We start from the raw sequence: 539,227 nt of genomic DNA, 5'->3' as shown, positions 1-539,227 counted from the left end.
TGTTCCTAAAGCTCCATCTCGACACACCGCATGGGTTGTACCCTATTCTGTGAGAGGATGGACCTCTTTTGTGGACCCAAGAAGGATGCTGGTGCTACTCTTCTCCGCCAAATCTTTCTTTCAGTCCTCCGCAATTATTGTGATTCGGCATTCATCTACAGAGATGGATTGAAAGTAAACGACAGGGTCGGTTACGCTTTTGCACAAGCGAGGGGACACGGGAAGCACTGTGTGCAGAGTGCCTGCAGCGTGCGCACTGCAGACTTGGTTGCCATCTCTCAGGGTTTGCGGTACGTCATGTCCCAGACCACGACAAACTTGCTGAACTGTAGCAATTCCCTGAGTTGCTTAAAAGGCGTTGAAAGGTCTCTGTTGGATTCCTTTCATGTTAATTTCTTAAATCTGTTGTCATTTACGGCATAAATTCCTCTTCTAAATTTACTGTGGCGTTTCTGACTATCTGGCAGGAGACTGAGTAGTGGAACGTGTTACTTTTACACATAAACAAGAACGATCTGTCACACTACTACACTTTAAAACACAGTTTATATGTAATTCATGTCACATAGTCTCATACGGAACCTACATCCGCTTTCTTTTATATACTGTATATGATAAGATACTGTCTTCCCGCTTCCCTTCTGTGTGAGAGGATGAATGAGCAAATGTATTTCTAGTTGCATGCTTGAGGGTAGCAGACAAGCCTGTCTGCTAGAGAACAGTAGGACCAACGTCAGAACAGGTAGCTACGCTTTCTAAAAGCAAAGAGGTTTCTATCCTTAGTATGGTCCTGTCCGTCCCTTGTCATGTTGGTATAGGAAGCTGCCCCTCTGGCCACTTCCGTTTGTATTTGTGAGCCACCATCAGGAAGGGACCAGGTCAGTCTGTCCGCGGCGAGTGTCTGAAGTGGTAAGATCTCCGTCTAAGCGCGTGTCTGCTAAGTCCGTAGGACAATGGATTTCTTAAGTTCAGCCTAACTGAAAATTTAATCACCTTTATTTCAGGTTTAGCTCTAAAATATCTAATGTTATCTTAAATTGCAACGCAGTGTAATTCGAGTGTGAAGTTCAGAATATATTCCGGTAGTTGCTTTGTCACTACTTTATGAGTAAAGTAGAACCACGTGTTGATCAGTAACTCTAACTAGCATCATCAATCTTCAATGCGAATGTGTGTGAAATTATAACGTTTCGTCTTGACAATATTTTTCAATATAGCAACTTTTCTTTATGTTCAACCCACGTGGGGTGTACTTTGTGTGAGATCAGTAGCACGTGCTTATACAATTGTTTGACCCATCAGGTTAATAGTAAGACGATAGTAACCAGTTCGAGGTTTTTCTTTTGTAAATTGCTTTTCGATCTATTTTATTTTAATTATCAAAATTATTGTGGAGTTACGCTCTTTCTGTAAACCAAGTTGACCACGTGAAGCATGTGGTGTAATCATCAAAGTAGCCCTCAGCTATTCTTTTCGGGAAGATTTCACAGAGAGTTAGTATGAATTTAGTATACCAGTATGTGGTAATTACATGACGGACAGGATTGTGCTACGAACGTAACTTCTTTGGGTGAAAATTGAATCGGTTGGTTGTGGTTAATTTCCTCTTGCATATGTTTCAACGTTCTTCGTGTGTTATTTTATGAATGCAGTGTTGTATGCAGTCTCCCAATCTTGGCTCCATATTTGATGTGTTCCGTAAGAATACAATCTCACATTTTCACAATCCTAAATAAGTCACCAGCTTAGTTATGACTCACGTTTAATATGCTGAAATTTCAATGATCAATGTTAAAATAAATTTCCAAATATAAACTGATTTATTTCTTGTTATTTAAATTCTCTTTTATATATATATATATCACCGGTTGTCGTATGACTATTAAAATATTATAATTAATGTTAGTCTGGTTGGGAATTTGGTAAGCTAGACTGGATACCAGGTGAAACAGTTGCTCAGTAATGCAAGGTTAACTTCCCCAGACAGCTCACAGCTTTTAACCCGCTTTTATTGTCTATCAGCACCGCTTTCATAGCAAATTAAAGCAACAACGTTACAGCGTAAACCTGTGCTACCCCAAAGTCGTTTTTTCGCCAACATCCAGGACTTACTGGCTGACTTCTGCAGCTCTGGAAAGACAGTGACCTTCATCTGGAGACCGAACAATATAGACATTCCAGGAAATGAACTCGCCGCCCGTCTAGGTAAAAATGCATCTACGGAAATCAATTAGACGTCGGGATACCGGGCATATACTTAAGATTGCAAATTCGACACAATATTTTGAGGCTCTGAGAATTGCAATGGCAGGATACTACGACCTAAAACAAGTTGAGAGCGATTAAAAAGGTCTACTAAGGTGGTAAGTTCCTATGGGACCAAACTGCTGAGGTCATCGATATCTGGGCTAGCACACTATTTCATCTACATCTACATACATACTCCGCAATCCACCATACGGTGCGTGGCGGAGGGTACCTCGTACCACAACTAGCATCTTCTCTCCCTGTTCCACTCCCAAAAAGAACGAGGGAAAAATGACTGGCTATATGCCTCTGTTCGAGCCTTAATGTCTCTTATCTTATCTTTGCGGTCTTTCCGCGAAATGTAAGTTGGCGGCAGTAAACTTGTACTACAGTCGGCCTCAAATGCTGGGTCTCTAAATTACCTCAGTAGCGATTCACGAAAAGAACGCCTCCTTTCCTCTAGAGACTCCCACCCGAGTTCCTGAAGCATTTCCGTAACACTCGCGTGATGATCAAACGTACCAGTAACAGATGTAGCAGCCCGCCTCTGAATTGCTTCTATGTCCTCCCTCAATCCGACCTGATAGGGATCCCAAACGCTCGAGCAGTACTCAAGAATAGGTCGTATTAGTGTTTTATAAACGGTCTTCTTTACAGATAAACCACATCTTCCCAAAATTCTACCAATGAACCGAAGACGACTATCCGCCTTCCCCACAACTGCCATTACATGCTTGTCCCACTTCATATCGCTCTGCAATGTTACGCCCAAATATTTAATCGACGTGACTGTTTCAAGCGCTACACTACTAATGGAGTATTCAAACATTACGGGAATCTTTTTCCTATTCGTCTGCATTAATTTACATTTATCTATATTTAGAGTTAGCTGCCATTCTTTACACCAATCACAAATCCTGTCCAAGTCATCTTGTATCCTACTTCAGTCACTCAACGACGACACCTTCCCGTACGCCACAGCATCATCAGCAAACAGCCGCACATTGCTATCCACCCTATCCAAAAGATCATTTATGTAGACAGAAAACAACAGCGGACCTACCACACTTCCCTGGGGCACTCCAGATGATACCCTCACCTCCGATGAACACTCACCATCGAGGACAACGCACTGGGTTCTATTAATTAAAAAGTCTTCGAGCCACTCACATACTTGGGAAACAATCCCATACGCTCGTACCTTAGTTAGGAGTCTGCAGTGGGGCACCGAGTCAAACGCTTTCCGGAAGTCAAGGAATATGGCATTCGTCTCATACCCTTCATCCATGGTTCGCAAGATATCATGTGAAAAAAAGGGCGAGTTTCGTTTCGTAGGAGCGATGCTTTCTAAGCCGTGTTGATCCATATACAGGAACTTCTCTGTCTCAAGGAAATTCTTTATATTCGAACTGAGAATATGTTTGAGAATCCTGCAACAAACCGATGTTAAAGGATATTGGTCTGTAATTTTGAGGAACCGTCCTTCTACCCTTCTTATATACAGGCGTTACCTGTGCTTTTTTCCAGTCGCTCGGGACTTTACGTTGGGCAAGAGATTCGCGATAAATGCAAGCTAAGTAAGGAGCCAATGCAGTGTCGAATGAAATAAGACTTGCACTTGGCGGCAGAACTTCCCCGAATGGGGCCTCACGGCCAGCGATGCCATACGGTCATTTCATTTCATGTCATGCTAATACTGACAAAGCCTATAGCCCTGTTACTGGCACCACTTATCGAGGAAGAGTGTTCCCAAATTCTGTCTACGCCATATCCAGCTGATGCAACTGGTGCGTGCTTGGATCCCTTAGTGTTACCTAATTCCGAGGGTGTTTCATCCTTTTATTGCAAAACGAGCATTATTTATTTGTTTATTGACTCATCCCTCATCCTCTCTTGCGCCAACTTCCTCTTCTCTGACCATCTTTGGCATCCTACATCCTCAGTTATTTGCCTGATGTCGTGGTGGTAAGTTCCTATGGGACGATACTGCCGAGGTCATCGGTCTCTAAATTTACACACTTCTTAATCTAACTTACGCTAAGGACAACACACACACCCATACCCGAGGGAGGACTCGAACTTCCGACGGGGGGATCCGAGCGAACCGTAGCAAGGCACCCAAAGACCACGCGGCTACTAGATGTGTTTCAGTCTTTGTCTTTCCCAACAGTATTTGCCCTCCGCAGCTCCCACTATATCATGGACGTTATTCCCTGATGTCTAAACATACCAGCTATCGTCGTGTTCCATCTTTTTATCACTGTTCTTGTCACTCAACGACGACCCCTTCCCGTACACCACAGCATCATCAGCAATCTAACTTAAACTAACTTAGGCTAAGGACAACACATAGCCTTGCCCGAGGAAGGACTCGAACCTCCGACGGGGCAAGCCCCGCGAACCTTGGCAAGGCGCGTGAGACCCCGCGGCTACCCAGCGCGGCAGGCCCACTAAGGTGCGGCATTTTCCCACGTCTCTCGGACTACGTGTCGGCCACACGAGACTCAACCACGGGTTCCTTTTTCGCCAGGAGGCTGCTCCCCACTGCAACTGCGCTGATCTACGGACAACTGCGCACTCTCTTGCTGCGTGTGCCCTGCTGGCCCATCTGCGGCACTCTCTCAGCTTGCCAACCTCACTACCTCAGAAGCATGCGGATGACGTGACAAACATCAAAGTGCTGCATTTCCTGAGGGAGAGCAGATTTTACTCTAACCTATACTGCTCTTCCACTTCCAGTGTTGGGGCGGTTGTGGGGGCGAAAGCCTCCCCCTGTGGCGGGTACCCACCAAGCGACCGCAGATTACACCCCCTCTCACCTTGTTGTGTCTTTAGACCTTCTGCAAAATACTGCCTGGATGTCTATTTCCTCTTACTTATCGTGTTACAACTACTGTCACGCCCTTTTAAACTCTTTGACCTGCTTATATAGTCATGGGGGCATGGAATGCAGTTGTACGGGAAGGAGTAGAAGAAAAGCTTATAGCAGAATTTGGGCTTGGGACCAGGAAAACTGCTGAGGTCATCGGTCCCTAGACTTACACACTACTTAAACTAACTTATGCTAAGAAGAAGACACACATCCATGACCGAGGAAGGACTCGAACCTCTGGCGGTAGGGGCCGCGCTGTCCGTGACATAGAGCCTCAAACCGCGCGGCCACTACGCGCGGCTACACCACTTCAAGTGGAGACATTCGAGCATCTGCCTTTTAGTCCTGATCTCTCCTCATGTTATTATCGCACCTTCGGTTCCTTAACCCTAGGATGCATATACAGGGCCTCCGAGGCCCTTGTATGTCTTCATTAAAAAAAAAAACTGTAATTCTTTGATTTCAAACTGCTTTCTAGTACTCTTTCACTAACACTGTGACATTCCTCCTATCAAGTCATAACGAGATACCTTTTTACGTTTTTTGTATAATTCAATACGTTTACCCATACACTGTGAATGCATAAGCAGGGCTTCAAAAGCCCTCACACATTTATAAATGTTCTTTAGCCTGTATTGTCTTCCACATTTGTTTGGGAGCAATTATTAATTCAACAATAACTGTAGTGGTACTTCCAGCAACAGGACTGCCAACAGCAGCAGTAGCTGTAATAGCAATAGTATAACTAAAAAATAATACACACTACTTTCACACATTGGCGATGTCGGTGTATTACTGATATTTTTGCTATCAAATGTTTTATTATTGCATAGTATTGTTATCATGTGCTGCTCTTGTCAGCCTCATTGTTACTGTAGTTTGTTTTTTGCTGTAACGCCCATATTGTTACGAGTATGACTCGTTTAGTGCTGCACAAGCTGCTGTTCGGGAGACACGCCTTTAGCTCTGGCTTCGACACGCAAAGCAAGAGAGTCAGTACGTGCAAATGCTGCTAATTTTGAAAGTGTTGTGGCTCAGCGGTTTGAAGAAGATGATTCTTGCGAGGAAGGAAATATTTTTGAAGATGCAAGAAGTGAAGAATAAGCCAATGAACCTGCAGATGTGAACACTGAGGCAGATGACAGTCCTTCCGATAATATTACTTCATGAGAGTCTGAAAATGAAGAACCACTACAAAAAGGTATAAAAGACGACACATACATTAGTCGGAATGGAACGATTTGGAAATTAGATCCTCCTGCAACTTTTCGTACGCCTGTCCATAATATCGTAAAGAAGGCACCTGGTCCAGCCTGTGGTTTGAAAACCTGTAAACCTAAGGATTCCTGGGACTATTTCATCTCCAAGGAAATACTAAAGGAAATCATCAACTGCACAAATATTGAAGGCAGAAGAGTCGCTGCTTTACGTGGTAAAACGTGGGAAAACGTCTTCTTTGCTGAAATGGAGGGTTTTCTTGGTCTTTTACTGCTTTCTTGTGTTGAGAAGAGTTGGGATGTCCTTATTAGAGAATTATTCTTGGATGAAAGGGCAAATTCTACATATAAGGCCACCATGCCAGCAAATAGATTCGAGGATATAAGGAGAATGATTAGATTTGATGACAGGCGTACCCGTGAAGCTCGATCTGCACATGACAAACTTGCAGCTGTTTGTTATGTATGGGAACTATTTCTTGACAAGTGTAGAAATAGAATGATTCCCAATGATTGGCTCACAGTTGACGAACAGCTAGTCCCAGTACGTGGAAGATGCAGCTTCACCCAGTATATTCCCTCTAAACCAGCTAAGTATGGCATAAAAATATATTGGTTGTGTGATGCTACATCGGCATATGCTTTAGACAGGATTGTTTACACGGGAAGGAAGCCTCATGAACCTATTCAGAAAAATCTTGGATTGAATGTGGTGAAAGATCTTGCTAAAAGCATTGAAGGATCATCAAAAAAAAATTACTGTTGACAACTTCTTTACTAATCTGCAGCTGGCAGAAGAGATGCTTCAGAAGCAAATTACAGTGGTGGGAACAATCATACAAAATAAACCAGAAATTCCTAATGAGATGAAACCATCTGCCTCAAGAGCGATTCATTCCTCTTTGTTTGCATTTAGAGGTGACATTACAATGGCGAGTTATGTTCCCAAAAAGAAAAAGTCTGTAGTTCTCATTAGCACAACGCATCACTACAGAAACATTGATGAAACTGATGCAAAAAAAGAAACCAGATATAATAACGTTCTATAACGCTACGAAGGGTGGAGTAGATCAAATGGACCAAACAATTCTTCATTACACTTGCAAGAGACAAACAAGAAGATGGCTGTTTGCATTATGGATGAATATTATGGACATCGCAGCAATGAACATCTGACATACCATAGTGGAACAAGTGATAAAAGGCGTTTGTTCCTAAGAGATTTAGCAGAAGAAATGGTAAAACCACTAATGGAACTTCGTATTCAGATCCCTAAACTTCCAAAGAAAATCGTTGATGCCATGCAAAGATGTGGTGATCAAAAAAATGTCATATTGCCGAACCAACTACCTGTTTCAGGAAAAGGAAGAAGATGCAATTATTGTCCATATAATGAACACAGGAAGAGTGCTATGACATGCATTAAGTGTAAAACCAACATTTGTAATGAACATAGTGGCGTTCTTTGTGCTTCTTCTTTGTCACATGTTGAAAACTAAGAAAAATGCAATTTTATGTGAACAATGAATAATAACTTTTTGTCAAAATATTGCCTATATACATAATATTGTGAATAATGAGTATGTTTTCATTGAAGAAATTGGATGTAATAAATGTTATAAAATGTAAACTGCAACTTATAAGTGAATTAATAAAATCATTTGTATATGTTGTATGTAAGTGGATGTAACAAATAAAAATTGACTCTTAGAGTTTTTTTAAAAAAATTAATAAAATGTTGATCAGGCCCAACAGATCCTGATACGGTATCTCAGGAATCTTTCAATATGACAATAAATTTGACAGAAATAAATTTAACTCCAAAGAATGATAATATGAAAACAGGAAAATTTTAAAATTAGGGCAGGGCCTTGGAGGCCCTGCATATGCATTTATGTGTGTTTTCGGCACCATGCATCCTAGGATTAAAAAGAAACGCCTTAAAGGGTCGAAGATTCATGCCTGACGAAGACGTGCGGCAGGCAGCTACGGACTTCTTCACGTGGCAGGACACGCTGGTTCACCAAACGGGTGACTTCAACCTGGTAGCTGATTGTCTCATTGCTGACGACGATTTTTCTTGACTGGCATACCAATTCTGGACTGTGTGGCCTTCGAACGGAAACTTTCTCATGGCCCCTTGCACGATACTATACTCCGTTCGTCTTAACAATAAACCTCATTTAAACACTACACTGTGTATTTTTCCGCGTTTGATGGAACCTAATTGGATTTCGTTCACGTGTGGAAACTAATTGGATTTCGTTCACGTGGAGAGGAAGCCAAACTGTCTAGATTACGGTCGACTACGATAATAAGGATGCGTTTTATCGTGTGCACTACGTGCACACCAACTCGGCGTTGATAAGGGCAACAGCTTTACCGGCTCATTTAACCTGGACAGCGCTCTGCAGGGCGAGTAATCGGCTGACCTGCGGTGATGTGAAAAGTTGCAGTAATGACGTAAAAAGAGACGAGCAGAGAACAAAATAGCTTGGAATGTCGTTTAATTTTTTAACAGATGGATATAATATGTGACAAAGCTCAGGCGACACGCGTCTTAGGTGGCCGGGCGGAAAACAGAACAGGCCCTCGATCTCAGCTAACATAGTACTACAATTAGAAACAACAGTGATGAAAATTTCTGACTACGGTATGGATAAGTTTTCTGCATCAGCTATGCGTGGCTATAAGCGCACTGCTGATTTACCATGTAATTAAATATTCAAGCCACTGAAGGTATTGCACTCAATCGTCTTGTAATCTCTGAACTCCTTCCATATCGGACTCCTAGGAATACATTTCAGTGCTGCTGCGTTGATAACGAGGCGATCAGCAGCAGAATCCCAAGTCGCCAAAAAGTCCACATTTGCTCCTCCTTTCTTATGACGTACTGTTCCGCATTTTGCCACCGTTTGGCAGTGACGTGTCACAAAGCTTCGTGCATTAGTTCCAGTACAGTATGACAACTTCACTGTTTTGTTATATCTCGCGACAAATCCCTCACCATGGCTCTAGATCAGTTCCATTGGGTTCAGATAGCAATGGTACGGTGACAACTGTAAAAATGTAGCATTTGTGCTATGTGCTCGATGCCGTGAAGATTACTGATTTCCATGTCTCTAGGGCGCTTATCACTTTCGCTCGTGTGAGACCACATCTGTCCTACAAATCAGTATTCAAATAAAGAGTATTTTATATTTCTCCAAAAATATTTGGTTGTGTAATGTTTTCTTAACTTCAGCAATTTTTAACAATCTTTGATAAAATATCGACACTTAAGAATTAATATTTCCAATGAAAAACACAATTTTGGTGCCATATGTAATTAGAAATTCTTGAAGAATAATGGTTTAGTATGCTTTAATTAACATATATTTGATGAATTTCTTACTTAAATGATCTTGGTTTCCAAACCGAAAAAGAAAATTAATGGACCACAACGAGATCAGAACTGTGACCCTATAGCATACACGGTTAGCACTCTACGACGTTACCAATTGCGCAAATTACATATAATTGGGCTATCATTTGCTATTTATTACACAGTGTTTCTCTAAAAACGCCAGAGCTGATATTTCTCTGTAAGCTTGAGAAAAGCATTAAGAACAACTAGTTTCTCGACATTAACGGTGCTTCGCACTCGTGTTTCACTACGAAGCAGGAAGAACTGTCATCTGTTTTCACATTACGTATTACCAGCGAAACAATCAGAGCACAACGGTACTGAATCTGTGACAGTACACGATTTTAGAAATGAAAATCACGTAACTAAAGTATCATGAAGAGAAACGTTGATGACTGTCAATAATTAGCATGTCTTACAATTTCATTTACAATGACATAGTAGTAAGATATCTGATACACAATCTGGACCTACTTCCGAGAGCGGAACATCACTGTACGATGACTACGACTGCTGACCAATCATCGCGCTTGTGTTTGTTTACATCAGGTTTATTCTTATGACGAACGAGGTATAGAAGGAAAAAAACCTGCTTAGTCCTGTAGTGCATCTAACTTTGGCTTTGTAAGGCAGGAAATACAACCTTATCAATTTCTTTGACAATGTGATCTAACAGACTGGTGTAAGATTACACGTGTTTCTCCTTGACGACTTCTCCTGCGTATTAGGAATGGAAAAATACGGCATGAGTATTTTAGTTATGATTAATCGGTATTTTCGGTATTTGTTGGTGACAGTTACGTGAAGTTTTTAATTCTTTACCAAACACGAGTAAAAAACGGTATATCAATTTGCCATAGTATAAGTGCTAAAATTGATGGCTTTCAAATAAACTCTTTTTTTAAAAAAAGTAATTTTCATTCATAAATGCTCTGAAATATTGGATTACAGGCACTACAGCTGAAACTCGATCAGTGCTATTTCAGTAAAACGCCTACATTTACAAACGAGCAACAAAGAATCGGCACAGCATTGTCGAGACAATAATGTACCTGTTGGTGTTTAGCGCGGTCTATTAGACAATTCGCTTGTACATGCAATGCGCAAGACTTGCCCAAACGTGGCTTGGCATTCAAATTAATTAAAGAAAAAGAACGCTACAAATTTTACACAGATGTTATTTCTTCTATGATATAATAAAAGGGAATGAAAATTATGACAAAAAACAACTTACAAATTAAAAACTTGTGTTTAGCGCGGTCTATTAGACAATTCGCTTGTACATGCAATGCGCATGACTTGCCCAAACGTGGCTTGGCATTCAAATTAATTAAAGAAAAAGAACGCTACAAATTTTACACAGATGCTATTTCTTCTATGATATAATAAAAGGGAATGAAAATTGTGACAAAAAACAACTTACAAATGAAAAACTTAACACTTCATAGTTTATAATGAAAATACGAAGTAGTGATCTGATGCCTATGTCTGTCTTCTATGCCTTAACTGTTTGTCACCTTTAGCACTGACGAATCGTAATGCCCAAATAGTGGTGTGATCCTCCATGACAATACGACCTTCCAACAGTTTCAAAGATGCGGGGCGATGCGGGACACCCGCACCGCTGTACTAGGCAAGGTCCTAGTGGACGTGGTTTGCCATTCAGTTTCAAAAAGTTTGAATTATTAGGAGAGTACTAGTGATTTTATGCAGTATTCAACACCTCGTTACTTTTCGAGAAGAGCAGTGAATGGTCGCCTTACTCTTTTATTTACGTATTTCGTTTTATTTTTGATTCTATGCATCTTGAAACAAGGAAAGCAAAATTCTGAGGGAGTCTTAACAGTTTTTCAATCTCTGTTCGATGTCTACATACATTACCGGAAATAATAGTAATAAAAAACCTAAAATCGGTTATTTCCGAAATCGGTTATTTTTAACTGTTTCAACACGTGTAATTTTTTTGCTGTTCGCGAATTTCCCGTCAGAGATCTTTAGCATAGTGCATATTCTTTTCCCAGGTCTCACGTTCCACATAGCGTCGCCGGTAATATGAAACTAAAGCAGAGATGTAAAGGCAAATTTCGTTAAGACACGAGCCATAACAATATAACAAAAAACACGATTCTTGCTATATCACAATCGTTATTGTCCGTCAACTCGCTATCAAATTTACCTTCCACGTTAATCTTGAGTCACGCTACAGTTCAATCTCCCTTCCAAATAACGATACAGAAGCGAATTAAAAACCAAATTAACACTGTCAGAGTCTCGTTCTACCTCTGTTAGATTTAGAATACTCGCTCGCTGCAAAACACTAGCGTTTCGTAAAAACTTTATTTGTACTAACTTGTAATTTTTTCCTACACAGGTGCTACCACGGCCAAAGATAGAGGAGTCGCAAAATTTCTTTCGTCCGTTCTAACACTTATTTCTTGAGGCTAAATGACAACTGATGACAAAATAAAATCACCGTTACCACAGTCGAATAAAGTTTGTAATATTAACGTATGAGTAATTGAACTGAAATATCGTGAGAGACAATCACACACTGAGTCTGCTTTCATTGTAGTTAACCCGAAATAAGTTCCTTTCAGCTGGTCCCTGTTCGTCAGCGTCGTGAAACCTGATTTTTCTGAGCTGCAAGCTGATGTACACAGACAAGTATAAGTGTAGTACCCAGAAAGACTATGTGAGTTAAGCCATAATTATCAATAAACCCCCTAGCTATATACAGTATAATTGCTTACTAATACATTTTTATAATAACGAAAAGACTTCATGCTCAACCCCCCCCCCCCCAAAAAAAGTATTCACAAATCGAATCCCCATGGAACCTTTTCAAACAAGACAGACGTATCAGTATATTAACAGTTCGAAGTAAGCAACAAGTAATGGAATCGACTAGTACCAAGCGCACCCGCAATCGTGAAATTTCAGAACTATTTCGTCATTGCGGGTGAACATATCTCCGTATCGTCAATCATAGATGGTAATACCATAGTCTAGCCAATACGTATAGTCAAGACACTCCCACTCATTTATTGTTGTACACTGCGACAGCAGCGCTCTATGCGAACAGAAAGTTACAGTTCTGAATATGACAATGGAGAGTCCGAATAATATCAGATTTTTCTTTGTTTCCTGAGAAACTTTACACTACAGGGCAGCATATTTACTACTCCCGTGTAACGTACGAATATCTACTGAGGAATGTCTTTTTCGTTTAAGATCAAAAACGGCTAATAAGCAGCAGAAAACGTGGTGCACCCAGAAAGACGGCATATATCTACTAAATAAAGAGAAGTTTTCGTCACTACACATAACAGCCAAATCTGTGAATGAGGAACGAGGAAAACTTGTATGGAAAGCAATACCTACATCATTTAACCTACCGATAAGGCACCATAACTGTAGCTGAAGGAGAAACCACAATGACTTGATTATAAAACATCAAAAGCAATTAACTTTTTCCCCCCACAGAAAATTAACTAATTCCACAATCGTTCCTACATCTGAGCGACAAACGGCAACAACCTTCAACACATTCACGTTTGAAGTGAAAGTAATTACATTTCCAAAAGAAAAGAATCATGTACCGTATTAGAAAGTCGAGAAGTGTAAGAATGTGCGAATGATTAGACTCAGTGCAAAATTGTTACGTGTTACGGAAAGTGTCATCATATAGGAACAGACAACAACATGAGTTAAATATATGCCTACATTCTATGCCCAACCTTCAACACATTCGCGTTTGAAGTGAAAGTAATTACATTTCCAAAAGAAAAGAATCATGTACCGTATTAGAAAGTCGAGAGAAGTGTAAGAATGTGCGAATTATTAGACTCGGTGCAAAATTGTTACGTGTTACGGAAAGTGTCATCATATAGGAACAGACAACAACATGAGTTAAATATATGCCTACATTCTATGCCTCACAGCGGAATAAGATGAACTACATACGTATTCGAAACTATTTCTTCAAGTTGTAGTTGATGTCACTGAACCAATGACATTCGGTTGCTTCTACATTTATTTCTCTATCATTCATGTCTCACATGTCTCAAGATATTGTAGAAGCGCTTGGCATCTAAAAATATTACAGCTATTTCGTTAATTATCTAGACAACAAACATAATTATTACGACTACCTTTCTTGCTGTTAGGGGCGCTAGTGTCGTTGCTGTCAGACGATAACACTATTTTCACAACAGTGAGTGTCGCGACAGTATACGTGTGACTGTGGTAATACTCCGATTTCTAAGAGAGATGGTGACCGTAAGCTCAAGACAAATTGCACGATACAGAATCCGCGGCTCACCTTTTCTATGTATGAGGATCAGGACGATTATTCCGCGGAACCGCCTTTGACGAATGAAACTCCTGCGTTTGGTGACCCTCAGCAGCGAAACGCGTCGACATGTTTTGATCGCGAGCAGCTGTTTCCGCGACTGTAAGTCAGAGATCGAAACATTGTTTGTTTATTTCTTTCTTTGACTGTTGTGAAATACCATTCAAACATATGCAAATCAATAAAAAACTTTTAGAAATCAGTACTAATTATGAATAAATTTCTTTAATAGGATTGGTGATAAAATAACTTACGCAACATTTACATGTGACATTACAACAAGATATGTATAAAGTGGGGTAAGATCGTGCACTTACTGTTTAATTAGCGATATACTGATAGCAACTTCACGAATTACAATAATGTTTGTTTTAAGTGGCACTTTCTCGAACATTTGGCTAGTACGTAATAGAGTCTGAAAGAGATAATTAAAATTTAAACTTTAATGCGCCATTAACTAAAAAAAGTCACGCAAATGCGCAACCTTCCCCGATGGTGGAGTAAGAATGCATTTATAGCGGTGTAAATTTGAGTATTATTATTCAAATGATAAAAAGCCATGTGTGACCCATTTCTTCCGCTTTATTTGATTTCGAGAAAACATACTGTAACCTTTTGTGTAAACGCGACGACAGACGCTGTAAATTGGTTGAGGAAAGTCATTGTCCTGTGTAGGCTGTTTCCATTTTTGAACTTAACACTTTATGTGTTGCTTTTGTGCAAAAGCATCAGTGTGTTCCTTTAAGCTCTTTTCTATTTTTGAAATAAAGTTTTGTGCATAAGCATGAAGTAAAATGTTTATTTCAAATATAAAAATTGTAGGATAATGACTTCCCTTAAGATACATTTTATACATTTCTGTAATTGCCTTTTTTCATCAACATATAATTTAATAATTACAATTCAGGGCGGACATAAGAGAAGATACATGGGTACATATAAGCTAATGTAACTTTTACTGTTTGAGAGATAATTTGACCAAATCTTGCACATGTTGTCATTATACGGATGGCTAAAATCTGGAATTTTTTCAATTTTTTGTCAAATAATTTGAGCAGGATTATTGTTGGATACTTTCGGAACACATACTATCACATGAGGAACATTTTCTCGAAGGTTACTTCACTTACCTCTTGCAAAACGTGGTAGGTTATTTTCAGTAATTAGGTAAAGAAATTCGCGTGCCAGTTTTTTAATATGAGTCTTAGAACTCTCACAACAGTTTTTTAAATTTGTGTGTATGAGAGATAGCAATTTTTATTTACCAAAAATTGAAATAAGTAACACAGTAATGCACTTTTAAAACGGGAAGTTATGTTGTAGCATGTAGAACGTCGGTAGCAAATTTTTATCTGCAGTGGTTCAGCAGAAAATGTTCCTCAGGCACTCAAAAAGAAAGTTGCATGAAATGAAAACAAAGTTTGTTAGCATTTATGCCAGAAACGAGTACCTTAATGTCATCCATAATCGTACATTTGGTCTTTTTGGTCTTCATGCAGTTCTTTTCCTTTAGTCTGATTCTCCTGGCGTGATCTGTGGCAATATCCTTCACTGACATTTCAAAACTAGCAGTACGCACATCATCAATCCTCTTCAATAGGTTTTCACTGAACCAACTTGCTTCAAATGCTAGTCTCGTAAGGGTCCCGATTCTTTCAGTGTTAAGCATCACTGAACACCAGACAAGCATCATGTGAGGAAACTGGACAATAATAGACGAGTAAAATGTTATCATTAGGCAACTGTTCTAAATGAAGTTATTAAGGCTTTCATTCGGGTTGTGTGTTCCACAACGTCTGCATTCTTTAATAGGTCATAAATTAGTTCACAGCATTCTGTACTCTAGAGATGGCATCTCTGATGGCAGGATATAATATCGCAGACAAGTACAAAGTTGTGTACAACAGGGGACGTGGCAATGCACAATCCTTGAAATAGGATGGATTTTACGCCATTTGTAGCATGAATTAACCTCTAAAAATTTGAGTCAACGTTTCTAACAAGCTACTGAACTATCTAGTGGCAAAAAATATCAACGTCTTTGACTAATTTTACAATCATCCCATCGCATTTTTTGCCTCCGTCGTTATGGCTGGCCTTTCATAATCAGGTTACAAACAATCTGGCAATAAATTACGTAATCAGTTGTTCAGTATGGTTAATGAAACACTGCTGGAATCTTTCGGGAAAACGTCCCTTAAACGCTCGAAAAAGCAGAGATCTATTGGCTGCATTTTGTGGTTGCTGGTTAAAGGCACGGTGACATCGTAAATGTTGTGGTCTCTGCAATAAATGATAACATCCAAATTACGATGTACACAATGACTGGACAAAGTTAACAGAAACAGATTTTCTTCAATTGTCTCATCCAGGTTAAATGTTGGGGCCTCGCAACTATTTTGTGAGAACATGCTTTGCTACCATAGTGACCATTTCCATTTCTATGCCTCAAGGCTATACTTCCACTATCCCTTTCCCCCTCAGCATTTACATTGGATAGTCTTTCTTGGGTAGATCCCACTTGGACCTGGTACATGGATTCGCACCTTGGTTTTCAATTTGACTTTCGACGCTCTCTACACCTTTCCATTAGTAAATACTTGGTCCCCATTGTTGGGTTTGACCTGCCACCACTTTTCCATATTTTTCACCCAACACAGTAGCCATCCCATTGGGGGGGGGGTCATCAAGTACTTGGACGGTAGTAGACGCTTGACCATGTGGGGATTGCACTGTTAGTGCCTAAGCCGATACTTCCCCATGTATGCCAAGGAGCATTTCTCATCATGACTGTGGTGGCTCCGAGGGGTAGATTACTGGTCAGGCAGCTGTTGCTGACACTGGGGAGATCCCCCATTTGGACTGGGTACTTCCACTATCAAGCAGATGAATCTTTCTCCTGCTGGTAGTTACGCAGCCCCAGCAGTCTCTTCAGAAGGAAAGAACTCGATCAAAGTATATACGACCCCAAAATGTTTCCTTCCCTGGCTACACAATGGCAGCAATGTCAGGATAAGCGACAGGCAGAGAAATACTCCCCTCAATACCTGGTTCGTACAAGGACAGATGGGGATTCTTTCTTTGGCCACAAAGCCTTTATTCCTCGCAGAGACTATACAGGACAAATTTAGGGAAGTTGCAGCCATCTCCAGAATGAAGAGTGGTCAGTTTTGATAAAAACCGCATCCACTGTCCAGTCACAGGTTGTTGCTTGCTTGTGAGAAGCTGGGTAATATTCTGGTGACCATTACTCCCCATAATAGTCTAAACATGGTTCAAGGCACCATTTTCCATCATGACCTTCTCTTCCAGTATAATGATGAACTATGCATGACTGTGGAGCAACAGGGTGTACATTTTGTCCATCACGTCCATAGGCGGCCAAAGGACAATAAGGTTGTTATTAGGGCCTTCATTTTGGCCTTTCAGCGTGATTTGTTGCCTGGAAAGATCAAGGTAATGGCATACCTATGTGATGTGGAACCATATATACACCTCTCCCTACCCCTACACGGTGTTTCAAATGTATGAAATTCAGGCACGTGTCTTCACACTGCGACATGAGTCCAGTCTTTAGGGGTTGCGGATGTCCATTGCATGTGAACGTTCCTTGTGCTCCTCCCTCCGTTTGCATCAACTGTGGAGAGCATCATTCTCACTGCTAACCAGACTACACAGTCATTCAGAGAGAGAAGAACATACAAGAATATGGGACTGATATACCAAGAGACCAAGAAAAAGTATGAGCTCTGCATGCGTGACAACGTCGTTGGTGCAGCTATGACGATTTTGGCCTCTCTGCTAATGGTACTGTCCATTATTATGCATCCTATGGCAAGTCCTCAGGACTGCTCGACCATGCCCCCCCCCCCCGCCCCCTAATGGTTGGGGGTTTCCTCACACCCACTTTGGGAGCAATGGCTCCCCACCCACTGGGGATGCCAATCCATATTTCCCAGCCACAGACACATCACCTTTGTCTGGCTTCTCACTCCAGGGAGGGGTTCCTCGGGAAACTTCCCACTTAGGTTTCTGTTGGTCTGCACCTCGATACCAGCCAGTGGCTGAGGAAGCGATAGGCCTCTGGTCATAGGGCTTCATGATCTTCTTCAGTCCCTGAAACTAATTCAGGGAACTGCTCCCAGCTATCCAAACCTGCTGAAGAAAAGAAAGTCAAAAAGAAGTCTTTCAGGACGAAGGAAATTCTGGTGGCCTCTACGCTACTGGATCCCACACGTTGTGCTACTGTGGCAGTGGCAATGATCCCAGTCGATCCTGAGGCTCCAGATCACATTACACAATTTATCTCTGAACCTATGTATCTTCATAGCCAGTAACTCAGTGGTAGCAGATGACCTTGGAACATAACCTTCCTCTTTGGTCTACATCTACATCTACATCTACATCTACATTTATACTCCGCAAGCCACCCAACGGTGTGTGGCGGAGGGCATCTTACGTGCCACTGTCATTATCTCCCTTTCCTGTTCCAGTCGCGTATGGTTCGCGGGAAGAACGACTGTCTGAAAGCCTCTGTGCGCGCTCTAATCTCTCTAATTTTACATTCGTGATCTCCTCGGGAGGTATAAGTAGGGGGAAGCAATATATTCGATACCTCATCCAGAAACGCACCCTTAACTTTCTAAGTGGAGTTGTATTTGTTTTCTCCACCACCTGGCTGAGTTACGTCATGTCTTAAGGCACTCCCTGCTTTCTACATTGCCCTTGGTTTCCAGCAATACAGACCTCTACCCTTAATGGCTACTGAGGATATTTTAGGACTATCGCTGATTATGATAGTGTGTAAGCTGGAATTTGCACATACGTTCTGAACTCTGTATATAGCGAATTTGTGGCTCTCGATACAACTTTGGAGGTTGTAACTGTTCGGGTAAGGGCTCTTCGGGATTTTTAATATCTGTAATATTTATCTCCCTTCCTATGGTGGTGTACCTCAGTGTGTATTGTCTGCATTGATTTCTCAGCTCGTCCCACTTTTCCCAATCTTTGGCGACTTCAGTGCCCGTAACCCTTTTTGGAGTGAAACTACGATCCCTGGTAGCAGTGAAGACAATGAAAACTCACCGGCATGTCTCGACCTCTTTCTCTTGTGTACTGGTGCCACCACACACTTCAGTGTGGAAATAGAACTTACTCAGCTATTGATTTTTCTATTTACAGCCTTGTCTTCTTCCATCGATCCACCGAACGATTCACAGTGACCTGTGTGGTAGTGATCACTCCCCAATCATCCTGCCGCGCTCTCAAACACATGAGTGGATTACCAGCATTATCTCCTTACCATCTTCAACTGTATCTGGAGCGTGGGTGAGATCCTATCTCTATAGTAGGAGAGCAGCATCGTACCAGTATCCCCTAGATATGGACAGCTGTCGCCCAATTAGTCTCACCAATATTCTCAGTAAGTTATTCGAACGCATGGCGAGCACAGCTGTGTCGGTTCCTTGAGTCGCAGTGCCTTCTGGAAGAAGCAGAACACAGGCCGTTCCGCTGTAGATAACTTGATTTGCACGAAGTCTGCCATCCAAATAGCTCTTGACTGATGTCAACACGTTATTGCTGTCTTCTTCGACGTACATAAGGCTTATTACATTACATGGTAACACCACATCGGTGCTACCTCACATGAGTGGGATCCCTGGGGCCAACTTCCTACTTTTTGTCCAGAACATCCTGTCACACCATACTTTTCATTTTCGAGTTAGTGCTTCCCACAGTACCCCCCCCCCCTTCCCCCCCCCCAAATCAAGAGAATGCGGTCCTGCAGGCAATCAACGGTCTAGCAGCTGCTGTGGGGTCTTGAGTATCACCCTCCTTGTAGGCTGACGATTTTTACTTTTACCACTGCCCCTCTAATGTGAGTGTAGCTGAACGCCGACTACAGGGCGCCATTACGAAAGGAGCAGTCATGGGCTCTCACTCGCAGCTTTCTGTTTTCCGTCGCCAAGACTCACATAATGCACTTGCGTCGCCATTGTACTATTCATTCACAACCAGAAGTTTACTTCTAGACCAGTTACTCCATGTGGTGGAGATGCGTGTCTTTTTGGGATTGATCTTGAATGCCCGGCTAGCGTGGCTTCCCCATCTTAAGTAAAGGTGCTGGTTACACTTTAATATTCTTCGCTGCCGGAGTAACACCAGCTTTACAAAAGGCTGATCCTGTCCTGTCTTGATTATAGGAATCTGTCATATGGTTCTGCATCGCCCTCTGCATTGTTGTTGCTGGACCCGATACAGCGCTATGGGGTCCGACTTGCTACAGGAGCCTTTAGAACTAACCCTGTGAACAGCCTAGTCCAGGGGCGGGCAAACGCTGCACGCGGCTCACGAGCGCACAGCGCTGCACGTGTGCTGCTCGCGTGCAGGCGTCGACCGGGGCTGTGGAGACAGCCGGCAGGTTGCGGCAGTGTAGTGCCAGGCTAAGCTGCGGTCGTTGATGCGAAGCGAGCACTATGTAGTGAACGTTGTATTTCAAGAAACGGAGAAGTGGAGATTTGCTATATTTTAAAAAGTAATGGGAGAATCATTTTTTCTTTGTGCAAAAACGTGAAAATTCGAAATGTTTAATATGTGGCATTATTCTCGCTGGTCAACGGAAGTTTAGTATTGAAGGACATTATAATAAATTTCACAAGGACGAGTACAATTTACTGTCGGATTCTGAGCGGATGGGGAATTGAGCTTAAGAAGAGCGATCTGACGATACCAGATGAATCTGTCGTAGTTGCCCGGCCGGAGTGGCCGAGCGGATCTAGGCACTACAGTCTGGAACCGCGCGACCGCTATGGTCGCAGGTTCGAATCCTGCCTCGGGCATGGATGTGTGTGATGCCCTTAGGTTAGTTAGGTTTAAGTAGTTCTAAGTTCTAGGGGACTGATGACCACAGCAGTTAAGTCCCATAGTGCGCAGAGCCATTTGAATTTGTCGTAGTTGCTGTTGTCACGAGAGATCTGCGACTTTCTCTCGTCATGTCTCTCATCTAACTGATTTACCATTTTATGGAGCACTGTTTTCAAGTTTTCAGGACGACAACAATAATAGCCCAGTGGTATGTGCAAGTTATAAGACTGCGCTTAATATAGCGAGAGCTGGAAAACCGTTTGCTGAATTAATAAGTCTCGGTTAAGAGCAAATATCAGCGATGAAAATTTACGTAACTGTGTTTGTCTGTATGTAGAAATTTTGTTCCAGATATTAAACGTATTGTAAACTCCACCTGTGATAATTAAATAAAACGTATCGTAGGTAATAGGTACTCTTTCAAACCATGATTTCTTTCAACCACTCCTACTAACCTTATTCATTCACTCAATAAAGCAAGCTAGGAAACAAAACGCATTACAGAGGAAGGAGCGGACAGAAGGTATGGTGGGGATGGGAGATAAGCGGGCGGTCAGCTTGCCCCAGTGTGCACGCGGAACACCTGTTAACTGCACGCGTGCAAGTGCACCGCACATGTGCAGGATTCCTGCCCGCCCCTGGCCTAGTCAGAGAGGCTGGGATCCTTCCACTATGGAACAACAGCTACTCAGTTATGCTATACATGTTCGCAGCTCGCCTAAATGGCACGAGGGAGTTTTGAACACAGCACGCCCGCTTGGCAGTCCAACACCATGGCCACTTACCTACGACGCCGTTGCTACTGCAGGCTGCTCTTTATTGCACGTCTTGTTCTTGGACCGTTCACTGTTTCTATTTTGCTTTATTTTCTCAGTTCAGTACACCTTCTTCCCGTTTTCGTACTGTTCTGTGTTCAGTTTTTAACGGGCTATCCACTGAGCCATCTTACCACTAACTCTGACAGGAATGAGATGGGGAGCTTCCCTTATAAGAGTTAAGATGAGTGGATTATGGCAGCATTTTAAATTTTCAAATTCGCTCAATAGTTGTATGATATACTGCCCCTGGAAGTCGTTGGATAGGCAACCTGTAACTCATAACGGATGATCGTTGACTGTTTTAACCCTAGGACGCCCAAGCCTTTTTTTCTAACTTGGATGCCTAAGGGGGGGTTCGGCAAGCCCACAGGTATTAAATAAGTTTGCTGACGAAAAATTACAACTTTCAAAATGGTTTATGTATTTTAACTAAGGCATCGGTTTATAAATGTTGTTAATTGTTATAAATATTGGATTGAGTGAGTAAAAAACTGACATATTACAATACAAAATACAGATGTGTTCATATACAATAGACTACTCTGAGTCCTCAACTTCAAGGCAAGAGACACACTTCACAATTTTTTCTGAACGTGTGTTACACACATGTTTATGACACTGTCCACAATACTGTTTTGGTTTACTTAGATTGTTGTACTTCCGGTTCTTTGTTTTAGCTTTTCTTCCACAAATATGGCACCGACCTTTCCCTACAGGAGGCTGACGTGCTTCTGTTGTCACTTCTTTGATTTGCTTTTGTAGAACAGTCTCCATTGATTGAACAATTTGGTTAGATAATCCTCTTGCATTGGCACTTTTTTCTTCTACCTGCAATTTCACTAGTTCCATCCCAGCTTGCAGACGATGAAGTTTCCGTATGTTGTGTTTCTTTTCATTCCATCTTGGATGTTGCTGGATGACTATGGTAGTTGCATTGATAGCACAAATGTCGATGAGAGAGTAAAATACAGATAGAGGCCATCTCTTTGTTCCCTTCTTGTAGGGCCGGCCGCAGTGGCCGTGCGGTTCTAGGCACTCCAGTCCGGAGCCGCGCTGCTGTTGCGGTCGCAGGTTCGAATCCTGCCTCGGGCATTGGTGTGTGTGATGTCCTTAGGTTAGTTAGGTTTAAGTAGTTCTAAGTTCTAGGGGACTGATGACCACAGCAGTTGAGTTATAATATGCATTTATCTCGGTTTTATTCTTCTCTCCTCCAACAGTGCCTTTATGTTGGTGCATTGTTGACAACATCAGTAAGTTCTTACTGTTGTGGATTGGCAAGACAGCCAACCCACTATGAGGAAGCAGAAAGGCACACGTTTAAGCTCACGCAGGCTGGAGTGAGGTCTGGAACAGGACATGGAAATGAGACTAGTAAAAAAACTTACGTAGCTTCTCGAATACTTAACTTTAATCCATAATTGGTGAACATCGCTCTTGACGGTACATGTTTTACAGCATCAATAGTAACTGCTAATGGCGCCTTGCTAGGTCGTAGCAAATGACGTAGCTGAAGGCATGCTAACTATCGTCTCGGCAAATGAGAGCGTAATTTGTCAGTGAACCATCGCTAGCACAGTCGGCTGTCTAACTGGGGCGAGTGCTAGGAAGTGTCTCTAGACCTGCCGTGTGGCGGCGCTCGGTCTGCAATCACTGATAGTGGCGACACGCGGGTCCGACGTATACTAACGGACCGCGGCCGATTTAAAGGCTACCACCTAGCAAGTGTGGTGTCTGGCGGTGACACCACACTTACTTCGGTTTCGTTTTTGCTGTGTAGGACACCAAAGTTACTGGAGGCCTACGTGTTGGGAACTGCACTAACTCACTGCAAGTTTGCAAGATAAATAACAGCTGACTGACATCAACATTCACTTCCTCTAAAAGTAAACCGATTGTTGTGAATATCAAGAATACCAACCAACAAGAAACTAACTTGCATTGTTGTGGAGATGAGAAATACGAAATCCTACTCAGGGAAATTTTCTGTAGCCTGGAAGCCTAAGGGGGGGGGGGGGAATTGTTGGACCCATAATAAGTTCATTTATTTTTTCTTTCAAAGCAGGAATTTTCTATTAAATATATTGACACTAACGTTTCATAAAATAGCCAACAAACAATAACTCAAAGGGAATATGTAGTATGACATAGTTGTAAGAGAGGCCATCGAAATTCGCACCAATGACGACCTCATAAACCGTGACTGTGGCTATAATCTTAGCAAGGCTTGGGAACCAGCGATTGGGTTAATCAAGAGTAAACCGAGCAAACGTATAGTTGTGACGACCACGGCGGACAGAGCCATCACTCCGACGTCATCTCAGACGCCGTCGCAATCTGTTCCACCGCGCGACCGTGGCGCGGGGCGCGGACGGCGGAGGGAGCACGCCGCGGGCGGAGGGTATTTAAATCGGCCGCCGCCGCGACCGAACCCAGTTCCCTCTGAGCAGCCATAGCGTACGGATCTCCGTGCCGGCTCGTTCACAGGAGCTCAGTCCGTCAGTTCACCTGATGATGGCGACATGTATGATGGCCGAAATATTGTGCCCGTTGGACACTATAGACCGGCAGCACACCCGTGGATATTTTGATTATCAAATACGCCGGGAGAAACTCAAGAATCACAGTATGAAAGTTACTTGGGCAAAAGCAGGGGACATTAAAAAATTGTGGGTTCAACGAACCCCCCCCCCCCCCCCCTTAGGCGTCCTAGGGTTAAACTATTGAGTGATGCAGATCCCACGCACTGATTAATAGCTCTCTGTTTCCTTTCCTACAGCCGGTGCAGTTGTCGGAGAGGCACGCAGGAGTATTTTTATTTACATATTGTGTGTTTTTACGAGTGCTGGGAGACCCTGACTAACGTGCGCGCGTGGTGGCCCTCTGTTTGTGCCGGCAGAGACGCCGCTATGGCTGCTGCTGCAGATCGCGCCCATCAAGAACGAGCGGGACCTGGTGGTGCTGTTCCTGCTCACGTTCCGCGACATCACCGCCCTCAAGCAGCCCATCGAGGCCGACGACAGCAAAGGAGGTGAGTCTTCTGCACGCCCAGCCTCTCTGCACTACAGCGGGCTGCGCAAGCGGTGGGGAGGCCCAGAACCGACAACTGGCCAAAAAAATTCTGGTGTTTTCGAGACCCGACTTCGACTCTCGATGTACGGTTCTCGATTTTCAGTTTCCTCTTTCTCAGCTCTCGTATGGACATTTGTTTGACCAACGCGACTCTTATGCCCTCGGTCTTCAGATCTGTACTGATTTTCAATTTGTGCCTGCTGCCCATTACAACTGGAATTCGGGAGACATCATTCATTTGTTGACTTTCTGTTGTTGTTGTTGTGGTCTTCAGTCCTGAGACTGGTTTGATGCAGCTCTCCATGCTACTCTATCCTGTGCAAGCTTCTTCATCTCCCAGTACCTACTGCAACCTACATCCTTCTGAATCTGCTTAGAGTATTCATCTCTTCGTCGTCCCCCTATGATTTTTACCCTCCACGCTGCCCTCCAATACTAAATTGGTGATCCCTTGATGCCTCAGAACATGTCCCACCAACCGATCCCTTCTTCTGGTCAAGCTGTGCCACAAACTTCTCTTCTCCCCAATCCTGTTCAATACTTCCTCATTAGTTATATGATCTACCCATCTAACCTTCAGCATTCTTCTGTAGCACCACATTTCAAAAGCTTCTATTTTCTTCTTGTCCAAACTATTTACCGTCCATGTTTCACCTCCATACATGGCTACACTCCATACAAATACTTTCAGAAATGACTTCCTGACACTTAAATCTATACTCGATGTCAACAAATTTCTCCTCTTCAGAAACGCTTTCCTTGCCATTGCCAGTCTACATTTTATATCCTCTCTACTTCGACCATCATCAGTTATTTTGCTCCCCAAATAGCAATACTCCTTTACTACTTTAAGTGTCTAATTTCCTAATCTAATACCCTCAGCATCACCCGACTTAATTCGACTACATTCCATTATCCGCGTTTTGCTTTTGTTGATGTTTATCTTATATCCTCCCTTCAAGACACCATCCATTCCGTTCAACTGCTCTTCCAAGTCCTTTGCCGTCTCTGACAGAATTACAATGTCATCGGCGAACCTCAAAGTTTTTATTTCTTCTCCATGGATTTTAATACCTACACCAAATTTTTCTTTTGTTTCCTTTACTGCTTGCTCAATATACAGATTGAATAACATTGGGGAGAGGCTACAACCCTGTCTTACTTTCTGTACAAAGTAGAAATTTGTTCTGAAGGATGCATTAAAATCACAGAATATGCTGAAAACGACCAGCCCCCAGTCATCTTCAGTTTCATTACAGTAACGTGTAAAAATCTGAAATAAATTGGTCTAGACCTTTTTTGAGATTTTTGGTAATGACGTTAAACATTGACTTACGTTGGAGCCTTATACTGCACCACAGATTTTGTATACACAAATCAAAAAAAGTTTTGCATCACCCCGGTTCCCAGAACTCTTAAATATAGACGTTGACTGTGGGTATTGTATTACAGACACAGTCCCTTTGACTGTTCAGAGATGTCACTAAACCCGCCCAAAGATGTAAACAACCATGCATGAGCAGCGCGTATTAGACGGAGGGGGTCCGACAGCCGATCAGGTCCAGTCATTCCACCAGGAAGGAAGTACACTGCTCGTGTTATCTGTAGTTCAACAATGCCTAGACGGTCAATACCGCGGTTCGATAGCGTCCGTATTGTTACTTTGTGCCAGGAAGTGCTCTCAACAAGGAAAGTGTCCAAATGTCTGAGAGTGAACGAAAGCGATGTTGTTCGGACATGGAGGAGATACAGAGGAACTGTCGATGACATGCCTCGCTCAGGCCGCCCAAGGGCTACTACTGCATTGGATGACCGCTACCTACGGATTATGCCTCGGAGGAACCCTGACAGCAACGCCACCATGATGAATAACGCTTTTCGTGCAGCCACAGGACGCCGTGTTATGACTCAAACTGTGCGCAATAGGCTGCATGATGTGCAACTTCAATCCTGACGTCCATGACGAATTTCATCTTTGCAACCACGACACGATGCAGCGCGATACAGATGGGTCCAACAACATGCCGAATGGACGGCTCAGGTTTGGCATCACGTTCTCTTCACCGATGAGTGACGCATATGCCTTCAAACGGACAATTGTCGGAGACGTGTCTGGAGGCAACCCAGTCAGGCTGAATGCCTTAGACACACTGTCCAGCGAGTGCAGCTAGCTGAAGGTTCCCTCCTGTTTTGGAGTGGCATTATGTGGTGCCGACGTACTCCGCTGGTGGTCATGGAAAGCGCCTTAACGGCTGCACCATACGTGAACGCCATCCTCCGACCGATAGTGCAACCATATCGGCGACATATTGGCGAGGCATTCGTCTTCATGGACGACAATTCACGCCCACATCGTGCGCATCTTTTGAATGACTTCCTGCAGGATGACGACATCGCTTGACTAGAGTGGCCAGCATGTTCTCCAGACATGAACCCTATCAAACATGCCTGGGGTTGATTGAAAATGGCTGCTTCTGGACAACGCAACCCACCAACGACTGTGAGGGATCTACGTCGAATCGCCGTTGAGGAGTGGGACAATCTGGACCAACAGCGCCTTGATGAAATTGTGGATAGTAGGCCACGAAAATACAACCATGCATCAATGCAAGAAGACGTGCTACTGGGTATTAGACTTAACCGGTGTGTAGAGAAATGTGGACCACCACCTCTGAAGGTCTCACTGAATGGTGGTGCAACATGCAATGTGTGGTTTTCACGAGCAATAAAAAGGGCGGAAATGATATTTATGTTGATCTCTATTCCAATTTTTTGTACGGTTCCGGAACTCTCGGAACCGAGGTGATGCAAAACTTTTTTTGATGTGCGTGTATATACTTATATACCATTTATTTTAAAATCATATGTAGCCTGTCTGTCCAAAGGTCAAAGGTGTAAGAATTTGAAGTAATTTGGTACGTAACTTTTCGAGATTTCTGCTAACAACGCTGCCCTTTATATAGTATATACAAAGTAATATGCCACATACAGTCGAAGAAATATGTAGCCTGTCTCCGTCTGAACTTTTAATTGAGTATCGTGTAAAAATCTAAAGTAAATCGGTCAAGAATTATCCAAGGTTTTCGATAACGATGCTAAACATATGACTTCTCTTTATACAGTAGTGTAGATTATTTTGCATCAAACTGGGTCCACAGCCCACACAAACTGTATGAATGGTAACCTATAACCACACTGGCTCTCACAGGATGATAAAGTTATTTTACATATTATAATATGAAAAAATAGTGACAAAATTAGTCCCGCTAGAACTAGTTGGAAATCGTTGCCACAGCCAACAAAATGTCCACAAAACATTCACCTGCGCTTCACCTTCCCAGATTCAGCCTTTGACCTCCAAACACCCACTTCACATACAGTAACAATTTCTCTGTGCTACTAGTCAGCAGCAAAATGAGTATACCGGATGTTTCACGAGGAATAGTAAATAATTTAGCAAATGGGGGAGGGCAGGGTTTAGACTGATTTCGAATAAATACAGGGCTATTACAAATGATTGAAGCGATTTCATAAATTCACTGTAGCTCCATTCATTGACATATGGTCACGACACACTACAGATACGTAGAAAAACTCATAAAGTTTTGTTCAGCTGAAGCCGCACTTCAGGTTTCTGCCGCCAGAGCGCTCGAGAGCGCAGTGAGACAAAATGGCGACAGGAGCCGAGAAAGCGTATGTCATGCTTGAAATGCACTCACATCAGTCAGTCATAACAGTGCAACGACACTTCAGGACGAAGTTCAACGAAGATCCACCAACTGCTAACTCCATTCGGCGATGGCATGCGCAGTTTAAAGCTTTTGGATGCCTCTGTAAGGGGAAATCAACGGGTCGGCCTGCAGTGAGCGAAGAAACGGTTGAACGCGTGCGGGCAAGTTTCACGCGTAGCCCGCGGAAGTCGACGAATAAAGCAAGCAGGGAGCTAAATGGACCACAGCCGACGGCTTGGAAAATCTTACGGAAAAGGCTAAAGCAGAAGCCTTACCGTTTACAATTGCTACAAGCCCTGACACCCGATGACAAAGTCAAACGCTTTGAATTTTCGGCGCGGTTGCAACAGCTCGTGGAAGAGGATGCGTTCAGTGCGAAACTTGTTTTCAGTTATGAAGCAACATTTTCTCTTAATGGTGAAGTGAACAGACACAATGTGCTAATCTGGGCGGTAGAGAATCCTCACGCATTCGTGCAGCAAATTCGCAATTCACCAAAAGTTAACGCGTTTTTTTGCAATCTCACGGTTTAAAGTTTACGGCCCCTCTTTCTTCTGCGAAAAAAACGTTACAGGACACGTGTATCTGGACATGCTGGAAAATTGACTCATGCCACAACTGGAAACCGACAGCGCCGACTTCATCTTTCAACAGGATGGTGCTCCACCGCACTTCCATCATGATGTTCGGCATTTCTTAAACAGGAGATTGGAAAACCGATGGATCGGTCGTGGTGGAGACCATGATCAGCAATTCATGTCATGGCCTCCACGCTCTCCCGACTTAACCCCATGCGATTTCTTTCTGTGGGGTTATGTGAAAGATTCAGTGTTTAAACCTCCTCTACCAAGAAACGTGCCAGAACTGCGAGCTCGCATCAACGATGCTTTCGTACTCATTGATGGGGACATGCTGCGCCGAGTGTGGGAGGAACTTTATTATCGGCTTGATGTCTGCCGAATCACTAAAGGGGCACATGTCGAACACTTGTGAATGCCTAAAAAACTTTTTGAGTTTTTGTATGTGTGTGCAAAGCATTGTGAAAATATCTCAAACAATAAAGTTATTGTAGAGCTGTGAAATCGCTTCAGTCATTTGTAAAAACCCTGTATTTCATGTAATATGCGTTCAAATTTTACTGGTTACCGAGTAGTAGTTGGTTACAGATACAAGATTTCACTTCGAGTGTTGGTGCTGGTGTTGCTATGGGTCTCTTAATCGATTATCATTTTTGTTTTGATGTTAGAATTGTGAAGCTGTGACTGAGCTTACGTAATTGAATTTCTCAGTTTGCTTGCCAATTCTACTGTATCGCTGAAGGATGCCATTCATAGTGCCATCATACAAATGCCGAGTATGCCGCTGTCGTATTTGTGCTCGGGTTTTGGAGCGGAAACTTTGCAGCTACTTGTAGAGAATACATGTAGAGGATTTCCTAACTGCAGAGTACCATACTCAATTACTGAATTGCTTCAGATTGAGGGAGTGCCTGGCGGACAGATCTCATATGAGAGTGAAACTGAATGGAGTGTGGATGAAGTAGAATTGGTATAATACAGACCTTCAACGAGCACACGTAGAATTTCTGAACGTATTGGTATTCCACATACAAGAGTATGGCGGACATTATACATCTGTGCCACCTATCCTTACCATTTACAGCACGTTCAACAACATTGATAAGGAGATGAAAGTAGACGGCTGGAATTTTATTGCTCCGTAATTGCATTTCGACATATAAACCTGTTAGTACTGTTTACTGATGAAGCCACTTTCACTCATAACAATACGAATAATACTCGCCATATTGGTGGTACGACGAAAACCCACGTGCCTTTTTGGACACTCATTTTAAGGATGCTTCTGTGTAGCGCTGTATGATAGACAGTTAGTTGATTGGACCTCTTGGTTACTGTATCATCTTACAGGTCTCTGCTATCTAGGCACCTCGAAAACGAGCTTCCAGCGCTATTGCAAGAGGTTCCTTTGGCTACAAGAGGAGATAACATCTTCCATTACGACGGGTCCCCTGCACACTCTGGTCTTCATGTGAGACATTTCTCTAAACAAGGGCCGGCAACGGCGTTATCAAACGGCTCGTAAGCCGTGTGCGCGGGCGGCGTGCAGGCCGAGGTTCTGTATGTCTCGGCCTTTCTCGGTCCTTCTCGTAAGTACTCGGTACAGCGCGACGCTTCATCTAGTATTGTGATGTGGCACTTTTTGGTTGGAACAGTTGTGTTCAGTTCGGCAGAATCGTGGTGTCGGCGATGTTTACCCTTCGCTATTTCTTTGTCATATGAAGAACACTCACAGTTCCAGTGGGTGCTCGCACAGAGGCAGTCTAGCGATCTAGCAACACAAGCCTTTAAAGTACGAGGGGCGTTTGAAAAGTCTGTGCAAAGTCCGAGGGATGGCATCACCGGGACCGTATCGAAGTCATGTTTAGTTAGTAACATCTATGGATAAAAATGGTACAAATGTCTCTGAGCACTATGGGATTTAACATCTGAGGTCATCAGTCCCCTAGAACTTAGAACTACTTAAACCTAACTAACCTAAGGACATCACACACATCCATGCCCGAGGCAGGATTCGAACCTGCGACCGTAGCAGTCGCGCGGTTCCGGACTGCGCGCCTAGAACCGCTAGACCACCGCGGCCGGCATCTATGGATAGAACGGACACCAAGTTTCAGCCATATTGGTCTATTTCTTTTTGTTTGGCATTCGTGTGAATCGAGGAACTCGAGGGAGTGTCAAAAATTGGACGAAGAAGAATTTATGAAAGGCAAAACGCCTCAGGAGACTAAAGAGAAGCTTGATAAACATTACGGTGACTCTGCACCTTCGATTAGAACAGTTTATAAGTGGTTTCAAAATTTTCGGAGTGGCCATATGGGCACAAGTGATGCTGAACGTTCTGGACGCCTCCAGAAATCATTAATAAAATCCGTGATGTGGTGATGGATGCATGAGATTGCTAGTGCTGTGGGCATCTCGAATGAACGGGTACATAATGTTTGGCACAAACATTTGGACATGAGAAAACTATCCAGAAGATGGGTTCCGCGATTGCTCACGCTTGACCAAAAACGGAACGATGTGAAGTGTTGCAAGCATGGTTTGCAGCTGTTCAGGAAGAATCCGCAGGACTTAAAGCATCGTTTCGTCACTGTGGATTAAAAATGGATACATTACTATACTCCTGAGACCAAATAACAATCTAAGCAATGGGTTACAAAGGGAGAATCTGCACCAAAAAAGGCGAAGACCAGTCCTTCGGCCGGAAAGGTTATGGCGACTGTCTTTTGGGATTCGCAAGGGATAATCCTCATCGACTATCTGGAAAAGGGTAAAACTATTACAGGTGCATATTATTCATCGTTATTGGACCGTCTGAAAACCGAGCTGCAAGAAAAACGCCGGCGATTGGACCGCAAAAAAGTCCTTTTCCATTACGACAATGCACCAGCACACACCTCAACAGTTGTGGTCATAAAATTAATGGAAATAGGATTCCAACTCGTTTCACATCCCCTCTGTTCTCCAGACTTGGCTCCCTCGGACTACTGTTTGTTCCCCAATTTGAAGAAATGGCTGGCGGAACAAAGATTTTATTCAAATGAGGAGGTGAATCCAGCAACTAATAGCTATTTTGCAGGCTTGGACAATTCCTATTATTCGGAAGGGATCAACAAATTAGAACAGCGTTGACAAAGTGTATAAGTCTAAAAGGAGACTATGTCGAAAAATAAGGAAGGTACCCCAAACACGAAAGTAGTTTTTTATTTTTGCACGGACTTTTCAAACACCCCTCTCGTACATGGAATGACAGAAGAAAGATGTGAGAATTTTCAATATCTATTACAGTCGCTTAATCGATGGGTACTGCAAATTTGCTATGAAATAACATTGCAGTTACGTGCAAAACAATTTAAAGATTTAGTTGATAAAGAAAGGTCAAAAAATTACAATAGTTGGTTGAGAGGATTGATTTTTGTCTACGTCAAGATGCTAAATCTGCAGGCATGAAGCACGTGAAATTGGTGGTATGCAGGGTGAATCACATAAAACTTGCACCGCAAATATTACGGAAACGGAAAGTGTTATTAATATGCGGTTTCCACAGAGTGGATTGGTAGTCATGGGCTCATTTTGTTAGCCAATAAACAGGAGAAATTATATTTTTCGTGCGATCTTACACTTTTGTAAATGAAACAATGGGTATTGATATTAACAAACTAAAAGAAGGGTAAACTAGAATATCAGTGGTGTTTGTTGCAGGAGCCAAGTGCGAGTCGTTTACGAGATATTGTATTTTGAAAAGTTTCCACACCAACACTTATTTGTGCCATTCAGCCAGCGTAATTGGATGGTCCGTTGTTGTTATGTTTGCTTACAGTGTTCTTGTGCGTTCCTGAGTGCATTGCGACTTGCTAGTCCGTTAATGTGCGACAATCCAAGCATTAGCTCGTGAGAACAGACCATCTTCCATGGATGCTGGAAGACGTTGCTCTGCAGACTAGGAGAAACATGTGGTACCAACATGAATGTCCACCCAATAGTGCACGAATTACTGCAGTATGTCTTAACGAATTGTTTCCAAATCATTGGATTGGACGCAGTGGACCTGTACCTCGGTCGGCCCGTTCCCCGTATTTGACTGCAGTAGACTTCTTTTCTGTAGAGAAAACTGAAAGACGCTGTCTACGAGGACGTACTAACCACACCCGATGATATGCAGCGACGTATTACTGCAGCCTGCTCGGACATCTCCGCTGAAACGCTAGAACGTTCGCAGCAGTCGTTCCATACCGAACTGGAAGTGTGTATTGCCGCTGCAGATGATCGTTTTAACCGCAACCTGTGATGTTCAGTTGTCTCGTTATTGGTCATAATCCACATAACGACAGCATACATCTGTACTTCTATAGTGTGTGCTATCACAGGCATTTTACAGGTGTAGTGTGGTTCCTGAAGAGGGGCAGCAGCCTTTTCAGTAGTTGCAGGGGCAAAAGTCTGGATGATTGACTGATCTGGCCTTGTAACATTAACCAAAACGGCCTTGCTGTGCTGGTACTGCGAACGGCTGAAAGCAAGGGGAAACTACAGCCGTAATTATTCCCGAGGACATGCAGCTCTACTGTATGATTAAATGATGATGGCGTCCTCCTGGGTAAAATAATCCGGAGGTATAATAGTCCCCCATTCGGATCTCCGGGCGGGAACTACTCAGGAGGACGTCGTTATCAGGAGAAAGAAAACTGGCATTCTACGGATCGGAGCGTGGAATGTCAGATCCCTTAATCGGGCAGGTAGGTTAGAAAATTTAAAAAGGGAAATGGATAGGTTAAAGTTAGATATAGTGGGAATTAGTGAAGTTCGGTGGCAGGAGGAACAAGACTTTTGGTCAGGTGATTACAGGGTTATAAATACAAAATCAAATAGGAGTAGTGCAGGAGTAGGTTTAATAATGAATAAAAAAATAGGAGTGCGGGTTAGCTACTACAAACAGCATAGTGAACGCATTATTGTGGCCAAGATAGACACAAAGCCCATGCCTACTACAGTAGTACAAGTTTATATGCCAACTACCTCTGCAGATGATGAAGAAATAGATGAAATATATGACGAGATAAAAGAAATTATTCAGGTAGTGAAGGGAGACGAAAATTTAATAGTCATGGGTGACTGGAATTCGTCAGTAGGAAAAGGGAGAGAAGGAAACATAGTAGGTGAATATGGATTGGGGGGAAGGAATGAAAGAGGAAGCCGCTTTGTAGAATTTTGCACAGAGCATAACTTAATCATAGCCAACACTTGGTTCAAGAATCGTAAAAGAATGTTGTATACCTGTAAGAATCCTGGAGATACTAAAAGGTATCAGATAGATTATATAATGGTAAGACAGAGATTTAGGAACCAGGTTTTAAATTGTAAGACATTTCCTGGGGCAGATGTGGATTCTGACCACAATCTATTGGTTATGAACTGCAGATTGAAACTGAAGAAACTGCAAAAAGGTGGGAATTTAAGGAGATGGGACCTGGATAAACTGAAAGAACCAGAGGTAGTAGAGAGTTTCAGGAAGAGCATAAGGGAACAATTGACAGGAATGGGGGAAAGAAATACAGTAGAGGAAGAATGGGTAGCTCTGAGGGATGAAGTAGTGAAGGCAGCAGAGGATCAAGTAGGTAAAAAGACGAGGGCTAGTAGAAATCCTTGGGTAACAGAAGAAATATTGAATTTAATTGATGAAAGGAGAAAATATAAAAATGCAGTAAACGAAGCAGGCAAAAAGGAATACAAAAGTCTCAAAAATGATATCGACAGGAAGTGCAAAATGGCTAAGCAGGGATGGCTAGAGGACAAATGTAAGGATGTAGAGGCTTGTCTCACTAGGGGTAAGATAGATACTGCCTACAGGAAAATTAAAGAGACCTTTGGAGAGAAGAGAACCACTTGTATGAATATCAAGAGCTCAGATGGCAACCCAGTTCTAAGCAAAGAAGGGAAAGCAGAAAGGTGGAAGGAGTATATAGAGGGTTTATACAAGGGCGATGTACTTGAGGACAATATTATGGAAATGGAAGAGGATGTAGATGAAGACGAAATGGGAGATAAGATACTGCGTGAAGAGTTTGACAGAGCACTGAAAGACCTGAGTCGAAACAAGGCCCCGGGAGTAGACAACATTCCATTTGAACTACTGATGGCCTCGGGAGAGCCAGTCATGACAAAACTCTACCATCTGGTGAGCACGATGTATGAGACAGGAGAAATACCCTCAGACTTCAAGAAGAATATAATAATTCCAATCCCAAAGAAAGCAGGTGTTGACAGATTTGAAAATTACCGAACTATCAGTTTAATAAGTCACAGCTGCAAAATACTAACGCGAATTCTTTACAGACGAATGGAAAAACTGGTAGAAGCCGACCTCGGGGAAGATCAGTTTGGATTCCGTAGAAATGTTGGAACACGTGAGGCAATACTGACGTTACGACTTATCTTAGAAGAAAGATTAAGAAAAGGCAAACCTACGTTTCTAGCATTTGTAGACTTAGAGAAAGCTTTTGACAATGTTGACTGGAATACTCGAATACTCTCTTTCAAATTCTAAAGGTGGCAGGAGTAGGTATTAAAATTGATGGAGAAGAAGTAAAAACTTTGAGGTTCGCCGATGACATTGTAATTCTGTCAGAGACAGCAAAGGACTTGGAAGAGCAGGAAGATACAAGATGAACATCAACAAAAGCAAAACGCAACAAAAGCAAAACGAGGATAATGGAATGTAGTCATATTAAGTCGCGTGATGTTGAGGGAATTAGATTAGGAAATGAGACACTTAAAGTAGTAAAGGAGTTTTGCTATTTAGGGAGTAAAATAACCGATGATGGTCGAAGTAGAGAGGATATAAAATGTAGACTGGCAATGGCAAGGAAAGCGTTTCTCAAGAAGAGGAATTTGTTAACATCGAGTATAGATTTAAGTGTCAGGAAGTCATTTCTGAAAGTATTTGTATGGAGTGTAGCCATGTATGGAAGTGAAACATGGACGATAACTAGTTTGGACAAGAAGAGAATAGAAGCTTTCGAAATGTGGTGCTACAGAAGAATGCTGAAGGTTAGATGGGTAGATCACGTAACTAATGAGGAGGTATTGAATAGGATTGGGGAGAAGAGAAGTGTGTGGCACAACTTGACTAGAAGAAGGGATCGGTTGGTAGTACATGTTTTGAGGCATCAAGGGATCACAAATTTAGCATTGGAGGGCAGTGTGGAGGGTAAAAATCGTAGAGGGAGACCAGGAGATGAATACACTAAGCAGATTCAGAAGGATGTAGGTTGCAGTAGGTACTGGGAGATGAAGAAGCTTGCACAGGATAGAGTAGCATGGAGAGCTGCATCAAACCAGTCTCAGGACTGAAGACCACAACAACAACAACAGGTATGGGGACTTTTAAAAATACGATACCTCGTAAGCGACTCGCTCTAGAACCCTGCAATAAACACCACTGACAATCTAATTTATCCTAAATTTTATTTGTTACTGTCAAAAGGCATTGTTCCATTTAAAAAAGAATGTGTGTGTACAGAAAGAACAACTTCTAAGCATTATTACAATTTGTTTATTGGCTAACAATACTAGTCTCTGACTATCCATTCCGTGAAAACCGCACATCAATAGCACTTCCGTGAAAACCGCACATCAATAGCACTTTCCATTTCAGCAGTATGTGCGGTACAAGTTTTAGGTGATTATATATTACTGGAAACTATGTTGGCTACGATTTTTCAATTTAAAACCCCCTATTGTTGAAGTTATGAAGTTTTGAGTGCAGAAGGGCAAATTAGAACATTCGGAATTGATTGCAGACCCTCGTATTTTAAGTGGACTTGACTGCACCGTGCCCACAGTACGAGACTGCAAAGTGAGAAACAACTAGTTTCTAATTTGTGGGTTTGTGTTTAAAAAGAAGATAGCATTGTGAAAGGAGCAAATGCTGACAAAAGGCGCTGTCCATTTCTCCAAGCTCACTGGCGTAAATGAAAATGCAGGCGTTTGAAGAATTGCGTGTGTCCTTGAAAGAATTACTAGGATAGTTTTCTAAACGTTTTGAGGACACTGCAAATCCTACATCTGTTTTCTAGATCGTTCACGTTTTCTGTTGAAAGTGCCCTGTTGCATGTGCAGATGTAACCGATTGATCTGCATTGTAGGTCTCGTTTTAAAGACAAATTCTTTTACGTTAAAACTGTCCAATACGTCTACACTGTGTTCCTTTGATACAGTTCGCACGTCTCCTTAATGAGGTTCAAAAGTGCTACAATAGTTCAGTCAACTGTGTGAAAGACCTTTTTAGTTTATGAAACTAATAAGTCGCAATTACGTGGCAGCCATAGATAGAAGATCTGTTAAAACTTTCTCGTCTATCCGTTCGTTCAAAAAAAAAAAATTCACAAAAAAAGTCGTCTTTTCAACGCGCTAAAAATCATTAAATAAAACTAAAAAATTGTTTTGTTTGTTATGTTGTCAAGAAATGTGAAATATGATACCATGTTATATGCAGTGTGAAATCATTGCCGTTTAAATGCAGCGCTTTCGCAGTTTCCTCCCTTTCCGCTCCCCTAGCACAGACAGCGTTCTGGGCTGTAGGGGAAACGTGGAGCTAGGTCGAGCGCTATGCCACATGTGTCGGGATACGCCTCAGAGCCGAAATGTCGGCTGCCAGTCATCTATCTAAACTTCTTGTTCCACAGAAGATGGATCGGAAGAATCATCACGTTTCTTGCCCATCGATGTCCTCAGACCTTACCACTTTATATTTGTACCTGTGGGGTTGACTGAAACAATGAGAAAGCAAATACGAGACATGAGGTGATCGCTCACGGCAATAACTGAACGCTAGAACCACTTCATAAGAGCTACACATGGCGTTGTCAAGAGAGGTGCAGTTCATGAAAATTATCTTTTTAACTTAGTCACAGATGGTGTTAAGCGAAGGAAAAAGTGATTTGTTTGGTTTCATTCCGCCGCAATGGTAACAGCGCTACGTCTTTCAAATTACTACGGCGCAACTGCTCTGACATGTCTTCTCCCTTGTCCCTAGCATTAATTAAAGAGGAAAGCAAGTTTCTGCGGTAGTTTCTCTTCAGTGTCTCTAAGGTCCCTTGGTCCATAGGATGTGACATTTGCAGGCAAAGACATGGCCTTTATATCGTGATCTTGAAGTTCATTAGGATGAAAAGAGGCGTTTTCTAGAAGCAACAGTGCTTTGCAGGGCAAGTTGTTGGCTTTCAAAAACTTTTCAGATTGTGGCACGAACTCGTTAAAAAACCATTCATTAAAAATGTCAGAGCTCATCCAAGCATTTTTTAGATTGTAATATTTCACCGGTAAAGCATTTTTAGATACATTTTTAAATGCTCTCGGTTTTTTTTGGCTTACCTATCATAGACAGTTTCACTTTCAAATTTGCTGTGGCGTTACTGCATGCAAGAATTGTCACTCTTTCTTTGCTACGTTTGTAGCCTGCCATGGTAACACCGCAATGGTAACACCGGTTCCCGTCAGACCACCGAATTTAAGCGCTGTCGGGCTGGGCTAGCACTTGGATGGGTGACCGTCCGGTCCGACAGCGCTGTTGGAAAGCGGGATGCACTCGGCTCTTGTGACGCCAATTGAGGAGCTGCTTGATTGAGAAGTAGCGACTGTGGTCTGGAAAACTGACGTCGGCTGTGTGAGCGGTTTGCTGATCCGCATCCAGTGAGGCCTGTCGTCTGAGGATGACACGGCGGTCGGTCGGGCCGATGGGCCTTCAAGGCATGTTCGAAGTTTAGTTTGGTTTCATTCTAACAGCTGTGACTCTGTAACCAGTTAAAAATTGGAAATATGCTGTACGGAATATTTTACTATACAGTAGAGTATCGATTATCCTGTCTTTGGTTATCCAACCTTCTGTGTTGTCCGACCCTTTCACCGCGCCGGCTGTGCGTCAGCCAACGACATATCAGTGACTAACGTGTTGTTTGTTGATACTCGTTCATTGTCGCCGTCTGCTGCTCCTCACTCCTCAGTGCTAACTAGAGATGGGTCGAACTCGTTCATTCCCGTGAACTACTTCATTCATTTCACTCTTTGCATACATAGGGGCAGAAATCCATTCCAGTACGATTATGCCATAGGTGGTAAATCATTGGAAGCGGTAACGACCGTAAAATACTTAGGAGTTACTATCCGGAGCGATCTGAAGTGGAATGATCACATAAAACAAATAGTGGGAAAAGCAGGCGCCAGGTTGAGATTCATAGGAAGAATTCTAAGAAAATGTGACTCATCGACGAAAGAAGTAGCTTACAAAACGCTTGTTCGTCCGATTCTTGAGTATTGCTCATCAGTGTGGGACCCTTACCAGGTTGGATTAATAGAAGAGATAGACATGATCCAGCGAAAAGCAGCGCGATTCGTCATGGGGACATTTAGTCAGCGCGAGAGCGTTACGGAGATGCTGAACAAGCTCCAGTGGCGGACACTTCAAGAAAGGCGTTACGCAATACGGAGAGGTTTATTATCGAAATTACGAGAGAGCACATTCCGGGAAGAGATGGGCAACATATTACTACCGCCCACATATATCTCGCGTAATGATCACAACGAAAAGATCCGAGAAATTAGAGCAAATACGGAGACTTACAAGCAGTCGTTCTTCCCACGCACAATTCGTGAATGGAACAGGGAAGGGGGGATCAGATAGTGGTACAATAAGTACCCTCCGCCACACACCGTAAGGTGGCTCGCGGAGTATAGATGTAGATGTAGATGTAGAAGCGTTCAAATGAATTAGTTCATTCACAGCCTGGTGAAGTTGCCCAGTTCGCCGCTCAGCCGCGGCTACGCTCGCTTCGCCTCGTCCGTACAATAAAGCTTCGTAATACTTCATAATTTTACCAACAGATGGCAGAACTATGCAGTAACGTGCACGCAACGTTTTACGCTCTTACAGCGTCTCAGAACTTAAATAGAGCATGGTCGAAGGGGACAAAGGAAAGATAAACAGAGAAGCCTGTCAAATATAAAGAAGGTATTACATTTAATCTTGCTCGACATTTTGTCATGAAGCGCCCAAAAAAGTCTTTATCTGCCAAGTGAAACATTATTTGTTGTATTCATGGACTGAAAACTAGGGCTACCAACGAAATGCAGTCCAATTTTATGTTCCTTTTAAAATTTAATCCAAAATAGAATGTGTATGTTTACCGCTGTCACAAAGCCTATATATCTACGTTAAGAAATTATTCAGAAGTTTTCCTGTACATTTTATTTTTGTTGAGAATAATAACCCTACAGATTCAAAACAGTTTAAACTGTCACCTGTAGTCATTGGTACGATTTCAGGTAAAATCCCTTTTTCCGTGTTATTAACAAACCTTTTAGTTTCATGTTGGCTGTGCGTGCTCACAAAGCCAGCCTCTTCGTTTGTATCTGTAATATTCATTGGTCCGCAAGCGCTGCCAACGGTAGGCTACCGGTAGACGCAAAGTATAACTAAGCTGCACAAATAGTCAGGGGTAATGATGTCAGCACTGCAGGAAGCAGCTGACGCTGCCTTCCCCTCGCCCCTCACCATCACAAACCTATCGTTTCCCACAAACGCCGCGCGATTCGTCGACAGGCAGTAGAGGGGGTACTGAAGTGAAGGGAGAAGGAGTGACGTAGCGCCGATGTAATGGGATGAGGGAGAGGGGAAGAGAGTGAGTGAACTAGAAAAAAGTGTGGAGTGTGTTATCTGTGAAGAATTTGAAGTACCAGTTCATTGAAATTGAGTGGTTAGTTCACACTTCACTGGAGTGAAGCGTTCATTTGAACGACTCATTCACGAGCTCCCCATCACTAGTGCTAACTTAGATCTGTAGTGGAGTGAACGTGTTGGCCTTTGTTTATTGTAAAAATTTGTGGTGATGGCTTCAAAACGGAAAGAGGTGGTCGTTTCAATGGAAGAAAAGCTTAAAGCTTTAAAAAGAATAGACAATGGTGAAACTTAAAAGTGGCGCAAGATTATAACGTCTGGAAAACAACAGCTGGAGACTGGAAAAGGAACCGCAGTGAAATTGAGAAGTGGTGTTCTCAGCGAGCAACCTCGGCTGTTTTGGAAGATCGGAAAACCATGAAAAAATTTGATTATGAAAAAGTAAGTGAAGCTTTGTTCCTATGGTTTGCTAAGGATGTCGGGACCTAATTTGCAGAAAAAAGCCTTAAAGTTTCGTAACGAATTAAACGAAGGTGAACCTGATTTCACAGCCAGCGTGGGCTGGCTCGGTATATGGAGGAAAAGATGCGGAATTCGGCAACTTAATGGTCAAAAGCTTTCAGCAAATTTTGAAGCTGTTCAATTGTTTAGGAGTAAACTTCACAAGGTACTGGACAAGGAAAACTTAACAGGCGATCAAATTTTTAATTGCCACGAGTCTGGTCTCGATTACAAAATGTTACCGGAAAAAACATTAACGTCAAAGGCCGAAAAGGCAGCGTCAGGCTACAAACGTAGCAAAGGAAGAGTGATAATTCTTGCATGCAGTAACGCCACAGCAAATTTGACAGTGAAACTGTCTATGATAGGTAAGCCAAAAAAACCGAGAGCATTTAAAAATGTATTTAAAAATGCTTTACCGGTGAAATATTACAATCTAAAAAATGCTTGGATGAGCTCAGACATTTTTAATGAATGGTTTTTTAACGAGTTCGTGCCACAATCTGAAAAGTTTTTGAAAGCCAACAACTTGCCCCGCAAAGCACTGTTGCTTCTAGAAAATGCCTCTTGTCATCCTAATGAACTTCAAGATCACGATATAAAGGCCATGTCTTTGCCTGCAAATGTCACATCCTTGTGTCAGCCTATGGTCCAAGGGACCTTAGAGACACTGAAGAGAAACTACCACAGAAACTTGCTTTCCTCTTTAATTAATGCTGTGGACAAGGGAGAAGACACGCTAGAGCAGTTGCGCCGTAGTAATTTGAAAGACGTAGCTTATGACGTGGCCCAATCTTGGCAGAGTGTTGGAGCAAATACAATTGCAAAATCCTGGAAAATTTTGCTACAGGAAAGTCAAGAAAATTCTCCAGATGATGAAAATCTACAGCAGCAGACCGAATCAGAAAATACTACCCTGCTTTCATTGTTACTCAAAGTTCCGGGATGTGCTGACCCCACAGAAGATGACACAAATGAGTGGATTGTCCAAGATGAAGAATTTGAAGTGACAGATGAAGAAATAGTCAACATGATTAACGAAAAAGAACAAGACGAAGAAGCGGATGTAGTGGAGGAAAGTGCGTCCAAGATTTCTCACAACGAAGGACACAAGGCCTTAGAAACTCCTTTAAAATATGTGGAGCAACTGGAGGAAACATCGTCTACCGAGGTTTTACTTCTTAAGGGGGGTAGGACGTCAAACGGGACGACTTGGAGCAGGAGAGGCACCACAGGACATTTTAATATACACTGTCTATACTTTTACAAATAAATTCATAAAACTTTAACAACATGACTAGGAAGGATTGAGGATTCATACTCATACCAGTGAAAGCTCAAAAACGTAACAAAACACATTTTTTTTACATGTGAAATTTCATCCTTTTTTCACTTACTACTGGTTGTATTTGTTGCTATAGGTACAATTTTCTTCCTAAGTAAGAGAGATTGTTCGATGACTTTTGCACAACATACAAACCATAGTTACAGGTGTATGAAACTCTAGAAGTTATTTAATTTGTGAAAAAATGAATGAACTGTTACATTTTAAACTTCATGTTTAGAAAAAAATCAAGTTTTATAGTTAATTATCTCAATTTTTTCCACAGTTTTTAATAGATTTGGAAAATTCTAGAGTTTCATACACCTGTAACTACCGTTTGTATGCTATGAAAAATTCATCGAAGAATCTCTCTTACTTAGGAAGAAAAGTGTATCTATAACAACAAATGCAGCCAGTAATAAGTGAAAAAATGATGAACGTTCTTTAACTTCCACTGTGATGAGTGTCAGTCCTCAATCCTTCCTGGTCATGGTGACAAAGGTTCATGAATATATTTGTGAAAGTGTAGACAGTAGAAATGAAAATGTCCTGCGGTGACTCTCCTGCTCCAAGTCGGCCCTTTTGACGTCCTACCCCCTTAAGAGACTACGTGATTTAGCGGCAAACAAACAGCAGGCAAACAAAAGACAATTACTAACTTCTTCACACAGTAAATATCTATTCACTCTAATTTGATTTGCATTATATTAAATGTTTAACTCATTTGGTCTACTTCAATTTTTGTATGTGTGTGGTTTTTTTTTGTATTATTTTCCGTGTTATCCGACCTTGCCGCAGCCGGTTTAGGTCGGATAATCGAGACTCTACTGTACTACCACCTCCTAAGGTATTTACTGTTCCTTTAGAATTACCCAGCACGCTACACGTGGACCTGCTAGCGCTGCAGTCGTAATTGTGACTGGCTGCTGCTTCCAGTGACAGACGGTTGACGTTTCGGTGACAGTGTGTGGTGTCTTCTTCAGGCCTCAGCAAGTTCGCAAAGCTGGCGCGGTCGGTGACGCGCAGCCGCTCCGTCCTGGTGTCGCAGTTTTCGTCACACCTGCCCAACCTCAAGGACACCGCCAAGCAGTCCCACCTGGCGCACGTGAGTATCGCAGACACAGCAAGAAGTAACGGATGCAATAAGATAAGAAAATATTATATCAGAATACACTCTAAGACAAAAAAAGACACACACCACAATGGAATGATCTGAACGCGACGGAAATCGGTAGGTGTGATGTACATGTATAGGCAAACAAATGGTTAGAGTTTCATAATGGTTTATTCGTGACAAAGAGCCTCACAAATTGAGCAAGTCAGTAATGCGTTGGTCCACCTCTGGCAGTTACTCGGCTTGACATTGATTGATTCAGTTGTTGGATGCCCTCCTGAAGGATATGGAGCCAAATTCTGTCCAATTGGTGGGTTAGATCGACAAAATCTCGAGGTGGTCCGAGGGCCCTGCCAACCGTTCTCAACAGGGAAGAGAATCGGCTAGCTTGCTGGCCAAGGTAGGATTTGGCAAGCACGAAGACAAGCAACTCTCGCTGTGTGCGGGCAGTTGTTATCTTGATGAAATGTAAGACCAGGAGGGCTTGTTACGAAGGGCAACAAAACGGGGCGTAGAATATGGTCAGCGTACAGCTGTGCTTGAAGAGTGAAGCTGTGCTGCTGATGACAAGCAAAAGCGTCCTGCTGTGAAAAGAATTGCCACCCAAGACCATTACTCCCGGTTGTCGGGCCGTGGGGCGCAACCTGACATTCCTTCACTGATCATCGGGCTTCAGTCTGAAGCGGGACTCATCACTGAAGACGATTCCACTCCGATCAACGAGATTCCAGGCTAGAGACGTATCTGGACACCTCCAAATAGTGGTGGGATACCAGCCTGACACCTGCCTGCGATAAGGCCTGGCAACCAGGAGTAGTGGTCTGGGGTGCCATTTCACTTCAAAGCAGGATCCCCTTGGTTGTCATCCGCCTTACCCTTACAACACAATTGTACGTTGGCGACATTCTCGCCCCGTTTTGTTACTTTTCGTGGAAAGCTTTCCTGGGCTTAAATTTCGCCAAGATAATGCGCTCCCGAACACGATGAGAGTTCCTACTACTTGTCACAATCCTTGCCAAACCCTAACTTGGCCAACAAGGGCGTAGGATCTCTCCCTGAGAACCTTTGGAGCATTATGGGAAGGGTCCCCCAAGCAGTTCGGAATTTTGACGATGTAACGCGCCAGTTGGACAGAATTTGGTACTATATCCTCCAGGAGGACATCCAATAACTGCATCAACAAATGCCAAGCCGAACAACTGCTTGCAGTCCGCAGCTCGTGGTCGTGCGGTAGCGTTCTCGCTTCCCGCGCCCGGGTTCGATTCCCGGCGGGGTCAGGGATTATCTCTGCCTCGTGATGACTGGGTGTTGTGTGATGTCCTAAGGTTAGTTAGGTTTAAGTAGTTCTACGTTCTAGGGGACTGATGACCATAGATGTCAAGTCCCATAGTGCTCAGAGCCATTTGAACTGCTTGCACAAGGGCCAGGGGTGGTTGGTTCAAATGGCTCTGAGGACTATGGGACTTAACATCTATGGTCATCAGTCCCCTAGAACTTAGAACTACTTAAACCTAACTAACCTTAGGACATCACACAACACCCAGTCATCACGAGGCAGAGAACCCAGGGGTGGGCCAACGCGTTATTGACTTGCACAGTTTGTGAAGCTCTTTCTCTTGAATAAATCACTCAATTTTTCTGAAAATGTAATCATTTAGTTGTTTTCTTTTTTTGTCTTCTAGTGTTTTAGGAAGCCGTTGTTAGAATATTTAAATATGGAAATGCTTGGTACCAACTGACTGTTTCACATCCAAGAATAACTGCAGTAAATATCATATGATTGCGTAATGTATAGCCGGCCGGGGAGGCCGAGCGGTTCTAGTCGCTACAGTCTGGAACCGCGCGACCGTTACGATCGCAGGTTCGAATCCTGCTTCGGGTATGGATGTGTGTGATGTCCTTAGGTTAAGTTGGTTGGTTTGGGGAAGGAGACCAGACAGCGTGGTCATCGGTCTCATCGGATTAGGGAAGGATTGGGAAGGAAGTCGGCGGTGCCCTTTCAGAGGAACCATCCCGGCATTTGCCTGTAGTGATTTAGGGAAATCACGGAAAACCTAAATCAGGATGGCCGGACGCGGGATTGAACCGTCGTCCTCCCGAATGCGAGTCCAGTGTCTAACCACTGCGCCACCCCGCTCGGTGTCCTTAGGTTAGTTAGGTTTAAGTAGTTCTAAGTTTAGGGGACTCATGACCTCAGAAGTGGAGTCCCATAGTGCTCAGAGCCATTTGAACCATTTTGTAATGTATAAATAAATTTGGAAGCTCTGCTATTATAATACTTTCTTTTGTGTGATATACTAACTGAGAAGCTCCATATCACCCTAAAACACACTTAACTTAAACTTCTGTGTTCTGCCTTATGGCAGGTCTTGTCATAGGGGAAGCCCCGTCAGAGGGGTCCACCACATGAGCGTCTAGGAAAGTGATTCCAGTGGTGCTTTCCCGTTGCCTTCCACTAATGATGATGAAATGATAATGAGGACAACACAACAGCCAATCCCTGAGCGGAGAAAATCTCCGACCCAGCCGGGAATCGAACCCGGGCCCCTTGGCATGACAGACCGCCGCGCTGACCACTCAGCTATCGGGGCGGACTAGAACATACAAGAACATCATAAAAATGAGCATTAAAAAATACTCTCGAATTCCCAAAAATATTCATAAGTGCACTTAATCCACTTAAGTATTCAACAATACCCCAACCAATATCTTGATTCACTTTCCTTGGTGAAGCTAAAAGTGCTTTTTGCTCCTCATCCGTATCGTTGCACCTGTGACTTTCTTTTAAGTTCACCACTGGCGAGGTCTCCTTCTCTTTTACTTGCCGATATCCTTTTGGCTAGAGGACAAATGTAAGGATGTGGAGGCTTATCTCACTAGAGGTAAGATAGATACTGCCTACAGGAAAATTAAAGAGACCTTTGGAGATAAGAGAACCACTTGTATGAACATCAAGAGCTCAGATGGAAACCCAGTTCTAAGCAAAGAAGGGAAAGCAGAAAGGTGGAAGGAGTATATAGAGGGTCTATACAAGGGCGATGCACTTGAGGACAATATTATGGAAATGGAAGAGGATGTAGATGAAGATGAAATGGGAGACACGATACTGCGTGAAGAGTTTGACAGAGCACTGAAAGACCTGAGTCGAAACAAGGCCCCCGGAGTAGACAACATTCCATTGGAACTACTGATGGCCTTGGGAGAGCCAGTCCTGACAAAACTCTACCATCTGGTGAGCAAGATGTATGAAACAGGCGAAATACCCTCAGACTTCAAGAAGAATATAATAATTCCAATCCCAAAGAAAGCGGGTGTTGACAGATGTGAAAATTACCGAACAATCAGTTTAATAAGCCACAGCTGCAAAATACTAACACGAATTCTTTACAGACGAATGGAAAAACTAGTAGAAGCCGACCTCGGGGAAGATCAGTTTGGATTCCGTAGAAATACTGGAACACGTGAGGCAATACTAACCTTACGACTTATCTTAGAAGAAAGATTAAGGAAAGGCAAACCTACGTTCCTAGCATTTGTAGACTTAGAGAAAGCTATTCAATCTGTATATTGAGCAAGCAGTAAAGGAAACAAAAGAAAAATTCGGCGTAGGTATTAAAATCCATGGAGAAGAAATAAAAACGTTGAGGTTCGACGATGACATTGTAATTCTGTCAGAGACAGCAAAGGACTTGGAAGAGCAGTTGAACGGAATGGATAGTGTCTTGAAGGGAGGATATAAGATGAACATCAACAAAAGCAAAACGAGGATAATGGAATGTAGTCGAATTAAGTCGGGTGATGTTGAGGGTATTAGATTAGGAAATGAGAAACTTAAAGTAGTAAAGGAGTTTTGCTATTTGGGCAGCAAAATAACTGATGATGGTCGAAGTAGAGAGGATATAAAATGTAGACTGGCAATGGCAAGGAAAGCGTTTCTGAAGAAGAGAAATTTGTTAACATCGAGTATAGATTTAAGTGTCAGGAAGTCATTTCTGAAAGTATTTGTATGGAGTGTAGCCATGTATGGAAGCGAAACATGGACGGTAAATAGTTTGGACAAGAAGAGAATAGAAGCTTTCGAAATGTGGTGCTACAGAAGAATGCTGAAGATTAGATGGGTAGATCACATAACTAATGAGGAGGTATTGAATAGGATTGGGGAGAAGAGAAGTTTGTGGCACAACTTGACCAGAAGAAGGGATCGGTTGGTAGGACATGTTCTGAGGCATCAAGGGATCACCAATTTAGTATTGGAGGGCAGCGTGGAGGGTAAAAATCGTAGGGGGAGACCAAGAGATGAATACACTAAGCAGATTCAGAAGGATGTAGGTTGCAGTAGGTACTGGGAGATGAAGAAGCTTGCACAGGATAGAGTAGCATGGAGAGCTGCATCAAACCAGTCTCAGGACTGAAGACCACAACAAACAACATCCTTTTAAATGTTAATATTGCCCAAAACACTATTTCACTTTCTACCACTTTCGCTTTTGCTTCATCTAATCTAATCGATTTCTAAAAGAATACTGACGTAAGCGTCTCCCCTCGCCCATACACTCATCTGAGCTGAAACGTATCCCCATCAATAGATTATGGAACATCCGAGAACGTTCTGCAATGTTCTACAACATTCTATAACATTTTGGGACACTGTTGATAATTCTAGAACATTTCCGAAACTTCTGGTAGATTATACAGGGTGTTACACAAAGGTACGGCCAAACTTTCGGGAAACATTCCTCACACACAAATAAAGAAAAGATGTTATGTGGACATGTGTCCGGAAACGCTTAATTTCCATGTTAGAGCTCATTTTAGTTTCGTCAGTATGTTCTTCCACCTACGCTCAATGGAGCACCTTATCATGATTTCATACGGGATACTCTACCTGTGCTGCTAGAACATGTGCCTTTACAAGTACGACACAACATGTGGTTCATGCACGATGGAGCTCCTGCACATTTCAGTCGAAGTGTTCGTACTCTTTTCAACAACAGATTCGGTGACCGATGGATTGGTAGAGGCGGACCAATTCCATGGCCTCCACGCTCTCCTGACCTCAACCCTCTTGACTTTCATTTATGGGGTCGTTTGAGAGCTATTGTCTACGCAACCCCGGTACCAAATGTAGAGACTGTTCGTGCTCGTATTGTGGACGGCTGTGATACAATACGCTAATCTCCAGGACTGCATCAGCGCATCAAGGATTCCATGCGACGGAGGGTGGATGCATGTGTCCTCGCTAACGGAGGACATTTTGAACATTTCCTGTAACGAAGTGTTTGAAGTCACGCTGGTACGTACTGTTGCTGTGTGTTTCCATTCCATGATTAATGTGATTTGAAGAGAAGTAATAAAATGAGCTCTAACATGGAAAATAAGCGTTTCCGGACACATGTCCACATAACATATTTTCTTTCTTTGTGTGTGAGGAATGTTTCCGGAAAGTTTGGCCGTACCTTTTTGTAACACCCTGTATAATGTACTGGAAAATTCCTAGAAGGGGCATTCCTTTCAGTCTCGGTTACTGCGGCAGTCGATTCACAGCTGCTTCACCGACTTACCGTAAGAACTCCATTTGTGCGATGTTCTCTTGTAACACCCATACTTTTCGAACCCAACCCCTGCAGTTCCAAACAGAAATCTTCTTCATGGCTGGGGGAGTGAGGGCTACCATAGCACATTACCCCCATGGAGCTGCGATTGTGAGTTGCAGAGTTGTGTGGTACACACAGACAAACAATGCTTTCATTTATTATACAAGATGTTTCAGCACATCCGTTACAAACTTTCAGGAGAAAGAGAGCACAAGCAGATGATGAAAATATCAGCGTAGCAACGCGTGGCCGAAAGCGCTTTCCTGGCGCGGTAGCGACAACACAAAACACAAGAAAGGGAGGACAGGAACAGAATGAGAAGACATGTTTATTGCGCTTAGTTCACTTAAAATGCTGGTACGGCTTTAACTTTTGTACGAAACCCTCGTCAACAGTAGTGGAAAAGTTGCAAGCATCGCGACAGCTGCTGGGGTTGTCCGAGAAACTCCCGATATCTTCGCCGGCCGTGGTGGCCGTGCGGTTCTAGGCGCTGCAGTCCGGAACCGCGGGACTGCTACGGTCGCAGGTTCGAATCCTGCCTCGGGCATGGATGTGTGTGATGTCCTTAGGTTAGTTAGGTTTAAGTAGTTCTTAGGGGACTGATGACCTAAGATGTTAAGTCCCATAGTGCTCAGCCCTGGCTGTCATCAGTAAGATACTTGGGGGTCATCATGGACAAGGAGCTTACGTGGCACCAGCACATCACAGACCTTCGAAAGAAGATTCACCAGCGTTTAGGAGCTTTATACCCTATTCTCAACGAGCGGTCAGAACTGTCCATCTGGAACGGCCTCCTCATTTATCGGATGTACCTCCGCCCTTTGTTTGACTACGCTTGTGAAGTCTGGGGCGTTGCTGCTAAGACACATATTCAACGACTACAGTCGTTACAAAATAAAATTTTACGCAGAGTGTTTCACGCCAACTGCCAGTTTCCACACCAATACCTTCACGACGCTGCAGAAGAACTGGAAGTCCTCGACAGACATAAGAAGATCGCAAGACACTTTTACGAGAAGACGCGGACATCGACAAATCATCTCATCAGGGAACTTGGAGCACCACCACGACCACGAGAATGACACAGACGACCAGTTGCGATGCTAGTTAGATGAGGCACTGCAACCTTAGGAAAACAACAAGATAAAGTAAGGAGAAAACAAAATAAATTAAGATCCTAACACAGCCCACGCCCTTCCCGAAAAACACACAAAAATAAAGATGACAAATTTCCCCAACACCTTAAGATGAAGGCAATGCCTACCGGTAAATCCTTCGTAAATAGCTGCCATTAGCCTTCAGAAGTGGAAGTAGACCCATTTGAACCATTTGAACCCGATATCTTCCACAAAATCAGATCTTCCATGCGCCTCAGATATGAGGCGTGTATCACGGTCCGGGATGGTATTTCGAACACTTTCTTTCATTACGATCGGTATCTGATTTTATTTTGTACCTTGGTTTCTCTTGGAATAAGTATGATAAACATCTTCCCGCCCTGTTGGTGTCCTTCCTCTCTCTTGTTTTGTGTCGTCACTACCTACCATTCGTTGCTACGTGATTTTCCAGCGTCTATGTATACTCTATCTCTCCTGAAAGTCTGTAGACGATGTGCTGCAGCATCCTGCATAATTACAGGGTGGCGCACGAAATGTGTCACCATTTGTTTCGTACATAATTTATGAGTCGCACTAGATAACCCGTTGAGCATCTCAACAGCAGTAATAGTAGCAGACCTTGGAGAAACAAATGAGCTACGAAATGATATGTGATTCGCGATACCGTCGCTAGGAGACTAGTGTTTCCAACATGGCCAACAATGGACGCCTAACAACGCAGGAGCGATCGGCAGGTCTGTTACTTCTGTTCCGACTCACAGGCTGTTCCAACAACAGTTCGACCATTTGAAAGAGACCCATTCATACGATTAATTGGTGCAGGATGGGTCAATACTGGAAGCTAAGCGACGTGGGCCGAAGCATGTTTGTTCGCCAGACAACATTGGACCCGGCAAATCGAGCAGAAAGGCAGCAGTGCAACTGGGCATATCCAGATGCTCAGATTCTTGAAAGTGACCTCCGGATGTACCCATAGATGTTTGTTCAGAAGCTCACTGCAGATTAGAAGCGCAGAGACTACTGTTTCGAAACGGTTTGAAGTTACATGTAAAATTTGTTAGAAGTCGTTGAGTGCTCCCATTCTAAAATACTAGACGAATAAAGTCTAGGTAATTTCTGCACTGTGAGGTATACTGCCTTGACATTTGCTCAGTTTTGAATACGAATACTGAATGCGTTAAATACACTCCTGGAAATTGAAATAAGAACACCGTGAATTCATTGTCCCAGGAAGGAGAAACTTTATTGACACATTCCTGGGGTCAGATACATCACATGATCACACTGACAGAACCACAGGCACATAGACACAGGCAACAGAGCATGCACAATGTCGGCACTAGTACAGTGTATATCCACCTTTCGCAGCAATGCAGGCTGCTATTCTCCCGTGGAGACGATCGTAGAGATGCTGGATGTAGTCCTGTGGAACGGCTTGCCATGCCATTTCCACCTGGCGCCTCAGTTGGACCAGCGTTCGTGCTGGACGTGCAGACCGCGTGAGACGACGCTTCATCCAGTCCCAAACATGCTCAATGGGGGACAGATCCGGAGATCTTGCTGGCCAGGGTAGTTGACTTACACCTTCTAGAGCACGTTGGGTGGCACGGGATACATGCGGACGTGCATTGTCCTGTTGGAACAGCAAGTTCCCTTGCCGGTCTAGGGATGGTAGAACGATGGGTTCGATGACGGTTTGGATGTACCGTGCACTATTCAGTGTCCCCTCGACGATCACCAGTGGTGTACGGCCAGTGTAGGAGATCGCTCCCCACACCATGATGCCGGGTGTTGGCCCTCTGTGCCTCGGTCGTATGCAGTCCTGATTGTGGCGATCACCTGCACGGCGCCAAACACGCATACGACCATCATTGGCACCGAGGCAGAAGCGACTCTCATCGCTGAAGACGACACGCCTCCATTCGTCCCTCCATTCACGCCTGTCGCGACACCACTGGAGGCGGGCTGCACGATGTTGGGGCGTGAGCGGAAGACGGCCTAACGGTATGCGGGACCGTAGCCCAGCTTCATGGAGACGGTTGCGAATGGTCCTCGCCGATACCCCAGGAGCAACAGTGTCCCTAATTTGCTGGGAAGTGGCGGTGCGGTCCCCTACGGCACTGCGTAGGATCCTACGGTCTTGGCGTGCATCCGTGCGTCGCTGCGGTCCGGTCCCAGGTCGACGGGCACTTGCACCTTCCGCCGACCACTGGCGACAACATCGATGTACTGTGGAGACCTCACGCCCCACGTGTTGAGCAATTCGGCGGTACGTCCACCCGGCCTCCCGCATGCCCACTATACGCCCTCGCTCAAAGTCCGTCAACTGCACATACGGTTCACGTCCACGCTGTCGCGGCATGCTACCAGTGTTAAAGACTGCGATGGAGCTCCGTATGCCACGGCAAACTGGCTGACACTGACGGCGGCGGTGCACAAATGCTGCGCAGCTAGCGCCATTCGACGGCCAACACCGCGGTTCCTGGTGTGTCCGCTGTGCCGTGCGTGTGATCATTGATTGTACAGCCCTCTCGCAGTGTCCGGAGCAAGTATGGTGGGTCTGACACACCGGTGTCAATGTGTTCTTTTTTCCATTTCCAGGAGTGTATTTCCCGTAAGATTATACCTCTTCATGAGTAGATTATGACAGCATTTTAAATTTTTAAATTTGGTAAAAAATTATACAGTTAATTCAGCTGACACCTGGCTTGAGGTTTTATGCAGCCCACAGTGCCTTCAAATACGACGTACGAGATTTTCGTATTCTCCCACTCACTACAGGGGATAGGCAAAACAATGTGGACAGTGGTAGTAATGGGATGCTTGTGTTTGACGGCCAACAACGCAGTTAAAGCACGTGTCGCGCTGGATTGCGCGTGGTCAGTACGGACTCGGCATCAGTGCAGCTTGTTTACGGGTAGTGCACGCTTCAGAGGCAGAGGTCGACGTGCAATGAAAGACCTAACAGAGTTCCAAAGAGAGAAGATTGTGGGGGCCCGATTAGCTGGAGCATCAGTAAACCAATGCTGCCAACTTACTGAATGTTTCAAGAGCAACTGTTTCAACAGTCACGACAGCCTGCCCAATGGAAAGACATCATCGCGTAAAGGTAATAGCGGGCACAAGTCAAAACTAAATGACAGAGATCGTCGTACGCTAACACGAATTATGTCAAAACAACACAAAACTGCAGCGGTTAGAGTGACTGCAGGGCTGGACAGCCATCTTCGAGACTCCGTATCTATCGACACTGTCCGCCGAGAACTCCATAAATCGATTATTCGTGGACGAGCTGCTATACCGAAACCGTTAGTGACGACAACCAACGCAAAGAAGCGTAAAACATGGTGTCAGGAGCAAAAATTCTGGACGGCTGATCAGAGGAAACACGTCATATGGTCCGACGAGTCAAGATTTTTTTATTTCCAACATTGGGCCGGGTTTACGTCTGGAGAACTCCAAAAGAAGCCTACAATCCTGATTGCTTGATTCCAACGGTTAAGCATAGAGGTGGAAATGTGATGGAGCGGGCAGCCATATTATGGTATTCTGCTGGTCCCATAATCACTCTCAAACGCCGCGCTACAACTAATGATTATATGAACATTATAGGTGATCCATGATTCAAATGTTGTTCCCCAACAATGATGCCATATTTCAGGACTATAATTCACCCAGTCAGGACAGTAAAATACTGATATGAGGAGCATGCAACTGAACTGCAGCGTCTTCCCTGGCCAACATTATCGAGCCCTTGTGGGCGGTATTGGAGTGCAGACTCCGGAGTAGATTTCAAAATGGTTCAAATGGCCCTAAGCACTATGGGACCTAACTGCTGTGGTCATCAGTCCCCTAGAACTTAGAACTACTTAAACCTAACTAACCTAAGGACATCACACACATCCATGCCCGAGGCACGATTCGAACCTGCGACCGTAGTGGTCACGCGGTTCGAGACTGTAGCGCCTAGAACCGCTAGGCCACTCTGGCCGGCTAGGAGTAGATTACAGCAGTTAGTAGAGGTTCTGATCGAAGGATGGCATAATATTCCACTGGAGACTATAAAATTATTGTATGACAGTATTCCAAGAGGAATCACAGCTGTATTACAGGCGAATGGGGATCCGACCCCTTATTAATAAACCATTGCCAAGTAACTACAGGTGTTCACATTATTTTGCCAATCCTACAGAAAAATGAATGGGTAATTTTTGTAGGAAATTCAATCATTTTCGTACTGGGATACGTTTCCGCCAGAGGCCATAGTTTTCGAATTATTCAGGAAAAACGTACGAAATTGATCTTCAAATTTCCTACAAAAAGTTCCTGTTCTTTTTTTTCTGTGCGATCAATTGTTGGCGCATAGAGAGGAGGATTATATGAAAATGTCGCGTGTGGTTTTTGAAGGTATTGCGGGTTGCAATCACCCTGTATGTTGAATCATCCTGTGTGAAATAATGAAAACGAAATTTTTTTGCCCCTGGCAGCCGCTAGATAAGCAACCCGCAGCCTGGTTTTTGCTGTTGCGCACACGTTTTAGTCGTTTAGTGATACAGATTGCCGGCCGTGGTGGCCCAGCGGTTCTAGGCGCTACAGTCTGGAACCGCGCGACCGCTGCGGTCGCAGTTTCGAATTCTGCCTCGGGCATGGATGTGTGTTATGTCCTTAGGTTAGTTAGGTTTAAGTAGTTCTAAGTTCTAGGGGAGTGATGACCTCAGAAGTTAAGTCCCATAGTGCTCAGAGCCATTTGAACCATTTGATACAGATTATTAGGAAGTAGTCTGCCTATGATGTGTTTCTTTATAAGTTGTTGCCTTAGTGATTATATGTTTTCTTCTTCAAATGGTTCAAATGGCTCTGAGCACTATGGGACTCAACATCTGTAACGTCCCCTTAGAAAAATTTATACACGACTGTGCTTAAACTGACACACAATATTTTTTTTAGCGCAATGCAATCTGACTTTCAGAAATCTCTACAAAGGAATGGCCCTGACTAACATTAACCTATACGTTTCACAAATCACTTACCTCACCAAAAATCTTCGTTACTCGAACTACTGCAATACAGCGAGCGCCACTACTGCCAGCTAAATAAAAGATTCAAACTACCTTAATAGTCATAATATATATAATAGTTCATGCCATCCAGTCTAACAAATTACAAAACTCCGCCATCTCTCTCCCCACATCCACCACGGCTGGCGGCTCACCTCCAACTGCGCAACGCTACGCGCTGTTCACATCCAGCTGCCGCTGCCCAACACTACAATGGCAGACAACAATGCAAACTAGCCACAGACTGCACACAGCACAGCCAGTGATTTTCATATAGAGCGCTACGTAACGTTGCCAATAAGAAAACATAAACAGCCTACTTACACATCTTAGGTCATAAGTCCCCTAGAACTTAGAACTACTTAAACCTAACCAACCTAAGGACATCACACACACCCATGCCCGAGGCAGGATTCGAACCTGCGACCGTAGCAGTCCCGCGGTTCCGGACCGCAGCGCCAGAACCGCTAGACCACCGCGGCCGGCTTTCTTCTTCTTCTTCGCGGATGGATCACTTAGGACAACGCGTAATCAACTTTTGTTGGCCTTCCTTTTCGCCCAGTATTCCTTCATAAACAACGAATGGGCTAGCTTTCGTTGCGTAGACCACGTATGTCAGTTAGTTTTTCTCTCTTCTTCCTCAAAACCCCGTGTGTTTGTGATTTTTCTGATTTCACTTCTATCGTGTAGATCTGGAGACCCTAATTCTCTCAGGTCTTTTTCTGTCTGTTTGTACCAGCTTGGTATTGTAGTTTTGTTCTTTAAAAATGTATGGATTTTGTGCGTGAACGTGTTTGAGTCCATTCTTTCTAAATGACCCATGAATTGGATTCTTCTCATGCGCATTGTGTCTGTTATTTTGGAGATAGTTTTGATATATTTCTGCATTGGACTTTGGAAAATGCACACCATCTTTAGTTCTTGGTCCTAGGATTTTCCTCATTATTTTACGTTCTTTCACTTATAATTCGTCTTTTAGTATTCTGTGTTGAAGGTTTAGTGTCTCAGATGCGTAGAGAGCTTCGGGTTTAATTACTGTTGTGTAGTGTCGTATTTTGCAGTTCCACGAGAGACTCTTTTTGTTGTAAATGTTTTTTGTTAATTGAAACGCCGTCTCCATTTTCTGGACTCTTGATGTGACAGATTTCTTTTCATTACAATTTTAAGCAATCCATTGACGTAAATATTTAAATTCTTTTAAAAAATGGTTCAAATGGCTCTGAGCACTATGGGACTCAACATCTTAGGTCATAAGTCCCCTAGAACTTAGAACTACTTAAACCTAACTAACCTAAGGACATCACACACAGCCATGCCCGAGGCAGGATTCGAACCTGCGACCGTAGCAGTCCCGCGGTTCCGGACTGCAGCGCCAGAACCGATAGACCACCGCGGCCGGCAAATTCTTTTCAAAAATGGCTCTGAGCACTATGGGACTTAACATCTGAGGTCATCAGTCCCCTAGAACTTAGAACTACTTAAACCTAACTAACCTAGGGACATCACACACATCCATGCCCAGGGCAGGATTCGAACCTGCGACCGTAGCGGTCACGCGGATCCAGACTGTGGCGCCTAGAACCGCTCGGCCACTCCATCCGGCTAAATTCTTTTACTCGAGAGATATAGTTATCACCAATTCTGAGATCAGAAGGTGCATCTTTGATGTCAGTCATAAATTTTGTTTTTTCAAATGAAATTTGTAATCCTATTTTTGCGTCCTGCTCTTGTGGCTGTTTCTGTGCATCGGTAATGTCTTGTGCGATCAGTGCCATGTCATCAGCAAATGCTAAACAGTCTAATTCTATGCCCTTACGTCTTGCTCCCAGTCTGTGTGCTGGTGCATCTGCTTTTCTCCATTCTCTAACAACTTTTTCAAGAGCACAATTGAAGAGCAATGGAGACAGTACATCCCCTTGTCGTACTCCTGTGTGTATTTCAAATTCTGTGCTCAATTCTCCCATAAATTTTACTTTGGATTTGGTTTCCGTGAGTGTTTCCTTTATGATGTTTGTTGTCTTTTGATCTAGTCCAAATTCTGCTAATACTTCAAAAAGGGATTCTCGGTCTATACTGTCATATGCTTTTTTAAAGTCGACAAACCTGATGACATAACTTTTGTTTGAGGTACTATGAAAATACTTCATTGAGTTTTTATGTTTTATATGTTTTATAATATAGAATTTTAATTATGTAGGGTAGCAAAAAATATGTATGGAAACTTAAAAAAGTCAAAGTCCAAAACAAACGAGAGTTGTCGGGGGTGGTGCTGAGGGCCAGAGGGGATTCTGTGTGTAAATCCGTCTCTGATTGTTATGTATTTGGGTCCAACGTTTTTCTGCGTTGTGCACTTGGTCGTATGAGCCATTGCCGAAACCATTTATAATAAAACAAGCAAATAAACGTACTTGTCGAGTGGGTCACGACGCGGAGCTCTCGGAGCGGAATCGGGGGCCGACTTTAAAGACGCCTGGCGGCAGCTGGACAAAGGGAAGCGTGGGGCCCGTAGGAAAACAAAGGCGAGTGGGGGAGTAGGTCAGGCAGCCTGGGGCGAGCGCAAAAGAAAAGGGGAAGGAGATGAAGGGGAAGAGGGGCGAAGTGCGATAAAAGTTTGAGAGGCCCGCTGCAGGGGGAGCAGTCACGCCCCGGGATACTTTTTATACCGAGAGTTTTCGGGAACACACGAGCGCGATCTGATGTGCGTTTATCGGAAAGAGTGGGGGGAGCTAACGGTTGTGATCTCTTCTGCCGCTGATCCATGTGTTGCTGCCGCACCTGCGTTTCTACTCTGCGTGTGACTCTGGAGTTGACCTGCACTTCGCCACAGACAGGCTGTGTGCTGTGCTGATTTAAGCAAGCCTAGTTTACGCTTACAAGGGGGAGGCCTCAGACACGGCCAACCGATTGGGGTCAAATTTGGCAGGTCGCTTGTGTAAAACCTAAAACGAAGGACTCTTAGATATTTTGGGTCAACACCCCCGCAATTTTGAGAAAATCGCCCCTAAAGGTTATGACGAGCAATCGAATCAGAATTGGAGGGATCGATAGATAATTGTAAATAGAGCATTTTTCATCATCACGTATGGGGTCCGCGAACCCAAACTTTTCCAGAAATCGAGGAAAGAAACTTCTACAACTGCCGCTTCTGTGCCCACATGGTAAACGGTCTTCGCCGACACTTCGGAAGCAGTGTAACTGTCGAAAGACTGCATTCATTACATGTTCTTGGAGCCGTGAGTATATTTGTTTCGTATGTTTATATGACAAGTACCACCCATCTAGTTGATCGAAGAAAAGTGAGGACACGTAATAGTGACTGGAAGAGCCATTGTAAAGTGACCTTCAGTAACATTTTAGTTTTTGACTATCCCAAGAGGTTTCAGAAATTTATTAGCCTACCTTATTAGCCGGCCGCGGTGGTCTAGCGGTTCTAGGCGCTCGGTCCGGAACCGCGAGACTGCTACGGTCGCAGGTTCGAATCCTGCCTCGGGCATGGATGTGTGTGATGTTCTTAGGTTAGTTAGGTTTAAGTAGTTCTAAGTTCTAGGGGACTGATGACCACAGATGTTAAGTCCCATAGTGCTCAGAGGCATTTGAACCATTTGAACCTACCTTATTATTATCATTCCTTATTGATTTACTTACCTTATTAACCCTCCTATCCCTCTCAATTGAGATATAGAAAAATACAAACGAAAAGAACATGCGCTACGTTTCTTCGCGATTCCACTTACCTTGGCCGTTGCGCTATCTTTTTTTTTTTTAATCTTATTTTGTTCGCTTTCGTTCGTCGGATCTGCTCGGGGCGGACGTCGTAAGACATCCGTTTAAATTCGTCGTTGATCGATTAACTCAGTTTTTTTTTTTATTACAGAGGGCAGCTAACCCTCTGTCCGAACACGCTGAGTTGCCGTGCCGGCGATATCGATGCTGTCGATGAGAAGCGTTAACCACGTGGTTACAGAACGCCAGTTGTAAAAGTTTCTTACCTCGATTTCTGGAAAAGTATGCGTTTGCGGACCCATTACTGGTGATGAAAAAAGCTCTATTTACAATTATCTATCGATCCCTCCAATTTTGAGTCGATTGCTCGTCGTAACCTTTAGGAGCGATTTTCTCAAAAACGCGGGGGTGTTGACCCAAAATATCTAAGAGTCCTTCGTTTTAGGTTTTACACAAGCGACCTGCCAAATCGGAGCCGAATCGGTTGGCCGTGTCTGAGGCCTTCCCCTTGTTAGACAGTGTGTTGCGAAACTATAAGTATCAAAACTGAGCTGCCAGCCACTGTGCATGCGTGGCACGCACTGGCGAAACCAGCTGCCGAAACATTCACTTTCGGAGCCTTCCAACTTTTATCTTACAAGAAATCAAGGCTTCAGTCGGCTACGGGCGTTGAAATAAGCCGGTGGCGAAGTCTGAAAATTTGTTCCGGGCCGAGACTCGAAACCGGATGCTCTGCTTCTCTAGAACGGTTGTCTTAATCGCCGCTTCCATCCGGATACCTCTTCCCGTTCAAACCGAATTCTCAACATGTCACGCGCAAGTAGCGTCCACATCCATTGGCCGAACTGCTCACAGCATACCGTAGGGGTCTGGAAGAGATGGACGACATACTGTAGCAGTAAGCTGACGACGTACGGAAACAACTGAAAGAGTTGAAAACAAATAAGTCGCCAGGTCTGGAGTGAACTCCAACTCGGCTTCACAAAAAGTGCTCTGCGGTTTTGACCCCTTACTTTAGCTTGCATAGTCCGCAACTCGTGGCCTAGCAGCTAGCGTTGCTGCGTCTGGATCACGGGGTCCTGGGTACGATGCCCGGACGGGTTTGGGGATTTTCTCTGCCCCTGGCACTGTGTGCTTGTGTTGTCCTCTTCATTTAATCGTTGTCATCATTCATGACAGTGGTTAGCCTGGACTGCGTACAAAAATTAAAGTGTGTTATAATTGGGACTTTGTACGGGCGCTGATGACCCCCACAGTTGAGCGCCCCCACAAACCAAACATTATCGTCATCATTTAGCTTGCATTCATTACGAATCTCTCGTCCATCGGAAAGTATCAAGGGTATGGAAAAAAGCACAAGTGACTCCTATTACGAGGTGCGACAATAAAGTAATTAGAGTGATTTTCTTTGCAAGATGTGGCAACCTTGCAGGCTTGTGTAGGCACAATATCTTTGACCTTAGTCTGTAAGCTGCTTGTAGTCCAAGCGGCCCATAGATGCAACTGCTCAGTCATGAGTTGTGTTATAATAAGTTAACATGTGTTTGTCTCTCTCGTCACGGAAATGGAACCGCATAATATTGCGCAACGGTATGCCATTTCTTTTTGTGTTAAATTGTATGAAAACGCGAAGACAACTTACGGTAAGTTTCAGAAGGTTTTTGAAGAGGAGGTTATGCCAAGAGCTCAAGTTTTTCGTTGCCGTAAAATGTTTTGTGAGGCAGAACGATAGTTGAAGATGAAGCCCACAGTGGACGACCATCAACCTCACAGACAGACGTCAAATAGGCCAGGGTGCGTGATCGAAGATTATCCGTGAAAATGATTGCAGAAGAACTGAACAGCAATCGAGAAACGGTTTATCTAATAATAACTGAAGATCTTGGTATGTGAAAGATCTGTGCAAAACTGGTCCCCAAAAATCACACACCACAACAGCGAGAAACACGGAAAAATGTGGCAGCCGATCTGTTAGAGCAAATGGAAATCAACCCAGAATTGTTAAGCTGTGCTATCACTGGTGATGAAAGTTGGTTTTTTCAGTGTGATCCAGAGACAAAACGAAAAAATCGCAATGGTGCTCAAAGGGATCACTCAGACCAAAAAAAGCTCGCATGTCAAAGACAAAAGCGAAATGCATGCTTGTGTACTTCTTTGATTCCAAGGGAATTGTTCATAAAGAGTGGGTGCCTCCTGGACAAACAGTTACTCAATATTACTATAAAGAAATTTTACAAAGACTTCTTAAAAGAGTTCTTCGTGTCCGTGCCAACATTGCTGAAACTGGATTCTGCATCACGATAATGCACCATCCCATACAGCTCTGTCAGCACAGCAATTTTTAACCTCAAAACAAATTTCAGTACTACCACAGTCACCTTATTCACCAGATATCGCTCCGTGCGACTTTTTTTTTTTTTTCAAGAGTCAAAACGACGGTCAAGGGACACGATTTTCAAACAACACAAGATGTGTAAAAAGCTGTGACGAGGGTCTTGGAGGATATTACAGAAGATGAGTTCCAGAAATGTTACCATCAATGGCAGAAGAGCTGGAGAAAGTGTGTGCAATGAGAAAGGAATTGAAGGAGACAAAACTAAACTTGACTAAACCGGTAAGCAACATTTTTTTTCCACATCAGTCTCATTACTTTATTGTCGCACCTCTTGTAAGAAGGGTAAAAGAACGGACCCACAAAATTAACATTGGTTTGCTGCAGAACAGTATAACGTATTCTGAGTTTCCATGTAATAAATTTCCTAGAGAACGAAAAGCTTATGTCTACGAATCAGCACTGTTTAGATTGCCCTTTTCTCACATGATATATTTCGAACCGTGGATGAAGGGCAATAGACAGATTCTATATTTTTAGATCCCGAAGAAGCACTCGGGGACGTTACTCCACTGAAGACGTTAACGAAGGTACGGACATACGGTATACGTTCCCAGATATGTGAGTGGCAGCTGGCTCTAAATGCAGAAAAATGTTAAGTTAATGCGGATGAGTTGGAAAAGCAAACCGGTAAGTTCAGATACAGCATTAGTAGTGTCCTGCTTGACACAGTGTCGTCGTTTGAATGCGTGGGCGTAAAACTACAAAGCTGTAAGAGTGGAACGAGCGTGTGAGGATTGTGGTAGAGAAGACGAACAGTAGACTTACGTTTATTGGGAGAATTTTCTGGAAGTGTGGTTCATCTGTAAAGGAGACCGCATGGAGGACGCTGGTGCGACCTATTCTTGAATACTGCTAGAGTGTTTGGGACCCGTACCAGGTCGGATTTAAGGAAGGCATCGGAGTAATTCAGAGGAGGGCTGTTAGATTTAGTACTGGTACATTCGAACAACAAACTGTTACGGAAATGCTTCGGGAACTCTAATGGGAATCCCTGGAGGGAAGGTGGCGATCTTTTTCGAGGAACGCAGTTAAGAAAATTTTGAGAACCAGCATTCGAAGCTGACTGCAGAACGATGCTATTGTCACCAACAGAAATTTCGCATAAGGACCACAAACGTAAGATGAGAGAAAATAGGGCTCATACGCAGGCACATAGGCAGTCGTTTCTCCCTTCCTCTATCTGTGAATGGAACAGGAAAGAAAACAACGAAAGTCTGATAGTTGAAACTTCACAGGCTGTAGCTGGTTTCCTCAAATCAGAGCGCTCTACTTCACACCCTAACTGTTCAGTGTTGCTAAACTGACACAACAAACGGTTATTTCACTTTCAATTCCTTGTCTGTTTTTTTTTTTTTTTTCTTGTCGTGTTTCGATTCTGAATCCTGGGTACAGCCTTTTTATTTCGCATTTCATCACACATGATAACAAAACACAAAACACACACACACACACACACACACACAGGCGCGCGCGCGCGCACACACAAACACACACACATACACATACATACACACACACACAGACACACACACACACACACACACACACAGGCAAAACGATGCGAATGAAATAACGCATATTTCGTACACACCACTAGTCAAATACTACTGGATTCTTTCGCACAAGACGTGATTTGGTTTCATATATTCAGTTCTCATCATCACAGAGACCGGCTTAGTAAGTAAACTGTCTGCCCCCGGTAGCTGAGTGGTCAGCGCGACAGACTGTCAATCCAAAGGGCCCGGGTTCGATTCCCGGCTGGGTCGGAGATTTTCTCCGCTCAGGTACTGGGTGTTGTGTTGTCCTAATCATCATCATTTCATCCCCATCGACGCGCAAGTGGCCGAAGTGGCGTCAAATCGAAAGACTTGCATCAGGCGAGCGGTCTACCCGACGGGAGGCCCTCGTCACACGACATTTCATTTCAGTAGGTAAACTTTATACGACATGGGGTGAAACCGACCATTTTGAAGGCAGTAAATGACCGTTGCAACTGGTCCTGTAGGTAAATAATATAACATTAACATTCGAAAATGTTCCACAGTGGTAATGTCGCAGTGTGAGATACGGAAAGTAGTGGGTTAGAATTCACCAGGGTCAATATTTTTTCTATTTTTACATCTTTATCGAAATAACTTATTATTTTCAATTAATTAGTTTTAGTGTATATTTTATGTTTTTAATCTTTTCTCGCATAGTTTTTATCATCCCATTGACTTTTTTATTTCCTCATATTTTTTTCCTATCACTCTTTTTTCATTTGAAATCTACCTGTGTCGCCAAAACTTGTAAATGAATTCCAACCAGGACTGCTCATCGGTCGGTATCGCGCCAGCTCTCTTAGCAGAAGCGAGAAGTTAGACTTCTCTTTTGGAACTGAAACTAAATTTCTTTCTCTCTTGACTTTGCTCGTGCAGGTCAGCTTTCATCGTCGTGAGCAAAGCTACCGCGATTAATACTTCTGCAGCGGGTTCCTCACCGCCGTTTTCTTGTATACACTGACGCCAGTGTAAATTCAGGGCTACAAAGAGCGTTATCTGCCGCAGTTCAGTCACAGGTCAATTAAAATTAGGTGTGGACAGAGCAGCTTCCAACATCGCTCTGCGTTACATGAACAGCATTTCAGCATTTGTGAAGTGAGCCGCAGCGTTTGCGTGTCGACTTTAACCGAGCGGTAGCCGATTTGGGAACCCTGCAGCACAAAGTGACTGACGTCAACTATCAAGTAATTGGACCGCGGAGTATGTATGTATTTGTTGTCTGTGGCCACAGACGGGACGCAGAAATTGGCCCACTTTAAACAAAAAAGAAATACAGTTTAAGAATTAAGCGGGACAAACACCTGAGTTCTCCACCTTCGTGTTCCTCTCTTCTGCTTACAGAAAGACATCTTTACCTCGGCCAATGCACGCCATTGTCACAGTGTCGTTTCTACAGTGTCATTACGCGCAAGTAGCATCATAGAGAAGCAAATTACTTCCGAACAAACGCCTAACGATAACGTGGGTTTCGTGCCACCAGTACACTTGGTTTACCCATGCTTGAAATACAAGCACATTTGCAGAAAATCAGCATGGAGCTGACCTTTCCTCGTAAGCTGGTTTATCATACGATATGTGATCAAAAGTATCCGGACACCTGGATGAAAATGACACAAATTCGTGGCGCCCTCCACCGGTAATGCTGGAATTTGTTGTGAATTGGCAGGAGCCAATTCACGGAGTTTGGAGGAAGCCGAAAGGCACGCGATTAAGCTCACGCAGACTGGCGTGAGGTCTGGAACAGGTCAGAGAAATAAGACTAGCAAAACAAGAGTAACTGGTAAAATACTTAACTTTAATCCACAATTGGTGAACATCTCTCGTTACTGTACAGGCTTCACAATAATAATTATCAAATGCTATGGCGCCTTGCTAGGTCGTGGCAAATGACGTAGCTGAAGGCTGTGCTAACTATCGTCTCGGCAATTGAGAGCGTATTTGTCAATGTAGCTTCGCTAGCAAAGTCTGCTGTACAACTGGGGCGAGTGCTAGTACGTCTCACTAGACCTGCCGTGTGGCGGCGCTCGGTCTGCCATCACTGACAGTGGTGACACGCGGGTCCGTCGTATACTAGCGGACCGCGGCCGATTTAAAAGCTACCACCTAGCAAGTGTGGTGTCTGGCGGTGACACCACAGAATTCAATATGGTGTTGGCCCACTCTTAGCATTGATGACAGTTTCCACCCTCGCAGGCATACATTCGGTCAGGTGCCGGAAGGTTTGTTAGGGAATGGCACCTCATTCTTCATAGAGTGCGGCACTGAGTTGAGGTATCAATGTCGGTCGGTGAGGCCTGGTACGAAGTCGGCGTTCCAAAACATTCCAAAGGTGTTCTATAGCATTCAGGCCAGGACTCTGTGTAGGCTACTCCATTACAGGGATGTCACTGTAGTGTAACCACACCGCCACAGGCCGTGCATTATTAACAGGTGCTCGATCGTGTAGAAAGATGCAATTGCCATCCCCGAATTGCTCTTCAACAGTGGAAAGCAAGAAGGTGCTTAAAACATCAATGTAGCCCTGAACTGTGATATTGCCACGCAAAATAACAAGGGGTGCAAGGCGCCTCCACGGGAAACACGACCACGCCGTAACACCACCGCCTCCGAATTTTACTGTTGGCAGTACACACGCTGGCATTCGCCATACCCACACGCTGCCATCGGATCGGCACCTTGTGTACCGTCATTCGTCACTCCACGCAACGTTTTTCCACTGTTCAATCGTCCAATGTTTACGCTCCTTACACCAAGCGAGGTTTCGTTTGTCATTTACCAGCTTGATGTGTGGCTTATGAGCAGCCGCTCAACAATGAAATCCAAGTTTTATCACATCCCGAATAACTGTCATAGTACTTGCAGTGGATCCTGATGCAGTTTGGAATTCCTTTGTGATGGTCTGGATAGATGTCTGCCTGTTGCACATTACGACCCTCTTCAACTGTCGGCGGTCTCTGTCAGCCAACAAACGAGGTCGGCCTGTACGCTTTTGTGCTGCACGTGTCCCTTCACGTTTCCACTTCACTATCACATCGGACACAGTGGACCTAGGAATGTGTAAATCTCGCGTACAGACGTTTGACACAAGTGACACCCAATCACCTGACCAGGTCCGAAGTCCGTGAGTTCCGCTGGTCTTTCACGATGTCTAATGGCTACTGAGGTCGCTGACATGGAGTACCTGGCAGTAGGTGGCAGCACAATGCACCTAATATGAAAAAACGTATGTTTTTGGGCGTGTCCGGATACTTTTGATCAGGTAGTGTAATTCCAGCGAGTAAGATTTCTCTTTTTAGTACACATGATTTCATAATTTTTGTCGTATGGCTCCATTGTATTGTTGATTTTTAATCAGGAAAAACGAGACAAAAATATTGTGGAGGTGGTGAGGCAGGGGGAGACATCCTGCCCAGACCCCGGAATATTACCCCTGCCCGCCTTGCCTCTTCCAGCCTGCCGCTGATTGTGCTGCTTCGCTGCATCGATACTCCCCATATCACATTTAAGTGCCTGGCAGAGGGTTCATCTAACCACCTTCACAGTTCTCTATTATTCGAATCTCATATAGAGCGCGGTAAGAACTAACACCTAAATGTTTCCGTACCAGCTCTGATCTCCCTTATTTTATCGTGGCGATCGTTTCTCCCTATGTCGGTCGGCGACAGCAAAATAGTGTCTCATTCGGAAGAGAAAGTTGGCGATTGGAATTTCGTGAGAAGATTCCTCCGAGACGAAAAACGCCTTTGTTTTAATGATGCCCATCCCAAATTCTGTATCATTTCAGTGACACACTCTCCCCTATTTCGCGATAATACAAAACGAGCTGCCCTTCTTTGTACTTTTTCGATGTACTTCGTCACTCCTATCTAGTAAGGATCCCACATCGCGCAGCAGTATTCTAAAAGAGGACGGACAAGCGTAGTGTAGGCAGTCTCCTTAGTAGATCTGTTACATTTTATAAGTGTCCTGCCAATAAAACACATTCTTTGGTTAGCCTTTCCCACAACATTTTTTATGTGTTCCAATTTTAGTTGTTCGCAATTGTAATTCCTAGGTATTTAGTTGAATATACGGCCTTTAGATTTGACTGATTTATCGCGTAACCGAAGTTTAACGGATTCCTTTTAGCACTCATGTGGATGACCTCACACTTATCGTTTTGCCAATTTTCGCATCACACACACCTATTGTTTTGCCAATTTTAGTCGATAAACGACAGTGTCATCTGCAAACAACCGAACACGGCTGCTCAGATTGTCTGCTGTTGGTGGCTAGTGTTTAACGTCCCGTCGACAAGGAGGTCATTAGAGACGGAGCGCAAGCTCGGGTTAGGGAAGGATTGGGAAGGAAATCGGCCGTGCCCTTTCAAAGGAACCATCCCGGCATTTGCCTGAAACGATTTAGGGAAATCACGGAAAACCTAAATCAGGATGGCTGGAGACGGGATTGAACCGTCGTCCTCCCGAATGCGAGTCCAGTGTGCTAACCACTGCGCCACCTCGCTCGGTCAGATTCTCTCCCAAATCGTTCATATAGATAAGGAACAGCAAAGGGCCTATAACACTACCTTGGGGAACGCCAGAAATCACTTTTATTTTACTCGATGACTTTCCGTCAGTTACTACGAATTGTGACCTCTCTGGCAGTGAATCACGAGTCCTGTCACATAACTGAGACGATATTCCATAAGAACGCAATTTCTCTACAAGCCGCTTATGTGGTACAGTGTCAAAAGCCTTCCGGAAATCCAGAAATACGGAATCACTTTGAGATCCCATGTCAGTAGCACTCAAAGCTTCATGCAAGTAAAGAACTAGTTGTGTTTCACAAGAACGATGTATTCTAAATCCACGCTGTTGTCAATAAACCGTTTTCTTCAAGGTAAATCATAATGTCTGAACAAAATATATGTTCCAAAATTCAGCTGCATATAGTCGTTAATGATATGGGCCTGTAATTTAGTGGATTACTACTACCACTACTGCTACCTTTCTTGAGTATTGGCGCAAAACAAAATATGGTAGGCTACGTACGATGCTCGTGGAGTATCGACGCCCATGTGGAGAGTTCTAGACGTGTTTCTTTGTGTTCGTTTTTTCCTCCCTTTCCCACTCAGTGGAGGGAAAAGAGGGTATCTAAATGACAAGACTGACCTTTGTGGTGGAAGGAGACTGTGTGTGTGTGTGTGTGTGTGTGTGTGTGTGTGTGTGCGTGTGCGTGTGTGCGTGTGCGTGTGCGGAGGGGGGGAGGGGGGTGTTCTGGACAAATCCGATATGTGACAAAACCGAACGATGGACCCATCGGACACCTTTTACTTTTATTGTGGCATTTACATGCAGTTACGATTGTTAGCAAAATGGTTATCGCCAAGAGTGGAACGTTTTCGTCTCAATTCTTGCCCTAAGGGGGAGCAGGCTGTTACCTTGTTTATGTAGAGAATGTCGTTGTTGTTGTGCTGTTCAGTCCTGAGACTGGTCTGATTCAGCTCTCCATGCTACTCTATCCTGTGCAAGCTTCTTCATCTCCCAGTACCTACTGCAGCCCACGTCCTTCTGAATCTGCTTAGTGTATTCATCTCTTGGTCTCCCTGTACGATTTTTACCCTCCACGCTGCCCTCCAGTACTAAATTGGTGATCCCTTGATGCCTCAGGACATGTCCTACCATCCGATCCCTTCTTCTAGCCAAGTTGTGCCACAAATTTCTCTTCTCCCCAATCCTATTATGTGATCTACCCATCTAATCTTCAGCATTCTTCTGTAGCACCACATTTCGAAAGCTTCTATTCTCTTCTTGTCCAAACTCCATACAGATACGATGTAGAGAATATCTAATAATAAATCCGAACTTAAATAACAGCTCTAAAACAGGAATTACAGGGTAGAGAACAATTGTGTCACGGATTTTTGACGCTGGATAACTGATGCCAGTAGGAACCAAAATTACTAATGTCGCCTAGGTCGAAAACGCACAATTTTTAAACTACGGAAACTTGGCGCTACGCGCTCCCTCTGACCGCGGGATTGCACTGTTGCCGTTCGTCTGCTGACGGGCAGCGCTATGGCTGCCGGAGCGCGTGGCGCCAAGTTTCCGTAGTGTAAAAATTGTGCGTTGTCGACATTAATAATTTTGGTTCCTACCGGCATCAGCTATCCAGGGTTAAAATTTAGTGACACAATTTTTCTCCACCCTGTGTATCCACATGGTGCAGCCAATATTTTTATAGACCGTGTAACCGCTCTTTAGAGAGTCGTTACACAGAAACGGATATTAGATTAAATTATATAATACGAAATGACCTAAGAGCCAAAAAACGGTAGTAGTATTTCGAAGTAATAGTTAGTTAAAATTTTACGAAGAGTAGATATTCGAAATAGAGAAACGCAAAGTAGTACAAGAGCCTACGGAGTATCGCCTCAGTTGTGCGTCTGGATTCGTGAATTCCTGTCAGAAATGTCACAGTCCATAGTAATAGACGGAAAGTCATCAAGTAAAACACAAGTAATATACGGCGTTCCCCAAGGAAGTGTTATAGGCCCTCTACTGTTCCTGATCTACACTCCTGGAAATGGAAAAAAGAACACATTGACACCGGTGTGTCAGACCCACCATACTTGCTCCGGACACTGCGAGAGGGCTGTACAAGCAATGATCACACGCACGGCACAGCGGACACACCAGGAACCACGGTGTTGGCTGTCGAATGGCGCTAGCTGCGCAGCATTTGTGCACCGCCGCCGTCAGTGTCAGCCAGTTTGCCGTGGCATACGGAGCTCCATCGCAGTCTTTAACACTGGTAGCATGCCGCGACAGCGTGGACGTGAACCGTATGTGCAGTTGACGGACTTTGAGCGAGGGGGTATAGTGGGCATGCGGGAGGCCGGATGGACGTACCGCCGAATTGCTCAACACTTGGGGCGTGAGGTCTCCACAGTACATCGATGTTGTCGCCAGTGGTCGGCGGAAGGTGCACGTGCCCGTCAACCTGGGACCGGACGGCAGCGACGCACGGATGCACGCCAAGACCGTAGGATCCTACGCAGTGCCGTAGGGGACCGCACCGCCACTTCCCAGCAAATTAGGGACACTGTTGCTCCTGGGGTATCGGCGAGGACCATTCGCAACCGTCTCCATGAAGCTGGGCTACGGTCCCGCACACCGTTAGGCCGTCTTCCGCTCACGCCCCAACATCGTGCAGCCCGCCTCCAGTGGTGTCGCGACAGGCGTGACTGGAGGGACGAATGGAGACGTGTCGTCTTCAGCGATGAGAGTCGCTTCTGCCTTGGTGCCAATGATGGTCGTATGCGTGTTTGGCGCCGTGCAGGTGAGCGCCACAATCAGGACTGCATACGACCGAGGCACACAGGGCCAACACCCGGCATCATGGTGTGGGGAGCGATCTCCTACACTGACCGTACACCACTGGTGATCGTCGAGGGGACAATGAATAGTGCACGGTACATCCAAACCTTCAACGAACCCATCGTTCTACCATTCCTAGACCGGCAAGGGAACTTGCTGTTCCAACAGGACAATGCACGTCCGCATGTATCCCCCGCCACCCAACGTGCTCTAGAAGGTGTAAGTCAACTACCCTGGCCAGCAAGATATCCGGATCTGTCCCCCATTGAGCATGTTTGGGACTGGATGAAGCGTCGTCTCACGCGGTCTGCACGTCCAGCACGAACGCTGGTCCAACTGAGGCGCAAGGTGGAAATGGCATGGCAAGCCGTTCCACAGGACTACATCCAGCATCTCTACGATCGTCTCCATGGGAGAATAGCAGCCTGCATTGCTGCGAAAGGTGGATATACACTGTACTAGTGCCGACATTGTGCATGCTCTGTTGCCTGTGTCTATGTGCCTGTGGTTCTGTCAGTGTGATCATGTGATGTATCTGACCCCAGGAATGTGTCAATAAAGTTTCCCCTTCCTGGGACAATGAATTCACGGTGTTCTTATTTCAATTTCCAGGAGTGTATATTAACGACATAGGAGACAATCTGAGTAGCCGTCCTAGATTATTTGCAGATGATGCTCTCATTTACCGTCTTGTAAAGTCATCAGATGATCAAAACGACTTGCAAAATGATTTAGATAAGATATTTGTATGGTGCGGAAAGTGGCAATTGACCCCGAATAAGGTAAAGTGTGAGGTTATTCACATGAGTACTAAAAGAAATCAGCTAAAATTCGATTACGCGATAAGTCACACAAATCTGAAGGCTGTAAATTCAACTCAATACTTAGGCATTACAATCACAAATAACCTAAATTCGAACTATCACATAGATAATATTGTGGGTAGAGCAAACCAAAGACTGCGTTTCACTGGCAGAACACTTAGAAGGTGCAATAGGTCTACTAAAGAGACTGCGTACACCACGCTTGTCCGCCGTATTCTGGAGTATTGCTGTGCGGTGTGGGATCCGCATCAGGTGCGACTGACGGATGACATCGAAAAAGTACAAATAAGGGCAGCTCGTTTCGTATTATCGCGAAATAGGGGAGAGAGCGTCACAGACATGATACGTGAATTGGAGTGGCAGTCATTAAAATAAAGGCGTTTTTCGTTGCGACGGGATCTTCTCATGAAATTTCAATTACCAGTTTTCTCCTCCAATTGCGAAAACATTCTGTTGGCACCCAGCTACGTAGGGAGAAATGATCATCACGATGAAATTAGAGAAATCAGGACTCGCACAGAAAAATATAAGCCCTCATTTTTCCCGCGTGCCTTTCGAGAGTGGAACGGTAGAGAGACAGCTTGAAGGTGGTTCAAATGGCTCTGAGCACTATGGCACTTAACTGCTGAGGTCATCAGTCCCCTGGAACTTAGAACTACTTAAACCTAACTAACCTAAGGACATCACACAACACCCAGTCATCACGAGACAGAGAAAATTCCTGACCCCGCCGGGAATCGAACCCGGGAACCCGGGCGCGGGAAGCAAGAACGCTACCGCACGACCACGAGCTGCGGACGCTAGTGTGTTCGCAGTTCTTCCGTGGTAGTCGGAATTCTGGGATTAGAAGCCTAATTAAACTGCATTCTTAGAACTGGATTAGACATTGGAGTGGTGGAGAATAGATTATTTTGGGATAAATTCAGAGAGGGATTCAATTAGAGGTGTATGGGTGTACGAACATTGATATTCAAGTACATGGCGATTGTACGTGTTAAACGAAACGCTAAGATCGTATACTTACGATTGTGAAGAGATCTATTGACAATACTTTTATGTTGAATTAGGACTTTATTCGCTGTATGCGAATTATTAAAGAGTATTGGGACCGAAAATAGTTTGGACCTTATCACACTAGTCTCTTTGCCGCTCGTTGTCAAGGTCATTCCGCTAATAAACGAGAAGTGAAAAATAGTGCCCGTTAAAAGACTAAACTTGTGCTGAACAGACCCTGAAAGGATTCGAGCCCATAATTAATATTGTGTCGTGAGAATTGAGAAGCTTAGACATTGTATGGCCCCGAGATATATTTATAATTTATCGGACATTAATGGCAAAGGACAGTTTCATGGGAAAGCATATCTTTGGTGATTCGTATACAAAGGTATGTGGTACTGACTGTTATCATACCGAAACATTACACACTAGGATCAAATCTCCTTTCATTGATCCCCCAGTGCCATCTCTGATTAATTTAAGAACTTAATTGTGTCAATAAAACAGAAACATACGAGACATTCCCAGTGTTTACGAAATTCCACAATCAGCACAATAATATCTGTGGACATTCAAGGTTTATTGAAGGTAGCTGGTAAACCTTTTTACAAATAGATATAATAGGATTCAACGAATGCATGCAGAGTGCTAAAGTAACTAAATCAAATTACTCGGAGAAACAAATTAGAAAAATAGACTGGAACTCAATTGATAACTTACCCCAGAGTAATAAAAAAACTGTCTTTGGATCCGTTGTGGTTGAAATTGTATGAAATATCTCTGGGAAAACGCGATCAATTTTCAACAGCTAGTTCGCACGACTAGCTTCGCAACGTGATTCATAGATGTTTTATGCCCCACCCACACGACAGGGAATGGTTCTTAACTAGCCGGGACAATATACAGGGTGGTCCATTGATAGTGACCGGGCCAAATATCTCACGAAATAAGCGTCAAACGAAAAAACTACAAAGAACGAAACTTGTCTAGCTAGAAGGGGGAAACCAGATTGCGCTATGGTTGGCCCGCTAGATGGCGCTGCCATAGGTCAAACGGATATCAACTGCGTTTTTTTAAATAGGAACCCCCATTTTTATTACATATTCGTGTAGTACGTAAAGAAATATAAATGTTGTAGTTGGACCACTTTTTTCTCTTTGTAATAGATGCCGCTGTAATAGTCACAAACATATGGCTCACAATTTTAGACGAACAGTTGGTAACAGGTGGTTTTTTAAATTAAAATACAGAACGTAGGTACGTTTGAACATTTTATTTCGGTTGTTCCAATGTGATACATGTACCTTTGTGAACATCATTTCTGAGAATGCATGCTGTTAAAGCGTGATTACCTATAAAAACCACATTAATGCAATAAATGCTCAAAATGATGTCGGTAAACCTCAGTGCATTTAGCAATACGTGTAACGACATTCCTCTTAACAGCGAGTAGTTCGCCTTCCGTAATGTTCACACATGCATTGACAATGCGCTGACACATGTTGTCAGGTGTTGTCGGTGGATCAAGATAGCAAATATCCTTCAACTTTCCCCACAGAAAGAAATCCAGGGACGTCAGATCCGGTGAACGTGCTTCGACGACCAATCCATCTGTTATGAAATATGCTATTCAATACCGCTTCAACCACACGCGAGCTATGTGCCGGACATCCATCATGTTGGAATTACATTGCCGTTCTGTCATGCAGTGAAACATCTTGTAGTAACATCGGTAGAACATTACGTAGGAAATCAGCATACATTGCACCATTTAGATTGCCATCGATAAAATGGGGGCCAATTATCCTTCCTCCCATAATGCTGCACCGTACATTAACCCGCCAAGGTCGCTGATGTTCCACTTGTCGCAGCCGTCGTGGATTTTTCGTTGCCCAATAGTGCATATTATGCCGGTTTACGTTACTGCTGTTGGTGAATGACGCTTCGTCGCTAGATACAACGCGTGCAAAAAATCTGTCATCGTCCCGTAATTTCTCTTGTGCCCAGTGGCAGAACTGTACACGACGTTCAAAGTCGTCGCCATGCAACTCCTGGTGCATAGAAATATGGTACGGGTGCAATCGATGTTGATGTAGCATTCTCAACACCGACGTTTTAGAGATTCCCGATTCTCGCGCAATTTGTCTGCTACTGATGTGCGGATTAGCCGCGACAGCAGCTAAAACACCTACTTGGGCATCATTATTTGTTGCAGGTCGTGGTTGACGTTTGACATGTGGCTGAACACTTCCTGTTTACTTAAATAACGTAACTGTCCGACGAACGGTCCGGACACTTGGATGATGTCGTCCAGGATACCGAGCAGCATACATAGCACACGCCCGTTGGGCATTTTGATCACAATAGCCATACATCAACACGATATCGACCTTTTCCGCAATTGATGAACGGTCCATTTTAACATGGGTAATGTATTACGAAGCAAATACCGTCCGCACTGGCAGAATGTTACGTGATACCACGTACTTACACGTTTGTGACTGTTACTGATCTGTCACACAGTGAAAAAAGTGGTCCAACTAAAACATTTATATTTCTTTACGTACTACACGAATATGTAATAAAAATGGGGGTTCCTATTAAAAAAAAAACAAAAAAACAAAAAAAAAACGCAAGTGATATCCGTTTGACCTATGGCAGCGCCATCTAGCGAGCCAACCATAGCGCAATCTGGTTTCCCCCTTCAAGCTAGACGAGTTTCGTTCTTTGTAGTTTTTTCGTTTGACGCTTATGTCGTGAGGTATTTGGCCCGGTCACTATCAATGGACCACCCTGTATACGGAAACTTTTGAGATCAGCTCCACTGCAGGGGGGGGGGGGGGGTGGAGGGGCGCAGCGATATTTTTCCGTCGACCTATCGATACTTTTCACGATTTATCGAGGCGCGATAGAATAAGTTTTCTAAATGTTGGTATATCGATTTCCCGATATTCTTAAGACTATCAGCAGTCGTAACGCGCAGCGCCGCCGACGTTTCAGATGATGAGCCTGAACGCGGACGTGATGCCGCAGTACCGCCAGGAGGCGCCCAAGACGCCGCCGCACATCCTGCTGCACTACTGCGCCTTCAAGGCCATCTGGGACTGGATCATCCTGTGCCTGACCTTCTACACCGCCATCATGGTGCCCTACAACGTCGCCTTCAAGAACAAGACGTCCGAGGACGTGTCGCTGCTCGTCGTCGACTCGATCGTCGACGTCATCTTCTTCATCGACATCGTGCTCAACTTCCACACGACGTTCGTCGGCCCCGGCGGCGAGGTGGTGTCCGACCCGAAGGTCATCCGCATGAACTACCTCAAGTCGTGGTTCATCATCGACCTGCTGTCGTGCCTGCCGTACGACGTGTTCAACGCGTTCGACCACGACGAGGACGTAAGTACCGGCACGGACGGCCCGCTGCCGAGCGGCGCAGACTGCGCCGGGGACGCCACTGCGGCGCCCGCCCCCGCTTCCGCCTCCGCGGCCGCCGCCGCCGCCGCCGCAGCTGCTGCCGCCTCCGCGGGCTCGCTCGACGCCACTAGTGTCTTCGGCGACAACGTGAGTACCGCAGCGGCCGGGCCGGGGGCCTCACCCGGTGCCGCCCCCGACCCTGACGCTGCACCCTCTCGTCTCCGTCTACCGACCTTCCTTACTCTGTCTTTTATTTTCTCTCTCTCACCACTCATCTTTCGTTTGCCGCTTACAACGACAGCACAGCAGTCCAATCCCTTCAGAAAGGCTAGACCTTCTCATACATACTGCCTTCTATTGACATCGACGATAAGCTGGTTTGAGGATCATCCAATTTATAATAAGAACGGAAACTGAAGTAATGAATTAAAAATTTCTGCCGTGGCTGGCACTTGAAACTGAGTCTCCCGCTTATTAGGCAAATGTGATTACCACCAGCACACAGTAGCACTCCGGCTAACACAGTTGCGTGGACTCCAGTGCCCTCCTAACGCAAACTTCACACCACGCCTTTACGGACGGCATTGAGGGAGGCTACGAGGTGCATTCAAGTTCTAAGGCCGAGTTTTTTTCTAATTAACTACTCACCCGAAATCGATGAAACTGGCGTTACTTCTCGACGTAATCGCCCTGCACAGAGAGTGTCTTTCATTGTTAGAAAAATCCAAAAGTCACTAGGAGCCAGGTCAGTTGAGTAGGGAGCATGAGGAATCACTTCAAAGTTGTTATCACGAAGAAACTGTTGCGTAACGTTAGCTCGATGTGCGGGTGCGTTGTCTTGGTGAAACAGCACACGCGCAGCCCTTCCCGGATGTTTTTGTTGCAGTGCAGGAAGGAATTTGTTCTTCAAAACATTTTCGTAGGATGCACCTGTTACCGTAGTGCCCTTTGGAACGCAATGGGTACGCCCTCGCTGTCCCAGAACATGGACACCATCATTTTTTCAGCACTGGCGGTTACCCAAAATTTTTTTGGTGGCGGTGAATCTGTGTGCTTCCATTGAGCTGACTGGCGCTTTGTTTCTGGATTGAAAAATGGCATCCACGTCTCATCCATTGTCACATCCGACGAAAAGAAAGTCCCATTCATGCTGTCGTTGCGCGTCAACATTGCTTGGCAACATGCCACACGGGCAGCCATGTGGTCGTTCGTCAGCATTCGTGGCACCCACCTCGATGACACTTTTCGCATTTTCAGGTCGTCGTGCAGGATTGTGTGCACAGAACCCACAGAAATGCCAACTCTGGAGGCGATCTGTTCAACAGTCATTCGGCGATCCCCCAAAACAATTCTCTCCACTTTCTCGATCGTGTCGTCAGACCGGCTTGTGCGAGCCCGAGGTTGTTTCGGTTTGTTGTCACACAATGTTCTGCCTTCATTAAACTGTCGCACCCACAAACGCACTTTCGACACATCCATAACTCCATCACCACATGTCTCCTTCAACTGTCGATGAATTTCAATTGGTTTCACACCACGCAAATTCAGGAAACGAGTGATTGCACGCTGTTCAAGTAAGGAAAACGTCACCATTTTAAGTATTTAAAACAGGTCTCATTCTCGCCGCTGGCGGTAAAATTCCATCTGCCATATGGTTCTGCCATCTCTGAAACGTATTGACAATGAACGCGGCCTCATTTTAAAACAATTCGTATGTTTCTATCTGTTTCCAGTCCGGAAAAAAAAATTGGAGGCCCTAGAACTTGAATGCACATCGTAGGTCACGCAGCTGCGATAGCCATAATGCTACAAAACATCTGCCTATTGAGCAGGAGACCTGGTTTCAGTTCCCAGCAATGGCACGAATTTTTATTCATTTCTTCATCTTCTGTCCTGATCGAAGATAAAGTAGGGACTCATATGTCTGCAGCAAACAGCAACTCCATCAGATCAATTACCTAGGACAGCGGTCTCCAAACCTTTTAGTGCGCGGTCCATATTGACTCCTCCACGAAGTCATAAGGGCCAAGATCTACCTACTGGGATTAAACCACCCTACACGATCACCGTAATGTGAGGCTAAAGGAAAGATGAAATCGCAAAAATCTAAGGTTGTGGGAATAGCTAGCACTGAAACGAACTACGATTTTTATGTAATTACATAATTTTGATTGGTGGACGTACGTGATCGAAATTCTGGCGTATTTTATTCGGGCGAATTTCACCGATAAAAAAAAATATGTCACTGCACACTCTTCATGAAAGCGTCCTGCAAAGTTAACGAAATCTCAAAATCATTGTTAGCAACACTATTACTGCAAGACGTAATAGAGGTAATGTCAACGCATTGTTATTTCAAGCGGCGCAACAATAGGTTTAGTTATGTAGTCTTGTAGCGAGTAGCAGAGCCAATGTCGCGGTGTATTGGTCGCGATAGGCTTCGAAACTCAATTGTTGGCAGTATAGGTACCAACTGAAATATTTGGCGGTCCGGATACCGGGGACGTCCGGCTAGCTAAAGCGGGCCGAATGGAGACCCCTGACCTACGATTTTGGTCAAATGCTTCAGTGGAGCGGAATATACGAGGGGTGGAACTTTAATAGTGGCAACTATTTATTTACAGCTCGTACAAAATAGATACGTGTCTCACAGTTTTACTGACCATCAAAGTAGTGACCAACATTGTATATAACCCGTTGCCAGCGACGTGGAAGTCGTAGGATACTCTTAGCAGTGCTGGTTGTGTTGACAGTTTGGGCAGCGCGGTCTATTGCCCGACGTATTTGTAGCAGTTCTGAAGCGAATGCCGCGAAGTGTTGCTTCCAGGTTAGAAATCGAGCTGAACTCACGAGGGCTTAAGTCAGGGGAGTGCAGTAGCTGGTATAGCACTTAGCAGCCCCATCAGTCAAACAAATCAGTAACAGCTTGCACTGTACGTGCTTGAGCATTGTCCTGCAAAATGATGGTCAGGTCCTGCAGAAAGTGTCATCACTTCTGTCTCTATGCTGTCCATTTTTGGAACACAACCTACGACCAGCTTAGAGACAGAAATGATGACACTTTCTGCAGGACCTGACCATCATTTTGCAGGACAATGCTCAAGCACGTACAGTGATTTACTGATTTAATTACTTTTGAATACATTGTGGCAGTGAACAGTGATCAATGTGTTACAAATATTTACTATCAAAAACAGTCTTGATCACAATTTATTTATTACAGTGACCGGTTTCCACCACTACTGTGGTCATCTTCAGACCTACAAGTCGTATACAAAGCTTTAATTAGAGGGCTACATACGTTAAAGAAAATATGTAAAGTTATAAAGCTATAAAACGATGAATTACCAATCAGTAAGAACCTCCGTCTGGTGGTAAATTGCTCCGGAATGATGTCATTACTAACCAATCGGTTGTAGGTCGAATAACAATGTAAAATTTCTTAGTTAAAAGAACAATCTAAAGAAAGGAAAATACACACACACACACACACACACACACACACACTAAACTTAGCTTGTTTAACAGTTATTGTCAATTAAGAAGTGTTAAAAATATTTAAACATATAGGATAAATGAACTTCGTTTTGACAGTACATGGGTTGCCCTCTCAAGGCCTGTTAGTGAACCAGATGAAACCACTGGTTGCCATGGTTTTATACTCCTTATTGCTAATTCACATCCCTTTATTTTCGACACTACGGCTCGTAGTATTATAATTTTAAATTCCTTCCATTTTCATTGTTATTTATTTGTTTATAAGACTGGCATGCAACATAAGACATAGCAATGCCTTTTAAAAATTGTCACACATAAAAAATGGAATCTACATATGAACTTCATAGACAATATTTCATAAATATGCACAACTACTGTGCCGTCTCAATTTTTTTCCTTAGTATTGATGTGTAAGAATTGTTATGTAATCTATGTAAATGGAAGTCTTTTAATTACACCAGTAAATCGTATCTGTGCAGTATGTACTATGTATGTTAGTTAACGATTATTGCAGCCTACTCATTGAAAATCGTTTTAATAAGACATGTTGCTGCTCAGTATTACATCGTCTGACATGACAGTCTTTGCCATTCCACTCCATGGCAATCACTAGTTCGCCTATCGACTTTACAACAACTTCAGTGGAAAGAAGCTTGCTGCCACATCTTTGGAACGGCGTCCAACTTCACCATGGCAACCAGTGGTTCCAAATGGTTCACTAACAGGCCTTGAGAGGGCAACCCATGTACTGTCGAAACGAAGTTCATTTATCCTATATGTTTAAATATTTTTAACACTTATTAATTGACAATAACTGTTAAACAAGCTAAGTTAAGTGTGTGTGTATTTTCCTCTCTTGACAATGTTCTTTTAACTAAGAAATTTTACATTGCTATTCGATCTATAACCGATTGGTTAGTAATGACATCATTCCGTCAGAAGTGGGCGGAACCTCCATTATATATTGTAAGACGTGCACTTGTTTCTCCAGTTGTGATTTACCACCAGAAGGAGGTTCTTACTGACTGGTAATTCATCGATTTATAGCTTTATAAATTTACGCAATTTCTTTAATGTATGTAGCTCTCTAATTAATGCTTTGTATACGACTTGTAGGTCTGAAGATGACCACAGTAGTGGACGGAACCGGTCACTGTAATAAATAAATTGTGGTCAAGACTGTATTTGATAGTAAATATTTGTTACTGATTTGTTTGACTGATGGGGCTGTTAAGTGCTATACCACCTACTGCACTCCCCTGACTTAAGCCTTCGTGAGTTCAACTCAATTTCCAAACTGAAGGAAACACTTGACAGCATTCGCTTCAGAACTGCTACAAATTCGACGGACAATAGACCACGCCGCTCGAACTGTCAACACTACTAGCACTGCTAAGAGTATCCTACGACTTCCACATCGCTGGCAACGGGTTAAACACAATGCTTGTGACTACTTTGAAGGTCAGTAAATCTTTGAAATACGTATCTGTTTTGTACGAGCTGTAAAGAAATAGTTGCCACTATTAAATTTCCAACACTCATACACTCCCTAGTAATTACGCAGTGGATTCTTGTCCAAATTTTCGTAGCCAAACGAAGACTGGTAAATGAACAAATGAAGTATCAAACCGTTTAGCGTGAAGCCTAGCTTTGCAGAGAAAGAGTAATTGGGTAATAAAGCAAAACGTAATTAGTGGTTTTAGGCAAAAATTTTATCCTAATTTTCCTAGCCATACGAAGAGTGGTGTATAAGCAAATTGGGTATCAAATTGACCAGCACGACGTCTGTTGTGTCTAGTAATCCTACATACTCGGTACTCTAATCAAACAACTCGGATTAATGAGTTTTATTACAACAGCAGAAATGTTGGAACACGTGAGGCAATACTGACCCTACGACTTATCTTAGAAGAAAGATTAAGGAAAGGCAAACCTACGTTTCTAGCATTTGTAGACTTAGAGAAAGCTTTTGACAATGTTGACTGGAATACTCTCTCTCAAATTCTGAAGGGATTAAATACAGGGAGCGAAAGGCTATTTACAATTTGTACAGAAAGCAGGTGGCCGTTATAAGAGTCAAGGGACATGAAAGGGAAGCAGTGGTTGGGAAGAGAGTGAGACAGGGTTGTGCCTCTGCCCGATGCTACTCAATCTGTATATTGAGCAAGCAGTAAAGGAAACAAAAGAAAAGTTCGGAGTAGGTATTTAAGTCCATGGAGAAGAAAGAAAAACTTTGAGGTTTGCCGATGACATTGTAATTCTGTCAGAGACAGCAAAGGACTTGGTAGAGCAGTTGACCGGAATGATCAGTGTCTTGAAAGGAGGGTATAAAATGAACATCAACAAAAGCAAAACAAGGATAATGGAATGTAGTCGAATTAAGTCGGGTGATGCTGAGGGAATTAAGTTATGAAATGAGACACTTAAAGTAGTAAAGGAGTTTTGCTATTTGGGGAGCAAAATAACTGATGATGGTCGAAGTAGAGAGGATATAAAATGTAGACTGGCAATGGCAAGGAAAGCGTTTCTGAAGAAGAGAAATTTGTTAACATCGGGTATAGATTTAAGTGCCAGGAAGTCGTTTCTGAAAGTATTTGTATGGAGTGTAGCCATTGGTATGGAAGTAAAACATGGACAATAAATAGTTTAGACAAGAAGAGAATAGAAGCTTTCGAAATGTGGTGCTACAGAAGAATGCTGAAGAGTAGATGGGTAGATCACATAACTAATGAGAAGGTATTGAATAGAATTGGGGAGAAGAGGAGCTTGTGGAACAACTTGACTAGACAAGGGATCGGTTGGTAGTATATGTTCTGAGGCATCAAGGGATCACGAATTTAGTATTAGAGGGCAGCGTGGAGAGTAAAAATCGTAGAGGGAGACCAAGAGATGAATACACTAAGCAGATTCAGAAGGCTGTAGGTTGCAGTAGGTACTGGGAGATGAAGAAGCTTGCACATGGTAGAGTAGCTTGGAGAGCTGCATCAAACCAGTCTCAGGACTGAAGACCACAACAACAACATATTCCAAGATAAGTACAAATACTTAATTTTTATCTGAGAATTCTTGTAGTCTTTTATACATGATTACCCACAAGTGCAATTACACAGGGCGATGTACAAAATAATCAGTCGTCTTCAGAATAGACAAACACAAGTAACACTTCTGCTCCTAGCGATCACTACGCAGTAACAAAGTCCATTTGAGCGAAAAGTAATTAATTGCTAGAAAGTGATCAGAGTAACTAAAAAAACTTCCAGCACTTCTTAATATTGCGTCGTATTGACATCAGCGATTAGCTGGTTTGGTGATCCTCCAGCAGTTGAAGAGTGGAAATAGATAACTTTCCAAGTGACAAACCTAACATTTTTCAGGATAAAAAAAAGTCTCTGTTTTTACGAAACAAATTTGTGCCCAAAAACTTGATAAGGTATTCTGATACCGAAGAATTATTCTGCTCAAAGCATCATTGTATAAAAATAACGAGATAATTCAGAAATTAAACGCCTTATTAAGAAAGTTTGAAGTGTCATATCAGGAAACTGGTTCTAAGTGCTAATCACAAAGTTTTTACAAGTTGATCCTTGCGGAGAAGAAAACGGCAACCAACCACTGTTAATAAGGCTGTTTATTAACGCAATCAGCGGCATTAACGGTTTCGAACCGAGAGGTTAATCTTCAGACGGGTATTCACGTTTACGTTACATTTGTTGTTATGTATATTAGTTTCTGGTTGTATTTTTTCCAATAACTAATATAAAAACTTATTAAATGTAACATAAACGGCAACCGGCATCTGAACATGAACCGACCCTCTAATACCTCCTAATAGTGTCTTTTACTGACATCAACGATAAGCTGATCCTCCAACTATTGAAGAGTGGAAATAGGTAACTTTTGAAGTGCCAAATCTGACAGTTTTCAGGAGAATGGAAAAACAGTGTAACTCTGTTTTATAAACTCATGCCCAAAAGTTGAGAAGATATTCTGGTACCACAGAATTATTCTGCTCACAGCATCACCGTAAAAAAATATTAGAAAATAAATACCTTAGTTACTGTGATCGTTTCATACCTTCTGTTACTGCTAATAACTAGACACTAGTGCCTACGAGCTAAGTACGAATCATAAAAATTTTAAAAGTTGATTTTGGAGGAGAAGAAAAAAGCACATAACCACGTTAATAATACTGTTAATATATTAACACAAACAGCGGCATTACCGGTTTCGAACCGTCAGATTAATCTTCAGACGGCTGTTCGCGTTTACACCGCATTTGTTGTAACTTACATTAGTTTCTGGCTGTCTTTTTTTTTCAACAATTGATGTTATAATCATCACTTGAAACATAAACGTCAACAGGCATTTGAAGATGAATCCCTCGGGTCGAAACCGGCAACGGCGCTATTTGTGTTAATAAAAAGAACTACAAACAGAGGCTGTTTTCTTCTTTGCAAGAATCAACATGTACTTTTTTACAAAACCACGCTCTCAAACAGTCAGTTTTCGACTAAATAATAGGAAGAAAGTTTTTGTTCCAAGTGATATTAACACAGAGGCATTATATTTTATTTGTGATAATAACGGCACAGAAATTTAGTATTGGTTTTCTAACCAATAGAACTGTAGTTAACAAAATCCGGTTCTTATATCTTTAAAATCTTGGAATTCCAGAGGGAAGCGTAGCTTGGCACAAAGACCATGCGCCATCTACTAAAGAATGTTTGAAAGACTTCATCTATGGTTTGGCACCTGGATGAAGTCTACGGATATCAAAGGAATACCGAGAACACGACAGCAACTGAAAACGCATTTTGGGGAAATATGGCACTTACATTGTTTTCCATTTCCACGCTTCGATTATAGTTTTGCCAAATGTTTTAGCGGAGCGAACTGTAGATTCCCAAGAAACTATACAGAGGCTTTTTGTCCGAAGTTTCATAGCCAAACGAAGATTGGGAAATGGGCAAATGGAGTATCAAACTGTCCGGCATGAGGTTTAGTTTTGCAAATAAAGATTTATTTGCTTCAAAGTAATCAGAACAATTAAGAAAAACTTAATTAGTGATTTGAGGGAAAATTTTTGTCCGAATTGTCCTAGACAAACTAAGGAGGCAGCAAATTGACCAACAATAGGCCCAGTTTAGAAAAAAAAATTGTGAAAACAATCTGGGTAATTAAAAGGACTTATTAAGTGGTTTGCAGGAAAAATTTTGTTCGAATTTGCCTAACCAAACGAAGAATGGTACATGGACAAGTGGGGTACAAAATTGACCTGCGTGAAGTCTAGTTTAGCAGAAAAGAATTTAATTGCTTGAAGGGAATCAGAGTAATCAAGAAAAACTTAATGAGTAGTTTGAGAGAAAACTGAAATATTTTGCGAAGATCTGCTGTTCGTTGTATGAATGAAGTGTCTAAAAGTTTATCTATTCACGGCTTAGTTATATTGTGCGTAGAAAGTTACATTCGTGTAGACATTGTGCAATTCTTTCTTTCATGTTGAACAAGTAAAACAAGTATCAAATTACAATTTAAGATGAAACTTCTATGCCTACTCTTGATGTACTGGGTGATCAAAAAGTCAGTATAAATTTGAAAACTGAATAAATCACGGAATAATGTAGATAGAGAGGTACAAATTGACACACATGCTTGGAATGACATGGGGTTTTATTAGAACCAAAAAAATACAAACGTTCAAAAAATGTCCGACAGATAGCGCTTCATCTGATCAGAATAGCAATAATTAGCATAACAAAGTAAGACAAAGCAAAGATGATGTTCTTTACAGGAAATGCTCAATATGTCCACCATCATTCCTCAACAATAGCTCTAGTCGAGGAATAATGTTGTGAACAGCACTATAAAGCATGTCCGGAGTTATGGTGAGGCATTGGCGTCGGATGTTGTCTTTCAGCATCCCTAGAGATGTTGGTCGATCACGATACACTTGCGACTTCAGGTAACCCCAAAGCCAATAATCGCACGGACTGATGTCTGGAGACCTGGGAGGCCAAGCATGACGAATGTGGCGGCTGAGCACACGATCATCACCAAACGACGCGCGCAAGCAACACTTTTTTTTGTTCTAATAAAACCCCATGTCATTCCAAGCATGTGTGTCAATTTTTACCTCTCTATCTACATTATTCCGTGGTTTACTAAGTTTTCAAATTTGTACTGACTTTCTGATCACCCAGTATACAGGGTGTTACAAAAAGGTACGGCCAAACCTTCAGGAAACATTCCTCATACACAAATAAAGAAAAGATGTTATGTGGGCATGTGTCCGGAAACGCTTAATTTCCATGTTAGAGCTCATTTTAGTTTAGTCAGTATGTACTGTACGTCCTCGATTCACCGCCAGCTGGCCCAATTGAAGGAAGGTAATGTTGACTTCGGTGCTTGTGTTGACATGCGACTCATTGCTCTACAGTACTAGCATCAAGCACATCAGTACGTAGCATCAACACGTTAGTGTTCATCACGAACGTGGTTTTGCAGTCAGTGCAATGTTTACAAATGCGGAGTTGGCAGATGCCTATTTGATGTATGGATTAGCACGGGGCAATAGCCGTGGCGCGGTACGTTTGTATCGAGACAGATTTCCAGAACGAAGGTGTCCCGACAGGGCGACGTTCGAAGCAATTGATCGGCGTCTTAGGGAGCACGGAACATTCCAGCCTATGACTCGCGACTGGGGAAGACCTAGAACGACGAGGACACCTGCAATGGACGAAGCAATTCTTCGTGCAGTTGACGATAACCCTAATGTCAGCGTCAGAGAAGTAGCTGCTGTACAAGGTAACGTTGCCACGTCACTGTATGGAGAGTGCTACGGGAGAACCAGTTGTTTCCGTACCATGTACAGCGTGTGCAGGCACTATCAGCAGCTGATTGGTCTCCACAGGTACACTTCTGCGAATGGTTCATCCAACAATGTGTCAATCCTCATTTCAGTGCAAATGTTCTCTTTATGGATGAGGCTTCATTCCAACGTGATCAAATTGTAAATTTTCACAATCAACATGTGTGGGCCGACGAGAATCCGCACGCAATTGTGCAATCACGTCATCAACACAGATTTTCTGTAAACGTTTGGGCAGGCATTGTTGGTGATGTCTTCATTGGGCCCCATGTTCTTCCACCTACGCTCAATGGAGCACGTTAACACGATTTCATACGGGATACTCTACCTGTGCTGCTAGAACATGTGCCTTTACAAGTACGACACAACATGTGATTCATGCACGATGGAGCTCCTGCACATTTCAGTCGAAGTGTTCGTACGCTTCTCAACAACAGATTCGGTGACCGATGGATTGGTAGAGGCGGACCAATTCCATGGCCTCCACGCTCTCCTGACCTCAACCCTCTTGACTTTCATTTATGGGGGCATTTGAAAGCTCTTGTCTACGCAACCCCGGTACCAAATGTAGAGACTCTTCGTGCTCGTATTGTGGACGGCTGTGATACAATACGCCAATCTCCAGGGCTGCATCAGCGCATCAGGGATTCCATGCGACGGAGGGTCGATGCATGTATCCTCGCTAACGGAGGACATTTTGAACATTTCCTGTAACAAAGTGTTTGAAGTCACGCTGGTACGTTCTGTTGCTGTGTGTTTCCATTCCACGATCAATGTGATTTGAAGAGAAGTAATAAAATGAGCTCTAACATGGAAAGTAAGCGTTTCCGGACACATGTTCACATAACATATTTTCTTTCTTTCTTTGTGTGTGAGGAATGTTTCCTGAAAGTTTGGCCGTACCTTTTTGTAACACCCTGTATAGGCATACTCCTAGTAATAATAGAATGCCAACAGACATTTAAATATATTATATTTCATGCTGTATGAACAGAACTTGACAATAAAAAGAATGAAAAAAGAACGGTCACTATAAAAGTAAGAAATAAAAGAGAGGAACATTCGATACGCACACATTAAAATACGAGGTCTGTTCAAAAAATTCCGGAACTTTATCCACACAATTTTTCTAGGCATACCTTTTACTTATTGTGCATGGTCTCCTTCGAAATACTCTCCTCCACAATTTTTACACCGCTCCCAATCGCCGTTTTCACTTCCGGAAACAGTCTTCGCACGCATCTTGCTGGATCGCGCGAAGCGCCGTCTGTGAATTTTCTTTTATCTCGTCTATCTTTGCAAATCTTCGTCATTTCGTCCGCCCGCTTAGCTGGGTGGTAACGTGCTCGGCTCCCATGCAAGGGGGCCCGGGTTCGATTCCCGGGCGGGTTGGATTTTCTTCGCTCGGGGACGGGGTGTTGTGTTGTCCTAATCATCATTTCATCCCCATCACCGGCATGCAAGACGCCCAATGTGGCGTCGACTCAAATAAGACTTGCACTCTATTTAGCGGCCGAACTTCCCCGGATCGGACCTCCCGGCCAGTGATGCCATACGCTCCTTTCCTTTACTTCGTCCTTTCAAAGGGGTTTTCAGCTTAGAAATAACAAAAAGTCCGCAGGAGGCAGCCCTGCAGGGTACTGCGGATAAGGCAGCACAGTTATTTCGTTTCTTGTTCAATAGTCACGTGCCAACTGGGATGAATGTGCGGATGCATTATCGTGATGCAAGAGCCATAAATCGCTTCGCTACATTTCAGACCGTTTTCCCCTCACGTTTTCTAGCAGGCGTCGCAACACGTCCCGCTAATACCGTCGATTAGCCATTTGCTTGCCCTTGTGGTACTAATTCATATGAACTAATCCTTCAAAGTCAAAGAAAACTATCAGAATGACTTCGACATTTGACCTGACCTGACGAGCTTTTTTTATTCTTGGAGAACCTTTCGCGACCCGTCGTGAAGATTGAACCTTGGTCTCAACATCACAACCGTAGACCCACGTCTCATCACTTAAGGAACATCTCGTTCTCATTTTCGCCATCCGAAAGCTCTTCACAGATTGCGAGGCGAAGGTCTTTCTCGTCTTCTCATGACCTGTGGGACGAACTTGGATGCAATACGATGCATTCCAAGATTCTGGGTCAGGGTTTCATGACATGATGTTACATTCTTCTGCAACCTCTCGGACAGTCAGTCCTCGATTGGCAGGCACGATTATTCCGTTGATGTTCCTGGCAGGAGCGTCGTCGGTAGACGTCGAAAAGCGTCCTGAACGAGGGTCATCTTTGTTTCCGTCTGGCCATTTTTAAACCGTGTGAACCATTCGTAACATCGAGTGAGGCCTAAGCACTCATTACTGTAGGCTTCCTGCATCATTTTGTGTGTGTCTCTAAGGGTTTTCTTGAGTTTCACACAATACGAGGTGCATTCAAGTTCTAAGGCCTCCGATTTTTTTTCTCCAGACTGGAAAGAGATAGAAACATGCGCATTGTTTTAAAATGAGGCCGCGTTCATTGTCAATACGTTTCAGAGATGGCAGTACCGTACGGAAGATGGAATTTTACCGCCAGCGGCGAGAATGAGAACTGTTATAAATACTTAAAATCGCGACGTTTTCCTTACTTGAACAGCGTGCAATCATTCGTTTTCTGAATTTGCGTGGTGTGAAACCAATTGAAATTCATCGACAGTTTAAGGAGACATGTGGTGATGGAGTTATGGATGTGTCGAAAGTGCGTTCGTGGGTGCGACAGTTTAATGAAGGCAGAACATCGTGTGACAACAAACCGAAACAACCTCGGGCTCGCACAAGCTGGTCTGACGACATGATCGAGAAAGTGGAGAGAATTGTTTTGGGGGATTGCCGAATGACTGTTGAACAGATCGCCTCCAGAGTTGGCATTTCTGTGGGTTCTGTGCTCACAATCCTGCATGACGACCTGAAAATGCGAAAAGTGTCATCCAGGTGGGTGCCACGAATGCTGACAGACGACCACACGGCTGCCCGTGTGGCATGTTGCCAAGCAATGTTGACGCGCAACGACAGCGTGAATGGGACTTTCTTTTCGTCGGTTGTGGCAATGGATGAGTCGTGGATGCCATTTTTCAATCCAGAAAAAAGCGCCAGTGAGCTCAATGGAAGTACACAGATTCACCGCCACCAAAAAAATTTCGGGTAACCGCCAGTGCTGAAAAAATGATGGTGTCCATGTTCTGGGACAGCGAGGGCGTAATCCTTACCCATTGCATTCCAAAGGGCACTACGGTAACAGGTGCATCCTACGAAAATGTTTCGAAGAACAAATTCCTTCCTGCACTGCAACAAAAACGTCCGGGAAGGGCTGCGCGTGTGCTGTTTCACCGAGACTACGCACCCGCACATCGAGCTAACGTTACGCAACAGTTTCTTCGTGATAACTTTGAAGTGATTCCTCATGCTCCCTACTCACCTGAACAGGCTCCTAGTGACTTTTGGCTTTTTCCAACAATGAAAGACACTCTCCGTGGCCGCACATTCACCACCCGTGCTGCTATTGCCTGAGCGATTTTCCAGTGGTCAAAACAGACTCCTAAAGAAGCCTTCGCCGCTGCCATGGAATAATGGCGTCAGCGTTGTGAAAAATGTGTACGTCTGCAGGGCGATTACGTCGAGAAGTAACGCCAGTTTCATCGATTTCGGGTGAGTAGTTAATTAGAAAAACAATCGGAGGCCTTAGAACTTGAATGCACCTCGTATTTAATACAGACGCGTTACGTACTCCCCTAACACTGTCATCTCGAAATTCGCAAACTGTTCTACACAACGTTCAACTCAATACAGCACTGAACAATAATTAACGGGCGTACGATTATGAAGCTTCCGGTAGTACACATTAAACACAGGCATGTGCAGGGATGCCTACCGCATTTCGCTCCAACACACCATTGCCGCGAAATTACGATTGTTCTCGAAGTTTTTGAACAGACCTCGTATTTTCGTCTAATATCAGATAGTAAATTTGTTGCTGAAGTTGCATCGTCAGCTGCTAACAGTAGATCTGAAAGTAGAAATATACACAGATAGAAAAGATTTATAAATCTGCAACCTTCTGTTGTGGGTTGGCAGGAGAGCCAACACCGGGTTAATAGAGGAAGCCGAAAGGCACGCGTTTTAGATCACGCAGGCTGGCGTGAGTTCTGGAACAGGACAAGGAAATTAGAATTTAGAAAAACGGACGTAGCTGGTGGAATACTTAACTTTAATCCATTAATGGTTAACGTGTTCTGGAACAGGACAAGGAAATTAGAATTTAGAAAAACGGACGTAGCTGGTGGAATACTTAACTTTAATCCATTAATGGTCAACGTCGCTCTTGACTGTACATGATTCAGTATCTATAGTAACTGGTAATGTAATCCTCTCAGTGTTATTTGAGATGAATGGGCTATATACGTCTTCACAAAATTCCTTTCTCCGTCTTTATGCTAAACAGCACAAATACAATGCTGCACTCTGCACACAGTTTATTTTCTGTTATCAACAGATGAACTTCAGTCACTACACACACACACACACACACACACACACACACACACACACACACACACACACACACACACACACACACGTGATGTAATAAAATTCTTTAAATTCATCCTGCGTATATTTCATTTACATTGGAGTATGACAGGCTGCAGCAAATGATTTTTTACATTAAAACCCATTATCGTTCTAGATGAGAGCTTTAACTACTATATTTACGTTTAAATATCTTACAGTAATGCACCTGGGTGACGTTGTTGACAACAACCACCAATATCTCAACAGGAGCACATCTTTCCAGTCTCAAGGCAAAACTACATTAAGTGCCGTGCAAGGGAATTTAAAACCTCTGCTTCCAGAGCAATTCTGGAAGATCAGTTTCTGTACTGTAAACATTAGTGCCATTGCACAACTAAAGACAACAAATGTCAAAAGTTATTGATAGTGAACATTAATAATCAATAGTGAGGTAGCATTAGTTCCATTCCTCTGATTTTTTTTTTTTTTTTACTATTGGAGGTTGTTGTTAAATTCTGAATGGAGTTCCATTATCTCATTGTTATAAAACAGAGGGACAGAGTTAATGTTACCTCACGCACTATTTATTAATTTTCACCCTTGATAACTTCTAACATTGGTCATATTTAGTTGTGTGATGAACTAGTGATTTTAGTGTGCATGTGTGTTTTCTAGAATTGCTCTGCAAACTGAGGTTCTAAATTCCCTTGCACAGCAAATTACTTGTTGCAATTTCGTCTTGAAAATGACAGGGTGTGCCTCTTTCAAAATATCGGCAGTTGTCGACAGTGTTACCAGCGGCATTGCCAAAGTTATTTGAAGACTACATGCCGGGAGAATTTTGGATCTAGCTACATTTACAATAAAAAATGTATGTTTTGAAATGGAACATTTTCCAGGCTTGTGGGGACAGAAAGAGTCCTGTTGTGAATGAACTGACACTGTAATTGGACTACTGTGCTGTCATTGACTGTCATCCATATTTGCTTTTTATATTTCATATTCTATTTGATTTTGTACAAATAAAATTATGATGTCACTGTTCCTTTACATTAGAAATTTTTATCTTTTTAATTGCAGTAACTTATATACTAGCTGTTCAGTTGAAACAGCCATTTTAATACTTCACTCTTCTTCTGTCAGATGTACGGAACATCTTGCACAAGCTCATATAGACGACAAATAGAAATAGGCCTTCATATAGAAGTATCACTCAGTCTCTTTCTAACATTCTTTAGCTCAGTTTCATATTAGACTTACTTAGCACTAGTTCTCGATTAGAGCTGCTAGCACGCAAATGGTTTTTATCTTCCACTTCCACCATTTAGAGGAGCATAATCAAAGGAGAAGAATTTTTAATATACGGGTGCAGAGTTATGCAATTTTTATTAGATTCTAGAAAGTAAGAGACCATGCTGTTGTGATTTATTTGCTTACAAGAAAGTATCAAGTGCTACTCGGTAAGACATTGGCTCAAACAGCATTACATACTATACACATAATATGGTGCTGAATGTGTACACATTTTGTAATAATTCCTTTGATGACTGAGAGAAGGTCACTCACAATCCAAAATTTTATGATCACTGCCCACCAAGAGCTTGAATCTGCCCAGTGTCACTGCAAGAAAAGTGTTTAATTGGAGCAAAGATGAACAGGGGATCATTCTGTCAACAATAAGGGCCATACATTGGGAAATCCATTGGTGCAAGCAGCTTTGAAAGAGGGAAGGGTGTTATGGCCCAGTGCTTGGGAACGAGCATCTCAGAAACAGTGAAGCTGATTGGCTGTTCATAAAGTGCTGTTATGATCATATACATAATTTGGTTGAAACTATGAGTGGGAAATACGTGCTGGACTCGTCACATAATATGAAAACTGAAGGCTAGACTACATTGTAGCATACGAGGCATGTCCAGAAAGTAAGTACCATTTAAAAAAAATAAAAACCTCATAAAACACTTTTTTTTAAGTCAAAATTTATTTTTACCAGAAAGAACATTCCTTAAACAATTTTTGTACTTACTGCAGTTGCCACCATTTGTCATAGAGGGATAGTTACTTTTCTATGCCCTCTTCATAGAAAGATGCTGCCACTGAAGACAACCACTGCTGAACACCGTTTTTGGCACTGTTATCACTGTCATAGTGTCTTAATCCAAAATCAGCTTTCAGGTTGAAGAACAAGTGGTAATCACGAGGTGTGAGATTGAGGCTGTACAGCAGGTGAATGGACTGTTCCCAACCAAATTGTGGAATAAAGTTTTGAGTGACACCAGGATAATGGGGATGTGTATTACCATTAGTGCCTCTTCTCCATCAATGTTATTTTGGTTCTGAAATGACTTGACAAAACCAGGTTTCATCACTGCTCTCAATTCTGTTTAAGAATTTAAAGCAGTTCTAAGTCACTTTATTTTGCATACATCCATAAACATCTTTGGAAGCCAACGGGAAATGTAAGTGACTTGTGATTATGTCTTGCAAAACAGCTTTTGAAATTTGTGGAAATTCATCATCGAGCATTCTTATTGCAAACTGTCTGTTTTCAAGAAATTTCTCATTTACTTTCTCAGCCAAACCATCATTGACAATTGAAGGCTGCCCACTCAGTACATCTTGATGAACGTTGGTTCATTGATAATTAAATTGTCTAACCCACTTTTTCACCAGGCCATCAGTAATTAAATTTTCACTGTGAATCTCTACAAGTAGACTATGAATTTAAAGTTGCTTAAGATTCTTTGCATTCAAAAACCATATTACAGAGCACACTTCACAGTTGGTGATCTCAGAGAGTGTCTTAAACATTTTGAACAGTTGCTAACAAAGGTAAAAACAATAGAATCTGGCTGTATTGGCGTCACTGAAAAGACAATGAACCAGAGAGACAAGTGTGAATGTGCATAACTGCTACACTAGTGCTGCAGTGACAATAGAATGAAATGGTACTTACTTTCTGGACAAGCCTCATAGGATATGGGAAATCTGTATTAGCATACAACGCTGATGAAGATGCGTTGATTCTATGACATTGTCAATTATGACTGTATTTACCATGGAATAGTTGAGGCTGGACCGTGGTTCATTGGAAATGTGCAACTTGATTGGATGTATCACATTTCTTGTTACACCAACTTACCTTCTGGAGGCAAAATTGTAAAGACTGCTGATAGACACATGTAAGAATAGAGACTTAGGCATCAGACCTGTCTGTGCCACCCTCTGTGAGGGAAGAATTTTGTTGCAGTCAAAACAGAGACAAGCTGTGAACATCAATTGATGACATGGCAAACAGTTGTTCGGGAAAGACTGCAAAGTGATCAACATTCTACAAGAAATGGAACATTCAGAATTGGCTGGGTAAAACAGCCATTACAGGGGGAATAACAGGAAAGCACCCATAGTGGTTAATGTTACCTTTTCCTGCAGCTTTGTTTATCAAATTCTTAACTTATGAAAGTAAATTTATAGTATGTCAAAACATTATTTCTTAAAAAGTGCAGAAGTCCTGTTTGTTATAAAATAAAAATGATTCACTGCCACATACACATACTTGGAATTGATACTATGTAGTTAGGTGAATCCAGTAGCATGGTCTCATTAGTTAGATGTAGAAATATCTGTGATTCACTATAGGTGCAGTAAATATTAGTTTTGCAGTATTTTGCATACATATATTACCAATAGGTGTAAATTACTTTAGTGAACTGGATAGAGTGAAACATTTGTCTAGAGAATACTTTTGCATGACTCTGTTCATTCATCTTTCTTAGTATACTGCTTCGCTATAGGAGTTTTAGCTTCCATGTCAAGGAATTGTTCATATGAAGACCTGTAAATCAGTCACAAATTACCATTTGCAATGGTTTCTTACCACACTGATAGTTATCCTACTTACAGTTGATTTTATGGTGATACAGTGACGACTGAAACACTTTCCCCACTCTCAAATTACAGCTGCAGAACCACTACCAAAAGTGGAGAATATACGATCTGGAGATCACACAGTTCACATCTTCCATTATTATCAGTTTTCTAAAATGAAGGGTGTGTGAAGATCACATTACTATCTCTTCTTTTCACAGAACTTCTGAAAAGGCAAGAAAAAATGTAAAGAATCTTAATTGCACTATTTGTTTACAGAAAGCTACAGGAAGAATAATTATCACATTCTAGCAACTCTAAAATGTCTTCCGTCTTACCAGTACCACAGAGGTTAATTGGTAAACTAAGGATATTACGAGAACCCATCATTAATTAATTCTGATGAGACCTTACCCCGTGGCTGCAAATTTGACTACTTTGCAACTCCCATACATTCCGAACATACAGTATGACTGTGGAGGTGGAAATTCATGAAATTTCTATGTTTTCATCGAAGGCGCAGATCTGCAGACTCCCGCTGTTCTGGCTGTTCAAGCATACTGTACAGCACGATGGCCAATAATTCTGATGAGGATAAAATTTATATAGTTGAAAATCCTATAGCATCCAAATAATATGTTAATGTCTTCTGTACCACTCCAATTTCATTGTCATCAAGGTATTTATAAAGACATACCTAAAAACAAAGATGATGTGACTTACCAAATGAAAGTGCTGGCAGGTCGATAGACACACAAACGAACACAAACATACACACAAAATTCAAGCTTTCGCAACAAACTGTTGCCTCATCAGGAAAGAGGGAAGGAGAGGGAAAGACGAAAGGATGTGGGTTTTAAGGGAGAGGGTAAGGAGTCATTCCAGTCCCGGGAGCGGAAAGACTTACCTTAGGGGGAAAAAAGGACGGGTATACGCTCGCAATGGCTCTGAGCACTATGGGACTCAACTGCTGTGGTCATTAGTCCCCTAGAACTTAGAACTAGTTAAACCTAACTAACCTAAGGACATCACACACATCCATGCCCGAAGCAGGATTCGAACCTGCGACCGTAGCGGTCTCGCGGTTCCAGACTGCAGCGCCAGAACCGCGCGGCCACTTCGGCCGGCTATACGCTCGCACACACACACATATCCATCCACACATATACAGACACAAGCAGACATATTTAAAGTCTTTAAATATGTCTGCTTGTGTCTGTATATGTGTGGATGGATATGTGTGTGTGTGCGAGCGTATACCCGTCCTTTTTTCCCCCTAAGGTAAGTCTTTCTGCTCCCGGGACTGGAATGACTCCTTACCCTCTCCCTTAAAACCCACATCCTTTCGTCTTTCCCTCTCCTTCCCTCTTTCCTGATGAGGCAACAGTTTGTTGCGAAAGCTTGAATTTTGTGTGTATGTTTGTGTTCGTTTGTGTGTCTATCGACCTGCCAGCACTTTCATTTGGTAAGTCACATCATCTTTGTTTTTAGGTATATTTTTCCTTCGTGGAATGTTTCCTTCTATTATAACCATATTTATAAAGACATTTTCATATAAGACAGGATCCAACTCACTTTTGCATTCACATTCTGTTTCAGTGTAATCTAGACTCCATTCCTTATCAAGAGTTTTATTTACATTGGGAGGAAGTGAGACAGGCTGATCAAGTAACACTACATATGCGTGTGTGTGGAGAGGGCTGGGAGGTGGGGGTGGGGGGGGGGGGAGTGTTGGGGTATATTTTCGGTAACACTGGCATTATATTTAATTTGTTACTACCTAGGAAAAAATTTAAAAATTTTATGCTTCCATTTGAATAGCCCTCTGTATTATGAGCATTAACTAACATTGACTTTTCACGTACATGTATGTATATCATGATGTTCCATAATCAGAAGTTTGTGGATAGCATAGGAGTTAACAGTGTATGACTTCATTGTAACTGTACACAAGTTGTTTCTAAACATTTGTACAAAATGATTGGGAAGGATAAATCCAAGAATCAAAACAATGCAAAATATTCCTGTGAAAAAAAAAAAAGTAGTATCAAACAATGGACAATCCAGGATGGAATATTACAATATGAGAGAAGGAAAGTTGCTACTCACCTTATAGCGGAGGTGCTGAGTCCTGATATGCACAATAAATTGATTCACACAATTATAGCTTTCGGCTATTGAAGGCTTCATTAGCCAAAAGCTATAATTGTGTGAATCTTTTTATTGTGCCTATCGTGACTCGGCACCTCCGCTATATGGCGAGTAGCAACTTTCCTTCTCTCGTATCGTTATAAAAAAATGTAGTATGAATTATTATTACAGAATCTAGTAGTGAACTACAATTCTTTCACCAAATATAACACCACATATTCTTGGTTCATCATTCTGCTCACCAACAGAGTGACATTCAGAAAATTTACAAATGTGTGGATGCTAATCTGCTTGATATGATCACATTCAAACAATATGATATTAAGGTTCCTATTGTCAGCACCAATTTAGGCTCCATTGTGTGCTGCTGTATTATTCCTTATGATCCAATCAACCCATGTACATTATATTGATGACCGAATGAACCAATGTATGTACTTGTACATTTCCTGTACTACCAGCTAATATGCCATTATCAGTTCATTACCACACTTGGTTTGCACACTACTGGGCCCCAGAACACTTATGTCTGTAAATATGCTGGTTTCTGTATGACATCTACCTAAGCTATTGAATGGATCATTGAGGATCAAAACACTGATTTTTGTGATCTTCTGACCATAGTCTGCTAAAGATTGATCACTCTGGCTGACAACTACAATTAAATACATGTTGTACCATAGGCCCGTATGTCTTTGTGTGAATGTGTCAGTATGTTTTTAGGTTTCACCAAAAAGGAAGATTCAGATTTTGCATCAAAATTCTGAGTGAAAAGATATTAATGATACAAACTGCTGATGACATTGCAATTACTGGATCTGTTGAATGGGATGAACAGTCTACTGAGCACAGAATATGGATTGTGTCAACCAAAGAAAGACAAAAGCACAGGGTAGTACTGAAAATGAGATTTGTAATAAACTTAGCATTAAATGTTAAGGGTCTCACTCAGCAAAGAGAGGGAATTCTACTACCTTTCAGATGAAATAGCACATGAAGGATGGAACAAGGTAGATATATGAAGCAGACTAGGATGGGATTACTAACCAAAAGAAGTCGGACAGTATCAAACATTCATGAAATTTGGTAAAGAAATGTATGATAGTGTATGCCTGAAACAAGGTATTAGATTTAAGTGAATCATGCATGATGGGAAGATCATAAAAAAAGAATTATAGTATTTGACATCTATTTTACAGGCAAATGCTGAAAATTATGTGGACTGAGAAGGTAAGAAATAAGAATGTTCTTCTCAAAATCAGCAAGAAAGAAATATGTGGAAACATTAACTAGAAAAATAGTTCAATGAAAAGATATGAGGTAAGATGTCAGGGAATGACTTCCATGCTATTAGAGAGCAAGAATTTCAGAGGAATACTGAGATAGAATGTGTACAGAATAACAGATGATGATGATGAGCATTAGATCTATTCTGAGAGGAAACTGTGGTGAGCAATATCAAACCCATCAGAAGACTGATGACAAAAAAAAAGAACCATTCCTGCTCATGGAGGGACATTTAGAGAATCTCCTGTGATGTGGCAACTGTACATCATTTAAATGTAATGATGTATTGTATTGCAACATACTGTAGGACATATGTTCATAGGGTATTTTATATTGTTTTGATTGTAGGAATGTGTGTTTATATTTCTCAGTTCATGGGATGTTAGCCATTTTAGAGTTTTACACATCATTTGGGTGTGTGTGTATATATATATACTTTTACCTGGAAATTCATTTTCTTTCACATATTGTCATACTTAAAGAAACTGTAGACCAGTAAATATGTCGAGTACACTAAAGCAATTACGGCAGCTATTGGTGGCTCTCATGAATACCTTCCACAATCCCTCCTCAGGCATGGAATCTGCTAACTCAGAAACTGTTGGAGAAAGGACATTAAACAAACAAAAAAATTTTTCTCCCTCTGGCTGTGATGGAATGTGTTATTATACTCAATATACATTAATTTTCAATGTGGTCTTCTTTTTTGATTTAGTAGATTCCACACTGAAAGAGTGGGTGTGGAAAGTCTGCAAAAGAGTCAGCTATGCCTGTAATAACTTCTTAAGTAGACTCACCATCTTTACTGGTTGGAAATTTTCATACATGTGGGAATGTGTGAGAGTCACAGGTGGCAAATAAATTGAATAGGCTGAATATTCCAACAGTTTACACCATACATCCCTCATCTTTCCATTAACTAACGAATATTTTTGGCAGGTACATTTCCTCATCTCTTTTGTTACAGCCCTACAAAGAAAAGAACAGTCAGTTATTTGCCTGATGTTTTCTTTTTGGTATGTGTATGTCATCTACAGTAGCAAAATGGTGTATAAAATCAGGTGGATTTATTTTAAAATTCTTCAAACGATGTAAGGGTGTTACTGTTCACATTTAGTTTTGAATAACATCAAAGGGATACCATATCCCACTTACACAAAGCTTTCGCATCATATCTTTCATATTAAATATATTATACTATTTCATACAAATTTAAACACCAATGTTGAAACACTATACTGTACCATAGCTCAACATTTTTATCTATGGTTACAGTTTTTTGGACATTCTTCAGTAGGGATATAGTCCCATTTAAATGTATCCACACATTTGTTAAAAGTTGTAAATGATGGAGTACATATCTTGTTAATCTATGTTAATATGTGGTAATTTTTTGCTGACAATAAGATATTTCAAGCAAAGCAAAAATTGTGCAGACAATGTATTCCAGCATACACATCTTTAAAAAACATACAAACATCACTATTTTAAAAAGCTGAATACACATAACTTTTGACTTGCGTCTTTGTGCAATATGTAGCAACATATCAGCAACATAATATCATTGATTACTTTATCATATCTTTGTTAGACTGAGAAACCTAATCCTTTCTCTAATAATCCATATTACTTATAACTGAGAATTACATCAGAAATTTCTGCAACAGTCCTTTTGTTGTGTTACTGCCTGTTCTGAGTTTATTAATTACTATGTGATAGTGCTGTTACATAAAATAAGCATAAGGTATTCACTTACACACACACACACACACACACACACACAAGAAAACCCACAGACACCCAAAAATGCATGCCCATGGTAGTGGACAGTCTAACAAATATTGATTATTGACTGTTGTCTGGACAGATAGAGGTAGAGAGAGAGTATCGAAGGATACACAAGACAAGGACATGGTAGCAGGGTAGTGTATGATTCAGGGATTTTGGCAGATGATGCAGCAGCTGTACAGGACAAAAGTAGTTCAGAGGATAGAGAATGTAAGGGTAGAGAGAGGGTATAGGGAGGTAGGAAGGCAATGATGAAGAGGGAAACAGGGGTGGGAGAGAGTTGGAAAAATGGGGGGAGAGAGAGAGAGAGAGAGAGAGCCTACTTCAGGAGGAGTGAGGAAGAGTGGTGGAAGAAGGCATTACATGATATGGATTGTAAAGGAATAGTATGTAGTGTGGAGAGAAGAGAGAAGGGAAAAGGTAAGTTGTGGCAGTGGGAAACAGATTATTGAAGGTTTAGGCCAGGGGGATTTTGAGAGCACAGCATACACTGGAGAAACAAGTACAAGGGGTGTTCAAAATGAAACGAGCCAGAGGCATAATTACACAAACCAGTTCCTGAATGTTAGAAGTATTGACCCTGGCTGATGGGACACTTGTCCCACCGTGACACAAGGAGGTGAATAACTGTCTCATAAAATTCCTGGGGCTGTGATGTTAACCAGTTCTGCACATACAGCTGGATGTCATTGTCTAAGGTGAATGGTTTGCCCCTCAGAGCCTTTTTAAGGGGACCAGAAATGGTATAATCAGAGGTCTGGACTGTATGGAGGGTGGCCGAGAACCTCCCATTTTAATTTTTGCAGGAGTGCCATGACTGTGTTGGCCATATGAGGCTTTGCATTGTCGTGGAGCAGAATGACCCCCCCGGGTGAGATTGCCTGGTTGTTTTGATTTGATCGCTTGGCAAAGGGTGGTCAGAGTTTGCGAGTAACACTGGGCATTCACTGTTGTCCCATGCTGCAAGAAGTGAATCAGAGGGGGCCCATCTTGGTCAAAGAATACCCTTTCCTGCACTTGTATGGATGGCCTCGGCCGTTTTGGTGGTGGTGACCTTGGATGCTTCCACTGGAGACCTTGTCGTTTTGATGCTGGTTCAAAGTGATGACACCATGGCTTATCTCCAGCCACCACTCATGCCAGGAATGCATTCTCTTCCTGAGCATATCACTGCAGATGAGCAGTGGGTCATTTGACATGCTTTGTGGTGTTGTTGAAGATTGTGAGGCACCAACTGGGCACACACTTTGTGCACATGCAGTCGTTCCTTCACAATGTGAACACTTACAGTGCTCAGTCCAACCACGGTTGCTGTGGCTTTCACTGTCACTCGGCAGTCCTGGGTAATGAGTGCATCCACCAGCTAGATGATGTCATTGGTAATACAGTTTGGTGCCCCAGACTGTGCATCATCAGCTAACAACACCCATCCTTCCCTGAAGCACTGGTGCCATGCCTTGACCCTTGCAAGGGACATGCAATGCTGTACACTTGTGACATTCATCAATGAATGTCCATTCCTCCTACTCCTTCCGCTTCTGTTGATGCCTCCATGCCACTGTTTGCATTGTGACTGGCAGTGTTGTATGACTCATGCATGCTGCTGCTAGATCTGTATAGTCACATGACGTGCACGCATGCATTCTAGCAATGGGCTGTGAACCTCCAAGCTCTAGTTGGAACCACACCTCTTTACACATGCCACGGTATTACCCTCCTGTCACCGCTTTGTGCATTCCAGACTCCAACTTGTTTCTTTCTGAATGCTTGTAGTAATTCAGAGAAACTTTGCGCTAGAAGACAATACTGAAATGGCCCTTATTATAAAGCAGCTGTTGAATAAATTAGTGTTGTGCCACACAGAAGTTTTGGCAATTCAATGGGCAAGTTTACAGTTTGAAAAGTTGGCAGTGGCCGTTTGTGCAAATGGACAGTTGGTTACTTGTCATGCCCATAGGAAATGCTGAAGAGTAACTGCAGCATAGTTGATACACTGGGTGGTTACCATTTAATTAAACTTTCCCTATTTAATATGTTATAACAAGAAAACTAATTAACATACAAGTACCAAACGTGGTATCATTAATGTACAGAGTATGGGGTGCATGATTTCCATGTGTCACACTGCCACCGTCCAGTTCCAACTATGGCCACCAGATGTCTTAATCATTCATTGTAATTCATAGTCTCTCACACCTGACCAGTTGCACTGCACTCGTTGACATGTCAACATGAGCTTGGACAAAAGGAGTAGGGTATTATTGGTGAAGTTCTATTACGAAAACAACAGTGATGCTACAGCTGCACTTCAAGAATACCACTGGCTGAAAGGATTACAGAAGGGCCCTCTTCCTCCACTTGCTGTGCAGTGCATGATGAAGTTGCTATGGCAGACAATGCTGCATGCAATTTCCAATTGTCAACCAACACACATGGTGTGTCAGGACAGTTGAACATCTTGTGGTACACTGCACAGAAGCTGCTTCAAACTATTCTCAAATGGTACTGTACAGGATCCATATCGTACAGCAGCTTGCACCACAGGACAAACAATGACAGGTTGACTTTGCTCTCCACTTTCTGACAAGGGCTGGCCCTGGACCATCCTTTGGACACACGAAGCTCATTTTTCTCTGACAAGTGAGATGAACACACCGAATTGCCAAGTGTGGGGATCCTCCCCTCCAATCATTGTGCATGAAGTTTCTCTGTGTGGTGAATGTTTCACTGCTATGGTGTGGCTTCACAGCTATGTTCATCATTAGCCCATTCTTTTTTGAACAGGTTTGCACTTAAGGACCAAAGAAATGCAGTGTAATGGGTGAGCATTACTGGTGTACATTACTTCGCCAGCATGTCATACCCTCCCTACAGGAGAGAGATGCATTGAACTCAGGTTTCATGCATGATGGGGCCCCACCACACATTGCTCATGATGTTCACCTGTTTCTCTGAAATACATTTGGAAATGATTGAATTGTGAGCCAATTATTTCCAAATGCTTGGCCAGCACGATCAGCTGATCTCATTCCCTGTGATTTCTGATTGTGGGACTACATGAAAGACAGGGTTTACCAGGGGAGCATTCACACATGTGCTGACCTGAAATGCAGCATATGAAGAGAGATAGCCAGCATACCTATGGACATGCGATCCTGTACTTTCAGACTTCTGGACACTGATGGGTGCTGTATTGAGTCTCTTTTGTAGCCAAAGTGGTACCTGATATGTAATGGTGTGATCAACCACAGCAGTACATTAAAAGTGTTTCAGTTGAATTGATTCTGCATTATTTCTCTTCCCCATGTCCTTGACAATAATGTTACCATGTTTGGTACCCATACAGTAATTATTTTCTGTGTTATAATGTGTTAAATAGGGAAAGTTTGACTATAACCATCCAGATTAATGTGGTTGATTTCATACTTGGCCCTTCATTTTATTGGGTCGAAGACACATGTGACTGTACTGTGGTAGGACGTGGTGGGTGGATGTGTGGGACAGGTGTTGTACAAAAGTTGACCAAAAGGGAACAACACATGGGGTGCAGGTTCCTCCCCCCCCCCCCAACCCCCCCCCACCCTGTCCTCCTGAAGCAGTCTCTCTCTCTCTCTCTCTCTCTCTCTCTCTCTCTCTCTCTCTCTCTCTCTCTCTCTCTCCATGTCTCCCTCTTCATCACTGCCTTCCTCTCTCTCTTTTACTCCTCTTCCACCCCTCTCACTATCCCTTATATGATCTACCCTCTAAACTCCTTCTAACTTATCCAGCAACCGAGTCATGTACTGGAAGACCTGACACTCACTTCCATGACACCCCGTCCTTGTTTTGTGTGTTGTTCCCTATTCCCCCCATGGCCATCCACCTAGACCATTAGTTTCAATAATCAATATTCAATAATCAGTCTCACCTCTATCACGGGTGTCTCTGATTGGGTGTCTGTGTGGCTGTGTGTGAGAATGTGTGTATTCTCACTAGGAAAAGAGCAATATTTGAAAGTTAGTACGAGGGTAATCCCAAAAGTAAGGTGTCCTTTTTTTTATTAGGACAGAACTCTGTTTGTGTTGCTGTTTGTGTGGCTGTTGGTCACACTGTTATGAAGAGTGCTTCACGCGCTGTGTGTAAACATGCGCACCCCACGCTGAGGCACTCAGTCTTGTCGTGGCAGCCGTTGAGAATGGAGCTCCCATTGGATGTTACTGCCAAGTGCGAATCGCGCGCAGTTATTTGGTTTTTGAACCCTAAGGGTGCTGCACTGATTGAAATCCATCACCAATTGACAGAACTGTATGGTGAGTCGTGCATGGATGTCAGAAATGTTTGTAAGTGGTGTAGAGAATTTGCAGCTGGTCGGACTGAAATTCACGATCAGCAGAGGAATGGGACACCATCAATTACTGAGGAGATAGTGTTGAAGGTTGAGCATAGCATGCGTGAAGATCGACGGATCACCCTGGATGATCTCTGGACATTGGTTCCCAAGGTTTCCCGAATCACTGCTCACAGAATTTTAATGGAAACATTGAATTACCAGAAGGTGTGCTCAAGATGAGTGCCATGCATGCTGACTGAGGACCACATGTGGCAACAAGTTGATGCTTCCTGCAGATTTCTTCACTGCCTTGCAGCCAATCAGGACAACTTTCTGGCCTCAGTTGTCACAGGTGACGAAACTTGGGCATACCACTTTACACCTGAGACCAAGCAACAATCGCGCCAGTTCATAACTTTCTGAACAGCATGGCAGCGAGCTGGTATGACATGGGCATACAAAAACTGCCACAGCGTCTACAAAAATACATTGACAGAAATGGTGATCATGTCGAAAAATAGCTAAATGTTCAAGCTGTAAACTGATGTAAACCATTGTATAATGGACTTATAAAAAAATGGGAGACCTTACCTATGGGATTACACTTATATTAACTGTTCTCTATTATGTGTTTATGTGCGCTTCACGACAGTCTACTATAGGTACAGGGTTGCCTCTCCCTTATTTTACATATTTTTCCACACAGGAATTTCCAGTGTAGATACCATTATTACATTCTTATAGCGAGAGAGTGTCAGAACTTTGTGTTAATATTGTCAATATTATAAAACTCCCTATACTTAACCAATGACTGATGCCTGCAGTGCTTAGAGAGAGATGGTTGTAGTGCAACTACATTACACTGCTTCAAGATAATGCCATGCTCTACCTCTTAATGGAATGAGTTGTGCAGCATCATTATTGACTATTTTAACAGTCATCTGCAATACATTCTGACTGCAGAAATCTAATAAAAAATTTATGGCTGTAGCAGAAGCTACTGTAGCAGAAGCTTCTATATTTAAGGTGTATAGTGATGTTTTATTGTCCATACATGCACAGATTAAAATTCTGTGAGTTGCCTGATTTCTGTAAATTTATATTTTGTCCCTTTCCACATCCCTGAAAGTTACCATTCTTTCATTCTTGGTTGATCCACCAAACATTGTGAATGAATAGATTTAAAAAAATATCTTCAATATTAAATAAGAGAGATTGCTACTCACCACTCAAAAGCAAACAGGTACAACTAAAAGTAGACTAAGCTGTCATACAAAGTACCTCTTCAGGGGTAAAAAAAATGCACCCACACATTCATACAAGCACAACTCCCTCACATTCAGCCACAGTCTCACCTCTGGGCACAGTCGGGCCTCATCATCTGAACACAACAGTGCAACAGTGGCCACTTTTGTGTGAGTTGCGTGTGTATGAATGTACGAGTGAGGTTTTCTACCACTGAAGAAGGACTTTGTCTGATAGCTTAGTCTAATTTTAAATAAGGTGAAATTTCATTTGATGACATTCTGGATCAAGAAGTTTTCAGAGAAAAAGTCAAAATTACTAAAAACCTTATTTCACTTACTATGCCAGTTCCACGTCCTGCCTGCAAATGGTCAAAACAGAGAAAAGAAGCACAGTTAGCCAAACTGAAAATCTACAGGAGGGAAGCCCATCTGCATCTCGACCCCACCTCTATCTCGCGAATAGCAATGTATGCTGTTTCACATAGTTGTTATTCTGTTCTGTATTTTCCACTGCTTATTAAATAAAAAAAACTTGAGACAGGCAGCAACACAACTAATATGATATTGCAATACTTTAAGATAGATTCATTTTGGGTACTTAAATATTGTGTTTTATGAAAAATATGGATATAGTGATATTCCAGTGGATAGATAAATGTGACTACTGTGTTAGTTTTACCAATAAAAACATACCAACATAACTGGCTGAAGCCCCTATAAAACTACATTTTCATCATTTTCACTGGCATTCATTGTGTATGACTTCTTCAAATTACATAATAAAATCTGAACTATATTTTCACTTCATTTACTTTAATAGTTTTTAAACCTAATTTCACCATCATCTAATCATTACTAGGCAATCAAATTAGTTTCTAATATAATAAGCAGTACCCCATGTTACATAATGATTTGCAAAGTATTCCTGTTATTTTCTTTAGGAAGAAATTAAGTAGTTGATACACTACAGTTCATTTTCTGTAGGAAGCACAAACATCACATGTTAGGTCTCTGCTTTGATTTTTGGCTCAGAAGTTTAACACTCTCCTACTACCATGTAGCTATGGGGAAGCTCTTATTAAAAGTGTGTGGTGTTGTATTTTAAACATAGAAGGTAGTTTTAAAAGTTTACACTTAATAAATTTAATTAACAATGGACTAAATATTTTTAAAATAATTATGTGTGCACTTTATCTCATCAAGCTCTCAGAAGAACTTGGAGTAACTGTGTCACAGGTTATTGTGTGGTAACCATTCCAGTTAAAATTTATTATTTTAATTTCTTCATCATTTTGTGATAAAGGAACTCAGTTCTTGATCATTGGAAGTAAATACATTTTTAAAGAACTTGTTTTTGTATGTTTGTTCCATTATTCAACTTTACTGCATATGAGTTCTCCATTATTATCCCACTTGAGGTAGGGTAGTATTTCAATGTGGCTGGCACATAGGTTTGTTATGGTTGTTGTGCCAAAAATTGATCATTTACTTGATTCAGATTTAGCTGAGAACATCTAAATGCACAGGTCACACTTGCTGTGGCATAAATATTTCTGCATTAATCTCAGAAAGCTTTACTAAGTATAGTTTATACCTAAACACCAGTACCATAGTGGAATAAGTGTAGTGCAAATTTAATTAGCTATTCCTATAGAGTAGAGAGGAATTTGAGGCTTTTAAATAATAACTAGAGGAAAACTAGCTGAAAATATGAATAATCTGGTAAATAGAAAATAAATAATTCTAACATAAATGTATTAAAATAATTTTTTAAATATCTACATTTTATTTTTATTGCATAAAGCTGAATGGTAAAGAAAGAGAGGGAAAACAAGAAAACAAGATAAATCATTGGTTCTGTAGGCAGCATGTTATATATATGTTTCTCGATTAAATTTCTCAGTGAACAACATAACATAGATGTTTAGCACTACATATGAGATTTTGTGTCATAGTTTCCATGCACAAAGAAAGTCACAGGAAAGTATATCTGCACCACACTTATGTTTCTGGCACTAGAGAGGAGTATTAAAATGGTTTAAAAAATACTTAAATGAAGAGAAATTTTCAAATGCACCAATAATATAAGTTTTTGTTTTTGTTCATTTGATCTTAAAACTATATTTACAGAAATATCAGTTTCTGCTTTTTCACGTGATATGGGAAGTTCTGTCTGGGTTTCTCCACTTTTTTGTCCCTTTCATGTTCAAGTAAAAAGAAACATTAATTGAACTATATACACATATTGAAGTACATGTTGATAAATGAAGATGCATTTTCAAAGATGAATGTGACATCATAATTTGTTTCCTGTTTCACACCCAAAATTTCAGTTCCTCCCTTTGCAGCAGTTGTGAAAATTATCATTCCTTTCCCTTCTGATCAACAATTTAATCTCACTCTGTTCTCCAGTAAACTTGATGGCTGAGTGTTGTCAGGCCTCCATGACAAATGCAGATAAATATAAAATAGAATTCAACGTCTATAGGTTCCTAGCATCAGTTTCGTGTGAGGTATATATTTTAGATCAAAAATATAACACAACTGTCAAACTGGGCATTTACTTGAAATTCAGGTTGGTACATATTTGTGTGCACATTTCAGTATTTACTATCTGATTTGTTGCTCAAAAATTCTGATCCACTGTAATGCTAAACTTCTTCATAAGTTCTTGTGTACTTTGTTAATGGTTGAACTTAAATAGTCATTTTCCTGTCATCAAATATGTGACAGTGAATCAATGGCAATCAATACTCAGATCTGTTAGTGTTGGAGGCAGCTATGGTTGCTCATCCAAAGACATAGGCCTCCAAGTTCACTGGTGCAGAAGAATCCCACAGTCAGTTGAAGGACACAACAGGAAGACATACCAGAGGCAGTTCCTACAACATACTGCCTGTTGCAAGGTAGATATTGTTCATTTATTTTCTAATGCAGCCACAGGCCAAGCTAAACAATGCGCTTTTTGGACGACAGCTACATGCTGCATAAGGTTCCTCTGATGGTTTTCAACTTGGCATTGGAAAAAATATTTTTCTGCTTGCGTATCAACTTGGAATGAAGTTGCTTAGCTACAGGTGCTTCTCTTAGCTGCATAGGCTAAGGTATAAATCAAAGGTACATTTTTTGAGAACAAAATGAGGATTCTGCAAGTTTTGAAATAAGGACTTCTTTTAGTCTATTTTCAGCCATAATTGATTTTAGTATCAATGCCAATTCTCTTAAAGCGGTATTTTATTAGCTATATAGTGACTGTTACACAACAAGATTGGTTACTGAAAATTTCCTCCACTTCAAAATTTTGCAGAATGCTCTAGCATGCAGCAACATAGCTCAGCTTAAATAGTTAAGATAATTTTTGATTTTATTATGATACAACTGTTTACAAAGAGTGTCATAGGATTTTTTTTCTTTAATTGGGTGCAACATTTGACATTTAAAAACAGCAAATTTAAAATATGTGGATTTTCACAGACTTACCTGATACATATATATGAGATGTTCCACAGTTTTTGCATCAAATGTCTAGGGGTGACGGATTACATCATGGGGAACAACATCTACTGCAAAATGTTTCCTGACACTAGTCACTGACACTTTGGTAACACTAGTTATCCTATAATTTCACAAGTCATGGAATGGCAAAGGAAGGAAGCTAGAATTTAATGTCCTATCGACATTGAGGTCATTAGAGACAGAGTACAAGCTTAGAATGATTAAAGGATGGGGAAGAAAATTGGCTGTGCCCTACCAAAGGAACCTTCCTGAATTTGCCTATAGTGATTTAGGGAAATCATGGGAAACCTAAATCAGAATGGTCAGATGCAGATTTGAACCATTGTCCTCCAAAATTCAAGTCCAGTGTGCTAATGACAGTGCAACTTTTTGTTGAACTAGCAGAGTCTGTTAACCATCCTTTGAAGAAGTGATTTTCAACATGAAAACCTTAAGAATTAGTGTCTTTAAGTGGAGAAAGACATTTTAGAATTGTATCAGGAACTTTAATTTTTCTGGGGCGACCCCCTTTCACAAGGAGTAGATGACTCAGCAGTAGGCAGTATACAAGGCAAACACATACCACACTGTGCCTATGTCCTACCACCTCTCAGGGATGTAACCAATACAAAAGGACACCTCATGTTGCTAGGAATTGTCAGCAAATGTTTTCTTTCAAACAAAAGTTGTTTCCCATGATGTGATCCATCAACACTAGATGTTTGATACAAGGACTCTGAAACACACTGTATAAGCATGAGTAAATGTATTTCAGACTAATTCATGTAACAAGAAATTCATAGAATGTATGGAAAATAATGGCAGCATTTGACAATTCATTCAGTTATTCTTTTGTATTTTCATGATATTTGTATTTCCATTGTGGTGAATTTCAAATGTTTTCTAGTACAAATCATAGTTTTAGAGTACCCCTTCCCCCTTTTCACACTTACAACACAGTTCAAGTGACACAACAGCACTTCTTCAGTTGTTTCTGTTAAAGCTAATGCAGAACTTGAATTGAGTAACTGCTAGTATACATTAACCTATAAATTCTCAGCAGAGGTAATAATATTATTTTAGGTATGTTTCATAAAATATTGGTATTATGAATTAGTATTTGAGCAAGCCAGAATATAGGTAATCAGATCAGTATTATATACTGTAAGTATGAAGGACTTAAGCTGCTGTAGATTAGATCAGTGAATTGTAACTTTTACAAATATTATTAGACTATGTCTGAGTTACAAACTTTTCTGCATACATGCATTTTGGCTGCAAAAAGCAAACTTAAAGACACACTTTTATGATTGTCAGCATAACTGCCACAGCCCATTGCATTTGATGCTAACTAGTGCTAAACATGTGGTGTATGCTAAAATACCATCATTGCATATGTTTGCACACACAAATCAAGACTGTGTGTGTGTGTGTGTGTGTGTGTGTGTGTGTGTGTGTGTGTGTGTGTGTGTGTGTGTGAGTGAGAGAAGAGAGAGAGAGAGAGAGAGAGAGAGAGAGAGAGAGAGAGAGAGAGAGAGATGGAAGGATGGATGGAAGGGTACACTCTCCAACAAGTTAAACACCACATTTTTGTATTTATGTATTGTCTTTTATTACTCCTCACTGAACTTTCCTTATCAGCATTTGCCTTGGCACAGTTTGTCAACTCAGATCCTAGTGAAAGAGTATCAATGAGTAATTTCAGATGTTTCCTTTTTCCATGTCTACATGTATTCAGATTTTCCAAAATTTATGTCCTAAAATTATGGGACAGAGTTTCTGGACAGTTCTTACCTTCAGCAGAAATATCAGTGCTGCCACCATAATCATATAAAAGTACATACACTATTCAGGTCACCAAGTCTGTCTCAAAATTTTAAAGTAATTTTTTTTCAAGAGAATTTTTTCTTTTGATACAACATTTATTATGTTGAATATTTCCAAAAGTCAATGTACCGTATGTAGGACCATACCTTTGAGTGATGTTAGGTCATAGGGAGAATGACTAGTTTTTGGATGAAAACTATTTCATAGAACAACGGTTTCTGTTTGCTTCCAATCATCCATGCCCGTCACTTGCTGTATGTACAACAAACTTTTCATAACTGTACCTCTTTAGGTCCGTACGCGTTATTCCTTGCAGGTGTTTGTAAGATGTGACTCACTTCAGTTGTGGCTAATCATTTATAAAATTTTATGGTACCAGTATTTATGCTGCCCAACATTTATAGTAATGGAGGAGGCTGTAACCATCCAACAACTTGGAAAAGATTACAGTTTTGGAAATTGTGGCTAAAACTGATCTTTCCAGTGCACATTCCTAAATAATACTACCTGTAACAGGATTTAAAAAACTCTATAGTGCTTCAATAAAAAACATCTATGTTGTTGATGAATTTGTGTCTTTGAGTATATTCTGTGATCAGTGATACTAATGCAGTCATAGAATGGTACACAGGATCACTAAACTGAGTTGCAAATTCTGTTTATTTGGTAAATTGATAAAGAAATTAGCCATTAAATGTATAAACTATCTGAAGCACCTACTGCCCACCAATGTGTGTAATAGCCATATCCACCCTACAAATAAATCAAATCACATCTATATACATACTCTGCAAACCACTGTAAAGTACATGATAGATGGTACTTAGCACTGTACCACGTGTCAAGGTTTCTCCCATACCAGCTCCACATGGAGTGCAGGAAGAATTACTCCTTAAATGCCTCTATGTGAGCTGTGATTAACCAAATCGTCTCTTTGTGATCCATACAGGAGTGATACACAGGGGCTCAAAAAATCTCAAGATTCTTTGCCTAATACTGGTTCGTGAAACATTGTAGGAGGCTTCTGTATGATTATTGGCAGCTGTCTTCAAGGTGGATAGATACTGCTTAATGGTCACATAATAGCGTTGCAGATATGTAATTCATCAAATTCCCAATTATTTTCCTGAGTGTGCCACCTCGCGGCTTGAAAATTGCTTGCAATTAGGGGTAACCAATAAATGCATAAAAAAGAATGAAAAATTGGATAAACAGTATCTGTTTTTCTGTGAAAATTTTAACAGGTGATGTCTCTATCTCTTTCAGTACTATGGAAGCAACACGATGTACATCATTTGTTAAAAGACATCTCACAGTACACCATAAGATGGATTTCAAAAAAAAATTATTTGCCAAACTGGTATTCAGACTTATAGCCCATCATCAATGACATTTACTGTATATGTTTATATCAAACAATGTGCGTGTGAAGTATGAAATCTGTATGATGTTAAAACTGATGTCAATATCTGTGATACACAGCTTGGCGTGTGTACATGTTACATCTGTCGAATACTATACGGCCAGTACAATCAAGAAGTGTGGCCATCTAGCATTGTACATACGATTACAGCTGTGCTACAGAGATCCTAAAAATTTCAGCATCATAAAGATTTACTTCTTGAAACACTTGTTGTTTGATATATATGTACGCAATATGTATGACTGATGGTGATGGGTTGTATGCCTGAATTCACTGCACAATTAAATTTTTTTAAATGCAGCTTATGATGTATAGTAAACTGTCTTTGAATGCTTATAAGCTGCAGAGAATCCAGCAGACAAGGTTTTCACATGCATCATTGTTTGACTGCTCAAATTGACAGTGGACAAGTGCAAAACACTAGCAGCTGGAGTATGAGTGTAATCAGCAGAGGAGAAACTGTTCCCCAAACATAAAAAAGACCACCACAAACTGAGCTAGAATCTTGACCTATTGTACAGACAGAAGTATCAGTTCTATATCGTTTTAAAGAAAGGCAGAACATATAATGGTTGACTGGCTAGTAACAGATGTACCTGCAACCATTTGTCATGAAACCTTCAAACTATTTCACCATTAACCTTGAAATTAATATGAGTTGCTACTCCTCCACACCAACTCATAACTTGAATCCAGGCCATGCTCTTAGTCAGGAGTTTATAGAGTTCAGATTTCCAGTCAAGAGAAAGTTACAAATAATGTATTGTCAGTGCACATTGTCACTGACACAGGGATTCATAATAATGTTTGTGTTTCTACTGTAATATCAGTTGCACATTCAGATTTTTCACACCCTGTGACCTAATGAGCAGCATTCCACATCAGCCTTTCCCCATGACAATAGCTCTACAGTCATGAAACAAACCACTCACCTATTTTGATAATAATAATAATAATAATAATAATAATAATAAACAGCATCCCATTTGCAGAGGCCGTGATTGACTTATCGTAAGGATTTCTTTTTATTTTTGAGTTATACTCACCTTTTACCTGTTTCTAACTTCCATAGCATCAAAACTGACCCTTTGGCTAAATTTGTGTCCTTCTCCTATCTTAATGGCTCCCTCAGTGCTCAGATTAATTTAGCTAGTGCAGAAAGCCTTTCCTCTTTAATCCTCAAAGAAAATGTTTTGCCTTAGAGTTCAGACTTTTCAACATTTAACCTTTGTCGCTTTGTCACTCTTGTTGGTATTATGAACTCTGAACAGTATGAATATTTTTTTTATCTTTAGTCACAGTAATATTATTTTACTTAAGCAGGGTTGTTGCAGCTGGTTTCATGTTACTTCATATTTCTAGTAGTGAAATTCTCTCAGCTGTGCTCCAAGTTGCTCCTAGCACTTATTCTGTTTTTGCAGTAGTAGATACACTTACATGATTTCTTCAACTCACTGTCTTTTGGTGAATTAGCTGCCTGATGTTACATAGACTGTTGCAATAGGTTCACCAGCTTCGTTGCATATTTTAAAATTTTATGCTTAGTAGTGAATTCAGCCTTTTCTATTGGCAACATATTACACTATGAAAAATTTAAACTGACAAAGAGATTTTTGTTGAGTATTTTTTCCCTCTTTACTTTCTTCATTGCTAATTTTCATGAACATGGCTAATTGTAGTGTGCTAGAATTTATTTTGTGGTGATACTATAACTTTCTTACCACTACTCTTTCACTCAAGTGTCCAATTTTCTATTATACTAAAATACCATTGACAATAATGAATTTAAAGGAACCACTTTTAAGTCAGTTTAAAGGAAAAAAAAACATATTATTCAGACAGACAGTTGCCTAATCATGGGACTCCAAAACATGAAGTAGAATCATTGTTTCATATTACTGGAATGTAATTTTTTAATCTTCAAATACTTTTACTATACACTTGATAAAGACTTTCAGATTTTAGATTCATGGTATAAGTAATGAAATACACAGTGCAGCTTTGTATGGGAGTTTCTCATTTCCAGTCTATACTGAAAGCACAAGTTATGTATTTGTCACTTGTTGCAACTGAATTTTCACAATTTTTAGTTTCTTTCAACATGTTTTCATAGTGATAATTTACAGTTCTGTTAATAAATGTTTCCAGTACAGAGAAAACAAAAATATGTAGTTTAATTAACATTCTGAATCAGAACATGTTTCTTCTTTTCTTTCTTGTTGACCTGTTGACCAGAAGTTTTAAACTGATACAGTGGAAGATGACAACATCAAGGAACTTTCTTGTATGTGTTAAAATTATTTTAAAGTTTTTTTGTCACTTCAAATTCCTCAGTTATTTTTTTTTTCTTTTTAGTCTATTAATAAAGTTTATTTAAATGTGTTATCATATTTTATATTATATTACTGTTTTTACTTTAACAGTTTTTGTATATACATTTTCTTCCACCTTGTTTTCATTTTCTTTTTTGTGTAGGGTAATGACAGATAATTGTATGCTTTATTTACAGAAAATGCAAAAACTTTTGCTCCCTGTGTATCAGTGAGTACAAAATATCAACAAGGCCAGCACCGTACGAAAGCATGCGGCATGTTGTTGAAGTGTGAAGGTGTGAGGTTCTTGACTGTAAACTTGTGCATCCATTTACAGTGTATTATAAGTGAACTGAGGTGATGTAATGACTAAACAAATAAATACCACTTCATTTACCAATAAATGTGGTGAATTTTAATGCATTCTAGATGGCAAATGAAGATCTGAGAGTTAGTTACAGTTATTGTGTATAGTATACATGAGATCTGTATCCCACAGTCACAGCAGTGTTGATGGTAAAGATATGTCCATCACACAAATATGTCAGGTAGAGAATTAAAAGCTATTTGAATTAAATGCTTCTTAAATCTTGGATGAGTGATTGAAAATTATCATTTATAGTTATTTAATTGCAGCATTGCTACAGTAGAACACTAGTTCTGTAGTAGAATTAATAATGTCACTTTTAGAGGGTTCCACATTGTTCAGAAAATATTAATTACATAGAAATTTATTGTACTCAAGCCACTATGAAAAAAGGAATATTTCTTCAATTTCTTCCTTTTCTTACCAGCCATGAAACCAGATGTGTGTCTTGAGATTCTTAAGCAATTATTTCATTATTCTAACATACTATTCTGAATTGTCTATTTCTTCATCCTGTTGTTCTTACCCTTTCTCAGTTTACAAGTTCTTCCAGTGTTGCTTCCACTGTTTTGCTATAATTGGTGTCAATAAGACTACCAACACAGTTGACAGTGCAATGTGATGTGAGAATTATGATCACAGTTTGCTTCTTATTAACAGACTGAGCTTAGTGCCTTATTTATAACAAAACTTTAATCATTTTGCCAACAGAGATGTATTTAAAAACAGTGTAGTAGATGTTGATAAAGAGAGGGAGGATACCTCTTATAAAATGGTAGAAGAAATCATCCTAACTCCATGCCATGAATTTATCATTCTTTTCTATTATTGCTACTTGTGAAAGCATTCTTTGTGGACTAAATATTGATGTTCATTATTTATGTGGGAAATAATACTGAGAGGGGCTACTGCTGATATTGATAGTGTCCTCAATGTATAAATGCAAATGTTTGAAAGCTTTGTAGATTTAGCAACAGAACATTCGGCAGTGACTTGTTTAAGAGATTATGAATCTTTTAATTCAGTAACTAGCATTTTTATGCTTACCAAAACAAATATTTATTTGAGGAATTGTCATTTTCACAGATGATTACATATACACACACACTACAGTGAGAATACACCACTCATAGGAGGTAATGTAAAATGTGTTCATTGAAATCTAACATTTTCATAAACAACTCTTCAGTACATGAACTGGGATACAATATTCTTGTTAATCCAAAATAATCAAGAGGATGGTTCACTTACTCTACAGCTTCAACAAATACACTATCTTGTCAAAAGTATCCAGACACCTTTTAGTGGACACTATTGTGGGACGTATCCACCATTCACATTTATGTCAGGTTGAACTCTGCTGGGGACATTTTCAGTGCAATGTCTGAATGTCTGTGGAGGAATGGCAGCCCATTCTTCCCCATGAGCTGAAACCAGAAAAGGTAGAGGCATTGGACTCTTTGGTATGGAGTGAAGTCGACATTCTATATCATCCCAAAGGTGATCCATTGAATTTAGGCTCAGGCAGTGAGCAGGGAAGTATATTTTGGGAATTTTATTGTACACAAACTATTGCCTCACAGATGCTCCCTAATGAAAGGGAGCATTGTCATGCTCATACAAACAATTATCATCTCTGAACTGTTCTTGTAGTGTACACAGTACACAAAGCTGTAAAATGTGTTAGTATCCTTCTGCACTTAGCACTTCCTTAAGAGCAATAATGGCTAACCACAAAAAACATGCCCATGCTGTAACACCATCCCCCTTTCTAATTCATCATTGGAACTCGACATGATAGCAGGCAACATTCTTCATGCATTTGCCAGTCCCAAATCCTTCCCTTAGATAGCCTCAGAGCTTATAAAATCACACGTTTCCAGTCATCCACCGTGTTGCTCTATATATCACCTCGAGCATTGGTTAACATTGACTATTCAAATGTGTGGCTAATGTGGAGCTCCTCAGTCTTCCTATTCCATTATTTTCATTTCACTACACACAATCATTGTGCTAGTTTGACTACTGGTAGCACTTTGTAATTTACACAATGGTTTCATGCAGTTTTATACAGCCACCCTCCACAATGCTCAGCAGTTGCTGTCCGTCAGTATATGGGGCCTGCTTATGTTAGTTTAGCTGTGGCTGTTTCTTTGCATTTCCATTTCATAATCACATCAGCAAACTTGACATGGTCAACTTTAGAAGGGTTTAAAAGTCCCTGATGGGTTCCAGGTAACATCTGCAGCTACATCTACATGATTACTCTGCTATTCACCATAAAGTGCCTGGCAGAGGGTTCAGTGAACCACATTCAAGCTGTCTCTCTACCGTTCCACTCTCAAACGGTGCACGGGAAAAAGGAGCACTTAAATTTTTCTGTGCGAGTCCTGATTTCTCTTATTTTATCAGTATGATCATTTCTCCCTATTTAGGCGGGTGTCAACAGAATGTTTTTGCAATTGCAGGAGAAAACTGGTGATTGAAATTTCATCAGAAGATCCCGTCACAATGAAAAATGCCTTTGTATTAATGATTGCCACTCCAGTTCATGTATCATGTCTGTGGCACTATCTCCCCTACTTCGCGATAATACATAACGAGCTGCCCTTATTTGTACTTTTTCGATGTCATCCGTCAGTCCCATCTGATGCGGATCCCACACCACACAGCAATACTCCAGAATAGGGCAGAGAAGCATGGTGTAAGCAGTCTCTTTAGTAGATCTGTTGCACCTTCTAAGTGTTCTGCCAATGAATCACAGTCTTTGGTCGGCTCTACCCACAATATTATCTATGTGATCATTCCAATTTAGGGTATTTGTAATTGTAATCCCTAAGTATTTAGTTGAATTTACAGCCTTCAGAGTTGTGTTATCGGATAACCAAAATTTAGCAGATCGCTTTTAGTACTCAAGTGAATAACTTCACACTTTTCTTTATTCAGGGTCAATTGCCACTTTTCACACCATATGGATATCTTATCTAAATCATTTTGCAATTTGTTTTGGTCATCTGATGACTTTACAAGATGGTAAACGACATCAACATCAGCAAGCAATCTGAGACGGCTACTGAGATTGTCTCCTATGTCGTTAATATAGATCGGGAACAACAGGGGGCCTATAACACTCCCTTGGGGAACGCCAGATATTCATTCTGTTTTACTCGAGGACTTTCCATCTATTACTACAAACTGTGACTTTTCTGACAGGAAATCATGAATCCAATCACACAACTGAGGTGATATTCCATAGGCACGCGGTTTGGTTAGAAGAAGCATTCTGGAAATCTAAAAATATAGAATCAATTTCACATTCCCTGTCGATAGTACTCATTACTTCATGAGTATAATGAGCTAGTTGTGTTTCACAAGAATGATATTTTCTGAATCTGTGCTGACTATGTGTCAATAAATTGTTTTCTTCGAGGTATTTCATCCAACTAGTAGTTTACGTTCAAGGTCACTGAGCAGTCCTTCAGTTACTGCCCCTCTACTGAGAAAACAGTACTCCCAATCTCCTCTTATACTGGTGCGCACTGCTCTTGTAACATCTAGTGATCAATTCCACATTATACAGGAGTGTCCAGATACTTCTGATCACATACTGTAAAGAGTCCTTTTATTGCTAAGGAGGGAGAAAAAATTTATCCCGAGTTAAAGAAATTTATCTGGTATCATGTATCACTTCGAGGAAGCATAAACCTAAATCAATGGAACTCTGTATCCTCTCCCATCTAACACTTTTTTAACAGAGCTATCAAACTACTTCAGGACCTATATAACTCACAGATTACCATGAGTTATTGGAAACAGTGGAAATGGCTATCACATAATACAACATGCAACATAAACTGTTTTATATTTTTTCTTTTTTTCGTTTTTCTAGGCACACATGTAGTTTATGAATGGCTCTGGAAGTTCTGGGTAGAATTTACATCAACATTAACCCTACATAGTATCCTGTCAGAATTAATGCCCATAGCGAAAATGTTTGCATCAAGTTCACCCAACATACTGCTTTATAGTCTTGCAGAGATGTTAACATCATGGACCTTGGAAGGATGATTTAGGAAGAATAACAGATAATTTTTGAGGTGATTCTACATGTGCAAATAAACCAAAGAAGTCCTATGAGCACATGTACATTTTTGTTGATCATTATGAAACTGGAGCAGGTTGAAGACTACACACATCCGTGAAAGTGAAGAGAAGTGTGAATTGTGGTGTTCAAAGACCTCTCAATGCAATTGTCAAGACATTGATGGATGTGATGAGTCACACAGTGAATATGATCTCAGCTGGCTTTAATGCAGGCAGTAGCATCGGTGATGCAAGGGAAAAGTTCTTCATATATATCCAACTTTGTAGCTTCCCCCCCCCCCCCCCCCCCCTCCGTCTTTTCTTAAACCAGTCTCATAAGCAGAAATCTAATGGCGTTGGGTTGGGTGATCTGGCAGGCCAGTTAATGGGTCCGAAATGGCTAATCCATTGTTGATGGAATGTGTTATTGAGATACTGGGGTATGTGTCTGGCACAGTGAATCAGTGATCCATGATGTTGCACATTCATTTGCCATTGTTACTCAAATGTAATGTCTTACAAAAGTGTGCATAGATCTCCTATCAGAAAATGTGTGTTTGCTGTGGCTGTCGTGCAATATGGTGGAAACACAGGTCCTATCACCAGGTCATCAGTCATGCCACACCAGGTTTTCACTGAGAACCTAATTTGGAGTCTTGTTTCACTAGTAACATGTGGGTTCTCTATTGCCCATGTATAAGAACAGCAGGTGTATTCCATGATGTCCATGTGTACAGCCAACCATTCACAAAATTACTGTCTGCTTACTGAGTCACCTGGGTGCAGATGTTGCAAGGGCTGGACATGAAATAGGTATAAACCCTCAGAATGTAGTGTATGCCACACTATGTAATGTATTCCACACTAATGTTTATGGAATATTGAGCTGATGGCTAATACTCCGTGGGATGGTGGTAAGTCTCGATTGTACCACTGCAACAATGTCTTCCCTTTATTCAACTGACATGATGGCCTCACGTTCTGATGTTATATGTACACTAGATAGTGTTCTAGATTCCCATGATGCTTGAAAAACCCTAGGTAATACCCAGGCACAGGAAGTTCGTTGATCAGGGAAATGTCTCTGGCAATCTGTCACAGCCTCGAAGGAGCTGCCATTACAGTGCATGTACACAACAACATGTTTGCATATACATGAACATATACAGCATGTTGGTCTCCATGGATACAGTGGACTTGTTCAAGTAAACAACACTCACACATGACACATACATGGCCTCATAAATGCTCACATATCCAACCCACGATTGCACACTGGGTACACCAGTGGCTGTTACCTTGGTGCAATGTCACAATGCTGCCATCTGTTGGAGAACCCCCACACCACTTGTAGGATGGATCAGTCATCTGTCTCATCATTATTCTGTCCACCACAGTGCCTACACAAGTAATATTCACACCCTCCCTCATATTTATTCATCGAAGTGTGTAGTCTTCAACCTGCTCCAGTTCTGTGATGACAGAAAATTGGACACATGTTCATAGGACTTTTTCAGCTGATTTTCACATGTAGAATCACTTCACAAATTATGTGACATTTCTCCTGAGTCACCCTGTATGTATCATTTTATTGAATGTCAGAAATTAAAGAATTTGAAACCAGAAAAGACATGCAGAAATGTTGTACTAACAGCAAAAGCATTGGCATCTTGAATACAGTGATACCAAGAATAATACAATATCTCAATCATTTGACTCTCATAAATAAATACATGAAAAAAAAAGGATTTGGAAGTGGGTGGTAAGTGTTAGGTATGGAAGCTCTAAAATGGAGAGACACTAATTCTTTGAATACCTACCTATGTAACTTCCATGCTTCTCGCAATTCCGTATATTCACAAGCAATTGAATTAGAGACACTGTCCACACATCAGAAGAATTCAGAATAGCTCTTAGCCATATCAGCAAGCTAGAACTGTTAAGATAGCTCATTTACCACAAAAAATGAAATGAAATGATCATGTTGCAATTACTGGCCGTGATATCTCCTTCAGGGTTTGACCGCCGTATTGCAAGTCTTTTTTTTGACACCCCTTTGACGTCCACCCCTGGTAGCTGAGTGGTCAGTGCGACAGAATGTCATACCTAACAACCCGAGTTCGATTCCCAGCTGGGTTGGAGATTTTCTCCACTCAGGGATTGGGTGTTGTATTGTCCTTTCATCATCATTCCATCCCCATCAACATGCAAGTCGCTGAAGTGGCGCCAACTCGAAAGACTTGCACCAGGTGAATGGTCTACCCGATGGGAGGCCCTAGTCACACGGCATTTGCATTACCACTTCGGTGACTTGTGTGTCAATGATGATGAAAATGGTGGTGAAGGACACACAGCACCTAGTCCCACTGCCAGAATTCGAACCCGGCCCCCCTTACATGGTAGCGGTAACGCTACCGCTGCGCTATGGAGGTGGACATGTATCACACTAACAATGACGCAGCAACTAATAGTCATGCAACTCATGTTAAACATAGACACTGGGCATTTTCCTCTTACTGTGTCCATTTACCTCCATGGCAGTGTACATCTTGTGTGACCACACAGGGGGTGTTCAATAAGTAATGCAACCCATTTTTTTTTTCTCGGCCAGTTTTGGTTGAAAAAATGTGGACATTGTGGAATATTCTCATTTCAGTCTCTGTAGTTTCATGAAGTTCTGATTGGTGGCAGTGCTATTTGGAGCTGTCAAAATGTCCCTTGTAACAGAGGTGTGTTCCGAGCAGAGAGCTGTCATTGAGTTCCTTCTGGTGGAAAACCAAATCATCACAGATATTCATAGGTGCTTGCAGAATGTCTACAGAGAACTGGAAATTAACAAAAGTGCAGTGAGTCACCAGGCGAGGCATCTGTCATCAGTGTAACAAGTTCATTCCGACCAGTCTAATGCCCTGGCCAGCTGCACACAGCTACGACTCCTGCAATGTTGAAACATGTGGATACCCTCATTTGAGGTGTCAGTGGGTCACAATGAAACAACTCGCTGGACACTGGACATTTTTTCCTCATCCGCCAAATAGCCTGGATCCTTCACTTTCCAACTTCCTCTGTGTGGCTCAGTATGGGATGCACTCCATGGGAAGCAGTGCATGGATGATGGGAAGGTTATTGATGCAGCAAAACATTGGCTCTGACATCGACCAGAAGAGTAATACCACGCAGGCATACAGGTCCTCCCAGTAACTTGATACGAGGCCATTGCATTCAATGGAGATTACGTTGATAATTAGGGTTTTTGTAGACAAAAAAGTGGGGAATAATATGGTGTGTTGGAATCCTGAATAAAAGTAACCTGTATTCAGAAAAAAGTGTTATTTTACTTATTGAATACCCTTTGTATTACAGCAATGACTCTTCATGGTGTGGATTCCATAAGGTGCTGAAGTTGATGAGAACCCATGTTTTGATACATGACCACCTGCCCCACCTATAACACAAACAAGAAAGTCAGACTTCAGCCCAAGGCCCACACATTTCAATAAATATTTAGGAAGCCATGGTGCAAAGTTGGGGAAGCTTGATGCACTGCCTCTTCTGGTTTCTGAGATACTTATACCCAGTGTTTGACAATGTACATTGTCTCGTCTCCCATCATTCCACTTATGCTCTGGGCAGCCAGTGGTCATCTCACTGCATCCATAGTAGTCTTTGCTCCTTGTGGTTTCCAGTAAGCTGAGGCCTGTTGTTATTATCCAACACTGGACTGTCCATTGATTTGCTCCACTCTGGCCAACGCTGTTCCAGCTCGAGAACCCACCAGTGGGCAGTGGTATACAGAGGTGAGCAAACAGCTGATGTGTGGTCATTGGGCAGCTATGTCAGAACCTATGGAATTGTACCGCCTCGACTGAGTATCCACTTGCAGATGTGGCTGAGTGCCTGATGCACATGCAGAATACATGCAATTGAGCTGCATGATGAGTACCTTATTCCACCTGTGCCAGCCCCTGGGTGAACAGACAAGTAGTTGCGGGCACCCATGCCCCATGGAGCAGTGTTGAAACACCCTGCCCTGACCCAGCTACATGCTGTTAAGATTCATGATAGTAAGCTCTAACCTCTGGCACTTGCACAGTGCTTCCTCTGAAAGCTGCACTCTAGTGACAGAACTATTTATTGAGTTATAGGCTCACAGTACAATGTTGACACGGTAGTATATGAAAAATGCACAGTGCTTCCATAGCCTCAAAAATGGAGTGCTCCATGTATCACACTGAAATCTGATAATTAGTCATAAAAGGCCTCCATCTGTAGATTCTCAAGTCCACAACTTACACGGATACATTTACACTGATCGTATTTTATTTTGTCCAGTTTGCAGGTCTAGGCATTCATAAGACATTTGGGATAATGTTGAGGCTTAAAACACAAACCCAAATTTTGTGTGATCTATGTTATTACCATTGAGCATAAAATAAAACATATTACTGTACTGCAGCATGGTCGTCAACAGTGTCACTGCTGCACTGCCTCAAAAATGCACAGTGACACCTGAACCAGTTGCTCCCAGCTGCCAGAACACATTATAAAACTGTATCAGAACTGCCCATTTTCACCTGGTGTGTGTTGTTTTGTTATAATGGCCTGTGATGTCATTGTAACGATGTCAGCTAATCTATACATCTTAGTCATAAAGTGTCTTATGAATCCAATTATTGCATGTTCAATTTTGAATGACACTGAAGACCAATTTCCAGTATGATTTCGTTGATTAGGACAGAATTTTGAGACCCCCACAGATAGTGTTTTTGTTTTCATGCAAATCTTGTTTTCAGCACATTGACTGAATCAGTTTGACATGATGCTAAAGGTTTAAAACATAATAAAACAAAAATTACTAGAAAAGTATCATAATCAAAAAGCAGAATGTCGTTGATAAGTGCCTGATTAATGGATTACAAACCTGAATCCATATTTTGTCAAGGCAAGTTATTTCCTAAGATATAGATGCATTTGTATTGATGTTTGAATAAATTAAAACATAGCCTTCTAGTTAAGACAAATTTCCCATGTGAAGGTATTTTGAGCTCACACTTCAATTGCTTCAGAATGCTCTTTTTTAAAAAATTGTTGAAAAATAAGTGGTTTCATATAGGGTTTTGTTGATTACTTTGTAACTAAATGCAAACAACAAAATCTATTACTTGATTTTGATTTCCAACTTATGTTTGTAATGCTGGGAATAGTTTCTAAATAGGAAAATCATTTGCAAAAATTGGAACTATTGATAAATAAATATAGCTAGAAAGGCTGATAAGAAAAAACATGTATAAGTTCAAGCAGTTATACGTTGTAGATGAAAGCGTATGTTATCTTACATCAGAACTAACTTTTACTACATGAAATTTAGATTAAAATGAACAAAGAATCATCTATCAGAAACAAATGATTATATGTAGCCAAGGTTTGGAATCAAGTAAGGTCAGAGAATCCATTAGAATTGTATCACAACAAAAGCTCACCAAAATAAAACTTTTAGAAATTGTGTGCACAGCTGACTGTGCAACTGACTGTCACATAAATAGTCAGTACTAAATCTAGTGTTATCCTACTTACTTGTTTCTGCTTGTTTGTTTAGGATGCTCAACATGTTCACAGTGCCCTTTCTGTTCCTAGTCACTTGGCATGCCGAAAGATTCAGCACAGTAGCCATCAATTACTGATTACTGTGTCCTGTCTAGATTTTTGATTCCTTTTATATCTATGAGGCCTCACAATTCATTTGCTACAGTTCTGCTGGAAATGTGTTTAGTGTAGTAAAGGTGATTATGATTATAACATCCCATTGTTTTTATAGCTCTGGCTCATAAAGAAAATAATGTTTTATAATGTTAATTGGAGTTATTTCTTATAAATGGATGCACAAGCAGTCAAGAGCCACTCTCCTTTACACTGTATGAAATGTTAATCCTGCTTTGGGGCAAACTGAAAGTCATGAAATGTAAATATTTTTACTTGCAAGTAACAAACAAACAAACTCACACATTATCAACTACTTTTCATCAATGTGGTCTGCTGAACATTATTTCACCATTCACTTCATGGCAGTAAATATACAGCAAAAGGTGTGTTGAGGGTGAAAATCAAATTTCAGAGAACAGTAACTTCTATTTACTTTATGTACGCAAGATCAAAAAAGTCAGGGAGTTACCAATCTTTTTTGCTACACGTGTTGTATTATTATTGTATCCTCTTGTTCTCAACTGGCTGTACAATGAGTCACAAAAAAATGCAGCTGTGTTTCCTAAACATGATGAAATGCAATGTGGCCTCTGGGGAATATAAGGCATTTATGATAAACTGTGGTTTCTCAACTTTTCTGTATTCACCTCAGTGAAAAAGTACTTGCTTAGTCCTTCATCCATCCTCTTCTTTGCATTCCTATTTTTCTGAAACAAAGTTGGCGATTTCTAATAATTTTCTGTGTGTCTATTAGCATGACCACATTCTCATGAATTCTGCCAAGTACAGCATTTTTGACATTTCTTAGACTCTTAGCTCAGAGAGAAATTTTCAAATTAAGCAGTGCTATGTTCAGGATCTATACCAAATCTGATTTCAAAAAATTGAAGTTATTATTGAGGGATGGATGTGGAGTATTTTGATATGTGGAAGCTATGGTCATTGGTACTTTATGGACAAGTAATTTAAGAGTAACATGCTAAAGCATGGTTTATCATTTAGTCTGTGAATGGGGTTTATTATGATATTACCTGATAACTTCTGTGTATGTGTTCAAAATTATATTAAAAAGCTATGCAATAGCTAAATAGCTAATAATGGACAGTCACAAATTCTGAAGTTTCCTGTAGCAGTTTTCAACATGATTGTTATTAATGCTTTGAATTACCCAATGTAGGGAGGGTGGTAAACTAGATTTTAATGTCCAATTAAAACAGAGTTTATTAGAGACTCAGTAGAAAGCACAGATTAGACAAGCATGAGGAAGAAAACAACAGGTATCTTTCAAGCAGTTACCAAAGGAAGACATAATCTGAGTAAGTGGGCTAGTCATTATTGATTACTTTTATCATATATAATTTTGCTTTCCTGCCCTTCACAAGTGAAATAAATCTACAAACTGTACAAAACATTTTATGCTCTAGACTGCACAGTTTGGTGAAAGTTTGCAATAATACAACCCGCAGTTCACTCAAAGCGGTTTTCAGGAACTTAGCAAGTCATCATCAAATACTTTGTTGAAAAATAAAGACAAAGGGAGATAGTGAAATAGTAGGAAGCTAAATGTCTTAACAAACTAACATGCGTACACAACTATAAGCACTGGAATCCATTACGTAGTAAGTCATCCACCGAACAGATTAACATTTACTTTGTGAGATTGGATTCTTGAGATGATGAATTACTATGTAACAGATTGAAGTGCATTTAGTAGTGTATAGAAATCAGTTTCATTTATAATTTAGTTTACAAGTATTTTAAAACAATATGCCTCTTTCATTTTAAACAGATTATCTGATGATGACTTACTGAGAAGTCAAAACTGGTTGTGATTTTATTTATGGCACCCAAGACAGAGGAATAGAATAAAGAGTTTCACCACAGACTTGTCACCGTTTAAGGTGCCTGGCTTGCACAAGAAGTAATGCATTATAATGCTTTCTAATTGTCCAGTGGAAATTATAAAGCTCTGTACATAAGTTTCATTGCACTTAAGAAAGAGAGATGCAAGATCGCATGCTCCTTATATCAATACACAATTACTGTCTCGTTCTGATTTGCTGGTAGAGACCAGTTTCCCTTATATTTTGATTTTACATTTCAAACAATGGAAAGTCCAGGATAGAATGACAATAATATGAAAGGACAGATTGCTATTCACCACCGAGAGCAAACATTGAGTTGTAGACAGCCACAATTAAAATGACTACTAAACATTTAAGCTTTTGGACTTGCGTGAATGTGTGTGTGTGTTTTCTGTGTCAGAAGAAGGATGCTTTTGTCCAAAATCTGAAATGTTTAGCAGTATTTTTCATTGTGCTTGTCTGTGACTCAACATCTCCACATATGGCGAATAAGTGCTCTACCTTTTTCATGTTGTTGGTATTACATATGGAAGTTGCATGTATGTATGGGAAAACTCAGATCTCTGATCTCAGCATATCCCTCCCCCCCTACCCCCAACCAAGCACACACCACAGCTTGGAGCACAGCTGTCTTAAATGTTATTAGGTCACCATTTTTGCTAGGAGATGTCTTTCTTGAAGTATGCTGCAACCCAACTGTAGGTGTTGTAAGGGGAAATGGGTCTGGGCAACCTTACTATTTACTTTAATTTTAGTTTTCCTCATTTGCGTGTGACCCAAATCATTCAGAAACTTAAGGAGGTTCAATGAAACAACTTATAAATTTATGTAGTCTTTGCTGAGGAAGATTTGGGATATCATCAGCTGCTTTCTATGAATCTGGTGTATGTCCTTGAGGAAATGTACTGGCTTATTTTCATCATACTTTGTCTGCACTACATGTGTCTGTTACATCTCATCGTAGCTCATACCTCTCTAACCTCCTCCTCCTCCTTCTCCTCCTCCTCCTCTTCCTCCCCCAACCCCCCCCCCCCCCCCAATCCTACCCCGCTACTACTTTGTTTTGAACTCCTCTGAAAGGATCTTTAATCCACAGATCTAAGAATATAAGAATGAAGTATTTCCTGTTTGACACAACTACAACTTGATTTTAAAATCTTCCTCATTAATCTTAAATTAGGAGGTGATCAACATACCGGGTGATCAAAAAGTCAGTATAAATTTGAAAACTTAATAAACCATGGAATAATGTAGAAGAGGTAAAAATTGACACACATGCTTGGAATGACATGGGGTTTTATTAGGAAAAAAAAAAGTTCACAAAATGTCCAACAGATGGTGCTGGACAGCAAAACTGCTACCGTGACGGGTGAGAGGTATGCTGATCTGTTACAGAATCGCATCATCCCCAGCCTAGCTGATAAACATCTGCTGGAATGTACGATGTTTATGCAGGATGGCACTCCACCTCATGTTGCTAGATGTGTGATAGATCTCTTGTGCGCGTCGTTTGGTGATGATCATGTGCTCAGCCTTTACTTTCGTCATGCTTGGCCTAACAGGTCCCCAGACCTCAGTCCATGTGATTATTGGCTTTGGCATTACCTGAAGTCGCAAGTGTATCGTGATTGACTGACATCTCTAGGGATGCTGAAAGACAACATCTGATGCCAATGTCTCACCATAACTCCGGACATGCTTTACAGTGGTGTTCACAACATTATTCCTCGACTACAGCTATTGTTGAGGAATGATGGTGGACTTATTGAGCATTTCCTGTAAAGAACATCATCTGTGCTTTGTCTTACTTTGTTAAGCTAATTATTGCTATTCTGATCAGACGAAGCGCTATCTGTCAGACATTTTTTGAACGTTCGAATTTTTTTTTTTTTTTTGTTCTAATAAAACCCCATGTCATTCCAAGCATGTGTGTCAATTTGTACCTCTCTATCTACATTATTTTGTGATTTATTCAGTTTTCAAATTTATACTGACTTTTTGATCACCCGGTATTACAGGCACACAGCAGTACAGTTTAGTAAAAAAATGTTAATGTAAACTGATATGCAAAACTTGGGATTGGATCAAGGATCCACAATAGTATCTTTTTCAGTAAAAATATGGTCTTTTACATTACAGCTTATTGGCTTGTGCTTGTGAGGTAGAATTAATCATCATAAAATAAAAATAACTGAAGAAGCAAATGATATGTATAAACATGTTGTTAAAACAAAATATTGGACAGACAATAGTATGGTGGGCAGAAGTGGGGGGGGGGGGGACTCAGTTTTATGTTGCATTTGAGTGGCAAAATAAGCTGCTCAAAAGAATTATGGTAGCATGTTTATCAACACCCCTCACATTAAATCTATTTTGATATAGGCAGTGCTTGTGGTCTGATTGCATAGCCTGTGATTTCGACAACTACAGTCATTTGCCATCTGTCAGCTGTATTATACATTACAGTATTAGGTGATCCCTCAGAAGGGAGTGAGTACCAGTGTCCCAGTGTTCTCTAGTCAGGTATAAAGACAGCAGTTGTCATCTGTCGATGTCGTATTCAACCATGCATGTGCAATGCAACATCTTAATGCAGTGCAAGTTGCAAGTGCAGTCTGTTTGTTCCAAGGGAGATGGACTTTTTGTCATGTTGCTGCAGATTCCACGCTCTCTGCATCCATTATCCATAGGTTGTGTTACACCATGGGTAGACAGATCAATACATAAGGCAAGCTGGACAAGGTCACCAATGCATTAAAACGCGATGTAGAGACCGATATCTGGCCATATTGGCATAGTGGTGTCCTACGGTTACCACCAGAGCACTACAAAATGATCTTAGAGTGCTGCTTGGGCCACTGTATCTGATCAGATTGTAAGGAACTAGTTATGAGAAAGAATCACATGACCTAGACATCCTGTCTGAGTACCCTGTTTGACATGATTATGTCTCCCTGTTTGCCATAAGTTCTGCTGTTCCCATGTCAACTGGCAACTTCATCACTGGCAAAATATGTCATTCACAGATGAGTCTAGATTTCATCTGATGCAAGGTGATGACCATTTGCATGTTTGGAGATGCAATGGAGAATAGTATCTGTCAAATATTGTCCAGAAAACTGACAGATTCAGTCAACATACTGTGACAGTGTGAGAAGTCATCAGTGTTGACATGTGAATGAACTATCATTGTCAGTAATTGCCTTACCACTAGACACTATATCAAACAGATCTTGTGGCACCATGACGTGGTGGTGGCTCTGAATTCTTTCTAATGCCAGGGCCTATGTGATGGGCATCACCAAGAATGTCTTGCAATGTCTGGACACTCAAGTAATGGAATGGCCTGCAGTGAGTCCCAGCCTGAACACCATTAAGTGGGTGTGGAAAATGCTTGACAGTCCACGCTCATCCTATTCCACCACAGTCTCTCCAAGAACTCTCAAGGGTTCTCATTGAAGAATGGGAATGGACATCACTGTGTGACACCTGTAGATTTATAGGAGCTTGCCATGTAGGTGTCAGGCACTGATAAATGCTCACCAAGGGCATGCAGATTATTGAAACTCTCAAAGACCAGTGAAAAACATACAGGATGATAATATGAATGATTGTTTGCACTTTGTTTTCAACATCTTTGGGACATTTCAGCTCTTATTATGTAAATGAATGAGGATGTAATGATATGTTTTTTTGTGTACTTAATTTGTGAAAGATAAAGGCAGGTAGAGTATGGAAAATTCCTAACGTCATCCACCCCTAATCCCTTTCAGCAGTGGTTTTTTGTAGATTTCCTGACAAAGGGCTTTGGGTACATGTGCTGCTAGTCACTATGGTATTCATTACAAGTTCTGCGTTTCTTCAGACTCATACTGATTAGATTCATTTATCAGTTTAGAGGGGCAGGATGAGTTCTGTTTGCAAAGAATTTTTTATTCTGGCTGGAGCCATCTGCCCACCCTAGCCTCTTCCTGGTTATGTGTTTGTTTATAGAGGCTATAGTAAATGAAAGGTTTCGCATTGTCGTGAAATGTAGCATACAATGAAGACTGTAACAATTCCAGTTCCAAAGAAAGCAGGTGTGATGGTTTCAGAGCTACCAAATAATTTGTTTAATAAGTCATGGTGGTAAAATATTGACACACATTATTTACAGAAGCTGACCTCAGGGAACAGCAGTTAGGATTCAGGAGAAACACAGGAACACATGAGGCAACACTGACCCTATGACACACCTAAGAAGATAAGTTGAAGAAAGGCCAAATCTACATTTATAGCATTTGTAGACTTAGGGAATACTTTTGACAATGTTGGCTGGAATACACTCTTTGAAATTCTGATATTAGCAGGGATGAAATACAGATGCAATTATAGGAGTCAAAGGACATGAAAGGGAAATCATAGTTGAGAAGGAAGTGAGGCACGGTTGTAGGTTATCCCTCATATTATTCAGTCTGTACACTGAGCAAGCAGTAAAACAAACCAAAGAAAAATTTGGAGAGGTAATTAATGTTGATCTTTATTAGAGGTACACGAGGTTTATATTGACGTACTGTACTGTACTGTGAGAAATTCTGCATTATCAAGTAGTCACATTGAGATTAAAGTACTAAAAATGTGTGTCACATAGCCTGCATCATGAGAAATGATCCATCCACCTTATTATTTCACTTGTGCCCATTGGCATATATTCATACAAATCATTTTGGGAATAAAAATCTTATACTGCTGCTTTTGACGGGTTATGCGCTGCCTTTCTGTAAGCAGCATAAGTGTTTACAGGATAGTCAGACTGTTTTAGATTAAAAGAAAATTATGTTATTGCAGATATTGTAAGAATACTGAAAATATGAATTTACTCTGAGGATAGTGAATCTTGATTGTTATAATAAATCACAGCCTTAAAAAATCATGTCAGATTAATATATATTTGAATATAACTTAAAGACAGACCCGGTATTAACTCAATGGACCATAGTTCAGAGATGATCTATAAAATATGACTCTGATTTGACTGAATAAAGAATATCTGATACAGATAGCAGTCCACTCTGTGTCATAAAGACACAGAAATCAGTAATATTTGTTAATAAAGCAGCTGGGGAATCAAAAGTAAGTGCATGCCAAGAAAAGATTATGCTGGAGGTAACACCAGCCCTATTCTGGCTGAAGAGCTGTATACACATAAAGTGCTACCATGGAAGATAATTCACATACAAGCTGTGGATATGGGGTAAAAATGCAGTCTCTTTATTACACATTCAAGAATGTATAAACCTCCATTCATGTATTAAATTATACATTTTTAAGGAAACTGTTGCTATTTATGCAGATTCAAGATATCAGTACAAATTACAAAGAAATATATTCTTTATTCACTTCTGGCAGGTTTGCTGACCTGATGGCATAAGAGCATAGTTATTCCACTATTGGAAATGTATGCACCTTTTCTCAATAGCAAAACATTCCTGTGTTCTTGAAATATGTTTGGAATCATAAACACTTCAGTGCAGTTTGTAATTATGATCCCACCGTAGTTATACCTTATGAGACACAGATCTCATTTTTGTGAATTTAAAATTTTTTCCTCAGGGTTTTCTTTCATCGCTGCATAGCTGTGATTACCTTTGAAGACTGGAAGTTGTGGTTCACCAGTTGATGATCATGTTGTTGTTGTTGTTGGTGGTGGTGGTGGTGGTGGTGGTGGTGGTGGTGGTGGTGTGGTCTTCAGTCCTGAGACTGGTTTGATGCAGCTCTCCATGCTACTCTACCCTGTGCAAGCTTCTTCATCTCCCAGTACTTACTGCAACCTACATCCTTTTGAATCTGCTTAGTGTATTCATTTCTTGATCTCCCTCTACGATTTTTACCCTCCACGCTGCCCTCCAATGCTCAATTTGTGATCCCTTGATGCCTCAGAACATGCCCTACCAACCGGTCCCTTCTTCTTGTCAAGTTGAGCCACAAACTCGTCTTCTCCCCTATTCTGTTCAATACCTCCTCATTAGTTACATGATCTACCCATCTAATCTTCAGCATTCTTCTGTAGCACCACATTTATAAAGCTTCTATTCTCTTCTTGTCCAAACTATTTATCATCCATGTTTCACTTCCATACATAGCTACACTCCATACAAATACTTTCAGAAACGACTTCCTGACACTGAAATCTATGCTCGATGTTAACAAATTTCTCTTCTCCAGAAACGCTTTCCTTGCCATTGCCAGTCTACATTTTATATCCTCTCTACTTCGACCATCATCAGTTATTTTGCTCCCCAAATAGCAAAACTCCTTTACTACGTTAAGTGTCTCATTTCCTAATCTAATTCCCTCAGCATCACCTGACATAATTCAACTACATTCCATGATCCTCGTTTTGCTTTTGTTGATGTTCATCTTATATCCTCCTTTCAAAACACTATCCATTCCGTTCAACTGCTCTTCCTAGTCCTTTGCTGTCTCTGACAGATTTACAATGTCATCGGCGAACCTCAAAGTTTTTATTTCTTCTCCATGGATTTTAATTGCTACTCCAAATTTTTCTTTTGTTTCCTTCACTGCTTGCTCAATATACAGATTGAATAACATTGGGGAGAGGCTTCCCTTTCATGCCCCTCGACTCTTATAACTGCCATCTGGTTTCTGTACAAATTGTAAATAGCCTTTCGCTCCCTGTATTTTACCCCTGCCACCTTTAGAATTTGAAAGAGAGTATTCCAGTCAACATTGTCAAAACTTTCTCTAAGTCTACAAATGCTAGAAATGTAGGTTTGCCTTTCCTTAATCTTTCTTCTAAGATAAGGCATAAAGTTAGTATTGCCTCACGTGTTCCAACATTTCAACGGAATCCAAACTGATCTTCCCCGAGGTCGACTTCTACCAGTTTTTCCATTCATCTGTAAAGAATTCGCGTTAGTATTTTGCAGCTCTGATTTATTAAACTGATAGATCGATAATTTTCACATCTGTCAACAACTGCTTTCTTTGGGATTGGAATTATTATATTCTTCTTGAAGTCTGAGGGTATTTCGCCTGTCTTATACATCTTGCTCACCAGATGGTAGAGTTTTGTCATGACTGGCTTTTCCAAGGCCATCAGTAGTTCTAATGGAATGATGTCTACTCCTGGGGTCTTGTTTCGACTCAGGTCTTTCAATGCTCTGTCAAACTCTTCACGCAGTATCGTATCTCCCATTTCATCTTTATCTACATCCTCTTCTGTTTCCATAATATTGTCCTCAAGTACATCGCCCTTGTGTAGACCCTCTATATACTCCTTCCACCTTTCTGCTTTCCCTTCTTTGCTTAGAACTGGGTTTTCATCTGAGCTCTTGATATTCATACAAGTGGTTCTCTTTTCGCCAAGGGTCTCTTTAATTTTCCTGTAGGCAGTATCTATCTTACCTCTAGTGATATAAGCCTCTACATCCTTACATTTGTCCTCTAGCCATCCCTGCTTAGCCATTTTGCACTTCCTGTCGATATCATTTTTGAGACGTTTGTATTCCTTTATGACTGCTTCATTTACTGCATTTTTATATTTTCTCCTTTCATCAATTAAATTCAATATTTCTTCTGTTACCCAACGATTTCTACTAGCCCTCGTCTTTTTACCTATTTGATCGTCTGCTGCCTTCACTACTTCATCCCTCAAAGCTACCCATTCCTCTTCTGCTGTATTTCTTTCCCCCATTCCTGTCAATTGTTCCCATATGCTCTCCCTGAAACTCTCTACAGCCTCTGATTTAGTCAGTTTATCCAGGGCCCATCTCCTTAAATTCCCACCTTTTTGCAGTTTCTTCAGTTTTAATCTACAGTTCATGACCAATAGATTGTGGTCAGAGTCCACATCTGCCCCTGGAAATTTAAAACCTGGTTCCTAAATCTCTGTCTTACCATTATACAATCTATCTGATACCTTTCAGTATCTCCAGGGTTCTTCCATGTATACAACCTTCTTTCATGATTCTTGAACCAAGTGTTAGCTATGATTAATTTATGCTCTGTGCAAAATTCTACCAGACGGCTTCCTCTTTTATTTCTTACCCCCAATCCGTATTCACCTACTATGTTTCCTTGTCTCCCTTTTCCTACTGTCGAATTCCAGTCACCCATGACTATTAAATTTTCGTCTCCCTTCACTACCTGAATCATTTCTTTTATCTCATCATACATTTCATCAATTTCTTCATCATCTGCAGAGCTAGTTGGCATATAAACTTGTAATACTGTGGTAGGTGTGGGCTCCGTGTCTATCTTGGTGACAATAATGCATTCACTAAGCTGTTTGTAGTAGCTTACCTGCACTCCTATTTTTTTATTCATTATTAAACCTACTCATGAATTACCCCTATTTGCTTTTGTATTTATAACCCTGTATTCACCTGACCAAAAGTCTTGTTTCTTCTGCCACTGAACTTCACTGATTCCCACTATATCTAACTTTAACCTATCCATTTCCATTTTTAAATTTTCGAATCTATCTGCCCGATTAAGGGACATGACATTCCACGCTCCGATCCGTAGAACGCCAGTTTTCTTTCTCCTGATAACGACGTCCTCCTGCGTAGTCCCTGCCAGGAGATCTGAATGGGGGACGATTTCACCTCCGGAATATTTTACCCAAGAGGATGCCATCATTATTTAATCATACAGTAAAACTGCATGCCCTCGGGAAAAATTATGGCTGTAGTTTCCCATTGCTTTCAGCCGTTCACAGTACCAGCACAGCAAGGCCGTTTTGGTTAGTGTTACAAGGCCAGATCAGTCAATCATCCAGACTGTTGCCCCTGCAACTACTGAAAAGGCTGCTGCCCCTCTTCAGGAACCACACGTTTGTCTGCCCTCTCAACAGATACCCCTTCGTTGTGGTTGCACCTATGGTACGGCCATCTGTGTCGCTGAGGCACGCAAGGCTCCCCACCAACGGCAAGGTCCATGGTTCATGGGGGGTTGATGAACATGCCACAGCCATATTTAGAATCTGTAGATTCAGAGGCTGAATGTGTGGTGTGTTGCCTACCACGGGAAGTTTTACAAAAAACCCAAAATTAGCACTTCGGAGCAATTTTGAATTTAAACCTGTAATGTAGTATTGTTATTTAATTGCATAAAAATTTACTATAGAATTTATGATTTAAAGAATTGATGAAGATTAAAAAATTAAAATCATTAAGACATTCAATACCATTTATTAATGTTATGATGAACAACTATATTTTAGAATGCGCTGAAATTCATGGCCAAGTTAAGAGCAGTATTTCAGTTTTAACAACATGTTATATCTATAGAAAACACTTGACCAGTCCACAGGTGTACTGCTGGTCCGTAGTGTCCAACGGGCACAATATTTCGGTGATCAGACATGTTGCCATCGTCAGGTGCACTGACGAACTTAGCTCCTGAGGGCGGGCGGCCATCCTAAATCCCCTTCCCCCTCAAGGCATTCTCTCCATGGTCCGTGCCCACGGTCGCACATCAGTGGTCGCTGAGAGGCTTGCGTCGGCATCTCATAGAAAACACATTTGTTAGTCAAATGCAAGACAGCAAAAGGAATGTTGTAGCCAAACAAAATTCAGCTCTACTTAATTTACTACAGCACTTCCTAGATAATCTACTTTAAAATGAAAGTTTTTGATAATTTTATTGAGTAATTGATTTACACTTACACTTTGTAGTAATGAAACTACTTAAAATTTCTTGGTGTGTGAGGATGTGGTGTGGAAACGCTATTTCCACTCTAGATTTGGGAGATAGTGCCTGTCTGTGAAGGCATTAGTGAAACTTTTAGCATACTGGGCAGTGGAAGTCACATCACTATAAATGTCCTGAGAGAGGTCACTTTTGTGCAGGGCTGGGTTGTGACAAGGGATTGTGTTGAGGGAAGCTCAGAGAAACTACATCAAAAGTTAAATATTTCATTAGAACTTGAGCGACTACACTTCTAGTGTGCCATCTCAGCGTGTGGCGAGGAAGGTGTGTTGTGCGTGTTGGCAGCTAGCTGATGGCCAGAAGGCTGTTTGCACCCAGAATACTGACACCAGGAGATCCCTCAGCCATACACCCCAGTTAGGTATGGCATGGCTACTTGCAGCCAGTACCAGAGGTGCAGGAGAAGAAGAGTACATGCAAGTGGTGCCAGCCTGCAGGGTCATATCTAGACACTGTGGGCAACAGTGCTTGGCTTCTAGATGTTTGTACATGCATAGAAGGGTGAGTGGACATACCATCCTGGTCTTGGTCTGCCCTCCACACCGGGACTCTAACTGCTGCTGGAGTGAGCCTGTAGGTGGTCTGCCAGTGGAGCCTAAGAACGGAGACTTGGCACTAATGGATGGTATGGCAATGGAAGCTCAGAATGATGGCAGTTGCTTGCTATCCCACATTGCTCAGGCATCTGGCATAGCCCTCTCATTGTGGTAGGTGTGGCTGGATTGCTAATGCACCTGTTAAAATTGACGGCTATTTAAAGAAGCTTGCAGTCCATTTGTTGTGCTGACATGCTGCTTGTAGCTGAATTTGGGACAACAGATCTGTCGCCTGCTGCCATAGAAACTGGTGGGCTTGTCCTGTGAGAGCTGCACTGGTAGGATTGGAGTGTTTGGCCCAGTGCCTGCCTGTGTGGGTATGTGAAGCTAGCAATGTTTACATTGTTGTTTGTGTTCTGTCGACAACCTAATGCCTCAGTTTGGTGAGTTATTATCTTCATTCTTAAACTACTTACTTTCTACCAAAATATCCTGTACCATATGTAATAATGGTTAGGTTTAGGAGAAGTAATAAATAATGAGTCCAAATTCAAGTCCCAATCTGGCACACAGTTTCCATCTGACAGAAAGTTTCATGACACAGCACACTCCATCACGGAGTGAAAGATTCAATTGGAATACTTACTTTGCTTCCCAGACTAACATCAGTGTATGTAAGGTAACATTATTTTGTAAGGCCAGTACATATTACAACAATCAGTATTAATTCCTTAGACACTGGCCTATGGGGATTTCATGGGTATCTCCCCATATAGCTGCAGTCCTTCCCCACTGAATGATACTTCCAGTATCGGGTTGGTGTTACATGCTCCAACCAATTCCCTCAACAGAATGGTGTTTTTCAGATTAGCATTCTGAGCATTACGTTGTATAGATTATTATAGTAATGAATAGTATCTCTTCAGCTATAAGGAGCCCAGTCAGTTATTTCTTATTTGTAGATGATTTTGTGGTATTCTGTTGTTCCTCCAGCTGATCACCCCGATGAAGCAACAAGGGGCTACCAGCTGTGTCTTCTCGATGACTGTTCAGGGAATGCTGCTGCCTCAGGGCCTCCAGAGTAGGCACCCACATCTACTGACTGTTGATCATTGGCAACAAAGGCTAGAATTTGTATATCAGTACCCCAACTAGACATGCACTGAGTGGCAACTGGTGCCTGTTTCTGACGAATCACATTTTATGCTCCACCAGAGAGATGGCCATTTGCATGAAACATCTGAAAGCAAACACCCTGCAACAATCTTCAGAATGATCTAGACCAGAGGAAGGAACATTGTGGTTGGGTGAATATTTTTGTGGCATTCTCTGGGTGATCTTGTCATTCTGGAAACCACAGTAAATCAACACAAATATGCATCTACTGCTTGGACCATTTTCACCCCTATATGCACTTTGTTTTTCCTCAGCACAATGGCTTCTATCAGCAGGATGTCACACATCTCACAGTGTACAAGCTTGGTTTGAAGAGCTCCAGATGAGTTAACTGTACTCCAATGGCCATTAGACTCTTCAAATGTAAACCCAATTGAGATCTGTGAGACCACTTCAACCAGGCTGTTTGCACCATCGATCCTCGACCAAAACGACTAGCACAGCTGGCCGTGATACTGGGGCCAGCATGGCTCCATATCCCCATCAGTATTTTCCAGAGTGTCATCAACTGTCTTTCTGCATGTCTATCAGTGGCCTCTGTTGCAAATGGTGGTTATTCAGGCTTTTGACACGTGGTCACATTAATGTGACTGGGCAGTGTAGAAGGTTATTATGAGATGATTGAAGCTATTTCACAGATTTCCTGTAACTATATTATTTGACTTATTGTCACAAGGCTTTGCACAACATAGAAAAACTAAAAATTTTTGTTCATGTCTTACAAATGTTCTGGAGATATCAAGTTAATAATCAAGTGTTTCTCATATGTGGCACAACATGTCCCTATCTATGAGTTCAAAAACACTGTTGGTGTGATATTACAGTTCTGTTAGGTTTGTTAGGTAGAAGAGGTGTAAAAACTGAATCTTTCACATAACTCCACACAAAAAAATCGCATGGGGTTAGGTTGGGAGACTGTGCAGGCCATGACAAATCATTGATCTTCAAACCCCACCATAACCCTCCATTGATTTCTCACTTTCCTGTTAAATAATTCATGAACATCATAATGAAATGGGGCAGAGCAGCATCTGGTTTGGAGATGAAGTGCACACTGTTGGTCTCCAATTTTGCGGTATGACTAGAGACACATTCCTGTAATGTTGTTTTGACAGAAGAAAAAGGGACTGTAAACTGTAAATCGTGATATCGCACACAACACCTTAACTTTGGGCAAATCTCAAATGTATTGAACAATAGCATGAGGATTCTCTGATCCCAGAGTCACACATTGTGTCTGTTCACTTTGCCATTCACAAGAAAATGTTGCTTCATCACTGAATATGAGTTTGTCTTGAAATCCATCCTCTTCCATAAGCTGTTGCACCTGTGCCAAAAATTCAAAGCACCTGACTTTGTCATTGTGAGTCAGGGCTTGCAGCAATTACAAGCAGTAGGTCATCAGCTTCAGTCATTTCCTTAAGATGTTCCAAACGTCAGCTGAGGTATGTTCAGCTCTCTGCTTGCTCTGTTTGTCAACTTCACCGCACGCAAACAACCATTTCTTTATTCACTGTGGCTCAACCAGTTGATTTCCCATTGCAGGAGCATCCTGAGGCTTTGTGCTGTGCATGCCATTGATGAAGTTGATTGTTGATGGACCTTTGTTGAACTTTTTCCTGAAGTGTCATTGCACTGTTATGACAAACTGATGGGAATGCATTTCAGGCACAATATATGCTTTCTCAGCACCAGTTGCTATCTTGCCTAACTGCTCAGTGCTGCACTCTCATGGCAGAAATCTGAAGTGTACCTGCAACAATACAAAACTTTTTGTATATTAGTGTTGAGCTTTGTGACAAATAAGTCATTTAATGAAGATACATAAAATTTATGAAATTGCTTCAATCATTTATAATAGCTTTGAACATTACATTGCAGGAAATCGCAGATTTCCATACATGTATTACATCATGTGCATATTTTCTACACACTGAGTAGGAGAAAATAGAACATTTCATTATCACATCACTGGGGAATGATAAATTTACAGTTACCCAATATCCATTAAAATGGGAAAATACACTGATTTTCAGATTTAAAAAAAAAAAAAAAAAAAAAAAAAAAGAGAGACAAGAAAGTTAATCGATAAACACCATTAACTGATTGTTAGGTGGTAGACATAACAAATTTTTAATGTTGTAATTTATAGTAAAAGTATAGGTAAGAAAACTCGTTGATTGTTCTAAGGACGTTGTGTAAAAAATGAGTACTTGTTGTCGTTTATTAATGATTAAATCATTAATGCTATTTGTATAATACCTTAGTACTTAAATATTCCATTGGGGTTATGAATGACAATGTTTTTTTCTGAATTGATATGGTTTATCAAACAGGTCAGAAATTTAAACATTATTCAGTTACTGTAACAAGTATTTTATGACTTACTGCACATAAACTAATCCAACCAAACTGTTATAACAGATATGCTATGCCATATCAGTCAGAAACTATATGATGATGAAGCTGTAATGATCATTTCATATTGATTTCAGAACTTGAATATTAATTCATAGATATATAGACAGAACATGAATGAATTAGGACCTATATGATAAAAATGTGAGAAAAAATTAAATTGTATTCTTGAAGTATTTAAAGAATGAAACAACTGAAGAGTGCTGTTAAATTCCTCTTCCCACATTTCTTGATGTGAAATTTTCCCACATAGATATTTTCCAGATGAGGAACCTGTGTTACCTGAACAACTGAAACATAAGGTACAAGAGTTGAAGTAAATGTGATACAATGACGTACATATTTTATATAGAAAATAATTTCATAATAAAATGATGCAACATTTTGCTCCTGAGAAGCTAAGACCCATATCCATAACTTACCATTTTGAGTGTTTATGTAATAATGACCTACATCTAGCAAACTCTTTGTGATTATTGTCATTGGGTGATCAAAGAGTAACATAAAACGTGGAAAATAAAGAAGTCAAAAATATTATTAGTAATCAGATGTAGTTTAAATGGAAACACACAAAAGTATGTGAGATTTTTAAAAACAGAGCGTTGAGTATGTACATTTATCTGCTGTAGCTGATGCTTCATATTATATCTGCATTTTCATTGGTCTTTTTCAACCACTTGTATATGTGATATGGATTGTGTCAACTGCACAGACTTTCTTTAGATTCATGTATATGTGACAAACTTCAAATGTGTCACATGTACAAACAACATACTACTTATACCAATGGACAACTCGCACCTACCAAACCAAATTAATATTACACATTAATATTAGTTTTATACCTTCAGTTTAACATTACATTTTTAATGAGCTGCTCAGTTCATGTAAATACAGTTTAGTCATATAACATTTATTCCTTGCAAGCTCTTTTTGAAAACAGCCCATTTAATATAAATAGGTTAATATACCATACACCTTTAATTTCTGGCACCATGAATTTCTTGTTTCCTTGCTATGCACAAATATTGACTGATTCTTGTGTTGCATTTGTGTACAATTGTTTGTAGTATATTCTGATGTCCACCAATATTTTGAAAGTACATTCGCAAGGGACTGTTGGAACACCTGACTCCTCAAAGAACTCAAGGCAGTGGGCATAATCATTTTTTTACTCTCTTAAGAGGCTTCCTTGAAAGAATAAGAACTGTATTTCTGAATCCCAAAAACTTATACTTGTTCTATCCATTCAGTGAATATACAGAGTAAAAAATACTTTGGGGCACGTAACCTCATGTGTGTTAGTTACAGAGTTTAGTTACTCTTCATTTATATTCAGTTTGATGCTATTATATTTGGTTATTTGGAATTTTGTACTACTAATTTTCTTTGAAAACTACTGCAGCAACTTTGTATTTATTCTGTAGCTTCCCATCAGCTTTTAACAACAGCAGCTTTGGTATCTTGAAAGTAACTCTTATAATGCTGTTGTTAGCTGTCTGACTGCTTCTGGGAAGCCATTAATATAAACAAAGAACCAGATCTGGGGATAAAATACTTGTTTGTGGGAGTTCACTGCTACATGCAGTTACATGTCCCTGATGTGTCCGTTGTGTACACAGGAAGTTTAACTTCCAGCCTTCACCACTTTTGCCTTTCATCAATAGTAAATCTGCTTCTTATATAATAGTGGGGAGTAGCTCCTGTATCTGCTACAATGGCACCAGTTACACCACTTAGTCAGACAACAACATAACTATCCAGGAAATAAATAATGTTATTGTTTATATGTATTCCATATTTACCTATTCATTTCCATGAGAACTGCACTATAGGGTCATCAGCAAGGGTGAAAAAATCACGTTTTCTGTTATTTTTAGACCCCATTGTTTATCAGGTATTCTTTAATGGTGGTAAATGCATAAAGTTATTGAGACCATGTACCTTATCCGAATCAGTAACATAATTATTTCACTGTGTAACACACACACACACACACACACACACACACACACACACACACACACACACACACCAATACTGTGAAAAGGAAAGTTGCTACTCACCATATATCAGAGATGCTGAGCCGCAAATAGGCGCAACAAAAAGACTGTCACAAATATAGATTTCAGCCAGTAAGGCCTTCATCAAAAGTACATGAGAAATACACACATACATGTTAACGCAAATGCAACTCGCACACACATGACTTCAGTCTCTGGCAACTGAGGCCACTTTGAGCAGCAGCACCAGTGCATGATGGGAGTGGCGACTGGGAAGGGTATGGAGGAGGCTGGGGTGGGGAGGGGAAGGGATAGTAGGGTAGTGACGTGTTGTTGGAGAGCATGGAGGAATGAGGTGAAAAGAGGGTAGGGCAGCTATCTGCCATTGAGAGGTAGGGGGCTATGTAGTGTCAGAATGGGAACAGGGAAGGGCCTGGATGGAACAATGACTACTGAAGGTTGAGGCCAGGAGTGTTATGGGAACATAGGATATATTGCAGGAGAAGTTCCAACCTGTGCAGTTCAGAAAAGCTGGTGTCAGTGGGAAGGATCCATATGGCACAGGCTGTGAGGTAGTTATTGAAATGAAGGATGTTATTTGTGGCAGCATGCTCAGCAACAGGGTGGTCAACATGTTTCTTGGCCACAGGTTGGTGGTGGCCATTTATGCAGACAGACAGCTTGTTGGTTCTCGTGCTCTTATAGAATGCAGCACATTGGTTGCAGCTTAGCTTATATAGCACATGACCAGTTTCACAGGTAGCCCTGCCTTTGATGGGATAGGTGATGTTTGTTCAAATAGCTCTAAGCACTATGGGACTTGACATCTGAGGTCATCAGTCCTCTAGACTTAGAACTACTTTCCGTGACTAACCTAAAGACATCACACACATTGATGCCCGAGGCAGGATTCGAAGCTGCGACCATAGCAGCACCACGGTTCTGGACTGAAATGCCTAGAACTGCTCGGCCACAGTGGCTGGCAGGTGATGTTTGTGGCTGGACTGGAATAGGTGGTGCTAGGAGGATTTATAGGGCAGACCTTGCATCTAGGTCTATTGCAGAGGTATGAGCCATAAGATAAGGGGTTGGGAGCAATGGTTGTGTAGCGATGGACAAGTATATTATGTAGGTTCGGAGGACGGTGGAATGCCACTGTGGGAGGGCTGGAAAGGATAGTGGTCAGGACATTCCTCATTTCAGGGCATGGCAAGAGGTAGTCAAAACCCTGACAGAGAATGTAATTCAGTTGCTCCAGTCTTGGGTGGTTCTGAGTTATGAGGGGAATGCTCCCCTGTGGCCGGACGGTGGGACTTTGTGAGGTGGTGTGAGACTGGAAAGATAAGGCACGGGAGATTTGCTCATGTACAATTTACCCAACACAACCTCTTATTCTAGCACTTGACCTTCCACTCAATCTGCACTTTGAAATATAGTGTCTGAAATTGATAGTCTAATAATTAAAAACTTGGATGAAATGCAAACATTTTATTCCAGGTTTGACGATGACACATATGGATGGCGGTACCAATTAAAAATACAACATAGTGTAATCAGACACAATGAGACAGAACCTTAAATACAGCCCAAATGGTGTTCCAAGAATGGTGTCACTAAGACTGTGATGAACATTCCTCAACAAAATCTTCTCAGTTTTATAAGCTGTGTCAATTTCAATAACATACTTGAACTTTTGACATCTGTCTTTGCCGTTTCACGAGGACTTAAAATCAATGACTGCTGGGACTGGCAATGTGTTTTACTTATACAGATGCAGTGGCAACATCTGGGACCTTCCAGATAGGGCCAGAGTGGTGCATGCATTGAAGGCGAGCTGCGCAGCTCCTTAGCAGTTCCATCCCATGATGTTAGGTGTGAGTGGCCAGCACCACATTTGAAACTACCATTCCCCCCTCCCTACAAGTGTCAAGCCTCCGTCTTTGTTTTTTCTCGATAACCAAAGCCCACCCCCCACTCGCGGCTCGTACAAAAAGAGTTCGACCCCATCAAAGCACAAGAGTATTTGATGTCCTGGAGGAGTACTTTGGGGACCGCATTCTGGCTCTGGTGTACCTAGAGGCCACTGGCATGGGGCTCAATTGGCTGCCATGTTCGCTGGATATGAACATATGCAACTCTTTTTTGTGAGGCTATATTAAAGACAAGGTGTACAGCAACAACTCCAAAACCATTGCTGAGCTGAAAACAGCCATTTAGTAGGTCATCGACAGCATCGATGTTCTGACACTTCAGGGGGCCACGCAGAATTTCGCTGTTCGTCTGTGCCACATCATTGCCAATGGTGGCAAGCATATCGAACATTTCATAACCTAAATCTGAATACCTTTACTGACGTTTACATGTTGAATAAAGTGTGTGCACGCTGTGGTTTGCAACTAATTTACATGTTTTTCATCTAGTTCAATAATCGTCTCTCTGCACATCTTAATTACTCGTCCTCTCTTTCAAGGTTTCTGACAGAGCAAAAATGTCTGCAACCCCTTTCATCCTCCATATCTACATATTCTTAATCCACTTATTAATACTTTTGTCATTGTAATACAGAGTTCTGATTTCCCCAATGTACATTACTCGTTCCAGCTCATATAAATTACAGAGCGGGATTGGAGTAACATGGCAGTATCGGATATCACTCTTAGGAGGGCGAAAAATAGGGAGTCTATCTACTCAAAAATCCCTAGAGAGATTATATTTATGTTATTTGGTGTAGCTCGGATATACATTCAGTCCAAACCCACCGTAACTCTGATACTACAAGTACAGTGAATATTAGAACATTACTTGATAATCAAATGAGAAATATAATATGCCATAGTAATCAGTTTTAGCAACTGCCTTGTCTGCAGTGGTCTTTAGTCCAAAGAATAGTCTGCATGCAGTTCTCCATGCTAGTCTATTTTGGCAATCCTCTTGATCTCTGCATGACTACTGCAATATACATCCATTTAACACACCCCACTGTATTTGAGGTTTAGCCTCTCTCTCTATAATTTTTACCCTTCCCCTCCAAAGATGCTTCACTCCATTATCGAATTAGCTATTTGTTTATGCCTCATGATCTGTTCATCAACCGATCCCCTTGTTTATTTAAGCTGTCCCAGAAAATATTTTTCTGTTTGATTCAGTTCATTCCATGTCTTACATCTTTTATTGCCATATGTATTTCTTCAATCATCATTCTATCACTCTGTTTCACTTTTGGCGCTTCTCTGCACAACTGCACGCTTAAAAACTATCCACATAATTTTCATCTTTCTTTTTGAGTGTCCCTAATTCTCAGCCATACACTACCATAGTCCAGACAAAACGCTTCAAGAAGTTTGATATAATTACGGAAAATAAGCTAAATACGTGAACTGAAGTCTCTGTTAGGGAGGGCATTGGGCTTCAGCGTGTTCGGCCAGAGGGTTAGCTGCTCTCTATAACAAAAAACTGAATGAACGGATCAACGAAGAACCTAAACGGGTGTCATCGGACGTCCGCCACGAACAATACAAAAAAAAGGCTATCATATCTGCTAATAAACGACACATGAGTTCAAGTCCTGGACATGGCACAAATTTTAAGTCGTTTCTTCAGCTTCTATCATTATTGTAAATGTGGTTTCATGCTGCATCGCTTGCAGTAACTCATTTAAAAGTGGAAACCAACTGAAAACAACAATTGCGTACAGTTATTGCTACTATGTCATTGTTTAAATAGCAGTCGTTAAGAAGCGGACCATAGACTTAGGAAAGATCGAAGTTATGTGAATCAGAAAACATGAGGTTTCGGTCACAATACCGTTGAAAGAAAAAAATTTGGAAGAAATGAAATAAACTGACTGGCAAATGGAATGACGCACACAGGACACATAGTTGGACGCCAATGTAACTTTGTACATGTACATACCATCCGCGAGTATGTAAATTGCAATTCTCTGAGAGGTAGATCGCTCATCAGAGTGCATTAGTGTTGTTCATGTTTAATATTGTTAGCACGTCTGGTAGCGCAGATAATGGATGTGAAAGGCATCAGATGTTGATCGATCACTGTGAAGGACACGGAGCTGGCGTGCACTCCTGTGAGATAGCGTTATCAGCATCTGATAGGATTTGAATGGAGCCTCATCGTGGGTCTCCATTTGACAAGCTGGTCGAATCATGCAATGTCCAGGTTTGGGGGGCCATTCATATGTGACAATGACTCGATGTTGAACTTTATGTGAACTTGATAGGCGGCATGATCGTCGTCAAAGTTCCAGCCGACCACAATTAACCATCACAAGGAACGATCATGCTGTGCACTAGGCACATCATAACCCCTTCACTTATGTGACTGCGACCCAAGTAAAAGTAATGGAGTCCCTGCAACATTCTGCATCATCCCACACCTTTGATAGGAGACTAGCAGCAGCCGGGCTCGAGAGTTGGTGTTCAAATGGTTCAAATGGCTCTGCGCACTATGGGACTTAACATCTGAGGTCATCAGTCCCCTAGAACTTAGAACTTAAACCTAACTAACCTAAAGACATCACACACATCCATGCCCAAGGCAGGATTCGAACCTGTGACTAAAGCGCCTAGAACTGTTCAGCCACACCGGCCGGCAATTGGTGTTCCAAGCATAGGCTGCCGCTATAATCAAAAGGGAAACGGCTCCGTTCAGAGTGGTTCCATGACTGGGAAGCACAAACTGCTGATGAATGGCGTCGGACAGTGTTCAGAGATGGATCGCGGTTCTGAACTAATGTGAATGGCCATTGTCGGCAAGCATGAAGGTCGCAGCCTGGAGGGAGGTCTCATTATTGAAATGTTTTGGAAAGGCAGAGCGGAGTTTCTCCTGACATCATAGTGTGCTGAGTAATTGGGTATGATTTCAGGTCACAGTTGTAGTGTTTGAGTGAAGTATGACAGCACAATGTTGTGTCACGGACATCTTACATCATTACGTGTTGCCTTTAATGTGACAGTATAGTGCTGCCAGCTTTCAACCCAACAGTGCTCGTCCATGCATGCCACGTGTCTCTACGAACTACGTGATGTTGAGGTACTCACATGGCCAAAAAGACCCCAAAATCTGTCTTGACCTGTATGGGATCAATTTGGACGGTAGCTCAAATGGCTTTGAACACTATGGGACTTAACATCTGAGGTCATCAGTTGCCTAGAACTTAGAACCACTTAAACCTAACTAACCTAAGGACATCTAACACTTCCATGCCATAGGCAGGATTCGAACCTGCAACCATAGCAGTCACCGGGTTCTAGACTGAAGCCCCTAGAACCGCTCAGCCAGCGGATGCCAGCTCTGTCCCAGTGCCACTACCCAGGATATTGAGGGCCAGTTATAGCAGTTGTGGGCCAGTTTGCCCCAGAAGATGATACAATGGCTTCATGAAACTCTTCGCATCCGAATCAGTGTATGCACCCAGGTGGGGGCGGGTGCAACGTCATAGTGATGCGTAGGCTCATACTGACTCGATTTTGTAATTACGGCGGTAACATTATATACCGTCTTGAAGCATGGAGTTTCATTTCGTTCCCTCCTAACCTTCTTTGTGTTTCACTTTTTTTGTATGGTAGTTTATTTTAGTCTCTTAGGTAGCCTGTTGATAGGGAATGGAATCTATGTGGAGAACATAATTAGAATAGCTGTGGGTGACATAACTTTTGAAAAAGTGAAAGGTTTGTCAACAACAAAAGAAACTGCGACAGAACTAAGAAAGGAATTCGCTAAGAGCTTTGGTTGGAGCGTAGTACTGCTTGGTAGCGAATTACAGACAGTAAGAAAGATAGAGAAAACAATCTTTGATGGTTGTCATGAGCAGTTGTGGGAAAATGGTAGGAATGTAATGGGCTGGTAGAATGAACAATCAGTAAGCACTTCTAAGAATAGGAGCGGATAGAGATATCGTGCAAGTAGTAAGAACGAGGGAGACCTTTCGGCTGGGACACACACTGCGAAGGAATTGCCTGCAACGAACACACAGTGAAACAAAGATTACAGGAAAGATAGAATTGCTGGATGATGTAAAAAATGGATGGAGCCAGGAGCAGATTCAGTAAGAGGCACATGACTGAGAGCGTCGTAGGACAGATATACCCAAGAAGAAGTCTCTCGTTGATTTCATAACTTTCCACTGAGTTGCAACAAGTTGTCATGTGCGTTTTGGGCTATTTGTGAATAACGTGTTAACCAGACCTAGGAGAACATCTCAACAGCCTGAACACTTAGTACATTGTTGGCCATTAGAACTACAAAACCGTAAAGGTAAACAGAGAAGAAGTGAACACTCTTTGATCAAAAGTACACTAACACCCGTATGTCAGGCGGAAGTGACAACTACACTACTGCCCATTAAAACTGCTACACCAAGAAGAAATGCAGATGATAAACGGGTATTCATTGGACAGATATGTTATACTAGAACTGACATGTGATTACATTTTCACGCAATTTCGGTGCATAGATCCTCAGAAATCAGTATCCAGAACAATCGCCTCTGGCTGAAATAACGGCCTTGATACGCCTGGGCATTGAATCAAACAGAGCTTGGATGGCGTGTACATGTACAGCTGCCCATGCAACTTCAACACGATACCACAGTTCATCAAGAGTAGTGACTGGTGTATTGTGACGAGCCAGTTGCTCAGTCACCATTGACCAGACGTTTTTAATTGGTGAGAGATCTGGAGAATGTGCTGGCCAGGGCAGCAGTCGAACATTTTCTGTATCCAGAAAGGCCCGTACAGGACCTGCAACATGCGGTCGTGCATTATCCTGCTGAAATGTAGGGTTTCGCAGGGATCGAATGAAGGGTAGAGTCACGGGTCATAACACATCTGATATGTAATGTCCACTGTTCAAAGTGGCATCAATGCGAACAAGACGTGACCGAGACGTGTAACTAATGGCACCCCATACCATCATGCCGGGTCTTACGCCGGTATGGCGATGCCGAATATTCGCTTCCGATGTGCGTTCAGCACGATGTCGCCAAACACGGATGCGACCATCATGATGCTGTAAACAGAACCTGGATTCATCTGAAGAAATGACGTTTTGCTATTTGTGCACCCAGGTTCGTCGTTGAGTACACCACCACAAGAGCTCCTGTCTGTGATGCAGCATGGAGGGTAACTGCAGCCATGGTCTCAGAGCTGATAGTCCATGCTGCTGCAAACGTCGTCGAACTGTTCGTGCAGGTGGTTGTTGTCTTGCAAACGTCCCCATCTGTTGCATCAGGGATCGAGACGTGGCTGCACGATCCGTTACAGCCATGCAGATAAGATGCCTGTCTTCTCGACTGCTAGTGATATGAGGCCATTGGGATCCAGCACGGCGTTCCGTATTAATCTCCTGAGCCTACCGATTCCATATTCTGGTAACAGTCATTGGATCTCGACCAACGCGAGTAGTAATGTCGCTATACGATAAACCACAATCGCGATAGGCTACAATTCGACCTTTATCGGAAACGTGATGGTACGCAATTCTCCTCCTTACACGAGGCATCACAACAACGTTTCATCATTCAACGCCGGTCAGCTGCTGTTTATGTATGAGAAATCGGTTGGAAACATTCCTCATGTCAGCACGTTGTAGGTGTCGCCACCGGCGCCAACCTATGTGTGAATGCTCTGAAAAGCTAATCATTTGCGTATGATAGCATCTTCTTCCTGTCGGTTAAATTTCGCGCCTGTAGCACGTCATCTTCGTCGTGTAGCAATTTTAATGGCCAGTAGTGTAGATGTCATGCGGTGTGAACCACAGTGGTACAACAGGAGCTGAAGAGTATTGTAGTGTCAGCAGAAAAGCAGTAACAGCACAATGAGTCGGCCAGGAGAGCTCAGTAACTTCGAACATGGGTTTATCATTGGAAGTCACATGCGTAAAAAATCCATCATGGCAATTTCAGTTCTTCTAAAGCTGCCCAATTTGACTGTTGATGATATGATTGTGAAGGGAAAATGCGAAGGAACAGCCACGACCAGGCAGACCCAATGTACTGATGGGCAGTGATCGACGAGCATTGTGGACGGTGATTGTAAAAAATCACACGAAATCGGAGGAAGAAATCACTAGAGTGTTCCAAACCTACTGGTAGTCCAGGTAGCACAACGACTGTGCGTAGGGAGCTAAGAGGAATGGGGCACAGTGGTAGAGCAGCTCCTCATAAGCCGCACATTTGTGTAGTTAATGCTAAGGGACGTTTGAGGTGATGTAAACAGCGACGCCACTGGACATAGGATGAATGCAAGCGAATGATTTGGAGTGATGAACCGCGCCATAGCCTGTGACAATCCAATGGAAGGGTTCGGGTTTGGCGAATACCTCGGGGAACACTACGTGCCTTCATGTATAGTGCCAACAGCGAAGTATGGAAGAGGTGAAATTACGATATGAGATCGTTTTTGTGGCTAGGATGTGATCCCATTATTGTGCTACACGGAATGCTAAATTCAGAAGAATACGAAGACTTTTACAGAAATGTGTACTGCTTACAGTAGAGGAATAGTTCGGAAACGATTACAATATCAGCATGACAATGGACCCTATTATGAAGCAGCATCTGCAAGGCAGTGGTTTTTGGATAATAACGTTGTTAAAAAGTTACCTGCCCAGAGTCCCGATCTGAACCCAATGGAACACCTCTGGGATGAATCGAAATGCCGACTTCCCTCCAGATGCCAGGGTCCATCACTGCTGTCTCTGGTTTCGGTTTTTGGGAAGAATGGACTGCCATTCCTCCAAAGGCATGAAGACATCTCACTGAAAGTGTCGCCAGTAAAGCTCGAGGCATCTTAAAGGTGAAGGATGGACAAACTCCATATTAATATCCACTATTATGTGTCCGTATGCTTTTGATCAGATAGTGCCAATACACAGTATGCACGCCCAAAACTGCAGCCATGGAAGAAAATATTGAGGAAGTGGATGATGTGGTGAAGCGGGAACGTGTGGTATCTCCGCTTACAGTCACTCACGTGCAGTGAACCGGCTTTATCGCCGCGCCCACGCACTATGCTCAAGGGAGAGGCTTGGTGACAAAAAGCGACTAAAGCAGTTTCGGGTTAGGACACATGTATTCTTCCTAGCGTTACAATTGTTGTGACTTGGCAAGACAGCCAAGCCACTATGATTGGTAGCCGAAATGCACGCGTTAAGCTCACGCAGGCTGGCGTGAGGTCTGGAACAGTTAAAAGAGTTGAGTCTAGTAAAAATAATACGTAGCTGCTGGAATACTTAACTTTAATCCATAATTGGTGAACATCGGTCTGACGGTACATGCATCACAAGATAAATAGCAAATGATAATGGCGCCTTGCTAGGTCGTAGCAAATGACGTAGCTGAAGGCTATGCTAACTATCGTCTTGGCAAATGAGAGCGTAATTTGTCAGTGAACCATCTCTAGCAAAGTCGGCTGTACAACTGGGGCGAGTGCTAGGAAGTGTCTCTAGACCTGCCGTGTGGGGGCGCTCGGTCTGCAGTCACTGACAGTGGCGACACGCGGGTCCGTCGTATACTAGCGGACCGCGGCCGATTTAAAGGCTACCACCTAGCAAGTGTGGTGTCTGGCGGTGACACCACAACAATAAATGACAAATACCATTCGTCGCTGATGTCCGTCCGTACAGGTGCGTTGCGCTGGCGGCACGGCTCGATCACCGATCCCGGAGGGTATACACTCCAGAGATGGGCCGCGGCGCTACCGCGTCGACCGAGCGAGACACTGAATGTTCTGCTCCTGGCGCGACCGGAGGCGCCGTGACGCCCGCGAAGGAGCGAAAGACACTTCAACACTGCGTTGCACACTGCGGAACGGCGACTGCGTTTGCGACCGCGCGTACGCATTCACGGCGGAGTCACGCTGACTCGACGCACATGGTCCGCGGCGAGAGAACTGAGAGACGTGTGTCGCGTCGCGTCGACTAGCTCGAACTGTCCGCCTGCTTTGTTCCCGTGCGGTCCGGTGTGCGACGCAACGTTGCCGAAATTCGGCGTAACGGTACAGCTGCCCCTACTTGTGTCGGCAGTGCCGTAGCTGAGCCCTTCGTGCGTTGGACGGTGCTGCCGCCACAGTGGTACAAAAACCTTGAAGATGAAGGCGTATCAAATGGTGGATCATATGGGCCCACTGAAAGCGATGGATTAAATGACACTCCTGGAAATGGAAAAAAGAACACATTGACACCGGTGTGTCAGACCCACCATACTTGCTCCGGACACTGCGAGAGGGCTGTACAAGCAATGATCACACGCACGGCACAGCGGACACACCAGGAACCGCGGTGTTGGCCGTCGAATGGCGCTAGCTGCGCAGCATTTGTGCACCGCCGCCGTCAGTGTCAGCCAGTTTGCCGTGGCATACGGAGCTCCATCGCAGTCTTTAACACTGGTAGCATGCCGCGACAGCGTGGACGTGAACCGTATGTGCAGTTGACGGACTTTGAGCGAGGGCGTATACTGGGCATGCGGGAGGCCGGGTGGACGTTCCGCCGAATTGCTCAACACGTGGGGCGTGAGGTCTCCACAGTACATCGATGTTGTCGCCAGTGGTCGGCGGAAGGTGCACGTGCCCGTCGACCTGGGACCGGACCGCAGCGACGCACGGATGCACGCCAAGACCGTAGGATCCTACGCAGTGCCGTAGGGGACCGCACCGCCACATCCCAGCAAATTAGGGACACTGTTGCTCCTGGGGTATCGGCGAGGACCATTCGCAACCGTCTCCATGAAGCTGGGCTACGGTCCCGCACACCGTTAGGCCGTCTTCCGCTCACGCCCCAACATCGTGCAGCCCGCCTCCAGTGGTGTCGCGACAGGCGTGAATGGAGGGACGAATGGAGACGTGTCGTCTTCAGCGATGAGAGTCGCTTCTGCCTTGGTGCCAATGATGGTCGTATGCGTGTTTGGCGCCGTGCAGGTGAGCGCCACAATCAGGACTGCATACGACCGAGGCACACAGGGCCAACACCCGGCATCATGGTGTGGGGAGCGATCTCCTACACTGGCCGTACACCACTGGTGATCGTCGAGGGGACACTGAATAGTGCACGGTACATCCAAACCGTCATCGAACCCATCGTTCTACCATTCCTAGACCGGCAAGGGAACTTGCTGTTCCAACAGGACAATGCACGTCCGCATGTATCCCGTGCCACCCAACGTGCTCTAGAAGGTGTAAGTCAACTACCCTGGCCAGCAAGATCTCCGGTTCTGTCCCCCATTGAGCATGTTTGGGACTGGATGAAGCGTCGTCTCACGCGGTCTGCACGTCCAGCACGAACGCTGGTCCAACTGAGGCGCCAGGTGGAAATGGCATGGCAAGCCTTCCACAGGACTACATCCAGCATCTCTACGATCGTCTCCATGGGAGAATAGCAGCCTGCATTGCTGCGAAAGGTGGATATACACTGTACTAGTGCCGACATTGTGCATGCTCTGTTGCCTGTGTCTATGTGCCTGTGGTTCTGTCAGTGTGATCATGTGATGTATCTGACCCCAAGAATGTGCCAATAAAGTTTCCCCTTCCTGGGACAATGAATTCACGGTGTTCTTATTTCAATTTGCAGGAGTGTACAATGACGTGAGTGGCATGTGATATGCCAGGAATACCTTCACTGAACATTGCAAATCGGATTTCCATGTCTCTGGATATGCTGATAAGAATTTCTCTGTTATTCCAGCTTGTCCACCTCTGTAGCCGAGTGGTCAGCGTGACAGACCCACGTGTGGGGGGACCCAGCTTTGATTCCCAGCACTGACGGGGGTTTTTCCTTGATGAGAGGACTTGTGATGCTAAGTGAGGAGCTACAGGATTGAGAGGCAGAGGCTGCAGTAGCGACATGTCGACAATAGCCGTAAGTACGGTGTGCTGACCCAATGCCCCTCCATACTGCATCCAATGACGAAGACTGAGGAAGATATGGCAGTCAATCGACTGTCGCGCAGTCTTCAGGGCACGACCACGTGGATTACTTGTTTCCTTGCCTTTATGCGAGCTTATTTTCAGTATCTGCATTACAGAAAAAAGCCAGTCCTTTATACAGGGTTATTACAAATGATTGAAGCTATTTCACAGCTCTACAATAACTTTATTATTTGAGATATTTTCACAATGCTTTGCACACACATACAAAAACTCAAAAAGGTTTTTTAGGCATTCACAAATGTTCGATATGTGCCCCTTTAGTGATTCGGCAGACATCAAGCCGATAATCAAGTTCCTCCCACACTCGGCGCAGCATGTCCCCACCAATGAGTTCGAAAGCATCGTTGATGCGAGCTCGCAGTTCTGGCACGTTTCTTGGTAGAGGAGGTTTAAACACTGAATCTTTCACAAAACCCCACAGAAAGAAATCGCATGGGGTTAAGTCGGGAGAGCGTGGAGACCATGACATGAATTGCTGATCATGATATCCACCACGACCGATCCATCGGTTTTCCAATCTCCTGTTTAAGAAATGCCGAACATCATGATCGAAGTGCGGTGGGGCACCATCGTGTTGAAAGATGAAGTCGGCGCTGTCGGTCTCCAGTCGTGGCATGAGCCAATTTTCCGCGGGCTACGCGTGAAACTTGCCCGCACGCGTTCAACCGTTTCTTCGTTCACTGCAGGCCGACCCGTTGATTTCCCCTTACAGAGGCATCCAGAAGCTTTAAACTGCGCATACCATCGCCGAATGGAGTTAGCAGTTGGTGGATCTTTGCTGAACTTCGTCCTGAAGTGTCGTTGCACTGTTATGACTGACTGATGTGAGTGCATTTCAAGCACGACTTACGCTTTCTCGGCTCCTGTCGCCATTTTGTCTGACTGCGCTCTCGAGCGCTCTGACAGCAGAAACCTGAAGTGCGGCTTCAGCCGAACAAAACTTCATGAGTTTTTCTACGTATCTGTAGTGTGTCGTGACCATATGTCAATGAATGGAGCTACAGTGAATTCATGAAATCGCTTCAATCATTTGTAATAGCTCTGTATGTAGAATGGTCTGAGTGCATGGTGGCTATTCGGAGTGTCTAACATTACTTGGGTTTTTCAGCTGGAGATCGCACAGCAGACACAGATGACATGCACGTCTAGATTATTATCATCTTTTGGACGTCGAGAAAGGTGTAGTTATTCGCATGAGGGACATGGGAATGTCATAGCGATGGATGCAACAGACAGCTGTAGTGCTATGGGCGCAGAGTGGGTAGTGATGAGATGGCCAGCACAACAGTGTGGCAAGGATAGTGGGTATATATCCTTCCAGAAGGCTACACCGTGACATGCTCGTGGGATTGTTTGAGTGGTTCTGAGGAGTAGAAGGATGACAACACTTGAAATCAGGACAGAGTTTACAGCCACAATAGATTACAGGAAGGTGGTTCAGATGCAATGCGTACCACTCAAAATAAACCACAGAAACGCAAACTCCCATGGTGTATGGGCGGAGACAACTGAGACAATGAGTGGCGCTCTAATTGCTCATAGCTTTGTGGAGATTGTTCATAGTTTCACACTGTCCAGTTGCATTAACGTGACCACCTGTCTGAAGCCGGAATAACAACTTTTTGCACTGCAGACATCTGCAAGATGTGCAGCAAGATAGTGAGTGAGATTCTGGAAGGTTGTGGTAACGGAAGGTACCAGCAGGGATGTGCAGCCATGTTGACTCCAGTGTTGTGGCCATCTGTATTAGGTTTCCCGGCTGGGGATCCATGGCGCTAAAAGCCCTGTCGAAGTGGTCCCAGAGAGTCTCGGCTGAGTTTAAATCCGGGGAGTTTGGTGGCCAGAGTAGTACAGCAAATTAATCCTGGTGCTCTTCGTATCACGCACATACACTGCAAGATGTGTGGCATGCTGCACTTCCTGCTGGAAGATGCCATCGAGCAGGGGACAGAACGAACTTCACGCTGGTGTGGACAGGGTCCTCAAGGGCAGGTGCATACTTGCGTTGATCCCTTTCGCCTTCCAGAATGACTAGGTCACCCAGGGAACGCCCTACGTCCCGGGATCTTCCGACGACTGTTGGAAGGCCGTAAACGCCAAAGGCCATCTGTCTGATGGAGCATAAAACGTGATTCATCAGAAAAGGCCATCTTTCGCCTCTCGGTGGACGTACAGTTGCAGGATTGGTGGTTTGGATTCCAGCTTCCGTCGCTGATGAACAGCAGTTGGCATGGTGCCTGCTTCGAAGGCCCACAAACGGCAACGTTTGCTGAACGCTCGTTGAGGACACACTGTTGGCAGGTTCAAAATGGCTCTGAGCACTATGGGACTCAACTGATGTGGTCATCAGTCGCCTAGAACTTAGAACTACTTAAACCTAACTAACCTAAGGACATCACACACACCCATGCCCGAGGCAGGATTAGAACTTGCGACCGTAGGGGTCGCGCGGTTCCAGACTGTAGCGCCTAGAACCGCTCGGCCACTCCGGCCGGCTTGTTGGCAGGCCCCTTGGATTATCCGGTTTGTAAGCTCAGCAGTTGCACTTCTTTTCGGATGTACACATCTCTGCAGCCGTCGTTCTCCTCTGTCATCTATGGGCCGCGCAGTCCGCCTCCATAGCGTAGCAGTAGCGTTACCGCCTACAAAGCAGGGGGCCTGGGTTCGATTCCCGTCAGGGGACTGGGTATTGTGTGTCCTTCATCATCATTTTAATCATCATTGACTCGCAAGTTGCCGAAGTGGCATCAACTAAGGACTTGCAATACGGCGGCCGAACTCCCCCGAATGGGGGCCTCGCGGCCAAAAATGTCGTACGATCATTTTTTCCATCTATGGGCCGCGTTGCACCACAGTTGCCTCGTCGCCGATTTTGGATAGCGCCATTTTGCCGTGCACGGTATACCAGGTGATCAAAAAGTCAGTAGAAATTTGAAAACTGAATAAATCACGGAATAATGTAGATAGAGAGGTACAAATTGGCACACATGCTTGGAATGACATGGGGTTTTATTAGAACCAAAAAAAGTACAAAAGTTCAAAAAAATGCCCGACAGACTGTGCATCATCTGATCAGAATAGCAATAATTAGCGTAACAAAGTAAGACAAAGCAAAGATGTTCTTTACAGGAACTGCTCAATATGTCCGCCATCATTCCTCAACAATAGCTGTAGTCGAGGAATAATGTTGTGGACAGCACTGTAAAGCATGTCCGGAGTTATGGTGAGGCATTGGCGTCGGATGTCGTCTTTCAGCATTCCTAGAGACGTCGGTTGATCACGATACGCTTGTGACTTCACGTAACCCCAAAGCTAATAATCGCACGGACTAAGGTCTAGTGACGTGGGAGGTCAAGCATGACGAAAGTGGCGGCTAAGCATACGATCATCACCAAACGACGCGCGTAAGAGATCTTTCACGCGTCTAGCAATATGGGGAAGTTCTAATAAAACCCCATTTCATTCCAAGCATGTGTTTCAATTTTTACCTCTCTATCTACATTATTCCGTGGTTTATTAAGTTTTCAAATTTATACTGACTTTTTAATCACCTGGTACTTTAACCACAGCGGCATGACAGCAGTTTACGATCTTTAGCCTTTCCGGAAATACTGTCACCTTTGGTCCGAAAGCCAATGGTGATGCCCTTTTGTACATCAGATAAATCGCTCTGCACCTGCATTACGACAACGACTACACTTTTTTCCACCTCCTGTCAGCACGCTTTATACACCTGCTAGTGCTGCCATCTGTGGTGTGTGAGTGGTTATTGCATCTTTACTTCGAACGCAGGTTGTGGTGACATTAGTGTGACTTGACCACGTACTTTAGTACATTACGGTGTTAGTTAAATATAAATAACTTTGTACAAATTGCATGGAACTACTAATTAAGGAGTTGTACCGCGATACCGTTGGTAACATAGGTTCTGCTCATTTACGGACTTCCATCCTAAATGGTATCTGGGAGTAGTTACTTAGCGATTCGTGACTCAGCTGGAGTGGCTTCACCAAATTCAGCGCTAAGAAAACTTCGAAAAGCAAGTGGATAATAAAAAAAATGGCTCTGAGCACTATGGGACTTAACTTCTGAGGTCATCAGTCACCTAGAACTTAGAACTACTTAAACCTAACTAACCTAAGGACATCACACACATCCATGCCCGAGGCAGGATTCGAACCTGCGACCGTAGCGGTCGCGCGGTTCCAGACTGTAGCGCCTAGAACCGCTCGGCCACTGCGGCCGGCCAAGTGGATAATAAGCCCTTACGGAACTGTGACCAGCAACAACAGTGATGTACACTGATCCTTCATTAGTTATTGTCTTTCACTTTGAAGTATTACTGTAAACAGATGATCATTTGCCTCCCTTTTTCGAATTAACACTAGTTTCTAGTATGAGCAGGAAATATTTACTCTAGAAATAATTCAAAAGCCAAGATCACTTAAGTACTGTTTACTGGATAACCGGTTTCAACACACTAAAGGTGCCATCATCGGATCTGAATGTAGATTAACATTTAACAATAGACCAGCTGATATAAAATCATTGTCACAAAAATGAAGAAACAACTGGTCTCCTGGTCATTCTTTTCCATAAGATATGTCAAACCTAAGCCACAAGATAAAATTATTTGCTACATGACGGCGGCTCGACTGACAGCGGTCATCACAAAATGATTTTATATCAGCTGGTCTGCCTCATGTATCGTTATATCCAAATGGGTTATAAATGTTAATCTACATTCAGATCCGATGATGGCACCTTCAGTGCGTTGAAACCGGTTATCCAGTAAACAGTATTTAAGCGATCTTGGCTTCTGAATTATTTCTACAACAGAGTGATCGCCCCACTACGCACTACGTGTTCACTGCAAAATATTTACTCCGATGACCCAGAACATTATGACTACTTGTGAGGTTTCCCCCGTTTCGAAGGGTATTTATTTTTTAAAATTTTACGTTTACTGAAATTCGTGTGATATTAGGCTATCATCACGCACAATTCCAGAAACAATTGCGCAAGTGCATGAAGTCTTTCATAAGGATGAAAGGCAGACAATCCATGAAATGAAATGATCGTACGGCATTGTTAGCCAGAGGACCGCGTGCGGGGTGTTCGGCCGCCGAAATTGCAAGTTCTTTTTAGCTGACGCCACTTCGGCGACTTGCGAGTCACTGATGATGATGAAAGACACCCAACACCAACTCATCTCGAGGCAGAGAAAATCCCTGACCCCGCCGGGAATCGAACCCGGGACCCCGTGCGCCGGAAGCGAGAACGCTACCGCAAGACCACGAGCCGCGGATAGACAATCGATGATGTTTGTGAAATAGTTGGAATTTCATGTGAATAGTTTATAGGAGGGGCATTCAGTAAGTAATACACCCCTTTCTCCCTCGGCCAATTTCGGTTGAAAAAATGCGGAATTTGTTGTGGGACATCGTGGAATACTCTCGCTTCAATCAATCCCGTCTCCAGCCATCCTGATTTAGGTTTTCCGTGATTTCCCTAAATCGTTTCAGGCAAATGCCGGGATGGTTCCTTTGAAAGGGCACGGCCGATTTCCTTCCCAATCCTTCCCTAACCCGAGCTTGCGCTCCGTCTCTAATGACCTCGTTGTCGACGGGACGTTAAACACTAACAACCACAACCACAATCTCGCTTCAATCCCCTTAGTTTTACGAACTTCCGACAGATGACGACACTAGACGTAGCCTCGAAAAGGCGTCTGTGACGGAGATGCGATCCAAGCAGAGAGCTGTCATTGCGTTTCTTCTGGAGGAAAACCAGAGCATCCCAGATATTCATAGGCGCTTGTGGAATCTCTACGCAGACCTGCTTGTGAACAAAAGCAACGGTGAGTCGTTGCGTCACCATCGCAACAAGGTCTCGCAGACCTGACCTATCGCCCTCACGCCGACTGGCCGCACACTGCTGTGACTTCGTCATCACAACAATGCAAATGAATTCCTCCTCCTCCGTGGTAACGCGAGGCTTCATACACTCTGTGCACCCGAGAGGGGCTCGCAAAACTTCACTGCTCTGTTCTTCCTAATCCACTCTACAGCCGGGTTCTCGCACCTTCCATCTGTCTGGCCCAATGAAGGATGCTTCGCGTGGAAAGCAGTACGTCGGTGATGGGGGAGGTTATTTTGCAGCGAGACGTTGGGTCCGACATCGGGCTGTGGAGTGGTACCATGTGCGCATACAGGTCCTCCCAGTATGTTGTCATAAGGCCGTTGCACTGAACCGAGATTATGTTGAAAAACAAAATTTTGTAGACAAAAGAGTGGGGAATAACGTGGTGTATTGGAATCCTGATTGGAAACAATTTGCCTTCAGAAAAAGAAGTGTTACATTATTTATTGAATGCTCCTCGTAGTGTATGAAGCTACTAACAATTGGCCTGAAGCTACGTGACAGGTGTGTGAACTGAGTAACTACAATATTTGCCGAAACATCGGCTACAGTCCGTAACAAAATGGTTCAAATGGCTCTGAGCACTATGGGACTCAACTTCTCAGGTCATTAGTCCCCTAGAACTTAGAACTAGTTAAACCTAACTAACCTAAGGACATCACACACATCCATGCTCGAGGCAGGATTCGAACCTGCGACCGTAGCGGTCTCGTGGTTCCAGACTGCAGCGCCTAGAACCGCACGGCCACTTCGGCCGGCAGTCCGTAACAACTCGTTTTCTTACGTGCATAGTCATCTACCAGTAAACCTCTAACCCCTGATTCTTTAAAGAATCGACTCCCATGTTTAAAACAGCTTCAAACAACTGATTAATTTTAAATGAGTTAATGTGTTAAATATTTGACTTTAAGCATGTAAGCGAAATGACTTGGAAGAGCAGTTGAACGGAATGGACAGTGTCTTGGAAGGAGGGTATAAGATGAACATCAACAAAAGCAAAACGAGGATAATGGAAAGTAGTCGAATTAAGTCGGGTGATGCTGCGGGAATTAGATTAGGAAATGACACTTAAAGTAGTAAAGGAGTTTTGCTATTTGGGAAGCAAACTAACTGATAATGGTCGAAGTAGAGAGGATATAAAATGTAGACTGGCAATGGCAAGGAAAGCGTTTCTGAAGAAGAAAAATTTGTTAACATCGAGTATAGATTTAAATGTCAGGAAGTCGTTTATGAAAGTATTTGTATGGAGTGTAGCCACGTATGAAAGTGAAACGTGGACGATAAATAGCTTAGACAAGAAGAGAATAGAAGCTTTCGAAATGTGGTGCTACAGAAGAATGCTGAAGATTAGATGGGTAGATCACATAAGTAATGCGGAGGTATTGAATAGAATTGGGGAGAAGAGGAGCTTGTGGCACAACTTGACTGGAAGAAGGGATTGGTTAGTAGGACATGTTCTGAGACATCGAGGGATCACAAATTTAGTATTGGAGGGCAGCCAGGAGGGTAAAAATCGTAGAGGGAGACCAAGAGATGAATACACTAAGCAGATTCAGAAGGATGTAGGTTGCAGTAGGTACTGGGAGGTGAAGAAGCTTGCACAGGATAGAGTAGCATGGAGAGCTGCATCAAACCAGTCTCAGGACAGAAGACCACAACAACAACAACAACATGTAAGCAAAAAAAGTGTAGGTAAGGTTTGAGATCACGCCGAAAGGTTGTCGCCAAGTGCTCCTATTAAGAAACAATGGATGAATATATTCTGGTTAATTTGCTCTTCAGTTTAAGGAAAATCTGCTTTTTCACCGTCTTCAGTGTTTATGACGTCATACCTCTTGAATTTTGTGCCGTAGAATGATATAATTTTGCAAGTGCAGTCAACGGTGTATATGGATAGCGTCTTCAAACTGTGTTGTGAGTAGAGTCAGCAGTGACGAAGTAATAAATTAAAAAGTCATGCCTGATACTGAAGTCTGACTGCGTGAACAGTAAAAACATAATAGGCGATGAACTTTTTGCCTCTCGTCATTTTGTGAGAAGTGACAGCAAGAAAAAGTATCGCAAAGGTTTGGAATTACGCGTTAAGTTTGTTGCGAGTGGCTAAGTGCTCACGTTGCCAAATACTGAGCGAAAATAGAGAAAGTATTTGTGAGCCGTCAGTTACGCTTCTTCAAGACAAACACATAGTTTCCAACTGCAAAACATACTTGTCTTATTCTGTTACTCTTTTAACACAAGATTTCAACTCTTAATAAGTAGAGTATGACACCATGTAATTTTTTAAAGATTCGATCAACAATTACTCGATTATCGAATTTCAATTTTTTGTTGCCCCGGGTTACTTGTCTAACAGTCCCTGAGACAACAAAAGTTTTCAGTGTCTGATATAATTATGGACCGATTTTAAAAACATTATTTGCTGTCATACCCTACTCGTTAAGAGGTATAATCTCACGTTAAAAGTTTTTAACAGAACAAATGAAGTATTAAGATTACAAATAATATCTATGTCTTCAGGAAGTGTAACTCAAGGTACGCAAAATACTCAGACTGTATTCATTATCTATTTAAGAATGAGAGCACTTAAGCGACTTTCGATAAACTTTACACGTAATTTCAAACCATTTCGAGACTTTTTCTTACTGACATCCTGCGCAAATCAATGAAAGAAAAAATGTTTATGGCGTACTACGTTTTCGCTGTTCAAGGATTCAAACTTCCGATTATGGCACGTTTATTAGTAATAGTTTTCGAATGTACCACTTCGTGTACCCAGTTATATTATAGTGAGATCTGCTGTTATGAGTGTGGTGTAGTGGTTAGCGTCCCTGGCTGGCATGTTGCATGTTACTGGTTCGAACCCAATCACAAGAAATTATTTGTTATTCCGTATTTATCATTTCTGGAAGGTTACTGAAATATTTTATTTTTCTATATGTGCATTATTCGATGGTCGAATATCTATTAGCTTTTTGGAATATTTGGTATTTTGCACTCTCCATACAGGACATCACTTCTGTTCTGCTGTACATTGGTGTTCTTAATAAACGTGATTTCAGTGTTAAGTGTTGTATTTCACTGATAACTCAGCTTTCGAATTTGGACGTGAGTGTGGTGACAACGTGACATTTGCCGGTGGAGACGTCGGGTGCTTCAGATCACCCACATAACTGAGGCTCCAATTAGAGAACATAAAAGCCGTTGCCTGTACAAACAGGAACAATACCTATAATACATCGTTCCAACGAACATACCTGATAAAAAAGGTCGTAAGAAACAAGTATCGGCCCTTCTGGTGATGACGTCACAACGACAGAGGAACTCATCATGTGGTTGCAGCAAATCGAGGTAATGCAATAAAAAAAAGAGTCGGACGAAAGATGTATGAACGTCTGCTCAATGTCGTCCTTATCGCAGTTGTGGAAGAACACCATGAGTTCTGCTATTTCATGCGCCAGATTAGATTAGATAGTGTGGGAAGAGATACAGCAGTTTAAGGCATCCAGAAATGCAGGGGTGAGTACGAAAGTGACAGAAACCTTGACTATCGACCCTACACGTCATGAAGCTACAGAGAAAGTCAAGGAAGAGGTGAATCAGTCTTTAGCACCAATCTCCACCACTAGCAGAATTCGCTGTGATGAACTAACAACTCGGCCAACTTGAACGCAACGCCGCCGCTGTCAAAGAACAATCCAGCATCCTAAACTTGCTGGCAGATTGAAACTGTGTGCCGGACAGAGACTCGAACTCGGAAACTTTGCCTTCCCATACTATCCAATCTAATCTGGCGCGTTAAATAGGAGAACTCGTGGTGTTGTTCCACAACTGTGATAAGGACGACATTGGGCGGACGTTCAGACATCTTTCGTCCGACTCTTTTTTTGTTTTAATCTGCCAGGAAGTTTCATATCAGCGCACACTCCGCTGCAGAGAGAAAATTTCATTCTGAATACAGCATCCGACCAACGAGGCACAAACTACTAGTTGAACAAGTAAAACACCCCACAAAAGAACAGATATTTGCAGGATGGAGAACAATACGCCAGTCTGCTTTCCCTGAGGACGCTCTGGACTTGCTGTGCACTACTGCAGGGAAGACGATTGTTCGACATCAACCACCACAACATGCCAGTCATCTGCAGACTGCTACATTGGACCTGCAGGGCGAATCTCTTCGCCATACCATGGACGAGGTCGCTCTCCAGCATGCTGTAGCCGTTCCTGGTTGCTGTAAAGCGATACCAGCCATTCGCCTAGCTGCCAAATTCAGAAAAACTAACCAGGGGTGGGGGCACTGCAGATGAAAATCCTCCAATCCAGGCGCTAATCTACTCAGGGGAGTCGTTTCCTGCAATGCATCATCAGCTAAGGAAGACTATGTTCCATGATATAAATGCGCTTGTGTTGAAGGTCACAAATGGGAAATATGTCTAGCTGATAGGAATATGTATTGCAAGGATAACTATCAGTGACAGAACACAGCCCTCCGAATTTGTCGTTTCAATAGAATGTAGCTTGATGAAGCTATTCCAATAAGCATATATAACAAAGATTGCCGTTGAAGACGTTGTTATCCCACACATTGCTAACGAGAAGAGTTTCAGCTGTCAATAGAAGTGCATAATTAAACTGTGAAGCTTTTGTCAACTGGAAACAGCTACTGAGACTCACAATAGAATTCTACAGGCCTGAGACAGCCATAATCCTTGCGGATAGTCAAGAAGAACTTTTGATATCTGGCAGGAGCAGCCGTAACTCATCCAAGGCTATGTGTGTAATCGGTCCAAGAAGCGTCATCGACGAAGAACCGTGCACTGCTACCACTACAGACAACCCTGGGGAGGAAGCTACTATAGAACTACCAATAGGATCTGGTCTGACTGAGGAACGACGTCGGTGAGTAATTGTCATCCTGCATTAATTTTCCGATGCTTTCGAATTCAGAGTGAAGGAAAGACAGACCAAGAGGTCCATGATAAAACAGTGTATCAACACTGGACATCACTCGCTAATTAGCCAGTACTCATACTGAGTGTGAGAGTTGAATGACAGACAGTGTGGGAGGAAGTAGTGAAGATGCAGCGAGGTCACATCATTTAACCTTCAGAGAGTCCTCGGTTTTCCCAAGCGTTCCTTGTAAAGGAGGAGGGTGGCACATGGGGTTTCTTCGTTGACTACCAACGACTGAACAAAATCACAAAGAAAGACATCTGTCCACTGCCACGCCTCGATGACACCCTAGACTGGCTGAAGGGGGCAAAGTATTTCTCACCTATGGACATGCTGACAGGCTACAGGCAAATCGAGACTGATCGGAAAAAGACAGCCTTCATAATACCTGATGGCCTCTAAGAGTTCAAAGTTGCAGCTTTTAGACTATTAATGTTCTGATCATCTCCCAACAAATGATGGACTGTCTGCTTCGAAACCTTAAATTCACAATGTGTCTTTGCTATCTGGGTGACACGGTCGTTTTTTCGAAGGGATTTGAAGAACGCCTAAGCTGAATGATGGTTTGAACTGTATTCATCTTTCAGATCTCTGCCTAAATCTGAAAAAGTGCCTCTTCGTCACGCTTTACACAACTTTCTTGCGACAGCTAGTGAACTGGCGATGGAGGGCTTCCTGATGTAGTGAAAATTACGGCAGTCCAGATTTTCCGATTCTTCGGCTCATTTGCGACGTCAGAAGTCTTCTCGGGATGTGCTTGCGTTACTGACGATTCATAAAAGGCTTCAGTGCCAACGTAAATCCCTTCAAAGAATTGCTGCAGGGAGATGCCAGATTTCCGTGGAACGAGGCACCAAGAAGATCTTTCCTTGCCCCTATGGAAGCACTAACATCTTCTCCAGTTCTAGCACTGTATGACGGGAATGCTGAGACAGAACATCACGTTGACGCTTGCGGTTCCATTACAATTACAGGGAGGTGCTGAAAAGGTGACAGCTAATGCTTCCAGAGTACTCTTAAAGTTCGAGAAGAACTACTCCACAATAGAGAAAGATTGCTTTGCAGTTGTTTGGGGCATTAACTAGTTCTGGCCAGATTTCTTTAGCAAACTATTCACGTTGTGGTGGATCACGATACTCTGTGCCGCCGCCTGATTAGCCTGAAGGATCCACTGGATCAAATGGCAGGACAGGTACTGAGGGTTCAGGAGTATAAGGTCACAATGGTGTACAAAAACAGGTGCAACCATAAAGGTACTGACTGCGTTTCATGCAGTCCTTTGGCAGAACAGTAGCGTGGGCGCATTAAATGACATTGATGTTGAACAGGAGGAAGATCCAGCATTGCTGACAATCATATAAAGGATGGTGAAATTGACCAAAGGAGGATTTCAATAAATAAACGAAATATTGTAAAACTATGATCTAATGAAACGAAAATGACTGCTCGTCTTCCATCTCACCTGTGGCTACTGATCCTGAAGTATTTTCACGACATTCCAACATCTGTTCATCTGGAATTGATGAAATCTTTAGACAGAATCAGACACAGTGATCACTGGCCAAGTATCTAAGGATCCATTATACACTATATGAATCTCTACGCCAAAGACGAAATCATGTGCAGCAGTTACCTCTGAGGTATTTGGTACCTCTCCTGCCTGCAGCAACACTATTCCACTGAAGTGGTTTCGGCCCCTTGGTGAGGCCCGCAAAGCCGACAAATGGGAATCGATGGATGATAGTCTGCACTGACTGCCTCACCCGCTATGCTGTCATCAAAGCTGGACCAGCCGTCAAAGTTCTAGAAACTGCTTTCCAAACTTGCACCTGCACTATGAACTGTGTGATATGTTGCATTATCCTGATGGTAGATGCCAATGTGTCGAGGAAAAGCGATCTTCATGTAGGGGTCGACAAGGTCCCAAAGGATAGATGCATACTTGTGACGATCAATTGTACCTTCCAGAATGACGAAATCGCCCAGCGAGTGCCATGAAAATATTCACCAGACCAACACTCCCTTTTTCAGCCTGGACCCTTCCGACAATTGTTGCACGGTGTTTCACTTCAGATGTTTCAGGCTGTACACGCCAATGGCCATCTGTATGATGGAGGACAAAACGTGATCCTGCTGAAAATGCCACCAGCTGCCACTCAGCTGCATTCATCACTAATGAACAACGTTGAGCATGGGCGTATCAACGAGGCACCTGCTGCAGAAGCTTATATGCAGTACGTTTGCTGAACTGTTAGCAGCCACTTGATTCCTCTGGGCAGTCAGTTGCTCAACATTTGCACATCTATTCATCCCTACACATCTCCGCAGCCATCATTCACCTACGTCGTCTATTGCCTGTGGTGCAACACATTTGCATCAACTCCAGTTGTGGATAGCGTCGTTTTTCCATGCAAACATGGCAGCACACAAATAGTTTACAAAGTCAGGCATTTCGGAAATGCTTCCACCCTTTGTCCAAAAGCCAATGATCGCGGTCCGTTTGACATAAGATAGCCGGCCGGAGTGGATGAGCGGTTCTAGGCGCTACAGTCTGGAACCGCGCGACCGCTACGATCGCAGGTTCGAATCCTGCCTCGGTCATTGATGTGTGTGATGTCCTTGGGTTAGTTAGGTTTAAGTAGTTCTACGTTCTAGGGGACTGATGACTTCAGAAGATAAGTCCCATAGTGCTCAGAGCCATTGACATAAGGTAGATCGCTCCATTCATGCATTACAACAATAACTGCACTGTTTTCCCCATCCCCCAACACGCTTTATACGCTGCTGGTGCACTGTTAGTGCCTGCCGTCTGAGAATGGGTATTGCAAGTTGACATCGAACATAGGCAATGGTCAAGTTAATGTGACTGGACCATGCAGATGGACACTTAATCGAAAAGTTTTCGTTTCAAATACATTTATACCAAACGGGACAGTATTATTTTTGTTTGTCCATCCTTCTAAACAAAAGTTTAAGGGCCGTTCACTTATGTAATAAAATGGAACCCTTACAGCCGTCCTTACGATGTTATTTATTACATAGCTACCACTTTCGGTGCTTCAGTACACCATCTTCAGATCTTAACTGACGTTGTGGTGGTTAACTCCAATCGCGTACACGGCCAGCATCTATGAACTGGTTTTGGCAGACTACCTTTGGTAGCTGATGGTTTTAGACGCAACACCGTTCTTACAGGTGGTCTGCGAAAACCACAGATGGTGACCATTGATGAATCGTGTATATGACTGGAGTTAACTTCCCAGTGTCAGTTAAAGCCTAAAGATCGAGCACTGAAGCACCGAAACAGGAAGCTGTATAATAAAGGACAGCTGTAGGTGTTCCATTTTATTACAAAGGACAATATTTGAACCTGAAGTCAGTGGTGGTTCGCACCCATATGTCTGAATCAGTTTCCACTACTAACTACTGCATGTCCTGTATAAACATTCTGCACTTTGGCACCTCTGGGGCCACGTCTCAGTTTGTGGGCCACTCGTGTCACTTGGTCCTTAAACTGACACTCGAGAATGCCTGTCCTTCCCATGCAGTCCAACTCTAGGCCAATGTCGCATCTGATGGCCCACAAATCTGAGTATTACACGATTCATCCAACCAGCCAAATGGAGACCCACAATAAGGCTCCTTTTAAACTCTGCCAGATGCGAGCAACATCGTGTCACTTAAGTACGCAGCATCTCCATGCCCCTCACATAGGTCACTCAATATCAAACACTATTCATGGTCCTTATACACCGTATTAGGCCTGGAAACAATACGAACAACGCTAATGCAATCTTGTGGCCATTCTGCCTGTCACACAGAATTTCAACTCTCATTATTTACATGCCAGCCGACGTTGCGCATACATTTTACTGTTAGGATTATTAATACAACTTCACTAACTGAAACGAATTGTTTTGTATCTCCATCCATTCTTGAAGTGTGCTAACGAAACAAACCTACTAAGTTCTGAAGTTCTTTGCCACACTGTAACGCAGGCATAAAGGAATGTTTTGGTATGCAGCGCTTTCAAATGATATGTTCCATAGTAGTATGTAAATAAACTGAAGTTAAAATTCTTAGGTGGTGATAATAGAATATAAAAATAGGCAAGGTTGTGAATGGGCAAGAAGACCCTTTAAAAACAAGTAACTGTAAAGGTCATGCTTATGAATAGCAGTGCCTTGTGTTCAATACTGAACAGTACAATATGTCACTCAGTCAGGAATGTTCATACTCTCGGTGTGACATTGTGTCACTTTATGAGGATGCCACTATCAGAAACGCTGGATCTCAATTACATAAATTCTCTCCAAGCCACTGTATGGTGCATAGTGGAGAGTACAATTAAGCATTGCTAGTCATTTTGTTCCCTGTACCACTCGCAAATAGAGTGAGGGAAAAGCAACTGTCTATTCATCTCCGTATGAGCCCTAATTTATCATATTTCACCTTCGTGGTCATTCGGCGCAATGTATGTTGGCGGAAGTAGAATCATTTGGCAGTCAGCTTCAAATGCCGGTTCTCTAAATTTTCTCAATAGTGATCCTCGAAAAGAACATCATCTTCCTTCCAGGGGTTCCCATTTGAGCTCCTGAAGCATCTCCGTAACACTTATGCGTTGCTCGCATCTACCAGTAAGAAATATAACAGCCTGCCTCTGAACTGCTTTGATGTTCTCTTTCAGTCTGACCTGGTATGGATCCCATACACTCAAATAATATTCAAGAATAGGTCGCACCAGCGTCCTATATGCAGTCTACATATGAATCATACTTACCTAAAACGCGCCCAACAAACTACAGTCCTCACATGCTAGTTTCATTTCATGGCGCTTTGCAACGTTATGCCCAGACATTTACACGACATGAGTGTGTTAAGCAGGACACTAGTAAAACTGTATCTGCAGACAAAATAGGCCTTTGAGTCCCTGGCATGTGTGGTGTCCCCTGTGAATGTGGTGGTATTTATGAACGTCAGACTATTCGCACTGTTGCTGAGCGTTGTGCAAAGCATTCAAAGCACATTGTTGTTGTTGTTGTTATTGTTGCTGTTGTTATTGATGTGATCTTCAGTCCAAAGACTGGTTTGAGGCAGCTCTCTGTGCTACTATATCCTGTACAAGTCTCTTCATCTCCAAATAACTATTGCAAACCACATCCTTCTGAATCTGCTTACTGTATTCATCTCTCGGTCTTCCTCTATGATATTTAACCCCATCATATCCCTCCAGTACTAAACTGGTGATCCCTTGATGTCTCAGAATGTGTCCTATTAACTAATCTCTTCCTCTATTCCGGTTGTGCCACATATTTCTCTTCTCCCCAATTCTATTCAATACCTCCTCATTAGTTACGTGATCTACCCATCTAATCTTCAGGATCCTTCTGTAACACAACAGTTCAATAGCTTCTATTCCCTCCTTGTCTAAACTTTTTATCGTCCATGTTTCACTTCCATACATGATTACACTCCATAAAAAAACTTTCAGAAAAGACTTCCTGACTCTTAAATCTATACTCGAGGTTAACAAATTTCACTTCTTCAGAAACACTTTCTTTGGTATTGCCATTCTGCATTTTATATCTTATTTAGTTAAACCAAAATCAGTCCCTTTGCTGCCCACATTTCCTAATCTAATTCCCTTAGCATGACCTGATTTAATTCAACTAAATTCCATTATCCTCGTTTTGCTTTTGTTCATGTTCCTGTTATATCCACCTTTCAAGACACTGCTTTTCAGCTGCTCTTCCAAGACCTCTACTGTCTCTGACAGAATTACAATGTCATCCTTCTGTAACACAACAGTTCAATAGCTTCTATTCCCTCCTTGTCTAAACTTTTTATCGTCCATGTTTCACTTCCATACATGATTACACTCCATAAAAAAACTTTCAGAAAAGACTTCCTGACTCTTAAATCTATACTCGAGGTTAACAAATTTCACTTCTTCAGAAACACTTTCTTTGGTATTGCCATTCTGCATTTTATATCTTATTTAGTTAAACCAAAATCAGTCCCTTTGCTGCCCACATTTCCTAATCTAATTCCCTTAGCATGACCTGATTTAATTCAACTAAATTCCATTATCCTCGTTTTGCTTTTGTTCATGTTCCTGTTATATCCACCTTTCAAGACACTGCTTTTCAGCTGCTCTTCCAAGACCTCTACTGTCTCTGACAGAATTACAATGTCATCTGCAAACCTCAAAGTTTTTATTTCTTCTCACTGAACTATAATTCCAGTACCAAACTTTTCTTTTGGTTCCTTTACTGCTTGCTCAATGTAGAGATTGAATAACATTGGGGATAAGCTTCAATCCTGCTCCACTCCCTTCTCACCTACTGTCTCCCCTTTATGCTGCTCAACTCTTATAACTACTACCTGGCTTCTGTACAAATCGTAAGTAGCCTTTCGCTCCCTGTATTTGACCCCTGCCACCTTCAGAATTTGAAACAGAGTGTACCAGTCAACATTGTCAAAAGTTTTCCTTAAGTCTACCAATGCTAGAAACGTAGGTTAGCCGTTCCTGAATCTATCTTCCAACATACGTCCTAGGGTCAGTATTGCCTCACGTGTTCCAACATTTCTACGGAATCCAAACTGATCTTCCCCGAGGTGGGCTTCTACCAGTTTTTCCATTCGTCTGTAAAGAATTCGTGTTAGTATTTTGTTGCCGTGACTTATTAAACTGATAGTTTGGTAATTTTCACACCTGTCAGCACCTGCTTTCTTTGGGATTGGAATTATTTATATTCTTCTTGAAGTCAAAGGGTGTTTCGCCTGTCTCGTACATCTTGCTCACCAGACGGTAGGGTTTTGTCAGGGCTGGCTCTCCCAAGGCTATCAGTAGTTCTAATGGAATGTTGTCTACGCCTGGGGCCTTGTTTTGACTTAGATCTTTCATTGCTCTGTCAAATTCTTCACGCAGTATCATATCTCCCATTTCATCTTCACCTACGTCCTCCTACATTTCCATATTTCCCTCAAGTACACCACCCTTGTATAGACCGTCTATATACTCCTTCCAGCTTTCTGCTTTCTCTTCTTTGCTTAGGACTGGTTTTCCATCTGAACTCCTGATATTCATACAGGTGGTTCTCTTTTCTCCAAAGGTGTCTTTAATTTTGCTGTAGGTGGCATCTATCTTTCCCCTAGTGATATATGCTTCTAAATTCTTACATTTGTCCTCTAGTAATTCCTGCTTAGCCATTTTGCACTTTCTGTCAATCTCATTTTTTTATGTTTGTATTCCCTTTCACATGCTTCCATTACTGCGTTTTTATATTTTCTTCTTTCATCAATTAAATTCAATATCTTTTGTGTCACAGAAGGCTTTCTATTAGGCATGGCACATTTCACAGAGCGAAACTGAGAAGTTGGCCGTGGTGAACATTGTCTAGGAAATGGGCATAAAATAAAATTTGAAATGATGTGAGTTTTGTCTCAGACACCGTTATATAGTGATTCTGTTATAAAAGAAGCAGTCGAAATTAGAATAACAGCAACAATTTTAACAGAGACCAGGGGCACACACTTAGTAGTTGTCGAAATCAGTGTCTCTTTGGATAATGGGGATGAAATCGTCTTTCAAAACCCTCAAGTACCGTTCGGTAGTCACCGAACCATCGAGGAATATCGCACCGATTATTCCGTGAGTGGACGTTGCACACCACACAGCCACCCGTTGAGGGTGATGAAGCTTCTCGATCGCGAAGGGCGGATTCTCAGTCCCCAAAATGCGCCAATTTTGCTTATTGTCGAACTAATCCGAATGAAAATGGGCTCCGTGGCTAAACCATACCATAGTAATTCCCATCATGCCCCGCGGCAAACGGTTCAGAAGTTACCACAATTTTATTACATGTAGGTCAGTAATTATCGCCCTGTATCACTCACAATTGTATTTTCCGTTACACACTGCCCAGTGACACCAATGAGATCACCACCTATGTTCGCTGCTAACGTGCTATGACCACTCACAGACGGCAGTTGGCAGCACTAAAAGCGTGTCGGGGAGACAGTCGTTGTGGTAATGCATCTGACTACCAAAATAGCTTGATCATTACCTTTCGGGTCAAGGGTGGAAGTCTTTCCAAAAACGCTAAGTCTGTAAATTGTTCGCCTGCCGCCGTGGTTTTGGATAGCGCCAAAACTGGAGCCGAGGCATCTGTCGTTCAAAAAGTTCAAATGTGTGTGAAATACTATGGGACCAAAGTGCTAAGGTCATCGGTCCCTAGACTTACACACAACTTGAACTAACTTATGCAAAGAACGACACACACACCCATGCGCGAGGGAGGACTTGAAGCTCCGGCGAGAGGGGCCGCTCAAACCGTGACATGACGCCTCAAATCACGCGGCCATTCCGCTCGACATCTATGGTTCAGCACCGGCCGTAGATGTCAGGGGTGAACTACGGCTGCACGTATACACCGGACACCTGGCTGAAAATGACTTACAAGTTCGTGGCGACCTCTGTCGGTAATGCTGGAATTCAATATGGTGTTGGCCCACATTTAGCCTTGATGACAGGTTCCACCTTCAGTCAGGTGCTGCAAGATTTCTTCGGAAATGGCAGCCCATTCTTCACGGAGTGGTGTACTGAGGAGAGGTATTGATGTCGGTCGGTGAATCCTGGCACAAAGCCAGCGTCCCAAAACATCCCAAAGGTGTCCTATAGGATTCATGTCAGGACTCTGTGCAGGCCAGCCTATTGCAGGGATGTTATTGTCGAGTAACCACTCCTCCACAGGCCGTGCATTATGAACAGGTGCTCGATTGTGTTGAAAGATGCCATCACCATCCCCGAATTGCTCTTCAACAGTGGGAAGCAAGAAGTTGCTTAAAACATCAATATAGGCCTGTGCTGTGATAGTGCCACGCAAAACACCAAGGGATGCAAGCCACCTCCATCAAACACCAATCACACCATAACAGCACCGCCTCCGAATTTTACTGTTCGCACTACACATGTCGGCAGATGACGTTCACCCGGTATTCGGCACACCCACACCCTGCCACTGGATCGCCACATTGTATACCGTGATTCCCCCACTCCACACAACGTTTTTCTACTGTTCAATGTTTACGCTCCTTACACCAAGCGAGGCGTTGTTTGCCATTTACCAGCGTGATGTGTGGCTTATGAGCATTTGGCGATCTGCGCGCCGGATGGGGATGAAATGATGGTGAAGACAACACAACACCCAGTCCCTGAGTGGAGAAAATCCCCGACCCAGCCGGGAATCGAACCCGGGCCCTTAGGATGGCAGTCCGTCACGCTGACGATTCAGCCATCTGGGCGGACTGTTTTTCCTCTGCCCAAAGGCCTCTGCCACCAGGACAATGCAACGTATGACTCAGCTCGCGAGGTGTGTACGTGGTTCGAAGAGAACCAGAATGAGTTTATTGCACTTCCCTGTCCACCAAACTCCCCAGAGATAAATCCAGTCGAGAATCTGTGGGACCACATCGTTCCTCAACCGAGAGACGTAGTGCAGCTGCCCGCGCCACTGGGGTCGTCATGGTTCCATATCCCTGCCAGAACGTCAAGACAGTCTTCCTGCATGTATCGCATCGGTCCGAGCTGCAGAAGGTGGTTATTTAGGCTTTTGACAGATGGTCACATTAATGTGACTGGACAATGTAGAATCCCTTTTTCGGATTCCTAAGAGTGGTAGTGAATCATGTCTTGATCCTTCTGTCATGGTCTGCAATTTAATCAGTTGGAGCGAGTAATGTAAATTGGAGAAAGCAGAAATACGTATCATGTTGACGAAAGTATTGATAGGTAGATTAAGAATCTGTAGGTACAGAGGATGAAACTGAAATAAAGCTACCAGCAATTGAGATCTTTCACTCACCGTTTTACCCACGAATCCTGTTGTGTATTTTCCTTCATTTCTTTGTGTTCATAAAACAGATATACACTCACAGTACGGAAGACGGTAGGGTCCGCAGAGCAGCTGAAATGCATCAAAGATTTTGTGGCAGGAATCAAAAATTGGAGAGAGAAAATATTCTCTTTATTCCTAAGGGGAAAAGTGGGTTGGATACTGATTTTGCAGTTGCAGAAGATGAGAAAGGGACGTAATACTCATTTTGGATCTCTCAATAATTTTTAGAAGGTAGCAGGAATTAGTCTCTATGTCTCTCTTCCAGTTATTCTCTTCAATTTCTCTCTATCCTACCTTACACTTGTCCTTGATTCTCGCAATTTTTCCTGTGAACTAGGTGTTTCAGCAGGTACTGCGCATTAAGCTGTTTATCGATTTCCTTTCTTTCTACATTTTGTTGCAAATATTAGAGTCATTGTCAATACGAGTCAGTGACAGACATTAATGATGACTGTGTGGCTGCATGCTAGACAACTGGTGGAACAGTCTTCTCCTTCCTACCCTGATGAGACTACGAATGTGTAATATTAGAGATCTCTGCGGGCAGTTGCCATTAATAATCCCCATTTTTCGGTCTGTTTGTAGCTACTGATGTGCTTCACTCTAGATTCAACCTTTTTTCCCGTAAATTTCTTTCTGAACACACGCACTCGCGCACTCACACTAAAGAAACACACATACACACACACACACACACACACACACACACACACACACACACACACACACAGCCGGCCGCAGTGGCCGAGCGATTCTAGACGCTACAGTCTGGAACCGTGCGACCGCTACGGTCGCAGGTTCGAATCCTGCCTCGGGCCTGGATGTGTGTGATGTCCTTAGGTTAGTTAGGTTTAAGTAGTTCTAAGTTCTAGGGGATGATGACCTCAGCAGTTAAGTCCCATAGTGCTCAGAGCCATTTGAACCATTTTTGAACACACACACACATACACACTGAAAAGTGCGTATGAGAGACGATTCCTATTGGGAAATTTTTTATTTTTTCTTCAGCATCTGAGTGAGGGACTCATACACCTGTCAACACAAAGGATTGACAGTTTTCGCCTCCAGTAGACATAATGCTGAACCATATAACACGGTCTCTAGACGCGCTAAAGGACCCAGTTCGGCAAAAAAACAAAGTTTTTTTGGGTATGCCATATTCAGCTGAAGCAACTCCTTCACTAGTAGATTCTGTAAAATTACTAAATTGCGGTGGTGTTGATTGCTATGTTTCATGTGCCCTTTCAAATACTCCCACACATTTTTAAATGATTTTGTGATCTCTTCAGCTAACATTTTCATTATTTGATGTAAGATTGCACTATTGCCTTAGACCATTTTCAGGTATGTGAAACGCAGGCATTATAGAGGCTCTAAATTTTAAGTTGACAAACCAGAATAACTTGAAAAATAAGCTTCACAGGAAGAAATGTGTAGAATTCAAAATTGATTATTTTCGAAGGGAACATCTGCTGGTGCTAAAATTAGCCCGCAACCCCAGCCCTCTGGGGGTGGGGTGGGAGGCAGCTTTAAAATTTCAAATGGGAAGCCCCATTTTATGTTGCAGAATCAGATTCTACATAAAAAACTACGTACATTTTTTCTTAAACATTTGTTTTGATTCTTGGTAGTTGGCGTTGCAATTCAAGAAAATCCATGTTGACCTCCATATGAGGGTCAACACTTGTAAAACTCTAATTCCTCTTTCTAAAACCCCAAAGACTTTTAGTTTTAGCGAATCAAAATTTGCGAAGTAAATAAGTATTTTTTATTTATCCATAACCATTTTTCACTAAGAAATGAGAACATGGATTTTCTTGAATTACAGCGCCAACTACCAAGATTCAAAACAAACGTTTAAGAAAAAATTACGTAGTTTTTTATGTAGAATCTGATTCTCCAATAAAAATGGCGGTTCCCGTTTGAAATTTAAAAATTTCCTCCCGCCCCACCCCCAGGGGACTAGGGTGGCGGGCTAATTTTAGCACCAGCAGATGTCCCACTCGAATGTAATCAACTTTGAATTCTACACATTTATTCGTGTGAAGCTTATTTTTCGAGTTATTCTGGTTTGTCAACTTAAAATTTACACCTTGTATACTGGATGCATTAGTATCACTAATGAACTTATCATAACAACAAGTGATATTCCTAGACATACTAGGAGGATCATGACTTCCTTTATAGGGGATTCGTCAATGGTATATTCTCCCATGTACTTATTTCTCCTATAACTGAGTATAATTGTAATACAATAAATTAGAAATAGTTTTTTGAGATTTCAGGAGCACGTTCCTTTTACCAGTTGATGCAATGCTCTTGTACGAGTAAATAAGGTCTCTGTTTTTAACGTACATACCCCTCGAAGATTATAATTATTCCAGAAATTCGTTAATTAAGCCATGTAGGTATTTGTCCTTACGTATATTTAACTGTCGTTCATCGTTGGTGTGAATATGATTGAATGCAATTTACATTAAAGAAGTTGGAAATGTTTGTTCCGCTATTATGGAAGCACATCATTTTCGATTGGTTAATTAAAAATATCTTATATGTGAAGTTGTTCACAGTAGTGTAATGAAAACCTCTTACGTCCAGCATTACGGCTGCGTGACTTACTGCATTACAGAACAATAGAGCGCATATTTATCGCTATGCTCAATAAATATGATGGCAGTGCGAAAAGTCGCATAGCTGTTAAGTAGGGAATGAAAGCTTTGCTTTACACTGCTGTGATCGGCTGTACACTGAGGTGACAAAAGTCGTGGGATAGCGATGTGTACATTTGCAGATGGCGGTTGCATCGTGTGCACAAGGAATAAACGGCAGTGCATCGACAGAACTGTCATTTGTACTCAGGTGATTCATGTGGAAAGGTTTCTGGTATGATTAGGCCCCACGACTTTGAAGGCGGAATGTTAGTTGGAGCTAGACGAATGGGACATTCCATCTCGGAAATCGTTAGGGAACTTGATATTCCGAGATCCACTGCGTCAAGAGCGGGCTGAGAATACAATAATGGTTCAACTGGCTCTGAGCAATATGCGACTTAACTTCTGAGGTCATCAGTCGCCTAGAACTTAGAACTAACCTAAGGACATCACACACATCCATGCCCGAGGCAAGATTCGAACCTGCGACCGTAGCGGTCGCTCGGCTCCAGACTGTAGCGCCTAGAACCGCACGGCCACTCCGGCCGGCAGGATACAACATTTCAGGTGTTGCCCCTCACCACGGACAACACTTTACTTAACGACCGCGAGCAGCAGCATTTCCGTCGTCAGTGCTAACAGACAAGCAACAGTCTATGATGTAACCGCAGTAATCAATGTGGGTCGTCCGACGAACGTATTCGTTAGAACAGTGCGAAATTAGGCGTTAATGGGCTATGAAAGCAGACGACCGACAAGAGTGCCTTTGTTAAAAGCACGCCGGCCACTGTGGTTCTAGGCGCTTCAGTCCGGAACCGCGCTGCTGCTACAGTAACAGGTTCGAATCCTGCCTCGGACATGGACGTTTGTAATGTCCTTAGGTTAGTTAGGTTTAAGTGGTTCTGTTCTAGGGGACTGATGACCTCAGCCGTTAGGTCCCATAGTGCTCAGAGCCATTTGAATTTTGTTAAAAGCACGACATCGCATGCAGCGCCTCTCCGTGACGATACGGGTTGGACCCTATACGACTGGAAAACCGAGGCCTGATTAGATGAGGCCCGATTTCAGCTGGTAAGATCTGTCGGTAGGGTTCGATTGTGGCCCAGATGCCGCGAATCCACGGATCCAAGTTGTCGACAAGGTACTGTGCAAGATGGTGATGACTCCGTAATTGCCGTCCGGGGTGGCCGAGCGGTTCTAGGCGCTTCAGTCTGGAACCGCGCGACCGCTACGGTCGCAGGTTCGAATCCTGCCTCGGGCGTGGATGTGTGTGTCGTCCTTAGGTTAGGTTTAAGTAGTTCTAAGTTCTAGGGGACTGATGACCTCAGATGTTAAGTCCCATAGTGCTCAGAGCCATGTGAATCTGAACACCGTAATGGTGTGGGTTGTATTTATATGCAACGGACTGGATCATTTGGTCCATCTAAACCGATCAATGAATGCAAATGATTATTTTCGGCTACTTGGAGACAATTTGCAGCAATTCACGGACTTCATGTTTCCAAGCAACGATGCTGCGTATCTCAAGACGACAATAGTTCGTGACTGGTTTGACGAAAACCCTGGACAATTCGAGTGAATGATTTGACCACTCAGGTCGTCAGACACCAGTCTCATCGAAAATTTACGCGACGCAATCGGGAGGTTAGTTCTTGCACAAAATCCTCCACTGGCAAAATTTTCGCAGTTATGGACGGCTGTAGAGGCAGCATGGCTCAATATTCCTGCAGGAGACCTCCAACGACGTCTTGAGTCCATGTCAGGTCGAGCTGCTGAATTACGCCGAGAAAAAAGAGGCCCGATATGATATTTGGAGGTATCTCATGAGTTTTGCTCGATATGTATATTAAACTGGGTGTTCAAAAAGTCTCTCCGCAGTGATGTACGATTGTTAGCCGCGCGTACCGCATGATTGTTCGCCCGCCTGGGTTACTTCCCTTCAAGTGGACTCTCCTAACATTCCACTGTTTCGTTCATCGCAGCCAGCGTCAGTAGTATCGTTGGTGAGTGCTGTTACGTGTTGACGTGAGCGTTTAAGTTTAGTTCCTTTGTTCGTTTGTTTCCTTTTTGTCACTGTTAAAATGTTGCCCAATGAAGAATGTGTGTTTTTAGTTAAACAAGTGTTCAAAGCTGGCGCGGTAAATACACAGTTTCAGTTCGTCAGACACTTAATTCAGTTTTCCCGGAGACAACACTCCCACATCGCGATACTGTGCGAGATTTAACTAACAAATTTCGAAGTACGGGTTCAGTGACAGACGCACCGAGAAGTGGTCGTCCTAGCGTTTTGTCTGAGGGTAAACTACTCGATATTTCCCATAAAATGTCCACGAGTCCGAAAAAGTCAGTAAGAAAACTCGCCCAGGAAATCGATGTTAGTGTCGGAACGGCCCACACAGCTGTAAGAAAAAAATTAGAACTTTTCCCATACAAAGTGACAGTCGTGCAATAACTGAAAGATACTGATCATGGCAAGAGACTGCATTATTGTCAAAAATTTCGTTCAACAAAGTGGAATGAATGTTCTTAATGAAACGTTTTTCACTGATGAGGCGTGGTTTTATTTATCCGGCTACATGAATTCGCAAAATTCTCGTATGTAGAGTACCGCAAATCCACTGTGTATTCATGAAGAACCACTTCATTCTCTGAAAATAGGAGTTTGGATCGCAATTTCTAGACGTCGGATTGTGGGTCCCATATTTTTCAACGAAGCAATAAACGCACAACGATACTGAAGTAATATTCTGTACCCATTCATAGGAGAACTGGTGTTAAGTGAAATACTGAACGGTTAGTTTCAACAATATGGTGCAACCGCTCATACAGCTCGCTTTCCAATGTCACTGCTTCCTGATGTTTTTGGTGATGGCATAATTTCACGATCGCCTAACCTAACACGACCTTAAATTTTCTTCTGGAGTGCAGCGAAAGCAACTGTCTATAAAAACGGTCCAAAATCCATCGATGAAGTGAAAACTGCAATATTCACATTCACTGCTTCTGTTACAGAAGAAATGTTACAGCTTGTGTTTGGAAATATGATTAGACGAATTGAGTTGCGTACTCAACAACAGCGGGGACATTTTCAACATTTAATGTGAAAATTTGTAAGTAAAAATGAATATTCAATAAATTAATAATTCGTTTTTCACTGAGTTTCATTTCGGTGTATTCACTGCGGCATACGGCACTGCGGAGAGACTTTTTGAACATCCCGTATGTTTATTAACAACACAACAAATATTTCGAACTCCTTTTATAGAAACTGCATGTAGTCACATTTGCACTAATGATGATGATGAGCGTATGGCATTGGTGGCCGGGAGACCCCTCGCAGGGCGGTTCGCCCGCCGCTCCAGAAGTTCTTTAACGCCACTACGGCGGCTTGCGAGTGAATGAGGGTGAAAAAATGATGAAATACACACAACACCCAGTCATCTCGAGCCAGAGAAAATCCCTGACCCCGCCTGGAATCGAACCCGGTACCCCGTGCGCGGGAAGCGAGAACGCTACCGGAAGACCACGAGCCGTGGACATTTGCACTAATAATGAACGATAGTCAAATATGCGTTGGAACAAAAACTTACATGACTTAATTAACGAATTTCTGTGAATTAATTACAGTATTTCTAGTGCATGTACGTTAAAAAACATCGACCTTATACACTGTTCGGCCACATAAATGCGACCATCGTTCGAAAGCGTGGAACACTAGATTTTGCAGGCCTGAATGCTGCGAGATATGTAGGTGGAGAGTCAGTGACGTTCTGGAAAGTGCACCGAGCGAGGTGGCGCAGTGGTTAGACACTGGACTCGCATTCTGGAGGACGATGGTTCAATCCCGCTTCCGGCCATCCTGATTTAGGTTTTCCGTGATTTCCATTAATCGCTCCAGGCAAATGCCGGGATGGTTCATCTGAAAGGGCACGGCCGACTTCCTTCCCCATCCTTCCCTAATCCGATGAGACCGATGACCTCGCTGTCTGGTCTCCTTCCCCAAACAACCCAACCCTCTGGAAGGTACGGACAGGGACGTGGAGCCATGCCGACTCCAGTGACGTGCCCAGCTGTGCCTGATTTCTCAGCTGAGGATCCACGGCGCGAACAGCCCAGTCGGGGTGGCCCCACAGGTTCTCGATTACGTTTAAATCCGGGGAGTTTGTTGGCTAGGAGAGTACGAGAAGCTCTTCCCGGGGCTCTTCGAACCACGCGCCTACACTGCGAGCTGTGTGACGCCTTGGACTGCCCTGCTGGTAGATGAGATCTTGCCGAGGAAAGGTAAACTGCATGTAGGGGAGGGCATGCCCCCGAATGATAGATGTTTACTTGTGATGATCCATTGTGTCTTTTGTAACGATGAGATCAGCCAGGGAGTGCCATAGAAATATTCTCCAGGCATCAACACTGCTCCTTCTGGCCCAGACCCTTCCAAAGATTTTTGTAGGTTGTCTGCTTTTGCTCCGATGGAACATGAAATGTGATTACCTGAAAAGACCACCTGTCGCCAGTCAGTAGATGTCCAGCTGTGGTACTGGCATCCAAATTCTAGTCTTCGTCACTGATGAACAGCAACCAGCATGGGTGCACTAACCAAGTGCCTGTTGACAAAGCCCATATACAGCAACTTTTCCTGTACTGTCGTTGAGGAGTCACTGTTGGTAGCCCCGTGTTTCATCTGGATAGTCAGTTGCTCAACAGTTGCACTTCTATTCGCCAGTACAGATCTCCACAACCGACGTTCACCCCTGTCATTTGTGGTGGAACACAGTTGCCTCATCACTGGTTTTGGACAGCGCCACTTTGCCATGCATGGTATAGTTTAACCACAGCAGCACGCAAACAGTTTACAAAGTTAGCTGTTTCGGAAATACTCCTACCCTTGACCTAAAAACAAATCATCATACCGTTTTGGATGTCAGATAAATTGCTCTGCTTCGCTGCACTCTTATCCGTGTCCCCCTGACATGCTTTATGTACCCTCCACTGCTAATGCTGCCACCTTCCGTCTGTGAGTCGTCATTTCACGTTGACTTCAAACATATGGGGTGGTCACATTACCGTAACTGGATCGTGTATATGAGAGCTTTGCATCAACTGCTAGAAATCAACGTGCTCCTAAAAAAAATATTTCCGATTGATGACAATTATATGTAGTCATAGGAATACAGATGTGCGTGCCATAATACACTACTAACTACCTGAAAAATGGTTCAAATGGCTCTGAGCACTATGGGACTTAACTGCTGAGGTCACCAGTCCCCTAGAACTTAGAACTACATAAACCTAACTAACCTAAGGACATCACACACATCCATACCCGAGTCAGGATTCGAACCTGCGACCGTAGCGGTCGCGCGGTTTCAGACTGTAGCGCCTAGAACCGCTCGCCCACTCCGGCCGGCTATTAACTACTCAAAAAATGTTCAAATGTGTGTGAAATCTTATGGGACTTAACTGCTAAGGTCATCAGTCCCTAAGATTACACATTACTTAACTTAATTATCCTAAGGACAAACACACACATCCATGCCCGAGGGAGGACTCGAACCTCCGCCGGGATCAGCCGCACAGTTCAAGACTGCAGCGCCCGAGACCGCTCGGCTAATCCCGCGCGGCTATTAACTACTCCTCTCTAAAGTAAGTTATAATTCTCCTACACACCTCAAATAAAGTTTTGCATCAGCTCGGTTCCGAGAGTTCCGGAACCTGTATAGAAAGCTGGAAAGAGATCAACATAAATATCATTTCCGCCAATTTCATTGCTCATGAAAACCACACATTGCACGTTGTACCACCATAAAGCGAGACTTCAGACGTGGTGATCCAGGTTGCTGTACACACCGGTACCTCTAATACCCAGTAGCACGTCCTCTTGCATTGATGCATGCCTGTATTCGTCGTGGCATACTACCCACAAGTTCATCGATGCACTGTTGGTCCATGTTGTCCGACTTCTCAACCCGATTCGGCGTAGATCCCTCAGAGTGGTTGGTGGGTCGCGTCGTCCATAAACATCACTAATCAATCTATCCCAGGGATGTTCGATTGGGTTCATGTCTGGAGAACATGCTGGCCACTCTAGTCGAGCGATGTCGTTATCCTGATCCTCAAGGATGTCATTCACAAGATGTGCACGATCGGGACGCGAATTGTCGTCCATGAAGACGAATGCCTCGCCAATATGCTGCCGATATTGTTGCACTATCGGTCGGAGGATGGCATTCACGTATCGTACAGCGGTTATGGTGCCTTCCGTGACCACTAGAGGCGTACGTCGGCCCCACATAATGACACCCCAAAACAGGAGGGAACCTCCACCTTGCTGCACTCGCTGGACAATGTGTCTGAAGCGTTCAGCCTGACCGGGTTGTCTCCAAACACGTCTCTGACAATTGTCTGGTTGAAGGCATATGCGACACTCATCGGTGATGCCAGTCCTGAGCGGTCCATTCGCCATGTTGTTGGACGCATCTGTACCGCGCTGCATGGTGTCATGGTTGCTAAGGTGGACCTCGCCATGTACGTATGGTGTGAAAAGTGGTTCAAATGGCTCTGAGCACTACGGGACTTAACATCTATGGTCATCAGTCCCCTAGAACTTAGAACTACTTAAACCTAACTAACCTAAGGACATCACACACATCCATGCCCGAGGCAGGATTCGAACCTGCGACCGTAGCAGTCGCTCGGCTCCGGACTGAGCGCCTAGAACCGCTAGACCACCGCGACCGGCGTACGGAGTGAAGTTGTGCATCATGCAGCCTATTGCGCAGAGTTTGAGTCGTAACACGACGTCCTGTGGCATCACGAAAAGCATTATTCAACACGGTGGCGTTGCTATCAAGGTTCCTCCGGGTGATAATCGGTAGGTAGCGGTCATCCACTTCAGTAGCAGTACTTGGGCGGCCTGAGCGAGGCACGTCATCGACAGTTCCTGTCTCTCTGTATCTCCTCCACGTCCGAACAAGATCGCTTTGGTTTACTCTAAGACGCCTGGACAGTTCCCTTGTTGAGAGCACTTCCTGGCACAAAGTAACAACGCGGACGCGATGGAACCGCGGTATTGACCGTCTAGGCATGGTTGAACTACAGACAACACGAACCGTGACCTCCTTCCAGGTGGAGTGACTGGAACCGATCGGCTGTCGGATCCCCTCCGTGTAATAGGCGCTGATCATTCATGGTTGTTTATATGTTTGGGCGGGTTTAGTGACATCTCTGAACATTCAAAGGGACTGTGTCTGTTATACAGTATTCACAGTCAACCTCTAACTTTAGGAGTTCTGGGAACTGGGGTGATGCAAAACTTTTTTTGATGTGTGTAGTCTACCTTGGGATATGATGTGTTCTTATATTAAATTCGTTAGTGATACTAATGCATCAAATGTGTAATGCTTCCATTTCAGTTAGTTAAATATGACGTACGGCCGAAATAGTACAATCGTACGTCAAATAAAAAAAAGTCACCTGGAGGCATTACAAAATCACGTACAAAATTCACCACAACTATGGACCATTGTCCCAATTAAGATTCTAGTCCCAGAGTTATCCAGCGAGAGTAAGGTTGAGTGATTTACTGCATCAGACAAGATGTGATGACGATGCCTGAGCTTCCACCACATTAGGAAGGTATGAATGTAGGCCTATGAACACAGATGTTGTTATCTTTGAGAAAGACAGTGTTCACAGAATACATTTCGTGAAGATATAGAGAAACATGCAACACTTGGTCAGCAAGAATGTCGAAATGAACGTCCTGGTTCATGTTGACAGTAAGCTGAGTCTGTGGATCAGAGTCATGGTAGAGAGTACAACTCCCAAAGCTTAACTGGACCAACTCTGACCGAACTACGCCCTCCACAAATTGAGGGGTAAACTCTTCACTGAGATGTCAGTGCACTCGACGCCTCCCGTCATTTAAAAAGAGGCGAAGTGGCGACTCTTCAACCACACTAGACGCCACCAGTCACCTACTGTTCCGAAGTGCAGTTATTATAGTCATTGGTACCATAATTTGTACCCACTTCTGTATGTTAGTTGGTGTCTTTCTCTCCATCTAACAGTCTTTCCGTATAGAAGGTCGTATCTGCATCACTAAGGGGACTATACCTGTCAGTACAGGCTTCCCGTTTTGCGTGCACATGTCTACACTCCAACACCTGTCCTGCTGCCCAGACGAAAATAAGCATTAATGACTTGCTCTCGATACGCGTTGTTGAAGATGCTACTCAACCAAAAAACATACTACTCCTAATAGCTATAATTATTAGTGTGCAAATGACGTAAATACTGATGTTATGATGTTCCGTGCTCTGACCTCAGTGACGAATAAAAATATCTGCACTTGGATACCTAAAATCTTGTATGTGCTGTTTGGCCCATTCGAGACATTCATCTTTATGTGAGGGGCGTTCAATAAGTAATTCCATACCTTTTTCTGAAAGCAGGTTGTTGTTTATTCAGGATTCTAAAACAACGTACACTCCTGGAAATTGAAATAAGAACACCGTGAATTCATTGTCCCAGGAAGGGGAAACTTTATTGACACATTCCTGGGGTCAGATACATCACATGATCACACTGACAGAACCACAGGCACATAGACACAGGCAACAGAGCATGCACAATGTCGGCACTAGTACAGTGTATATCCACCTTTCGCAGCAATGCAGGCTGCTATTCTCCCATGGAGACGATCGTAGAGATGCTGGATGTAGTCCTGTGGAACGGCTTGCCATGCCATTTCCACCTGGCGCCTCAGTTGGACCAGCGTTCGTGCTGGACGTGCAGACCGCGTGAGACGACGCTTCATCCAGTCCCAAACATGCCCAATGGGGGACAGATCCGGAGATCTTGCTGGCCAGGGTAGTTGACTTACACCTTCTAGAGCACGTTGGGTGGCATGGGATACATGCGGACGTGCATTGTCCTGTTGGAACAGCAAGTTCCCTTGCCGGTCTAGGAATGGTAGACCGATGGGTTCGATGACGGTTTGGATGTACCGTGCATTATTCAGTGTCCCCTCGACGATCACCAGTGGTGTACGGCCAGTGTAGGAGATCGCTCCCCACACCATGATGCCGGGTGTTGGCCCTGTGTGCCTCGGTCGTATGCAGTCCTGATTGTGGCGCTCACCTGCACGGCGCCAAACACGCATACGACCATCATTGGCACCAAGGCAGAAGCGACTCTCATCGCTGAAGACGACACGTGTCCATTCGTCCCTCCATTCACGCCTGTCGCGACACCACTGGAGGCGGGCTGCACGATGTTGGGGCGTGAGCGGAAGACGGCCTAACGGTGTGCTGGACCGTAGCCCAGCTTCATGGAGACGGTTGCGAATGGTCCTCGCCGATACCCCAGGAGCAACAGTGTCCCTAATTTGCTGGGAAGTGGCGGTGCGGTCCCCTACGGCACTGCGTAGGATCCTACGGTCTTGGCGTGCATCCGTGCGTCGCTGCGGTCCGGTCCCAGGTCGACGGGCACGTGCACCTTCCGCCGACCACTGGCGACAACATCGATGTACTGTGGAGACCTCACGCCCCACGTGTTGAGCAATTCGGCGGTACGTCCACCCGGCCTCCCGCATGCCCACTATACGCAAAGTCCGTCAACTGCACATACGGTTCACGTCCACGCTGTCGCGGCATGCTGCCAGTGTTAAAGACTGCGATGGAGCTCCGTATGCCACGGCAAACTGGCTGATACTGACGGCGGCGGTGCACAAATGCTGCGCAGCTAGCGCCATTCGACGGCCAACACCGCGGTTCCTGGTGTGTCCGCTGTGCCGTGCGTGTGATCATTGCTTGTACAGCCCTCTCGCAGTGTCCGGAGCAAGTATGGTGGGTCTGACACACCGGTGTCAATGTGTTCTTTTTTCCATTTCCAGGAGTGTATTAATGCACGCTCTGCTGGTTACAAAACCCTATTTTGCAACATAATTTCTATTCAATATGACAGCCTTACGGCACCTTACTGGGAGGGCTCTATGCCCGCATGATACCACTATGGTCGACCTCAGAGCGTACGTCATGATGCATCAGTGCGTTCCCTGTCATCCATGTACTGCTTCCAGTGGAGTGCGTCCTTCATTGGACCAAACTGATGGAAGTTGGAAGCTGCGAGATCCGGACTGTAGGAAGAAAGGTCCAATGAAGTTCTGTTAGAGGAAAACACCTCATTTAATAACAATAATAGTGATACTAATAGTGTCATTCTGACATACTCAGTATGAAAATTACTGAGTCATAAACCAAATACCTTCTACAACAATTGAGGTCCCATGCCTTACACTGAAGCAAGCACAAGCGAATGTGTAACAGCGAATGAGAATTACCTCTGGTATAAGAGGATGGAATGTAAGTTCCGACTGGTTGCGAAATGGAAATCACAGTGAAAATTCGATGAATCTTTGCACAGATGTGTTGAGCAGTGCCACTAGTATGCCCATAGATCATATCACATCGTTTGTCACAGTTCTGAGTCTACAGTGAGCATGGAAAGATTCCTAGAAAATAGCATCTCCCACCAAGTATGGGGGCCTGGTGAGAGATTTCGCCTGATGTCATGCAGCCCACGTAGCATAACTGTCACGCGTTTCCTTCCTCATGACAATTCTCGGCTGCACTCTGCAGGGAGAATGAAGCTGCTCCTGCAGCGTTTTCGATTGGAAGTGTTCGTTCAGCTGCCTTATAGCATGGACCTGACTCCTCCTGAGTTTCACCTCTGCTCACATGAATCGCTTGTCTCTGAAGATATTTTGGCACAGACAACGAGCTGTAGATCAGCGCAGAGAATTGGCGGAAAGCACCGGCGGCTGCCTTATATGGCGAGGGTACTGGGAAGTTGGTATAACGCAACGACAAACGTCCAAGTCGGAGTGGACACTATGTAGAGAAATAGGTGGAAGGTGTAGCTAACTCTTCTAAATACAACACTTCTGATTTTCACAGTGGTTTCTATTTCAAGACCAGTCGGACCTTACTTTCAGAATAGTCCTCGTACCTGTAAACGCTAGGCGTGCGTGAACAAATGGCATCCGGGGCTCGTTCAGCTCGCGTTCGCTTGTGTTCGCTCGTCTTCTGCTGGTTATCGGTCTCGTTGCGGTCCTTCACAGGAAATTTGTGTCCTCTCCGCTTCTCGGCCAGCAGTACAGGAAGCTTTCGTCTAGTGCCTTGCCTGTTTTTGTTGTTGTAGACATGGACTGCATAGGCAGTGGGGTAGTCTAGAGAGAATGTAACTTGCTGATAGAATAATATAGATACCATACGTGCTTGTGCGATTCAAGATATCCACAGCACCCATACCGAAGGAAATGAAATGTGACTGGTAGAAAATTGCAACCACTAAATCCAATGGTGGGCAGGGCGAACTTATTGAACAGAAAAAAATATTAGTTCAAAAACTGATCAATTTACTGCAAGGAAAGTAAATCAAAAATACATTCTGATATAATAAAAAATTAAAATCACATTTACATTGATGTAATACACCTATAAATAGGACTGTTTGAGTACTACATAATGCATTTGATTCTGGACTTCCCAGTGCTACTTTAAAAGCAAGGTCAGTAATTAGTAGTGGCTCCCTTGGTCTCTTTTTCCGTACCAAAATTTTTCAACGAGGATTTAATATTAGAAATAGACACTGAGTTCTTTTTCCGTATTTAGCTGAGACCTGCGAGGTGTGTTCAATAAGTAATGCAACACATTTTTTTTCTTAAATCAGGTTGGTTTTATTCGGCATTCCAGTACATCATATTATTCCTCATTCTTTTGGCTACGGAACTCTATTTCTGAACATAATCTCCTTAGAGAACGACAGAGTTACGCCACTTTACAAGGAAGGCGGGGTAGTGATCGACGTCTGGACCAACATCTTGATGCATCAATAACCTCCCCATCATACACGTACTGCTTCCTGCGGAGTGAATCCTCCATTGGCCCAAACAGATGGAAGCAGTAAGATACGAGATCCTGGCTGTAGGGTGATGAGGAAGAACAGTCCAATGAAATTTTTTGAGCCCCTCTTGGGTGCGCAGACTTGAGTCTCACGTTGCGTTATCATACTGAAGGAGACTTTCACTTTCATTTTTGTGGTGACGAAGACGCTGAAGTCGTTTCTTCAGTTTCCCGAGGATAGCACAAGACACTTCCGACTTGATCGTTCCACCATGATGGAGTAGTCAAACAGGATAACCTCTTCAGTGTCCCACAGCACACTGGTTGAGGATGTGGCTTTGAACTTTTTCTTCGGAGGAGACGTGGTTTGGCGCCAGTTCAGGGATTGCCGTTTTGTTTCTGCTTCGAGTTGGTGAACTCGTGTTTCATGGTCTGTGTCGATATTCGACAGAAAATTGCCACGATCAGCTTCGTGAGGCGCAGGCATTGCGCACAGATGGTCCTTCGTTGCTCATTATGGTGTTCTCTTAGGTATCGAGAAACCCACTGGGCACACATCTCTGAGTACCCCAACTGCTGGATGAATATATCAGCAGTACCAACTGAGACGTCCAGTTGCGCAGCGAGGCGTTTGTGAACCGTGGATCACTTCGAACGAGACTGTCAGCACGTTCCAACACTGCAGGACTCACAGCTGTGAGGATCATCTGTGCGGAGTTGCTTGCCCACCACGAAGCTGATCGTGACAATTTTCTGTCCAATTTAGGCACAGGCGATGAAACATGAGTTCATCCTCTGGCAGGTTTGAGCAACCTTGTTGCGTTGATGACAGACGCCTCACCCAACGACCCATCGCGCTTTTGTTCACTGCCAGGTCTCCATACACATTCTGCAATCGCCTATAAAAATCCGCGATGGTCTGACTAGCTGCCAAAAGAAACTCAGTGACAACTTTCTGCTTGGAACAACTCCGTTACACACACCCTTTTAAGGGCTATGTCTACAGCCGCCACCTGCTTCATGAGACTATAAGGGCTGAAGTGGGAAAATTTCAAGATTTTCCACAAGAAAATCAGGACTTTTTTTTTCAACCGAAAATGACCGAGAATAAAATGTGATGTTGCATTAGTTATAGAAGGCCCCGCCTACGAAACAAAAATGGCTTTGTCCGAGATACACGACTCCTGATGTCTACTAAAAGCATTTCCCTTTGCAGTGCGCGCTCGGAACCTGGTTGTGATGGACTTACATTCACTGCCCGCAGCAATGGCAATTGGATCTGAAGCAGACTATGATTGACGAGGCGTGACACTCGTCTGCGTTCCCTACCGGTTAGGGTCTTTTTACTGCCACTGTTCGTACACCTTGCTACACCAGTGTGTGTTTACAACAGTTCTTGTAGACAGGTTTGGTACTGCTCGCTGATACACCAAGAAATCGAGCAACTTCATTCACACCGTCGTCATGGGTACTACCTGAGAGCTCCTTGCTGGCATTTTGTCGTGTCCCCGCACTTCACTAGCATGAATTACACCATTTGGGTAATAATATGGAAACACAGAAAATATACACCACATTACCATGCCTAATGCGGTGTAGAGAACTCGGTGGCTTTCAAAACGACTTCTGGTCGTGTCGAAATGGATAAGTACAGGTCCTCTATGACTTTGAAGGGTATGTTGCTCCATTCCCAAAATAATGGGAAGTTGAGGTAACGATGATGGGGGTGGCTAGCGATTGCTCGCGCTTCTGTCAAAATTAGACCATAGAGCACAATAATATTGAGGTCTGATGACCGTGGTGGCCAGGAGGGAAGCGAAAATTCATCCTTGTGCTCACAGAGCCAGTCCTGGAAGATTCGATCTTTGTGAGCAGGGGACCTGCCATCTTAGAAGACAGCATCTTCATCGGCGAACAAACATTGTGTCATTGGATGGAGCTGATAGCCAAAAAGGTCACATAATACGACCTTGCAGAGTAATCATGGAATCCTTGTTGGAATTCAATGATATTTCTGTTCAAATCATCACCGATACCATTCCCCCTGCCATGTGTCACTGCTGGGAAGTATACTCAGCCACAAGTTGGAAACAGCGTGAAACAAGACTAATCCAACCAAATAATTTTCCTACATTTCTCCATTGTCCAGGTTTTATGGCTTCAGCACCGTGTTCTCCTGTTACGGCCATTTCGTCACTGATGCGTGGTTTTGGAATTCCAGCTCGCCTTTCAGTTCCCAGGCAACGGCCTTGCCGCTGTGGGTACATCGGTTTCCGTGAGAACACCAAAGTTAAGTGCTATTGGGTGTGGCCGGCACTTGGATGGGTGACCGTCCGGCCGTCCATGCGCTGTTGACATTTTTTGGGGTGCACTCAGCCTCGTGGTGTCACTTGAGGAGCTACTTGACCCAATAGTGGCGGCTCCAGCCACAGAAAACCATCATAACGATCGGGAGAGCAGTGTGCTGACCATACGCCCCTCCTACCCGCATCCTCAGCTGGGGATGACACGGCGGTCGGATGGTCCCGATGGGCCACTTGTGGCCTGAAGACGGAGTGCTTGCAGTTCCCAGCTTATAGAGCTGCCTTTGTATTGATACGGTGCTGGCAGGGTTCGATAGTGCGACTTTCAGTACTGAAGTGACTTTTGCAACTGTCGCCACAGTTCTCTTTGATGGACGTCCATGGTTATACTATATACACTATCGACCGCGTTATGACTTAGCGGATGATATTTTTCCGCTTTCCTTGTATGTGTCATAAATATTCGATATGTATTTACGTATTACATTCTGTTTTATCTCGCCTCCGGAGTTTGTACTCTAGCGGTCAAAAACACATGTCTACATAGATTAATTGTGCAGAGAAATGTATGCTTCACATAGTTCAAAGTTCAAGCCGTGGATTTTTTTACACAAAATATTTAAGAGTCAGTAAAGTAAATTAGACACTCTTGTGTCTAAGGTGGGCAGCAGTCTTCGGCTATTTGCTGATGGTGCTGTGGTGTACGGTAAGGTGTCGAAGTTGCATGATTCTAGGAGAATGCAATATGTCTGGTTGGTGTGATGAATGACAGCCAGCTCTAAATGTGGAAAAATATAAGGCAAAGCGAATGAGTAAAAACATCAGACCTGGAATGTTTGGATACTGCTTGACACAGTCAAGTCGTTTAAATATCTGGGCGTAGCGTTGCAAAGCGGTATGAAGTGGAATGAACATCTGGGGAGTGTGGTAGAGAAGGCGAGTTGCTGACTTTGGTTTATTGTGAGAATTTTAGGACAGTGTGATTCACATGTAAAGGAGACCGCATATAGGGCGTTGGTGCGACCTATTCTTGAGTACTGCTCGAGTGTTTTGGATCTGTACCAGGTTGTATTGAAGGAAGACATTGAAGCAGTTCAGAGGTGGGCTGCTAGATTTGTTACCGTTAGGTTCGAATAACACATAAGCGTCAGGGAGATGCTTCACGAACTCAAATGTGAAACCATGGAAGGAAGGGGACGTTCTGTTTCGGAAACACTATTGACAAAATTTAGAAAACCGTCATTTGAAGCTGACTGCCGAGCGGTTCTACTGCCGGCAACATGCATTGTGCGTAAAGACCGCGAAGATAAGGTACTAGAAATTAGGGCTCCTACGGACGTTTATAGATAGTCACTTTTCCCTCGATGTATTTGTGAATGGAACAGGGCAGGGTACATGGTACATGGTACCTGGTACATGGTACCCACTGCCACGCACCGTAAGGCGGCTTGCGGAGTATGTGTGTTGAAGATGATGTTCCTAAACGTTCACATTCTCAAACTCTGGATGAATATAGTCTGGGTAATTGGCACGCCTGAGTTACGGTGGCTCAAGACATGTATGCAGGGGATAGTATTTTGTGCATATCCGTTATCCTTGATTAAGAATTGAATAAAATTGTTTATGAAATGTTTATGTTTTAAATCCGTTTGTTAGTTTAAAATGTCTTCAGGGGGTTGTATTGTGCGTATGTCGATTTCTAGCTCTTCAAGTATTATACAACTAAAACCTTTAAGTAATATTTGTAAAATGAGCGTACTAGAGATAGAAATCTGCATACACACAACGCAGTTTTATTGAATTCCTAACCAAACATAATGGATAGATACAGACTAATACCGACAGACATATGGAACGCTCGTTTCACAATTTACGCAAACTTGTCATTTTGACGTCACACACAATATCGACGACCGCATGATCGGCTATCGACTATCGTTAGCATTCGATACGGGCATCTCACAAAATTTCATGCCAGCGTACCGGAGTTTTACAAAAGCACTTCTTCTTGGAATGATTTATTACAATTATTGCTACAGTAAAATATCACGTAATTATTTATCGACAGTTACTGCCTTCATATGAGACTGCTCTCTTAGGAGTGAATTATTATCGTCAAGTAATTTACAAATTACAAATGAAAAACGCTTGTTTTATAATTTGCAACGCTTGTTTTATAATTTGCAGTATGCCGTTTCAGTGTAACGGAGAATTGGAAATTTATCACAAACATATCACTATTATTATTAATTGTCACTTTATAACGCATCAATGATACAAGCCTTAAGACAGAATACGATAACCAAGGCTGAGGTTAGCATCGCATGGTTTTGTGCTAGCGTAATGAATATCGTCGTGCTTTCCGGAGTCGTAAGTTCTTGTTTCGCATTCTGTTACATGGAATGTTTTTCATTCTAGCGTTTTAACACGTTCTCTTACTCTCTTATGGGTGTAATACAAATATGTTCTGCAATACTGGATATTATTTATATTCAGTCTGACGTTAGAAGGAAGGATGAAATAAATTTTTAGCGATTTCGAAGTATGTGCTTAGCTAGGAACTTATGAGGGCATCTTAAATTTCTGAGACTGAAGCGAGCAACAATAAAATTCAAATTCTTCCTTCACACAAATATTTGGCTCTTTATTGGCGAATATGTATGGCCTTTAGAGTGTGTGGTTAGGCAGGAACCTAAGAGGACAGCATAAATTGCTGCGAGTGAATCGAGGAGCAATAATATTAATATTCTTCCTTGTCATAAAGTTGATAGCCGATCATGCGGGCGTCAATATAGCGCGTGACGTCAAAATGACGTCACGTTTGCGGGAGCTGTTGTGAAACGAACATTACCAAATGGTTCAAATGGCTCTGAGCACTAGGGGACTTAACATCTGTGGTCATCAGTCCCCTAGAACTTAGAACTACTTAAACCTAACTAACCTAAGGACATCACACACAGCCATGCCCGAGGCAGGATTCGAACCTGCGACCGTAGCGGTCACGCGGTTCCCGACTGAAGCGCCTAGAACCGCACGGCCACACCGGCCGGCAACATTACCCCAGACACATCGATTACAAAGTCATACATACAGACAGAAATTATGACAGCAACACATCATGGCCACTGCAACCATATAGCATATTTAGCCAACTGTCAATCTCTAAAATCTGATGATAAAACGCCGAATTATTAAAATTAAAAGAAAGGGCCGTTAACAACGGAAGCAAACCACTGCAGAGCTTTTATAGTAAGAGTCTTAAAACCTATTCTACGAGGTAATACAGTACAGTCACAGCGACCATTGATGATGTTCGTACGTAGGAACAAATTTGTAATTCTGAAAATGGGATGAACCAACTTTATAATAAAACAGAAACTGTTAAAAAATGGTTCAAATGGCTCTGAGCACTATGGAACTTAACATCTGTGGTCATCAGTCCCCTAGAACTCAGAACTACTTAAACCTAACTAACCTAAGGACATCACACACATCCATGCCCGAGGCAGGATTCGAACCTGCGACCGTAGCGGTCGCGCGGTTCCAGACTGAAGCGCCTAGAACCGCTCCGCCACAATGGCTGGCAGAAAATGTTATGTGACTGGTAGATCGTCTGAAGATGGATTCTAGCTGAAATGAATCCATCGTAATAAATACATCTTTAAACTACTACAGAAGAAATAAGGATTTTATTACCTAATATCCATTACCTTTGTTTTCCTTTTATTGTTGTTCGTCTTATAATGTCTCTTTCAAGAAATTTAGGAAGTTGAATTACTGTTTCTTTTAGTGATGACGGGTTTTGATCTGACTGGCTGATAATCTTCAGATCTAGCGCTCCGTAGTACAGGGATATCGAACATATACAGAAGAACAGCACGAGTGGCCACAGGACAGTTTGACTCCAAAGAGTCTGTCACGAAAATGGTGAGAAGGCTAAATTCGCAGGCTCTTGAAGTTCAACACTAATTATCGATTCTTAAAAAATTTCAAGAACCAGTGGTAAGTGAAGAACATGAGGATCCACTCAAATTTATCCGAGAGGGAACAAGATTCTAAAATTGCCATTTTTATGTTACTGATTCGATGTCTGAGGATGTGACCCTACCCAAGAACTAAATGTGACATAGATTACACAAAACGTATTGTACCTCAAACAACTGATAGGCATCCACCGAAACTTCATAAGTGGCTTATTATCATACCGAAATGGTAAGCATATTTTATTAGTACCGTACATCTTTTTATAAGCTAAACGTGAATATGGATGCCACTATTTTGGTTCAACGATCGGATATTACATCCTTAAGATTGCACCAACTTATTGAAATAATCTTTAATAGCATATATATTTCATCATAAAAATAAAATTTTGGTTTTGGTTGAAAATAAGAATTCTAAAAAAGAAAAAAGTAAGGACGACTGAGAAAATCCGGTTGGTTAGCAATAGAAACAGTCAAGAAAAACTGGCAAATTAATACTCCTGAAAAAGTAGAACGAGAAATACACTTTTAGAAAAACTGATAGCTCTGAACCATGCTAAATCTGCGATTTAGTATAATCGGAGGCAATTATTACAAGCAACACGCAAAAACTTTGTTATTAAAGATGAATTCTATACCGCCAGAGGGTTGGGTTGGGTTGGGCTGGGTTGGGTTGTCTGGGGGAAGAGACCACACAGCGAGGTCATCGGTCTCATCGGACTAGGGAAGGAAGTCGGCCGTGCCCTTTCAAAGGAACCATCCCGGCATTCGCCTGGAGCGATTTTAGGGAAATCACGGAAAACCTAAATCAGGATAGCCGGACGCGGGACTGAACCGTCGTCCTCCCGAATGCGAGTCCAGTGTGCTAACCACCGCGCCACCTCACTCGGTTATACTACCAGACTTCAGAAGCAGGCAAGTGCTCCTCCATCTTGACATCTATCCCTGCTCAATCCCCACCGCCCCTCGGCACCTTACAGAAGCCCCTGGTGGAGATATTATTCAGACGCTACTGCTGTGTAGGTTTGAAGGCAAGATTAGTGTGATTACAGCAGGCACGGAGGCATTTAAGGAATCATTGTTACCGCGCTCCATACGCCATTGGGATGGGAAGAAACTTCGCAGTGGTCTTGAAGCTTCTGGATGAAGACAGACAAATTAGATAAAAGGAAGATAACTGCAGTTTCCTTCTAGACCGTCTTAGTTAGGTTTCCTCTAATGATTCGTACGACCATTTAGTTTAAGATCCATTGCAGCCTATCATTTCCAGATTTTCAAATTGACACTTTCTAACAGCACTGCACAGGTCCGATGTACACTATCTGATCAAAAATATCCGGACACCTATTAGCGGACATCAATATGGGGCGTGTCCACCGTTCGCGTTTGAAACAGTTAGAACTCTGCCCGGAACACACTCAGTTAGGCATCTGGACGTCTGCGGAGGATTGGCAGCCCATACTTTCTCAAGAACCGAAAGAAGAAAGTGCAGTGATGTTGGACACTGGGTTCTGGAGTTAAGTCGACGTTCTGAGTTATCCCAAAGATATTCCATTGGATTCAGTTCAGGACTCTGGATTGGTTGGTTGATTTGGGCAGAGAGGACGACAGGGTAAGGCCATTGGTCCCATCAGATTGGGGAAGGAAGACGACCGTTGTCTTTCAGAAGAACTGTCTTGGTATTCGCCTGAAGCGGGACTCTGGACAGGCCAAGCCGTTTCAGAAATATTGTTGTCCACAAACCATTCCATCGTAGATGTTGCTTTACGACATGCTCATACAAGCAATCATCGACTGAACTCTTCCTCCGCTGTATGCAGTACGCAATTCTGTAACATATGTTCATATCCTACTGCGTTTAGTGTTCATTTAAGAACAATGTTCAGTCTGTAGCCGCGTGACCGCTACGGTATCAGATTCGAATCCTGCCTTGGGCATGGATGTGTGTGATGTCCTTAGGTTAGTTAGGTTTAAGTAGTTCTAAGTTCTAGGGGCTGATGACCACAGATGTTAAGTCCCATAGTGCTCAGAGCCATTTGAACCATAAGAACAATGAGGGTACCACACTCTAATCACGATAAACATCCCCAAACTTTAAAACCAGCTCCTCCATAGTTCACTTTTGGCATTGGACCAATGGCAGGTAACATTCTCCGGGCATTCGCCAAACAGAAGCCCTTCCCTCTGACTGCCTCTGGGCAAAGCACGATTCACCACTCGATTCCAGCCATCGATTGTCCACTGGCTTCGCTCTTCACACCACCTCAAGCGTCGTTTAGCACTGACTATGGAAATGTTTGCCTCGTGAAGAGTTGCTCGAGCATGGTACCCCGCCATTTTTTAACTTCCTACACGAAGTTATCGTAGCACTTCTGAACTCACGAGTTACTTCTTCTGCTCATTTCAAACGATTTCTTAATAACCACCATCCGCAATGATCGACGGTCGCTGTCCATCAGTATATGAGTCTGGTCTTGCTTTAGCTATGGTTGTTCCTTTGCGTTTCGACTTCACATTCGCATCATCAGCAGTTGACATGGGCTGCTCTAGAAGGGTTTAAATGTGTCTGACGGATTTGTTACTCAGATGACATGTGATTAGTAGCCCACGTTTGATGTCACCGGGCCCTCCTGACGGACACAAAAAATGGTTCAAATGGCTCTGAGCACTATGAGACTTAACATCTGAAGTCATCAGTCCCCTAGAACTTAGAACTACTTATACCTCACACACACCCATGCCAGAGGCAGGATTCGAACCTGTGACCGTAGCGGTAGCGCTGTTCCAGACCGAAGCGCCTAGAACCGCTCGGCCACCGACACACACTGCTGTTATTGCTCCTCTACTGACTCTCCCAATACTGACCGCCCCCTCTTACCTGTGTATTGACATGTCCACCCATCTGGTTGCCAGTTCCGCATTACACAGGGGTGTCCAGATACCTTTGATCAGATATTGTACGTATGTGAAAAATGGATAAATTACATAAAACGGAAATACTAATATTTTCTTGTACACAATAGTGGCCAGGTTTCTTCTGATGATGCATGCTAGGATTTCGTTTAAGGTCGCCTGGACTCCATCACTTTAGAACTGACAGTTCATAAAATATTTTTTGTAAGCACTCTTGCACAGCCTCGGTATATTTAAAGAATGGTACCATGACACCACCAGAAGCTGGAGTGATGTGCGTTTGTTTATGGACAAACGTTTCTGGCGAAGTAGCCATCTTCATGTCATGGATACAATTGTATCAAGTTAAAGGAAAGTTTCTTGACAACAAGGAACCCTATTCAACAAGATCTCTTGCTATTTGTGACTTGAATACAGCTGCTTTATTGGGAAGGCTTGTGGGCAAATAAATACACATCACACCAACTGTCGCTAGTTTCATCATCCCATTCTTTAATCTTCGTGAAAGACTGGGAAAGGCCACATCAAACAACTTTGCTCAGGTCGACTATGCAAGATATCCTGAATTTGATCATACAATGAAGGGTTTCACGACCTGACAGCTGCTGGTGAATCTTATCGGTTGTGCAGTCGTGGTCCATGAAACTTTTTCATTCCTGACGCTTCGTCAGCTTCAGCTGGTCCATCTGAGTTCTGCCGACCTCTGAAGATGTCCAGCGAAGCTCTGTATGGAATGTCGCCAGCGAAAAAGGTTCATGGCTCACAACAAACATATAGCCTGGAAGATTCACAAGCAGCTAGGCCCTCATCTGCCCCAACGCTCATTCCCTGAGAACGATTACGACTTTTGACTACTTCATCCCCTAATTGTGCCAGTTTCCCCTTCACGTGCCACACACCTTCACAAAGCACACACACATACATATGCACACGATAGAGATAAGTGGTTGGTCCGAGAGCTGGCCGGGGCCCCGGGCAGAGAATTTTCCCCGCGGACAGTGGTGGTTGCCGCTTGTGCGCAGGGCATCGGCAGCCTGTTCAGTGCGCTGAAGGTGGTACGCCTGCTGCGGCTGGGCCGCGTGGTGCGGAAGCTCGACCGCTACCTGGAGTACGGCGCGGCCATGTTGATATTGCTGCTGTGCTTCTACATGCTGGTGGCGCACTGGCTCGCGTGCATCTGGTACTCGATCGGGCGGTCGGACGCGGACAACGGCGTCCAGTTCTCGTGGCTGTGGAAGCTGGCCAACGTCACGCAGACGCCCTACTCCTACGTCTGGAGCAACGACTCGGGCTCGCCGGAGCTCGTCAACGGGCCGTCGCGCAAGACCATGTACGTGACGGCGCTCTACTTCACCATGACCTGCATGACCAGCGTCGGCTTCGGCAACGTCGCCGCCGAGACCGACAACGAGAAGATCTTCACCATCTGCATGATGATCATCGCCGGTAAGTCAGCCTTACCTCTATCACAAACTTTCAGATATTATTATTGTGCTCATAGAGTGCTGTGCTAGTCTCAGTTGTATCTTCAAAATGTGAGCTGACTCAGAAAGTGAGGTGACTCGTCGAGCAAGGGCGGATGTCTAAGGCTTCCATTCAGTCCCTTGTTGACCAATCTGGTGTCGCAGTAGAAGACAGGAAAACGAAAGCCGAAGTTTTAAATTTCACAAGAGAATCGCACAAACACACTGTCATTTGACCATTGGACAGACTCCTATATGGACGACACAGTAATAAGCACACCTGCTGTACAGAAACACCTGAAGGATTGAAAAGCAACTAATGCACTGCATTTTTTTCTTCAACAATTCTTTATTGAACACAATGACAATGACACACACGAAAGAATGGTATTTTATCTACACACCCAATTTTCCACGTCCACACAGGTCATCTCCGTTTTCAAGAAGGGACGTCGAACAGATGTGCAGAACTATAGACCTATATCTCTAACGTCGATCAGTTGTAGAATTTTGGAACACGTATTATGTTCGAGTACAATGACTTTTCTGGAGACTACAAATCTACTCTGTAGGAATCAGCATGGGTTTCGAAAAAGACGATCGTGTGAAACCCAGCTCGCGCTATTCGTCCACGAGACTCAGAGGGCCACAGACACGGGTTCACAGGTAGATGCCGTGTTTCTTGACTTCCGCAAGACGTTCGATTCAGTTCCCCACAGTCGTTTAATGAACAAAGTAAGGGCATATGGACTATCAGACCAGTTGTGTGATTGGATTGAAGAGTTCCTAGATAACAGAACGCAGGATGTCATTCTCAATGGAGAGAAGTCTTCCGAAGTAAGAGTGGTTTCAGGTGTGCCGCAGGGTAGTGTCGTAGGACCGTTGCTATTCACAATACACATAAATGACCTTGTGGATGACATCGGAAGTTCACTGAGGCTTTTTGCGTATGATGCTGTGGTATATCGAGAGGTGGAAAATTGTACTGAAATGCAGGAGGATCTGCAGCGAATTGACGCATGGTGCAGGGAATGGCAATTGAATCTCAATGTAGACAAGTGTAATGTGCTGCAAATACATAGAAAGAAAGATGCCTTATCATTTAGCTACAATATAGCAGGTCAGCAGCTGGATGCAGTTAATTCCATAAATTATCTCGGAGTACGCATTAGGAGTGATTTAAAATGGAATGATCATATAAAGTTGATCGTTGGTAAAGCAGATGCCAGACTGAGATTCGTTGGAAGAATCCTAAGGAAATGCAATCCGAAAACAAAAAAAGTAGGTTACAGTACGCTTGTTCGTCCACTGCTTGAATACTGCTCAGCAGTGTGGGATCTGTACCAGGTGGGGTTGATGGAGGAGATAGAGAAGATCCAATGGAGAGCAGCGTGCTTCAGTACAGGATCATTTAGCAATCGAGAAAGCGTTACGGAGATGATAGATAAACTCCAGTGGAAGACTCTGCAGGAGAGACGCTCAGTAGCTCGGTATGGGCTTTTGTCAAAGTTTCGAGAACATACCTTCACCGAGGAGTCAAGCAGTATATTGCTCCCTCCTACGTATATCTCGCGAAGAGACCATTAGGATAAAATCAGAGAGATTAGCGCCCACACAGAGGCATACCGACAATCCTCCTTTCCACGAACAATACGTGACTGGAATAGAAGGTAGAACCGATAGAGGTACGCAAGGTACCCTCCGCCACACACCGTCAGGTGGCTTACGGAGTATGGATGTAGATGTAGAATCTTCATCCAGTTCTGTGGCCTTCCCCCAGCATGAAACAAGGCCGTGTATGACCTGTCGGTACCAATCCTTGTCCTGGTGGCAGAGCCAGTGTTTCACTTTGAGTGTCACCTCCCCACCGTTCTCAAAAAGTCTTCCATGAATGGCATCCTCTAATGGCCCAAACAAGTGGAAGTCAGAGGGAGCTAGGCCAGGTGTGACAGCCGTGGCTGGTTTCCCCGACCGTTGCAAATCGTGGAGCTTCACCGGACCGCCTTCTGATGACCTCACCCTCCGTGACCAGGGACTAACTGTACTTCTGCCAACAGCAAATGCTCCACAGACTTTGCACAATCATTTGTGAATATTCCCCACAGTTTCTTTCTCTACAGTGAGAAATTCAATCACGGCACGTTGCTTGTAACGTACATCACCTACGGACGCCATTTTGGAACTGTCCTGCAGCTACGCTATCTGTCGGAAGTGACGGAAACTTTGCACGCTTATTCAGGAGACTTCAGATAATACAGACGTAACGGTTCGCTATCTCAGCATTGTTTTCGGCTGAGAAAAGAAAATGTGGTGCATTACTTTCTGGGCAACCCTCCTAAATCACCAGGTCCGGATGGAACCAAGGTTCTATTGCACAAAGGGTACTCTATGGCACTTGCCCCTCACCTAGCTTGCACTTATCGTGAATCTCTCGTCCAGCGCAAAGTCCCAAACGACTGGAAAACAGCGCAGGTGACTCCAGTATATAAAAAGGTTAAAAGAATGGACCCGCAAAATTACAGACCAGACAACTTCGGTTTGCTGCAGAGTCCTTGAACATATTCTCAGTGTGAATATAATAAACTTTCTTGAGACTGACAAGCTTATGTCCACGAATCAGCGTGGTTTTACAAAGCATTGCTCTTGCGAAATTCAGCTTACCCGTTTGTCACATTATATACTGACAACTGTGCATGAAGGGCAACAGGCAGATTCCATATTTCTAGATTTCTGGAAGGCATTTGACACGGTGCCCCATTGTAGGATGTTAACGAAGGTACGAGCATATGGAATAAATTCACACATACGTGAGTGGCTCGAAGATTCTTATGTAATAGAAGCCCATATGTTGTCATCGACGGCGAGTGTTCATCAGATACAAGGGTTTCATCTAGAGTGTCACAGAGAAGTGTGATAGGACTGCTGTTGTTCTCTATATCAGTAAATGATTTGGCAGACAGGGCGGCCAGCAATGTGCGGTTGTTTGCTGATGATGGCATGGTGTACGCTGAGGTGTCGAAGTAGAGTGATTGTAGGAAGAGACAAGACGACTTAGACAAAGTTTCCAGTTAGTGTAATGAGTGGCAGCTAGTCCTAAATGTAGAAAAATGTAAGTTAATGCGGATGAGTTGGAAAATCAAACCTGTAATGTTTGGTTACAGTGTTCAAATGGTTGAAATGGCTCTGAGCACTATGGAACTTACCTTCTGAGGTCATCAGTCACCTAGAACTTTGAACTACTTAAACCTAATTAACCTCAGGACATCACACACATCCAAGATTGAGGCAGGATTCGAACCTGCGACCGCAGCAGTCGCACGGTTCCAGACTGTAGCACCTAGAACCGCTCGTCCACCCCGGCCGGCGATACTGTGTTACTAGTGTCCTACGTCACACAGTCAAGCCACTTAAATATCTGCGCAAATGTTGCAAAGGGATATGAAGTGGAATGAACATATGAAAACTATGGTAGGCGATGCGAATGGGCGACTTCATTTTATTGCGAGAATTTTAGGAAAGAGAGGTTAACCTGTAAAGGAGACCACATAGAGGGCGCTGGTCCGACCTAGTCTTGAGCACTGCTGCAGTGTTTGGGATCCGTACCAGGTGAAGGAAAACATCAAAGCATTTCAGAGGTGTACTGCTACATTTGTTACCAGTAGGTTCGCACAATGTAAGTAGGAACTCAATTGGGAATCCCTGGAAGGAAGGCGATGTTCTTTTCGAGATACACTATTGAGAAAGTTTAGAGAACCAGCATTTGAAGCTAACTGCCCAACGATTCCACTGTCACCAACATACATTGCGTGTAAGGATCACGAAGATAAGCTGCAATAAATTAGGGCTCATAGAGAGGGATACAGACAGTCGCTCCATTTGCGAGTGGAACAGAAAGGAAATGACAAGCAGTGCTACAGAGTACTCTCCGCCACGCACCATACGGTGACTTGCGGAGTATCTATACAGAAGTAGATGCAGGCGTTCATGAAACTAGCCGAAAATGTCAGTTTTCAATTTATATTTCATTTATTACTAGAATTCATGGACAGTAATTACCGATGGCCGGCCGGTGTGGCCGTGCGGTTCTGGCGCTTCAGTCTGGAACCGCGTGACCGCTACGGTCGCAGGTTCGAATCCTGCCTCGGACATGGATGTGTGTGATGTCCTTAGGTTAGTTAGGTTTAAGTAGTTCTAAGTTCTAGGGAACTGATGACCACAGATGTTGAGTCCCATAGTGCTCAGAGCCATAATTACTGATGAAATCGCATCCAAAGTACCTGAAAAATAATTACATGTGTGGTGCGACCTTCCCGTCATACCCACTTTAGGAAGCAACGCATCAATTAACATTAAGTTGAATAGTTGCAGGTGACAAACTTTAAAGAAAACAGACACTGTAAAAACGTAATACAGCTGGAAAACCACACCATGTGGTAAGAAAGTATGAATACATAATTTTATGTCTCTTCAAAAATCTGTAATTACGATTTAGAAACTAATATTTATATGTATTTAAACAGTAAAGAACATTCCTTTTGTTTAACAGCCATAATAATAAAGAACCCATTGATGATGCAGCAACTGCAGTGAAACATGTCTAGGACAAAAAATAAACTTGTATTTTGCTAAAGGCAGACCCCACCTAAGAACATATGTTAACTGCAATGTTCTTTATAAGAAATGCTCAACATGTGAGTCGTTATTCATCAACAGTATCTGTAGTGGAGGGACAATGTTGTGAACAGCATTGTACAGTATATTACTAGATATGGAGAAAAATTGCCATCAGATGTTGTCTTTTAGGGTTCCTAATGATGTTGGACGATTAGGGTAGACTTGTGATTGCAGATAACTCCATTACCAACAATTGCACGGATAAAGGTCTGGGAATCTGGCAGACCAAGCATCATCAGAGAGATCGCTCAGTAAGCGATCCTCACCAAACGATGTGCGCAAGAGATCTTTCACACAATTATTAACATGGAGTGGAGCGCCATCATACACAAAAGCCGTTTCTTCGAGAGTACGCTTATCAACCAGGCTAAGGATTATGCGACTCTGTAACATACTGGCACATCTCGCACCCGTCACACAGACACGATTCTTGTGACATGGCATCAGTAACGTATTTCTGTCCAGTTCCATATGTTGGCCAGTTTTTGCACTAATTTTCAGTTTCAATTAATCCTCATGACATTTCAGACATCTGTGTCAGTTTTTGCCTCCCTACCAATATTACTCTGTCAATTAGTACATTTTCAAATGTTAACGATTTTTGGGTCACCCTGTATTTGTATTCGAGATTGTGTGAGGTGGATCAGTATTTAAGGTACTAGCCTTGAATTTGGGATGCAGTGAGCAGGTAAAATGACACAGAACTTGAATTCAGTCCTGGGTAGTGGTAGAGCAATGTGGGCGCCAGTCCATTTTGTTAGTGGTGCTTGCTTACATCCGGAGCAGGTATGCACTCAGGGGAAAACATATTGTTCTCCTTTGATTGACAGGTACTTAACCTATTGTTCTCCTTTGATTGACAGGTACTTAACCTATTATTCTGCTAAAAAAGTTAAGTACCTGTCAATCAAAGGAGAAAAATAGGTTTACCTCTGAGAGCATAACTGTCCCTGATGTAGGCAACCCACACTAACAAAATGGACTGGCACCTGCCTTGCTCTACTACTTGCACTAAGGGGCAAACCTATTGTTCTCCTTTGATTGACAGGTACTTAATCTTTTTAGGAGAACAATAGCTTAAGTACCTCTGAATCAAAGGAGAACAATAGGTTTGCCCCTGAGGGCATACCTGCCCCTGATGCAGGCAACCTGCACTAGCAAAATAGACGGGCAACTGCCTAGGTCTACCGACTGGCACCTGCCTTGCTCTACTACTCTGGGTAAGGTGGAGCAATGATTGAGGGACTGTATATGCATTTTGCACTGTGTGAGTAGGATCAATGAGTAAGGAACTGCGCTTGTATTTGGCACTGACCAAGATGAAGCAGTGCATTTGGGACAGATTTAGTAGGCACACTGATTAAGGCATTGGACTTGTATTTGGAACTCAAGGAGGTGTTGGTGGTTATCTCATTGGTCATTATTAAGAAGCAAGTGACATCCAGCGGCAGCTAGGGTACTCCAAATGTGCTTTAATTAAGTGAGCAGGAAAGTTGTTAAGGAAATTTGTCTGTCAAAAGAGGTATGAAAACTACAGCCCTGGCAGTCACCACATGAATGGCCTTATTACTGTACATAAAATCACCAGAAAAAATATTAGTCCTTCCTTTAAAAGAACATGCAGAATCTCCTTGGAGTGCTGTAGATAATACAGAACTGCTGTCCTCCAGCTCTGATATAAGACGTGGCACTGAAGAGAGATGTGCCAGCTGGTTATAATTAGTGATTCAAGTGCTGCAGTGTGGGTTGTATACATCGCAGAATGCTGAAACGTCATAGGTATGTCCATTAACTGGTGTTCTCATGGACTATGCTGAAAAAATTAATAGTTCTGCTTCCTTCCGCCAGGTGAAAATATGATGCTGTAAGCTGTCAGAATGTGCGTTTCCTGTTTTGATGCCACTATACTGTTTGTTGCTTGGAGACATGTGTTAATTTCTTTTGTGAAGTAACTGTTGACGTAAAGGGTTAAGAAGGTGAAAGTTTACCGTACAAAATGCACTGGTTCTTGAGAAGAAAGAGCGTGCACTTCAAGTGAAGTTGTTTTATCAGAACAGCAGCAATAACGGCGCTGCATTGTGGAAATATTGCCGACAGAGACACCAGTGAAGAAGACCGATGTCAGTAAGTGGGCTAAAGAAATTTGAAGAAATTGGTGCAACAGCTGAGGGATGTGGTCCATTCCCATGGCAGATTTTGATGAAGCATCTGACTGTGCAGCACATCTGTGAAATTGTGCAGCCAGTGCCCCAGCTTTGTCTTGGGAATTTTACACTGGTGTCCCCACATTATGCAAAATGTGCACCAAATGAATCCCCAAGGTAGGTTTCAAGGCCATGACTTTGCCCTTGTATTTTGACACACTGGAAATGGATGACATGTGGCTGGAGAATGTTGTTTGGATCGACGAGGCACATTTTTACTTTGCACAGGCCACGAATGCACAGAACTGTCGCATATGTGATTCTACTATGCCACATGTTGTGCAAGATTCAGAATGTGCACCAAGTGAATCCCCAAATAGACTTCAAAGCTCTTTGTTTTTTGCCATGCTTGGATGTGGATGACATGAGGCTGGGGAGTGTTCTTTGGATGGACAAGGCACATTTTTGCTATATACATGCCATGAAAACACAGAACTCTCACATATGCCATATATGTTGACGCTGCACTCAGTTTATGTGACTGCATGGTGTGGCGTCATAAGCTCCTTCATTCTTAGTACTTTTTTCTTTGAGGAGACGAAACGTGCACATTACAAGAACTGCCTTGCGCAAAACGTAATTCCAGCTAAGCGAGAACGCATCTACATCCACATCACTATTTTCAGGCAGGCTGGGGTGATACGGCATATCGCTTGCCAGTTGAAATATTTACACCGAGAAATCTTCGGCATCGACCAAGTCATCTCTACGCAATTTCCAGATGTTTGGCCTTCCAGATCTCCCTACGCAAATCCATGTGACTTCCGGTTGTGGTGATATCTGAAACATCGTGTCTGCCAGGGATGTATCTGGACTCTTCCTTATCTAAGAGGTAGCATACAATGGCATATCACTCTGATTTACAACAGATATGCTGCGAGCAACTGTCAGACATGCTGTTGTACCGACCCCTTTCCTAATCGGCCTAATGGATTGTGATATAATTGACCGTGATCACATATGCCTAATGAAATTTTACAGTGGGTAAGGCTATCATTGCCGAAGGAAAATAATACCTGTTAGTAGCAGGAAAGTGTTCAACAGACCATTCTGAAGGAAGAAGCTATCCTAAACCTAGTCTAAATACTGGTAATAAATTTGAAATGGGTGGAATTAAGTGCAATCACTCACGAACCACACAGGGAGAAAAAAGGTACCATGTAGTATTTAATACAAAAAAACACTGATTAGCAAAACAAGAATAATTAAACAGTCGCCAGCCCACTAGGGCAATGAATATCCAGAATCCTAATAAAGATAATAGCAAAGAAAATTAGGCAAATAATCACTGGCATGGCAACAGAAGTTTGTCACACTCTTCACACCACAACAGTTCATGAAAAAATACTAAATGAATCAGCAAGCACTGAGGTTGCAGTTACTTAATCTGATATACTAAATTTTGAAAGCAACGTTTAAAAAAATGGCTCTAAGCACTACAGGACTTAACACCTGAGGTCATCAGTCCCCTAGACAGAACTGCTTAAACCTAACTAACCTAAGAACATCACACACATCGATGCCCGAGGCAGGATTCAAACCTGCGACCGTAGCAGCAGCGTGGTTCCGGACTGAAGCGGCCAGAACCACTCGGCCACAGCGGGCACCTGAAAGCAAGTTTAAATAAAGTTGTTGGTTAAATAAATAACGGACTGTAACTGAAATATGTTACATGAAAAATGATTTTTAGTAACCTCAGAGTAACGTAACGCAAAAATTTGGAAAGAGGCGAGCAGTTTACTTTAAGATATTGGAAGATTGAACTGATTTTACCTTAAGAAAATGAGAAATTTATTTTACTTTTAAAATAAGATCAATAAATTACGTACCAAGTCAGCAGAATTCAGTCGCTAAGCTGAATACAAAATAAATGAAACTGAGCGCTCTTAATTTGTGCCATATCTTTAGTTATTAGTTTTGCCAGTGAAATTTTACGTTACTTTGAGTGAAGTTAACAGTCCAAATTGCAAATCCGTTAAGCTTCTGTTGCACAATACAAAAATGAACAGTCACTGAGGAAGCAAAATTTAGAGAGAAACTGGTCATTGGCAGATAAAAATAACTGGCAGTAAATAGTTAATCAATTTTGATATTTCTGCGACACTGGGTGACTGCATGGAAAAGGTGCCCTACAAGTTTTAACTATTGGAGGTTATTACTCAAGAAAGTTTGTCGAAGTCTGTGAAACAAATGCCACTCGGTAATGCCTGTACAATATTAGTTATAGTCTGTCAGTTAACAGTCTAACGATGTTGAAAGCTGTGTGGACGACGAAAAATGTAGCTGACGACAGTGCTGAGCTGCAGCTGGCTGAGAACCACGAGTTGTCTCCAGAGCTACTGATGATTGTGGGACAGGCAGCAGCTGGGACTGCAGCTTCCTCTGCCTGCCCACTCCAACCGTGCTCTCAGTATAGAGATGGGTCGAACTCGTTCATTCCCGTGAACTACTTCATTCATTTCACTCTTTGCCGTGAAGCGTTCAAATGAAGTAGTTCATTCGTGAAGTACGGAAGCCTAGCGAAGTTGCCCAGTTCGCCGCTCAGCCGCTGCTACGCTCGTTTCGCCTCGCTCATACAATAAAGCTTCGTAATACTTCACAATTTTACCAACAGATGGCGGAACTATGGAGTAACGTACACGCAACGTTTTACGCTCTTACAACGTCTCAGTTATCTTAAATAGAGCATGGTCGAAGGGGACAAAGGGCGTTTCTGTCTGTGTCCAAGTGTCTGAACAATTTTATCTTGGACTCTACGCCCGTGAACGGCACCTTGTATTTTAAAAAGTGTTTGGCTCCGTTTATATGTCCACCATCTTTTTTCTCTAATTGTCTTCATTTCTATCTTTTGTGTTTCTCTGCAGCCAAAGAGCGGCGTAGTATGCTGCTGCAGGCCTGCTGTATACAGGTTTCAAAATGACAATAAAGAAAAAAAGGGGGACAAAGGAAAGATAAACAGAGAAGGCTGTCACATATAAAGAAGGTACTACATTTAATCTTGCTCGACATTTTCTCGTGAAGCGCCCAAAAAAGTCTTTATCTTTCAAATGAAACATTATTTGTTGTATTCATGGACTGAAAAATAGGCCTACCAACGAAATGCAGTCCAATTTTATGTTCCTTTTAAAATTTAATCCAAAATGAGTATGTTTAACACTGTCACAAAGTCTATATACCTACGTTAAGTAATTATTCAGAAGTTTTCCTGTAGATTTTATTTTTGTTGACAATAATAACCCACTAGATTCAAAACGTAAACTGTCACCTGTAGTCATTGGTACGATTTCAGGTAAAATCCCTCTTCCAGTGTTATTAACAAACCTTTTATTTTCATGTTTGCTGTGCGTGCTCACACAGATAGCCTCTTCGTTTCTATCTTTAATATTCATTTGTCTTCAAGCGCTGCCAACGGTAGGCTCCCCGTTGACGCGAAGTTTAACTGCACAGTCACGGGTAATGATGTCAGCACTGCAGGTAGCAGCTGACGCTGCCTTCTCATCGCCCCTCACCTCCCCCACCCGTCCTAAACCTATCTTTCCCCACAAACACCGCGCAATTCGTCGACAGGCAGCACAGGGAGGAGTGAAGTGAAGGGAGGAGGAGTGACGTGGGTGAGGGAGAGGGGAAGAGAGTGAGTGAACTAGAAAAAAGTGTGGAGTGTGTTATCTGTGAAGAGTTTGAAGTACCAGTTCATTGAAATTGAGTGGTTAGTTCACACTTCACAGGAGTGAAGCGTTCATTTGAACGACTCATTCACGAGCTCCCCATCACTATCTCAGTAGTTGCAGGTTAACAAAGCAGGTGCGCCTACGTTGGCGCGATCATAGCTGCACGCCGCGTCTGCTGGAGTGCCCAACAAACACTTCCAAACTCTTTCACGACTGCTCTACTTCCTCTCTTCTCGCTGCGCAAAAGAGACTCTCCATACGCAAAAATAAACAACGGCACAGCTACTGTCATTTTGTCGTTGCTATCAGTACGCTTAAACAAAGTTACCTTGGCTGTCACCCAGCAATTTACAATATTTACATTATAATTACAATCAGTTATATACATTCAAAAATAGATACATTATTACGTCCGTTACGTATTACATGTAGTTTATGAAATGAAGCTTTCAGATTCAAAATCAGCAGTATATTACAATTTATCACCATATATTAAACGGCGAAAAATTTTGGATGGTGCAGAAGGTATTTGCATTTTTGGTGTTACACTGTGTTACGGATGCAGCATGTTGCTGAATCAAGGGACCATATTGAACACTTGATCATATCTTAATAAACATGCTAGAACAACCGTTATCAAGTGTTTCATCATTCTTCCCTTTTTCCTGCACCCACACCACATTCTGACTGCTCAAAACACTATGTTTTCACCTGGTGGCAGGATATTATTTTTCTCAGCAGACTCCGCGAGCGCACTGACTAATCGATACACCTACTGTGTTTCAGCACCCTGAAAAGTATACGACCCACACTGCAGCACTCATAACACGCTCAGTTTAATTATAACTACCCAGCACGTTCCAACCAGAAATGGGGCACAGGTCTCTGTGAGGAGCAGAATGGGAGAGGAGTTCTCACGTATGAACATACTCATGGCCACACTATGGCTGAATAAGGCTGAGTTCATGGTGTACGAACGCCATCTGCCCAATATGCCTTCAAGGAATGATGTCCCAAGTAACATGACATATGAGCGCTGGTCGCTAAAAGACTATAATAGACAGGTACCGGAGATGAGTGTCACGTCTTGTCACAGGCATTCGGCTTCAAACTCGACAGGGCTTGTTTCTGCCAGTGAGTGCAGGTACGTCGCAATGAGTTCCTGAGCGGAAATTGCGAAGGTATCTGTATGCGACTCCAATACCTTGCAGTCCAATACCTTGCCGAAGCCCATTACTCACATCAGCACAAAAAATGGTTCAAATGGCTCTGAGCACTATGGGACTTAACATCTGAGGTCATCAGTCCCCTAGAACTTAGAACTACTTAAACCTAACTAACCTAAGGACAACACACACTTCCATGCCCCAGGCAGGATTCGAACCTGCGACCGTAGCGGTCGCGCGGTTCCAGACTAAAGAGCCAAGAACCTCTCGGCCACACCGGCCGCCTCACATCGGCACATAAAACTGGATATCTTCTGTGCACCAAACAACAGGGAGGCATGCAGTGTGGTCCAACATGTCGCGATTTTGAGGCATGTAGTGTGGTCCAACAGGTCACGATTGTGTGTCTTTCCAAATTATGCTAGGTATGGAATCCACCAAAGACCCAATTTGACCGAATTTGAACACAGTAAAAGTGCTGGTAAGCCCAGTAAACCGGGATGGAGAGTTTAATTCGAACAAGGCTTGGGTAACGGCTCTAAATTTGAGATCTCACCGCCCATCGTACGCACGAGAGCTGGAATACGCCGAGGCTAAATGCGCTACTCGGGGTATCAGTATGGGCTCCCGAAAAAACAAGTGATCATCAGAGCATATCTGGCGCTAGGGGTCAAACTGGGCTATAAATAGTGGTGTGAGACACACAATACTCTAGAGTCTGGTTGGAGTCCAGCCAGAGAGTATAACAACGCAGAGTCTGAATAATGCATCTGGGTTTGTCGTCGAAATATAATCCACAAAACTGAATCAACAGTTTGGCTGTACCCCCAAAAGCACACCATCAATCAGTCACATCGAGGAAAGCTGGAAAGATTCATTCACATTTATTTATTTATTGTTCAGCTGCTGTCTTCTGCCTGTTGAAGCCCGCATCTTTCCTCAGTTCCTTATCCCAGAGATCAGTTGGTCTCCCTGGTGGTCTTCGTTTTTCTCTGGGACTCCACTCTAAACTGATTTTGTCCATCTTCCATCCTTCGTTCGTGCAATATGAGCTGCCCAGTGCCATTTTAGAGTCTTAACCCGTTCTATAAAACGGGATGTTTGTCGTGTTTTCCCATCTATGTCCATGCTATGTAAGACAATTCCTGACTATTGAGATTGCTATTTTTCGTTTGGTGTTGGCTGTTCCTTTCTGCTGATTTATTGGGCACTGCTACATCGTCTGATTGTTGTGAAATACCCCTGCATCCGCTGTATGTTAACTCACTTGGTTTGTGCAAGGGATATTTTCCGGAACAGAGTTACTTCCTGAGTCCACGTGTGGCTCGTTTTATCATTCCGGTTGCCCATGCCCTTTGTTATATGTATGTAATGCCTCTCATCTCGCCATCTTACGTAATTATTTCCGACAAGCTGCCCGTTTCGCCTAAGCTGGAAAGTTCCTTGGGAGTCTGGATATGCTTTTTCCTCCCTTCTGCCGACCACACGATGTGCACGATCCAAGTTGTCCCTCATAGATCCACATCACGGTGTGGGATCCTTATCACACAGGATTGAAGGAGGACCCTAAAAAAACCGAGCGAGATGGTGCAGTGGTTAGGACCTACACAAGGAAAAACGAATGTCGGGATAAAATAAGAGAAATCAAAGACCTCCCGAAAAATTTAGTTGTTTGTTTATTTGCACATTGTGTTCGAGAGTGGGATAGTAGGGAACAAATCTGAAAGTGGTGTTATGCATCCTATGTCAAACACATACATGCGAATTGCAGAGGAATCATATAGATGAACACTTCAAGCTCACACTCAGTGTATATGAGCGTCATATATACCTGTAACGGAGTGAGTACAAGGAGCATAGCAACTGTTGTCGAAAACGCCTCTGAGTCACAACAAGGCTTTTCGTTTCATGAGAAAGTAACACAGTTGCCGATCGTTGCTGTGTCGTCAGTCTTCCATTGTCAGCCATTGCTGCATACTAGTCTCCTAGCGGCAGTATCGTGAATTACACATGTCATTTCGTAAGTTATTTGTTTTTCCAAGCTCTGCTGGTACTGCTGTAGAGATCCCAGCGGGATATCTAACGTGTGTCGTAAATTGTGAAAGAAACAATTGGTAACACATTTCGTGCGCCACCCTGTAGTATATTGGAATCCTGAATACAACCAACCTGCTTGCAGGTTGCACAATGGGTGTTCTTAGTATGTGCAACGATGAAGAGCAAAATTATGTTTCATACCATGAGTTATCTGGAGCAAATTGTGTGTAAATCAAAGAGCATTTTGTCGTAGTGACCATCCGAATGAGAGAGTGCAGTTCTTAAGATGCTGACATCATATTCGGTAGGATGAAGTTCCCTTTCTCCAGCCACCTTGATTTAGGCTTTCTGTGGTTTACTTAAATCTTTTGAGGCAAATGTCGGGATGGTTCCTCCATCAGTCAGGGTCGACTTCTTGCCCCGTCCTCATCAAATCATATTTGTACGAGAGGTTTTCAGTAAGTAATGCATCACTTCTTTTTCTGCAAGCAGGTTGGTTGTATTTAGGATTCCAATATAATACAGGGTGGCGCACGAAATGTGTTACCAATTGTTTCTTTCACAATTTACGACGCACGTTAGATATCCCGCTGGGATCTCTACAGCAGTACCAGCAGAGCTTGGAAAAACAAATAACTTACGAAATGACGTGTAATTCACGATACTGCCGCTAGGAGAGTAGTAAGCAGCAATGGCTGACAATGGAAGACTGACGACACAGCAACGATCGGCAACTGTGTTACTTTCTCATGAAACGAAAAGCCTTGTTGTGACTCAGAGGCGTTTTCGACAACAGTTTAACGCACGATGGGTTCCTTGCAAGAAGACCATCCACAGGTTGTACGATAAATTTGTACAGGAAGGAACAGTATTGGAAGTGAAGCGACCTCGGCCCAAGCCTGTTTGTTCGCCGGAGAATATTGAAGCGGTACGAGTTGCTGTACAGAGAAGGTCCCGGGAAATCGTGTAGAAAGGCAGCAGTGCAACTGGGAATATCCAGACGCTCCGTTCAACGCATTCTTAAAAGTGACCTCCATACGTACCCATACAAGATGACCTGTGCACAGAAGCTCACTGAAGAACACAAGCAGCAGAGACTACTGTTTGCTCAGTGGGCGGAGGATAGGGAAGAAACTCTCAACAACGTTTGGTTTTCAGACGAGGCGTATTTTTATTTAGACGGCGTGGTTAACAAACAAAATTTACGCTTTTGGGCCACTGAAAACCCGCAAGTGCTTCATGAACGACAACAGTATGCTCCGAGGATTACAGCGTGGGCAGCAATTTCCAGTCACGGACTTATTGGACCCTTTTTCTTTGAAGAAACTGTGAACAGCGAGCGTTATTTGAGCATGCTTCGCAATAGCTTCATTCCACAGCTTCTTGCTACTGCCTTGCCCTTCAACACGCAGTGGTTCATGCAAGATGGAGCAAGGCCACATACTGCAAACACAGTGTTGGAGATTTTAGACGAGCATTTCGACATGCGGATCATTTCATTCAGGTTTCCAGGTCGCTTCAATGACGGACAAAATTGGCCGCCCAATGGTCCAGACCTCAATCCATGTGACTTTTATCTTTGGGGGTACCTAAAGGAAAAATTTTTCCCGAAACGTCCACGTGATTTAATGCAGCTCAGAAGACTTATTCTTCAAGCTTGCAGTGAAATTACGGAAGGCATGTGCCGTAGGGTAATCACTAACTTCAGTGTTCGTTTGAAGGAAGTTAGGAATCGAAATGGTGGACATATTGAGCATGTGCTGTGTTAGAACAAATGTCCATGGACGGCTCTTCATTGTAGTATATGTTCCTTCCAGATTGTATTGACAATAAAGTTCATATTCGAAACCAAAATGGTAACACATTTCGTGCGCCTCCACTTTTTTGGCTACAAAACCTTATTTTTCAACATAATATCCGTTCTCCTCAATGATCGATTGTCCCTGTCAATCAGTCTATGGGGTCTGTCTGGTCTCGGTATACCTGTGGCTACTCCTTAGCATTTCCACTTTACAGTCACATCATCAGCATCTCAACTTGGGCAGCTGTAGAAGGGCTGAAATATCTCTGTTACTCAGGTGACATCAAATGGCTAATCCTTGTTCCCCTCCTCCCTTTATATGGCCAGGGCAGCTTGTCTTCATATGTACGTGGAGGGGTCGATTCGGCATTACATAGAGGTGTCCACTAACTTTCAATCAGGTAGTAAAAGTAAACAGCATATGTACGGGAAAGTTCCCCATTTAAGTTGCTGTCCAATGTACAGAATGACATTCTCAAGAGAGTTCTACACTGCTGGTCATTAAAATTGCTACACCAAGAAGAAATGCAGATGATAACCGGGTATTCATTGGACAAATTTATTATACTAGAACTGACACGTAATTACATTTTCGCGCAATTCGGGTGCATAGATCCTGAGAAATCAGTACAAAGAATAGCCACCTCTGGCCGTAATAACGGCCTTGACACGCCTAGACATTGAGTCAAACACAGCTTGGATGGCTTGTACAGGTACAGCTGCTCATGCAGCTTCAACATGATGCCACAGTTCATCAAGAGGAGTGACTGGTGTATTGTGACGAGCCAGTTGCTCGGCCACCATTGACCAGACGTTTTCAATTGGTGAGAGATCTGGAGAATGTGCTAGCCAGGGCCGCAGTCGAACATGTTCTGTATCCAGAAAGGCCCGTACAGGACCTGAAACATGCGGTCGTGCATTATCCTGCTGAAATGTAGGGATACGCAGGGATCGAATGAAGGGTAGAGCCACGGGTCGTAACACATCTGAAATGTAACGTCCACTGTTCAAATTGCCGTCAGTGCGAACAAGAAGTAACCGAGACGTGTAACCAATGGCACCCCATACCATCACGCCGGGTGATACGCCAGTATGGCGATGACGAATACACGCTTCCAATGTGCATTCACCGCGATGTCGCCAAACACGGATGTGACCATCATGTTGCTGTAAACAGAACCTTGATTCATCCGAAAAAATGACGTTTTGCCATTGGTGCAATCAGGTTCGTCGTTGAGTACACCATCGCAGGCGCTCCTGTCTGTGATGCATCGTCTAGGGTAACCGCAGCCACGGTCTCCGAGGTGATAGTCCACGCTGCTGGAAACGTCGTCGAACTGTTGTTGCAGATGGTTGTTGTCTTGCAAACGTCCCTATGTGTTGACTCAGGGGTCGAAACGTGGCTGCACGATCCGTTACAGCCATGCGGATAAGATGCGTGTCATCTCGAATGCTAGTGATACGAGGCCGTTGGGATCCAGCACGGCGTTCCGTATAACCCTCCTGAACCCACCGATTCCATATTCTGCCAACAGTCATTGGATGTAGACCAATGCGAGCAGCAATGTCGCGATACGATAAACCGCAATCGCGATAGGCTACAATCCGACGTTTATCAAAGTCGGGAACGTGATGGTGCGCATTCTTCCTCCTTACACGAGGCATCAGAACAACGTTTCAACAGGCAACGCCGGTCAACTGCTGTTTGTGTATGAGAAATCGGTTGGAAAGTTTCCTCATGTCAGCACGTTGTAGGTGTTGCCTGTTGTGGTTGGCAGGAGAGCCAACACCGGGTTACTAGAGGAAGCCGAAAGGCACGCTTTTTAGCTCACGCAGGCTGGCATGAGGTCTGTAACAGGACAAGGAAATTAGAATTTAGAAAAAACGGACGTAGCTGGTGGAATACTTAACTTTAATCCATTAACGGTGAACGTCGCTCTTAAAGTTACATGCTTCACAGGATCAATAGTAACTGGTAATGGCGCCTTGCTAGATCGTAGCAAATGACGTAGCTGAAGGCTATGCTAACTATCGTCTCGGAAAATGAGAGCGTATTTTGTCAGTGAACCATCGCTAGCAAAGTCGGTTGTACAACTGGGGCTATTGCTAGGAAGTATCTCTAGACCTGCCGTGTGGCGGCGACGGTCTGCAATCATTGATAGTGGCGACACGCAGGTCCGACGTATACTAACGGACCGCGGCCGATTTAAAGGCTACCACCTAGCAAGTGTGGTGTCTGGCGGTGACACCACATTCCTCCCCCGCAAATCGGCGTACGGTTGTGGCATAAGGCTTCCGCCCGCCGTGGGGAGGACCCCATGTTGACGTATGCGACGAGGTGGGGAGCCTAACAACAGGCGAAGCTGTGCCACCCGCACCCTGCCATTCGGACCGCGGGAAGCTAGGAAACGCCTGAAAACCTGCTCCAGGGTGCACGCCAACATGCGGTGTATGCGCCCGCAGAGAGACAGGAGGGGCCGAAGGGTCGACCTCCATCGGGCCGGGACACCCGACGGGCGAAGACGACATACGGTCCGGAGCGGGCAAGAGTTCCATGACGGAGGACAGCTGGTCACGGGAAGCGATCGGCGGCGCCGTGACCCAGGGAGGCGCCCGGCGGTTGCCGCGACGTGTCCACTGCGGGCGTCGCCGACGGGAGAACAGGCGGCAGCGGTGGCGGCGGCGGCGGCGGCGGCGGCGCGTCGCCATGGGGCAAAATGGAAGGCAGCGTCGGTAACACCTGGGGCCAAGGCGAGCCAGTAGATGGGCCCCCAGGGCGCTGACTGGACGGCACCGTTGCTGAAAGCAGACGGGGAGCGGCAGATCCCGTGCGACGACAGAGGCGCAGCTGATTGAGATGCCGACGCACCTCACCAGAGGCCCCCAAAACGAGATACATAGCGCGGCCGAGGCAGCGAAGAATGCGCCCTTCGAGCCAACGCCGTGAACCTCGATAGTGGCGGTAGTAGACAACGTCGCCTGGGGCAACAGCAGGTGTCTGCCGCTGCGCAGAAACCTGACGCGGCGGATGTAGCAAAGACATCAAGGTTCAATGAGGGCGACCGTGGAGCAACTCAGCCGGGCAGCGACCATCTCGGGGCTGAGAGCGATACGAGGACAAAAAGAGCAATAACGCATCCTCCCGAGAATGCGACTCTTTCAACTTCAACATCTGTGACTTGAAAGTCCTCACCAATCGTTCAGCGGCACCGTTTGACTGAGGCGAAAACGGCGCGGACGTCAGATGTTGAATACCATTGGCCTTGCAGAATGACTGAAATTGTGCGGACATGAATTGTGGGCCATTGTCGGAAACAATAGTCTGTGGAAGACCTTCAATGCAAAAGATAGCAGATAACGTTTGGATGGTGGCAGATGACGTTGTGGAAGGCTTCCAGACAACAACCAACCATCGAGCATTCCAGAATGGACCAGCAAAATCGATGTGTAAGCGTTGTCAAGGGAAAGTGGCTTTTGGCCATGCAAAGAATTTCCGCGGTGGTGCTGATTGTTGTTCGGCACACACCCTGCAAGAAGAACACATATTCGTAATCGCGGCATCGATTCCGAACCAAGTACAGTGCTGACGAGCAAGTTGTTTCGTTCTCACTGATGATAGTAAAGTGACGACCATACAAGAAATCATGAAACTTTGTAACACCAAATACGAGAGCCAATGCTTCTTTCTCGATCTGTGAATAATTTCTTTGCGCAGACGAGAGCAATTTGGACGCAAAGGCAATAGGACGATCGTGCGAACCATCTTTGTGCGCAAGCACAGCACCGATCCCGAAATCCGATGCATCCACCAGCAACAAAAGGGGCTTCTGGGGATCGAATGGCGTAAGGCAAGTATTGGAAAGCAACGCTGATTTCAACTGGCGAAAGGCGCGTTCGCATTCCGTCGTCCAGACGAACGGAACACCTTTACGGCGTAAGCGATGAAGCGGAGCTGAAATGGAAGAGGCATGGGGCACATATGTGTGATAATAGTTAATTTTTCCCAGCACACTCTGTAGCTGCTTCAAATTCTGCGGCGAAGGCAAGTCTTGTATGGCACGGAGGTGCTCGGGACTAGGATGTATGCCTTGGGCATTGAGTACATGTCCCAGGTTGGGGAAGTCACGAGCAAAAAACATACATTTGTCCTTCCGCAAGCGAAGACCATTTTGTCGCAAGACCTGGAATAATGTTCTGAGATTGGCTAAATGTTCTTCTTCCTTCTTTCCGGAGATCACAATATCGTCCAGATAGTTTGCTGCAGTAGGGACCAACGCACAAACAGTTTGTAGATATTGCTGAAACAATGCAGGGGCGGATGCACACCCGAATGGCAGTCGTTTGAATCGATACAAACCAAGATGCGTGTTAACCACCAAAACGCGCTGGGATCGTTCGTCCACCGGTATTTGCAAGTACACATCGAAACCAAGCAAGTTCACTGCAGAAGAAGAACGAAGGACGTAAAATGACACAAATTTTGTTTGTCCCTTGTATATTGCAAGAAGGCTGCACTGTCCTAACACAGGGATCGCTTGACCTGAATAGCTAGCTTACTTAACATTTGCGGCACGCAACGGAGGTGCGCCCAGCTGTTTGTAAGTGTCTTGATTGATCAGTGAAACTGCAGCCTCGGCATCGAGCTGGAATGGTATCACTTTGCCGTTGATGTCCAAGTCCACAAAAAGTTTATTGCCCTGCTGACGACAAGAGCGACTGTCTCGTGCAATGTGAACTGACACTGGTACAAAATCACTTGCGACTTGACGGGAGTTCCGGCTATGTCGACGCACACTATTTGTAGGACGAACACAGTCACTGTTAGAGAGAGTGGCACTGGGCAGAGTGGAATGAACTACATGAATTTCCATGGGCGAAGTTTCACGAGCCTGAGTATCCTTGGTTCGATTCCGATTCCGGCGCGAAGCAAAGGGCCTGGAATGATTTTGAGTTTCCGATCTGAGCTTTTTCTGGCAAACACTTTGAACATGTCCTTTTCTATTACAGTAAAAGCAAATAGCTTGGTGTGACAGGCAAGTCTCACACAAATGTCTAGTAGCATACTGTGGGCATGATTTTAGCACTGCATTTGCTTGCCGGCGCGGTACACGTGGCTGAGAGCCTGGCGGCAGCGGCGCAGCTGGGCGCGAGGGCTGTTTACTGTTCAGTGCAGCTCGCCTGGCGGGCCGGTTAACCTGACACATGGGTGGTGAAGTTTCAAATGAGTCCTGAGCAAAGTCAAGTGTGTCCTGCCGATCCAATATGTTGTACAACTGGGGCGAGTGCTAGGAAGTCTCTCTAGAACTGCCGTGTGGTGGCGCTCGGTCTGCAGTCACTGATAGTGGCGACACGCGGGTCCGACGTATACCAACGGACCGTGGCCGATTTAAAGTCTACCACCTAGGAAGTGTGGTGTCTGGCAGTGACACCAGATTGCCACCGGCGCCAACCTTGTGTGAATGCTCTGAAAAGCCAGTCATTTGCATATCACAGCATCTTCTTCCTGTCGGTTAAATTTCGCGTCTGTAGCACATCATATTCGTCGTGTAGCAATTTTAATGGCCAGTAGTGTATAAAATAGTTCTGGCGATGTGTCAGACTTCACATGCCACAATTTCAAGCAGAATAAATTATATGACGGCTGCTGCGGCTAAATTGTTCAGACTTCCATAGCATTTTTTTAATAAAAATAAAAATACGGGAACATATTCCTCAATACTCTTTACCATCTTTGTGATCAAGACAAAACTATACTTTCATTCTCGGCACATTTCGGTTTAATGAAGGCAGCAGCTGGACACAGACCAGTCGTGGCCCGAACTCTCAAGCGGGATGCACTCAAAGGGCAGCCACAAGTGAGTGACGTCACCATCCACGAGGCACTCGAGAGAAAGCACACTAATGCAGGGCAGAACATACATGGAGGTGACAAAACTCGAGGGCTAGCAATATGCTTATAAACAGATGGCGGTAGTATAGTGTACACCAGATCTGAAAGGGCAGTGCATCGGTGGGACTGTCGTTTCTAAAAAATGGTTCAAATGGCTCTGAGCACTATGGGACTTAACATCTGTGGTCATCAGTCCCCTAGAACTTAGGACTACTTAAAGCTAAGGACATCACACACATCCATGCCCGAGGCAGGATTCGAACCTGCGACCTTAGAGGTCGCGCGGTTCCAGACTGTAGCTCCAAGAACCGCACGGTGTGGTTTCTACTCAAGTGTTTTACGTGAAAACGTTTCCGACGTGATTATGGCCGCACGAAGGCAATTAACAGACTTTGAAATCAGAGTGATAGTGGGAGCTACACGCGTGGAACACCCCATTCGGAAATTAGAGAATTCAACATTCCGAGACACTCAGTGTCATTAAGAGTGTGCCAAGAATACCAAATTTCAGCCATCACCAATCACCACAGACAAAGCAGTGGCCGATGGCCAGAGAGCAGCGGTATTTGCTTATAAATTTCATTGCTACGCTAAGTGATCAAAATTATCCGGACACCCTCAAAAACATACGTTTTTCAGATTTGTTGCATTGTGCTGCCACCTACTGCCACGTACTCCATATCGGCGACCTCTGTAGTCATTGGACATCGTGAGAGAACAGAATGGGGTGCTCCGCGGAACTCACGGTCTTCGAACATGGTCAGGTGCTTGGATGTCACTTGTGAAATATGTCTTTACACGACATTTCCACACTCCTGAACATCCCTTGGTCTACTGTACACGATGTGAAAGAGAAATGGAAACTTGAAGGGACATGTACAGCACAAAAGCGTACAGGCCAACCTAGTCTGTTGACTGACAGGGACGGTTGGCAGTTGAAGAGGATCGTAGCGTGCAATGGGTGGACATCTATCCAGAATATCACGCAGGAATTCCACACTGCATCAGGATCCACTGCAAGTACTATGACAGTTAGGTGGAAGGTGCGAAAACTCGGATTTCATGGTCGACTGGCTGCTCATAAGCCACACGTCACGCTGGTAAATGACAAAGTATGTCTCGCTTGCTGTAAGGATCGTAAACGTTGATCGCTTGAACAATGGAGTGACGAATCACGGTACACAATGTGGCGATCCGATGGTAGGGCGTGGGCATGGCGAATGCCCGGTGAACGTCATCTGCCAACGTCTATAGTGCCAACAGTAAAATTCGGAGGCGGTGGGGTTATTGTGTGGTTGTGTTTTTCATGGAGGGGGCTTGCACACCTTGTTGCTTTGTGTGGCACTATCACAGCACAGGACTACATTGATGTTTTAAGCACGTTCTTGCTTCCCACTGTTGAAGAGCAGTTCGGGGATTGTAATTGCATCTTTCAGCACGATCGAGCACCTCTTCATAATATACGGCCTGTGGCGAGTGGTTATACAATAACATCACTGTAATGGACTGGCCAGCGTAGAGTAATGTCCTGAATCCTATAGAACACCTTTGGCATACTTTGGAACACCGACTTCGTGCCAGACCTCACCGACCGACATCGATACCTCTCCTCAGTGCAGCACTGCGTGAAGAATGGACTGCCCTACCGCAAGAAACCATCCAGCACCCGATTGAACATATGCCTGCGAGAGTGGAAGCTGTCATCAAGGCTAAGGGTGGGCCAGTACCATACTGAATTCCAGCATTACCGATGGAAGGCCCCACGAACTTATAAGTAGTTTTCAGCCAGGTGTCCGGATACTTTTGAATACATAGTGTAACAGACATGCAACATTGCGTGAAATAAGCACAGAAATCAATGTTGGACGTACGACGAACATATCCGTTAAGACAGTCCGTAAAACGGTAGCAGACGACTGACGTGAGGCCATATCGATTGGACCCTGACAGGAAAACCGTGGTCTGGTCAGATAAGTTTCGATTTTAGTTCGTAAGAGATGATGGCAGCCTTCAAGTGTGGTGCGGACCCTGCGAAGCCGTGGACCCAATTTGTCATCAAGGCAGTGTGCAACCTGGTGTTGGCAGCAAGTGATGTGGGCTGTGTTGGCGTGGAATCGGCTGGGCCCTTTGGTCCATCTGAACCGAACATTGACGGGAAATGGTTATGTTCGGCTACCTGGAGACAACTTGCAGCCATTCATGGATTCCATGTTCCCAAACAACGATGGAATTTTTATAGATAACACACTATGTCACCTAGCCAAAATTGTTCGCGATTGGTCTGAAGAACTTCTGTGCAGTTCATGCGATTAATTTGCTCATCCAGATCGCCCGATATCAATCCCATCATACATATACGGGACGTAATCAAGAGGTCAAAAAATGCCTCTGAGCACTATGGGACTTAACTTCTGAGGTCATCAGTCCCCTACAACTTAGAACTACTTAAACCTAACTAACCTAAGGACATCACACACATCCATGCCCGAGGCAGGATTAGAACCTGCGACCATAGCGGTCGCGCGGTTCCAGACTGTAGCGCCTAGAACCGCTTGGCCACTCCGGCCGACAATCAAGAGGTCAGTTCGTGCACAACATCCTGCATTGGCAACACTTTCGCAATTATGGAGGGGTTTAGGATCAGCATGGCTAGTGTTTCTGCAGGAGATTTCCAATGACTTGTTGAGTTTACGCCACGTCTAATTATTCCATTATGCTAGGCAAAAGGAGGTCCGACAAGAGATTAGGAGGTACCCCTGAAAGTTTGTTTCATTTGATTACAGGAGGTTTCAACCTAGGTGAAATAAGTATAGCTGTTTACGGGCACAACGACTAACAACTCCCTTAGTATTATTAATCAGCCATAGAAAGTTTATTCATGAACGCTTTCTTATTTACGCATCAGATTGTAACAGCTAAAACTAGGGAGCAGCAAGAGGAGTGGCTCGAGGGCGGAGTGAAATACTTGTCCCCACCACTTTTTAGCTTGCTTCTTCTAGCTACAATAATCGAAAAAAAAGAATACGGTAACGTTCGGAAAAATAGCATATTTGCTTCAGCAGTCAGTCGCCAGCCTTCGAAGTCCTACAATGCCGAACGATGTAGCATCAAGATTTCCATTGTTGAACATCAGCAGCTGAGTGAATGGAGCTTACTGTTGCCACATAAATCACGTTAGCGGCATACTTCAATTCGGTAGTAGTTCACCTTTCATGATACAACTAGCTGAGTACCTGGCATTGCCAGGGTATGTATTTATTCCAATCTTGAATCTTCTCTCCCCTCTCTCTGTACATCTCTTCCTCTTCCCTTCCCTTGTTCATTTCCTCCTCCCCTTCTCTCTGTCCCCCACTTGCTGTCCATCTTTTCTCCGCCCCTCTCTGTCCATCTCTTTCTCTCCCCCCTTTGTTCATCTTCTCCTCCCCCCTCCGTTCTTCACTTCCTCCTACTTGTCTCTGCCTATCTTCTCCTCTTTTCGTTCTGTGTATATCTACTCCTCCTCCCTCTGCTCATCTCCTCCTCTCTCCTTTACATCTCCTCCTCCTCCCTCTTTGTCTGTCTCCCATCCCTACTCTCTCTCTCTCTCTCTCTCTCTCTCTCTCTCTCTCTCTCTCTCTCTCTCTCCATCTTTTCTCCCTCTCTTTATTTGTCTACTCCTTCTCCCTCTCGCTGTCCATCTCTTTCTCCCCCTCCTCTGTCCATCACTTTCTCCCGCCATCTCTGTCTCCCCCATCTCTGTCCATCTCTTCCTCTTCCCAATAAGTACATTCCCCTCCTCCACCCTCTGATTATCTCCTTCTCCGCTGTAACTGTGTCCAACTCCTCCTGTCCCCTCTCTCTGTCCATGTCATCCTTCCCCTTTTCTCTCCACATTATCACTGCTACCTCAATACGAGGTTGCTAGTTCTACCACAGTATTTCTTTCCAGACAGTAAGCAGTATGTGTACCATTCATGGGTATAGGCATATGCCAATGCCGGCTTTTTAGCTTTGAATAACCTGTGTTTTTCGCTATTGTTTGGTTTCGGTTATAACAGGTGTTTTCTGTTTTTCCTAATAGAATAAAAAACCAAAATATCTTTAAGCCACTGTAGCAGTGCTAATTGTTTTTGTTTTTAAAGAAATCTTTTGAAAAAGGAGTAAATTTTTTCATAAGATTTACATTTGTTTGAAACATTGCATCATTATAGAAAATGAAAAAAACAATCAATGCTATTTCAATACTATGCTGACAGAAACAAGCAAGAAACACATGGCAGAAGAATTGCTTCAGCATTTCCCAGACAGTGATGTCTCTGTTGCCATGTGTCGTGGCTTGAGCTACGCGCGTGCGTGTAGCGTGCAAGACTTGCCCCCACCTGGTCTATGCGGCAGTTTTTCGCTGTCTTCGCCGGACATCCGTTGTATTGCTGGTTGGCTCCAGTGCTAGCCTAGAAATATTTCTATGAAGTGACGTAAGAATGGAGATGGAGTACAGTAGAGGCCCGTTAATCCGAACTAATTGGGACCGGACCTTGTCCGAATTACCGATTCGTTCGGATTAGCCGGACTCACGGTGACGAGTTTCTAGAATTAAGTATACAAAGCAGATAACTCACTCTCACTCCCAGCCCTTTTTGTTGTGCATTGTTGAGACCTTTGTAGTGTCTGAGGTCAGAGCACTGCCAGTTAGCTCGCAAAGCGCTTGGTTATGTTAGCTATTGATCGCTGGCACACATAACAGTGGTATTGTATTCGTTCAGGTGTAGGGTGACCATATTTTCTTCGGACAAAAGTGGGACTTTCATACATTCACTTGGCCAAAAAGTGGGACAATTTTTATTTGTCGTTAAATATCACTTTTAATGCTAACATTTCTTCTTCCTCTGCAAATATAGCCTTCAATGATATTTGTGTGTGTGTGTGTGTGTGTGTGTGTGTGTGTGTGTGTGTGTGTACAAAACGAAACAAAGAATGGAAAGACTGGAAAGAAGTACATTTCAAGTTTTCAGAAATTTACTTATTAAGAAATGTAACATTTATAACACAGAATGTAGAAAGACATACGGTAACAATCACTACAAAAAAAGTTCTTAGTGAACACAAGGAATTTATGGTTTTGTGGATTCCACACTGCAATCATATTTCTTTTCATTTAGCAACTAAGGTTTGCCTGCAACTCAGGTTTGCCTAATAGGTATGAATAGAAGTCAGTGCAACTGTATTTACTGAAGTTTAAATAGGTCAGTAAACTACACTTAACGCTCCTCACCGTAAATCTATTCCTCTCATCTGTCCACTGTGACGATAGTAAGCTGAAAACTCTTTCAACATTTGCATTGTGGGCAGGGAGTGAAAAGAAGTACTGCGCTATATTAAGCTATTCTCATTGTTTTACAAATGACTGTATATGAACTATTTCATCATTTACTAGAATGCCCTTTTCATTTAGACACATTAAAGTATTTTCAACTACTGACCATTCTGGTGGTTCTGTGAGCATCATCCATAAGAATACAGAAAACTCAGCTATTCCCTGTAACCCTGAGGATAAATACTGCACTGAATCATCATAAAACATTGATACTGCTATGTCAAATTTCTTAACAGACTGGTCATCACAACCATTCAGCAGTTTTTTTTACACTTAGTGGTACAAAATGTTCATGTTTCCTTGAATTTAGACTTGTCAAAGTTTTATTTAAGACTGCTAATACTTCACATATGGAATTATTCTGTTTCTCAGTGCTCAGAATTGACTGTTGGAAAACACTCATTTGTGAATGTACAAAAAGTAAATAACATTCATTTATAGGATCGCTGAAAAAACGCTTTAAGATTGCAGGGCATTTTGAGTTAGACTGTGACAAAAAGTAAGATTTCAAAGGTTCATACATTTTCAAGATCCTTTCTATGGTTGGCAACAATGAAAGCCACCTTGTTTTGGAAAAGGAAAGTAAAATTTTGTAAGTGACACCAACAAATTCACAGAATTCAGTGAGTTCTGCAACACGAATAGAAAAAAATATGAAAATGGTTGTACAACTTCATGACAATGCAGTCAATGTCGACAGGTAAAACATCACAAGCACTTTGAAGTGTGTTATGAACAACATGTGCTGGACAACCTATGCCAACAATGTTAGAGTTTTTTAATTTTTCTTTCAGATGTGTGAAAACATTATTACCCTCTTTCTTCATTAACCCCCACAAAAGTTACAGTTAGTATTGTCTGCACCAAATGCAACACACTTTGAAATCATACTGAATGACTGTATAACATGAGAAAGATAATTGGAAATTGTTTCGGACTTTCCGTTCTGCAATTCATCGAGATCAAGCAATTTCGTCTGCAGTCCACCCTCACTTACAGAAAAATACTGAAGTATCACAGGAAAAATTTTCAGATGCCCATGGTTGCTAGCATCAGTAGATATTGAAAAGTATTTTCCACTGTTTACAGCAGCTATTACGGGAATGCAAAGCTATAACATTGTTGATAATTGCTTCACACTTTGTTCTTCCACACGAAACATCAGGAAATTTTTTTTTGTATAGTTGAACACTGCAGTCATTAGAACGATAGCTTTGGTGGTGTTTAACAACATGGAATGACAAGGTTCCTTCTGCTGCAGCTACGTTTTTCTGTTCCTGTATATTTGAAGTTACGACATATCTCGTCATTTTTTGCGAGGAACCTGCCGATCGAAGATTCTTCCAGTGTTTCTCTGGTTCCATATGATGCTTGAGATCTGCAGCACCACCATGAGACACAGATACAGCATAGTTACATTTTGCTGAACAGTCATTGTCTGTAGCAGTGAAGCAAGGAAATTTCCTCTGAAGCTCTTCCGAGAAGTTTGATTTTCGTTTCGGCATCGCCACGACGTGCTAGCACTTCACGAAACTGATACTGAGTGCCGACAACAATGGCACGCAAAAGCAAAGAAAATAAAGAGTACGCAACAATTATAGTGCGTAAGCTGTACATTATCAGGGGTACCAACGTACGGAATGTCAGTTTCAATTGATAGTTTATAAAATCGACACTCAATAAATATTTTAACCACTTTGTAAATAACTGAAAATAATCCTTGAATCTTTGAAAATCGGGACAAATTGCTTGTTATAAAAAAAAGTCGGGACAAATTTTTGAGCCTCAAAAAACGGGATAATCCCGATTAATCGGGACGTATGGTCACCCTATTCAGGTGTCGTGGTGTACGTATTTTCATCATGAGTAATCGGGAACATATAGCGTTAACTCTCAAAGAAAAACAGAATGCTTTGAAGCGGATAGACAATGGTGAGAATGTATCTAAACTGGCAACGGAACTGGGTGTTCGTAAAGCAACCATTTGTGGTTGGAAGAAGAACCGAGTGGAGCTTGAACAGTCCTGTGCAACGTCTTCGGGAGAAACAGTCGAAATTCGGCAGACTTTGAAACAGTCCCAGTACGATAAAGTAGATGAAGCTCTTTTCCTTTGGTTTACGCGGGAGAAAGTGGAACTCCTTTGAGTGGAGCACTGGTTCAGGAGAAGGCTGTTTCCCTGAACAAGTTAATGAATGGTTCAAATGGCTCTAAGCACTATGGGACTTAACATCTGAGGTCACCAGTCCCATAGAACTTAGAACTACTTAAACCTAACTAACCTGAGGACATCACACACATCCCTGACCAAGGCAGGATTCGAACCTGCGACCATAGCAGGAGCGCGGTTCCAGACTGAAGCGCCTAGAACCGCTCGGCCACAGTGGCCGGCTAATGAATGGTAATGAGTCTTTTAGTGCGAGTACGGGTTGGTTCGACAGATTCATAGAATCAGTCAGCTAAGAATTACTGGAGAGAAGATTTCTTCTGACCGTGATGCAGCGAAGGAATACTTGGGTGAGTTTGAAAAAATGATAAGAGAGGGAAAGTATTCTCCCAAACAAATTTATAACGCTGACGAGACTGCCCTTAATTTTAGGGCATTGCTAACAAAAAGCCTGACATCAAAAGCAGAAGACTATGCTCCTGGTTTTAAAATGTGCAAAGATCGTGTGATTTTTTTAGCGTGGAGCAACGCTGCTGGTAATCACAAGCTGCCTTTAATGCTGATCGGCAAACCTGCTGGGCCCAGAACTTTTAAAAACTGCAACATGGAGTCCCTGCCCGTATATTATCGCAACCAGAAAAAAGCGTGGCTGGATGGTAAGCTGTTCAAAGAATGGTTTCACGGCCAGTTCGTCCGCTCTGTTCGACGGTTTTCTAAGGAAAATCATTAGTCTCCCCGTGAAATCCTTTTGATTGATAACGCGCCATCTCACTCCAGCACTGAGGAATTATGTGATGTAGAATTGTAGCGAAGTTTTTGCTGCCGAGTATTACACCACTTCTACAGCAGATGGACCAGGGCGTATTGCAAACAGTAAAACTGATTTACAGAAAATAATTTTTAAGACTGCTGATCCAAGATGATAGCATTCCTTTTGTGGTCAAAATAGAAAAGACCAATGTGAAGGATGTTGTTTACTGGGCCGCTGTGGCATGGAAAAATATTTCAGAAAATACTGTGAGAAAATGGTGGAGTAAACTGTGGACATCTCTTGGATTTCAGGACAACATAGTTGACAATGAAGAGGAAAATCTACTACAAATAATACCGACAACCCTGGAAGAGGCTAGTGAAGGAGACGTAGATGAGTGGATGGCAGTGGATGGGGCATGTGTGGAGCACCTTACTGGCGCTGATTTAGCTGCTGGTGTGTCTGAAGACCAGGAAGAAGTGGACTGCTGTGACGGAAGTGACAATGAGCCCGAGAGCGACAAAGGAGAGCTGGTGCCACGCATTGATGCAGCAGAAGTCCTTGACCTCCCGCTACGTTATTTGGAGCAACAGCCCACTGCTACACCTGCTGATCTGATGTTTATGAGACGTTGGCGCAACTATGCGTCATATAACAGACTGTTTTCATTGCGCCAAAAAACAATGACTGAGTTTTTGTCATCTAAAAGGGTAGGGATAAAATGTCCGCTGTATTTAGAAAGTTTGACCGCTCTTCTTTCATTGTTATGCATTGTTTAAACCTAACGTTTTCTTGCCAATTTTTCTAACACATGTTTACTGTACTGTGTAAATTAAAATAGTGTGTATTCTAACAATACCACCACTTTCAAAGTAGGTTAGAAATCAGATTAATTATGTTGCTCATGCAGCATATGTTCGCTTTATCGGGCAACAACAAAGTTATTGACTGTGGATGGTATCGTCAGAATGGAAATAATGAAGACACTGTAAAAAAAATCATTAATTTTTGCACTTATCTTGAATGGCTTCCCACGTAGATTTCGTCGAAATTGTTATGGTTCATCTTGTTGATTCTAGGGTGATTCCACTTTTACTGCTAGAAGGTCCAGATCTGTATTTTAGCAATATTTGAAGACCTAAAAAATGCGTTTTTCAGGAAATTCTTGATGATCAAACAATCCCAAATGGTTCAAATGGCTCTGAGCACTATCGGACTCAACTGCTGAGGTCATTAGTTCCCTAGAACTTAGAACTAGTTAAACCTAACTAACCTAAGGACATCACAAACATCCATGCCCGACGGAGGATTCGAACCTGCGACCGTAGCGGTCTTGCGGTTCCAGACTACAGCGCGTTTAACCGCACGGCCACTTCGGCCGGCTCAAACAATCCCAGATGAGAACAATGGTATGGTAGAAATAATTTTTTACTTGGCGTTCACGATCGACATTTATATGAAACTTCTTGTAAATTCACATATACTTCTTCTTAATTGTCACATCATCAAGAAAACAGTTTTGTATCAATCTTCATTTATTTAATGTCCACTTTAAGCAGACACAAGACTTGACTGTTATTTTACAAAGCGAAATAACAACTTAACTTCTGCAAAATGAAACAAAGACTGCTCTGTGCGCATTCGCGCCAAAACGATTACAAGTAAGTCCAAAATTATGACAGTCTCACAGAAATGAATACACACAAGAACCATATCACTGTAATATATCGATACATCGGAGTACCTATACATTAATAAAACCGAATATGAATATTGTCACAAAAATATGTCTGTTACTTCGCAGAATAGTAGTACTATATTACTGGTATCGACAACTGGTGTTGGAGTGCCGTAATGGTCACGTAAATAAAGAACCATTACAGTATGTACAGCAGTTTACCGCACAGTTTTCCATACTTAGACTAACATTTTTCATGTTCGGATTAACTGAACGTTCGAATTACTGGGGTTCAGATTAGCGGGACTCTGCTGTACAATGGTTCATTTTCTTTAAAAGATTTTAGATTTGTCTGCCTTTTGTATGAAATGATAAAAGAGGAAGGAAATTATGATAACAGTACAGTTCTAAATTAAAAACTTAACAACAGTTCATTCATAAGTAGCTGAGCTGCTGTGTGTTTCTGCATAATATGCCTTTACCATTTTGTAGCCCTTGGAAACGAACCAATTAACATGCAAAACAGAGTTCCTGAACCTCAGTTTTCACCCTTTAGCACTCACTATTCGTAATGCCAAAATTGTGGTGCCATTACAACTTGATTTATAGGCTGAGTTTTAAAAATTATAAAATGAGTAGAATATTGGTAACTTTTTGTAGTATTCAACCACTTCTCACTTTTCGAGAAAAGCAGCAAATGATGGACAAACTAAGTTTTCTTTTGTTACCAGTTTAATATTTTGTTTGTATGTATCTTCAAACTGAGAGAGTAAAAAATTTTCTATCTTTGTTCGATTTCTACATTTATTACAGGAAGCGATAAGAGTAAAACAACGAAAACGGATTATTTCAGAAACTAGTTATTTTGGGCGGTTTTAAACGGTTAAAATGGCGTGGAAAAAACTAATATAACCGAAAACCGCTTGTTTCAGGTTTAACCGCCATGCGCATTAATAGGAGCTTTCTACCCATGGATTTGCCCACGTCCACACATGTCACATATGTTTCGTATATATTTAACGTATTTGACCCATATTTGTACAAATTGTTCACCTGTATCTCTAGCGAATTTCGCTCTGCAGTTTCGTTTTCAAGCAACTCAGTGTTCATGATATATCTGTGGAACAATGATATAATTTTGTAGGTACATTCAGCGGCATATGTGCATACTGTTGCGAAATGTGTTGCGGATAGAGTTTGTAGTAAAGAAATAATAAACTAAAACTTCATGATTGATGCGGATGTTTTACTGCATGAACAGCGAAAATGTAGCAATTGCTGAACTTTGTTCCTTTCGTCATTCTGTGAGGATTGTGAGCGAAAAAAGTTGAGTAAAGGTTTCAAATAAGGTGTGAAGTTGGTTGCAAGTCACTAAGTGCTCTCATTTTCAAATACTATACTAAAATAGTGTGGCTGTATAAACGACATGGACTACGTGCTTTTTCGCCAACAACTCTTTGTGGTTCTTACCCCATAGCAAGTCTTTCCAGACAGTAAGTGATGTACGTATGAAGTTTGGCTGAAATGGGTCCAGGGGTTGAAGAAGAGAGGTGGAACATACGTACATACACACCTATATATGTACAGCATACAACAGAAAGTTCATGTTGGAATATCAACAATATTATGAAAAGGATAGACATCTACTAACCATAAGGGAGACACTTTGAGTTGCAGGCAGGCATGACGGAAAGGGTTTTGATCAAAGCAAGAAACGCACACACATTCACACAAGAGTTTCGATCAAAGAAAGAAAAATATACACATTCGCTTAAGCAAGCATTCTTCACACACGCCTGACCACTACCACCAATCCTCTGACCAGTGTCCAGGCTCTGGTTGCTGCGGCCAGAGATAGCAGTTGTGTGTGTGTGCGTATTTTTCTTTGAAGACTTTGACTGAAAGCCCATATGTGACATTCTTTTCGTCAAGCCTGTCTGCAGCTCAACATGTCATCTTTACGTTGAGTAGCAATCTATTTCTTTCATAATGTACGTATATACACACATCAAGTTTTTAAGAAACTGTGTCGTTTTGGAAGAAATCGGAGGGATTTTTTTTTCTTTTCCTTTTGGTCAATTTTAGCGCCCTCTCTGTAATTATGTAGTAGTATTGAGCTGGAGCTCTTGGAGCAATTTTGATATGAATTGATTAAATTCATTAAATTAATTAAATTCATCAATTAATTACCTCCGCCCTCCACCCATTCCCACTCCCACGAATGGATGACGTCAGTATTTCTCCCAGCCGGGACATGGGCCCCCGCCCCCTTTCCCTCCCCCCTAACTTTCCCAACCCTCCGCTTCCCCCGTTTACCCTATAGGAGGGAATTTCGAATTTTACTGGGGATTTCGAATTTTGGTAGGAATTTCGAATTTCGGTGGCAGTGTAAGAAATGGCGGGAATTTCTTTGTCCTAGGGCTGTGCAGACGGCTCACCCACACCCCTCACCTGGGAATTATCGGAAAATTAAGAAACGGTAGAGCCCTTTCTGGGACTCAAACCCCAGTCCTTCTGGACGGAAAGTCAAGTGCACCCCCCAGCACATGGAAACTGTTCAGATGCAGGAGATGGAGCTTAGGTTAGTGTACTTTATTTATTTTGGTTGGTAAATGGAGGTACAGATCGGTCCTAATAATGTAAATAATCATAGAGATCAGTCTTCAATACGCAACTGTATGCATAGCATTCCACAAGGCGTACCTAAAATCGCAGTGGAGTTAAAAAATTGACGATGCTGTACAACTTTTGTTATCCTGGTGGGAAAAAATTTAGCAATACCACTTGACACTCAAACTCTACCATTCATCTAAAAGCTGGCAGGAAAAAGGCTGGAATGAAGGTACCATAATTATTTTTTAGCTGGCAATATGTTCGACTGATGAGATGCTGGTGTTGGACAGAGAAGAGTTCAGTTAGTGTATTGCCTGTAAGCACACAGCTGAGGACTGTATTTACACTGTTTGGTGTCATAGTTCGTTACAGACGCCTCCCCCTGCTGCTTGACGATTACCCTGCAGCTCAAGTAATAGAATACACACTACCACAATTGATGAAAAGTGCTACACTGTCGTAATTACATATTGAAATTGTTGTGAAAGAAACCAGCATCCATAATCAATAGATCATAATGCAACACATGTACTGGGGACTGGGGAAAATCATTCTCTCAAGAGATTGCAATAGGAGAGAGGGGTGGCAGCTGAATGGCATTCTCCTCGATGTACGATCATGAACTGTCGAAATTAGAGCCACTCTTACCTTACCTCATAACTCCCAATGCCTCCCTCTCTTCACTGTAGGTGGGGATACGGGCTTCTTCAAATGGCCAGTTGCTACCGTTTCTTCACGGTGTCTATGTTCAATGCAGCTTCCTGCCGATCCGGTGGCACAGTCTTCTACCAGCAGAGCTCATGCCTGTGTGGTCAAGGCAGTGGCTCTGTGCTAACACAAAAGGCCATAACGTCCCCTTAACAAAGCGAGATAAATGACTGGCTCCTCATTCGACTCCTTGTAAAACAAACTCCTATAAGATTTTATCTCTCTACTGATATATCGAGAAAGAAAATCCATCTGTATACTGACATCGATCATATTACATATACACATCTAACACCTTTGGAGCAGGTGGCCAGTGTTCCAAGTCACTTGCAAAGATCTCTGTAAAGTTTTGTCACCTGTACTGGAGGAAGGCTATAGCCAACAGACCATCAATCACAAGAGAGGGTTCTTGTGTTGTTCTTTCATAAGCAGTTTATTAAATTGTTTTTCAGATGTAACACAGCCAAGCAGTGTATGACAACAGCTTTGTATACCTCCATACACTCTGTTTTTCTACCATAACTTCGAGGTCTGTGTCAGGTGCTAAACTGATATTAATGCATTTCAATCCATTGGCTCTCACAGAAAGCTGAACATCACATGGTGTAAACTCTACAGCTCCAACAACACACAGCATGGTAAAAATAAAACACAGGGTGATGTTTCTCATTGACAGAAATTTGGAAGAGAGCGCAATATATGGAAACTATATTGCGCTCTCTTCCAAATTTTGTGGCAGTTTAGAGCGTTTCCAAACAGCTGTCTGAAGGTGACGATCTATAAAGTTAATCTCATCATCCACAGTGACAGGGTGGCAGATGTCTCAGTGTTCCATTTCGAAGAGGATTGTTTCTTCATTTTATAGTCATGCACAGAATTATTATCCTGGTGCTGACCATCACAAGACAGTGCTGTTCATAACACATGTGGGGTAGCAGAAAAAAAGAGGTACTGTTGCCTAATTTGTGAAAAAAAGATTTAGAGGGTTTCGTAGAATATGGTAATAGGATCAGTCTGCAGAATTGAGGAATGCTTACAAACAATTGTCTGAAGGTTACAATCTGTACATTTAATTCCATTCTTCACAATGACATGTAGCAGATATACAGTTTTCCACTAAGCCACTTTCCATCTCAAACAAATGGTGTCAGTCAGTCACTATGTGGTAATCAACAGCACACTAGGGGACGGATGGGATGAGAAAGACACCGCTGCTATGGGATAATGTACTGTAAAAAGCACCACAGTAGATAGCCTGATCAGTTTCAGCAATTTTACCAGTTTCTTCTGTAATTTCAAGGCCAACTAAAGATACGGCAGAATGTTTCCCAGTCGCTAAATCATCCCCTTCACTACTTTGCAGATACCATGTACTAGACTGCAAATGCAGATAGATGACCGTGCAGTACATCCATTCGCTCATATACACCTAAGTATACCAGACAGCGTCCTGTGCCGATGCACTTAGGTTACCTACATGTTTCCAGCACATCGATTATAGTGCACTATGTACGATTACAACTGGCCATCTTTACATGTATGGATGGGAGTCACAGCGTATTGTCGCATTCATAAGATAAAGTTGGAGATGGACAGGTCCCCCCACATTGTCCTTGATCAGTCCTCCCTGCAACACAGTTGCCAATTTAATCTGCAATTAACTAGAAGTATTGGGGTACTATAACCGCTACAATCCATGACCTGTGAAGGAACAGAGTGAGCAGTGTCTGTAACTGCTCTTCGCCGAAGATTGTTCTGCACCATTCTTACTCGTGGCACACATCCACACATCTAAGTGCACGAGATCTCTCCAGATGCATTCATGTCCACTTCAGTCCGGAACCGCGCTGCTGCTACGGTCGCAGGTTCGAATCCTGCCTCGGGCATGGATGTCTGTGATGTCCTTGGGTTAGTTAGGTTTAATCAAGTCTAAGTTTAGGGGACTGATGACCTCAGATGTTAAGTCCCACAGTCCTTAGAGCCACCTGAACCAGCATGTATCTCAAGGAGAAGAGTGTTGTTGTGATCTAACAGATGGTTAACAAGAAATAAGCGGTTTGTATATCATGGAGTTGCAGATGGATGGAGTCTGAAACAATTCACGTAAATCAACAATGCTATCAATTCAGAAGTCTTATTCGAGTGTGTGGAGTCAGTACCAAAAAAGTATCAGCATGAGAGAACTGATCAAAGAGCTTAAACACACACTCATATGGCTATACGTTTCTGTGCCAAAAATTGTTAAAGCTATTTGGTTTTCAAAGTATTAGTCATGAGGAATTAAATTTTCTTAACACTCTAATGAAGGATATATTTATCCAACATCAGACATGCAATCGCCCTGCAAGTTTCGTGCCACAATTACCTCAGTGACAAACTTTAACATGATAAAACTATTCCCTTCTACACTATTCTGATGGTTCAAATGGCTCTGAGCACTATGGGAGGTCATCAGTCCCCTAGAACTTAGAACTACTTAAAACTAACTAACCTAAGGACATCACACACATCCATGCCCGAGGCAGGATTCGAACGTGCGACCGTAGCTGTCGCGCGGTTCCGGACTGCAGTCTTGAAGACTGGGACTACCTGTGCTCTTTTCCAATCATTTGGAACCTTCCGTTCCTCTAGAGACTTGCGGTACACGGCTGTTAGAAGGGGGGGGGGGGGGGGCAAGTTCTTTCGCGTACTGTGTGTAGAATCGAATTGGTATCCCGTCAGGTCCAGTGGACTTTCCTCTTTTGAGTGATTCCAGTTGCTTTTCTGTTCCTTGGACACTTATTTCGATGTCAGTCATTTTTACGTTTGTGCGAGGATGTAGAGAAGGAACTGCAGTGGGGTCTTCCTTTGTGAAACAGCTTTGGAAAAGGTGTTTAGTATTTCAGCTTTACGCGTGTCATCCTCTGTTTCAATGCCATCATCATCCCGGAGTGTCTGGATATGCTTAATGATTTAACGTAAGACCAGAACTTCCTAGGATTTTCTGTCAAGTCGGTACATACAATTTTACTTTTGAATTCCCTGAACGCTTCACGCATAGCCCTCCTTACGCTAACTTTGACATCGTTTAGTTTCTGTTTGTCTGAGAGGTTTTGGCTGCGTTTAAACTTGGAGTGAAGCTCTCTTTGCTTTCGCAGTAGTTTCCTAACTTTGTTGTTGAACCACGGTGGGTTTTTCCCGTCCCTTTCAGTTTTACTCGGCACGTACCTGCCCAAAACGCATTTTACGATTACCTTGAACTTTTTCCATAAACACTCAACATTGTCAGTGTCGGAACAGAAATTTTCGTTTTGATCTGTTAGGTAGTCTGAAATCTGCCTTCTATTACTCTTGCTAAACAGGAGTTTCTGTTACATCCTCTCATGATTTGTTTCATAACTGCCAGTGCGATATAGCATTGCATTGCTAAAACTGTACTTGCCATAATGTACAAAACAGCAATTTCCTCTTGAATTATAGCTTGTTGTTGTTCAACGTAAAATAATTGTTTTTTCTCTGACATGTGAGCAAATGCCATCAAAGGCTGCATTCGGTAACGTTATTCCACATGTCTAAAACGTCTGTAATACACATGTGCGTATCAGTTCATTTACAGACACTGATTTAAGTGTAAGGTACATTCTTAATCCATGTAATTTCGTGAAAGACATTACTCCGACCTATGCAGTTATGTCATCTATAATTGGCGGCAGTGCTATAGTTTTTCCCCCTTTTGTTGGATGTAGCAACAAAATGGCAAGTGGGGGGAGGGAGAGATGCGAATTGTATCCTGCAGATCCCAAAGAAAGCAGGTGTTGACAAATGTGAAAATTACCGAACTATCAGTTTAATAAGCCACAGCTGCAAAATACTAATACGAATTCTTTACAGACGAATGGAAAAATTAGTAGAAGCCGACCTCGGGGAAGATCAGTTTGGATTCCGTAGAAACACTGGAACAAGTGAGGGAATACTGACCTTACGACTTATCTTAGAAGAAAGATTAAGGAAAGGCAACGTACGTTTCTAGCATTTGTAGACTTAGAGAAAGCTTTTGAAAATGTTGATTGGAGTACTCTCTTTCAAATTCTGAAGGTGGCAGGGGTAAAATACAGGGAGCGAAAGGCCATTTACAATTTTTACAGAAACCAGATGACAGTTATAAGAGTCGAGGGGCATGAAATGGAAGCAGTGATTGGGAAGGGAGTGAGACAGGGTTGTAGCCTCTCCCCGATGTTATTCAATCTGTATATTGACAAAGCAGTAAAGGAAACAAAACAAAAATTCGGAGTAGGTATTAAATCCATGGAGAAGAAATAAAAACTTTGACAGAATTACAATGTCATCGGCGAACGTCAGAGACAGCAAAGGACTTGGAAGAGCAGTTGAACGGAATGGACAGTGTCTTGAAACAAGGATATAAGATGAACATCAACAAAAGCAAAACGAGGATAACGGAATGTAGTCGAATTAAGTCGGGCGATGCTGAGGGAATTAGATTAGGAAATGAGACACTTAAAGTAGTAAAGGAGTTTTGCTATATGGGGAGCAAAATAACTGATGACGGTCGAAGTAGAGAAGATATAAAATGTAGACTGGCAATGGCAAGGAAAGCGTTTCTAAAGAAGAGGAATTCGTAAACGTCGAGTATAGATTTAAGTGTCAGGAAGTCGTTTCTGAAAGTATTTGTATGGAGTGTAGCCATGTATGGAAGTGAAACATGGACGATAAATAGTTTGGACAAGAAGAGAATAGAAGCTTTCTAAATGTGGTGCTACAGAAGGATGCTGAAGATTAGATGATGTCTCAGAATGTGTCCTACCAAGTGATCCCTTCTTCTTGTCAGTCTGTGCCATAAATTTCGTTTCTCTCCTGTCTGTTCAGTACCTCCTCATTAGTTATGGGATCTACGCATCTGATATTCAGCATCCTGGTAGCAGCGCATTTCAAAAGCTTCTATTCTCTTCTTGTATGTACTGTTAATAGTCCATGTTTCACTGCCATACGTGGTTCCACTACATACACATAGTTTCAGAAAAGACTTCATTGACACTTAAATCTATATTTAATTTTAGTAAATTTCTCTTCTTCAGAAACGCTTTCCTTTCCATAGGCGGTCTGCATTTTATATCCTCTCTACTTCGGCTATAATCAGTTATTTTGTTGTCTAAATAACATAACTCGTCTGCTATTTTAAGTGCCTCGTTTCCCAACATAATTCCCTCAGCATCACCTGATATAATTCGATTGCATTCCATTATCCTAGTTTTGCTTTTCTTGATGTTCAACCTGTATCTTCCGTCTCAGAGACTACCCATTCCGTTCAAATGCTCTTGTACGATATTTACAGTGTCTGGGAAACCTCAAAGTTCTTATTTCCTCTCCCTGGACTTTAATTCCTACTCCAAATTTTTCTTTGGTTTCCTTTACTGCTTGCTCATTGTGCAGCTTGAATAACATCGGGGCCGGCCGTTGTTCTAGGTGCTTCAGTCCGGAACCGCGCTGCTGCTACGGTCGCAGGTTCGAATCCTGCCCTGGGCATGGATGTGTGTGATGTCGTTAGGTTAGTTAGGTTTAAGTAGTTCTAAGTCTAGGGTACTGATGACCTCAGATAACATCGGGGATAGGCTCTCTTCTCAACCATTGCTTCCCTTCGTGCACGTCGACTCTTATAACTGCTATCTGATTTCTGTACAAGTTGTAAGTAGCTCCCTGTATTTTAGCCCTGCCGTCTTCAGAATTTCAAAGAGAGTACTACAGTCAACATTGTGAAAAGCTTTTTTCCTGCAAGGTCTTCAAAAGTAGGTTTGCCTTTCCTTAACCTACGGTCATAGGTTCAGTATTGCCTCACGTGTCCCTACATTTCTCCAATATCCTTGTATCAGTTAACAGCTACATTACGTCTTCAACAATCCTAAAATAGTTCAATAGTAATAGAAAACGGTTTTGTTTGTGATCTGTGTTGTTGACAAATGTGAGAAATAAAACCAAGCCTTATGCATCGCAACTGCGTGGCCATTTAAATGTGGAGTGTTCACTGTGCCCCCCCCTCCCCCCCCCCCTCCTTCACTCCGACAGCATGCCGCGGCGGTGTGTAGCTATACTCTATTCATCACAAGAGTAAACCTGATGTAGACAAACACAAACACAATGATTGGTCAGAAGCCGTAGCACACGTACATTGGTGTTGTTGCGCTCTTGGAAGTAGGTCCTACTTATGTATTAGATATATTATTATATTAAGTTACGTCAAATGAAACTGAGATATTCTAATATATTAAGAGCGGTCAACATTTTTCTTAATCACGTTTTAGCTTTGTAGTTTTTATTTCAAAAATCGTGTACGGTCACAGTCTCTGTACCATTGTGCTCCAATTGTCGCGCTGTTAGTACGCAGTATGCAAAAGACTGAGGCTGCACGCGTGTAGAACACGGTTGAAAAGTGTCGAGAAATAAGTTTCTCTTAATGGTTTTCATAAATTTACAGAAAAAATCGGCTTTGAAGTTTTCCGAGGGACTGTATTTGATAAAGTTGATATACAAATACACACTGGATGTATAGCGGAATCGGTAGTGTTGTAGCTTGATGATTAATACAGTTCATGGATCGCTGGTTCAAGTTTCGCCTTGTTCTTCCTTATCCATCGTCCAATTTGAAATACTTACGTCCCGTAATTGGAAAATTTATCATTTTTCATGAATAATGCATGCCTTCTTGTTTCTAATTACATTACTGCACGCGAAATTTATGTTTTTATTGCAAATATAAGCCTTAATGATCGATATTTTATGAAAGATTGTTAATAGAGGTTGTTAAATTAAGAAAAAATAACAATTTATGACAAAAATGAAAAACCATATTCTCTTTATTTGGACTATGCCCATTGTTTTATACCACAGATGTAGTCTCTCACGAACCAAGTGTCGTAGAAGCATTTTCACAGCATCGAGCACATCATACGAATGCCGCATTTTTACATTTTCCACTCTACCACTACAATATGAACCCAACAGAACTAATCTGGAGCCAAGCTGCTGAATTTGGCCCGAGAAGTAATAAGACTGTTAAGTTGCCAGACCTACTGGAACCAACGCAAGCAGCTTTTTCATATGTCACTGTCGAACGCTGGCGGGTTAATAGAACGGCACGTCATGAAATGCGGCGCCTGGGTGGATTCGTTGCTTCTGTTGTTGATCGACTCGTTATCAACGTAGCACATTATAGTTCCAGAACTGAAATGTATTTCTCGGTTTCGGATAAGGAAGCAGCTAAGAAAAATGGCTCTGACCACTATGGGACTTAACTTCTGAGGTCATCAGTCCCCTAGAACTTAGAACTACTTAAACTTAACTAATGTGAGGACATCACACACATCCATGCCTGAAGCAGGATTTGAACCTGCGACCGTAGTGGTCGCGCGGTTCCAGACTGTAGCACCTAGAACCGCTCGGCCACTCTGGCCGGCGATGGAGCTAAGAGATTACCAGACGACTGACTGTAATTAATACCTTCTGTGGCTTCAGTATTTAACAGAACGGTGAAATCCCTGCAGTGTGCTTTTGAGTCACACGTAGCTCACTCAGAAAAATTACCCTGGGTTTAAGTTAGGAATTTTCAGCACTCTTGTTTGCAATTAGAAAACTATGTAAGTTGAGAACGAGAGAATTTTATGCTTTCCGTCTGGTCACCTAAGAAGCGTGTGGTAGTGCTGGAGTTTAGACGAATATTATTTAATTCTCTTTAAACATTAAATGACATTCGAAGCTATATTGTTTCTTTATCCGTCTCTTTTCACGCCTGAACTGCAGCTGCTCGCATTATTGCCGGTTACTTTGACCAGCTGGCTGACCAGTGCTGTCCATCTTAAATGCGCCGGTAATGCTGTAGTACCGCATTATCGCTCAGTCTATGTGCGTGTAAAACAGCATAAAACTTATCCTTACGACGGTACTTACGGCTGAGATGGCTGCAGGATCTCTTTCATTGTGATGGTAACGGTTCCCTGAGACATAATGTCTTGGGTATCAATGACATGTCCTATACACTACTGTGGTGTGCGAAAAATGGAGGCAAGTGAAGAACAGGAATGGAATTTAGTTCAATGGCGTCAGGTTCCCTGTAACGGCGACTGCATCGCTTATCTGACGCCTGACGATCGTCATAGAAGAGTGTGGAAGTGATTAGGGACAGCCGTATGGCTTCAGCAGGGACGTCGGTTGGTCGGTCGGTCGGTCGTATTTCCAGCCAAACCGGTGTACACATGTTGGACACCTCTCACTGTGTTTTGAATCATCAGTCTTCTGACTGGTTGGATGTGGCCTACCACGAATTACTCCCTTGTGACAACCTCTTCATTTCAGAGTAGCGCTTTCACTCTACATCCTCAATTATTTGTTGAATATATTCCAGTCTCTGTCTTCCTCTACAAATTTTTCCCTCTACAACTCCCTCTCACGTCACTGAGGTTATTCGCTGATGCCTTTATGTGTGTCCTGTCTCTTTTTCTTGTCAGTGATTTCCACATGTTCGTTTCTTCACTGATTATGCGAGAAAAGTATTCAATCCATACCCCATCAGTCTACCTAAATTTTAACGTTCTTCTGCAGAAGATCGTCTTCTGTTCAGCTTTTTCCACAGACCATGACTCACTACCTTACAGAGTTGTGCTGCGGACGTACATTCTAAGAAAGTTCTTCTTCAGATTAAGGCCGACTACCAAGCCTTCCCATGGCCAGGAATGCGCTCTGCGCCTATTCTAGTTTTCTTCTAACGTCCTCTTTGTTTCCTCTTCCATGTCTTATTTTGTTTCCAAGGTAGCAGAATACCGTCACCCTCTGTGGTCTCCAACTTTGATCTGAAGGTTACTACTAATATTTCTGCTAGTCTGAAATTACTTCAGTCTTCCTTCGGTTCACTTTGAATCCATGTTCTGTTCTCATTACACCGTTAATTCCATTCAACATGACCTGCAAGTCTTCATCATTTTCACTGAGGTTAGCAATGCCATTAGCGAATCTTATCATTCCTATCATTTAAGTCTGAATTTTAATCCCATCATTGAAGCTTTCTTTTATTTCTGTTGCCTATTCTTCGATATATGGACTGAATAGAAGGAGTGAAAGACATTGTGAACGCTCGTGTTTGTTTTCCGCTCTTGAGTAACTGTTATTTGTATTTTGCCTTTACTGAGCCTTTTATACTGAGATGTTCCCCGCACCTCCTTGTGTTGTGGCTTTGCAAGTGTGAGTGATTGTGTATGTGTTCTGTTGTAGTGAATACATACACCGTTGGTGGGACACAGGGCGATGGGTGAAACTGCTTTCATTCTACACGCTTCCGTTGTTATGGCTATCTGCTGCAGCTGCTGCAGATGCTGTATTGAAGCTGAAAGTGTTAATCAAAGTTGCGGAGAAATATTCATCGGGGCTCTGTTTAATAGCAATCAGATTTACCTTCAGTTCTTAGAAACATTGGTGGCAAAAAAAAAAAAAAAAAAAAAAAAAAAAATTATCCGTGAAATCACTTCTTTTCCGAAGAAAGCATCAAATTATTTAATTAGAACTAAACGCTCCCGTCGGAATTGTTCTCGAGCTGGTCTTCATTAATAGATCACACTTGAGTATACGTCCTTTGTGGAAATAACACGTACCTTTTGAAATGAACGAAGTTTTCAAAATGGTTCAAATGGCTCTGAGCACTATGGGACTTAACATCTATGGTCATCAGTCCCCTAGAACTTAGAACTACTTAAACCTAACTAACCTACGGACAGCACACAACACCCAGCCATCACGAGGAAGAGAAAATCCCTGACCCCGCCGGGAATCGAACCCGCGAACCCGGGCGTGGGAAGCGAGAACGCTACCGCACGACCACGAGATGCGGGCTGAACGAAGTTTTATCGACCTTGGTGTCAATTCTTCTCTCACATGAATTAGCGATTCTCTATCATATATACAGATGTATGTACAAATTTCCTCCAAAATGTTCAATGGCGTTGATTTGTACTACACAATAAAGAACAGACTCTTCTCTCCCATGAAATTAAATCTTAACAAGAACTAAAGATTACTCAAGGTTGCTACGTAGAAGGTTGGGCCATATCTTCAATGTGCGTTGATTTGTACTACACAGTAAAGAACAGACTCCTCTCTCCCATGAAATGAAATCTTAACAAGAACTAAAGCTTACTCTACATAGAAGGTTGGGCCAATGTGTTCGGCATCGGTCGGGCGCTTCCGTGTGACGTCACTGTCGAGAAGCGTCAGCAGCGCGGGACGTTCGCATACGGCACTATTGCGCTTAAGGGGAGTTGGAATGCCGGAAAATGGAAAAAATTCACATTTTCAGTTTTTAACCTTATAACTTAATTTGAAATTTTCTGCTTAAAATGGTGCAAAATTTGTTAAGAAATTCCAATTGGAAGTATTTTTATTTAATTTTTCAAAATTACATGTGCGCCCAGCAAAGTTACCCATCTTGTGATTTGTACACATTTAAATCTTCGCATTTCCGAAAACATTACATATAGAAGGCTGTGGATTTCACTCTTCAGTTGTAGAATCTTTGATCCTTCCATAGGTACCATTGTTTTTACGACTAGCTGTGTTTATTGTTCAGTTTTTGATCTGTGAGTGTTTGTTTTGAGCCTCGAGTTTAGTTTGTCGCTCATTTGGAGTTTGTTATCTGTCTTGTTTTGACTTTCAGTGGTGAGTGCGTAGTTTCTACGATGCCTAGGAGTGCATCATTATTTAAAAAGCGAAAGTTTCGCGGTAATAGATTTACAAATAACGTTTGTTCAAGTGATTCTGCTTCAGCACCTGTTGATGCTGGTGAAAGTTCTGACGTTTGTACAGCTGAGATGTGTGAAGGAGACACGCCCACCAGTGCATCAAAAAAGAAGTTATCAAACTGTGCAAGTGAAATTACAGATGAAGCTTCTAATGAACAATATGTTTTAGTCGACTTTCCTGTTTTTACTGAGTTTATGAAGAAATGTTTGTGTTGTAATCTTTGTGGAGGTTCTTTTGATATGAACATAACAAAATCTATAGGACTTTCCTGCAAAATTGCTATAGTTTGTGCCAGTTGTGAAAATGAGACCTGTTTTTGGAGCTCTAAAACATGCAGTAGCAATTTGTTTGAGAGTAATATCAGGCTAATGTATGCAATGAGAGCAATTGGTAAAGGACATACTGCTGCTCAAACATTTTGTGCCATAATGAATCTTCCACCTCCACCTGCTAAAATTGACAATTACACTGAAGTGATAGGAGATGCTGTTCAGTCTGTAGCAGATTTATCAATGAAAGCTGCTGCCAGTGAAGCAAAATATATAAATGAAGGAAACCCAGATATCCCTGTTGCTTTTGATGGAACCTGGCAGAAAAGGGGTCACACATCCAAAAATGCTGTTGCTACTGTTACTAGTGTGGACAGCGGTAAAGTTTTGGACTATGAAGTGCTCACTAAACATTGTTACCATTGTGCATCTGGTAAGATAGAAGCAGCTCACATATGTAGCAAGAATTATGAAGGTACGAGTGGAGGCATGGAGGCTGCCGCTGCTGTGAAAATGTTTAGCAGATCAGAAAAAGAACGGGGAGTATTTTACACAAAATTCCTTGGAGATGGGGACTCCAAGGCATACAAAAGTGTTACAGAATCCATGCCATATGTCAATAAGACAATAACTAAACTAGAATGTGTCGGTCATGTTCAGAAACGAATGGGCACTCGTCTAAGGAAACTGAAACAGAATCTGAAGGACAAAATTTTGTCAGATGGTAAAACCATTAGAGGTCGCCTGTCAGATAAAATTATAAATGAATTACAACAATACTATGGTATGGCAATAAGAAATAATGCAAATAATTTGCAGGAAATGAGACAAGCTGTATGGGCCACATATTTACATCGATCATCAACTGATGATAATCCTCAACATTTTGCTTGTCCAGATGGTCCTCAGTCATGGTGCAATTATAGAAAATCTCAAGCTACTGGGGATCCTTATCACCATAAAAATTATATTCCATTGGCTGTTATGGAAGTAATTAAACCAATATATAGAGACTTGGGGCATCCTGATCTTCTGCGAAAATGTCTTCATGGTTGTACCCAGAATCAAAACGAGTCGTTCAACAACCTCATTTGGACTCGTGTACCTAAGAATGTATTTGTTGGGATAAAAACATTGAAATGGGGAGTCAGTGATGCTGTTATTTCATTCAATGATGGTCATATGGGTAGGCTAAAGGTCATGGCAAGGCTCGGCATTGCTCCTGGTATCAACACCATCAGAGGTCTTCAGCTTCTGGACAGCGTGCGAGTAAGGAAGGCTCAGTATGCAGCTGAATTTAATACAAAAAAAGCAAGGGCAGCAAGGAGAAGAAAGCTTCTAGGTGAAGAAGAAGAACTAGAAGATGACCCTGATTACTCTGCTGGACACTTTTGATAATAGAATAAAAGGTATTTGTGAATTTTCATAATAAATTACTTTAATCGCATTTTCTGGCATTTGACATTTTTAGTGTTACATGTACCTTTATCTCATAAACCACTCAACCAACAACATTCAAATTTTCAGAAATGCTGCAAAACAGTTCAAAGAGGCCACTGAACTAGAATCATGACAAGAACTGGCTTATTCTCTGAACTAGGGAAGTTTATGTTATACTTTTTCCAATAAAAAATGGCTTAATGGTAAAAAATTCATAAATACTATACCAACAAAAAGAAAACATTGGTTCTAGTTCAGTGGGCTCACAATATATGCTGAAAACCTCTGCCAGAATTTCAAAGTTCTGAAGATAATAGTTCCAAAGAAAAAGGTACACAAAGTTAGCAAATTTAACATTGGCGAGATAGGGCATTCCAACTCCCCTTAAACTAACATTAATTTACGAAAAGTGAAGGGCAATATAATGAATTATGGATTCGATCGAAGCTTACCAATACAGGGACTGAATGTTAATACCTGCTACGACTGTGAAACTCTTATATTGTCTCTCTGGTAATGACAAAAGTAAAACTAAAGATTTGTGGCTCCCCCTCAATTTATATTCTATTACTCAATATTTTTTGTTAGATAACAACAATCTGGTATGCTTCAGTCCCTTTTTATATATTTTACAATTTTTAATAGTACTGGAAACGCAACAATTACTAGAGCTTTCAGTTTACTAAACACATTTTGTGCATCACAGTCGGCAATACTGTGTACCATCTTTTTCATGCAGGTATTAAGCAGCAACCGTACGTCTAGTTAGTTGAGACATTACTACACATAATGATACAGAAGCCTGGTTTAATGAACTCACATTCAAAAATTTTAAGAAGAATTTAAATACCTTAATCAGATCTGGAGGCAACTGCAGAAGCTCTCCACCTGTGTGCTGCTTTCTGCTGCTGCTGTTTGGCCCTCTGTGCCTTTGCAGATGTGTTGAAGTGCCTTATCCGGATGATGACCTCTTGAGGAATAGTTGGAAACTTCCAAATTAAAAGTCTCGTCAGGTTTCTGATCACACTGCCGTCTTTACACAGACTGCTGTCATGAAAATTAAAAAAAAAAAGCACCTCTAACTGCTTAACAACATCAAACCACTCATCTGAAGGGATGATTAAGCCACCACGAGACAGTTTCTCAATCCACCCAGAACTTGCATGGTCTTTCGACTCTTCGAGTGCCTCACCACTAGGATGACCAACTGACTTGTCAATGGAGACGCACCTGGAGGCAACATCTCCAGCGATGTAGCGGAGACCTTCTAGAGAACATTCTGAATCTTCTATCAAAGGTGGAGCAATTAAGTCATGTAGTCCGCAGCTCGTGGTCGTGCGGTAGCGTTCTCGCTTCCCACGGCGGGGTCAGGGATTTTCCCTGCCTCGTGATGACTGGGTGTTGTGTGCTGTCCTTAGGTTAGTTAGGTTTAAGTAGTTCTAAGTTCTAGGGGACTGATGACCTCAGATGTTAAGTCCCATAGTGCTCAGAGCCATTTGAACCAATTAAGTCATGTAGTGATGATGATGTTTGGTTTGTGGGGCGCTCAACTGCGTGGTTATCAGCGCCTGTACAATTACCCAATCTGTTGCTCAGTCCAATTTCGCCACTTTTCCTGGATGATGATGAAATGATGAGGACAACACAAACACCCAGTCATCTCGAGGCAGGTGAAAATCCCTGACCCCGCCGGGAATCGAACCCGGGACCCCGTGCTCCGTGCTACCGCGAGACCACGAGCGGCGGACAAAGTCATGTAGTGTAATGTCCCTCATTTGTTGATCACCTTCTATCATTGACAACGCTTCCTAAATGCCCGGCACAAGTCCTATAAACAGGTTGGAAGTCAAATAGTTTTTATCAGTTTCCGCTGAGACTGGACAAGAACTGCGTAACTGAATGTCAGCAATACTTTTGTTCATAACTAAAATACGCAAACGGCTTTCAAATTCCACTGGTGAGGGATGATCATAGGCTCTGCCAATTGCTCTTATCTGGGAAAATAAGTTTTCAAGGCAGTCTTGGTTGAACCTTGTGGTCAATCATACTTCAAACCGTTTTAAATCCGAAAAACAACCCAGCAGTGACCGAATCGAGGTGAGTAATCCCTTTTGGAAAGGAAGTAAAGTTTTATGATTTCCCACTCTCATTTTCTCACAGACGGAGTAGAATCTGCGAAGAACTTCCTCCTGCGTCTCCTTACACAATCCAAAAGCACTTGAAATTGGTCGTTTGCCGACAGGTGCCCTCGAATTCATAACGTCAAAAGTGTCGTTCACCTATTTGAAGAAGTCTGCCGTGTCTTTTTCTTCAGGCATTACAAAAGAAATTGCTTCTGATGCAGTGTTGGAAAAGAGTTGGCAAGCAAGATGAACGCGCTGTCGATCTCTTCCACAAACTGTCAGATGATGAGCAGTTTGCTTAGGGCACAGTTTCAGTTCTCCATTATCTTTCGACAATAGCTGCTCGATTACGCGCCTTGTTATCGTTCTTCCGTCACTTAATGAGAAACCATCATTTCTGGTTTCTGAGAAGTTTCACCATATGTGGTACATCAGCAAATACCCAAACACATTTCGTTTCATCATCTGGGTTGGTGAAGCACGTGTTCGTGTAGTCGATGTGAAATTCCTTCCACACTTTCCCATTTTTACCCCCCAAATCAGACACTATAGCAACTACGACAAATCCCACTTTCGGCGTCTCTCTGACGATACTGATCAGTGAATCCCGATTCATCGTAGTATCAAAGTTATAATATACGGGCTGCTTCCAGGTTCCACACAAACCACGTGCCATAACAACCTGTACCTGGCTATGTGGTCCGTATATGGTGTCAGTTTCTTGGTCGTAGCATATGCGACTGTCCACATTCATTTCGTCAAAGCTTAACACACACAGCTTCTCTGCTTGACTTAAGTTTGTTGCTTGCTTATTCATTAAGTGCAATACATCAGTCAAAATTCCGGGAACACAACGAAAAGAATTGGATAACCATCGTTTTAACGTAGAAAATCCAGGTAATGGTATTCCCATTATATTTCTTAATTAAATATAAGTTTTTCTGGACAGAGAGCGCAGAAGCAAAGCTTTGCTTATATCTTCCTGGGTCCAATGGGTGCTCTTCTTTTATTTTGGAAGACATTCAATTTGTGCGTTCGTAAACACTTTTTTTAAAACTTGGTGTACTTTAGTTGTCACTTTAGTACTTCGTTGATACTGAAGGCTTTGTCATAGCTTTCTCTGTCTGCTTAATGCATGAGCCAGTAATTTGTTTCTCGTTCTCAGCGTGTTGTTTTCAGCTATCAAACGCTTATTTTTTTCCGTCTGTAGCGATAATTCATTATGAAGCCTCTTCATTTCATCCTCGATGCGGCCTTTTTCAGTTTCTGTGCTTTGATCCACTTTTTTTTTTCTTCGGTGACAGTGAAGCTAATCTGTTAAGTGCACGTTTACGTGGTTCACGGTCTTTCCTTCTGTCATTTCTTTCTTGGACAGAAGATGAAGCAGCAGCAGCAGCTGCATATGTGGCTTTAATGAGGTGCAATGAAGGAACTGCAGTCGGCTTTAAGATCTCCTTTGGTGGAAGTTTCATTAATTCAGCTTAGAGATCCCGTAGATAATCGTCTTCTTTAAAATGTACACTACAGATAGTAGCATTTTTAATGTTAATACTATCACTTCTACAGAGATGAACCCACCGAGCACATGTTTCAAGATCTTTCGAAAACTTATGATAGAAAATACTACTCCCTTTAGTCTTCTGATTGTAGTTTTCACACACAGCCACGGCACAATTCGGCATTGTTAAAGTGTCGCAGAAAGAATAAACTCGATTCAACACGATAACAAACAGTAACAACACAAAACTTACTTGCTTCAACACATAAGAAAGCGCGCGCGAACTGAGCGGAGTTGCTCGCCGCTGACACCATGCGCAGTACGGCGAAAAATATCTGTTCTGCGCACGCATTATGGGCCCCCCTGAAGCTTACTACCTAAAAATAAATATCCAAGCGCACTACGCCACAGAGTAATACGGAATGTGTTTGTCTCTCTCGTACTGTCACATTAATGTATAGCAATCTTATTACACGATACATCATAACATCCCCCTCTTACTCCCTTTCTACACTCCTGGAAATGGAAAAAAGAACACATTGACACCGGTGTGTCAGACCCACCATACTTGCTCCGGACACTGCGAGAGGGCTGTACAAGCAATGATCACACGCACGGCACAGCGGACACACCAGGAACCGCGGTGTTGGCCATCGAATGGCGCTAGCTGCGCAGCATTTGTGCACCGCCGCCGTCAGTGTCAGCCAGTTTGCCGTGGCATACGGAGCTCCATCGCAGTCTTTAACACTGGTAGCATGCCGCGACAGCGTGGACGTGAACCGTATGTGCAGTTGACGGACTTTGAGCGAGGGCGTATAGTGGGCATGCGGGAGGCCGGGTGGACGTAGCGCCGAATTGCTCACCACGTGGGGCGTGAGGTCTCCACAGTACATCGATGTTGTCGCCAGTGGTCGGCGGAAGGTGCACGTGCCCGTCGACCTGGGACCGGACCGCAGCGACGCACGGATGCACGCCAAGACCGTAGGATCCTACGCAGTGCCGTAGGGGACCGCACCGCCACTTCCCAGCAAATTAGGGACACTGTTGCTCCTGGGGTATCGGCGAGGACCATTCGCAACCGTCTCCATGAAGCTGGGCTACGGTCCCGCACACCGTTAGGCCGTCTTCCGCTCACGCCCCAACATCGTGCAGCCCGCCTCCAGTGGTGTCGCGACAGGCGTGAATGGAGGGACGAATGGAGACGTGTCGTCTTCAGCGATGAGAGTCGCTTCTGCCTTGGTGCCAATGATGGTCGTATGCGTGTTTGGCGCCGTGCAGGTGAGCGCCACAATCAGGACTGCATACGACCGAGGCACACAGGGCCAACACCCGGCATCATGGTGTGGGGAGCGATCTCCTACACTGGCCGTACACCACTGGTGATCGTCGAGGGGACACTGAATAGTGCACGGTACATCCAAACCGTCATCGAACCCATCGTTCTACCATTCCTAGACCGGCAAGGGAACTTGCTGTTCCAACAGGACAATGCACGTCCGCATGTATCCCGTGCCACCCAACGTGCTCTAGAAGGTGTAAGTCAACTACCCTGGCCAGCAAGATCTCCGGATCTGTACCCCATTGAGCATGTTTGGGACTGGATGAAGCGTCGTCTCACGCGGTCTGCACGTCCAGCACGAACGCTGGTCCAACTGAGGCGCCAGGTGGAAATGGCATGGCAAGCCGTTCCACAGGACTACATCCAGCATCTCTACGATCGTCTCCATGGGAGAATAGCAGCCTGCATTGCTGCGAAAGGTGGATATACACTGTACTAGTGCCGACATTGTGCGTGCTCTGTTGCCTGTGTCTATGTGCCTGTGGTTCTGTCAGTGTGATCATGTGATGTATCTGACCCCAGGAATGTGTCAATAAAGTTTCCCCTTCCTGGGACAATGAATTCACGGTGTTCTTATTTCAATTTCCAGGAGTGTATTTCAAGCACATCTTTCTTACTCTTCTATTCTATTGTATCCTCTTAGTTCTTGTACATGTTGTACATTATCCGTCTTTCCCTATAACTTAATTTTGTTTTTCGCAGAACTTAACGTTTGGCAAATGGATAAGTCAAGAAGCTTAAACCAGTCAATATTTTAGATTAGTCAGTGTTTCATTCGTTCTGCAATAGTGTCTAAAACCTGACACGTTAGTAAGACGTTCTTACGACACCAGACGATTGAGGAATGCAGCTCATGACGACTGGCAGAGCATGCGTATTTTTACACGAGGACGCGGTTTAGAAGTGTATAGCTGTCTATACGTAAGCACAGCGGTTACCAACTACTATAATATTATCAATCATCCGCAGAAGATTTACTCTGGATTTCTTTTTCATTTTCATAGCAGAACGCACGGAGCGAAACTTAGCAGCAGCAACAGCACGGGGGCTGCAGCTAAGTAAACTTCCAATCCCCTGTACGTGTTTCGCTCCCTTCCTCCATTATTGCGTCTCTCCCAAGGCTTCAATCGGCACAAGTCGAGAAAAATCGGAAGCCTTCGTTCAAACGCCATATTTGCTTCCTCACACACTCGCCGACCTCTGAGATCCCACAATACTACTGCGAAAGCCGGCCGCGGTGGCCGAGCGGTTCTAGGCGCTTCAGTCCGGAACCGCGCGCCTGTTATGGTCTCAGGTCGAATCCTGCCTCGGGCATAGATGCATGTGATGTCCTTATGTTAGTTAGGTTTAAGTAGTTTCTATGACTAGGGGACTGATGACCTCAGATGTTGAGTTCCATAGTGCTCAGAGCCATTTCCACCATTTTTGAACTACTGCGAAGTAGCGGCAAGAACTCTATAGTTGAACATGAGGGTCTTGTGCGAACCAAGCTCACTGTTGTTACATACACCATGTTAGCGATGTACGGCTGTACGGTAATAATCGTGAAGGTACTTGGACAAAAGTACGCTGCTACAGCGGCGTGCGTTTACAGGCGTAGCTCGAGGCGAAGACTCCTTTTTCGGTGCGCACAGTGGCCAAAAAGAATCGCAGGGCCAAGAAGGAGTGGTGCGACATCAACGAGAGTTGGTAGGCGTTTTTCGACATCTCAAAAATTATGTCCATTCGAATTTCGCCCCAGTCGCATAAAAGCGGCGCTGGTAGCGCCCCTGTGAGGATGCAAATCAGGCTTGCTTTAAACACAAGCTTTAACGGTCGTGAGCGTTAGTTACCTTTCAGACTGGAAGTGGTGAGTTGATGTTAGTCAAGAATGCCTTTAAAGCGACAAAGATGCCACTATCAACACCTCATTGAATTTGAACAAGGTCGTGTAATAGGGCTACGAGAAGCTGGATGTCCGCAGCTCGTGGTCGTGCGGTAGCGTTCTCGCTTCCCGCACCCGGGTTCCCGGGTTCGATTCCCGGCGGGGTCAGGGATTTTCTCTGCCTCGTGATGACTGGGTGTTGTGTGATGTCCTTAGGTTAGTTAGGTTTAAGTAGTTCTACGTTCTAGGGGACTGATGACCATAGATGTTAAGTCCCATAGTGCTCAGAGCCAATACCGAGAAGCTGGATGTACCTTCTGCGATACGCCGGGAAGTCTAGACAGAAATTTAGCCACTGTACATGATTGGTGGCAGCGTTAGTCGCAGGAATGTACGGTCTCAAGAAGAACGGACTTAGACAGCCATGTACCACTTCCGAGAGGAAGTACTGGCGCATCGTACTGCATCTGCAACAGGAATCTCAGCAGTAGTTGCCGCCACAGTGACACGGCGAACTGCTACAAATCGATTACTTCAAGAGATCCGAGCCAGACGCCCTGTAACGTTCCTTCTACTGACCCCAAATCTTCGCCGTCTGCGACTTCAGTGGTGTCAAGTCAGAGCTCGTTGGAGGGCAGTGTGGATTTCAGTTGTGTTTCCTGATGAAAACTGGTTCCGTCTCGTTGCCAGTGATGGCAATGTGTTGATTAGGTGGAGACCAGCTCAGAGCCTGCAACCAGTCGAGACATACTGGATCTACATCTGGAGTTATGGTCAGCAGTGAGGTTTCGTATGACAGCAGAAGCACATTCGTGGTTATCACAAACACTCTGACTGCAAATTTGTACGTCAGTCTGTTGATTCGACCTGCTGTGCTGTCGTTCATGAACACCATTCCAGAGAGTGTTTTCCGACAGGATAACGCTCGACCACATACCGCTGTTGTAACTCAACATGCTGTACAGTGTGTCGACATGTTCTCTTGGCCTGTTCGATCACCAGGTCTGCCTACAGTCGAGTACATATTCGACATCATCGGACGACAACGTCATCCACAAACAGCATTAACTGTCCATGTACTGACTGACCTAGTGCAAGAAGCATGGATCTCCGCCCGACAAACTGACATCCGTCACTTTTATAACACAATCAAGCACGTCTGCATGCTTCCATTCAACATTCCGGTGATTACACCGGTTATTAACATACCAGTATTTGACATTTTCAATATCTTATCTCACGCTTACATTATCCTGTGATTTTGCAATATTAACCACTTGAAAATGTTATGTGGACAAATGTATCCCCGGAATTTCATTACTCTACATTAATTACTTTTTGGTGTTGCGATTTTCTTCCGACAGCAGAGGTTGAAAATACCGCTTCAGTTGTAAATTACTTTATTTTCACACGACCGGTTTCGGACTGTTATAAGCCCATCCTCAGGTATCGTCTTGGAAATATCAAAAGACGGGAGATAATTTTCACACGCCGCAACACACATAAAAAAACAAAAAACAAATTTTTCCAAAAAGTTTTAAAAAACTTTTAAAAACATTTCGAAACCGCCGGTCGGGCTAGGTGCTATGAAACCTATGTCAATGTGCAAGTGGCACCAGACAGTACACGGACAACTGCCTGGGTAATGAAATATACAAATAACAGCAGGACACTTAACGCTGTGCTGTGGTCCCTGAGCGCCGCGTGTAGAAAGTGAGTTGCGGTGTGCTGTTTATGGGCGCAGAACAGGGAGTAGCGGATACGAACGAGGAGGCAAATAGGTAAACCAGAGTGGCAACAAAAGTGCTGCCATCTATTGACGGAGAGAAGAACGCGGGGCCACTAGCCCGGCCGTTCTCAATTTGAATTTAGTGGTTTACATTTAAAATGACGAAAAAACAAAAAATTACATACAAAAACACACGATATAAGCTAAAAGTGCATTATGCGTAGGAAAGGAGCGTATTGAACAGGTCGGTCCAGAACTGTAGTAAAACTGAGTGGAAGGTACGATATAAAATTGTTATATAAACCGTAAAGCGCAATGAAACTTACTCCTCTGTTATGCCAGTGTAGCTTGGATTTCCACCCCTCCCCAGTTCTATAAAGCCCTCCAAATCCTCGAACGCCATGTGTTCCACCTCGCCTTCCGCATCCGTCTTCCGTCTCCCACGCGCATCCTCTACGACCTAATCCCCTTCCCCCACCTTCTCCTTTTCCTTGAACACATCCGCACACTATATATTGTCCGCCGCCTTGATCCCCCTCACCCCCTGGTGTCTCCCTTCCTCTCCACTCCCAACCAGTTGCCGCGCCTTTACCGTTGTGTCCCTCCCTCTCTCCATCTCCACACCCTCCATCTCCTTTCCCAACGCAATTTCCACCGTCTACCCCTCCCGGATGATGAGCTTCGCTCTGACATCTACCCTTCCTACCAACTCTACCCCTATCTTCCTCCTGCCTCCTCCTCAGGGACCCCTCTCCTCCCCCTCCCTCCCCTCCTACTCCCCATCCCTCTCTTGTGCTCCCCTTCAGTGTCTCTGCACTCCCTCCTGCCCTGTCTTCCCTCTTCATCTCCCGCCCCACGTGTCTCCTGCCTCTTAATGTACCTGCTGACTCCCCTACTCTCATCCCGCCACTTCCCCTGCTGCCCCTTGCTCACCCGTCCTTTTCCATCATCTCTGACCTTTCACTCGGCGGGTCCCACCAGGCAGTTTTATTCTTCGTCATGTGTGCTACAAGTGGGTTTTAAGTGTGTTGTTCTGGAGTGTTTTTAATACTGTGGCCGACTTTTAACGTGTGCATGTCCATTCAGTGTCTCCTCTGTGTTTTAAGAATCGCCAACTGTGTTTTTTAACTTTCTGGTGACTTTTTTAACTGTCCCCCATGAATGTCTCCATGTCAGTCTATTTTTACCTCCATTTTCTCCCGTTACTCTGTTCCCCTTTTTTATCACCCTATGTATGTAACATTTATTCTTCTTTTAGTCGTCATGTCACTCAGCTGAAGAGTGGCAGCTTGTGCCTCTGACAGCCCTCCCCTGCCCATATGGGGCTGGGGAATGAAATCACAATAAAGAAAAAAAAAATGAAACTATCCTTTTACATGAGTGTCAGACAAGTCCGACAGTGTGGAAGGAGAGGATCGAAACCCACCTGCCTCACCCAGTTAATTCTTAAACGGTCTTTCTTTTCTTTCAGTTTTTTCTCCCCTTCTAAGCCTGCGCCTGTGATGGGGCGTTTCTCACCATCCCTCGATGTGACCATGCTTCGAACTCGCCTTTATTTTCTTTATTGTATTTTTTGTATTTCACGCCTTAATCTTTTCCCAATGAATCAAGCCCACACACGATAATACACGTGTAGAGGTCGCAGAACCTTTTTTCAGCAATTATCATTGGCGAACATAAGTTTTAAAGCCGACTGTTAGCTAACTTATACGTACTAAGCTAGACCGGAAGACCAGCATCGAACCAGCGTCGTCTATTCCCATTACCGTGGTAACTCCACTGGGACGTAAGAGCGCTACAGCGCCATTGCTCGGCTTGCGTTTCTATCATACTGTATTTGTTTGCTGTTAGCTGACAAACCAATTTTCATCACACCATAAACGCATAGTGCATGTATACAAATGAAATGCACCTTGAACAATTAACCCTTTTATCAAAATAAATGATAAATGCTTCTGTTTATTGATGCCTTGGTGCAAGAGAATTATTGGATTTCTGATTGGATTTTTTAAAAATGATAATTTGTTGTCAAAAATAAAATGCTTGAACATCTCTGTTTAAATTGGCCTTAACTTTTTTCTAATGTAATCTACTTCACAAAATGGCATCTTTTTCACTATGTACATGGCCACAGCATTTTGTCTGTATGGAATCAAGAGTGGAACGGCTGCTAAATACAAAATACACGTGCGAGAGATCATGATGAGTGCTCCCTCCTATTTCAGTGTTTTACTATGGTTTCGGGATTCATATAATTTCTTTTCATTCAAAATTAATACATTAACTAGCTTTTCTGACCATACATTGTTGTGGCTCAGTTTGGTAAAATGAATACAAAAAGTATACTTCTTTAACATGTATCGGGACTGGACATACGTTCTTATCTCCTTCTCCCTCCTGTGTCTGTCCATCACCTTCTTCCTTCTCGTTGTTCTTCTCCTCTTCCTGCTCCTCCCTCTGTCCATAGTTCATCCCCCATTCTCTGTCCATCTTTACTTCCCTCCCTCTCCATCTCCTCCCATTCCCTCTGTCTCCCCCTCTCTCTGTCCATCACCTCCTAACCCCTTTCTGTGTCCATCTTCTCATCCCCCCCCCTCTCTCTCTCTCTCTCTCTCTCTCTCTCTCTCTCTCTCTCTCTCTCTCTCTCCACACCTCCTCCTGCTCCTGCCCCCGCCCTCTTTCCATGTCCTCCCTCCCGATTTTATCTCCATTTCCTCCCACTCGTCTATCCATCTCCTGTTCCCCCCCTTTCTCTGACACCGAGCCTCTTTATTGTTATTACATACTCAGATGCTGCACTAGTATTATATTCGTAAGCTGATAGTATATGTAATACACATACGCGGGTTGGAACTTTAATAATGGCAACTATTTATTTACAGCTCGTACAGTATAGATACGTATTTCAAAATTTTACTGACCTTCAAAGTAGTCACCAGCATTGTGTATAACCCGTTGCCAGCGATGTGGAAGTTCTAGGGTACTCTTAGCAGTGCCAGTTGTGCTGACAGTTCAAGCGGCTCGGTCTGTTGCCTGACGAATTTGTAGCAGTTCTGAAGCGAATGCCGTGAAGTCTTTCCTTCGGTTTAGAAATCGAGTTGAACTTGACAGGGCTTAGGGGAGTGCAGTAGGTGGTATAGAGCTTAGCAGCCCCATCAGTCAAACAAATCAGTAACAGCCTGCACTGTACATGTTTGAGCATTGTCCTGCAAAATGATGGTCAGGTCCTGCAGAAAGTGTCATCACTTCTCTCTCTATGCTGTTTATTTTTGGAACACAACCCACGCCCAGCTTGACTAGCTAGGCACAAAATTCAACTTTCTCCCGAGTAGTTTATGAAAATATTGGCGTTGTTGATTAAAACATATTACTGACAACGAGGAGCTGTAGTCACTCCCGTTACAATGAACATGTTAGCAATGACTTGGTACTTCAAACATTATCGTATTCTATTCTAAACTACATGTAAAACATACAATTTTCGAATAACATTACATTTTAAATACAGGGTACTGATCACATGTGGCCATGAAGAATGATAATTATAAACTTATTGGACTATAAGTGTCATATAATTTTACTGCAAATGTTAGGTTCCCAATCAAGAAAAAGTGACAAAATTATTATGTATGTATTGAAAATGAAGGTAGGAGTAGTTTTCGTGGGTGAATAATAGCACGAAATGTAAGTGGAAAATGTGTCAGAGTACTCCGAAAACTTACAACCATAGTACAGCTGACGTTCTGTTGCCTTGTGTATTGTGAATTAAACGGGAGACCTAGCAACGACGAGGAGGCTTCGTCCCGCCGTAGCCTCAGTGGTTCACAACCAGCAACAGGCCACAGCAGTCCACCCACCCCACCGCTGCACCACACCGAAGCCAGGGTTATTCTGCAGTTCGGCCCCCAGTAGACCCGCCCGGGGAACGTCTCATACCAGACGAGCGTAACCCCAAATGTTTGCGTGGTAGAGTAATTATGGTGTACGGGTATGTGGAAACAGTGTTGGCGCAGCAATCGCCGACATAGTGTCACTGAGGCGGAATAAGAGGAACCGGCCCGCATTCGTCGAGGCAGATGGAAAACCGCCTTATAAAACACCCACAGGCTGGCCGGTACACCGGAACTCGACAGTAATCCGCCGGGAGGATTCGTGCTGGAGACTGCTACGCCTTACCGCTCGGGAAGCAGCGCGTTAGACCGCGCGGCTAGCCGGGCTTGCTGACGTCGTATTACTTACGAAACCTTCCCGTCTCCTCTGTATCTCTTTTTTTACGCAACCTTCCCTTTTACAACAACCTATGAACCCTTCCCTTCTACAATAACCTATGAAACCTTCACTTAGGATTTATATCTCTTGCTTAATAGTAAAAAATGAAATATTCCCTTTGAAATTAATTCTCATTCTCAATCTTCGCATACAAATTTAAATGCTGCTTATTAAAAGTTAGTTTCTGATTATTTCGACGAAACATAGAATGTGTCGTCGTCGTGGCCCTCAGTCGTTATCTGCAGTAACCCAAGACTTTTCCTTACCTTTTTTTACTGTTACTGGATCGCCATCTGACTGCTACATCGAACTGCGACGTGAATGTACTTACTCTGGTTTACTATACTCTATTAGCTGCTGGTGGGCTGTCATAATAAGAGGCTGTATTTTTTATCAAAGCTGACGTTATTCTTTCATTAATTTGACTGAAGTTACGTATTTCATAGTAAAACTTTTTCTTGACAACAATAAAAGTTTGCAAAGTTTTACGTTGATGATTTTTGGGATGGATTATAATCAGTAATGCAATACTGCTGGAAAAAATTAATTGTATTCTGAATGAAATGATTTTACAAACGTTCAAATGGGACTTACTTTTTACAATAATCTTACAACTAGGATTGCGCAAACATACCTTCAGTAGTCTTGAGTTTCTCAAAAGATTAATTCAATAATATTAGTTCCTCTTATGATAATAGTTAGCTGATGTCTCTGTACATCCGTTTATAATCTCTTGTAAATCATAGCTGGTGGCTGGCAGGCACACCGCTTCTCTCAACCTCTCGCTTCAGACCTGCTACCGACTCGCTTCACATCTCGCTTACTACTGACTTCTACGAACGCTAAAGTGCGGTCTCTGCTGCCAACAATGCTTTCTGGTGCAGACAATCGCTGCTACCATTACAATATGTATCAATGTGCGGTCTTTCCCGCTCTTTTCTCAAAATGTATCCATACGCTGTCTCTCCCACCCTTTTTAAAATTATACCAGTGTGCGGTCTCTCTTGCCAACAATACTTTGGTTCAGACATTCCCTGCTACCACAATTATTTCCAACATGACAAATATTAATTATTCCTACTTAATCCTACGAATAAAATATAAACATCTTTCATAAATTGTGGTTTGACACTAGGCAATAGAACTATACACGTCTTTCACTTATATCAAAAATCTCTCTTGAGATATTCCTTCTGAATCGAAATAAATGTAGATCATACCTAGTTTCATTACAAGTGACATGCATCGGTATCGTATTAACTGTTCTGCTTCCAAGAAATTAAATATTCGTAATATCTGCCGCAGGGGAGTGTCGTAGGACTGTTGCTATTCACAATATACATAAATGACCTTGTGGATGACATCGGAAGTTCACTGAGGCTTCTTGCGGATGATGCTGTGGTGTATCGAGAGGTTGTAACAATGGAAAATTGTACTGAAATGCAGGAGGATCTGCAGCGAATTGACGCATGGTGAATGGCAATCGAATCTCAATGTAGACAAGTGTAATGTGCTGCGAATACATAGAAAGAAAGATCGCTTATCATTTAGCTACAATATAGCAGGTCAGCAACTGGAAGCAGTTAATTCCATAAATTATCTGGTAGTACGCATTAGGAGTGATTTAAAATGGAATGATCATATAATGTTGAGCGTCGGTGAAGCAGATGCCAGACTGAGATTCATTGGAAGAATCCTAAGGAAATGCTATCCGAAAACAAAGGAAGTAGGTTACAGTACGCTTGTTCGCCCACTGCTTGAATACTGCTCAGCAGTGTGGGATCCGTACCAGATAGGGTTGATACAAGACATAGAGAAGATCCAACGGAGAGCAGCGCGCTTCGTTACAGGATCATTTAGTAATCGCGAAAGCGTTACAGAGATGATGGATAAACTCCAGTGGAAGACTCTGCAGGAGAGACGCTCAATAGCTCGGTACGGGCTTTTGTTGAAGTTTCGAGAACATACCTTCACCGAGGAGTCAAGCAGTATATTGCTCCCTCCTACGTATATCTCGTGAAGAGACTATGAGGATAAAATCGGAGAGATTAGAGCCCACACAGAGGCATACCGATAATCCTTCTTTCCACGAACAATACGAGACTGGAATAGAAGGGAGAACCGATTGAGGTACTCAAGGTACCCTCTGCCACACACCATCAGGTGGCTTGCGGAGTATGGATGTAGAAGTAGAAGAAATCAATACCATGAGTTAAGCAGTGTGCCGCGCGGGATTAGCCGAGCGGTCTCAGGCGCTGTAGTCATGGACTGTGCGGCCGGTCCCGGCAGAGGTTCGAGTCCTCCCTCGGGCATGGGTGTATGTGTTTGTCGGTAGGTTAATTTAGGTTAAGTAGTGTGTAAGCTTAGGCACTGATGAGCTTAGCAGTTAAGTCCCATAAGATTTCACACACATTTGACTTGTGGTATGTGTGAATTCTCGTAATCACTCGCGCCAACAATTAACGTCATTTCGCACTGATCTTTTGACCCACAGCGCTGCTGTACGCCACCATCTTCGGTCACGTGACGACCATCATCCAGCAGATGACGTCGGCGACGGCCAAGTACCACGACATGCTGAACAACGTGCGGGAGTTCATGAAGCTGCACGAGGTGCCCAAGGCGCTGAGCGAGCGCGTCATGGACTACGTCGTCTCCACCTGGGCCATGACCAAGGGGCTGGACACCGACAAGGTGAGTCCCCGCAGACCGCCACGTGCTGTGCGCGTGTACGCAGTGAGTTACATCGACATCCGACCGTGTCTTCTTACAAGTATTTTAACTAAAGTTCAGTCTCGCTCACAACACTTATATCTCAACAACATAGGTGACCGGTTTCGGTTATATTTATATAACCAACTTCAGACCTGTGAATTAAGTTTAGAAACTACTAGAAACCAATCTTAAAATAAAATCAAAATGTCTAATGACGACAAAATTTTAACAAGATAAAATAAAACTATTATACCCATGGCTTCCTTGGAGGATGGGAGGCGGAACTCTCCTCAGCTGCTACGAAGTCAACTGATGGTTATGAGTGCTGAGCACGAGCTTAAATATGCAGAGGCTCTGCCTACTTCCTGTCACACTACTTCACAACTGCCAATCAGCGTTCACAATACGACGCTATCGTCAAAGTATAAAAATACGAAATACACTAATAATATAAAATTGATTCATTTGAAATGTCTGATTAACAGATAGTTAGTATGTGTAGAACCTATTTATATTTTATATAAAATGGTAAACTACGATGTGTAATAGCTGTGCCCTCCATGGGCAACCTTAATACTATTACAGTGTCAGTTAAATCATAGATGTAGAAGTCCTTCGAGTTGTGGTATATATCGATTATACCGGGTCGCCTACATCACAATTGCATCTTTGATGGATGTTGCAGAATCGTCTTACTTTAACTGTAATTTTCATAGTAACATTCTTTATAACACTAGGGAAGCAGTCCGGAGTATGTTCCGCATTATGTTTGTCTGAATAACTGATGAGACCGCTGATTAAATATTTAGAACTCATCGATCTGATAGTTTTTATAATAATCAATTTCAGTTTAATAAAAATTTTATATGTTATATAGCATATTTTTCATACATAGCTTTTGCCATGGGTATAACTAATCTTATATTTTAATACGAAAGAGTAGGTGCATCTTCATTATAAAATTTCGTCAAAAAGGTCGTAAAAATATTTTTCGCAAAAATCTAATTGTTCATTGAGCAGCATTGATGATTTGGTTTTCAAATGAGCATATATCTCGATTTCTTCTAAGATATTCATAAGTAAGCCTTTATTTGCACAATGAAGAACTTGTAGAGTCTGCTCTACTGTCCCCTCAGCATGATTATTGAATGTTATGTGATGGCCGAATACAGATTTTGTTCGTGAGGTACCCGACGTATGTTCTTTGTACCCTACTGCAAAATTACGACTTGTTTGGCCGATATATATTTTCTCACAGCCTCTACATTGGATCTTATACACTCCTGATGTAAATTTTTCATTATCTTTACTTATGGTAGTCCTAATTTTTGTTGTAAAATATTGTCAGTTGTGAATGCTATTGTTATTCCAGAATTTTTGAATAAATTAGTAATTCTGTATTTTTCTCATACATGGCATCTTCATATATTTTGGGTTACCTATTAGTCGATTACTTTCTGATTGTTGTAGTTTATTAAAAATGATATCTTCCTGTCGTGTATCGAAAGAGTTGGTTTTCGCAGTTACAGGGAACCACTTGAGTATGAGGTCGCTAAATGATGCTTACGGCTTTCGACGCCCCACACACTGTCTACCATGCAACCGCAATATTGCGTGCTAATGGCAACAGGGGGCGGAACTGAAGGTAGCCAGTGGTGAGCACAGTATGAGGCTACCGGGTGTAGCTGAACTGCTGTCCCCGAGTAACCGACCACAGTGCTAGTGTCAGCGGTGTTGATATAAAGCAGATCGATTCCAACGATAAACAAAATAAACATTGCATTATATCTGCAGCAACGGTTGCCGAAGTTGACATTTCGTCGGATACAGTTCCGCACTGTCGCCTGATAAACAAAGTAAGAGCCTACGGAATATCAGACCAGCTGTGTGGCTGGATTGAAGAGTTTTTAGCAAACAGAACACAGCATGTTGTTCTCAATGGAGAGACGTCTACAGACTTTAAAGTAACCTCTGGCGTGCCACAGGGGAGTGTTATGGGACCATTGCTTTTCACAATATACAGGGTGAGTAACCTAACGTTACCGCTGGATATATTTCGTAAACCACATCAAATACTGACGAACCGATTCCACAGACCGAACGTCAGGAGAGGGGCTAGTGTAATTGTTTAATACAAACCATACAAAAATGCACGGAAGTATGTTTTTTAACACAACCTACGTTTTTTTTAAATGGAACCACGTTAGTTTTGTTAGCACATCTGAACATATAAACAAATACGTTATCAGTGCCGTTTGTTGCGTTGTAAAATGTTAGTTACATCCGGAGATATTGTAACCTAAAGTTGACGCTTGAGTACCATTCCTCCGCTGTTCGATCGGGTGTATCGGAGAGCACTGCAACACACATCGTGTTTCTACAGAATGATCTGCCAACGTTGCTCGAAAATGTCCCACTGAAAACGCGTCGACGTATGTGGTATCAGCATGATGGTGCACCTGCACATTCCGCAATTAACACTAGGCTGACCCTTGACAGGATGTTCGACGGGCGTTTCATAGGACGTGGAGGACGCATAAATTGGCCAGCCCGTTCTCCTGATCTTACACCTCTGGACTTCTTTCTGTGGGGTACGTTAAAGGAGAACGTGTACCGTGATGTGCCTACAACCCCAGAGGATATGAAACAACGTATTGTGGCAGCCTGCGGCGACATTACACCAGATGTACTGCGGCGTGTACGACATTCATTACGCCAGAGATTGCAATTGTGTGCAGCAAATGATGGCCACCACATTGAACATCTACTGGCCTGACATGTCGGGACACACTCTATTCCACTCCGTAATTGAAAACGGAAACCACGTGTGTACGTGTACCACACCCCTCATGGTAATGTACATGTGCGTCAGTGAAAAAGACCAATAAAAAGGTGTTAGCTTGTGGACGTAATGTGCTGTTTCAGTCTCTTCTGTACCTAAGGTCCATCACCGTTCCCTTTGGATCCCTACGTATGTCGGTGCTCTCCGATACACACGATCGAACAGCGGAGCAGTGGTACTCAAGCGTCAACTTTAGGTTACAATATCTCCGGATGTAATTAACATTTTACAACGCAACAAACGGCACTGATAACGTATTTGTTTATATGTTCAGATGTGCTAACAAAACTATCGTGGTTCCATTTTAAAAAACGTAGGTTATGTTAAAAAACATACTTCCGTGCATTTTTGTATGGTTTGTATTAAACAATTACACTAGCCTCTCTCCTGACGTTCGGTCTGTGGAATCGGTTCGTCAGTATTTGATGTGGTTTACGAAATATATCCAGCGGTAACGTTAGGTGGCTCACCCTGTATATGAATGACCTAGTAGATAGTGTCGGAAGTTCCATGCGGCTTTTCGCGGATGATGCTGTAGTATACAGAGAAGTTGCAGGAATAGAAAATTGCAGCGAAATGCAGGAAGATCTGCAGCGGATAGGCACTTGGTGCAGGAAGTGGCAACTGACCCTTAACATAGACAAATGTAATGTATTGCGAATACATAGAAAGAAGGATTCTTTATTGTATGATTATATGATAGCGGAACAAACACTGGTAGCAGTTACTTCTGTAAAATATCTGGGAGTATGCGTGCGCAACGTTTTGAAGTGGAATGATGATATAAAATGAATTGTTGGTAAGGCGGGTACCAGGTTGAGATTCATTAGGAGAGTCCTTAGAAAATGTAGTCCATCAACGAAGGAGGTGGCTCACAAAACACTCGTTCGACCTATACTTGAGTATTGCTCATCAGTGTGGAATCCGTACCAGGTCGGATTGACAGAGGAGATAGAGGAGATCCAAAGAAGAGCGGCGCGTTTCGTTACAGGGTCATTTGGTAAGCGTGATAGCGTTACGGGATGTTTAGCAAACTCAAGTGGCAGACTCTGCAAGAAAGGCGCTCTGCATCGTGGTGTAGCTTTCTGTCCAGGTTTCGAGAGGGTGAGTTTCTGGATGAGATATCGAATATATTGCTTCCCCCTACTTATACCTCTCGAGGAGATCACGAATGTAAAATTAGAGAGATTCGAGCGCGCACAGAGGCTTTCCGGCAGTCGTTCTTCCCGCGAACCATACTGCGACTGGAACAGCAAAGGGAGGTAATGACAGTGGCACGTAAAGTGCCCTCCGCCACACACCGTTTGGTGGCTTGCGGGGTGTAGATGTAGATATAGAAAGGAACCCAAGGGATTTCTCAGAGTGGAAAAGAAATGCCAGATGAAATATTAGCATTTCTGCGAGATGAATCAGTGGAATGTGTAGCAAAACAAATGTTTCAAATGGCTTTCAGGACTATGGGACTTAACATCTATGGTCATCAGTCCCCTAGAACTTAGAACTACTTAAACCTAACTAACCTAAGGACATCACACAGCACCCAGTCATCACGAGGCAGAGAAAATCCCTGACCCCGCCGGGAATGTGTAGCATTGTATCCGCTTGCTTCTGCGGACAATGTGCATTTGGAGTACAACGATGACGATACGTGCCTAACGAGTCAAAGTGATATTGTAACACGTGTCGAGCCACGTTGATCATCACCCTTGTTGGACAACTATGGTACGAGCACTGCTTTTGACCAATAGCTTGTTCAAATAATATGCTTTTGCTTGATTCCTGGTTTGTGTATAACATCATACTTCCTTGGAGCAAGCTATCCCTCCTGAAAAGTGTGGTGACATTGTAGTTCACACCACCAGGAACCACTGCACAAATTCAGCCATTGGATGTTTGTGTTTTCTGTGCCTGTAAAACATATTATCTGCAGCTACGCCTTAAAGGACTGATTGTTTCGCATTCGGCTGCATGCCACCACATTCCGTCAGTCCTCATCACCCCGTTACACCAGTGTGATTCTATATGCATTATTTTAAGAGTGGAAACCCAGCTGAACGCCCTGGACTGTTTGTAACTCGCATGGAGTTCGCCTTCGATCTTGATGGTGCGAACCTTTGTGATCACTGTGACGCGCCATTTTTATTTCGGTGTTCATGGTACAAGTTAGTGGTTTATTTTGAACATTTCTTCAATGCTGACGACCTCCGTTTCATGAAGTGTAATACAGGGCTATTACAAATGATTGAAGCGATTTCATAAATTCACTGTAGCTCCATTCATTGACATATGGTCACGACACACTACAGATACGTAGAAAAACTCATAAAGTTTTGTTCGGCTGAAGCCGCACTTCAGGTTTCTGCCGCCAGAGCGCTCGAGAGCGCAGTGAGACAAAATGGCGACAGGAGCCGAGAAAGCGTATGTCGTGCTTGAAATGCACTCACATGAGTCAGTCATAACAGTGCAACGACACTTCAGGACGAAGTTCAACAAAGATCCACCAACTGCTAACTCCATTCGGCGATGGTATGCGCAGTTTAAAGCTTCTGGATGCCTCTGTAAGGGAAAATCATCGGGTCGGCCTGCAGTGAGCGAAGAAACGGTTGAACGCGTGCGGGCAAGTTTCACGCGTAGCCCGCGGAAGTCGACGAATAAAGCAAGCAGGGAGCTAAACGTACCACAGCCGACGGTTTGGAAAATCTTACGGAAAAGGCTAAGGCAGAAGCCTTACCGTTTACAATTGCTACAAGCCCTGACACCCGATGACAAAGTCAAACGCTTTGAATTTTCGGCGCGGTTGCAACAGCTCCTGGAAGAGGATGCGTAGAGTGCGAAACTTCTTTTCAGTGATGAAGCAACATTTTTTCTTAATGGTGAAGTGAACAGACACAATGTGCGAATCTGGGCGGTAGAGAATCCTCTCGCATTCGTGCAGCAAATTCGCAATTCACCAAAAGTTAACGTGTTTTGTGCAATCTCACGGTTCAAAGTTTACGGCCCGTTTTTCTTCTGCGTAAAAAACGTTACAGGACACGTGTATCTGGACATGCTGGAAAATTGGCTCATGCCACAACTGGAGACCGACAGCGCCGACTTCATCTGTCAACAGGATGGTGCTCCACCGCACTTCCATCATGATGTTCGGCATTTCTTAAACAGGAGATTGGAAAACCGATGGATCGGTCGTGGTGGAGATCACGATCAGCAATTCACGTCATGGCCTCCACGTTCTCCCGACTTAACCCCATGCGATTTTTTTCTGTGGGGTTATGTGAAAGTTTCAGTGTTTAAACCTCCTCTACCAAGAAACGTGCCAGAACTGCGAGCTCGCATCAACGATGCTTTCGAACTCATTGATGGGGACATGCTGCGCCGAGTGTGGGCGGAACTTGGTTATCGGCTCGATGTCTGCCGAATCACTAAAGGGGCACATATCGAACATTTGTGAATGCCTAAAAAAACTTTTTGAGTTTTTGTATGTGTGTGCAGAGCATTGTGAAAATATCTGAAATAATAAAGTTATTGTAGAGCTGTGAAATCGCTTCAATCCTTTGTAATAACCCTGTACATACATCACACAGAAGGTTGATCTCTGCACTCCCGGACTCTCATTTTCTGTCGTCCTCCTCCTGCACGTGGTGGGTCATTAGCAGCTAACATTTTTTCTGTCAACTGTTAACACAACACTTTCAAATTAGTCGTATTGAAGATGGAACTTGCGACCTCGTACTCAAGGGATTCCTTGTAGCCGGCCGGAGTGGTCGAGCGGTTCTAGGCGCTACAGTCTGGAACCGCGCGACCGCTACGGTCTCAGGTTCGAATCCTGCCTCGGGCATGGATGTGTGTCATGTCCTTTGGTTAGTCAGGTTTAAGTAGTTCTAAGTTCTAGGGGACTGATGACCTCAGAAGTTAAGTCCCAAAGTGCTCAGAGCCATTTCAACCATTTTGATTCGTTGTAAGTGCTTATCTTTTTTTTTATTTTTGTCAAATAAAGTATCATTACAAAAATCAAGGAACACAAGAGTGTGAACAGTGAAATACGCCAGCGAAGAATAAGAGCAACTGACGAGTGCATTGCAGCTAACACTTCGGCAGCGGTAACACATAACGAACATTCATCAGGCAGCTTGCACGTACGAGAGGGATCAGCCAGAGCAGAGTCCAGCAAACACAGCATTCCAACACGTTCCATTCTTTTCAAATTTCGTTCCATCAACAGCGTTATATCAGTGAATTTCGAAATCGATTACAGTTCTCCGAATGGTGTCTACGAAAGATGGAAAATGATGCGGCGTTTCTGTGTAACGTTTTGTTTAAGGATGAAGTATACCTACAAGTCATTGGCGAATATCTTCTCAGTATCCTCTACTAGTCAGTTGAAAACCTACGCTAGCAGAAGGAAACAGATAAACAATATACAGTGTGTGGAGTTTACAGGAACCGCATCATTGGCCACTCTTTTATTGATAGAGCGTTAAATAGCTACAAGTGTCCGTAGTTCCTAAACGAAAAGCTACCGCAGTCATAGGAAGACATTTCATTGGATATAAGGCAACATATGTGGCACCAGCATGACGTACGTCCCTCCCATTCGGCGCGAATAAATGCAGGCCTTCTTAAAAGAAGGTAATGAAGGTACAATATATTGATGGAAGACCGATGATGATACGACTGAAGGGTAATTCAAAAGATTTGGTGTTAATACAGGTATATATGCCAATCGGCCAGCATAGAGATGAGGAAGTGGAAGAATATTATGAGAAAATACAGGAACTCATCGAGAAGGAAAATAGAAATGCCTGCATTATCATCGTGGGGGACTGGAAGAGAGTAAGATACAGTAGGAAATTTGGATTACGGATAATAAATGAGAGAGGTGAACGATTAATTAGTTTCTGTAAAGAAATGCAATGGGTGAAAAATTATTTGAACACCACAAAAGGAGACGTTACACATAGAAATCAAGTCTGCATAGGGAAAGATATCAGTTGGACTACATCCTGATAGAAAAAATATTTAGGAACTGTTTGAAGAATGCCAAAGCTTATCCAGGAGCGGATATAAATTCATACCACAACCTAGTAGTCGGAGAAATACAAGTGAATTGAAAAACGTCTGGAGAGGTAAAGCAAAAGAAAGACTAAACATACAAAGACTCAAAGAGGTAGGAAAGGCATCAGATTTGGAAAGCAGATTTATGGAAAAAAGGGAAAGAGGTAGTGTTGATGAAAGTGTTAATTACAAATGGATAAAAATGAGGGAAGGACTCATGGACTCAGCCAAAGAAGTATCCCAAAGTACCAGGAAAGAATGGGTAACAGAAAAATGTTGAAAAAGATGGAAGAGCGGAGAAAGTGGAAACATGTAGAAATGAAGACGGCAAAATGAGGTACAGGAAACTGAATAACGAATTAAGTAGAAAAACTGAAGAAGCAAGGGAAAATGGATGAAACAGAAATGCGACGAAATTGAGAAAATAGAGGAAGAGGGAAAGTATGAAATGTTGTGTAGACTGGCTAGTGAGAAAGTTTTTGAACGTAAAGGAAAGAGGAATAACATGGAAATAGAATGAGCAGATGGTACTCTAATAGAAGAACCACAGGAGGTTTTGAACAGATGGAAAGAATACACTGAATGCCTGTATAAGGGGGATGAAATACAAAGCGAAATTAAGGTTGAAGAGGAGCAATATCTGCCGGAAGATGGAAAGGGATTCACCATCTTGGAAGCAGAAGTAGAAAATGTGCTGAAGGAGATGAAGAATAGGAAGGCATGTGGAATTGATGATTTGCCAGCACAACTGTTGAAGAGTCTGGAAACAAGGCAACAAAAGAAACAGTCTGGCTCTGCAACGAGATATATGACAAAGGGGAATGGCCTGAGGACTTCTTGCAACTGTTATGATACCAATAGAGAAAAAGAGAAACACTAAAAAATGTGAAGAGTATAGGACCATCAGTCTAATTTCTCGTGCAGCTAAAAGTCTTGCTGAGAGTGTTGAATAGAAGGCTATATGGCAAGCTGGATAGAGGGATTGCAGAGGAGCAGTTCGGATTTAGAAGAGGAAAAGGAACAAGAGATGCTATTTGCCTGTTAAGAACTATCGGAGAAAGATATATGGAAAAAGGTAGAGAAATCGTTGCTGTTTTTATAGTTTTAGTAAAGGCTTTTACAGAGTTCACTGGAGCAAGCTGATGGATATAATGGAAAGAGAGACGACTGATGCAGAATCTATATTTACATGAGAAAATGAAGAAAAGGATTGGAAATGAAATGTCAGGAGGAAGTAGGTGTTACACAAGGCTGTTGCCTCTCCCCACTGTTGTTTAACGCGTACCTTGAAGAGATTGTTGCGAGAGGCTTAGATGGGAAAAGAGGAATATGTATTGGTGGAAAGATTTGCTGATGAGATAGTATTAATGGCAGAAATTGTGTTGGCAGTGAATAACATGCCGGAAGAGCTGAATGAAGCTTGTGTGGAGTATGGGATGCAAATAAACACAGCAAAAACAAAGAGTGTAGTCATCAGTATAAGACGCAGACTGTCCAATATTAAAATAGGACAGTCTACCATTAGCCAAGTAAGTGCATTTAAATATCTTGGCCCGCATCTCGTGGTCGTGCGGTAGCGTTCTCGCTTCCCACGCCCGGGTTCCCAGGTTCGATTCCCGGCGGGGTCAGGGATTTTCTCTGCCTCGTGATGGCTGGGTGTTGCGTGCTGTCCTTAGGTTAGTTTGGTTTAAGTAGTTCTAAGTTCTAGGGGACTGATGACCATAGATGTTAAGTCCCATAGTGCTCAGAGCCATTTGAACCATTTTTTAAATATCTTGGAAGCACAATAACTGAAGACTTGAGGTGTCACCAGGAGCTGAAAACTTGATTTGCCATAGCGAAGGAGGCATTCAACAGAAAGAGGAGACTCTTTATGTGGCAAATTAGATAAAGGTCTAAGGAAAAGGCTTGGCAAATTTTCTGTCTGGTGTGTCGCACTATATGGGGCAGAAACATGGACACTGAGACGAGAGGATGAAAAAAGGTTAGAGGCATTAGAGATGTGAATGTGGAGGAAAATGGAGAGAATAAGCTGGACGGCTGGATGGAAAGAGTGAGTAATGAAAGAGTATTGGAAAGGTTTGATGAAGAGAAGATGTCTGCCGAAGGTTGTAACAGAAAGGAAAAATAACTGGATGGGACATTCATTGAGAAGGGAGTGCTTGCTAGCAGATGCTTTTGGAGGTTTGGTGTGTGGGAGAAGACTGAGAGGAAGAAGGAGATACAAAATAGACGACATAAAGGGAAGGGGAAATTATGCAGACCTGAAGAGGATGGCAGAAGACCGGACAGCGTGGAGAACTACCATGTGAAAACCTGTGTTTTGGCAGAACACTGATGAGTGATGATTAAAAGAACCTGTGAAAATTGTTGGCTGAGTCGGTGGCGAAATTAACATGACTTGCATGGTCATTATACCTGTAACATCAAGACTCTCATCTATGAAGAAAATTAAAAGATGAAGTCTAGCAGGAGACACCTACGGCTGCCGAAGGTATGAAATGCTGCGTGACCTGAGTCTGTGCCGCGAAAGTCCAGATGAAATTCGATATCCAGTTTTGGCCGCCAAGAATCGCTTTGTAGCATGCAACAATGGCCGAGGTCTTGCACTTAATATATCAGTTGTAACAATAAACATAGGGACCGTACCTGAGTTAACGTGTTTGCTAACGTTTGGCACAGCAGAGCAGAAGTTTGTGGGACCGCTTCTTTTGACGGTGGATAGTTCCGTAGTTTGCTGCGATCTTATGTTGTTAATGTTTAAACAAGTTCCATACATGTTAAATCGTTGAAGTTCCTTTCGAAAGCTTTTTCTAATGTGCTACAGAAAAAGTGCACCAATCTTCCTTTTTTATAAAAAAAAAGAAGTGTGGTGTCTTACAGGATGACAGTTATTGACTTATATGGGAAAAAAGTAAATTAGTTACAAACTACGGCGTGCACACCCTTGATTCAACACGTAAACGTCACTACAGATATTTGGATTTAGGTTAAGACATGTTCGATATGCCTGCCATCACTGGTGATGTTTTATTCATTTATTCGTATGGCTAGGGCCCCCCGTCGGGCAGACCGTTCGCCGGGTGCCGGTCTTCCAATGTGACGCCACTTCGGAGACCTGCAGTCGATGATGATGATAGGATGATGATGAGGACAGCACAACACCCAGTCCCAAGTCCCCGACCCAGCCGGTAATCGAACCCGGGCCCAGAGGATTGACAATCCGTCACGCTGACCATTCAGCTACCGGGGACGGGCATGACTGGTGATGATGTGGTTCAGACGAATAGCGAAATTCTGCATGACCCACTGAAGTTTCGGAACATCGATGCTGTCGGCAACCTCCTAAATGGCTGTTTTCAGCTCAGTAATGGTTTTGGGGTTATTGCTGTACACGTTGTCTTTAATATAGCCCCGTAAAAAGGAGTCGCATGTGTTCAGACCCGGAGAATATGGCGGCCAATCGAGGACCATGCCAGTGGCCCCTGTGTACCCCACAGAAATGTGGTCCCCAAAAGCTCCTCCAGGACATCAAACACGCTCCTGCTTCCATGGCATTGAGCTCCCTCCTGAACGAACTACATTTTGTCGAAATCAGGGTCACTTTGGATAATAAGGATGAAATCATCTTCGAAAACTTTTGCGTACCATTTGGTAGTCACCGTGGCGTCAACGAATATCGCACCGTTTATTCCGTGACTAGACATTTTAGACCACAGAGTCACCCGTTGAGGGTGAAAAGACTTGTCGATAGTGAAATGCGGATTCTCAGTTGCTGTGGCCTTCTCCACCAGACATCACGGCGCCTAGAGTATCAGCAACCAAATTGACAGGTGGAAGCCGCGGGTTGCCCGCTTCGCAGACACACCGAAGCACTACACAACCGACAGGCAATATTGATGAACGGCCACAACAACAACACCACAGCAAAGACACCAGCGGCCACCAGGGGCCACTACCGTCCCACATAAACATAAGGAAGATGTCGCTGCAGATCCCGGAACTATTTTCACACGTCAAACCACATGATAGCCAAAGCGCTATAAGGGCCAACGCTCGGTCGCACATCAACCCCCTCACCCCCTGGTTGCTCCTCTCCTCTCCCATCCCCGCCCCCTGCCACGTCTTCACCGTTGTGTCCCCCCTACCCTCCATCTCTACACCCTACATCTCCTTTCCCAAGGTGGCTTCCATCAACTCCCCCTCCCGGACGATGCCCTCTCTCCCTCCATTTATCCCTCCTATCAACTCTGATCCTCACTCCCCCTCCTTTCCTCTGTCCTTTCCCTGGGCTCCCTCTTCCCCTCCTTCCGTCCTGTTATCTCCCCACTACACCTCTCCCTACCTCCCTTCTCCCCCCCAAGTCCTTTTGTATTCCCCTCCTCTGCCTACCCCACTCCCTGTCGCGTCTGCCCCCCACCCCTCTTATGGGTCCTCCTCCTCCATCAGCTCCTTTCCCGGTTCCCCCCCCCCCCTTCGCTTTTACTCTCATTTCGCCCCTTTTTTGTTTTCCCATCATCTGTCCAGTTTCCCTCCCACCTGCTCTCGGCTGTGGTATGTCACATTTTCCAACTTTTTCGTGCAGTGTTCCAGTGACTATTCAGTGTTGTTCGTCTTTCTCGTGTTGCGAACAGAAACCATGCTGTCGCTAGGTGTGAATTTTATGTCTTTTGCGAACAGATCCAGACTGTCGCCGTGTTTTTTAATTGTCTGTCTATTGTTTTACCTGTCTGCTTCGTATATATTTTATAAGCATCATCATCCCTCTGTTCTTTGTTTTAAGTTCCACGATTTCTTTTCGCCATGTTACTCTTTAAGTCTCCGATTTTATCGCCTGTTTTTTATTATTTATTCTCTTCATATTTCTCACAAAGTCTGTAGGCTGAAGAGCGGCATACTAAGCTGCTGCCAGCCCGCCCCCTTCGGGGGGACTTGAAATTCAATAAAGAAAAAAAAAAGAAAAAAAAAATAGTCGCACATCGGCAGTTCATCGACCGCCAGCAGACTCGGATAGCTGCCGCCCCGGCAGCCCGGCTTGGATCTTCTCGCTGATCTCTGGATTAGGCTTGGTATATCGGAGAAGTCTCTGGCGGAGACTAGTAGGAAATTATTTCAGTTGTTTTCTATATTATTCTTGTATGTTGTTGTGATTCGAAGACGGATCACTGTTTTTTGATGATGTTATACTTGGAGAATTTGTTTTGGTTAATTGAACAGTTCAATAAATTGTTTTCGGACTTTGATCGTTAGTTTCTTCTGCTTATGCAGACATATCATCAGTCCCTCATGTGGGAGCTTGCCCAGTTGTTGCTTATAGGGTGCCTAAAGGATGCTGCGTTCTCGGAATGCTATTCAACAATTCAAAGAAATGACATTAGTAGATTTATTTCTAGAAAGAAAATTGACAATACTTAACTTTCACTGCAGCAAATGTCGCTAGCGAGAGGCAACATGAAAACAGTCAAGTTCTTGCTATACACAGTCCAAGTAAGCACTCGATAGGGATCACGACAATCTGATAGCGTAGCACAAGTGTCAGCTGCAAACTGGGCCGACCTCAGCCGCCGAGGTCAGCAAGAGCGACGCTTGTATCCACTTCTTCCACTTGTATCCACTTCTTGGCGCGGCGCTGTCCAATTCCGAGCACCACTGGCCGACGTTTCCTCACCTTCCCTGGTCTCGTATTCCGCATCTTCGTTCCGGTGCTTTTGGTTACGCCAGGACACCTCAACTGCACCAATTGTGCGTATTGACGCAACCAAATGAAGGTAGCTTCGTCGATAAACGTAACCATATTCACATCTCTAATTCCCATCATGTTCAGAGGCCAACCATGCAGTTTGAACGTCCTGACGCAAACCAGTCAGAAGTTATCACGATTTTATTTAATATAGGTCAATAATTGTCACCCTGTAATTTGGCATCTATAGATGGTGTAAATACTGCTGAAGATGGACACAGGAAGTTTGATGTAATAAAAAACTGTGAACTTCTCCCATAAGCAGAGACAGTTAAACCCTGAACCTTGAAGCTATGCGATAAGTGTATTTCTTATGCCCCAGAAAACAATTTGGGAAAGCAGTCTGGCTAGTAATGTCAAATAATAATACAATGCTGAAAAGGATTATGGGAACACGTGTTTCAGCGAACGGTATGTTAAATATATTTTGAAACAGGCGGCACCTGTGGTCTTATTGCATGACTTTAGATCTTCGCTTTCAGTGTAGGACAATTAAAAACATTTGCCCTCTATTGGTTGTGTTATACAGGGTGTTACAAAAAGATACGGCCAAACTTTCGGGAAACATACCTCACACACAAAGAAAGAAAATATGCTATGTGGACATGTGTCCGGAAACGCTTACTTTCCATGTTAGAGCTCATTTTATTACTTCTCTTCAAATCACATTAATCATGGAATGGAGACACACAGCAACAGAACGTACCAACGTGACTTCATACACTTCGTTGCAGGAAATGTTCAAAATGTCCTCCGTTAGCGAGGATACATGCATCCATCCTCCGTCGCATGGAATCCCTGATGCGCTGATGCAGCCCTGGAGAATGGCGTATTGTATCACAGCCGTCCACAATACGAGCACGAAGGGTCTCTACATTTGGTACCGGGGTTGCGTAGACAAGAGCTTTCAAATGCCCCCATAAATGAAAGTCAAGAGGGTTGAGGTCAGGAGAGCGTGGAGGCCATGGACTTGGTCCGTCTCTATCAATCCATCGCTCACCGAATCTGATGTTGAGAAGCATACGAAATGTGCAGGAGCCCCATCGTGCATGAACCACATGTTGTGTCGTACTTGTAAAGGAACATGTTCTAGCAGCACAGGTGGAGTATCCCGTATGAAATCATGATAACGTGCTCCATTGAGCGTAGGTGGAAGAACATGGGGCCCAATCAAGACATCACCAACAATGCCTGCCCAAACGTTCACAGAAAATCTGTGTTGATGACGTGATTCCACAACTGCGTGCGGATTCTCGTCAGCCCACACATGTTGATTGTGAAAATTTACCGTTTGATCACGTCGGAATGAAGCCTCATCCGTAAAGAGAGCACTCGCACTGAAATGAGGATTGACACATTGTTGGATGAACCATTCGCAGAAGTGTACCCGTGGAGACAAATCAGCTGCTGATAGTGCCTGCACACGCTGTACATGGTACGGAAACAACTGGTTCTCCCGTAGCACTCTCCATACAGTGACGTGGTCAACGTTACCTTGTACAGCAGCAACTTCTCTGACGCTGACATTAGGGTTATCGTCAATTGCACGAAGAATTGCCTCGTCCATTGCAGGTGTCCTCGTCGTTCTAGGTCTACCCCAGCCGCGAGTCATATGCTGGAATGTTCTGTGCTCCCTAAGACGCCGATCAATTGCTTCGAACGTCTTCCTGTCGGGACACCTTCGTTCTGGAAATCTGTCTCGATACAAACGTACCGCGCCACGGCTATTGCCCCGTGCTAATCCATACATGAAACGGGCATCTGCTAACTCCGCATTTGTAAACATTGCACTGACTGCAAAACCACGTTCGTGATGAACACTAACCTGTTGATGCTACGTACTGATGTGCTTGATGCTAGTACTGTAGAGCAATGAGTCGCATCTCAACACAAGCACCGAAATCAACATTACCTTCCTTCAATTGGGCCAACTGGCGGTGAATCGAGGAAGTACAGTACATACTGACGAAACTAAAATGAGCTCTAACATGGAAATTAAGCGTTTCCGGACACATGTCCACATAACAGCTTTTCTTTATTTGTGTGTGAGGAATGTTTCCTGAAAGTTTGGCCGTACCTTTTTGTAACACCCTGTACATTACTGTGTCAGGCGACCCTCAGAAGGAAGTGAGTGCCGGTGTGCCAGTGTTTTCTACTGAGCTACGCAAACGGCTGTTGTCAGTTGTGGACGGTGTATTCAAGCAAGCACGTGCAATGCGGCATCTTAATGCAGGGCAGGTTGCAAGGGCGATCTGTTGATCAAAACAGGATGGACGTTGGGTCCTGTTGCTACGGACACCGATCAGATAACAATGTATCTCCATGTTTCGTCCATAGGTTGTAGGCACGCTACAGGGAGGCAGGTCAGTGCACAAACCGAGGTGGACAAGGTCGCTGACGCATTACAACCTCACATGAAGACCGATATCTGTCCATGGCTGCGTTGCGACGGCGTACGGATACCGACAGACTACTGCAAGACGGTCTCAAGAGGGCCACTGGAGCCGCTGTGTCCGATCAGGCTTTAAAGAACAGGTTACGACCGAGACGTGCTGTTCGAGTACCTCGCTTGACACGACAATATGTTGTAGCTCGCCTTCAGTTCTGCTCTTTTCGTGTCAACACGCAACTTCGTCACTGGCGAAATTGGTTTTTCACAGACGAGTCTAATCGTACTCTGACGCTAGCTGACGGCCGTGTCCGTGTGCGCAGAGACCCGTGGTGAGCGGCAACTGTCAAATGTTGTCCAGAAAATCGATTTCTAAAGTTCTGTGTTGTTGTGGGGAGGCTTCATTGTTGACAGCCGTAGGGATCTTGTTTGTCGACGGTCGCTTTACCGCCGAGCAGTACATCGAGCAGATCCTCTTGGACCGCTTGGTGGCTGCTGTATATGGTGGTGCTCCTGAATTCCTTCTAATGCCAGGACCGCGACACTAAGTGTTCAAACAGGGCGATTTTCTTATCGGTGGCCGAGGAAAGGCTTTAAGTTACGCCACCCTGAGAGTCAAAACGAAAAGGCGTTAGGAGTTCGTGTGAAATGTGTCAACAAAACTGTCCCTTCCCTTGGGGCATTCATGTACACATTTGGCGGTCGAAAACGACAGTTCGCAGTGTGATATGCAAAGAGCGACGTTATTGAAAATCTTTGACTCTGCTGACGACCCGTCAGACGATTCAACCTGTCTGAGAAGATGCCGGGACTGGAACATCACGAACGTGAGCTGAATTTCCCCCCCCCCCCCCCCCTTGGAGTTTAGCCTGATTGCACTAGGCCCACCTCTCAAAACAATTCCACAAAATTTGAAGTCCTTCTAAAACAGGAAAGTGTGTTTAGCATTTCTGTTTCACGCTCTTTTATGGTGTGCTCAGAGGGGATGCGACATTGACATACGCGTGAATGAAACGGCAAACAGTACCTCTATGACCCTGAAGTTCGGCGAATGCCGGACATTTGCCACGCAGGACATTAGCTACGCCGGACATTTGCCACACTTGCCCCTTTGCCAGGTAACTTGAGTAGCGATCGCTCAAGTAAGGGACGCCTTTCCTCGTACTACCTCTGTCCGCTTTCAAACCGCCGTCTCCACATCTTACTCGATACAACCAGTACGTAAGGGACCTTCTTCTTCGAGATCTTGGCCAAATACAGAGCTTCTTTTCCGGAATCGAAATATTTATAACTTTTGGGAAACGGAAGCAATTCCGAGGATTATCAGTATGTAATTAGTTGTGCCAAGTATAAATATAGATCCCTCTGTCAGTAGGGTAGCTTCCTTTCACGCTTACTGATTGCGATAGAAACAATCCATCGTCATGGGAGCAACAAGAAATGAACGATGTAAAGAGAATGCGAATGTACTCTAATCATTTCTTTTAGATCACTGCATTTGTGCCTACTTTAATTACTACAGCTGCATGCCCAAAAGACAATAAGGAAAGCAGAAATGGCTATGTGAATGTTTGAAAAGAAGAACGACATACTCCATGTTAATTTACTCTCTAAAATCCGATATCCCTTGCGGCGAGACATTAGTTAATAAAGTGTAGCGGGACAATGTTCAAAACGTGACTGAAAGTACGTTCATAAACAGACATAAGAACATCTACGATTGACGTGTCATCTAAAGTCGACGTAAAATTTTAAAATGTTAGAAATAAGGAAATGAAGTAATACGGAATGCTATGCTTGTAACTTACGTTGTTGTTCTACATTGTTTAGCTCTGGTATTTACAGGGTCACAGAGCAAGCATCCGAGGTTTTGGTGGGAAAAGCCGTAATTATAATGATCTCCACTACAACACAAACAAGAAGCACAACTTCAGGAAAAATAATGTAACGTGTGTTGCAGCTCACAAGCGACATTGAAGCAGATAGTTCCTGTGACTTAGTATGGCAGAGGTTATATTCGACAACGGGAATAAATTAATAACTGGCTCCTTTTACCGGCCCCCGGTCTCAGATGAAACAGTTGCTGAAAATTTCAAAGAAAACTGGAGTCTCATCGCAAATAGGTACTACTCCTACAATTATAGTTGGCAGTGACTTCAATCTACTTTCCGTATGTTGACAAAAATATATTTTCAGACCCTATTGTAGATATAAAACAACTTCCGTAATTGTTCTAAATGCTTTTTTTAATTATTTTGAATAATTAGTTCACGAGGCCATTCAAATTGTAAATGGTTACGAAAACACACTTGACCTCTTAGCCACAAATAATCCTGAGCATCACGACGCATACAGGGATTAGTGAACACACAGTCGTAGCAAGGCTCAGTTTCGTAACAAAGCAATTCACCAAAATTAAACGATATCTGTCTATAAAAGCAACTAAAAATTCGGTTGACGTCTTTCTAAGAGACAGTCTCCAATCCTTCCAAACTATGTAAGTGACGACCATGTGTGGCTTAAGTTCAAAGAAATAGTATCAACAGCACTCGAGAGATTCATACCAAAGAAATTAATAACAGACGGAACTGATTCCCCACGGTACACAAAACACGACAGAAAGCTGCTGCAGGAGCACCGAAAAAGGCACGTATAATTTACGAGGTGCATTCAAGTTCTAAGGCCTCCGATTTTTTTTCTAATTAACTACTCACCTGAAATCGATGAAACTGGCGTTACTTCTCGACGTAATCGCCCTGCAGACGTACACATTTTTCACAACACTGACGCCATGATTCCATGGTAACGGCGAAGGCTTCTTTAGGAGTCTGTTTTGACCACTGGAAAATAGCTGAGGCAATAGCAGCACGGCTGGTGAATGTGCGGCCACGGAGAGTGTCTTTCTTGTTGGAAAAAGGCAAAAGTCACTAGGAGCCAGGTCAGGTGAGTAGGGAGCATGAGGAATCACTTCAAAGTTGTTATCACGAAGAAACTGTTGCATAACGTTAGCTCGATGTGCGGGTGCGTTGTCTTGGTGAAACAGCACATGCGCAGCCCTTCACGGACGTTTTTGTTGCAGTGCAGGAAGGAATGTGTTCTTTAAAACATTTTCATAGGATACACCTGTTACCGTAGTGCCCTTTGGAACGCAATGGGTAAGGATTACGCCCTCGCTGTCCCAGAACATGGACACCATCATTTTTTCAGCACTGGCGGTTACCCGAAATTTTTTTGGTGGCGGTGAATCTGTGTGCTTCCATTGAGCTGACTGGCGCTTTGTTTCTGGATTGAAAAATGGCATCCACGTCTCATCCATTGTCACAACCGACGACAAGAAAGTCCCATTCATACTGTCATTGCGTGTCAACATTGCTCGGCAACATGCCACACGGGCAGCCCTGTGGTCGTCCGTCAGCATTCGTGGAACCCACCTGGATGACACTTTTCGCATTTTCAGGTTGTCATGCAGGATTGTGTGCACAGAACCCACAGAAATGCCAACTGTGGAGGCGATCTGTTCAACAGTCATTCAGCGATCCCCCAAAACAATTCTCTCCACTTTCTCGATCGTGTCGTCAGCCCAGCTTGTGCGAGCCCGAGGTTGTGTCGGTTTGTTGTCACATGATGTTCTGCCTTCATTAAACTGTCGCACCCACGATCGCACTTTCGACACATCCATAACTCCATCACCACGTCTCCTTCAACTGTCGATGAATTTCAATTGGTTTCACACCACGCAAATTCAGAAAACGAATGATTGCACGCTGTTCAAGTATGGAAAATTTCACCATTTTAAGTATTTAAAACAGTTCTCATTCTCGCCGCTGGCGGTAAAATTCCGTCTTCCGTACGGTGCTGCCATCTCTGGGACGTATTGACAATGAACGCGGCCTCATTTTAAAACAATGCGCATGTTTCTATCTCTTTCCAGTCCGGAGAAAAAAAATCGGAGGCCTTAGAACTTGAATGCACCTTGTAGATGAGCGCAAAATCTCCAACATTGGCTAAGTTTTACTGTGGCTCGAAATTTGGTGCGGATTTCAATGCGAGATGCATTTAATCGTTTCCACATCGAAACTCTCTCTAGACAGTGGAAATTAAAATGTTCAGTGGTGCCTCTCCTGCTCCAAGTCGGCCCGTTTGACGTCCTACCCCCCTTAATTTGCCATCTTGCCCTCTGTAACTTCGCAAATAGCGAATCCCGATATACATTCTAAGAAAAAAGCAACCTCACGAAGAAGAAATTATCCGAAGGCGACGGAATCGATACAGTTTCAGAAAATTAGGTGATTTATTCAAGAGAAAGTGTTTCACAAATTGAGCAAGTCAGAAACGCGTTGGTTCAGCAGCATTTGTAGCAGCAGCGCGGTTCCAGACTGAAGTGCCTAGAACCCTTCGGCCACTGCAGCCGTCCAGTCTGACTGTCACCTGTCGTACGAACTATGGTCTGGGGTGCCATTTCTTTTCATAGCAGATTCTCTTTTTTTGGTCATCTGCTACATTCTTGCAGCATAGCAGTTGTGGCGAAATAAATAAAAAATTTATTGATTTTTTGAAAAGAGTAAACATTATGGATATGGAACTGTAACTTTAGAATTTTTGACAGGCATTTTTACGGACTGTATTGACCGGCTCGAATGCGGACAAATTCAGTGCCGCGTGAAATTTCCCTGTAATATAATTTACAATTCCGATTAATTTCATTTTTGAATTCTACGTCATTGTTGACTTAGAGTTCTCACCTTAGACGTAGAATTAGTCCTTCTGCCACAATATTAATTCATTAGTCACCATCGATGTTCTTCTCTTTGTTGACCGTGTGTGTCTTCCTGAGTCAGCATCGGTTTACTTCACGAAGACGGTGGAAACCAAGGAATACAATGCTACGTCGCTTTAAATAATTATCCTAAAACTTAGATACTTGTCACTATTTTTTTTATTCACAAGACAATAAGACTTGCTCTGCTCGTCGCACAAACCATAAATACTAACAAGATGGCTGCCTTTCCGCACACATAAAAAATTACGTCCATCCCTACACGGTAACAATCGAAAGTGTCTCTTAACTCCTTCTTGGAGTATGAAACAAAAGAGAATTCAATATGAACATTACAGAGATTATATTCTACATCCCTCTCAATTTAATCTTTGGCGCAGCCGTAAAGGTATTGTATGTCTGTGCGTTGGAATGTGTCATTACACAGTACGTCGACGATATTTTACACTCCATTTTGTTCCCCTTTTTGGCAAGCCATACTGGACTTTTATTTCAGCAAGATAATGCTCGCCAGCACAGGACGAGAGGTTCTACTTCTTGTCTTCGGGCTTGCAAAACTCCTTATTGGCCAGGAAGGTCGCGGGATCTCTCCCGAATTGAGAACTTTTGGAGTATTATGGGCAGAGCCCTCCAGCAAGCTCGGGATTTTGGTGATCCAACCGACAACTGGACAGAGTTTGGCACGACATCTGTCACTCGAACATCCAACAAGTTATCAGTCAGTACCTAGCCAAACAACTTCTTGTGTAAGGACCAGATGTGGACCAACGCGTTACTAATTCGATCAGTTTGTGAAGCTGTTTCTCTTGAGTAAATCATTCAATTTTTTGTGAAAAGGTAACTACTTGTTTTTCTGTACAGATACGTTACATTTACCGGTGTCCGTTCCATTCGGATAATTTCTCACGATCCCTCTTTTTTTTTTAAAGTGTATTTAGTTTTTCTCAACGTAACTAGGGTTGTCTGTCATAGTTGCCTCACCCTATATTTCATGCAAGTGGAGCTGCTGTTTATTGAGAGGTAAGTGTTTTTTCCAAAAAATACGAGGGTCGTCCACAAAGTAAGTTCTGTTTCTATCCGCGGCAGCGCTACGATCGCAGTTCCGAGCATGCACGGGAGTTACGCTGACTCAAGGAGAAGACATGTACGCCATTTTCAGATCGCTGCTGCCGACGTGTGCTTCGTAGTGCTTCTTTATGATGTCAACCGTAATTGAAAATGCCGCCGCGTGTGAAATCAGATCTGTGATTCGTTTCCTAAATGCAAAGGAAGTTAAACCAATGGAAATTCGGCAAATCTGCGAGGTTTACGGACAAAATACTATGAGTGATTCAATGGTTAGAAGATGGATCAGACTGTTCAATGAAGGACGTGATCAAGAGCACAATGAAGAACGACCCGTCTGTGGTTACTGATCAACTGGTTCACACAATTAAACAGAAGATTAAGCACAACCGTAAGTTTGCACAGCTATGGAAGTTTCGCAAATCTCACGAACAATAATTCATGAAATTGTTACTGAAAAACTGAAATTTCGAAACTTTTCTCTCGTTGGGTACCCAAATTTCTTACTGAACAACACAAAAACAACGGATGGGCAGTGCACTTCAGTTTTCGACACGCTACAATGAAGAAGGCGATGGTTTTCTAACACCTAAAATCTATCCTTGGTGGTCAACACTTCAACGATGGTGACGAACTGAAAGAACATGTTACCACATGGTTGAAAACACAGGCGGCAACCTTCCATGAAGATGGCATACAAAAACTTGTGCCACGCTATAACAAGTGCCTACAAAATTTCGAAAGCTATGTTGAAAAGTAGTTTAAGAGTTGTACATTTTTTTACAGTAAATATTTTTTCTGTATCTGTACGCGTTTGTTTTATATAACCAAACGGAACTTACTTTGTGGACATACATCGTAACAGCTCCAGAGGTATGTGTTTGACAGTGTGGCTTGGTGCACAGTGTTAAAATACCAGAATGTGAATGCAAAGATCGTGGGAATGATGGACGGCCGTCCTGGGATTTTTAACTGTCGCTTATCACTTCTATTACCTTTGTCGTGTTGATCTGAAAACATGCTGAGTTGCCCCGTTGTTCAGATAAACGCTAAACCGTATTCCCCAGAACTGGTCGCACAAGGACATATCTCCTGTAGTGCGATCTTGCCTAGAAAAGCAGTGTGAGGTTCATTCCAACCTTAGACCGTAAATGATATAGACCGCGCATTGCGTGTTTATAATGATGACTAGTACTGACATCCGTTCACAGCTGACTTATGGAATAGTGCTCAGTTTATCTATTAATTACTGTAGTTTCTTCGGGAGTTTCTTTATCACGGTGCTCAAATGTTGAGTAGCGTTTCACTGCAAGACATGTCACAGGAACTAATACTGTATTTCGTTCCACAAGCGAATTTGTTTTAAAAGCACTAAGCAATTTTACGAACATATTTTTCCAGGTGAAGTCAGTGAACTTATACGCTGAAACAAACGAGTGATACCGTTGTCAAGTAGACGCGAGTCGCTTCTGTTTGAGAGTATTAATTTGTCTCTAAATAATACGAACTGAATAATAATGGTCATTACATACCTATCAAGAAAAAATACGCTTACCCTCAGATCTCGTTGAAAGACGACAGAACGTTAATATCGTACTCACTATAAGATGTTTCTGTACAATCAAAATTTTCTGATATACTATGTTTGTTACGTTGATATTGTTTCTGTATCTGTACTGGAATAAGCAAAACTCATTAAACAGAAACCCCGGATTTTCCTAAAAACCGAGGATTATGGATAGAAACGGACGTTATTTCTTACTAAAACATAATAAACCATTGCACATGAACTATCAAAAAATCGTCAGAAAACTGAACGTTTCCTGCCATACTGATATTTTATCACTAAAGTTAAAATTTTCTGGGTTGTTAGGCCGCCTCATCTTTCCTCTAAAATAATAGACATGTCGATCCCTCTGTCGAGATCTTCATCAGGATCTCCCAGTGTTCACTATTATTAGAACACCGGAAGATCCTGAAGAAGATCCCGGCAGGAAGGTCGAAACGACGATTATTTTAGAGGAAATGTAATGCGGCCTAACAACTCGATATGTTAACTGTAGTGACAATGTCCACGAAAGCCTGCAAACTTACATGATATTTTATCATTTACTCCTGCAGAAGCGGTAAACTTTATGACTTCCAGGGCAACAAATACAGAAAATCACCGAAGAAGCATAACTCCGCTGCTTTACAAAGGAAGAGCTATCAATATAATGTTTTAAACTGTTTGTCACCATTTAAACTGCCTAAATGTAGAAACGATAACTGTCACAGTAATTTCGTGAATGTCGGACGAAATAGGTTAACTGTACTACTACATGTGTAGTACTGACACAAAAAGTCTTTCAATTGTTGAAAAACAGTGTTTGACTTCAGTAAATATGAGAAAAGCTATAACTGTCGCTTCTACTATGCATTGGCCATAATGACTTGAACTCCGGTTTTTGCAAACTTCGATGTTGGTTCCAACTCTTACTGCGAAAGAGATATCGACGTGCACGGTAAATACATTGACGTCAGAAACAGCCTGAAAAGCTTATAAGAGCGTTGGAGAGTAGGTTGTGGTGATAAACAATTCTTGAGAAAAAATAGGTATGTTGCGCGGTTTCCGAGTTAATTAGCATTGAAATTACCCGGTCAGGTCACTGCGCGCGGCAAATTCAAGCGGCCCACCAGGTACAACTAGTGTCAGTCTATAGCGTAGATGAAAAAATGAAATGATCGTATGGCATTGTTGGCCGGAATGTCCCATTCGGGTTTGGCCGCCAAGTTCAAGTCTTGTACCAGTCGGCATCACATTGGGCGACTTGTGGCCGATGCTGAGAATGAAATGATGAGGACAGCACAACACGACTCCCAGTCCACGAGCGGAGAAAATGTCCAACCTAGCCGGGAATCGAACCCGGGCCCAGTGCCGGGGAGGAAAGCACGTTACCTCTCAGCTAAACAGGCGGACAGCGTAGACGATCGCGAACGAGACTGCTCAGCCTTTGGCTCGGGTTCGATTCTTACTACCGTCCCATGTCTAATTTTTGTATCGCTCTCTTGTTCGGTTTTAAGAAACCAAACAAAAGCCACTTCTGTCGATACCGTCTCTTGTGGGCCGCTAGAATTTGCGCTCGCAATGGCCCGATTGGCCTAATTTCAATGCTAATTAATTCGGAAATGGAGCTTCTTTCCGTAACTATTTTCTAAACAATTATTTCGCAGCAAAATGTTCCCTGCAGCTCCCTTACAAGCTTTCCAGACTCTTTCTGAGAACACTGTATGTCTATAGTAGCTTAAAACCTGCTGCTTCACTTGCGTTTGCGTAGTAACTACAACAAAAATATTTTTATAAACGTATATTTGGCCCACTAAAAGAATAACGTAGTAAAGAGTCGTTTGTTTTTCTATGCAGTTCTGATAAAGCCAATTTTTCGTGGTAAATGTAAAATAACTCTGTTTGAAGTTGACAAATTGCAATATCTTCTAATCATTTCACGCTCGTTAAGGCCATACAAGCAGGCTTTTCCGAATATACTTCTGACCAAAAAGTGACTCTTGTAGCTGCAGTCGGATGTTTTTGTTCATCCTGCATTTCAAGAAACTTTCATCCCATAACACATATTTCTTTATTTCTAACCGAAATGTCAAATGCCAACTTTCATAGAGGTAGTTTTAATTTAACGAAATATTTTCATTAATTTTTTCGTTCCCAGTTTCGCCCATTTACGGGTTGAATTTCCAAAAACACTTTCTAACCGACAAGCTAAATAAAAATTTTCACAGATGTAGCTTAAAACGCTTTAGTAGTAATTGGATATAGTTGCTGATCAGTTCAAAGAAATCTTGAGTCTCATTTCAAATAAGTACCCCGCTCATACAAGTCTGTGGTGACTTTAATCTACCCTCGATATACTGTAAAGATTATACGTTTAAAGCCGGCGGCTGGCATAAAACGTCATCCGAAATCGTAGTGAATGCTTTCTCAGAAAATTATTTTCAACAATTAGTTCATGAGCCCGCTCGAAGCGTAAATGGTTGCGAAATCAGCAAATAATCCTGCCAAATAGTGAATATTGTGACGAATACAAGGATTATCGACCACAAGGCAGTTGCTGCTAGGGTGAATACCGTAACACCTACAACCATCAAAAAGAAACGCAAAGTATATCTATTTACAAAAGCTGATAAAAATGCTCTTAACGCCTTTTTAAGAGACAGTCTTCACTTCTTCCGATCTGATCATGTTGTGGAATATTTTCGAAGATATAGTATCGACAGCAATTGAGAGAAAAGAAATGGCTCTGAGCATTATGGGACTTAACATCTGAGGTCATCAGTCCCCTAGAATTTACAACTACTTAAACCTAACTAACCTAAGGACGTCACACACATCCATGCCCGAGGCAGGATTCGAACCTGCGATCGTAGCGGTCCCGCGGTTACAGAGTTCAGCGGTCAGAACCGCTCGGCCACACCGGTCGGCGTAATTGAAAGATATATACCACAAAAATAATAAGTGATGGTACTGATCCCCTATGGTACACAAAACGGGTCAGATCGTTGTTGAAGAAGCAAAGAAAAAAGCATTCCAAATTTAAAAGTACGCAAAATCCCCAAGATTGGAAAAGTTTTACAGAAGTTCGAAGTATGGCGCGTACTTCAATGCGAGAAGCTTTTAACAATTCCCACAACGAAATTCTGTCTCGAAATCTGGCAGAGAACCCAAAGAGATTCTGGTCATACATATAGCACACCAGTGGCAAGACGCAATCAATACCTTCACTGCGCGATAACAACGGTGAAGTCACTGATGACAGTGCCACTAAAGAAGAGTTATTAAACATGGTTTTCCGAAACTCCTTCACCAAAGAAGATGAAGAAAATATTCCTGAATTCCAATTAACAACTACTGCCAAGATGAGAAACATAGAAGTAGATATCCTCGGAGTAACGAAGCAGCTTAAATCACATAAGAAAGATAAGCCCTCCGGTCCAAATTGTACACCATTCAGGTTCCTCTCAGAGTATGCTGATAAAATAGCTCCATATTTAGCAATTCTATACAACCACTTGCTCACAGAAAGATCTGTACCTAAAGACTGGAAAATTGCTCAAGTCACTCCAATACCCAAAAAGGGAAGTAGGAGTAATCCGCTGAATTACCGGCCTATATCGCTAACGTCGATTTGCGGTAGGGTTTTGGAACATATACTGTATTCGAACATTATGAAGTACCTCGAAGAAAGCCCGCATCTCATGGTCGTGCGGTAGCGTTCTCACTTCCCACGCCCGGGTTCCCGGGTTCGATTCCCGGCGGGGTCAGGGATTTTCTCTGCCTCGTGATGGCTGGGTGTTGTGTGCTGTCCTTAGGTTAGTTAGGTTTAACTAGTTCTAAGTTCTAGGGGACTTATGACCACAGCAGTTGAGTCCCATAGTGCTCAGAGCCATTTGAACCATTTTTGAACCTCGAAGAAAACGATTTATTGACACATAGTCAGCACGGTTTCAAAAAATATCGTTCTTGTGGAACACAACTAACGCTTTATACTCAAGAAGTAATAAGTGCTATCGACAGGGGTTGTCAAATTGATTCCATATTTTTAGATTTCCAGAAGGCTTTCGATACCATTCCTCACAAAATGGTTCAAATGGCTGTGAGCAATATGGGACTTAACTTCTGAGGTCATCAGTCCCCTAGAACTTAGAACTACTTAAACCTAACTAACCTAAGGACATCACACACATCCATGCCCGAGGCAGGATTCGAACCTGCGACCATAGCGGTCGCGCGGTTCCAGATAAATTTCGTTTACGTGATAAGTCACACAACTGTGAAGGCTGCAAATTCAACTAAATACTTAGGGATTACAATTACAAATAACCTAAATTGGAACGATCACATAGATAATATTGTGGGTAGAGCAAACCAAAGACTGCGATTCATTGGCAGAGCACTTAGATGATGCAACAGGTCTACCAAAGAGACTGCTTACACTACGCTTGTCCGCCCTATTCTGGAGTATTGTTGTGCGGTGTGGGATCCGCATCAGGTGGGACTGACGGATGACATCGAAAAAATACAAAGAAGGGCAGCTCGTTTTTTATTATCGTGAAATAGGGGAAATAGTGTCACAGACATGATACGTGAATTGGATTTGCAATCATTAAAACAAAGGCGTTTTTCGTTGCGACGGGATCTTCTCATGAAATTTCAATCACCAGTTTTCTCCTCTGATTGCGAAAACATTCTGTTGGCACCCATCAACATAGGGAGAAATGATCATCACGATAAAACAAGAGAAATCAGGGCTCGCACAGAAAAATTTAAGTGCCCGGTTTTCTGCGTGCCGTTCGAGAGTGGAACGGTAGAGAGACAGCTTGAAGGTGGTTCATTAAACCCTCTGCCAGGCACTTTAGTGTGAATAGGAGAGTAATCACCTAGATGTAGATGTAGACTTATTTTGAAAAAAAAAAACTCACTCACTATTTCACCCGCTTAGGGTTTGAATTTCCAAAACTACTGAAATATGTTTTTTTTTTTCATTTCTGACCGAGAAATCACGAATTTTCATAATTGTAACCTGAAAATTGTCTTAACAGCGACTGTATAAGTTTAATAAACAGAGTAGGTACACATAACAGAGACTTAAGTCGCCAATAATGTACTGTCCTTCAGTATTTACAACAGTGTGCCAACGCTGGGGTAACTTTTAGATTCTGCGACTATAGAAATCTCGTGGTTTTGAGGCGAAGAATTCGCCATGTTCGGAGCGCATTTTCACCCGGAAAGGAAGTTCCTTGAAGGTCGTTAGACAGAGAGCGGAACAAGTGAATATCTGAGAGTTCAAGATCAGAAGAATAAGGTGGGTGCCGAATGACTCACCAGTCTAACTCCTCCATAGTGTTTTCTGTCAGTCTAGCAGAATTCGGGCGGGCGTGATCGTGGAGTAGCTTCACTTCACGCAGTCTTCCTGGTCGTTACCCTTGTATTGCGTCAGCTTGACGTCTCAGCTGTTGACAATAAGTGTCAGCAGTAATGGTTATGCCTCGGGGAAGCGATTCGTAATACTCCACATCGTCACTGTTCCACCAGATGCATAACATTATCTTTTGTGGATGTGCACAGATCTTTGTACGGTGAGTTTCTGCTACGTTTGGGCCTAATCGTTCCTGTCTTTTCCTTATGCTAGCATAAAGACATCATTTCTCGTCACCACTAACGATACAGGATAGGAATGGTTCGCGTTATTCACGACACCATTGATGACAAGCAAGCAGAGATGTACGTATGGCAACCAGCTGAATTTTGTGATTTTGGCTTGAAGCATCCGGTACCCATTCTCGCGTCCGTCGGCCGTCGTAATTTAATATATTATTATTGTTATTATTATTTTTTGATTGTTGCAGACTTACGTGGTGGGCCTTGATAAAAATGATATTTAATTCAATTTTGATTTACGATTAAATGCTTTCCTGAAGTTCTCCTTTTTAACTATATTAATCTCAAATTATTTGTTACGTTAATGAATGTTAGACTCGCTGAATCTTAAAACATGAGCATATAAGCTGAACAATGTAATAAACTTTTCATAATAATTTCCTCGGCTAGTCAGCTCACTTTAAAGCAAAAGATCTTTAGTTATTAATTACAATTGCGGCCCACACACGCGCGAGAGTATTTTTTCTCACCTCCGTTAACCATTGTATTGTAGTCGGAGTCCTGGCTCTGGCTGTTGGCTATGGTACTGAAAATAAGAATCTTGATGCTACGTATTTCTGCAACGTCGTGCGGCTGTGGAGAAAAATTGATATTATGTTAATAGCGGGCGAGTGTTTCTCTTCCGCAAATTTTTCATAAGTTAATATCGCCACGTAATGGCGTCGTTGGCTGCATCGGCCGCTGCGATTGTTGAACTGTAAATTACTTGAATGCAGGTTAACTCAAGGAAGGCGGACATGAAATCGGGATCACCTCTTACAAATTAAACGTGCACAATAATATTAAATGAATATATTATATGCTTAACTCATACCAATATGCTTACATTTGCCAGCACTCGCAAGATGTCCGTCTATACACAATCAAGACAAGAGAAGAAGTGAAGACGACTAAAAAAATTAACAAAAGAGCGTATCTTGTCATCTCTTTAGATTATTTTGTTACATTTCCTTGCACTCGAAACCTACCCAGAGAAATTATTATTTTACGGCTACATGATAAAAATATATTATTCAATTTTTAAATGTCTCTTCTTTATAAGTACTGTTTTTTAAGTCTTTTCGTAATATAGCACTGGGGACGCTATACCATACACGTGATTTTTTAACCTTCACCAATGCATGCATATGTCACACGATGGAGCAATCATCACAGTTCATCACATCTGTCATTTCTCGAATACACTGACGTGGATGACTGTGGATCGATGCATTTAAACGAACTTCATCAAACCCTGAACGTCTTCCTGAACGTATAGGGTTACTGATGCCAAAACGACCCTTCTTAAAGCGAGAAAATCCTTTTCTTGTCGTACTCCGACGAATGGCGTTATCCTAATAATCGGGGCAAATGTTTCTGGGTGACTCCGCTGTTGCAAACCATCTATAGAACACAGAAGAATACGTCGGAAATGTTCCGATTTCTCCACTTGGCACTCTATTTTCTAGCATCCACAGGTCCACTCAGTAAATCCTAATGACAAAATGACAATATGTAATCTCAATTGGCAACAGTGAACTACAAGGCGTCTTTTTTTAAGTAAGTACTGTTTTGAAATTAAAAACGACGTGCTAAGATATCTCAATAATTTTATTTTTAGATGAAAGCCTGTACCTTAATCTACGCACTGACGCCATTACAGTCTGATTCTTCCTTGTTTGCGCTGTGTACTGAGTGTTAAAGATGCCTCCGATAATCGTGAGTCCCACCGACTGTAAAGTAAGTGTTATAAGATTTCTTAGTGCTAAAGGCCTAAAACCGATCGTTATTCATCGTGAGATCTGTGCAGTTTACTGAGAAAACATTATGAGTGATGGAATGTCAAGAAAGTGGGTAAGAGCATTTAAAGATGGCCGCACAAATGTGCATGATGAACAACGGAGTGGGCGTCCTTCGGTCGTTAATGAAAGTGGACAATAAGGTGAGAGAAAACAGACGCTTTGCGATTTCCTCCTTGCGGGACGACTCTCCTAACGTTTCTCGTAATGTTTTGTATGGCATTTGGACCGAGCACTTGAATTACCGAAAATTGTTTTCACGTTGGGTACCGAAAATGTTGACGGATGTGCACAAAACGAAACGTTTAGACAGTGCATTGACTTTCCTTGAGCGGTACCACAACGACGGTGATGATTTCGTAAGCCAGATTGTTACGGGCGATGAAACATGGGTGGCCTACGTGACACCAGAATCAAAGCAACAGTTCATGGAAGTTGAGCAAGGGCATCGTTTTGCTGCAAGGCAATGCCCGTCCGCATGTGGCGAATCAGACCAAAGATCTCATCACACCTTTTCTATGGGAAACTCTACATCATCCTCCGTACAGCCCCGATCTTGCGCCCAGTGACTACCATCTGTTCCTGCAGTTGAAGAAACACCTGGGTGGTCAGCGTATTCAAGACGATGACGAAGTCAAAACAGCGGTGATGCAGTAGTTAACAAGTCAGGCGGCAGACTTTTATGAGGAGGGTATTCAAAAACTGGTACAACGTTATGACAAGTACCTCAATATTGACGGAAATTATGGAGAAAAGTAGATTAAGGTACAGGCTTTCATGTAAAAATAAAATTATTGAGATATGTTAGCACGTCTTTTTTTAAATTTCAAAACGGTACTTTCTTAAAAAACACGCCTCGTACAAATAAAAACTAACAATCGATAAATAAAGCCATAACAATCGGAATACCGACATGCAAAACAAAGACGCTACCAACTTTTGCACCGATGTAATATTTTTTTTTTTTTTAAACCTTGTATCCGCAGTTTCACCTCCTTGGGGTTGAATGTCGAACAACCCTTTCTTAAAAGATGCCTACAGTATGCGAACAACGTGCATGGAGGCTTAATTAAAAAGAAAAGGGACTAATATTAATGAATAAATGCAATAATTTTAGTAGCTGTGTGATCGGTTACGAAGTCTCGTAACCGGTTGGCCCTGAGTAGTATTAGCACGCAATCTGACTGCATAGAATAACAACAGAGAATGACAAGGAATTTCCATGAACACAATTGATTAATTGAGTCCCCTGCAACTATAAAAGCTACAAAACAACAAAGCACAAGTGTAACTGTTCTGTGTGTGGTAGCGTGACTCAACGTACATGTATCTGGCTCGGTTCTTTCTCAATACGACAAAATATTTTAAACACCGTTTACAATGAACTAATTGAAAAACCAGAAATACGATAATTTCACATAGAAAGCAGAATTACAAGTATAATAAATGAACACGAGCCAGATGCTTTGTTGACTGTACCTGTGAGCAAGAGGGCTTGTCACTAAAACTGTAATATCTTTTTACCTCATTATACAGGGTGATTCAAAAAGAATACCACAACTTTAAAAATGTGTATTTAATGAAAGAAACATAATATAACCTTCTGTTATCATTACAAAGAGTATTTAAAAAGGTTTTTTTCACTCAAAAACAAGTTCAGAGATGTTCAATATGGCCCCCTCCAGACACTCGAGCAATATCAACCCGATACTCCAACTCGTTCCACACTCTCTGTAGCATACCAGGCGTAACAGTTTGGATAGCTGTTGTTATTTCTCGTTTCAAATCATCAATGGTGGCTGGGAGAGGTGGCCGAAACACCATATCCTTAACATACCCCCATAAGAAAAAATCGCAGGGGGTAAGATCAGGGCTTCTTGGAGGCCAGTGATGAAGTGCTCTGTCACGGGCTGCCTGGCGGCCGATCCATCGCCTCGGGTAGTTGACGTTCAGGTTTCATAACAAACATTTTTCGTAGGACTCTCCATACAGTTGATTGTGGAATTTGCAGCTCTCTGCTAGCTCTGCGAGTCGATTTTCCTGGTCTGCGAACAAATGCTTGCTGGATGCGTGTTACATTTCCATCACTCGTTCTCGGCCGTCCAGAACTTTTCCATTTGCACAAACACCCATTCTCTGTAAACTGTTTATACCAACGTTTAATACACCACCTATCAGGAGGTTTAACACCATACTTCGTTCGAAATGCACGCTGAACAACTGTCGTCGATTCACTTCTGCCGTACTCAATAACACAAAAAGCTTTCTGTTGAGCGGCCGCCATCTTAGCATCAACTGACGCTGACGCCTAGTCAACAGCGCCTCAAGCGAACAAATGTACAACTAAATGAAACTTTATAGCTCCCTTAATTCGCCGACAGATAGTGCTTAGCTCTGCCTTTCGTCGTTGCAGAGTTTTAAATTCCTAAAGTTGTGGTATTCTTTTTGAATCACCCTGTATATTGACGAAAATATTCCATTACGCCAGCATCATAAATCAAAAACCCATCTCCTTTCTCAAATATATTCTGACAATTGCAACTTCTTCCATCTATACATTACACCAACCGAACAGCGTCTACTCTCTCGCCCAACAGAACAACAACAACTCTCCTCGACATCCTCTGAACTACTACTGCCCAGTGGAGGCGGCGGAATGATAATCTTTGGCGCAATCTCTGGCGCTGTGAGTCGGTGTAGCCACCGTTCAAACGTCCTTTCCATATTTCGAGTTTCTGTCCTTAGCAATTTGGGCTGGACAGTGATGAGTCAGTTTTTTCATTTATTCGTATGGCTAGGGCCCCCCATCAGGGAGACCATTCACTGGGTGCCGGTCTGTCAATTTGACGTACTTCGGCGACCTGCAGTCGGTGAGGATGATAGGATGATGATGAGGACAGCGCAACATGAAATCCCCGAGCAGAGAAAATTCCACGACCCAGTCGGGAATCCAACCCGGGCCTAGAGGACTGACAATCCGTCACGCTGACCATTCAGCTAGCGGGGGTGGACGAGGAGTCAGTGAATCATTCAGGACATTTCTGTTTGTATGTTGTTGTTGTTATTGTTGTTGTTGTTGTGGTCTTCAGTCCTGAGACTGGTTTGATGCAGCTCTCCATGTTCATCTACCCAGTGCAAGCTGCTTCGTCTGCCAGTACGTACTGCAGCCTACATCCTTCTGAATAGAACGTCAGTTTTCTTTCTCCTGATAATGACGACCTCTTGAGTAGTCCCCGCCCGGAGATCCGAATGGGGGACTATTTTACCTCCGGAATATTTTACCCAAGAGGACGCCATCATCATTTAATCAAACAGTAAAGCTGCATGCCCTCGGCAAAAATTACGGCTGTAGTTTCCCCTTGCTTTCAGACGTTCGCAGTACCAGAACAGCAAGGCCATTTTGGTTAGTGTTACAAGGCCAGATCAGTCAATCACCCAGACTGTTTCCCCTGCAACTACTGAAAAGGTTGCTGCCCCTCTTCAGGAGCCACACGTTTGTCTGGCCTCTCAACAGATACCCCTCCATTGTGGTTGCACCTACGGTAAGGCTGTCTGTTTCGCTGAAGCACGCAAGCCTCCTCACCAACGGCAAGGTCTATGGTTCATGGGAGGGTCTGTTTGTATATAGATATATATCTGTGGTCTAAAGTTCCATTCATCGGACAGATGACATCTGGACCGCTACTGGGACCCTTCCCTGTGTGCTGTGCAGGTGCTCAACTACTGCCCGAAGGACATGAAGGCGGACATCTGCGTGCACCTGAACCGCAAGGTATTCAACGAGCACCCCGCCTTCCGGCTGGCCAGCGACGGCTGCCTGCGAGCGCTCGCCATGCACTTCACCATGAGCCACTCGGCGCCGGGGGACCTGCTCTACCACACGGGCGAGTCCATAGACTCGCTGTGCTTCATCGTCACCGGCTCGCTCGAGGTCATCCAGGACGACGAGGTCGTCGCCATCCTCGGTAAGTCGCGCTCCGCTGACGTGTAAGCAGGCTCTTTCCCATCAGTCTTCCGACTGGTTCGCTGCGCCCCGCCACGGATTCCTCTCCAGTCTCCAACCTATTAGTTTCTGACAGTGGGACCATCAGACCTATTAATCAAGGATTTTGACGAGTCTCAGGTATGTTGTAGATCAGGGGTCTCCAAACTACGGCCCGCGGGCCGAAACCTGCCCGAGAGGGCCGGGAAACCGGCCCGCGTTAGCTGGTCATCCCCGGTATCCGGCCCGCCAAATATTTGAGGTGGTACCTATACTGCCAACAATGGAGTTTCGAGGCCTATCGCGACCAATACAGGGTTATTACAAATGACTGAAGCGATTTCACAGCTCTACAATATCTTTATTATTTGAGATATTTTCACAATGCTTTGCACACACATACAAAAACTCAAAAAGTTTTTTTAGGCATTCACAAATGTTCGATATGTGCCCCTTTAGTGATTCGTCAGACATCAAGCCGATAATCAAGTTCCTCCCACACTCGGCGCAGCATGTACCCATCAATGAGTTCGAAAGCATCGTTGATGCGAGCTCGCAGTTCTGGCACGTTTCTTGGTAGAGGAAGTTTAAACACTCAATCTTTCACATAACCCCACAGAAAGAAATCGCATGGGGTTAAGTTGGGAGAGCGTGGAGGCCATGACATGAATTGCTGATCATGATCTCCACCACGACCGATCCATCGGTTTTCCAATCTCCTGTTTAAGAAATGCCGAACATCATGATGGAAGTGCGGTGGAGCACCATCCTGTTGAAAGATGAAGTCGGCGCTGTTGGTCTCCAGTTGTGGCATGAGCCAATTTTCCAGCATGTCCAGATACACGTGTCCTGTAACGTTTTTTTTCGCAGAAGAAAAAGGGGCCGTAAACTTTGAACCGTGAGATTGCACAAAACACGTTAACTTTTGGTGAATTGCGAATTTGCTGCACGAATGCGTGAGGATTCTCTAGCGCCCAGATTCGCACATCGTGTCTGTTCACTTCACCATTAAGAAAAAATGTTGCTTCATCACTGAAAACAAGTTTCGCACTGAACGCATCCTCTTCCATTAGCTGTTGCAACCGCGCCGAAAATTCAAAGCGTTTGATTTTGTCATCGGGTGTCAGGGCTTGTAGCAATTGTAAACGGTAAGGCTTCTGCTATAGCCTTTTCCGTAAGATTTTCCAAACCGTCGGCTGTGGTACGTTTAGCTCCCTGCTTGCTTTATTCGTCGACTTCCGCGGGCTACGCCTGAAACTTGCCCGCACGCGTTCAACCGTTTCTTCGCTCACTGCAGGCCGACCCGTTGATTTCCCCTTACAGAGGCATCCAGAAGCTTTAAACTGCGCATACCATCGCCGAATGGAGTTAGCAGTTGGTGGGTCTTTGTTGAACTTCGTCCTGAAGTATCGTTGCACTGTTATGACTGACTGATGTGAGTGCATTTCAAGCACGACATGCACTTTCTCGGCTCCTGTCGCCATTTTGTCTCACTGCGCTCTCGAGTGCTCTGGCGGCGGAAACCTGAAGTGCGGCTTCAGCTGAACAAAACTTTATGAGTTTTTCTACGTATCTGTAGAGTGTTGCGACCATATGTCAATGAATGGAGCTACAGTGAATTTATGAAATCGCTTCAATCATTTGTAATAGCCCTGTACACCGCGACGTTGTCGGAGCTCTATCTTTACAAAGCGGAAGGTCATGGTTAAACTTGTGGCTATCCACAATAAACAGACAGCGTGAAGAAAAAAAAAGTAACGGTTAACAGACTAGTCTGGCGAAAACGTTTTAAGTAAAAAAATTCTTTGCATTTTATTCTACTCACGAGTCTGGTGCAAGTCTTTCAAACGGACGCCACTTCGGCGACTAGCCTTAGTAGTCAATCATTATGGAAGATGCTTCTTAAGCGAGGTTTCTCTTTCTTTCGATTACGTCGTAAAATACATACAGAATGTGCAGTGACATACTTTTTTGTCGGTGAAATTCGCCAGAATAAAATACGCCAGAATTTCGGTCAGGTACGTCCACCAATCAAAATTATGTAATTAAATAAAAATCGTAGTTCGTTTCAGTGCTAGCTATTCCCACAACCTTAGATTTTTGCGATTTCATCTTTCCTTTAGCCGTACATTACGGTGATCGTGAAGTGCTAGGGTGCTTTAATCCCACTAGATAGATCTTGGCCCTTATGACTTCGTGGAGGAGTCAATGTGGCCCGCGGAATAAAAAGTTTGGAGACCCCTGTTGTAGATGAACCTGTCCTGAATACCTCACTAGCGGCTTTTCATGCGACGGCCCTTATTTTCAGAGAAAATAGATGTTGAAGTTTTGTGCGTACCTCCTACACCTGTAACGTAACACATGTTACGATCGCCGTGAAGGGTGGCCGCGTGGTCTCGGTTGCCTTGCTACGGTTCGCATGATTCCCACAGTCGGAGGTTCGAGTCCTCCCTCGCATAGGGGTGTGTTAGCGGAAGTTAGTTTAAGTTAGATTAAGCAGTGTGTAAACCTAGGGACAGATGACATCAGTAGTTTGGATCCATAGGACCATACCACAAATTTCCATGTTGCGATCAAGCGAAAGTAGCGCAGCGGATAAGACTCGTGGCTGGCGGAACAAATTCAAATCCAGCCTGTGTGCTTCTTATTTTTTTCTGTTTCATCATGCATTATGTCACTAAACAGTATACGTCATGTACAGTTACGCAAAAAAGCCATTTTCGCCGTAATCATTTCATTAGTAAATTCAATGATTATAGCAAACTTTCTCCAGATATGTATTACTTTTGCTGCAGAATAGAATACGGGAATAACTTTACTTGATACTCCCTTCCGTCGTTTACTGTGCTAGGACATAATTCCGGATGGCATTTGTTGCAGAAGCATCTGAAACACAAATTTGTAGAGCACCGTGCACATTTAGTGTATGCTACTGCATTCCGGCACAAAGATTTTTTTGGAAGCGACATTGAAAAACATATTTCGTTTAAATTCAAAAAATTGTTTCCTTCAGTCAGTTTCGATACGATCCTTGCGTATTTGATCATTCCTGTTAAAGCAGGTGCACTGTCCTGATGCAGAATTAAAGAATTTATTTTTAAGCAACCTTGTCTCGAACGATTTCGCTATTAATCTGTAGCAAGTTGGGGGTACTTTAATCTTTCTTTAGGAAAATTTTAACCTGTAATTCTTCAGATTCTCAAATGGTTCAAATGGCTCTGAGCACTATGGGACTTAACATCTTAGGTCATCAGCCCCCTAGAACTTAGAACTACTTAAACCTAACTAACCTAAGGACATCACACACATCCATGCCCGAGGCAGGATTCGAACCTGCGACCGTAGCAGTCCCGCGGTTCCGGACTGCAGCGCCTAGAACCGTTCAGATTCTCCCGGCGTACTTCATGACGAAAGAGTTCACAAGAGTGCACAATATTTCGGCAAGCTGCCAGGTTGCCATCATCAGGTGCCTGTAAGGGCTGCTACACTGTGTCAGGTATTAACGCTAGTTTTTGAAAAAAATAGTAATTATTGGTAAACGTATGTAATCACTGTTATAGTCTTTCCAAATAGTGATAACAGTAGCGAGCTTTTAAAAATAGTTTAATTTCGCTTGTGCGACACGATTGAATCACTTAGTTTTAACCTTCCGAAAAATTACATTTTACACCTAATGGGATAATTACCTCATGCTGAGAAACACTTACGTAGAATATCTGTAAGAATTATGATGCTGTTTTATTGCCGCATACCTACATCAATTCAGCGTGGATTGTTGCAGTGTTGTTCAAATGCGGCACACTAATTTTTACCCGATACAGTGTTACTTTGTCTTGACTACCATTTAACTGCGCACTACAGTACTGCGCACAATTCAACTTTTAGACCAGGGGTGGCCACCCCGCGGCCCTAAGGACGCATGGGGCACGAGGGGCTGTAATTTTTGGGTCGCTGAGCTGTTTCATATGAAAAAAAACTAACTTTTATGTCACGCAAAACCCCCAAAGGCACGTTCTATGAAACGCCTTTCGTATCATATCCAGTTACACTAGGAATATATCAGTTCATTAATTTATTTAACGCTAGATTTTAATCTATATTCCTATTCAAAAAATATCACTACGCTGGACTTATTTTGAAAAAAAAAAAAACGCACGCCATCATGAAGAAGATATACTACGCCTTTGCGATATACAACTAACAATGAGCTGTAGTACGGACTGCGCAACGGGATACGTTTGTTGCGTTGCGCAAGTGGGACGAGTGCCAGACATAGCCAAGACATTCCATATTTAATTTTACTGCAAACTCACAAGAGTACCGGCTTTAGAGTTACGGCCCTTCACGTGTATATGTGGTGCACATTCGATCGTGATACACTTTAATCATCACTTCAAGTAAGCAAAGGCATCTTTTATCTTTTTTACAATTCTGTGATGTTTGTCTTTAATTTTAGTAGCCATGTATTTATGTATGTATTCAGTTATGATGAGTAGCTACGCCAGTCGACATTAGCAATGGTTCCTTCCTCAGTATCTTCGTTGAATTTTAGTAGTACAAAATAAATAAACAATTAATTGTAATAATGTGTTTTCACCGGTGAGATTAAGGATTCTGCATTACAAAAATAGAAAAGGGACCTTCCTAGTGCAACTGCATCCACCTTTCTCTCTTATTTGCAGCAAATAATAGAGTCATCTCCAACGGCCTTGCCGCAGTGGTAACACCGGTTCCCGTCAGATCACCGAAGTTAAGCGCTGTCGGGCTGGGCTAGAACTTGGATGGGTGACCATCCGGTCTGCCGAGCGCTGTTGGCAATCGGAATGCACTCAGCCCTTGTGAGGCAAACTGAGGAGCTGCTTGATTGACAAGCAACGGCTCCGGTCTCGTAAACTGACATACGGCCGGGAGAGCGGTGTGCTGACCACATGGCCCTCCATATCCGCATCCAGTGACGCCTGTGAGCTGAGGATGACACGGCGGCCAGTCGGTATCGTTGGGCCTTCATAGCCTGTTTGGGAGGAGCTTAGTTTAGTTCAATAGTGTTATCGAATTGAAATGTAAAATAGTTTTAAGAAACAATAATAACAAAAGGAAACTTCCTGGCAGATTAAAACTGTGTGCCCGACCGAGACTCGAACTCGGGACCTTTGCCTTTCGCGGGCAAGTGCTCTACAAACTGAGCTACCGAAGCACGACTCACGCCCGGTACTCACAGCTTTACTTCTGCCAGTACCTCGTCTCCTACCTTCCAAACTTTACAGAAGCTCTCCTGCGAACCTTGCAGAACTAGCACTCCTGAAAGAAAGGATATTGCGGAGACATGGCTTAGCCACAGCCTGGGGGATGTTCCCAGAATGAGATTTTCACTCTGCAGCGGAGTGTCCGCTGATATGAAACTTCCTGGCAGATTAAAACTGTGTTGCAGAGTGAAAATCTCATTCTGGAAACATCCCCCAGGCTGTGGCTAAGCCATGTCTCCGCAATATCCTTTCTTTCAGGAGTGCTAGTTCTCCAAGGTTCGCAGGAGAGCTTCTGTAAAGTTTGGAAGATAGGAGACGAGGTACTGGCAGAAGTAAAGCTGTGAGTACCGGGCTTGAGTCGTGCTTCGGTAGCTCAGTTGGTAGAGCACTTGCCCGCGAAAGGCAAAGGTCCCGAGTTCGAGTCTCGGTCGGGCACACAGTTTTAATCTGCCAGAAAGTTTCATATCAGCGCACACTCCGCTGCAGAGTGAAAATCTCATTCTGGAAACATTCCCCAGGCTGTGGCTAAGCCATGTCTCCGCAATATCCTTTCTTTCAGGATTACTAGTTCTGCAAGGTTCGCAGGAGAGCTTCTGTAAAGTTTGGAAGGTAGGAGACGAGGTACTGGTAGAAGTAAAGCTGTGAGTACCGGGCGTGAGTCGTGCTTCGGTAGCTCAGTTGGTAGAGCAATTGCCCGCGAAAGGCAAAGGTCCCGAGTTCGAGTCTCGGTCGGGCACACAGTTTTAATCTGCCAGGAAGTTTCATATCAGCGCACACTCCGCTGCAGAGTGAAAATCTCATTCTAATAACAAAAGGAGTTGAAATGGTGGCCGAAATTTTAAAGTAAGGCTGCTAGGTTAAGTGAAGCGTACGTTATTTTTTACAGTTATGACAAATGACGTTCAGAATTAATACATCAGTGCCCTAAAGCGTTTGAATACCACTGTCAAAAATTCTCGAGAGAACAGGCAATGGAGTTTTCCAAGTGCGTGTAATACTCAAAAGAAAGCCCATTGCTTCGTCGAGTAACGTAGCGCTGTGGCACGATGCTAGACTACCGCGAGGAGGGGCAGGGTTCGATTAACAGGTTGGTTGTATTTTTAAACATAAGTGTATTTTGTTTTTAAACATGGTCGCATGCTTTACAAGCATTTCCGTAAAGTGATAAAGACACAAATATTGAAAGAAAACAGTGCTCGAGAATGGTAAATGCTGTATTGCTGGTTCGAGTCTAGCTTCAGTCATTACATTTTTAGTTCTTTGCCGGTCAGCTCAGCTTCAATACCTACGTCACATAAATACAAGCTAATTAGCACATATTTAATTATCACTTATATGAAAAGTGCACGTCTTCTTATTTCTAATTACATCATACTCATAAATCCAGTATTCATTGCAGACATACATCCCTCATAACCAATACTTTATAAGAAAGGTTGCTTAAAAAAAAACATTTCAAATTAATTTTTTTCCCTCTTCGTGTACGCTACGGTTCACGAAAATGTCCATTTGCGACAAGTAGGACTGGAAGGCCACCCATGTGGCAGTTGGTCATCCTACCACAGAGCCACACAGACCTTCAAAACAGAAACTTGCTTTACGGTGTTCAAAGATTTCGGCAAAAAAAAAAAAAAAAAAAAAAAAAAAATATATATATATATATATATATATATATATATATATATATATATATACACCGGGTGAGTCACCTAACGTTACCGCTCAATATATTTCGTAAACCACATCAAATACTGACGAATCGATTCCACAGACCTAACGTGAGGAGAGGGGCTAGTGTAATTGGTTAATACAAACCATAAAAAATGCACGGAAGTATGTTTTTTAACACTAACCTAGGTTTTTTTAAATGGAACCCAGTTAGTTTTGTTAGCACATCTGAACATATAAACAAATACGTAATCAGTGCCGTTTGTTGCATTGTAAAATGTTAATTACATCCGGAGATATTGTAACCTAAAGTTGATGCTTGAGTACCAATCTTCCGCTGTTCGATCGTGTGTATCGGAGAGCACCGAATTACGTAGGGATCCAAAGGGAACGGTGATGGTCCTTAGGTACAGAAGAGACTGGAACAGCAAATTACGTCCACATGCTAACACCTTCTTATTGGTCTTTTTCACTGACGCACATGTACATTACCATGAGGGCTGAGGTACACGTACACACGTGGTTTCCGTTTTCAATTACATAGTGGAATAGAGTGTGTCCCGACATGTCAGGCCAATAGATGTTCAATGTGGTGGCCATCATTTGCTGCACACAACTGCAATCTCTGGCGTACTGAATGTCGTACACGCCGCAGTACATTTGGTGTAATGTCGCCTCAGGCTGCCACAATACGTTGTTTCATATCCTCTGCGGTTGTAGGCACATCACGGTAAACATTCTCCTTTAACGTACCCCACAGAAAGAAGTCCAGAGGTGTAAGATCAGGAGAACGGCCTGGTCAATTTATGCGTCCTCCACGTCCTATGAAACGCCGGTCGAACGTGTACCTCACCCCTCATGGTAATGTACATGTGCGTCAGTGAAAAAGACCAAGAAAAAGGTGTTAGCATGTGGACGTAATGTGCTGTTCCAGTCTCTTCTGTACCTAAGGTCCATCACCGTTCCCTTTGGATCCCTACGTAATTCGGTGCTCGCCGATACACACGATCGAACAGCGGAGGATTGGTACTCAAGCGTCAACTTTAGGTTACAATATCTCCGGATGTAATGAACATTTTACAATGCAACAAAGGGCACTGATTACGTATTTGTTTATATGTTCAGATGTGCTAACAAAACTAACGGGGTTCCATTTAAAAAAACGTAGGTTTGTGTTAAAAAACATACTTCCGCGCATTTTTTTGTGGTTTGTATTAACCAATTACACTAGCCCCTCTCCTCACGTTCGGTCTGTGGTATCGATTCGTCAGTATTTGATGTGGTTTACGAAATATATCCAGCGGTAATGTTATATGACTCAATAACTCCGATTAACGAGTGGTCTGTTTCTCAGTTTACCACTTATCGCAAAAAAGAGTCTGTTTCGGTTCAAGACGTAAACTTGGTATAGCGTCAACTACACACATCAATACAAGTTTTGCATCACCTCGTTTCAAAGAGTTTGGGAACCTATATAGATAATTGGAATAGAGATAAACTTATTTTCCGCCCTTTTTATTGCTCGTGAAAACCACACATTGAATGTTGTACCACCATACAGCGAAACCTTCATAGGTGGTGGCCCAGATTGCTGTACTCACCGGTACTTCTAATACCCGGTACCACGTCCTCTCGCATTGATGCAGGCCTGTATTCGTCGTGGCATACTACCCACAAGTTCATCAAGATAGTCCCACACCTCAACGGCGATTCGGCATAGGTCCCTCAGAGTCCATGAACAGCCCTTTTCAATCCATCCCAGGAATTTTCGATATGGTTCATGTTTGGAGAACGCGCTCTCTACTCTAGTCGAGCGATGTCGTTATCCTGAAGGAAGCCATTCACAAGATGTGCACGATGGGCGCGCGAATTGTCGTCCATGAAGGCGAATGCCTCCCCAATATGCTGCCGATATGGTTACACTATCGGTCGGAGGATGGCATTCACGCATCGTACAGCCGTTACAGCGCCTTCCATGACCACAAGTGGTGTATGTCGGTCCCACATAATGCCACCCCAAAACAGCAGGGAACCTCCACTTTGCTGCACTCGCTGGACAGCGTGTCTAAGGCGTTCAACCTGACTGGTTTGCCTCCAAACGCGTCTCCGACGATCATCTGCTTGAAGGCGTATGTGACGTTGACTGGTTAAGAGATGCCAATCCTGAGGGGTCCATTCGGCTTGTTGTTGGGCCCAGGGTACCGCGCTGCATTTTGGTGGTTGCAAAGACGGACCTCGCCATGGACTGTTGCGCACAGTTTCAATCGTACCACGACGTCCTGTGGCTGCACGAAAAGCATTGTTCAACATGGAGGCGTTGCTGTCAGGGATCCTCCGAGCCATAATCCGTAGGTATCTGGACTGTAAACAATTTTTTTTGTGGAATACAGTACAAAACCAATAGGTCTGATAAGCAATAAACTGAAACTTCCCCTTAGAAAAATTATACAAGACTGTGCTTAAACTGACACACAATATTTTTTAGCGCAACGCAATCTGACTTTCAAAAATCCTTACAAAAGAATGGCCGTGACTAACATTAGCCTATACCTTTCACAAATCACTTACATCACAAAAATCTTCGTTACTCGAACTACTGCAATACAGCGAGCGCCACTACTGCCAGCTAAATGAAAGATTCAAACTACGGAAGGCACTAACTACTGATAGGCATAGTTAGCAAATGAAAGATTTTGATAGAGGACAAACAATGTATTTACCTTAATAGTGTTGAAAAATCATAATGTATATAGCAGTTCATGACATCCAGTCTTACAAATTTCAAAACTCCGCCATCTCTCTCCCCACATCCACCACTGCTGGCGGCTCACCTCCAACTGCGCAACGCTACGCGCTGTTCACATCCAGCTGCCCAACACTACAATGGTAGACAACAATGCAAACTAGGCACAGACTGCACACAGCACAGCCAGTGATTTTCATACAGAGCGCTACGTAACGTTGTCAATAAGAAAACATAAACAGCCTACTTACAAAACCTCTCTCTGTTCGAAAAGAACATAAAATCAAACGGCACTACCAGACTAAACATGCAGTTATGTTTGATAAGCACTAGGGACAGTTTTGACAAGGCCACGTAAATAACTTAAAAAGCAAACTTTATGCTGAACAGCAGTTATTTGCAAGAGCGAATTCAGAGTCAATATGCCATGCCAAAGCGAGTTATGCAGTAGCTCTGATACTCCCAAAAAATGGTTGAGGAACGCTTAGAGACCGTCGTTGAAAATGTGTGTCCATAAAAGAAAAATGATTTCTCAAAAATGTCATCTTTGGATGAATTCACAGATATGGCGGATACCATCCAAGTTGCGATTTATGTCTGAGGTGTCGATTCCCATTTTAATAAAACAGGAGTGGCATTGTATCCACTTAAGAATACCAAGAAGTCACGAGATTTGTTGGAAGCAGTTATGTGGACATGAAGTCGCTTTTCGTTAACACTTAACACCCCTCGGGGCTAACAACGGATGGTGCTCCAACAATGGCTGGGAAACACGAAGGTGTAGTTCTGTTGATTGAACACGAGGCCTGCAGAGTTGGCAATACGTCGATGCTAAACTTTCATTGCATGATCCATCAAAAGAATTTATGTGTCAAGTCCCTCAAAATCGAGCATGCCATGAAGGTAGATTTCAAAACAGTGAACTTTATTAACTCGAATGCATTGAATCACCGTAAGTTCCAATAATTTCTGAAGTCTTTGGATTCGGAGCATGATAACATTTCGTATAATACGGAAGTAAAATGGCTAACACGTGCGAAAATGTTGAAAAGAGTGATTTGAAGTAAGAAATGCAATCATTCTTTGAAAGCAAGTCAAAGAGACTGAGGGAGTTCGAAGATAAAGAATGGCTTTCCGACTTTGCGTTCTTGGTCGATATAATTATCCACCTAAATATGTTAACTCTCGACTCCCAGGAAAAGATCAGCTGATTAATGTCATGTTGTTGTTGTTGTTGTGGTCTTCAGTCCTGAGACTGGTTTGATGCAGCTCTCCATGCTACTCTATCCTGTGCAAGCTTCTTCATCTCCCAGTACCTACTGCACCCTACATCCTTCTGAATCTGCTTAGTGTATTAATCTCTTGGTCTCCCCCTACGATTTTTACCCTCCACGCTGCCCTCCAATACTAAATTGGTGATCCCTTGATGCCTCAGAACATGTCCTACCAACCGATCCCTTCTTCTGGTCAAGTTATGCCACAACTTCTCTTCTCCCCAATTCTATTCAACACTTCCTCATTAGTTATGTGATCTACCCATCTAATCTTCAGCATTTTTCTGTAGCACCACATTTCGAAAGGTTCTATTCTCTTCTTGTCCAAACTATTTACCGTCCATGTTTCACTTCCATACATGGCTACACTCCATACAAATACTTTCAGAAATGACTTCCTGACACTTAAATCTATACTCGATGTTAACAAATTTCTCTTCTTCATGTCATGCATGATTTTATTTCCGCCTGCCAAGTGAAACTTGAGGTTTGGGAACAGCAGTTACGAACAAAAATCTCCACACATTTTCCTACACTATCAAAGCGACCGGAAGTCGCCCAGGCGGCGCGATTAAATACCGTTCTTTGATATCTGATTTGAAATACGCATTGGAAAACCGATTTCAAGATTTTAACAAACATCGTCTGTTTTCTCTGTATTCGCTACGCCACTCTCCAGTCATACGTTCACAACCGGGACATGGAATGCTGCGAAATGCAATGTGATGCACAGTTAAAAGAGAAATTTAATCAGATTGGTGCTATAAAACATATTACAAGAAATATCCAGTGTTTTACAAACATGCTTTAATAATGATTTCATTATTTGGAAACACGTATATGAACAGCTTTTTAGTCAGATGAATTACATCAAATCACAAACGAGAACACGAATTATTGATGTTCTTCTGGAAAAATCTTTGCGTGTAGCAACAACTTCAGTTGACATCAACATTGACTCACTTAATTCACTCAAACGAAGCCAGACATCCCACTAATATTCTATTTAATTAAATAGTGTCAGTGGAATAACAAGATTTCCGATGTGAAGAAACATCACACCAGTTGCGACGAAAAACAATTTTTAACGCAACTAGTTTGCTATTTCTTCACATCTACATTCTTCAAAAACAGTTGCTGAAAATGACGACAAAATCTAAAAGACGGGTGGTGGGTGAAGAAGTGTGAGGGGAAATTTTGACGTCATCGGCGCTTTTAACTTCACCATGCAATACAGACGCTACAGCTGCTAGGTCGCTGGCGTTTGCAGAAATGATAAAAACAGGCAAGTCGACATGAAGTGTTCCTGACAAATTCGATATGTGACGAAACCCAACGACGGACAGCATTACACTATTTATTGCGCCACTGACATGCAGTTAACCATTGTTAGCAAGGGGTTATCGCCAAGCGTCAACGTGGATTGTTTTCCATTCAATTCCTTCTCTAAGGGTATAGGCAGGCTGCTAGCTTGTTGATGTACAGAGTATCTAACAATAAATCAGTACTTAAATATTCACATCTAAAACCAGCAGGATATTTACAATGTGCAGCCTGTATTTTTATAACCAGGTCGATATTTTTTCCGCCGATATATCGGTGCTTTTTTTCAATATATTGAAATATCAATAATGATAATTCTTAAATATCGATATACCAGATTTCCAATATCTTTAATACATCAACAGTCCTGGGCACCACTCCATACGCAGCAATTTAGCGTTGTGGTGTTAAAGTCACCCAATATGACGATGTTCCTTTGTTGTGGGCGGGCATGGTCGACCGGATACTTGTCGATCAGTATGTCTCCCTCCACGTTCCCATACAGTCAAACATCAGAGCACTATGACATCCGAATCCCCCACAAATCTGGATATTGCATTATTCGATCAGATAACCAAATAGCGTCCCCCAATGAGACCCCTCTTCAAACTGTGCCAGGTACTGATAATGCTATTTCGCATACGTAGGGGACGTGTGTGCGTCATTCACAGTGATCACCCAACAGCTGACGCTATTCGTGGCGCTTATATTCCCTACCGGATCTGGTAACAATACTAACTCAAACACGCTAACGCTCACTGGTGGTCGTTCTACCATTCACAGAGAACTGCGACACTATTATTTACAGTCCTGCTGCCAGTATGTACGTGTACGAAGCTACATCGACGTTTTACCAAGTCTTCGATTTTTTTGTCAGGCACTATATTTTCTACGTGTTGGGTCTGGATGCAGACAGAATTGGAGAAATGCTGGTACAGGGTGGCTATTGAACTTTACGAAATAAAATAATAAAAACCTCTGAACGGTTTGCGTTAGGACGTTCAAACTGCACGGTTGGCAGCGGGACATGGTGGGAATTCGTTTGCGCATTAAGGTTTGATTTAGGGACGAAGCCCACTTTCATTTGGATGGATTCGTCAATAAACAAAACTGTCTGATTTCGGCAGCTCAGTCTAGGGCGCCGTCTCACGGAATGTGTGGCCCCTCCTGCCGGATGTTCGAGTCCTGCCTTGGGCATGGATGTGTGTGCTGTTATTAGCATAAGTTAGTTTAAGGGGCTCCGGAAAGGCTCAAAATCATGAAAAGTTCAATTTTTACTTTTTTGCGTTTTCTGAATCTGCAGACTATTACCTTTTAATAGATATATAATTTATTCAATTCCGAAGACTACAATTATTTTTAAATTTTTTTTGAAATGTGTTCTACATGGGCGTGACCTACTGTGGCGCTGTTAAACTGCTGTCAAATGGTGTTATTATTAACGTCCGCGTTCATCAGGTACATTTTAGTGATGTGAGATAAAGTATGTGTTGTGGCTAAACTGTGATGGTTCAATATATATCGCTGGTGTGATTGTCGATTGTTTCATGTTTATTTACTCTGTCGTTATCTCGAAAATATTCGTAATTAATTCTGTTTCTTGAGTCTCTGTTTTGTTGAAGTATAATAATGAGTAAAAGTAAAGTTATTAGAAATCCTCTGAAGGCTTTTAAGAAAAGGAGAAATGTTGGAAAGCCAAAGGTTTGTGTTATTACTGTAAACAATAAAGACGATAACCAAGTGAGTGAACCTAACCTCTCAAGTACACCTGCCCATAGCAGTCAAAGTGGGAAAGAAAATACTTCACAGAAGAAGCTTGTTTCAATGAGTGAAAACTATGAATGTTTTATGGGCGAATCGGATGTGAATGAATAAATAATCCATCCTATGGACTTGGAATGCACTAAAAAGTTAATCCAATCTTTGTCGCTCGATTCCCAAAACTTTTATTTTCTCATACTAATTACATGTTTTCTACGGATCTTCCAAACATATTTGTTTCAAACTTTCAGTAAATGTTACACAGTACCTTCTGCATAATTTAACACAGCATTTTTCCAAAAAACTGTATATTTTTGAATATATAAATAAAAAATTGCAATAAAATGTTGTGAATTTTCATTACAATTGAAAAAAATCATATTTAATAACTGAACTAAAATTTTGTAAAATCCCTGTGTTAAGTTGTAGCCCATATTCCAATAAATAATCTGTAAAACGTTCAACTTCCTACCTCAAATACTTTGTGAGGAAAGATGTAATTTATAAGCGTTATTTTAACTTTGCAAGTATATGGCGTTCCGGAGCCCCTTACGTAGTGTGTAAGTCTAGGGACCGATAACCGCAGCAGTTTAGTCCCTTAGGAATCCACACACATTTGGGTGATTTCAGGGACTGAGAATCCGCATTTCACGATCGAGAAATGTCATCACGCTCAATGGGTGACTTAATCGGTGCGATATTCCTTGATGGCACGGTGACGACGTAATGCTACGTGAAGGTTTTCGAAGATGATTTCATCCCCATTATCCACAGTCACCCAAATTTCCAAAAGATGTGGTTCGTGCAAGACGGAGCTCCACCACATCGAAGTAAGAGAGTGTTTGACGTCCTGGAGAAGCACTTTGGGGACCGCATTGCGGCTTTGGTGTACACAGAGGCCACTGACATGGGCCTTAATTGGCCGCCTTATTCTCCAGATCTGAACACATGCGACTTCTTTTTGTGGGGCTACGTTAAAGACAAGGTTGACAGTAATAACATCAAAACCGTTTCTGAGCTGAAAACAGCCACTCAGGAGATGATCGACAGCATCGATATTCCGACGTTTCAGTGGGTCATGCAGAATTTCGCTATTCGTCTGCGCCACACCTTCGCCAATGATGGCAGGCATGTCGAATATGTCATAACCTAAATCCGAATATCTGTAATGACGTTTACGTGTTGAATAAAGTGTGTGCACTCCGTAGTTTCTAATTAATTTACGTTCTCTTCGTATAGTTTAATCATTGTCAACATGTATGAGAAAGGATGTCGGATACTGAAAAACGGTGTGGAGACGTAATTTACGTGATGCAAAGCGGATAGGACTGCAGTTGTACATGGAAACACTGGACTGGACTCGTCACTAGAAGAGAAAGAAGAATGACAGTCGTTACTTAATGAGATGGACAGATCTCAAAAACGATTTCACGGTCTGGGAGGGAATGGTGGTTGAAATTACTCTGGAGAAGGACGTGGAGTGCAAGGATATGTAAGGAGGTTCTTAGTGACAGAGGCGGATGGTCTCTGAAGGTTTTCTCAAGGATGAGGGAGACTATAGGAGGTCCAGACTCGATCTTGCGAAAGACATACGACTGGCAAGGCACTTGAGGTGTTGGGAGAGACGGAGGAACTTTATCACCTGGTGCGCGATACGAGTGGGGGAGGGTAAAGTGACAAAGAAAGTAAGATCGAGTGCATAGCGCTTAATGTTGGACGCAAAAAGTAAAACCTGAGATATTCCTGCAACATTTGCATAGTTGGGTGTGGAATAAATGAGATTCTTGCGAATATAGAAGAGACAGTCCAATGAAAGCGTAACACCCGCTCAAAGGGACCATGAGGGGAATGGTCTCATTCAAACGTAAACACCACATATGTTAAAGACATTTATCCCACTGGGAGGCCGTCAGCGGGCGGATCCACAACCACATCCACTCTTGCACTTCCTCGTCTGACTGAAACCGACGTCCACATATGTGTCAAAGACGTGAAAATCATTCGGTGAAAAATCTGGGCTGTAATCAGGATGTTGCACTGTTTCTCAACCAAACCGCTGGAACATAGCCTTCGTCCGATTTGCACTGTGGATGCGAACGTTATCGTGCATATAGATGATACCCTATGACAGCGTTCCGATAGGCCGAGGGTACACGTCAAAGAATTTTATTATATAGAATTAATGACGAACAAAGCCCTTTTCAGCTGAAGCCGTCACTCTGAAATTGGTCGTAAAGAGCGGTGGGTTGAGGAGAAATATACCACAACACCACTTTTCTTTCTTCGTTGACTTTCTTTCAGTTTTATCACATGCTCCACCCACCACATTTCCCTTTATGTAGATGCCTCTTAGCCCCATTCCCACACTTCCTTTTTCTCACTTCCCTTTCATTCTGTTTTTTAAGTGTTCGATGACAGCAAAAGAGGTAGAAAGTGGGTGTGTCAGTAGTCCCAAATGTAAACCATTACAACAAATTGCACTCTCTAACGGTTCTCTTTTAATATTCTTTATTGGTTTGATGCTTTTTGATACTACGTAAGATAAGAGGTTACAATTAATTATTTTCTTTACGTAGGTGAGACCATTAGAAGCAGGGTATCTTATAGGAGGCCAAAATAAAGGTTTGTTTTCAGTTTAAATCAGCGCCAGGCTCCCTACAAGATTATCATAACTGGTTTTCATCCAAATACAGTCAAGGCCAAAGTTCTACGACAAATGGTATCTCTGAAAGTATTTGAACTCTCGCATAATTAACCTTTGGAACTATTCAGATTTAATTGAAATAATGTTTTAAAATGATTTTAACACTTCTTCTCTTGTGGAAAGGTGTAAGAAAAATTAATAATAGGTCCGCCGCTTAATGGCGGCCAATTGTTGCCAGTCAGTGATCACTGCTTTCGTCTTCTTGATAGCTGAAAAATACTAATTAGTCTCTCTTTTCAATTAAAACATTGCGTTTGGTGGCTGGCATGTTCTTGAAATAATACAGTGAATCACCTTTACACATATATTTACATCAATAACCTGATACATACCTTTTTATCATGTAGTTGAAAGAACAAAAAGAACATCTGCTAGCATTCAACGCTACACACAATATCTATCTAACAATAGTAACATGAGAATCAGAAACAGCAGAAGAGCGAGTAATAACTTATATTTTCCATCTTCTATAGTTATACGAAGATATAAATGTTTTATTTCACCCTATTCTTTACTGCTATATTGTGTATCATCGTTATTGTCTTTCCCTACCGTAGTATGGACGTTATATTTTTTGTAAATATTTTTTTTTCACAGTTGACTTTCAGTCTGTTCTGTTTGGTCTTATTCAATATTTTTATAGACGCTTCACACGCATTACTCTTAAACATCGCAAAAGGGACACTACAACTCCAGTTTCAGGTACACCGCAAATAAACTATTATTTTATCCGAATATTTTTAGATGGTCGAGTAGTGAAGTGAGCATTATTCGTTCATTCCAACAATGCTTCAGTAGTTTTGGACAAAAAAATCAAATCGAACGAAGTGGCTCATTCATCAAAACACTTCCACCCCTCTTTTTCCCTCTTCTCCAGCCTCCAGTCCCTCTGGCAGGTCCCTACCAGTGGTTTTTTATTCTTCATGAGTGCTCCATAGTTTTCAGTGTTTTTTTTAAGTGTCTTGCTCTGTGCGATTTTTATCCTGTGGACGACTTTTAACTTGTATTTTCCTCCAGTGGTTTTTACGTGCACTTTGATTTGCCAGCTGTGTTCTTTTAACTATATGTCGGCTTTTTAAGTGTCCCCAAGTGCACGTCCCCATCTTAGTGTATATTTTAACTCCAAATATATCCATTTACTGTGTTTTTATGTCCCTCTTTTTATGTCATCACCGTTCTGTATTTTTATAAAGCCAGTTGGCTGAAGATTGGTGGACTGTGTCGCTGCCAGCCCTCCCCCGCCCATATGGGACACAGGAATGAAATTACAATAAAGAAAAAAAGACTAGCACGCTTGTCTTACTAAATTTATAGTTTATGGTTGGAGAGACAACACCGCTGTTACAGATAGTCTGAGAAAACCAGTTATAGATGTTGCATCGTGTACATGGATGGTGTTAAACCCTCCCACCATCAGCTACGGCTTGAAGATGGTGCACTGAAACACAGAAACTGGTGGCCATGCAATAAATGGAATCGTAAGAACGCCTTTAGGTGTTTCATATTATTACATAAATACTGATAAGGTCTTTGGGATGTCGTATTAATATTCCAGTCATTAGCAGTCCGTGGGAAGGCATGGACAACAAGCTTATTTGCCGGGGGCCACTTATTTGAATACCTACGGGGGGACTGGCGGTAGATATGGTAACAATAATACATTACAGGTGTAGAAAATAAAACAGAGAGATGTGTTCTAAAATCAGTACATAACAAGGTGATATTAACCGACGAGAGCCTCGATTGACATAAAAACGTTCAGAGAACGATATATAGAAATAGCATGACCTATAGCTACACACGTTATGGAATACCGTCTCATTATGCGACTGGATTCGTGATTTTCTTCCAGAAAGGTCACAGTTTGTAGCAATTGACGGAAAGTCATCAAGTAAAAGAGAAATGATTTCTGGCTTTCCCCAAGGTAGTGTTACAGGCCGTGTGCTCTTCCTTATCTACATAAATGATTTAGGAGAAACCTGAGCAGCCGTCTTCGGTTGTTTTCAAATGATGCTGTCATTTATCGTTTAGTAAAGTCATCTGAAGATCAATTGCAAAACGATTTAGATAATATATATGTGTGGTGCGCAAATTGGCGATTGATCATAAATAAGTAAAAGTGTGAGATTATCCACATGAGTGCTGAATGGAATCCGTTAAACTTTGTTTGCATGATAAATCAGTCAAAGCCGATGGCCCTAAATTCAAGTAAATGCCTAGGAATTACAATTACGTAAAACTTAACTTGGAAAGAACACGTGGGAAATGTTGTGGGGAAGGCGAAACTAAGACTTGGTTTGAATGGCGGAACACTCAGAAGACGCAGCAGATCCTCTAGACTGCCTACGCTACGCTTGTCTGTTCTCTTTTGCAGTACTGCTACGCGGTGTGGTATTCTTACCGGATAGGATTAATAGAGTACATCGAGAGAAAATTCAAGGAAGAGCAAGACTTTTTTACTATCGAAAAATAGGATAGAGAGAGAGAGAGAGAGAGAGACACGGAGATGATACAGCATTTGCGGTGGACATCATTGAACGAAAGTCATTTCTCACTACGTCGACATCTTCTCACGAAATTTCAAACACCAACTTTCTGCTTCGAATGCAAAAGATTTAGTTAACGCCGGCCTACATAGGGACAGACGATCATCGTAATAAAATAAGGCAAATCAGAGCTCGCACGCGAAGATATAGGTGTTCGGTTTTCCCGCGCCCTGTTCGTGAGTGGAATAATAGAGAATCAGTGTGAAGGTTGTTCATGCACTCATACTTCGTTACTGAGAATGCGGTCTACTGAGAGCTGTACCATGAAGCCACAATTACAGTATCCACGGTTTTCTCCTAGTGGATGATACTGTTCCTCATGCGTCATGCCCTAGCGTTCTCTCCTGCGATAGTAATTGGTAACGTTAAGCCGTCGGCACACGGCCCGTGCACCCGAACGCTGAGCGTTGAGCGTGCCGAGTTTCAGACGTCATAGCGTGGAATAGCACGTTCGGGAGTCTTTCCGAACGTGCAGAGCAATATCTGACATGTCAGATATTCTGAGCGTGCGTCTGAGCGTTGACCAATGAGATGGCACAACGCCACCTACGTCACAAGCACGCTGTCTCCCTTCAGTACAGAGTTGTGAGGCGACATATTGGCATTCATTTCAAACCTATATGTATATATGCCGTTTCTGAGCACTAGCAAATTGAGAATCACTGGAAAAACCGTTGTTAACAGTGTGATTCATTCCAATAAAATAATAAGACACATCACATTCGTGGCAAAAGAATTATTGTAACTTGCGTATTATGAGAGTAGGCTATTTGAAGGCAGCGACACACTGAAGATCCACCCAAAACGCAATGTACTTGGTACAATTTGTTATAATTAAATCTCAAGTAGCAACACATCTACGATTAAGGTTTTCAGCAAGAGGTAACATAATATGATTAGACGCGAGGGGTGTGATGTTGATTTAGCGTATGCCGGCATGGTAGCTCAGCGTGTTCGGTCAGATAGCAGTGCGCTCTCAGTAATACAAAAACTGAGTCAAGGAATCAACGATCAACTTGAACAGATGTCTTGTGACGTCCGCCCACAGCAAAAAGCAACGAACTATATCGAAGAAAATGAATTAAAAAAAAAAAAGGGGTAATGAGTAGCCTCACTGTCCAGTATTGGGTTGTTTGTTGGAGGTAGTGGTTCGCGTCTTGATACTTCTAAGTTTTTTTTCATAACATTCGCGTTTTTATTAGGTTCTGATACTAAATTATTAGTTTAATGTAAGTATATATCTGATGTTATGTAAATATAAGTTCACCTTTTTTTGAGGGGTGACTTTGTTCGATTGGCTTAATCTACAGGTCAGCTTGCGCTACTTTAAAGATAGTTTGCTCCTTTTTCTTTTACGCTTCATAATTCACATGTTGCAAAGATTCTGCTGGGTAGGAACAGTGATCAAGTAAGTCTGTCCTTGGGGTTTTTCTAAAAAGTGGGAATGATGAAATAACGTTTATCTTATGCGGAGAAGTATTCCAAATTTGTACCGCACTGTTTGTAATGGAACTTTTATAAGCCTGTGTCCTTATTGATTGGACATAGTACTTTCCTTTTCGTGGACGATGGAGGAAAAGTGCGTTTTACTACAGCTAATGTGGAAATTTTACGCGCGCCCGTTGAGTAAACCGTGTGATTTACGAACTAGAAACATCCGTCAACTGCCGTTGGAGTGCGTTGCGATCACGTATAGCACGTTTGGGCCCACGTACCGTATGCACAAGTCGCATCGTTCCTGGGCGTTGAGCAGCACGTTGACCTTGGCACGCTCAACGTTAACGCTCGACAGCACGGTCCGTGTGCCGACGACTTTAGATGCGATTCACTTCCCTTGCTGACTCACCTTGTAGCGCACGTGATACAACGTTGAACACAATGGTTCCGTGTTCGAATCGAGAGCTTGCCGTCATGGTGTTTACTTACGGAAGGGCAAATGGCAACGGGCGGGGGGCAGCGAGATTGTATCAGGACACCTATCCCCACCGACAACAGCTACAGCATTCAATGATTGCAACTGTTTCACCGTTTGTCTGAGACAAGGTCGTTTCAGGAAGCAGGACATCATGAAAGATGTACCCGAAACGTGCGGACACCAGACTTGGAGGAAATTGTGACTCAGTGTGGAAGGCGAGCGCCGTGTGAGTACCAGGCAGTCGGCCCGCCAGTACAGTGTAAGCCAGACGACAGTGTGGGACATTCGCCATGACAATTGTTACTACACTGATCACTTACGAGGTGCATTCAAGTTCTAAGGCCTCCGATTTTTTTTCTAATTAACTACTCACCCGAAATCGATGAAACTGGCGTTACTTCTCGACGTAATCGCCCTGCAGACGTAGACATTTTTCACATGGCCGCCATGATTCCATGGCAGCGCCGACGGCTTCTTTAAGAGTCTGTTTTGACCACTGGAAAATAGCTGAGGCAATAGCAGCACGGCTGGTGAATGTGCGGCCACGGAGAGTGTCTTTCGTTGTTGGAAAAAGCCAAAAGTCACTAGGAGCCAGGTCAGGTGAGTAGGGAGCATGAGGAATCACTTCAAAGTTGTTATCACGAAGAAACTGTTGCGTAACGTTACTTCGATGTGCGGGTGCGTTGTCTTGGTGAAACAGCACACGCGCAGCCCTTCCCGGACGTTTTTGTTGCAGTGCAGGAAGCAATTTGTTCTTCAAAACATTTTCGTAGGATGCACCGGTTACCGTAGTGCCCTTTGGAACGCAATGGGTAAGGATTACGCCCTCGCTGTCCCAGAACATGGACACCATCATTTTTTCAGCACTGGCGGTTACCCGAAATTTTTTTGGTGGCGGTGAATCTTTGTGCTTCCATTGAGCTGACTGGCGCTTTGTTTCTGGATTGAAAAATGGCATCCACGTCTCATCCATTGTCACAACCGACGAAAAGAAAGTCCCATTCATGCTGTCGTTGCGCGTCAACATTGCTCGGCAACATGCCACACCGGCAGCCGTGTGGTCGTCCGTCAGCATTCGTGGCACCCACCTGGATGACACTTTTCGCATTTTCAGGTCGTCGTGCAGGATTGTGTGCACAGAACCCACAGAAATGCCAACTGTGGAGGCGATCTGTTCAACAGTCATTCGGCGATCCCCCAAAACAATTCTGTCCACTTTCTCGATCATGTCGTCAGACCGGCTTGTGCGAGCCCGAGGTTGTTTCGGTTTGTTGTCACACGATGTTGTGCCTTCATTAAACTATCGCACCCACGAACGCACTTTCGACACATCCATAGCTCCATCACCACATGTCTCCTTCAACTGTCGATGAATTTCCATTGGTTTCACACCACGCAAATTCAGAAAACGAATGATTGCACGCAGCTCAAGTAAGGAAAACGTCGGCATTTTAAGTATTTAAAACAGTTCTCATTCTCGCGGTAAAATTCCATCTGCCGTACGCTGCTGCCATCTCTGGGACGTATTGACAATGAACGCGCATGTTTCTATCTCTTTCCACTCTGGAGAAAAAAAAATCGGAGGCCTTAGAACTTGAATGCACCTCGTAGAGCGTGTGCAGGGCTTACTAGCGACAGACATTCCACGTCGGTAGCACCAGGTATCCATGATTCCCGGACTTGTGTCATCCATCCTATTCACGGATGAGGCCACCTTTACGCGGAGTGATACCTTCAACTTTCATAACAGTCATCTGTGGGGTAGTGTGCAGAACCCCCATGGTATGGTGACAGCGTCGGTGTAGCCGGAATGTGTGGGCCAGGATAACAGGCGACCGTATTTAGGAACCCAGTCTTCCTCCCACGTCGCCTAACAGGCCGGAACTTTCGCCGTTTCTTGCGGGTGAGTTTTCTTCACCTGTTGGAAGGAAAGCCATAGGCGATTCGAAGGGTTATGTGGCTACATGATGGTGCTCGACCCACTTTGCGGTTAATGTCCGGACGCATGTGAATCGTGTCTTCCCTAGTCGAAGGATCGGTCGAGGAGGTCCAGTTGCATGGCCTGCTCAAACATTGGATGTCAAACCGTGCCATTTATGGTTGTGTGGCCGTCTCAAAAGTATGCAGAGCCCCTTCTAGATGTAGAGATACTGGAGTAGCGTATTCATGCTGCCTTTGACACTGTTCGGATGCAGCTTAGCCGATGTAAACGTGTGGGACAGAACATGCTATGGCGAGTACACGCATGCGTTGAGTTGAGGCACATGGAAACCATTTTCATCATATACTGTAACTGTGGCTCCATCGCACAGCTCGTATTAGACCACAGTCTCTGTACCAACGTATGATTGAATAACTGGTCTCTAGCGTGGAAAAGAAAATGGTTCAAATGGTTCTGAGCACTGTGAGACTTTTCTGAGGTCATCAGTCCTCTAGAACTTAGAACTACTTAAATCTAACTACCCTAAGGAAATCACTCACATCCATTCCCGAGGCAGGATTCGAACCTGCGACCGTAGCGGTCTCGCGTTTCCATACTGTAGCGGCTAGAATCGCTCGGCTACCCCGTCCGGCTCTAGCGTGGAAACGATGCATTTCGGGACATAAGTTCATTAAACTTTTTGTTCTGTATCCTCTCATCGATCAATCCGTAGAGTTTGTACTCTGTGGAAAAAAATCACCCTGTAGAAGTTTGACAATATTTCGGAGAGTGAATACTGAACTACGAGAACCAGCTGTGGCCAACAAAACGGGGGTGGAGCGGGAGACTTCGATCAACGTTACGACACGGCCGGCGCTGCTGCCCTTTCGTAACACCGCGAAATACTCGTGATCGCCAAACGACCGAAACGGCGGTCGAATCCGAGCATCATTACAGAACTGGCTTTTTTTTTTTTTTTGGTCATCAGTATACTGACAGGTTTGATGCGGCCCGCCACGAATTCCTTTCCTGTGCTAACCTCTTCATCTTAGAGTAGCACTTGCAACCTACGTCCTCAATTATTTGCTTGACGTATTCCAATCTCTGTCTTCCTCTACAGTTTTTGCCCTCTACAGCTCCCTCTAGTACCATGGAAGACATTCCCTCATGTCTTAGCAGATGTCCTATCATCCTGTCCCTTCTCCTTATCAGTGTTTTCTACATATTCCTTTCCTCTCCGATTCTGCGTAGAACCTCCTCATTCCTTACCTTATCAGTCCACCTAATTTTCAACATTCGTCTATAGCACCACATCTCAAATGCTTCGATTCCCTTCTGTTACGGTTTTCCCAAATGGTTCAGATGGCTCTGAGCACTATGGGACTCAACATCTTAGGTCATAAGTCCCCTAGAACTTAGAACTACTTAAACCTAACTAACCTAAGGACATCACACACACCCATGCCCGTGGCAGCATTCGAACCGGCGACCGCAGCAGTCCCGCGGTTCCGGACTGCAGCGCCAGAACCGCACGGCCACCGTGGCCGGCCCGGTTTTCCCACAGTCCATGTTTCACTACTTCCTCAAATTAAGGGCGGTATTTGATATTAGTAGACTTCTCTTGGCCAGAAATGCCTTTTTTGCCATAGCGAGTCTGCTTTTGATGTCCTCCTTGCTCCGTCCGTCATTGGTTATTTTACTGCCTAGGTAGCAGAATTCCTTAACTTCATTGACTTCGTGACCATCAATCCTGATGTTCAGTTTCTCACTGTTCTCATTTCTACTACTTCTCATTACCTTCGTCTTGCTCCGATTTACTCTCAAACCATACTGTGTACTCATTAGACTGTTCATTCCGTTCAGCAGATCATTTAATTCTTCTTCACTTTCACTCAGGATAGCAATGTCATCAGCGAATCGTATCATTGATATCCTTTCACCTTGTATGTTAATTCCACTCCTGAACCTTTCTTTTATTTCCATCATTGCTTCCTCGATGTACAGATTGAAGAGTAGGGGCGAAAGGCTACAGCCTTGTCTTACACCCTTCTTGATACGAGCACTTCGTTCTTGATCGTCCACTCTTATTATTGTATATGAACCGTCTCTCCCTATAGCTTACACCTACTTTTTTCAGAATCTCGAACAGCTTGCACCATTTTATATTGTCGAACGCTTCTTCCAGGTCTTGATTTTTCTTTAGCCTTGCTTCCATTATTAGCCGTAATGTCAGAATTGCCTCTCTCGTCCCTTTACTTTTCCTAAAGCCAAACTGATCGTCACCTAGCGCATTCTCAATTTTCTTTTCCTTTCTTCTGTATATTATTCTTGTAAGCAGCTTCGATGCATGAGCTGTTAAGCTGATTGTGCGATAATTCTCGCACGTGTCAGCTCTTGCCGTCTTCGGAATTGTGTGGATGATGCTTTTCCGAAAGTCAGATGGTATGTCGCCAGACTCATATATTCTACACACCAACGTGAATAGTCGTTTTGTTGCCACTTCCCCCAATGATTTTAGAAATTCCGATGGAATGTTATCTATCCCTTCTGCCTTATTTGACCGTAAGTCCTCCAAAGCTCTTTTAAATTCCGATTCTAATACTGGATCCCCTATCTCTTCTAAATCGACTCCTGTTTCTTCTTCTATCACATCAGACAAATCTTCACCCTCACAGAGGCTTTCAATGTATTCTTTCCACCTATCTGCTCTCTCCTCTGCATTTAACAGTGGAATTCCCGTTGCACTCTTAATGTTACCACCGTTGCTTTTAATGTCACCAAAGGTTGTTTTGACGTTCCTGTATGCTGAGTCTGTCCTTCCGACAATCATATCTTTTTCGATGTCTTCACATTTTTCCTGCAGCCATTTCGTCTTAGCTTCCCTGCACTTCCTATTTATTTCATTTCTCAGCGACTTGTATTTCTGTATTCCTGATAAAGTGGCTAAGAGACCTTTAAACTTTACAGTAGCACGGTGGTGAGTGTGCATAACTAAGACGCGGTCGCAGGCAAGACGGCAGCTGCTGGACCTTCCTAGAACACGTTGCAGAACATCCACCAGCGGCGATGCCCGAGGACTACGTTAGCCGGTCGACAGCACACCCTAGTATGCCTTGGGTTAGAACGCGTAGTTCTGGCGCCAATTTTCTGGGTGGTCAAGCGGCTAGCGCCGGCTGCTGGGCCTTAGGACTGGCCGCTTCCAAAACTACCCCAAGGGTTACCTAACCTGGCGCAGTCTCCGCCGTTGGAACGGCGGGTTTTTCTGTGCCCCTGTGCTTTGCTCGACCGTTCTCGTTGTCAGTTGAAGATGCTCCGAATGCTCTACAGATGGAACTGATCGACCTAGAGCGCAATACAAGACTGAAGGACAAGTTCTTTACAGTGCGAAGTACAAAAGAATTCTACGAAAATTTTTCACAACAAGGACTTCCACGCCTCCACCGAGAAGCCGCGAGAGTTATGTACTTGTTCGGGTCGAAATATGTTTGTGAAAGATTTTTCTCGGAGACGAAAATAAATCAAGGTTTCGATCAAACATAAGTGATGAATATCTTCACAGCTGCTTGCGTTTGTCAGTGAGCCGTGATTATGTGCTCGATATTAACTAAATCATTTCTCATGACCAGTGATAAACGTCCTTAGATTTATTCCTTTCATAATTAAAAATTATTGTTTACTAACTGTCCATTATTGACTCATTCTGTTCCATGTTACATTATTATCAGGAAAATTGTTGATTAAACCGATTGTTCCGATGTATACTTACATTTAGGATTTTTCTTTTCAATGTGTGAAGGGCTACGCTCAGCTGAAGTCGATAAAACATAAAATTCATCTAATTATCGTTTATTATGCAGATTTCAGACGGAAATGATTAAAGATATAGCAATAATGATATTGAAATAACAGGTGATCATCGAGATATGTGCGGTTGTCATTCTGTTCAGTGGTCAGTGAGTCACAAATTATGTGGGTGTAACTGAGTTATAGGAAACCTTGCATTAGTTTAATGTTATTTGAAATCATGAATAAGGTTCGTTGGAAGTCGCTAAGTGCTCTATTTCTTAAATACTAGATCAAAAACATTACGCGTATTTACGTGCCGTCAGTCAAGCTGACTTAATAAAAAACCACGGTTCTTAACTGTATTACTTGTGTTACTGGGTTAAACTGTTAACATAAAAGTTAAAGTCTCAATGAGTAGACTGTGACAGTATTTTAAATGTTTAATACGCGAAATATCTTCCCATGGTTGTCTTGCAAGCTGTGGAAAGAGCACTAGAATGCGCCGGTACAGAGTATCCCAGCAAGTGAATAAAGCGACATCTGTGGGTAGAAACATGCACTACATGAACGCTGACGGCTGCGGCGTGCACGCTGTGTCCCGGAAGATGCACATGTGCAAGACCTTTTAAACTTGAATCTTTTTGTCGGACCCCGCGTTACTGAACGAATTATTAATTCCCTTCCAAATGACGACACCCGAAATCAATTATTATTATAAGGTTTCTTTCGTTTCTGTAATTACTTATATGCTTTAATTCCCAGTTGAACCTTTAGATATTGTGAAATAAAACTGATACGCGAACTATGGATGCAGCAGCGGTTTGTTCCTCATTAAAAATGTTCAGATGTTCAAATGTGTGTGAATTCCTAAGGGACCAAACTGCTGAGGTCGTCGGTCTCTAGACTGGCACACTACTTAAACTACCTTATGCTAAGAACAACACACACACACACACAACCATGCCCGAACATCCGGTGGGAGGGGCCGCGCAGTCCGTGACATGGCGCCTCAAACCGCGCGGCCACTTCGCGCGTCCCTCATTATAAGGTCCCGAATCTGCCACCTGATTTAATATTCATTAATTGCTTCTCGACTTATTCCTTGCTTCCCGCCTTGCGCGACCGTCCACACACCTCTCACGGTACGTGGCGTTCCTGGAAGGGTTCGTAATACGGTTTGTTGTGCTGCTCACGTTAGTCGAGGACCCATCACTGTCGTGGGAATACCGAATCACTGTGTTCGGGAAGGCCGTACTCGTCGCATCGTAGGATCTAAACGGTCTCATCGGATTAGCGCCCAACAGGACACACACATTGATAAAAACCAGTCGCTTATTTGAAACTATACAGGGTGGTCCATTGATAGTGACCGGGCCAAATATCTCACGAAACAAGCATCAAACGAGAAAACTACAAAGAACGAAACTCGTCTAGCTTGAAGGGGGGAACCAGATGGCGCTATGGTTGGCCCGCTAGATGGCGCTGCCGTAGGTCAAACGGATATCAACTGCGTTTTGTAAATAGAAACCCCCATATTTATTACATATTCGCGTAGTACGTAAAGAAATATGAATGTTTCACATGGACCACTTTTTTCGCTTTGTGATAGCTGGCGCTGTAATAGTCACAAACGTATAAGTACGTGGTATCAGGTAACGTTCCGCCAGTGCGGACGGCATTTTCTTCGTGATACATTACCCGTGTTAAAATGGACCGTTTACCAATTGCGGAAAAGGTCGATATCGTGTTGATGTATGGCTATTGTGATCAAAATGCCCAACGGGCGTGTGCTATGAATGCTGCTCGGTATCCTGAACGACATCATCCAAGTGTCCGGACCGTTCGCTGGATAGCTACGTTATTTAAGGAAACGGGAAGTGTTCAGCCACATGTGAAAAGTCAACCACGACCTGCAACAAATGATGATGCCCAAGTAGGTGTTGCAGCTGCTGTCGCGGCTAATCCGCACATCTGTAGCAGAGATATTGCGCGAGAATCGGGAATCTCAAAAACGTCGGTGTTGAGAATGCTACATCAACATCGATTGCACCCGTACCATATTTCTATGCACCAGGAATTGCATGGCGACGACTCTGAACGTCATGTTCTGCCACTGGGCACAAGAGAAATTACGGGACGGTGACAGACTTTTTGCACGCGTTCTATTTAGAGACGAAGCGTCATTCACAAACAGCGGTAACGAAAACCGGCATAATATGCTCTATTGGGCAACGGTAAATCAACGATGGCTGCGACAAGTGGAACATCTGCGACCTTGGCGGCTTAATCTATGGTGCGGCATTATGGGAGGAAGGACAATTGTCCCTATTTTATCGATGGCAATCTAAATGGACCAATGTATGCAGATTTCCTACGTAACGTTCTACCGATGTTACTGCAAGATATTACACTGCATGACAGAATGGCGATGTACTTCCAACATGATGGATGTCCGGCCCATAGCTCGCGTGGGTTGAAGCGGTATTGAATAACATATTTCATGACAAGTGGATTGGTTGTCGAAGCACCATACCATGGCCCGTACGTTCACCGGATCTGACGTGCCCGGATTTCTTTCTGTGGGGAAAGTTGAAGGATATCTGCTATCGTGATCCTCCGACAACGCCTGACAACATGCGTCAGCGCATTGTCAGTGCATGTGCGAACATTACGGAAGGCGAACTGCTCGCTGTTGAGAGGAATGTGTTTACACGTATTGCCAAATACACTGAGGTTGACGAACATCATTTTGAGCATTTATTGCATTAATGTGGTATTTACAGATTATCACGCTGTAAGATCATGCGTTCTCACAAAGGTACCTGTATCACATTGGAACAACGCAAATAAAATGTTCAAACGTACCTACGTCCTGTATTTTAATTTAAAAAACCTACCTGTTACCACTGTTCGTCTAAAATTGTGAGCCATATGTTTGTGACTATTGCAGCCTCATCTATCACAAAGAGAAAAAAGTGGTCCAACTAAAACATTCATATTTCTTTACGTACTACACGAATATGTAATAAAAAAATGGGGGTTCCTATTTAAGAAAACACGGTTGATATCCGTTTGACCTATGGCAGCACCATCTAGCGGGCCAACCATAGCGCCATCTGGCTCCCCCCTTCAAGCTACACAAGTTTCGTTCTTTGTAGTTTTTTCGTTTGACTCTTATTTCGTGAGATATTTGGCCTTGTCATGATCAATGGATCACCCTGTATATTAGGCCATTATCAAGTTTATCTGAAAGTGCCAAATATAATGTTATTTATGTGTAAACATTCTTTTACATAACAGTAGAGACAATGCTTATATACGAATATTACAAGTGCAGAAAGTGATTGTAACGTACGTTATACTGGGGAGAAGCTACATCAAATGATAAAAACAGCTAAAGTCAAAAAGATTTGAAAGGTTTCGCGCCCAATGACGACATCTGGAAAATGGACATGTCGTCAAGTGTTCAGTCCGATACATTAAAACTGTTAACTTGCTTTATGTCAAAAGAGTTATATTCTAGTATGTTTAGAAATAATAATTGCATTTTTTTCGAATAAAATACTGTAAGTAATTATTTGGAATAAATAAAAGAATAAAGTAATTGCAATGAACGAACGGCCCATGTCGAGCGTAAACGTGCAGTCTCTAACCAGTAAAACTGAACCTCCGGAAACTGTTGAGGGTTCTAGCATAGCTTGTACCCATCGTCGATTGCTTACAAGAGCTTGCTACATCTGCCAGCTTGCGGAATACCTTCAAAGGAAGTTGTCATCACCTAGGCGACGGATATCCAAGAAATAGGTGCTCGTTAAGGGTCTCTCTCTTGCCCTTTCTTCATGTGAGTGTAAATTTCTTTTTCTTCATAAACGTCCATAAAGCAGCCGTTCGTCATTGTATGAAATATTGCCCGGTTGTTTTTGATTCCGTATACCTTGTGACTATCTTGTACAAAGTGGTCTGCGAATGTGGATTTTTCTTCCTACGTTCCTTTTTTCGTTTTAATTCCTTGTGTTTCTTATATTGCGTTTTGAAATTTCTTCCAGTTTCTCTACTGTATAACGTACATTGTATATTCTTTCTGAACTTATGCTACACAAATATAAGCATTGCCTCTCATCTCCTAGTATGTAATACATTATCTAACCACATCAAAAAAAGTTTTGCATCACCTCAGTTCAAAGAGTTCCGGAACCTGTGCAGAATATTGCAATAGAGATCAACATAAACATAATTTCCATCCTTTTTATTGCTCATGAAAACCACGTTGCATGTTGTACCACCATACAGCGACACCTTCACAGGTGGTGGTCAAGATTTCTATACACAACCGTTCCTCTGATACCCAGTAGCACGTCCTCTTGCATTGATTCAGGCCCTGTATTCGTCGTGGCATACTATCCAGAAGTTCATCAAGGGACTGTTGGTCCACATTGTCCCACTCCTCAACGGCCATTCGGCGTAGGTTCCACAGAGAGGTTGGTGGGTCACGTCGTCCATAAAGAGCCCTTTTCCATCTGTCCCAGTTATGTTCAATAGCGTTCATGTCTGGAGAACATGCTGGCTACTCTAGTCAAGCGATGTCGCTACCCTGAAGGAAGTCATTCACAATATGTGCACGATGGGGGCGCGAATTGTCGTCTATGAAGACGAATGCCTTGCCAATATGCTGCCGATATGGTTGCACTATCGGTCGGAGGATGGCATTCACGTATCGTACAGCCGTTACGGCGCCTTCCATGATCACCAGTGGCGTACGTCGGCCCCACATGATGCCACCACAAAACAGCAGGCAACCTCCACCTTGCCGCACTCGCTGGACAGTGTGTCTAAGGCGTTCAACCTGACCGGGTTGCCACAAAACAAGTCGCCGACGAAGGTCTGATTGAAGACATATGCGACACTCATCGATGAAGAGAACGTGATGACAATCGTGAGCAATCCATTCGGCATGTTGTTGAGTCCATCTGTACCGCGCTGCGTGGTGTCGTGGTTGCAAAGATGGACCTCGCCATGGGCGCCGGGAGTGAAGTTGTGCAGCATGCAGGGGGTGGTCTGAGCGAGGCATGTCATCGGCAGTTGTCTCTCTGCATCTCCTCCATGTCCGAACAACATCGCTTTGGTTCACTCCGAGACGCCTGGACAGTTCTCTTGTTGAGAGGCCTTCCTGGCACAAAGTAACAATGCGGACGCGGTCGAACCGCAGTATTGGCCGTCTAGGTATGGTTGAACTACAGACAACACAAGCCGTGTACTTCCTTCCTGGTGGAATGACTGGACCTGATCGGCTGTCGGACCCCTTCCGTCTAATAGGCGCTGCTCATGCATGGTTGTTTACATCTTTGGGCAAGTTTAGAGACATTTCTGAACAGTCATAGGGACTGTGTCTGTGATACAATATCCACAGTCAATGTCGAACTTCAGGAGTTCTGGGAACCGGGGTGATAAAAACTTGTTTTGATGTGTGTATAATTAAAGGCGTCATGTAACTTGCAAGATAGAAAATGTTCTGTCTAGATAAATTTCTATGTTGACTGTCTAGTTGTTCATGTATTTGGTTGGTGGCCGACAGGCAAGGGCGACGTGTTCGGCGACTCCTTCTGGAAGGACAGCGCAGTGGGGCAGTCGGCGGCCAACGTACGGGCGCTCACGTACTGCGACCTGCACACCATCAAGCGCGACAAGCTGCTGGAGGTGCTCGACTTCTACCAGGCGTTCGCCAACTCCTTCGCCCGCAACCTCGTGCTCACCTACAACCTCAGGCATCGGGTGAGTCACGGCTCACATGCTTACCCGCTTGTTGCACGACAACTCAAAGAAAGTGTCGAATAACACTGGACAGTTTCTTTGACTTGTCAAGTCTGTACGCCTGGTTGATTAGGAAGGAGTTGAAGTTCGTGATGTCTGAAGATGGGTGTAATCCCGAAACGCGTAACATGTTCTAATAAAAGAGTCGATTGAACATCTCATCACTTTATTGCAATTGTAATGCATTGGCTGCAAATTATAAAGATAAAAATGATCGCAGGTGTCAGACTCCACATTCTGTGTATCTCGCATTTTATCTTCGTGATCCTTACGCGAAGTGTACGTTGGCGGCAGTAGACTCGTTCTACAGCCAGCCTCACATGCTTGTTGTTTAAATTTTCTCAGTAGTGCTCCGCGAAGAGAACGTCGCCTTACCTCCAGTGTGCCGGCCTGGGTGTCTGAGCGGTTCTAGGCGCTGCACTCTGGAACCGCGAGACCGCTACGGTCGCAGGTTCGAATCCTGCCTCGGGCATGGATGTGTGTTATGTCCTTAGATTAGTTAGGTTTAAGTATTTTTAAGTCCTAGGGGACTGATGACCTCAGAAGTTGAGTCCCATAGTGGTTGGTTGGTTTGGGGAAGGAGACCAGACAGCGTGGTCATCGGTCTCATCGGATTAGGGCAGGATCGGGAAGAAAGTCGGCCGTGCCCTTTCAGAGGAACCATCCCGGCATTTGCCTGGAGTGATGAGTCCCATAGTGCTCAGAGCCATTTGAACCATTTACCTCCAGTGATTCTCATATGTTTCTGAAGCATCTCGGTAATACTGGCGTGCTGTTCGAATCTACTGGTAACAAATCTGGCAGGCAGCCTCTGAATTGTGTGGATGTCTTTCTTTAATCCGACCCTGTGCGGATCGCAAACAATGGAGCAGCACTAAAGAATTGATCCCACAAGCATTAGAGTGTTAAGAACATTTCATTCCGCATGACTAATACTTTGAAAACCAAATAGCTTTAACAATTTTTAGGAACAGAAACGTATAGCCATAGGAGTGTGTGTTTAATCTCTTTGATCAGTTCTCTCATGCTGATACGTTTTTGGTGCTGACTCCACACACTGGAATAATACTTCTGAATTGATAGCATTGTTGATTTACGTGAATTGTTTCAGACTCCATCCATCTGCAACTCCGTGATATATAAACCGCTTATTTCTTGTTAACCATCTGTTATATCACAGCAACACTCTCCTCCTTGACATACATGCTGGTTCAAATGGCTCTGAGTACTATGGGACTTAACTTCTGAGATCAACAGTCGCCTTGAACTTAGAACTAATTAAACATAACTAACCTAAGGACATCACACACATCCATGCCCGAGGCAGGATTCGAACCTGCGACTGTAGCAGCAGCGCGGTTCCGGACTGAAGTGGACATGCATGCATCTGGAGAGATCTCGTGCACTTAGATGTGTGCCATGAGTAAGTATGGTGCAGAACAGTATTCGGTGAACAGCAGTTACAGACACTGGTCACTCCGTTCCTTCACAAGGCATGGATTGTAGCGGTTATAGTACCCTAATACTTCTAGTTAATTGTAGATTAAATTGGCAACTGTGTTGCAGGGAGGACTGATCAAGGACAATGTGGGGGGACCTGTCAATCTCCAACTTTATCCTACGAATGCGAGAATACTCTGTGACTCCCATCCATACATGTAAAGATGTCCAGTTGTAAACGTACATAGTTGCACTATAATCGATGTGCTGGAAATGTGTAGGTAACCTAAGTGCATCGGTACAGGACGCTGTCTGGTATACTTAGGTGTATATGAGCGATTGGATGTACTGCACGGTCATCTATCTGCATTTGCAATCTAGTACATGGTACTTGCAAAGTAGGGGGTGATTTAGCGATTGGGAAACATCCTGCCGTATCACTGGTTGGCCTTGAAATTACAGAACAACTGGTAAAACTGCTAAAACTGATCATGCTATTAAATGGTTCAAATGGCTCTGAGCACTATGGCACTTAACTTCTGAGGTCAACAGTCGCCTTGAACTTAGAAATAATTAAACCTAACTACCCTAAGGACATCACACACATCCATGCCCGAGGCAGGATTCGTACCTGCGACCGTAGCGGTCGCTCGGCTCCAGACTGTAGCGCCTAGAACCGCAAGGCCACTCCGGCCGGCCCCACAATCATTCTACAAGCGGTCTCGTTTGTCTCGCTTTTTCCTGAATTCCTGCCAATAAACCGAGTCGGCCATTTGCCTTCCCTACTACCGTGCACACGTGCTCGTTCCATTCTACACTCCTGGAAATTGAAATAAGAACACCGTGAATTCATTGTCCCAGGAAGGGGAAACTTTATTGACACATTCCTGGGGTCAGATACATCACATGATCACACTGACAGAACCACAGGCACATAGACACAGGCAACAGAGCATGCACAATGTCGGCACTAGTACAGTGTATATCCACCTTTCGCAGCAATGCAGGCTGCTATTCTCCCATGGAGACGATCGTAGAGATGCTGGATGTAGTCCTGTGGAACGGTTTGCCATGCCATTTCCACCTGGCGCCTCAGTTGGACCAGCGTTCGTGCTGGACGTGCAGACCGCGTGAGACGACGCTTCATCCAGTCCCAAACATGCTCAATGGGGGACAGATCCGGAGATCTTGCTGGCCAGGGTAGTTGACTTACACCTTCTAGAGCACGTTGGGTGGCACGGGATACATGCGGACGTGCATTGTCCTGTTGGAACAGCAAGTTCCCTTGCCGGTCTAGGAATGGTAGAACGATGGGTTCGATGACGGTTTGGATGTACCGTGCACTATTCAATGTCCCCTCGACGATCACCAGTGGTGTACGGCCAGTGTAGGAGATCGCTCCCCACACCATGATGCCGGGTGTTGGCCCTGTGTGCCTCGGTCGTATGCAGTCCTGATTGTGGCGCTCACCTGCACGGCGCCAAACACGCATACGACCATCATTGGCACCAAGGCAGAAGCGACTCTCATCGCTGAAGACGACACGTCTCCATTCGTCCCTCCATTCACGCCCGTCGCGACACCACTGGAGGCGGGCTGCACGATGTTGGGGCGTGAGCGGAAGAAGGCGTAACGGTGTGCGGGACCGTAGCCCAGCTTCATGGAGACGGTTGCGAATGGTCCTCGCCGATACCCCAGGAGCAACAGTGTCCCTAATTTGCTGGGAAGTGGCGGTGCGGTCCCCTACGGCACTGCGTAGGATCCTACGGTCTTGGCGTGCATCCGTGCGTCGCTGCGGTCCGGTCCCAGGTCGACGGGCACGTGCACCTTCCGCCGACCACTGGCGACAACATCGATGTACTGTGGAGACCTCACGCCCCACGTGTTGAGCAATTCGGCGGTACGTCCACCCGGCCTCCCGCATGCCCACTATACGCCCTCGCTCAAAGTCCGTCAACTGCACATACGGTTCACGTCCACGCTGTGGCGGCATGCTACCAGTGTTAAAGACTGCGATGGAGCTCCGTATGCCACGGCAAACTGGCTGACACTGACGGCGGCGGTGCACAAATGCTGCGCAGCTAGCGCCATTCGACGGCCAACACCGCGGTTCCTGGTGTGTCCGCTGTGCCGTGCGTGTGATCATTGCTTGTACAGCCCTCTCGCAGTGTCCGGAGCAAGTATGGTGGGTCTGACACACCGGTGTCAATGTGTTCTTTTTTCCATTTCCAGGAGTGTATATCGCTTTGCAGCATTACGCTCACATATTCATCCGACGCGGCTGTGTCAGGCAGGACACTACTAATGCTGTATTCGAACATTACACGTTTGTTTTTCCTTCTCAGCTGCAGTAACTTACATTTTATCTACATTTAGAGCTACCTGCCATTTATCACAGCGCATTGAAATACTGTCTAAATCACCTCGTGTCGTCCTGTAGTCACACAACGATGACACTCTCTCGTACACTACAGTGCCACCAGCAAAAACCGCAAATGCTGCCCCCCCTGTCCGCCAGATTATTTATGTATATAGAAAACACACTTCCCTATGGCACGCCTCACGATACCCTAGTCTCTGATGATGAATACTCGTTGTCGAGGACAACTTACTGGGTTCTGTTACTTAAGAAGTCATTTAGCCACTCACCGAAACTATTCCGTATGCTCGGGCCTTCGTTAACAGTCTTCAGTGTGGCATCGTGAATGCGATCTATTGAAACGTAACTAACTCTAACGTAAGGTATCCGTTACCGATTGCTGATTAGTCATTGAACGCTGGGTAATGGATTGATCACTTTAGGCTGGTAATGGGGGAAACGAATTACTTCATTTCATTGAAAGAATTTTGAGAAGTTTAGATCATCTAACAGGGAGACGGTGTATAGAACTCTAGTGCGACCCATTTTTTAATACTGCTCAAGTGTTTGGGATCCCCACCATGTCGGATTAAAAGAGGACATCGAAGCAATTCAGAGGCATGCCACTAGATTGGTTACCGGTAGGTTCGATTAGCACGCAGGTATTAGGGAAATGCTTTGGCAACTGAAATGGGAATCTCTGGAGTGAAGGAAAAGCTCTTTCCACGACACACTGTTGAGGAAATTCAGAGAACCGGCATTTGAGACCGACTGCAGAACGATCCTATTGCCGCCAACATACATTTCGCGTAAGAACTACGAACGTAGGAAAAATTGGGGCTCATACGATTGCTTGTAGACAGTCGTTATTCCCTCGCCCTATTTCCGAGTGGAACAGGGAAGGAAATAATTAGTAATGGTACACGGAACCATCTGCCATGAAACGCACCGTGCATCGTGGAATGTGTATATAGATGTAGATGTTATAAAGGCGTTTATAACTTACTTAAGTTGTTTAATGATTAAGACATAATGTTGGTAACATTGTGTCATCCGCTTCTGTGACCCATTTTTGTATTTTTTTGTTTCGGCATGTTGGTCCAATGGTCGTTACTTTTCCCAGTAGCGGTTTCCGACAGCACAATGGCAATGAGCTGCGATTTAAATTTATAGTTTTCAATCTTATATTAGAAAAAATCGCTGAACTTCCAGCATCTTGCCATTTCCAAAATTTCAGAGTAAGTACTATGTACTTACTTATTTCTTTACATTACACTTTTATTTTTGCATTCACATTAAATAAAATTCCGTTTTCTCTCATCTTCATACTCATTTTCTTTCTTCCTCCTTGCAGTTTGCTTACAGTCATTCGGAGTAACTTTGTACAACTTTTTACATTTTTCAAATATACTGAACACAAAAATAAATTACACATCGCAACCGAAATTTTAATATTTTACATTTGTAGTTACTGTGTGCGTGGAAAAGTGTAAACGTATGCTAACATACCCTATTAAACTGAAATTTCAGTTTTACTAATGGTCTAAAGTTATACTGTCATTCAAGATAACTTTAGACCAGTCTTAAAAAACAAATAATTTTTCCTATAACTAATGCTCTGGTTATTTTGAATCGCGTCGTAAGGAAATCAGGTGTGAACAAGAAGTAAAAACAAACAGTATTACTTTGAAATATCAATATATTCATATCGACCTGACACTGATCAACTTAGTCACTGTCGTCAAAGGTCTCTTCAGAGGCAACCCAATTAAGGAATAATCACAAGCCGAAGAGCTTGTAGGCAGTTGGAAACAAGATTGAAATAGTAACTAGAAATCACAGAGGTGATAAAAATGTTACGTTTACTACAAAAGAATGCAATTAGATGTAGCAGCAGCCATTTGAAAGAAAATGTGGTAAGTGGTACAAAGACACCTAAAAACTACTCTGACTGTACCTGTTGGTGCCATTTTCCTTCCCTATTCCTCCCACTCCTTTCACCTCTTCTGTTACTTTCCATGTTTTCTTTCAACATTTCTTTTGCTCCTATTTAAATACCTTCTTCTGGTCCTCTGCCATCTTCCCTACCACTGAGCAACTCGACGCAGTTGGTACATCTGTTGTCTGCTGTTCAGCAACACAATGATTCAAATTTCCACCCAGATGGAGATTTCCCGTGATTTCCCTTTGTTGCGAATGCTGAGATGATTCCCGTAAAAGGGAACGGTTGATTCTCTTCCCTATCCTTTCCTAATCTCTTAATCTGTCTTCTTTCCCTATTCCGTCTCTCTTCCCCTTGTCTTCCTCTTCCTACCTACTTTCTTCCATTCTTTTCCCATTTCTTGTCCCCTCCTGTCTGATATTCTTCCTTTTTCCTTTTCATTTTCTTCATGCCTCTTTCCCATAACCTCGTATTCCTTCCCATTTTCTTTCTATTTCATTCCTTTTTGTTTGTTGGCGTCTCATTGTTTCTGTCCTGTGCCTTCTCATTTTCTTTCCTCTCACACCAAGTTTTCTGCCCTGTTTCCATCATTTCTCCCCCTCTTCCTTCCATTCCTTCTCACTTCTGCTCTTACTTCTCGTGCATCTTTTTCACATCTCTTCTTGTTCCTCTTTATATTCCTCCTGATGGTCCCTCTCCTCCCTCGCCCCACCCACTCCTCCAAGCGAGGTGGCGCAGTGCTACAACATTGTTCCTGTATTTGGAATTGTGGTGGTTCAAACCCTCATTTGGACGTCTAGATTTACGTCTTCCATAAATTCCTGATCATCTGAGTGGTTCCTGTGGAAGGTGAAGCATCCCCATCTCTCTTGTGGTTCCCTTTTTAGGTACTCCACGTCGACGTCTGCTCGTAGATACGCTTCGTCGGTAGGTTTTCCGGCTTTACTTCCCGACGTGACAGCGACGACTCTCCGATGAGGTGCGGGCCTTGTGTTTTGCTATTACTGCAACTCTTGTAAATATCGATTTTATTTAGTAATTTTCCCGGCTAAAACTCTCCCCTTTTATGATTAAGACAGCCTGCGCCACCTTTTAGAGGGAGTGGGGACGTCAAAGAGTCACAAAAGTTCATATTAAGAAATCCGTAAAACACGTAAACGTTCACTTCAGTTAGCGTGTTAGTTAATGCCTACGCTTTCCGCTAGATGGTGCTGACTTACTGCTGAATAGCTTTGGTTCCGTAAAACCTTCACTGATTAGTACTAGGTAAATGAAATAAGTACAACACTCTTGTATTTCACTTTCACTCTATATTCAAGGATTAAGATGGTGATGGATGATGGTCTATTCAAAAGGTTCCTAGCCTGGAGGAATCTACACTCCGCCTCGCCTTCCGTATACGCCTCCCGTCCCCCACACGGATCCTCTATGATCTCATTCCTTTCCCCCATCTGCTCCTATTCCTCGAACATATCCGCATCCTCTACACCTCCCGCCGTCTTGAACCCCCTCACCACCTGGTTGCTCCTCTCCTCTCCGATCCCCGCCCCCTGCCCCGTCTTCACCGTTGTGTCCCCCCTACCCTCCATCTCTACACCCTACATCTCCTTTCCCAAGGTGGCTTCCATCAGCTCCCCCTCCCGGATGATGCCCTCTCTCCCTCCATTTATCCTTCCTATCAACTCTGATCCTCAACCCCCCCTCCTTTCCTCCGTCCTTTCCCTGGGCTCCCTCTTCCTCCCCCCCTTCCATCCTGTGTTTTCTCCCCGCCTATAATCTCCTTTCTCTCCCCCTCCCCCCGAGTCCTTTTGTACTCCCCTCCTCTGCCTTCCCCAATCCCTGGCCCATCTGCTCAGCACCCCCCACCCCTCTTATGGATCCTCCTCTTCCATTGGCTCATTTCCCCCCTCCCCCTTCACTTTTCCTCTCCTTTCCCCCCCCCCCCCCTTTTTTCCCGTCATCTGACCAGTTTCGCCCACCTGCTCTCGGGTGTGGTATGTCGTATTTGTGCCAACTTTTAGCGCAGTGTTTAAGTGAGTGTTCGGTGTTGTGCGTCCTTCCACAGTGTTGTGAACAGAAATCATGCTGTCGCTGGGTGTGCTTTTTATATCTCTTGCGAACAGAACCCAGACTGTCGCTGTGTTTTTTTAATTGTCTGTCTATTGTTTTTCTGCTTCCTGTGTGTTTTTTAGCTTCATCGACCCTGTGTTTTATGTTTTACGCTCCAGAATTTTCTGCCATTTTTACCTTTAAGTCACCGATTTTATCGCCAACTGTTATTATTTTTTATTATCTTCATCTTTTTAAAACATTCTGTAGGCTGAAGAGCGGCGTAATAAGCTGCTGCCAGCCCGCCCCCTTTAGGGGGAATCGAAACCCAATAAAGGAAAAAAAAAGAGGAATCTAAATAGTCCGCAAATGCCGATATGCACGCGCTCTACGTCCAGATTCGCAACTAACGGCACACGACACTTTCAAAAGTCCACACGTTAATATCTGAATACCGGTACCTCTGATTTCACTCGTATCAGCAGATAATTTGAGTTTCTGTCGTCTATATGTCCGTTAAGTTCCAATCTAGCACTAAAGTCCTAAAATCACCTTAATACTCCGTTGCTACCAACAGTCAGAAATCATCACTTTTAATCTTCGTAATATTCTAACAGTTTATCGTGAATCTTAACACGATAAAGTCCAATCTAATTATTGTCTCGCTGACTGACACGGGTTCCCCGCCCTTTAACGAAACAATCAAGGAAAAAAGGCGGCAATAATGACGATCAGGCCTTTTTACAGGTTTTTCATCACAAGAGTTTAACGGCACTGCCTTCTCCATGACGGAGCTTCCGTGGCTTTGCTGTACTTAGACGTTAAACTACTTGCTGATTATAATTTTGATCTTTAATTACCGAACTCTGATTCTACACTATTTTCCCCTCTAAAACTTCTATTCTTAATTTTAAATTATTCTTTCTATAGCTTTTATCACTGTAAACTGAACCGAGGTGTTACAAAGGCCATGGCCAACTTCCTGCCCCCATTGTTTCCCAAACTGAGTTCATTGTTCATTTCTAATGATCGTATCAGCTACAGGACATTTAAAGACTTACTGTTCCTCTTCCGTTGTCCCTCAACCTTCACTTTCTCCGCCGCTTCTGGAGCCTGTTGACGCTTCCACTGGCCTTCTTCAGCTTCGTTAGCCGTCCCTGCCACCCACCGTAGCTGTAGTAGCCGGACGCGTGCTGGCTCTGGCACTGTGTGGCTGGCTGTTGCAGCTGATCTTCCGGAAGGTGGCGGACGTGCGCCGCGAGAAGGAGCTGGCCGAGCGGCGCAAGAACGAGCCGCAGCTGGACCAGAGCCAGGACCACCTGGTGCGCAAGATCTTCTCCAAGTTCCGCCGCGACCGCGCCGCCGCCCAGCACCAGCAGGTGAGCCCAGCGTCCCGTACTCCGTGCTCCTGTACTGCACTGCTTTATCCACTAGGCTAGTAAATAAATTATTGTGCTATAGGTTTCGGCAAAGCAGGCAAAAAGGAATACAAACGTCTCAAAAATGAGATCGACGGGAAGTGCAAAATGGCTAAGCAGGCATGGGTAGAGGACAAATGTAAGGATGTAGAGGCTTATCTCACTAGGGGTAAGATGGATACTGCCTACAGGAAAATTAAAGAGACCTTTGGAGATAAGAGAACCACTTGTATGAACATCAAGAGTTCAGATGGAAACCCAGTTCTAAACAAAGAAGAGAAAGCAGAAAGGTGGAAGGAGTATATAGAGGGTCTATACAAGGGCGATGTACTTGAGGACAATATTATGGAAATGGGAGAGGATGTAGATGAAGATCAAATGGTAGATATGATACTGCGTGAAGAGTTTGACACAGCAATGAAAGACCTGAGTCGGAACAAGGCCCCGGGAGTAGACAACATTCCATTAGAACTACTGACGGCCTTGGGAGAGCCAATCCTGTCAAAACTCTACCATCTGGTGAGCAAGATGTATGAAACAGGCGAAATACCCTCAGAATTTATAATAATTCCAATCCCAAAGAAAGCAGGTGTTGACAGATGCGAAAATTACCGAACAATCAGTTTAATAAGCCACAGCTGCAAAATACTAACACGAATTCTTTACAGACGAATGGAAAAACTAGTAGAAGCCGACCTCGGGGAAGATCAGTTTGGATTCCGTAGAAACACTGGAACACGTGAGGCAATACTGACCATACGACTTTTCTCAGAAGAAATATTAAGGATAGCCAAACCTACGTTTCCAGCATTTGTAGACTTAGAGAAAGCTTTTGAAAATGTTGACTGGAATACTCTTTCAAATTCTAAAGGTGGCAGGGGTAAAATACAGGGAGCGAAAGGCTATTTACAATTTGTACAGAAACCAGATGGCAGTTATAAGAGTCGAGGGACATGAAAGGGAAGCAGTGGTTGGGAACGGAGTAAGACAGGGTTGTAGCCTCTCCCCGATGTTATTCAATCTGTATATTGAGCAAGCAGTAAAGGAAACAAAACAAAAATTCGGAGTAGGTATTAAAATCCAGGGAGAAGAAATAAAAACTTTGAGGTTTGCCGATGGCATTGTAATTCTGTCAGAGACAGCAAAGGACTTGGATGAGCAGTTGAACGGAGTGGACAGTGTCTTGAAAGGAGGATATAAGATGAACATCAACAAAAGCAAAACGAGGATAATGGAATGTAGTCGAATTAAGTCGGATGATGCTGAGGGAATTAGATTATAAAAAGACAATCTTAAAGTAGTAAAGGAGTTTTGCTATTTGGGGAGCAAAATAACTGATGATGGTCGAAGTAGAGAGGATATAAAATGTAGACTGGCAATGGCAAGGAAAGCGTTTCTGAAGAAGAGAAATTTGTTAACATCGAGTATTGATTTAAGTGTCAGGAAGACATTTCTGAAAGTATTTGTATGGAGTGTAGCCATGTATTGAAGTGAAACATGGACGATAAATAGTTTGGACAAGAAGAGAATAGAAGCTTTCGAAATGTGGTGCTACAGAAGAATGCTGAAGATTAGATGGGTAGATCACATAACTAATGAGGAAGTATTGAATAGGATTGGGGAGAAGAGAAGTTTGTGGCACAACTTGACAAGAAGAAGGGATCGGTTGGTAGGACATGTTCTGAGGCATCAAGGGATCACCAATCTAGTATTGGAGGGCAGCGTGGAGGGTAAAAATCGTAGAGGGAGACCAAGAGATGAATACACTAAGCAGATTCAGAAGGATGTAGGTTGCAGTAGGTACTGGGAGATGAAGCAGCTTGCACAGGATAGAGTAGCATGGAGAGCTGCACCAAACCAATCTCAGGACTGAAGACCACAACAACAACAAGATCTGTGAACACAAGTTTCACAGCACCTACCCCAACCGGCGGTTTCGAAATGTTTTCCAAAAGTTTTTAAACCTTTTTAGAAAAAACATTGTTTTTAGTCTTTTGTGTGAGTTGCGGCGTGTGAAAATTATCTTCCGTCTTCTGCTATTTCCAGTATGACACCTGAGGATGGGCTTATAACAGTCCGAAATCGGTCGTGTGAAATGAAGTATTTTACAACTGAAGCATTATTTTCAACCTCAGCTATTATCATATGAGTGCAAAGAGGAGCAACGGGCTGTTATCCTTCTCTTGGACGCCGAAGGACAAGCATCGGTAGACAGCCATCAGAGAATGAAGAAAGTATAAGGGGGAGCACGTATGTTGCAAACCGCCGTTGTGGAAAGGTGCGCCAAGTTCCGCACAGGTCGCCGTTCGACACAAGGCGCCAGTCGATCTGGGAGACCACTGCATCCATTAAGGAAAATAGGAGAAGCTCCAGCTCCCACTATATTGCCCTGATCTCTCCCCATGCGATTATCACTTCTTCAGGCCCTTAAAAAAAGGCCTTGAAGGGGAGACGGTTGCTGTCAGACGAGGATGTGCAGCATTTACAGATTTCTTCACATAGCAGGTCACGTTGTTTTATCAAACAGATATCTTGAGTCGGTTTCGTCGGCGAGATGATTGTCTCAACACTCACAAGTATTTTTAGTGAGATGTACCGGGTGATCAAAAAGTCAGTATAAATTTGAAAACTGAATAATTCACGGAATAATGTAGATAGAGAGGTACAAATTGACACACGTGCTTGGAATGACATGGGGTTTTATTAGAACCAAAATATACAAACGTTCAAAAAATGTCCGACAGATAGCGCTTCATCTGATCAGAATAGCAATAATTAGCGTAACAAAGTAAGGCAAAGCAAAGATGATGTTCTTTACAGGAAATGCTTAGTATATCCACCATCATTCCTCAACAATAGCTGTGGTCGAGGAATAATGTTGTGAACAGCACTGTAAAGCATGTCCGGAGTTATGGTGAGACATTGGCGTCGGATGTTGTCTTTCAGCATTCCTAGAGATGTCGGTCGATCACGATACACTTGCGACTTCAGGTAACCCCTAAGCCAATAATCGCACGGATTGAGGTCTAGGGACCTGGGAGGCCAAACATGACGAAAGTGGCGGCTGAGCATACGATCCTCACCGAACGACGCGCACAAGAGATCTTTCACGTGTCTAGCAATAAGGGGTGGAGCGCCATCCTGCATAAACGTCGTACGTTGCAGCAGGTGTTTATCAGCCAGGCTGGGGATGCGATTCTGTAACATATCGGCGTACCTCTCACCCGTCACGGTAGCAGTTACAAAATCAGAATCACGCATTTCTTCGAAGAAAAAAGGCCGGATAACGGCAGATGTGGTAAATCCAACCCATACCGTGACTTTCTCGTCGTACAATGGAGTTTCCACGACAGTTATAGGATTTTCGGTAGCCCAGATTCTGCAGATGTGGGCGTTGACAGACCCTCCGAGCGTGAAATGAGCTTCGTCGGTCCACAACACGTTACTCAATCAATTGTTATCTTCCGCCATCTTTTGAAACGCCCACACCGCAAATGCCCTCCGCTTCACTAAATCGCCAAGTAACAGTTCATGATACCGATGGATTTTGTACGGATAGCATCGGAGGGTACGCCTAAGTGTCAAGCAAACAGTAGTGTATGGAATGCCGGTGCGACGTGCGACTGCACGAGCTCTGACTTCCCCGTCTCCATTTCGTCCTGAACTGTGTCAGGAGCATTACGCCTTGTGCTCGGTCGGCCACTACGGGGTGTATCGTCTAACCGGGGTCTATCGTCTAGACCCGTGGCTTCGAAATCATTCTCGCCACAGCTGCATTTGTCAACGGACCTATACCCGTTCGAATCCCCTTCTTATGGCGATAGGATCGTAACGCTGAACTAGCACATTCCCCATTCTGATAATACAGCTTCAGTAAAAGCGCGTTTTCAGGTAACGTCAACATGCTGCGACTGCTGGCGCATCTGATTCTCTCTCTCATTACAGCTCCTTTTATACACGATTGTCATGCGCAGTCACTGACGTTTTGCTGTCCGGCGCCATCTGTCGGACATTTTGTGAACTTGATTTTTTTTTTGTTCTAATAAAACCCCATGTCATTCCAAGCATGTATGTCAATTTTTACCTCTCTACCTACATTATTCCGTGGTTTATTAGGTTTTCAAATTTATACTGCCTTTTTGATCACCCGGTATATTCCCTACCCTGGCAGTCGTCCGTAGTACTGTCTGGTGCCACTTGCGCATTGACGTACGTTTAACAGCACCTAGCCCGACCGGCAAATTCGAAATGTTTTTTGAGAGTTTTTAAAACTTTTTAGAAAAAAAATTGTTTTTGGTTTTATATGCGTTTTGCGGCGTGTGAAAATTATTTTCCGTCTTTTACTATTTCCAGCACGACACCTGAGGATGGGCTTGTAACAGTCCGAAATCGGTCGTGTGAAAATAAAGTAATTTACAACGGAACCGGTATTTTCAACCTCTGCTATAATGCTCAGTTGCGGATGTTCTTCCAACAGGATTGTTTGTTCATTTTGTAATAAAGTCGTTACCCGACGTATGTCGGAAAGGCACCGAATGCCTACATGTCAGTGTATATACAGTGAGGCGACAAATGTCATGGGATACCTCCTGACATTGTGCCAGTGCTTCCTTTTTCCCGGAGCTGCGCCGCAACTAGACGTGGCATGGGCTCAACCAGTCATCGGAGTCCCCTGCAGTATCATTGAGCCATGCTCCCTCTGTAGACGTCCATAATCTCGAAAGTGTCGCCGGTGCGAGATTTTGTGCAGGAACTGACCTCTCGATTGTGTAATGATAATTAAATGGGCACCCTACCTGCAAACAGGCGTTGATGGACTTCATTGAGGACATGTTGAAAATGTGTGCCCCGACCGGGACTCGAACCCGGGATCTCCTGCTTACATGGCAGACGCTCTATCCATCTTTTTTTTTTTAATATTTTTTGTCTTATTTTGTTCTTTATTGTTCGTTCCATTTGTTCGGGGCGGACGTCCCATGACACCCATTTAGGTTCATCGTTGATCTGTTTACTCAGTTTTTTGTTACAGAGGGCGACTAACCCTCTGACCGAACACGCTGAGCTACCGTGCCGGCATCCATCTGAGCCACCGCGGTCACATTGCGTCTGCAGGGACTTATCTCTTGCACCCTCCCCGTGAGATCCACATTCCCAACATGTCCACACCACTACATTCGTAGTGCGCCTAATAGACGTTTGCCCATCATACTCATTACTCGTGGCAGATTAATCTACCAAGTCCCGTACGAGTTCGGGCATAGCGTGTGCGTTCGCACAAGAAGGTCAATGACCGGGAAGCCACATTTTAACTATATATGACGGTAGTATCTGTTCCCGAAAGAGCAGTTACCGTTGATGACCATGCAGCTTTGCTAGAAATGAAATGATAATTAAATGGGCACCCTAGCTGCAAACAGGCGTTGATGTACTTCATTGGGGACATGTTCAAGTCGTGCAAGGGATAAGTCCCTGCAGACGCACTATCCTCTGTGCCCGCGGTGGCTCAGATGGATAGAGCGTCTGCCATGTAAGCAGGAGATCCCGGGTTCGAGTCCCGGTCTGCTCACACATTTGCAACATGTCCCCAATGAAGTACATCAACGCCTGTTTGCAGCTAGGGTGCCCATTTAATTATCATTTCATTTCTAGCAAAGCTGTATGGTCATCCACGGTAACTGTTCTTTCGGGAACAGATACTACCGTCATATATAGTCTCGATTATGTCCCGTAAATGTTCGATCGGATCTGGGTGGTGAAATCATTCATTGGAATGGTCCAGATTGTTCTTCATACCAATCACAGACAATTATGGCCTGGTGACATGGCCCATTGGCATCCATTTCAGTTACATCATTGTTTGGGAACTTGAAGTCCATGAATGGCTACGAATGGTCTCCAAGTAGCAAAGTAACCATTTCAAGTCAATGATCAGTTCAGTTGCACTAGAAGATGCATTCCACGCCATGTAAACAAAGTCGATAGCATTACGAAGCCACCACCAGTTTGCAAACTTCAGCCCATGGCTTCATTGGGTCTCCCCCATACTCTCACCCTATCATCGGCTCTTACCAACTGAAATCGGGACTCATCTGATCAGGCCACGGTCTTCCAGTTGTCTAGGGGCCAACCGAGAGGGTCAGGAGCCCAGGAGAGGCACAGCAGGCGATGTTGTGCGTTTAGCAAAGGTGCTAGCGACGGTCGTCTGCTGTTACAGCCCACTAACGCCAAATTTCGCCGCACTGTGCTTTGCAGGCCCCACCTTGATTTACGCGGTTATTTCATCCAGTGTTTCTTGTCGGGTAGCACTGTCACTGTCAACAAGTGCTGCTGCTTTCGGTCGTTAAGTGAATGCCATCGGCCGTTGCAATCTCGGTGGTGAGAGGTAATGCCTAAAATTTGGTATTCTTGTCACACTATTGGCACTGTGGGTCTTTTGTATTGAATCCCCTGACGATTTCCAAAATGGAGTGTTCTATGCGTCCAGCTCTATCTACAACCCTGCGTTCGAAGTGTGGTGTCACCGCCAGACGCCACACTTGCTAGGTGGTAGCCTTTGAATCGGCCGCGGTCCGTTAGTATACGTCGGACCCGCGTGTCACCACTATCAGTGACTGCAGACCGAGCGCCGCCACACGGCAGGTCTAGTCTAGAGAGACTCCCTAGCACTCGCCCCAGTTGTACAGCCGACTTTGTTAGCGATGGTTCACTGTCTACTTACGCTCTCATTTTCAGAGACGACAGTTTAGCATAGCCTTCAGCTACGTCATTTGCTACGACCTAGCAAGGCGCCATATTCAGTTACTAGAATGTATTCTGAACAGATAATATTGTGAATCATGTACCGTCAAGAGCGACGTTCATCATCAATGGATTAAAGTTAAGTATGAAACTAATTACGTCCGGATACTCGATACTGCCGCCTTCAGTGTAATTGGATATCGCTATCCCATAACGTTTGTCACTTCAGTGCATAGCTTGTAACAGCGGAACTACGACCTCTCGGTGCTGCTAGGTGGGAGATTATAAATAGAGAGCTGCACATCAGTAAACAAGTAGGTCCATCACAGGGGAGCGCCAGCATGTGACTGTGTGTGATGGCGTGTGCAGGCGCTGCCGCCGCCTTCGCCGACGACGACGGACGTGGAGAAGGGCGAGGGCGGCGTGACGACGCCCTCTGGGGACGCCTCCTGCTCGTCGCCGGCGCTGCGCGTCCCCAAGCTGTCCAGCGTCGCCGAGCGCCACGACTCCTCCTCCACCAACGCCGCCAGCTCCAGCAACACCAACGGCGCCAAGCCGCACCGGCCCACCACCATACGTGCCTCCAGGTACATTTCCAAGCACATTACTCACCTATAAACTAAACTAAACCTGAAGGCTCAGAGGTACCGACCGACCGCCGTGTCGTCCTGAAACGACAGGCGTCACTGGATGCGATATGGATGGGCATTTGATCAGCACATTGCTCTCCCAGCCGTTGTCAGATTTCATGACTACTTCCCAACTGACTTCATAAGGGCCGAATTCACCCCAACAACACTCCACTACCAGATAGTAAATATCAGCAACCTGTGTCTGTTTGTATACATAACACAATCATAGCCACTGTCTCTCGCCACACCAGCAGACATAACTGTGGGTTCCCAAAAGGTCACGTACCTGCAGGTGTAAGATCACAGCTCATCAACTTGCATCTATGTAGGTACCCAACACAAAACTCACCTACCATTACCAAATTACAGGTACCGTCTCAATGGCCACCACCATACCGGGTGATCAAAAAGTCAGTATAAATTTGAAAACTTAATAAACCACGGAATAATGTAGATAGAGATGTAAAAATTGACGCACATGCTTGCAAGGACATGGGGTTTTATTAGAACAAAAAAAAAAAAACATATTGCTAGACGCGTGAAAGATCTCTTGCGCGCGTCGTTTGGTGACGATCGTGTGCTCAGCCGCCACTTTCGTCATGCTTGGCCTCCCAGGTCCCCAGACCTCAGTCCGAGCGATTATTGGTTTTGGGGTTACCTGAAGTCGCAAGTGTATCGTGACCGACCGACATCTCTAGGGATGCTGAAAGACAACATCCGACGCCAATGCCTCACCATAACTCCGGACATGCTTTACAGTGCTGTTCACAACATTATTCCTCGACTACAGCTATTGTTGAGGAATGATGGTGGACATATTGACCATTTCCTGTAAAGAACATCATCTTTGCTTTGTCTTACTTTGTTATGCTAATTATTGCTTTTCTGGTCAGATGAAGCGCCATCTGTCGGACATTTTTTGAACTTTTGAATTTTTTTGGTTCTAATAAAATCCCATGTCATTTCAAGCATGTGTGTCAATTTGTACCTCTCTATCTACATTAATCCGTGATTTATTCAGGTTTCAAATTTATAATGACTTTTTGATCACCCAGTACTTGCCTCCATGTGCCCAAGAGGTCACTTACCTACTGGAATCAAATCACAGCAGCTATTTCTTGTTTCACAAGGATACATGCTTTTAGGTACCCAACACAAAACTCACCTTCTTGTACCACATTGCAGGCATTGTCTCATGCTTCACCATGACAGACGACTCCAGGTGCCCAACAGTTCACTTGTCTACCAGTACCAAATTACGGGGACTGTCTCTTTTCCGACCACCCTACATGTTTCTGGGTGCCAAAGGTTTCTGTCACCTACTAAGGCGGCTTTCTTCTGGCCTACTACCAGGTATTCAGCATGTCACTTACCTAGTAGTACCAAATCATAGTGATTGTCTCTTAGCCCGCCACCATACATGCATCTGGATTTCCAAAACATCACTTACCTCCTGGTATCAAATCACAGTGACTGTACATTGCTCTCTAAGCACCTAACGCAAAACACACCTGCTGGTACCAAATCACTGTCGCATGGTCGCATGGTCCACTACACATGTCTTCTGGTGTCCAACGGGTCACATACCTACTAGTGTCAAATCATGGCAACTGCATCTTAGGTCTTACCATATATACCTCTAAATACACAACAAAAAGCTCATCCTCTGGCACCGAGTTGTGGCCATGCCTCACAGTCCACCACCATGCAAGTCTCCAGGTGACAAACATGTCACTTACATACTAGAAAACGATTATCTGGACCATCACTTGATCCACCACCATAAAAACATCTCCTTACATGCCTCTGGGCCGCCACAACAACACTTAGTTAGTACAAATTTACAGAGTGTCTCATGGCCTACAAACTTTCATGCTCGTGCCAAAGATAGTGTCTTAGAAAGCCCAAGTTTTAACAGGTCGTTCCGTTTTCCTCCTCGCCTCTGTTAACTCTTTTCCTCGCTGGATTATTTTTTATCTCTCACTGTCTCATTGCTCTTATCTCCATCTTACTGTTTCTTTCTTATAACTGTACGTTTCAATATTGTTATTCCACAGTCTTCAGTTTTTCATTAGTCCTCCTTAACTATTTAGTTTACCCCATGGTTTTCTCCCATCTAATCATTGTCTTTTCAGCCTTTCCATTGCTTTTCCTCACTTCCGTAGAGCTTCCTTCTCATATCTGCCTTGAATTTTCCTACTCTCATAATTGTCTCCCTTTTTTTTCTACTCTATATGTAGTCCTCTTCCTCTCATTTTTATTTTTCGTACTTACATAAATTTTCTGTACAGCCCATACTGAGTTATGTGGCATCTTGTGTAAGTTAGTGGATCCATTTTCAAGAGAAGCGACATTCAAATCCTCGTACATTTATTCAAATTAAGTTTTTTGATTTCCGTACACCCACAGAACAAATGACAGTACAGTACAAAGAAACATAGTCAATTTCCTTCCCCAGCCTCTTCCAGTGTAAGCTCATGTTTCATCTTTAATGACGATATCGCCAACAAAATATTGATTCCTAATCTTCCTTCATTGTTTATTACCGCTCCTTATTTGTTTCTTTCTCAGAAATTCATAGTTTCTTCTTCAAAACATTTTTTGCAACACAGAGACATCATTACGTTTTTATTCGTAACTGCATTGCTTTTATCTCCCGTTCACACTCTACTATTTCAGAGTCTTCATTATTTACTTTGTTCTCCATTGTTTGTTTCCCGAAAGCTCTCTGTTTATTTCCTACTCCCATATTCTTTTCTCTTACTCCTAGCTCAGTTGTTTACCGTTAATACATTTTATGAAGATTGCATTAAACGAACAGCTGCCTAAAACCGTGCCAACACATTGTTTGCCTTAATTGATTTTGTCACGTAACTGAAACTGAGGTTGAGAGTGTATCGACACGATTTGTTTGTGTGGTGTCACCGCCAGACACCACACTTGCTAGGTGGTAGCTTTAAATCGGCCGCGGTCCATTAGTACATGTCGGACCCGCGTGTCGCCACTGTCAGTACTTGCAGACCTAGCGCCACCACATGGCAGGTCTAGAAAGACGGACTAGCACTCGCCCCAGCTGTACGACGACTTTGCTAGCGACTACACTGACGAAGCCTTTCTCTCATTTGCCGAGAGACCGTTAGAATAGCCTTCAGCTAAGTCCATGACTACGACCTAGCAAGGCGCCATTAACCATTTCTAGAGAGAGTCTCACTTGTATCATCAAGAATGGTGTATACAAATGATGGATTAAACTTAAGTATTACAGAAGCTACGTACTTTTCTTTATAGCATTCATTACGTATCCTGTTTCAGACCTCACGCCCATCTGCGTGAGCTTAACGCGTGCATTTCGGCTACTTCCGAGTGGCGTGGCTGTCTTGTTACGCCACAACAGATTTCACCTCGGTTTCGTCGCATGTTGAAAATACCCACCACAGCACTCCTCGAAAACCCGAATGACTTACAATTTCCGAAATGCTCGTCCCGAGCCTCCGAGCCATCAGAGTCTGTCCTCGACCGAACTGAGATAGATCGCGCGCAGCCGGCCGGGGTGGCCGAGCGGTTCTAGGCGCTACAGTCTGGAACCGCGCGACCGCTCCGGTCGCAGGTTCGAATCCTGCCTCGGGCATAGCTGTGGGTGGTGTCCTTAGGCGCCATTCACCCTATCTGGAGAGAGTCTAATTTGTATCGTCAATAGCGATGTACCACAAGGATGCATTAAAGTTGAGTATTAACTTAGATACGTACTTTTCTTATTAGCATTCATTACTTATCCTGTTCCAGACTTCACGCCCGTCTGCGTTAGATAGCGTGCATTTCGGCCTCCTCTATCTACAAGGTGTTGGCACATTTGCCAACACATCAGTTTGGCTTTAATTGGCTCTTTTACAGTCTTCTGACTGGTTTGATGCTGCTCGCCACGAATTACTGTCCAGTAATGTCCTCTTCATCTCAGAGTACTCTTGCTATTCACGTCCTCAGTTATCTGTTGGATGTATTCCAGTGTTTGTCTTCCTGTACAGTTTTTGCCCTCTACAGACCCCTCCAATAACGTGGAAGTGATTCCCTGATGTCTTAACAGGTGTCCTATCTTCCTAGCCCTTCTTCTTCTCAATGTTTTCCTTTCCTTGCCGATTCTGTGGAGTACCTCCTCATCCCTTACCTTATCAGTCCACCTAACTTTCGACATTCTTCTATATCACCGCATCTCAAAGGCTTCGATTCTCTTCTATTGCGGTTTACCCACGGTCCGTGTCTCGCTACCATACAATGCTGTGCCCCAGACGTTCATTCTCAGGAATTTCTTTCTCGCATTATGAATTATGTTCGATAGTAATAGACTCCTCTTGGCCAGAAATCTTTTGGTACACCCAGAACTCACTGATCAGAGCCCATAGCGCACTTCCCGCTCACGTAGAAGCTTTAAATCTGGCAAGAAACAAGTTTTTACATTACAAGTAAAGAAGGAAAAAAAAACAGGAAATTAATAATTTACAACTATGTCACACGAAAGACATACACTATTTGTCGGTTGTTATTTGTCTATCTGTCCGTCGGTTGAGACTCATTTTCTCATGAATGGCTAGATATATCAAGCTAAATTTATGTCAGATACTAAGGACTATGGTTCGTTGGCGTTGTGAATAAATTTCAGCTTTTAAGTCAGTGCTGTCCAAAGATAAGGCCATTTGTGTCACACTTTTTAATATTCGCAAACTCACTCATCAAAACCTGTAGAGTACTTCCCCTTGACTTGCAATGGTTAAATTTTGTCAGGAAGCAAGGTTTCGCGGTTCAAGTAAAGGAAAAAATACGAAAACTGTTACTTTGTAATTACGTGACACTGTTGTTATCCCTCTTGTCTTTCCCTCTGTCCGTCTATATGTCTGTTTTCTCTTCTCAGGAATGGGTGGACGCGTCAAATTGAAATCTGTGACATACTAAGCTCTACGGTCCGTTTGCAGAGTAAAACATTTAATCTCTTAAGCCAGTGACATCAAATGGTACTGATATTTGTGTCACATATTTTGATACTCGCAAAGTCACTCATCAAAACATATTTAGTACTTCCCCTTGACCTAGAATAATGAAAATAGACAGGTAGCAACGTCACATGCTACAAATGAACTAACAAATTTGGAAATTGTGTATTTGTAATTACATCACAGAACGAAATATTTTTGTTGTTGTTATTTGTTGTATGTCTGTCTCTCTCTGTGTCCTCCTTTCTGTTATAAACTGGTAAACGTTTTTTTGGTCATCAGTCTACTGACTGGTTTGATGCGGCCCGCCACGAATTCCTTTCCTGTGCTAACCTCTTCATCTCAGAGTAGCACTTGCAACCCACGTCCTCAATTATTTGCTTGACGTATTCCAATCTCTGTCTTCCTCTACAGTTTTTGCCCTCTACAGCTCCCTCTAGTACCATGGAAGTCATTCCCTCATGTCTTAGCAGATGTCCTATCATCCTGTCCCTTCTCCTTATCAGTGTTTTCCACATATTCCTTTCCTCTCCGATTCTGCGTAGAACCTCCTCATTCCTTACCTTATCAGTCCACCTAATTTTCAACATTCGTCTATAGCTCACATCTCAAATGTTTCGATTCTCTTCTGTTCCGGTTTTCCCACAATCCATGTTTCACTACCATATAATGCTGTACTCCAGACGTACATCCTCAGAAATTTCTTCCTCAAATTAAGGCCGGTATTTGATATTAGTAGACTTCTCTTGGCCAGAAATGCCTTTTTTGCCATAGCGAGTCTGCTTTTGATGTCCTCCTTGCTCCGTCCGTCATTGGTTATTTTACTGCCTAGGTAGCAGAATTCCTCAACTTCATTGACTTCGTGACCATCAATCCTGATGTCAAGTTTCTCGCTGTTCTCATTTCTACTACTTCTCATTACCTTCGTCTTTCTCCGATTTACTCTCAACCATACTGTGTACTCATTAGACTGTCCATTCCGTTGAGCAGATCATTTAATTCTTCTTCACTTTCACTCAGGATAGCAGTGTCATCAGCGAATCGTATCATTGATATCCTTTCACCTTGTATTTTAATTCCACTCCTGAACCTTTCTTTTATTTCCATCATTGCTTCCTCGATGTACAGATTGAAGAGCAGGGGCAAAAGGCTACAGCCTTGTCTTACACCCTTCTTAATACGAGCACTTCGTTCTTGATCGTCCACTCTTATTATTCCCTCTTGGTTGTTGTACATATTGTATATGACCCGTCTCTCCCTATAGCTTACCCCTACTTTTTTTAGAATCTCGAACAGCTTGCACCATTTTATATTGTCGAACGCTTTTTCCAGGTCGACGAATCCTATGAAAGTGTCTTGATTTTTCTTTAGCTTTTCTTCCATTATTAGCCGTAACGTCAGAATTGCCTCTCTCGTCCCTTTACTTTTCCTAAAGCCAAACTGATCGTCACCTAGCGCATTCTCAATTTTCTTTTCCATTCTTCTGTATGTTATTCTTGTAAGCAGCTTCGATGGTAGACGTATCAAGCTGATAATTATGTCATATACTAAGATCTATTGCCCTTAGTGGTGCGAAAACTTTAAGCTTCCAAGTCCATCCAGTCGAAAGATATAGTCATTTGTCTCAAATACTTTGATATCTTGGCAGGATCGATAACAGGCGAAAAACGTTGTAATTATTGGAACACAGCATTGGTGAACCGTCTAAATACGTTCATAACTAATTTTGTAGGGAACCCCGGGTGCACGTGTTCTATGTTTTTCTTTTACGAGTATCCTTCCAAGGCTGACTCTTTGCGTTCTCAAGAGCTATGGTGCTAGGCTTGGCCATATGCTCGATTGGCTGACTCATATTCTTCTTATGGCCAAACAAATTATTCTTCACCATCATTGTGAAATATTTTTGTACAGCCCACACAATTCGCATGGTAGGAAAGGAATTACGTCGCTGGGCAAACTCCATGTCGCCATTTAACAACAGACATCCTGTGTCCTGTCCATCATTTGTCACCTCTTCCTCCTCTGATGACATCTTCTTTCCAGGTCTGAGATCGTTCCCCCTCTTGACTCGGTTAGAGAGCAGACTCAGACAGTAAAGAGGCTTTTGTAAGAAGCGTCTCGTCGTCTGAGACACAGCAAACGTCTCGTCTCCAGTTTGACAAAGTATAAAAGTTATTTGAACCTGCGCCCCTTCCACAATTCTCACAAACACAAAAAATAATTATCGGGGCGGGGTAGGAAGGGGGGGGGGTGAGCGTCCCCTCTTTCGTCGGCTTCAGCCTCTGCCTCCCATAGGAGCAGCCAGGGTCCAGGGACGGCGACACCCCTATCTTCAGATCCATTGTGACGTCTGATGACGAATGCATTAAAACATACATCGTGTTGTCATTTATAACATATCCTGATCTTGTCTAGTTACCAAGTGGAAGGTCATTAATTGCATATACTACGGGCCATTAAAATTGCTACACCAAAAAGAAATGCAGATGATACACGGGTATTCATTAGACAAATATATTATAGTAGAACTGACATGTGATTACATTTTCACGCAATTTGGGTGGATAGATCCTGAGAAATCACTACTCAGAATTACCTCTGGCTGCAATAACGGCCTTGATACGCCTGGGCATTGAGTCAAACAGATCTTGGATGGCGTGTACAGGTACAGCTGCCCATGCAGCTTCACCACGACACCACAGTTCTTCGAGAGTAGTAACTGGCGTATTGTGACGAGCCAGTTGCTCGGCCACCATTGACCAGACGTTTTCAATTTGTGAGAAATCCGGAAAATGTGCTGCCCAGGGCAGCAGTCGAACATTTTCTGTATCCAGAAAGGCCCGTACAGGACCTTCAACATGCGGTCGTGCATTATCCTGCTAAAATGTAGGGTTTCGCAGGGACTGAATCAAGGGTAGAGCCAGGGGTCGTAACACATCTGAAATCTAACGTCCACTGTTCAAAGTGCCCTCAATGCGAACAAGAGGTGACCGAGACGTGTAACCAATGGCACCCCATACCATCACGCCGGATGATACGCCAGTATAGCGATGACGAATACACGCTTCCAATGTGCGTTCACCGCGATGTCGCCAAACACAGATGCGACCACCATGACGCTGTAAACAGAACCTGGATTCATCCAAAAAAAATGACGTTTTGCCATTCGTGCACCCAGGTTCGTCGTTGAGTACAATATCGCAGGCGCTCCTGTCTGTGATGCAGCGTGAAGGGTAACCGCAGCCATGGTCTTCGAGATGAGTCCATGCTGCTGCAAACGTCGTCGAACTGCTCGTGCAGATGGTTGTTGTCTTGCAAACGTCCCCATCTGTTGACTCATGGATCGAGACGTGGCTGCACGATCCGTTACATCCATACGGATAAGATGTCTGTCATCTCGACTGCTAGTGATGCGGGGCTGTTAAGATCCAGCACGGCGTTCCGTATTACCCTCCTGAACCCACTGATTCCATATTTTGCTAACACTCATTGGATCTTGACCAACGCGAGCAGCAATGTCGCGATACGATAAACCGCAATCGCGATAGGCTACAATCTGACCGTTACCAAAGTGGGAAACGTGCTGGTACGCATTTCTCCCTTACACAAGGCATCACAACAACGTATCACCAGGCAACGCCGGTCAACTGCTGTTTGTGTGTGAGTAATCGGTTGGTTGTAGGTGTCGCCACCGGCGCCAACCTTGTGTGAATGCTCTGAAAAGCTAATCATTTGCATATCACAGCATCTTCTTCCTGTCGGTTAAATTTCGCGTCTGTAGCACGTCATCTTTGTGGTGTAGCAATTTTAATGGCAAGTAGTTTACATCTGACGAGAAATACGTAGACAGCTTATTTCTGTGTCGGACGTGATCTGTTGTATGTCATCTCTCATAAAATTCCGATCGTTGAAAAGCTACAAACAGTAATACACTGTCCAGTCACGTTAATGTGATCACCCGTCAGAAGCCCGAATAACCACCTTTTGCAGTGCAGAGAGCTGCGAGACTTGCAGGAAGAGAAACAGTGAGGCTCTGGAAAAAAATGGTTCATATGACTCTAAGCACTATCGGACTTAACATCTGAGGTCATCAGTACCTTAGAACTACTTGCCCGCCGTGTTGGCCGTGCGGTCTAACGCACGGCTTTCCGGGGGGGAAGGAGCGCCGGTCCCCGGCACGAATCCGCTCGGGGGATTTGTGTCAAGGCCCGGTGAGCCGGTCAGTCTGTGGATGGTTTTTAGGTGGTTTTCCATCTGCCTCGGCAAATGCGGGCTGGTTCTCCTTATTCTGCCTCAGCTACACTATGTCGGCGATTGCTGCGCAAACAAGTTCTGCACGTACGCGTACACCACCTTTACTCTACCACGCAAACATATTGGTTACACTCGTCTGGTGTGAGACGTTCCCGGTGGGGTCCACCAGTGGTCGAACCGCACAATAACCCTGTGTTCGGTGTGGGGTGGCGGAGCGGTAAAGTGGACTGCGGTAGTCGTCGTGGGGTTGTGGACCACTGCGGCTGCGTCGGGGACGGAGCCTCTCCGTCTAGTTCCCCGGTTAACATAACATAACATAGAACTACTTAAACCTAACTATACTTAAACCTAACTAAGTACATCACACACATCCATGCGAGAGGCAGGATTCGAATCTGCGACCATAGCAGCAGCGCCGTTCCGGACTGAAGCGTCTAGAACCGCTCGGCTAACAGCGGCCGGCGAGGCTCTGGAAAGTACCGACAGGGATGTACAGCCACTCCAGCTCCAGTGGCGTTGACAACTGGTCCAAGTTTCTCGATTTAGGATTCACGGCGCAAACAGCCCGATTTAGGTGGTCCCATATAGTCTCCATCGGATTTAAATCTCGGGGAGGGGAGTATGGTGAACTCACACTGGAGCGTTTCAAACCACGCACATACACTGCGAGCTGTCTGACACGTTCCGTTGTCCTGCTGGTAGATGCAACCGAAGAAACAGACTGATTGCAGGGGGGTGCACATGGTCCCGGAGGATAGATGCATACTTGTGATCGTCCGTTGTACCTTCCAGAATGACGATGTCACCCACAGACCATAACGCTTCCTCCTCCCTTGTTTTAAGACGTTCCACGCTGAAACCGCCAACGGCCATCTGTCCAATGTTGCATAAAACGAGATTCATTTAAAAATCTACCTGTCGGCACTCAGTGGGCATTCAGATGCGGTATTTGCGTGAAAATTCCAGTCTTCATTGCTGATCAACAGCAGTCCGCATGGGTGCACGAACCAGGTGCCTGGTGAAATGGCCTATATGCAATAACGTTTGCTGAACTGTCGTTGAGGAGACACGGTTCGTCAGGGGGGGAGGGGTCAGTTCCTCAGAAGTTGCACGTCTACTCGCCCGTACACCTCTCTGCAGGAGTCGTTCATTCCCATCATCTATGGCCAGTCGTGTATCACAGTTGCCCCGACGCCAGTGTTGCATAGCACCATTTTGACATGCATGGTATACGCTAACCATGGCAGCATGCAAATAGTTTAAAACTTAGCCGTTTTGGAAATGCTTCCATCTTGGCCCAATAGCCAATCATCATGCCCTTTTTGGATATCACATAAATAGCTGCTTTCCACATTACGACAACAATTGCATTGTTTTCCGTGTCCTCCTGTCACGATTTATGTACCCTCCACTGCTAGTCCTACCACCAGACGTATGTGAGTGGTTATTGCACGCTGAAATCGAACATAAGCAATGGTAAGATTAATGTGGCTGGACAGCATGTATGTAACATTCACATGGGTGAAATTACACAGTTCTGCCGGAGCCAAGGTAGCCCCTGAGGGCCGGCGACCCGTATAACACCACAGAGGATAGGGTTGTCTTTGTCCAAGGCGAACCAAAAGCACCAGGGTAAACACCGGCTATTTACATACAAGATAATGGAAACAGACATTATGAACACTACTTCCTGAGGGGGAGCTCGAGCCACAGCCTGCAGGAAGTATCACTAAGCCTAAACCTGATTGGCTGGAGACAGATATTTAGGGCCTAGAACCAACCTCGAAGTTCAGTTCATCCCAGATGCCGAACTCGTGGACTTTGACCGCTGAAGATTACGTCTTCATCTCTGAACTGGACTTTTACTGGTGTGTGTGTGTGTGTGTGTGTGTGTGTGTGTGTGTGTGTGTGTGTGACCACGAACCCTTGTGGAAAATTGGAAGTGAACTTTTGTTTGCCTCAGTTAAGAGACTTTTACTGGCGTTGTTATTGTTACCTTTCTTTTGTTGTTCAGTCATCAACTTTGTAAACTTACATAAATAAAAGTGGTGTTTGTGAAAAACTGAGAATTGTCAGTCACAACACACTCAGCCATTTGACTGGATGACGGCGTATACGAACACAACCAATAACTTAGTGTAACAAGAAATAGGATTTATCCAACCAGGCAACACGTTCCCACTGCCCCACGGTACAATTTGGATGATCCCATCCCCATGTGACATCGTAATTCACGAACTCGCTGAGCCAACATTGGAACAAGAAGGGGTTGGCTGCAGCAAAGCCAGTATTGACAATGTATAGGAACTGTGTGCTTCGAAAGCCTTATGCTTGCACTGGCATTGTTATCGGCCTTCCGATCTGCCACATATCATCTGTTCTCCTGCTGTACGGATTAAGTGGGCCTCCAACCTCCACACTCTGTGATCAGGCATGCGCATCCTCCAAGACATGGTGTCACCATCGTTCAACTGCTTCCCATAGATGCTCACACGTGAACAGCCGGACGAGCTTCCCCATTTCCGAGATGCTCATTCTCAGTCAACAAGCCATGTCACTCTTTCAGTTGTCAAAGTAACTTGTATGCCTACATCTACATCTACATACGTACTCCGCAATCCACATACGGAGCGTGGCGGAGGGTACCTCGTACTAGCATCTTCTCTCCCTGTTCCACTCCCAAACAGAACGAGGGAAAAATGACTGCTTATATGCCTCTGTAAGAGTCCTAATCTCTCTTATCTTATCTTTGTGGTCTTTCCGCAAAATGTAAGTTGACGGCAATAAAATTGTACTGCAGTCAGCCTCAAACGCTGGCTCTCTAAATTTCCTCAGTAGCGATTCGCAAAAAGAACGCCTCCTTTCCTCCAGAGACTCCCACCCGAGTTCCTGAAGCATTTCCGTAACACTCGCGTGATGATCAAACCTACCTGTAGCAAATCTAGCACCCCGCCTCTGAGTTGCTTCTATGTCCTCCCTCAATCCGACCTGATAGGGATCCAAAACGCTCGAGCAGTACTCAAGAATAGGTCGTATTAGTGTTTTATAAGCCGTCTCCTTTACAGATGAACCACATCTTCCCATAATTCTATCAATGAACCGAGATGACTATGCACCTTCCCCACAACTACCATTACATGCTTGTTCCACTTCATATCGCTCTGCAATGTTACGTCCAAATATGTAATCGACGTGACTGTGTCAAGCGCTACACTACTAATGGAGTATTCAAACATTACGGGATACTTTTTCCTATTCATCTGCATTAATTTACATTTATCTATATTTAGAGTTAGCTGCCATTCTTTACACCAATCACAAATCCTGTCCAAGTCATCTTGTATCCTCATACAATCACTCAACGGCAACACCTTCCCGTACACCATAGCATCATCAGCAAACAGCTGCAAATTGCTATCCACCCTATCCAAAAGATCATTTATGTAGATAGAAAACAACAGCGTACCTGCCTCACTTCCCTGGGGCACTCCAGATGGTACCCTCACCTCCGATGAACACTCACCATCGAGGACAACGTACTGGGTTCTATTACTTAAGAAGTCTTCGAGCCACTTGCATATTTGGGAACCAATCCCATATCCTCGTACCTTAGTTAGGAGTCTCCAGTGGGGCACCGAGTCAAACGCTTTGCGGAAGTCAAGGAATATGGCATCCGTCTGATATGCTTCATCCATGGTTCGCAAGATATGTGAAAAAAGGGCGAGTTGCGTTTCGCAGAAGCGATGCTTTCTAAAGCCGTGTTGATGCATGGACAGCAATTTCTCTGTCTCAAGGAAATTCATTATATTCGAACTGAGAATATGTTCGAGAATCCTGCAATAAACCGATGTTAAGTATATTGCTCTGTAATTTTGAGGATCCGTCCTTCTATCCTTCTTATATGTCAGTGCAGTTGCACATTTGCGGCCCATTTAACAAATACCCGGAACGCCACCAGGCGTCATTCGATATCACAGTAGGCACTGATCATAACTTATTTGCGAAGTACAGTAACAGTTGACAGCATCAGTACACTGGAAAAAAAAAGACGATGCACCATGAAGTAGTTATGCATATCGGGCATCGCTCAAAAATTGATGTTCAAACAGGTATCAGTGGAAAAAGCAAAATTCTAAACTGTGGCTGCTGATGGATGAATGTGTGATGTCGCACTGGAATTTCAACGCGCCACTGGCAAGGATAGTAAACAGGGGACATGTCGACAGCAGGGCGTAAAGAGTTTACAAGTTTAATTCTGTACACTGAGTTAGACAGTGATTTTGCTTCGCAGACAGGCGCCTAAATAATATACACAGATGCCAGTATTTCAGAGAGAACGTGTGATTGGGCTCAAAGAAGCAGTTGGAGTAATCGGCAAATTGGTCGACATTTGAATAGGAGAGATGCCAGTATTCAACGATGTTGGCAGGAATGCTTGAACCATCTCCAAACGCAGCGTCAAGAATGAAGCGGTCTACCCAGAGAGGCGACAGAACGAGAGGACTGAGCAAACTTCAGACCCCTTGATTCATCCGAAGTGCGACTGACTCTTCACTGATTACAAGGACCATTAATAGGCGGCTCAGAGAAAGGCCGATGAGGTCACGGCGCCCATTTCGCTGTCTACCATTGGCCTCTGTACACCAACAAGACCGTTTTCAGCGGTGTTGGACACAATCGGACTGGAATCGCGTTGACTGAGTACAATTGCCTTCAGTGGTAAGTCCAGCTTAGCACTGAGCCCCTATGACCAGCGATGAAACACAAACCTGGCTGTAGCCCACTGTACGGCCCAACAAGCAGGTAGGTCCGGCGTGCCATTTGGTTGTCATCTGCGGCACCCTTGCAGCACAACGCAAAGTCGGCGATATTCTGCTCCCCCTTTTGCTGTACTTCGTGGCAAGACATCCTGGTCTTACATTTGAGCAATATAATGTCTTCCCGATTTTCTATTGTTTGTCTTCATGCTTGCCAAAACCAATCTTAGCCAGGAAGCTCGCCAGATCTCTCTGCACTTGAGTCGATTTGGAGCAATATGGACAGGGCCCTGTAGCCAGCTCGGGATTTTGACGATCTAAAGCGCAAATTAGATAGAATTTGGCACGATGTCCCTTAGGAGGACAATCATTAAGTCTGTTACTTAATGCCAAGCCAAATAACTGCTTCTATAAGGGCTGGAACTGGATAAATGAGTTATTGACTTTCTCAAATCATCCATTTTTTTAAAATTGTAATTATTTGTTTGTCTGTCATTTGCATCGCGTCAACCGACATCCACCCCATTCGGACAATACGGAAATTTTTGAAGTTTATGGTAAGTTCCTATCAGATCAAACAGCTGAAGTCATCGGTCCCTAGGCTTACACATTACTTAATCTAACTTGAACTAACTTACGCTAAGGACAACACACACACCCACACACACACACACACACGTGCCCAAGCGAGGACTCGAACCTCCGATGGGGGGAGCCGCGTGGGCATTGGCAAGGCGCCTCAGAGCGCGTGGCTACCCCGTGCAGCCGGATAATTCCGTAGTGATGCGTCGTTGTTTTTTCTGTCTTAGTGTGTATCATGGATATTAAAAGAAGAACTGCAATGACTAACCAAGCCATCAGAACTAAAAGTAACCATCTTATGTAGAACTAAGAATGAAAGTCATCAAGAGATTTATTTGGAGCATTTTAAACGGTGGTACTGAAGGGTAACTCAAGGGTAAAGGGTAAGTTAGAAGCAATAGAGATGTAGATATAGAGAAGGGCCAAAGTAACATCCAGGACTGAAATTGAATCTAATGAATAAATACTGCAAGAAATTAAAGAGAAAAGGACATTGATTAACATGATACAGAGAAAAAAAAAACAGAATGAAGTGAACAACTAATTCGACATAAGACCTTCATAAAAAACATCTGAGAGGGAAAACTACTGAAAAAATATTCAGGACGCAGACCCAGAATATGCATATTGGGAAGAGTTATCGGTGGAATGAATTGCAGTAATGCACTTAAATGGTAAAGATGGTGCGAGAGAGAGAAAGATTGCTATACAATCGAGGAGTTGAATTTAGTGTCTGTGATCATGATATCTGCATTCATTCTTTGGGTGACCAGTTTGATCACCATTGCCATCTGCTTGACTTTTTTATAGGCTACCAATTGCACACAGTGACTCAATGAACAGTGCTTTGCCTCTATCACAACGCCAGCTTTTCTTTGTATAGTCAGCTATGCACCAAATATCCATTGGCTTTTGAACTTTTATTTATTTACACCAGTTGAATTTAGAGTCCTTACATTTGTACTTTTTATTTTATTTTGATCTTTATCTTGTGTCTGCACAGTCGATTTCAAGACAGTAGCGTCTCCTCAAGTACTGTTAGGTGTGCTTCGTGAATCGAATGCTGTAAATAGTACATTTCCGTATTTAAGATACCTCCCGTAATCAGACGACCATATCAGTACTTATGCCTTTCGTTTCATGCAGCAAACCTAAGAGGTAGCACATTATTGGCAATTCCATTGTTAGAATGATATTTTGAGTACTTATGGCAATCAACTCATAATGCGCCCTTAACAGGTACCTGAAGGTGAGACATTATTGTCTTGAAATCGATTCTCCAATCATAAGATGAAAATAAAAAAAAAAAGAAAATACAGTCGTTGTTGTTGTTGTGGTCGTCAGTCCTGAGACTGGTTTGATGCAGCTCTCCATGCTACTCTATCCTGTGCAAGCTTCTTCATCTCCCAGTACTTACTGCAACCTACATCCTTCTGAATCTGCTTAGTGAATTCATCTCTTGGTCTCTCTCTACGATTTTTACCCTCCAATCTGCCCTACAATGCTAAATTTGTGATCCCTTGATGCCTCAGAACATGTCCTACCAACCGGTCCCTTCTTCTTGTCAAGTCGTGCCGCAAACTCCTCTCCAATTCTGTTCAATACCTCCTCATTAGTTATGTGATCTACCCATGAAATCTTCAGCATTCTTCTGTAGCATCACATTTCGGAATCTTCTTTTCTCTTCTTGTGCAAACTATTTATCGTCCATGTTTCACTTCCATACATGGCTACACTCTATACAAATACTTTGAGAAACGACTTCCTGATACTTAAATCTATACTCGATGTTAACAAATTTCTCTTCTTCAGAAACGCTTTCCTTGCCATTGCTAGTCTACATTTATATCCTCTCTACTTCGACCATCATCAGTTATTCTGCTCCCCAAATAGCAAAACTCCTTTACTACTTTAAGTGTCTCATTTCCTAATCTAACTCCCGCAGCATTACCCAACTTAATTCGACTACATTACCATTATCCTCGTTTTGCTTTTGTTGATGTTTATCTTATACAGTCGTAATGAAATTAATTTTCATGAAATATACTTGCAAATTGCGAGTGTGGTACCATAGCAGTTGTACAGTTTGCTGGAAGCATATTAAAATTTATGCCTGAGCACTAATCATTTCGTTTTTGTGAGCGCACTTCCAGGACCGTCCCAAATCTCCACATGTCTAAGAAACTGCTTCCCACAGCGCTTGCTCAATTATGTGACTCACAGGGTGAGACTTATTTTATTTTTCTCGTCATGTTTCGTTGTCTTTGGCATGAAATACATTAATGCAATGTCTGTATTTCACAGTCTCTTTATGGGCCGATGCATGCATGGATGACCAAAGGAACATTGCATCAAACTATACAACAGTGTTAAGTACATACATGTGTGTTGGAAGGAGCATTCTATCAGACTATACAGACACTGGCAAATAGAGACATTGCAGTAATGACATTGATTTTCATTGGAATAAACAGTTTGCTCTGTTCCCTTGGGCAGATGGGGGCGCCTGCTGGGCTCCAGCGGCGGGAGTGTCGACTCGTCTGACGCGGGCAGTAGTTCGGCCGCAGCGGCGCTGATGTCGCGCTCGCTGTCCATCCGGGGCGACCACCACGGCGGAAGTGGCGCTGGCGGCGCGCAGGCCAAAAATGGCGGCGCTTCCTCTTCTGGTGGGGCGCCCGGCTCGTCTTCCTCGCTCGGAGGCAACGGAGGCTCGGGGAATAAGGTAACACCGACGTCCACGTGCTCTTTAGTAATCTCACACGTATCCATATTTCTGTCATACTGGGCATTGAATCTTACGTCAAACTCGTATGCTGGGTGGCATTTGGCTGGGTCTCTGGTGCCACATACTGTGAACAGCCACCTCATCAGTCTTCTCAGCACCATCCATGGTTCTTGATTGAGTTATGCAATGTGGAATATCATAGCCACTGACAGTGGAAAGTTGAACACAAGCAGAATTACAAGTTCTATGGATAATTGAAAATGTCACAAAAGGATTTAACTTCACAGTGTTAATGGCGGCGGTATTTCTGTAAATTCAGAATGCCAGTAGTCAAATCTGGTAGCAGAACTTGCTCCACAAAACGTTTATATGAACATCCATATCAGATGTGTTGTGTACATAGTTCCGCGTAGTCAGTGCGTACACAACTTTCCCCCACTAGAGCGCGCCCCGTTAAGCACAGCAGCACAGGCACAGCACTCGTCCGTCTCCACAGTACGAGATGGCGCTGCCATAGAGACGGACCAAATTCTGCTTCTGCTGATCCGCGTATTAATATGTAACGTAGCCAATGAGATTGCTGGTAACGTAGAACCTTTTCTCCACATGGATCACACTTGCGCAGTGATACATGAACGCGCAAGGTATTATAAAGAGTGTACAGACCTCTGATTAGTCAGTCTGCATTTGTCTGTACCGGTCTGCATTTGTCTGTACCAGTCTGCATTTGTCTGTAGCAGTCTATAGTCAAGTTTCAGTCTGTGTCTAATAAGATTACCATATTCCTGTACATAGCCATGAAGATAAATGAATAGACACTTTATCAAGTATCAGAGACATGGGAGAATAAGATTAACATACCAAGACCAAAGGAACTTCAAATTGTCAATTGTAAACAGCATCCAGAATCAAGTTACGTAATGTCTATGCTTGTTATTATTTTAATAAATGTGTGTGAAAATTAATCCAGTTCTGTTTAAAGTTGGTCACTGTCAATCTGCTACTCTAAGCGTGCAAGTGGCATTTCTATTGTCTGACCTAATGGCAGAAGATAAACACGCCACGATAAGACCATGAGACATATTGCTGACACTCGCCTACTTTGTTAGAGTGACAAGTCAAATAATCTGATGGTGTGTGTACGGAAGGTCTTACAGTATGCACACCACAAGATGTCTATCTTAAACTGGTCAACAAGTTTAACCAGAAGAGGCCCTTCTCATTGTCCAAACAGGGGATATGATCCTGCTTTAAATACACATCATTGGGCATGCCACAGGGCTCAGTCTTATCAGCTGTGCCCATTGTATTAATGACATGCTGCTGACAGGGCTAGTTTTACCACTGGCTGCAAAAAAGGTCACCTAATAAACTATGCTGCGCAACAAATCAACAAGACAGTCAAATGGCATGTGGCCAATAAGATCGCACTTGATGCTGACAAGACAACCGCTAAATAACTCTCCAACAGCAGACCATCCTACGAGGCAATGTTACCATTAATAGCAACCGAATTCCATGTCAGTCAGTCACAAGGTACCTTGTATGCATTCCAAACTCGTTTTCCACCGTCACACAGACCACACCTACTGTTATGAATTGTAACAAAGTCTAAATTACTGCAGTAGGAAGTAGATGCTACTACACATAGAAACAAACTTTTAGGAATTTATTAGAACTTGAGCAAGGTAAACACTTAACTTTGAAAACAACTATTGTCCACATATTGGTACTGCTGCTGGTATTTACTACATTCAGCGCTTCATTCATGGCAGAATGATAGTTTCACTCAAAGTACAGTTGTCTATAATCAATTGTCTGGAACTTGATTGAAAGTAATGATTAACTCTTCTATTAGCATGCAGCCGGATCTGTACTCAGATGATACTGTTGTTCTAAGCAACTGTTACAAGAGGTCACTGATTACATACAGGCTGGGCTGAGTGGCACTGCACTCAGTCGTAAATGAGGTTCTGGCTGCAGTGGCCTAAGGAAGCACACGGGGGCATGTGTGCATCAATGTCTGTGTTTCTTTGACGCATCTCGCAGCGGTTGTCTTTACTTGTGGTACTGTTGTGCGGTAGCAACCTTTGTATCCGACCTTTTCCTGCAGATGACACCTCAGTTAGACAGAGCTCAAGTTGACGATGGCGTTGTGTGCCTTCTTCATTAGTGGGGGCCTGAGGCTCCAAACGACCTAACCACACTATCATAATGTAAACTTTACCTTTTGGTTCCACAACACGGGAAATGATTAATGCCACTAGAGCACAGGCTCTCCAAGGCATACGAAACAAGGTGGTTCATTGGAGCCTCCACGCATCGCTGTTAACGGTGGTTACAACATTACATCTACATCTACATCTACATCCATACTCCGCAAGCCACCTGACGGTGTGTGGCGGAGGGTTCCTTGAGTACCTCTATCGTTTCTCCCTTCTATTCCTGTCTCGTATTGTTCGTAGAAAGAAGGATTGTCGGTATGCCTCTGTGTGGGCTCTAATCTCTCTGATTTTATCCTCATGGTCTCTTCGGGAGGTATACGTAGGAGGGAGCAATATACTGCTTGACTCTTCGGTGAAGGTATGTTCTCGAAACTTTGACAAAAGCCCGTACCGAGCTACTGAGCGTCTCTCCTGCAGAGTCTTCCACTGGAGTTTATCTATCATCTCCGTAACGCTTTCGCGATTACTAAATGATCCTGTAACGAAGCGCGCTACTCTCCATTGGATCTTCTCTACCTCTTCTATCAACCCTATCTGGTACGGATCCCACACTGCTGAGCAGTATTCAAGCAGTGGGCGAACAAGCGTACTGTAACCTACTTCCTTTGTTTTCGGAATCCATTTCCTTAGGATTCTTCCAATGAATCTCAGTCTGGCATCTGCTTTACCGACGATCAACATTATATGATCATTCCATTTTAAATCACTCCTAATGCGTACCCCCAGATAACTTATGGTATTAACTGCTTCCAGTTGCTGACCTGCTATTTTGTAGCTAAATGATAAAGGATCTATCTTTCTGTGTATTCGCAGCACATTACACTTGTCTACATTGAGATTCAATTGCCATTCCCTGCACCATGCGTCAATTCGTTGCAGATCCTCCTGCATTTCAGTACAATTTTCCATTGTTACAACCTCTCGATACACCACAGCATCATCTGCAAAAAGCCTCAGTGAACTTCCGATCTCATCCACCAGGTCATTTATGTATATTGTGAATAGCAACGGTCCTATGACACTCCCCTGCGGCACACCTGAAATCACTCTTACTTCGGAAGACTTCTCTCCATTGAGAATGAGACGCTGCGTCCTGTTATCTAGGAACTCCTCAATCCAATCACACAATTGGTCTGATAGTCCATATGTTCTTACTTTGTTCATTAAACGACTGTGGGGAACTGTATCGAACGCCTTGCGGAAGTCAAGAAACACGGCATCTATCAGTGAACTCGTGTCTATGGCCCTCTGAGTCTCGTGGACGAATAGCGCGAGCTGGGTTTCACATGACCGTCTTTTTCTAAACCCATGCTGATTCCTACAGAGTAGATTTCTAGTCTCCAGAAAAGTCATTATACTCGAACACAATATGTGTTCCAAAATTCTACAACTGATCGACGTTAGAGATATAGGTCTATAGTTCTGCACATCTGTTCGACGTCCCTACTTGAAAAAGGGGATGACCTGTGCCCTTTTCCAATCCTTTGGAACGCTACGCTCTTCTAGAGATCTACGGTACACCGCTGCAAGAAGGGGGGGGGGGGGGGGCAAGTTCCTTCGCGTACTCTGTGTAAAATTGAACTGGTATCCCATCAGGTCGAGAGGCCTTTCCTCTCTTGAGCGATTTTAATTGTTTCTCTATCCCTCTGTCGTCTATTTCGATATCTACCATTTTGTCATCTGTGCGACAATCTAGAGAAGGAACTACAGTGCAATCTTCCTATGTGAAACAACTTTGGAAAAAGACATTTAGTATTTCGGCCTTTAGTCTGTCATCCTCTGTTTCAGTACCAATTTGGTCACAGAGTGTCTGGACATTTTGTTTTGATCCACCTACCGCTTTGACATAAGACCAAAATTTCTTAGGATTTTCTGCCAAGTCAGTACATAGAACTTTACTTTCGAATTCATTGAACGCTTCTCGCATAGCCCTCCTCACACTACATTTCGCTTCGCGTAATTTTTGTCTGCCTGCAAGGCTTTGGCTATGTTTATGTTTGCTGTGAAGTTCCCTTTGCTTCCGCAGCAGTTTTGTAACTCGGTTGTTGTACCACGGTGGCTCTTTTCCATCTCTTACGATCTTGCTTGGCACATACTCATCTAACGCATTATGTACGACGGTTTTGAACTTTGTCCACTGATCCTCAACACTATCTGTACTTGAGACAAAACTTTTGTGTTGAGCCAACAGGTACTCTGAAATCTGCTTTTTGTCACATTTTCTAAACAGAAAAATCTTCTACCCTTTTTAATATTCCTATTTACGGCTGAAATCATCGATGCCGTAACCGTTTTATGATCGCTGATTCCCTGTTCCGCGTTAACTTTTTCAAATAGTTCGGGTCTGTTTGTCACCAGAAGGTCTAATATGTTATCGCCACGAGTCGGTTCTCTGTTTAACTGCTCAAGGTAGTTTTCAGATAAAGCACTTCAAAAAATTTCACTGGACTCTTTGTCCCTGCCACCCGTTATGAACGTCTGAGTCTCCCAGTCCATATCAGGCAAATTAAAATCTCCACCCAGAACTATAACATGGTGGGGAAATCTACTCGAAATATTTTCCAAATTATCCTTCACGTGCACAGCCACAACAGCTGCTGAGCCAGGGGGCCTATAGAGACATCCAATTACCATGTCTGAGCCTGCTTTAACCGTGACCTTCACCCAAATCATTTCACATTTCGGATCTCCGTCAATTTCCTTCGATACTATTGCACTTCTTATCGCTATAAACACGCCTCCCCCTCCACTGTCCAGCCTGTCTCTGCGGTATACATTCCAATCTGAGTTTAGGATTTCATTACTGTTTACGTCTGGTTTCAGCCAACTTTCTGTCTCTAGTACTATATGGGCTTTGTGACCGTTTATTAACGAAAGCAGTTCTGGGACCTTTCAATGACGCTCCTGCAGTTTACTATTAGCACATTAATATTGTTATTCCCTGTTGCATTTTGCCTACTCCTACCTTGCCTTGTCTCAGGAGGCGTCTTGTCGGGCCTAGGGAGGGGATTCTCTAACCTAAAAAATCCCCATGTGCACTCCACACGTACTCCGCTACCCTTGTAGCCGCTTCCGGCGAGTAGTGCACGCCTGACCTATTCAGTGGGACCCTACATTTCTCCACCCGATAGCGGAGGTCGAGAAATTTGCACCCCAGATCTCTGCAGAATCGTCTGAGCCTCTGGTTTAAGCCTTCCACTCGGCTCCAAACCAGAGGACCGCGATCGGTTCTGGGAACGATACTACAAATAGTTAGCTCTGATTTCACCCCGCGAGCGAGGCTTTCCGCCTTCACCAATTCCGCCAACCGCCTGTACGAACTGAGGATGACCTCTGAACCCAGACGGCAGGAGTCATTGGTGCCGACATGAGCAACAATTAGCAGTCGGGTGCACCCAGTGCTCTCTATCGCCGCCGGTAGGGCTTCCTCCACATCTCGGATGAGACCCCCCGGCAAGCAGACAGAGTGAACACTGGCCTTCTTCCCCGACTTTCCCGCTATTTCCCTAAGGGGCTCCATCACCCGCCTAACGTTGGAGCTCCCAATAACTAATAAACCCCTCCCCCCGTGTGCCTGCTCGGACCTTGCTGATGGAGCAGCCACATGTCCACTCACAGGCAGAGCGGGCGATGCCACACGGCCAGCCTCCACATTGACCCTCAGCCTCGTGCGCCGCGAACGCCGCTGAACCCGCCACTCCCCTTGGGGAGAGGGTGGCCCAACCGCGCCCGGTATCCGCGAAGATGTCTCGACAGCAGGGACAGTGGGTGAAGCATGTAACACCTGGGGTGTACCATGCGACGCACCAGACTCCCCACTGCCGCTACACTCCGAGGCAGCAGCCTGAAGACGGCTGACCGCGGCCATCAACACGCTCAGCTGTTCGCGAACAGTGGCCAGCTCCTCCTGCGTCCGTACACAGCAGTCACACATCCTATCCATCCTAAGGAATCAATTTACTGAAGAGAGTTAATCAACCTTTAACTAGACTGCTAATTCACTAAAGGCGGCTGTTTATTCTCTAAACTGTGGTTGCTAGCCACTTCTTGTAGAAAACAATGAAAATAGCACTACCTGTCTCTGGACTGTATTGAAAACAAACACTAGCACTACTGGCACTATGGTTGACTAAAGGGACTCTCTCTGACTGTATTCAAAACAAACACGAAATCTATGGAACTATTAATAGCACTCGACAATTAAAGCTTCCTAAAAGCAAAAACACACGGAAGAAGAAGTGACAAGTAAGAAAAATACAGTTAATACTTAAATTATGGTAGCTCGCTGCACAGCAGACGTGAAGCAGACGGCAGTTACGACGACACTGACTCTACTGGCACTATGGCTGACTAAAGGGACGGAAATTACTGAAATCAATCATTGGGGAGATAGCGTGATACCTATATCAAAAGGTGGGTTGAGGCCTATGAAACATCGGAAGCATGCACCTTTGAGACTGATACCGTTACCTCATACTCGTAATGCTCTAGGAAGAATCCAACTCGGGTCATGGGTAATTCATACGATCATCGTTGAGTATCAAATGGCTCTGAGCACTATGGGACTTAACTGCTGAGGTCATCAGTCCCCTAGAACTTAGAACTACTTAAACCTAACTAACCTAAGGACATCACACACATCCATGCCCGAGGCAGGATGCTAACCTGCGACCGTAGCAGTCGCGCGGTTCCAGACTGAAGCGCCTAGAACCGCTCGGCCACACCGGCCGGGGTTGAGTATCACTCTCAGGAGACTGACCATGCACCTCCTCTCCGAGGATAGTTACCATCATAGGGCTGTAAGGAAATCCAAGTTCCACCTGCTACACTTTCAGAGCGAAATAAAGTAGAGCAAAGTAATAAGAAATTAGGTTCTATCGCCAATCCATGTAGATCAGTCCCGCTGGTGGTACTGTGCTCTCAGATCAGCAAAATACACATTCACGCAAGGAAAGCTACTCTGTGAGAGACGGAGATGACAGTCGTGGTTTCCCTCATTTCATAGCTGAAATGTGCGCCATATTGCATTAAAACTGCAGTATCATGCAGACAGCTTAGGACACACAATTAGCATGAAGTGTACTTCAGTGCCCTGCCTGATTAATGTGACCATCTGTCAAAAGTCTGAATAGGCTTACGCAAACTGCTGCAAGAAAGTCGTTCCCGTTGTAGAAGGTACTGACAGGGATGTGCAGCCATACCGACTATTGTCGTGCAGAGCTCCGGTAGATTTCTTGACTGTGACGCCAGTCATACCTTCTGAAATGACGAGATTACCAGGGGAAAGCCATTAAGACATTTCGCGGATCATAACGCTCGTTACTCCATCCTACTCCATCCTACTCCATTCTGACAACTGTTGCATGGTGTTTGCTTTCAGTCTATATAAGCTATACAGGACTATTACAAACGATTGAAGCGATTTCATAAATTCACTGTAGCTCCATTCATTGACATATGGTCACGACACACTACAGATACGTAGAAAAACTCATAAAGTTTTGTTCGGCTGAAGCCGCACTTCAGGTTTCTGCTGCCAGAGCGCTCGAGAGCGCAGTGAGACAAAATGGCGACAGGAGCCGAGAAAGCGTATGTCGTGCTTGAAATGCACTCACATCAGTCAGTCATAACAGTGCAACGACACTTCAGGACGAAGATCAACAAAGATCCACCAACTGCTAACTCCATTCGGCGATGGTATGCGCAGTTTAAAGCTTCTGGATGCCTCTGTAATGGGAAATCACGGTTTGGAAAATCTTACGGGAAAGGCTAAAGCAGAAGCCTTACCTTTTACAATTGCTACAAGCCCTGACACCCGATGACAAAAAGTCAAACGCTTTGAATTTTCGGCGCAGCTGCAACAGCTCATGGAAGAGGATGCGTTCAGTGCGAAACTTGTTTCCAGTGATGAAGCAACATTTTTTCTTAATGGTGAAGTGAACAGACACAATGTGCGAATCTGGGCGGTAGAGAATCCTCACGCATTCGTTCAGCGAATTCACAATTCACCAAAAGTTAACGTGTTTTCTGCAATCTCACGGTTTAAAGTTTACAGCCCCTTTTTCTTCTGCGAAAAAAAAAACGTTACAGGACACGTGTATCTGGACATGCTGGAAAATTGGCTCATGCCACAACTGGAGACCGACAGCGCCGACTTCATCTTTCAACAGGATTGTGCTCCACCGCACTTCCATCGTGATGTTCGGCATTTCTTAAACAGGAGATTGGAAAACCGATGGATCGGTCGTGGTGGAGATCATGATCAGCAATTCATGTCATGGCCTCCACGCTCTCCCAACTTAACCCTATGCGATTTCTTTCTGTGGGGTTATGTGAAAGATTCAGTGTTTAAACCTCCTCTATCAAGAAACGTGCCAGAACTGCGAGCTCGCATCAACGATGGTTTCGAACTCATTGATGGAGACATGCTGCGCCGAGTGTGGGAGGAACTTGATTATCGGCTTGATGTCTGCCGAATCAGTAAAGGGGCACATATCGAACATTTGTAAATGCCTAAAAAAACTTTTTGGGTTTTTGTATGTGTGTGCAAAGCATTGTTAACATATCTCAAATAATAAAGATATTGTAGAGCTGTGAAATCGCTTCAATCATTTGTAATAACCCTGTGTAACACATCAAGTGTGTGGCGTAATGGTTAGATCGGTTACTGCTGCTACAATGGCAGGTTATCAAGATTTAAGTCAGTTTAAACGTGGTGTTATAGTCGGCGCCCGAACGATGGGACACAGCATTTTGGAGGTAGCGATGAAATAGAGATTTTCCAGTACGACCATTTCACGAGTGTCCCGTGAACATTAGGAATCCGATAAAATATCAGGTGTCCGACATGGCTGCGACCGGATAAACATCCTGCAAGAACGGGACCAACGACAACCGAAGAGAATCGTTCAACGTGACAGAAGTGCAACTCTTCTCCAAATTTCGATGCTGAGCCATCAATAAGTGTCAGCGTGCGTACGATTCAACGATACATCATCGATATGGAGTTTTGAAGTCGAAGGCCCATTCGTGTACCCTTGATAACAGCACGACACAAAGCCTTACGCCTTACCTGGGCCCGTCAACACTGACGTGGGACTGCTGATGACTGGAAACACGTTGCCTGCTCAACGAAGTCTCGTTTCAAATGATATCGAGTGGAGGGACGTGTACGGCTATAGAGACTGTTGTGGCGTTGCAAGACAGCCACGCCACTCGGAAGTAGCCGAAATGCACGCGTACACACACGCCGGCTGGCGTGAGGTCTGAAACAGGATACTTATGAATGCTATAAAGAAAAGTACGTAGCTTCTTTAATACTTAACTTTAATTCATCCTTGTGGTACATCGCTCTTGATAATACAAGTGAGACTCTCAGATATGGTTAATGGCGCCTTGCTAGGTCGTAGTCATGGACTTAGCTGAAGGCTATTCTAACTGTCTCTCGGCAAATGAGAGAAAGGCTTCGTCAGTGTAGTCGCTAGCAAAGTCGTCGTACAACTGGGCCGAGTGCTCGTACGTCTCTCTAGACCTGCCGTGTGGTGGCGCTCGGTCTGCAATTACTGACAGTGGCGACACGCGGGTCCGACATGTACTAATGGACCGCGGCCGATTTAAAGGTTACCACCTAGCAAGTGTGGTGTCTGGCGGTGACACCACAGAGACAACTTAATGAATCCATGGACCCTGCATGCCAGCAGGGGCTGTTAAAACTGGTGAGGATTCTGTAATGGTGTGAGGCGTGTGAAGTTGGAGTGATATGGGACCCCTGATACGTCTAGATACGACTCTGACACGTACATAAGTTCCCTGTCTGATCACCTGCATCCATTACTGTTCCATTGTGTATTTCGACACGCTTGGGCGATTGCAACAAGACAATGCGACACCCCACACGTCCAGAATTGCTACAGAGTGGCTCCAGAAACATTCTTGTGAGTTTAAACCCTTCTGCTGGTCACCAGTCTCTCCAGACTTGGACACTACTGAGCATATCTGGAATGCCTTGCAACGTGCTGTTCAGAAAAGATTTTCACCCCTAGTACTCTTACAGATTTATGGACAGCCCCGCAGGATTCATCGTGTCAGTTCCCTCCAGCACTATTCTGACATTACTCAAGTCCATGCCAGGTCGTATTGTGACAGTTCTGCGTGCTCGCGGGAGGGGCTGCACGATTTTGGGCAAATGTACCAGTTGCTTTGGCTCTTCAGTCTATAGCCTCATAAGCATTAAGCCCAAGGCAACATGCTGCTTGCTACAGGCTTGCGCAAACAGCTTTAAATAAATACCTTGGCAGTTCCGGGATTCTCTTCTGATTTGGCTATCAGAGTACCCAGCATTGCCGAGATTGGTACTCATTTCAGTTCTATTAGTCCATCTTCTCCTTCTCCTTCTCTCCATCCATCTCCTCTGGACCCTTCTCTGTCTCCTCATGTGGTGTCACAGCCAGACACCACACTTGCTAGGTGGTAGCCTTTAAATCGACCGCGGTCCGTTAGTATACGTCGGACCCGCGTGTCGCCACTATCAGTGATTGCACAACGAGCGCCGCCACACGGCAGGTCTGGAGAGACTTCCTAGCACTCGCCCCAGTGGTACAACCGACTTTCCTAGCGATGGTTCACTGACAAAATACGCTCTCATTTGCCGAGACGATAGTTAGCATAGCCTTCAACTACGTCATTTGCTACGACCTAGGAAGGCGCCGTTACCAGTTACTATTGATACTGAATCATGTACAGTCAAGAGCGACGCTCATCATTAATGGATTAAAGTTAGGTATTCCACCAGCTACGTCCGTTTTTCTAAATTCTAATTTCCTTGTCCTGTTCCAGACCTCACGCCAGCCTGCGTGAGCTAAAACGCGTGCCATTCGGCTTCCTCTAGTAACACGGGTTTGGCTCTCCTGCGAACCCACAACACCTCAAATGGTTCAAATGGCTCTGAACACTATGGGACTTACCTTATAAGGTCATCAGTCCCCTAGAATTTATAACTACTTAAACCTAACTAACCTAAGGACATCACACACATCCATGCCCGAGGCAGGATTGTAACCTGCGAGCGTGGCGGTCGCGCGGTTCCAGACTGTAGCGCCTAGAACCGCTCGGCCACTGCGGCCGGCTCTATCTCCTCATCTGCCTCTTCCCTTTCCTTGTCCACGACTCCCTCGCCCTCTCTCTGTCCATATCCCCCCCTCCCCCACCTACATGCGTCCATTTCTCTCGTCCCCTCTTCCTGCCCATCTCCTCCTCGTCTTTCCACATAAGTACCACCGCCCCAGTAGCATGTTGATCGCTCTTATCCCCACAATGTTTCTTTCCAGACAGTAACTAATGTGTGTAACAACTTTGGGGTTTAGGAGTAGTTTTTTACCCACCGATTTGCACACATATGCTTATGTCACAAATATGTAACATATCTTTACATATATTTAACCTGCAGTTTCGTTTCCACGCAGCTCAAGGCTTATGATGTCATATCTTCTGATCTATGTGTCGTACAATGATATAGTTGTGCAGACACATTCAGTAGTATATGAGAACACCGTCCGCAAAATTTGGTGTGAATATTGGTAGTAGGATATATGTAATAAATTAAAACGTCGTGCCTGATGCTACAGTTTTACTGCATGAACAGCGAAAATGTAGCAGCGGATATGTGTTTTCATTTTTTGTGGAGGTTGTCGGCGGAAAAAAGTTTCATAAAGGTTTTAAATTACGCGTTAAGTTTGCTTCAAGTACATGAGTACTCCCATCCTCAAATAGTGGATGAATAAAGTCTTAGTATTCGTGCGTCGTGGGGTACATTTCCGTTTCACCCCCGTCCCCCTTTGGTTGGTCAATGATTCTTAGATTTTTTTTCCCCACAGCGGTTCTTTCCAGGCAGTAAGGTCCATGTGTACCAAGCTTGGTAGAAATCGGTCGAGTGGTTTCGGAGGATATGTAGAACATACATACATACGTTTTGCTGACATTTCTGGGGATCTATATTTCTAGAATCCTATTTTGATGAAATAAAGTGTATATGTTGCTCCAGGCTACGCTCCAGTTGCCTAAAAATTCGGTGAAAATTTGTGAGGTAGTTCCAGATTTTAGCGTGTTCAAGCATACAGACAGCCACTTTGGTTTTATAGTTTTGTTATAAGTATAGAAGATGTAGATAAAATATGTGTAGCATTTTAACTAACGTTATTTCTGCAGAATGCCAGATAGTAATTTGGTAGTTACAGTTTTACTGCTTGATCAGGTAAAAGGTTACAAATTACTTCTGAAATATTGTATTTACATTTTTATCTATAAACGGTTTTTTGAAGGCTCCAGAATTACCTTCTTCATTAATTCCCCTTTTATTGTACACGGTGCAACGGTCTGGAACAGAACGTAACAGTTCCTCTAAAATATGTGTTAAGCGTTTTTATGCACGTATCAAACCGAAATCCGCCTTTATCCATCACTTCTAGTTTTTTAACAAAGTTGTCATTTACATTTCATGAATTTCGCTAAATCGAGTACAGATACTGAAACAATATGAAATCAATAACCAATTTTCGAATACTTGTAATACATCGAAAGTTGTGTGTTTGTATCTTGAAATAAGGTTCTTTTCTTTATAGTCTTTAGTCAGGAACTTTACCCAATTTCAGTTACACCTCGTTTAAGGTGTCATGGTCGTATGTAAGCACTAAGACACAAGCAATACCTTCACTGCGTCATGGCAGGTAATGTTACCGATGACGCAGTTAGTGAAGCACGGTGTCCCGAAATTTCTTCGCCCAAGAACATACTGTAAATATTCCAGAATTCGAATCGAGAACAGTTGGTCATGTAATTTAGAACCAGGCCCTTTCAGTGTGGCGAAACAGCGTAAGTTACTTTAGAGACATCCAGCAGGTGCACTACCACAAGAAATCCTTATCGGCCTCGTGACTACCTTAGGGGGCATTCCCAGAGCATGTTTTGCCGTCAGCTATGATCACAAAAACTATCAAAAACCATGTCCCGTCTTTTTAATGTTCACGGAACCATCATAAATCGCGGTGACTTCTGTTTGGTTATTGTCTTTGAACAAAAGTGTCATACTATTCGTCTCATTGCGCATTTCTTTCAGTCGCCTTCTGTATTATACTGTAGCAGTTCTTTCTGTGTTCCAAGTTTGCTCGAGCTATGTTACTTGTGAGTGACACAGCATGCGAAAGTTACTCTCGTCCGTACGTTTTGCACACCAGCGTACATGTATCGTTTTAATCCAAGGTATTATTTTTGAAAGGTGTGTGTTGCCACAATATTGAAAATAGTTTTGTCTAGCTTGTATGAAATTTACTGTTAGCAGGTTTCTTCAATAGTCATATTGAAAGCTTTTCCTGAAAAAGGAGAATATAGCAATAAAAAATATTGTACAGTTTCAGTGTTAGGAAGTCTTTTCTGAAAGTTTAGGGCGCCCGGAAAGTAGGGACGAATATTAAAGTGCTATAGAACGTACAAAATTTATTGAAAATGTAATGCGTTTTTACAAACACATTAAGTAGCTTCTTACATTTATGTACGAAAAATTATATCCTCCGTATGTCCACCTTAGGCCACGCACAAACGAGCAATGCATTGAAGTTCTCGATGCCGGCCGCTGTGGCCGAGCGGTTCTAGGCGCTTCACTCCGGAAACGCGCTGCTGCTCCGGTCGCAGGTTCGAATCCTGCCTCGGGCATGGATGTGTGTGATGTCCTTAGCTTAGTTAGGTTTAAGTAGTTCTAAGTTCTAGGGGACTGATGACCTCTGAAGTTAAGTCCCATAGTGCTCAGAGCCATTTGATCCATTTTGAAGTTCTCGATGACGCGTTTACAAACATCTGTTGGGAAGCCGTTAGTAACTCTTTTAATTTCATCCTTCAGCTGGTGTATTGTTTGTGGTTTCTCCACGTACACTTTTGATTTCACAAATCCCCACAAAAAAGTCACAGAGCGTAAGATCACATGATCTGGGAGCCCGTTCCTGGTTGGCACGCAGAGAGAGAATTTTTGGAGGAAACTTTTAATACAGCAGAGCAATCGTTTCACGGGATGTGTGACATGTCGCACCATTTTGGTGAAACCAAAAATCGTCATTTTCATAAATGAGAGGGAAGAACCAGTCAGAAAGCCTGTTTCGGTAAAGATCGCCGTTCACAGTGACGGCAGCTCACTCACCATTTTAAAAAAAGGATGGGCCGATCGCTCCTCCTGCCCAGAACCCACCCCACACATGTGGATGCATCTCATCTTCCACAGTCACTCCCAGATTTTCGTTACCCCAAATTCTGCAGTACTGCATATTGACATACCCACTGAGGTGCAAGTGCTCCTCAGCTGAAAAAAAATTATTCTTTTTGTAAAGTTCTCGTTCTTGTCGAGCCAAGATCCATTGAGCAAATCGATGTCTCATTCCATGATCTGCAACCTTCAACTCTTTTTTTAAAAAAAAAATGAAAAGAGGATTTCGTGCAATGAACTTCGTGATTAATTCAGTTGTTGAGCTCGTCGGACCGATTTTCTATCACGTGCTACAGCAATGTTTCCCTGCAGGGGCGATGCTAGAAGTCAGTGAGGGGGGGGGGGGGGGCGGCTAATGGGCGGCGGGGAGCGGGTTTGGGGGAATGGAATATGGCTTAACAAAAGTAGTCCAGTCAAATAGCAGATATACCTAGCAAAAGGTAGGGTAGAAAAGTTTATTTTTTCAACTCGGGCTTAATTCAGTTTTTTCAAAATATCTCAGTTTTTTTGCTCCTATCGCTTTAACAGCACAAAATTCTCTACAAATTTCATTCTTGCCATTTTGTTCTACTCCCAATATCTAAGGCGCTACAGCGCCTCAAAAAATACCAATTTTTCAAATTTTCAGCATAGTGGCAAGATACCTTATTTTTGAACACTATTTTTTCAGTTTCTGTTTGTGTAGTATAAATACATCATACATCATGCTATATGTTGGAATTTACCACCTCACTGTCAGGTATTCAATTTCTCTGTATGCAACATGAGGATTGCTGGTCACCCAACTATTGTGATTCTTGCAGCTTTACTGTATGATTAAATGATGATGGCGTCCTCTTGGGTAAAATATTCCGGAGGTAAAATAGTCCCCCTTTCGGATCTCCGGGCGGGGACTACTCAGGAGGACGTCGTTATCAGGAGAAAGAAAACTGGTTTTCTACAGACCGCAGCGTGGAATGTCAGATCCCTTAATCGGGCAGGTAGGTTGGAAAATTTAAAAAGGGAAATGGATAGGTTAAAGTTAGATATAGTGGGAATTAGTGAAGTTTGGTTGTAGGAGGAACAAGACTTTTGATCAGGTGAATACAGGGTTATAAATACAAAATCAAATAGGGCTAATGCAGGCGTAGGTTTAATAATGAATAAAAAATAGGAGTGCGGGTAATAGGAGCATAGTGAACGCATTATTGTGGCCAAGATAGACACGAAGCCCATACCTACTACAGTAGTACAAGTTTATATCCCAACTAGCTCTGCAGATGATGAAGAAATTGATGAAATGTATGATGAGATAAAAGAAATTATTCAGGTAGTGAAGGGAGACGAAAATTTAATAGTCATGGGTGACTGGAATTCGACAGTAGGAAAAGGAAGAGAAGAAAACGTAGTAGGTGAATATGGATTGGGGCAAAGAAATGAAAGAGAAAGCCGCCAGGTAGAATTTTGCACAGAGCATAACTTAATCATAGCTAACACTTGGTTCAAGAATCATGAAAGAAGGTTGTATACATGGAACCATCCTGGAGGTACTAGAAGGTTTCAGATAGATTATATAATGGTAAAACAGAGATTTAGGAACCAAGTTTTAAATTGTAAGACATTCCCAGGGGTAGATGTGGACTCTGACCACAATCTATGGGTTATGAACTGTAGATTAAAACTGAAGAAACTGCAAAAAGGTGGGAATTTAAGGAGATGGGACCTGGATAAACTGAAAGAACCAGAGGTTGTACAGAGTTTCAGGGAGAGCATAAGGGAACAATTGACAGAAATGTGGGAAAGAAATACTGTAGAAGAAGAATGGGTAGCTTTGAGGAATGAAATACTGAAGGCAGCAGAGGATCAAGCAGGTAAAAAGACGAGGACTAGTAGAAATCCTTGGGTGACAGAAGAGATACTGAATTTAATTGATGGAAGGAGAAAATACAAAAATGCAGTAAGTGAAGCAGGCAGAAAGGAATACAGACGTCTCAAAAATGAGATCGACATGAAGTGCATAATGGCTAAGCGGGGATGGCTATAGGACAAATGTAAGGATGTAGAGGTTTATCTCACTAGGGGTAAGATAGATACTGCCTACAGGAAAATTAAAGAGACCTTTGGAGAAAAGAGAACCACTTGTATGAATATCAAGAGCTCAGATGGAAACCCAGTTCTAAGCAAAGAAGGGAAAGCAGAAAGGTGGAAGCAGTATATAGAGGGTCCTTACAGGGGCGATGTTCTTGAGGAAAATATCATGGAAATGGAAGAGGATGTAGATGTAGATGAAAATGAAATGGGAGATATGATACTGCTTGAAGAGTTTGACAGAACACTGAAAGACATAAGTCGAAACAAGGCCCCGGGAGTAGACAACATTCCATTAGAACTACTGACAGCCTTGGGAGAGCCAGTCCTGACAAAACTCTACCATCTGCTGAGCAAGATGTATGAGACAGGCGAAATTCCCCCAGACATCAAGAATTATATAATAATTCCAATCCCAAAGAAAGCAGGTGTTGACAGATGTGAAAATTACCGAACTGTCAGTTTAATAAGTCACAGCTGCAAAATACTATCGCGAATTCTTTACAGACGAATGGAAAAATTGACAGAAGCCGACCTCGAGGAAGATCAGTTTGGATGTTGTAGAAATGTTGGAACACGTGAGGCAATACTGACCCTAGGACTTGGCTTAGAAGAAAGATTAAGGAAAGGCAAACCTACGTTTCTAGCATTTGTAGACTTAGAGAAAGCTTTTTACAATGTTGACTGGAATACACTCTTTCAAATTCTGAAGGTGGCAGGGGTAAAATACAGGGAGCGAAAGGCTATTTACAATTTGTACAGAAACAAGATGCCAGTTATAAGAGTCGAGGGGCATGAAAGGGAAGTAGTGGTTGGGAAAGGGAGTGAGACAGGGTTGTAGCCTCTCCCCGATGCTATTCAATCTGTATATTGAGCAAGCAGTAAAGGAAACAAAAGAAAAATTCGAGGTAGGTATTAAAATCCATGGAGAAGAAATAAAAACTTTGAGGTTCGCCGATTACATTGTAATTCTGTCAGAGACAGCAAAGGACTTGGAAGAGCAGTTGAACGGAATGGACAGTGTCTTGAAAGGAGGGTATAAGATGAACATCAACAAAAGCAAAACAAGGAAAATGGTATGTAGTCGAATTAAGTCGGGTGATGCTGAGGGAATTAGATTAGGAAATGAGACACTTAAAGTAGTAAAGGACTTTTGCTATTTGGGGAGCAAAATGACTGATGATGGTCGAAGTAGAGAGGATATAAAATGTAGACTGGCAATGGCAAGGAAAGCGTTTCTGAAGAAGAGAAATTTGTTAACATCGAGTATTGATCTTTGTGTTAGGAAGTCGTTTCTGAAAGTATTTGTATGAAGTGTAGCCATGTATGGAAGTGAAACGTGGACGATAAATAGTTTAGACAAGAAGAGAACAGAAGCTTTCGAAATGTGGTGCTACAGAAGAATGCTGAAGATTAGATGGGAAAATCACATATAATGAGGAGATATTGAATATAGTTGGAGAGAAGAGAAATTTGTGGCACAATGTGAATAGAAGAAGGGATCGGTTCGTAGAACATGTTCTGAGGCATCAAGGGATCACCAGTTTAGTACTGGAGGGCAGCGTGAAGGGTAAAAATCGTAGAGGGAGACCAAGAGATGAATACACTAAGCAGATTCAGAAGGATGTAGACTGCAGTAGGTACTGGGAGATGAAGAAGCTTGCACAGGATAGCGTAGCATGGAGATCTGCATCCAACCAGTCTCAGGACTGAAGACCACAACAACAACAACAACAACAACATCACTACCTGAAGTTCACTATGAGCCACCTCAGCCCTGGTATTTGTAAAACTATAAATATAAAAATACATCATTAAGACACACACAAACACACACACACACACACACACACACACACACACACATTAAATTGTCGCAGGAAACTGAACTTTTGTTAGTTGCAATAGGCAACCTAAGTACGTAGGTTATTATTCTTGTGTATAAAATCCACACAGTTGACATTAAAAATAAGTAGCTTTATTACAATGAAAAAGGAATTGTCAGTTACTAAAAAATGTTGACAGTTCTGGGTGTGTGATATCTTGTAATATCGCACTTTAGCGCACTTGAGACAGATATGAACATCTCTTCCAACGTTTTGAAGGGCCAGGTTCCTCAGTGTCACCAGAAATACCTTGAGTTACGGATTCAGGGTCTGTCCAGAGAGTTGATCCCAGATTGACCTCTTATTTAAACAGCGAGTCAGCCTCAGCAAGTTCGTTGATTTCGTCAGCGGTTTCCTCAACATCCTCCATAACATCTTCTTCACTGTCTTCATATAAAAATTATGGTACGTTTTCACATTTCTTGCAAATTGAAGAACATTTCAAACCCGCTTTTCTTTAGAAGCACGCTCCGCCACAGTTCAGCTTGCATGAGCATGAAACAATGTGAAGAAGCGCTTCAGGTGCTGGATCTTGGCTCATTATAACGGGTATTGGACCGTGGTCACTGTGATTACAGCCCAATTTCTCAGGAGGCTTCCAGTTTCCCATCCAACTTTGGACTTGTTGGTAAGTCCGCAACGAATGATGTTGTGCAGCATCTTGTGTAGGTGGCAACCGTGCAAGATTCAGTTTGCTTTTTGTGGCAGACATGGCGAATAGCTGGTACCGCAAATGGTCTAGTGTGTGGAACTGGTGACACCTCCGCTATACAATGAGATAGTAACCTGTTCTCCTGATGTTATTATTTCTTCGCGGGTAGCATGTGGTTTATTGAACGTACAAAGCGCTGAGGTTAGGTGTTCATTTTTCGCAACAATATTTTAGCACTTAATTTTTCCTTGAACAAAAAAAGCGGATGTTGTATCGCATCCGCTAAAGGCGTGAGTGAACAGAATATATTCACTTTCAAACTTGTAAGATGCAGTGGAAAACTACTTGTCTTCTGCATTTCCTCTTACTGCCTTTAAGAAAAATAAGTTTTCAATGCCTTGCCCCAAACCGGTCATGAGTACAAGCAGGTCAACATCTTCTCCTACAATGACAACACTTCCAATATCTTTGGTCCTTGAAATGGCAGATGTTACAATCATAACGTCAGCATCTTCTTGTGCCTGGAGCAATTCAATGCTACACTCCAGAAATTCATTTTTAAGAAGTGTGATCAAACGCATCTTCTTTCGTTCATTGTACAAGAACTTGTCCTGAGGGACTTGGTTCACCATCTCTGATTCAACCACAACGTCAACCGAAGAATGTTTTTTTGACCTACGAATCCTCTCAGCACTCTTTGTGCTACATTTGTCTCCCTCACATGGATACCCATCAAATACAATAGCAAATTAAGATCCAAAATGACGTTGTAGGTAAGAAACATAGCTTTGGGCTATTGACTTGAAGCAAACATTTCGAGTCCAAGTCACTTTGTGGATAAAGTACCCTCCATCAATGACAAAAAATTTACTCGGTCCACCTGACTTCACATCTTCCACTGGAACGAAGACATTGTAGAATGAAGATTTTCTTCCTTTTCGCATGCCTTTTTCTGAGAATAGGGACATTGGGTAAGGAGCAAGTTCATATATCAGAAAGGCTTTTAACTCTTCTTCACATTGTTTCATTAAACAAAGCCTTTGGAAAAGAGTTAAAGGATAAACAGGAGTAATTTTAGTGCTCCCAGCTTTTACAGAATTGAACGCAGGAAGGAGAGTCACAACTTTATCTTTTCTACGGAACTTTAAATCGTGGAAATTGTCACCAACTATTCTTTTCATGCCTTTTTCCCCCTCTTCGTGACACATATGACAATTAACATCCTCCGTTCCGACAACACCACTTCTGATAGACATTATAAAATCACTTTCAGGGAAGGGAGGGTGCACTGAAAACCAATCACGCAGCTTATGCAAGTCTATGCCATCTCGTTCGATGCGACAACTTCTTGCATCTACATGCTGTTCTGATGTTACTGCGCTCACTTCGCAATACGACTCAATTTCTTCACAAATGTTCTGCATGTGAATCATACCCATTGTCCATCTGGTTAATATACTATCCGTAATTCCTCGGCCAGAAGTAAGTCCTCCAGAACTCTTCATGGTTCTCATCAATGTTTGTTCTATAGTCATGTCAGAAGGAACCCCAGACCAATACTTTTCTGATCGCCGGATTGTAAAATGTCCTTTCGTTATGAACTTCTCATATTCTGATAAATCCATTTTTTCCTCGAGCCTCAACATATCCTGTAAGTAGAGGTGGCCACTTTTAGCGTACATAAAATGTCCATCTGTATGGAGGTAGGGAAGCATTTTTCGCACGCTTTCAAGATGAAGTTTCTAATTGCCTGATCGATCCGCTTTAATAAATGGTTTCATGAGAGTGACCATCTTGTAGTACTGAACACACAATTTTGCTGTGGGTCTCTTACTTTCAATCGTTTTGAGGGCAGTTACAAATTTTTTATGACTTGTTCCCTGAGAACACTGGTATCCTGGCCAACTGACAGTTCTGACTCACCACAAGAAGAAGACAAGTCATTCAATGTCCCACGTTCATCTTCTGTTAGCTCAATGTGTTCCCACACTTGACAAGCCAAAGCAAGGTGACACAATAAATGTGCTCGTACAGCCCTGGAATATGCATGTCCTGACAAAATCTTTTCAACGCTGTTTTCAGCGAATATTACACCAAGTAAGTCCTTTAATCCAGTTCCATCCATGATCATACCGATGCATCCCATGAACGACAAAAGGAAATATAAACCTCCAAGTCGGACCTCCACATTATGAAATTCAGTCCTTGCATTCCAATACAGAGGCCGATCAAATGTGACAAAGCATGTAGTCTGATTATGTCTTTTACATGCATCTCTAGCTATCATCAGAGCAGTATATATGGTGTCATAATGGGTTGGTGATGAATCAAGAAATGGAACTCACTTTATTTTAGAACGTTCATATTCTTTGCCTGCCGTCAAGCGTTCCATATAACCATTCCATCCTGAAGCAACTGCATTCTGAGACCATTTACAATATAACCACGTAATTTCCGCTGTTGAGATGACGAGCTCACCTTTTGCAGGAGCAATTATGTCCTAATCTTCAATTTTTATAGCCTTCAGCCCTCCAACTTGTGTTCTGTGAAATGTCTGTATGTCATTTTTTCCGGCTTCACTAACAAGTTGACCTGAGGGACGATGATTCAACTTTTTAATATTTTTCTGAGGAAGCAATGCATCATGAGGAGTAACACAAATTATACCTCCCATTGCATGAAAAGTACCAGTTCCATCTAGGGTGTTTACATTGAAATCTGCATTATCAAACAGAAATTGGCAAAATGCGTCACTTCGTTGTCTTTCGTTGTCAAGCTGAAGGACTGAAGACACTTCCAATAGGAGAGCTTCCGTATAAGATGCTGCAAAGCCAAGGGAAGACAAAACCTGGATGAGATGTTTTGAGCCAAACTTCCGGTACAAGCATGCACCAATAGCAGTCAAAAGTGATGAAATAAATGAACGTGGCCTCGCAGCACTTATGAGTGCATGAGCAAGAGAAACACATATTTTCCCCCATTTTCTGCGAGAGCGCTTGTGTTTCAAAATTGTAGTTTCATAGAGCAATCTTACAGATTCTGGTATGACAGATTCTACATCACATAAAAAATTATCAAGAGGGAGGGTACTGTTTTACATCGTACACTACTGATCTTATATCGTCTAATATGATATTTGCAGCTGCTTTGACGATTCGTAGTCTTTCTTGCTGAGGATCTGAATTTCTTCTGGTGTACCAATTTTCACTGAGTAGTTGGTGCCCAACATTCTTGAAACATACGACTGCTGGCTTTGAAGTTGTTTCAGCTATCACCACATCGTCACCATATTTCTGGAAAAGGTGAGCCTTGACAGTTCGAATATCAGGACGAGTTGATGTGGGTATTTGCTCTAACAGATCGTCCATAGAAAACTGACATTCTTCCGTACTGGTTTCCAGGTAGGCAACTATAGCCTCCATGCCTTCGTCTACTTGTGTTGCAGGTCGGTAACCTCGTTTCTGTCCAGTAGCTGAAACACGGTGAAAGAACTTTCTGCAGCAAAATCTGTGGTACCACCCATCTGCAGCAACCAAATCATTTACATTTTGAATCCGCTCTATCACTTGTTGACCCGTCGTTTAGCCTGTTGTAATACTGTCGATTTCACTTCCAATTTCATTACTTTGTAAACAAAATTTCGTTTGGCATATGGCAATCTTAACTGGTTGAAAAGTCATCAGAATTCCCTTTTGCACATAAGCATTTCTCTTTGAAATTGAACTGACCTTTCTCCTGAGACCGACGTAGCACGCCTGTTGGTTCCTGAGGATGTCGAAGGCTAGCTGCTATCATTCTCTCAGTAATGTACTTCTTGTAGCATGCTACATGCACCATCACTTCACTGAGCGTTTTCAAAAAACGGGTGTGAGCAGACTCCCTGCGTTTAGCACTACAATCGATAAGTGTGCTCAGTCCTTTCTTTTTCACATTGCGTCCACCACTCACCACAGTTTTTTCGCAAATGAAACACAAATTCATGTCAGACATACTCATTTTCAGCACCATAACATGTACTGAATGGAAGCGACTCCAAACTGTAGGACCCTTATTGTTGTGTGCCAAAGCTGTCAGCGCGCTGTGAACAATCACCAGAGATAATCGCCTTCCGCCCGCCAAAGAATAAATACGCTTTTGTCCGCTAAAGAACAATTCCTACATACTTTTTCTTATAACTGATCATTAACGTCAATCAACTGTAGATAATGTACGGCACCTGCATGCAATCGTATTACATATTGTAACACAAATAAACTTCACGCAATCCGTCAATGCGTTCGTAGTTACTGAATATGATGCTGTTTGTCCTGGCCCTGCAGCAGAGATGGTAAATTCCAATGAATAACATGTTGAGTAATATGTTTATACTACACAAATAGAAACTGAAATAACAGTGTTCAAAACTTAGATAATTTGCCACTTTGCTCGAAATTTGAAAAATTGGTATTTTTTGACGCACTGTAGCGCCTTAGATACTGGGAGTAGAAAAAAATGGTAAGAATCGAATTTGTAGAGAATTTTGTGCTCTTTAAAAAAGAAAATAGACGTCAAAGCAATAGGAGCAAATGAAACTGAGATATTTTGAAAAAAAACTGAAAAAAGTCCAAAATTTTCGAAGTTTTTTGACTGCAGAAAGTTTTCCCAAGAGAAATTTTGTTGGAAAAACTTAGTTTTCTAGCCTTTCCAACAATATGAACGATTTAAAAAAATAAAATCTCCTACTCCAACTTTTGCAAGGTACAGGCTTTTTTTCTGACAGTTTCACTGGACTAAAGGAGAGTTGGGGTCCTCTAGCGACAAATTGGTAAAATTTGGTGTTGCTTAAAGTAGTTTTTGGTAACTGTTTATGAGTTCAGGGTAAAAATTGTGTATTAATAAATAATAAGACACCTATTTAAGTTAAATGATATTTATTGGTTTAGGTAGTAAGCTATTTGCTGCTCTTATTCTTTCGTTAAAATGTGTTTGGAATTCGTTGCAACCTATGTTGCTACACACTTATAAAAAAATAATTCAATCTGTTGGAGTAATATATTCGCTGATTTCTGAAATCATTTTATCCAGTGTAATGTGGTTCTCCATGGGGGGGGGGGGGGGGGGGGGAGGGCTATAGCCTCCATAGCCCTTCCCCCTTTCCACCGCATCTGTTTCTCGGTGTTCGAACAGAACGCGGTCGTCCTGTTTTCTTAACGTTTGAAACAGATCTTGTAGTCTCAAACCTCCGGGCAACTTCCGAACTGATGATTCGGTTGGTGCAGCATTTCGTCCGAGTGTCACACGCAATTCAAAATGGTTGCCGTGGGACTTTCACTGTTTTTGTAATAACTTTTTATCATTTGGATACGTTGCTTAGTTGTCAGCTGCTCCATGACGAAAATAAACATCAAACAACGATGTTCACTACAAAAAGCTAGCAGGGAAGGACAGCAGGATGGGAAGTACAGCAGATAACAAACATGAAGAAAATACGGCTATCAACCGTCATATGACAAAATGGCGCAAAATTCCAAGTCGTTCTTACGTCGCGGACACCCCGGTAGCTATTATCAACGGAGAGACGTCTACAGACATTAAAGTAACCTCTGGCGTGCCACAGGGGAGTATTATGGGACCATTGCTTTTCACAATATATATAAATGACCTAGTAGATAGTGTCGGAAGTTCCATGCGGCTTTTCGCGGATGATGCTGTAGTATACAGAGAAGTTGCAGCATTAGAAAATTGTAGCGAAATGCAGGAAGATCTGCAGCGGATAGGCACTTGGTGCAGGGAGTGACAACTGACCCTTAACATAGACAAATGTAATGTATTGCGAATACATAGAAAGAAGGATCCTTTATTGTACGATTATATGATATCGGAACAAACACTGGTAGCAGTTACTTCTGTAAAATATCTGGGAGTATGCGTGCGGAACGATTTGAAGTGGAATGATCATATAAAATTAATTGTTGGTAAGGCGGGTACCAGGTTGAGATTCATTGGGAGAGTCCTTAGAAAATGTAGTCCATCAACAAAGGAGGTGGCTTACAAAACACTCGTTCGACCTATACTTGAGTATTGCTCATCAGTGTGGGATCCGTACCAGATCGGGTTGACGGAGGAGATAGAGAAGATCCAAAGAAGAGCGGCGCGTTTCGCCACATGGTTATTTGGTAATCGTGATAGCGTTACGGAGATGTTTAACAAACTCAAGTGGCAGACTCTGCAAGAGAGGCGCTCTGCATCGCGGTGTAGCTTGCTCGCCAGGTTTCGAGAGGGTGCGTTTCTGGATGAGGTATCGAATATATTGCTTCCCCCTACTTATACCTCCCGAGGAGATCACGAATGTAAAATTAGAGAGATTAGAGCGCGCACAGAGGCTTTCAGACAGTCGTTCTTCCCGCGAACCATACGCGACTGGAACAGGAAAGGGAGATAATGACAGTGGCACGTAAAGTGCCCTCCGCCACACAGCGTTGGGTGGGTTGCGGAGTATAAATGTAGATGTAGATGTAGATATTGCAAGTCCAATGTTTTTAGGTTGCGTAGTACATACAAAGAGTGCCAACAGTCTTGCCGCAATGGTAATACCGGTTCCCGTCAGATCACGGAAGTTAAACCGTTATTTAAGCTTAAAGTGGATAACAAACAGTATAGATAACAAGAAAAAAGAGAATTTTGAAAGCGTATTGTTGGAGAAGAATATTGGTGATTAGGTGGGTAGATTGGATAATTAACGAAAAAGTGCTAAGTTGAACTGGGAAAAAATAAAATTTATGGCAGGACTTGACTAAAAGATAGGACACATTTTCGACCTTCAACTAATATTTAATTTGGCAATAACAATAAGTTTGAGGCATAAAATTGCAGAGGCAGACCAACGCTTGACTGTAGTAAACAGGTTAAAAACGACGTAGTTTGCCGGAGTTGTGCAAAGACGAAGAGGCTCACCAGGAAAGACTAGGGTCTAGAGTTACATCAACCCAGTCGGACAGCCGGTCGCAGTGGCCGAGCGGTTCTAGGCGCTACAGTCTGGAGCCGCGCGACCGCTACGGTCGCAGGTTCGAATCCTGCCTCGGGCATGGATGTGTGTGATGTCCTTAGGTTAGTTAGGTTTAAGTAGTTGTAAGTTCTAGGGGACTGACGACCTCAGCAGTTAAGTCCCGTAGTGCTGAGAGCCATTTGAACCATTTTTGAACCCAGTCGGACAAAGGACCGCAACGACATTAAAAAACAGTTTCGTAGAACAGCCTCACCGGGAGTCTTACAAAGCGAAATTCAGGTATCAGTGTGCCCATTCTAATTGAGGTTTTCTGTCATTTCGGTAAATCAGCTTCTTGCAGGAAGGACAAATAAACTACTGTTCAATTTATTATGATCTGTTTATCAACTGATCGTTAAGCGTCAGTTTATGGCATTGTAGTGTTTTAGGATCTAAAAACCATCTCGAGATTCTTCGCATCAGGTCTGAGACATGGTTTTCATGTAGGCTTTGATACCGTAATTCGTGTGGATTTTAGTTTTAAGATACGTGACAGACAAGTAAATCACACAATACATTTTTTGTATGTGTATTTATTGTTTTTGCACGTTCTACCACATTCGGGCATTGAGACCAAAAATGGACTTTTTCTACAAGTAAGACAAGTTCAGGGAGAAGAAGTAAAAACATGGAGGTTCTCTGATGACAGCGTAATTCTGTCAGAGATTACAAGGGACTTCGAAGAGCAGCTGAACAGATTGGATATTATCTTGAACAGAGATTGTAGGATGAAAACCAGCAAAAGTAAAAGTAGTGGAATGTACTCGAAGTAGATCAGGGGATGCTGACGGGATTAGATTAGGAAATAAGACACTGAAAGTAGCAGATGAACTTTGATATTTCGCCAGCAAAATAACAGATGATGCGAGATGTAGAGAGGATATAAAATACGCATTGGCGATTACCACAACTAGTATTTCTGAAAAAGAGGAATTTTTTAAAATTTAATATGAATTTAAGCGCTAAGAAATCTTTTCTGGATGTGATTGTCTAGAGTGTAGCCTTGAAGGAAAGTAAAACGTAGACATAGGCAGTTCAGACAGCGGGACTGAAGATTTTGAGATGTGGTGCTACAGAAGAATACTGAAGATTAGATCGGTGTACATAGAAACTAAACAGGAGGCACTGAATCGAGCTGGAGAAAAAAGAAATGTATACAACAACATGATTATGAATCAGTTGATCGGACACGCATCCTAAGGCATCAACGAATCGTTGGTTTGGTGATGAAAGCAAGTGTGTGCGGACAAAAATTGCAGATCGACTCCAAGGCTTGTATATAGTCAACAGGTTCAAATGGATGTAGGTTGCAATAGTTATGCAGAGCTGAAGAGACAGTACAGGATAGATTAGCGTAGAGATCTGGGTCAGATTAGTTTTCAGACTAAAGATAACAACAACAATACATTCTTAGTTTTGCAGACAACTGCAAAGAATAATTTGTAATGATTGTAAAGTTTTGTTGAAGCGTTACAATTATTGTGTTATGAAATACCCTTTTGCCTCTGTTTTATGGAAGAGATTATCTGTGTTAGAATAAAAGTAACGTAACAATTGCTCCTACTTTGCTACTGAAAGACGTAGCTGAACGAGTGGGCGAATAAGGTCACACACAATAACTGTTTTGTACGCAGGTGTTCCCGAAGCTGCCTAAGCCGATGACGAGGCAGGACACGATGGAGGAAATCGTCGAGATCGAAGACCGTTACAACCGTCCAGGAAGCCTTCGTAAGGTAAAGCCCGGATCTGTACGGTTACAGTTGTATGGAGAAATTTTTCTCTTTAAATGTCTTCTGTATCTGTCACTTAACATTGCATAAACCTCTATGTTTCACGGATGTGTAGTAAGAACTCTAAAAAATTGTCGAACGTTGATTTTTTTTTTTGTTAGTGACTACTGCAACTAGCCAAAAGTTCCTTTAAAATGCGTTATTTCAATTCCATAACCAGTTTTAGCCTGTTGTTGTTGTTGTTGTGGTCTTCAGTCCTGAGACTGGTTTGATGCAGCTTTCCATGATACTCTATCCTGTGCAAGCTTCTTCATCTCCCAGTACCTACTGCAACCTACATCCTTCTGAATCTGCTTAGCGTATTCGTCTCTTGGTCTCCCTCTACGATTTTTACCCTCCTCGCTGCCCTCAAGTGCTAAATTTGTGATCCCCTGATGCCTCAGAACATGCCCTACCAACCGGTCCCTTCTTCTTGTCAAGTTGTGCCACAAACCCCTCTTCTCCCCAATTCTATTCAATACCTCCTCATTCGTTATGTGATCTACCCATCTAATCTTCAGCATTCTTCTGTAGCACCACATTTCAAAAGCTTCTATTCTCTTCTTGCCCAAACTATTTATCGTCCATGTTTCACTCCCATACATGGCTACACTCCATAAAAATACTTTCAGAAACGACTTCCTGACACTTAAATCTATACTCGATGTTAACAAATTTCTCTTCTTCAGAAACGCTTTCCTTGACATCGCCAGTCTACATTTTATATCCTGTCTACTTCGACCATCATCAGTTATTTTGCTCCCCAAATAGCAAAACTCATTTACTACTTTAAGTGTCTCATTTCCTAATCTAATTCCCTCAGCATCATCCGACTTAATACGACTACATTCCATTATCCTCGTTTTGCTTTTGTTGATGTTCATCTTATATCCTCCTTTCAAGACACTGTCCATTCCGTTCAACTGCTCTTCCAAGTCCTTTGCCGTCTCTGACAGAATTACAATGTCATCAGCGAACCACAAAGTTTTTATTTCTTCTCCATGGATTTTAATACCTACTCCGAATTTTTCTTTTGTTTCCTTTACTGCTTGCTCAGTATACAGATTGAATAACATCGGGGAGAGGCTACAACCCTGTCTTACTCCCTTTCCCAGCCACTGCTTCCCTTTCATGCCCCTCGACTCTTATAACTGGCATCTGGTTTCTGTAAAAATGGTAAATAGCCTTTCGCTTCCTGTATTTTACCCCTGCCACCTTCAGAATTTGAAAGAGAGTATTCCAGTCAACATTGTCAAAAACTTTCTTTGAGTCAACAAATGCTACAAATGTAGATTTGCCTTTCCTTAATCTTTCTTCTAAGATAAGGTCAGTATTGCGGTTTTAGCCTACCACACCGCGCCGGCCGGAGTGGCCGTGCGGTTCTGGGCGCTACAGTCTGGAACCGAGCGACCGCTACGGTCGCAGGTTCGAATCCTGCCTCGGGCATGGATGTGTGTGATGTCCTTAGGTTAGTTATGTTTAAGTAGTTCTAAGTTCTAGGGGACTGATGACCTTCGAAGTTAAGTCTCATAGTGCTCAGAGCCATTTTTAGCCTACCACACCCATGTTCCGATGGTTATCATCTCCAATTGCATTGATGCTTCGGTCAGCACCGTGTCATCTCCTCCTGCAGTGTGTTCCAGTGGTCAGCGATTTGTTTAGTCATGGTCCTTACGGCTTTCATGATCGGTTAATAAACTGCTGGATTACAAACACCACACATTTTGTAAATAAATCGCAGAGGCACACATTATAGTATCCTTAATGGCAATTTGAGCGTCACATTTGTGCTTCACGCTTGATATTTAAGAATACAAGAAATCTTAATTTTGAAATGCGCCTTAATTCAGCTTGTATGCTTATCGAAGATAAAGCTGAGACTCAGTATGACACCAAGAAAATGTAATTACATTAGATTAGTAGACCAACTACGCTTAAGGTACAGGCTGGATTTCCCCATTATCAGAGAGCCTTGACAATACTGTCGATTTAAGGAGGGGAAAATCAAGATGAGTTATTTGTAAATTGAGGTTTGAGTTAAGTAAAACACTGGACTACAGTATTCCATACAGCGGTGGTAAACGTAATGTCAGGGTGGCGTTGTGGATAGCATACCTGTCCAGTAAACGCCATCACGGTAGCTCAGTGTGTTCGGTCAGAAGCTGCCGGCATGGTAGCTCAGTGTGTTCGGTCAGAGGCTGCCGGCATGGTAGCTCAGCGTGTTCGGTCAGAGGCTGCCGGCATGGTAGCTCAGTGTGTTCGGTCAGAGGCTGCCGGCATGGTAGCTCAGCGTGTTCGGTCAGAGGCTGCCGGCATGGTAGCTCAGTGTGTTCGGTCAGAGGCTGCCGGCATGGTAGCTCAGCGTGTTCGGTCAGAGGCTGCCGGCATGGTAGCTCAGCGTGTTCGGTCAGAGGCTGCCGGCATGGTAGCTCAGCGTGTTCGGTCAGAGGCTGCCGGCATGGTAGCTCAGTGTGTTCGGTCAGAGGCTGCCGGCATGGTAGCTCAGTGTGTTCGGTCAGAGGCTGCCGGCATGGTAGCTCAGCGTGTTCGGTCAGAGGCTGCCGGCATGGTAGCTCAGTGTGTTCGGTCAGAGGCTGCCGGCATGGTAGCTCAGCGTGTTCGGTCAGAGGCTGCCGGCATGGTAGCTCAGCGTGTTCGGTCAGAGGCTGCCGGCATGGTAGCTCAGCGTGTTCGGTCAGAGGCTGCCGGCATGGTAGCTCAGTGTGTTCGGTCAGAGGCTGCCGGCATGGTAGCTCAGCGTGTTCGGTCAGAGGCTGCCGGCATGGTAGCTCAGCGAGTTCGGTCAGAGGCTGCCGGCATGGTAGCTCAGCGTGTTCGGTCAGAGGCTGCCGGCATGGTAGCTTAGCGTGTTCGGTCAGAGGCTGCCGGCATGGTCGCTCAGCGTGTTCGGTCAGAGGCTGCCGGCATGGTAGCTCAGCGTGTTCGGTCAGAGGCTGCCAGCATGGTAGCTCAGCGTGTTCGGTCAGAGGCTGCCGGCATGGTAGCTCAGCGTGTTCGGTCAGAGGCTGCCGGCATGGTAGCTCAGCGTGTTCGGTCAGAAGCTGCCGGCATGGTAGCTCAGTGTGTTCGGTCAGAGGCTGCCGGCATGGTAGCTCAGCGTGTTCGGTCAGAGGCTGCCGGCATGGTAGCTCAGCGTGTTCGGTCAGAAGCTGCCGGCATGGTCACTCAGCGTGTTCGGTCAGAGGCTGCCGGCATGGTAGCTCAGCGTGTTCGGTCAGAAGCTGCCGGCATGGTCGCTCAGCGTGTTCGGTCAGAGGCTGCCGGCATGGTAGCTCAGCGTGTTCGGTCAGAGGCTGCCGGCATGGTAGCTCAGCGTGTTCGGTCAGAGGCTGCCGGCATGGTAGCTCAGCGTGTTCGGTCAGAAGCTGCTGGCATGGCAGCTCATCGTGTTCGGTCAGAAGCTGCCGGCATGGTAGCTCAGCGTGTTCGGTCAGAGGCTGCCGTCATGGTAGCTCAGCGTGTTCGGTCAGAAGCTGCCGGCATGGTAGCTCAGTGTGTTCGGTCAGAGGCTGCCGGCATGGTAGCTCAGCGTGTTCGGTCAGAAGCTGCCGGCATGTTAGCTCAGCGTGTTCGGTCAGAGGCTGCCGGCATGGTAGCTCAGCGTGTTCGGTCAGAAGCTGCCGGCATGGTCACTCAGCGTGTTCGGTCAGAGGCTGCCGGCATGGTAGCTCAGCGTGTTCGGTCAGAAGCTGCCGGCATGGTCGCTCAGCATGTTCGGTCAGAGGCTGCCGGCATGGTAGCTCAGCGTGTTCGGTCAGAGGCTGCCGGCATGGTAGCTCAGCGTGTTCGGTCAGAGGCTGCCGGCATGGTAGCTCAGCGTGTTCGGTCAGAAGCTGCTGGCATGGCAGCTCAGCGTGTTCGGTCAGAGGCTGCCGGCATGGTAGCTCAGCGTGTTCGGTCAGAGGATTAGCTGCCCTCTGTAATAAAAAAACTGAGTGAATGGGTCAATAACGAACTTCAACTGGCGTCAGGTGACGTCCGCCACGAACAATTGAAACGGACAATAACGAACAAAATGAGATTTAAAAAAAAAAACGTAAGCAGAAGACCAGGGTTCAAGTCGTGGTCCTTGTACAAATTTTAGCTCATTACTTTAGCTTGTATCCTTATCGAAAGTAAAGTCGAGACACAATGCTAATTAACTCGGAAACGGAGCAACGTATCGAATTTTTTTCCTAACAATTATTTCTCAGCACAATCTACCCCTCAACACCCTCACAAGCTTTTCAGAACACTTCTGACTATCCTGTATAAAGGAAACCGCGTATAGAAGACTAATTCGACCCATTCTTCAGTCATGCTAGTCTTTTGGGATACCAGCCAGGTAAAATAAAAGTAAGACATCAAACCATTTCAGAGGCTTGCTGTTAGATTTGTTAGCAGTTAAGTTCCGGCAACACATGGGTGTTCTGCAGATGCTTTACAAACTCAAATGGGAATCTCTGGAAGCAAGATGACATTCTTTTCGCGAAACATTATTGAAAAATTTTAGAGAACTGGCATTTGGAGCTAACTGCAGAATGCTTCTACTGCCGCCAACATACTGACAGTGTTACGAGTGGGGTGTATACATCGTAGGACGCTGGAACATCGTAGATACGTTCATTAGTCTGCTGCTTGCGGAGTATGCTGGAAAAGAACAGTAGTTCACTATTCCGCCACCAGGTGAAAATATGGCGCTGTAAGCACACAAAATGTGAAATGTTTACTGTTTCGATATCAGTATGCTGTTTGTCACTTGCGACGCACGATGATTTTTTTTCGAAGCGTTTTGGTGTAAATAATTAAGGAGGTTAAAGTTCTCCATAGGAAACTCAATGGCTGCTGAGAAGAAAGACTGCCCACTGCCTGTAAAGGTGTTTTATCAGGACAACAGCAACAGCAGCGCTGCATTGTGGGAATACCGCCGACAAAAATAGCTGCGAAGAGGCCCCATGTCAATGAAAGGGCTAAAGAATATGTTCAACGAATTTGAAGAAACGGGTGCACTAGGGAATCAGTTTCTCCGCTGGTCAACATTACGGCGCGTTTTACACAGGATCAGAATGTGCTCGGAAATAAGCCTCAAGGTAGGCTATAACGCCGTGACGTTACCCTTCCTTTTTTGGCACACGTGTAAATGGATGACATGTTGCCGGGGAATATTCTTTGAATGGAGAAGACACATTTTACTCTGCACGGTACCGCGAATGCACAGAACTGTCGTATATGGGGTTCCACTCCACCACATGTTGTACAGTAACTTCCATGCACTCAGCTTATGTGAGAGTGTGGAGTGGTTTTAGAGGGTCTTTCCTTCTCGGTCCGTTTTTCTTCGAGAAAATGACACCTCGTGGGCCTGTTAGTTGTACAGGGACATCTGCACGTTCTAAGAACCTCCTCATGCAACATGTTATTCTAGCTTTGCAAGAATGCAACTGTGTCCACACCCCTATTTTCTTGCAAGATGGGGAAACACCAAATGTCGCTCGCCAGGTGAAAGATTTGCTTCGAGAGACCTTCATCTGTAGGCGATTTCAAGCTGTGTGGACTTCCATATTTCCCCGACCTAAATCCGTGTGAGTTCCGGTTGTGGGCCGCGCGGGGTAGCCACGCGGTCTAGGGCGCCTTGCCACGGTTCGGGTTCGCGCGGCTCCCCCAATCGGAGGTTCTCCTCCATGCATGGATGCATGTGTTGTCTTTAGCGTAAGTTATTTTACATTAGATTAAGTAGTGTGTAAGCCTAGGGACCGATGATCTCAGCAGCTTGGTCCCATCGGCACTTACCACCACGACTGCCACCAGTGTGGTTTCGGGGTTATCTGAAAGATCATGTCTATCAGTATGTATCCGGACCCTTCCTGGTCTGAACGGTGGCATACATCGACACACCGGGTATGCTGTGAGCAATAGTCAAACATGCTGTGCTAGTGTGCAGCATGTTGCTGAGATGGGGTACCATACTGGACTGATGCTGTAGGCCCTAACTAGTCACCATATCCTTATAAACGTGTCACAACCGCCGTTATCGTTGTTGGTCGTTCCTCCCCTTTTCCTGCAACCACACCGGATTTTGTATGTTGACAGCGCCATATTTTCACGTGGTGGCAGAAAGTGGAAGTACACTACTGGCCATTCAAATTGCTTCACCACGAAGATGACGTGCAACAGATGTGAAATTTAACTGACAGGAAGAAGATGCTGTGCTATGCAAATGATTAGCTTTTCAGAGCATTCACACAACATTGGCGCCGGTGGCGACACCTACAATCTGCTGACATGATTAGAATTTCCAACCGATTTCTCATACACAAACAGCAGTTGACCGGCGTTGCCTGGTGAAACGTTGTTGTGATGCCTCGTGTAAGGAGGAGAAATGCGTACCATCACGTTTTCCGACTTTGATAAAGGTCGGATTGTAGCCTATCGCGATTGAGGTTTATCGTATCGCGACATTACTGCTCGCGTTGGTTGAGATCCAATGACTGTTAGCAGAATACGGAATCGGTGGGTTCAGGATGGTAATACGGAACGCCGTGCTGGATCCCAACGGCCTCGCATCACTAGCAGTCGAGATGACAGGCATCTTATCCGCATGGCTGTAACGGATCGTGCAGCCACGTCTCGATCCCTGAGTCAACAGATGAGGACGTTTGCAAGACAACAACCATCTGCACGAACAGTTCGACGACGTTTCCAGCAGCATGGACTATCAGCTCGAAGACCATGGCTGCGGTTACCGTTCACGCTGCATCACAGACAGGAGCGCCTGCGATGGTGTACTCAACGACGAACCTGGATGCATGAATGGCAAAACGTCATTTTTTCGGATGAATTTACAGCATCGTGATGGTCGCATCCGTGTTTGGCTACATCGCGGTGAACGCACATTGGTAGCGTGTATTCGTCATCACCATACTGGCGTATCATCCGGCGTGATGGTATGGGGTGCCATTGGTTACACGTCTCGGTCACCTCTTGTTCGAATTGACGGGACTTTGAACAGTGGACGTTACATTTCAGATGTGTTATGACCCGTGGCTCTACCCTTCATTTGATCCCTGTGAAACCCTGCATTTCAGCAGGATAATGCACGACCGCATGTTGCAGGTCCTGTACGGGCCTTTCTGGATACAGAAAATGTTCGACTGCTGCCCTGGCCAGGACATTCTCCAGATCTCTCACCAATTGAAAACGTCTGGTCAATGGTGGCCGAGCAACTGGCTCGTCACAATACGCCAGTCACTACTCTTGATGAACTGTGATATCGTGTTGAAGCTGCATAGGCAGCTGTACCTGTACACGCCATCCAAGTTCTGTTTGACTCAATGCCCAGGCGTATCAAGGCCGTTAATACGGCCAGAGGTGGTTGTTCTGGGTACTGATTTCTTAGGATCTATGCACCAAAATTACATGAAAATGTAATCACATGTGAGTTTTAGTATAATATATTTGTCCAATGAATACCTGTTTATCATCTGCATTTCTTCTTGGTGTAGCAATTTTAATGGCGAAAATACGTTGCTGCGGTAATGGACTCTCGAGTCCGGTATGACCAGTGAGTAAGTAAGTAAGTAAATAAGTAAATAAGTAGTGTACAATTTTTTATCATACTCAACGGAGGCACCAATTAATGTGTATACCTGCGATGCTTCCACATCCTGTGATGCTTACCGTCCAGACTCGGAACACCGTAAATTTAATTATAAACACCCAGTACATTTCGTGTAAGGACTGTAAAGACAGGATAAGAGAAATTAGGGCTCGTACACGGGCTACTAGACGGTCGTTTTAGCCTCACTTCATTTACGAGTAGAACCGGAAATTAAATGACTAGTACTGGTACAAAGTACGCTCCTCCAGGCACTGTGTTTGCTGAGCATGGATGTAAATATAGACTTCTTTCTCTAAAAGGTTTACAGTTTCCAGATGCCCGAACAAAAAAATTCTTCCATTTATTGTAATTAGAGTTATTTACATATAATTACGCCGAGGTATTCTTGTAGCTTGACTAACTGAAAGTGTCATTCGTAAATCCTAGTGTATAAATCCATTACATTTTTTGCGTTTCGTGAAATGTAAAATTTTGCTTCTGCAGTAAGAGATCTTTGGAAGTTTTTATAAGAGGCTGATATTTGTCATGATACAGTGAGTATTGCTAAAATTTTTAACGGTTGAATTTTGCTGTTACGTCGTTTGTGGAAGATCGCAACTAATACTATGTGACATGGCTGTAGCCTATCCCATGTGTTGACGAATCTCTGCACAAAGCAGACACTAAAGTAGACTAAGGAGAAATTTGGAAAAGAAATTATAGTTCAGAGAGATGAAATACGAACTTATGTTTGCCGTTTCGATGGTGAGACATTTTTTAGCTAGATTGTCAGTGAAACCTCGCCTTTGTGATACCTTTTCATTTGCGTACGATTACGTGTTTACAGTTCTTAACCCTTCTCTCGGATCTCGACTTAATAGTAGTTGCTCTTCAACTGACTGAATCGTTTCCTCCGAAAAATTATGCTCATTCAAAAGTACCTGGATATTCGTGTCAGACATACGAGTTTCGTTCACAGATCATCTTTCTTGACGTACTTTTATTGATGCAAAGTCCGCCCCCGGTAGCTGAGTGGTCAGCGCGACAGACTGTCAATCCAAAGGGCCCGGGTTTGATTCCCGACTGGGTTGGATATTTTCTGCGCTCAGGGACTGGGTGCTGTGTTGTCCTAATCATCATCATTTCAACCCCATCGACGCGCAAGTCGCCGAAGTGGCGTCAAATCGAAAGACTTGCAGCAGGCGAACGGTCTACCCGACGGGAGGCCCTCGTCACACGACATTTCATTTCATTTTCATTGATTCAAAAAGCAACTAGACGGTTCGAGACTCAGAGCTGTTCTTTACGAGCTGTTAAGAGCAAATGTATAAATTTTTTATAAGAAGTACAGATTTTAGTACAAACAGTGGGGTGAAGGCGCCGGCACCTCACCGTGACTGCCTGTTCTGCGCACATTTTCAGAGGTCTGTTCTGCTTGACCATGCGGCCTTGTGACCGCTATCCAAATGTTCGTTAGATTATTGCGTATAAATTTGAAGTAAATTGCTCACAAATTTTCTGAGATTTTGGAAACAACTTTTCCCCTTTATACAGGGTGGCCAGAAACAGTCTGGAAATCTTGTAAGGGTGTTGCAGAGTATGCTGTGCTGAGAAATAATGTTTGAGAAAAAAATCGATACGTTTTGCCGTTTCCGAGTTAATTAGCACTGAAGTTAACCAATCAGGGCGCTGAGCGCGCAAATTCAAGAGACCTGCCAAATACAATTAATGTCAGTCGTTCTCAGGGCGTAGATGATAGCGCACGAAACTGCTCAGCCTTTGGCTCGGGTTCGATCCTCACTACCGTCCCTCGTCCAATTTCTGCATCGCTATCTTGTTCGGTTTTAGAAAAACAAACGAAAGACACGTTTGGCTCCACCGTCTGTGGAAGGCCGATTGAATTTGCACGCGGAACGGCCTGATTGGCTAACTCCAGTATAACTAACTCGGAAACGGAGAAACGTATCGAAAGATGAAAAGGTTCGCATTGGAGAGGAATTCGTTGTGGGCCGCATCAAACCAGCCCAGAAGGCGGAAAAACTGATGAAATAACTCCATAAAACTGGACGAGTCAGCTTTATCTGATAATAAAGCTTTGTTATTGGCATATATTAGTTTTCTTATGAAACACGACTTCCGCGAAGAAATACAATTCGTGGGAACTGTGACAACAGACACTGAAGGTGAATCAGTATTTAAAATTTTGAAAGATTTTTTCATGGAAAAAGTGATCGCATAATGAAATATAATACCAGCTGCAGCAATGCTGGAACCTACCTTGTGTGGGCGCTGTAGGGAATTTATAAGGCAGTTAAAACGAAACGTACCGGAAGTGTTTACAATACACCACGGCACCCATCGGCAATATGTAGCAACCAAAAATCTGAGAGGTAAATTGTTTCAGTTTGTCGTTGATGCAGCAGATAAAACTCGGAACAATGTGTTGAATTCTGGGTTACATGCGCCATTAAGTGAAGAAAATGAAGGGAACTTTGATGGCTCACTCCTTCACAAAGAAGTATGTTGGCTGTGAAAAGGCTTATGTTAACAAGATTCTTCTCATTTTTGGGACAGTTTTAGATTTTCTGGATGCTAAAGATCCAATTTCAAAAGAAAATTTAATCAACTGAAAACTGGAAATTGCTTACTTAACAGAACCGTTTACTAAATTTAATGGTTAACTTGCAGTTACAAGGTGACAGTCTAAATCTGATAAAAACAACACCCATTATTTCAGCTATTGTTACCGGAACTGAACTAATGAAGCAAAACATAGGACGGGGCAGACTTTTCCAGTTTGTCACAGTCAACCTGCCAAGATGGCGCTTGAACCTATGTTCAACATTTAAATGTCCTTCACACAGACTTTGAACAGGTCTCAGAATATTTTACTATGGAATTACCACAGCAGATTATTTTAAACCACATAGTAATATTAGAGGAACACATGTCGTACTCGAATTACAAGAACAACTGATCGGAATGAACAGTAGCGAAGAATTAAGATGCAGTTTAGAAAGGGGTTTCAGGAATAGAATTCTGGCTTCAAAATGACAAACGTGTTACTTGTACTGTGCTATGGACCATCGTGAGGGAGTTTTTGAAATCTTTTCGATTTTCATAATTCGCGGAAAATGGTTTCAGAGCGATGGTCAGTCTTTTTTTGTCTTTCTTTTTTTAAAATAATTTTTAAAATGAATTCTAAAAGAATTGAAATGATGGGTTTCGTTTATATTAGATTTATACTGTCACCTTGTAACTGCAAGTTAATCATTAAATTTAGTAAACAATTCTGTTAAGTAAGCAATTTTCGGTTTCCAGTTGATTATATTTTCTTTTGAAATTCGATCTATACCATCCATAAAATGTAAAACCGTCCCAAAAGTGAGAAGAATCTTTCTGACATAAACCTTTTGACAGCCAACATACTTCTTTATGAAGGAGTGATCCATCAATGTTTTTCTTCATTTTCTTCACTTACTGGCGCATGTAACCCAGAAATCAACGCGTTGTTTCGAATTTTATCTGCCGTATCAACGACAAACTGAAACAATTTACCACTCAGATTTTTCGCAGCTACAATATTGCCGATGGGTGCCGCACGTTTTGTTTTAAACGCCTTACAAATTCACTGCAGCGCTCACAAGTGGCAGGTTTCCGCACTGTTGCAGTTGGTATTACATTTCATAATGGGATCACTTTTCCATGAAATAATTTTCAAAATTTTAAATACTGATTTGCCTTCCAGTCTCTCTTGTCACAATTCCCACGAATTGTGTTTCTTCGCGAAAGTATTCTTCCATGAGAAAATTAATATATGCCAGTAACAAAGCCTTATCATTAGATAAAGCTGACTCGTCCAATCCTATGGAGAAGCAGATCGTTTACAGATAATTACACAAGCTGCTTTGTTTGTTGTAGCCCACAACAAATTCCTCTCCAGTGCTAATCTTTTCATCTCAGAGTAGCATTTGCAACTTAAGTCCTTAATTATTTGCTGAATGTATCCCAGTCTCTGTCTTCATCTATAGATTGTACCCTCTGCAGCTCCCTCTAGCACCTTGGAAGTTATTCCGTGATGTATTAACAGCCGTCCTATCCTCCTTTACCTTCTCCTTGTCAGTGTTTTCTACTTATTCCATTCCTCGCCGATTCTTTATAGAACCTCCTCGTTCCTAATTTTATCATTCCACCTAATTTTCAACAGTGTTCTGTAGCACCACATCTGAAATGCTTTGATTCTCTTATTTTCCAGTTTCCCGACAATCCATGTTTCACTGACATACAATGCGTTGCTCCAAAGGTACATTCTCAGAAATTCGTTTCTCAAATTAAGATCTATGCTTGACACTAGCAGGCTTCTCTTGGCTATAGACGCCCGTTTTACCAGTACTAGTCTGCTTTTTATGTGCATCTTGCTCCCTCCGACATGCGTTATTTTGCTATCTAGGTAGCAGGATTACTAAGTTTCACCTACTTCGTGATCCCCAATTCTGATGTTGAGTTTCTCGCTGTTCTGCTACTTCTCATTACTTTCTTCTTTCTTCAATTTACTCTCAATTCATATTCTATACTTATTAGACTGTTCATTCCATTCAACGGATCACGCAACTCTTCTTCACTTTCAGCGAGGAGAGCAATTTCATCAGCGAATCTTATCACTGATATCCTTTCACCTTGAATTTTAATCCATGTCTTGAACTTTTCATTTATTTCCATCATTACTTCCTCGATGAACAGACTGAACAGTAGGGCGAAAGACTAAACCCCTGTCTTACATCCTTTCTAACCATGTACTTCGTTCTTGGTCTTCCACACTTATTGTTCCCTCTTAGCTTATACATTGTATGTTACCTGTCTTCCCTATACCTTACCCATATTTGTCTTAGTATTTCAAACATCTTAGACCATTTTACGTCGTCGAACGCTTTTTGCAGGTCGTCAAATGGCATGAACGTTCTCGATTTTTCTGTAGTTTGCTTCCATTATCAACCGCAACATCACAACTGGCTCTCTGGTACCTTTGCCCTTCCTAAAGCCAAACTTATATCATCAAACAGATACTCAACTGTCTTTTCCATTCTTCTTTTTATTACTTTTCTCAGCAAATTGGATGCATTAGGTGTTAAACTGAATGTGCGATATTTCTTGCATTTCTCAGCTCTTGAGGCCCTAGGAGTTGTGTGGATAATGTTTCTCCGAAAATCTGACGGTGTATCGCCAGTCTCATACATTCTGCACATTGTCAGTAGTCATTTGGTTGCCACTTCCCCCAGTTATTTTAGAAATTATGATGGATTATTATCTTTCCATTCCAACTAATTCCATTTTAAGTCTTCCAGAGCTCTTCTAAATTCTGATTCTGACACTGGATTCAGTATCTCATCCCTATCAACTTGCGTTTTTCTTCTATCGCGCGAGTAGACGAGTATTCCCCCAAACAGAGGCCTTCAATGTATTCTTTCGAACTATCCGCTCTCTCCTCTGCATTTAACAGTGGAATTTCCACGCACTCTTTAATGTTACCGCCGGTAGTGTTGTTACCACCGAAGGTTGTTTTGTCTTTTCTGTATGCTGAGTCAGTCCTTTTGACAACCATTTATTTTTTGATTTTTTTACTTTTTTCACGTACCTTGTTACCTTAGCTTCCCTGTACTTCCTATTTATTTCATTCCTAAGTGGTTTGTATTTACATATTCCTAAATACCACTGTACATTCTTCTACTTCCTTCTTTCGTCGGTCAACTGTGGTATTTGTTCTGTTATTAATGGTTTCTTCGCAGTTACCTTTCCTGTACCTACGTTTTTCTCGCCAACTTCCGTGACTTTCCTGTTTAGAGATGTCCATTCCTCTTCAACCAAACTGACTAAGGAGCTATTCAATACCAGAGTACCTATAGCCTTAGAGTACTTCAAGCGCATCTCTTCATTCGTTAGTAATTCCGTATACCCCCTATTTGCGCATTAATTCTTCCTGACTACTCTCTTGAACTTCAGCCTAATGTTCATCATTACTAAATTGTATCTGTCTATATGTGCACCTCGGTACGCCTTACAATCCATTGTCTGACTTCGGAATCTGCCTGGCCGTGATATAATCTAGCTCAAATCTTCCTGTATCTACCGGCCATTTACAAGTACAGGTCCTCCTCGTGTTATTCTTGTACGGAATATTCATTGTTACTGTTGTGTCTAGACAAGACAGCCTAGACACAATGCGAGGAAGCCGAAAGGCACGCGCTTAAACTCACGCAGGCTGGCGTGAGGTCTGAAACAGGATACGTAATGAATGCTATAAAGAAAAGTACGTAGCTTCTGGAATACTTAACTTTAATCCACATTTGTAGAACATCGCTCTTGATGATACATTAATAGAATCTCAATATCTATACTGGTAATGGTGCCTTGCTAGGTCGTAGCAAATGTAGCTGAAGGCTATGCTAACTATCGTCTCGGCAAATGAGAGCGTAATTCTCAGTGAACCATGGCTAGCAACGTCGGCTGTACAACTGGGGCGAGTGCTAGTACGTCTCTCTAGACCTGCCGTGTGGTGGCGCTCGGTCTGCAATTACTGACAGTGGCGACACGCGGGTCCGACGTATACTAATGGACCGCGGCCGATTTAAAAGCTACCACCTAGCAAGTGTGGTGTCTGGCGGTGACACCACAGTTACCATCTGAAATTTATTGTAGAACTCAATTAGTATTTCTTCTCTCTCATTTGTATTTCACCAATACGTCACTGAATTGTGCTGTTACTCAAAGAGTTTATTCTGAGTATTTAATAAGCAAGTTTGTGTAGAACAGTTTTTGAAATCTCTTCAGTGACTGGCAAAATGAACTGTTCCCCGAGAGTATACCGTTCTCCGATGTTGCTATAACCATCACCACCACTCAATGGGGTCGAAACGACAATACTGTCTACCATGGGTCTCTTTAGAAGTTTTTCCTGAACTATTTGAAAGTATTTCAAATCTTTCACCTGTTTTATGAGAGTGATGCATTTTCAGATCATACTTTAGTTAGAATGCTTTGATAGCGTTATTATTTAACACTTTGTTCTATGAAAGGTGCATAGATAATATTTCCTTTGGCAATGATGGAATGAAGACCAAATTTATATAATCAGGGCTTTACTGTCTACATTTCTTTTTTAGATTCAGCCATTTTTATGCATCACTTCACTGTGATTAAAAAATAATGTATTTAAGTAAGTGTGATAAGACATAGCACTCAAAATCAACCCTCTGATCCCCAAGTATTGATCAGCTTGTCGCTACGCTACCGAAGTAACTATGAGAGCGTGCTGAAACGTACCGCCTCCTAATATTTTATGTGAAAACTCTTAAAGCTTTTTAAATAAAACAAACGTTACTAACATTCTACATATATATTCTTCATGTTAACATATTTGCAGCCCTACAGGGCTCCAAATAGTAACATGTTACATAGCAATGTGTGACGAAACTGTCGGAGATTTTAAGATGCCGGATAGAGACTGGGAGACTCAAACGTTCATAACGGGTGGCAGGGACAAAGAATCCAGTGAAATTTTTTAAAGTGCTTTATCTGAAAACTACCTTGAGCAGTTAAACAGAGAACCGACTCGTGGCGGTAACAAATTAGACCTTCTGGTGACAAACAGACCCGAACTATTTGAAACAGTTAACGCAGAACAGGGAATCAGCGATCATAAAGCGGTTACTGCATCGATGATTTCAGCCGTAAATAGAAATATTAAAAAAGGTAGGAAGATTTTTCTGTTTAGCAAAAGTGACAAAAAACAGATTTCAGAGTAGCTGATGGCTCAACACAAAAGTTTTGTCTCAAGTACAGATAGTGTTGAGGATCAGTGGACAAAGTTCAAAACCATCGTACAATATGCGTTAGATGTGTATGTGCCAAGCAAGATCGTAAGAGATGGAAAAGAGCGACCGTGGTACAACAACCGAGTTAGAAAACTGCTGCCGAAACAAAGGGAACTTCACAGCAAACATAAACATAGCCAAAGCCTTGCAGACAAACAAAAATTACGCGAAGCGAAATGTAGTGTGAGGAGGGCTATGCGAGAGGCGTTCAATGAATTCGAAAGTAAAGTTCTATCTACTGACTTGGCAGAAAATCCTAAGAAATTTTGGTCTTATGTCAAAACGGTAGGTGGATCAAAACAAAATGTCCAGACATTCTGTGACCAAAATGGTACTGAAACAGAGGATGACAGACTAAAGCCCGAAATACTAAATGTCTTTTTCCAAAGCTGTTTCACAGAGGAAGACTGCACTGTAGTTCCTTCTCTAGATTATCGCACAGATGACAAAATGGTAGATATCCAAATAGACGACAGAGGGATAGAGAAGCAATTAAAATCGCTAAAAAGAGGAAAGGCCGCTGGACCTGATGGGTTACAAGTTCGATTTTACACAGAGTACGCGAAGGAACTTGCCCCACTTCTTGCAGCGTTGTACCGTAGGTCTCTAGAAAAGCGTAGCGTTCCAAAGGATTGGAAAAGGGCACAAGTCATCCCCGTTTTCAGGAAGGGACGTCGAACAGATGTGCAGAACTATACCTCTAACGTCGATCAGTTGTAGAATTTTGGAAGACGTATTATGTTCGAGTGTAATGACTTTCCTGGAGACTAGAAATCCACTCTGTAGGAATCAGCATGGGTTTCGAAAAAGACGATCGCGTGAATCCCAGCTCGCGCTATTCGTCCACGAGACTCAGAGGGCCATAGACACGGGTTCCCAGGTAGATGCCGTGTTTCTTGACTTCCGCAAGGCGTTGGATACAGTTCCCCACAGTCGATTAATGAACAAAGTAAGAGCATATGGACTATCAGACCAGTTGTGTGATTGGATTGAGGAGTTCCTAGATAACAGAACGCAGCATGTCATTCTCAATGGAGAGAAGTCTTCCGAAGTACGAGTGATTTCAGGTGTGCCGCATCGGAGTGTCGTAGGACCGTTGCTATTCACAATATACATAAATGACCTTGTGGATGACATCGGAAGTTCACTGAGGCTTTTTGCGAATGATGCTGTGCTGAGAATACATAGAAAGAATGTTCCCTTATCATTTAGCTACAATATAGCAGGTCAGAAACTGGAAGCATTTAATTCCATAAATTATCTGGGGAGTACGCATTAGGAGTAATTTAAAATGGAATGATCATATAAATTTGATCGTCGGTAAAGCAGATGCCAGACTGAGATTCATTGGAATAATCCTAAGGAAATGCAATCCGAAAACAAAGGAAGTAGGATACAGTACGCTTGTTCACCCACTGCTTGAATACCGCTCAGCAGTGTGGGATACGTACCAGACAGGGTTGATAGAAGAGCCAGAGAAGATCCAACGGAGAGCAGCGCGCTTCGTCGCAGGATCATTTACTAATCGCGAAAGCGTTACGGAGATGATAGATAAACTCCAGTGGAAGACTCTGCAGGAGAGACGCTCAGTAGCTCGGTACGGGCTTTTGTTGAAGTTTCGAGAACATACCTTCACCGAAGAGTCAAGCAGTATATTGCTCCGTCCTACGTATATCTCGCGAAGAGACCATGAGGATAAAATCAGAGAAATTAGAGCCCACACAGAGGCATACCGACAATCCTTCTTTCCACGAACAATACGAGAATGGAATAGAAGGGAAAACCGATAGAGGTACTCAAGGTACCCTCCGCCACACACTGTCAGGTGGCTTGCGGGGTATGGATGTGGATGTAGATGTAGATGTAGATGTAGATGCATGACAAATAGCATGTTATGATGGAGTTTCGAATTCGAAAAGTTTGCCCACACATGTGGACATCTGCAGCAATCCGACGCCTTGTTGGGAGGACGGCAGTTCAATCCCGCGTCCGGCCATCCCGATTTAGGTTTCCCGTGATTTCCCTAAATCGCTCCAGGCAAATGCTGGGATGTTTCCTTTGAAAGGGCACGGCCGACTTCCTTCCCCGTCCCTCCCTAATCCGATGAGACCGATGACCTCGCTGTCTGGTCTCCTCCCCCAAACAACCCAACCCCAACCCCGACGCCTTGGGTTTACTTTCAACGATCATCTTCCATACCGTCTCAACTTGTCCCCATCCGATTTCCTTCTGTTTATAAAACTTAAAGGACACTCTCGACGACTTCACTTTGATAGTGGTGAAGCGCTGCAAGCAGAGGTGGGATTGTGGCTCTGTGAACCTCAGAGTCAAACTGTCTACAGTGATTGTATCAATAAGCCGCTCCCTCGTTGGGACAAACATGTTTAACGTCAGGGTGACTAAGTTGAGAAATAGATATGTGGATATGAAGAATAAAGATGTAAAATGTTTATTTAAATAGCTTTAAGAGTTGACACTTAAAGTAGTAAAGGAGTTTTGCTATTTGGGGAGCAAAATAACTGATGATGGTCGAAGTAGAGAAGATATAAAATATAGACTGGCAATGGCAAGGAAAGCGTTTCTGAAGAAGAGAAATTTGTTAAGATCGAGTATAGATTTAAGTGTCAGGAAGTCATTTCTGAAAGTATTTGTATGGAGTGTAGCCATGTATGGAAGTGAAACATGGACGGTAAATAGTTTGGACAAGAAGAGAATAGAAGCTTTCGAAATGTGGTGCTACAGAAGAATGCTGAAGATTAGATGGATAGATCACATAACTAATGAGGAAGTATTGAATAGGATTGGGGAGAAGAGAAGTTTGTGGCGCAACTTGACCAGAAGAAGGGATCGGTTGGTAGGACATGTTCTGAGGCATCAAGGGATCACCAATTTAGTATTGGAGGGCAGCGTGGAGGGTAAAAATCGTAGGGGGAGACCCAGAGATGAATACACTAAGCAGATTCAGAAGGATGTAGGTTGCAGTAGGTACTGGGAGATGAAAAAGCTTGCACAGGATAGAGTAGCATGGAGAGCTGCATCAAACCAGTCTCAGGACTGAAGACCACAACAAAAACACAACAACAAGAGTTTTCACATAAAAATTTGGAGGTATTACTTGTCAGCACACCCTCACAAGAACGTAAAATCTGGCACTGACAAACAATATGACGCAGATTATTATTTTTTTATTTTTTTTTTTAGTCGTCAGTCTTATGACTGGTTTTTTCCACATATTCCTTTCCTCTCCCATTCTGCGCAGAACCTCCTCATTCCTTACGTTATCGGTCCACCTAATTTTCAACATTCGTCTGCAGCACTACATCTCATATGCTTCGATTATCTTCTGTTCCGGTTTTCCCACAGTCCATGTTTCAGTAAGATACAATGCTGTGCTCCAAACGCATATTCTCAGGAATTTGTTCCTAAAATTAAGATCTACATTTGATACTAGTAGACTTCTCGTGGCCAGGAATGCCCTTTTTTCGAGTGATAGTCTACTTTTGATGTCGTCCTTGCTCCGTCCATCATTGGTTATTTTGCTGCCTAGATAGCAGAATTCTTTAAATTCATCTACTTCGTGACGATCAATCTTGATGTTAAGTTTCTCGCTGTTCTCATTTCAGGTACTTCTCATTACTTTCATTTTCCTTCGATTTACTCTCAGTCCATATTCTGTACTCATCAGACTGTTCATTCCATTCAGCAGATCATGTAATTCTTCTCCACTTTCACTCACGATAGCAATGTCATCAGCGAATTGTATCATTGATACCCTTGCACTTCGAATTTTAATTCCACTTCTGAACCTTTCTTTTATTTCCATCATTCCTTTTTCGAAATACATAATGAATAGCACATCCCTGTCTTATACCCTTTTTTAATCCCATGACTTCATTCTTGGTCTTCCATTCTTATTTTTCCTTTTCGGCACCTGTGCATATTGTGTATTACCCGCCTCTCCCTACAGCTTACCCATATTTTTCTCAGACTTTCGCACATCTTGCACCTTTTCACATTGTCGAACGCTTTTTCTAGGTCGACAAATCCTATGAACGATTCTTGATTTTTCTTTAGTCTTGCTTCTATTATCAACGGAAAGGTCAGAATTGCCTTTCTCGTGCCTTTACCTTTCTTAAAGCCAAACTGATCGTCATCTAACACATCCTCAGTTTCCTCTTCCAGTCTTGTGTGTATTATTCGTGTCAGCAACTTGGATGCATGAGCTGTTAAGCTGATTGTTGGATAATTCTCGCAATTGTGAGCTCTTGCAGTCTTCGGGATTGTGTGGGCGATATTTTTTCAAAAGTCAGATGGTATATTGCCAGACTCATTCATTCTACACATCAACGTAGATAGTCATTTTGTTGCTATTTCCCCTAATGATTTTAGAAATTCTGAAGGAATGTTATCGATCGATCCCTTCTTCCTTATTTGATCTAAAGTCCTTTAAAGTTCTCTTACATTCTGATTCTAGTACTGGATCCCCTATCTCTTCTAAATCGATTCATGTTCCTTCTTCAATCACATCAGACAAACCTTTCCCCTACATTCATTTTAGGTAACTGTAGTCTGTTCGCAAAGGGATGAACGAGGGTTCCCTGGTTCTGGATCGATAGACGTCAACAGAAGTCTGCAGACTTCGGCCCACTCAGCGAAGTAACACAGAAAGTTGTGTGTGTAGCACTGCGAAGTGACGTTACAAATTAATAAATCTCTACTTCAGAGAGGAAGCTGTTCCTGACATCACTGGCAGCGCCAGGATATCGTGTGCTATCTTCAGAGAAAGGTCGATGAATGTTGCGGGCAGAAAATCTAAAATAGAGAGTTGTTCCACCCTCTCTCTTAGCCAGTGATATGTGCAATGATGTGCACGTGAGCAAGTATCATCTCTGTGAGAATTCAGAATTTTGGTATCGACTTGCCCAAATGAGGTCCACTCTCATGGACCCCCAGTTACACCCAAGCACCTCCATTCTTTTTTTTATTTTCGTCTTTATTGATCAGGTTCAGGTTGCAGTCGATCCCTGGAGGTGGATATAGACCACTGTGGGAATCATTTATCTAAACTGAAACCGTGCGAGGTAGGTACGAGTCCTCCCTCGGGCGTGGGTGTGTGTGTTGTCCTTAGTGTAAGTTATTTTAAGTTAGATTAAATAGTGTGTAAGCCTATGGGTCGATGGCCTCAGCAGTTTGGTCCCATAGGAACTCACTACAAATTTCCAATTTTCTAAAGTGGAACATCGTAAACAGACAAGTCATCTGCATCGTTGAAGTATCTTATGTCATAAGACCACTGGAAGTAACCTTACGTATTTTCTATTATTGTACCATAAAAGGAACTCTGAAACATGCTACATCATAGAATGTCTTAAGTTTCGTTCTTAATCACTGCGCTAAATCTTTAACCCATGTTGATCTGGTATCAAATCTAACTAGACAATATGTTCCAATGTTTTTCATTATTATTAAACCTACTTACATAATTATTGCTAAATCTGCGTCTAAAAGTCATAAAGGTATAGTTATGTGGGTGTTCGGGTGCAGATTTGGCCGTTTTGCCAGGGATGCATGGGGGCTTTGCTAATGTCATGTGACAGCGGCACATTTAGCATTAAATGTGAGATGGAGATTGCAGCGCTTTGCAGGTCGTATCTTTTGTCTTGTGAAAGCAATATCTTTAGTGAGAACTGTGAGCTGGTGATGTTGCTGCTTTACAGGTGATGACATTTGACAGCCATATCTTTTGTCATGTGACAGCAGTATCATTAGTGACAACTGTGAGTTGGCGATGTTGCTGCTATACAAGTGGTATCATGCGACAGCCATATCTTTTGTCATATGACAGCGGTATCATTAGTGACAACTGTGAGCTGGCGATGTTGCTGCTGTACAAGTAGTATCATGCGACAGCCATATCTTTTGTCATGTGACAGCAGTATCTTGAGTGAGAACCGTGAGCTGGTGATGTCGGCACTTTGCAGGTGGAGTCGTGCGACAGCGGCATGGTCCGCAGTGTGGAGCAGAGGCTGAACGACCCCCCACCCACGCCTCACCCCGTCGTCTCAGGGGTGGCCTCCATGCTGCCCCCGGCAGAGTACAAGGACCTCGTGGCCAACATCATGGACTTCAAGGTCGACGTCAAACTCGAGGTCCAGCGGTTACACCAGAAGGTAAGCACTGCATCAGACAGCCATCAGGGTAGGCAATGGAAGCTAGCACTGCACACAAAAACATTGCCAAATCGAACTGGTAAAGTTGTGATATACACGGTCACTTACATAGTTGCAGCCACTTTTTCTCTCATTTCTTACATAGCTAACGTACAACTTATTTATTCTCATTTGCTGTACATACTATGCAACCAGCACCGTACTGCATAAATGGCGCATTATTAAAATAATTTTGCTTGCCTACATAATAGTGATAAAGGATCCCAACAACACATACTCGTATTTCATATTATAGAGAGTAAATTGTTCACAATAGTATGAACACAATAATTTTTTCTAAATGGATGTTGCAATGTAATCTTCTGGATGTGCCTAGACTTCCATAACATATATATATGAAGCTAGATACGGTACGTAACAGGGATAAGTGCAGATAGTTTTGTATTTTCTATGTTAAAATCTATACAGATTGTTGTGTTGGTTGTTTTTTTATCTGTGTTGAGCAGTCTTCCCATAAACAAGCTACAAACTTTATGATCTGATGTTTTCTGCGCCACTAAGTGGACTACACCTGTTAGTATAGACTGCGCGTTATGTGAGCATGTATCCTCACTTCAACATCTGACCTTCTTCCCAGGGGATAATAAGCATCAATTGCTTGTTCTTCCTACACGTAGTGCAAGGTATTGACCAACTTGTAAACATATCACTTGTAACAGCTGCAGCCTGTTAGTATAGATTGACCGTTTTGAGACCATACATCCACACTTCAGTAACTGACCTGCTTCCCAGGGTACAATAAACATTAATGGCTTGCTCATGCGACACATAGTGGGAAGACTTAATCAACTTGAAAACGTATGCCTTGTAATAGCTATAATTATTAGTCTGAAAATGATGTAAATACTTATGTAATGTGTTCATTATACTGTCCTCGGTCACCAACAGAAATATCTGCACTTATACACATTACACACAGTATATAGTGATGAACACGAAAATAGATATACCATGAAACACCAGTCCAATATTTATTGTTGTTGTTGTTGTGGTCTTCAGTCCTGAGACTGGTTTGATGCAGCTCTCCATGCTACTCTATCCTGTGCAAGCTGCTTCATCTCCCAGTACCTACTGCAACCTACATCCTTCTGAATCTGCTTAGTGTATTCATCTCTTGGTCTCCCCCTACGATTTTTACCCTCCACGCTGCCCTCCAATACTAAATTGGTGATCCCTTGATGCCTCAGAACATGTCCTACCAACCGATCCCTTCTTCTGGTCAAGTTGTGCCACAAACTTCTCTTCTCCTCAATCCTATTCAATACTTCCTCATTAGTTATGTGATCTACCCATCTAATCTTCAGCATTCTTCTGTAGCACCACATTTCGAAAGCTTCTATTCTCTTCTTGTCCAAACTATTTACCGTCCATGTTTCACTTCCATACAAATACTTTCAGAAATGACTTCCTGACACTTAAATCTATGCTCGATGTTAACAAATTTCTCTTCTTCAGAAACGCTTTCCTTGCCATTGCCAGTCTACATTTTATATTCTCTCTACTTCGACCATCATCAGTTATTTTGCTCCCCAAATAGCAAAACTCATTTACTACTTTAAGTGTCTCATTTCCTAATCTAATTCCCTCAGCATCACCCAACTTAATTCGACTACATTCCATTATCCTCGTTTTGCTTTCGTTGATGTTCATCTTAAATCCTCCTTTCCAGACACTGTCCATTCCGTTCAGCTGCTCTTCCAAGTCCTTTGCTGTCTCTGACAGAATTACAATGTCATCGGCGAACCTCAAAGTTTTTATTTCTTCTCCATGGATTTTAATACCTACTCCGAATTTTTCTTTTGTTTCCTTTACTGCTTGCTCAATATACAGATTGAATAACATCGGGGAGAGGCTACAACCCTGTCTTACTCCCTTCCCAACCACTGCTTCCCTTTCATGCCCCTCGAATCTTATAACTGCCATCTGGTTTCTGTACAAATTGTAAATAGTCTGTCGCTCCCTGTATTTTACCCCTGCCACCTTTAGAATTTGAAAGAGAGTATTCCAGTCAACATTGTCAAAAGCTTTCTCTAAGTCTACAAATGCTAGAAACGTAGGTTTGCCTTTCCTTAATCTTTGTTCTAAGATAAGTCGTAAGGTCAGTATTGCCTCACGCGTTCCAGTATTTCTACGGAATACAAACTGATCTTCCCCGAGGTCGGCTTCTACTAGTTTTTCCATTCGTCTGTAAAGAATTCTTGTTAGTATTTTGCAGCTGTGACTTATTAAACTGACTGTTCGGTAATTTTCACATCTGTCAACACCTGCTTTCTTTGGGATTGGAATTATTATATTCTTCTTGAAGTCTGAGGGTATTTCACCTGTTTCATACATCTTGCTCACCAGATGGTAGAGTTTTGTCAGGAATGGCTCTCCCAAGGCCGTCAGTAGTTCCAATGGAATGTTGTCTACTCCGGGGGCCTTGTTTCGACTCAGGTCTTTCAGTGCTCTGTCAAACTCTTCACGCAGTATCGTATCTCCCATTTCATCTTCACCTACATCCACTTCCATTTGCCATAATATTGTCCTCAAGTGCATCGCCCTTGTATAGACCCTCTATATACTCCTTCCACCTTTCTGCTTTCCCTTCTTTGCTTAGAACTGGGTTTCCATCTGAGCAATATTTATTAGTATTTATTAAACATTGTGTAGGTGTTTGTTACATAGCTGGTATTAAATTATTCAGAACTGATGTCCTTCTTCAACCTTGAGTATGATTTGTATTCATGAAGAACTAAGGTTTTCCTTCAACGTCCAGTATGAGTTGTATTAATGCTGGCTGCTGACTGGATGTTAGCATGAGCGGGTGCTACCACTGCATTCCAGACATGCTTTATGGCCAACGCTAGGGACCAGATGGGCTTTCGTGGTGTGAATCATATTTCGGGGTTTTGCATTTTCCTGCGGAATATGCCATTATGTGCCCTCCTCATGGACGTTATGACAACAGGATTCACCATTCTTGACACACTGGCGAGAATTATGCTTCTGTTCAACAACTACCATGTCGGTCCTCTTGCTGTATCCCACATTTCCCACCCAAGAACTCTGGGAACAATGGAGGTATGGGTCTCGAGAATCGTTGCTTCCTGTGGCCTTTTGTTAGTCGTCTACAGACATGTTGCCATCAATCTGACTACCGCAAATGGAAGCGAGACTCATCACTGAACACCACAAACTGCCACTCAGTGTCCCAGTGGAACCTGACTCTACGCTATGCCTGTCTCTGTCGTCTGTAGAATGGTGTCAGCAGTGAACGACACATAGCAAATCGATATGTCAACCCAGTTTCCAGGAGTCTGTTCCCAACTGTTCGTGCTGACACTCTGCCTGAAACATTTGCCCAAATCTCAGTTGTTGTTGTCTGTACATTTGTCAGAGTCAGTCTAACAATACTACAACTTATACAGGGTGTAATTCTTCTTTGTGGACACATATGAGATCTTGCCATGCTGTTGTCCTTGCTTCACCTTGCCCCCAATCGATCTGCAGTCTTTGCACGACGGTCGACTGCTCGTGTGATGTGTCAGCACAATTACCCCAGGTCCCTCATGCCAATCACTACACATTTCTCAAGAACTGGAAGATGATGATATGCTGCATGTGTATGTTTTCTAAGCATGTTGTGCTACAATTGCCTACTGAATATTTCCAGTACCGTTAGACTAGCCCAATACTAATCATTTATTACATCATTCTTCATTTGTAGGAATGGGTTTTCTCTGTACTGCAAAAAAAACTTGAGTATGTGTGAAACATGAATAACATATCCGACTTACATGGAAAATATGGGGTATTCGTTTGGTGGCGTTTGGTGAAAGTCCTCATGGTGTAACACTTTCCATTTGAGTCAGTGTAAGTTCGAAACAATCCTCATAAAAGATTCAATACTAGCACCCCACCCATCCCAAAAGTAAAAATATACCACTGCATAGAAATGACATTACCGAACCCATGTACTTAATTCCCATCAGCTGTTCAACACCAATGCTTTATCCTAATGTCACTGACTCGAAATTTCTTTGTCTGGAAACCTTATTCGTTAATTGAAAAATTACCTTCATATCCTAAGCTTATATAAAAAAAGTATTTGCTCTTGAACTTCAAGAGAAACTTCCAGAGTCATTAATACTCTCCATCCATGATTAGCTTCACGTGCTTTTTCATGAACTTTCATATTAGAGCTCATGTCAGCACGAACTGGCGAAGAATGCTTGAATGCAAAACATATATATGATGTACATGATTTCGACCATACCACTCCTGTCTATGATGAACTATCATGGCTACAGGCTGATAAGTGTAGAGATTATCATATCCTGTGTCTGCTGTATCGTCTTCTCAATCATTGCACTGCTTCCTACTTATCTGCAACCCTTACACTACTGTCTGAAAAATACAGCAAAAAATACTCATTCCCAACAAAGTAAAATACTCTGTTCCACTACGCAAGACTATCATGTTCTCTAAATCATTTTCTGTATAAGGAATCTGACTTTGGAACAATATTCCTCAAAATGTAGTAGAAATTAAAATCCTTTCAAACTTCAAAAAATACCTAATGGTCCACTTTCATCACAAAAGCTCTCTCTTGCTGCAGCTCACTGTAGCCAACCCTCACACCCACACCAATTTTTTATTTATTTATTTACACGTCCAGTTCCGTAGGACCAAATTGGGGAGCGAATCTCCAAGGTCATGGAACGTGTCAGTACATGAAATTACAACAAAAAAGTAATAAAAGATAAAAATAAATCTTTATGAACCCGAATAAGTCAGTCCATAACTTTAAGTAAACACAATCGACAATGCAATAAGGAACTCCTCGACAGAATAGAAGGAGTGACCCATGAGGAAACTCTTCAGTTTAGATTTGAAAGCGCGTGGATTACTGCTAAGATTTTTGATATTCGAGTGGCAGCTTATTGAAAATGGATGCAGCAGCATACTGCACACATTTTTGCACAAGGGTTAAGGAAGTCCGATCCAAATGCAGGTTTGATTTCTTCCGAGTATGAACCGAGTGAAAGCTGCTTATTCTTGGGAATAAGCTCATATTTTTAACAAGAAATGACAGTAAGGGATATAAATATTGAGAGGCCAATGTCAAAATACCCAGACTCGTGAACAGGGGTCGACAAGAGGTTGGTAAACTTACACCACTTATTGCCCGAACCTCCCGTTTCTGAGCCAAAAATATCCTCGTGAATGGGAAGAGTTACCACAAAATACAATACCATACGACATAAGCGAATGAAAATAAACAAAGTAGACTAATTTGCCTGTCGAACGATCACTCACTTCTGATAATATTCGAACAGTAATAATGGCAGTATTAAGTCTTTGAACATGATTCTGAACGTGAGCTTTCCACGACAGCTTACTATCTATTTGAACACCTAGAAATTTGAACTGTACAGTTTCACTAATCATATGCCCATTCTGTGAAATTAAAACTTCAGGTTTTGTCGAATTGTGTGTTAGAAACTGTAAAAACTGAGTCTTACTGTGATTTAGCGTTAGTTTATTTTCTACAAGCCATGAACTTAGGTCATGTACTGCATTATTTGAAACCGAGCCAGCGTTGCACACAACATCCTTTACTGGAATGTCATGCCTAACGGCCTGCGTTCGATTCCCGGCCGGGTTGGAGATTTTCTGGGTGTTGTGTGGCCCTTATCATCGAAAGACTTGTACCAGGCGAACAGTCTACCTGACAGGAGGCCCTAGCCACATTGCATTGCCATTTATTATTACTATTATTATTGTTGTGGTTGTTACTATTATTATTATTATTACAGCAAATTATTACTTTTGTTAACAATGGAAATAATTAGTGATGAGTTTGTCATGTATTAACTAATTATATCATTGTTAAATCCTCCATTGTTTTTCATCATTATTAGTGTTATTATGATTATTATTATTGTTATTGCAGTTTATTATTTTTATTAGTAGTGCAAATTATAATTATTGTGACATGTAATTTTTGTGTTTCTCCTGATAAGACATAAGAAAGGGCATTAAGGTCCTAATGTGTTTGTGCTAAATAAGCAAAAAACATTAATTAATAAAAAAATGAACAGTTACCAGCTATACCCCAGAAATAACCCTGTTAATACTAAATAATAGTAAATTCCCAGATTCTGATATCTTCTCCTTCTAGATGCATAGTTCGAGAATTTGAATGATTCTTTTAGCAGAAAGATGTCTATATGAGTACATGATTAGTGTTAACCTTAATGAACACATTAAATTTTACTTTCTGCTCGTGCAGCTATACTTAAAGGGCTCATGCAGCTACACTTAAATGGTAGTGTTTTTTTACAGGCTATCAGTTTCTAAACAGAAAACTGTCTATCGACAGGGGAAATTATTCTGTATGTTAAATTTAAAACTTGCTCTGCTACCTGTCAGGCATTTTATGTTATTGGGATTATGATCTAAAATTTTTGTTACTGTATATTGGAGTCCTTTCTGAGCCACTGACAGCTTTAATGATGGGTAATGAAGATATTTTCTCTTCTATTGTTGTTGGTATGGACATCACTGTTCTTCTCAAATTGTGATGGATTATTTACAATGAGTTTCATCAACAAATATCTTCATTGTGACTTATTTGCAGTTGTAACCACTGGCCGCCAAGCATTATTGCTTCATCTCACTCCCAAACTTCTATTGAGCCTGCTGACCCTCACTTATGTATTTGAGAAAGTTGTTTCTGATATCAGAGACGACGAGATTGAGTAAGACTTCTTACAAAACCTAATTTACAGATCCACAAGGCTATCCAAATTGAGAATGACTCATATCTGACATTTTTTGGTTCCACATTTACAGAATCTTTTTCAATTGTCAATCATATAATTAACAATAGTGGCCTAATTTACTTTCAAAAACTCCAAATAGAACAATTGTTACCGTAAACCCATTCATACCATTCCCTAAAATGCCTAACCTACAGTGTGTGCCTCACCTGATAAACTCCTCCCTCTTCCATTGTGAAGTTAATCATTTGAAACAATGACCTAGCTTTCAATCCCCTAGTTTTACTCACAAATGATATAGTTTAAATTATTTCACTGTTTGCATAATTCATTGGTTTTAAAAAAGGTCTACATATTAGCATATGGTCACTAAATCCCTTGTTTCTAGGTTACTGTTTTAATTTTTTAATTGTTTTCAGCTATTTTAGTGATATTATTTTCACTCTTCTGCACCTATCCTGCATAGACAATTACTGCCCTCTGACGTCCTAACCTTTCCTTAACCTAAGAGACATTGGAACAATGTCGATTCATTAGTTACATTTTTGAAGTGCACTGTAATAATGATCAGCATGATTTATATGGTTTTACCATTACAGATGTGAATTTTATCTTTTATTGGTTTCTCATGGCTACTATTTCTTAGTGCCTCCTCAACATTGTGTAACAAGTGAGTGTAAATAATTCGTTGTAAGGTAGTGACCTGTTTTTCATTCATCCCCAATACGGTCGGAGGAAGGCAACGGCAAACCACCTCCATTAGGACCTTGCCTAGTACGGCGATGCTGGGTCTCCCGCATCGTTCCCCTACGCTCTGTCAAGAAGCATGGGACTTCATTTCCATTTCCATTCCAAAAGAAAACTATTATATCACATCTCATACCCTCGTTAGTCAGGTTCATGATCAGCTGCCTATTATTTCGCCAATGCTCATAGTTATTGTGGTATTTGTATGTTACGTAAAGTACTGCGCGAAATTGAAATATTTTGCAGTGAAAAATAGGGGTTGCTATTTTTTAGCTTTCGGTGGATGTTGGACTGTACAAGATGTCTATAAATAAAATGCTCCTACGCACAGAGGCCCTCGCGAGCTGGAACTACAGTATGGCAGAGAAACTTTGTAGATATTGTACTGCATTAACGCAGAACCAACTGACGCTGGAAAAAAAATGAGATCTAATTTTGGTCACCAGGTGCAAATCTGGCGATGTGAGTGCAAGAAAGACGTATAGAATTGTTTCCACATGTAGTGGATTAGGAACAGATTTGGGCAGAAAAGGTCAAACAAGTTGATTTCATTATTAAACTCCGCCTACACATTTCGTTCAATATGAGCAGATGCTTCATCCATAAAATGACGTGATCAGTTGCTCGCAGCAGTTCCAGTGGATTCTCAGCAACGTGATCTTGTTCACTGGCCTTCAGATAAGGTAGAGACCGAACGTGTCCCTGGTATTCATTTAAATACTCCCGCAGCCAAAAGTCGCATGGATTCCGGTCAGGTGGTATTGCAGACCATAGATCTTGGAAAAAACTTTGAAGGTAACACGTTTTTGGGAGGCTGCATTAAGCAGATCTTTCACTTGGCGAGTGACATGAGATGTTGCCGCATCTTGCAAGGGAACAGTGACTTCCACACAGTTGCGTTCTTCCAATGCAGGAATCACACGTTATACAAGGAGCTCTCGGTAACTCGCAGACGTCTCGTCACACCTGACAGACCCTCTGGGTGTGTTCTCTTCAAAGAACAACGGACCGAGTATAAAGGTGCTCGTGAAGCAACACCACACACTCACATACACTCTTCATGCACAACATGCTGTTCAACGGTACACTAAATTCAGCTGTTCTGTGTATGCACTCCACCATGTAGCGTAAAATGTGGTTCATCACTCCATAGAATGTTGCCCAGCTTTTATATGTGCTAACGTCCGCCTCCGTAGCGTAGCCGTAGCACTACCGCCTACCATGCGGGGTCCCGGGTTCGATTCCCGAGAGGGGACTGGGTAGTGTGTCCTTCATCATCATTTTCATCATCATTGACTCGCAAGTCGCCGATGTGGCGTCACCTAAAAAGTACTTAGAATTTTTTTTTGGTCATCAGTCTACTGACTGGTTTGATGCGGCCCGCCACGAATTGTGTGGATGATGCTTTTCCGAAAGTCAGATGGTATATCGCTAGACTCGTATGTTCTACACACCAACGTGAATAGTCGTTTTGTTGCCACTTTACCCAATGATTTTAGAAATTCTGATGGAATGTTATCTATACCTTCTGCCTTATTTGACCGTAAGTCCTCCAAAGCTCTTTTAAATTCCGATTCTAATACTGGATCCCCTATCTCTTCTAAATCGACTCCTGTTTCTTCTTCTATCACATCAGACAAATCTTCACCCTCATAGAGGCTTTCAATGTATTCTTTCCACCTATCTGCTCTCTCCTCTGCATTTAACAGTGGAATTCCCGTTGCACTCTTAATGTTACCACCGTTGCTTTTAATGTCACCAAAGGTTGTTTTGACTTTCCTGTATGCTGAGTCTGTCCTTCCGACAATCATATCTTTTTCGATGTCTTCACATTTTTCCTGCAGCCATTTCGTCTTAGCTTCCCTGCACTTCCTATTTATTTCATTTCTCAGCGACTTATATTTCTGTATTCCTGATTTTCCCGGAACATGTTTGTACTTCCTCCTTTCATCAATCAACTGAAGTATTTCTTCTGTTACCCATGGTTTCTTCGCGGCTGCCTTCTCTGTACCTATGTTTTCCATCCCAACTTCTGTGATGGCCCTTTTTAGAGATGTCCATTCCTCTTTAACTGTACTGCCTACTGCGCTTTTCCTTATTTATCTATAGCGTTAGAGAACTTCAAACGTGTCTCGTCATTCCTTAGTACTTCCGTATCCGACTTCTTTGCGTATTGATTCTTCCTGACTAATGTCTTGAACTTCAGCCTACTCTTCATCACTACTATATTGTGATCTGAGTGTATATCTGCTCCTGGGTACGCCTTACAATCCAGTATCTGATTTCGGAATCTCTGTCTGACCATGATGTAATCTAATTGAAATCTTCCCGTATCTCCCTGCCTTTTCCAAGTATAGCTCTTCCTCTTGTGATTCTTGAACAGGGTATTCGCTATTACTAGCTGAAACTTGTTACTTTCTCCTCTTTCATTCCTTGTCCCAAGCCCATATTCTCCTGTAACCTTTTCTTCTACTCCTTCCCCTACAACTGCATTCCAGTCGCCCATGACTATTAGATTTTCGTCCCCCTTTACATACTGCATTACCCTTTCAATATCCTCATACACTTTCTCTATCTGTTCATCTCCAGCTTGCGACGTCGGCATGTATACCTGAACTATCGTTGCCGGTGTTGGTCTGCTGTCGATTCTGATTAGAACAACCCGGTCACTGAACTATTCACGGTAACACACCCTCTGCCCTACCTTCCTATTCATAACGAATCCTAAACCTGTTATACCATTTTCTGCTGCTGTTGATATTACCCGATACTCATCTGACCAGAAATCCTTGTCTTCCTTCCACTTCACTTCACTGACCCCTACTATATCTAGATTGAGCCTTTGCATTTCCCTTTTCAGATTTTCTAGTTTCCCTACCACGTTCAAGCTTCTGACATTTCACGCCCCGACTCGTAGAACGTTATCCTTTCGTTGATTATTCAATCTTTTTCTCATGGTAACCTCCCCCTTGGCAGTCCCCTCCCAGAGATCCGAATGGGGGACTATTACGGAATCTTTTGCCAATGGAGAGATCATCATGACACTTCTTCAAATACAGGCCACATGTCCTGTTGATACACGTTACGTGTCTTTAATGCAGTGGCTTCCATTGCCTTCTGCATCCTCATGTCGTTGATCATTGCTGATTCTTCCGCCTTTAGGGACAATTTCCCACCCCTAGGACAAGAGAGTGCCCTGAACCTCTATCTGCTCCTCCGCCCTCTTTGACAAGGCCGTTGGCAGAATGAGGCTGACTTCTTATGCCGGAAGTCTTCGGCCGCCAATGCTGATTATTTATCAAAATTTAGGCACTGGCGGGGATCGAACCCGGGACCGAAGGCGTTTTGATTATGAGTCAAAGACGCTACCACTAGACCACGGGTAAATAAGACTTACAATATGTCGGCCGAACTCCCCCGAATGGGGCCTCCCAGCCAACAATTCCATACGATCATTTCCATTTTTCTATGTGTGCCAACAACCGAAGAGCAAATTTGGAAAGTTGCTGAGTATTGTAAGGTTTCAGTTGCTGCGCTGTCTGGATCTTGTACGGGTACCAGTGTAAAACAAACCACAAAACTTTCCCTCCTGTTGATCGTGCACTCGGCTGTTCTCGTGACACTGCACGAGCGAGGAACATCCTGCATGCTCAGTTACAGCAACAGCGACCTCGTCCGTAACTTCCATCGGGACAGAACGCCTCCCTCTCCCAGGTGGCACACCAAGCTGACTCGTGCTTTTCAGTTTCATTATCATCTTCTATAAACCATTGAATGACATCGGGTTTCTCCTCAGACCTCTCAATCGGCGATATTCTCTCACTGGAGCACTGTAATTGCCGACGTTCACACAAACAGTTTTACTGACAGCGCAAGGATTCTCTTCTCGATTGCCATACTGTTCACTCACGTTATGAGTCGTGAAATGGCGCCATGGATTTTATACCGTCATATAAACAGCATACAGCACTAGATTGATGGGCAAAACTGAAATGAATTTTTTTTCGGTTAAATAGATTCTGCACATCGATACATTAGCATATCTACCAAGTTTCCCTGCCGTACGATAATTACAACCCACACTGGATACCTCTGATTAGCTGCACTTTGATTATAATCTTCCGGTACTTTGCTGCATTCGAAACGTAGATATATTTAATTTTTTCTTAATCTTTTGAGACGAGACCTATATCTCGAGATAATGGATCGTTCGTAGTGCACTCACTTCCGACCATTTCCACAAAGAATGGAGTGAAACCGAAATATTCATAACACTCCTCATATTTGATAAACGGTTCGAGCTATCAAAACATGTTTTTGGCAAATCATGCCACTGAAATTGGAGAGTATTTTGCCATATAGTTAATTAACATCAGAAGCTTTCTTAACCGCATTTTTCAGTAAAAATGTAAATTTGTTTAATTGCCATCGACAGCTGACGAAATAACAATTAATATGGTTTTATAATAACGTACATGATGGAACCACACGTTTATTTGTATATCCCTGACTTTTCCTAAATGGTTTGTTTAGTAATAGACTTTTTACGATCCTATTGCATTTGCAATTACAGCTGTATTAGCGTCTTGATTAGGTCAAACTGTGTAAAATACACCGTGTTTTTGGAGAAGAAGCTAATTTTTAGATGACAATAAGAATAACAAAAAAGATTTATAAATCACACGAAAATAAATCGTTCATTGTGCCGCAATATCACCGTAATCACAGCAGTCGTAAATATTACGAAATATTTTCGCATTCTGCAACTATGCATCATGTCAGCTGTTTGCGATACATGAAATTTGTGATGAGCTCGGACTCGAACACAGATTTCCTGTTTATCGGGAGCAGTCGCCTTAACCACTCCGGCTGTCCGAGAAAGCCTCCAGGACCGCTCCAGGTTGCCATATGTTAGCAAGTCACAACCTTTATGCTCGCAAAATTCGTGATTCCCACATAGGGAGACATATCTCATATCGTCATTTTAGCATGTTGAGGCATGGATACGTCATTGGTGGTTGCATTGCATGCGTTTATACAGTGTATTTTCACAATACAATGCTATTCGGACTTGAATACGTGTCCAAAGAGCAATTTATTGTAATGATACAGACAGTGCATAAACACGTACAATGTAATCATCAATGATGTATCGTTGGCCAGATGTCGAAAACGAGGTTGTAAGATTTGTCTCCCTGTAGGGGAATCATTAATTGTGCCAACATAAGGGTTGTGGCAATAAAACCACTATTCACATTGGTGTATAGAATGTACGAGTCTGACTTCCGGAAAAACAAGATCCACGCAATTCCGAAGACTACAAGGGCCTACAAGTGCCAGTATTATTGCACAATCAGCTGAACGGATCATGCATCCAAGTTGCTGACAAGAATAGTATACACAAGAATGGAAAAGAAAATTAAGTATCTGTTAGATGGTGTTACGTTTGGCGTTAGGACGAGGCAGTTCTGGTGTTGAAGTTGATAATGGAAGTAAGACTAAAGAAAAATCGAGACACGTTCATAGGATTTGTCGACTTGGAGAAAGCGTTCGACAATATCATATAGAGCAAGATGTTCGAAATTCTAAGAAAAATAGGGGTAAGCTACAGGGAAAGATGGGTAATATACATTGTGTACAAAAGCCAAGAGAGAACAATAAGAGAACGAGGTGCTCGAATTAAAACGTGTGTAAGACAGGGGGTATTCTTTCACCTCTACTGTTCTATCTATGTAGCGAAGAAGCAATGACGGAAATAAAATGTTCAAGTGTGGTATCAAAATTCAAGGAGAAAGGATATCAATGATACGATTCGCTCATGACATTTGTATCCTCACTGGAAGTGAAGAAGAATTACAGGATCTACTGACTGGAATGGACAGTCCAATGAGTACAAAATATGGACTGAGAGTAAATCAAAGAAAGACGAAATTAATGAGAAGTAGCGTAATTGAGAACAGCGAAGAGCTTAACATCAGTATTGGTGATCACGAAGTAGATTAAGTTCAAGAATTCTGCTACCTAGGCAACAAAATAACACATGGCGGACGGACAAAGGAGGACATACGAGGGCAGTTCAATAAGTAATGCAACACATTTTTTTCTGAAACAGGGGTTGTTTTATTCAGCATTGAAATACACCAGGTTATTCCCCAATCTTTTAGCTACACAACACTATTTTTCAACGTAATCTCCATCCAATGCTACGGCCTTACGCACCCTTGAAATGAGGGCCTGTATGCCTGCACGGTACCATTCCACTGGTCGATGTCGGAGCCAACGTCGTACTGCATCAATAACTTCTTCATCATCCGCGTAGTGCCTCCCACGGATTGCGTCCTTCATTGGGCCAAACATATGGAAATCCGACGGTGCGAGATCGGGGCTGTAGGGTGCGTGAGGAAGAACAGTCCACTGAAGTTTTGTGAGCTCCTCTCGGGTGCGAAGACTTGTATGAGGTCTTGCGTTCTCACGAAGAAGGAGAAGTTCGTTCAGATTTTTGTGCCTAAGAACACGCTGAAGTCGTTTCTTCAATTTCTGAAGAGTAGCACAATACACTTCAGAGTCGATCGTTTGACCGTGGGGAAGGACATCGAACAGAATAACCCCTTCAGCGTCCCAGAAGACTGTAACCGTGACTTAACCGGCTGAGGGTATGGCTTTAAACTTTTTCTCGGTAGGGGAGTGGGTGTGGCGCCACTCCATTGATTGCCGTTTTGTTTCAGTTTCGAAGTGATGAACCCATGTTTCATCGCCTGTAACAATCTTTGACAAGAAATTGTCACCGTCAGCCACATGACGAGCAAGCAATTCCGCACAGATGGTTCTCCTTTCCTCTTTATGGTGTTCGGTTAGACAACGAGGGACCCAGCGGGAACAAACCTTTGAATATCCGAACTGGTGAACAATTGTGACAGCACTACCAACAGAGATGACAAGTTGAGCACTGAGTTGTTTGACGGTGATCCGTCGATCATCTCGAACGAGTGTGTTCGCACGCTCCGCCATTGCAGGAGTCACAGCTGTGCACGGCCGGCCCGCACGCGGGAGATCAGACAGTCTCGCCTGACGTTGCGGCGATGATGACATACGCTTTGCCCAACGACTCACCGTGCTTTTGTCCACTGCCAGATCACCGTAGACATTCTGCAAGCGCCTATGAATATCTGAGATGCCCCGGTTTTCCGCCAAAAGAAACTCGATCACTGCCCGTTGTTTGCAACGCACATCCGTTACAGACGCCATTTTAACAGCTCCGTAGAGCGCTGCCACCTGTCGGAAGTCAATGAAACTATACTAGACGAAGCGAGAATGTTTGAAAATATTCCACAAGAAATTTCCGGTTTTTTCAACCAAAATTTGCCGAGAAAAAAAATGTGTTGCATTACTTATTGAACTGCCCTTGTAGAAAGCAGATCTGCCCCGCTGGATAGCCGCGTGGTCTGAGGCGCCTTGTTATGGTCCGCGCGGCTCCTTCCGTCGGAGGTTCGAATAATAGAACAGGCATGTGTGTGTGTGTGTGTGTGTGTGTGTGTGTGTGTGTGTGTGTGTCGTCCTTAGCGTATGTTAGTTAGGTTAGATTAATGAGTGTGAAAGCTTAGGGACCGATGACAGATGACCAGCACTGGCAAAAAGGGAATCCCTGGCAAAGGGAAGTGTACTAGTATCAAATATAGGCCTTAATTTGAGGAAGAAATTTCTGAGAATGTATGTCTGGAGCAGAACAATTGTATGGTAGTGAAAACTGGAAAAGAAATGAATGGAAGCTTTTCAGAGGTGACGCTACAGAAGAATATTGAAAATTAGGTGGACTGATAAAGTAAGGAATTAAGAGGTACTACGCAAAATAGGAGAGGAACTGACAAGGAGGAAGCACGGAATGGTAGGATATCTGTCAAACAGTAACTTCCATTGTACTAAAGGGAGCTGTAGAGGGTAAAATCTATAGAGGAAAACGGAACTTGGAATGCATTCAGCAAGTAATTGAGGATGTGGGTTGCAAGTGCTACTCTGAGATGAAGAGGCTGGTGCAGAAGAGAAATTCGTGGCGGGACGCATCAAACCAGTTACAAAAAATAAAAAGAAAACGAAAAGGTTGTGCTTATGTCATATATGGAAGTTTGGATCGGTACTGGAGGTGTAATCGGATGCAGCGGTGGTTAGGCCGACTGCTTGTGATGGGCGAGAAATGCAGGTTCGAGTCCCTGTCAGGTAAAAATTTTCATGTGTCGCAAACAGCCGACATCAGTGCGAGGTCGCACAACGCGAAACTATTTCATAATGTTCCGCTTCAGAAGTGCACCTTCGCCTACTGTACTGACCCCACCACTACCGTCGTTCCCTCCCAGCTAGGAGCCAAGTAACACTGTACGCCCTCTACTGTCCACCGTCCGGTCTACCAAAGCACAGTGTGGCACTGCGCAGGTGGGCCGCATGGAGGAGATGCTGGCCGAGATCGTGCAGAGGCTCGGCCCCGCCCCCACCCCCGCCCCCGCGCCGGAGGCGGCCGCCCCCGACGCGGCGGCTGGAGGAGCGTCGCCGGCGGACGTGTCGCAGGTGAGCCTCCAGCCCAAGCCGCAGCAGCAGTCTGCCACGCCCACCTCGTCCTCGTCGTCTTCTGGCGGCGGCGGCGGGGGCGGAACCACCATCCCGGTACCCGTCAGCGGGGGTGGAAACGGCGTGGGAGGCCTCGTTCTCAGGAAAAGAAGGTGGGTACCCACAGCCACGCTCACAGCTATCGCCTAGCTAATGCCCCACACACTGCCGACTTACTTTATTCGCACCTTCCACGCCAGCAACCTCCTCAGTCCTTTCTTTCCCTGTCTGACCTGTAAATTCGCAAGAAGCATCTCTTCATTTTTCGCTAAACAAGACTCATCTTTTAATGTTTACACATTAATGGTCAATTTCTCACTGTTGTGTGTCAAATCTTGTAATATACACTGATTGTAAGCTTTCATTTTCGAACAAACAGAAAGTTTACGGCAGTTCTGTCAAATAAAGAATTGGAGACTTTGGGTGTTGTTTATTGTGGTCTTCAGTCCTGAGACTGGTTTGATGCAGCTCTCCGTCCTACTCTATCCTGTGCAAGCTTCTTCATCTCCCAGTACCTACTGCAACCTACATCCTTCTGAATCTGCTTGTTCTATTCATCTCTTGGTCTCCCTCTACGATTTTTACCCTCCACGCTGCCCTCCAATACTAAATTGGTGATCCCTTGATGCCTCAGAACATGTCCTACCAACCCATCCCTTCTTCTAGTCAAGTTGTATGAAATAAATTGTTAGAGGCGTACAGAAACAAGCCACAAACTGGTTTTAGGTTACGTTATTCAAAAAGCACTGTCACCTGTTTCGATTTGACACAGTTATTCGTCAGACGGCTTCCGTGTTTTCGTCAAAACAAACGATGCGTCGGTTTACTGGCGAGCTGCCAACGATAAACGGTAATACACAATTACAAACGTGTACAGATTTGTGTTAGAATACAACTTCCGTGAAATTCCCATCTGGCTCATTCCTTTTTGCAGTTTTCTTCCAACGAAATATATGCAAAGCTGTTCGTATTTTCACCATCACATACGTCGGTTTGCATCGTAAAACTATTATATAGCCAGAAAACGATTTTCCAATGTGCACCACGTGTTTTGATTCAAACCTATGAAAACAAATACAGAATTTACTAAATATAGCCGCGCGGGGTAGCCGTGCTTTCTGAGGTGTCTTGTCGGAGGTTCGAGTCCTCCCTCGGGCAGGGGTGTGTGTGATGTCTTCAGCGTAAGTTAGTTTAAGTTAGATTAAGTAGTGTGTAAGCTTAGGGACCGATGACGTCGGCAGTGTGGTCCCATAGAACTTATCATAAATTTCCAAATTTACAGAGTACACGAGTGTCAAAGACGCTGCGATACAATGAGGCAAAGGTATGGCTTTTTCGCGAAGGACGCCTAAATTATATTTATGTTAAACTGAAGAAGTTCTTTACATTAAGTGTAGGACATTAAATACAGGCAGATAATTACAGTGTTGCAAACTTCTTTCATACAACGATAGATAGATAAATGTGGGTAAGAAAGTGTGTGATATCCTTACGTGCTATTTGAAGAGTGATCATGGAAATATATTAAAATTTATTAATATTTAGTTTCGTAAATAATGTTGGCTATTATAGAGACATGCAATATTGTACGATATTTTACTTGATATGCAACAGCTGTATAAACATTGTCTATATTGGAGTGTGGAAAACAGTTCCAGGAAGTCTGACAGGAAATGAGTGTTACAAACTGAGTCTGCTCGTCAAGGATATTGTAAGGGGAACTGTTTTTTGTGTGTTTATTTCTATTTGCTCTAACAGATTAACAGTGGCTCCTTTTTTTGCTAACTGTAATATTTTCTCTCAGTGTTTCTCACTGAATGGTTTTCTTCTGCAGAGTGGACTGCAAATGTATATTTGTTCAAGTTTCCTAGTCTAAACCATCAAGGTGGCCTTTGTACCTAATTTCGAATCCTCCGCCTATCTGACCAATGTAGAATTTTAGCCACACATCAGATTGGAGCTTGTATATTGCTGTTCTACGCTGAGTCGAAACGTCTGGGTCTGTTTGCCACCACCATATCTAAGATGTCATCTTCACGAGTCTGTTCTCCAATTAACTCCTGAAGATAATTTTCAGATAAGGCACTTGGAACAATTTCATATGATGCACTATACCACAAAATCAAACTCGAGGCTTTGTGTTTCGGGATAGTAGTTCTGCAACTGTATAGCACTCAGTTTAGTTGTGCCGTTCAAGTATACCAGTACACTGTCTTATGAATCATAGAACTTGTTGCGCACAGTTTGACTTTCTTGTAAAAAGCCGTTCGTGCTCTTTGGCATCAAGTTGTACAAGTAGGAGTACTAGGAGATGGAGATCTCCTCTGAGCAGCACGTTGCAAGGCATCCCAGATATCCTCAGTAACGTTCATATCTGGGGAGTTTGGTGTCCAGGGGAAGTATTTACATTCAGAAGAGTGTTCCTGGAGCCACTCTGTAGCAATTCACGATGTGTTGGGTGTCGCATAGTCCCGCTGGAATTGCCCAAGTCCATCGGAATGCACAGCGGATATGAATGGATGCAGGTGATCACACAGGATGTTTACGTCCGTGTCACCTGTCAGAGTCCTATCTAGACGTATTAGGGACCCCATATCACTCCAGCTGCACACGCCCCACACCTTTATAGAGCCACCACTGGCTTGAACAGTCCCCGGCTGATATGCAGCGTCTATTGATTCTTGAGTTTGTCCCCATACCCTACACGTCCATCCGCTCCATACAATTTGAAACGAGACTCGTACGACCAGGCAACATGTTTACAGTCATCAATAGTCCAATGTCGGTGTTTATGGGTCCGGGCGAGGCGTAAAGTTTTGTAGCGTGCAGTCACACGAGTGGCCCTTAGGCTCCCAAAGCACATGTCGGTGACTTGTTGATGGCCCATCATTGGAATCTGCATCAATTTGCGGAAGGGTTGCACTTGCGTCATGCTGAACGATTCTCTTTAGTCGTCGTTGGTCTGGTTCTTGCAGCATCTTTCTCCGGCCGCAGCGATATCGGAGATTTGAGGTTTTACCGGATTCCTCATATTGACGGCACACACGTGAAATGGTTGTACAGAAAAATAACTACTTCGTCGCTACCTCGGATACGCTGTGCCCCATCGCTCGTGCGCCGACTGTAACACCACGTTCAGACTCACTTAAATCTTGATAACGTGCCATTGTAGCAGTAGTAACCGATCTAACAACTGCACCAGACACTTGTTGTCTTATATACACTCCCGGAAATGGAAAAAAGAACACATTGACACCGGTGTGTCAGACCCACCATACTTGCTCCGGACACTGCGAGAGGGCTGTACAAGCAATGATCACACGCACGGCACAGCGGACACACCAGGAACCGCGGTGTTGGCCGTCGAATGGCGCTAGCTGCGCAGCATTTGTGCACCGCCGCCGTCAGTGTCAGCCAGTTTGCCGTGGCATACGGAGCTCCATCGCAGTCTTTAACACTGGTAGCATGCCGCGACAACGTGGACGTGAACCGTATGTGCAGTTGACGGACTTTGAGCGAGGGCGTATAGTGGGCATGCGGGAGGCCGGGTGGACGTACCGCCGAATTGCTCAACACGTGGGGCGTGAGGTCTCCACAGTACATCGATGTTGTCGCCAGTGGTCGGCGGAAGGTGCACGTGCCCGTCGACCTGGGACCGGACCGCAGCGACGCACGGATGCACGCCAAGACCGTAGGATCCTACGCAGTGCCGTAGGGGACCGCACCGCCACTTCCCAGCAAATTAGGGACACTGTTGCTCCTGGGGTATCGGCGAGGACCATTCGCAACCGTCTCCATGAAGCTGGGCTACGGTCCCGCACACCGTTAGGCCGTCTTCCGCTCACGCCCCAACATCGTGCAGCCCGCCTCCAGTGGTGTCGCGACAGGCGTGAATGGAGGGACGAATGGAGACGTGTCGTCTTCAGCGATGAGAGTCGCTTCTGCCTTGGTGCCAATGATGGTCGTATGCGTGTTTGGCGCCGTGCAGGTGAGCGCCACAATCAGGACTGCATACGACCGAGGCACACAGGGCCAACACCCGGCATCATGGTGTGGGGAGCGATCTCCTACACTGGCCGTACACCACTGGTGATCGTCGAGGGGACACTGAATAGGGCACGGTACATCCAAACCGTCATCGAACCCATCGTTCTACCATTCCTAGACCGGCAAGGGAACTTGCTGTTCCAACAGGACAATGCACGTCCGCATGTATCCCGTGCCACCCAACGTGCTCTAGAAGGTGTAAGTCAACCACCCTGGCCAGCAAGATCTCCGGATCTGTCCCCCATTGAGCATGTTTGGGACTGGATGAAGCGTCGTCTCACGCGGTCTGCACGTCCAGCACGAACGCTGGTCCAACTGAGGCGCCAGGTGGAAATGGTATGGCAAGCCGTTCCACAGGACTACATCCAGCATCTCCACGATCGTCTCCATGGGAGAATAGCAGCCTGCATTGCTGCGAAAGGTGGATATACACTGTACTAGTGCCGACATTGTGCATGCTCTGTTGCCTGTGTCTATGTGCCTGTGGTTCTGTCAGTGTGATCATGTGATGTATCTGACCCCAGGAATGTGTCAATAAAGTTTCCCCTTCCTGGGACAATGAATTCACGGTGTTCTTATTTCAATTTCCAGGAGTGTAGGTGTTGCCAACCGCAGTGCCGTATTGTGCCAGGTTACATATGTCTGTATTTGAATACACATGCCTATACCAGTTTCTTCGGCGCTTCAGTGCATATTGCTTCCTCCTGCGTATAACTCCATAAGATCAGGAAGATAAAATTAAAGAGTTTCGAGCCCATACGGAGGCTTACTGGCAATCGTTCTTCCCTCGCACTATTCGAAACTGGAAAAGGAAAGGGACTAGTGACAGTAGTACACTAAGTACCCTCCGCCTCACACCGGAAGGTGACTTGCAGAGTATAGAAGTAGGTGTAGGCGTAGCCACAAGTCACGAAAAGTCAGGTACAGCAATGATGACATGGTGTATTACTTTATTGCTGTGGCAGATTTCTGTTGACAGCCATAGGGCACACATAATGTAAGAAAACTGGTCAGGTGTGAGAATGACTCATGCATGGAGGGTTCTGCATGAGGTTAATTACGTACATAGACAGTTCATCTAATCCGTGAACTCTCGACAGTTTTTGCCTGTTATCCACATTCATACTGGTAAGACATCGAACCCAATGAGTCCAAGACGTTCGAGAATTTTTAATTTTAATTTTGAAGTCGTACAGTAAATGACAAAAGAAGTATTATTGAAAATTAACAATTTTATAATTTTTTTTTCTTTGCTTGTACTGTGAAACCTAGGTTCCTGATGAATTCTAGGTATATGGGAAATAGGCTATGGGTCTTGATGAGTGAGTTTGTAGTTATCAATATACACTCCTGGAAATTGAAATAAGAACACCGTGAATTCATTGTCCCAGGAAGGGGAAACTTTATTGACCCATTCCTGGGGTCAGATACATCACATGATCACACTGACAGAACCACAGGCACATAGACACAGGCAACAGAGCATGCACAATGTCGGCACTAGTACAGTGTATATCCACCTTTCGCAGCAATGCAGGCTGCTATTCTCCCATGGAGACGATCGTAGAGATGCTGGATGTAGTCCTGTGGAACGGCTTGCCATGCCATTTCCACCTGGCGCCTCAGTTGGACCAGCGTTCGTGCTGGACGTGCAGACCGCGTGAGACGACGCTTCATCCAGTCCCAAACATGCTCAATGGGGGACAGATCCGGAGATCTTGCTGGCCAGGGTAGTTGACTTACACCTTCTAGAGCACGTTGGGTGGCACGGGATACATGCGGACGTGCATTGTCCTGTTGGAACAGCAAGTTCCCTTGCCGGTCTAGGAATGGTAGAACGATGGGTTCGATGACGGTTTGGATGTACCGTGCACTATTCAGTGTCCCCTCGACGATCACCAGTGGTGTACGGCCAGTGTAGGAGATCGCTCCCCACACCATGATGCCGGGTGTTGGCCCTGTGTGCCTCGGTCGTATGCAGTCCTGATTGTGGCGCTCACCTGCACGGCGCCAAACACGCATACGACCATCATTGGCACCAAGGCAGAAGCGACTCTCATCGCTGAAGACGACACGTCTCCATTCGTCCCTCCATTCACGCCTGTCGCGACACCACTGGAGGCGGGCTGCACGATGTTGGGGCGTGAGCGGAAGACGGCCTAACGGTGTGCGGGACCGTAGCCCAGCTTCATGGAGACGGTTGCGAATGGTCCTCGCCGATACCCCAGGAGCAACAGTGTCCCTAATTTGCTGGGAAGTGGCGGTGCGGTCCCCTACGGCACTGCGTAGGATCCTACGGTCTTGGCGTGCATCCGTGCGTCGCTGCGGTCCGGTCCCAGGTCGACGGGCACGTGCACCTTCCGCCGACCACTGGCGACAACATCGATGTACTGTGGAGACCTCACGCCCCACGTGTTGAGCAATTCGGCGGTACGTCCACCCGGCCTCCCGCATGCCCACTATACGCCCTCGCTCAAAGTCCGTCAACTGCACATACGGTTCACGTCCACGCTGTCGCGGCATGCTACCAGTGTTAAAGACTGCGATGGAGCTCCGTATGCCACGGCAAACTGGCTGACACTGACGGCGGCGGTGCACAAATGCTGCGCAGCTAGCGCCATTCGACGGCCAACACCGCGGTTCCTGGTGTGTCCGCTGTGCCGTGCGTGTGATCATTGCTTGTACAGCCCTCTCGCAGTGTCCGGAGCAAGTATGGTGGGTCTGACACACCGGTGTCAATGTGTTCTTTTTTCCATTTCCAGGAGTGTATGTGACATAGAGGCCGTATTTTTGACTGCATTGAGTTATTTGTCAGGCATTGTATTTAACCAGAACCAGACAACCCCGAGTATTCGAAAAGTAATTTAATGCCAGCACAGCGGACTCGTGACCCCTCTGCTCTGCACACAGGTCCAAGTCCAGGAACAAGGGCGCTGCTCCCGGGGTGCCCACCTCGAGCTCGCCGAGGACTTCCCCGACGGAGACGACGAGGATGCTGCCGCCCACGGAGGAGGCGGACTCGGGGGCCTCGTCCGAGGAGAAGAGATCCTCTTACCGCCGCTCCAGGGAGTTCCTGTAGCGACTGTCTGCCCAGCTGCCTCGTGCGGACCAACCGTGAGCGAGGACAGCGCCCACCCGTCACCCGACAGCTGGTGCTCGGCTCCGGGTCACGGTATCCTGAGTGCCTCCACCTGAGTCGTCTTGCCGTTGGGTCCAGAAAGTGTGATGTGAGTGGTCAAAGTAGGATTTCACCACCTTGAGCTTCTACGCAAAGCCAACATCTGAACCCAAGTTCGCAGTGATAATCTGTGGAACTGTGTCGCCTGATCAAGTTGGGATTAGGTTCGTGGTTATGGTAACTGCTCTCCTGGGTAAATATTTCTTGGATTTCTTGCCACATCAGGTTTTCTTTACTCAAGCTTTCAACGACTTCCTCTGCCTTCTTCATCAGGAGTTCACCACTGTTCTAATAGACCAAGTGGTACTGTGGAAGGTATTTGGCCGAATTATGTCGTCCATATGCTACCACAAATTAGTCAGTGTCTATGATGGAGGAACAATAGAAGCAATACTGATTCCATCAGATGTTAGATAACTCTACATACTTCCCTGTAGCCTTTCATCATTGAATGTCCATCTACATGTAGTTACCATCATGGTTAAAGATATTATTATACATTCTGATTGCAATGCCTTCTTTGATTCCAGGATTCCAGTAGTTAGTAAAAGGCAGCCGTGGTCTCATTGTTCCCAGTTACCTGTGTGCAGGATCTCTTTCATTTTCTAGGATGATCATGAAATAGATTGAGTATCTTGTCTACCCAGGACTGCTCCGCAGAAAGAATAGAGTTCTATTGGCTTATAATCTTGTGATGATTGAGCGTCTCTGTGTTTTCATTTCTTAGCGATAGTTAATCTAACACCTCATTCATTTGCTTCCGCAACACTTTCCCAGGTACCTGATTTCAGAATCTAGGTGGTCCTTGTCAAAAAGAGTTCCAGCTTTGTGTATCATTGTGTTTAAAACTGCTCTGTTTTGGTCTAAATGGTGAAAGCTTACTAATCTATCATCGAACGGAATCTGAATCGCTGTCGATGTTCCTCTACCATGAACATCTCAGGTAGTACAAGAACTTCCAACTCCTTTACTCTGTGATGTCTCACATACAGAATTCCAGTAGTTACATACAAAAGTATCACAAGACATCAAGTGTGGTAGTTACCTATCGGCGCTGGTTACAGGGGCCATCATTGAAAGATTGAGTCTATAATCGCACGTGATGTGCTAAGACTTTGGAGAAACATGTATCACAAAATCTCACCACGAGAAACCTTCGTAGGCGTTGGTACTCCCTACCCACTTCCTTGTTCATTTTTATTGTCACTCCTTGTCTTCATGGCTATATAGCTGGAATACATTCCATTCACAAGTACATCAATTTCAGGATTTGTGGCTCCAAATTGGTGTCCTCTAAACTATGGTTAACTTATACATCTCCATATAAGCAATAAGGTAGACACCTACGGTTGATGAGTTGACAACGTTTAATTGACTGTGTAGAATGAAGATGTAGGTAAAACTAAAATATTATCTTCTGACAAGGAAACATTACTTACGTTCTGCAGTTGATAGTGTGACCTAAGAGGTATATAAGTTACGACTAAAAAGCTGAATCACCTCAAGAGCAACTACCCAATGATCTGGAGGGCAAATGATATGTCAGTCCTGAAACAGGAAGGCTAAGATTCATTTAACAGTTTTATGGCACCACATTATTTTAACTGCAGAAGTTACCTTGTGAAAGAAATATCCATTCAATATGTATCTTTCTTTTCAAATGTGTTAACTCAACTTACAGCCTTATTTTGCAACTTAAAAGGGCTCTTATCTCTTGTTTATAGCATTTGTTGCAAGTTTATAGCTCTTTTATCATTACTTGTTTGGAACTACAGTTGACTGTATTTTGGTTGCAAATGGAGACATACTATTGCAGTTTAGCGTGTCCCCTACATCTTTCAGCTTATCAGACGTGGTACAAAATAAAGTAAACAATAATCTCACCACCAAGCACACCTTGCAGTATTACTACACTGTAACGTGATGCAGATCATCAGCAATTCTTCAAAAAAAGAATTGGTTTTATTTAATGTGGCTGAGTCCACTGAAGCTCAAGGTGAATTAGTGTGAAAAAACTCTGTTACAATATGTACTGATCGGTGCAGTGGAAATACTTATTAGATTTTAAGGATCTAGGTAATGCATTCTCTATCATCAGGAACACCTGATGCCACAGTGAATAAATGACGATTCCATTAAATACATTTGCTTGTAACTGGTGCTGAAAGTCTCAGAAGTTACGGGAAGAAATTGTAAATTGTGAAACTTCTTGCTAATGGTGCCTGCTGCAGGGTACCAAATGCCTTAAATCGTTTAAGTCGAGCCTTCTGAGCAGAAAGAATTTTTTTTCTTGGGTTGATTTGCTAGGTTATCAGACGTGTTTCCATATTTGGTGGACATTAACATTACTTTCGTGCTTCAGTGAAGATGAGAGTGGTAACTGCTACACTATGAGGCTACAATTGCAATACTGAAGAAACTTGTTTTAGTTTTAATAAACAAGCGTCCATTGGATGTGTACCTGTTGTAGGTGAAGAAATATATGTTACTGGAGAGGTTTTCTGTAATAGATAACCTGAAGAAAGTGTGTGCTCTACATGCTGTAATTCAACATGTTAAGTCATATTTTTTCTATAACAATTGCAAATTGTGAGAGAAGTTTTTGACATATGGATCATTTTTACTTTATGCATAAAATTTCATTGGTGTGAAACTGAGGTTTGTGTGGCTGACGATAATACATAAAGTAATTCATTAAGCAGACATCCATTTGTTATGCACATTCCTTGTTATATTTCTTATTTTACGACTTTAGAAGCAGAAGTAAGCTTTTAGCAATAACAAAAAGTGTTCCAAAAAGATCTAGACTGTGCTTTGCAGGAAGAGTACAGACTTTATACTTAAGGTGATGGGAAGTAGATCAATTTAAGAAATGAAGTGATGGCAAACCTTTTTTAAAACTATCATGATTTGAATCTCTTTTGTGACTCTTTTATTTCTATTTCCTTATGTTACAAAGGGAACTCGTTCCTATCTTTGTGGCCATGCTTATTTTCAGATTTCATAAATTATGTGCAGTATAATTATAAAATTTGAAAACAGTCTATGACATTCCAAATTTGGACCTGAAAATAGCACTGAGTATGAGACTGAAGGAATATATTTATTTAATTGTTCTAAGTAGTGAATAATAACTTTACACCATTAAAAATTTGCTCAGTTTTTGCAATAGCATTTAGTGAAACATTTGTAGAGTAATACAGTTACTTTAAACTCAGCAGTTAATATATCAAGCTTGCTTCTTTTTGTCATTTTATCTTGTTGAGAATATAGCTGGTGGTTTACGGTTTGAGATGTAATGATGACAGTGGTAGATCAGGACATAAAAATATTAGCTCTAAGAGAAAGAAACACTGAGAATGAAATATTAAAAGGTAGATTATACCTAGGGAAATTTTTGGCACACTTTTATAGCTAGGAACATCAGATTCTTTGCTAAAGATTAAGTATGTAGGCCAGAAACAATTTTAAAATATTCACACTAGTGAAGTTGATACTCCAGTAAGAGGTATTCATCACAAATGCTTAGAAAGTAAACTATTTCCATCGCTCTCTGTATGGAAATGCCTACACTGTTTGTTGTAACAGTCTTCTGAGAAAACAGCCAAACAGTGTGTATTCCATCTCCTGTAAATTCTTCTCCATTACAGCAATAACACTCCAAAATAAAGATTTTTTGGGATTATGATTACAGAAAGTACTTAATTACAGTTATGAAAGTGTCCTGAAAACCATAAATGAAACTATCTTTGTGTTCGATTGTTCTGCAAACACAGAGGTTTTTTTTTTTTTCTTGTGATACCTGTGAATGTGAAATTTCTTTTTGTTTACTTTTTGATAGATATTTGGTGTCAGTCTTTCTCAATTTCCTTATGTAATGCTAAAAACTTGCCACCTCCAAAATAAACACATTTCTGGAGTATCAACTTTCTGAAAAGTGCTTTAAATTTATTTAGAATTTTTTCTGTAGCTACTAGCAGGTTAATTCCACAGATATTATATACAATTGGAGAAATTTTCATTTTATCTTTATATTTTTGAGATTACATTTTACTGAAGTGAACCACAGTATAATGTTCACAAATCAGTTTCAAAATATGAGATATTGTGGCTTTTCACAAATGTTAACTATTGTCATAGCAATATTGTAGATTTACAAATGAAATCATTAGTATGAAAGTAACAAGTGTGTTGTAGAGCACACTCCACAAAGGTGTGCACATGTGATAACCATAGTTGACTTTCGGTAAGTATAGAACTGCAGAGACATTTGGAAAAATATTTTCTTCTCTCCTCATATTTTATATTCCATAACAAAACAACACATTTAATCACAATAATTATGTAATATTCAAAGTAATTCAGCTTGTATGAGCAACAGGATAATTTGCATACTTTGTAGTAATAAGAGAGGTTGTTATATATTTTTGATAGGAAGAGACTAAAGAATTTACGTTATGCTGGATGTTCATTTTCCTTTAACAAGAAGTGCTGTTCCAGTACTGAAACTGAAATGCTACATCTTTTTAAGTAAACATATTCCTACTTTCCACTGTTTATTGACTATTCTAGAGAAGATATTCAGGACAGCATAAGGCAATATTGTAAGAATCACAATGAAGAAATGTCCACTTATGAGAAAAGGATGCATTACTAATGTGTTATGTTGAGCATGCAGAGAACTCATATTCTCTCTAATAGGGCCTTTATTATTCTTAATAACATGATGCTAATTTGTGAAATTTCAAGCTGTGATATTCATGATAGTATTATCTATATAAGTATTATGTTTCATTTCTTTGGCTTCCAGGTATTGTTTAACTTTGTAATGTCTTTTTGATTCCACAGACTAGTTAATGACAAAGTACTTGAAGGATAATTTGTGTTATATTCATATGAACTCCATATTTCATAGCAAACCATAACATCTCTAACATAAAATAATCATGACCACTAATAACAGCTTACCTTGAATAACCAGATAGATACAACATATGTTATGTCAGATAATAATGCATACACGTGTTAAGGATTGCTGTGATGATTTAGTTTATTTATCATCCCAAATAACATATAGTAATATAAAATATTGTGAAGCTCAGGAATAGAATTTACTGCTTAGCTTAATTTTTATCATTTTGTTGTATTACGATTGATATGATTTATTAAATGTTACTATCTAAGTCCAGCGCTTTTGAAATATCAAACATATCACTATTGTTCCAGCATACTGCCAAATGATTGGAATATATTTCAAAAATATGGATTGTAGCTCTGGATTATGCTATGAGATGCGGACTGGCCATTTTTATGTCTTATAACTTCAACAAAAAACGGTTTACAAATAAAAGAAGGAATGAAATGTATTAAAAAGTATACTTTTCTGATATTGAACATGTATTTAGTGAAAGAAATGTCATGGAAATAGATCTTTTGTTAATACAAGCGAAGATGTAACTTGATATTTGAAATCTTGTATTGCAGTAAGATAAAAATGTTGCTATTAAGGGAAGTGTAAGTATTTTATTATTTTCTGCTGATGGCATTTTGAATCTGTGGACTTTTAAACACCTGCAACATCTTGTTGCTATGTGTTTTACCAGTAAGTTGTTTCCCTGTTCTTTGTAAATCAATTTATGGAGGAAAACCTTGATTAATTTCTTGTATGATCACAATTTTCTTTTTACACTGTTCGATGTATTAATTTAAACCTAGATTGATTTTATGGTGCTTTTTCATTAACACAAAGAACTTGAGGTACTCTGCTAGTGTGAAATTATGAATCAAATAACTGTCCTAAATGAAGTAATGTGCAAAATAAAACTTGATAGCACATGGAACCCTTACAAAATAAAATTCACAGCAAGCTATTTGCATGCACAGTTTGGCAGAAACTGAATTTTCCACATCTCCTGTTTAAAATTGTAGCTGTTAATAAATTGTCTAACTATGCAAATGAAACTGCTAAGAGACTGTTCACTTAATTGTATACAGAATCTTATCTTCCAATTTAAATTTTGCTACCATACTTGTAACAACGAAAAAGCTGAATATTTATGAGAAGCAAACTTGGTCTCTTCTGTAATAGATTGAAGGATCACTCTATTCCTTGTTACTGTACTGCTGTAAATGCCTTAGAATGCATGGTACTGTAACTCTCACGAGTACAAGAGAAACTATGCTGAAAATTGTTGACTGTGTACAGAAATTTCTCTGTAAATAACCATGCAACTGTTTATTAATAAACGCTATTTCTTCTTAGGACTTGAATGTAATTATTTCTATGACACACAATGATCCATTGATAATTTGTATTGCAGTTTAGGTAAGTCATATTATTATTCAAGTATTCAATTCAGAAAATTTCTTACTTTGTATTCTTTTACTATTGTTATAACATATCTTAGATAGGTCAATCCATGAAAAAATTAAAATCTGTCATGTATTGTACTTAAATCAAAGATAAGATTACAAATGAGGCCACTGGGAGGATGTAAATGTCAGTCAAAGCTTACACACCTTCCAACTGCTGTATTTATAATCCAGCCACCAACAGAAACTAGTGACAATTAAAACTTCATATTTTTTCTTTAACCAGTACAGTGGTTTTATACACCATGAACAGAGTTCTAGCCAATGTAGTTCGCTAGCAACATTGCAAATGGATGCAATGGAAATCCATATGTTCACTTGAAATCATAAAATCATTGAAATTTATACATATATTAAAAACCATAAGTGGTAATTATCTTGTTCAAAAATTTTGTAAGTGGGATGGACAAATGCTTCATCAGACTATTGAAACAAAACTACACTGTAAATGAAATAACAAGGCTATCCATGTCACATCACTCTGAAAACAATAATGAATTTTATATGTGAATGAAGAAAAAGAAACTGTCTAGGATTGAAGAGAAATAAAGCAAAATTAATACAACATAGTAAGTAGCATCTTAAAAAAATTAAAAGTTTAGAACTTAATAAGTCATGCTGATACTGAAGAAAAACACGGTAAAGAGTTAAAAAGAACAAAAACTGTAAATAACAAAAAAGGTGGTTAAGCAAATCAACACCTACTGAGTAAAGCAGCAAAATGTTTGTAATGCAAAACTAAGTTCATATGCAGAAAACTGTGACATACTACATGAAACAACAAAAATAAATCATGGTGAATAAGGCCAAAAAGAACAAGGAAGAGTAAATAAGATACAATATTTTGATATAACTCTAAGCAAGGGGCTGCATATATAGGAAATGGTGAAACACTTGAATACTAGAGTGTAACAAAATTGTTATGACAAAACAAACTCACTGAAAAATTACAATTACATTACAAAACAACCAAGGCAAAAATTAATTCAAAATTGGAAAAACAAAAGTGATCAAATTTAGGGAAACAAAATGAGAAGGAAAATAACTGAAAATTCGCAAAATACAGGTGGTAACATTAGGAACTACAAATAACTAGTACAAATAAATCTAAGAACTGAAAACTATACTACTATAGAACAAAGCAAAAATACAGGAAAGCAAAATATACCACAATAAGAAAGTTGAAACCAACATCAACCAAGTATAAAACAATCTTGGACTGAAAGGGATCAAAGAATTACAAAACGTTTTTGAGCCATCAGTCTTTTGAAGGGTTTGACGTGGCCTACCATGAATTATTCTCCTGTGCAAGCCATTTCGTATCAAAATAGCACTTGCACCCTAGGTCCTCAATTACTTGCTGGACATGTTCCAATTTCTGTCTTTTTTATAGTTTTTACACTCTGTTATTAGTTATTACCAAGCTAAGCTTTCTACACAAACATGGGAAATGGAAAAAACAATTGCCGGAAGTCAAAAAAACAAATAATATACCAATATATTTATCAGAAAACAAGATAAAAGTTACATTAGATTATGTCAGTTGTAACAAGTATTAAAAATAAATAAGAAATATCAGGTAGATTGAACATATGGAACACACAAAAGCACAATGATGTAAAAAAGTGATAGAGGAACCTAAACCAAATTGGAAGTGAAACTATAAGGAGATAACCAATCAAAAAGTATTAAATGAATAAAACACAGAAGTACCATTAGAATTAGCTGATACAATACTATAAAAAATAACAAAAATGTGAGAATAAAGTAAAATCTACAGTCGATAACAACTAACCAGGAAAGAAAACAAGATTTTATATGAAATGGAAAGATATATTACACATAGACCTTGCACCACACAATATGAGATAAACAAATATAAAAATTAACAAACAGGTTCAAATTTGACTCAAAACGTTGAAGGTAATTGTCAGGCTAAACGTCACACTCAAAGCATGTCATCAAAGACTATAAAATGAAAGTAATAGAATGTAAAATATTATATTTTATTAGAAGATAATCCAAAACAGTAAGCTAAAAGATGGATTGATGCAAAACAAGCGTAAATGGAAATGATGCACGAAATTCATAAAAGAAACTGTCAGATTCTTATAGCATCAAGAATGACAAAATATTTGGAATACATGTAAATAGATAGGTAACTACCGACAAATATGAAAAAAAATGAAAATTAAAGATCCAAATATCAATAAATAAATAAAAAAACACAAAAGGGCAATTGATGATCAAAACATGTGAGTCAATAGAAAAATAAAAACTAATGCTGATCAAGAATTAGCAAAAATTTTTAAACAGATAAAAATAAAGAAACATACTAAAGAAACAGAAAAAATATGAAGAGGTAAAGAACCTAAATTAAATAAATAAGAAGTAACACATATAAAATGGTATAATCAAATGCAAAGAAAAGCAGTGAAGCATAAAAAATATGATAACTCAGTAATATTGCAGTAATAATAGACAGATGACAAAATATGAAAATACAAAATTGTTAAGGCTTTCGTGGCCACTTGTTGACAAACTGCCTATTGGCTTCTGTCTCGGGTTCTTCGGCATTAGATGAACGTCGGCCAAAGAACCCGAGACAGAAGCCAATAGGCAGTTTGTCAAAATATGAAAAGCCAAAGATTACAAATCTGACCGAAAGAGATGAACATAACTGAAAAAAATACAAAACTGAAATCGTTAATCATAGCAGTGCAAAACAGGTCCAAAATATCTGAGCAGCACAAAGATGACAAGATCAAACAAAATCGTTATAAAATTAAAAAGCATCCCAAATAAAACAAAACATAAAATAATATATATGTTATATTTATTAAAATGAATTATGTAATACAACATGAAACAAAACAAATATAACAACAAATAAAAGAAACTCAAACCAAACTGAAAGGTTAAAAATATTATGAAAACATTATGCAATAACAGAACCTTTCCAAAAAAAGTTTTCAATTTTGCAAAGACTTCAAAGGATAGAAACAGAGTGAAAACAGACAATAGACTATGATAGGATAATATAATCAAAGACATGGAACTAAAGTACAACATAAAATTTAAGTTAACTTCTTCATTATTTAAAGGTGGCATAAGAACCAAAAGAATCAACCAAACTAGAAATAACAGGTGAATAAACACATATACTATATGAATATCTATACCATATCAACCATATGAAAAAGTGAGACTGCAGATTTAAAAACACAGTTTTAATCAAGTGAAAAATAACTGGTAAAACTATAACTAAGCTACTAAAATAGTAACAATAAGTCACCTCACACTTAAGGTAAACATCGAAAGGTAAAATTATTGTGCTACTGAATTAATGAAGGAGCAGGTAACTAACCACATTAACTCTAGAATGCACGAGCTGGGTCTCTCAGACCTAAGGGGATTTAGTTTTAAAAATATCCACAAGAGTACACTACTTGCGAGTCAGCCATCCATTGTAGGTTTCAGTTAACATTCCTAGAGGATACTGCTCTTTCTTTGTTAGCCAGCTCGTCCGTTTACGTTAGCTTTTTCTGCTTATGCACTCTTCTTGTTATACTGACTGAGAGCAATAAAACTGCTCGAAAATGGCCTGGCAGCGACCTCTAAGTGATGAAGAAATTGAAAAACTGTTATTAGAAGGTGATAATGATGATTCGGACTTGCATCCTGATTGTATTTTTCGAAAGTGATCACAACACAGAAAGCGAATTGAACGACAAACAACTGGACAGCGAAAATAACGTCGTTATTCCTGGGAGAAACGTGATTACACTCACTAATACATGTCGAGATTTTGTATCAACTACTGTGGTTGGTTCCGGTCCCTCTTCCAGTTAATCATCACCTAACTATTTGTCGAGAGATGGACGAACTAAATGGCAGAAAAAGGTTCCCAATCAAAATATACGTACTAGGTCACACAATGTAATTACACATTTACCTGGTGTCAGTGGGGAAGCCAGAAATGCTAACAACATTATCGAGGGCTGGAAGCTGTTCATTGACGACGATTTGCTCGATTTGATAATAGAGAGCACAAGTACTTACATAGATCATGTAAAACCACTTTATAGAAGTGACCCAAATACTGCAAAGAACTTGAAAAAAGAGGAGTTCCAGGTATTTTGGGTCTTTTGTACATTTCTGGCGTTCTTCACGGAGGCAAAATGAATATGGAAGAATCTTGGGACATTTGTGGCACAGGGACAGAAATCTTTCCTCCAAGTATGTCGCTGCGAAGATTCAATTTTCTTCTGAGATGTGTTAGGTTAGATAATATTCACACAAGAGAGGAGCGTAAAAAAGTGATGAAGTGGCTCCTGTATGTGATGTTGTCTAAGGATTCACAAAAAACTGCACAAGGCATTACACCACAAGTGGATACGTTACAATGGACGAGATGTTTCTATCTTTTCGGGGACATTGTTCTTGCAGAATGTCCATTCCTTCTAAACCCGGAAAGTATTGGATCAAAATATTTATCTTGGCAGATGCAAAAACATACTACGTAAAACACTTGGAAGTGTATGTAGGGCAACAACCTCCAGTTTTCTTCCATGTGAGTAATGCAGCTGACGATGTTGTGCTCAGACTTGTGGAGCCAGTGAAGAGAACAGGACAACTGGTTCACAAGCTGCACTCTTGCAAGAAAACTGCTCGCAGACTGTAACCTTACACTCGTTGGAACACTGCGCAAATATAAAAGAGAAATTCCACTGGAATTCTTGCCTCACAAGAAAAGAGAAATACATTCGTCCATATTAGCATTTTGCGACAATTTCACATTGGTGTCATATGTGCCAAAGAAAAATAAATGTGTAGTTTTGCTGTCTTCAGTGCATACAAACAATAAAATCGATGAAGAAACCGGTAATATGAAGAAGCCAGAAATGATTACATTCTACAATTCAACAAAGAGTGGAGTGGACGTGGTTGATGCCATGTGCTCAGAATATAACGTTGGAAGGCAAACAAGACGCTGGCCATTGTGTTTTATGCCATTTTGAACATTGCTGGTATAAATTCATTTGTGGTATACAAAGCAAACACAGGACTGGATATTTCAAGAAGGATATTTCTCAAGCAACTCTGTTTGGAACTCATAAAACCACACATAGCACAGAGAGCTAACCAGAAGAATCTCCTGAGCAACATTCGACAGCTGGCAGCATGTCTATTTGAGATTACCATTGACAAGGAAGTTGTTTCAGAAGGAAAACGAGGTCGTTGTTATAAATTCAAAGTCAATAAAACAAAATATTTTTGTAAAAGTTGTGGAAAGTGGCTGTGTCTCTCCCATTCTGTAAAGTTATGTGAAGATTGTGCAGAAAATACAGATCAGTAATATGGATATCTTAACAAGAGACCATTTTTTATATTAGATTATGCTATGCACTAAAATGTATAATATTTTGTTCTAGCGTGCTTCACAGTCCTAATTTCATAACTTGTGAGGACGTGAACACTCAAAAATAAAATAAAACTGTTTTAAATGTTCAAGAACTTTTTAAATTCTGAAGAATTTTACTTTCAGATTTTCAGAGAAATACAACGTTATTTTCAAATAAATGTATGGTAAATTTAAATATTAATAAACAGTAAAAGAAGTATAGCAGCCCTGGTGTTCAAAATTTAAGTCTTACTTATTCTGGAACGTAAATAAAACGGTGGGTCTGTCAGACCCAGCCCGTCATTTGTGTTACTTTTTTTTGTCCGTCCGTTCTAGGGTTAAATGAAAACAAAATACAGAAGAAAGTTAACTCATGTAAATACTGTTTAGAACCCAAACAGTAACAGAAAAGGTAAAATGAAGCGAAAGAGCTACATAAAACCAGAACAAGGACAACATATAAAAAACACAAATTATGCCAAAATGTTCTCAAACACAAAAAATAATTTCAGACAAAATCTGAACAACTAAGATCACAGCAACTCAAGCAACTGAAGCAACAAGAGAAAGAAGGAAAGGAAACTCAAATAATTAAATAAACACGAATAAAAATATAAATAAACCAATCTGAAGGATCCAGATGTGATGAAAAGCCAGACATTGCATGAATGCCAAGATAATCTAAAACAGAATAGTGAAATAATGTCCAAGCTATGTCTTTTATGAGATGTTGCAACCATTTTAATGCACTCAATAACTGATTTTATTCTTGACCACCATACTTATTAATTTTATTCTACCTTATGGACTTTATGCCTCACACCATTCTCAAAGTCCCTACAAGATAAATATGTGAAAAGGTATCAGAGCAAAAACAAGACTACAGTTACCTAAAATGTTCTTGCTACAGCACTCAGTGAAAATATCAATAAAAATTACATACAACAGACATAATAAGAAACAAGGAAATCTAGAATGTATCAAATACGTATAACACACACAACAAAAAAAGGTTTTGGATCACCTCGGTTTCGAGAGTTCCGGAACCTGTACAGAAAATTGCAATAGAGATCAACATAAACATCATTTCCGCCCTTTTTATTGCTCATGGATACCACAAATTGCATGTTGTGCCACCATACAGCGAGACCTTCAGAGGTGGTGATCCAGACTGCTGTACACACAGGTACCTCTAATACCCAGTAGCACGTCATCTTGAATTGATGCATGCTGTATTCGTCGTGGTGTATTATCCACAAGTACATCAAGGCACTGTTGGTCAAAAATGTCCCACTCCTCCACAGCAATTCGGTGTAGATCGCTCAGAGTGGTTGGTGGGTCACGTCATCCATAAACAGTCCTTTTCAATGTATCCCAGGCATGTTCGATATGGGTCATGACAGGGTAACATGCTGGCCACTCTAGTCGAGCGATGTCGTTATCCTGAAGATTAGATGAGATTAGATTTACTTTCATTCCAATTGATCCGTAGTGAGGAGGTCCTCCAGGATGTGGAACATGTCAGAAAAACAACAATACATGACAAATATTTACAACTAAAACAAATAAGCTAATTTACCATTCCACAGGTCCCAAGTGGAATGATCGTCATTTTTTAATGAACACTAAGAGTCATTTTACAAATACTAATGCACTGAATTTAAAATAAAAAAGTTTTTCATTTATTTATAAGGTAATAAACATGTAATACAACTACTGTAATACTTATTTACAATGAACACATTACTGCACTGAAATGGTGCAGAAGTTAGATTACACACACACACACAAATTTTCAGTGAACACATTACTGCACTGAAATTGTGCAGAAGTTATGTTGTACTTATATACAAATCAGTTGGTTTTACTAAGAAATTCATCAATGGAGTAGAAGGACTTGGCCACCAATAAATCCTTTAGGCTTCTCTTAAACTGAATTTCATTGGTTGTTAAGCTTTTTATGCCTGCTGGAAAGTTATTGAAAATGTGTGTTCCTGAATAATGCACACCTTTTTGTACAAGACTAAGTGACTTTAAATCCTTGTGAAGATTATTCTTATTTGTAGTATTGATTCCATGAATTGAGCTGTTGGTTTGAAAAAGTGATATATTTTTAGTGACAAATTTCATTAAGGAATAAATATATTGGGAAGCTGTAGTTAGTATCCCTAGTTCCCTAAACAGGCTTCTGCAGGATGTTCTTGAGTTCACACCACATATAATTCTTACTGCACGTTTTTGTGCCCGGAAAACTTTAGCTTGGCTTGATGAATTACCCCAAAAAATAATCCCATATGACATTATGGAATGAAAGTAAGCATAGTATGCCAGCTTTTTCATTTTTATATCCCCTATGTCTGACAAAATTCGCATTGCAAACAGAGATTTGTTAAGACGCTTCAGCAGTTCTGTGGTGTGCTCCTCCCAGTTGAATTTATTATCAAGGAGGTCATTCACAAGATGTGCACAATGAGGGCGCGAATTGTCGTCCATGAAGATGAATGCCTCGTCAATATGCTGCCGATATGACTGCACTATCAGTCGGACGATGGCATTCAAGCATCATACAGCCATTACGGCGCCTACCATGACTACCAGTGGTATACGTCAGCCCTACATAATGCCACCCCAAAACATCAGGGAACCTCCACCTTGCTGGACGCGCTGGACAGTGTGTATAAGGTGTTCAGCCTGACCGGTTTGCCTCAAAACAAGTCTCCGACGATTGTCTGGTTGAAGGCATATGCGACGCCCATCGGTGAAGAGAACGTTATGCCAATCCTGAGCGGTCCATTCAGCATGTTGGTGTTCCCATCTGTACCGCGCTGCATGGTGTCGTGGTTGAAATGATCGATCTCGCCATGGACATCGGGAGTGAAGTTGTGCATCATGCAGACTATTGGGCACGGTTTGGGTCGTAACACGACGTGCTGTGGCTGCACAAAATAGATTATTCAACATGGTGGCATTGCTGTCATTCCTTCGAACCATAATATCTAGGTAGCGGTCATCCACTGCAGTAGTAGCCCTTGCGCGGCCTGAGCGAGGCATGTCATCGACAGTTCCTATCTCTCTGTATCTCCTCCACGTCCGAACAACACGTACACTCCGAGATACCTGGACACTTACCTTGTTGAGAGCCCTTCCTGTCACAATGTAACAATGCGGGCGCGATCTGACCGCGGTATTGATCGGCTAGGCATGGTTGAACTACAGACAATACGAGCCGTGTACCTCCTTCCTTATGGAATGACTGGAACTGATCAGCTGTCGGACCCCCTCCGTCTAACAGGCGCTGCTCGTGCATGGTTTTTTACATCTTTGAACTGGTTTAATGACATCTCTGAACAGTCAAAGGGACTGTCTGTGATACAATATCCACAGTCAACGTCTATCTACAGGAGTTCTGGGAACTGGGGTGATGCAAAACTGTTTTTGATGTATGTATATTCAGATGGAAAACCTAAACTGGCAGTTATGCAAGTCATGTGTTTTAAAATAAAGAAGTATTGACACAAGAATATAGTATTAAATGAAAAATAATTTTCAAGCATATCTATTACATCACCCAGTTTATTATTTAATAAATATCCAACAGGTGCAAGAGGTTCAGCAAAAATATCAGCGCAACGTGGCATCAATGTACAATGATGTAAATCAAATAAGGGAACATCTAGTTGTCCAATAAAACGAATTACGTAAGATGCAAAATTTAGTAGAATGTATATCTTTTATTTCTGCCAATGATCATAAAACTTTTGGTCCTTAGACTACCGGTTTTCGTCAGCTGTGACTATCTTCAGAGCTGTTTTATAACGATTCCTAATGTAATAACTTATTACCCAGACGATAATAATAATTAAGTACCCAGAAATGCATATGTGAAAAATTGTAATCAGTATAGTGGAAATCAGCCCATAAGAAAAAATAAAACTCTGAAGTTACATGTGAAATATTATGTAACAGTCTTGCAGGGGAAAGCTTGAGTGTGGAATAAAATACAAAATTATCCAGAAGATGTTTGTATACTTAATATACAGCTCATGATAGATAGTGAAACATTAGCATCTTGATATCACATACACACTACTGTTTTCTTTTCTTATTTTTTATTCTCAAGTAAATAACCTATATAATTCGAGATGACGAGCTTTGAATAGCAATAATTTGTTCTCATAGATAATGGAGTGAGAGGTCAGCGTACTTTGACGCCTAAAGATTAGTACAAATGCGAAAGTACCATTCAAAGGCTATAAGCCATAGTACAACGTGAGCACAAAACTGAAAATCTAACACTATTATTCTTTAAGACAATAAAAAATGACGCACCACGAAGAAATTATCCGAATTGGACAGAAATCGGTAGATATGGTGTATATGAACACACAAACTATTTACTACAATTTCAAAAAGGCTGAATGATTTATTCAAGAGAAAGATCTCCACAAATTGAGCAATCCAGTAACGTTTTGGTCCACTGCTGGTCTTTATTCGAGCAGTTATTCGGCTTGGTATTGATTGATAGAGTTGTTGGTCGTCTCCTGAGGTATCTCGTGCTGGTTGAAGGGCTCTGCTCATAACGCCGAGAAGTCTTCCGGGTTGCGTGGCCGGGGTCCATGGAACTCTTATATCCCTATAAGGAGAAGCCATCGAAATACATAAACATGGGGATAATTTTACCAGAAAAGGAGAAGCAATGATACTCAGCGATATATAGACAATGGTGTTACAGAATCGGTGAGAAGTTTTTATCTTTGACGTGCTGTGATTGATAGTTATATTTTATCCTTGACAAGGTTTATCTCTGCTGTCAGGTGAAATCCAGACCACGCCCACTTCCACGGTATTTAGGCCGTTCTTCAACGTCCGATTCGTCTCTCTCCACCCTCCTCACCCTCTCCCAAGGCGGCTTCCACCAGCTCCCCCTCCCTGATGATGTCCTCCTCCCCTCCATCTACCCTTCCTACCAACTTTGATCCTCCCCCCCCCACTTCCTGTGTCCTTTCCTTTCGGCACCCTCCCTCCCTACTCTTTCCTTTTCCCGCATCCCCTCCCTCCACCCCTCTTCCCCCGGGCTTCCCCTCCCCCTTCCTCCCTTCCCCCTATCTCCCCTGCCCGTGGCATCTGCTCTCCCTTGTCCCTCTCCCACCCCTCTCCTCTCTTGGTAGGTCCCCGGACTTGTACACGGTTAGTGAACATTCGCGCGCCGGAGATCAACGCCTCGTGTTCTGTGTGTGCCGTCATTTTGTGCTTAAGTGGTTCAGTGTTCTTCGTTTTGTGCACCTACGTTCACGTGTGACAATTTTCGTCTATGTCTGTGTCGAAGTGTCTGAACAAATTTTATCTTGGACTCTACGCCCGTGAACGGCTCCATGTATTTTAAGTAGTGTTTGTCTCCGTTTAGATGTCCACCGTATTTTTTTCTCTAAATGTCTTTATTTGTATCTTTTGTGTTTCTCTGAGGCCCAAGAGCGGCGTAGTATGATGCTTCTGGCCTGCCTGTACACAGGTTTCAAAATAACAATAAAGCAAAAAAAAAAAAAAGTCCGACTCGTCAGTCGGCAAGACTCAGCACAACCAGGAGCACCTCTGAAGCTGTCCAACGTAGCTTTGGACGAAACGCCAAAAAAAAAAGGGGGGATAGAAGTGTTCCATGGACCACCACCATTGAACCCTGAAAAATTCTCGGCAGCTGGAACATCCGGTCGTGAAAGCCTTAATTGTATGATCTGCCCATAATGTTCCAAATGCTCTCAATTGGAGAGAGATCCGTCGACCTTGCTGGCCATGACAGGAAGTGGTAAAGACGAAGACAAACAGTAGAAACTCTGGTCATGTGCGGGTGGGCATTATCTTGTTGAAACGTAAGCCCAGGATATCTCGCTATGGAGAGCAACGAAACAAGACGTCGAATGTCGTCGACGTATCACTATGCTGTAAGGGTGCTGCGGATGACAACCAAGGGGATCCTGCTATGAAAAGGAAGTTCATTTCAGGCTATCATCCTCATTGTCTGACCTTACAGCAGGGGAAAGTCTGCTTGGCACCCCACCGCTGTCCGGCGTCTCCAGACACGTCTTTGTCCTGGAAATAGTTTGATACGTTTCATCCTTCTCTCCTCCAACTACTTGAACAACACAGTTTTCTACTCTCCATCCCTCGACTGTTCTTCTAAAATTTCACAACTTTTTACGTGGCCAAAATAATCTGTCTATCGAAACTTGAGGACGGTTCTGCCACTCCACTGAGCCCCGAGGACCAGTGAAGATGTTTCTGGAGACACCCTGCACAGATCTGGCATGGCATTCCTCAGGAGAACGTCCAGCAATTCTATCAGTCAACGTGATGCCCAATTAGGCATAAATTACAGAAGCCTCGTTGTCTGTAGTATAATTTTCTTCAGTGTTGAGTACCACTCCGAACTGAGCCCCGATGGTCAGTCTAATAGTAGAAACATAAAAAATACGAAACATTAATATTCGACGAAGCATGAAATACTTTCTATTTACACTCATGTTCAGAAAAAACAAAATACCCTTAACTACTATAAATAAGACGTTCATTTTCACAGGGCATGTACATTAGTATGTTCTGCAGAAATGATTAGCATTTCAGTCACCTCTGTTCAGCATGTGTCCTCTTGCCTAGCAGATACAGCGTTTACCATGGACCCTGATAACGTGCTGCAAGCTCGGTGGTATCGACCCGTATAAGGCGCGAATGGCGCCCTGTGGTGTAACCATCCATGCTGCATTCACCTGGCTCTTCTAAATCTCGCCTGTGGTGGTTGGCGTTGGGTCAAGGCGCTGCACCCGTCGGTTCACCACACCCCACACATTTTCCATTGGCGATAAGTTTGGTGGTCTGGCGAGCCATGCAAAACGCTGACATTCTGTTTGGCCAGCGATATGTGGTCGAGCGTTGTCTTGCGGAAAAATGGCGTATGGGGTGTATGCGGAAAGGGATGTCTACATATCGCAGGATGTTATTCAAAAATGGTTCAAATGGCTCTGAGCACTATGGGACTCAACTGCTGAGGTCATTAGTCCCCTAGAACTTAGAACTAGTTAAACCTAACTAACCTATGGACACCACAAACATCCATGCCCGAGGCAGGATTCGAACCTGCGACCGTAGCGGTCTTGCGGTTCCAGACTGCAGCGCCTTTAACCGCACGGTCACTTCGGCCGGCGCAGGATGTTATTCACGTAGGTCACACTGCCCTGGATACACACCATCTGCGATTTGTGGCTATACCCAATGGCATCCCACACTATAAGCGCTCGAGTTGGTGCTGTATGACTCGTCTGAATGCAGTCACTGTGACGCCACTCCCCCTGTATGTGGCGAACCAAATTGCAGCATTAGTTTCAAACAAACAAAACCGGGATTCAGAATGAGATTTTCACCCTGCAGCGGAGTGTGCGCTGATATGAAACTTCCTGGCAGATTAAAACTGTGTACCGGACCGAGACTCGAATTCGGGACCGAATTGCAGCATTAGTTTCAAACAAACAAAACCGGGATTCAGAATGAGATTTTCACTCTGCAGCGGAGTGTGCGCTGATATGAAACTTCCTGGCAGATTAAAACTGTGTACCGGACCGAGACTCGCCTTTGCCTTTTGCAGGCAACTGCTCTACCACCTGAGCTACCCAAGCACGACTCACGGCCCGTCCTCACAGCTGTACTTCTGCCAGTATCTCGTCTCCTACCATCCAAACTTTACAGAAGCACTCCTGCAAGCCACAATTTGAAATCGAGAAACAGCATGTTCTATTACAGATCGGAACGTCTCGGGTGTTCAGAATGCGTTGCTCAATGCGTATCTTCAATTTAGTTACGTCCGTAACTGGAGCACTGAACATAAAATCTTTCACATGACCCCACAGCTGGAATTCACACGCATTATCAGGTGATCTGTAGGGCAATGACGGCTGATAATTCTAGCATTTCCGAAATACCTCTGCAGCAGCCACTTCACTGGTTTTGCAGAGTGCAGAGGAGCCCTCACTGCATAAAGATGATCACACTCGCACCTCCACGCTATTGGTGTGACGTTGGTGCGCAAAAGACCCTCATAGCGTTTACCAGGGACGGTACAGGTAACAACAGGACCTGCACGACTCATCTCCTCGAAAAAATACCGCCTCACGTGAAACGATGCGGTCAAACCACACCACACAGTCATCTTTGGAGTATGAAGTGGTACCAGTCGATGTGCGTGGGGATCTGTACCCATATTCTGCAATTCTCCGTATTGAAACGGGCGCCGTCTGTCCTCAGAATGTCCCATGGCCACTATTTGTGCACTTCCACGGAAGCAAGAAATTCCAGAGGGAATAGTTATCATGCCGGCAGGTCAGCGGAAAACAACTACTGAACATGGGTAATATTGTGTGGACAGCAATGCAGGATGCTTCGTAGGATTTTATGCATCGTGCTCGCAGACGCCCCCGCACTGCATGTTTACACACCCCCGCGTGACCTCTCCTGCAATTCTGTGGCCACACCGCACTTCTAAAGAACATGTCTTTTCGAATCTTGTACACAATCATTTTTGCCAGACCTTTAGTGGACTGCCGAACGGTCTAAGGCGCTGCAGTCATAGACTGTGCGGCTGGTCCCGGCGGAGGTTCGAGTCCTCCCTCGGGCATGGGTGTCTGTGTTCGTCCTTAAGATAATTTAGGTTAAGTAGTGTGTAAGCTTAGGGACTGATGACCTTAGCAGTTAAGTCCCATAGCATTTCACACACATTAAAAACATTTTTAGTGGACATTGGGCGAAAGCCTTGTTTCATACCCTTGAGTGTCCGGAACTTTTGCTGTGCTACTGGCCCACAGTCGCCGTTCTCGTAAATGAGTTTTACCGACAGCCCCCGGACACTTCATACAGACAAGTCACATTGCGGGACTGAGACGCAACATGAGGCACAGCCGTGTGCTGCGAGTCTGCCGGCGTGCATATTCTGACGGTTACAGAGCCATGCAGTGATCAAGTTTTCTTTAGACGCTTTTTGGTTCCATGAAATTTCACCCTGCGTCAGCAATATGCCAGTCTCGTAAACAGACATACAGCCAGGAGAGCGGTGTGCTGACCACATGCCCCTCCATATCCGCATCCAGTGTCGGTACCGTCGGGCCTTCCAAGGCCCATTTGGACAGACTAGTTTTTTACTCAGCAATATGCTAGTCATATTTGACGTCTCTTTCTATAGCATTTTTAAACTGGAAGTTTAATTATGGACACACTGTACTTTCATGTTGTGTGTAAATAGACATTACCTCCCTTTCTTCTTTTGTCGTGCATCGTCTTTCTCTTCGTGAGTTTTTGAACTTTCTTAGAGTGTTTTTCTCCTTCAGAGCGGAGCAATGCATTGTTGGAATGCCGAGCCAGCAGAGGCGTCAACATTCAGTTGCTCGTAGGGGTACGAACCATAGCTGCACAGTCCCAGCTGTCGCGGCTGCCTCACATTAGTGTTGTAGGGTGGGCGCTTCTGTCTAGTGATGGGAACAATTGAATGAAAATATCCATTCAGTCAGTTGTTGGAAAACAGTCAACTCTATGGGAGCAACCGAATGGAAATGATACAATAAGTCGGTTGTAGTTTTACGTTTAGGGTGGATTATCATTCATTCATTTATTTCACGTGAAACCAATCCCTGGGAGCAATGTAATGTAAACAGTCAACCGAATCCTGTGGTGTTTTGCGTACTGAGTTATTCATTCCTAAGTGAAACCAGTCTTGAGTTATTCTGTCAGTTGAACCGTGTATTCCTTCGTTCATTCAACTGATACCACCGTTTAGTGGTTTAGTTCACTGATTTACCCACTTGTTCTTTTCAGTGAAATCAACTTGCAGTACTTTCAATAGGCGAGATAAAGCAATGGTATACAATAGTAACTGTGATACACATACCCCCAGGAGGATAGCCTCACCCGAGGTTCATACGGAGATAAGTGGTTATATCGAAGTTAAAATAAGCAATATACATATTAATTTAATTACGTACTGAAAAACTAATTCTTCTTTTAACCATTTAAAACTGATGAATAGGTGGCCGAGCTTGAGTTGTTCCATGTGCAACAAAGAAGGTCTGTTGTGAATACAAAGTTGAGTAACCGTAAGATATCTCTTAAGGGTACGTGAACAAGACAGGAACAGTGCCAAATTTAGTGAATGTTTGCATTCCATTTTACTGAAAAGGTGTGATGATGTCCATTACTTAGTTAGTTTATAAATTTAAAAAAAAAATCAGGCTCAACATCAGCGTTCTTCTGCTGCCTGTGCCAGGATGACATACGGCAGGAGGAGGTGGCCAGTCGCCTGTAGCGCAGATCCCGGCAGTGCTGAGCTCGCACCGACCTCTGCGCCATCTCTTCGCGCTGCCTGCAATTCTCTCCCAATATCCCCTTCAGTACTGAGCTCGCACCGACCTCTGCGCCAACTCCTCGCACCGGCTGTAACCCTGTCCCAAGTCCCGAATAGTACTGCCACTCGCACCGACCACCGCGCCATCTCTTCGCGCCGGCTGCTATCCTGTCCCAGATCCCCTGCAGTACTGAGCTCGCACCGACCTCTGCACCACCTCCTCGCACCGGCTGTACTCCTGGTCCTGTCAGCAGGAGGAAAAAGGAAAACTGTCATAATCGACAGATACACTTGCCCTCATCGACTCAAAGAAAGCATCTGACAGGGTAGACTGGCGACAGCTTTTTAAGATGCTGACAAAGATTGGCATAAAGTATAAGGACAGAAGAGCAATGCAGAGACTGTATAGAGAGTGTCTGGAAATTAGTAGGCCTTCTTGTAGAGTGGTGTGAGTACATAACATTTTGAACAGGAACACATGTCCAGAGACGTACCATTCCCATTCTACGACGATTGCAGTTCAGATGTTTAACTAACCCACTTCTACTTGACGAACTGAATTATGTGTTATGCAGTACAGTTATTACATACGTCCATTTTCTTGAGACTATGTGAGTTTTATTTAGTTTTATCATCAGTAAAGTTAGAAGTCAAAACAAGGAATTAAAATTTGTGCCCTGAGTAGGATTTGAACCCAGGACTTCCGGCTACCAAACAGTTGCCCTCCCCACTACACCACCACAAACGTTTTAATAACACTCCAGCACAAACAACATTAATTTGATGCACTCCCTAACACAAAGCTCAGTTCACACCTGTATCTCAGGTGTCGGTGATCTTCTTGATTTGATGGAATTACACTTTCTTAGAAACATATGCGTTTCAATTTCATGTTCTACAAGGAAGAGAAACTGAAGCAATATACTAAAATTTGTGCCCCAGCAAAAACTGGAACTCGTACCATCCACTTATTAGCTCATTGCCCTAACCGCTACACCACAATAACATCACAGCTAGTATATAGCCATGGTTAATTCTTTGCTTCAGCTTCTACCATCGTCGAAGCTAAATAAGTCAGAGACGCACGTGCCCAGGAAAATGCAATTCCATTAGCCTTATACATCACCTGTGCCTGAGGTATCGGCAGGATTTTCCAATTACTTACGAAGCTGAAGTGATATTCCAGTGTCAGAGATCCTTGGCAATACTGGTAATTTGGGGGGGGGGGGGGGGGGGTTGGACGTGAAACGAGCCGACTTGGAGCAGGAGAGGCACCACAGGACATTTTAATTTACACTGTCTATACTTTTACAAATAAATTCATAAAACTTTGTTAGCATGACTAGGAAGGATTCAGGATTTACACTCATAGCAGAGGAAGTTCAAAAACATAACAAAACAAATTTTTTTTACATGTGAAATGTCATCATTTTTTTCACTTGGTATTAGCTGCATTTGTTGCTGTAGGTACACTTTTCTTCGTAAGTAAGAGAGATTCTTCGATGAATTTTGCACAGCATACAAACCATACTTCAGGTGTATGAAACTCTAGAATTTCCCAAATCTGTTAAAAACTATGGTAAAAATTGAGATAATTAACTATAAAATTCGAGTTTTCTCTAAACACGAAGTTTCAAACGTAACAGCCTATTCATTTTTCCATAGATTAAATAAATTCTAGAGTTTCGTACGCCTATAAGTATGGTTTGTAAGCTGTCCAAAATTCATCGAAGAATCTCTCTTACTTATGAAGAAAAGAAATGCAGCCAACAGTAAATGAAAAAAATCATGACACTTCACATTTAAAAAATATTATTTTTTCGTGTTTTTGAACTTCCGCTGCTAAGAATGTGAATCCTGAATCCTTCCTGGTCATGCTGACAAAGTTTTATGAATTTATTTGCAAAAGTATAGACAGTGCAAATTAAAATGTCCTGTGGTGCCTCTCCTTCTCCAAGTCGGCCCGTTTGACGTCCTACCCCCCTTAAGAAGGGAAAATGGGCTGAAGGTGTGAAGAAAGGTTTGCTTTATGGAGGGCATTTGAGAGTGATAGTTTGTCCAGGAGTGGTAGCTACAATGCTCTAGCAATGCTGTGGTTAGCACATCCACTTAGTAAGTATGAAACTCAGGTTGAAGTCAAAGCCGTTGCGCAAGCTTTTATTAATTTCTTCAGATTCTATCATTATTAGGTAACAATTCTAAAGGAAACGTCCATCTATCACTTAAACACATTTGTTTGTACTAACACTTAAACATTACATGCTTGCATTGTTCCAAAACAAGAAAGGAACCCAGTGTACTGTATGTGCAGAACAGTACTGACCCATTACAACAGCAGCTTCGTTATGTTTGCTTTCGAATCGTTACCTAATAACTGTACTGCATCACGCCTAATTCAGTTCCTCTAGCAGAAGTGAATGAGTAAAACATTTGAACTGAAACCATCGTTGAACAGGTAGCTGGATAGGACAAGGGTTCCTATTCAAAATATTATGTACTCAGTCTCCTCTACAAGCTCTAGCAGTTCGTAAGGGGAATTTCCGAATACCCTGAAGAGAAGAGGTGGCTGCAGTAAGGTTTGGAGAACATCAAGAAGCTACTATTAAGCAGGGTTTACGATAAGGCTTCTTACTCTCTTCTGTCTTGTTCAATGGATACAGTCAGGGAGCAATAGGTGAAGCTAGAGAGAAAGTAGGAGTTACAGCAGCAGTTAAAATTCGTGATGAGAACATAGACATGCTGAGATTTGCTCATGCTATGCAGTGTTAAGTGAAGAAGCAGAACAATTAGAAGTGATACTGATGCAGTTGGAGGCCACGCTCATCTCTTTCTGCAATACGAAAATTAACAGAGATAAAACAAAAATCTTAGTGGTGAGCATACAAAACATTGTTGCCGAATGCCCAACTAACAATGAGCGACTGGAGACAGTCGAATTTAAGAATTTCTAAAATTGTGCAGCCCTGTCAGCAACTGCGATAATTGAACATGTAACGCGTCAGCCCCAGTTGTAAGTAGAGACCAAACTTTACCCAGGATTCAACCACAATAATTTGGCCTTCTTCAGAAGCTAGTGACACCAAACTACTGCATGCCAAAGTCTGGTCATGTCGAGTATAAAACTGTAACACCGTAGTAACTAGTCATAATCTACATTAATTGGCCTGAAGAGAAACAGAGAAACGAAGTCGGTAGGACGCGAGAGCTCGCGCACTGAGGATTCCGCACAAATTTAGTTATGTATGTAGACGGTTCGTCAATTCCAGGATCGAGTATCTCGACGATTTTTGTCTGTTATCGACGTTGATACTGTATTCAGGGATTCTAAGACTTCCAAGAATGTTTAAATCAAGTTTGAAGACGTATAATAAATGAGAAATGAAATATAATGAAATATTGTTTGAGTGATACAATTACAAATTAACAGTTTTATAATTTTTTTCTTTACGGTGTTGTGAACCTTTCTTCCTGCCAAATTTCATCATTCTACGTCAATGGGAGATGAAGAAGCTTGCACAGGATAGATGGAGAGCTGCATCAAACGAGTCTCAGGACTGAAGACCACAACAACAACGTCAATGGGAAATATTCAATAGGTTTCAATTGATTTTGCAAGACTTAAAATATGTGACATAAATGACCGTACCTTTTGATTGCATTGATTTAGAGGCAAGCTTTTGCTATACCGCCAAGGGTTCACATAATTCAGTATGTGACACAAATTTCAACTTGACACGTGTACCCGTTCCTGAGGAAAAGGGGTCTTAACAGACAGACAGACAGTCTGATAAATAATTAAGAAAATAATTTTTTAGTGCAATATAATTGCAAATGAACAATTTCCAGAATTTTTTCCTTTGGCTGTTTTGTGAAACATTGTTTCTTGCCAAATTTCATGACTCTTGGTCAAAGATAGGTATCCTGCAGGTTTTGATAAACGAGTTTGCAAGTATCAAAATATGTGACATAATGGCCATATCTTTTGGTTGAATTGACTTAGGAGATTCACTCTTTTACACTGCCAAGGGAGCATAGGCCTTAATATGTGACATAAATTTCAACTTGATGCGTCTATCCGTTCCTGAGAAATAGGGTTTTGAACATTCGGAAAGACAGACGGACTACCGAGTGATCCCATAACATTTCCGTTTTTACCGATTGAGGTACAGAACCATAGTTATCTAAAGAATAGAGGTAGTCCACGCACCAATGCCTATGTGCAAAGAGTCCTCAGTCTCATGAATCATACAGGGGATAGTCAAAATAATATGAACACCTGTTCTTGCTTGGTAATTGTTTATTAATAAGGGGTTGGACCACATTTGCCCGTAATACAGCTGTGATTCTTCTTGGAATAATGGCATTTAATGATTATATAGTCTCCAGTGGAATGTTATGCCACTCTTCGATCAGAACGTCTTCTAACTCCTGTAGTGACGAGGGAGGCGGAAAGCTGCCCCGGAGTCTGCGCTCCATTACCGCCCACAAGGTTTCGACAATGCTCAAATCCACGGCCTCTGTTGGCCAGGGAAGACGCTGCAGTTCAGATGCATGCTCCTCATACCACGATTGTACTGTCCTGGCTGTGTGAATGGGTGCATTATCGTCCGGAAATGTGGCATCATTGTTGAGGAACTACATTTGAATCATGGGGTGCAGCTGATCACTTAAAATATTCACATAATCACTGGCTGTAACACAGCTCTTGAGAGTAATAATAGGACCAGCAGAATACCATGACATGGCTCCCACACAATCGCACTTCCACATCCATGCTTAACAGTTGGAATCAAGCAATCAGTATTGTAGGTTTCTTTTGGCGTTCTCGAGACGTAAACCCGGCCCGATGTTGGAAATAACGAAAACGTTGACTATTCGGACCATATCACGTGTTTCCACTGATCAGTCGTCCAGGATTTATGAACACCATGTTTTACGCTTCTGTCGTCACTAATGGTTCCGGTGTAGCAGCTCGTCGGTGAATATTCGCCGTATGGAGTTCTCGGCGGACAATGTCGATACATACAGGGTCTCGAAGATGGCTATTGAGCTCTGCAGTCACTTTAAGCGTCGTAGTTTAGTGTTGTTTTGACACAATTCGTGTTAGCGTACGAAAATCTCTGTCATTCAGTTTTGATTTGCTCCCACTATTACGTGTACACGCTGACATCTTTCCATGTTTTGTGGAGGCTGTCATGGCTGTTGAACTGAAGGGTCTCCCGTCGGGTAGACCGTTCGCCTAGTGGAAGTCTTTTGAGTTGATGCCTCTTCGTTGATTTGATTTGATTGTAACAGGAGAGCTAAAACAGTTTAGGTCTAACCCGCCACTGCCCGCACCGAAACTAGGTTTATTGTGCGGTATCGCTCCCTGTATATCTAGTAAAGCCAACCAGTACCCTTAAATAGTGCAAGGAGTCCCTCTACCAGTTTTTTGCTAGACGCAATTTTTTCAGGTCTAGTTGTCCCGAAGATTCTGTATCTTTTACTCTCCAATGCCATGCATTCAAAGATTAGGTGTGATGCAGTTTCTTCGCCCTTATCACAAATCTTACGTTTAGGGTCCTCTTCCATTATACCCATTGTGTGTAGGTGTTTTTTGAAGTTCCCATGGCCGGTCATCAGTTCAGTTATGAGTTTGATCTCTTTCCTGTTCAATCCCAGGATTACAGAGCTTCTTTTAAAACATGGCTTGGGCATCATTAACTTACCATGTTTTTGTTTATGGACTTTGGTCCAATATCCTATGTGCTGTTTCCTAAGCCAGCTCCGTAGTTCTAATTTGATCATAGCCTAATTTGTCAAGACAGGTTCAGGTCCAATAAATGGAGTTGTTGCCCCCATCCTAGCCAATCTATCGGCTTGTTCATTGCCACAGATCCCTGAGTGTCCAGGGACCCACACTAGGTACATCCTATTGCTTCCCCCTAGCTCCACCAGAGCCCTGTGGCAACCTGCAACAATCTTAGATTTTGTTGCAGGACCTGCCAGTGATTTCAGGGCTGCCTGGCTGTCTGAATAGATGTAGATGCTATGGTCATTGTAGCACTTACTCATATTCTCCTCCACACATGTCCTGATTGCAGTTATTTCGGCTTGGAATACAGAGGCCAGTTTCCCTAGAGAGATGCTGCTCTCCAGTCTTGGCTGAACCCAGTACAACCCTGCCCCAACGTCTTGATCTATTTTCGACCCATCGGTGAACCAAGTGATGTCCCTCCTACAGTGTCGCACTGTTTTCTCCCACTGCTCCCTACTTCCAATTATTATGTTGTAAGACATGTCGAAGCGGGCATTTATCCAGCCATACCTATATATACCTCACTCACTATGTTAGTGTGTGATTTTGGATATCGGAATGATACCCAGTTTTGGTCAGTTTTAAGTCTGTATGCCCCAGCTGCTGCCTCCATCTTAACCCAAAGGCGAAGTGGAGGCATATCCAGCATGGCTTCCATTCCAGCGGTTGGTGTGCTGCTAATTCCGCCCGTTATGGCTAAGCAGGCCAATCTCTGTATCTTAGCAAGCTCTTTAGCAGCAACCCGCTGCTCTACCTTCTTCCACCACACTACAGCCCCATAGGAAATCCAAGGTCTAACCAATGGGGTGTATATCCAGTGCATACCCCTGGGGCTTAGGCCCCAGTTTTTGCCACTAGCCCTCCTAGTATTCCCTAAAGTGCTATATGCCTTGGAGCAGCTACTCTTAATGTGAGGGGTCCAAGTTAGCTTCTCATCTAAGGTAACCCCTAGATATTTCACTGTCCCCTTCACAGGTAGAGTTTCATCGAAGAGCTTTAGATTCCAACTTGCATGCTAAATATGTCTCTTCGTAAATGGCACCACAACAATCTTCTTAGGATTACTCTCAGATCCTGTTTAATGCGCCATTTTTGCACAATGTCCAACCCTCCTTGTGCCACATTCCTGACTGTGTCAGTGAATTTGCCAAGTATTACTATGACAAGGTCATCTGCGTATCCTTGGCAGAAGCATTGTCTGGAATTTAGTTCCTCAATGAGTTCGTTCACCACTATATTCCACAATAGAGGAGACAAAACTCCTCCTTGTGGGCAGCCTCTAGTGGTCTTAATTACGATCTTTTCATTCATCATGGTAGCCTCTACCTTCCTTCCACTAAGCATGGCTCTGGTCCACCTACATGTAGTGGTCCCCAGGTCATGCACCTCTGCTGCCCTTACCATGGAATCGAAAGTCGTGTTACTAAAGGCCCCTTCGATATCCAGGAAGATGCAGAGGGCTATTTCTCGGAAGTAAAGTGCTTTTTCCACCTTCCCGACGAGTTGGTGGAGAGCTGTCTCACATGATTTACCTCGTTGGTATGCGTGTTGGTTCAGGTATAGAGGGACTCCACATAGCCTTCTCTCCCCGACGTATACATTAACCAGTTTTTCCAATGTTTTGAGAATGAAGGAGGACGGACTGGTTGGTCTCATATCCTTGGCCTTGCTATGATCAATTCTCCCTGGCTTTGGAGTGAAGACAACCTTCACTGCCCTCCAAACATTGGGAATGATTCCTACTGCTAAGCTAGCCCTAAACAGCCTGCATAGGATTCTTATAAGCTTTCCTCCTGACTGTTGCAGGAGAGCTGAAAAAATTTCATCTGGGCCAGGTGACATGAACGGCTGGAATGTTCCCACCGCCCACTGGATTTTGTTGAACTTCACACACTCCTTGGCCGATTCCCAGTCCTCTCTTCGAGTGTCTGAGAACCGTTGTCTCTCTGGGGTCACATACTGGTCTGTGTTATCCGGCAGAGCATATTGAGGAAAGTGAGTTCTGAGGAGCAATTCCATCGTCTCATGTGCTGTCTTTGTACATTCCCCATCCTCCTTCCTCAACGTCCTCCTGGATTAGTTGGTACTCTAGTGAGAATCTTCTGAAGTCTGGCTTGTGCAGCCGTGCCTTCCACTTCCTCACAGAATGCCTTCCAGAATGCCTCCTTTGCTTGCCTTATTGCAAGACTGTAACTGACGAGGCCCTCACGATATTTAGCCCATTGTCCTTTACGGCTCGCAATATTAAACAGTCTCTGTACCTGTTTTCTTTGCGTTTCCAATTTGTTATTCTACCAAGGAACACTCCTATTTGTGCACTTTTAATATCCGATAAGCCTAAGTCAAGGTCCCTCCTATATGTCTCCCAGTCTGTTTTCCTGGGATTTCTGTAAGTCATGGTCTGTCTGATTCCCATTTCAACCTTGAATTTAATGTACATGTGGTCCGATGAGGATGTCGCCAACACCACATGCCATTGTTTTACATAGCTACCCACCGTCATGGAACCAAATGTTATGTCAATTACTTCTTCCCTTCTGCTATTCCTGAATGTAGGTTCATTGCCCCTATTGAGGACGTCTAAGTTGTTAGCTAAGAGGAATTCAAGAAGGTACTCACCTCTACTGTTGGTGTCCTTGCTGCCCCACACTAGGTTGTGGGCATTGGCGTCGCACCCCACCAGCAGTTGACCACCTTGCCGATGGCAAGTCTCTACCAGTCTCCTCACCTCCGAGGGAGGGGGAGAACTGTCTTCGTAAGGAAGGTATGCTGAGGCCAAGACAATTTCCCTCGTGATACCTTCCTCACATTGCTGCATTTTGATGGTCACTAAGTCCCTAGAGCAGAAATCCATCATTGTCATGAAAGAAATGCCGTTTCTAACATAGATGCATGTTCTGGAGTTTCTTATTCCTAGCATAGATCAGCTTACCTCCAGTGCCTCCGAGGCCCGATACACCCCCTTTGTATAAATAGGGTTCTTGTATCAGGGCGACATCCAGTATTCAAAAAACACGCCACACGACTATACAGGAACTCGAGACACTCGAACAATCCTTTCATCCTCACTCTGGGAAACTACGATCACAACCACAGGTGGAAGCACAAGCGGCTAAAGACACTGCTAGCTAGGGCATAGCCACCTATGGTAAACTAACATACGCAAACAGCGACAAACGTCGGTAAGCCCCTGCATATCAGCAACACTGACTGGCAACTACCAGCTGCTATTAGAGCCGACCAACAGGCCACAGCAGGGACACCGACGAGCTCGCCCACAGACGCACAAACAATCTGCCAACACTCCCTCACACTGTGCCTCCGGTATATGACCTATCGGACACAAGATCGATAACAATCCCAACTGTTGCAGGTTGCTGACGCTGAACGAGGACTCTGTACCAGCACCCAGCGCCAGCCGCCGAGCAGCACAAACGCACAACGTCAAGGTACCGACATGCATGATGATCACTACTAACAATAGCCTATCCTTGCACAACCTATCGCAGGCAGCAAGACAACCGCTACTGCTCTTACCACCCGACCTAACTTTCGCAGAGGTTTTTTTCCCTTGGCTCTTGCCTTGGCACTTGTTTCCTCTGCCCTTCAAACCGCTACCCTTCGTCAGATTTCGACCAATCTATCTCCAGATGAGCGCGTATTAATGGTTAATCCTAACCAGACGTACGCAAACATCGCAGTACCCACATCCTGCGACACCTCACTTTAGTGAATACTAACCCTTATGAAGAGATGGCAGTAGACCTATTGAGTTGGCCATCATGCCGGTGTGGGCGTGGAGGGGCTCCACCTCTATTAAAAAAAACAGGGAGGGGGCACATCCACTTCCTGTCTCCCCAGGCAGCGGCTCAGGGCAGCAGAGGCCCCTTTACTGTGCTGCAGATTAATCTGCAGCACCTCCAGGCTCCGTCTTACTGCCATCTTTGAGGTCTTTGAGAACCCTGACGGTGACCTAAAAACAGTTTGAGGTCCTGCTCCCGCACCGCCTTCAGGGACTTCTCACCGACCTCCACCACCAGGGTTCGTCCTTCCGCAGCAACCTTCTGGTTAATCACTCTCCAGTCTTCTGTCGGGACGCCTCTTCGGTAAGTTTCGTGTCGATGGGGATGACACGATGATGATGACGACACAACACCCAGTCTCTGAGCGGAGAAGATCTTCGACCAAGCCGGGAATCAAACCCGGGCCCCTTGCCACGACATTCCGTCGCGCTGACCACTCAGCTACCGGGGAGAGCGTCGCAGCTGTTAAAGCAGTTGCTCTTGAAACATTCAGTAAGTTGTCTGTCTTGGTTACTGATGATCCAGCTATTCGGATCCGCAATATCTGCCTTCTTTGGAACTCTGTAACGTCTTTCATTGCACGTCGATATCGACTTCTGAATGCAAATACGAAGCGTGCACTACGCACTTGTGTATTCCGTGACTTTACTAATCATTTTTTTTTCTGATAGTACACTTGACTACGGAGGGACGTATTTTCGAAGGAGGGTACTTCTATTGTTAAAAGGGAAACAACAGCCGCCAAAGCTGCAAATGGTTCAAATGGCTCTGAGCACTGTGGGACTTAACATCTGTGGTCATCAGTCCCCTATAACTTAGAACTACTTAAACCTAACTAATCTAAGGACAGCACACACATCCATGCCCGAGGCAGGATTCGAACATGCGACCGTAGCGGTCACGCGGTTCCAGACTGAAGCGCCTAGAACCACACGGCCACACCGGCCGGCGCCAAAGCTGCGAGATATAAGAAAATATTAATTTTGGTCAGTATACGCTCTTGTAAGAAGATGGATATAAACTGCAATAGTTGAGCACTGCGAACAACGTTTCATGAAATAATAACTGTTATCTTAAGAGGTAAAATTTTTCTCATTTTCGAAATGAATGTTATGCTCATCTTTCTTCTTCTAGTAATTACGATACAAAGTGCAAGCAAGCAGAAAACTTAGGATTTTGAATGCTAGGTAGAGCTGTGCGATCCCTGTTTAGTATCACGGTGTTTTGGAATGAACAGATTCTCTTTTGTGAAAAGCGAAAATCTGTGGAACTTGCCCTACCGACACAGACAGTCATAGTTGTTCAGAATCGTATCCGTCTGACTTGCTCTTCAATAACAATGTCAAGAATTTTTCAGAGCTACATTACGACGCAAATCTTGAAAATCTATTTCTTACGCTGGCTGCTAAGACGAACTTTAATCTTGAATGCGCTCGATTGCTCTCCGGAGACGCCACGCATTACTGAAAGATTAATAATTTTCTCTTTTTCAGTCAAGAGTACAGTAATTAAGATCCACAGCACTAAATGTTTTATTTTTGACAAAAAGGTGGATTTCAATTTTCAAATTAAAAAGTAACACCAAAGGACAGATTTATTTAAAATCATTTAATGCTAGGAAGGAAAGAGGGCCTGGTAAGAGTAGGGAACAGTACTTAACAATTAATTTTGCAGCGGAAAGTTTCGTGGCTGCCTGTCTGTTTGTTCTGTTTGCTCTTATCAGGAATACTTAATAATTTTTCTAGTGGCCAAGGGAGTGTAGTTAGACTTGTTGGCCGTCAAGCACAACCATCCCATTACTACCACTGTTCACATTACTTTTCCTATCGTCTGTACATCGTCTCCACTAGAAGCAAATTGAATATCGACATGGTAAAAGCAGAATTATGCATTCGTTATAATTTGAAGCTTATATTTAAAAAATTTTAAAAAACATTTTTATAGCTGTAACTAGTAAAAATAAATATCATTTTTAGTATTTATTAAGCGTTTTATTGTGCTCACCCTCAGTCTTCAGCTGAACAAATCGTTTCGCCAAACGACGTCCGGCAATTTTCTTAATTTAATCTGGCAACGCTACTTATGACTCATCCAACAATCAGAAAACAATTGAGAGAACTACGACAGTGGTAAGCCGGCACGAATCTTGGAGGATGATGCCACTTCGAATCCCCACCCGACCAACAACAATTGGATATTCCGTGGCTTTCACGCAAACGAAGTGCCAGTCTGATTCCTTAAAAGGCCTCACATCATTTCCTTCTCCACCCTACCTCAACTCGAACTTCGGCTGCATCACTAATCACCTCGCCGCCGATGGGACATTGAGGACCTATCTTTCCTCTAATTAATCTTCAGGAACTGCGAGGGAACTTCGGAAAGTATACAGATTACTACGACATGCAAAGTAAATTTTATTGAATGTTGCCCTTTTCACACATACTGATCAGTCAGAACATTATGACCACCTGTCTAATAACTTGTTTGTCCACTTTCGGCATGGATAACAGCGATGACGTGTCGTGTCATGGAAGGTCGCTGGAGGGAGCTGGCATCAGATCTACACACAAAAATTCCGGGGAGGGGGACGACGAGCTCTGACGCCACTTTCAATCACATCCCAGATGTGTTCGATCGGATTCATATCTGGCGAGTTGGTGGGGGGGAGTGAGGAGGGGAGGGCGATGGGAGACAGCACAGCAACTGGAACTCATCACCGTGTTTCTCAAACCCCTCCATCACACTCCTGGCCTGGTGAAATGGCGCACTCTCACACTGAAAAATGGCACTGCCGTCGGGAGAAGTGATCGTCATGAAGGGTTGTACGTGGTCTGCAACCAGTGTTGCCAGGCCGTCATGGTGCCTTCCACGAGGTCCAGTGGATGCTATACTCACGTGAATGTTCCCCAGAGCGTAATGGAGCCGTTGCCAGATTATCTCTGTCCCGCAGTACAGGTGTCAAGGAGCTGTTCCCCTGGAAGACTACGGATTCGCAACCTCCCATCGGCATGATGAGGAAGATATCGGAATTTATCAAACGACGCAGCGCTCTGCCACTGCCCCAACGACCAGTGCCGAATGTCACGTGGCCCTTTCAGCAGTAGCTGACGATGCCGTGGTGTTAATATTGGCACAGCTGGCCGCGGTGGCCGAGCGGTTCTAGGCGATTCAGTCCGGTACGGCGCGACTGCTACGGTCGCAGGTTCGAATCCTGCCCCGGGCATGTATGTGTGTGATGTCCTTAGGTTAGTTAGGTTTAAGTTGTTCTACGTTCTAGGGGACTGATGACCTCAGATGTTAAGTCCCATAGTTCTCAGAGCCATTTGAACCATTTGAATATTGGTACATGCATGGGTCGGCTGTGGAGACCCCATCGTTAGGAATTTTCGGTGTCTGAAAAGTCCGTGCAAAAATAAAAACTACTTATGTGTTTGCGGTAAGCCTTTTTTATTTTTCCACATAGTCTCCTTTTAGACTTATACACTTCGTCCAACGCTGTTCTAATTTGTTGATCCTTCCCGAATAATAGGAATTGTCCAAGTCTGCAAAATGGCTATTAGTTGCTGCAATCTCCTCCTCGTTTGAATAAAATCTTTGTCCCGCCAGTTGTTCAAATTGGGAAACAAATATTATTCCGAGGGAGCCAAGTCTGGAGAATGTGAAACGAGTTGGAATCCTATTTCCAATAATTTTGCGATCATAACTGCTGAGGTGTGTGCTGGTGCATTGTTGTGAAGGAAAATGACATTTTTGCGGCCCAATCGCCGACGTTTTTCTTGCAGCTCGGTTTTCAAGCGGTCCAATAACGATGAATAATATGCACCTGTAATAGTTATACCCCTTTTCAGTTAGTCGCTGAGGATTATCCCTTGCGAATTCCAAAGGACAGTGGCCATTAACCTTCCGGCCGAAGGAATGATCTTCGCCTTTTTTGGTGCAGATTCTGCGTTGGTAACCTTTTATTTAGATGGTTATTTGGTCTCAGGAGTATAGTAACCATGTTTCATCCACACTGACGAAACGACACTTAAAGTACTGCGGATTCTTCCTGAACAGCTACAAACCATGCTTGCAACACTTCACAGGATTCCGTTTTTGGTCAAGCGTGAGCAATTGCGGAACCCATCTCGCGGATAGCTTTCTCATGTCCAAATGATTACGCAAAATATTATGTATTCATTCATTTGAGATGCCCACAGCACTAGCACACACCTTAACTCTTCTGTCATCCATCACCATATCATGAATTTTATCAATAATTTCTGGAGTCGTAACCTCCACAGGGCGTCCAGAACTTTCAGCATCACATGTGCCCATATGGCCAATCCGAAAATTTTGAAAGCACTTATAATCGATGGCGCAGAGTCACCGTAATGTTTATCAAGTTTCTCTTTAGTGTCCTGAGGCGTTTTGCGTTTCGCAAAGTAATGTTTAATCACCACACGAAATTCTTTTTCGTCCATTTTTTGACAATCACTCGACTTCCTTGATTCACACGAATGCCAAACACAAAGAAATAGACCAATATGGCTGAAACTTGGTGTGCGTTCTTTCCAAAGATGCTACTAACTAAACGTGACCTCGATACGCGCCGGTGGTACCATCTCTCGGACTTTGCACGGACTTTCAAACGCCCCTTGTACTTTGCCCAGCATTAAAGTCTGATGTTAGTTCCTCCACAGTTCGCCTCCTGTCCTGTTTTACCATTCTGCCCAGCCTACGACATCCGACATCTGCAGTGAGAGGTGGCCCCTTGTTTTAGACACTCACCACAGTACCCCTCGAACACCCGACAAGTGGAGCAGTTTCCCAAATGCTCGTGCTGAGCCTCTGAACCATCACAATCTGCACTCGGCCAAACTGAGACAAACTGCCCGCCTTCCCCATTCTACACACGGACAGCACGCCCACTGATACTACACGCACCACGCGTGTGTCTGACTAGCAGCCATTCGTCGCCAGGTGGCGCTGTTATCGCCTGTACAGGCTTATATCGCTAGTAGGTCGGTGGTCATAATGTTCTGGCTGATCACTGTATCCATGACACTATTTTTAGGGTTCCGTCTGTCTGCCCGTCGACTGTTGAAAAAACTATTTCTCAGGAACGTGTCAAAGTGAAATCTACGCCACAAACTAAGGTGTAGAGTCCCTCGGCTGGGTAGTAAGTGTAAGCTTCTAAGTGAATGCAGTCAATATATACGGCTATTTACGTCGCAACTTTTCCAGGCGATCATCATAGGCCGCACCACCCGCTCCTTCCGTCTCCATGATTTCTACCTCACCATTTATGGCCGTCCTATCCACCTACCCTCAAATACCTTGGCCTCACACTCGACCGCCACCTCACCTGGACTCCCCATCTCCTTACCATCCAAAACAAAGCTCACAACCGCCACCGCCTCCTGAAACTCGTGTCCGGCCGGACGTGGGGTCTGCATTCTTCCACCATCCTTCACACCTACAGTGTTATGCCAGCATCGCTTGGATTTCCGCCCCTCCCCGGTTCTATAAAGCGCTCCAAATCCTCGAACGCCATGCACTCCGCCTCACCTTCCGCATCCGCCTTCCGTCCCCCACGCGCATCCTCTATGACCTCATCCCCTTCCCCCACCTTCTCCTTTTCCTTGAACACATCCGCACACTATATATTGTCCGCCGTCTTGATCCACCTCAATCCCTGGTGTCTCCCTTCCTCTCCACTCCCAACCAGTTACCGCGCCTTTACCGTTGTGTCCCTCCCTCTCTCCATCTCCACACCCTCCATCTCCTTTCCCAACACAACTTCCACCATCTACCCCTCCCGGATGATGAGCTTCGCCCTGACATCTACCCTTCCTACCAACTCTAACCCCCTCTTCCTGCCTCCTCCTAAGGGCTCCCTCTCCTCCCCCTCCCTCCTTCTGAGCGGATTTCCCCTCCAACTCCCCCTCCATCTCTTGTGCCTTCTTTCAGTGTCTCTGCGCTCCCTCCTGCCCTGTCTTCCCTTTTCCTCTCCCGCCCCATGTGTCTCCTGCCTCTTCGTGAACCCGCGGTTGCCCCTCCTCTCTCCATCCCGCCGCTTCCCCAGCTGCCCCATGCTCTCCCCTCCTTTTCCATCCTCTCTGACCTTTCCCTCGGCAGGTCCCACCTGGTAGTTTTATTCTTCGTCGTGTGGTCTCCAAGTGGGTTTTCAGTGTGTTGTTTCGCAGTGTTTTTAATACTGTGGCCAACTTTTAACCTGTGCATGAGCATCCAGTGTCTTCTCTGTGTTTTAAGAATCGCCAACTGTGTTTTTTAACTTTCTGGTGACTTTTTTAACTGTCCCCCATGAACGTCTACATGTCCATGTCTTTTTACCTCCATTTTCTCCCCTTACTCTGTTTTATGTTCCCCTTTTTATCTCCTTATGTATGTATTATTTCATTCTTGTTTTAGTTGTCGTGTCACTCGGCTGAAGAGCGGCGGATTGTGCTGCTGACAGCCCTCCCCTGCCCATATGGGGCACGGGAATGAAATCACAATAAAGAAAAAAAAATCGCAACTTTTCATTTACCTAGAACATGAAATTTCGCACGCAGCAAGCTTTCTCAATAAAAATAAAGGAAAAAACTCCGTAAATTCATAATTTGCAATTATCTCACTGGAAAAAAATTTTTCGTTGACCGACTATCTGTCCGTCTGTTAAGAACGGATAGATGTATCAAGCTGACTTTTCTTCGCATAGTAAGTGCTGCTGCCCCAAATGCAATCAAAAGATGCGTCCATTTGTGTCACTTATTTTCATACTCCGAAATCCACTCATCAAAACCTATAGAGTACTTTCCATTGACTTGAAATCATGAAATTTGCCAAGAAGCAAGGTTTAAGAGTGCAACTAAAGAAAAAATCCGAAAATTTTTAATTGTATCACACGCAAAATATTTCTTTTGTCATTTGTTATCAGACTTGAAACATAAAACTAAAACATTTTGGAAACTCTTGGAACTCTCGGATTGACATCTTGCCAGTATCGATGTCACGGAGAGGCAAAAACAGTCGTTATTCTCGATTTCCGGGTAGATGAACTTTTTTCATACATAATTAACTCTGTACGGAACCCTCCGAGCAAGAATCGTTCCCGCACCTACTGGTTTTTTCCACACAGTCATCATGTCTCTGGAAACAACAGTCGGAACGTTCTACAAACATTTCAGTTCCTCAATGACACACATCCGCTCCCTAAATGAGGAGACATTCGACAGCCACTGTGTGAAGGTCCTCCAAAAATGTCCTTTCAGCTTGCCAAAGAGGTGTAAACCCCGGGATACAAAATCTGGACTGTTTTATGGATGCTTCCAAAACTCCCATCGAAAATGTTGACGCAAGCTTTCAGCTGTGTGCTCCTTGTGGAATATTGTATTGTCGCGAAGATAACAATGTCTTTGCTCTCCACATTTCTTGTTCTTTACGGCGTTGTGCAGAGATGTTAGGCCGGGACAGTGGCAGGTACATATTTGGAGGGAGGGGGATGCGGGGCGCCCCCCCCCCCCCCCATGCGGGTCCGCCCGCATTGCCACCTGCGCCAGTAATGACCTGGCACATAAATTGAATCACTGCTGAATTGAACTATCATTCTTTGAAAAAGAATCACTCTTTGTGACTAAAAACGGACTAATGCGGGAGATTCTTCATGCAAACGAGCATAAACGCTCTTAATGATCATGATTCTATTATGCAAGCGTTGTCTGTTTGTTCTAGATCTGACTATCGTATTTTGCACACGCTGTACAAAATATTTGCTTGTCTACCTGCATCTATTGCTGCAGTATAAAGAAGTTTTTCAACATTTCCGCGTACAAAGACATGGCTGAGGTCGACAATGAAGGAGGCTTAGCTCTGTCGAACACTCACCCCGACATTATTGATTATCCTATTGACGACGTAATTAACCAATTTGCCAGGAACGATAGGTGCATATAATTCATCATTTAAGGAAGAGAACCACAACCGTAACTTTTTTATGTCATAAGATGGCTTTGTCTTGTGTATGTGTATAATCAGTTTAAATAAAACTTTCTTAAACTTTGCATGTGACTTGATTATTTTTTTATTACGGTAAAAGTAAAGGTAGCTCAAGATATCCTTAACGCCCCCTCCTTGAGACTATCAGCCACTGGGCCAGGCGCACATCGAGACGCCGACGACGAAGGATGGGGCAGGACTGCGCTGCCAACAATTATTTGACACACGGGTGTAATTTTTTTTTTTATGATAGAGCCCGCCTCTAATTCCTCTCTTGTGACAACCTTTTCATCTCAGAGTAGGGTGTCCATTTCATTTTCATTGAAAAAGGGGACATTTAAAATAAATTAGAGAAAAACCTGGGACAATGAAGAAAAAAAACGGGACATAAATATTGTATTGACTAAATTTAAAACACATATAAGTTTACCTTTACACCGTACACTCAGATGATCCCAAATCACTTGTTGCAATTATTCTGCCACACTATCACCGTACTTTTCACTTTTATGTACTTTATCAAGAAGTGCATTTTCGTTTGAAGTTGTATCATAGAAGTCAGTACACGATACACCATTAAAGTGTGTTTTGACAATGAGCAAGGCCCTCACTGTTTCAACTTTCATTCTGTTTTTTTCATCTGACCACAAAGAGTTCACTAAAGAAAACACACATTCCAAAGCAGTATTAGACCCAGGAATTGCCAGACAAAACTCCAACAAATGAATCATGTTTTTCATGTTAATGTTTTTACTTTTGAAATAAGCAAATATTTCACAGCCAGTTTGTAAGGAATTGTGCACCACATGTGCTGGACAGCCAACACCTACTATATTATTCACTGTGTTCTGTTGCAGTTTATAGAACAAATTGTTTTTTTCATTTCCTCTGCTTACCACCAAAATTGGTGTTAGTGTTGTCTGCAGAAACTGCAATCACCTTTCCCTCAAGATCGTATTTTTTTAAAAACCTCCAGCACATAATTCTGAAGTAAATCTGAAGTTTCTCCAGCTAAATTAACCAGTTCGAGCACTTTCACCATGATGCCATTTTCAGGGTGAAAATACCTGATAAGGAGAGGAACTAACTTCAAATCCAGATGATTCGATTATCAACCATTACAGAAATGAATCGAGTACTTTTCAATTCATTTAAAACCTGCTGAGCTGCATACGTTGCAATAACATTTGAAATGATTGCATTACATTTTATGTGTCCACATGTGAATTTAGGATTGAAAAGTTTTTTTAACAACTGCGGTAGTACAGTCGATTGACTTAAAGCTATGGTTATGCATTGCACTGTGGTATGCAAACGTAGCTTCTTGTGCTGCCAACTGCCTATCCATTTCTGTTACTGATTTTAAGTTTACATAGTAGTCACTCACGCATTTGTTTGCTCTTTTCGTTTGATCATTCATGCGATGTTTCTTCGTCTTAATGTGATTCACAATGTCAGACCCTCCACCATGACCAATAGCAAATTCTGATCTGCACACCGTACATTCTAGTTTCTCGATTACCAGTGATAAAAGGAAACTCGCCTTTTATATTGCTGTTAAAATTACACTTTCGTTTTGGCATAATGAAACAGTGATTGCACAGTGCAAAACATTAACAGTGTGGTGACGAAAGCCAGAGAGCAAGTATCAATGGTGTAAAGTATCTCTGGACCGAAAGGACAGATTCAGTGGATCGATTTAGAAGAGAAGAATCTTCGTTGTTATTCGTAATCTATAGTGCGTTTAAAATTACTTGGAATTTTTGACAAATCGGTACATGTTTGGGGTATGCTGAAAGTCATCACACGCTTCCTAGCGTAAATAATTGCGCAGTTAATAGCAGGTCAAACAACCAGTAGTGTAAAATACTCTACCCAAGCAGAATCATAAAAAAACGGGACATTTGAGCGTCCCCCAAAAAACTTTCGGGACAGCAGGACATTTTGGTAAAATACGGGACTGTCCCGGGAAAAACAGGACGAATGGACATCCTATCTCAGAGTAGCACTAGTAACCTGCGCCCTCAATTATTTGGGGGATGTATTCCACTGTCTTCCTCTACGGTTTTGACTATCTCCAGCTACCTCTAGTAGCGTGTAAGTTATTGCCTAATGTCTTAACCGCTGTCCAATCATCCTGTCCCTTCTCAGTGTCAGTGTTTTCCATATATTCCTTTCCTTGCCGGTTCTACGATGAACCTTGAAGCATCCACAACTCTTTTTTTTTCTTTATTGTGATTTTTATCACCTTACACAAGGCGGGCTGTCAGCAGCTGAGTACGCCGCTCTTCAACCTTGAGGTTACAATAAGTAATACATAGAGGGGCACAGAGAATACAAACAAAACGGCGGGCAAAACAATGTAGACACTAAAAGACAAAAAACACGGAGCCGTTCACGCTGGACGAGAAAACATCACTGACACTAGTTGACACGGTGCACAAAACATGGATGACGGCGACGGTACACGTGAACGGTGGCGGCGTGACGGCGAACAAACACTAAACACAAACGAAGGCACACACACGAGACACTGATGGCAATGACCTCCGGCGCGCGAATGTTCACTGTGCGTGTGCGAGTCCGGGGACCTGCCAAGAGGAGGAGGCGGAAATGGAGTGGGAGAGCGAGAGGGGAGAGGAGAGATGCCACGGGCAGGGGAGATAGGGGGATGGAGGAAGGGGGAGGGGAAGCCCGGGGGAAGAGGGGTGGAGGGAGGGGACGGGGGAAATCCACAACTCTCTTGTGGTTCCCTTTTTAGATACTCCACGTCGACGTTTGCTCGTAGATACGTATCATCGGTAGGTTTTCCGGCTTTACTTCCCGACGTGACAGCGACGACTCTCCGATGAGGTGCGGGCCTTGTGTTTTGCTATTACTGCGAGTCTTGTAAATATCGCTTTTATTTAGTAATTTTCCCGGCTAAAACTCTCCCCTTTTATGATTAAGACAGCCTGCGCCACCTTTCGGAGGGAGTGGGGACGTCAAAGTTACAAAAGTTCATATTAAGAAGTCCGTAAAATACGTAAACGTTCACTTCAGTTAGCGTGTTAGTTAATGCCTACGCTTTCCGCTAGATGGTGCTGACTTTCTGCTGAGTAGCTTTGGTTCCGTAAAACCTTCACTGATTAGTACTGGGTAAATGAAGTAAGTACAACACTCTTGTATTTCACTTTCACTCTATATTCAAGGATTAAGATGGTGATGGATGATGGCCTATTTAAAAGAATCCTATCCTGGAGGAGTCTAAATAGTCCGCAAATGCCGATATGCACGCGCTCTACGTCCAGATTCGCAACTAACGGCACACGACACTTGAAAGTCCACACGTTAATATCTGAATACCGGTACCTCTGAATTCACTCGTATCAGCAGATAATTTGAGTTTCTGTCGTCTATATGTCCGTAAAGTTGCAATCTAGCACTAAAGCCCTAAAATCCCCTTAATACTCCGTTGCTACTAACAGTCAGAGATCGTACACTACATCACTTTTAATCTCCGTAATATTCTAACAGTTTATCGTGAATCTTAACACGATAAAGTCCGATCTAATTATTGTTTTCGCTGACTGACACGGAGCTTTTATCACTGTAAACTGAACCGAGGTGTTACAACCTCCTCTTTACTTACCTTATCACTCTGCCTAATTTGCAATATTCGTCTGTAGCACCACACCTCAAATGCTACTATTATGGTTTTCCTGTAGTCCATGTCTCACCGCCATACAACGCTGTGCTACAAACATACAATCTCAGAAATTTCTTCCTCATATTAAAATCTATTGTTGGTACTAATGACTTCTCTTAGTTAGAAATGTCCCTTTAGCCTCCTTGCTGCGTTCGTCATGGTTTCTTTTGCTACATAAATAGCAGAATTGCTTAATTTCATCTGCTGTGTGGTCACCAATAATCAAGTTCAACGCTGTTCTCATTTCTGTTACTTCTCATTACTTTCGTCTTTCATCTATTTATTCTCATACAATATTCCGTACTCATTAGACAGTTCGCCGGCCGGAGTGGCCGTGCGGTTCTGGGCGCCACAGTCTGGAACCGAGCGACCGCTACGGACGCAGGTTCGAATCCTGCCTCGGGCATTGGTGTTTGTGATGTCCTTAGGTTAGTTAGGTTTAAGCAGTTCTAAGTTCTAGGCGACTAATGACCTCAGAAGTTGAGTAGCATAGTGCTCAGAGCCATTTGAACCATCATTAGACAGTTCATTCCATTCAACGGATCCTGCAATTCGTCTTCACTTTCACTCAGTATAGCGATGTCATCAGCGAATCTTAACACTGATATTCTTCCATCTTGAATTGTAATCCCGCTCTTGAATCTTTCTTTTATTTCGGTCATTCCGTCTTCGACGAATAGACGAATCAGTAGGGGAGAAAGACTACACCCCCGTCCCACATCCAGTTTAATCCGTGCACTTCGTTGTTGGTCTTCCACTCTTATTGTTTCCTCTTAGTTTTTGTACATATTGTATGTTACCCGCCTTTCCCTATAGCTTACCCCTATTTTTCTAACAATTTTGAACATCTTGCACCATTTTGCATTTTGGAACGCTTTCTGAACGTCGACAAATCATATGTGTCTTGATTTTTCTTCAGTCAAGTACAACACCAGAACTTCCTCCCTGGTGCCTTTACCTTCCCTAAAGCCAAACTGATCGCCATCTAACAGATCTTCCGTTTTATTTTCCGTTCTTCTGCGTAGTATTCTCGTCAGTAACTTGGATGCGTTAGCCGTTAAACTTATTGTGCGAAAATTCTCACACTTGTCCGCTCTTGGATCTGTGTGGATGATGTTTTCCAGCAAGTCTGATGGCACATCGCCAGTCTCAAATATTCTACACAACCAGCGTGAATAATCGCTTTGTTTCCACTTCTCCTAATGATTTTAGAGTGTGGTGTGCGTACTGCAAGACCTTCGGTACACACATCATCAGATTATTTGACTTGTCGCTCTAACGAAGTAGGCGAGTGTCAGCAATATGTCTCGTGGTCTTATCGTGGCGTGTTTATCTTCTGCCGTTAGGTCAGACAATAGAAATGCCACTTGCACGCTTAGAGTAGCAGATTGACGGTGACCAACTTTAAACAGAACTTGATTAATTTTCACACATTTATTAAAATAACAAAAAACATAGATATTACGTAACTTCCGATTCTGGATGCTGTTTACAATTGACAATCTTTAAAGTTCCTTCGTTCTTGGTACGTTAATCTTATTCTCACATATCTCTGATACTTGACAAAGAGTCTATACATTTCTCTTCATGGCTATGTACAGGAATATGATAATCTTATTAGGCGCAGACTGAAACTTGACTATAGACTGGTACAGACTAATGTAGACTGGTGCAGACAAATGCAGACTAATGCAGACTGTCTAATCGGATGTCTGTACACTCGTTATAATACCTCGCGCGTTCAGGTATCACTGCGCGAGTGTGATCCGCGAGGAGAAAAGGTTCTACGTTAGTAGCAATCTCGTTGGCTGCGTTACATATTAATACGCGGATCGGCGGAAGCAGAATTTGGTCCGTCTCCATGACAGTGCCATCTCGTAGTGCACAGACAGACGAGCGCTGCGCCTGCGCTTTTGTGCTTAGCGGGGCGCGCTCTAGTGGGAAAGTTTTGTACGCGCTGACTACGTGGAACTATGTACACCACATCCCTCCCTTCCGGGGCAAGGAAAAAAAGCTTTTGAAGTTTGCTTGAAAAGCCTTTTTTTCTGCTTCCTTGCTTTCCGGCGTGCGTATGTCTGTGGGTGCACACATGTTGCTCCCCGTGGCATTCGCCCATGCTCCGCTAGGAAAACCCACTCAGAACCTACGGAACAGGGAACCGGAGAAGAAAAAATTTTGTTACATAATTGCATTTCAACATCAGTACATTGGCGGCAGTACGTGGGGTCTGGACCCCTCCACCATCCTCCACACCTATAAATCCCTCATCCGCCCTATCCTTTGTTATGCCCATCTGGCCTGGATCTCCGCCCCCCCCTACCGTTTATAAATCCCTCCAAATGCCTGAACGCCATGTTCTCCGCCTCGCCTATCGCATCCGTCTCCCTTCCCCCACGTGGATCCTGGACGATCTCATCCCCTTCCCCCACCTCCTCCTTTTCCTTGAAAGGCTACGGATCCTGTACACCTCCCGCAAACTCGATCCTCCTCACCCGCTTGTCTCACCCATCCTCTCCCACCCCCGCCCGCTGCCGCGCCTGTATTCCCACGTCCCACCGGGTCTCCTTCTCTCCACCCTCCTTACCCTCTCCCAAGGTGGCTTCCGCCAGTTCCCCCTCCCTGATGAGGTCCTCCTCCCCTCCATCTACCCCTCCTATCAACTTTGATCCTCCCCTCCCACTTCCTGTGTCCTTTCCTTTAGGCACCCTCCCTCCTTTCTCTTTCCTTTTCCCCTGTCCCCTCCCTCCACCCCTCTTCCCCCAGGCTTCCCCTCCCCCTTCCTCCCCCCTCCTATCTCCCATGCCCCTGGCATCTCTGCTCTCCCCTCTCCCTCTCCCACTCCCCTTCCTCCTCCTCCTCTCTTGGCAGGTCCCCGGACTCGCACATGCTCAGTGAACATTCGCGCGCCGGAGATCTTCGCCATCAGTGTCTCGTGTGTGTGCCTTCGTTTGTGTTTAGTGTTTGTTCGCCGCCACGCCACCAATGTTCACGTGTGCCGTCGCCATCATCCATGTTATGTGCGCCGTATCAAGTAGTGTTAGTGATGTTTCTCGTCCAGCGTGAACTGCTCCATGTTTTTTTTGTTTTTTAGTGTCTACATTTTTTGCCCGCCGTTTTCATTGTATTCTCTGTGCCACCTCTATGTACTCCTTATTGTCAAACTCAAGGCTGAAGAGCGGCGTACTGTGCTGCTGACAGCCCGCCTTTGTATAAGGTGTTTAAAATCATAATAAAGAAAATAAATCGGTACATTGGTCATAGTTTAAATCGAATTCTTCTTCGACGTCCATTTTCTCTGGGGATGTCGGCTGTGGACGGCTGGTGCAGTCGGCCGCCCCTGAAGGTGCTGCGTCGGCGTCGGCGGCTTGGCTGCCGGTGACGGCGTCTGTAATCCTGCGAGCTGCTCGGGGTCGACATCTGCTTCTGAGTCTGCAAAATGAAACAGCCTAGGAGTTCTGCCTATATGTGACTGCTGTCTTTGTTGCCGTAATTGATCAGTATGGCGAATAACTATGCCGCTTTGTGTTCTGTTCTATACATGACATTTCCAATGCATTCTACAATGATTTCTTTTGTCCAAGTACGCTTTCCTCGACTGTAGACAGTTACGAGGACTTTGTCGTTTACGTGGAATCGTCGTCCTTTCGACGTTCGTTGATCATTTTCTGGATGCATTGTGGGTTTTAGGTTAGACATCAAAGTCCTGTGTTGTCGCCCATGCAGTTTTTCTGCTGGTGACTGTGCCTCTTGCGGAGTAGCTCTGTATTGTGACAGTAAAATTAATAAGGAAGTCTCTTTGTTGTACTGTTGCACCAACTTTGTCATGTGTGCCTTGAACGTTTGTACGAATCGTTCGGAGAGTCCATTAGCCTCAGGGTGAAATGGTGCCGTCCTGTAATGTGCAATTCCATTCATCTGACAGAATGACTGGAATTCTTGCGCCGTTATCGGTCACTATGGTTTGAGGCAATCCTTCAATGGAAAAGATCTTTGACAACGCTTGAATTGTTGTCGCTGAAGAAGTAGTACGCATTTCTAGTACAAAAGGGAATTTTGAAAATGCATCAATGACAATTAACCAAGAAGTTCTAAGAAAAGGACCTGCATAGTCAATATGCAATCTTGACCAAGGTTCTGTTCCCTGTGGCCACGGAAAATATTGTCTTGGCGGAGCTGATTGATGCGTCTGACAAAATTTACAGTTAGAAAGCATTGTTTCAATATCTTTATCGATGTTCTTCCAGTAGCAATGTTCTCCGGCCATGCGTTTCGTGCGTACTATGGCCTTAAGACATTGGTGTAACATTGTTAGCACTTTAGTCCTGAGAGCTTTGGGTATAACTACTCTTGTTTTTCCCGTCTCACTGTGAACTAATATGACGCCTTTGTGCACTGTGAGAGCATGTCTCATGTTCCAATAAGATTTCAGTTCTGGCTGAGCTAACATGTTCTTATCGGTTGGCCATTCCGTAAGAATATACTGCTTTATCTTCGATAACACTGGATCTTTGGTCACTAACTTAGCTATTAAGGTGGCATTGATGGGGAAATTTTCCACTACGTCCTCACTGATTACGTCGATCTGAAAACATACGTCCTCTGATTTGTGAAAATGTTCATCTTGACCCGCCGGTAGACGTGAAAGTACATGGGCGTTGACATGATTTGCCGTCGATCGATATAAGATGTCGTAGTTGTAATTAGACAGTAGCAATACCCAACGTCGTAAACGCTGTGCTGTCTTAGTGGACACACTATTATGTGGTCCGAATATTGTCACCAATGGCTTATGGTCTGTGAGCAGAATAAATTTTCGTCCGTGTATGTAGTAATGAAACTTCTTCACTGTAAAGATAATTGCTAGTGCCTCTTTTTCTACTTGGCTGTAGTTTCGTTGACTTGAGTTTAATGTTTTCGACGCGTATGCAATCGGTCGTTCAATTCCTTGATGTTTATGGGACATGACTGCACCGACCCCGTAATCTGACGAGTCCGCTGCGTGTCATATGTCGTAAGACATTTTGCGTCAACTAAACTTTGTTTCAGTTTGTCGAATGCGTGCTGGCATTCTTTGGACCAATTCCACGCGACTCCTTTGCGAAGCAATCTGTGCAACGGTTCGGAAATTTCAGCTGCTTTCGGTATGAATTTCCGGTAATAATTAATTTGGCCTAATAAAGCTCTTGGTTGCTTTAAGTCTTTCGGAGCTGGCAATTTCTGTATTGCTTCTATATGCTGCGGTGTCGGACTGATTCCGTTATTTGACAATATATGTCATAAATACTGAATTTGATGACCAAAAATATACATTTGTCCTTGTTGCACCTGAGATTGGCCTTTCTGAGTGCCTTGAACAGTTCTTCCAGGTTATCTAGTGAATCTTGTGGAGATTTTCCCGAGACGATTATGTCATCGAGATAGTTAACTGCGTTAGGACAGTTTCTAATTAATTGTTCCAAGTAACGTTGAAAGATGCTTGGTGCGCTAGCGATACCAAATGGTAAGCGCTTGTATCTGTACAATCCAAAAGGAGTATTTATTACCATAAACTTTTATGTATCTTTGTCTAAAGGGATCTGCAGATATGCTTCCTTTAAATCCAGTTTGGCGAAATACACACCCCCTGCTAATTTATACATAAGTTCTTCCGGTTTCGGAATCGGTTATGTATCTATAATGCACTGTGAATTGACAGTATTCTTGAAATCTCCACAGATACGTAATGATCCATTTGCTTTTCTATTGCAATGATTGGTGTTGCCCAGGCCCTACATTTGACTGGTTCGATAATACCATTGCCTTCTAAACGGCCAAGTTCTTGTTTCACGCGTTCTTTCATTGCGTAACGGACAGTTCTAGCTTTGCAAAACTTCGGCACTGCATTCGGTGTCAGCGTAATGTGTGCCTGGTAATCTGTTACACTGCCTGTCGCGGAGGAAAAAATATCTTCGTACTTCTGCAACACTGTTTGTAATTTTGCTTTCGGAACTTCATGTGTGGCCTGTATCGCTTCATGGATTGTGAAGCCTAATTCGTTAAAGAGATCCAGACCCAGCAAATTTCATGCCTTATGGGCGTTAACTACTGCTAAAGTAGCAGTCTTGGTAAACTGTTTGTAAGTTACTTCCGTCGTCAGTGCACCTTTGACTGGAATTACTGTAGCTGTACAGTGAGCTGTCAAAATGCTGCAGTTTAGGAGAACCTAGTCATTTATGCGCGTGCAGATTTATGATAGAGATCGACGATCCTGTGTCAATCTGGAATTTGATAGGTATTTTGTTCACCAGTAATGTGACATACAAAGATTTGTTCCTGTTTTGTACAATAGCATTAACTTTATGTTTAACTTCTGAAACCTGAATATAGTCTTGCCTATTCATATCGTCACACGCATTGGAGGTACAGGGTGTGGTAGATAAGCAATGAGACTGAGTCTAGAAAAACAAATTTATTGATCCAATTTGTACAAAACGTTAATAATCTTCAAAGTACTCGCCTAGGACGTCGACACAACGTTGCCAGCGCGTTTTCCAAGCTTCATAGGCCCCACTGTAGTCCGTTTGAGTTATCCCAGTTAGTGCCTTCGTGACAGCACGTTGGATGTTCGGAATATCGCCGAAACGATGACCCTTCAGGCATCTTTTGACCTTCGGAAATAGGAAGAAATCAGGAGGACTCAAGTCAGGGCTGTATTGTGGCTGTGGCAGAACTTAAACTCCAATTCGGGTCAAGTAGGAGGTCACGAGGAGCGCCGTGTGCGCCGGAGCGTTGTCGTGGTGGAGACGCCAGTGTTGAGCAAGGTCCTGTCGCTTCCGTTTGACGGCTCTGTGCAATCGCTGAAGGACTTCTTTGTAGAATTCGGCATTGACAGTCTTCCCCTGAGGGACAAACTCTTTGTGAATTAACCCCCGCTTGTCGAAAAACACAATCAGCATTGTCTTGATGCGGGACTTTGACATTCTTGCTTTCTTCGGCCGCGGGGATGCCGGTGTGTGCCACTCCGAGCTCTGGGCTTTCGTCTCCGGGTCGTACTGGAATGTCCACGATTCGTCGCCTGTTACTATGTTGTCTAAAAAGTGTGGATTATTTTCCAAATCATTCAACATCTCATGGCAAACGTCCACTCGTTGTTGCTTTTGTTCGGCGGTGAGCACTCGGGGAACCAATTTTGCGCAAACTTTCCTCATCATCAAATCTTGCGTAACAATTTGGTGAACCGTAAATTTACTCACGGAGACCTCATCGGCGATCATTTTGAGACTTAAACGACGGTCGGAGTCCAGGAGTTCTTTCACATTAGCCACTGTTTCATCCACACGACTCGTTGAAGGGCGTCCAGATCGTTCCACGTCTTCAACGGATTCCCTCCCGTTTTTAAATTCATTAAACCACCGGAACACTTGAGCTCTTGATAGGGAGTCTTCTTTGTAGGCCTCCGTAATCATAGCAAAAGTTTCCGAAGCAGTTTTGCCCAAGCGAAAGCAAAATTTGATTGCATACCGCTGTTCTATCGGCGATCCATCTTCAGCGTTTTCACAAATGTCACGGGCACACAAACAACGTAATACGCGAAGCTCGACCCTCACTGCACCAGAGCTCCGACGCGACTGCGAACCGGTTCTATTGTTAGCTCAGATCCCCAACCACGTGACGTACAGGTGGAGACCGCCCTGCGAGCGACTGGGGCGCCGCGCGGCGGCCAGTCTCATTACTTATCTACCACACCCTGTATACTTCTTAAAATTAAGCACTTTCTTATTGCCAAACTTATTTCTAGACTTATTTCTTATTACTCACTTCTGATTTGTGCCCTTTACATTTGCAAAAGTCACAATGTGCGTTACGATAGAAACAATTGTCTCTGACCTGATTGATTTCACATTTAAGATATGATTTCAACTTTAGTCTTTGAGTTTGGGCGTGTGATCCGTTCTTAGATCGCGTGAGCCTAGCCTTGCTGTCCTGTTTACGGCCTCGGGTACGCGGGCCGCGTTGCCCCGTTTCGCGTGCCTGTGTCGCGAACACGTCACAGCTGTCGTCTTGTGCCACACTCATAGAAGCACAGAAGCTTGGCTTTGTTCGTGTGCTCGAATTATTGGTAAACAATCTTGCAAGGACGCAGTGATTAAACTAATTTCTCGTCTGGTGAACGCTTTATGAGCATATCACGAATTAAAGAATCTGCATAGGACTTTTTACACTTTTCGTTTTCACAAATAAATTTGCAGTTCCTAGTTAATCCTTGCAACTGTGTAATCCATTCCGTGTATGTCTGCTGTGTCTTTTTCTTGCATAAGTAAAATTTATGCCTTGCAGCAGCGACATGCGTTTGTAGTAAATCCTTGCAACTGTGTAATCCATTCCGTGTATGTCTGCTGTGTCTTTTTCTTGCATAAGTAAAATTTATGCCTTCCAGCAGCGACATGCGTTTGCTTGTCGAAGTATTTTTCGAGCAAGTCTTTAATAGCTGGGAATGACAAATTTGTCGGTTCACAAGTCTGACTCAGTTTTAAGAGAAGTTTGTGGATAGCTGCGCCGCAATTTGCCAAATAATGAGATATTTTCTCTACATCACCTGATATCTGGTGTGTGGGGAAGTGCTGTTGTAAACTGCGAAGGGTGGTGGCGGGGGTTTAATTTGTAGTGGAGATGCTACGGCAGGCTGCGGCTCCAAGCTTTCCACTCTTGTAAGCAACGCCTGTGGCGTCTGTTGTGTTTGTGCCATGAGATTTACGATCTGCGCCGTGAGGTCCATGGTTATCTGAAAATTCTAAGTGCGACTATATTACTGCAATAATGATATTTTAGCTGCAAGAGAGCGGGTTAATAGTCAAGTATGTATCTTCCAGAAGTCCACTGTAATTCTATTTTATTTTAGGCTCACACGTGGTCATTCGTAATTGTGCTGAGATCATCTGTTTCGTTAGTACCTCGTCGCCAATGTGGTATGCGTACTGTAAGACCTTCGGTACACACACCATCAGATTATTTGACTTGTCGCTCTAACGAAGTAGGCGAGAGTCAGCAATATGTCTCGTGGTCTTATCGTGGCGTGGTTATCTTCTGCCGTTAGGTCAGACGATAGAAATGCCACTTGCACGCTTAGAGTAGCAGATTGACGGTGACCAACTTTAAACAGAACTTGATTAATTTTCACACATTTATTAAAATAACAAAAAACATAGATATTACGTATCTTGATTCTGGATGCTGTTTACAATTGACAATCTGAAGTTCCTTTGGTCTTGGTACGTTAATCTTATTCTCACATATCTTTGATACTTGACAAAGTGTCTATACATTTCTCTTCATGGCTATGTACAGGAATATGGTAATCTTATTAGGCGCAGACTGAAACTTGACTATAGACTGGTGCAGACAAATGCAGACTAATGCAGACTGTCTAATCGGAGGTCTGTACACTTGTTATAATACCTCCCGCGTTCAGGTGTCACTGCGTGAGTGTGATCCGCGAGGAGAAAAGGTTCTACGTCTGCAGCAATCTCTTTGGCTGCGTTACATATTAATACGCGGATCGGCGAAGCAGAATTTGGTCCGTCTCTATGGCAGCCCCATCTCGTAGTGCGGAGACGGACGAGCGCTGCGCCTGCGCTGTTGTGCTTAGCGGGGCGCGCTCTAGTGGGACTACGTGGAACTATGTACACAAGAAGATGCATTTCCCTTTTCAGATTTTCTAGCAAACTTCTGGCATACCACGTCCCGACTCGTAGAACGTCACCCTCTCGTTGGTTACTCAACAGCAGTGCAAACTGAGGCGCAGGGAGGGGTATGGTAACGTCAAGGATACAGTTCACTGTGACTGCGCCACAGGTGCTCCCGCAGGGGCGTACTGAACTGTCAAAAAAGAAGCAAAATAGAAACAGCGAACGGTCCAAGCTGAAGATGTTCAACATGGAGCGGAGTTTAGTTGCTGTGTCGTGGTTCTGCGCTCACGATGTTGGGCTGAAATGGAGGACATGCATGTTCAAATCTCCTTCGCGGCCTACATATTTTTCACAAAATTATGAACTGTCCGTCCGGTCATTGACGTGTCTGTTCGCTGTATTCAAATTTGTGTTTGTGTCGTGGTGTAATGTCCGTTTGATACAGGTGCAAGGAAGGGACCTCCAGACGTACGTATCTCGTATTTGTCCCACACAAGTGCCACATGTTATGACTAGCACGTCCCATTATGGAAGTTTTGTCTCTTGAATTCCATTGTTGCAGCATAGTTCACACCCATTTATTTGCTGTTTTCATATCTGTGAGGGATCTATTTAGCATCTCACATGTTCTCACTATTTATAACAATTTCTTGCAAGGGCATTATATTCTGAGCACATGACTCATATTCTATAACCAGTTTACAGTATAAGAATTGCCAGACTACAAAAGAAAAACACGGCAAATGTCCTGACGGAAAGTTCATAAATTCGTGTGAAAAAAAGAAGGACACGGCGGAGGTTTGAACTCGGATGTTCCGCTTTGCACTCCCACAGTGACTACACAACCACGACTCGGTGGTTCCTACAGTTCGCTTGATGCTGCATACCTTGAGCTTGGACAGCTCACTGTTTCCGTGTTTTTTTCTTTTTTGTTTCTTTTTTCCACAGTTCAGTATATCTTCTTCCTGTTTTCATGCTTGACCAGTGTTCAGGTTTCTAACGGTTATCCACTGGCCCAACTTACCACAAAATTTGTGTGTGTGTATGTGGAGGGGGGGGGGGGGGGGGGTGGCATGATGGGGAGTTTCCCTTGTCATAATGAGGCAATGATGACAACGAACGTTTTGGAATTACTGATAGTTACGAGGAAGTTACATTTTAGATTGGGGATACTGCGGAACTGGACAATTCCTGGACAATTCCTCATTAGTCAAGCACCGTTCGCCTCCCGTCGGGTAGACCACTTCGGTGACTTGCGCGTCGATGAGGATGAAATGACGATGATTAGAACACCACAACAACCAGTCCCTGAGCGGAGAGAAACTCCGACCGAGCCGGGAATCGAACCCGGGCCCTTAGGATTGTCGCGCTGACCAACTCAGCTACCGGGGGCGGACATTAAAGCACCGATGCTGAAAAAAAATGAAGCAACTTGATGTTTCCAAGATTATACAACATTCTATTGCACAGCGTCAGCATAAACGCAAAGCAAAGAGCAATTGAACGTAAAAAGAATGGAGACTTAAAATTTGCCAGTGACACATTCTACCATTTTTTCATGTCGATGTACCAATCAAATAAAAATATGCCACCAGAATGTGAACATTTCATCCGAGGTAAGATATTTGAAGAGATTTCGTAAACTGAGGCGTCTCACCTAGAAATGTACAGTCCTCCTGCTCAAGAATTCGAACGACCTCGGAATTACGACGCGGCAGGTGTTTCATAAGCAGCTTACTCGTCGAAAGCCGGCGGTACGACTTTGATATTCATTCAGAACGCAGTGGACATGAGTTCTACATCTACATCTACATCCATACTCCGCAAGCCACCTGACGGTGTGTGGCGGAGGGTACCTTCAGTACCTCTATCGGTTCTCCCTTCTATTCCAGTCTCGTATTGTTCGTGGAAAGATGGATTGTCGGTATGCCTCTGTGTGGGCTCTAATCTCTCTGATTTTATCCTCATGGTCTCTTCGCGAGATATACGTAGGAGGGAGCAATATACTGCTTGACTCTTCGGTGAAGGTATGTTCTCGAAACTTTGACAAAAGCCCGTACCGAGCTACTGAGCGTCTCTCCTGCAGAGTCTTCCACTGGAGTTTATCTATCATCTCCGTAACGCTTTCGCGATTACTAAATGATCCTGTAACGAAGCGCGCTGCTCTCCGTTAGATCTTCTCTAGATCTTCTATCAACCCTATCTGGTACGGATCCCACACTGCTGAGCAGTATTCAAGCAGTGGGCGAACAAGCGTACTGTAACCTACTTCCTTTGTTTTCGGATTGCATTTCCTTAAGATTCTTCCAATGAATCTCAGTCTGGCATCTGCTTTACCGACGATCAACATTATATGATCATTCCATTTTAAATCACTCCTAATGCGTACTCCCAGAAAATTTATGGTATTAACTGCTTCCAGTTGCTGACCTGCTATTTTGTAGCTAAATGATAAAGGATCGATCTTTCTGTGTATTCGCAGCACATTATACTTGTCTACATTGAGATTCAATTGCCATTCCCTGCACCATGCGTCAATTCGCTGCAGATCCTCCTGCATTTCAGTACAATTTTCCATTGTTACAACCTCTCGATACACCACAGCATCATCTGCAAAAAGCCTCAGTGAACTTCCGATGTCATCCACCAGGTCATTTATGTATATTGTGAATAGCAACGGTCCTATGACACTCCCCTGCGGCACACCTGAAATCACTCTTACTTCGGAAGACTTCTCTCCATTGAGAATGACATGCTGCGTCCTGTTATCTAGGACTCCTCAATCCAATCACACAATTGGTCTGATAGTCCATATGCTCTTACCTTGTTCATTAAACGACTGTGGGGAACTGTATCGAACGCCTTGCGGAAGTCAAGAAACACGGCATCTACCTGGGAACCCGTGTCTACGGCCCTCTGAGTCTCGTGGACGAATAGCGCGAGCTGGGTTTCACATGACCGTCTTTTTCGAAACCCATGCTGATTCCTACAGAGTAGATTTCTAGTCTCCAGAAAAGTCATTATACTCGAAAAAAATACGTGTTCCAAAATTCTACAACTGATCGACGTTAGAGATATAGGTCTATAGTTCTGCACATCTGTTCGACGTCCCTTCTTGAAAACGGGGATGACCTGTGCCCTTTTCCAATCCTTTGGAACGCTACGCTCTTCTAGAGACCTACGGTACACCGCTGCAAGAAGGGGGGGCAAGTTCATTCGCGTACTCTGTGTAAAATTGAACTGGTATCCCATCAGGTCCAGAGGCCTTTCCTCTTTTGAGCGATTTTAATTGTTTCTCTATCCCTCTGTCGTCTATTTCGATATCTACCATTTTGTCATCTGTGCGATAATCTAGAGAAGGAACTACAGTGCAATCTTCCTCTGTGAAACAACTTTGGAAAAAGACATTTAGTATTTCGGCCTTTAGTCTGTCATCCTCTGTTTCAGTACCATTTTGGTCACAGAGTGTCTGGATATTTTGTTTTGATCCACCTACCGCTTTGAAATAAGACCAAAATTTCTTAGGATTTTCTGCCAAGTCAGTACATAGAACTTTACTTACGAATTCATTGAACGGTACAATCGCTCGATCTTACGTTTAGGTCATGAATTGTAACAGTAATTTCCCTAATTCATTTTCCAAAGTAACTCGTGTAACTCTTGCTTATGTCTTTACTTTGTAAGAAATTACAGTAAACCTTACCTTCTTTACTTCTTTTCCGTTTTTGGCATCAAACCCTTCAGGAAAAACAGATTTCCGCAGACGCTCGTGAACCTGATCTCTAAACTCATGTCCAACGGAAATTCTTGGCATCAAAGCGATTTCGTCATGAGTATTTCTCTTGTTCATACAGTCGCTTTTCCATTCTGATTTGTTCAGTCTTGAAGTGTTATACAATACCAGTACGCCCATTTCCTCATCATAATATAACTGTAAACTATAATGAGTTCACCTGTACCTTCGTAAGGTTCAAATGGCTCTGAGCACTATGGGACTTGACATCTGAGGTCATCAGTCCAAAACTACTCAAACCTAACTAACCTAAGGACATCACACAAATCCATGCCCGAGGCAGGATTCGAACCTGCGACCCTAGCGGTTGCGCGGTTCCAGACTGAAGCGCCTAGAACCGCTCGGTCACACCGGCCGGCCCTTCATAAGGAAGGACTGCGCACTGGATCAACAGGGAAAGCGTGCGCGACTACAAGTAAATAGCCTCCAAATATGCGCACACACTGTGTTGCGAAGTCCTTTCCTTCAATGCGCTGCCTTGCCCTCCCCTTCGTCTGCTGCGTCCTAATGTGCGCCTGGCCTTACAAAGTAAAGACATAAACAACATCTACAAAGGTTATTTTGGAAAATTAATTAGGAAAATTGTTGTTACTACTCATGAGTTGAGTGAAGATTGAGCTGCTGTACCTGAAATCACGTCCACTGCATTCTGAATAAATATCAAAGACGTACCGCTGGCTTTCGACGAGTAAGCCGCATATGAAGCACCTGTCGCGTCGTAATTCCGAGGTCGTTCGAATTCTTGAAGACTGTAAATATCTACGAGAGATGCCTCAGTTTGCGAAGTCTCTTCAAATATGTTACATCAGGTGAAATGTTCACAAATATTGTAAGGTGTGTGGCAGAATTCTCCATTACATAGCTGTGGCCGAGCAGTTCTAGGCGCTTGAGTCCAGAACCGCGCGGCTGCTGCGGTCGCAGGTTCGAATCCTGCCTCGGGCATGAATGTGTGTGATGTCCTTAGGTTAGTTAGGTTGAAGTAGTTCTAAGTCTAGGGGACTGATGACCTCAGATGTTAAGTCCCATAGTGCTTAGAACTATTTGAACCATTTTCTCCATTACATAAAACGATACGTCCAACTTAACGCTATTCTTTGCATTGTGTAAGCACTCAAGATGTCGATAGTAACAATCTGAGGGCGAAAGAGGGGAGCGAGGTTCTAAGCATTGCTGTGAGACGAGATCTGTCTGCGAGACTGGAAGCAGCTGTGTCGGTCGAGAGCTCGGAGACGGAAGACGTGTCGCACTGCCCTCAAGTGGGTGATGGCAGATCTCACCACACCCAAGGCCTGACTCCATTTATATAGCCAGAGGAGGTTTAGATGGCTTAACTACGCTTGAATATGGAATTCAAGGTAAAATTCGCAAGCACAGCGCAGGGTTGGGCTCGTGATTGTTGGTCCGAGTTTGCAATAATCCCATGTTTTGCTTGGCAGTGAAAGAAGCCTCCTTATCCTCCAAATAATAATAATAATTACTCCACATCTAAGTAATATGTTGTGGTTACTAAATGTTAATGCGGTTTTGAAATTGAAATAATTTGTTAATCTGGCACTCAGCCATTATTGACACATTTGTCATTTGTCATCGCCATTATTAATATTTTTTTCATGATGATTCTGAAGTTTTAAATAGACTTAATTAATGAAGCCCCTTCTCAGAAGTTATTTAGTAGTTAACACCACCCAAGCAAACTCCTTTTTATTAAAGTCATTCTTAGTAACGATAAACTTTAGCCGTTGCTGCTGCATGCTGCTGCGTATTGCTATAAACCACGTGGAAAAAGGCAGTCATCTAAAGAGGTGAGAGCAAAACTTATGGACAAAACAGAGACACTGACACACCACAACATATCGTGTACTCTAGTCCAGTAAATTCCGTTGCACAAGGCAGAGTCTGTGTCACTTGAAAATTCTTGTTAAAAACGCACTCATAGCTTAGGTATTCATTGTTACAGGTTCATTTGTTCCCGCAGTTTTTCATATTCAAATACGCAGTCAGATAGCTTATCCAAATGTTAGTTTAGGTTTTTCGTGTAACGATCTGTTGAGAGCTTGAATGACAGTGAAACTGACACTCATACGACACACATAGAGTGTTATGCAGGTTAGATTTAGCTGCTGCTGCAAACCTGGATTTCCTGCTTGCTATACAGACGTGATGAACATTTCACCATCCACACACAGTGGTCATCGGAACTATACGGACTTCCGTCGCACGCTTCCTTTCACACACAATTAACGTGGAACGCTTCCCCATTATCCTCATTACTCGTGACATTTCGCCGATTCCCGTAAGAGTTCGATGGCGGCGTCCATCTTCACTGAAGTGATAAATTACTCGCCTCAGCTTAATCATATATGTAGTGTATCTCCTGTCGGACATGTCCGAAAGAACAGACACCACATATACAAAAAGTTCGCTGCACTGCCCTTTCCTGCCCTTCGTTCACTGCGCCCCAAAGGTTTGCCATAAACTCTGTGTACACAGCTCCCTCGCAGTCCAACAAAATGGCGGCCATGATCTTCCCGGCTGACTGGGGAACTTTGCATTTCTGTAGCGGAAGCAAGGAAATGTGTCTCTGCAGATGTAAAATTATGGACCCATGTATCACCCCCCCCCCTCCCACGCGTAATGATGCTGCACGGGTTACGGGTTGCTTTCCACTGAATAACGCTCAAGGAAGTCCAGAAAAGTCAAGTAAACTACCCGCTTTTGTGTGCCAGTGACAGTGATCGCGGAACTCAGTCTGAGCACAATTTCCGATACTGCGGACGATATCTGATGATGGAATGAGCAATATTCGCAATAGTCACTCTGCAATTGCTGCGAATCAGTTCCTCGAATGGCTGAAGGTTGCCATTGTGGTCGTTGTCTGTACGTACATCTACATCTACATGGATACTCTGCGGATCACATTTAAGTGCCTGGCAGAGGATTCATCGAACCACCTTCACAATTCTCTATTATTCCATTCTCGTACAGCGCTCGGAAAGAGCAAACACCTATATCTTTTCGTATACGGCCTCTGATTTCCCGTATTTTATCGTGGTGACCGTCTCTCCCTATGTAGGACAGTGTCAACAAAATATTTTCGCATTCGGAGGAGAAAGCTGGTGATTGGAATTTCGTGAGAAGACTCCGTCGCAACGAAACACGCCTTTCTTTTAATGATGTCCAGCCGAATTCCTGGATCATTTCTCTGACACTCTCTCCCATATTTCACGATAAAAAAAACGTGCTGCCCTTCTTTGGACTTTCTCGATGTACACCGTCAGTCCTGTCTGGTAAGAATCCCACACCGAGCAGCAGTATTCTAAAAGAGGACGTACAAGCGTAGTGTAGGCAGTCTCCTTAGTAGGCCTGTTACATTTTCTAAGTGTCCTGCCAATGAAACGCAGTCTTTGGATAGTCTTCCCCACAACTTTTTCTGTGTGTTCCTTCCAATTTAAGTTGTTCGTAATTTTAATTCCTAGGTATTTAGTTGAATTTACGGCCTTTAGATTTGACACTCATGTGGATGATCTCACACTTTTCGTTATTTAGGGTCAAGTGCCAATTTTCGCACCATTCAGATATCTTTTCTAAATCATTTTGCAGTTTGTTTTGATCATCTGATGACTTTATTACTCGATAAAAGATAGCGTCATCTGCAAAAATCATAAGGCGGCTGCTCAGATTGTCTCCCAAATCGTTTACATAGATAAGGAACAGCAAAGGGCCTAATAACACTACCTTGGAGAACGCCAGAAATCACTTATGTTTTACTCGATGACTTTCCGTCCATTACTACGAACTGTGACCTCTCTAACAGGAAGTCAGAAATGCATTCACGTAACTGAGACGATATTCCATAAGCACGCAATTTCACTATAAGCCGCTTGTGTGGTACTGTCTCCAAAGCCTTCTGGAAATCCAGAAATGCGGAGTCGATCTGAAATCCCTTGTCAATAGCACTCAACACCACATGCCAATAAAAAGCTACTAGTGTTTCAGAAGAACGATGTGTTTCTAAACCCATGTTGACTGTGTGTCAATATACCGTTTTCTTCGAGGTAATTCATAATGTTCGAACACAATATATGTTCCAGAATCCTGTTGCATATCGACGTTAACGATAAGGGCCAGGCCGGCCGGAGTGGCCGTGCGGTTCTAGGCGCTACAGTCTGGAGCCGAAGGACCGCTACGGTCGCAGGTTCGAATCCTGCCTCGGGCATGGATGTGTGTGATGTCCTTAGGTTATTTAGGTTTAATTAGTTCTAAGTTCTAGGCAGTCGACCTCAGAAGTTAAGTCGCATAGTGCTCAGAACCATTTGATAAGGGCCTGTAATTGGTTGAAATGGCTCTGAGCACTATGGGACAACATCTGAGGTCATCAGTCCCCTAGAACTTAGAACTACTTAAACCTAACTAACCTAAGGACATCATTCACATCCATGCCCGAGGCAGGATTCGAACCTGCGACCGTAGCAGTTGCGCGGTTCCAGACTGAAGCGCCTAGAACCGCTTGGCCACACTGGCCGGCGGCCTGTAATTAAGTGGATTGCTCCTAGTACCTTTCTTGAATATTGGTGTGTCCTGTGCTATTTTCCAGCATTAGGTACGGATCTTTTGTCGAGCGAACGGTTGTATATAATTGCCAAGTATGGAGCTAATGCATCAGCATACTCTGAAAGGAACCTAATTGGTATACAGTATGGGACACAAGACCTGCTTTTTTTAAGTGTTTTAAGTTCTCGTGGATCAGCATCACACGTGTCTATGAGGGCTTGATGGAACTGTTGGCACTATGACTGGGAAGCGAGATTGGATTTGTTCCATATGCCGACAGAATCTCACGGTGAATTTGTGTGCAGTTTATGCACTGCTTGACAACTGCACAGGAACAACTGATACCTGCTAAGGAACAACCACCAATTGCAATGGAACATCCGATAATTACTGTGGAACACCTAAAAAGAAATACCTAGAGCGTGGCGTGTTATGTGCAGTGAAGTCTTAGGACAAAGGGTCTGTATGCATTCGACAGTTTATGCAGTGCGGTGTTTGATGAATATTGTTGTGGAACTAGTTAGTGCGGCATTGTGCATCATGCGCGAACATGTTTGCAAGACTTCATCTGAGTGTTTACGATCGTGGACGAGCAGTTGGTTCAAATGGTTGAAATGGCTCTAAGTACTATGGGACTTAACATTTGGGGTCATCAGTCCCCTAGACTTAGAACCACTTGAACCTAACTAACCTAAGGACATCACACACATCCATGACCAAGACAGGATTCGAACCTGCAACCGTAGCAGCAGTGTGGTTCCGGACTGAAGCGCCTAGAACCGCTCGGCCATTGCGGCCGGAGACGAGCAGTTGGACTGTTCGAAGCCGCTCGTAGTGTCACTATTCTGACCATAGTATTTGGAGGGTCCGACAGTGTCATCTGGCAACGAAAAAACGCCACTGAAGGTGGAAACGCTAAGCGGAAGCATACCGGAGTTGGTAGACCGACCACCACAGCGCAAGAGTATTATATGTAGCCCTAGTGGCGAAAAAGAACAGAGATCTCGTGCAGATCGTTGCAGATCTTGCAGCAACTACTGGAACACCTGTCTCTGCCATAACCATTTCGTGGCGATTAAATCAGTCTGCAGCCTGGTTTGTACGCTCGGAGGCCTCTTAACTGCATCCCACATCAACTACGTCATGCTCGAGAAAGGTTTCGATGGTGTGGGGAGCATGTTAATTAGAATCAGCAACAGCAAAGTCATATTCTCCCACGAATCCTGCTTCTTTGTGGGCAGTGATGCTGTCCAACAGTTAGTGTGGAGACAGGAGGAAACATGTTACACACCGCAGAATGTTCATGAACGTCATCGGTATGACCTAGGCGTTATGGTGTGGGCTGACGTTATGCACAATGGCAGAATACCACTGCATATATTTGCGAGAGGTGCACTCTGGAAAGTGAAGATATTGAATGTAGGGAATGACCGGTGTACTCCTCGGACCTCAAAACCATAGAGTGTACCTAAGATGCTCTTAGCAGACGTGTTTCTCAACGAACATCCGCTCCCCGAGCTGTGCAAGAACTCAGAACCGCCTTGAGAGAGGAGTGGGAGAATATCCCCAAAGGACTCCTCAACAGCTTGGGGGCCAGCAGGAATAACAATTGAAAAATGTGCATTAATGCCCGAGGAGGGCGTATTGCTTATTGAGAGCCCGAGATCGCCCTCTGTGTTGGGTGCCTGATCTGTGTCAAACACGAATGTTATTTATATCTGTCATCCTGCTTTCCCACGTGGGGAAATCTGTACCATTTTTCGTTACAAATATACCACACTATCTCTGTTAGGGATGTACTGTGCTTCATGTCGTCCTTCATTGCCTGTCATTATTCTTTTCCAACAATGTTTCTATTACTTAGAAATTGTCAAGCAATGTGAGTTTTGGTCATAAGGATCAGATAGCTTCGGTATTCATTGTTAAGGTCCATTTGTTCCACTAGTTTTTCGGAGTCAAATACGCAGTCAGATAGCTTATCCAAGTACTTCATAATCGGAGTACATTTCCAATTGCGGCGCCATATCGCTCCCGCACTGTGATGCACCTGTTACACGCACCCTAGCAGAACTGTGTCTGCAGAAAACCCAGAATGTATGCTCGCTTCTGACGTTGCGCCACTCTTATAGTTAAATATTCTCTCCTGGGGTTACATTGTGTAACTAACATTTTGAGGAAATACTATTTTTAAATGTTTAATACCAAAGTTGTTGTTTACGTTTACCGGCGGAGTAGTGTCGGCCTTTGCTCATTTTCACAAGACAGGTACTTCTACAAGAGTCGGAATTTTAATAGTGGCAGCTATTTATCTACAGCTCGTACAAAAAAGATACGTGTTTCAAAGTTTTACTGACCTTAACAGTAGTCACCAGCATTGTGTATAACCCGTTGCCAGTGATGTGGATGTCGTAGGATTCTCTTAGCAATGCCAGTTGTGTTGATACTTCGAGCGGGGCGGTCTATTGCCCGACGAATTTGTAGCAGTCCTGAAGCGAATGGCGTGAAGTGTTTCCTTCAGATTAGAAATCGAGTTGAACATACGAGGGCTTAAGTCAGGGGAGTGCAGTAGGTGGTATAGCACTTAGCAGGCCTATCAGTCAAACAAATCAGTAACTGCATTCCACTGCCTTAAGCCCTCGTGAGTTCAACTCGATTTCTAAACTGAAGGAAGCACTTCACGGCATTCGCTTCAGAACTGCTACAAATTCGTCGGGCAGTAGACCGCGCCGCTCCAACTGTCAACACAACTGGCACTGCTAAGAGTATCGTACGACTTCCATATCGCTGGCAACTGGTTATACACAAGGCTGGTGACTACTTTAAGGGTCAAAATGGTTCAAATGGCTCTGAGCACTATGGGACTTTAACTTCTGAGGTCATCAGTCCCCTAGAACTTAGAACTACTTAAACCTAACTAACCTATGGACAGCACACACACCCACGCCCCAGGCAGGATTCGAACCTGCGACCGTAGCGGTCCTGCGGTTCCAGACTGTAGCGCCTAGAACCGCTCGGCCACAACGGTCGGCACTTTGAGGGTCGGTAAAACTTTAAAACACTTATCTATTTTGTACGAGCTGTGAATAAATAGTTGCCACTATTAAAGTTCCACCCCTCGTATTAAGGATGTCTTTGGTTTGGACAGTTCTATTTATGTTATCAAACTTATATTTCATATCTTGGTTATCCAGTGTCATGTGACCCACGTGGCAACGACATTTTTCACACATAAAAAATTCTTTGCAACATCATCAGTCATATTAAGGTAACATCTACGATAAATAATCCAGCGTGTCAAAAATGCTCAAATGTGTGTGAAATCTTATGGGACTTAACTGCTAAGGTCATCAGTCCCTAAGCTTACACACTACTTAACCAGCGTGTCACTCAGTGTAATCCAGTAAGAACAAATTCTGCACTGTACATGAAATATCGTTGGATTTGAACCTGCAGCATCAGCGTGGTAGCCGTGAACCTTAACCACTACACTACTTTCGCTTGGCCGTAAGATGTCTAACATTGCTCGTATGGCAATACGCATAAGACTTCAACATCGATTTTTCGGGAACTAGGAGCATTCGCATGAAAAGCCGCTAGCCAGGAACTCAGGAAAGGTCCCTTTGTAACATACCGAAGACTCATCACAATCCGAGATGATCAGGTCTGATGGTCCCCATGTGAGAGGAGCTGGTATAAGTGCCAAACTAATGTTGTTGTTGTTGTTGTGGTCTTCAGTCCTGAGACTGGTTTGATGCAGCTCTCCATGCTAGTCTATCCTGCGCAAGCTTATTCATCTCCCAGTACCTACTGCAACCTACATCCTTCTGAATCTGTTTAGTGTATTCATCTCTTGGTCTCCCCCTACGTTTTTTACCCTCCACGCTGCCCTCCAATACTAAATTGCTGATCCCTTGATGCCTCAGAACATGTCCTACCAACCGATCCCTTCTTCTGGTCAAGTTGTGCCACAAACTTCTCTTCTCCCCAATCCTATTCAGTACCTCCTCATTAGTTATGTGATCTACCCATCTAATCTTCAGCATTCTTCTGTAGCACCACATTTCGAAAGCTTCTATTCTCTTCTTGTCCAAACTATTTACCGTCCATGTTTCACTTCCATACATGGCTACACTCCATACAAATACTTTCAGAAATGACTTCCTGACACTTAAATCTATACTCGATGTTAACAAATTTCTCTTCTTCAGAAACGCTTTCCTTGCCATTGCCAGTCTACATTTTATATCCTATCTACTTCGACCATCATCAGTTATTTTGCTGCCCAAATAGAAAAACTCCTTTACTACTTTAAGTGTCTCATTTCCTAATCTAATACCCTCAGCATCACCCGACTTAATTCGACTACATTCCATTATCCTTGTTTTGCTTTTGTTGATGTTGATCTTATATCCACCCTTCAAGACACCATCCAATCCGTTCAACTGCTCTTCCAAGTCCTTTGCTGTCTCTGAGAGAATTACAATGTCATCGGCGAACCTCAAAGTTTTTATTTCTTCTCCATGTATTTTAATACCTACTCCGAATTTTTCTTTTGTTTCCTTTATTGCTTGCTCAATATACAGATTGAATAACATCGGGGATAGGCTACAACCCTGTTTCACTCCATTCCCAACCACTACTTCCCTTTCATGTACCTCGACTCTTATAACTGCCATCTGGTTTCTGTACAAATTGTAAATAGCCTTTCGCTCCCTGTATTTTACCCCTGCCACCTTTAGAATTTGAAAGAGAGTATTCCAGTCAACATTGTCAAAAGCTTTCTCTAAGTCAAAGCCAAACTAATAATTCTAATCAAAATGACAATACAGAGACGAGAGCTAAAGCAAAAATGTTTAACATAAGATGTGGAAACTTTTTCTCCAAGAAATGAAGCAAGATGATAGTCTCTCTGTTGTCTTATTCACTATAGCCCTGCACTGCGTAGTAAATAAGAGTAATAAAAGAAGCATCCTATTCATGAAAACTAGCTTGTCTTGTACTACAAACCTTTTTTTGATCATTAGTGTAACGGTATGGGCCAAGACGGGATGCTGGAGCCAATTTGATGGCGTGAGCCGCAGTTACCTGAAGCAGCATTTCGCCATGGTATTGTATTGCATTGTATGTTAACCGGGGTCCTAGAAACGACGGAGAGGCTCCGTCCCCGCCGCAGCCGCAGTGGTCCGCAGCCCCACGACGACTGCCGCAGTCCACTTCACCCCTCCGTCGCCCCACACCGAACCCAGGGTTATTGTGCGGTTCGGCTCCCGGTGGACCCCCCAGGGAACGTCTCACACCAGACGAGTGTTACCCCTATGTTTGCGTGGTCGAGTAATGGTTGTGTACGCGTACATGGAGAACTTGTTTGCGCAGCAATCGCCGACATAGTGTAACTGAGGCGGAATAAGGGGAACCAGCCTGCATTCTCCGAGGCAGATAGAAAACCACCTAAAAACCATCAACAGACTGGCCGGTACACCGGACCTCGACACAAATCCGCCGGGCGGATTCGTACCGGGGACCAGGCGCTCCTTCCCGCCCGGAAAGCCGTGCGTTAGACCGCACGGCCAACCCGGCGGGCGCATTTCCCTATACTGATAGCCTCCTCAGTAGTGCTCCCATTTCTGTGGGCTGCTACTGGGGCTCAGGGACTAACGGCACTGAATTATGCGGTGGTACTTGTCTTCTGCGCTCAGTCCGGAACCGCGCGACTGCTACGGCCGCAGGTTCGAATCCTGCCTCGGGCATGGATGTGTGTGATGTCCTTAGGTTAGTTAGGTTTAAGTAGTTCTAAGTTCTAGGGGACTGATGACCACAGATGTTAAGTCTCATAGTGCTCAGAGCCATTAGAACCATTTTTTTTTTTTTTTGTCTTCTGCAGTAGCAAATCCCCTTTGGCTGTGTACACACTCATAGGCCAGTTTAGCGGGCCACCAGCATTGGTGGGCTAGATATCGACACACGCCGTGAGTTGGTCTCCTCCCTGGGGTCACCGACTCCCATCCAGTACAGCTACCATCGTCGCCGCTGTAACTAACTACGACAGCGACATGGAATTAGTGCAGGTGGCTTTGAAACCAAAGTGAGTTCACAACAAGCAGCTTAATCAGCATACACCACGCCACAGGTCCGTACGTCATGTCATGTGGTGGGGCTCCGTGATCGTCGGCTGTGTTAACCGGAGGTCCCAAAGTCCAGAGCCGTCATCTCCACAGAGATTGCGCCTAATGAAACATTCTTACACAGGCCTGTTACAGTACGACGATGTTGGCTACGTTTTCTGTACTTGCACGGACTTTGTCTGGCGGTATTCACTTAAAACGGAACATTCGCACGTGTAAACAAACGATCTTGATGAATATTGGCGGGTATTTGGAGAGATCAAAATCATACAATACCTATTTTGCTCCGTTTCCGTTTTAGAGGAGGAGGAGGAGATTAGTGTTTAACGTCCCGTCGACAACGAGGTCATTAGAGACGGAGCGCAAGCTCGGGTGAGGGAAGGATGGGGAAGGAAATAGGCCGTGCCCTTGCAAAGGAACCATCCCGGCATTTCCCTGAAGCGATTTAGGGAAATCACGGAAAACCTAAATCAGAATGGCCGGAGACGGGATTGAACCGTCGTCTCCCGAATGCGAGTCCAGTGTGCTAACCACTGCGCCACCTCGCTCGGTCCGTTTTAGGGGGTAAAATAAACCCCGAAAGGTAATTTGACATATTAAGGTGAAATACCCTCAGACTTCAAGAAGAATACAATAATTCCAATCCCAAAGAAAGTAGGTGTTGACAGATGTGAAAATTACCGAACTATCGGTTTAATAAGTCACAGCTGCAAAATACTAATGTGAATTCTTTACAGACGAATGGAAAAGCTGGTAGAAGCCGACCTCGGGGAAGATCAGTTTGGATTCCGCAGAAATGTTGGAACGCGTGAGGCAATACTGATCCTACGACTTATCTTAGAAAATAGATTAAGGAAAGCCAAACCTACGGTTATAGCATTTGTAGACTTAGAGAAAGCTTTCGACAATGTTGACTGGAATACTCTCTTTCAAACTCTAAAGATGGCAGGGGTAAAATACAGGAAGCGAAAGCCTATTTACAATTTGTACAGAAACCAGATGGTAGTTATAAAAGTCGAGGGGCATGAAAGGGAAGCAGTGGTTGGGAAGGGAGTGAGACAGGGTTGTAGCCTCTCCCCGATGTTATTCAATCTGTATATTGAGCAAGAAATAAAGCAAACAAAAGAAAAATTCGGAGTTGGTATTAAAATCCATGGAGAAGAAATAAAAATGTTGAGGTTCGCCGATGACATTGTAATTCTGTCAGAGACAGCAAAGGACTTGGAAGAGCAGTTGAACGGAATGGACAGTGTCTTGAAAGGAGAATATAAGATGAACATCAACAAAAGCAAAACGAGGATAATGGAATGTAGTCGAATTAAGTCGGGTGATGCTGCGGGAATTAGATTAGGAAATGAGACACTTAAAGTAGTAAAGGAGTTTTGCTATTTGGGGAGCAAAATAACTGATGATGGTCGAAGTAAAGAGGATATAAAATGTAGACTGGCAATGGCAAGGAAAGCGTTTCTGAAGAAGAGAAATTTGTTAACATCGAGTATAGATTTAAGTGTCAGGAAGTCGTTTCTGAAAGTATTTGTATGGAGTGTAGCCATGTATGGAAGTGAAACATGGACGATAAATAGTTTGAAGAGAATAGAAGCTGTTGAAATGTGGTGCTACAGAAGAATTAGATGGTTAGATCACATAACTAATGAGGAGATATTGAATAGGATTGGAGAGAAGAGGTGTTTGTGGCACAACTTGACCAGAAGAAGGGATCGGTTGGTAGGACATGTTCTGAGGCATCAAGGGATCACAAATTTAGCATTGGAGGGCAGCGTGGAGGGTAAAAATCGGAGAGGGAGACCAAGAGATGAATACACTAAGCAGATTCAGAAGGATGTAGGTTGCAGTAAGTACTAGGAGATGAAGAAGCTTGCACAGCATAGAGCAGCATGGAGAGGTGCATCAAACCAGTCTCAGGACTGAAGACAACAACAACAACAACAAGTTTAGAGGTAATATCTTCGAAATACGATAGATACACTGATCAGCCACAATATTATGGCCATCTACCTAAGAGCCGGTATTGTCCACCCTTGCTACGGATAACAGCGGCGACGCGTCGTGGCATGGAAGCAATGAGGCCTTGGTAGGTCACTGGAAGGATTTGGCACCAAATCGACGCACATAAGTCTCCTAATTCCGGTAAATTCCGGGAAGGGAGACTATGAACTCTGACGCCACGTTCAGTCACATCCCAGACGTGTTCGATCGGGCTCAGATCTGGCAAGTAGGTGGGCCAGCACATCAATTGGAAATCTCCATTGTGTTCCTCGAACCACTCCATCCACACTCCTGCCCTTGTTACATGGCACATTATCTTTCTGAAACGTGCCACTTGTCATCGGGAAAGATAATCGTCATGAAGGGGTGTTCTTGATTTGCAAACAGTATACGATACTCCTTGGCCGTCATGGTGCCTTGCACGAGCCTATGGATGCCCACGACAATATTCCCCATGGCACAATGGAGGCATCGCCAGCCTGTCTCTGTCCCGCAGTGCAGATGTCAAGGAGCTTTTACTCTGGAAGACTAGGGATTCGCGCCCTCCCATCGGCATGATGAAGAAGGTACCGTGATTCATCAAACCATCCAACGCTCTACTGGTGCCCCAACGTTCAGTGTCCATAGTCACATGCCCATTTCAGTCGTAGTTGTCGATGTCATGGTGTTAACGTTGGCACATGCGTGGGTCATCGGCTGAGGAGGCCCATCGAGAGGAGTGTTCGGTGCACTGTGTTCAGAGATACCGGGTGATCAAAAGGTCAGTATAAATTTGAAAACTGAATAAATCACGGAATAATGTAGATAGAGAGGTACAAATTGACACACATGCTTGGAATGACATGGGGTTTTATTAGAACCAAAAAAATACAGAAGTTCACAAAATGTCCGACAAATGGCGCTTCATCTGATCAGAATGGCAATAATTAGCATAACAAAGTAAGACAAAGCAAAGATGATGTTCTTTACAGGAAATGCTCAATATGTCCACCATCATTCCTCAACAATAGCTGTAGTCGAGGTATAATGTTGTGAACACCACTGTAAAGCATGTCCGGAGTTATGGTGAGTCAGTGGCGGCGGATGTTATCTTTCAGCATCCCTAGAGATGTCGGTCGATTACGATACACTTGCGACTTCAGGTAAACCCAAAGCCAATAATCGCACGGACTGAGGTCTGGGGACCTGGGTGCCAACGCATGACGAAAGTGGCGGCTGAGCACACGATCATCACCAAACGACGCGCAAGAGATCCTTCACGTGTCTAGCAATATGTGGTGGAGCGCCATCCTGCATAAACATCGTACGTTCCAGCAGGTGTTTATCAGCCACGCTGGGGATGATTCGATTCTGTAACATATCGGCGTACCTCTCACCCGTCACGGTAGCAGTTACTGACGTTTTGCTGTCCAGCGTCATCTGTCGGACATTTTGCGAACTTTGTTTTTTTTTTGGTTCTAATAAAACCCCATGTCATTCCAATCGCGTGTGTCAATTTTTACCTTCCTATCTACATTATTCCGTGGTTTATTAAGTTTTCAAATTTATACCGACTTTTTGATCACCCTGTACTTGCACTTAAAGTCTGATGTTAGGTCCGCCACAGTTCGCCGCCTGTCCTGTTTCAACAGTCTGTCCAGCGTCCGATGTCCGACATCTATAATGAGGAGTGGACGCCCAGCGACGTCAGCACGTGATTTCACCTCGGTTTCGTCACATGTTGAAAATACCCACCTCAGCACGCCTCGAAAACCCGAATGACGTACATTTCCGAAATGCTCGTGCCGAGCCTCCGCGCCATCAGAGTCTGTTCTCGACCGAACTCAGATAGATCGCGCGCAGCCGGCCGGAGTGGCCGAGCGATTCTAGGCGCTACAGTCTGGAACCGCGCGGCCGCTACGGTCGCAGGTTCGAATCCTGCCTCGGGCATAGCTGTGGGTGATGTCCTTAGGTTAGTTAGGTTTAAGTAGTTCTAAGTTCTAGGGGACTGGTGACCACAGATGTTAAGTCCCATAGTGCTCAGAGCCATTTGAACCATTTTTTTTTTGTCTTCTGCAGTAGCAAATCCCCTTTGGCTGTGTACACACTCATAGACCAGTTTAGCGGGCCACCAGCACTGGTGGGCTAGATATCGACACACGCCGTGTGTTGGTCTCCTCCCTGGGGTCACCGACTCCCATCCAGTACAGCTATCATCGTCGCCGCTGTAACAAACTACGACAGCGACATGGAATTAGTGCAGGTGGCTTTGAAACCAAAGTGAGTTCACAACAAGCAGCTTAATCAGCATACACCACGCCACAGGTCCGTACGTCATGTCATGTGGTGGGGCTCCGTGATCGCCGGCTGTGTTTAACGGAGGTCCCAAAGTCCAGAGCCGTCACCCCCACAGAGATTGCGCCTAAGGAAACATTGTTACACAGGCCTGTTACAGTACGACGATGTTGGCTACGTTTTCTGTACTTGCACGGACTTTGTCTGGCGGTATTCACTTACAAGAGAACATTCGCACGTGTAAGCAAACGATCTTGATGAATATTGGCGGGCATTTGGAGAGAACAAAATCATACATTACTTGTTTTGCTCAGTTTCCGTTTTAGAGGAGGAGGAGGAGATTAGTGTTTAACGTCCCGTCGACAACGAGGTCATTAGAGACGGAGCGCAAGCTCGGGTGAGGGAAGGATGGCGAAGCAAATCGGCCGTGCCCTTTCAATGGAATCATCCAGGCATTTGCCTGAAGCGATTTAGGGAAATCACGGAAAACCTAAATCAGAATGGCCGGAGACGGGATTGAACCGTCGTCCTCCCGAATGCGAGTCCAGTGTGCTAACCATTGCGCCACCTCGCTCGGTCCGTTTTAGGGGGTAATATAAACCCCGAAAGGTAATTTGACATATTAAAGTGAAATACCCTCAGACTTCAAGAAAAATACAATAATTCCAATCCCCAAGAAAGCAGGTGTTGACAGATGTGAAAATTACCGACCTATCGGTTTAGTAAGTCACAGGTGCAAAATACTAACGCGAATTCTTTACAGACGAATGGAAAAGCTGGTAGAAGCCGACCTCGGGGAAGATCAGTTTGGATTCCGCAGAAATGTTGGAACACGTGAGGCAATACTGATCCTACGACTTAGAAAATAGATTAAGGAAAGCCAAACCTACGGTTATAGCATTTGTAGAATTAGAGAAAGCTTTCGACAATGTTGACTGGAATACTCTCTTTCAAATTCTAAAGATGGCAGGGGTAAAATACAGGGAACGAAAGGCTATTTACAATTTGTACAGAAACCATATGGCAGTTATAAGAGTCGAGGGACATGAACGGGAAGCAGTGGTTGGGAAGGGAGTGAGGCAGGGTTGTAGCCTCTCCCCGATGTTATTCAATCTGTATATTGAGCAAGCAGTAAAGGAAAGAAAAGAAAAATTCGGAGTAGGTATTAAAATCCATGGAGAAGAAATAAAAATGTTGAGGTTCGCCAATGACATTGTAATTCTGTCAGAGACAGCAAAGGACATGGAAGAGCAGTTGAACGGAATGGACAGTGTCTTGAAAGGAGGATATAAGATAAACATCAACAAAAGCAAAACGAGGATAATGGAATGTAGTCGAATTAAGTCGGGTGATGCTCCGGGAATTAGATTAGGAAATGAGACACTTAAAGTAGTAAAGGAGTTTTGCTATTTGGGGAGCAAAATAACTGATGATGGTCGAAGTAGAGACGATATAAAATGTAGACTGCCAATGGCAAGGAAAGCGTTTCTGAAGAAGAGAAATTTGTTAACATCGAGTGTAGATTTAAGTGTCAGGAAGTCATTTCTAAAAGTATTTGTATGCAGTGTAGCCATGTATGGAAGTGAAACATGGACGATAAATAGTTTGAAGAGAATAGAAGCTTTTGAAATGTGGTGCTACAGAAGTATCACAATAGCAATAATGAGCGTAACAAAGTAAGACAAAGCAAAAGTGATGTTCTTTACAGGAAATGCTCAATATGTCCACCATCATTCCTCAACAATAGCTGTAGTCGAGGAATAGTGTTGTGAACAGCACTGTATAGCATGTCCGGATGTTGTCGTCAGATGCTTTCAGCATCACTAGAGATGACGGTCGATCACGATACACTTGCGACTTCAGGTAACCACAAAGCCAATAATCGCACGGACTTAGGTCTGGGGACCTGGGAGGCCAAGCATGACGGAAGTGGCGGCTGAGCACACGATCATCACCAAACGACGCGCAAGAGACCTTTCACACGTCTAGCAATATGGGGTTGAGCGCCATCCTGCATAAACATCGTACGTTCCAGCAGGTGTTTATCAGCTACGCTGGGAATGATTCGATTCTGTAACATATCGGTTACTGAAGTTTTGCTGTCCAGCGTCATCTGTCAGACATTTTGCGAACTTTGTTTTTTTTTCGGTTCTAATAAAACCCCATGTCATTCCAAGCGCGTGTGTCAATTTTTACCTTTCTATCTACATTATTCCGTAGTTTTCAAATTTATACTGACTTTTTGATCACCCTGTACTTGCACTTTGCCCAGCATTAAAGTCTGATGTGTCTGGACGTGATTTCACCTCGGTTTCGTCACATGTTGAAAATACCCACCACAGCACTCCTCGAAAACGCGAATGTACAATTTCCGAAATGCTCGTGCCGAGCCTCCGCGCCATCAGAGTCTGTCCTCGACCGAACTCAGACAGATCGCGCGCACAGCCGGCCGGGGTGGCCGAGCGGTTCTAGGCGCTGCAGTCTGGAACCGCGCGACCGCTCCGGTCGCAGGTTCGAATCCTGCCTTGGGCATAGCTGTGTGTGATGTCCTTAGGTTAGTTAGGTTTAAGTAGTTCTAAGTTCTAGGGGACTGATGACCCCAGAAGTTAAGTCCCATAGTGCTCAGAGCCATTTGAACAATTTTGTAGATCGTGCGCCTTCCCCATTCTACACACGGCAGCACGCTCACTGATTCTACACGCACGGCGCGCGTGTCTGACTGGCAGTCATTCCCCGCCAGGTGACGCTGCTGTCGCCTGGACGGGTTCCTAGCCGTAGAAGGTCGGTGGTCACAATATTCTGGCTGATCAGTGTAAAAAATGTGTTTCGTGTAAACACTGAAATTTAATTAACTTTCTTGAAAACTTCATAATTAACTTTTGTAATAATTTGAAATTTTGCGAAGAACTCCATCATCATTAATTAATTTTGAAAAATGAAACCTTTGATTACAACATAAATTAAATGCAGCCATGTGTAATAATACTGGTTTATGAAAAAACATTCTTGGAAAGTATGCTCTACACATTGGGCTGTCGGTGTATTTCCAACGAACTTAATAAGAATATCTCAATGTTTATTCTTATTCAGATTATTTACAGGGTTATTACAAATGATTGAAGCGATTTCACAGCTCTACAATAACTTTATTATTTGAGATATTTTCAAAATGCTTTGCACACACATACAAAAACTCAAAAAGTTTTTTTAGGCATTCACAAATGTTCGATATGTGCCCCTTTAGTGATTCGGCAGACATCAAGCCGATAATCAAGTTCCTCCCACACTCGGCGCAGCATGTCCCCATCAATGAGTTCGAAAGCATCGTTGTGCGAGCTCGCAGTTCTGGCACGTTTCCTGGTAGAGGAGGTTTAAACACTGAATCTTTCACATAACCCCACAGAAAGAAATCGCATGGGGTTAAGTCGGGAGAGCGTGGAGGCCATGACATGAATTGCTGATCGTGATCTCCACCACGACCGATCCATCGGTTTTCCAATCTCCTGTTTAAGAAATGCCGAACATCATGATGGAACTGCGGTGGAGCACCATCCTGTTGAAAGGTAAAGTCGGCGCTGTCGGTCTCCAGTTGTGGCATGAGCCAATTTTCCGGGGGCTACGCGTGAATCTTGCCCGCATGCGTTCAACCGTTTCTTCACTCACTGCAGGCCGACCCGTTGATTTCCCCTTACAGAGGCATCCAGAAGCTTTAAACTGCGCATACCATCGCCGAATGGAGTTAGCAGTTGGTAGATCTTTGTTGAACTTCGTCCTGAAGTGTCGTTGCACTGTTATGACTGATGTGAGTGCATTTCAAGCACGACATACGCTTTCTCGGCTCCTGTCGCCATTTTGTCTCACTGCGCTCTCGAGCGCTCTGGCGGCAGAAACCTAAAGTGCGGCTTCAGCCGAACAAAACTTTATGAGTTTTTCTACGTATCTGTAGTGTGTCGTGACCATATGTCAATGAATGGAGCTACAGTGAATTTATGAAATCGCTTCAATCATTTGTAATAGCCCTGTATTTTACTTAATAATGTGTACATTATTTGAGAAGAGTAAGTAACTTATTATTATGATACAGAATCACTACAATAACGATAATCTCTAAAGGAATGCTGAAACATAACGTTTAATTTACACCCAGCTTATAAAATGAACGAAATTTCTTCACATAATTCACACAATGGACAACACTATGGAAAACACAATTCAGCATGGTTCTCAATTGTGGGGACGAAACAGGAAAACTGGGATGGATTGTTCATTTTGCCACTTCTGTATCTAACACCACACCATATTTATCAACTAGATTCACTCCATCTGAGTTATTTTTCCGAAGAATATGCAATATTCCCAGGATACTACAACGGTATCTAGCCCAAGTACAATACAACTACGATGGTTACGTAATGGAATCAAAGAGAGGAATCTGCATGATGTATCAGATGGCAAGGAGTTTTAATAAGGAATGTATGGAGGAGGACGAGGAATATTATGATCGCACTCAAAACAGCAAGGATTTCAACGCAAGAGCAGGCTATATTATATGACGAAAGTGTGAGAACAGGAGGGTCAAAGGAACTAACAAGCCCATGGAGAGGACCTTTTCGTATCGAAGGGACACATTGACCGAATGTAATACTCCAACTAACGAATAAGAAGCGCGAATAAGAAGCGCATGACAATGCACGAGCAGATTAAAGGACTTCATTTAACTTTAGACATGTGAGGTTGTGACAAAATCGAGTTCATGTGTTCTGAAATATAAAGGAGAAAGAAGAAGCTAAATTCTAGCTTAAAACTGATTCAACAGAATCTTAAGTACACGAAATAGGTGAGGATACTTTGATCTGTCATCAGAGAAAGGTCACTTTGCCTCTATTTTCCAACTCCTGGAAGGAGTAGCAGGCGGGAGGGATAGGACAAAATGTGTATGAATTAGAAAATAAGTTAGGGTTACATATAAGAGCAGTGGAGACTGAGAGATCCAAGTGGAAAACTCGCATTTTCGTCTATCCGTTGGTAACCAACACCACCCTCGTAACCACAAGATTGATGTTTGACATATTAGACGCAGCATCCAGTACGGGAATTGGAAAGAAGAGAAGTGTTACGACAATTTTTGTGAAAATTGTGATCCAGCTCACGGGAAAATGTCACAGGAAGTGCATCCCCTAAGTGAAATTATTCCTAAACACAGGATCGCAGATGAAGGATAGAGAAGATAAGATTACTTATTGTATGTGTTTGTGTTAAAGGGATGTATCAATTGTATCAATGGAGAAATCTACGTACGTATGATTATATGTTAAAACAAAAGAAAAACCCATTTATTTATGTGTAAACGTCAATGTAACTTGTATAATAAAGAGTGTAACATTAATATATAACATCTGAGAGCATATGTTCTCCTGTAATGGAAGGTTTAATGACCAAATCATGAAAAGTTTCTGAAAAAAAAAGAAAAATTATCTGTGTATGAATATTAGCTGTAAGTGTTATAACACGTGCAGTGCAAGCCATTAAGACGTGGCACATTGTTGATTTCATGCTCAATGATTGCCGATTGGAGGTAAAAAGCGATGCAGTCATGTAATATCAATAAGTAAATAGTCCGAAACGCCATACACAGAAGCCAAACGTCAAGCAAGGCAGAGTTCTAGTGAGCTGCAAAGTTCCAGCAAACACAGGAGCTCCAGCAAACAGAAGAGTTCCACCAGCCTCGGATGAACGAGGTTACAGCAGATACTACGTGAGCGAGCATTATACTTAATTAATCTTGGTGGTTTTGGAAATCAGCCTTGTGCAAACACAATTAGGATATATATACACTCCTGGAAATGGAAAAAAGAACACATTGACACCGGTGTGTCAGACCCACCATACTTGCTCCGGACACTGCGAGAGGGCTCTACAAGCAATGATCACACGCACGGCACAGCGGACACACCAGGAACCGCGGTGTTGGCCGTCGAATGGCGCTAGCTGCGCAGCATTTGTGCACCGCCGCCGTCAGTGTCAGCCAGTTTGCCGTGGCATACGGAGCTCCATCGCAGTCTTTAACACTGGTAGCACGCCGCGACAGCGTGGACGTGAACCGTATGTGCAGTTGACGGACTTTGAGCGAGGGCGTATAGTGGGCATGCGGGAGGCCGGGTGGACGTACCGCCGAATTGCTCAACACGTGGGGCGTGAGGTCTCCACAGTACATCGATATTGTCGCCAGTGGTCGGCGGAAGGTGCACGTGCCCGTCGACCTGGGACCGGACCGCAGCGACGCACGGATGCACGCCAAGACCGTAGGATGCTACGCAGTGCCGTAGGGGACCGCACCGCCACTTCCCAGCAAATTAGGGACACTGTTGCTCCTGGGGTATCGGCGAGGACCATTCGCAACCGTCTCCATGAAGCTGGGCTACGGTCCCGCACACCGTTAGGCCGTCTTCCGCTCACGCCCCAACATCGTGCAGCCCGCCTTCAGTGGTGTCGCGACAGGCGTGAATGGAGGGACGAATGGAGACGTGTCGTCTTCAGCGATGAGAGTCGCTTCTGCCTTGGTGCCAATGATGGTCGTATGCGTGTTTGGCGCCGTGCAGGTGAGCGCCACAATCAGGACTGCATACGACCGAGGCACACAGGGCCAACACCCGGCATCATGGTGTGGGGAGCGATCTCCTACACTGGCCGTACACCACTGGTGATCGTCGAGGGGACACTGAATAGTGCACGGTACATCCAAACCGTCATCGAACCCATCGTTCTACCATTCCTAGACCGGCAAGGGAACTTGCTGTTCCAACAGGACAATGCACGTCCGCATGTATCCCGTGCCACCCAACGTGCTCTAGAAGGTGTAAGTCAACTACCCTGGCCAGCAAGATCTCCGGATCTGTCCCCCATTGAGCATGTTTGGGACTGGATGAAGCGTCGTCTCACGCGGTCTGCACGTCCAGCACGAACGCTGGTCCAACTGAGGCGCCAGGTGGAAATGGCATGGCAAGCCGTTCCACAGGACTACATCCAGCATCTCTACGATCGTCTCCATGGGAGAATAGCAGCCTGCATTGCTGCGAAAGGTGGATATACACTGTACTAGTGCCGACATTGTGCATGCTCTGTTGCCTGTGTCTATGTGCCTGTGGTTCTGTCAGTGTGATCATGTGATGTATCTGTCCCCAGAAATGTGTCAATAAAGTTTCCCCTTCCTGGGACAATGAATTCACGGTGTTCTTATTTCAATTTCCAGGAGTATATATATATATATTATTGGTGTTTTGCCCTTAAAGAGCGCATTCGGACTAAACTACATGGCCAGTTCCTTTTGCTGCCTTCCTTGTTGCCCAAACTTCCCTCATTCGCTCGCTGTGTCTCTGTTTCCGGTCCTCTGTCCATGCTTCTTGTCGGCTTTGTCTCTTCGGCTTCATCTTGATTGCCTTTTTAGTTGCCCATATTTCTTTCATCTTCTGGCTGTGATCTTGCTTGCGTTCTTCGGTCCATTTTATGCCTGTTCGTTTGTCACATTGTATCTCATGTAGTTTACTTTTTTTTAATTATGTTTCTGAATTTTATTCTGTCGCTTATTGTGTCTGCTGTTATGTTGAGTTGGTTCAGGTCGTTTTCTACCTCTGTCACCCATTTGTTGTTTCTAGTGGTTACCCAGTCAAAGATCTGTTTGGTCAGCCTGTGTGATGGCATTCTGTATAGGTGTCCATAGAATTGTAGTCTGCGTTTTCTAATCTTTTCTGTGATTGTCTTCGTATGTTTGTACAGTTCCTCTGTAGGTTTCTTGATCCATATTCCATTGTTGTTAGTTGCGCCAAATATTTTCCTAAGTATTTTCCGTTCTACTTTTTCTAATTGTCTGATACGTGTATGCCCTAGGATTAGTGTGGTCTCTGCTGCATATAGTGCCTCGGGGAGCACCACCGTGTCATAATGGCGTAATTTGGCTTTTTGTGAGATAGACTTCTTGTTGTAATGATTCCACACTACTTTGTATGCCTTCCTCACATGATCACACTGACAGAACCACAGGCACATAGACACAGGCAACAGAGCATGCACAATGTCGGCACTAGTACAGTGTATATCCACCTTTCGCAGCAATGCAGGCTGCTATTCTCCCATGGAGACGATCGTAGAGATGCTGGATGTAGTCCTGTGGAACGGCTTGCCATGCCATTTCCACCTGGCGCCCAAGTTGGATCAGCGTTCGTGCTGGACGTGCAGACCGCGTGAGACGACGCTTCATCCAGTCCCAAACATGCTCAATGGGGGACAGATCCGGAGATCTTGCTGGCCAGGGTAGTTGACTTACACCTTCTAGAGCACGTTGGGTGGCACGGGATACATGCGGACGTGCATTGTCCTGTTGGAACAGCAAGTTCCCTTGCCGGTCTAGGAATGGTAGAACGATGGGTTCGATGACGGTTTGGATGTACCGTGCACTATTCAGTGTCCCCTCGACGATCACCAGTGGTGTACGGCCAGTGTAGGAGATCGCTCCGCACACCATGATGCCGGTTGTTGGCCCTGTGTGCCTCGGTCGTATGCAGTCCTGATTGTGGCGCTCACCTGCACGGCGCCAAACACGCATACGACCATCATTGGCACCAAGGCAGAAGCGACTCTCATCGCTGAAGACGACACGTCTCCATTCGTCCCTCCATTCACGCCTGTCGCGACACCACTGGAGGCGGGCTGCACGATGTTGGGGCGTGAGCGGAAGACGGCCTAACGGTGTGCGGGACCGTAGCCCAGCTTCATGGAGACGGTTGCGAATGGTTCTCGCCGATACCCCAGGAGCAACAGTGTCCCTAATTTGCTGGGAAGTGGCGGTGCGGTCCCCTACGGCAGTGCGTAGGATCCTACGGTCTTGGCGTGCATCCGTGCGTCGCTGCGGTCCGGTCCCAGGTCGACGGGCACGTGCACCTTCCGCCGACCACTGGCGACAACATCGATGTACTGTGGAGACCTCACGCCCCACGTGTTGAGCAATTCGGCGGTACGTCCACCCGGCCTCCCGCATGCCCACTATACGCCCTCGCTCAAAGTCCGTCAACTGCACATACGGTTCACGTCCACGCTGTCGCGGCATGCTACCAGTGTTAAAGACTGCGATGGAGCTCCGTATGCCATGGCAAACTGGCTGACACTGACGGCAGCGGTGCACCAATGCTGCGCAGCTAGCGCCATTCGACGGCCAACACCGCGGTTCCTGGTGTGTCCGCTGTGCCGTGCGTGTGATCATTGCTTGTACAGCCCTCTCGCAGTGTCCAGAGCAAGTATGGTGGGTCTGACACACCGGTGTCAATGTGTTCTTTTTTCCATTTCCAGGAGTGTATATATATATATATATATATATATATATATATATGTTTCGACACCAATGTGTCATCTTGTGCGCTAAGGACTTGCAAAAGCCTGCCCGTACATATCTCTGCACCAGAGTTACTAGTTTTCATCGTACATTTGTCTCCATGTGCATGTCACTTTCATTGTGACGAGTACTAGAACCTAATGGTTCGGTTGGAGCAACAGGTTCTGGCACCTTCATGTTTCGTACTCTGTAGTGCTAAATGTTACCGCACATACCCGAATCTTAGCAATTTTATACACTGAAGTGACAAAACTCATGGGATATCGATGTACACATATACAGATGGCGGAAGTATCGCATACACGAGGCATAAAATGGCAGTGAATTGACGGAGCTGTCATTTGTCCTCAGCTGACTCATGTGAAAAGATTTCCGATGTAATTACGCCCGCACGACGGGAATTAAAAACTCTGAAAGCGGAGTGACAGTTGGAGCTAGACGCATAGCACAATCCATTTCGGAAATCATTAGGGTATTCACACTATTCCGAAATCCATGAAGTGAAGAGTGTGCCGGGAGTACCAAATTTCAGGCATTACCGCGGACAACGCACTGACCAACGGCCTTCACTTAACGACCGAGATCACTGGCGTTTGCATAGAGTTGTCAGTACTAAGAGAGAAGCGTGAAATAAACCCAGAAATCAATGTGGGGCGTACGACGAACGTATCCGTTCAAACAGTGCGGCGAAATTTGGCGTTAATGGGCTATGGCAGCAGAAGACCGACGCGAGTGCCGTAGCTAACAACACATCGCCTGCAGCGCCTCTCCTGGGCTCGTTACCATTACGGTTGGACCCTAGATGGCCCTGGTCAGATGAGTCCCGATTTCAGTCGGTAAGAGCTGATGGTAAGGTTTGAGTGTGGTGCAGACCCCACGAAGCCAAGGACCCAAGTTGTCAACAAGGCACTGTGCAAGCTGGTAGTCGCTCCATACTGATGTGGGCTGTGTTTACATGGAATGTACTGGGTTCTCTGGTCCAGATATATCAATTATTGACTGGAAATGGTTATTTTAGACAACTTGGAGACATGCAGACAAGCATGTAGGCAGGGTAACCACAGCTTGAAAGGTGGCATGAGTCCCCTTTTATATTTCTATTTTACTCTGAGTAATTCGATTTTCCTCTCTAATTGCATGCGCTGAAAAGTTGCTATTCTTTCACACGCAGACTTCCCACGCAGTGTCTCTCGTCACCTGGGTGGTCTGGTGACAGGCAGGTACTGCTGATCTTGAGAGGGTTAAGCCGACGGGTGTGAGGGAGTCGAGTGGATGCTTTCCAGACGCCGACTTTGTCATAAGAGCGGGGACGACACGCCCACAGGGGCCTGATGGAGCGGCTGCGCTAGAGATTCCGTTACTTCGCAGAAACTTGGTGAAAACACTTTCTGGCGGGCAACCAGCGAGGCATGGGAATGACTTGTGTTCCCAGGCAGTCTTGGCGGGCAAATTCCCGCGTTTTCTGCAAAATCATAACTGTGATTGGCTTGCTCAGGGAATAGCTCCGCGACGTAGCAAAATCGGCGTAGAAATTGGCGCCAAGTATCTCCATTGGTGGAATAGTAGTGCGTCAGCAATAGAGTGGAATTTTCTGCTGGTTTTCGAGTTGCTGATTGGAAAGTTTAACCATGGCCACTGTCGTGGGGGCGGGAATGTTCTGTGTTCGGCTTGTACGGGAGCTCTCGAGAGACTCGGCTCTCGCCTTTCGGTCGGAGTAGGTTACAAGACTGAGCTCTCGCTGCTCTGGACAGCCTGCCTTCCGTTGGCTGTCTGATATACTTTCATTTAATTGTAACTGTTTGACGAAGTTGCTGAAGTTTCGACTTCAACATAACTTTCCGAGTACAGTTGGCAATTGAGCGTTATGCGTACAAGCGGCCTATGTTGTCCGTCTTGAGCAGTTTTGGTTAAAGTTGACTGTATCGGAGTTGTTAAAATCACTCATTGTACCGTCAGTGATTGTGTAGCAAGCCTTCTTCGTCTCCCTCAGAGGCGTATTTGTGTTGCTAGGAAGTCTTTAGTCTGGAACAACCAGACAAGGAGAATATGTTTCGGGTTATACTAGCGACATTATCATCACCACGACGGGACGTCGAAGCAACCAGCCATCGCCTCCGGTATGCCAGATCATGTTCTTGCAGTTAAGAAGACAGCTTGGTAATGTATGTCCGCAGCACCGGCAAATCAGGGAATTTTGCTATGTGACAATCAGAGCTCAGCATAGCGCACCTGTTCCCGTCTTTTCTAACGTGGTTCTGTCTTGGGTGTTGATTGTCTGAGTTCTCACTACTGAAGCAGCAGTTGACGTTGGGTTGGCTGGGTGTTTCTCTTAAGATTTGAGTTGCAAGGAATTGGTTCCACATACCACTTGGCCATAAATGTCACAATCTAGTTTATGGACAACTTCACCTTCACAGCAATTATTTGAGTATCCAATTTGACGTACTGTAAATGTTTCATGTGTTTTGTTTATTATTTTGAGTTTAGTCATAATAAATCAAATTGTTATTTTGGACAGAACATTCATTGTGTGGATTGGTAAAGCAACCCTTTCATTTCTCATTACGTTAATGAAACTTTCCTTTATCAAATTAATTTCTATCAAATTAAATTATTACAGGTGTCAAACTCTTTTCTACTCCACTTGAAGGGTCGATTACAGTCAGTTCACGTTTCTTCTTAATCCATGGGCAACAGCAAAAGTCGGAGTTTGAAAAGGGGGGGGGGGGCTTAGAGCATCATTTCCATATGAAGATTCTAGAAGAATTTAGTGTTAAATACACTGCTAGCCCCGGCACCTTGCAAGCTATAAATAATAATTTGGATCTTAATACACTGCTTCTTTATTTTTAGATAACTACCGTTTTCGTGGCACTAAAACCCACATCTGTATGACAATAAATCCAGAAGGAAGCGGCTTATTAACACCCAACATGATACTTGGAGACCATTTGCAGCCATTCATGGACTTCATTTTCCAAATTAACGACGGAATTTTTATGGATGACAATGTGCCATGTTACCGAACCACAATTGTTTGCTATTGGTTTGGAGAACATTCTGGACAACTTGAGGGAATGGTTTGGCCATCCAGGTCACCCGACACGAACCCCATTGAACATTTGTGGAACCTAATCGAGAGTTCAGTTCGTGCATAAAATCCTGTACCGAGCACACTTTCCGAAGTATGGACAGCTATGGATCCAGTGTGGCTCTATATTTCTGCAGAGTACTTCCAACGACGTGTTGAGCCCATGCCACGTCGACCTGCTGCACGGCGCTGTGCAAAAGGAGCTCCTATACGATAGTAGGAGGTGTCCCATGGCTTTTGTTACATCAGTGATGGTTGACGGTGCCCATTTGCTCTGGTAAGTGATTGGAGGATCTAGTACGCCTCATCTATGTTTTACACTTGCTGATGTTATAAAATGGTGTCCGTGCTCTTCTGCATATTCATTGCAAACGCGTAAAGAAGCGATAAAAGCAGACCACTAAGCCAACCCAGAGTCTCATTTCCATATCATCACCATATCTACCACCTTATCTTAACATCTGAGTCATTCCAGCCACAGAGGATCTGAAAAATTCCACCTTGAGCCCGTCTCCATTTCACTCCTGTATGCAGTCGCTCGTTTACCAAGAAATGAATTATCTAAAACCCCACGTCACCTCTATATCAGAAATATATATCTGATCATATAATTTATTTAATAACGCAAGTTGCCCTAAATATCATCAATATATATATTAAGTTTTTGCAGATTCAAATTTTCATCTATATGAACAAAATGATCAAATTCAATAGTGCTTTTTAAATTTATATTGCACAGTGTAAATAATCAGTTTGCATTTTCTACAATCAAACCATTTACTTAAGTTCGATGAAATCTTAATCAGAAATACACTCCTGGAAATGGAAAAAAGAACACATTGACACCGGTGTGTCAGACTCACCATACTTGCTCCGGACACTGCGAGAGGGCTGTACAAGCAATGATCACACGCACGGCACAGCGGACACACCAGGAACCGCGGTGTTGGCCGTCGAATGGCGCTAGCTGCGCAGCATTTGTGCACCGCCGCCGTCAGTGTCAGCCAGTTTGCCGTGGCATACGGAGCTCCATCGCAGTCTTTAACACTGGTAGCACGCCGCGACAGCGTGGACGTGAACCGTATGTGCAGTTGACGGACTTTGAGCGAGGGCGTATAGTGGGCATGCGGGAGGCCGGGTGGACGTACCGCCGAATTGCTCAACACGTGGGGCGTGAGGTCTCCACAGTACATCGATGTTGTCGCCAGTGGTCGGCGGAAGGTGCACGTGCCCGTCGACCTGGGACCGGACCGCAGCGACACACGGATGCACGCCAAGACCGTAGGATCCTACGCAGTGCCGTAGGGGACCGCACCGCCACTTCCCAGCAAATTAGGGACGCTGTTGCTCCTGGGGTATCGGCGAGGACCATTCGCAACCGTCTCCATGAAGCTGGGCTACGGTCCTGCACACCGTTAGGCTGTCTTCCGCTCACGCCCCAACATCGTGCAGCCCGCCTTCAGTGGTGTCGCGACAGGCGTGAATGGAGGGACGAATGGAGACGTGTCGTCTTCAGCGATGAGAATCGCTTCTGCCTTGGTGCCAATGATGGTCGTATGCGTGTTTGGCGCCGTGCAGGTGAGCGCCACAATCAGGACTGCATACGACCGAGGCACACAGGGCCAACACCCGGCATCATGGTGTGGGGAGCGATCTCCTACACTGGCCGTACACCACTGGTGATCGTCGAGGGGACACTGAATAGTGCACGGTACATCCAAACCGTCATCGAACCCATCGTTCTACCATTCCTAGACCGGCAAGGGAACTTGCTGTTTCAACAGGACAATGCACGTCCGCATGTATCCCGTGCCACCCAACGTGCTCTAGAAGGTGTAAGTCAACTACCCTGGCCAGCAATATCTCCGGATCTGTCCCCCACTGAGCATGTTTGGGACTGGATGAAGCGTCGTCTCACGCGGTCTGCACGTCCAGCACGAACGCTGGTCCAACTGAGGCGCCGGGTGGAAATGGCATGGCAAGCCGTTCCACAGGACTACATCCAGCATCTCTACGATCGTCTCCATGAGAGAATAGCAGCCTGCATTGCTGCGAAAGGTGGATATACACTGTACTAGTGCCGACATTGTGCATGCTCTGTTGCCTGTGTCTATGTGCCTGTGGTTCTGTCAGTGTGATCATGTGATGTATCTGACCCCAGGAATGTGTCAATAAAGTTTCCCCTTCCTGGGACAATGAATTCACGGTGTTCTTATTTCAATTTCCAGGAGTGTATATATTTGATCATATTATTTATTTAATAGCGCAAGTTCCCCGTAAAGATCATCCATATTTGTATTAAGTTTTTGCAGCTTTAAATTTTCACGTATGTGAAGAAAATGATCAAATTCAACATTGCTTTTTAAATTTATATTGCGCAGTGTAAACAATCAGTTCATGTTTACTAAAATCAAACCTTATATTTAAGTTCGATGAAGTCTTGTCAGCAAATTTCAGTGAATTTTATTAGTCAGTTCAGGTGAAGACAACAGGTCTTTTTTAATTTTTTTAATTTTTTATTTGCGTGTTTCATATCCAAACAAAATATTATGTTTTCTCTTTGTTAGCCCACTTTTAAGATTATCTATGATATTAGACAAATCCAAATGCGTCATGCAGTTGCCTTACAGGCATTTTACATTTTCACAAAACAAATGTAAAATATGGCAGCAAAATGCAAGGAAATTTTAGTCAGGTCATTGTCAGTATTAAGCATTAACCAGTTTTGCAAAATCATTCTCTTAAGCTTATAGAATACATATTGATCGCTTTCCAATTTAATAATAACTTATCTATGCAGGGCAAATGAGAAAGCAATCGCTTTCCACTTCATGGAAGTTTCCATCCATTGATTCTATAATTTTTTTCTATTCTCTTTTTACTACAAAGAGAAAGAAATGAGTATATGCTTTCAAAATTACACTCTCTATGTCATATGATAGAAATCTCATGGCCGGCCGCTGTAGCCGAGCGGTTCTAGGCGCTTCAGTCCTGAACCGCGTTGCTGCTACGCTCGCAGGTTCGAATCTGCCTCGGGCATGGATGAGTGTGATGTCCTTATGTTAGTTAGGTTTAAGTAGTTCTAAGTCTAGGGGACTGATGACCTCAGATGTTAAGTCCCATAGTGCTTAGAACCATCTGAACCATTTGAAAGAAATCTCATAGCAAGTTCTGCTACACCTCACGTTTTTATCTTCCGCCGTACGAGAAGAAGTGTTACCCTCGGCTGACGACAGTAAAAGTGCGCTGTTGCAACAGTGTTATTCCTACGGCGGCATTTCGTCCGAGTAGCATAATAAAGAAACTACTACTACGGAACAGACGAGAGACATTGACATGGTTTGAGGGGCAACAGTGAGCTTGGTTCACACAGCTGCAGTTCCTGCTGATATGGCGTTGCAGAATCTTAAAGTCGGCGAGAAGGTGCTGAAGCAAATAAGCTGTTTTTCCAAAGCATGGTTCAGCTAACAGACGTTTACACACGCTTCAAATGAGCTTTTAGGATATTTATGACAGTGCTAGAGGCATGGCTAGAGGACAAATGTAAGGATGTAGCGGCTTATCTCACTAGGGGTAAGATAGATACTGCCTACAGAAAAATTAAAGAGACCTTTGGAGATAAGTGAATCACTTGTATGAACATCAAGAGCTCAGATGGAAACCCAGTTCTAAGCAAAGAAGGAAAAGCAGAAAGGTGTAAGGAGTATATGGAGGGTCCATACAAGGGCGATGTACTTGAGGACAATATTATGAAAATGGAAGAGGATGTAGATCAAGATGAAATGGGAGATACGATACTGCGTGAAGAGTTTGACAGAGCACTGAAAGACCTGAGTCGCAACAAGGCCCCCGTAGTAGACAACATTCCATTGGAACTACTGACGGCCTTGGGAGAGCCATTCCTGACAAAACTCTACCATCTGGTGAGGAAGATGTATGAAACAGGCGAAATACCCTCAGACTTCAAGAAGAATATAATAATTCCAATCCCAAAGAAAGCAGGTGTTGACAGATGTGAAAATTACCGAACAATCAGTTTAATAAGCCACAGCTGCAAAATACTAACACGAATTCTTTACAGACGAATGGAAAAACTAGTAGAAGCCGACCTCGGGGAAGAGCAGTTTGGATTCCGTAGAAATACTGGAACACGTGAGGCAATACTGACCTTACGACATATCTTAGAAGAAAGATTAAGGAAAGCCAAACCTACGGTTATAGCATTTGTAGACTTAGAGAAAGCTTTTTACAATGTTGACTGGAATACTCTCTTTCAAATTCTAAAGATGGCAGGGGTAAAATACAGGAAGCGAAAGCCTATTTACAATTTGTACAGAAACCAGATGGTAGTTATAAAAGTCGAGGGGCATGAAAGGGAAGCAGTGGTTGGGAAGGGAGTGAGACAGGGTTGTAGCCTCTCCCCAATGTTATTCAATATGTATATTGAGCAAGAAATAAAGCAAACAAAAGAAAAATTCGGAGTAGGTATTAAAATCCATGGAGAAGAAATAAAAATGTTGAGGTTCGCCGATGACACTGTAATTCTGTCAGAGACAGCAAAGGACTTGGAAGAGCAGTTGAACGGAATGGATGGTGTTTTGAAGGGAGGATATAAGATGAACATCAACAAAAGCAAAACGAGGATAATGGAATGTAGTCGAATTAAGTCGGGTGATGTTGCGGGAATTAGATTAGGAAATGAGACACTTAAAGTAGTAAAGGAGTTTTGCTATTTGGGGAGCAAAATAACTGATGATGTCGAAGTAGAGAGGATATTAAATGTAGACTGGCAATGGCAAGGAAAGCGTTTCTGAAGAAGAGAAATTTGTTAACATCGAGTGTAGATTTAAGTGTCAGGAAGTCATTTCTGAAAGTATTTGTATGGTGTGTAACCATGTATGGAAGTGAAACATGGACGGTAAATAGTTTGGACAAGAAGAGAATAGAAGCTTTCGAAATGTGGTGCTACAGAAGAATGCTGAAGATTAGATGGGTAGCTCACATAACTAATGAGGAAGTATTGAATAGGATTGGGGAGAAGAGAAGTTTGTGGCACAACTTGACCAGAATAAGGGATCGGTTGATAGGACATGATTTGAGACATCAAGGGATCACCAATTTAGTATTGGAGGGCAGCGTGGAGGGTAAAAATCGTAGGGGGAGACCAAGAGATGAATACACTAAGCAGATTCAGAAGGATGTAGGTTGCAGTAGGGACTGGGAGATGAAGAAGCTTGCACAGGATAGAGTAGCATGGAGAGCTGCATCAAACCAGTCTCAGGACTGAAGACCACAACAACAACAATATGACAGTGCTAGAGAGAACGTCACGAAATTAGACACCTCAAGGTCGCACCCGCTCTCTGCAGTCCGGCGGCGCAAAGTATTGTCATTTGCTTTGCTGCCACAAGTACACTAGTGATCAAAAGTATCCGGACACCCCCAAAAACATACGTTTTTCATATTAGACGCATTGTGCTGTTACCTACTGCCAGGTACTCCATATCAGCGACCTCAGTAGTCTTAAGACATCATGAGAGAGCAGAAATTGGGCGCTCCGCGGAACTCACGGACTTCCAACGTGGTCAGGTCATTGGGTGTCACTTGTGTCATACGTCTGTACGCGAGATTTCCACACTCCTAAACACCTCTAGCTCCACTGTTTCCGATGTGATAGTGAAGTGGAAACGTGAAGAGGCACGTACAGCACAAAAGCGCACAGGCCGATCTCGTCTGTTGACTGACAAGAGACCGCCGACGGTTGAAGAGGGTCGTAATGTGTAGTAGGCAGACATCTGTCCAGACCATCACACAGGAATTCCACACTGCATCAGGATCCACTGCAAGTACTATGAAAGTAAGGCGGGAGATGAGCAAATTTGGATTTCATGGTCGAGCGGCTGCTCATAAGCCACGCATCACGCCGGTAAATGCCAAACGACGCCTCGCTTGGTGTAAGGAGCGTAAACATTGGACGGCTGAACAGTGGAAATACGTTGTGTGGAGTGACGAATCACGGTACACAGGTTGGCGATCCGATGGTAGGGTGTAGGTATGGCGAATGCCCAATGAACGTCATCTGCCAACTTTGTAGTACCTACAGTAAAATTCGGAGGCGGTGGTCTTGTGGTGTGGTCGTGTTTTTCATGGAGGAGGCTTCCAAGCGTTGTTGCTTTGCGTGGCACTATCACAGCACCGGCCTACATTGATGTTTTAAGCACCTTCTTGCTTCCCATTGTCGAAGAGCAATTCGGGGATGGCGATTGCATCTTTCAACACGATCGAGCACCTGTTCATAAAAATGGTTCAAATGGCTCTGAGCACTATGGGACTCAACTGCTGTGGTCATAAGTCCCCTATAACTTAGAACTACTTAAACCTAACTAACCTAAGGACAGCACACAACACCCAGCCATCACGAGGCAGAGAAAATCCCTGACCCCGCCGGGAATCGAACCCGGGAACCCGGGCGTGGGAAGCGAGAACGCTACCGCACGACCACGAGATGCGGGCACCTGTTCATAATGCACGGCCTGTGGCGGAGTGGTTACACGACAATAACATCCCTGTAATGGAATGGCCTGTACAGAGTCCTGACCTGAATCCTATATAACACCTTAGGGATGTTTTGGAACGCCGACTTCGTGCCAGGCCTCACCGACCGACATCGATACCCCTCCTGAGTGCAGCACTCCGTGAAGAATGGGCTGCCATTCCCCAAGAAACCTTCCAGCTCCTGATTGAACGTATGCCTGTAAGTGGAAGCTGTCATCAAGGCTTAGGGTGAGCCATACGATACTGAATTCCAGCCATAACGATGGAAAGCGCCATGAACTTGTAAGTCTTTATCAGCCAGGTGTCCGGATACTTTTGATCACATAGTGTACAATGTTAACAGCTCAGTATGGCAGCGCCAGCTGAATGTTCTGTGTGTTTTCGTGCGATATCCAGCGTTCACGTGGGACTTCATTCTTTCGTGAAACCGTGCATTTATGTGCGTTTGGTAGTGAGCGAACTGCGCGAGCGTGTAGTATTAAACGGTCGGTATACGTAAAGGGTGGGAAGACGTTCGAAAACAATCTAAAATCGTCGTATCGAATGTACTGAACAATTTTTGCTTATCTGACCAGCAGTGAAGAACCCGGGAATAATATAAATTTTGAGCAAGTGCATAAGACCTTGAAGTATTTGCGAATCGACTGTCATCTGCATTAATGTGGAATCGCCAGGTATGAGCACGCGCTCTGATTCTCCAGGAAAAGGCCATCAAAATTAAGGAATTTGACGGTTCTGATAAAAACTTAGTATGCAGAACTGTGCTTGGATACTACGACAAAGGCGAGTTTCTGTAGAAAAGTATAGAGGGATGTCTGTGAAAAAAACTGATCATTCTCTGTCAGAGACCTCTGTTCTTTGTCTAAATTTGGTTTTTGCTTCAGAAAGTACAACGACGGACAAAAAATTTTAGTGGAAATGCGGAGGCACGGGAGTGGCAAGGATGTCGTTTCGTGTAAAATGCACTTACTGCATGCTGAGACAATAGTCTTGTGGTATACTGAAATAAAACTTGGGTTTCACTAAACTACAAGAAAAAATATATTTTTCTCGACTTGAGGGGAAATGTTGGCCTGAAAGTACGAGGTGCATTAAAGTTCTAAGGCCACCGATTTTTTTTCTCCGGACTGGAAAGTGATAGAAACATGCGCATTGTTTTAAAATGAGGCCGCGTTCATTGTCAATACGTCCCAGAGATGGCAGCACCATACGGAAGATGGAATTTTACCGCCAGCGGCGAGAATGAGAACAGTTTTAAATACTTCAAATGGCGACGTTTTCCTTACTTGAACAGCGTGCAATCATTCGTTTTCTGAATTTGCGTGGTGTGAAACCAATTGAAATTCATTGACAGTTGAAGGAGACATGTGGTGATGGAGTTATGGATGTGTCGAAAGTGCGTTCGTGGGTGCGACAGTTTAATGAAGGCAGAACATCATGTGACAACAAACCGAAACAACCTCGGGCTCGCACAAGCCGGTCTGACGACATGATCGAGAAAGTGGAGAGAATTGTTTTGGGGGATCGCCGAATGACTGTTGAACGGATCGCCTCCAGAGTTGGCTTTTCTGTGGGTTATGTGCACACAATCCTGCATGAGGACCTGAAAATGCAGAAAGTGTCATCCAGGTGGGTGCCACGAATGCTGCCGGACGACCACACGGCTGCCTGTGTGGTATGTTGCCAAGTAATGTTGACACGCAACGACAGCATGAATGGGACTTTCTTTTCGTCGGTTGTGACGATGGATGAGACGTGGATGCCATTTTTTAATCCAGAAACAAAGCGCCAGTCAGCTCAATGGAAATACACAAGTTCACTGCCACCAAAAAAATTTCGGGTAACCGCCAGTGCTAACAAAATGATGGTGTCCATGTTCTGGGACACCGAGGGCGTAATCTTTACCCATTGTGCACATAAAGGGCACTACGGTAACAGGTGCATTCTACGAAAATGTTTTGAAGAACAAATTCCTTCCTGCACTGCAACAAAAACGTCCGGGAAGGGCTGCGCGTGTGCTGTTTCACCAAGACAACGCACCCGCACATCGAGCTAACGTTACGCAACAGTTTCTTCGTGATAACAACTTTGAAGTGATTCCTCATGCTTCCTACTCACCCTACCTGGCTCCTTGTGACTTTTGGCTTTTTCCAACAATGAAAGACACTCTCCGTGGCCGCACATTCACCAGCCGTGCTGCTATTGCCTCAGCGATTTTCCAGTTTTCAAAACAGACTCCTAAAGAAGCCTTCGCCGCTGCCATGGAATCATGGCGTCAGCGTTGTGAAAAATGTGTACGTCTGCAGGACGCTTACGTCGAGAAGTAACGCCAGTTTCATCGATTTCGGGCGAGTAGTTAATTAGAAAAAAAATCGGAGGCCATAGAACTTGAATGCACCTCGTACCTACACATTGTTGCTATTGCACAACGTATATCGGCGATTTGGGTGAGGGGTGACGTGACGAAGTGTTAGTGGGAGGTGCAAAACATAATATTAATAATAGTTCGGGACATATGTAATATTCTAGGTCGTATGAAAGCAAGCCATCGGAACCAAAATCCTGGCTGCGCCATACAAGTACTCACCCGCTGTCGCGGACGGAGTCTATTAGAAATAAAATGCATCCGTACGTGACACGATACAGTAATGCTGCCTCAGATGTTACCAAAATTAATTCCCTAGTTTTCTTAAAAATTCTCTCGCTGTAAGTTGTTATAAAGTCCCACAGAACGCTAATTCGTCAGCGACGACATTTTTTATTGGGCAGGCGGAACAGTTCCACACTTCTTACTGTATTTTTTTTTTATCTCGGAATATATTTCTGTTTTCACTGTAAAATATTGCATTGCCTGTTCTACAGAAAGCTGAAGGATCATATCGGTATGGCTCTGATCCCTCTTTTAGTAAATTTTGTGGACGCCATACTTCACTTGCAACTCCACTTGCGACACCAGTAGTTTCAGTGCGTCCAGAATGCAAGAAGGCAGAACCAGTAATGAGCACCGTCAGGAATAAACGTATCTCATTCGTTGAACTTTTGATGGGAAGGCCAGCAAATAGCATTAGTAAGGGAATAATTGAAAATGTGTGGAATAGTAAGAGCAATACTAAACGCATTACAGAAATTAAGGAAGGCATAAGAAAACTCCAAATTAACAGTAGGTGAGCTAGAAAAACAAAACAGAGGAGACCAGAATGTTGTAAGACACACAAACCACACTACATTCGAAAAACAATAAAGGATTACAGGAAGAGTAATCTCAGACGAAGAAAGTAAGAAAATATCTGAAACAATGAAGAAGTATTAGGCAGACAGAAGAACAAAACACCCTTCATATAATAACGAATTACAATAATCTTTGTATAACCACGGCATTATTGAATTATTATTAAATTGTATTGTATTACTGAATAATAGCAGCTGGTGTATACTTTTGTATAACTGACTAGAGTTGTCCAATCAGAGCCATAACATAAAAATAAACAAGTAATACCGTTCGCTTTCTTCTAGTATTACGAGGGTAAGTCAAATATTATCCCCAATTTAGTTATATTTTGGTTCATTTTGATAGTACCGTGGTTTTACGTTGATGACGCATGCTTTGTTTATTTGTTGTTATATCTTTGCAATTTTCAAGCTGCTAGGTTAGTTTCGTTATCGCTGCCGTGCTGTTTATCATGGCTGCTCCCATGTCTATTTGCACCAAAGAAGAGCAACGTTCAGTTACCCGTTTTTGTGGTCGGAAGGTGTATCAGGGGCCGAAATTCATCAAAGACTTTAGGTACAGTACGGGAACAGTGATTTGCCACAACGTAGTGTCTACGAATGGATTGAAAAATTCAGAAATGGTCGCACAAGTGTTGCGCACTATGAAGGAGCCGGGCGACCGTTTACCACCACAAACGAAGTCATTGAGCGTTTACGTGGAATGATTATCTTAGACAGATGATTAACTATTGACGAAGTGCCACATCGTCTGAAAATTAGTCACGGTTCTGCCTACGAAATCATCCACAACAGACTTTGGTTTCATAAAGTTTGTGCAAGATGGCTCCCAAAACAATTCACACAGTTACATAAACAAAAGCGCTCGGACATCTGCAATAAACATTTGCATCGCTATGGTAACGAAGGGAACAACTTCTTAGACAGGATCATTACTGGTGACGAAACATGGATCCATCATTACGAGCCGGAGAGTAAACGGCAGAGTATGGAACGGAAACATCCGAATTCGCCATGCAAGGAAAAGTTCAAGTCCCTACCGTCCGCAGGAAAACTGATACTTACGGTTTTTTGGGACACACAAGGTCCAGTATTGGAACTTTATGGGGAAAGGGGCAGAACAATAAACAGTGTACCTTACAGTGAGATGCTTACTGCCAGGCTAAAGCCTGCAATTCGAAGCAAACGCCGAGGATTGCTGTCAATAGAGGTTGCGTTGTTGCACGACAATGCCCGTCCGCATACTGCTGCCCACACTGCTGAAACGCTCCAGAAACTCAAATTTGAAGTACTGGATCATCCTCCATAATAGTTCCGATCTTGCCCGTTCTATCACTTGTTTGGTCCACTCAAACAGGCATTAAGGTGCTGTCGATTTGCCTCGGACGAACAGTGAAAGAAGCGGTGCATTCCTGGCTCGCATCTCAACCGAGAACCTTCTTTTATGAAGGCATCAGGAAGCTTGTACAACGATGGACCAAGTGCATTGAAACACAAGGAGACTACGTCGAAAAATTATTTGCTGGAAGTTTCCTACTTGATTACAATAAAATTTCATATGGTTCAAATGGCTCTGAGCAGTATGGGACTTAACTTCTGTGGTCCACAGTCCCCTAGAACTTAGAACTACTTAAACCTAACTAACCTACGGACATCACTACCATCCATGCCCGAGGCAGGATTCGAACCTGCGACCGTAGCGGTCGCGCGGTTCCAGACTGTAGCGCCTAGAACCGCTCGGCCACTCTGGCCGGCTAAAATTTTATAACTACTTCGCGGATAATAATTGACTTACCCTCGTATTATTGGAGATTGTAAAGCTAAACCATTCCATCCGGCCTAAACTGCTCAGCAACCTAGCTTTGATAACAAAATGATAAGATCAAATAAAAGTGCGGATGAGTCTACCATGTGAGCAGCGGTCTGCGACAGTTTGCTAATGAAGATGTAGTGTACGGGAAAGAATCGTTGTTGAGTGATTGTAGAAGTATACGAGATGCTTGGAGAGAGTTCTATTTGGTGTGATGAATGGCAGCTTGCCCCATGTGAAAAACATTGAGTTAATGCAGATGAGTAGGAAAACCGATCCTGTAACGTCCGAATAAAGTTTTAGTTCTTCGCTGCTTACACAATCACGTCGATTAAGTATGTAGGCGTTACGTTGCAAAGCGATATGAAATGGAACGAGTAGGAAAATGGTTCAAATGGCTCTGAGCACTATGGAATTTAATATCTGAGGTCATCAGTCCCCTAGAACGTAGAACTATTTAAACCTAACTAACCTAAGGACATCACACACATCCATGCCCGAGGCAGGATTCGAACCTGCGACCGTAGCAGTCGCGTGCCTAGAACAGCTCGTCCACCGCGGCCGGCTCGGGCAAGTAAGGTTGGTGGTAGACAAAGTGAACGAACGATTTCGGCTTATTGGGAGAATTTTAGGAATGTGTAGTTCATCCGTAAAGGAGACCGGGATAGAACACCTGTGCGATCCATCCCTGAGTACTGTTCGAGTGTTTGGTCGGATTAAATTAAGACATCGTAGCAATCCAGAGGCGTACTGCTAGATTTGTTAGCGGTAGGTTGTATCAACATGCGAGCATTATGGAAATTCTACGTGAGCTCAAATGGGAATCCTTGAAGGGCAGAAGTCGTTCTATTTGCGGAACACCATTGATAAAGTTTAGAGAACTGGCGTTTGAAGCTGACTGCAGAACGATTCTACGGCCTTCAACGTACATTTCGCGTTAAAGATTACAAAGACAGCATAAAGGAAATCAGAGCTCGAATGGAAATAGTTTTTTTTTTCCTCGCTCCATTTGCGAGTGGAAAAGAGAAAAGAATGACTAGCAGTAGCACAAGGTACCCTCTGCCATGCACAGTACTGTGGCTTCCGGAGTATGTTTGTAGACGTAAATGTAATGTATTCGCAGTTGCGAATACGGACAACCATCAGCTGTAGAAGGGAATGACGACAATGAAAATTTGTGGCGGACAGGGACTCGAAATCCGATTTTTCGCTTTAGTGATGGGTCACCTTAAACAGCCTCGGCATTTCCTGCGTCGCATCCTGCACTCGTACACACGTCATGTAATTCTCGTGCAAGGGAGGACATTTTAATTGCTGCCTGGTATAGGCGGATAAATACGATATTGCAGTACCCGTGCTGTTAAGAAGACCAATGCTTATTCGTACGAATATTGCACCGTCCTTCTTCACAGCACAGGCACTGCATATCGTGGATGTAGATGTGCAGTGTCCCGCGGAGCGAATTCAAATCACTTCACCGGTAAGACATTCCATTAACGCGATCGGCTATTACTGAACTCAGCTATGCAAACTCCTTGACTGTTGACTTCCTTAACACTATGGAGTTTGCAATTGTCTCCGCCCGATTGTGTACAGAGCGCTTGCGGGCCAGTTTTGCAAAATTTAAAATCTTCTCATTTACAGCGCGCACAAGACTTCCTTTTCACGCTCGACATCTGTATTTGGAACTGCTTCCTGCCAGAAATCAACGACGCCTCGAAATGGTCCAGGAAACAGAAACCAGTACGGGCAAATGTCGAGGCTTCTCGTGATCTGGTAAGTGTCACATTAAGGACTGTCATTGTCACATAATTTAAATGTTGCGAGAAAGTAGTTAATTGCCGTAGCGGAAGGTAGGAAATCGTACCCTATAAAGGTACTGTGCTTTGTCTATTGTTCAAATAGCTTATGAAGCATCTCAGCGTGAAAACGAATTTGTTTACTATTTATTGTTTCCGAGAATGTCATTCGAGACCTTAAATCTGGCGCTGGAAATATGGTAAACAAACATCGTCAATCACATGACTTTTCGCTTCTCATGAATATGAGCAGTTTGCGTCTCACTGTCTTGTGAGGGCATAGGAAAAATAATTACGTATCAAAAGGAATTTGGAACTGAGGGTAGTGTTGTACCAGAGGACAGTGTACCTGGAAACACACAAAGGTCTTTGGTCGGTATTTCAATCTAGTGACTGATTTTAGGGTCACGCGAATAAATGCCCACTAGAGAATAGAGAATGCCATAAGCACTTTCCGCCATTTTCCACAGTCTCTGTTGTTAGACATAAGGTTGTGCTTTGTGCAGCATTTGTAAATATTTTGCGTTCTACGTATTTATTTGCTGTGAAATATATTAAAGCTTTTTGAAAGATATTGTTAATGCTTCAAGAAAAAAATTATTGTGAGTAAAATGCTATAGATTTTTAAAACAATTCATATAAAATGTAGACAGTTCAAAATGGTTTCACACGCAACTGCATATTTGACAACCACGCATGCACAAGCATGATTGCGCATGCAATGTTGAGCGAGCGTGTGTAGGATACATTTGCGGAAGCATCAGGACTGTACAGTCAACTTGATACTTGATCGAATTATGATTATGCAAGTTCGTGAAAGCGTCCAAGCTAGTGCACGCTTGAGCGTACGTACTAAAAATAGGGAGGCTTGTGCAAACATGCATCAGCTGTTTCATTTGATTTGATCTTTTTTTTGCCCTGTTAAATTACATTCTATACAAAGGGCATACTGTAACGTAGGATAAGTCATACAATACAATATTACATGTAGAAAAACGGAAGAAAAAAGCAGTACTGTGAGAATTTCCTTAGCATGTCTATCGCGAATGGTTAATATAGTAATAGTATTTTCGTTTTCTTAACCACCCTACACCACGTAACACATTTGCATCTTTGGTTTTCTTTTTTCGTCACACAAGCAAAAATTTTGCCGAAGCCAGCGCATCGTTAGTTCGACATTTTCTGGTAAACCAAATAATACATGTACAAGCGTGCTTGAGCGTTGTGTTGGCGCAAGGAATTTGAGAATGCTCGTGCAGTACCTGGTACGCTGAAACAGAAGAGGCCGTTTTACCATGGAACATGCGATCCTTGAAAATAAATCGAACTTGTTTAATGTCAAAACAGTTTTACTGGTCTTGAAAATGGAAATTTGTGTTAGTTTCCAACAGCTTCAATTTCAAAATGTATTTAACTGGTGATTGGTTTTTGATAATACTTTTGCTAAATTTGGTTTTGATTTCACTTATTGATTATTGGTATGTAGCAGAGAAAAAATGTAACAGAAAGACGAGTAAGTACGGTATTTAGAAGATTTTCTCGATTTCAACTCTTTTAAATTTCTGTAGACTGTTTGTTCTGACGTTCGTGACCATTTAGTATCTTGGTCTCTTTTTTCACCTTTGGAAAAACCTTAATTTTCCTGAGCAATTTTTGTAATTTTTGGAAGACTACATACAAAGTGAATGCCATCATTTAAAAATGGAATAAGAAAATACATTGAACTAATATTACAGGGCGAAAGTCTGAAAACTTTACCAAATACTACAGTCGTTTTTGACTAGTGTCGTAATGGTGATGGCTGCTGTAACGTCATTTCTTTGCGCACATATGAATTGTATTACTCTATAGTGCAGCACATTTTCGATGTTTTCGAAACAGACTGTACTTCAAAACTGAGCCTGTGCTACACATTCACGAATATTGAATCAGATCAGGAGCAAATCGCAGCGTTATCGGCTGTAATGTTTCCGGTCGTTTCAGGGGGAAGTAGCGTCTTCTATTCCAGCGGGAATTCTAAAGCGGAACGTAAGAGTCTACACGGTCAATATTGTTGTGCAATATTTCCTGAAGCGCAATAATATTGAAAGCGAAGGTGTGAGGTTGGGAGATTGCACAGTAATATTGAGAACATCAAAACTTTTGAAATATTTTGCTCTGTCCGGAATTATTGTGCCGTATGTGAGCAGTGCGCAATACCCTTGATAGTCTCTCCCGTGCTACAGACACTGAATATCTTTGTGCTCACCCTTCGATGTTGACTTGGTGTTCAAAATGGGTTCAAAACTAGACAAAGAAGCGTTATGATTAGGGTATATCGAAATGTATAAATAACTGCCAGAATTGTGAGATATCAGGGCAGACGTATACAGGGAAATGCCATGAAGGACAATGTTTTTTAAATAATTAATTCAAAATTATAAATAAAGTATATATGGATATTTTATGTGTGTGTGTGTGTGTGTGTGTGTGTGTGTGTGTATTACATAACCGCAAATAATCGTTTAGTACATTTATTATTTCATGCCGCGCTTCCATAAATACTTTAAACGTGACACTGCACTTATAAATTTTAAATTTTGGAAAGAATTGCCAATGATAAGGTGCCGTAGCATAACAGGTAAACACTTACTTGATGGAATTACTTCTCTCATTATACTATTCTGTATTTTGATCATGGGGATTTGAGCGTGCACGTAAACGGTGTGTGGGGGGGGGGGGGGGGGGAGGGGAGGAGGCGAGAAGAGGTGGAGCAGGGTGGCAAGGGGGAGGGGCAGTCCAAGACTCTAAAATTTATATTTTTGATGCAAAAGGGTTGGTCGGTTTTATCACAAAAACATTATATCCCAGAGAACTGACGAATATCCACCCAGTATTTTCTACATGAACATTACATCGATACCATACTTAGACTAACAACAACAATTGCTAAGACCATAGCGTTATACACGTAGTGCCACATATAACTAAACAAGAGGTTTCGTGGAATTACAGGAAATCACATCTACAAGGGTATAAAAATTTTGTAATGAATCAACACACCAGACACCAGATTCCTAGAGGGAAGGGAGAGAGGTGGGGGTGGAGGGCTCCAAATGCCTATGTATGGGGAGTCCTAAGTATGATGACAACCATTTACAGTAATGTATCAGATGCTGGACCATCAACACACAGAACGATCACCCCTCCCGCCTTTATACTTAAAAAAAAAAAACACCTCAGTTCTGTCAATTAGTTTTCGTGAGAGATCTTTGACAACCTTGACCCAATTTTTCATCCACCTTTTTTCTGTTTGCAACACAGCAGCAGCGTCTTACCGTCAACAGTCCAAACTAAAGTGTAATTGAGCACTATAGGGGGAACGTCAGTAATATTGCACAACATTGTCGCCCAGTATTCTTGACTGTATAGGGACCACTCAAAGGGTCCTATAGACAAGCGATGGCATCGCAGCGATTTATCGCATGTGCGACCGATTGCTTCGTATATACCGGGTGATCAAAAAGTCGGTATAAATTTGAAAACTGAATAAATCTCGGAATAATGTAGATACAGAGGTACAAATTTACACACATGCTTGGAATTACATGGGGTTTTATTAGAACCAAAAAAATACAAAAGTTCAAAAACTGTCCGACAGATGGCGCTTCATCTGATCAGAATAGCAATAATTAGCATAACAAAGTAAGACAAAGCAAAAATGATATTTTTTACAGGAAATGCTCAATATGTCCACCATCATTCCTCAACAATAGCTGTAGTCGAGGAATGATGTTGTGAACAGCACTGTAAAGCATGTCCGGAGTTATGGTGAGGCACTGGAGTAGGATATTGTCTTTCAGCATTCCTAGAGATGTCGGTCGATCACGATACACTTACGACTTCAGGTAACACCAAAGCCAATAATCGCACGGACTGAGGTCTGGGGACCTGGGAGGCCAAGCATGACGAAAGTGGCGACTGAGCACACGATCATCACCAAACGACGCGCGCAAGAGATCTTTCACGCATGTAGCAATATGGGGTGGAGCGCCATCGTGCATAAACATCGTACGTTCCAGCAGGTGTTTATCAGCCAGGCTGGGGATGATGCGATTCTGTAACATATCGGCGTACCTTTCACCCGTCCCGGTAGCAGTTACAAAACCAGAATCACACATTTCCTCGAGGAAAAAACTCCCGATAACGGTAGATGTGGTAAATCCAACCCATACTGTGACTTTCTCGTCGTGCAATGGAGTTTCCACAACAGTTCTAGGATTTTTGGTAGCCCAAATTCTGCAGTTGTGGGCGTTGACAGACCCTCGGAGCGTGAAATGT

The 539,227-nt window shown here is 43.2% G+C and overlaps 1 protein-coding gene, 1 non-coding gene and 1 pseudogene across 2 annotated transcripts; all 3 read left to right on the top strand.

The window, feature by feature from the left end:
* The first annotated feature begins 75,375 nt into the window (after positions 1-75,375).
* On the top strand, positions 75,376-437,584 carry LOC126106234 (potassium voltage-gated channel protein eag). Its single transcript, XM_049912462.1, has 12 exons — positions 75,376-75,768; positions 199,750-200,173; positions 262,696-262,895; positions 297,482-297,734; positions 330,208-330,404; positions 339,460-339,612; positions 346,759-346,976; positions 364,093-364,318; positions 392,054-392,152; positions 413,632-413,820; positions 429,819-430,102; positions 436,947-437,584. The coding sequence occupies exons 1-12, from the start codon at positions 75,376-75,378 to the stop codon at positions 437,113-437,115; spliced, it is 2,805 nt and encodes a 934-aa protein (XP_049768419.1). The 3' UTR covers positions 437,116-437,584.
* LOC126107188 (5S ribosomal RNA) lies at positions 302,451-302,568 on the top strand (annotated as a pseudogene).
* Positions 303,657-303,731, top strand: Trnas-cga (transfer RNA serine (anticodon CGA)). Its single transcript has one exon. It is a non-coding gene; the product is annotated as a tRNA-Ser (tRNA).
* Positions 437,585-539,227: the final 101,643 nt, after the last annotated feature.

Source organism: Schistocerca cancellata, chromosome 10 (assembly GCF_023864275.1).
Source record: "Schistocerca cancellata isolate TAMUIC-IGC-003103 chromosome 10, iqSchCanc2.1, whole genome shotgun sequence".
NCBI lineage: Eukaryota > Metazoa > Arthropoda > Insecta > Orthoptera > Acrididae > Schistocerca > Schistocerca cancellata.
Note: the sequence above shows the minus strand (reverse complement) of the source record. Positions and strands in the feature narration are given on the sequence as shown.

Bases quoted from the DNA above. Each gene is read 5' to 3' on its own strand.
- LOC126106234 (XM_049912462.1), top strand. From the start codon at position 75,376: ATGAGCCTGAACGCGGACGTGATGCCGCAGTACCGCCAGGAGGCGCCC. The intron at 339,613-346,758 runs GTGAGCCCAGCG...TGGCGTGTGCAG, and splicing joins CCGCCGCCCAGCACCAGCAG to GCGCTGCCGCCGCCTTCGCC. The intron at 392,153-413,631 runs GTAAAGCCCGGA...GGCACTTTGCAG, and splicing joins GTCCAGGAAGCCTTCGTAAG to GTGGAGTCGTGCGACAGCGG.